A 576,716-nucleotide genomic window follows, 5' to 3' on the forward strand; every position below is an offset into this window, starting at 1 on the left:
TTCTAACAAAAAAAAAATTGTTCACTTTATTTTTTATGTGAATGTAGCTGTAATTAGGAATTATCTGCTGTTTAAATTAATTAATAAATAATATATATATTCGAGGTAAGGAGATAAATTTTTCGTGAATGAATCGAGTTCCTAGTATGCTAATGAAACGATTTTTTTGAAAGAGAAACTTCAGCTGCAGTTTTAACATTAATGATAGTTGAAATAGAGAAATTGTAGTTGTTATGTTGGTTGCACTGCTTCCCACTGAAAAAGCTGTCAGTCGCTTTCTTTGTGTTTTCGAGCTTGTTGAGTGTTAGTGTGTGAGTTATTTAAAATTTTGCATTTAAATAAACGTTTGTGGATTATGAGTTGTGTATAAAGTTGTTTATTACAGTCGAAATTAAATAATTTTAGTTCTAAACAATAAATCTGAAAGCGGATGGCTAAGAAACTTGGTAATCCGCTGGACAATTCCTTGGGAGTAGGCCTGGTGGTTTAGTGTTTGCGATTACATACAGCCTATGTTGTGACAGGAATTAGCCAATATGGGCAGCTGTTTCAGTAGGCAGAGGAACTCTCCAAAAAAAGACGTTAGTTTACCCACTCCTGGTTTAAGTAACAAAGAACCAGTAACTCCGAGTAATTCTAATCCTCCTTTACAAATAACCCATGAGACTGTTAGAGAAGCTAGAAATGGCCCGATGCCTCCCATACCAGAGACTGATAACGCTACGGGAACGAGTTCGAACGCTAAAATTTTCGTAGCCCTTTACGATTATGATGCTAGAACTGATGAGGACTTGAGCTTTAGAAAAGGTGAACATTTAGAAATTTTAAATGACACTCAAGGTGATTGGTGGTTAGCAAGAAGTAAAGCGACGAAGCAGGAAGGTTATATCCCTTCAAACTATGTTGCGAAGCTGAAATCAATTGAAGCTGAACCGTAAGCATAATTTTTGTGTTTATTAATACTATTTAATTGTAATCAAGGTTAGAAGATATTACTTTTTTTTACATATTACAGTTTTTTTAAGTACATTAAAAGTTTAAGACTTAAAAATGTTTACTGTTTACATAGCCATCATCTCATGATTTTGTAACTGAACTTTAAAGCAATATCCCCTCATCAGCTTTCATTTCTGATTATTTTTTTTGTATATTGTATTTGTAGTTATTGTATGATTCAATCTGGTATGTAAATGAAAGTTAGATCTTAAGTATAAAATGCTACTTTGACATCTTAATGTAGTTGAGTATTTGTAAAGTAATATTTTTAAAGTAAATATTTATGTAACGTATAGCAGAGCCGTTCTAGCAAGGCGCTTTTTCCTCTACTTACAGCCATTCATCTACTTCCCTCCAAGCACCCTACTATAACTGCTTGGCTATATAATTATATATATTGTAATAAAAACTGCTGGTTTTTGTTACAAACATTCTACGCTAATGCATTTAACTTAGTACTTAAGTATGGACATGCAATTTTAAGTACAGGTTAGTTGGTTTGAGATATTTTATATATTTTCTTCTGAAACAACAGACTTACCCAGGTACAGTTTTTTAATAGATGAATTATGTAACATTTGAAAAATACAAAGCTTAATGCTCAAAATGACTTAATGATTAGTTATTCCAAATAATATGTTTAAACAATTTTGAGATTTTTTTCTTCCTGATTTTGCTAGCTAGTACAGACTTTTAGTCTATTTTTTAAGATTGAGAATTCTTGTATAAATAACTTATTCATGTATAGCTCAATAATAAGCTCAAATAAAATGTTATAAATATGACTGTAAGCTCAATTTTTGTGAAGTACATTTCTGGACTATGTGTTATGTTTTGTATTATTTTTATCTTATTGATAGTAATGAAGAGTAAAATCAGTATACATTGTAAATAGTATCTAATCTATAATTGCATCAAACTGAGATGTTCATATAATAGTTTGGTGGTGAAAATTAAGTAAATTAGCCATGAAGATAGATGTATATAAACTAATAAATTTCACTAACTACACAAACATGTACACTAGATGAACAGGATTCACTGATGCGCATTGAATTCATAAAAAAACACTCCTCACTAATGCTGATTCAACATTCTCCATTCACCTGATTGTAGCAGATTATTAATGCAATCAATAACAATTCAAATAAAGCAGAACCATATCTAAACTTACAGGAATAGTGTATTTGTTTTCAAGGGCATGGAAATACTCATGATTTGATGTACACTAAACAGATAAGAAATACATCATGTTAATTTGAAAAACCTGTTAAATGAAAGCTGGACCCAGCATTATTCAACTAAAAACATTCTACACCTGTTACGAAATTCTGTTGATTGTTTATCCCACTTCCTTGTATTTCTCAGAGTTTAGTTTCAGGATGTAAGGGAACATAGTTTGCCATGGTTCTGTCGCTTATCAGTGTTTAATGAAAGGGCCATGTGTAGCTATAAATGATTTGACATGTATCATATCCAAAATTAACCACTGAAGCTTTAAAGATTGTTTTACAGTTTAATACTGTAGACTATAGCAAAGTTAAAGTAAAATAACAGCCAGTAATGTAATGATTGAGATAATTACAATCATTATATGATTTATTACAATCCCCATATGATAACTAGTTAGACTTAAGAAAGATCATTAAAAACAGAACATAACCTAAAAGATGGGATAAGGTTTTAAAATTTTCATGGGAAAATAAGAAGTTAAAAAGGATGATAGAGATGTTGGGAAAAGAAAAAGGATGGAATGATTTTTCTATGTAATAGTTTCATTATCAATAACCAATCATTATTTACTGTTAAATATATTTTTTAGGTGGTCAGATTAATTACTAATATGTATCCAGACATTAATCAATAAAAATTGTTATAGACGGTTAATGATAAACAGTTTTTAAATTACATGGATATTATTCTTAAAAAGCACTTAAAAGAGCTTATTAATACTGTAAAAGTATTAATAAGTATTCAAAGTATCACCAGAAACTCTACACAGCTTCTCTGTTGTGGAGTTTCTGGTGATACTTTTGCTAGTGGCACCCATTTTAAAAACAGGAAATCTCTTTATTATATATTGTAATAATGTAGTCTATTTTATCTGAACTATGTTTGTTTGCTGTTTCTGTCAAATGTAGTGTTTAAATTTCATAATTTGTATAGTGGCAATAACAAATAAAATAAACTAGATGGAGCATATTGTTGTAAGACTTACTAAAGGGGTTTCTTAACCCTTTTAAGATGTATACCAGTAACTTCATTAAAGATAGTTGCATAATTAATCAGGTGAAAAGTCCCCTGGAAGAATAATTTCAGTATATTTTGAAAGTACATCAGTGATCATTTTTAATGATCTTGAAGTTTTAATGCATTTCATCTGCTGTTTAATGAATGCTTTAATAGCTTATATTACAGCACTGTAAAAGTTGTAAGGGTTTAGAAAGGTAATTCTTTATCAAACTTATTTATGTATTATTTTTATATGTGATTAGTTTGATTATGTCAAACTAAGACTTTAATAGTGTAATTCACCTTGATTATTGTTAATCAATTTTTAATTAATTGATTTTCCATGTCAGTTTTAGTTTTATGTGTAAGTAGATGAAAGTTTTCATCAAATAAATTTATTGGAGCATTTGTTTATTCTGAATTTTTATGTTATTTTAAAATTTTTGTGATCTTCAGAAAGGTTATTTGACCTCTTTGTGAATTTATTTTAATATTGCTTTGAACATTGTGTTCATGTATGTAGACTTTTATTATAAGAATTCAGGATAATTTAACACGTACTTTTCCATCTTTGGGGCATACTAATTCGACTGTGTAATAGTTTATATTGATGTTTTTTGTATTAAATAATTGGCAATGTTTATTTACATTAATGCTTTATTTACAGCAGTCAGAAGATTTTAATTGTGTGTAGAATCTCACTGAATATGTTGCATGTCATATTCTAATTACACTGGAATTACAGAGGTACAACTAAGTTCTGTCTTAGTGTACCTCAATGCTTTTTATTTCATAATTTTGAACTTCCTGACAACAGTAGTTTGCATTTGTACAGCACTGTCTGGTTTCATAAAGCTATATTTGAGTTTAACATTGAAGTATTGGAAACCAGCAGCTTGTAGAGGCACTGTTCAATATGAATGCCATGAGTAAATGATAAATCTTCCTCGAGTTATTTTTAGTAACATTCTTCATTGTAGCAAGGGACTTATTGGGCAATAAAAGAAGAAATGACTGTTTTGTTTCATGGCCTAGCTATGAATATCCATTGTCGGAAAAGCATGTATCCTGTTATTTTTGTATCTAATAAACATGCTTTTGTTTACTTCTTCGATCATCCCTTCCACATCAATTTTAACTAATGGCATTTAGTTAGCATTTCAACCCATACCTCTCTCTCTGATAGCTGTTCCAGCCTACTATTGTTCCGTGGGATATATGTATGCATGGAGTCATTTTTATACTCCATCCGTAAATGAATCTTTAACAGCTGTAAGGAAAGGTATGCATGAATTTTCAAACCAATTTTCTTGTTCATCTTAGCCTATGATCTACAGTTGCAACTCCTTTGAATTTTGTCTCTGTAATGCAGCATTATTTAGTGCCTGGTTTAGCATATCCAGGTGTTAGGGAGAACTTCACATTCTTGTCAATATGCAGTGGAACTTTCTTCTGTGGTGGGTAAATCCTACTTTCATGGCTGAAATCAGGAGAACTTAAGAAGTTAAATTCACACTTGCATTGTTAAGTAACAGATGTGTAGTAATATTCTGTGTTACAAGAATTGTTTATTTTGAATTTGATTTTTCATATTTAGTTCTACATAATTTTTTTCTTTTTACTCTAAAATGCTTAAGTTATTTTAGTATTTTATTTATATTTGTTTTGTTAGTGCTTTTGAATGTAATTTATTTTTCATTTCACCATTATACTTGAAGTATTTATTATTGTAATTTTCATCAGCTTTTTACCTTTTTAATTTGTGTGTAATAAATCCAATTCTTTTCTATTTATACAGTACTGCTGAATTTTAGAGTAAAACAGTCATGCTTCATATCAAGTTTTATATAACAGAATATTTTGAATGTTGATGAAAATCAGTAGTTAATTGGTGATTTCAGTTTATATCAGATACAAATGAAAATATTATTGTCATTTAGATGTTTTTTTTTTTATCCTAGTGAACAATTTTTAGATTTTTTGTGTTCATGATACAGTGGAATATAGTAAATATCCCATTCTTCAATTCTTAAAAAAGTCTGTTTCTTGGATTTTGTAATTTCATGTAGTCTTTATTCAAACATAGTTTGAAATTAAAACATTTATTTTATGTTTATTTGAGGTTATACCGGATGTCTGATTAAAGGGGGCAACCTGACGAAAGTATATTTATATATATATATATTCATATTCACTCCTAAGATATGATGCGAAAAGAAAAAACCAGTGAAGATCTTCAATCTTCTGTAAGGCTTCAAATACTGATTTGGTTTTATCTATTATAATAAATAAAAATTGAATTTAGCATATTAGATAAAACATTTTCATTGGTGATAATTACTTGTACAGTTCCCTGCTATGTTATTCTGTCGTAACGTTTCATTACTTTTGTTGTTTTTTAGTGAAAGAATGTCATCATTTATTTTTCAAACTGTATATTGATTAATTTAATGTTTCAGCTTATGTACTGCTATATTAAATTTACATTAATTTTTTTAACACTATAAACGAAAAGTTCAGTAATTCATTCATTGTGTTGTCTAATTATCAGAAAAATGTTTGAATGTATCAGTTAATTGTTCGACTTCAGTATTTATCTTTATTGAAGGACACAATACATATTTTTCAAGTTGCAAATACCTTTTTTAATTCATTTACTTGACTTAAAAATAGTTGCTTTTGTTTTTTTGTTTAAATTGACTGTAGTTTGTAGATTTAGAAAACTTTCATGTAGAATAAGATTGTTAAACTGAATGTATGGTTTTTTCTTTGTTAGATGTAGCATTTCTGTAATCACAGTTTTATATTTTCATTTAATGCGTCATTATTTACCTTTTTTTAACAAAAAAATTAAGTTAGTATTCTAAATTTGAATATATTTTTCCTGTGTAGAGGTTATCTTTATGTCATGAAATTAAATTGCGAGTATAAATTTTGAGAATGCTTTTAAACATTTTTTTTTCCAAATGAAGTTTAGTCTTATACAGACTCAGGCCGATCATTTCTGAGATGTGTGGTTAATTGAACCCCAGCCACCAATATAGACCAGTAACCAACCACCTTCTAGTATTAATATCCGTATAAAACCAACTAACTTTTACTAGGATTTGAACTTCAGAACCTTCAATTTAAAAAACAGCTGTTAAACAACTGATTTATGACAATGAGTATATTCATTTATATGTAATAAATAAATCTTCAAAAATATTTGATAAGATAACCATAAGTATATTAGACCATGTTTTAAAAACATTTGGAAATTGTTTTTTTTTCCATAGTGTAAAGTTATTTAAAGATTGTTCATTCGTATATGTTAACTCACTCTACTCCTTATGATGGATTGTAGTCTCTCATTGTATTTATGTTTTGAATCTCTGCCTGTCTGTTTTATATTTGTTATACGTTTACCTGTAGAAATATCTTCTAACCTCACCTATATGATTTGTACTTTGTTTTTAAAAAGTATGTTAGCTGTTTTGAGAGTTTCATCATCTTGTTTTACTGATCAAACTTTAATCTACTGATTTTTTTCTCCTTTATGGCATTACAGTCGCATATTACGGTTAGGTTTTTCATTGACGATCGTGTTTTAAATCGTTCCTTCATCTACTGAAGAGGTAAAAAAAAATCCTGCTGTTATATAGTATTTTTTTAAGTATAGATTTATCTTGACTAGAATAATTCTTTTACTATATTTACAGTTTCACTCTTTCCAGTTTACCTTGTAAATATTACACTGCAAAGCAATGAATGGCTATATATTTTAAAAATGAATAGCATCTGTAATATTTTATAGTGTATTTTTATTTTCAAATGATTATTTATTAAAAACTAAAACTGACTAAAAAAAGGAACTATTGCATTTTTAACATTTGAGTTTTATAAAAACTCAAGACGGATAAAAAAGTAATAAATAGGAGATAATAATAATCAATAAAGTTGTATAAAAGAGACAATAATTAGAGATAAAATTTAATTATAATCAATAAAATTCCAATGAACAACCATCTGTTTGCAGATATGTATGTAATTTGATCTGATTACATTATAAAGTTTTTCTTCATTTGTTATATTTAACTACATCTATTTTTACTGAGTTATTTTTTTTCTGAGTTATGGTGATGTATGAAATTTTTTACTTTGATTTTTGTAGTGTTAATATTTAATCAACCATATAAATTGTTATCACAGTGTTGCAGTAATTTTTCCCAGAAATAATATATATAATTTAGAATTTTCAATGACATTGAAGCATTTGTATGCTGTAAACAAGCTCCTTGAGCTAATTTTATTATTAATATTATTGATTTAAATTTTGTGCTTAAAAAAGACTGATTTGAGTAATTGTCTATGTTTTTAAAAAAATTGATGTTATATATCTAATTTGATTGTAGAGTAATGGTATGTCTATTATAGTATTCTTAATTAATTGTTTTTGGCGAATTTTATGTGATTTAATACATTTAGAAAGGTGTTGGGTGTGGTTGTATGTTCATGTATTCTTAGGTGGCTACAGAGTTAATTTCAATAATCCTGAGAAAGCATTGTTAGTTATTCTTGTATTAAATATAATCACTTACAGGTTTAAAACTAATTTCCCTTTAATTTGATGGTGGGAATGGGATTGTATGTGTGTGAGTGTGTATATATATATATATATATATATATCTCTATATATATAGAGATTGTATATATATATATATATATATATATATATATATATACAATCTCTTCTTTTTTTTAAAGTTAAATTGCCTTTACAATTTGTTGCGCATTTCTTGGATAAATATTAGTATAAATTTGTATTCAGTAAAAGATGCTGTAGAAAGCATAAAGAGAACAAAATATCAACATTCAAAAATAATTTGTCTGAAGTGCGTATTTTAGCAATTTTAGTTTTCCATGGCTTTTTAGTATGATAAAATATATTTACGCATGTATTACCTATTTTATCATCCCGCTTTCATGACAGAAGTAGGGGGGGGGGATGCTTGATAATAAGTCCTTCCAAAAATAAAGAAAAAACAATTTTTATTTTTATTTTTCAATATAATCTCTTAAGTCTATACATTTAGTCCAACGAAGATCAAGCTTTTTGTTCTCATCCTTAAAATATGGTTTATCCAAGTTTTCAAAACAGGTTGATGTTTAGCCAATAATTTCATCATCTCATGTAAATATCTTTCTCCCGTAAGCACTTATTTAAATTTGAAAATAGACATGCAAGTCTGACAAGTAGGAGATATAAAACAATCTCAGGACAATTTGCATTATCCTAGTGAAAAAACCTCCTTTTTAACAAATGTGAATATTTTTTCCCGAATATATTTCTTCAGTTAGATCATCCTGCAAGGATGCATCATATTAACCTAGTTATTTTACTCTTCTCCAGAGAGTCAATGAAGATTATGTCACAAACATCTCCAAAGACAGAGCCCATCATCTTCCCTGCTGATAGAACGGGTTTTGGCTTTGGAGCAAGTTTCCTGACAGCAACCCACTGTTTTAACTAGTCCTTGGTTTTAGGTTAGTAATAAAATATTAAAGTTTCATCATCTGTTGTGAAACGGGGCAAAATTTTCCTTGGTTACATTGGATCAGCCCCAAACCATGCTTAAGAATTATTTACTCTTCACCTTTTTGATAGATTGTAAGGAATCATGATATCCATCTTTTAGACAGATTTTGCATTTATTAATATTCATATAAAGTATGATGCATGCATTTATTTGAGATATCTTCTTTTTATCTTATGTCCATATCATGAATTTTTTTAGAATTCTCTACAGTTGTAACCTCATCAGGGCATCAAGAACATTTAGCATCATTTGTGCCCATATAAAAAAAACACTTGTAAACTCTTCCAATTGATGGAGGTGAAGCACAGTAATATTTATACAGTTTTACTTTAGTTTCCTGTGCAGTTTGCCTTTTCAAAAAGTCATATATGAAACGTACTACAAGCACCCTCTCTTGGGTTTGCACAGACCTGTAAATGTGGAAAAAATATAATCCATTCATTAATTGTTATTTTAAGCTAGTAAGTTCAAATAATAGAATTTATCTATTAATGAAAAAAAAAATCCATTAAATGTAATAGCACTATTATATTTATCAGATAATATTCAGTATTTTAATTAATGGTTACAGTAAAAATAAATTACATATTTTTTTTTGTTGTAAAACGGAAAGAAATGTCACGTAAATTACATAGATCAGTTGAAGTTTATGTGGATACTATTTATAAAAAAAACTGTGTACACCATCTTTAAACAGTTCTTATACTTGAATATTACTCTGCTAAAACACCAAATCTGTTTTTTTTTTTTTTAGTGTGGATTTATTGGTGGAAAAAGCATCTGATTTTTTTGTTTTCTTTCTGCAAAGTTCTTTAGTCCATAAAATATAAAAGTTTAAATTTACGATTGATTATTTTATTTCTTTTGTTGGCTCAATAACTAATTTCGTATTGAAATAAAAAAAAAACATTCTAGAGAGTCAGATCACACAGTCATGAGGAACCCCATTTACGGACGCTGAAGCAGTGTTGGACTCGCTAACAGGTTCCGCAAGCTGTTACAGAAAATGCGTGTGTATTCCTGCGCACTACCGACTAAACCTCCACCCCTGGCGACCCCACCTCCTGGGAAACCGCTAATAAAGCATTACTTCAGGAGGGCATTAAGCGCCCACACACACACACATTTGGTCTCCACAAGCAAACATCATCCATACCAGACCACTACACGCACACACTGCACACCACAAATACCTAAAGAGAAAAAACATTCAGAAAAAATAGAACACCTAACAGGTACTAAGATGTACCACACACATTTATACATTCATGCAATCAAGCCAATGCAAGTGGTCCGATTGAAAAAACTCTTTCTATTTTATTTTTATGTAATGTAATATACTGATAATAACAATGTTTTATTCTTAACCTCATATGAGTGTACTGTTTCATTAACGTAACATTTTATTTATAATTTTTATCCATTTTAATTTATTTACATAATCTGTTCATATTTGTCCAGGTTAATATAGTAAACTAATCTATTTGCTTACAACTTCAATGTATTTTCATAACATATGTTTTTACAATAGATAGTAACAGGGTGCGACAGGAAAGTACCCTGTTATGTGACTAGTAAGATTCTAAGTGAATACTAACTCCTTGGTTAACACCACTAATGGTTTTAATTCTCTTAGATAATGTGTTTTGTTGCTGCAGGTTGCTCTTAGGGTTTTGTTTCCTTAAATATAAAATAAATTAATTTTATATAAAAATAAAAACTTATAAAAAACATTAGCTTTTAATTACATGTATTAATATGTATGACTCATTTCCTCACTCTTGTACAGATCAGTTACGTTTTCTGCTGATTCAAAATCCAAAGTTCTACCAGGTTTAGGATCAGGACATGACATGACACCTTTTTCTTTAACCAGGATTTTAGCTTTCCTTTCAGGATAATCTGATACTCCAAATTCATCTTGAGTGCCCTTTAAAGTCCAGCTTTTAGGGAGCTTTGTCAATATTTGCATCCTGATGCTCTTATCGTCTGTAGTATTAAATTTTTCCTTCAGTTGGTTGATAATTTCACGGTAAGAGTAGAGAGAAATAGCATCTGCTCAGAATCTGAATCCACGTTCAATATTTTGCTTTTGAACACTACAGCTGTTTTTTTTAAGCTTTTCCTTTGGGTATTTTATCTCGCAGTAATTTTTTCTGAATAGGTGATTCATTTAAAACAATCAAACTTTTGTTTAGAGTATTTAAAGGATATAATTGTTGAAATGCTTCATCAGAAGTAGATTCTTCAGCATTATTTCCAGCAGATGCTTCTAACTGTTTGAGTCAAGTATCACAAATTTTGTAACGTTGTTTAAGAAAAGTAAATTTTTCCACCAAGTTCTTACAGTTCTCAGGTTTTCTTACAGGACTTGACTTTTCAAATGGATTGCATCAATACATTTTACTTGAAGCTGTAGAAGTTGATGGTTCCATGTTGGTCACCGTACTCTGGTCCAAGGCTGTGATGAATTAGTCATAAAACTCCAAGCGTGTAGAAAAAGGCAATCTCAGTTAACAAAGAGCGATTGTAAAATCTGAAAAAAATATTTTTTGCATCACTTTTTAGATATGATATATCCTTTGAAAGTACACCACTGAACCTTCTGTTCCAAGAGATGATCCAGACTGAATATTACTTTACTTGTCTCAGCAGGATGAAACATGTACATTCTTTTGCTGGTACTAGGAGTGCATGTCATGACATGCTGCTACTCTTCTGCTTCATCAAATGACCCAGTCTGAAGACTGGTAGGGGAGGGTTTTCATCGATTGAATCTCAATTGGCAAATCCCGCATAGGGGGAACAATTGTAATATCCGCTGTACCTAATTATTACAGAATTTTTTTTTAACATGATCCCATTGCAATCCCATTATGAAATGTTTACCACATATACAACACATTAGGAAACAAACAAATTTTTTTTTTCAAAATTTTAAAAAATACACTTTTGGTGACCTTGAACTATTAAGATCACAAAACCTTGCCGACTGACAGACCATTCAAAGAGCTTTAAAATTACACCAAAGTGAGTTCTCTAGCTTTTATGATTCTTTGGAAAAGAAATACATTTAATTCCCGTTCTAAAAAAATTTCCACTTAAATAATGTTGAAGAATTTAAAAGGAAATTTTTAAAACTACATGTTTTAATATATTTTCTATACCTCCAATCAACAGTTATTGTTCATTCACCCTACATTTTGTCAGTTAATGAATAAAATTGTACACTTTAAATTTATAAAGAAATTAATATTCTTAGATATTTCATTTTATTTTATGTGTAGGGTTGTTCATTATTTAAAGCAAACCTACTTTCAGTTTTAATTATTATTGTGTGCCTTAACAACAATTAAATCTATTCTATTCGTGTTAACAAAGTAATTAATCTGATCTAATTAATACTTTCACTCTAAAACAATGAAAATAATGTACTAATAAGCGTATATTAGCCAACACACCGTTCAAAATCTTTTATTTAATAATTTAAGAATGTTCGTTTAGTAATATTAAATAAAATAGTACTAGATATTATTACTAAAAAAAAGAGAAAAGGTTTTCTACTTTTAACTGTAAATAACGATGCAATTTAAAAAAACTGAAGAATATTTTAAAGAGATTTCTAAAATCTGTCAATAATAATAATGCGAAAGAAAATTTAAAAATATAAATAAAATAAAAGAAAATTAAACTACAAAAATAAAATACAGCAGATCTATGAGCGCTTACTGTGTGTCAGAGTAACGATATGGGTTAGCGGTAGCCTTCTTGTGCCGAAAATTAATAGTTTAGTCCAGGCTAAACCAAATACGTTAACATTGAATGGTGTCCCGTACTGTTCCATCTACCATTTTGTTGTTGGGTTCTAATTAACAAGATCTATTAAAACCACGGAATTTAGTATGCTACATGATTAGCAAACTCAGCTATCCATACGTCCTCTCGTTTTCAGTTTAGCTTCCGTAACAACGATAAGGTGGTTACTACCTTAAGCTTTACTGTGGCTTCAGAGTATAAATGAAAATGATATGTATGAATGTAAATGAAGTGTAGTCTTTTACAATCTCAGGTCGACCGTTCCTAGCCCACCGGCCTGGTCTAGTGGTTAACTCTTCAAGCAAATCAGCTTATTTCGAAATCAGGAGTTCTAAGGTTCAAATCCTAGTAAAGGCAGTTAATTCTATACGGATTTGAATATTAGATCGTGGATACGGTGTTCTTTGGTCGTTGGATTTCAATTAAACACACATCTCAGGAACGGTCGACCTGAGACTGTACAAGACTACACTTAATTTACATTCACACATAACATCCTCTGAGTTGATACCTTACGGTGCTTCCGAAGGCTAAACTAAAAAAGGGACAGGTCGACCGTTCCTGAGATGTGGTTAATTGAAATTCAATCACCAAAGAAAATCGGTATCCACGATTTAGTATTCAAATCCGTATAAAAGTAACTGCGTTTATCAGGATTTGAACCTTAGAACTCTCGACTTCGAAATCAGCTGATTTGCGATGACGAATTAACCACTACACCAACATGGTGGGTTAGGTATGCCAATAGTAATTGCAGAAATAATAATACTTACAGGTGTTGTCTTTAGACGACTATAACTTTGTTCCTAAGAAAGTTATGTGCTAGTTTATTTGTCAATTTTTATGAACCTGCTAAAATAATATGAGTAACTATGGTTTTTAAAAAATAGTGAACCAGTTATTACACCGAACATATTATTGTAATGAAACAAATAATTGATTCAAATAACTACTGGCTTTCTTCTTAAGAGGTGGAGGAACCCCATTTACGGGCGCCTAGGCAGTGCAGGGTTCCCTAACAGGTTCCAAAAGGTGTTATTAGGTGCGTATGAATACTTGCGCACTACCGACTAAACCTCCACCCCTGGCTACCCCCTCCTGGTATTACTAATGAAGCATTTCATCACAAGCGATCACACATATCTTATTACATACAACACCACCCAACGATCGTATTAGATCGAACGTCACAAACACATCAAGCACACATGTCATTCCCATTACTTACCGGAGGTCGCCATCTAGTACACGGGCGAAGTGCCCCCAGCCTCGTCGCACCCAGGTGATCATCACAAGCACGGAGAACCCTGCGCTCAAACGAGGGCCTGTCCGCCAGTTACTTTCCGTTTCCAGAAGTACTACCTGGACCTCTTCAGACGTAAACATGATCTCTGTGTTGATGTTACTCAGCAGTTCCCCTTTCGCATCTTCAAATCTGGGGCAGGAGAAAAACGCATGCAAAGGAGTCTTCTCCGCATCACAAACTGACTGGACAAGATTCAGAGTTATTCAACCCAAATATAAATAGGTAGAACCTGAATCCCCCAAGGCCCGCCAGGAACTAAGTCAAACAGTAATCAAGCGAGCCACGGCATCGATCGCACCAACTTCTGAGTCCCCTGCCAAACGGTGGGTCCACCGTCTCTTATCATCACCATCCCATCGCCGCTGCCACTATCCATTAATTTGTCCATTAGCATCTAGGATTGCCTCTTCCTTTAATTATTTGATAGTGGCCGTAATTCCCGCAACTTCCTCCGGCGTTCTATAGCAAGATCTATTGGAGGAGCCCCCCAGCACCTCCGCAGCCAACTTGGAGACCGTTCGGTACGCAGACACCACTCGGAGGCAACACCTTCTATGCAGCGCCTCAAGTGCACCCCTGTATCTAGCGTATCTAATAACTCCACCCCACACCTCTGCTCCATATAAGAGCGTGGAATGGGCCACACCTACTATGACTCTCCTCCTCTGCAATATGGGGCCGTTCCGATTAGGTAGCAATCCAGCCACCGGCCTCAGTACCCCGTCCGTCTGTTCAGACGCCCAGAACTTGATTGCAGGTCGAGAAGCAATTCTTTGATCCTCCAAGTTTACTGTCAGAGTGGGTCTCTTTTTTGCTGCCGAAATTACAACTGCCTCAGTTTTATCTGGAGCCATCCGCAATCCTACACCACGCACCCGATCGTTTATAGTACAATAGGCATTGCGGATGCTATCCGCAGCCTGTCTCTTGGAGCCCGCCTCCACAACCAAAGCAAGATCATCAGCATAGCCGTCGAGACTGACTTCTGGGGGAAACAGGTAAACAAAAAACCCCGTTCATAGGTCGTGTTCCAAAGGGTTGATCCAAGGACCGACCCCTGTGGGACTCCCTTATCGACAGCACGCACTATTTCGCCATCCTCAACTTGAAGAAACAGGCGACGTCCCGTAAGGTAGGACGATACAATTCTTACGAGATAGCCAGGAAGCCCTAAAGTCATCAATGATTGCTTAATTGCCGAGTGGGTGATGCAATTAAAGGCGTTTTTCTCATCAAATGCGACTAGCACACACATCTTACCAGACGTTCTATTCGGGCCACCTCGTATAATTCGTTCGGCCGTCGCACAGGCAGCGGATACTGCGTCAAGGGCGGACCTGCCCCCACGAAACCCATATTGTTTCGCAGAGAGTCCGCCCTTCTCCATAGCTCTGACCCGTTCAAAAAGCTTTACCAAGACGTCTATCATGGCCAGCGGTCTGAAAGATGAGGGAAGGTTCAGGTTCTTTCCCCGGCTTTTGCCTTCTCCACTGCTCCGGGAAAATACCCTCCTTAAGACAGGCGTTATAAACCTCTAACAGTGCCTCCGGCTCAGCCCGGGCCGCCTGTCTAACCATCAGGTCCGGAAGGAGATCAAGACCAGGGGCCTTATCAGCGGGCATGCGCTTCGCAGCGATAGCAATCTCGTCTCTAGTGAACAGTGGAGGGGTCTCCATATCGTTCCAGTTAAGAACTACTTGCTTGACCAAAGGCTTTTTAACAAAACAGTCGAGGCTTTCATAATAATAATGGGCTGATTTCACATGCATTGTTTTATGAATGTAATAAGTAAAACCAAACCAATATTTTGTAAATAAACTAGCCGGTCGGTGCTACTTCGGTTGTCATTCCCATCTACACGTCAATGCAGTAATAAGAATGTATTCTTATTAAAGCACATTTATAAATTAATGAAATTTTTTAAGGTTGTAAGATTTTCTTTTTTTACTCGTATAGATCAGAAAATCATTTTCTGTGTGTTATTAGTTGAATAAATATCTGATTAAAAATATTTCAGTGAAGTAATGGAACTGAAAAGCAGAAATTGGCATTTCAGCATATGTATATGTTAGGTTGTAAAGGAAATTATCTGTATTTTTTAACGTTTTTTAATCGTCTTTTTTCCTTGATATCTTATCTCTAGATAACACAATATAGACAAGCTAGGTAAAGTAGATTTAATCAGCCAATAACCTTTTATGAACTTGAAAGAGAAAAATAAATAAAGTATGCTGAGAATGTAAGGCTTCGTGAATTTTTTAAAATGCCTTAAATTAATTCACAATATTCTACTCAATTTTATGTTAAGTTTGTTCGTACACTGTATAATGATAGTGTTCACATCAATAAATGTTACGCAATGGTCATTAGCTAGTACTTGTTATATGTGTGTTTTTATTAATTTAATTTATATTACGCAGTAGCTTGCAAATTAATCCGAACAAATATTTTTTATTTATTTATATGTTGTGGCTATACTGCTGGACCGCACCTATTCTTTAAATTGTCTTGTTCTTTAGCAATTTTCATATTATAAATTCCGTTTTATGAAAGTTTATTTACTTTTTTATTATAAAATTATATTTTCGTATTTTTTGTTCTGCGCGTCTTGAATATAATGGACATAATATGTATTAATAATACGCAATAAAATGGAATTACATATATAATGGACATAATAAATGCATATATAATAATGGACATAATTCCTAGAAAACGTTCGAAAATTGATGAGCATACCAGTATGACAAAACGAGAATAGCTTCTGAGTGTGGTGTTGGACTAGGGATAGTGAATGCTACTGTAAAACAATTAAAAGAAACTTGTTCGTTTTCACCTCAAACGAAAGGCAAATGTGACCGAAAAAGAAAAACTATTCAAACATGATAGGTTATTAGTGAGAAAATGTAATCTTGATCAAAAATTATCTGCTATGGACTTAAATCGAGAATTAGCCTTCAGCTGGACAGATTTAAACATGAGGTAATTAATTCACATACATTTGGTAATTAAAATAAATTTGCTACTTTTGGGCTGATGCATATTTTTAACGATTTCTAGGCAGTATATTACAATTGATAACACCGTTAATCATGTTCAAAACATTATTTGGATGGGTGACTAAATGCTGATTCTTAACATCTTAATTTTTGCCCTTTAGTTAGTTTACCATAAATTTTTATCTTTCGTTTACAGATTTTGGGTAATTATGTACATTATATATACAGAATGTATCACGAAGTTCTCCTGGGACTTTTATAACCTATTCTACTCGTGAAAATAATGGAAAAAAATTCTTATGTTCTAAAAGAACATATGTTCTAAAATGCTTCGTTTGCGATTTACGGCTAGTGGAAGATATCGCTCGGTTTCCACCAGCAGAACTCCAAGCGAAGCAGACCATCTCCTGGATGTTGATGTTAAACTGGCTGTTTTTGTTAAGGATTAAACTTGTTTTGTTTAAGAGTTCTCCAAACCATCGAATGCGAAACTCCGATCCGCATAGAAAAATGTCGTGTACTGATATTTAGACTGCGCTAAACTGCATCGATAATAATTTCATCGATAACAGCGTCTTGATGGACAGATCGTTCATATAGTTGGTACGAATACTAGCTAAACGTGTTTCCCGAAGATTGCGAAAAGTCGCGGTAATTGTTTTCGGTTCTGGAATCGTGCGATTCTGTAAACATATTTCATATTCTACTGCAGCAGCTGTAGCATTACCATTACACACACACAAAATGAATACCATATCATCAGCGTATTCCTCTGTTGTAAACGCATTGGCATTACTTCAATGGCAAACCGATCACGTTCAAACTAAAATTCATAGAAAACCTTCGCTAACTACAGCACAGTTCAGAGTACAGAATGATTTAAACACGAATACAGTATTGCGCATTGTTGATCAGCTGTTTTTATGTTATTGCCAACTTTGAAATAATAATTTTTCAAATAATTGATGGTAATTCTGTCATTAATAAAAAAAAATTATTATCTTAGTAATTTTTATTTTACATCTGTATAATTTCTAGTATTTTTTTGTAAATTTTTTACTGTAAATTTTGTTTTTACAAATATTTCACGTTACCAAAAAATAATTTTCTATTTGTCTACATTAAATAAGTAATTTACTTTCTGACAAACGTAATTTACTGTTTTTAAATAAAATTCAGATTTTTCTAACCGTTCTTTGTTTTATTCAACTTATATTACACCATTTTGTTAAGAATTAAGTTCTCTACAAGTATTGGTTAAAGGTTTTACGTGTTTATTACCCATTTAACAAAATTATTGTACGTCAAACATAAAAAACTGGGTGTTTACCCAATTTATTGGTTTTCACCCAAGATTTCTCAAAAATTACTGCTGATACGGTTGTGGGACCTATTTCATTCGCTTTCTCAGGTCAAAAACCATAGGAAATCACTAATTCTGCCCCGTAATGTCTTTAAAAATTAGACACTAGCCGTAACTCGCAAACGAAGCATTTACGACATATGTTTATATGAACTTTTTACATTATTTTCACGAGTAGAATAGGTTATAAAAGTCCCAGGAGAACTTTGTGATACACAAGTATTGGGTATTTTTTATTTTTTTTTTACTTCTAAGTTAAACCTGAAAATGTATGTAATAAAGGTGGTGTAGTCTTCTCAAGATTACTTCTTTCTGCTTTCCAACAAATTAATCATGCTTGAAATCAATCCTGGCATGGAAGTCAAATTCAGTACCTAAAATTAAAGAAATTTGTGAGAAACTTTCGGTATGTATTTTGTATTATACAGTAGTATGAAAATTAATCCGAACACAGAATGTTTTGTTTATTTATATCTTGTGGCTACACTAAGTTGTGTTTGTAATGTGAGGTTATTTAGCAATTTTCATCTTATAAATGGGGTGTTGTGAAAGTTTATTACATTTTTTGTTAAAAAATCATATTTTCATATTTTTTGTTGAATGTATAATAATGGACATAATTCCAAGAAAGCGTTCGTCATTTTTTTCTTTCTAGAGCATACCAGTATGATACAACGACAAATAGCTTCTTAGTGTGGTGTTGGACTAGGGACAGTGAATGTTATTGTAAAACAGTTCAAAGAAACTGGTTCCTTTTGTCCTCAAACGAAAGGAAAATGTGTCGTAAAAGAACAATTTCTCCAACACAGTTTCGGTTGTTAGTGAGAAAAAGTAAATTTGATCTAAAATTATCTGTTGTGGACTTAAATCGAGGATTATTAGTCAGTGAAACAGATTTTCACGTGACGACTGTTAGAAACCAACTTGCAGCTGGACGGAAAGCGTGTCGGGCCAGCTAAAAAGCAGCTTTTAACACCCGCAATGTGCAAAAAACATGTGGGTCAAAGCACATGGTAACTGAACCAAAGAAGACTGGAAAAATGTTGTGTTTTCCAAAGTCACATTTTTATGTTCAGGGGCAAAAAATTCCATACGTTAGAGTAGTATCAAATGAAAATACATCACCAGTTCATATCCAGCAATCGTCAGTTAATCCCCAGAAAAACATTTTTTTGGGTTGTTTATCATTCGAAGGTTCTTCTTATTCATTACTTCCAGTAGATAGTATGTTGAAAAGTGATTGATATATCAAGATTCTGAAGGAAAGGGTTGTGATAGCTTCAAAACAAATTTCCACAAGGCAACGCAATGTCGAACAAGATTTGGCTTCATGTCTTATTGGCAAAGAACGTGGAAAAAATTTTTCGAAGAACAAAAAATTAAACTGGTTCCGTGACTAGGCAACTCCTCAAACCTAAGCCCAATTGATAATATTTGGGCGATCAAAAAACAACTCAAAAATGAACTGTACAACAGAAATTTACCTCATTAAAGCAATAATATTTTTACGGTTTCACGATGAAGAAATCAAAACGTTTAGTAGTACACTTGTTGAATCGTGTACGTGAATTGATTAAGAGTAAAAGAGGTTATAATAACTAGATATTCAAAAAATGTACAGGTACGATTTTTTTTCTGAATAAAGTTACTTTTTTAAATAAATAACATCTGTGTTCGGATTAATTTGCCTGATGCATTAATGTAAATTGTAGGGTACTAGTACAAATCTAAGAAATATGAATATTTTTGTTATAATTAAGAAAAGATTTGTTGCATAATTTACTTGATACCAGTAGATCAGCGTTCCTCAACCTGAGGGTCGCGAGATTAGCCTACCTTACTCGTAAACAGTAATGAAATCATTTTATGAAAAAAATATATATATTCCCATTTCACTTACATTCATAAGTACACATGTAAAGAAAATAAATTAATGAGAGGTTGCGTTAGTTTTTCATTTAAAAGTTTCTCCATACGTAGATGGAAGCAAACTGTTTTCAAGTGTTAAAACACTATTACTATATTTAGATTTTAGCGTAACCTTAGACGATAAACCCTTTTCACAGAGATAAGACCTGGCGAAAGGGATAGATATTTTCAACGCTTCTGTAACTAAATCTCCATATTCACTTTGGCCAGCGTGCCAAAACATATATAATTCTTCAGATGTGAATTATATTTGTAACGTTTTATCAGCAGACATTTCGATGAGCCGGTCTTGAATCTCAACCGGTGTCTTAACAACTGCAAAAACGTTTTCACTAAATGGATTCAGTATCCATCTCTTCGAGAAATCATCTCCGGGAAATACTCCGCCAACAGAATTTTTAACTCAGGCAGATGCATTCATGCTATCCAAACCGGTTTGGATAGCATAAACCACCACACTAAATGAGAAAATTTGGATTTTTCATCCTGATGTTTCTCATTATAATCGGAAGTGAGTGGAAACATATTAAAATTTTTGCTTCGATGGCGTATAATCCAGATATCAATTTTCTTAATGAAAGCATGAACTTTATCTTTCATTAATAAAATGTTTATATAGTGTTCTTGTAAATTCGTTTAAATGCGAAAATACATCAACTAAATAAGCCAGCTGCAATATATACTCATTATTCTGTAAAAACATTGGGATTGGCGTATGTTCATCCTGGAGAAATATTATAAACGTGTTATATAACACTTCACTTTTCCTCGCAATAACCATCTGATTTATGTATGGAAAAGAAGAGATTTTTCTTTTTGCCCATTTCATCATATAGTTCAGCAACAGCCTATTCTGAGATGGTCGACTTTTAATAAAATTAACCATTTTTATAGCTTTTTAAAGAATTTGTTGAAGATTTTCTGATATATTTTTTGTAGCAATAGCATGTCTGTGAAGGAAGCAGTGCGCCCATTCCGCCCTTAGTATAAGAGTATCTTTTAATATATTTAGATATCCACTGTTCTTTCTTGTTATCGCTTTAGCACTACGTACTTCAATACATTTTGTGCAATCTGTGTTAAAGTTTTTAGTAGCTTCATAAAAAACATCAAAAAGACATTACCCTGTTGCATGACCAGGTATTAATTTGCAAAACAACTTATTTTATTTGATTGATCTGCCCCTATCGCATTCATAACTCATAAAACATAAGAACTGAGAAATGTTTGCTACATTGTTCATTCATCAAATAGTAAAAGAATAGAATGAATAGTAAAAGATTTCCTTGAACTTATTTGCTGGATTATCTGGTGGCGAACATCGGCAGCCATGTCATCGAGTCGTCTTGATACTGTATCGTTAGAAAGCGAGATTTTTTCAATTTTTTTTACTTCCACTCTTACTAAAACCATATCAATTGCAGTTGGCAGTATGAGGTTTTCTGCGTAAAGCTACTTATTCTTAATGCTATGAGAGATAAGATGCTTCAAGTGTACTTTTACCAGTATGATAAACAAACTTGATTTACAAAAATAAGCTTATTGCTTTCTCAAAGTACGTAATTTTCCTTCGAAAAATTGCAAGGGTTTGCTTTTATGATACGGATGTTTAGTTCAAAGTTCGAATTAATTTTGATGGCATCATGCTTTTAACGGAGAGAACTTGAAAGCAAACAACGCCCTTCCATCCAATGTGGTAGAATCATAATTTAAATAACTTTCATTGTAAAATTTTGTGTTTTTACCAGTCGATTTATTGAATGTAGACGGCTCACTTCCTTTTTCCAAAATTTATCCATTTTGAATAAGAATCTAATTGAAAAGAAAAAAACCCAGTTACACTGTTTGACCGTACACTAAAACACTGAAACCTAAATTATTATTTTCAGTGAAACTACGTTTTTAAAAACTTAAATAAACGCACCAGACGCACGCTTCGCATTCGGAACTAAACTGACGTTCTGCAATCCGTTACGCCTCTTTTATATTGCCGAGAGCACGACGTGTTCAAAGGTATCATATGCATATTCGAACATGACGCTCTCACAGCGAATGTTACGCAAGCAGACCAAATTATAAGGAGAACGTTTATATAAAGTTGGAACCTGTAAAATGCTCACGTTTTTACACTTCATACATGCATGTTCATACCCGTCGCAATCAACGCAGCTAAATAGTTTTAACTAGCTTTTTCGGTGGTCGCGATATGTTAATTATATATATATTTTTTTACTTTTTGGGGGTCTCGGGAACTAAAACCGTTGACACTCATTGCAGTAGATTATACAATTTATAGTTAAATCGTAATTTTTCTTAATATAAAAATTAGTACATGTTGTCTGAAAAGGAAGCTTTCTTCGGGTAACAGTTTAGTAGGATTACCAGCAAGAAATGAAAGATAACATCGTTACCTATAAAATCTATAAGTAAAGAAGAATAAAATGATTTTTCAGAAACTGATTGTTACAAAAAGGTGAACTCAACGCTTTGCTCCTGCATGTGCATGATCTTTTCATGCTCATTTGACAAGTTGTTCGCCGCTAGATGACCCGTTTGTGTGATTTGACAGATGTGATTTGCAATTTGATGTGATGATGGAATTGACGAAAAGCTGCAGTTATGCAATCATGTTTTGTTTATATTGGTTATTTCCAGCCGGAGAAGATTCCAAAGATTCAGCAGACTTTGCTACTAATAGTTCTATAAATCGGTTTAAATATGAGTTAATTTTTTTAATGTTTATTGTTATTGATGAGTTTTAGGTTATTATAAAGATGAAATTCAGAATTCATTGAGATAGTGTGCTATATTTTATCCAAGTCCATCCGGAAATTCCTAGTAATAAAATTTGTAATTTTTCTTTACATACTGTTTTAATTGTTACATTTTTATTGCTTATAAGTCATGAAATCATAGAGCTCTTTTTTGATATTGCGCTGAACATGGTGGAGTTAACAAACTGTGATCATGATTTCCTCCTAATCACTGTTGATAAATGTAGGGCGTTCAAGAACAAACTAGAAACTTAGAGATGAATCCTCGTAATAAGTTTTTTGCATCGCTTGAGGTGAAAAATTTGGCAAGTAATGTGATCGCATCGATGCAGGCTGCCTGGCAACAATCGACTCCCTAAGGAAGCTAGAAAAGAAATCACGTATTTACTGTAGCATTATTACACAGTGCTGCTTCTTGTTATGTTAACTTTCCCGTCTAGATAGCGCTATAGCAGAGCTACAGTTCTAGAAGAAAGTATTGTAATCTGTCCAGTTTGGGCATATGCGGTTTTCACCGCATATGCGTGAGGCTGTAGAGTATGGTCACCCTCAATATCTTGAGATTTCGCCTAATTAATATCATATTTTCTTAAGCAAATTTGTTAACGATTAAAAAATAACAATATTTGCGAAAAAGCTTTTTGCTAAATCGTACCCCACCCCAAAAAGGAGTGTTGTAGTTATCTGCTTTGTTGTGAAGTCAAGGTGAGCGGTGGAATTAAATAAATTAATATTTAAAACGTAAACAAGTAACTCGGTCTGGCTGGATCTCGAACTCGATCGCCCGGTCGACTAGGAGGTACCTGGTGCGTTAAGCCTTGCGGTTCACTAGTCTGCCGACCGTACAAGCAAAACTTTTTCTATGTAAGTTGTGAAATTGCATTAGTTTAGTTACTGCCGACCGTCGCTGCTAGTACCGCTACATCCGCGCGAATTAAATGCGATATGCGTGCGCGCTTTAGTTGGATCGTTGAATTAAATAAACGAAAAAATATTTTAAATAACATTATAAATATTTCTAATTAAGTTGTGTGTGTAAGCCGTGCATCAGAAACAACCCACAGTTGTAGGACTTTCCAGGAACGCGGCTTTAGCCGCGTGACGGTCAGCTTTTTTTTTCATTCTTGTGTATTTTATCTTAGAAAAAAAATGTTTAATACTTTTGAACATTTGTTTGCGTTTATAAAGTTTTTTGTTTGTTTGATTTTACATCAGCATATAATGTGTTAATATTTTTCTCTTTGTATTCGTTTCTAATTGTAATTATTAGCGCTTCTAGCTAGTTAGGTTTGGAGGTTATACATACACAAATGTATGTAATGTAGTACTTGACGATTGACGTCCTATTTACACATTTACATGTTTAGAATTTGTAATATAAATAAAGACGTTTACAGTTATACACATCGTTTATAAATCTGTCTAGCTAAAAAATATGACTATTAAACATATATAGGCTCTGCTGTGCGCAATAAACATTTTATTTTTATTTTTACAAAGTTCTACGCTGATTTATTTAATACGATTGATGTTCGGTCGAGAGTTAAGTCGAAAATGCTAAGAGAATACAGAATGACTATTTCTTCATAGTTTCCTTTGCGGTTGTTTCACGTGTTCTTTGCAGACATATAATCTATATATTTTGCAACGTGTAGTTCTTTATTCTACAATAATTGTAATATTTTTTATTTGTATTAATTATTATGCAACGCAATCTAGAAGGTAATCCGGTTATGTATCGGTAAAAACCGGTCCTTATTGTGTGGACATTTATATTATATCTTATTATTTAAATGCCACTTATTAATGTGTCTAACAAATACGATACAGTTTTATTAGAATTAGAATAAAGGTAAATATAGTTTACCGTTGTTCGTAAGCTTTCAGACTCAAGGACTTAAATACAGATTCCAAACTATTTCCAGCGGTTAGATATTTTCAAGGTCTTTTCTGCTGCGTTCAGTGTAAGAAAGTTTTTTGTATTACATTATTAAAGTTGTTTGTTGAAAAATGTGTTTTTACATTAATATAATTTTAAAAAGCGTTCGAAAACAGTGTGCAGATTTAATCATCAACCTGTTAATCTGCAAGCATTGCTGTGTATTTAATTTCTGTTTCGTGTATATATATATATATATATATATATTAATCAGATATAACCGCTGCATTTTTGTAAAATGTTTTTGGGAACCCGCAACATCTTATCCCGCCAATGTTAATTTTACAAATCCACTGTACCTTTCTATAAGACCTACAATACATAGGATGGTGGTTTTTATTGTCTATTGTAGAGCGATTCTTTATTAACATTTTAACGTGTTAGTTTTTTTATAAATTACTTTTAAACGTTTTTACAAATTGTTTAGTAGAAGCTGAATTTTTTTTCCAATGTTTTCACTAATTTCTTGTAGTCACTTTTTTACAGCGCAGATATGATATTATAGCCGCCGTGTTACATTACCAATAAATAATCCTGAGAGAAGGTACATTATATTAAAAAAAATAATTTTTCAGAAAACGAGATTAAAGGTTTTTTTATTTTACTTACTTATATATAAGGTGTTTTCTTAATCTAAAACATTCCAGGCCCATATACCACTTCTGCTCAATCACTTAGTGCATCTTGTAGTTTTCCTTTCGCTTGACTTTTGTTTTTTCGGGCTTTCTTTGCAAACTCATTCACCACTCGTTCAGAATTCCCAATATGTTCTTTGTCAACTTTCATCATTACTGCTGTCTTATTAAAGCTTTACACCTAATTATATTACCTTCATTGAAACACCCGACGACATATACAGCAAGTTTAAAACTTTCCATCCCAACGAATGTGATCTTTGGCAGCCTTATCGCACAACACTATTCACACTATCAATACCATTCTGTGTGCGGCCGTGCAGACTTTTTTAAAGGTTCTTTCTGTGATAGATCCCCCAATTATTTGCATTATTTCTGGCATAATTGCTGCAGGAGCACTATGTTCATGATTGTACGTATCTCCAGTAATTTCAGCTTTGTTGTACGTGCACCGGTTGTCAATACCAGACGGACGTAGACAGTGTGCCGGTCGATCATTTGTTGTCATAAGATGAAAATACATAGCCCAAATGGATCGTTGCGTTTTCTCTAAATTACTAATATCTCTGATTAGTATGTTTGAATTTTGTCTATGACTGCATCTGTGAGTCTACTCTACCCTGATAACAGTTTACCATCGGAAATCTTTTTACCTTTCGTAGATTCTTTTAGTCGACGAAGACATGCACCTACTCTCTTCTGCACGTGTCCGACACGTGCAGAATCGCCAACCCCCAAGTAATCCGTATAGTGTACATTATAATGTAGTAAAGAACGTTTTAAGACTGCCAGTGCTCCTGTTATTTCTATACCCGCACTGACTCCTTTGTAGTTAGATGTAAAGTCTCTGTCGTGCTTTTCCTTATTCACACACCGATAATATTTTGACATAATTTCTATTCTAAAATTTTTCCTGACTCAACACTTGTCGCACTGAAAATTCCGTTGTGAGATTAGTGGCCGCGTTTTTTGGCATGACCCATCAAAAGCCGTTTTTAAATCACGTGACGCATTATTCAATTCTACACCACCTTCTGCTGCGTCTGACATGCTAATTTTTGCTACTTTTTCCTCAGCTGTACCAGCAAATTTAATATATTTCTTCAATTTAGTGTGAGGAGGTGGCAAATTCAATAAACCAGTCAGAGTATTAGATGCGGCTTGTCCTCTTCTGATACTCCCGTTAAAGCCCATCAGGGCTACGAACGGGGAGGGGGGGCGGCAACCGGAACGTCATTAGGTGGGTGTCTTCTCCTACGGGGTTGGGATGTCCTCTACTGATAGCTCTCATCCCGTACAGTAGTCTAATGTTCGTCTCAAAATGTGAACTGTTTCGTTCATTTATAACATTTGAAGTGTAAAATGTAAAATTATATGGACAAAAATCACACGAAACTTTTATTTCTGTCGCTAGTCCTCTTCTTTTACGTGCGGTTAAGGTGTACCTAACTTGACTACGTTTTTTACATGCCAGGAAATTTGTAAAAACTTCACATAAAATATTTAAATCTACTATTTCATTTCCAAATTGTTCTTTACAACTAAATTATCATAAATTAGATCTACGTCATGTAGTTTTTTTTGGAAGAACTATACCTGCAAACGGTGAAGAATTAGCTTGATTAGGTCCCGCCTTTAAGTTTTCTTGATTAATTTTCTTAGATTTATTTTGATTAGTTTTTAAGTTTTCATGATTAATTTTTTTTGTATACTCTTGGGAGTCTAAAACGAGACATTCTAACTGTTTATAGAACAAAAGAAAACATTAGAACATTATCAACTTGTGCAATCAGGAAACTAACCTCAGTTAAGATGAAAAATAAACAATACTGCAACAGACCGAATAACAAAGACATGTTGATCGCGTTCCTAAATTACTAAATATAAAAATATACTAAAAAAATGAGGGAAATTTAATAAACAAATATAGTACCATTCAATAACTACACACGTTCCATTTAAAATTACAATTTTGGGTGACCTGAAAAAAAAACAGCTGTGCATTGTTTACAAAAAGTGATTTATCAACGGTAATAATCATCAGATTGTAATGGTTTATAACCTTTTTAATGAGAAAAGTTGGAATAAATAAATAAGTAAAAAATTTGTCAATTTGTTCATATAATTTGCCTTCCGGGTCCCCTTAAGACATTAAAAAGAGCTGATTTTTTTGGTTTCCAGACAATAAATGGTTGTCGGTCCTTCTCTTTTCATGTTGACTGGGATTAAAATTACAATTGGCCTTATTATAACAGTAATAATTTAGTTAGCTTTTTGATTCTTGTAAAAATTAAATATTTATTATTTGGCTTAATCTTCTGTAAAACGTTTTCCCTTCCGGATTATTTAATATCTTAAAAACATTTTGGAATAAAGATTTGTTTAGAGTTGAGAATATGCTAATTTATTTTTCTTTCATATTCTAGTACGTTTTTATTTACGGGCCGTATAAATAATCTTGCTAAATATTGCTTCAATTGTGGCTGTTAGTCAACGGTACATTTATTTTTGTATTTTATTATCTTTCATAATAACCACTTTTTAAGGCTAGTTTTTGTTCTGGCCGTTCAAGTATTCTTGTTGATAAATGGATACCCTTTTGAAATAATGTCTGTACAAACTGGCTCTTCTGGTGTGGTTTATTCAAATTTAGCCGTTTTCAAGCCCACAAAGAGTCATTTTTATTATAATAAGAATTACATTTTCAGAGGAATTAATAGAAAGTATCAATTTTACGTTATTACACTTGATTATGGCGAGTGGTAAAAATTTGATACTTTTTTTTTTTTCTCTCAGCTCCCCTGGGCCGGACCGACTTGTTGGTATTACGCCGCCCAGGGGAGTGTCTTTAAACTCAAATAGGCCTCCCCACCGGCAAGGCAGGTCGGCCTACCGGTTAGCTTTTTTTGAGAGTTCTTTATCAATATTGGCCCCTTGGGGACCCAAAAGGGCAATACTAATACACCACGCCAGACCCAGTTCGCCGCGACGCGGTACCGGGTCCCTTCAGTATTCAGTGTGCTCTTGCCTGACTGTTACCTGTGGAGTCCTTGGTGGCTCATCAGTGCCAACACACCGCAGCATGCTGGACCTCACCAGCAAGGCTGTCCACCCAGTCCTATTCTAGCCAACACCTTGTCTTCTCTCATCGGAGTATTTCTGTAGAACAACTTGTCTAACAAAACTAGCAAAATTATTCCAGTTTGACTCGCTTCTTAGCATGTAGTCTATTGTTGTCTCTGGAGTTATACCTGTGAGTGCCTTACTATGTCTAAGTGTGTCCCACCTATTGCACTCAAAAAAGGTGTGCTCAGCATCATCTATCTCGTTGCAGTAGTTGCAAATTGGCTCTTCTCTCTTGCCTATTTTGTGCAGGTAGTTATTGAAGGAACCATTCCTGTAAAAAACTGCGATAGGTGATGATCAACCTCACCAAATCTTCTCGACAACCATGGCTTGATGTTGGGGATGAGGGTTCTCGTCCATCGACCCACAGCTTCCTGCGACCATCTTTCCTGCCAGATATTATAAACGGCATCCCTGACCTCTTGTTCTGGCTTGCCTTGTGCCCTCTCCACCCTCTTTTTTGCTATTAGGTCAATAGGAGGTGTACCCGATAACACGCACAGGGCGGCATAGGACACTGTCCTGTATGCGGACACAACACCTAGGAGCACACACCTGTGCGTCCTCGCCAGTCTCTCTTTGTTGCGCCTGATGGCGATAGAGCGCCACCAGGCCGGAACGGCATACATAAGCGAAGACACGACGGTGGTCGCCAGTAAACGGCGCTTTGAGGCCCGAGGGGCATTCTGCGATGACATAATGATGTTTAGACTTTTTATCATCCTTTCTGCCTTGTTGCATACATTGACTATGTGCTCGGTGTATCTACCGTTTTTCTGGAGGATAACTCCTAAGTACTTGATGTACAAAAATTTGATACTAAATCGTCTTAAGATAACTCCGGTCTCGCTGTATATACAAAGGAACTTAGAATCAGTTACATATACGTTTACACGAGACAAAACATTTTCAATTATCGTTTAAATGTAAAGAATCCAGTACATCTCGCTTACATGTAAAATAACAAATCTTATGTTGAGTTAGAGGTTAAACAGTAAGTTCATTATTTAAGCCGGTTTATGGTTATGGTGATAAGTTATTTTTGTTTATAAGTGATAAGTTATTTTTGTTCCGTTAAGACTTCATCGTATTTTTTTAAATTTTATGTTGTTCTTGTACTTTGACTCCTCAAAATGTTCTTTATTACTTTTCATTAAACACAGATTGATAATATATTCCATAGATCTCCAGCTATTATGTGCAGCTTTCTTGATTCAGAACCTGTGGAGACCCATCGGGTCGGTCTAGTGGTGAACTTGTCATCGCAAATCAGTCTATCTATAAGTCCGAGAATTCTAAGGTTCAAATCTTAGTAAAGGCAGAGTTACTTTTATACGGGTTTGAATACTAGATCGTGGATACCGGTGTTCCTTGGTTGTTGGGTTTCAGTTAACCACACATGTCAAGAACGGTCGGCTTGAGACTGTGCAAGACTACACTTCATTAACATTAATATATATGATCTGAAGTAATACCGTATGGTGGTTCCTGAGGCTAAACTGAAAAAGACAGGAGGACCTGTGGATAGCTGAGTTTGCTATTCGTGTAGCATACTAAATCCGTGGATCGCATAGATCGTTGTTAATTAGAACCCAACAATAAAAATCTAAATGAAATAGTACGGGACACCGTTTAGTGTTAATGTATTTGGTTTAGCCTGGAATAGAACTGTTAATTTCTAGCCCAGATAGGAAGGCTATCGCTAACCTATTTAGTTACTCTGACACACAGTAGGCGCTCATAAATTGGCTGTATATATATATATATATATATATATTTCTTTCCCTCGCTTTATTATTGACAACTCTTAAGAAATTTCTTTAAAATATTCTTCATTTTTTTTTTAAATTGCATCACCTGTACAAAAAAGGCTTAAAAAGTTTAAAGTATCGCTGAAAATTGTATTTTTAAAATCAGAACAGGTCATTGTCCTGTTATATGCAGTGAAAATATGGGGTAAACTTGTTTGTTTTTATTTAGTTGCAGCTGTTTTATGATTATAAAACCGCAGTAAAATTGTGTCATATCTGTTCTGTGAACAAAATAAAAAGTAAAAAAAGAAAAAACCATCATAGCCAAGTATAATTTGTATGCATTTTGAAGCCGTTTCTTTAACATCTATTTGGCATACATAACAAAATTTGCTGGACATAGTTTATCGTTACAGAGATGTAGTTTGAATAATAATGTCCGTGTAAAAATCACATGTGAATAAATTTACATTTTATCTACTAGGAAAAAGATGACAAGTTTTTAATACTTTGTTGCAATGTTATGTGGGAATGTATTATTTTAATAGTTTTATTATAAGTTGGGATACAGTTTAATTATCATATTTAGATAGACATCTTTTTTGATTTTCTGTTCATCATCTCAGAACAACTGATGCGTACTACATAGAGAATAGTTGTACCGATTGATGTATGCCGTGTTCTCGCCATATTTCTATTGCTGCTTGATTATGACATATCAGATCATATCTATTGATCGGTTAAAAAACAGTTGAGAAATTTTAATTTGTTGTACAGATGTAATATAGAAGGTTTTTTTAGGAACATAAGGTCAGACTATAAGTATACCACATTATAATACTACAAATACTATTCATTAAAGCTTATTTGTGTTTGAATACGTGTATATATATATATACACGAGGTGCTACCCAAAAGTTCGGGGAATTTTACCATAAAATAAAATAGCTTACCATAACTTATAATTTCCACTGTCTCCTTCATAGTAATGCTCTTGGCCATTGATAGAGTAATCCCAGCGTCTTTCCCATGATTCCATGCATCCCTGGAAGTCTTCATGTGTAAGTGTTTGAAGCACGTTCTGCGTTTCTTTCTGAATCTCCTCAAATGTGTTAAAACGACGGCCTTTCAATTGAAATTTTATTTTCGGAAAGAGAAAAAAGTCGCGCGGAGCAAGGTCAGGCGAATAGGGTGGGTGGGGAATCACTACCGCCTTTTTGAAAGCCAAGAAATTCCGAACGGCTAGCGATGTGTGCGCGGTGGCGTTTTCACGGTGCAGAACCCAGCTGTTGTTACCCCACAGATCTGAACGTTTGCGCCTAATGCTTTCACATAACCGCTTCAAAATTTCACAATAAAACATCCCATTGACAGTTTGACCAAGAGGAACAAATTCCTTATGGATAATGCCTTTGATGTCGAAAAAACAATCATCATGGACTTCACGTTGCTGCGAACTTGGCGTGCCTTTTTTTGGCCGCGGTGAACTTGGCGACTTCCACTGCGACGACTGCTGCTTAGTTTCAGGGTCATACCCGTACACCCATGTCTCATCACCGGTTATGATGTTGGTTGGAGATGAAGTTAGGGTCATCTCTTGCTGAATTTTTCTATTCAGTACAGACAGCTACGCGATTTTGTTTCTGGTTGCTGTTCAACAGTCTCGGTACGAATTTTGCAGCAACGCGTTTCATATTCAAATTGTCCGACAAGATGCGTTGCACGGACCGATATGACATTTGTACGATTGTTTGTCTTAGATTGTTTGTTTGATTTGGATTGTTTGTCTACGATCTGCAACAATAGCCTCTCGCACTTTCGCGATGTTTTCCGGTGTTGCGCTTGTTGATGGTCTTCCTGAACGCTCATCGTCATGGACTGTCGTTCGTCCATCTTTGAATCGTTTGTACTTCAAAAAAGTTTTACTTTTACTCATAGCATTGTCACCAAATGCTTCCACAAGCATGCGATGGGTTTCTGCACCAGTTTTTTTTTAAGCATGAAGCAAAATTTGATGCAGGTTCTTTGCTTTTTAAAATCTGCCATTAGAACTTCGCCGAAGCAGTAAAACAGCGTTACGCAACCGTACGAAAGTCAACAATGCAGCCTCTCACAGTCACGGCTGTTGGAACACTTATTCACAAAGAGTACTGTTAGCCACATCTGACGGCCGAAGGTCGTACCAGCAATGGTTCGCGCGTGAAATTCAAATTCCCCGAACGTTTGGTTAGCTTATAAGGTATAAAGTTTTTTTTTTTTTTTTTAAGAAATTAATGAATGGGTGGGAAAGTGAATTTTGAATTTAGCAAAAGATTTCCAAAATTTTATCTTTCTGTACTAATCTGAAAAATAGGAATTGTTTTAGAGGTAAAGACTGGAAGCCTTACACTCCAATTCTATATGTAAGTGAAGTAAAATCTTATAAATGAGAACCGGACCAAAATAGACCCAGAACAATTTGTTTAGAAAAATTGACAAAAAGCAGAGTATTATGAAAGAAATTAAAAAAAAAATAAAGAAATAGAATCGGCTATATTTTTAGCATAAAGCTGATTTAAACTGCGTTATATCTTATTGAGTTAGCTTATAGAGTTGAAGTAAACAGACTGCGCGTACGAGTGTTCAGGTGGCCGGTTCACAAGCATCTCCTGTAAATCCTGATGCTAAAAGAAACTACGCGACGTTAATATTCAGTTACCATACGCTATTACATTTTACAAAAATTATATATATATATATATATATATATATATATATATATATATATATATATATATGTGTGTGTGTTTTAAATTTAAAAATATTAAAACGTTTTATTTTGAGTTTTTTATGAGTTTTAAAATTAACAATTGTCCACAAACAGTAACAGTTCACTAATTAATATCTTATATTAAATTTCTATGATAGTAAACGAATAATAAATTCAATCAGTTTTCATCATCTGATTGGAGAAATCCGTAGTGCTGTCAGTATTAAGAGATACAACGGGAGGTTCAATAGTATCCATAACACGTTTTATACAGTTTTTCCATTCCTGCTGGCCTGCTTTATCGATGGCTTTTAAGCATAAATTTTTAACATCAGATATTTTAAAAGCAGAATTTTTTGACGCTACGTAACTTTTGATTTGTTCTCAAATTAATTATTCAATCGAGTTGAGTTCGCAACGATAGGGAGCTAATCGTAGCACGGTTTTGCCATTGCATTTTGCTAACTCAATTTTATACGCAATAAAATTACCTTTAATACGCGAAACCCTTTTTAATAATTGGACCTTAAGTTCAAAAATTGAACAAGAGAACAAAAGAGTGATCATATGAAAAGGTAAAGGGTTTTAATGTAACTGAGAACGTATAACGTTATATAAATCTTTGATTACAACGACTACTATATGGCAGATTAATTGTACGGTGCCTAATGTATGGGTAGATATAGTGTTGTGTGTAGATATGGCCGCTTTGTGAATCGGCACTGATACACGGGACGTGACTCACCAACACAAACGCAAGTTTGTTTACTTTCCACTCTACAAACTGACTGAATATAGTATAAGTTCAGTAGTAAAAATGTTTGTTGAGAGTAAAAAGTAGAAAGGTCTTGGAACAGAGGAGACTGTGGAACTAGATGATAGGTAACGTGATGTACAGTATGAATGGATGAAGAGGAAATTATAAAATAGAGACTGTTGGAGATCACGACCCCGTAGCATCGAGTTAGTTTTTTTTTATAAATGCAGAAACTAATGAGGTGACAGGAAGTTAATTCGTAAAAATTTCTTCTTTTTTTTGTGTAGCTGAAAACTATATCATCGGTTTACATTTTTATGTTTTTTTTTTTCATCTATCAAGTACAGTTGCGGACTGTAAATTCCTTAAATTATTTTATTACATTCACTGTTATAAATCATTCATCAGTTTGTTTGTAAAACGGGAGTTAATGATGAATTAATATTTGATTTATTATATTATTAAATTAAAATCATTATCGGTGCATTTCAGTAATTAAAATATTTTTATCGTTTTACTAATTCAATTCCTTAATTATAATTGTCAATAAAGAAAATATAATTATTTATGATGTTTAATTATAATAAATTAATTATTATAATTATTTGTAATAATTTAATTGTTGATCTTAGCCGTGAAAAAATAATAATTTCAACGCACAGATGTTACAAATAATATAAACATTTATTTTACATTCATTAAGCATATTATCATTTATTAGCTGATAAATTAATGTCAGTGACTTTTTCAATTTATTCTCTTAGATTTTTATTCACTTTCGATATTTCTTTTTTTTAATTTTATGTTCTATAAAATTATAGAACAGCGGTCTAAAAAAAAGATTTATTTTATTGACCCGAAAATAAATAGAAGTTGATTCGTTACATATTAATTAACTAATATTTATAGACACTACGAATCGTTATTTCATATAAGATTTTTAACTTAGTTTTTTAATAAACTTGTGTAACTAATTTTACATTTTTTGTTGAATTTTTTTGGGCATAGTAACATACGAATTATAAAAAAGCTAAAGCTGAGCAGAGTATATATATATGTAAAACGGTGATAGTAAAGTCGCGCAACCCAAATGACAACAAATTATTCTTTAGAAAGCCTGTTTTTACAAAATAACATTAACATTTATTAAAGTATTACTTACAAGTTTATAATAAGAGCTGAAGATGTCCACCATGATTTTCAATGCTTGCTTGCATCAGCGCGTTTTGTTACATTTTCTGCGACCTTTTTCAGTGTAGAAATACTGATATTTGATATACAGTCCTCGGTATTTTGTTTAAGTTCATCAAGTGTATGCGGGCTGTTTGAGTATACATTCTTTCAAAAAGCCCCACAAATAAAAATCGGGAGGATTCAGGTCCGGTGAACGAGGAGACCATAGACCACGAGAAATTATCCGGTCATCGAAGAAATTGCATACTACTGTTTGCCGTGTCTGCAGACTATCGTCAGTTAAAACACTTGGACGGCCGGTACGCTTACGGTCATGCACTCTTCCTGTATCCTAAAAACGATTAAATAAACGACATGTAGTGGATTTGTTTGGCTCATTAGCATATGGAAAAGCATTTAAATCTTCTTGACTCTTCGAGTACTATTTCGATTCGTAATAACTCAACAATGAAGACGCGTTGTTCTTGCGTAAAAGACATTGTTGGTCGGACTAAACAAACTGCTTGGTGCCACACCTGCTGTTGCCGTGGAGGCGTGATCTAGCAGTACTACCATACACTATTCTGTCACACAAAAAATTACCCTAATTAAAATATCTTTTACAAATTTAACTGTAATTTTTAGAAATCAAAAAAAAAATTGGTTTCGCGACTTTACGATCACTCTGTACATATAATATAGCCAAATTTCAACTTTTTTGGTCAACATGTTTACGAGATACTAAGGAAAGAAATAATATTCAGTAATACCAACTCTAAATCCAATTTACCAAAAACTTTGGAATTTTAAATATTTTGATAAGTTCTTTCATCTTATCTAAGCTCAGTTTCTACCATCACTGCGCAAAAAATATCAAATTTAAATAATGGGTAACTTACCCTTTTTTAATTTTATTCAAAATTGAGTTTCCTCAATGTCCCGTATATAAAATGTTTTGAGGATTTTTGCAGAATTTACGTTGAGCCAGTCCGAATGTATTGATCAAAATACGGGCTACATATGTATGCTACATAACTTTATCTTTTTTAATTTTTATTACTAATTTTATAGATTATTTGGTCCTTGTCCCTTTCAAAGTACTCCCCTCCTGTATTCACATACTTCTCCCAGCGGTGTTTCCATTTCGCGAAGCAGTCCTGGATAGCGTCATTTGAAATGACCGTGACAAACTTGCTTTAATATCATCAGTCGTTTCAAAACGGCGTCCTTTTTCCACCTATTTTAATTTCGAAAATAAGAAAAATTGTAAGTAGCCAGGTCTGGCGTGTAGGGAGGCTGAGGGAAGACAGTCGTCTAATTTTTGGCACAAAACTGACGAATTGATAAAGCCGAGTGTGCGGGCGCATCGTCGTCGTTAGGTTATGGAGTTGTCTCGCCACAACTCGGTCTCTTTTTGCTGATTTTTTCACGTAACCGTTGTAAAGCGCCTTGACAGTGCGCACCGTTCTCTGTTTCACCTTGAGGCGGGGATTCAAAATTCATAATTCTATTAAAATCGAAAAGAAAATGATAGAGCGTCACTTTGACATCGGATTAAAGACTGACATACTTTCTTGGGGCTTGGAGATCCTTTGCCGATCGATTGTGGTGATTGAACTTTTGTCTCGATCGCGTAGTAAATTCAGCTTTCGTCTCTTGTTGTAACCTTCGCATGACTGTTTCATCTTCATCGGCTTGTTCAAGAAGTTGCCGACAAACGTCCACTCGATGTTCTTTCTTCTGTCCGGTCATCAAACGAGGAACAAACTTTGCTGGAACTCGATGCACGTTCAATTTTTGAGTCAAAATGTCACGGCATGATCCAATCAAGGTCCTAATTTTTTCTGCAAGTTCTCTGACAGTCTATCGACGATTTGCTTGCACCAGATAGTTGAATATCTGAACGCTGGTGTCATCAGTTGAAGTCGAAGACCTTCCTGGTCAAGAGTCATCTTAAATTGAATAACGATCACTTTTAAATCGTGAAAACCATTCGGAACATTGCGTACGACCCAGAGTATCATCTCCGTAAGTTTGTTTCGAAAATTGAAAAGTTTTTGTGAAAGTTTTCCCCAGTTTCACGCAAAATTTTACTTGAGTCATTGTTCCCAAAAATCGCTACTGACATACACGTTGCACTCAAATAACAATAACACGGAAACAAAACGAGGTATAAAAAATCCAAGAACTGTGGTTAGAGAGGAGATTATGCGGAACACAAAGTTGCCATCCGCAAGTCACTATCTCCGTTGGCGCGTTATTAAAAATATTCGGTTATTTTCTGAACAGATCATGTATAGCGAAAATCTAATATAAATTATAATTTCAGTACAGTAAGGTTAAGTGTTAAAAAGTTAATATAATCAAAGTTAGATTTTTTCTTAAGAAATTAATATGGTCCCCTACCTTACTGTGTAAACTTGCGTTATCATTGATCAACTGTTATTAAAAATGTTATTGACGCTACAGAAACCGAGTTTTTTACTCGAATGCTCTTTTTGCCGATTAATTAATTATTTTCATCGAGATGTAACATTGCTTTTTCAGGAATGGTTTAAGAGAGATTGGACCGGATCTGTTGGTATATTGTAATGGAGCTTGCTCGGCGGCCTACTGTCAGAATATACAATCTGAAATTTAAAAAAAATATGTTTATTTTTTAAATTAGAACGTGATGATATTTCTTTTTCATGAAATAATTTCAAATCCGATATCTAGCCAATAGTTAGATCAATGTTTTCTCAACAGTTAAACTGTTTAATGACAAAACTTTATTGCATGTTTTGTGAAAATTAATTTTCTGTCCTTTTTTTTAAAAAAAAAAGCCTAAATTTTAGATTTATCATTTCAAGGAAAATTTTAAATCAGTATGTTCAAGTATAATGTTTTTATTGAGTTAAAAGTAACTGCTATTAGATTTCTATTATATCAGTAGCTATTATTGCCAACTTCTATAAATTCTGTAGTTATAGGTACTTTATACGGGAACTGAATCCTCGCTCTCTGCAGTTTTTATCGACGGTATCTAAAAAAAAAGCCAAAACTGTCTACAGCAGCCGATTTACAGAAACAGTAATACTCTGCTGTCCATTCTGATTGCCGAGATAATTTCGTTGATCCAGGGTTATAACTGATTCTTATCGAGTTCTAATAGATGCGATCGATCGCTCATGACTCATTAAGATTATTCTAATTACCTAAAACTCCTGTAGACATTATGTAACCTTTATAAGTTTGACGTCATTATTAATCCTATTACGCATAGATTAAGTCTGATCCCGCATTTTAAGGAAGTTAGTTTAAAAACCGTGTGGTTTTACCGACGTCCCCTTTCGTCCGTCCGATCGTTTGTACTGTGTAAAATAATTATAAGTGAAGTTTAAAAGCGGTTCAGAATTTTAAAAAATTCTGATACAATCGTTAAACTGTACTTAAAAGAGTTTACAGTATCTAATTCTTCCTTCGGCTGTTTCACAAACGCCGAGTAGAACGTCGAAGAGATGAGTGGTGCCATTGTTTACAGTATAATGAGTTCTCTTTGCATTAAGAAGTACAGGTAACTGAAAAAGTTTTATATTTTATTGTCCGGTTATAAGATTTAAAAAAAAATTGAGGTTAGAGATAAACGGAAGTAGTTTTATTAAACTGCTGATCTGTCTGTTAGCGGTTGGCATAGCGCCCGTTAAGCTGTTGTATGATGCTCAACTTTATCTCAAATCAAATTTAGGTTATACACGTTTAATTGTTTCATTGGACACGTTATCAGTTCATTCGGGACGATGAGTATATTTAATTTTGCTATTTCGTATCCAGTTTTTTTAACGAGTTTTTATAAGGTAGTATACCTTCTAATTGTACAAATGTTTATAACAAAGTCATCTTTGGTGTCCAAAAATTAGAACCGTTCAAAATAGTACTGTTATTACACTTTAATATTTTCTTTACTCTTCTGCGTTACGGATTCGGAAGTTGAATTCTTTGATCGACCTCTTAGTAGGCCGAAATACCTTCTTTTTTTAATAAATTGTGAATTATTATGGTAATATTTAATGTAATGACATTAAATAAATTACACAGTTTCTTATATATTATTATGATTTCTTTGACCTTTCGTTTTAAAAATAGCTTGTCGGAAGTACGGAAGGAATAAAGGAAACAAAAGGAACAATAATATTTATGTTGCCATTAATTTGTTGCCTACTTGCGTAACACCTACGTAGTTAAATAATACAATAATTTATTATAATTACAACGTTATAAGATTAAAGTAATTTACATTGTTTAAACACCAATTACATAAAACATTTTCGTTTTAATTAAGGAAAAGTTTTTGTTTTTCATTTTAGGGATTTATTACTTACCGCTGTGAAAGTATATATTAAATTATATTCATACGAGCATACGTATTAGAACGCCCGGGTAACAGAGGAATGTGTAAAAAAAGATAACTGTAATACAAAACAAAGATTTGAATATATATTATATGTTGGTAGCTGAGGATATAGGATGTGATATGTTAAGAGTTGAACGAACAGAAAAAAAAGAAGTTAATTGATTTGTTCAACCGAGATAACGGGTATAATACTTATTTAATGTTGTAGTGATAAAAGATTATTGAAGTGCGTAAGTTAACACTGCGGGATCGATGTTAGATAGAAAGTAAGATTATATTATTTTTCAATTAGAAAATAAGTCATTTTAGGATTGTTACAGATTTTTCAACTTATGTGAGCTTACATTAATAATGATATGTAGAGTCACTATTTGTAGTTATTTAAATATGAAGATTAACAGGAATAATAAAAAAAAATTGCTGAAGTTACAACTATATGTTTTTATTACGTTTAAATCCAGACTGTACTGAAAACCATATATACATTCGTAAGCAAAAAATGTATTAATCTGGTTGTTTTCTCTACCCTTTGCGGTCGATGTCAATAACATTTTAAGAATCGCCCTTCTCTTACCACCAATCGTACTTTTTATCTCGCCTCTCCAAATATGTGGCTCTTAAATTAACATCTGTGCTATTGCTGTTAAGTTCCTTTTTTTGCCACTAAGGTTTAATGAGTTATAGAGGGATTACGAACCCACCGGGTCGGTCTAGTGGTGAACTCGTCATCGCAAATCAGCTGAATTTGAAGTCGAGTTCTAAGGTTCAAATTCTAGTAAAGGCAGTTACTTTTATACGGTTTTGAATACTAGATCGTGTATACCGGTGTTGCTTGGTGGTTTTTTTGTCTATCTTTTTTATACCCCCTCCCCCGAACCGGATCCACAGTTAAGTATAACCCAGTCCAAGGGAGTGTCCTTTAACTCTAACGGGCCTTTCCGCCCTAAGGGCACTAAGGGTAGAAGCCTTGAGTACCAGACGAAGATTTCAACGATCGTCGACTGAACGCTGAAGACCCGCCTGGCAAGGTAGTTGCTTGACGCCAAGAGAGCCCTCCAAGCGGAGATAAAGAAAGGGCCTTCCCGCCCACCAGCTGAACATCCATCAAAACAGGTTGGCTCTTTAACTTTACGCCTGCCTCTAACCCCCAGCGAGGAGACTCCAGATCCAGCGATGCCGTAACCTTCATCCCCACTCCAGGGACCGGGTCTTTGTCTTTTGAGTGTCGTATGCCTCAAATTGGGCGTTCCCAAGGGGATCTCCCACCGGAACTTTGGTCTTTACTTCCCGTAAAAGACGTCAGGTGTAGGTGATCATCGTCACAGCAGAAAGCGTCACATTTCACACATGGAGTCCCCTGCTCACCAGTGCATACTGGCCATCATCTGCAGCTGTCCAACACCTCCCGTTAGAAACTCCTCTGTTCCTCATCATCTTCGGCTCGAAGAACCGTCCGAGAAAAGAACTTATCCCAGCAAGCTGCAGAACCGATGATACAAGGTAGCAGGGACGCAGGTGAGAAGCCAGTAATCTCTGCACGAACCCTTTGTTCCTCCTATTTAGGGCACTGAAACAGGGTGTGTTCGACGGTGTCACATTCCGTGCAGTACATACAATTGGGAGTATCACGCCTCCCAATACGATGAAGACAACTGCCAAAATTGCCCTGGTCTGTGAACATTTGGTGGTTTGGTTTCAATTAACCACACGTCTCAGGAATTGTCGACCTGAGACTGTACAAGACTACAATTCGTACATATCATCCTCTAAAGTAATACCTTACGGTGGTTCCGGAGGCTAAAACAGAAAAAGAAAGAAAATAGGGATTACATGTCCATTTAGTAATTTTTTGAACCGATTTAGAAGCGTTACAAAAAAAAATTACTTCGTTTTACGTAGTAGAATATTTTATTTCATATCTAAAATTTGATTTCTTTTTTTATTATTTAAAATTTAAATCGTAGTCGTTTTATATTCAATTTTCAAATAGCTTTTACGTAAATTTGTCGGTGACCTTTCTTATTACTGTTCTTAATTTTTCTTAACTCTGTATGAAATTTCTTTACAAAAAAAAACCGTGAATGTTAGTGTATTCTTATGCAGTTAACTTATATATTTTTTATTTTAGAATAAACTCATTACACAGGTTTAATTTACATTATAAAATCGAATAAGTTTGATTTAATATTATTAGCATATAAATTAATTGCAAAATTTTTATTTATTTTCTTTCAGTAAATGTTTTTACGATCCTCTTTCATTTAAATCGTTGAAATAAGTCGACCGTTGCATACGTCTTATCCGATTCGTTCACGAAACAATTAATGGAGGTTTCTTTTTAAAATACTTGTGAAATCTGTAAATAAATCACGCTTTTTACAGTTTTATTTCTTAACAGCCTTTAACATTTCGTTCAGTGTTAGAATTTTAGTGTTAATAATGCTTATAAATGTTCCTTTTATCGTAAATTTAGCTCATTTTAATATGGTCGATTGAATTTTCTGTTTTAATCTATTATTAAAATCAGTACCGTAAAAATTTCAATTAAACTTTCTTAACGGTTAATATTTTTATTGTTAATTAAAAATAAAAACACGACATTGTTGTAAAAGAATAAATAATCTTAGAAAGAGGTTTTTTTATGACTCGTGGTACGTTATTTCTTAAAGAAAGATTTTATTTAGGTTAGAAACAGATGGACGTTATTAACGGGTTAAAAAAAAAATCTGCGCATGGCTGTAAGAGAACACAAAATCACATTGGGTTGCTGAAATTTTAAATTACGCATGCTCGTTGGGCTGTAGATAGTAATTAAATTATTATAATCATAAAGAGTGATGATTAGAGTGGTCCAAATAAGGCAAAATTTTTGTCGAAAAACGTTCACCCCCTGATTTAAAAGTACTCTCAAAAACAAAATTTTTGACGCGTTGATGAAGCCTTTTCGTTCGAAAAAGTCATCCCCTACTCCACTTGAATTTTAAAGGGGATTTAACATGGGTTTTAGGTTATTTTCAAGTCGTTACGATATAGCGCTTGCATGTTTCATCACAAAACTTCAAAAATAACGTATATAAGGGTTTTTGGGGTCGGAGAACACGAATTTGAAGTCAGAAACTTATTTTGACACATCACAACTGTCAAAATTGCTGTCAATTAATTGACAACTAGCGTTTTTATGAAAAAAATCAATGCTCAACATTACAAAAATTGTCAATAAGGGTTTTTGGGGTCGGCGAACACGAATATGAAGTAAAAAAACTCATTTTGGCACATTGTAACTGTCAAAATCGCTGTCAATCAATTAACAACTAGCTTTTTTATGTAGAAAAATCAATGTTAGACATTACAAACAACGTTAATTAGGGTTTTTGGGGTCGGAGAACACGAATTTGAAGTGAAAAAATTGTTTTGACACATTAAAACTGTTGAAGTCGTTGTCAATTAAAAAAAATCTGAAGGATAGATTCAAAAAGATCAACTCTCATTTTATTTTATATTCATGTATATAATTATTCAAATAATGTTGTTAAAATTTTATGATTTCTATTTCTATTATTATATTACCTTACATATGTAATGTAATTATATACATTTGGATGTATTTTGCGATGATCATTTACAATTTGTAGTATATATTGCAATTGACTTTCATCTCTAGTGAATTTACATCTAAATTCTTTCACCAACTTAACCATTCGATTTTTAACACAATTCAAAGCAGCCAAATAATCATCGTTTTCGCTCCACTTACATGGATCAATTTCTAGAAAACTAGTCGCAAGTTCGAATCGTTTAAAAAAATTCAAGGACTCCGTGTTGACAAAAAAGTCGATTTCTTTCTTTAACAATTCGTTAACATTTTTAGTTTCGTAGCGTTTCGTGTGAGCAGGTTCGTTATCATAATCACAATCATCATCTGTCGCAGATAATAAATTTTTGTAAGTTTCACCCAAAATTGCTAGTTTTTCAACCATTTTCAGTTTTAATTCGGTTGAGATGTCTTCATCAAAAAGAGCTAGCGTAGCTAGCCAAAATGAGTTTTTTTACTTCAAATTCGTGTTCTCCGACCCCAAAAACCCTAATTAACGTTGTTTGTAATGTCTAACATTGATTTTCCTTCATAAGAACGCTAGTTGTCAATTGATTGCCAGCGATTTTGACAGTTACAATGTGTCAAAATAAGTTTTTGACTTCAAATTCGTGTTCTCCGACCCCAAAAACCCTTATATACGTTATTTTTGAAGTTTTGTGATGAAACATGCAAGCGCTATATCGTCACAACTTGAAAATAACCTAAAACCCATGTTAAATCCACTTTAAAATTCAAGTGGAGTGGGGGATGACTTTTTTCGAATGGAAAGGGTTCATCAACGCGTCAAAAATTTTGTTTTTGAGAGTACTTTTAAATCAGGGGGTGAACGTTTTTCGACATAAATTTTGCCCTATTTGGACCACTGTAGTGATGATTTACATCCGATTTGGATTAATCGTGTTTTTTTCCTGTTATTCTAGTTGCAAAAAAGCTAGGGAGAGAGCTAGAATGAAAAAGGGTATTGTCACAAATACATAGTATTTTGCAGACTGTGAAAAGGTTTGAGTTTAGGTTTTGGGCTTTGTTGACTAATTCACTTGTTCGTATAGATTTTTTTTTTGTTGAGTTTCATCTATTAGATATCGATTAATTAAAAATGTAATGCAATTAATTTAATTCAAAATTACTCGCTTCTCACCTCTATCTCAAATATTGTTAGGATTCTTAAAAAATGTTTTTGTTAAACTGGGCTGAAGTTGATGCTCTGTCATAATGTTTCAGTTGGTATAGTCATTGCAGAATGGAATAGCAGATTTGAATTGTTTCACGGTTAGAAAGTAACAATTGACGTCAGTCTCTTTCGTAAAAACATTTTAAGCGGGTAAATGCTTATCTAAAAATTATGATTCTGAACGAGCAAACTTTATTTCTTTTATTTAATACACTTATAGTTGACTTGGAAACTGCATTCGTCTACCAAATTCGTACTAAACTTCGATGTAATTGTTTTTATAATTTATATTATTATTATTTTATAATTATACAATTTATGCGTGTAAAAAATGATAGTAACTGCTGCTAGCCTTGAATACAAAAAAAAATTCACATCGTAATTACAATAAATTTAATAAGGGGGAATATTTTATTTGAATGTAATCTCTAAGCTTAATGCTGAATCAATTGGTCCAATAGATTCTAGATTTTGAAACATCCTTTCCCAATTTTGTGACTTAGAGGGTTTGATGGGTTCGAAATGTTGGAATTACAGTTTATTTTGATTAATACGTATACAGAAAATTAGGTCAATCGGTTCAGCAGTTTTCTAGTTTTGAATTTCCTAACCTTTTTGTGCCCCTGGATACATTTTCTAAATCTCGAATGACCTAAAATCCAACTGCCGTCAAGGTAGAACCTTCTTGTAAGTTTCATCAAATTTGGTCTGGCGGATCAGACACGATGATTTAACAGACAGAATTTCATCCTATTGGTATAAATGAGCGTATATGTAATTATCAAGTTCCTTAATAACAACGTAGAAATTCAAAGAAAGTAAAGGAAACACTCAACTGACCCCTTTGCGCTGTTATCTTACTTAGCGATGCATTTACATTATTTCTGTTAGTTTTCTTCTTTTTTTTTTTTAAAGTACGAAATAAAAATAAAGTAAGAATCTTATTCTATTGCTGTTAAATGTGATGTTTCAAATACCGATTTACATGAGCTGTTATGAAAAATTTGCTTATAAAAAAATTAATTTATCAAAAAACCTGTTGTGGACACCACATGACTTTCTTGTACGCCTATTAAATTACATATACACATTTATTTACAATCAGAGGTTAATAATTATTAACAAATCAATATATTTAAAAAAAAAAGATTAGTTAAAATATGTTTACAGTCAGAGGTGAATAATATTAATAAATCAGTATATTTATACTAAAAAAAAGTTAAAAAAAAAGGAAATGAAGTCGAATTTGAACTGATATTGTGCCTTACCCTTGTACAACCAAATATTCCATTAATTAAAATTTTATTTGGCTATAACTCTGGAACCAACGAAAATAAGTACCCCTTATGATATATCGTTGAAAAGCTGTCAATGAGGGCTTATTACTGCAGTTAAGAAAAATTACAAAATTCAAATGTTTTTGGATTTTGGGCTTTTTTGTACACATTTGGTCCAGTCAATTGCTATCAAAGTGGGAGGTATACAACTAGATGTTACAACAGTCCTAAATCTAAAATGTCAACATTCTACGGCTAATCGTTTTTGAGTTATTCGAAATACAAATGTTCGTACAGACGTCAAAATGGATTCAGGGATGATCAAAATTGATATTTAAGTTGAAATCTGAAAACCGAAATTTTTCGAGTTCATAATACTTCGTTTACTTCGTACAAGGAAGTAAAAATTGTAATATACGTGTATTTTTGACTTATCTTATTTTAAGCATCCCTCGTTATATCGTTTCCACCGGTTTTCCTACTATCGAAACGTTTCTTGAATTTTTTTTATAGAATATTGCTTTGTTTTTGTAGCAAGTCTTTTACGATCTTCAAAACGACAATTTTTCTTAGTCAATTATAATTTTTTAGGAAAGAAAAATTCCTTTGAAATGGTAAGGAAGTTTTTCTTACCATCTTAGAAATGGAATCATAATATGTGAAGAGTAAGGTGTTTGAAAATCAGGAATCTAAACATATGTAATCAAACGCTCGTCGATAAGGAACGAAGCGTTGCTAGTGTGGTTGTTGTAGTTTTGCAACATCTATAAAATTGCGGCTGTCGTATGAGACCTGCAGTCTCTTTCAAATGCGGAATTTTGATCAAACTAAAATTATTTGATCCCCGGGACGAACTCGTGAACAACAATTATAATTAGAAAAGAAGAAAAAGAACTTATATTGGAGTGATTTTTTGGTAATGATTTTCATTTTTTTAAAGACAACACTCGTAGTTTCTGTGACATATACGTATATTTCGCGTATTTCATCGCGTATTTTGGCATTTAAATAAATGTTGATTATTGTTTGACCGATCGATTACAACGTTTTTTTTTTTTCAAGGTAAATACAATTACTAAGTTAAATTACGCAGGTTAACATTATTCACTGCAACTAATTTAGCGTAACAGCCGCTTTTCCGTTAACGTCATATAGTAGTAATATTAATAAACTAAAACAAAATAAGCGTCAGAAGAAAACACTAAGCAAATCAAATAATTTGTTCCAAACTCTATCTTAGAATCATCCTCAATGACGACGTCTACAGCCATCCAGATTTCACACGTTTATTTCTTATTCCGCTTAGTATGAAACATTTAAATCATCATAACAATGTACGACTTGTAATCACGGAGTTCGTCAGAACGACGTCGGTATGAGGCAACAAAGTCAACGAACTACGTTTACAGTGTCTAAACATGACCTAACCTAACAGTGGAATGAAAATGGGGGAAAAAATTTAGTGTGAAAACATATTTCAGTTCAGTTAGATTATTACTAAAGAATACTTTCAAAAAATACCTCGAATTTTGTTAGGCAACGTTTTTTTTTTTCATTTGATGAACCGCACGACTCGGATGTGATTTTATTCATTTTTTAATGTACCTTTACGAATCTCGCCGCAAGATAGCAGTACTTCATAATACTAGGTAGCATACAAAAACTTGATAATGTACTTGAAATAATAAAATTTAAAAGAAAATATACTATAGCTTGTTTTAATAGCAAGTAAATGCTGTTATGTAAATGAAAGTACTGGAAATGATAAATTTGTTTAAATTCCCATCACTTCTTTAAAAAAAAATAAATAAAAGAATTAGTTTTATTAAAAAAATGAATAAATAAATTCGATTGGTAAAATCGAATTTAACGATAAAAATCGAGGGTTACACTTATAAAGTAATAAGTGCAATATTACATCACGGATTTCCGATTCGTAAAGGTCATTATACTAGTTTTATTAAAAAAAAGAAAAAATATAGTATGAAAAATATGACTATCGACAAAAAAAATTTGCCGTGAAATTCAATTTGTTTGTTCTAAGGCAATAAATTTTAATAATAAATCCATAAGATAACAAGCAGTAATTCATAAAAAAAAAAAAATAAATAAATAAATAAAAGAATAATCTAACAAAACGCAGTGATATCCAAAAAAAATTACAATGAAATTGTAAACGGTACGGTAAGAGTCTCGCAGATATCATTTCTTCCGCTCAAAAAAAAAAACTGTTTTTAACAAAATGTGTTATTAATTTTGAATTTTTTAATATAAAAAATACATGTTAAATATATATAATAGACAATAGATAATAAACAATGTTTAAGTGTTCTATATAAGAAGAAAAGAAACGTTTGATACAAAACTCTTACCGGCCCAATTTCATTTATATGTAATACATATCACATTTACAGAAATAATACAATTCTTATGATTATTCGTTGTTTAATAAATGAAATCGGACCGGTAAGAGTTTTGTAAATTTTTTTTCTATTTTTTGTATTGAACGCTTAAACATTTTTTGTCTATTGTCTATTACATATTTTTAACATGTTTTATTTTTTAAATAAAATTCAAGATTCAGTATTTTGATAATCTTATCTTTATTACCTTATCTTTTTTGTATCAGTACCTTTTTTTGGTGGAGTATCTTAGCTTTTTTGGTATCAATACCGTTTTGTTAAAAACAGTTTTATTAGATTACATAAATTTTTGTTTTTTGAGCGGAAGAAATGAAATCTACGAGACTGTTACCGTATTGTGGTTTACAGTTTCATTGTAATTTTTTTGGATATTAATATAGTGTTCCATATCACCTTTTGCTAACATTTAAAAAGTATCCGTGGGATTTTTCTACGATTTAAAGTAAAATTTATCAGTAATTTTTTTCGTTAATTTGTTCCGTACGAACTCCTAATATAACCTCGCTCAAGCTACCACAAAACGTAAACTAATAACAGTAGAATTAGACGAACGATGTGAAGAATACTGTAAAACGGTGAAACAAAGCATATAATGGCCTCACTACCGCAGTCGGACGCCTTCTTCAATATTGGGTTGTTTCTGAATACGTTGCGTAAGTATTTAAATAATTTCGGAAACTATTTACAAATCTTTCTTAACGTGCATGTGTATTTGATTTTAGCGCGTAATTTTGTTATTTTGACAAAAATATGAATATAATTCAGATCATATATATACATAACCATTATAAAGTTTGAATACAATTTTAAAATAAATTCATTAATTCATAGAAAAAACGTAGATACCAAAATTAATTAGGAAAAAGTGGGGAGAATAACTTATTTCCAATTAATATTGTTTTTCCCCATTTAATTCAAAGAGAAAGTTTTGTTTCGGCCAGATTACTTATCTTATCTGTAAGTAATTAACAAATAAAAATTTATTTCGGTAATTACTTATGACTTAATCATAGTGTGGCGATGAAAAATATTTTTGTTTAGTATACTGTAAAGTTGTAAAGATTGCACTATGTACAGTATTAAACTTCAAATAGCAGCGTGCACGGAGTTCATTCAGTATGTGTGACAATGAAATAAAAATGGTCTATGGCATATTATTTCTGTTTTTAGGTTTAGTCCTGCAAGAGAATCCTGTGCTACAATTTGTTGGATTATTTAAATATTAACGTATGCAAATGATTGTCTTGAAATTTTACGGATAAATTAATAACTTTCTCATAACATTTAGAACGTATTATTTGATTTCTGTATTTTTTAATTGTGTCGCTTGTTTAGTTTTATTACTATTATTAAATGACGTTTAAGGAAAAGCGGCTATGTTACATTATAAGATGTTAAATGCGTAATTTAACTTCGAATACGTAAAACAAAGTTATTGTGGTTGTAAAAGTAGTTCAGTTAATTGTAAATTGAGAGCTTCATTGTTTTATTAATTTTTGCCGGTTGAAAAATCGTAGGCCTTCCTTAGATTATTGTTAGTTATTTATTTAGTTATATGGTAATCGACGTCTAAGATCATTAGCCTTCGTTACATTCTTTAAAAAGAGAATAAAAATGACCAGTAGGATCGTCAAATGTAAAGGTGTATAGGGGGTCCTTACGTTTTAATAAAAACACAAGAAAATATATTTACTATTGAGATATTTAAAGAAGATAGACACGTAGCACATATAAAGGATATAAAGAGCACTGTTATTTTTATAAAAAACAAAAATAAGACCAAAACATTTAACATACAAAAAAGTACACGCAAAAAAGATTTTCGACAATACGTGTAATTTTGAGAATTTTATGTTAGGGTGTAAAATCCTTCACGTAGAGGATTCTCAGTCAAACAACACTCACAGATTTCGCCGTAGGCTTGTATAAACGCCAGTAATCCCTGACATGGATAAGCAATTATTTTTTCTTGTTTGTCATTTTCTAAATCTTCAACAATATTATTTCTTAGTCCGTAACTCTTTCTGAGATTTTCATATATTTCATACTCTGTCAAATGTGAATATCTCTGTATCATAGTCCTTAGTGGATTTATACTGTATAGTATCATGATGTGCACGATAAAATTATCGCATTGTATAAACGCAGAAATATCTTTTACTGAGCCCTAATCTACGTTTGAGAAATCCTGTATGCGTAGTTTGTCCTCAAGTAGGGGATTTATCTAATAATAGACTTAAAAGTGTACATTTTCTTTTCTACGGAATAGGATAGCTATCGATGGTCAAAACAGGACTGCTATGAGCCATTCTCTTCCTACAGAAGTGAACACAGCAGGTGTTCTCCGGTGAAAATTTTAATCTGTTATTCTTTACGACTTCGTCGAGGGCGTTTATCGCTCGTTGCAATTTGTACTTCATCATAACTGTGTTGTTATTGACGTACGATCGTCAGATCAATCGCGTAGACGCTTTTGCTGATTTCTCCTGGGACGGCTAATATCAGTTTATTGCGAACAAGGTACCACTCAGCAGCGAGTCTTGTGGTATGTCGTTTTCCAGTTTTTTCTGACTAGTACAAATTCTAAACTCGTACTTGAAAAGTAAGGTCGTTCGTGTAGTCGTCAAGTGTTACCACCAGGCTGGTCTAGTAGTTAACTCGTCATCTCAAATCAGCCGATTTCAACTTCGAGAGTTCGAAGGTTAAATTTCTAGTAAAGGCAGTCACTTTTATACGGTTACTGGTGTTCTTTGGTGGTTAGGTTTCAATTAACAACACATCTTTAAAACGGTTGACCTGAGACTGTACAAGATTACATTTCATTTACATTCATACATATCATTCTCTGAAGTAATACCTTACGGTGGTTCCGGAGGCTAAACAGAAAAAAAAACAAGTTGTCAAGTGTTACCGGTAAATTGCTACGAATGTCCCATTCATGTAGTCGAAGCTTTATTCCTTTACGCCAAGTCATATTGGCGTCTTTGATCTGCAGATCAAAGAAGACTCCGACACAGTATTTCCTAGAAATGAAACTGTTATATACAGTATTTTCTCCTATTTGTATTTATTATTCTGTTATTTTTCCCCCGTAAGGATGCTCTAAATTTTTATAGTCGAGTTAAGGGAAAAAAATATTGGTACAAATGTAGGAGCACATTAAGTTATTGTTCTAAGTAATATTATACTGTACAATGCATTGCTAAGATGACATATGCAGACCTATTATTTATACTTTAATTATTCTGAATTGAACGTTATTGTTTTATTAAAATTGCTGAATTATATGTTTTTTTTTATACTTCAGTCTTGTCGGATGGTTTTCTTCTTTTTTTTTTTACCTTAAAGTAGTTCGAAGTACCTTCATGCTTTTACTAGTAAAGCCATCTAAGGGCTATTACATTATTCTGTGACATAGGAAGACTTATACATCGAAGAATGTCATGTCGTGAGATATTTAATTACGAAGCCGCTTTTACCAGTATGTTGTCGATATATATATATATATATATGTTATTACTTGAAGTCACAATTATATATATGTGTATATATATATATATATATATATATATATAATTGTGACTTCAAGTAATAACAACGTATTTGTTGTAAAAATTTATATTTTTCTTTGTGCGAGGTAAATTTTTCTGTTAATAAAATTAAAGAATTATTTGATTACGAGGTTTAAAATAAATAATAGTAACTTGAAGCAACCAAAAATTTTAACTCTGATTTGATTACTTTTATACTCTACACCCTTCAAAGTATAAAAAAAAAACAATTGAGTTGAACGTTGACTACTCTTGTTTGTACATCAGTTTTTTTTAATGCAGGTACTGAAGAAATGTTTCATATGTGTAAATGACATTTTTCTATATTTTATTCGGTTATTTGAGAATTAGAAAGATGTTATTTTAGATATTTTTGGGATAACAGATCATGATTTATATGAACTACCATTTCGTCACCTAAAAGTTCACAAGTACTTGATTGTACGAGTATATCATATCCATATGAACTTTTATAATATTTCTGGTTATAAAAAATGATGGGATTTTATGTTACGGAACGTATTATTTTCAGCCAAATTGATAATAGTAGTATGGAACTATAAAAATCCCTTATCTTTGCTTTTTTGTGAAAGTTCTTAAAAGTTGTGGTAACGATGTGATTACAGACATAAGTACGTACCCCAAATTTGTGTAATAAATAATAAACTGTAATACGCATTTAAAATTACATTATACTCGTAACTTTACTCTGAATATAATAGAAATATTTTGTTTGGATTATATTTTTATGTTCTATTAGACTAGTTCTACATTGATCGTTCAAATGACCGAATCCATTGTGTATTTTCGTGTCAGAACGAAAGAAAGTGAATGAGTTCGGATTAAGGCAAATATGCTACGTTGTCATTTTCGTCGTCGGTAAATCGTAATAATAATATTATTAGCAATTTTTATTTAAAATTATATATAGATTTTACTTCGCAAATTAATTTTTTTTTGTATTATTTTCATTATAAAATTTTGTTGAACGTAAGGGATTTTTATCTGTTGTTTTCATTACGTAGTTAATTGATTTTTATACTATTAATCCACATACCTCGAATTCATTTTAATAATTAAATTTATTTTCACGGGAAAATATGTAAAGAAATTAGTCGGAAACTTAATTAGTTTAAGGTTAAAAAAAAAACAAATAACTAATATTCCCGCATTCCAGCGGTAATAGGCCACGCTTGATAGTTATTTAGCATAACTTTCCATGTATTCATTTATTTATTTTTTTATTAAGACTCTTATTTCCAGTTTTTAATTTCTTGGAAAGTTTATTTTTTCACGTGAATTTTAATATAAACTTTATTTATTTTTTCCTTATCTTTAATTAAATTATAACCGACTTCATAAAGCTCTGAAATATCTTTTAAAAAAAAAAGGTGAGGTATACCGATATTCGAATCCCCTCACCTAGACAAGCATCTCCTAAAATTTATTATTTGTTTTATTGCTGTACCATATTTTTGAATTAATATTATTATCCCAGAAAATGGAAACGAAGAAAAAATTGTATAATCGATCTTTACGAAAGATGTTTGTTTTAAAAATGGTTCTACTGCGATCGGCGAGGAGTAAATGTTTACGTAAATGCTTAAAATTGAAATAAATCATTGGAATTGAATAAATAAAGGCAAATTGTGCTATCAAAATCTGATCGATGAAGAAATTAACAGAGTATAAGATCAGAATAACGATGGACGGCAACAGCGATGTAACTCGTGTGGAAAACGTGCCAAATTTTTTGTCGCAAAGTTTTACGTAAGAGTATTTAAACAAGCTTTTGTCATTTGAAGATCGAAATGATTTTCGGCTGAACAGTATTTTGTTACCTCAAAAAAAAATCGCCAAAAAAAATAAGAATTCTGTTTTAAGGTATGATTAATGAGAATAAATATTGGTATATACGAGTAAGCCGTTGATTTTTCGTTATGAGTACTTAATTGTCATATTTTATACGCAAAATTCTTATAATTTGATAATTCGAGGAAACTGATAATCGTCTCTTGATATGTTACGTTTTTTTGATTATCTCGACCGTACTATTCGATTCTATAAATATCGATTTTTTTATTTTTTGGACGATATTTGAAAATAAACTCCTCAAAACTGCTAACAAATAATAATTTGGCACGGTCTTCAATAGTTGAAATATAAGGAATAATTAATATACAGACTATCCCGGAGCTGTTGGCTAAACCTAAGGATTGTAACTCAACACATCAAAATAAATAAAAAGAATAAAGTGGAAGAATTTTTTCCTCGCTTCATTTTCTCTCTGCTCTCTTCTCTTTGTGTTTTTTCTCATTAAAAAATTGTATTTAAGATCAGTTTGAGATGTTTTAATGAAATTACCAACAATTCCCAACAATATTTAAAAAAAAAATAATAGTTTTTAATTCCAAAAAGGGCAGACATGTAAATTTTTTTATCATTAATGACTTCGTAAATAGTATTTTTTCATTTTTTGTTTTTTATGAAATGTTAAGCCTCTTTTATTGTGAACAAAATATCAAATTTATTCAGATCGATAGATGAACAGCTGAAATATGATTGAAATTGTTAAAAGTGGATCGCAAAATTATGTAGCATATGACAATTTTCGGCTTGTTTTTACTTAGTAATCCTACCCTACTAAAGGGCATTTGTATGTCTGTGCGTTCCCCTTAGCTGAGATATGCTTACGTATCGAACTTACTGCCCGCCAAAAAATAATATGATTTTTTTTCTTAAATGTTTATAAACAATAAATAAGAAGAAGCAACACCAATAAATAAGAGCAAAAAGAAAGAACATGCTTACATGATTGAACATACTGCCCGTCAAAAAATCTTAAGATTTTTTCTTAAATGCTTATATTCAGTAAATAACAGCAGTAATAATAATTATAAAATAAATTAGACTACCGTAATCATTCAATCATTAAATATCGCAGCCGATCTTAAAATATAACTTTTTTCGATACAAATAAATCGAAACTGAAAATGCTCTCTATCCATTTATATTAACTTATTACGTATGTTATATAGATTAACTTATTTCCTAATAAGGAAGGATGCTTAACTGAACGATGACGAACCCTATTTTCGCTTTTCCTTGATCAATTTTCATCATTCGAAAAAAAACCATTTTTACACAAGAGGTAATCAATTTTGGACATCTAAGCATTCTGAGACGTCGCCTACCAGGACGTGCCTATGGCACGTCTGCGCAGCTAGTACAGAAATAATTATTAATAAATTTCATAATAGAATAAATCACTTGTACACATGAAGTTTTTTTGGTTATTTCGATGTCCCGAATCAGTTCCTTAAGTTTGGTCAACATCTTCTGGGACACCCGTTTATATTTAGTACTACTCTTCTTTTTTTTTTTTTTTGAAGGAATTTTTATTTTTTATTGTTAATGTAAATGGTTATTTTCTTTTAATTTAATATAAATAGAATCCGTTAGCCAGAAAACGTTTAATCCAGTATTTGTCTTATCGGATTTAACGGTAGAATCTTCCATCGGGATATTTTTTACCATAAGGTAATGTATTAAAAATGACAGCGTAAAAGTATAATGTTCTTCCCGTAGGCCGAATTATTATGCTGTGTAGCCCAAAAGTAGTTGTTTAAGTGATAAAGGTAAGATACGTTAATAAAAATATATCGAACTTTTATTGCCACGAAAGAAGATGAATTTTGAATCCACTCGTTTTGAATTTTTGGTAGTGTTCCTAGTATTATATTTTATAATATAAAAAGATAACGCATCGATTAATGATCGATTAAACGTTCAAAAACATTGAATAAAGTTTTGTTTTTACCATTTATATTATTATTTATACATTTTTAAATCGTTCTTACAAGTCTTTAAATATTGTTTTAGAAATGAACGTGTAGTATAGTGTTTTTAATTAAAATATTGCATTTGTTTTTTCTTCCTTTTGTTTTGCGTCACATGAATAAATAGAGCGTCATTATTGCATAGATCTCTCTAATACGTAATAGATTTAAGATAGATTTTTTTTCTTTAATTAACTTATTCAGTAATTAAAATTATTTAGAAATTATATTAATTATTTATTTATTAATTTTTCCCCTCATTATTTTAAGTTTTCGTACTTGTAACTTTTTATTCTTTAATTTTCTTTTTAATGAATGCTTAAATAACATCATTCATTAGTTATTGTAATCCTGTTTTTAGCGATTTATTATCAAAATATATAGTTTTTTTTTTTTATTGGTTATATCAGCAGCATAGCTATTAAGTAATATTATAGAGATCGGACAAAATTTTGGGTAACGGGGTTTTTCCAAATGTTTGCATTTTAAGATCCAATTAGCCAAAAAAAAGAAAGTAGAAGGTTTCAGATGACAGCGTAAATGTTGGCCTATATTTTGATTAATATCGTTGGGCTGACTGAACGTAAATTCTTCGAAAACGGCTCTGAACATTTCTATATATACGGAGCATTAATGGCATTTTGAACAAATTTAAAACAGAAGGAAGAGTAGTTACGTTCATTTTTAATTTTTGCCTTTTTTAATAGCGATCGTAGAAGATTGAACTTCAGTATGAAAATTTTAGGATGAAAGTATTTATAGAGTTATTTAAAATTACAAAGCTTTAAGTCGATCGGTTTTAGGGATGGAAAGATATTCAACATAGTTCTAAGCAGTTTTTGCTTCATATCTGAAATATCCGTTAACCCAGAAAAGTTGAAATTTGAACCACTAATATTTAATATATACTGCAGCGTTGGCTGAATTTTCGGCACCATCCCACAAGGGGGCATCACGTATCCGATGTTTTTTTTTTAGTAATTACATTTTTTTTTTGTATTGTTGAATAACATTGTACCAAATCTGATGGTTTATTGAACTGAATAATTACCCTAATAAATAAAGTGGCTGAAAAAAACAAGGGGGCTGATTTATACTTAAAATATTTTTTTTTTGTGTAACATTCTTTTTAAGATTTAAAATTCAACTACGTCTATTATTAATGTGGATAACAAACGACCGTTTTTAAAAAAAAATTTAAACAGTTTTCACCATTCCGCGGCTAAAGCCGGAACAACCGTGGGTTGTTTCTGATGCACGGGTTACACACACAATTCAAATTATTTATCGTTTTATTTAAGTATAATATTTTTTAGTATATTTAATTTAACGATTCTAACTAACGCGCGCGTGCAATCGTATTTAATTCATTTAGTTTAGAATTTATAAAGGATTGTGATACCACAATCCTTTATAAATTCTTCCACCGAAAAAAATCTGGTAGCATCTCCATAGTAGAATGAGCCGTACGGCAAGTGGCGCTGTCCTGATGTAATCGACAGTCGCGCTCATCCTCTTGCAGTAAGCTATGAACTGTTGCATAATTTCTTGCTGGACGGCAGCTTACACAGTTTTTTTTTAAAAACAAGGGCCCTGTTATTCGTCGCCTTGAAAACGTACACCGTACGTCTGTTTTTTGTGGGTTTAAAGGAAATTCAACGAAAACGTGCGGATTTCAGTACCCCCACGTTCAGTAGTTCTTATTATTAACGTGAAATCAACATTATCAACAAAATTAACAATCAACAAATTAACAAAAGTGAAATCACGCTTCATCTGTAAAAAACACTTGATCTAAAATGCCTATGTTATCTCTAGTGAAGATGTTGAACCGCTGATAGTACTGAATCCTTTTAGCGTAATCGGTATTAGTTACGCCATGGAAAACCTACGTTCGATACGGATTACATTTCAGCATTCTCCTTGCGCATTGTGGGCTGAACTTATTGAAATGTTCTTTTTCCGGCTTGGTCTCCGCAAAGATTTACGAGGAGATCTTGTAACTTCCGGTTTAATGTCCTGTACGACCTGTGTCGAGCACGTTCCCGGTCTATCGTTGAACCTGTTTCACGAAATTGTTTAACAGATTTCTGAATAAAACTTAACGCTGATTACAAGTTTCTTTCTTTTAAAATTTTCGCTGAACTTTTGCCGACACACTAACATGAAATTTAATCTAAATAAGTTATCACGAATACATGTTCTTGAACAATTAACCGCATTTTAACAAACGGCAGCTTACGATTACACGACCTTGCTCGAAAACCGATGCTCGACAAAGACTGGCATTACTCAAATGTGCAGGCAATAAATAATTCTCCCCGGTTTCAGTTTCAGTCATATCACATCTTCCATATTATTTTACCCGTCTTGCAACAATATATGATTTTAACAAAAATATGCATTTAGCGTAAGCTACTGAGTGAAGGGAGCTCTTTTATATTGAACAGTGTATTTTTTAAATAAATAAATTCAATATTATTTCGATGAAATTATAGTAACAACTGGGAAATTTTATTCTAAGTTAACTATTGTTAATTAAAACGTACTGAATCTTTGTTGATAACTTCCGGTTAAATTATGTCATAGGAAATTAACGCAGAAAAAATTTATATTTACAAATTGTTTTGAAATAACAAAAAACGAAAAGAATAAAATCTTTTAATCTTTTTTCTCTTAGTTGCGTAAAGATTATTATTAAATTAGATATAATGATGTATTATTTCTTTTAATTAAGAATTATTAATTATAATTAACAGGAGCATCCTTCTATCCGTTCTGCCGTAATTAATTAAACCTTGAACAGTTTCGTGTAAAAGAATGTTGGTGTTAATTAATAAACTTTTTTTTCTAATATGAAATTCTGAAATAAATAACGCATCGTGTTAGTGCAGTATAATCAAAATTGCAAAAGCTTTTGGAATAATTTAAACATAATCGCATTATTTTAGAACGTGAACAATATTACAGATTATATTTTAAATTATGGGTTTACAAAATTGTTAGGTTTTTAGACGTTTTTCAATAATATAAATCTGGTAACGATATTATAATAGTTATATATTATAATTGGAGGATAGACTTCTGAATGAAGTTCCATTCTAGAAGGTTATTTTAAAATCACGTACGGTAAAGTAGATTTGAAAGGAGAATTGTGTAACGTATGTCGTCAAGAAAGATACCGTAAAAAGGTGAGATAAACATACTGCTATTTACCGTAAAACAATTTAATATATCTGTAGGTTACGTTTTCCGAAGATGGAAAGAAAGGTAGACAGTTAAGTCTAAGTGATGATAGGCATCTTGGAGTATTGCGATGGACGAATTATATAATAATTTGACACGTAATATTTTTCACTATTTCTGAAAAGGTGAATGGTGAACCGGTATGATTAAATTATTTGCTTTTACGGTAATCACGTTAGCTTGATAAAATTTATACATTTTCGAACAGATCAGCAAGTTTAATTATTTGGGATGTAATGCATCCTTTCAGGATGTTTTTGATGTTAAAAATAAATTGACTAAATCTAATATGTAGGACGATACATTCCGGAACAAAACGAGATTAAAATTGTTCAGCAGAATTGAAGTTTCTTCGGTGAGTAGAAGGGTTAGCTCGTTTAGAGAAATTGAAAATTAAGATTATTCGGGTAGAATTTCAGATTCTCATTATTATAACAGAAATAGGTCTCTTAGATCAAAGCGGATTCAACATCTAAGAATACCAAAAAATCGATGTCATTTTTATTAGGGGATATAAACTAACCGGACAAAAAGATATCGGAAGATAAAAGTATCTGATCAGGTAGAAATTCTAAATTCTTAAGATGATGATAGGATAATTTAAAAATTATTTAATTTGATGACAAGCTATCGTAATTAATAACTTGTTACGGCACAATCATGAGAAACTTCGACTGACGCCCAAGAGTATAAAAACAAAGACAGTGTTCTTTGACGAAGTATAACCTTCGTTTTATTTTTATTTAAATTAGGGTTACCCATAAAATCTATGTTGTGTCCATGTCATTTTTCGTTTAAAAATTTTCTTTGATTTTAAATGAGAAACCAGAAATAATTTCTGAAAACAAGTCTTCGAAATCGGTTCGTTAAATATGTACAGACTTTTCTTTTTCTGTCTAGCCTTCGAACCATCGTTAGGTATTACTTCAGAGAACGAATGATGATGATATTATGAATGTAAATAAAGTGTAGTCTTGAACAGTCTCAGGTCGATCATTCCTGAGATGAGATGTGTGATTAAATGAAACCCAACCACCAAAAAACACCGGTATTCGCGATCCAGTATTCAAATCCGTATAAAAGTAACTGCCTCTGCTCGGATTAGAACCTTATAACTCTCGACTTCGAAATCAGAAATACATGCAGACTTATATAATAAACGTATTGTTGAGAACACCTCCTCCTTTTTTCTGAAGATTTTAATAATTTTGTTTACACTTATCAAAATTTTTCTAATTTTTATTAATTTTTTCTCTAACATAAATAATTTATTAGTTGTTTATTTAACAACTAATTTCAGGTAATTCGTATTATTTCATCAGGTTTCGATTATTTCAGGTAATCGTATGATAAAGTTTTGGAGCATACCGACTAGAAATTGCCAAACCCAACCGACTTAAATGCTCTTCTGGTTTTTCCCACCTTCTGTTGCCTTTAATTTTGGTTTCTGACTGTTCGATAGTACCATCTTTCATTCTTAACCGCTTGCGGACAAAAGTAATGAAATTAAATTTTTTTTTTCAACCGTCTTACGAATTGTATTTTATTAGGAATGATTAGAATGCCCAACCTTATCCGAACATCGAAGCTGTAAGTGGGATTTTTGTATATTAAACGGGTTGAAAAAAACAAAAAACACTGGCGAAACTATCCTTGTGGGTGCATTGTGGTAAAAGAAACGATCTAACCGAAGAGAGACCTGAAGCCTGGCAAGCAAGCTCACCCGAATTATTATCTGTAGCTCTCTTTCAGACAGCTGGGACTTTCTTTGCTGTTATGGAAGTAAGGAAATATTGTTCAAGGTTTTACAGTAGACAAAGAAAGGTATGCTGCTATAGTTTCTTTTCAGTCGGTTACTAAAATGCCTGACGAATATCAGGTTTCCTCGAAAAGAAAACACTTTTTCGGACCCAGAATTCTGTGACGTCATTATTGTCGATGATTTTAACGAAACTATCGATAAATTTCTTCAGGTAATATCTAAAATAACAATATTTTTCCATTGCAATGAATGATTTTAAAATATATATATATATAGAAGCACTCACGAAATGGAAAGGAAAGTGCTCGAGGATGGGATACCACTGGAAAACACAACCGTTTAAGTTTAAAATTCGCGGATGATCAGGCAGTTCTTGTAGAAGCTAGAAAAGATTTTGAATATATAACTATTCAAAATCAATCTTGAAGTTGAAAAAAACCTAGGAGGGATGGGATCTTTCAGCGAACATCCAAAAAATTAAAAACAAATTTGGATTTGAAATATAAAATTACAATTAGATAATTCAGACGATATGGAAGCCTGTGAATATTTAGGAATAACATTTAAAAAGTCTGGGACAGACGAAAATGTGATAAGCGCAAAAATAATACAGGCAGATCGGGCGACAGGATGCCTGAATGGGATTTTTTTGAGTAAACATATAACCAAAAGCCGTAAATACAACTTATAATATATTTACAGGGTCTGTCCTGAAAGTAAGGAGACTGAGTATAGAAAAAACACTTTATTTAACAATATATTTCTATACACCTAGTATTCTACAAAATAAGAACATTGGGCATTGACACAGCCAGCCGATCGTGATGAGGAATACGAATGATGGCTTCATTCCATGATTACATACATGAAATTTGTAATTTTTTTATTATTGTTTGTAACTGGTGTGTTAGCTTCCCTCCGACGCTAACACTCCACTTATAAAATAATTAAGGGTTCTTCAGAGACATTAAGATTATCCTCAAGAGAGGGAATTTCAAAAAACGTAATTTACAAGAATTATAAAAGTATTCTGCCTTTCCTGCGTATTGACGTTAATTATTGTATCACTCTCTATAAAAGTGATGGTGCGTGGGTTGGTTTGTTTGTCGTACGCGCTTACATTTTTATTTTAGCTGCTATTGGCGCAGTGCGGACCAATAGTGGTGGGCCTGGCGGCAGCACACGGCTCCCTCCACGAGTCTCTCCCGCTAGAAGCGGTCCGTTGTCAATTAATTTACAGATTGTTTAATTTTATTTCTAAATGTAGGTTATTTTTATTTGTATTACCGCTTAATTATTGTAATTATTATTTACTAATTTCATTAGTAAAAGAAGAAATTTTGTTATTATTTATGAGTAAAAAAAGTATTTTTTTTATTTTTTTAACGGCAGAGTCATTTGCACGTAGCCACCTGGGGCATCACGCGAGCCGCTCTGCACTAATCAAGTGGTCCGTTCTGCGCCAATAGCAGTAGCTGGACTGGCAACTAATTCATCCTCACACGAACACAGATAAAAATAAACGAACAAGATGGCGTCCCTAAGTCCCTGTTATCGGTATTGCTAGTGTTACAACATTATATTTCTATTAAACTTACAATGCATATCTACACTTACTCCTTAAGCCTATTTTAAATATAAACGCACCAAAATGTTTAGAAAAATATTCTTTGCACACTGTTATTTCTTCCCTTTAATGAATATCTGCAAAATACTTAATGCTTTCTCAAGCATGAGGATACCAACGCGTCGAGGGTCCAGGGGAGCAGAGCTCCATTGTTAGGCAGTCCAACGAGCGAAGCGAGCCTTTGTCTAGTTTAGTAATCAATCAAATCAAATGTGTAGTTCCAAGCTAAATAATCAAAATATACTTCCTGTTAATCACTGGCGTAGCTGTTGCTCGTCTGTTTCATTTTTGAATTGATACAGTTTGCTCCACGCCTCATTCCATTGTATTGCGGTAAGTAGTGTGTGTGTGTGTGTGTGTGTGTGTGTGTGTGTGTGTGTGTGTGTGTGTGTGTGTGTGTGTGTGTGTGTGTGTGTGTGTGTGTGTGTGTGTGTGTGTGTGTGTGTGTGTGTGTGTGTGTGTGTGTGTGTGTGTGTGTGTGTGTGTGTGTGTGTGTGTGTGTGTGTGTGTGTGTGTGTGTGTGTGTGTGTGTGTGTGTGTGTGTGTGTGTGTGTGTGTGTGTGTGTGTGTGTGTGTGTGTGTGATTCATGGTCATTTTAAAAATCACAGTTTAGCTGTTAACGCCTCCTTCGTAGGTTTGATTGATCTTCGTTGCATTAATAATAACTTGAATTTACCACTGATAGATTAGAAATTTTGTTTCGATTTTGAGTTTTATTTCAAAAGGTTTAGTTTCATATTAATTATAAAATATTTAAAAAGTTACTTATAAACAATAAGTGCTTAAATTTAAATCGCTTGCAGTAATTAAAATCTGATGGTTGAGTTCATTAATTACCTTCTGATTAGTATTTATATTTTTAATAATTTCGTATAATTTTTGTCTGCACTTTTTATTGACCTGTTTTTTGCTTTTGTAGCGTACTTTAATTTTCCTTTCTTTTCATTTTAATTAAAATCAGAAAAATACAAATTTCTATTCTTTTTCCCTTTTCTTAAGTTGTTCATAGAAATATGAATTTCACAACTTTTATAAGATAACTTTTGTTCGATTAAAATAAGTTTTAGAATTAAATCGGTCGATGATTTTTAAAAAAAATATAGATTTTAATATAATTTTTTATTTATTTATTTATTTACTTACCAGCCTCTTCAAATTAATAAACTACTTTAGCGGTTCAGAAGTAAATATTAAAGGAAACCGGCAGAAAGAATTAAAATATTCAGAAGTTAAAAAAATGTTTCCTGAAAAAACTTTGTCAAATATTATGGGTTTTAAATTTCTTCCCTCCAGTTTTTTGTTTACTTAAATTTTTTTGAGGATAATTCTTTTAAAAAAAATAAATAAAATCGAGAAGTTTTTTTAAAAAATAGTTAGTAATCGTATATCGTGTCAATTTCCAATTCCGCCCAGCGTAATTGTATATCGGTACTAGCGGATGGACGTTCCTGTGAATACTTATCAATTTTTTAAATTCTACTTGTAGAGTTTTTTTTTTGTAAATCGCTTATATTAACATAATATTATTATTATTTAAGGTTACACCTTATTGTACGTATTTTCATAGAGCAAGGTCAAACCTGTTATAGCTGTGTATGCATAAATGTGTGTAATCTGTTGCAACTGTCACATAATAATCGTAACGCTATTTCGCATGAAAAATCGTTACGATATTTTCCCGTAGTTTATTATATAATCCATTGTGGGTATATAGAGAAACATACATACGAATGATTGTCATATATATATATATATATGCGTTTTATTTTAATTTTGAGAATTTTAAAGAAAATTTGAAATAAATACACTGTTGATAAGGTATCATAAAATTATTATTTATAAAAAAAATTTGCTACTAGATATATTACCAGAAATAAAATATTTTATTTGTTTGATCTCATGCTCATCACTAATAAATATTTGAATTTTATGTCTGTAACTTGACGAATTTCCTATAAATAATTCATGTCATATTGTTTTACGGAAATGTGTTGTTACAGGATCGCGTTGAAATACTAAAATGAATTTTTTATACGTGTGAAATATTACTATTATTTTTATTTTTAACCGGGTAACCTTTAGTATTATAAATTGTGAATTTTTTTGTGTATGGCGTGATATTTGATAATGTAGAAATCATTTGATTCGGACGTAAATTGTTAATTTCATATGTAGTATTACAGTTAATAAAACAATGTAAAATACACAATTTTGTATCCAAACTTACGTATTTTGATTATTTTAATCGATCGATTTAATAGAATATGTTCGAGATAAATAAAAACAATCCGATTAATGTGGTAAACTTATACGTTTAATTTTTTATATTAGATTATTTAGGATATCATTATAATGTAATTTAAAAGTTTTGATTTATTTATTTATTACTCGACCTAGTTTAGAAAACGTAAACTCATAGATGCGCAGTAGTTCTTTTTGGGACGTCTGCTGTATGTTGGCACTGTTATTAAATTGTACAGTAGAAGAGAGATATTGTACCACGTAAGCAGATCTTTCTTTCTTTTTTTTGTTTAGCCTTCCGTAATTACCTTTCAGATAATACTTAGAGGATTAATGTGGATGATATGTATGAGTGTAAATGAAGTGTAGTCTTGTACAGTCTCAGTTAGATCATTCCTGATATGTGTGATTAATTGAAACCCAAGGCCACCAAAGAACACCCCGGTATCCACGATGTAGTATTCAAATCCGTGTAAAAATAGCTGACTTTACTAGGACTTGAACGCTGGAACACTCGACTTCCAAATCAGGTGATTTGGGAAGACGCGTTCACCACTAGACCAACTGGTTACGTAAACACGTCTTAGGTAGAGATAAGCATACACGGATTTGAATACTAGATCGTGGATACCGGTGTTCTTTGGTGGTTGAGTTTCAATTAACCACACGTCTCAGGAATGGTCGAACTGAGACTGTACAAGACTACACTTCATTTACACTCATACATATCATCTTCATTCATCCTTATTTTTTATTTTTATTTTTTTCTCTCAGCTCCCCTGGGCCGGACCGACTTGTTGGTATTACGCCGCCCAGGGGAGTGTCTTTAAACTCAAATAGGCCTCCCCACCTACCGGCTATATACCGGCAAGGCAGGTCGGCCTACCGGTTAGCTCTTTTTGAGAGTTCTTTATCAATATTGCCCCCTTGGGGACCCAAAAGGGCAATACTAATACACCACGCCAGACCCAGTTCGCCGCGACGCGGTACCGGGTCCCTTCAGTATTCAGTGTGCTATTGCCTGACTGTTACCCGTGGAGTCCTTGGTGGCTCATCAGTGCCAACACACCGCAGCATGCTGGACTTCACCAGCAAGGCTGTCCACCCAGTCCTATTCTAGCCAACACCTTGTCTTCTCTCATCGGAGTATTTCTGTAGAACAACTTGTCTAACAAAACTAGCAAAATTATTCCAGTTTGACTCGCTTCTTAGCATGTAGTCTATTGTTGTCTCTGGAGTTATACCTGTGAGTGCCTTACTATGTCTAAGTGTGTCCCACCTATTGCACTCAAAAAAGGTGTGCTCAGCATCATCTATCTCGTTGCAGTAGTTGCAAATTGGCTCTTCTCTCTTGCCTATTTTGTGCAGGTAGTTATTGAAGGAACCATGTCCTGTAAAAAAACTGCGATAGGTGATGATCAACCTCACCAAATCTTCTCGACAACTATGGCTTGATGTTGGGGATGAGGGTTCTCGTCCATCGACCCACAGCTTCCTGCGACCATCTTTCCTGCCAGATCCTCATTTATCTTGTGAAGTATTATCTTAACGGTAGGGTACCGGAGGCTAAACAGGAAAAATAAACAAAGGTAGAGATAATACGTTTAATAATAATACGTTTTATAATATAATACGTTTTATAGTATGTGTTTGTATCTATATTCCTCGAGCCTTCTGACCGGTCCAAGAATCCATCTTCATTCTGCACGACAACTAAGCTTTCTAAACTTGAGTGATACGTACTCAATATCTAAATACACAAACAGAAGTGTGCTCCGTTCTACAATATTATTCAAATACGTTCAGCATGACGTTTGAAGGAAAACTGGTAAGTTTTAAGATTCTAGAAGCTGTGTATCCTTGATAAGAATGAATTACATAGAAAATTGGAACTAGTGCACGCTACGGACTTGATTTGGAATTTATACAACTTACAGTCTCGTAAACATTAAAGGAATACAAACTGAAAATTATTTGTTCGAAAACATATACGATTCAAAGTATCAATTTATTTTTCTACGAACAGATAATAAATATATTAACTTGTGAACAATGAATAAATAAATAAGTAAAATTATCTTACAAAAACAATAACACTTCGAGTGATATGTAAAATCCAAAATCCTATCTAAAGTAAAACAATTTTTTTAAAAGAAGGGTTACCGTTGACCTTATTTACTTATTATTATTATTAATTTTTGTTGTATTTTAACATTAACTGTTTTGTAATTTAGTAGTTAATTTAATTATTATTGAGGAATTCATTTAATATATATGTTTTGATTATGTAAATAAAATCATCCATTAAATTGTAATGATTGCATAATAATTACCGATATAAATTTAACGGACAAATCAATTAATATAAATAGTAAGTACTGTAGTTTCTTATTTAGCTGTACGAAGTAATCTAGTTGTTAAATGTAACGTCATTACATCTTTTAATGAAAGAAAATTACTCAAAAAAAAATTACTTTTTTCTCTCTTATTACTGCCTAAAATACAAAATGACACACTTTAATATTAATTAAACAATTTTAGAGTTTTAAGATTTTTCTACTATATTGCGAGGAGATCAATTTGTACTTATATGTTTGTACTTTAATTTATTTCTTATTTTATTATGTTTTTTATCATATGTGGTATAAGAATTGAAATACTGCGTTGGATTGTAAGAGTACCATTATCGGACCAAGTTTCTCCTTCATACAGGAAAAAATTTCTTCATAAAAAAAAAGACTACCTTTGGAGGAACACTTAGAACATTGGGTACATATTTTAGTGTTAGTAATAGAGTTATTCCTTCTGCAGCAACACAGCTAAGGGAATGTATAGCTAACGATTGGTTAAAAATTTGGATATTTGGGCCGTAAACATTTTGATGTCTCAAGACCCCCTTCATCAAGTCAGAAATTTCCGTACGTACCGGTGTTCGTCTGCATTTTGATTAATATCTCCGGATTGGCTCAACATAAATTCATTTTGAATCCATTTTGTCTAGTTCGGCGTGACATCTGTATATACATATCTCGCATAACTCAAAAACGATTAGCCGTAGAATGTTGAAATTTTGGATTTAGTACTCTTGTTTCATCTGGGTGCACCTCCCCTTTTGATTGCAATCGACTGGACCAAAAAAGTTTGGATTTTGGACTGCAGTAAGCCCGTATTAAAAGCTTTTCAACGATATATCATAAGTGGTACTTATTTTCATTGGTTCCACAGTTATAGCCAAATAAAATTTTAATTAATGAAATATTTGGATCTTACAAGGGGAAGGCACATCGGTTCGAATCTGATTTCATTTCCTTTTTTTTAAATTTAAATATAATGATTATTAACCTCTGATTGTAAGAAAAGAAATTACAATAAATAAATTCAATAATAACAATAAAAAAAAATATATATGAAAAAATATCAGAAGTTTTTAATGAAATGAAATTTTATGTACTTTTCATTAAAAAAAAATGTGTATATGTAATTTAATAGGCGTAAAAGGAAGTCATGTGGTGTCCACATGAGAATTTTTTTTTAAATAAAAAAACGTTAACATATTTCTTAATTGGTAACACTTTTTATGAGAAAATAGTATAATACCGGATGAAACGTACCACTTCAGTGGGAACAAATTTTTAGTTAGGAGAACAAAAACTTCACAGAAAATATAAAAAAATTAAATCTGTGTATAATAAATTACTATAATACTTTTTATGTTTTACAAATGTTTGGTGATATATAAAATTCGGAATGATAGCAGTACACACCGGATTCTAAAACGTTTTTAGCTTTGTGTATTCATCTTTTTCCGTATAATAAAAACATCATATGAGCGAGTTTTTTTAAAATTAAACATAGTCTACTTATTGTTATGAAGTAAACACATAACGATAAGATATAAATTTCGAATTTTTTTTTGTGACTGCCCATGCTGTACCTCAGTTTTAAGTTAAAAATTATGATTTTGTAACGTTCTGTATTGGATTTTGTACTTTATTTGAGATTAGATCATTGGAACTCTCGAAGGGTCACGACTTTCTCTTGATTAATTTCTCATTCTCTCCCTCTTATTGGTTGGAATTTTGTGCCTGATAATGATAAGAATTACTCTCACCTTATGATTGGTTAAAAAAAAGAGAATTCGATTGGTTGGAATTTCGACCACAGAATCGATCTGCAGACCAGCGTAGATACATGGCTGAAAACAGAGGCGGCTCCGTTCTATGATAAGGGTATTGGAAAGTTGGTACCACGCTACAACAAATGTCTAAATCGGAGTGGCGACTACGTAGAGAAATAGCGTAACTATGTAAGTACTTGCTACAAAAAAAAAAATTATTTTCACTGTTGTTTTAATTTCGTGACCGATAGGACCTTGAAAAAAAATAACCCTCGTATGTTATTTAAAAATTACTTAAAACTCTAGAAATGAATGAGGCACCCGTAAACAAATACAGGGTTCCTTAGCACTTCTACGAATATTTGGTTATGAATTCCCACGTTATCCTTTTGCATCCTTTTTATTATAATTTTTTTACGTAGTAAAATAAATCAACTCTGAACGTATAAAAGAGACGTAATGAATTGTTCTCCGTAAAAAGGAAGGAGGAAATGGAGCTGATATACTATCAGTCCATTTTTTCTTACGGTTCTGATGTGTGTAAAGCGTCTGACTTACACGAAAAACCAAATTTTTTTTAGAGTAGCTATTCCTTTTCTGAAAAGAATCATAGTGATATTTGTAGGACTTTTTATCATCTGTATTTTGGTGGGTTTAGCGTGCCGATACGCCACAATTTATGGAAAAGACAATGGAAAACTATTTTATCCCTCGCTTTCTATAATAATCTGGTATTCTAAGTTATTTATGGGAACGGCTGTAATTTTCGTATGCGGCTGATTTTTAGAGTCAGCTCGCTTACATACAAATAATAAATAATGGATAAATAAATAAAATTAAAAAAAAGTTAAATGAAATCGGGTTAACACAAATTTATGTTATATTAAACTCTGTTTCATTTGTTCAGCGTGATTCGGGAACAACAAAGCTGTAAATCTATATAATCGGTATTTTGCAGAATTAATATAAAAATATATGTCACGACAAAAGATTGTTCCCGACCGTGCAGATATTCGACGTCTAACATCATTTTTTATGTATGATGTATTTTTTTTTGTCCACGATGACCGGATAGTAAAATGTAATAAAATAACATGTTTGTTCATAACTCTAGATCAGACGAGTCCTACAGCGAAGGTTAAATCTGCATATATTGAGGAAGTCGCGGTGGCCAGAATGTGTCTACTGTCTAGGAGTCAAAAAACGTTATTTATTAAACATTATTTTCGGGATTATATTTAGTAGATATTTATGAACAGCCGTTTAACGGTTAATGTATTAAATATGATGTAAAATTATTGATGTAGTACGATAAAAATTAATTATACTTTTATTTTTATTTTTTAAATACGATATCCGTTTTGCTACCATCTTTATTACATAATGGACAACATGTAATTTATTTTCGAATAATGTTCTCGGTTTAATCTGCGTGTTTAATTTTAATGTAATAAGATGTTGGAAGTTCCGCTTCCTGAACTAATTGATTATCTATGAATTTTAACAAAAAAAGCGTGTTAAAAAACTATCTAATGAATAAAAACGTGTGCTCTCTCTTTTCTTTTACGATTACACGCGCGCGCGCTTGTGAGAGCAATCAGTTATATATACAGACATGTTCTGTTTTATTTTGTTGCTGCATTTGACAGAAAGTCGTAAGTATTCTATTTTATTGCATAATAAACATTGTTATTTTGTAGGTATACAAATATATGGCAGCGTTGTAACTCGCATCAAAAACATGTAAATAAATTCTGCAATTGATTCACGTATTTTAGGCCAGAATTGTTGTGGTAAATATAAATAAAAAAGCTAGCAAGTATATTGCTTAACTCAAAAAGACATTCTGATTTTATTTGATTATACAGTAAAAAGCTATAACGATAACTAGATTAATGAATTCTGTATCTCAAATGTATATCATATTTACGGACACAGCGGAAAAACTATCGGGTGATTTCAAAAGGACTTCACAAATTTAAAAGCGTATAAAAATTTATAGATTCGGTTGAGGTTTCATTTCATAGAAATCAAGGTTTTCACCGAATCAACATTCACTTTGGTTCTACATGGCATCCCATTAGTAATGCGACATACATCCCACCTGAAGTAGATTTCATTTCAGACTGTAGTCAGCAAGTCGGATGTTACCTCTGCAGCTTAACAAGATCAGCAGGCAAAGGCCATACATAAACCCGCTTATTAATGAAACCCCACAAGAGAAAATCTAGCGGGGTCAAATCTGAGGAGGGTGGTGACCACGCAGTTAGATTTTCACGACCGATCTACCGACCTGGGAATCGAGTATCAAGAAACTTTCGGACTTCTAGGCGGTAATAAGGTAGTGCCCCGTCTTGTTGATAGTAGTGGTGTCCATCTTGGTCGTCATCATCATCGTCTGACTAAAGAATCAGAACATTTTGAAGCATGTTCAGATTGCCTCCTAGAAAAGAACGGACCTATCTGTCTGGAAAAACGACCTGTCTCGAAGGTTTCATGCCAGAGTGTATGGCTACTACGACGCTCCTTACTGTACTGTACGAATTACGTTGAATTGCAGTTGCTGACTGCAAATCATGAAACCAAAACGCACAGTGAGCACGTTCCGCACCAAGAAACGTATCCATTTTTAACAACACCGGTGGCCAAATTCGGTACTAATGAACTACGCGAGTCAAAACTTGATGTTTTGCTATGAGATGAGATCTCAACCGAATCTAAGTTATCTAAATAAATTTTTATATGCGTTTAAAGTTGTAAAATCCTTTTTGAATTACCTGGTATTTAATAAACTGAAACTGTATGATATAATAGATGACACCATTGACGTAGAATATCAGCTGTTCGAAAAGAATTTCTATTATTGTAACCTATTTTGTTTATTCCAAATGTCGGCCTCGCTTGAAAACTACCGTGGAAAAATAGCTTGCTATAATAACATTTTTATTTTCTGAATGTGTAAAACCATCTGAAATTCACTCACGTTTTTTAAAATAATATAGTAAAAATGTATTAGCCGTGCAGATTTTAATAAGCGGATCGGGCAGTTTAAATCGGACAGAACAAGTGTCACCAATTTTCATCGTAGCTGGTGGTAGTTTCGACTGACGCTTTAAAGAATCGCATTAATGATTCTATTCGAAAGAACAGACGCACAACAATTTCAGAATCGCTGAAATTTTACGTCCCTGTACCGACACTGTCCAGACCATTATCCACGATAAGCTGAGTTACCCCGAGACATGTTCAAGATGTGTTCGGAGACTGTCAACACAAAATCACAAAGATACCAGACAGAAGATTGGCACGTATTTTTATATAAGCAGTTTTCAGCGGAAGGTAAAAATTCTTTTTAGATGCATATCTTTTTCGCTTTTTTAGATCCCGTATATACCTCGTAATCAAACTTTGATCGATCATCTTGAGCCGGACTCCAAACCAGATTATGGTATGGAAATTCCGATTTTGCCCGTCTGGAAAAAATTCAAAACCAACGCTTCAGCTGGTAAAGCTATGCTAACGGTGGTTTAGAGTTCTAAAGACCCATTTTATTGGGATTATTTGGAAGAACAACGTACGATTAACAGCGAAGTGCTGTAAAATAAAGTGAAACTCTCAACAAGGAGGAAACATCACGGTTCTCCCTCAAAAGGTGTAAAGTTCTTCTGCACGGTAGCCCCGTTCCCGTACGGCTCAAAGACACGGGATGCTGTTCAAAGTTGTGTCGGGAGGATTTGTTATATCCACCTTACATTTCCTATCACCCACCATCGAATCTTTTTTGTTGGATACTCGCAAAAGGTTTTTACTTGCATGGAGTTCGGCAACAGTTAACAGATCAAGTACGCGATATAAGATCGGCTCAAAGACAGAGGTAAAAAATTCTAACTACTGGATTAAAAAAGATGGTAGAAATTCCTAAATGTAGTTTATGGAATTACGTTCAAAAGTAAAGAAATAAGAATTTTTTTACATCATTTCTTTCTTTACAAACCTTGCACATATAGCGTAGCTAACACGTAGGTCAACCCCTCATTTAACTTGTTATTAAAAAATTGTCTGTTGTTATTAAAAAAAATATATATTTACGTTTATCTTTTTGTAAAATGTCTGAAAATTTTCAATTTTTTATAATTCTACGAGTAATAATTTTTTTAATTCAATTTTCATAAATTTGGTTAAATTAAAATTTTTATCTTATTAAACGTCAGGTGTCTTGTATTAAAAAATTTCTTTACAGTTTCAAATAAAAAAATTTTACGAAATTATATTTTTACTTCCTTGTACGCAGTAAAGAAAGTATTGTAATCGCGAAAAATTTCAGATTTCATCAGAAATATCCATTTTGACTAATTCCGGCGTGACGTCTGTACATACGTATGTACGTATCTCGCATAACTCAAAAACGATTAGCTGTAGGATGTTGAAATTTTGGATTTAGTACTCTTGTTTCATCTGGTTCTGCACCTCCTCTTTTGATTGCAATCGACTGGACCAAAAAAGTTTGGATTTTGGATTGCAGTAAGCCCTTATTAAAAGCTTTTCAACGATATATCATAAGTGGTACTTATTTTCATTGGTTCCACAGTTATAGCCAAATAAAACTTTAATTAATCAGATATTTGGATCTTACAAGGGAAACTTCATTGGTGTGAATCAGACTTCATCTCCCTTTCTTTTAATTTAAATATATTGATTTATTAATAATTATAAACCTCTGATTGTAAAAAAACAATTACTAGAAATAATAATTCGATAGTAATAATAATAAAAAAAAGTATATGAAAAAATGTCAGAAGTTATTAATGAAATAAAATGTTATGTACGTTTATTAAAAAAAAAAAAGTGAATATGTAATTTAATAGGCGTACAAGGAAGTCATGTGGTGTCCACATCAGATGTTTCCCCTGAAATTTACAGCCGCTGCCGGAATATTTCTTAATTTATTTTATTTTCAATAGTAATCAAAATTTTCATAGTTTATTTCATTATTCGTTGTTTATGCGTCAGATACCGAATATTGAAAAAAATGTTAAAGTAAAATAAAAAAATGAGTTTTTTAGCAGACGCTAAGGGTGAGCCAGAAATAAATTATAATAAAATGAAAATAAGCGCGATAAAAGAAACTATGCAATATAAATATTTTTAATGGTTACATTTAGTTAAACAAAATAATTTTCGAAGCGTTTGTTGTCGAGGCATGCACTAATATCTATATGGTAGTGTAGTACGGGCAACATAGAACATTTCATCTACTGAGTGGTGACTGTGTGTGCAGTGGACAGTGCATAAAATTGTTTACATTAAGTGGCTCGGTTTATGCATAAGTGATACAACATAATACATATAAATGACCCAGACGGTGCATAACGAATTTTTTCCCACAAAGAAGTGCTTCGAGTTGTTTCTTTACCTTTAAGTGACCCAGTTTTTCTTATGACTATTAAACGTACGGATTACCTCAGATATAAGTCAGAGTAGTTTTTCTTTGTTGAGTATAATGATTCGTTATACAGCCGTTGGAGTTGTTTGTATGGGAAAATATCAGCTACATTTGAAGGGACTGACGTGCCGATAGACTATAGTGCATTCGATTCGGAGACGAAATCGTTGATGGAAAACGATTTCACCCTTCGCTTTTGCTAGAAGCCTGCTAGTATGGCGTGCTTTTTTATGAAAGAAAGTTTATCATTTTCATTAGCGACTGATTATTTCAAGTTAAGTCGCCTACAACGGTGTTATGGTGATGTCACAAAAAGAAAAGATAACATATTTTATTAGAATGTAAATGTAGATTACACGCGCGCGTGCGCATTCTCTCTCACTCTCACTCTCTCTCTTTCTCTTTCTCTCTCTGATAAATGCTGAAAAGTATTTCCACAGTAGAGTTATATTAATAATTTTGAAGTCTGAAGTTTATAACAGAAATCTTTATAAAACTCCCCTTTTTTGGTGCTAAAGTTAATTTAGCCCCAATAACTTCATCACATCCATCTTTTACTATTATATAACCGTAGAAAATTGTTATCGGTCAAAATATGTGCCCCCGCTGGATTTTTGTCTACCTCAAAGTATTTTGCTACCCTGATTTCATAAATATTAGAAACTTAAACTATATTAAAATTTAAGGAAGTGTAAAACAAAATAGTAAAATTTAGGGTGATAGCTTGTTATCTGTAAGGAGATTGATTATATTAAATTTTAGAAAAAGTCGGATGAGAGGATGGGACGTTGTTAAATTGTTTATCTTAAAGGGGATGATATTCAAAGAAATTTTATTAGCGTAGGTATTTTTCAATTATAAATAAATATATAAATTATATATTAATAATAGTAGTAAGGTATAATACGATTCTAATTAAGGATTACTTTTTAATTTTATGTTCTATATAAACACAAAGAAAGTTCAATAACATCGTTGATTGCTAGTTTTTAGTACGCTAGAAATATAAAAAAGCCCAAAAAGAAATATAAACTGAACACATAATAAAAATACCTATAAAATTCACTTTATAGGTTTTATTTTGTATAAATTTGCACAGTCAGATGTACTTTTATAACGAAATGATCACTTATCGTGCTTTAATGATAAACTGTTAAATGTTAAAAAAATGGTTACCTTTGAATTTTTTTTTTACGGTTACCAGAACAGAAATTTGTAGCGTAACGAAAAGGTCTATATCGTCCTGCCTTAATAACTTCCTAACTATTACTCTCAGAGACGTAAATGCGGTGTCATTTTATTACATACATCAGTTCACCGATACGACTTTGAGTTTGCGCCTCTGGCGAGCGGGTTGGCGGGGAGGGAACACAGCGCAGATCGGCCAAAACTGGCGCTTTAGGTCATTTCCATTCGGTGTAACTCACGACTTAGACGTTATAGCGCGGTGATTCGTGTGTTTGTATTTAGGGTTTGTCGAGATAGATCGATTTAAGTAATAATAAGTCTATTTTGGAGAATATTTATGTGTAAAAAATTAAAGTAAACATATAAAGAAGTATAAAAATTGAATATGTCAGCCTCAGCCCGCGCAAAAGTCACCCGGAAATATAAATTTATTTCGCATATCTTTGGTTGGAAAGGGAAGGTTACGGGGCACGCTCAAGGTATCCCGATGTCTGGGCCGAGGGAGCGAGACTGTTAAGGGAGCGTCGCAAAGCTGGTGGCACGGCGCGCTCAGTGAACGACGCCGACGGCGCAAGCACCTCTATCGTTGCTTATTACGCCTCATGTCTCTTACTTCTCATTTCACAGACCGACGTTGAACAAAATTATCGTCGAATATTAGTCGAAATAAATATCATGTACCATTTGTCTATGTTATGTTAAAATTAAATTCAGTACGCAGTCAATGTCTCGTTTTTATTTAGATGCAATACGCTAAAAGTGACTCGCTGACGTTCAGAACAGCCAATTTATGTGTATAGTTGGCCAAATGAAGAACCTAAAATTTTCCATTGCAGACTTTCAGTTTTGTTTAAAAAAATACTACGATGGTGGTTCTCTCATTTAACTCTACAGATAAGTTGGTTGCTCTGTAGCTCGGAGGAACTTCTTCGAAAGTCCGTAACATTTCACGTTAAACCAACGGCCGTGCGCCCTGACACAGGGCCATCTGCTTTTTTTTTTGTCTTCTGTCATTTGACTGGTTGTGCAGCTCTCCAAGATTCCCTATCTATAGTGCCAGACGTTGCCTGCCTGCAAAATTTTTCCCATCTGTCTGGTCCTCTCCAATATCAAAGCGACTATTCCAGGATGCCTTAATATGTGGCCTACAAGTCTTCTTTTAACTATATTTTTCCAAATGCTTCTTTCTTCATTTATTTGCCGTAACACCTCTTCATTTGTCAGTTTATCCAGCCATCTGATCTTTAACGGTCTCCTATAGCACCGCATTTCAAAAGCTTGTAATCTTTTCTTTTCAGGTACTCCGATCGTCCAAATTTCACTTCCATTTAAAGCTACGCTCCAAACGTATACTTCCAAAAATGTTTTTCTGCTATTTAAATTAATTTTTGATGTAGGCAAATTATATTTCTGACTGAAAGCTCGTTTCGCTTTTGCTATTCGGCATTTTATATCGTTTCTCCTTGTTTATATTAAAATTTGTTAAATGAATTTTAATCTAAAATTTACCGGATTTTTTGTTTTATACAAATCTCGACGATTCATACGTTGAATCCATTAAAAAAAAACAAATATTTTTTCTGAATGTATGTCTGCTTTTTCTTAAACAAAGCGGATAATGCGATTTTGTTCAAATTTGTTAAATAAATATATAAGTACCGGAAATTTATCTTGTAAATATTTTGTGAAAATGGTCTTAGGGGATGGGGAAAATTTTCGAATTTTTCATTTTTGAATTATTACTTTGGCGGTTTAGAAAAAAAACTTTCTTATAAAAAAAATGTAGCACAAAATTTAATCTTTTTTTAAAAATAATAGTTTAAATGAAAACCCTTTTTAAAGGAAAATCTTTAAATCGTGTGAGAAACTTGATTTCGAAACAGAGCTTCAGTTTCTCAATTAAACATAAACCCCACTTTATTCTCTACTTAAAAACAAAAAAAAATTTTTTTTTAAATTTACGACAAAAAAATTATTCCTGAAATAAAAGAAAACTTTTTTTTTAAAAAGATATAACTTTCTTTCATATTTTCCCCATAACTAGGTCAGTTTTGAAAATACAATTAAGAAATAAAATATAAATTTTAGGAAAGTAATTTTGTTAAATTCTTTTTCATGTTACGTTTTTCGTAGATCCTTGTTAATCTCAAAATATTAACATTAGAAAACTCTCATTCATGGTGGTGTGACTAAAAAATGCGTGGCATTTGTATTTATTTACTTGGGTATTTTATAAAGTAAAGTAAACAAAAAAACAAATAGTAGAAATTTTATAACCTGTAAATAATGTCGGGTAATATTTTTTGGTTAAATATTTTTTTTTTCGTAAACGATACATATATATATATATTTTTTTACTACTTCCCATTGTGCAAATTTATTCACTACAATTATCAAAAATCTTAATGAATGAGTAAATTACACGTATCAAACAAAAGTCTACAGTCCCTTTTTATTTCCATATTCTTTGTCAGTTTAAAGTATTTTTAATTTTATTGAATTATAATTTTCAAAGCAGTTCAATGAAGATTTTGTTATTTATTACAATCCATTGTATTCGTCTTTAATTGCAGCCTACTCGTATTGTTTGATTAAACTAGTTCAGTTTTTGTCGGCCTTTTTTTATATTAACTATTTCGTTATATTTTTATCCTTTAAAAAATTGAGAATGTCACGAATGCGTGCATTCGATTGGCCTTAATTGATCGTGCAGATGTAATTTATACCAAGATACTTATGTCACTCATAGTTCATTTGCGTTTGGTTGATGTTAAAAGTTCTTGTGTTTAATTACGCAGATTTTATAACCCTTTATTAGGAAATTATATTTATTTTTCTTCCGTGTGTGTGTATGTATATATATATATATATATATATATATATATATATATATATATATATATAGCCGAAAGTTTCTCTGTTTGTTTTCGCATCATGACAGATCGCTTTCAAATTTGCAGGATACATTTATGTTAACCCAGGGAAGGGTTTAAGCCATAGGCAGAGGTCCTTGACCCCCCCTTTGGGGATGAAGTTGCGAATTGAAGATATCGATTAAAAAAGGAATAATCCTTTTACTTCATTATTTATTCTATTTCTGTCACCATGGCAGCATAAATAAATTATGAATATTTCGTCGTCAAAGGTTTGTGTACTTTTGTTACCATAATTACTACTATTGTGTTCGGTAATTTAGTTTCTTTTTCAGGTTTCTATGAAGCCTGAATACTTTAATTGATATTTATTACTATAGTTCTCACAGCCATGAGGGTAACGAACATTGCGGAGGTCCAGGGTGCAGAGCCCTCTGGCTAGACGGTCGGGAAAAACCAGTCCGACCATCATATATATATCGCGTAAGTTTGTGACGGGTTCTGTCTATTCATTTGCATCAGCATCACGCGAGAATCATCCGACCGATTGCTTTCAAATTTTCAGGACACATCCGTGTTATCCCAAGGAAGGTTTTAAGATCAAGGCCCTAGCCCCTTTGGGGATGAGTGAATTTTTCCCGTCAAAAGTCTGTATTAAAGTCTGTATATTTTAGTTACTATTGCTGTTCTGTGGTTTGTAATTTAGTTTCTTTTCCAGGTATTTATAAAGTCTGTATGTTTTAATTGTTAATTATCAGATTATCAGTATTATTCTCAAAACGATGAGGATAACCAACACACCGGGGTTCCAGACTAGGCTAGACGGGAAGGCGATCAATGTGAACCCTAACCAGTTAATGTGTGTGTGTGTGTGTGTGTGTATATATATATATATATATATATATATATATATATATATATATATTTAATGAATTTAAAAATGGATTATTTATTTTAGAGCATTTCATACTTCAACAGTTATCTTAATTACTAGCTATCAGTTTTGTTGTTCAAATATCGATAAACTAATTATCTCTATTAAAATAATTTATGTGTTTACGTAAGCCAGACAGGCAGATAGTTAAGAAATTAATTAATAAATTTATAATTAAACTTTCTTGAATATTAAGAAGAAACTGCACCCACATAAAGATAAACCATAATTTGAAGTAAATTTTCTCTATCCCTTAAAAATAAATGAATTTATTCGTGAACTATAATATATGTATATTAGACCACACACTGGATGAGCAACTTCTGCGAATGAATTCTTATAAGAATAAAAAGAAAACACCTAAATGTATGTTTTTAATGCGCAGTTATACTTTTAAAAAGAATTTAAAAAAAGAGGCGGTGAGTTTCATTACCATTTCGAAATCATAGTAGAATTATTGAAATCTAATTTTCTTTTTTTATCGCGTATATTTGAAATCTTCAGGTAGGTGTGGATTTTTATTTTAAAAATTTTTTCCGTCAATATTCCGTGTATTGAAAATCAATAAATAGTTGAGGAAAAGAGAAAAAACTATTTGCTTTTTTCAGTTGTTCAAACATTAATAATTCCTTAAATATTAATTTTATTGAATTATATTTTATTAGATAAAATACCAAGAAACGTTAAAGAATTTGGTTGCGATTGACCGAGTAGATTTTTGTTTATCCCGAACAAACAAAAACCCTCTTCATCTTTGTATATATAAAACACACACACACACACACATATATAAATATATTGTCCTCAATCAGGATATTGAGAGATTGACAATTGAAAATGTTTAAGTAATTACAATTTATTAGTTAAGAACATAAGTAAAATAAGACAAATCAATAATAATAGTAAACGACAATGATTAATAAATGTCGATAATAAACAAATAATAACCATAGTAATCACAATCAACAGTAATAATAACAGACAGTGATTACATACAAAACAGAATCTAAAGTAATCTGGATTTATTTACAGGTAGTTAAATACTGAAAATCGGAATTCAGTTCCATTGACAAAAGACATTAGCATGACCGCTAATCTTAATAATACTTTTAACAACTATTTATGTATTAACAACAATATTACAATAGATAAGACAAGCATAAAGTTTTTTCACTGCAAATACCTCTTATGTTCACACAAAACTACCCCAACAATTTACGAATGAAATTTATTTACCTATCTCTTTCACTTGTAGTCTAACAGTTACACCCAACCATTTCTTGTTTTCGTGTTCTGAAATTACTCGTAACGTCATCCAAATTGGTTCGAACCTGCACTAGAAATTCGCTCTTTCACTGACCTCATCGCAGAATACTCTCGTTTCAAACTCGCATAAAAACTCCTCGCTTGAACTCTATCGTAGCCTTCTCTCGCAGACTCTCATCTCGCATAACTGATTTCAACTCGTCTTCACTGGAGTATTTACACTTCTATCCTCTTTACCTGCAGGACCTGACCCCAGTTGAGCGTGAGAACGATCGACCGAACCCTTTCATCCCCATGCATTCCTAACCTGGATCCGATAACTCTTTTCACGGAACAACATCTGTTTAGGTGTGTCAGCGGGCAGTATTACAAAAAATGATTGTAAACGGACCTGTTACCTTTACTAAAAGGGTTTCCTTTAGCCCGTTTCTGGATTTCTCCCATTATATTTTCTACTACTTTTCTCTTAATTGGCAGGAACTCGTTACTGAGGTTCGTTATACCGGTCTTCTTATACTATATATATAACTTAATGGTTAATTTTTTGATACTTAGCAGTATTTTCCTTTTATTTTGCTCTATAATAACGGGAAATTAAAATGGAAACGAATGGAGGTTTCTACACTGGTTGAAGCATTCACCATTCAGTATTACCATCGATTTTTTTTTTTCTAAACCAAAACTTTTTTTATAATTTCTGTTCAGAATTACATATGTTGAAAAATAAATTAAAAACTCCTTTTGTCTTGTGGTACGACAAGTATTGGTAAATGGAAGAGTAATCGTTAATATTTTAACAGTTTAAAAATGTTTTAATAATTTATTAAAAATATATTGTGATTGATGTTAAATTCTGTGTTCATGTGACTGTTTAAATACAAAAAAAAGAAAAAGAAAGTGACTGTTAAGTTTGAAATTCTGTAAATTCTATAATACTACATTTATAATTCAGTGTAACATAAAGTGGTGGTGTGATTTTTTTTTTTGTTATTTACAACACCGAGTTACGTACTTCCGCACACTGATATGATAATCTACGTAAGGGTGTTATCATTGCTATGATAAGTTGTTTGGTGGAAATATAATTTTTGTAACTTTTCCTTATGCGATCTAGATAGGATATCGTTGTATAAATATTGAGCCTCTGGTTATCCTGTATGACGTAGTAATAAATGTTTGAATCGGTAGAGTATATTTAATCTCTCCCTCTCTGTGTAGTTATTATTAAGTAAGTATGCCCTACTAACCTTTTTGCAAAATTAAATGACAGGCTGTTGATTATTTCAGAGGATTAGTAAAACTGTTTCATGTACTTTTACTTTCTCGGTAAATATAGCTTGAATAGCTATATTAAAGGGGAAAGTATGGCGATCATGTCAGAAATACGGTATAATTTATTTTTTGCAAATCTTTACGGTTTTTGGTCCAACTCGTTCATCTAGATCATTCCTTTTCGAAGTGGGCGATAACGCTCTCTTGTGGATGCTGGTGACCTTTGGGGGGGGGGGGGGAGTGGTACAAGGCTCACAGAAAATTGGGGACGTTCAGGCGGTCTTGGAAGGCGATGGCTTATTAAAAAAAAGGCAAAAATTATGTTTTGCTGATATTTCAAACTAAAATTAAATACCTACTACACTAGTACAAAAAATTAAAGGGACACTTGTATTTTTTGACAAAATATTATTGTATTCAAACTACTTTAACTTTGTAACCAAGAGGCTTAGAGAGACGAATAAAAAAAGTATTAAAGCTGAAATACTATACATTTTATTTAAATACTTCAGATATCAAAAATCATCAAATTTTAAAAAAAATCTGTGAAAAGAAATAAAAAAATTCAGTTATAGCATATATTGAATATGCTATCACTATTGTTGTTACATAAAGCAATTTTAATAAAAATACTTCCAAATATGATTAAATATGCGTTTTAATTGCTCTCATTTAAAATGTAAGTTTCAACTCAGAAATAGGGTATGCCACGTTTAAAAACAATAATTGCAAAATTGCTGCTTTTAAGAGCGCATCTTAAAAACAGCAATTGCAGTTATTATTTTTAACAGGTGGTAAATTTAAAAATGTTGGGGCGCTATCAAAGTTTTGATTCTCAATGTCGGCAGTGGGCGAAAAAGTTTGAGAATCAATGTTCTAGACAAAAAACATATTTATGTGCTTACGTATGTGTCGCACTGCTTTTGGCCTTATATTTATGGATTTAAACAACTAATCTTCAGATTTTGCTTGCATATTCCTATATATGATGCATTGGTCATTTTTTTTTCTTCTGAAATTGGAAAACCAATTTCGAGAGGCATTTTAGAGAAAATATTATTAAAGCAAATCTTATATAAATAAAATAAATATTATCTACAATTCTTATATAAATAATCAAAATAATGTTTTTCAAAAATTTAACTTCATCTTCTTGAGATTGAATTATCTTTTTGTTCTTTTGCTCTATGTCCCTACGGTTTAAATATTTTGAAAGTTTGTAATCCATATGTAGAGCTATCAAGTAGTGTACAACTTTTTTAAATTATAGTCCCCAGACTAAAATACTGAAAACGTTTGTGAAAACTTTATTTTTCTTATTTTAGCCTCTATTGAAGAGGTTATTAGATTTTGAGAAAATTTTACTTAAGAAATTTGCTTATTTAAACCTACATATGAATATTTTTACGAAAGGTAATTAAGTGCGATAGGAGGATAATGAAGAATTAATATTAAAACAGAAGAACAAAAATACCGGAACTATTTTGTCACACAAAACAGGGACAAAGTAATGCAGTATTAAAAAGAGATCGGTACGAGCAAGTAGAAATTATTAATAAATTATTATTAAATTAATTGGGTAAATCAAATTCGAAAGGGAAGAGATCTTAAACGAATAAAAGAGGAGAGAAATTAAGACAATTAAATTTAATTAGTTTCACGATAAAGAGACATATAGAAGGTAAAAACTATAGATTAGCACTAAAAAATGTAATTTGAGAATAGCATCACACCAATGAACCCAATGAACGGATTGTTATTAAAAAGAGCGAATGGTAGAAATATTTAAATATAATTAATAACTGACGTACATTTTTTTTTATATTTACGCATCTCTACATTTTACTGAAGATAGATTTGAAGTGTAAATAACCAGGCATACACGTGCGGGAACACACGTTCACAGTTGCGTGAAGGCTAGTAATAAATTAAAATTTAATGTACGTGGCGTGTTTTTAAAGTAAGGTCCGTTTTGAAATAAAAACAACTGACAAACTAAGAACAAACTTCATTAAGGCATAAAAATTACACGTATTGATCCTTTTCTTTAGAAAAGTAGTAAATAACCCTTAACTTTAACACATTTTCATATCGTTATTACTAGCTTCTTCATTCCCTGTACAAAAAATGCCATCGGCAGTGAATTAAACCACGCAGTAACGCCACTTTTCAATTCATCGTTTTCCTCAAACCTTTGTGACGTAAACTACTGTTCAAGATGAAGGAAAAGAAATTAATCGCTGGGATCTAAGTCACGGAAGGCTATCGGGTGGGCGATTAAAGGTTTTCCAATTAAATTTTCCCAAACGCCTCAGAATCTAATTTACCGTCTGCGGTTGGACATCGTCATCCAAAAAAACAAAAGATTGCATCCCATTTCGATTGTTTCTTAAAACCCTTCTTAAATTTTTTAATGTTTCACAACACGTATCGGTATTCACAGTAGTTCCAGGATCACTAATTTTGACAAGCAAGACGCACTTTTTGTCCCTTAAATAGGTAAGCTTGAACGTTTTTGTTTGAACTTCTTTGAACTAGGAGATGATAAGTGCCGCCATCAAATAGACTACTGTGTTGTCTCGTCTTTCGAATAATAAATTCACATTTCATCTCCGGAAACGGTGCGATCATTCAAATTCATCATCTTCGTTTGCTTAACCCCTCATGCGCCGCAAAATTCATGCCGATTATCCATGTCTTCGTCGGTTAACTTCTTCGGTACTAACCCGCCATGCAAGTTTTTACAGCCCAATTTCCATTAAAACTTCATAAATTAAAGATCGTAAAACATTAAAGACAATTGTAACATATGAAACGCCGGTTTTCTCGAATGTTTAAATCAATTTTTTCAATCAAATCATCCGTTATCACCGACAGCCGGCCGCCACGTACTTCATCATGAACGTACGTTCCCTCTTCTCGAAATCATCAACGCCACCGTCTTTCTTTAACGTTTTCTCATAATATTGGGTCCATAAAGGTCACAAATTTCCCTGTGAATTTTAGCCGCAGAATTGTTTTTTACCGTCAAATATCTGATTACTTCTTGTACTTCATAACCGACCGCGTCACGAATCGTAGCACGCATTATAAATGGGTGAATGTAAGCGAGTAAACGATTGTTGTTAATTGCTGACTATTGATTGAAGTAACTAAACGTCATCGCGTTTATAGAAGGAAAATTCAAAACGCAGTTTACTTTAAAAACATACCTCGTAAATTATCACTGTTGATGTTATACTAGAGTGTTGTTCATTACTTTTCCATTTTGATCGTTATAATAGAAAGTATTAATTTGTTTTGAATTGCAGTATTCGTTCCAAGTTTTTTTTTCCATCGGTTTTAAATAATCGTTGATTATTCATTTTAACTTCCTTCTATCTTTTATTAATAAATGAAATTTCTATATTCAGGCTCTTTACCGTAAAATTAATAAGTTATACTGTTAATATATAGAGTGTAATCGTAATTTTATTTTGTAGCAGTTTGTATTTCATAATTTTATTTATTTTTTCTCTAACATGCACGCACGAACACCTTTTTTATTATTACGTACGCAGACATATAATTATAAACATGTTTAGTAACTGTGTTAATGTTATTATATATATTTTCACAATCTTACAAAACTTTCAAATAAATCTAAGGGCTAAACTTTCTTACAAGGTCGTTCCACTCCTTTGTATTGTTCGTATTTAATGTGGGGTTTAATTCCTATAGTTCGGCCCACATTTAAAAATATCAACAATAAGGAAGCTATTTAAAACTAGTAGGCAAAGTGGGTAGTACTAAAAATAAAGAAGAATGAAAAATTCCACGTATTTTCATATATTTTCATTCGCAGAATTTTTATCTATATAATAGTTGTTAATTTATGCTATCTGTCGAGTCGGTAATCGTGTCCCACTTATTTACTAAAGTTATCTTAATAATACTGATTATTGACATGTTTGCTATTAGAATTACAGTTACCACTATTGATTTTTATTATGTTCGTAGTACTGCATGAAAACATTTATAGTGGCGTCCTTGAAATTCCTTTTAACTATTCAGCTGTGTAAACACACAGCTGAATTTTGGTGGATTATAATGGTTTACTGTGAATAGGAAGGAGGTGATTCTTTATCATCATTCGTTTGGTTTTAGTTATTTTTAAAATACCGTAGTAATAAATCAAGTTTTTTTCTTCTGCTTAATGATACTCGGAATAAATTACAATTTAGTGCCGACTAAAAAATCGACCGATGCTTTTTAAAAAAATAATTTAATTTTTCTTTAAACTTTTTGATTGCAAACAGAAACAGTTTTAAATTGAATTCATTAAACTCGATTGTATCGATAATTTATTATTAGTTTAAGAATATTTTTAATCGGTTAAAAAATAGTAAGAAGAGAATGTTGAGGTTTAAAAAATTGAGAATATTGAAGAACGTAGAATTTCTTGATTTACAAAATTATACACTTTAATAGGACTCTATAAGAACTCCCAAATTAATCTACTAAATTGTATAATCTTTTTAATTCTATGAATCACCGTATTTACTGAAATAATCCTCGTACGGTTTTTCTCTTAACGGACTTACTATTCAAAAACGTCGTCTAGCAGCCCAGTACACTTCAACTTCACTCTTTGGTGTGGTTATGTCGTCCCGTACTTCAGGACGGTCGATAGATGCAGGGCTGTCATAGACAGCCCTGCATCTATCGACACAGTGGGCATGTTGCTGATTCGGCGACTCCTATGCGGTGGAGGTAGTCGTGCCCCGTTTTCATTCGAAACTGTGCAACGGCCTCATTCCTTTCTTTTTCCCGTTTAGCCTCCGGTATAACAATAATATGTATGAGTGTAATCTTGTACTCAGTTCGACCATTCCTGAGATGTGTGGTTAACTGAAACCCAACCGCCAAAGTACACCGGTATACACGATCTAGTATTCAAATCCGTATAAAAGTAACTGACTTTACTAGGACTTGAACGCTGGAACTCTTGACTTCCAAATCGGCTGATTTGGGAAGACGCGTTTACCACTAGACCAACCCGGTGGGTAAACGGCCTCATACCTAGGAAGATCTACTGGCACTCGTCCCTTTTCGTCAAGCAATGATGCCCTTTAACTCTAGCCGCCATTTCTGATCCAATTCTCTCGTGATTGATGACTTGATTAATTTCTTTGCCGTTACAAAAGGTATTGGCTTATCGGGCTGTTCCTCTCTGGCACCTTCTTTAGCTAATCGATCGGCATTCTCATTTTCCGATAACCCACAGCGTACCGGTATCCATTGTAAAACGACTTGTAGGCCTTCTAAAATCAACTCCTTAATCGATTCCTGACACATATTAACTTGTTTTGTGGAAGAGCTGGAAACATCAAAAACGGCAATTGTGGCAGCTTGGGAATCAATCAGGATAACGACTTCCTGCGGTTTTATCTTTTTTATGGATTCCAAGATGAGAAAAACTGTTTTGATCTCGCCGTTAAAATTACTGCCTAGCTTCACCATAGGCTCTGATAACTGGAAAGCTTCTACGTAAACTCCTCTGAGTCTTTCCTGCACTATTTGCAGAACCGTCTGTGAACACGTGTAATCATAGGGGTGTGGGTTACCGTTCTTTTATAGTTTCGAGGGCAAAATTCTGTTGCTCTGTCCTTGAGCAGCTTTGTTTGTTTATCGGCTGCAGGAGCTGTAAGTTGGCTTCTGCTGATTTTGTAGGGATCATTGGTGGAATCATAACGAAATTTTCTCTAGTACCGATGACAAGTCCTTTATCTTCTCTAATTGAGTCTATTTTATTAATCGGCACATATGAAGATACTAGATAAAAATATGTCAATCAATAAAACGAAAAAAGATTTCTCTGATTAAAATTAAATTGAATCTTAATATTTCATTTTTAATTATACGTTGATGACAAAAAAAAACGTTAATATTGAATTATAATAAAAACCTATGATTTGTCACACCGATTAAATTTTATGTTCCTGATAACGTTTCATTTTTTTCTTTTTTTTAACGAACAAAAAAATAATTGACGACAAAATTGACATTTAGCGTGTTTTATTTGATGTTTCTACTTGTGGAATGATAATTAATAAAACTAATTTTTCACTATAAAACAATACAGTACGGTGTTGAATAGTTTAGGTTGAGAAATCATTTCCATCTTACCGTCCATGACTATGATGTATTCATAATTATTTAAGTTATTTTCTGCTTTTTTATTATTATTATTTGTAAAATGCTTTTTAATATATTTGCTTAAAATTTAATTAAACTATTACTGTGAACTTTTATTCGCGATATTTATTAGATATCTAAATACGATGTAAATAAAATATTTGTGATTATTATTGAATAATCTTATTTAGCTATATCAGACTATTTTTCTCTCAATTTTTCAATCTTATACGTCACTACCCGTTCCAGAACGAGGAGGATATTCTAGTTAAGAATAATTATATTTTCGTAGTTCTCATGGAAGTTATGTATTGCGTTAAAAAAAAGAAGAAACCAGATGATATTTTATTGTCGGATGTAGCCTACAATTATTTGAATTAATACTGTTAAAATTGTCGTGTCGATGTTACGTAGTAAGACGAAGAATAATTTCTTTTGCTTTCATTTTCTTTCTGGTACGTTTAAGAAAGGAAAGCTTCTTCGGTTCATTGTTCACGGTGCATTAACCGAACCGTCGCTGTAGTCGCTCGGGTTGCGACTACGCCTTCGTGTTTTAGATACTTGAAAAAATGCCGAATCATCATCATTATGAAGTTTCCATGGAAACGGTCCGTTTGTTATTCTGCAGGCGTAAAATTTGTCAATAGAATTTGAAGTAGCAAAAACAAACGTTCGTATTGTTTATCGTTATTATATGTTGTACAGCTCGCGTTTTGCCATTGAAACTTTCATGCACGGGAGACGTGTACGTGCGGAACGATTTTGTGTCGAAGAAAATGTATATTTATAAATTTTTCATTGCTCCTTACGTTTATATTCGGTCGAGCTCCTGTCATCGATAGTAATTTTTTTCTCTCTGGCGATTTGCATCCTGTTTTTACCATTTTTTATTTACAAGTGGTGTATATAATTTAATTAAATTACCGACATTATATTTTACAATTTTTTCTTAGATTCCTAAGTAAATTTAACACGATTTAATATATTTATTACGTATCAATAAAATGTAAACGATTGAATTGTAGGACAAACAATATTTTTTTAAACTGCTGATGATACAGAAGTGGAAATGGGATTCGGTCTTGCGTCAATTCTTTTCTTATGCAGAAGTATAAAGGTTTTTAAATGAGCACTTCCTTAAACTTTTAACTTCTTTAGTTCGTTTTTGGAAATAGTCTAGGATAAATCTCTATCTTGTAAAATGTTGATTTTGGGGTACCGATGTTATCTCGTACTCATTCTTAAAATCGTTAGAGTATTATAGGCGACTTCAGTTAACACTTACCGTAAACGAATACGCATACGATCTTAGTTTCCTGTTTTAGCGAATCAACGGTGCATCACAAATACGCTATTATGCTTATGTTTAGTTCTATCTGTTTAAGATATTGTTGTAGATCGGGAATTCGGTTAAGTACAAGAAATATGAAACCGGGCGAAATTCATCGCGAAAAATATGTTTTACATTCAAATACCATGAGCGATAGATTTAAAGACATTGCATAGTCTAATTCAAAATGAAATAATCGACAGCTATGACCGATGTAAATACATTATTCCATTACTGTTTGGGTTTATCAACAGACGATTAATTTTATATCTCAAGAGTTTCCTTTCCGATCGGTGTTTTGACTATTATGAATTAAGCGATACAGAATTGGCTTACACGGACGGTTTCGTTTTCTGATAAGGGATTACCCCGTTTTCTGATAAATTTGTACCCCGTTTGAAAAAAAAATTCATTGTAATTTGTTTTGTACCGGTTAAACGGTTTAAGAATGTTTGAGGAATGAGAATTCAGGGCAACCCAACCTTACAAGATACTCCAGCTGTGGAGTTTTGCAACATCAGATGGTGTTTAGCCAAGAGAAAACAACGATAAATTTTGCTCAAGGGTAGACTAGCTGTTACACGATGACCTCGTGTATCAATGGCAGGTTATCGAATTAGGTGTCTCTTTGCAGACGTTTCTAAGTGTTATCCTTGATGAGAATCTTCGATAGGAACAGTTTAAATATGCTGCCAAAAAGACTCGTTCTGCTTTCTTCGGAGAGCGGTTCATTCTGATTGGAGGCTTTATTTCAGAATCTGCATGTTTTTTGTAAGGGTGTATCCGAAGCTATAATGCTGTGTGCTACACCTCTCTGAGCTTATCGAATGGTGCAAATGTTATAGAAATATTTTGTTGAGAGTCCAGCGTCTCTTAGGTGATCGATGCCTACAGGACTGTATTTCGACAGCCGGTCCTTATTATTTCTGGTACTAAACCTGTTGAGATCTTTGCGACTGAGCGCCAATCACGCGATGCGAAGAATGTAGGCCAACTTACCTCTGGGCAGATAAAAAAAATAGACAACCAGAGTTTCCATTTACCGTAGGTCAGGTGGACCGAATTTACCGATGCCCGTTACACGTATTGAATTTTTCCTGATGTGAAAAGAATGCAGGTAATTAGCTGGATTTCCCCCGATCGGCATGTTACACGGTTTCTTTCTGGACATGGTGCTTTTCGAGATAGGTTGGCCAGTTTTGGTTTGATTAATTCAGGCTTGTGTCCGGGTTGTAGCGCCATTGATGATGTACGCCTTGTCTTATGTGTCTCCCGCAGGTACGTAGATGAACGTACGAAATTAGCAGAGAGGTTGCGAGGATCAATTCTGGTTTTTATCTACTAGTTAATTGGAAAACCGAAAGGGAGTGGAACATAGTTGCTTGCTGCTTTAGATTCTTGGCTCTGAGCAGGATGGCAGAGGGGGTTTGATGCTGTTATAGATGTATAGATTGAATAGCTACCCGAGTGGCTAAGGACCCGACCCGTCTGGGTACTTACTCGCCAAGGTAGGTTGTTTAATTATGACCGTCCAAAATCAATTTTTTTTTAAATTAATACATTATTCTTTAATTACTAATTATATTTAAATCTAATAATAAAATTAATTATATATTTAACTACGTGAATTAAATTTCAGAATTTATAATAAACACGACATAAGTTAGTTAAAATACTTAATATATTAACTGAATCGTTAGAGAATATAATTAATTTTTTTAACATTTTTAAAATTTAAATATTTTCATTAATCATTCCAATATTTTTAATTTCTGTACCTGACCCCTGATACAGAACCTGGGTTACAGTAATATTAAACCTATTTAAATTGGCGTAAAAAATAAATAAATCAATATCCAACAAATTAGCTTTAATTTGAATTTTAGTATTCCTGTACTTTTTTGCATAGTAAGGAACAAAGAAGATTTAGGTTTATCACCTTAGTATTGGTGGAGGTTGCATAGGGAAATATTTACAGTTTTTAGGTTCCTAATTTTTTGTTTTAAAACAAATTTTTAGGGAATTATGCTTCACTCTTTTGTATGTGAAGTACATAATCATTCTATTTTAACTGGTTTCGTGTAAAAATTGGATATTAAAAAAAAAGAAGATTTTTTTTCTAAAGTTATTTTAATTTTTTTCACATAAAACTGCTTTAAGTTTTGTTTTGAACGTCTTCAACGTCTATAATACTGTCAAATCATGAATTATGATTGGGTAATACTTGGGATTGGATATGTTATAATGTATTTCTATTTATAATCTGCGTCGTCTGGGTTGTCCCAACTACAACATAGTTGCATTATATCGTATGAAAATATTTATCTACGTACATAAATCATATTTATTGTATGCATTTAAAATATATTTATTTATTTGAAAGTACGATTTATGAAAAATAAATAATTAAAAACTTATTTAAACGAAGGATTTATTTTTATATGTTCATAAATGTGCGTGAACAATAATATTAATACTTAAGGAATGAAATAGCTTGTAGCTTGCTGGACACCATAAACAGTAGTACCGTATTTTTACCCTTGGTAAGTGAAAGATATTTAAACGATTTCACTACGTAATATTTCTTCGGGCTGATAGTAAATCGTGCTTATTTTATATTACGGTAAAAGTTGAAGTTGTAAATTCGACCGTTTAAAGTTTTAGTATATAAGTATTTAGAGAAAGGGCAGACTGACTTTTAATAATTAAAAACTCGGACTTATGGTAGCGCCAAACGAGATGATCTTATTTTATAGAATTTTCTAGTAAAAAAAAAAGAAAAAAAAGTGTAAAATATTGTGTATGCGCGTATTCATTCAATAACGTTGAATAAGTATTGTCCATCATGGTAATCGGTAATATTTATTTATTCTAATACAGTGAAATCAACTTATTCGCGGTACAGTATTTTGCGATGGCTTTTCTATATTCGCGGATGGATAAAATTTTCCGTATTCGCGTACATTGCATTATGTAGTGAAATTAAAATATAAAAATATTGAAGGATTTAATGGCACAGATAGAGAGAGTATGAACGTGAAGAGGTAGAATATACGATCCCTGGAGAAGAGTGAAATATCAAAACGCTTACCAAAGGCATTCCACGGTCTTACCCAGTTTTTTATAGATTCTGATCAATCTTTGAATAGAAGCGCAAAATTGAAGATGCCATGAAAGAATACACAGAATTTCACCCGGATATAAAACTAGTGCGAGACAAGGAATAATTACAGATTTTTGTAAATGCAATCGAAAATACTGTAGACTAGTCTTGTAAGTTTCCGTTACAGTAATTTTAGTTTTAGTTTTAAGTAGTACTGTAGTGCTGTTTTCATGACTTTTTAAGGCGATTGCCGAGTACAATTTGAACATGTAATGCCGTTTTCTAATACAGTACGTGCTGTAGGAAGTTTTTAAATCAAATAGTTCGGTAAGTGCTTACGAGTAATGGAAATAGGAAATGTATTTTTTTTTGTTAAATATTTTTTTTGTAGTAAACCTGTGTACTGTACTAAATCAGTGCTTATATTTAATGTTGCCGTCTGTATTTTTTATCAATAACATCCCCCTAATTAAGTACGCATTTTTTTTTTTCATTTTACATAGAACCAAACCATTCTTCCTTAAATGAGATTAGTTTCGTTCTATATTCGCGGCATTTTTGCGGTCTCTGACCCCCCCACGAATAAGCAAATTAATACTGTATTTGTATTCGGTCAAATTTGGGCATATGCGGTCTTCACCGGCCTTTGAGTTTTGACACCTAAGGAACCAAAAAGAAACCCGAATGGAAATTTTCTGGATGTTAATGTTCGTATAGTACACGTGTGTGTGTGTGTGTGTGTGTGTGTGTGTGTGTGTGTGTGTGTGTGTGTGTGTGTGTGTGTGTGTGTGTGTGTGTGTGTGTGTGTGTGTGTGTGTGTGTGTGTGTGTGTGTGTGTTGGCCCCTAAATCATCTTATATCTCAAAAATTACTTGACCGATTTTGACCAAATTTTCTCAGATTACTTCTATATATGGGGCATTGATGCCATTAAATTTTCAACGTAAAACGTGAAGGGGTGAAGCTGTAGAGCAAGGTCACCCTCGGTATCTCGCGATTTCTCCTAATTAAGGTCATATTTTTCTTAGCGCATTTTTTAACGATTAAAAAATAACAATATTTACAAACAAAATTTTTTTGCAAAATCGCACCACCATCCCAAAAAATGCTGTTGTAGTCGTCAGCTAAGTTGTCACAGGTGATAAATAAATGAATAACATTAAAGTGTAAAAAATGTTTCTCCGTCTGGCTGGGTCTTGGAACTCGATCGCCCGGTGGACTCTGTATTTGGTGCGTTAAGCCTCGCTGCTACACCAGTCCGCAGACCGTATAGGCAAAATTTGTTGTATGTAAGTTGTAAAATTACGTTTGTTTAGTTAGTGCCGACCATCGCCGTAGTACCGCCACATCCACGCGAATTAAATACGGTATGCGTGCGCGGTTTATTTTGAATCATTGAATTAAATAAACGAAAAATGTTTTATTTAAATAAAATGATAACTATTTTAAATTAAGTTGTGTGTGTAAGCCGTGCATCAGAAACAACGGTTGTCAATTTATTTTTTATCTAATTAGAATGATGTTATCGAATCGAATGCCGGGAACCTTACAATGTTGTCTCCACTCTTAATGAAGCGCCTGACGTCAGTAATTATGTTTAAATATCGGTTTGCCATTTTGTGAAGTAGTTTTCAGGAAGTCAGTATATAAACGTAAGACTGATTGTTATTTTGTAGCCAAACGTAAATCTATGATTTTCGTGCCGTGTCGGACCAAGATTACGTCTATACGGGTTATTTAATTAATGGACCGTGGAAAAGAATTTTCTGTTATTACTATTGTTATCTTATATTTGTTGGTTCAGTGATTGATCGCCGGGTATTAATTAGCTTAGCAGGATTCGTAATTTTTTTTAGAGAAATAATGTTCTTGTAAAATAAAACTGTTCAAAACTTTTTATGGTAACGTAATGAAAAGAAATAAAAAAATATTTTTTTAAAAAAAGCTTTTAATTAACTAATATTATATTAATATTAATTAAAAAAGGAAACTAATTAGAAAAACCCTCTAAAAAGTAAAAAATAAGAATTAAAGCAAATTAATATTAATATTAGTTAAATAAACGATTTTTTAAAAAATATTTTTTATATGTAATCAAATATATTTTTGTATTTTTTTTTTTTGTTTTTTGGTATTTTTTTTTATTTTTTACTTTTTTAGTCTTAATGAACAATAAACTTTTTACATCTAAAAAAAATATTCTTAATAATATTTATATCTGAATATTATTGTTTGTTCAAGTTTGTTTGTTTATTAAGACTAAAAAGTAAAAATATTTATTTTTACGCGTCGAAGTTATATACGTGTACCAAATTTCATTGATTTTCATACGATACGATAGATCAAAATATAAAAAAAACTAATCACCCTGTTTTACCGATTTATTTATTGTTCTGTAATTAAAAATATTCTTAGTGGTTACTTCGTATATACACCCTATAGTAAATCTGAGTTCCAGTATATCTGTTGCACTTTTATCACCTCATCACCGTTTGCAGTATTCCATCTGCGGTGGTAGTATTGCTCCAGCTAAAATTTTGCTTATTCAAATCGAATCTAAGTTGATATTTCAATTCATTTTTTTGGCAATATTAATTTTAAAATTAAAAGACGTAAGAACAGGCAAAACTACTTTCTCACTACCTAAGCAAAAGGATGCTTAATTGTAGTGTGCATCGCTGCAGAAAGCTTTGTAAATTTATTTTTGGTTTTATTTTCTTAGCTTAGTCGTTTCTATTGTATTACACGCATTACATATAGCGAGAGATTTCCAAATTTTTCATTTCCCTTACATTCCGCCACCCAATTTCTCTGTCGATTTTCTTACACCATCTTGCATGCGGCTTTCCTCTTTTTCTTGTTCTATTTATCTTGGGAAGTCTTCTCGAATAGCTCCCTTCACGGATTCGTATCATTTTTATTTCCACAGTCTGTTTTACATACTCTCTCCCAGAAATACCCCTTTCACATTCCAAAAATCGTATAATTTAACCTTTCCAGTTTTTATTCCAGCAGTTACAGTTACATATCCCTCTATCTTTTCTGTTATTTCAGTCTCTTTGAGTTTTATCCCGAGGAACCACAACCTAGGTGATCGGGCTGAGCACGCAAACAACTAATTTTTTTAGTAATCGTTCATCGATCCTATTTCAGGCCGAGAAATCTTTTTTACCCGATCCTCTACTTGGTCGCTCGGTTTAGTAGAGAGCTCTTGCAGTTTTCCTACTGTCTGGAGTCTGTACGGAAAAAACTAAAAGAACTTTCTTGGAAAAATTCGTATTTTGTTGCGCGATTGTGATATAAGTTTCTCATCATTACTCTTCATCAGATGCGCATTACACGTTAGACCTTCCTGTACCCGTAACAGAGGGTTACGGGAAAAAGATGAACGACATTAATAAAAGGAATACTTAAAGGATCCGTACCGTCACTGTCCCGGTCATCACATCCATGATCCGTGGGGGAGGTCTATTATCAAAACCAGGATGAGGGAAGCACCTGAACGAGTACAGGTGTATTTGACAAATAGGTCAAATACGTGTTTTAACAAATTTTTCCCCTTGAAAAAAAAACTCATGTCGTATTTTGTTGTCGCTATATTCTACGTTAAAAAAAATAATTTTACTGAAAAGACCGGAATTGTTCCTTTGAGGAGTTAAGCGATTTTAAGAGATTAAAAAGATGCTGTCGGTTTAAAACGTTCCTTAAAAGTTTTGTGAATCTATTATTATTTACAAGAGGAAAGCTAAAAAGAAATTAATCGCTAAGAATGATTTTAATTGAATGTATATCATTAGGTGTTTCTTCAGGTTTAAAACGGAAAAATTATATTATTTCTATGAACATTACGTGTTATATTTTTGTCGTAATTTGTTTGTATTGTACGTATAGTTTTTTTTTTACATTCTAAGCGTTTAAAATTAATTTTACGGTTAAATATTTATGTATTTACAAGTTCTTGTTAAATGAATTGTTTTATGTCTTTAATTGTAATAACAGTGTTGTGTAATGTAGTCTATTTTATAAGAAAATTATGTTTTTAAATAGCGGTATTTATTACTAAATAGGTTGATTTTTCCTACGATTTTTATTACCTTTCATGTAAACTGAATTATTTACTTTTTATTGAATTCACAATATGTACGGTCATTTTATTTCTTTTTTACCGTTAGTTCAATTTTATACCTTTCCTAACTACTACGTATTTTATCGTTCTCACACTAACGATGTGCTAAAATTAGAAAATAAAACAGTTTTAAAATAATACTACTATTATTTATTAATGTTTAAAATTTTCAGCGATTTAATATTATTCTGTTAATAGATCTTGGATATCCTAACACTATTCTAATCAGTATTATCTGAGTATTTGTTTTTTTGTAAATTGAATTCTGCGGTTTATTCTGTTATTATTGTATTCACTAGTATCTCATTAAAATCCATTCAACGCTTCATTAATATTAATTTATATGTAGGATAAGATGTTTTTTCCCGTAAAATCAAGTGCGGTTTTTTTATTTTTACTACAGAGGCAACAACAGTTTATTAATCTGTATTCTTCTTCAGTTACTAACGTAGGAGCTTACACAATAAATATTTTTAATTACCATTTTTATTCATTTGTATTTTATTATAATTTTAAACAGTTTTTTATAAATCAGTTTTTTTCTGTTACCTTTTTGCTGGGTAGCCTAAGAGTTTAATCCGTGATTTTTTTTCTAGAAATGTTTAATTATGTATTAGTACAGTAAAAATGAACCTTCAACAAGAAACTAATTAGGGTCACATTGAAAAATTAGAAAAATTATTCTTTTTGGCATGTAATTTAAGAAAGTAAATGGCACCAGATAGGGGGTTTTTTTAAATTAAATTTTATAAAATAAAATTGTTTTTTTCGTGTATAACTCAAAAACTGTAATCCCCGTATTTTTATCTGAAAATTAGATCAAATCACCAATAAAGACCCTTTTTTTTTAATAATTTTCTGTAACGAAAATTAATTTATAGCCTTTTGGAATATTTCCCTCTTTTAACCGTTAAAAAAAGGTTAAAATTCAGAAAATTTTCGACCTACCCCCGCACTGGGCTGGTCTAGTGTTTAACTCGATGCAAATCAGTTGTTTAACAGCTGATTTTCGAAATCGAAGGTTCTGAGATTCAAATCCTTGTAAAAAATAGATGCTTTTAGACGGATCTGATTATTAGACAGTGGATAACGGTGTATATTTAAATTTATTGCGTTGATTATGATTCATTGTCAAAAAAATATTGATTTTATTACTTTAGTTTACGGTTTTCAGGTCGGATTGATAAATAACAAATAAATTTAAATAAATGCCAAAATGTCTTCTAATTAGTCACGACTTTCAGTACGAAAATCACAATTACATCAATTTTATTAAAGATTTATTCTAAATTTATACCTGTTTATAAATAAGGAAGATATATAAATGCGGTGCCCAAATTGATGTCTGTTATAAATAACAATAATAATACAGAAAGCCAGGTTGACGTTTATACCTAGGTGTTATACATTATGTGCTTTCTTACTGCTAACTATTAAACTTCATACTGTAAAATTCAAACAATAGTAAATTGAAATGAAATTGACAAGTGGATGGTCGATGGAATAACTAACAATTCAGACGTTCGTATTTTGTATCTCTCTCACACCTTCTCCCTCTCTCACTTACCTCTCTCTTTCTCAAGTTGTGTGAATCGACAGAATTCAAGCCTCTTTACAAACATATATGGGTATGTACTATTCATATACGTATTTTCGGCGTAAAATATGCCATATTTAAACTTCGATTCCCTCGGAGAGTCCCTCGATGTATCAATCGAAATTTCCCCGAAGACGTCCCCCTAATTTTTTTTATGGATAACCCTAATCTCAAAACCCGGAGAGCGAGTAGTCTGGATTTCCCCGAACTGAATCGGTAGATTACTCGGCATTAGCTGTCCGTCGAATTTAGGATGTGCTTCTAAAACTTTCCGCATAACTTAACCGTTGTAAAATGCGGTGTGCTTATGTATTTATTTAATTTTAATATTCAGTCATCTCAAATAAGTAAAATCTGATGATTATGATAATGACGAAGCGCAAATTCTGAAACGCGTAAAGTTCAACAAAGCCACCTCTATACTGTATTCAGTTAGCTTATGGAGTGAAAACTAAACAAACGTTGAGTTTGTGTTAATGAGTTCGTGATGATTTACTGAGTCGCGTTCCACGCATCACAGTTGATTCACAACACGGCCATATCTATATACAACACTCTAATCATTTCTCGTATATTAGTCACAGTCATAGTCTTGTAATCAAACGTTTATATAATGTTATGTCTTCTCAGTTCTACTTAAACCCTTGATCTTTTCATTTGATCATTCTTTTGTTCCCGTGTTCAATTTTTGTGTTTCTGTTACTTATTTATTTACTTTAATGTTATTTAAAGTTAATAAAATGTAATTTTTTTAAGTTTACTGGAATTTGAGTGTAGTGTTATTCCTAGATTTTTGTCTGTGAGACTTGAGTTATACCATTTTTTTGACACCATGTCTGATACCGATTCAGCTGATAATAATAGCGCACGATTATTGATATCCCCCTCCGAATAAAAGGTCGCAAAATAAGCCCTAAGTCAAACATCTTTTAAGCATCCCGTAAGCATATAACACATAATTTTATATGCTTACAAAAGCGAATTACAGAGTAATCCAATGGCATTAATTAAACTGCTAACATAAGTGGAATTTGTGCTGCTTCAGTGTACACTGTGATTCGAGAGTATGAGTCTATTAATAGATTAAGGTCTCCTAAGAAAACAACCCCGTCAATCGAAAAACAGTTGAAGATTTCGATACAAACGCGATTCGTAAACAAGAACGTGAATTTTATTTATTGAGTAATGGTTTAGCGATGTGTTACATCCTCCTGAAATGTTTACAAGATCAGGCAGCAAAAAAACTATGAAGGATTTTTTTAAAAGTAAATAAACGTTGGTGTAGCCGTAAGTTTGAATTTATATTTCAATTACTATAAAAGTTATTTGTTAATATTTATTAAGTTGATTTTAAGTTTAAAAATTTTAATTAATACTGTAGCGATTATAAATTTCCGGATTATCTGGACTTTCGTTCATCCGGACAATGTCCGGTCCCATTTAGTCCGGTTAAACGGGGTTGTACTGTGCATACAGGGCGCTTCATAATGTTCGTATCCCCAGAGAAAGAAATGACATGGCGAGAGGTCTGGTGATTTTGGCGGCCACAGCATAATGTGTTGGTCTTCTTCAGACGCACGTCCTATTCAGCGCCGAGGTAATGTTGTTAAGGTACTGTCGAACCTCTTTATGAAAATGGGCGGGACAACCATCTTGCTGGAAAATGAAGTTGAGTAGCTGAGGCATAAGCCATAATTGTAACATATCCAAGTATATCGTTCCGGTTACTGTCGTTTCCATAAAAAAGAACGGCCCATACACTGTCTCACGAGAGATCGCACAAAAAACGTTTACTTTCGGAGAATTCCGAATGTGTTCGACATAAGCGTGTGGGTTTTCAGTTCCCCAAACTCGCACGTTATGACTGTTTACTTTGCCGCTAATATGGAAAGTAGCTTCATCACTGAAAATTATCTTGTGTAGAAAACCTTCATCTAACAACATCTTTTCCTGTAACTGTAAACAAAAATCGAGCCTAGGTGTTTTATCTCCATCAGAAAGACGCTGGATTAATTGAAGACTGTGCGGTTTGCATAATAAACGTTTACGGAGAACTCTCCACACTGTTGTTTTCGGAATTCCTAATTCTCTGCCTGCAGCCGCAGTCGATTTTGACGGGTTGCGAATGAAACAGAAATTACTGACTTTGACAAGTAAAATTCTAACACACAAAACGACTTCTCGCTTCCCGTGGCAGCCATTTTCTCTACTGTCGACGCCTAGCGAGCAGATAGTTTACTAACTGCCTAGTATATATGGAAGAAAAGTAATTGAAGTACTCTTTCGTACATTACTTGTTTTATTCTTTTGAATGAAATAGTTTTTTTGTTAATGAATTTTCGAAACTCCGAAGAACATTATGAAAAAACGCCGTGCATATATATATATGTGTGTGTGTGTGTGTGTGTGTGTATAATTTTTGTAAATATGATAGCTCGTGATTACTGAATATCAACGTCGCGTAGTTTCTTTATATGAACCTGGATTTACAGGAGATGCTTGTGAATCGGCCGCGTGAGCACTTGTACGCGCACTCTGTTTACTTGAACTTTAAGCTAAGTGAATAAGTTATAATTCATTAAAAAGTAAGAATAATAAATTTATCATTTTAATTGTTATTATATTTAATAATAAGACGTGACTCGGTTACAATTACACAATTTAATTATTTGTTTTATTTTGTATATTTTTTTTCTACTACTCGTAGACGAGTTATCGATACATTTTGATATCACGGCGCATATTACTGAAATGTATTGTGTAATAAAAGAAAATTAGAATAAGTAAACTAATGAAATTATAACGATTAGATTTTTAAAATGCGCTTGTAGACCTAACTTGTGTAATAAATAGTTGTTTTTATTTTTTTTAAATTATCTGTTTGTTCACAAGTGCGTTTGTCCTTGATAATAGGCCTCATTGTCAGTATTATTGCATGTCTTTTATTTAATTATGTTTGTTGACTATTAAATTTACTTCTAATGTATGTCAATGTCGGTGTTACATGTTTTCCTACCATCTCTCGGTTGTAGTTAACAATAAAATGTACCACCTATGTCAAGTGTGTTTACCGTAAATAACTTGATTTGTTTTTCATTAACACATAAAACTGTTAGATTGTACTAAACGTAATTTGTGAATGATGAAATATGTTTTATCTTGACTAAATATATTTATTTTTAAATTTGTTATATTTCTATAGGAATTATATTTTTTGTTTTAGACTAGATCGTTGATTCTCAAACTTTTTCGCCCGCCGTCCACATAGAGAATTAAACATTTTTTTCTAGCGCTCCCCAAAATTTTTAAACTTACCATCTGTTAAAAATAATAATTAAATTTGCTGATTTTTAAGATGCGCTCTTAAAAAAAATAAAGCAATTGCAATTATTGTTTTTAAACGTGGCATATTGTATTTCTGAGTTGAAACTTGCATTTCAAGTGAGAGCAATTAAAACGCATATTTAATCATATCTGGAAGTATTTTGATTAAAATTGCTTTCAAAAAAATTACAACTGTATCTATATAGTTATTTAACAACAATATTGATAGCATATTCAATGGATCTTGGGTTAAGCTGAGAGCGGGTTATACATGTTGCAATCTTAATCTTTAAAGATATCAATACCTCGGCACAAAATGAACGAATGCCAGAAACTGCAACATTACTATAAAGACCTCACAATTTATCATTAAAGCATGATCAAAACCCATTAATTTCCATATTTATTTGTATCAATACGTTGCTTAGATCGGGAGATATGCAGCATTAAAGACAAAAGTGACTCTTCTCTTTAAAGTGGAATATTTCGGTTCAGAAAAATCGTTATCATAACAAAAAAAAGGAAGGAATTAAAACTAAAGCCTTTAAACGGGTTTAAAGCAGTTTACTGAACAAATTTCGTTTCCCCCATGCGCTCGATCAAACAGGAAGAAAAACTTTCAAATTTTTAAAACTTTTCTTCTCTGATTTTTTTTTAATTTGATGATTTTTGAAATCTGAAGTATACTGTCAAAAAGTAGGGTATTCAAGGATTATTTTTTTTTATTCTTCTCTGTAAGCCTGTTGGTTGCGAAGTTAAAGTAGTTTGAATAGAATCATTTTTTGTCAAAAAATATAGGTGTCCCTTTAATCTTTTGTACTAGTGTAGTAGGCATTTAATTTTAGTTTGAAATATTAGAAAAACGTCATTTTTGCCTTTTTTTATCAGCTATCGTCTTCTTAAATCGCCTGAACGCCCCCCCCCCCCCTATATTTTTGTGGGCCTTCTGCTGCCCCCCTGAAGGCTCCAGCGCCCACAAGGGGGCGTTATCGCCCTCTTTGAGAACGAATGGAGTAGGTGAAGATTGGTAACTCTAAAGGACGAAGGAGAAATCTTTGTACAGAAATAGACAGGCGGTGGCGTAAAGTGTCACCAGACAGAAGAGCAGATGATGGTGATATAATTTTCTCCGATCTCTTATTTTACCTTTCAGCAGTTATAATTATTCTTTCACACTCATAGTATGTGCCAACCAGTTAGTTTTCCTTATCTGAATTGTTTTAAGCTTCTGTTGCCGTTAACTCTTCTCATTTATTTCTTAATTTTTCACTTTATCTGTACATTGGATCTTGCATGATCTCCTCCGCTTGCAAATTTCGAATGCATCATTACCGTTTCGTTTATCTTTTTCTTGGTGTCAATTTTTTATGTTCGCACAGGAATTGCATACCATATTGTATCTTTATAATGCCATCTAGGCTTTGTATAATAACAACAGAGATATAATTGGTTTCCGTTAAACTAGCTTTGTCGTTTATTTGTACATAATTATAACTGCTTTGTCTTACCACTTTCATCGCAATCGGTGCTAGACGTTTGCACGTTTTTTTAGACTTTACAAAGCTATTTATAATATGACAGTTCATGGACTTCTAAATTGAATTATAAATACGTAATTTCATTAAAAAATAAAATCAAGGAAATTATGTCAGTTATTATCTTTTTATATTCCTTGTTGCTGGCCAATCAGCTATTGTAATAGTTTTAATCGTACTTTTACTCCTGATTACAGTTTATTATTTTATATCTTCCAAAGTTTACGTATTAGCATATAATTCTCTTTTTCATGTGACATTTTATTACAGCATAGTGTTTCCTCTCCTCAAGGCTTTGGTTTAGCAATCATCCTGACCCCCATAGGGGAAGACCTAGTGACTTTCCCGATCGCGACACCACCCCCTTCGTTCCTAGCCCTGATGGGCTTTATCGGAGGTTGTTTGTTAGATTCTCTTAGCCTGGTAACACATCAGTTTTGTATCTGTCAGGATGCCACCTATGCAAACGCCTAGGCAGACATTTACATCAGTAGTTCTGTTCATTTATTTTATATTTTTGATAATACCAGTAAAAGCAACGTTTAATAATTTTATGAGACCAATTTAAAAAAAAGGTGAAGTAAGTACAGGAACTCTAAATTTTGTAAGTGCAGATTGGAAGGGGACATCCCAACCCGTACGGGAAGACACCCGCCTTGTGACTCTTCCGGTCGCTACACCCCCCCCCCCCGCTCCCAGCCATGATGGGCTTTAACGGGAATTGGAAGGGGACATTTCAACCCCGTAGGGGAAGACACCCGCCTAGTGATGTTCCGGTCCTCACACCACCCCTTCCCGTTCCTAGCCCTGTTGGGCTTTAACGGGAGACGTCTATCGCCCTCTGACGTTTTACATCTCATAGTAATATGCCTGGCCTCGTTGGGATGCCACCGATGTAAATGCCTCTGTAGTCATTTGCATCGGTGATTTAATAACTCAGATTATTGCCTTCGCTGCAGGCCTCGTCCGGACAAGATTGGAAGGGGACAGTTGGATCCGGGTGAGGGAACTAGACCAGGCGTGATTAACAGTGTTTGCCTCCTGGCCGAATTGGGAAGAAAACTTTTTTCCACGGGCCGAACGAAATATTAAAATTAAAAAATGTTTCGATTCATTTAAGTAAACAACATTTTATTATGGAATTTTTGTACTTTTATTTAGATACAGTAGATACGTTATTTAGATACGTTTGTTCACAAATTAAGTTGAGCTGAAGATTACAAAATATTTCTTGGCAAGTTTTTTTTAAATTTCCGTATTTTCCATTATTCAATTGCTTATAAAAAATTGCTAAAATTGACAAATTTTCGCATAAATTTGTTACGCGGGCCGTATGTTGGCCATGCCTGAACTAGATTGTTGCAGCGTTACAGTACAGCGAAACGCACACTTGCGTTCGTCTAAGTGTGCGCGTGCATAAGATTCTCTACAGGCAATAGAAGACACGCAACCACCAAAAGTCAATTTATAGAGGAAATAATTGGGAAAAATTATTACATTTTTATAAAAAAACATTTTCGATTAACTTTAATTTCCTGGACTCCATAAGGGAATAATTTTGTTTTTCATTGATTTATTGAAGATATTTTTATCTGTTCCGCTAAAAGTAGATATAAAGGCAAGTGCTCACAGTTCGCTTAGCAGAGTGAAGTTTTTCCGAAAATTTATATGATTTTAAGATGAAAACCGTAATCTTGAAATGTTTACGTAATGTTTTTCACCTTGCAGTTCCTGTGGGAATTATTACTTAAACTACGATAATATTAGTTATTTAGGTATTATTATTATTATTTTATTATGGTATTGTTACATTATTTTACTTCCATTTTTTAATTCCTTCTCGTATTTTATTACAATTCATGGTTTATATTACCCCCCATAATTTGTTCATATGACGTTTAAGGTTTCTCCTTTTCCAGGTAGTTTTTGAAAATGAAAAAAAAATGGGTTGAAAAACCTTGAATTTTTAATTACAGTACAAAAACATTTTTGAAATGAAAAAACTCTACTTCATAAATATAATAGAATGAAAAAACATTTATAGGTGGATCCATAGTTTAATCTATAAAAAGTTTTTCTTATCTTCTTTTTAGTTTTTTTTTTTTTTTTCAGGAGTAAAGGTACCGACTTACTTATTACGCTTCTTTTCCAGATATCACTCAACCTTATGATTTCTAACGAAATTCAAATTGTTGAGTAAATAAATATTTTTTAATGTCTCTATCGTAAAATATTGCCGTGTGGGAACTTATAAGTTTACATTTGAAGCAAATAAATAATAAAAATAGTTAAGGAGAAACTGAATTTCTGAAATTTTAGAACCTTCATATAGATTTGTTGGTCGTTCATCTTTACGTATTGGTAATTTAGTTTCCTTTGCAGGTTTCTATAAAGCGCGAATACTAAAACAAGCTCTGCGGATGTCTAGGGCGCCGGTCCCCCTGAAAAATTGGGAATGGCGAGCTTTGCGGCTATTGGGGAGGTCCCGAGGAACCACTTAATTAGCTCCGGGATTCCCCTGGGTATGACCTGAGCTCTGAGGGTGTAGGTTCCGGGCTAGACGTGTCGGCTAGTAATATTATTTGTAATAATAAATTGCTATTTATATGTTCCGTATTGTTTTCGATTTTTCTGTACGTTAAACGCTTTACAGAGATCTGCTTCGTTCAAAACGTATCGGCGTGGAAATTTCGGATTGAAATATAGTTAAAAGATTTTAAATATAAAAGAGATACGTTTATCATCTTTAATAGTTCAATAGTTAAAATTTTTAATTGGAACTTTCCTCTTTCTTAGGTTTGGTTAAAGCAGATATCTCTGCGAAAGCGCTCTAGGTATAGGATAGGGAAAAATCAAAACGAACAAGAAGTAAATGAAAATTTATTTTTTTAAATATTATTTATATGCATACACACATTTTTATGTTATCTATCAACTTCAGTATATACCTATGTATTTTAAAAATATATAACGCTGTACTTTCATTTTAAAATTTTCGTGTTTTGTTGTCAGCACGGTATTTTCGCGACATAATTTATTAAGCGTTTTTACAATTTCTGTTTTTAATTGCACGATCGCGTGCAATACGCTATCATTTACGTAGCGCCTGTCAGAGAGAGCGCGCGCGCACAAGTATAATTAAAATATAAAAAAGGAAGGGATAAATAGGTGTATCTAGTTAATTAACGGTGTATACGCACTGTGTAATAAGAATTTAATTGGTTACAATACATGGGATTATATATATATGCGTATAATTATTATAGTGTAACCTGTGTAAAACTTTCTATTTTTAACTACTGATGATTTTAAAAGAAATTATTGAAGGTATTATTTTTGTAAATATTATATTGCTAATAATAGTAACAGGATGTGTAATAACATAGTTTATTTGGCCGGTGTGTTACATGCTGAACCGATTTATTTCTATTCTGGTTTATGAAAAAAAAGTAAATAAATTTCTTGGAATTTATGTTTGTTTGTACTCAGATATGTATGTTTGCATTTATTTTATCCTTGTTTAATTTCTTTTTCGTGTCGTTAAACTTTCAATTTGTAATAATAATATTGGGGGGGGGGGGAATATGCTGAAATAATCTTCGCTATATTTAAATTAATGATAGTGGAAGTATAATATTTAATATAAGTAAATAATTGTAATTACTCTTATCAACTTAAAAGTGTTTCTTTTATGACGTCAAATACGGTTAGGGAATTTTTTCTACGGTTCTTTGTAACGAAATTGAATTATTTTTGTACTTCCTGAAATTCAGCTTTTCTCCATGTTCATATTTATATAACATTAATAGAAATGTTGTTGATTATATATGTTTGTGTGTTATTATCGTATTTAGTTTTTAACTGCGGTTATTTTATTTATTTTTAACTTTTATTACGTTACTTGAATATATTAAAGTTGTTTTATAAAATTTAATTGCGGTTCAAAATAATCAAATTAATAACGTACGTTACAAAAATTATTTTCTCTATTTTATTATTCATCCAGGTCAAAGATAAAACGTACTTATTAAATTTGTCGGATAGCCTTGCGTAATTTTATAATTATTATTTTGAGTACGCGGTTTCAAATTATTACTTTAATTATATTTATACTTTTCAGTAATTTCTCTTGAGCCTAAGGTAATATTTAGCGTTAAATTGATTGAAAGTATGCCATTTTATTTATGGAATTTTATTTTTTTTTCCGTCGGTTAGGTGATTAAGAATTATTAAATGGAAATTCATTAGTATTTTGTCTAGATGTCGTAGGCGAATTGAAAAATCAGGCCTATTGTAAAGAGCGCTGTCATTTGCAATGCGCCCGACAAATTTGGAAATTATCTAACAATTTCTAATTAGCCTGATTGATATTTTTCAGGCTTATAGTAATGAGTCCATATTACTTGAGGCTAATTAGAAAATTTGCAATTGTTTGTAAATTTTTTTCCAATCAGTGGCTATTTGGAGGTACTTGCAGAAAAATTGTAAATCTAACAAAACTTAACCGAGCGTAGGTTAAGTTTGGTTAGATTATATTTATAATTATAAGCAATATTTATACTGGACCTCTATTTACCTCTTTTTCTCTTTAGTGAGCGAACAGTTGCACATTTTCTAATTAGCCTAAAGTTGTATGGGCTCATTACAGTAAGCTTGAAAAATATCAGGCTGATTAGGAATTGCTAGATAATTTTCCAATTTGACGGCCGCATTGCAAAATCACGGTATTCTTTCCAATAAGCCTGATTTTTCACTTCGTATATGAATTATTGATTTACTACTTGATTATTAGTACGCTGCTCTGCTGATAAATGCTGCACGTATATGCGTAGCATAGGAATGAAATTCAATATAATCCCCGTTCACACCGATAGACTTCTCCCAGTGTGTGACAAGTTTTTGCATTCCGTCACTGAAAAATTCTGGCGGTCTTTCTCGGATCCAAGTGGCCACAACTTCCTTCACCTCATCGTCGGTGGTGTAATGATTAGCTTTGAGATTCCTCTTGCGGTAAGGGAAGAAGTGGAAGTCGCACGGAGCCAAATCCGGCGAATATGGCTGATGCGGAATAGACTAAAACTTCAGCTTGCGGAGAGCAATCAGAGAGTTTGCGCTGTACTCATCGTACATAGATTTTAAGGTAACCTAATTGTTCGATAATATGACCTACTGGTTCTTTAAATATGCTTAACGGAATAGCGATGCGTTGCTGGGTGATTCGCCGGTCACTTTTAAGCAAATCGTCCACCTACTTTCGATGTTTCTCGTCAGTCACAGAAACTGGTCGTTCGCTGCGAGGTGCTTTGTCAATTATCGCTTTACCAGCTTCACATTTGCGAAATTTCAACGCCCACCTATTCACAGTACTCTTTTCAACAGTTTCACTATCGTAAACCGTTTTTAAACGATGAAAAATATTCGTAAGATTCACATCTTTTGTCGTTAAAAATTTGGTTACTGCGCGTTGTTTTAACCGTGTTGACATGTTGGCCGTACTCGACTTCATTTTGGCTGTTACAGAAAACATACCGGTAAACGGATTTCAGCGCATTATCGCAGGTTTGTAGAGGGGGAGCTATCATGTGCTGCCACGCCCAACTCGATAGTACCTTTTGTCTCCGTGCAGAATGCTAGTGTGCAAAATTTATCAGTCGAGCCTCGTTTCGTATTCAATAAACTGATTAAATTACCTTATTAAATCAGTTAGTACCGATCATCCCAAAGTTAACTGTTCATCTAAACAAAGCACCTCGACCTCAATCAATAAAATATGATTTAACTTGTTCTTTGATATTGTCAGCAGTAAAATTAACAACTGACTTAATTCGTAGCTGATTTTCATGTTTCACTTTTGACAATACCTTTTCTTTCCATAGCCATTTTTTCCTTTTTTGTATCCGGTGTGTGATAATGATTTTAACCCTTAAAACTCGCAGTTTTTTTTTTTTTTTAAATGAATCACTGTGTTGCTGAGTACAGAAAATATGTGTAGACATCGCAATGCAATGCGAAACTTGATCGATATGTTCCAAGAAATTGAATTTGTCAGAGTTTTCGAAAGATCATCTATCGTGATTTAGGAAAAGTTGAATGATATTTTTAATCGTTCAGCTAAAATATGTTCCAGAAAAATCTGTCGGAAAAAATGGCACAATAAGCAGAAATTTCAAGGAGTAGTACGCACAGAGGTATGATTACTGCATAACCAATATGTCGGTTACACGATACTAATTTTTGGATTTTAAATGAAAAAGGAGATGACATTCTCGAGGTAACATTATTTATTTTTTTAGATAACACGGTTTAATGTATCGGGTCGTGTACGTCATCAATCAGAACCGTTGGATATGATTTGTGAATACTCTTCGTGAAATTTTTGAACGACTGTTACGCGATGAAAAAGTTTGAGTTTGTTATGTTGTATCGCGTAAGCAGATAATAATCCGGGTTTTCCAGAACACGTTAAGCTCAACAGGTTACGGAAATGAAATCGTTTATCCCTTCTTCGGTCGATGAAATAAAGAAGAAGTCACTGAAGGTACTTTGATCAAGATGGATCAACGGTTCACACCACCGTTATTTTGCTAAATTTACTTGGTAAAGTTTTGGAGGTAGGCTGATAATAAAACATATCGGCCACCGAGATCGCCAGATATTACACCTGTAGATTTTTGTTTACGGGAGTAATGAGAAAGGAACTTTGTACACTCATATCCTGAATAAACTGAAAAAAATATATAAATAATTGAAAATGAAATCGCTCCTTTGGTGCTTCAGCGTTTATTTTAAAACATGTTGAAATGTATTTAGTTGTGTCTGGAGGTAAATGAATGTTAGCCAAATTGAACTTCTATAAATAAAAATTCATTGTAGGCAATATTATTCTTGTTTTTATCATTGTTTTTCGACTATAATAAATTAGATGTTTATTAACATTAATGCACAGTTTCTTTTGGGACCCCGGCATTTTCGTCCATTTACCAGATAGTTCTTAATAGGATCATTGTGAAAAAAGGTTATACGGCGTAATTGGGTCGAGTTATATAGACTGAATTCGCCTATAAGTTGTGGGATTACGCGAAAAAAAATCCTGGTATTAATAATACGATTCTGTACAGATATTGATTTATTAGGATTTTCGTTAAATAAATACTTTCATATGGCGCACAATTTTAAAGCTATCCGTGTATTTTCTTTATAATGATTCTCATCTTCGATGGCTCGAATGTGATCGGAGGAAATGCAGGTAGTCTCACATAAATTTTAACAGACGGTACACAGAATCGTACATCAGTAATATGCTGCACTTATCCTGGATAAAGATATCTTAAGAGGGGATAAAACAGGGATGAATGCTCACCGCCTGGAGGGAATCGTCTCGTTTCGCAGTATTTCTTTTCACTATCTCCAACATTTTCCCTTACTCTTTCTGGTAATTTTCCTTGGGTCGTTTGCCATCAGTTTAGTTAATGTTATGGAAGGTCTCATCGACTTCCTCTGTTGTTTGATCTGATGATTGAGGCGCTCTGCTTATGTAACGTGCCCTGGGAGGTTTGGAAGATTTAAAGGGTTGTTTAGGACACCAACATAAACAAAACCGTTCATTTGGACAATTCCCTTTTCGCGTCATTTCCCTCTATCCTTCATATTTTGGTTTTTGCAATAAAAATTGGTACCTTTTAAGAACGAATTGAAGTATTTTTAAGAAATTTGGTTTACTTAACATCTCCTACAAAACAAGTTAAAAAATTTTACCTTATAAAATTCCAAAGTGGAGGCTTAGGAAATTTTAGTCGTTAATAGCTACGGAAATATTATTTTTATCTAATTAAGTTTTATTAAATAAAATGTTAAATTTTTTATTATGAAAAAAAAAATGGCAACTTATATGTTCACTCAGATTGATAAAATCCTGAAATTGTTATGTTGGATCGCAAAAATTATTCAATCCGTCAATGTTGTTTTTTTTTTCTATTACTTATTCGGTTTGTGAAAGAAGTGAAAAACTGTTAACTGTTGAAAAATTTAAATAGTCGCCTATTTGGAATTTTTCAAAGTAAAACTTTTAAACGTATTTATTTTAATGTTAATTGGGTATTTGGGCACGCCAAATTTCATTAAAATGTTTAAGTCCGTTAATAAGAGAAATTTTTATTGAAATTTATACGAATTTAATTGAAATTTATTTGATGTCCTGATTCAGTTCCTTAAGTTGCCAACATCTCCTAGGACACGTGTATACCCTTTCGGTGATCCTCAACTTGGATCGGCGATATTTATCGGTAAGGTAAGAAGTTAAATCGGAACCTTCTAATATTTCCTAGTACAGTATATTAAACGTCCTTCATTTTAAGTCCAATTTAACAGAATAATTTCATGAAATTTCAAAAGAAGATAGATTGTAGGGCGGTAGATTTGTTGCGTGCTGAACGTTTTTTGCGTACCTCAATTTTGATGAACATTGAAAGTTATTAAAGAAAAATATATTTATTATCCAGCGTAAATACATTAACTTCTTGGTTATTTGTTTCACTTTATCTATAATTTGAATATTCATCTTTTGCTTCGATTTAAAAACAAGAAATTATATGTCCGTAAAATGTGGATTAAGTAAAGGTTTACGCATTTTTCTACGAAATGTTCTGACGTAAATCGTCTTGTTTGTGCACGTGTAAAAAAATAAATTATGGAACATTTAAAAAGAAAAAGAAATGTAAGTGGGGATTTTCCTTTATTTAGGTAGTAGTGAACAATTAGTTCACGAATGGTTGTTTATTTGAAGGCTCTTTCTATCGGCTGTTTCTAGTTATTTCCTATAACTAGGAAAACTAACTATTCTAGTTATAAGAGTTTGGTTTGTAAAATTTATCCATTCCTCTTAGGTTTTTTTGTTATCTTGTTCCAAATTAATTTACGCACCGCATTTTTACAATTATCAGATACTTTAAAGTACACTTTATTTCTGTTTAAATGTAATTAAAACTAATAGAATTATGACTGTCGGACCGGCTTGCTATATATAAGTTCACAAGTTGTTTCTGGCATTAACTAGATTCGAACTTGAAGTCCTTGAATTAAAAAAGAAAAAAGAAACTAGAGTACTAAGTTGTCTTGACCCCTTTATAAATCAAGAAATTTATAAGTTTATGTATTTATTACTTATATATAAGTTTTATAAGTATCTGGTCAGCTTTGAAAATTTATTGTATTTTTCGTGTAAAGATAATTGTAATTATTTTTCGTTTACATATAATTGTAAACCTTTATCTTGATAGTATAATTAATTGTATTAATTATCGGCTGTTAATTGCAAATTAAGAAACCCACAAAATAAAAGTCCAGTGGGTTTTTAAAAACGTGTTGAAGCGCATGAAAATTGTTTGAAACCTGTTATTTTTTAAAGTGCTACTTTGTTATATTTTTATTGATTATTATTATTAAAAAGTATTAATAAAGCCGTGCAAAGCTTAATAATAAATTGGAACAAAAAAAATGTTCTGTTAGGTTGAGAGACGATTTTTTTAATATTGTTTTTCTACAATTCAACGGTGGTTACATGGCAAGAAGTACCATGTAACCATAGTAGAATGTAACCATGGTAATAAATAGAATGTGTACAATTCTATTTATTTATTACATGTTCAAATTTAATACCACTTGAGAGATTATTTAGCTTTAATTGAGATTTATAATACTTCATTCCCAAAAAAAATCTGATGCGGACACCACATCACTTCCTTGCACGCCTCTTAAATTACATTTACACATTTTTAACAAATGAAAAGTACGTAAAATTTTATTCCGTTAATAACTTCTGATATTTTTTCATTTTTTTAATTTTTATTGTTATTATTGAATTATTATTTATCGTAAAATTTTTTTATAATCTGGTGTTAAATTAATAAATCAGTAAAGAAAGAGATAAGCCTGATTCGAACCGTTGTTTCTTCCCCTTGTAACATCCAAATATTTCATTAATTAAAATTTTATTTGGATATAACGCTGGAACCAATGAAAATAAGTACCACTTATGATATATCGTTGACAAACTCTCAATGAGGGCTTATTACTGCAGTTAAAAAAAAGTAAAAAATACAAATTGTTTGGATTTTGGGCTCTTTTTTGGACACTTTTGATCCAGTCGATTGCAATCAAAAGGGGAGGTGCACAACTAGATGTTACAACAGTCCTAAATCTAAAATTTCAACATCCTGCGGCGAATCATTTTTGAGTTACGCGAGATACGTATGTACAGACGTCACGCCAAAAATAGTCAAAATTGATTTAGGGATGGTCATAATGGATATTTCTTTTGTAATCTGAAAACCGAAATCTTTCGCGATCACAATAGTTCCTTTACAAGCATTATTTCTCTTAAAAAGGGAAAAATTAATCTGTTGCTTTACACTAGTTATTGTAGTTTTTCTTATGACCATGTAAAGCATATGAAATGTAAATGACTCTAATTAAAGTCTTTCTCTGATTTATATTCATTGTATACTTACTGTAGTTGTATGTTCTCTGTGGTGATTATAATGAAGGAATCACTTTTAGTGTCGAAAATTAATTGAATTTAAAAGGGCTCGGCGTCCCGATTTGCAATAGTATATTCGGATCGGACAGGAAGACGACGGAGAAATCCTTTTCCCGGTAATAAATCTGGCATGGAAATGCTTGTTATACTTGGAACGGCTTTACCATTTTCGGGAGTAAATTTTTGCGTCAGTTCGTCGGCACCCATTATGGTGGATCATTAAATTAACACCACGATGGATAAGTAGTACGCACATTATACAACATTAAAAAAAAATTCTTATTTTCATTGAAAACGTGATTATTAATACTAAATTTAAGTCAGTTAACACAAATATTAACTAGTTAAATGTTATAAATGAGAATAATAAGAAACGAACGAAATTACCAAAACAATGATGACAGTTCGTTTTAAATTGTTACTCTAACGTTCATTATTATTATTGTTCATTAGCGTTCATTTCGAAGAATAATGTAGTATTTACCGCTGAATTAATATATATATATTATTCTATTACAATTAATAAATAAGGTCTTTCATTTTCAGCGCAAAAAGTAAAACCGTAATAAAAGAAAAATATAATCAACCAATTTTTTGCTTGTTTTATTTTGAAGCATATTTTACATTATGTTCGAAAAACAGTATCATTCGTATGTCCTCCACGCCTTTGCTTGACATAGCAAAGTTTATCAACAAAATTAAGCATGTTTCTTTCGCACAAATCAGCTTGAATTCCAATAGTAACGCGTCGAATATTTTCTTTCAAGTTATCAATAGTTCGTCATTTGTTACTATAGACTTGCGACTTAACATAACCCCAGAGAAAAAAGTGTAAGGGAGTCAAATTATACGATCTTGATGGCCAATTGACATTACAATTTCGTGAAATTATCGAATCGCCAAGTTTTTGACTCTGTAATTTCATTGTTTTAGCATACGTGTGGCATGTAGACTATCCTCTTAAAACCGCATCTTATTCAAATGTAGAGTTTCTAAATTTACAAACAAAAGATCACACAACTCGATAGCGTTCACCATCTATTGTAACAGCATCTCTTTGCTCATTTTCGGAAAAAAAATGGCTCAATGATGCCATCAGCTAGTAATCCACACCAATCAGTGATTTCTTTGGATGCAATGGTCGCTGTTGAATCTGTTTTTGGGTTTGATTATTCCACAAACGGCAATTTTGCTTGTTTACTAAGTCATCTAGCTGAAAAATGAGCCTCATCTGAAAATGTGTATCCACTTAGAGCTGCTCTCTAGAGTCGAATCAGCAAATGGTGATAGCAAAAAATGGTCCCGTGGCTTTAATTCATGAGTTAGTTGAATCTTATATTGATGTGAAAAAAAACATCTTTACGCAAAATTCGCCACCTTGTTAAAGTAAGGCTGAATTCTTGTTAACTATATGAAATCGATAAGTTTTGATTTTTACGAACATTTGCACTTACAGTAGCAATATTCGTTTGACTCTTTCCATTTCTTTTGTGATTTGGTGTTTCAAGATTAAGTAGAGAAAAAAGTTATCGAATTTTTTTACCAAACGTTGAATTTTCCTTTTTTTTATGGTTTATGTACAGCATAAATATCGCGAAGCGCACGATACTTAGCGTTAACCGATTCCATATTTCGATACTAAATATGTATGATTTATAATCATTGTTGAGACTTGTAACGTACCGTGATGATTTGTCATAAATTACTGAAATAAATAGGCTAAAATGTATTTTTTTTTTTAAATCAACGTCGCTACACAATCTGTCAACTTTTTGCGCTTAGTTTAAAAGACCGTGTAACATTAATTAAAATGGATATGATAACCTATTATCTTTTTTTTCTTCTTCTTGAGCATAAGAGCATTTTCCATAAATTCGATTTTCTACCTCTGAATGTTTGAGTTAAAAATGAAAACCAATTGCCTAATAGTCGTTAAATTTTTATGCAGATATTGCGGAAATACTTACGTATTTGTTTTTTTCTTGTAGAGATTACTGTAAATGATTTTTTATGCTTAATTTTATCATTTTAGTTATGACGGTGGAACTGTTTTTATGAAACTTTAATTGCTGTTTTGTTCTGTTATCTTTTTCTTCGTGAACAATTTTTTTAACCGCTGTAGTACGTGTTTAGTATTGCTAAGCTTTTTTTCATGATTTATATCTGTTTTCCTTGTAGAGTTTGCTCTATTATATCTGCTCTTTATTAAAATTCAGGATTAAAAATATTAAATCAGCATTCATTTATTAATCCCACACTCTTAAGGAATTTTAATACATTTTAAAAGTAGACTGTATGAATAAATTACAAAAATATAAAAGTAAGTTCGCTACAGAAATTAATTATACATATTAAAGATAATCCTAAAAAAAATTTTCTGTATTGAAAGTGTGCTCTGTATAAATTATAATAAACAGTATAATAATATAAATATACCGGAAAGTTTTATTAAAATAAAACGAAAATTTAAGAACATCTATAAACTCCGTTGTAAAATTTCAGATTGAGGTTATGATACGTACCAACAGTGTAATGAGTTTTATGGCTTGGCCTTACACTGCCTTTTTCACTTAAGTTGACATTAAGTGCTGAAGTTCTTAATATTAAAATGGTAATATATGAAATAATATCTGTTAATGAAGTACGTTATGTATATAATAAACGGAGTGTATTTTAATTATATGAATAAAAAAATTAATAAAAGGTATTATTGTAGTAGGCGATCTACTTCTGTTGTTAGTTCTTAGATGGCGCCACTAAAACGCTATTCTGAAATAAGAAAATAAATACAAAAATTCTGATGTGGACTTCCTAGTAACCTATTAAATTACATATATTTTTTACTACATTCAAATTTTTTTTGTTATTGAATTATTAATAAATATTTTTTATTAAAAAAAAAAGTTAAAACAAAGGAAATGAAGTCGGATTCGAACCGATGTGCCTTCCCCTTTTAAGATCGAAATGCTTAATTAATTAAAATTTTATTGGGCTATAACTCTGGAACCAAGAAAATAAGTACCACTTATGATATATCGTTCAAAAGGTTTTAGTAAGGGCTTATTACTGCAGTTAAGAAAAATTCCAATCAAAAATAAATTGGATTTTGGGTTTTTTTTTGGACAGTTTTGGTTCAGTCGATTGAAATCAAAAGGGGAGGTGCACAACTAGATGTTACAACAGTCCTAAATTCCGGCTAATCGGTTTTGAGGTATGCGAGATACATACGTACAGGCGTCATGCCGAAAGTAGTCAAAACGGATTGAGGGATAGTCAAAATGGAAATTCCGTTGAAATATAAAAACCGAAATTTTTCGCGACTTTACTTACTTGTATGTAAAAAGAATTAATAAATGAACTAATGTAAGAATAAATGGAATTATTCTTATTTAATTAATGCCGAAATTATAAATATAATCTAACTAAACTTAACGTACGCTCGCTAGGCGAGTGTAGGTTAAGTTTGGGTAGATTATATTTGGAACTGATGATTTCCTAATTTGTTACAGATTTAAGTCAGTTGAAATTTAATAAAGAATACTAAGTTTTTTTATATTTTAAGCTCTTAGAGAGGTTTAAAGTCGGTTGTAATTTTTTTTATGAGTTTAATTTGCTGACTATATATTGGTTGCTAATGAGTTGCGTTACTATGAAAGTAAAGTATAATGATCGGCCAAAATTTCGAGTATCGTCATGGTTTTTGCAAATGTTGACGTTTATCCTCTAAATCCAAAAAAAAAAGGTACAGAAATTTCCGAAAAATGTATGTAATCTACGTTTGTTAACCTCTCTCTCTTTTTCCTGTTTAGCATCCGGTAACTACCGTTTAGATAATACTTCAGAGGATGAATGAGGATGATATGTATGAGTGTAAATGAAATGTAGTCTTGTACATTCTCAGTTCGACTATTCCTGAGATGTGTGGTTAATTGAAACCCAACCACCAAAGAACACCGGTTATATAATTAATGAAAAGGTTAATCAAAATACAGGTTTGTTAACCTGTAGTTTGATTAATGTCTCCAGACGGGCTTATAGTAAATTCTTCGAAAATTGCCCACAGTGTTTTATATTTTAGTCGTTGTGAGAGTAAAATTTTGACAAAATTAAATTTAAAAAAAAAACGGGAAGGGCTAGTTTTTGCCATTAACTTTTTTACAGCGGTGTTAGAAAATTGAACGTTAATGCGATGAAATTATATATAAAGTTACTTAACATTTCAAAATTTTAAGTCGGTCGGATTTAGGGGTGGAAAAATAGTTCATTAGTTACTATCTCTGAACAGTTTTTGCGCCATATTTGGAATATCCACTGGCAACGATTAGAAATTTATCTAAACGCACGCTCAAATATATACAAGGATTTAAATAAATTTCTTGATATTTATGTTAATAAATAAAGATAAAATTACATATAAATTACCTTATTTTTCTACGTAGTTTCCTTCAACAGAAATACATTTTCTCTATCGGATAGATAGCTTCCTGATCTCTCAAAAACAAATGGCTGCCCCAACAACTAATTGCGCACTAAATGCTCGACTACAGCATTTTCTTTGAATCTTTCCCCTCCTAAAGCTTCTTTCAGCAAACCAAGCGAGTGGAAATCACACAGTGACAAGTCTGACTAGAAGTGGTTCCAATGAAATTTACCGAGTCTCAGCTGGTGTAAGCGGCCGTGCGTTGTGGAGAAAGACGACGTTGCGAATGGGTTGCTAGGGTCGTTTATTGCGATAAGCAGTCATGACGTTATCCAACAACTGGCAATAGTATGCCGCTTTTACCGTCCTCCGTTAGTGTAGGAAATCAATCTTAGCAACACTCCTTTTGAATCCCGAATTGTCCAGAACTTTTCCAGCTGCCAAGCGTTTCTTGGCTTTGATCGGTGCTCCCTTCACAACCTTCACTCCATACTTGTTTTCTTGCTTTTCGGGATGTTGTGGTGGATTCACATTTCGTTGCAGGTCACAATAGGTCCAAAAATATCTCTCATTCCTCAAAGCAATTCAGGAGCCGCTGACAAATGTCTTTCCGGACGTTTTTCTGTCCTCGGTGAGAAGACGCGGAACTCACTTCACCGTCACTTTGCTGCATCCAAAAGTGTCTGACAACATTGTATGCACACTCCCAAACGTACGCCCATCTCTGATGCAATTTCAGCGGCGCTCACCTTCTACAAGGTCACGAACGGCCTGAATGTTGTCATCATTGATGCTGATCCGAGGTCTACGTTTGTTCTCTTCTTCATCACGGCCACTTCGAAATCTTTTGGCCCAATTTAACACTTGACTGACAGGGTAGAAACTCCGAACTTTGCCTTGAGTCGAGTCAAACTTTCAGAGGGTTTATCATCTTCGTTGGCGAGAAATCAGATTATAATTCGTTGCGTAACGGACGGTGGTACCTCCTGCACAGACATTATGCTACTGACGTGGGAACGTGGCTGGCAGGGTTGCCAATGATGAACCTCGAAAATCCCCAAATTTATCCCGCTCAGTTTTTTTATTCCTTATTGAAATTAAATTACATTAATGAATTAGTTTAAATATTTTTCCTCAAGTGATTCGTTGATTAATAACAGAACAATAAAATAATTAAAAATAGAATACTGAATCGAGTGTATCAATCGTACTAACAAAATATAAATTAATAATTTCAGTTCATCTCAAAAATCAAATTACAAAGGTTAAAATTATTTTGTACGTAATGACGTAAATTTTTTCAACAAACAAGAGGATATCAATCACACGAACAAACTTTTATCTCAACAAGGATACGTAATATGATTACTCGGGTGAAATAGTGGAATGCAACGTTATCGGTTGAACGATGGGGAGAAATGGTGATATTCACTTCACCCCTATCCGACTTCAGACTTTGTAACTAGAAAAGTGCGTACGTTCTTGTCGCCACCAAACATAAACCTATTAACCTACTGCAGTCACTACTCGACGCTGCCATTATGAAAAAATCAAGAACGCCTTATGTCAATGCAATTTTGAAGTAAATAATATTTAGATAAATAATTTAATTTTTGAAGTGCAAAAATGCCGAAAATCCCGACAAAAATTTGAATTCCCAAACCAATCCCGCAACCACTAAAAAATCTCGCACATTGACAACCGTGGTGACTTCCCTCCACATATATCCATCCAGCTAACTACCCGTAATGCCCCGTCACATTCACTGCTCTTTTTCAGTCCGCGCGGCAAAATTCCAGGTTATATTTGAGTGATCCTCGTATATATATCTCAGCTTCGGTCTAATTTTATACCCATCGGAGAAGTGAGCATCTGATAAGTTATTTATTTTATTGGTAAAAGACAGTTTTATAGGTACGTGAATAACGTCCCATTAAATTGATCTGACTTATTGAAATAAATAATTAATCCGATAATTAAACTTTTAACAGCCCAAAAACAATGTGAGAAAATGGGACTTTAAAATATTTAATTTTTCAAGATTAAAGATCCAACTGTATATTTTATTAATGCTGATGTCTTGGAACTTTTTTAAAAAAGGTCCTGTGGGACCACGCTAGAGAAATTTAAAAAAATTTCGAAAACTATACCTATTTCTCAAGTTATAGTTTTTATTAAAAATGTTACATGAGTTACCTGTCGAGCAACGGGATCGAACGGGAACCAAATTTCGTTTGTAAAAAAGTATAATCTTTTACCAATACTAATACTCTAAATTGAGTATAATTTTGATAAAACGGTCATTTGGTCAAAAGGAGCAGCTGGAACCCAAAGGTTTTTACTAAAAATTTTATATTTTTTTCTCAGTTATATTTTAATATTGCAAAATTTTTACGGTAAAGTGTCATTTCATTAAGGGGTCAAATTGTGCCCAAATTTTTTTACTGAAGATTTTTTTATCGTTTTGTGCAATTATACGCTAATTTGCATAATTAAATCATTAATATATAACATCGTGTCGTTTATTTCAAATAAAAATCATTAAAGGGCAAAGACGAGAAAGTTGTGCAACCATTTACCGTATTTTATAGTTTTATTTTTCCTTGAAGTATGCACGTATATTTTTCCTTAAAGCATTTTTCCTTAAACTAATACTACCCGTATGAAGAAAGACCGTTCGCAGGAAATAGAAAAGCTAGAATTTTGCGTCATGATAAAAATATTATTGTATGTAATGAAACAATGTAAAAAGAGATAAATATTACAAATTAAAAAACACTACTGCCAAAAAAAAGACATAATAAAATATTGCTGCCAATCATCGTGCCGGTGACAATTTTGTATATATTATTTAAAAAAAAAAAAAAAAAAAATTAAAGAATATGCTATTGTGGTACAAACTCATACATACACTTAAAATACATTACATTCCTTTTTGGGTAGTCGTGTAAAAATATGGAACCAAGCGTGAAATAATGTTCTATAATTTAAATTTTTATTTCACATTTTCTGTTCGATTCACTTGTACAAATTTGCACGGTAATACGCTTCCTACCGTACCCGTTTTAACAATCGCGAGTGAATTTCATCCGGTTTTATACCTTCGCCCCTTCCCAAAATAAAAAATTGTATAACAGCACACTGTTCTACAAAGGTACACGTTTCAATCGACATTTTGAATTAAACAAAAGAGGTTATTATAGTGGAAATTATTTTCGAACAGCTGATGTTGTCAGCCCGTGACAGCTTTAACTTCAGTTCAATTTATTCTAATTAAAAGTTTTTCCGCTGTTGTCATTTGTCTCTTTAATTATTGAGGTATTCTTGTAATACGATTAAATATGTATGAATATTTGATATATATATTTTTTTAAATCTTATTTTTAAATATATTATAATAAACATAAATCGAATTATGTAATCGCATTAAATATACATGTATAAAATACGTTTAATTAAAAAAAAAATAAATGAAAATATAATTAACGATCAAGTAAAATTTAATCCAGATTAGGGGAAGAATCATCATTCCTCATTATTCAAGGAATTCGGAGTAACAGTACAAGGTGAAAAGATAAAGATGCTACGATTTGCTGATGATATAGTAATTTTAGCCGAGAGTAAAACGGATTTAGAAGAAACAATGAACGGCATAGATGAAGTCCTACGCAAGAACTATCGCATGAAAAAAGATTTTTGAAAGTGTATGTTTGGAGTGTCGCTTTATATGGAAGTGAAACTTGGACGATCGGAGTATCTGAGAAGAAAAGATTAGAAGCTTTTGAAATGCGGTGCTATAGGAGAATGTTAAAAATCAGATAGGTGGATAAAGTGACAAATGAAGAGGTATTGCGGCAAATAGAAGAAGAAAGAAGCATTTGGAAAAATATAGTTAAAAGCAGAGACAGACTTATAGGCCACATGCTAAGGCATCCTGGAATAGTCGCTTTAATATTGGAAGGACAAGTAGAAGGGAAAAATTGTGTAGACAGGCCACGTTTGGAATATGTAAAACAGATTGTTAGGGATGTAGGATGTAGAGGATATACTGAAATGAAACGACTAGCACTAGGTAGGGAATCTTGGAGAGCTGCATCAAACCAGTCAAATGACTGAAGACAAAAAAAAAATTCAAGGAATATTTAAAAAATATTTTCAAATTATGGTACCGATAAATAATAGTTAATTTTATATCGGCGATTAAGATGGTAAATATTTTAATTTTTCAAATACGTTTGTAATCCAGTATGTGTGTTCTAGTACGCTCTGAGGAAGCAGATATCTCTGCGAAAGCGCTTAACGTGAAGAGAAAAAAATTATATTAAGCGATAAGTAAACGAGGATTTATTTTTATAAATAGGACTCACCGCTGTATTAAGCGGTTATGAATTTATACCGTACAAGTTCATTCGGTTTTTTCCTTTCAAGTTTCCTTTTTGTGTTATTGAGAAAGTCTTATTCTTTTGTCGTCTTAAACGGATAGACTTACATAGATAATAATGTAAAGTGAAAATAACACGGATCTTTTTTTTATAATGTTTATTACTAGAAATTATTATTTTTTAATATTTCACCGCATTAACGTACAGATTTTCATTATCGATTAGAAGAGTTTTCTTTTCCTTTATATATAAAATACTTACTTTCTGTGTAACTAATGCAATCGAAGGCCGTAAAAATCATTTTTACTCGTTACGTTCGTCATGAGATGGTATTCATTTTATAATCCATCATATTTATAAAATAGAAATTGCAATGAAACTTCAACGAACAATTATATTATGTTTTTGGAAATAATTTTTTTTTCATTTTAGTCGGTATTATATTATTAAATAAATAAAAAGACTATCGTTCAGAAATTGTTGGCCTTCATATTTGGACGAATTAAGTAAAATAATTTGATAGGTGTAATTCACTTTATTGTTTCGGTCTAGTTGTTTTCTCTCTTAATCGTGAAAACATAAAATCACATTCTTAGTTTGCAAACAGATTAGTTTTTACCGCTCTTATACTGAATCGCTCTTGGACTATGTATGAATGGTACGGAACCCTTCAGTCGAATTTTGAAGCGCTTCCACTTATCCGTTCGGTCTGAAGTTTTGCATACAGCTTTTCTCCCGATGACAGCACATTTTAGCAACATTTTGAAGTCGCTAAGATGTCCCAAGTTGCTAAGTGAAAAAAATTCCCCTTGAATTTATGCATCCTCGTTTATATGCTTATTTTCTCAGTGAAAGATAACAGTAAGTTTAGATCTAAAATTCGCACACTTTTGAAATACATAATTTTACCCAAAACGTAGGGCTGTACGTAATATAACAACCGACTGGAGCTAAATGATAACAGATTTATTTGGTTTTTTTTATAAATAAGTGAGATATATATTAGGGTATACAGTTGCTACTAGAAATTCTATACAGTAGCGACTGAAGTTTTGGAAAAATTAAGTACTTTTTAACCGGATCCGAATTTTCGGGTGAAAATCGCAAATATGTCGAAAACAGTCGGTCCTAGTGTTCTGAAATTTTTTTTCGACACCCCATCGGCTTCCAGTGGTACCGTCGGATGGTAATTTTCAAGTTCCCCGGGGCGCCGTTCTGAAAACGGGGAGGGGATGCGATGGAGTGAACTGTAATATCTCGGCAGTCGCTCGTCCGATTTTGACGATTCAAACGGCGAATGTAACAGCAGGTCGAGCGCTAATAATTTAACGTATCTGATATACTCTTGATCGACCGGATCTTGGTTATCCGGAAATTAAATCGTTTATCCCTATGTTTTCATTGCACTCGTCCACCTTAAAACGTACCGATCCGATCTTTCGCTAAATACGCTCAAACCTGTGCGCCAGCGCAGATGTAAAGTATAAACTTATGAAGACTAAAAAGTAAAAAAATTATTAAAAAGAAACTTTAAAAACCACCGTTGTAATATTAAATACACTAAAAAGTAGGGAAAAAAAATGTAAAAAAAAAGCTTTGAAACACTACTCTTAAGTAAACGCACCAATAGGTAAAAAATAGTTTTATGACTGTATCTTAGAATGGAACTGATGACAGGCTTTGGTGTTGATATGTAAGATTATGTGAAAGTCATAGCTTTAAATTAAAAATTTGATGTTTCTGCCAATTTTTTCATATGCGTGATGAATGGTCCAAAGGATGGGGTGCTCATTGGGCACCCCATTATATTTTTGGGTAGGTAATACTGTTTATATTTTTGATATCCCTATCGAATTAAGGTAAATGACTTTGTGAAGTTTGTTTTTAAATACCCAAATTATTTTTGTTTTGAATTAAGGAAGGAAAGGAAAAACTGAATCTATTTAATTCCTTCTAATCTATTGAATTTTTTTAATCTTTGGAAGGTTCAACACATTTTCACTATTAATGGTCCCAGTATTGTAATATTTTATATTTTTAAACTGAGGCTAGAGGCAAGCAGCGCTCTTTTGGGGGAAAGGGAGCAAGAAAGCGTGAGTATCTTTTTTCTGTGAAATTAGTTCGGAGTTTAAAAAATAAATTTAATAACACTATAAGCCTACCTTCAATTGTTGAGCCAGAACCTTTCCTTCTACTATGTAGTTTTTTTAATTTTTTTATAAACATAGAAAGCATTTTTAAGAAAAAAAAATTTTATATCGTAATATCTAAATTTGTTTTACAGTAGTAAATAGAAGCAGGGCATAAGTTAGGTAAATTAAAACATTTTCAGCCCTAATACCTAATAACGGTACATTTCTGGTCCCTTAAAATCAGAGGTCGAAGTCTGTAGATATGTATCTAACGGTTTTGTCAAAATGAGATTTTATATTTTATTTACATAATTATTTATATTACCGGTGAAGGGAAATCCGAAGAAGCTGATGGAGGTCTCGCGAGTTCATTATTACAAATATAGCTGGATTTGAATACTAGATCGTGGATACCGGTGTTCTTTGGTGGTTGGGTTTCAATTAACCACACATCTCAGGAATGGTCGAACTGAGAATGTACAAGACTAACACTTCATTTACACTCATACATATCATCCTCATTCATCCTCTGAAGAATTATCTAAACGGTAGTTACCGGAGGCTAAACAGGAAAAAGAAAGAAAAGCTTATATTACACGTGAAACAATGTAGGAAATTTTCATACTTGTTCAGCGGTTGTTGATATTAATATGTACAAATAAACTATTTATATATCTTAATGATTTTTGTTTTGTTTCGTTTTCGTACGGATTATGTCCGATATCGTCTACCATCCTTATATCTTAACTTATTTTTTTATCAAATAATTTATTATAAAGCCGTTTATAAAGTTAACATTTCTAGAGCTGGATGTAAAACAGTGGCTGTAAAACACAGAATATATGTTTCGGTTAAAACACGGAACATTAAACGATTGGTGAAGAGTAGCATCAAACCAGTGAGTCGGTTGATTGTGACCAACAAATAAACGTTAAGCTGAAGGCCAGTACGCTGCGACATCAGCAGTTATCTTCTTACAGATATCCATGGTGTGAAATGAATTTGAACAGTCTTTTGCTAGTCTTGTAGTACTTGTGACGTTGTTTCGCGTACCCTTGGTACATTCGATACCTTGTGTAACGATTCTTTGGTCTGTTGATCTGCAAAAATTATAGAAATAATTCTTGGTTTCTTTTTTAGAGATTCTGAATTAAATAAATTTTTGAACGGAGAAATGCAATTTTTGGATTATTACAAAGCAATCGTTCTATTTTCAACTTATTGTTTCACAATAATATCTGCCAACTACACATTGAATTGACTAAACATGACACATATTTTCTTCGTGAAAAGAAGCTTTTCATCGATTTTAATAGTTAAATTTAGCCCGTTGATTTTTTTAATCGGGTTTGTAATAAACTATTTACACACACTTCACGTATTTTACTCTTATTATTTAAAAATATTAATTAAAATGTTGCCTCACAACAGGATTGTATGAGATCAGTTAAAACTTGAATAAAATAAATTTTGGTCTATTTACTCGTAGCTGAACATTATTGCATTTAACCCAGTTTAAAGAAATTAGACATCTGTCTTTCGGCAATACATGTCTATTACACACAAATCTGGGAATGCATGAGCGTTTCCTTAAAGAAATTGAGCTTTTTACATTGTTTTTTTGTAAACAGAAAGAAAGATGTTTTGTAGTAGTACAGAGTGATTTTTTAGTCCTGTTACCCAATTGTTAATGTCTGGTAATTTTTTTCTAAGAAAGGGAAATTTTGTTTTGTGACACGAAGTTGGTAGCGCTATTCAACCGGTATAGATACGGCAGTGTGAGTTGATTCTCCTTGAGCTGTGTAAACTTTTGTGCCGTTTCCGGTCGTGTTACGAACAGAATTTCTTTTACCGTAGAACAACGAGTTTTCATTCTTGAACAGTATTTTGCTACGAAATCGTACGCGAGTGTAAAAGAATCATTTCAAATTAAATTTGTTGGTGTTACTCCCCCAGAAAAAATGTCAATTTCTAGGCTAGTAAACCGATTTCGAGTGACAGGTAGTGTTTGCGACAGAAAACGTAGCGGTCGACCGACTCGCTTGACAGATGACGTTTTAGAGATAGTGAAAACAAGATTGCTCAATTCTTCACGGAAAAGTTTACGAAAACTTTCCACGCAAGTCGGTTTGTCATATTCGAGTGTTCAGAAACCCGCTAAAAAATTGAAATTGTTTCCGTATCGCGTACGATTAGTCCAAGAGCTTCAGCCTCCAGATTTAATCAAGCGATTGCAATATTGCCGTTGGTTTAGGTCTCTCGTAAACGATAACGGAATCGAATTTTTAAACACTGTTCTTTAGTGATGAAGCTTGGATCCATCTCGATGGTTATGTGAACAGTCAAAACTGTCGAATTTGGGCGGTTGAAAATCCTAACGCTTTACAAGACAAATCTTTGCATCTGAAAAAATTGGTGTGTGGTGTGCGATATCTCGTGATGGTATAGTCAGACCCATATTCTTCGAACAGACAGTAAATGGTGAAGTATACAGGAATATTGTGCGCCAATTTGTGTCCCTCTTGGAACCTCAAGAACGGTTTTGCTGGTTTCTGCAAGACGGCGCGTATAGCATGGGCTTGCTTAAGCAAGGGCTTATAGCCTCCAAGATTTCCGGACCTCACATCTCCTGACTACTTTTTGTGGGGCTATATCCGAGGCCTTCAAAAACAATCCTCACACTATTGATGAACTAATGATGAAGTCAATATTACAGACTTGTTCACAAATATTTCTAATGCAACTCTTAAAAAGGTTTCTGCTAATATGCTGAAAAGAGTCCGTGCGTGTATAACCGCAAGGGGTGGGCATTTTGAGCATATTCTTTAACAATTATGTAAGTAATAGCTTTTTAGTAAATCTTTTTCGTAAGTAACAAATACATTTTTTTATTCCATCTCAATTTTCCTTTTTTAAATTACATTTAAAATTGGGTAACAGGACTAAAAAATCACTCCGTATAAGTTAATCATTGATCAGTAACTTTCCAGTCTCTTTCTCGTTAAAGGTATTCCGATCTCCCATTGTTTGTGGACGGTATAGGTCACTACTATCAGTTGGATGGCTTAAAGCAATCTTTCGGGTGCCTGGTTCCCTTTTGTTACGGGGTTGATTTAACAAATCCTTTTCTTACATTATATCTTTTTTCTAACCATATTCCACGGGTTTTAGTAGACCTTCTCTTATTGGAATATCTGTGGTTTTCCGTTTAGTGTACTAGGGAGTATTTATTTTTGGATCTAACCAGTTCTGTTTTCTATTTGATAGCAATAAAAAATCTTACACTAGGGGTTTTTGAGGAGTTATTCAGATAAAAGCGAGGATCGTAATTCGTATATACATACCGTTTATGATAATCTATTTTGGAGAAATTGCCGTGTCGTAGATTTCTCTAGTAATAATGTAAAATAATTATGCAGTAATATTAATTAAAGGTTTGTAAGTTCATTTTAAATAATAATCTGTTTGTTCCTAAGTCTGTTTTTTTGACGTTATCTGTTGTAATTATTTCGTAATTTTATTTAGTATTATATAATTAACTTTTTGATAACATTTTTTATCGTGTAGTGTATATGTATTTTTTTATTTTTTCTAAAAAATACATAGAACTTTAATTATCGACTTTCCATATATTTGTCATAGGAATTTCCATGACAAATTTTCCTATGACAAATGACGATTTTCCTATGGTAAGACGATAATTAAAATTATATTGTGTTTTTAGTAAAAAATATATAACTGTATAAAATGTGAAGTAAAAATATTTTATGCGGTTTAAAAACCTTGTTTAGGATTTTTTAACGTAAATAATTAAGTCGTTAAAAAAAATCATCGAATTTGTTTATAACATCTTTTCACTACATGAAGAAGCAAGTTTTATCTATTTTTGGTGGCTATCCAGTTCGGTTAGGTTTTTAAATAATATTTTATTGTGACACGGAATGTGTCCAACGGTTAGTACCAACCTATTACATTAGCTTTGACGACGTTGACCGACCCTCCTTTCACTAGTTGGCACTGTTAATTCAGTGAAAGTCGAGTCCAGGCAACAGTGTATTGATGTCGCTCGCTTGCATGTTGTCGGTTGTTACCGACAACATAACTCTGGTATATTGCTTTCTATTATTTTGTATGTAATCTTGCCGAACCGTGTCTTCAGGTTAATTTGACCTGACCCGTCCTCTCCTCGATTTTACTTCTTTTCTGTTTGTTTTAATTCTATTTATATACTTTGTAGTGTTACTAGAAGCTTCTGAATCGATGGAGTGTGGTGTCTAGAAGACTCATTTCTCAATTTTTTTTTTTTTACAAATGCTTCCTGTCTTTCAACGTATTAGCATGACCGGATATTTTTAAATTTATGTTTATTATTAGTAATAGTAATTGCCGTGTGTCATGATAAGGATAATGAGTGTGCCTTTATATTAGCACCAAGTAATTTCGTTCGTGCCTTATCTTCCTTGTAAAAATCTCATTCTTTTCACCGTATTCTTTATTTGTTCGTATGTTTCTATGTTATTTATTCGTACTGTTTTTCCTAACAATTTAATATTTTTATTGATAATTTCGGTTACCAGGTTACGTTTTAATATAGAAAGATATTAATTCGATTTCTATGAAGATTTTTAACTTTGTTTAGTTTATCTTCTGAAATTTGTGGCTACTTGTCTTTCAAAATCCATTTCTGTAGACTTCAATTCAATGTACACAGTATGTCTGAAAAGTTCCCGAACTAAATTAAATAAAAATACAGATTTAAAGATCTACCCGCATCAGCCTTCTACATAGAACACTTCTCTAGTTATACATTCGTTGGAGCGCTGATAGAGCCCGTCAAACGCTCTGAAAAATCACTTTATGGGATCGCCTTCAACTGCTCGATGCAACACTTTGGATTGCTGGAATGTCGTCGAAAAAACGGCCTTTCCATCTTCAACTTCAGTTTTCGGAACAGAAAATAGTCTGCTGGAGTCAAGTCGAGTTAATAGGGCGGGTGGGTTAAGATGGTGATTTGATTTGCGGCGTAATAACGTGTTGCCAGAGCATTGTCGTGCAAGAGAGTCCAACTGCCTGGATCCCGGTACTCGGGCCGGATTCGACGAATGCGACGCATCAAGCGTTTCATTACTTCCAAATAGAATTTAGAATTCACGGTTTGACCAGTCGGGACAAATTCATGATGAATCAGGCCCTTTGAGTCGGAAGAATGCAATCAAATCTTGATTTTTGCTGCCTGACTTTCCCCGGTCTTTGTGCTCTAGGACCCAACCAAGCAGTGGATTGACGCTTCATTTTTGGATCATACATGAAGCACTAGCTTTCATCCCCAGTTGCAATTGTTTGCAAAAAATTCGAGTCGCTATCGGCAGTTTCAACAGTCTTGAGCGCAAGAAAGACGCACTTGTTTTTGTTCTTCGGTCAGGAAGTGTGGAACGAAACGAGAGCACACCTTTCGGTGGTTCATTTTTCTGTTAAAATTGTACCCATGTTTAGCTCTTCTGCTACGGCCCGAAGGATACTATGAGGTTGTTCGAGCAGGAGCGCGCGCAGTTTCGCAAAGTTTTCGTCGTGAACAGCTGTTGATGTCCTCCCGCTTCGTTCGTCGTCATCCCACGACTCTCTACCGTCTTTAAACCGCTTCTACCACGCGTGTGTTGTAGTATGAGATGCGGCTTCATCACCGAATGCTTGCTGTATCATTGAATAAGTTTCAACGAAAGATTTTTGAAGTCGAACAGAAAATCTTATCCCGCTTCTCTGTTCCATATCGCGAGTTCGCACAAGGTCACATAACACAACGTACGTGGCCGAATATAACTCGAGACTGGAGTGACGAACGTGATGAAATTTTGTACACATACTCGTCAGACATCGTACTACATAGTTCCTTGGATGTCCGAGAGACCGCTACTTGTATCGACTACATTAATATAGTTCGGGAACTTTTCATACCTATTTTGTATGTTCGATAATATATAAAGCAAACGTTAGGTGTGTTTATAGGATTACTAGTGCAAGACTGATAAAACAAATTAAACTTGGTATTAGCAAAATCAGAAACGGATGCAGTCATTAATAGATTCAATTCGGTGGTTTGTGCCTGGTGTAAGCTATTATGTAATATCTGTATTTCGTATAAAATTTTATAATGGGGTTGTTAGATTTGAATAGTTCATTAGAAATTGTTTTTTATTAAAATTAATGAACCGTGCTTAATCGGTCATTTTATTAAGGTTAAAAATTTTCTTTAATATTTAAAATTTCTCTTAAATGTATATTTTAATCATTTATGTAATGTTAAATTAAGTTTAAGAAGAATTCTTTCTTAATAAATTGAAATACTGTAATTGTAAAGACAGAGTGAATTATTAAATTATGTTATGTCGTTTATTAAAATATTTATCGACGATTGTCAAATGATGTTTAAAAATGTCTATTTATTAGTTTAAAAAATTAATAAATTTTCCATTATATAACGTATAGATGTAATATAAATACTCCATTTTGTTAGAAATAGATAAAAAAAGATGTTAGACATTACAGCAGTTCTTGGGTGTTGATTTAATGTTTTGTATTCAAATCCAAAAAAATTTGTGTGTGATATCATTTTTTGTATTCGTAATCCTTACTTAATTGGATGAAATCAGTTTCTTTAAGCACACTTACACATACATATATAGATTCATAAATTTATATCTAATTTAAATAAGACGGTTAAATAAATAACTCATGATGATTAAAGTTTTTTAGTGAGAGCTTATACGATTATAATATAGGCTTTTTGATTACCACGAAAAGATTACCAAATTATTAAAAACAAAATTTAACAGATTAAAATACGCTTAGACTGAAAAAATAAGTTATAAGTTATGATATCTCCTTCGGATGTTCAAACTATTTATTCCTTATGTATTTTGTTTTTCAGAACTTTTTTTATTTCATTTTACCGATACTTAAAACATAAATGTGTGAATAAAAAAGCAACGATGTGGTTTTTGGAAGAAAATAGCCCGTAATATCTAAAATTAAATTATATAGAAACATTTAGAGAACTGGTATAGATTTTCAATATTTTAGCTGTCTGTATCTTCAGAATTGGTGATGTGACGAATAAACGTAATTATGTTTAGATATAAAACAATTCATAGAACTTTAAATAATAAAACTAGGAAAGAAATGAGATTTAAACTTTATAAAACGATGGCGACGTCTAGCTGACATATGGCAGTAAGGTTTAAGTAAAGTTTACTAAATGCGATTTTTAACAGTTATAAATATTTGCACGTTACAGATAGAAAACAGATTAAAGACTATGGAATTAAAATAAATATAGCAAAAACTAAAGTAATGGAAGTAAGCAGCTAGGTAAGGACAAGTGAAAGTTTTATTAAAAATTTAAGTACAAGTTAAAAAAAAAGTTACAAATATCTGGATACTATGGTGATCGAGGTCTGGAAGAGGGTAATGGAAATAAAAAAAAGAATAGTGATGGCAAAGGAAGCCTTCATAAAGAAGAGGAAATCATTGTAATGTAATAAACGTTCAAAGGAAGGGATTAGCCAAGTGTATGTATGGAGCGACTTGTTATGTGGAAATGAAGCATGGACTTTGAAGAAGAGGGATTGGATTTAGGTTTTGGAGATGTGCATATGGTAAAGGATAAAGTAAGACGAACGGTTAAAGTGAGGAATATAGAAGTAATGAACAGGATCGAAGAAGAAAGAGCACTCTTCCCGGAAATACATTTAAGGAAAGGAAGCCGGTTTAGTACATGAAATCTTGAGAACTATATCGGAAGGGTAAGGAGAAGGGAAACATGGAAGAAGAAGAAGGACGAAAGATGAAGTGAAGACTGGAAATTACAAGGAGCCGAAGGGGAAAACTTGGTAACATATGGATGGAGAGAGAGGTAGCATAAGGGATCTGCCTACAGGCAGAACATCAGATGATGATCCATAAAGATTTTAAAAATATTCAGAGAGGATGTAAAATTAAAAGTTATTGTGCAAACATTTGGAAGTATGATTACCAGTAGATTAGCTCGGAATTCCGAGAAATAAATAAATATATATATATATATAGGTTACCGAGATGTTGGTAGACCTTAAAGAAGTTTGTTACCAGAGCAGTCTTTCCTAGAATCTGAAGCGAAGGAGAAAATAATAAAATATTCTACCCAAACGTTCTCGTGATCGAACCGACTTTTGTTTTATTGTTCATATCATTTTTTTAACCTTGTGCGGGGAATTTTTTTATCAATCTTCAATGTTAAACCGTCCATCATCAGTAGACGCCAAGGAAAAAGAATGTTTAACAAATTTTCAAAAGTAAAAAAAAAACTTTTTTTTTATAATAAACAATGTTTATTGAGAAACAACTCTACTTACAAAACACTTTAAAAACAAGTATTTTAACCGGGATTTAACAGTAAGATTAAAAAAAAAAAAACGTGCCTACTAGGAAATCCGAATATATAGCGTAAATTTCAGTTTAAAATTATTTAAACGATTTAATACTCTTCTCTTCTATAGGTTGGGTAGATAAAACTAATCTCAAGAAAGATAGGCAGCATGAACTTTGAACTACTCAGAGCTATTCCCGGCCACGAACGAACGTTTTAGTGGGGATTGTCCCCACATAAGAATATAATAAATTAGATTATAATTTAAAAATATTTTTAACGGTTAACTTTGCTATAATTCGAAATAATTACAAAACTCAGCGGGGCAAGATTATAATGATTCATGATCCCGATAGATGTATCTCTGGTAATAAAGGTTTTTCTTTACGCGTGGATGCTTGTTTATGGATTTATGCCTGGGCGTAACAGTTAAAATTTTACGTTCTCAATTCTCGATTGTCTTCTGATCATTATTTTCTTGTTGCAGTTCTAATTATCAATCAACATCCTGATCTGGTTAATGTGTAGGATTTAATATAATTTAATTATATGTAACTTTTATGTCCTGCAGTACTTAAAAAAAAAGAGAAGAAAAGCCTACAACACAGTTGTTTCTAATGCACGGCTTACACACACAACTTAATTAAAATATTTATCATTTTATTTAAATATTGTATTTTTACAAACAAGCGCAGGTATGGTGGTACTAGCGGCATCGGTTAACACTAACTAATGTAATTTTACAACTTTCATAGAACAAATTTCGCTTGTATGGTCGGCAGCTTGGTGTAACCGTGAGGCTTAACGCACCAGGTACTACCTAGTCGACCGGGCGATACAGTTCGTGACCCAGCCAGACCGAATTACTTCTTTACATTTTAAATATTATTCACATATTATTTAATTCTACCGTTCACCTGTGACGTCATAACATAACACTAGTTTAGAGCATTTTTTAGGTTGGGGGTGCGATTTTGAAAACAATTTTTTGCAAATATTGTTGTTTTCTGATTGTTAAAAAATGCGCCTAAGAATATGGCCTTAATTAGGCGAAATGTGAGGGGAGATACTAGATTGACCTTGCTCTATTGCCGCATTCCTTGACGTTTTGAGTTGGAAATTTAATGACATCAGTGCTCCATTTATAGAAGTAATCTGACCGAGTTTGGTCAAAATTGGTCTACTAGTTCTGAAGATATAGAGTGATTTAGAAACCTACCCCGAACACTCACACGTACATACGAACATTAATATCCGGAAAATTTCCATCCGGTTTTTTTTGGTTTCCTTAGGTATCAAAACGTCGAAATCCGGTATAAACCGCATATGCCCAAATTGGACCGATTACAATACTTTCCCTTCTAGAATATAGCGCTGTCTAGACGGGAAAGTAAAGTATATATATCTGTATGTATCTTAAAAATCCCGACTAAGGTAGATGTTTTAGATGTCCAAAAGAATTTGGGACTGCAAATAACCGATACGTAATTTTAACTAATTTTTTGGGGGTAAACTAGGTACCTTTAATTCTATGATTATATATTTATTTATTTATCGAAATGTATATGAAATTACGTTGTTGGTTTCGAAGTGGTTAATGAGTTTACTTAAATTACAGTTTTAATTTCAGTTATAAAGTCTTAAATAAACTTTTTTTGGGTTACTTGATTAAATTTTTTTTTTCTCCTAAACTATACTTCGTAGAACTAAGCCGATGACATATTGGTATTTGATGTTACCCGCATTTGGTTTATCAGTTCTAAATAAGTGATGTTTATCATTTAATTTATAATAAGCAAAGTATACTGATAAATACATCATTCTAATATTTTATTGCAGCGGTTCCCAAACTTATCCGAGTCGCGGTGCCCTTTTTCAATTAAAATTTTCCCTACCCCTAAGTAAAAGTTCCGACTACTCGTAAGAGATAAAAATAAATAAAACTGGTGTATCTTCGTTATTTTTTTTATTTTACTATATTAACATTAAATTAATAATTATAAATGTCTTGTTTCAATTAATTATGAAGCATTTATAATATTTCGCGGCGCCCTTGTGAAGAGACCGCGGCGCACAGTTTGGGAATCACTGTTGTTTTATTGGATTAATATCGGAGAATTATAATATCGCTGAAGAGATATTTAATACTAGTTGATCAACGTCGAATTAAACTCGCCAAACAGTAGTTTTTCCCTTATTTGGTAAATATATGAGTATATAATATTCCCGTTGTAAAAAGTTTTGATAAAATTAATTTTATAAAATGTTTGAAAAATTTCAATTACACAAAGGAATAATTTATAATTTTTTTGGAATTTGAATCGCTTTAAGTATATTTTTCACTCGGTTTTGAATATTACATTATATTTTTCGTGTTATTTAGGTTTTATTAATTATCTATAAAATTTCAGCTATTGTCAGCGACCTATATTTGATTTAATATTTCGTATATGTTCGTTGAATTGTGTGATCTTAACAGGTTATCGACTTCTTATTCGATCGACAGACGAGCTGATCGAGCGATCACTACTATTTTAATCGACTCGCCTTCATTGTAACCGCATACGTTCGTCTACCTGTACCTGTACGTCTAGGACTGGAATACAGTGGTGTAGGCCGGTCGCATATAACATTCACTTCATTGTGTTCGGATGAACGATAGAATGCCGTCTTGATTTGTAGGTGTGGTGGTAGATCGTTCCATCGAGGTAGACGGACGGTATTGTTACACATTCCTGCAACGACTGTTAACAATAACAGTGTTATATACAATCGACATCGAGATTCAAGTTACTCCGATATTATGCTATCTACATAATTCGTCACGGTATTTCTGCCGACTACGCAAATATGTTATACAATTTATTTCCTCATCCGACAGCGTTAAATTGTAATAATAGTTTTATTACTTATATAATTAAAAAATACATTCAATTTAATATCTCTGCCTTACGTCTGTTAATCGTTAATAGTATTTGTTCGTTTTATTTATTGATTTTTGGTCATGATTTTTTTTTTGACAGTGTCGTTTAGAGGAACCTAAAATGCGGTAGGTCAGTCTTTATCCATTTGTATAACATAAACTATTCTTACTTTGACCGATTCCTATTTAAAGTAATGATTCCCAGTGATGTATTTTTTCTGGAAGACTGTATGACAAGAGTTAGTTTTATTTGCAGTACAATATATTATAAATGTGTGATAAATTTAATAAGATAGATTAAAACACCTGTGCATTATAATTTGCTTTTCAAACAAAAAATGTTTTTATATTTTAAGAAAAAGAAAGTTAACGTTTGTTAGTGTTTATAGATTTATTCCACTTAATTATAGAAAGTATTGATGATTTTAGATAATTGCATATTTGTGTAAAAGTTAATTGTTTTAATTTTTTATTTCCCAGAGAATGTAGCTAGAGTAGCTATATAAAAAGGGTGATCATGTCAAAATTGGGCTATTGGGTTTTTTTTCAAATCTTTACGTTTTAGCGCCCAACTAGTTCATCTAGACCGAAAAACATATGCATGTGTGTCGCACCGCTTTCTGATTTTCAGGATTAATCAAACAGATTTTCTTAAAATTTTTCTATATGGGGCATTGTTGATCATGTTAATTTTAATTTTTTTTTTTAATTCGTTTAGAGGGTGGAAGATACCGCGAAAAAACTAATTCCTCAGAGGCATTTTAAATAAAATCTTGTTAAAGCAAATTTGTTATATATTAATGCATATATAAATAATAATAAAAAAGATTTTAAAAAATCAACTTTTAGCTCTTAAAATTGAAATATATGTTGTTTTTTTGTTCTTTTGCTCTCTCATTTTAAATATTTTTCAAAAATATTTTGAAAGTTTATACAAATATAGAGCTGTAAAAAAAAGTCTACATTTTTCTTTTTAATTACAGACCCCGGATCTAAAATATAAAAAAATATTTTGCAATTTAATGAAAATGTTGTACAAGGTTTTGTTTGACTTGACCGGCGTAGTTTGGAAAGTTATGCCATACTTTGTCAGGTATTTTGCCTTTTTTTTTTTTGTTTACTATCACGTCTGCTGATGGAATTTTTACTGAAAATGTTGGGGGATCTCCCGTTAAAGCCCAACACGGCTAAGAACGAGGGGGGATTGTGGCGACCGGATCGTCACTAGGCGGGTGTCTCCCCTACAGGGTTGGGATGTAAATGTAGGGGGGTTACTCCCGTTAAAGCCCATCAGGGCTAAGAACGGGGGGAGGGACACCGGGTTGGTATAGTGGTGAACGCGTTTTCCTAAATCAGGTGATTTGGAAGTCGAGAGTTCCAACGTTCAAGTCCTAGCAAAGTCAGTTATTTTTACACGGATTTGAATACTAGATCGTGTATACCGATGTACTTCGGCGGATGGGTTTCAATTAACCACACATATCAGGAATGGTCGAACTGAGACTGTACAAGATTACACTTCATTTACACTCATACATATCATCCTCTGAAGTATTATCTGAAAGGTAATTACCGGAGGCTAAACAGGAAAAAGTAAGGAACGGGGGGAGGTGTGGCGACCGGAAGCCTCATAAGGCGGTTGTCTTCCTCTGCAGGGTTGGGATGTAAATGTTGGAGAGGGGTGTAATTTGTATTGAGGGAATAATAAACCACGTACATTACGGGTTTTCATAAAGGAATGGTGGGGTTTTGAACATGGATTAAATGAAAATAAAAATACTTACAGTTAATGTTTATTTGTCATCTCAAACATTTTTTTACATAACTAATAGATTTTAATATGTGCGCCATAAGCCGATCGATACTCAGTTTCTGCCCATACCCGTATTAACATATCTTGTTATGGTTACAACTGTTTCATTAATCCTTTCCTTTAAGTGACGTAATAACAACAATTACAATTATACTAAACATAAAATTATTCTTCATAACAAACATTAAAAAAAAAAAACAAGAAAAATAAATAAATATTAACTGAAAATGATAACTAGACTTTTCTCAACTTTTGATTCAACAACTAAACTATTACCCGTATTTTCCAGTCTTTTTAGTAAAAGTTTGTGAATTGTTGTTTTCGGATTATCTATTTCGAAGCTTCGACGACAGACGGATTTTTAAGGAATTTTGATGTCAGATTTTACAGTTCGTTCAACAGTTTTGTGTGATGCGGTCTGCCGGTTGATTTTTCCTTGAGAACAGATGCGCTTTCTTCGAACTGTTTAATCCGACGTCGTATATTATTTTCATGCGGTAACTTTTTTCCATGTTCATGTCGAATTTCACGTTGAACTAAAATTACAGACTTAAATTCAGCCTGCCGCGAAACACATTTTGCTTATTTTTGAACAGTGAACATTGAACATTGAACAGTGAACTAAACACATCTCAGCAGCAATATGAAAACTGGTATTGTGGTATGAACCGCTGTTACACAAACTTTTGGGTTGGAGGCTATCAGGGCTGCCAACATTACTTCTTAAAGTTTCCTTATTGCCTTATCTGAATTTTACAGAAATCCACCGTTTAAAAAGTTTTTTTTTTTTTTGGTTTGCCGAGCGATTAATGGTGCACATATTAAAATTTATTAGTTATGTAAAAAAAAGAAAAATCAGTTGAGATGACAAATTCGATAAATAAACAACGTCAACTGTATTTTTGTTTTCATTTAATCCATGTTCAAAACCACACAATTCTTTTATAAAGTCTCTGTATTTACTATCAAATTTTACCTTGAGGCATTTGGAGGAAGACATTTTTTAAAACCCATTACGATTAAATATATAACTATTAAAAGTTAGTTATTTAAAACTTTACTCTAGTTATAAACTAATTAAAATAAATGAAATAATTATGTTAGGGTAATATTAGGATAATCAGTATGTTAGTATTTCTTACTCTGTTGAATTTCATTATTAATTTTTGTTTCTTTTTTTTTCAGGTAAGTTTTATCACCTAATTGGGAATTTAGCTGTACATACAGTAAGTTGATTTTGATCGGAAACGATTAGTTAATTTGAGATTATTCGTATAACCGTACAGTTTTTCTCTTTTCATATTTTTTAGTACCTTATCTTCTGTAATTTACCTTATTTTTATTAGTATAATACAATTATTTTTTAGTCTTACTCTTCTTATCTATCTTTTATCGTAAAATAATTCAAGAACTTATTATTTTACAAGTGGTACTTTAATAATAATTAACTTTAAAAACAGCTGAATTTTTACGGGGAAAACCCGCTTATATAGCAATAATTTAAAAATACCATCTGTAAATAATTGCACGATGAAGTAAAAGCCGAAATCTCGATCGTGAGGTAACAAAGAAAACCCTTTTATTTCGATCTTATCACCTTTTTCGTCAAGAGTATTCCGTTTTGCACGCTAATTAGGTTTTTTAATAATCGTGAGACGAGCATTCACGATCGATCCTATTATAATTTCGCAAAATTTTACGATCCAGTCACAGCGTGGAAGTATAATAATTTTTTAATTATATATTTATTGAATCGCACATTGTTATTGTTTGCGTCAATTTGTTTTTTTTACCCGTGTTCCTGATCGGGCTTTATTTATTAATTTTTTTTGGACCGACGATTTAATTCACCGTATTACCTACAAAGAAGCTTGTGTGTGGAAATATGAACATGGAAATTTATACCCGGTGAAAAATACCATGCCTGATTGGGATTCGAACCCGGGAACTCTAAATGTAAGGCCGAGACGCTACCACTTTGCCACGGAGAAGGGAATATTTATTTATTTATATTTTATATAGTATATTTAAGTATTTTTATGGTTTTATGGCATTTTATTTGAAAAATGTGTTCATAATTAAAAATGAAATAAATAAACGGTCGTTTATTTTAATTTTAAAAAATTCGCACCATTAGTTTGTACTGTAAGATATAAAAAGCTGGCAGTTGGTTACTTGACTTTATCGGCTTTCCGCTCGGCAGATTTTTATTTCAGTTACCTCATACTGGTTTTAAGTATTGATCTAATTATATAATATTTAGAGTACAATTGCGAAAAAGATAAAAATGTTCAATAAAAATCTTTGGGTCGATTTAATAATAATGGTTTGATAAATTCCATTTTAAACTTTAAAAATAATAATACAAATATAACTTAATAAAAAAAATGTTGGGTCCCGGTTGACTGCCTTGACTAAAGTTTTATTGTATTTAAAACATTATTGCTAAATAAATCAAAATTTTAAACCACCGGGTCGGTCTAGTGGTAAAACTCATCGCCGTAAATCAGCTGATTTCGAAGTCGAGAGTTCTCTAAGATCCAATAACTAATAAAGGTTCGTTCAATAACTATTCGGTTCGTGGATACCGGTGTTATTTGGTGGTCGGATTTCAATTAACCACACGTCGCAGGAATGATCGGCCAATTTCTATTCAAGATTACACGTTTACTGATACATTCAAGCAGATATTGATGAGTCGCTAATGAATTTAATTGTTGATATGACTATAAATGATAACATTAGAAAAAAAATTAAATTTTTACTTAAAGAATTTGGTCCGATTTATTACCCCCTTTCTTGAATATTAACCTTCTTTAAGGTTAACAACTGCCAGTAAAGTATAAATAAATAATTGAGTTTTTTTAGCCTATTCAGAAAACGTACACATTTTCTCTTATTTAAAGGTAAAAAAAAAATATTAACGAAAATTTAACTTGATGTATGGATTTTTCTTAGCCAAGTTAAATTTTCGTTAATTTTTTTTAATCTTTAAATAAGAGAAAATGTGTACGTTTTCTGAATATGTTAAAAAACCCTTATTATTTATTGTTAACCTATTTATTTATATTTTCTCGGCAGTTAATAAAAATATTAAACGAGGTTGTTCGAAAATAATGACAGTGTACAATCAGTTTTTGTGGTTTATTTTCGGTGCTGATCTTTTAAATTTATCTATTTACTGCACATCCTACATCCTCAGTCTATTATTAGCGACATTAGCTGATCGATTTTTTTTGAGCTCGTTGATAGAAGTGGATAGAAGTGAAGAGGTGAAGAAGGAAAAAGATAATATTACAAGCTTAACCATATAATATTTATATACTCGTAGTAGTTGAATCCTAATTAGATGAAGTCGAATAATTTCAATTAGTTAAAATTAACGAATGTTTGCCTATAGTTATTTGTATTAATCGATATCATTTGTTCTCCAAGTGGGAGATAACGCCCCCTTGTGAGGGCTGGAGGCCTTCAGGGTTGGCGTTCAAACGTTCTAGGAAGGCGATTGCTGATTAAAAAAAGGCAAAAATTATGTTTTCCTGATATTTAAAATTAAAATTAATAAATACCTACTACACTAGTGAAAAAAATTTAAAAAGGGACACCTATATTTTATGATAAAAAATGATTGTATTCAAACTTTACAACCAACAGACTTAGAGAGGAATAAAAAAAAATTTTAAAATACTCTACTTTTTGACAGAATATACCTCAGATTTCAAAAATCACCAAATTAAGAGAAAAAAATCAGCGAGAAGAAAAGTTTTAAAAATTTGAAAGTTTTTCGTCTTTGATCGAGTGCCTGGGGAAAACTAAATTTTTTCAGTAAATTGCTTAAGACTTTAGCTTTAATTTACTTTTTTTGTGTCTACGATTTTTTTTGAACCGAAATATTCCACTTCAAAAAGAAAAGCCCACTTCTGTGTTTAATGCTGCATATCTCCCGATCTAAGCAATATATTGATACAAATAAATATGGAAATTAAAGAGTTTGACTTTCATATTAATGTAAGTGTAATTTTTCAATTGAAAGCTTTGTTTTAATTAATGTATTGTTATATTGAATATGCTATCATTATTAATGCCTCCAAATATGATTAAATATGCGTTTTAATTGCTCTCATTTAAAATGTAAGTTTCAACTCTGAACAGGATATGCTACGTTTAAAAACAATATTGCAATTACTTCTTTTTAAGAGCGCATCTTAAAAACAGCAATTGGAGTTATTATTTTTATCAGATTAACAGTAAGTTTAAAAATTTTAGGAGCGCTAAAAAAAACTTTTGATTCTCAAATTGGTTGGGGGGCGAACAAACCTTAGAATCGATGATCTATACATTTGAAACATGTTATGAGTGATTCATAATTAACACCCAGCAAAAGTTACTGAAGGTAAATTGATGAAAATTTGTTTTCAAATTTTCATCAATTTGAAAATTTGAAAACCGGTTCTTACGGTGTTAGTTAGCGCGCGCGCGCACGCACACACTAAGAAAGGAATTTTTTTAAATTCTGAATTTAAATGGTTAAAATGGAGTAACAATGAGATGTACTAATTTCTTAAAAAAAACAGTAGCAAATGAAGATATAAGCTTGATTTTTGGTGCGTGTAATGTTCATATAAATATCTAAAATACCAATTTATAGATATTTTGGAATTCTAGGTTTAAAAGGTTAAAATGGATTTTTGAATTTTTTTGACCCGGCTATTTTTTGAATTTCTCGGTAACAAAGAACTCGGCGAAGTTATGAACTTGATTTTTGTTGTGCGTAAGCTTCATTTGAATATATAAAAATCAGTTTTCTTTATTTTTCGAAGTTCGACCTTACAAAGGGTGAAGAAAGGTAAAAAACTGTGATCAACGATTGTAAAACTTTCCCCTTTCCGATTATACTATAAGGGATTTTCCAGTATGTTGGGGCTTTGCAAATACTCTTCAAATAAATTATATCTAAAAGCCATTTTCGGTTTTCTTCAATTTCGATTTTTAGTGCGACGCTGTACGGGGCGTCGGCTCAACTAACACAGCCACTACCACTGTTTCCGTATGTGTAACGCAACTGGCTGCACCTGCCTCCAGTTACTTGACTAATAAACATAAAATAAAACAAACGAGAAACGAAGTACGGTCACCTCCTAGTGATGATTGTCGGCTATAGGTAATTACCGATCAAAACACATTTTTACCCTTACGAAGGTACGGATAACCGGTTAGCCATCTTCTGATCACTCAAAGTTTCGGATCCTATATTGACCAAACTGCTGTTGAGAAGAAATTACAATACTTTGATATTTTTGTATAAATTGAACAGACTTAAATTATTATTATTCTCACAGGCATGAGTTTAATGAACACAGGAGGTTCCAGAGGACAGAGCTCCTTGGTCAGACGAGAAGGGCAGGCTAAGCGAGCCTTGACCGGCTTAACTTCTACCGACCGCTGCGGGAAACGCAAATAACCGTATAGTGCGGGCGAAGCCGCTTCAGGGATGCTATAATAGCAGTTTCTCGAAATAAATCTGATTAAACTAAAGCAAAACAAAACCGTGGAAGTAGGAACTCGCTCGGGAATTAAATTATTTCATGTTTAGTGTAACTCGTTAAAAATCGGTGAAAATTTAATTTAAAGATATCTTTCCATTCAAATATGTCCAGCGACATCTGTTTAAAATTGTTAAAACTACATCCTCAGTGCCGATCAAATAGGTGCGTCGTACGCTTGTTGACGGTTAGTGTAAGATCCACGTCTTTTCAATAGTTAGAAAGTAATATTCTTTAGTTTTAATTTTTTCAATAAAGGAAAAAATTGTACTTTATTGTTTCTTTAAACGAGCATCTAATGTAACATTGACCGATAACGTAATCGATTCCAAGTTTGGTAGTTAGATGTTTGTTTGTTTCGTAATATCAGTTAAATCTGAGATGTTACAGAACATCAGATGTTAGACACACAGATGTTAGACCAGGAACATCGATATTAATTAATGAATGAACGATTTACAGACTTAATCGGTTTATTTTTCTTAAAATTGAGCGGGTATTAAGATTATCACAGAGACAAATTAATATTGTTACTGTACTCGTGTTATAAATTTCCACATAGCTTCTTTTTTTTCTTTTCCTTTATATTAAACAGAATTCGCTTACGTAGATATGATTTCAGACGAAATTTATCATATTCATACTCTATTCGTATTAAAGTTTAGTCTCGTATTATATTATAAGTAAAGTATTGCCTACCTTCGTGACAGAATGGTAACATGGTTATTTTTCCGGAAGGTTCTGTGTTCGACGTTCCGATAAGATTTGGTATACATCATACGCTGCTATTATAAATTACGATCAGTATTATATCCTTACGAAAACCTTACGTTGTTAAGAATTAATCATCCAACCTGTCCTTCAAAAGATAAGAAAATAAATCCTGTTATTATTATAATTCTTGAATAATGTGCGATTTAAGTTACTAATGATCGACCAATTTTAGTTTTTTTTTAGATAATTTGGAAACCCGGTTGATTTTTTTTTAAGAGCAAATTACATTTGAAGAATTGCAGTGGTAAACGGATAGAGTAGAGATCGGTTTAAATGGATCGAAGAGTTATTTTTTATTTTTATGTCGGTGATTAATTCATAGCATAATTCATAAGCTTTTGCGTGGGAATATTAAATGGAAATTTTGTAGCGCATAAAAATGCCGGCACGGTCCATACGTTTAAGTTAAGACGCCCAAAATTTAAATAATAATAATAAATTTAACAATTGTATGTCTCATGTTTTTGTATTACGACAAATAAAATAATTCTATTTTGTCTTGTAATGAAGAGACGTAATTTGAATTTTGTGTTTAGCGTTTCGAGAGAGGGCAAAAATATGATAAGTATTTACACTTTGCTGCGTGTAATGGTGATATATCGTTTATCTAACGTGAATACACATTTAGCAAAAAAATTAACGGTAAATTATTACGTTTTTTTCACAACATAGATGCTTATCTAATCGCCTAAATCGGCGCAAGGGTGAACGACCGATAGCTAAATAGTGTATTCCTAGAGGTTTGCCTAGTCTTTATGTATTGTACCGTGTAATTGAATACAATTGTAATATATTGTATCGTACGCTACCGTAATCAGCTGTACGTGGCTCTAGATGGATTCACTCGGCTAAACTATAAATATTCGTGGTCGGTTCCTTTCTTTATTAAGTTACGACTAATGACTAAGTGTATTACCAGAATACATATGTACGCTTTAGAACAGGTAAATATATACAAATACCTTTTGATTGATTAACAACTATTAAAACAAGGAGGCATGGCTGTTGAAAATATCTGTGAATGTATAATAAACACATCGTTTTTATTAAATTATTTAAAAGTTTTTGTAATTAATAGTTGGGAAAAAATGCGGAAAATTAATGCGCTTGTTTTCCAGCGGTGTTCCTTCGCCGTTTATTGCTAAGGGATTGTTTTACTGCGGTCAAAAAATGAAAAAATTGATTATGCGATTGATTATTAAACGAAATGGATTATCTCTTAACCTATTTTTGTTTTGAAAATTTATAATTTCCTAAAGCTATTTTATTTTAGACAGGGGATGATCACTGTAAACAAATTTTTAGGCTGACTTATGAAGTAGTTCAATTTTATTATTAATAATTGAATTTTTATTATTTTTTTAACCTCTATATTGTAATAATCAATGAATTAACATTTGATTTGAAAAATATATATATAATATGTATATGTAATGTGTACTTTTATTTAAAATTAACTCTGAAACAAGTTTTGTTGTTAAATGGAAATTACTGTTTCATAATTTATTTCCAGATAAGTAAAAAATTATTTCATTTAAGCTTCACTTAAAAAAAAAAAAAAATGGTAGGATTAGCATTAAAATTTCGGATAATTGTTTTCATGTATCGTATTACAGTATTTGCAAACGATGTATTATTTTAACTCGTTTATTATTTAAACGTTTTGCGTATATTTTTTAATATCGAACGGTAAATTATACGTCTTTATTCCGATTTATCGATGTAATTCGTTTATATAAAGTTAAGGAAGACGTAGGGGAACGTACACGTTCGTTTGTATTAATGTAATTCAACGAGATGTCATTGTAATCCCCGAAGCGGTCTAGCTCTGAAGTCGTCCAGATGATGGCCGCGGCCATCGTCCTTTTGCGCGCCGTTCGGAATTTAAATGATCTAGAAGATTTACTGTGCGAGCGAGACCGACGATAAAAAGTATACGAGCGAGAGGTATAGAGAACCGGAAGTCTTGATGCTTGACATTAATGTAGATTACAGCTGTTGCCGTATCGCAGCATAAGAGCTATCCGTCGGTGTTAATGCAATTTTAACTACTCTATTCGTTTGATGCTTTAATAATTTTCTACTCTATCGTAATATCAGATCTGTATATTAAAAATAAAAATCGAACAGGTCCGGTTCACATCAACTATTTTGCTACCCTTTTTTTGTGTGCGTTAAACTAGAGCATAGTCTTTTATAAAGCTTACTATTCTAAAAACGCTGTAGTATGTGTTATTATTTTAGATGTAATATAAAATACTGTAATATTATCAAAGTTCACCTGGTACTTTCCGTACATACTCATCTGTAATGTTAAATGTAGACTTTTTAAATTGTAATTATTTTACTTTTTGGTTCAACTTAATGTTCCGATATGTCGATGTAGGATCGTCGAAAAATCTAAGTACTGGGAATTCCGAACTATTTTGCTTTTCGTATACGATTCACCGTCATGTAGATTATTCAACCGCTTCTGCGGGCCGGTCACTTATCGACAAGGTTTTAACAATCAAATTTTAATTTCTCTCGATTTACAAATTTTCTTCTTGAAGGATCGTGAATCTGTCCTCGATTGTTGTTTAAATTTAGAAAGAAAAGAAAATTATTCCGATATATAATTAAAACCCCAATTGAGTTATTTGCAGATCTTTCGTTCGTACGTGTTATTCATAATGCTTTTAAACTGCTGTCAGAGTAGTTTCCAAAAAAAAAAAGAAGAAAAGAATCAGTAGCATTCTACAGTTTCTGAAAGAAGTGAGGAATGAATCCGTTTTTCGTTAACTTCTTTAAGAGCATCCGGTACCCTATTATTTTTTTTTTAATTAGATTTTTTGTAGAATTTCGGTTATTTAAAATGTTATGTATGCGTATAAAACAATAGAATGAGCAAAAAAAACTTTTTAGTGGCAAAATTGATTTTTTTTTTGTTAAGCACTACGCATTGAAAAATCTAAAATTTTAGGTTTTTCTAAGTATTTGTTTTTTTTGTAGGTACTGTCTAGTTATTATGAAAGGGAAATTTAGCGTTTATATAGGGAAATTTGGTAATCTATCACTGCATTGTACATGAAATGTTTTAGTTATTGAAATTCGAGGTTGAAGAATGAAAATTTCAGTTCGACCTAAAGATTGTTGTTTTAGAATATTGTAAAAAGATTTCAGGGAAGGGTCGACCGACAAACTTATCAGTGAAGTTCAGGGTTACTGTGGTGTTGCTATAAGATAAAATACACATAGTCTAGACCTGAATCGTGCAATATGGGCTATTTATTTTCATAAAATCTCGACAGATGAAAATCCTTCGCATGGGCTTTGTCCGCGTAATGAAAATACGTGGTGTAAACATAACCTGAATAAAATAAATAAAAAAGAATATTTATATAAATTACCTACATCTAAACTATTTCCACAGTAATAAAACCAATTTTTCAAACTCATGCTGATATTGCTCTTCTAAGAAAATGTTTGCATAGTCTCACGCAGAAGCCCAATGAATCTTATAACAATGTTTTTTGGTCCAGAGTATCAAAACGTGTGTTTGTGGGGGGTTTAAAGCTTTATGTTGTGGAAATTATGATGCTGCCTTAACATACAATGATGGGAATGCAAGACGTGTTAAAGTTATTGAAAAGTTTTGAATGAAACCTGGTGAAAACATATTTTTCTCGTTAAAAACAGTGAATTATTATCATCGAATGAAACGTGCTGATAATGAAGGAAAAAAAAAGTTGATTTATTTGGAATGAAGAAGAACCGAAAAAGTACTCGACTAGAATATAAGGATTTTTAAAATGCTGGGATGCATTGACCTGTGGTAGTTGATGTTTTTAATTTTTTTTTCGAAAATTGCATGTTTTTTAACTACGATTCATTATCTCATAAACCGCTTAAAGTAGGAAAATTAAATTTTTACAGTGTGTTTGTGTATCTAAGACATAGCTACTGAGTTTTTTCAGACCTAATAATCTGTATTTTCTAAGATACGTAAGTTTTATGCAAAATATCAGCTTCAAAAATAGGAAAAGGAATAAAAATTTTAAGTGAAAACATTTTTGTCGTAAAAGTATGAAAAAACACAGTAGCAAAATTTCCCAAAAATAAAACAGAATTTCCCAGCTGAATTCCTAACCTGTAATAGATAATTGTTTTTTTCTTTTCTCCCCTGTTTTAGCCTCCGGGAATTACCGTTCAGGTATTACTTCAGAGGATGATGTGTATGAATGTAAATGAAGTGTAGTCTTGTACAGTCTCAGTTCGTTCATTCCTTAGATATGTGGTTAATTGAAACCCAACCACCAAAGAACACCGGTATCCACGATCTAGTATTCAAATCCGTATAAAAGTAACTCCCTTTACTAGGACTTGAATACTGGAACTCTCGACTTCCAAATCAGCTGATTTGGAAGTCACCAAAGACCACTAGACCAACCCGGTGGGTTGAGATAATTGGTCTTAAAGTTAGGAAAAATAACATTACTGAGATACAGGATATCGGGTACCCTTAATGAGCCGAATATACTTTTACAAATCCGCATCCTACTGCCATCAAAGTGTGGTCGATAATCGGCCCTAAAAATGCCCTTTCACTTTTTTGCATTACATGGCTGGTTTGTATACTAGTGAATATCGGGCGGATTACATCCGTCGCAGCTGTAAGAAATGGTGGGATAGATGATTTAAAGAAATAAGTTGACATAGTACACCTTTATTTTGTGAAATATTGCATTATTTGCACGTTTTCAACACCCTTTTTAACCCGAAGGATTGCGGTCGGTACAAGCACGCCGCTTGAAGGGAAGTGCCTTGAACTTTCCTTTAGAGAGGAGATCGTTTGTCTCTTATTGTTATTCTTAGACGGGTGAACGTCCTTCCCCGCCACCCACCTGTTTCCTTAGTGTCGTTTCCTTCTTCCCGTGTTTTCGGTTCTGAGGGTGTATTTAGCCGGGCACACATCGAGGATGCCAGTGGGTGAGGGCTGCCTGTGTTTTAATTTCCTTGTCGGCGTGTAGGTAATGAATTTTAACAAACAAATTTTCTTTTCGTATAAAGTCGGTCGTGTAATCCGTTGTAAAATTTGGATATCAAATAAGATAATATTATATAAATAAATGAATTTTTCTGTGGTGAGCGATACATGTTTATTCAGCATGTGTATGATCTGTTGACATAACATTATAAATTCATAATAAAATTAAATCGATCTTATAATTATAGTTTAAAAGAGTCGCTTTTATGAAATCGAAGTCGTTACTCGCGTATTTAAATTTACATTGAACTAATTACATCTGCAGTGCTTTTCTTAGAATTTGTTTCTTAACTGTTTACTCTGAAATTCGCTATATAATTTATTATTCTTTGAAAACTTCTTTATTATAATAATTAACTTTAATTATTAGCTGTAATAAGAACCGAGAACATATTAATCACCGTCGGATATTATTGCCCTCATAATAAGTTACATTAATATGTGCGCACGCATATGTGTGGTTTATTCGATGAAAAGTTGTATTGAACTGCTGCTATTTATTATCGGTCGTTCAAAGTCTGTTACCTCGAATAGAGTTATCGATGCGTATTGCTACTCGAACGTACATCGTCACTCTCGATTAAAATTTATTTTTTAGAACCTTTTATTTTATTGAATATAACTTTAAATATTTATCACCGTCAGTCTATGGAATTCTACAAAGTTAATCATTAAATGTACATTGTAGCAGGATAATATGAGGTGTTAGATTAAAGCCGTAAAAAATTAGTTACAACTCTTATGCCACGTGTAATGCAAAATGATAAAACATCCGAACGGCCTGTAGGCTTAGATCTCATTCGTTCGTATTTAGTCGATGGTTTTTTCCAGATGATTTGATTTTTATTTCCCTTTGGAAAAGTCTTTTAAAACTGTTGAGTTTTATTGGTAATATATCCTTGCTTAAGTCATACATCTACCGACTTAAATTATTCTTACATCTTACCGAGACATTGCAGAAGCACAGCCTTCTCTGCTCCTTTTATACAAAGAATAAACGATCGTATACAGTTCATTTCTTTTAAAATGTAAAACTTTAATATATTTTTCCAGATTATAATTACAAATTAACAGAAAATTCTTGTTCGTGAAATAAGTACTTGTAACGATGAAATTTTACTATTCTTTCGTACGTGCGATTTTTATGTTTTTACGTCTTACATCGCATTACAAGAAGGGGACAAGAAATTATTTCCGTTAGTATTCTAAGAGTATCGTGTAGTCTGTCAATAAATGGGAAGACAGAACTAGAACTGGTCAAGTCGTATTACACGCACGGCTAAAAAGATCGAATTTGTTTGAATCTCTATCGATAATACGTAATAGAATATTATTGAGGAATCGCTTCACATGCCACTTTTATTACTATTTCTATTTAATGTCAAAAAATAAATAAATAAATTTTAGCGTACTACATAGAAGCCTTGCAACGACAATAAATTGAACATAATAAATAATAGCGTAGAGTCTGTGTATATTTTACGTACTTCCATTCTGTATCGTCTAGCGGAAAAGAGCTTGCGACGGATTAATATTATCAACCCGTGGTTTTGCGTACCCTGTGTATTTTTTTTGCCTTATTTCCGCCTAATTCGAAAGTTTTATAATCGAAGCTGCGATATCGACATGCGATTGGAGGTGAAGATAGACGTTCTTACCCGGTGAGACTGCTTTGTTATATCCTTTGTGTTGGCATTATTTTTATATCTTTTGTTATAAGTTGTAGAGACGCGTGAAGGGAAAGGTGCGATATCGATATGTGTACTCGTATATTATATAATAATTAATTAATTGTTAAGTATTGTAATTCGGTAATGAAATGGTGGTGACTCTTCAATTTTCTTTTTCTTATGAATTGACATTGTTGTAATCTATTCGTATAATTTTACTGTAGATTCATTTAGGTTAGATAATAGCAGTATAATAAAACCTAGTACAATCATCTGTTGTATATCCGATAGGTTTATGTTGATTATCTAAGTTATGCGTAGCAGAAACTTAACAGCGAAGTATAACAGCGTACGTGTGCGATTCTTTAAGTATATTTTTCTTGTATATCAGAAATAATATAAAGAAATCGCTCTTATCCTTTAAAAACTATCTTAAATCTCCCTTCACATCTAAAGTATACTAATTGAAATGAAGTAATGTAATGTTTCACTTAGACGTTCGGTAAATGTTAGTTATTTATTTTATTCTTCCTTTCAGTTTTTAATTTACACCGCTGTAAAAAAGTAAAATTCTTCCAAAAGTATACAGTTTAACCCACCACCGGGTTGGTCTAGTGGTGAATGCGTCTTCCCAAATCAGCGGATTTTGAAGTCGAGAGTTCCAGCGTTCAAATCCTAGTAAAGTCAGTTATTTTTACACGGATTTGAAAACTAGATCGTGGATACCGGTGTTCTTTGGCGGTTGGGTTTCAATTAACCACACATCTCAGGAATGGTCGAACTGAGACTGTACAAGACTACATTTCATTTACACTCATAAATATCATCCTCTGCTAAACAAGAAAAAAAAAGAAAAAAGCTTAATTTTCGTGTGTTGGATCATCACCGGCCGACGTGATTTTATTCCTACTGCAACAGGATTTTGAAAAGAGGTGGTGCCGCTAGTCAAACTGTTTCACATCTTAACTGATTAAAAATTTGTATGTACCAGTATTTACCCGTTTATAAAAAGGAAATAAAATTTTAAGGATTCTTGAAAATGAACATTATTTTTCCTGATGTAAAATTTTTTGTTTTTATTATTATTGTGTTGCAGTTTAGTTGAAAGTGTCGCTATCGAAAAAGTTATAAAAAAGGCACGTGTTTTTTTCGTGATAAAACGTTATCGGATTTACCATCAGGGCATATAAGATATTGCTAGTTTAATTACCGTTTAGCTTGTACGAGGGGTGGCTGAAATGAAACCAATAATTTCTACATGGAAAATTATCTGTTGTTTACAAAAACGAACATACCGACATTTAAATCGATTATTAAGCACTGAATTAGAGTAAAATTTACGGGTAAAAATAAAATTTTTAATAATGAATTATTTTTTAATTTTAAAAATATACGGTAAAGTTTTACCTTTAATTTTTTTAATCTATATATATATATATATATAAATGAATGTTAGTTTGTTTGTCCCGTATGCGTTCCTATACCATTTATCCGATTGCGATGAAACTTTGGTGAGTTGTGCGCACGTCCGCGAAGGTTTCTGAATTAGTTTGGACCCCCTAGATGGCGTTCGGGTTGAGATATTTGGAAAAGTTGTATTTATGGTCCGATTTGGCTCATATTCAGAATGTATATTAGTTGTATGAAAAGAATTTTTTTTTTAAAAACTATACCCGCTAGGTGGCGCCGATATCGAAATATTTACGAAACAAATATAAAAACAGAGTATATATATATATATATATATAGAAGATTACCCGAGCGGACAAGATGCATATTACAAAATTTTTACATTTTTTTAAATTCGTCCTGGAAATCTCGCAGGCAAAAGTATATAAGCTTTGACACTTTTTCTAAAATGGTCTGAAAAAGGACTGTGAAGAAGTGCATTAATGAATAAAGTATAAAAAATAAAAGTAAATAAAAAAAAGTATTTAACAAACGTGCATACGGTTGCATAATTAATATAATAAGATCTTATTAAAAGTTTGGGAGTTAATGTACGCCCGCCCGCAAAGGTTTCAGAATTAGTTCAGACCCGCTAGCTGGCGCTGTGGTCGAGATATTTTGAGAAATTGTATTTATGGTTCGATTTTGGCCGATATTTGTCCAAAACAACAAAATTTTGGTCGACACACAATCATATGTAACCATATAGCGCGGGCGAAGCCGTGACGGTGATGCTAGTTTCTTGATAAAGATTCACGAAGATTGCTGCAAGTACCCGATAGTTTTGTTGTAGTATTTATTCTTTAATTTCGCTTAAATCAGAAGTCGCACCCGTAACGTCAATACTTTACTACGCCACGAAACTATTTTATCAGACAGCTATTTTCAAACGGTTGATCTCATTAACTTCTTAAAAGTCTTCTGTTTGTCAAATAATCATTACCGTTTGGTCTTTTAAGTCGATTAGGTGCGGGGTATTCAATTAATTATTTATCCAAAACGTGCGTGTAATCTCGCTATAAATAATAATTGCGGTTTATGATTTATCAAGCGCGTGTAGAACGACATATAAAGGTAATTTAGAATTATAAAAGAAATCTGTAATTATTGCGATTCAAATAAACATAATAACTACAATAAAATCGCACAAAAATAAGTGTGATGTCATTTGTTTGTTTGTATAAATTTAACTTCCATTATTATATTAATGGAATTTTAATAATTGTATTTATTTTTTTTAATTTGTAAATAAATTACTTTGATGATGTATTATTAAAAAGGGGAAAAGTTAACCGATTTGATTACCGATATTACATCACTTTTATAATTGTATAAGTATAAGTAATCTCACTTCTATTTCTAAGGCGTTCAATTTTAACATCCAAAATTCATACAAGAGCCTCTTACCTTAATTTTTTTTAGATTTTTTGATACGAAGCACCTACGTGTATTAAATTAAGTGCGTAAACGGATGTAAATTAAAATTTTATTTATTACGGAAAGTGCAGATTATGAGGTCGTTAAATGTTCGCTATTAAATTTTTGTTTAATAATGAATGTGATTAAAAAAAAGATTAACGTGTAATAAATATCACAGAGTAATATTTATTACTCTGTAATTGACTGGTTTTTTGTAGTTTGGAATTATCATATCAATTCTGTTTAAAATGTAGCTTCTAATAAAATGGAATTTTAGCGTAGTCAGTCGAACACCTTTGCATGGATATTAATATATATATATATATATAAATCATTATTTTTGTATTTAAAATATAATAAATTTATATTTAATAATTATGTTATATTTAATTACACGTAATTCATGTATAGAAAAAAACAATAAAATAAGTAAAAAAAAAAATTGTAGATGGAGTAACAATTCTAGAATGACAATATAAAATTATCAAGATTCGCTGCTTGTTTGAAAATGTGAATAAGTTTTAGGTGAAGTCGTGATTGGTAAGTGTTGATTGTTGGAAAAGAAAATTATTTACTGGAAGTCTAAAAATTTGGTTATTTAGAGAGTAAAATTATTACGGATTAAGTTCAAACAATTTTTAAAAATCTGGTTACACAAGAAAGGAGAATTCTAATGCGGAAAAGAAATCTGATGTATCAGATCGATTAGGAATTATGAGGAATTTTTTTTTAAATATTTGAGTGAACGAATGTAAAAAATATATTTGAATGTAGCGCTTAGAAGTTCTTATGTTATGATTACAGGAAAATGTTGAAATTTAGCCATCGATACGAGAATTTTACGCCATAAGTTTTTAGAAAAACAACGAAATAAAAAGAATTTTAAGTACAAATCGTTTTACTGTTTTTCAGAATATTCGTCTTTAAGGTTTATTATACACTTTGCTTGATTTCGAACCAATTCTCGAAAACTCTGAAGTTGGTAGGTACCTCAGTAACATGGTTTTGGAAGGATTCAACAGCTTGAGGCGATGAAGATCGCTGTCCATGCATTTTTTGTTTGACATTCGTGAACAAAAATAAGTCGTTTGGCTATAAATCAGGTGAATACGGGCAATGAGAGATTAATTCAATGTTTTTCTCCGTCAAATAATAATCTATTGTTTAATATTATATTTCTATGTGAGGGCTGGTATTGTCATGATGAAGAATGATGCCACGACGTTGTCGGTTGTTTTCCTGATTTCATTGATGACTTCTAGCAAAGAAATTGTATACCATTTAACATTAATTGTTCTTCGATCCTCTAAAGCGATGGTAAAAATGCTACATGTCTATTATAACCGATGAAACAAGCAAACGTTTTCTTGGTACGAACCACTTTTTTTGGATTCGGTTCATCTTTGAACACTCGAACAGTTGATTGTTGCTCAGTTTCCGGGTCGTACAAATATATCCGAGTTTCGTCTCCTGTTACGATGTCGTATACGGATTTTGTATTTCCTCGGTCGAATTTTTTTATCATTTCCTTACACCGATTGACACGAGACTGTTTTTAGCTTCGGTCAAATTATACGGAGAAAACATTGGAAACAGATCTTTTTTACCGCTAAATGTTAATGCAAAATTGAATGTTCTCTAATCTTTGATACGCATAAGGATGCATCTATCTCACGGTATGTCGCATGCTGATCCTCTTCGATCATGTTGCGCGCAGTATCGATGTTTTTTTTAACAACCAATTTTGGTCGACCTTCACCAAATTTATCGCCGACGGAACCACGACCCTGACGAAATTCCGCAAATCGATTGTAAATAGTCTTTTCTGATGGTGATTCATTACCAAAAGTTGAACGAAGCTATTTGAGGCATTGTTATTGAGTTAGGCCCTTGGTAAAATCGTAAAAAAATCATCCAACGAAAACCTTCACGTGAAATTACGATTTTTTCATAAAACTGTTTTTTTTTTTTTTTTTAAACGTTCTATGTAAATAAACTGCTCGGCCGATTTCTGAACAGCCACTGTTGTAACAGTAAAAAAAATCAAATTTTACAATTTAGTAATGTCACATCTCAATAGCGCCATCTAGCTATTGTTTGTAAAAACTTAAAAGGCGACCTTCGTACTGTGTAATTTTAGTTAATTCGCTTATTTTTTTTTATCTTCTACACTTCTTTTAGAACATCGAATTGTTTAACCCCTTTCTTTTTTCTGTTTAACCTCCGGTAACTACCGTTTAGATAATTCTTCAGCGGATGAATGAGGATGATATGTATGAGTGTAAATGAAATGTAGTTTTGTACATTCTCAGTTCTACCGTTCCTGAGATGTGTGGTTAATTGAAACCCAACCACCAAATAACACCGGTATCTACGATCTAGTATTCAAATCCGTGTAAAAATAACCGGCTTTACTAGGGCTTGAACGCTGGAACTCTCGAAATCCAAATCAGCTGATTTAGGAAGACGCGTTCACCACTAGGCCAACCCGGTGGGTTTGTTTAACCCCTGGATATCATAACACGACGTCCATTATTCTACGTCTATTTGTTAGATTTAGTCACAACTTCTTATTTATTCAACGATTCGACTTAAAATATCTTAAAATCCAGTTTTATTATGTAGTAGTCAATATTCTTCTTATAAAAAAATGCTCGTATCTAGGAGGAAAATATGAAAATGAAAAATGTTGATTCGCTGTAATGTTGTTAAATTTTCTTATTCATGGAAAAGGTTCGAAAACGTTAACTGCATTTTACGAAATTATACAAAACTTTTAAGAATTACGGATTGTTTCTATATTTTTTCATATCTGTGGTCAAATGCCAGGATTTTTTCTTGTGTTCTAAATTGTTAGATTAAAATTTCATCAAGCCGACCGGTTTACGATCCGTTTGTCATGTGATATTCTTTTATGTAAAAAGATAGAGATTCATGTACTGGTCAAATCGGTTTTTTCGTTGAAACAATTATTTGCTGTAGTTGAATTTCAACTGTTTGATAATTTTGTATATTGTTTATATATAATTATTTTTTTCTTTTTTTTTTTGTACAGCAGTAAGAATAAATAATATTTTCGAACTGTCGATTTATTGTATCTGTTGTTGCAATTAGATTAGTATGGATTATTTTTTGCTGAAGTTGGTGGTGTATTATTTATGATCGACCTTGAAACTGGAGCGATGTAGGTTGGATGCGATCAAATTAAGGGCGAACCTGTGCTCCGGTCGGTGGTGGGAGCTGCATCAGCCCAGGAACTGGGCCAGATCAATAACGCGGTGTGTCCCGTTTAAATCTCATTTTATCCACTTCACAAATATCAAACTTTAACGAGTTTCTTTGATTTATTACACAATTTAAGCGTTATGGTTAATTTATTTTTTATCTTGCATCAGTGTAATTGAACGTACTTCGTGATAGAAATTATAGATTTAATGAATGGAAAAAAACATTGCAATTTTTTAAAATAATTGTCTGGCTATTTCTCATTCGGCAATGATTTTTTAATCGTATATCACGATACTTAATTCAAAGTGATTTCGTTGTAAGTTAATTTGTAGTTAGTACGTAACAACAGTAGAGGAATCTTTTGTCTACACTTCAAGGTCGGGTTTGTGTCTGTGCAGTATTGCCGAGTCTCGACGGTGATATAAAAGAAGATATATAGCCGAAAAAACTTCTTTCACCGAAAGAAATGACTGCCTTATTCTCTCCCCTTTATGCGCGGTTGATGTTCCAAATCCTACCTCGGACAGTCGCGTATCCTATATAGCTTGAATTCGTTTTTTATTCGCATATTTACTTAAGATATTGTTTAATTGATTAATTTCTTACGTTAAAACCTCGATAATTATGAAGTATCGATAATATTTTTTGTCTTGAAAATTAATATATTATTGTATCATACGAAATTTCCTTTTGTCTTAACGGTGTAGAGTTAAAACGTTTTTACTAAAAATTAAAATTCATAAGAAAATAATACACAAATGAGTAGTATTTGTTTTTTTTACAATATCATCACATAAATTTGTGAAAGCTTGTGCTTGGGATATGTAACCGGAATTTGGTAGCACATGAAATATGCCATGCCTGACCGAGATTAGAACCCGGGACCTTCGGATGAAAGGGACGAGACGCTTCTATTTCGGCACGGAGATCGGCAATTAAATTAAATCTGTTGTTTTATGTGTGAAAATGTTGTGATTCCGATAATCAAGCAGGACATTTATCCGTATGTAAAACAAAAAAAATTCTTTATACTATGTTTTTTAATTAACAATTTATTTTTAATAACAATTAAATCTTTCATCCGTGTAGATATTGAGAAGTTTTACTCCCTCAACCGACCTCGATCCGAGTATTAATTCTTTTAGACAGATTAAAGAAAACCGATTTTATACAGTGTAGAAATGAGTCGATTTTCGATAATTTTTGCTTTAATTTTGTGAATTATAATAAAACTTTATTGAAATTAATTTAAAATACCGAAGGTATATTTGTGAAAAATACATATTACTTGTCAAAAATTGTTTTGGCTCTACCTGCAAGTCATTCGTGAAAATGGCATAGCCTAATATTTTAAAATTTGGTTCCAGGCTTAATAAATAAATGAGGAGTGAAGTGGTTTATCATTTGCTTTCTTCAGTGAATAAATTTATTCGTTACGCTAAAGTCTCCGACATACAAGTCCTAATGATAATTTCACTCTGTTCAAGACAGCGACTGGCTGTTTATTGAACATTGTTACTCTCAGAAAAAGTAATTCTGATCGGTGCTTCCTGTACTTTACCTACTGTACCTACGTTACGGACATAACAGGAACATGTAAATAGGAAAAGCAAGAACCTTGTATATGTTTTTCTCGTTGTGAAACAATTTATTAATAATTGTACTCTACAAAAAAAAACAAGTTAAAAACCTACATGTTTGGCCTCCTCAGCATCGCCAGTATTTTCAACGCTGAGCTCTTTGCTATTAATAAGGCCTTAAATATAATTACCCCAACATTTCGACATGTACTTCTTTGATCTGATTCCATGATTGCCTTAGAGGCAATTAGTGGCGTGTACTGCAGGCACCCTGTTGTCTGTGAGATTCAGCGTGTTATTTCGCAAATGAGCCACCGTAATACAACTGTGAGTTTCTGCTGGATTCCCAGCCGTATTGAGATTTCAGGCAATAAATGTTCTGATAGTGCGGTAAAGGAGGCTTGTTTCCAGCTTCCTTTCACCAATCGCGTCGCTTCGAACGATGTTGGCCGTTTCCTGAAGAGGGCGGTTCATGATGAGCGGCAGAGTGAATAAAATACTACAACGAACAATAAACTTCAACCGATTAAGAAAACTGTTCTTAAATTTAACCGTGGAGTTCCTAATGCAGAAATAACCGTCGAGAGGAGGTTATTATCTGCCGTTTGCGAATATGGCACACTAGGCTTACTCATGGATATTTGATGACTCAGAACAGATGCACCAGTTTGTGCTCGCTGCGACTGCCAACTAACAGTGCATCACATCCTTGTTGATTATATCTGTTATGCGGTATTGCGTCGCAAATTTAAACTAGGGGTTAACATGCAAACTTTTCTAGAGGATAATGAAATGTTGTTATCTTACGTTTTACGATTTCTTAGGGCCATCCGTTTATATACAAATATATAAATTACTGTAGTGTGTTACAGGTGTTCATACCAATTGCCTAAAGCAGATTGTAATTTTATTATTTTAATTGAGATATATAACGTGTTTTATTCCGCTTTCAGCATGCGTTATAGGCGTTTTACTTTTGAAGACTTATTTTTGCGTTTCTAGGTTTTTAGTTTTTAATTTTTAATCATTCATTTTTTAACAATTTTTTTCCAGGAAATGTATCGTGTCCGGGCGATGGTAACACGAGAACGTTTTCCGCCAAGAAAACAAAAAAAATTATATTTAAAAGATTTAATATATGTATAAAATATATGTTTGACGAAGTAAAATTATTTTTTCTTGAAATTTTTAAAAAATATAATTCAAAAATAAATTTTCTGTAGACGAAAATTCGAAATGAGTTTTCGGCGAAAGACAGAATTTACGCTGATTTTAACCCGGTTGTTCGTAATATCGATTGCATCGACCTTGTTCTTATCTCGCTCAATAGCACTAAAGCGTGGTGCGTCACGAAAGAAAAAGATTCTTTAATGTTATATCTTACAAACCACTTAATTATGAAAAATCTGATGTGGACACTATATGACTTCCTTGTACGCCTGTTAAATTACATACATACGTTTTTTTATTATGAAAATTACATAAAATTTTATTTCATTAATAACTTTTGATATTTTTTTCATAATTTTCTTTTTATTGTTATTATTTACCGTAAAATCTTTTTTAGTCAGAGGTTAATAATTATTAATAAATCAATGTATTTAAATTTAAATAAGAAGTTATAAAAAAAGGAGATGAAGTCTGATTCGAACCGATGTGTTTTCCTCTTCTAAAATCCAAATATTTCATTAAGATTTCATTTGGTTATAACTCTAGTTACAACTCTTAAAGATATTATAAAAGTTGCTTTGAAATAACACTTAAAAGCATAGTTTTTATGTATAATATAAGTGTTTTTATAGAAATTTTTAGTAGTGTTTAACTTTAATATGGCGGCCAGTGTTTAAGAACACTACCGACAATTTGGCCCTCATTAACTGTTGGAAGGTTTTTTTTTGTATAGAACCATGTGTTTCGAAAACACTTATGGTACACAATTTATGTAGCTACGAGTTGAAAAAAAGGACTGAGAGGGCGAAGAATTCCAACTAAAATTGCTAGAAATCTCGTGCATCTTTTAGTAAAGCATTTAGTTGTTTTACTGTTCATCATGAACGGTCGTGGGGTAATAAAGGTTTTTAACATATTTGTCTTAAATGCACTTAAATTTTTTTTCTGTATGGATTTTCTTAGAGGTCGTATTCAAATGATTGCCACTCGTTACAGTTAATACGGCTTAAAAATCAGGCCCCATCAATTGATTCTTTGTGAGATGTAAAGAAATTGTTTTTCTTCCTGACGCCTGCTGTAGTCGGCAAATCTATCTATACTTATTTTTTATTAAAATATCTTTATTGTTATAACCTAGGTTTTCTTTACGCTTATTTTTAATTATTAAGAAGGTAAAACGGGTGATTTGAAGAGCAGAGAAAGTTGCAGACATTTGCTAGGAATCTAACCCTAATCCAGATGATATACGAGCGAGCATACTAACATTAACCGTGATTTTTTGCTCCACCCGTCTCTAAATTAAGGATTGTACAGGGGGTGTATCTAAAAGAGCTATCCTATTTGAAAAGGCTTTAATCCCGTAATCGGACACCGCTAACGAACGAACCAAATAGCATATAAGAGAGGAGATTTTAGAATTTCACTTGGTTGCCGGTAGGTCCCTTGTGATGTGCTCCTTTCAGTTTGCATAAAGATGGCGATCTCGCACCGGATGCCAGTCTGCGTTCTCCGCTTGAACAGTCGTGAGTCCTGGAACACTGTGCATCGTGATTTTCGTCGATAATATTCCGGCATTGCTCCTGCTACTACTCAGACCGTTCGATTTTGCACCGTAGTTTCAAAAAATAGAACGTTTCTGTAAAGGGGAATCCGCAGGTCGCCCCGTGTTCGGACGAAGACGTTGTGGGTATCCGACGGAATTTTGTACGTAGCTCAGGAAATTCCATTTGTCGGGCCGGTTGAGAGCTAGCCGTTCATTATATGACTATCTGGCGTACTTTGCAGTGACGTTTGTTATTCAAATCGTACAAGATAAAAACATTACAAGCCCTCCACAGAGATGATAAAAAACGACGTGTGAAGTTTTATGAATTCATCCTGCATAAGAAGATGACGTTTTCGTTTCACACTTAGTGTTCAGTGACGAGGCCACGTTTCATGTAAGCGAAAAGGATGAACCGCCACAACGTAAGGATATAGGGATCAGATCCGTTACGTGCAAGAGACGAGCGCGAGAGATTCAAGTCATACTTTCTTCGCCGTTTTCGGAGAAAATATATTCGGTCGGTACCTTTTTTTGTGGAAAACAGTGTTACGTGACTTTCGTATCTGGAAATGTTGCATAATCGGCTTTTTCCTGCAGATTCTGATAAATTCATTTTCCAGCTGGGCGGAGCACCACCACACCGGCATCTGCAAGTTCGATCATTTCTTAACAGTGAGCTTCCATAATAATGGATCGTTCGTAAGGTTCCTGCAGATTTGGTATTTCACCTCTGTCCACTGAAGCCGCCCGTCTCATTGTCTTATGTTGTTTTTTTTGTTGGACTTAGTAAAATTCTTTGTTTATGCGCCCGCCCCCTCTTCCAGCAATTGTGAACGTACTGCGAAACCGCGTAACAGAAGTGGCTGCAATAATACCAGACGTGATCGTTCGAGTATGGGAGCGAGTTTATATATCTATCGTGTAGATGAATGCGTCCGTCCGGAGGAGGCCACATTGAGAATTTGTGAAAATTATTATTAAAATTTCATATTCAAATATGAATTTTTCATTATAATTCATTAAAAGATTATATATGTTCATTTGTTTAAAAGATAAAGCATTTTGATATCAGATGAATCTTTTTGATATACGCTGTATAATTGTATACTACGAAATTAAAAATACCTTCAAACCGAAACACACAGTTTAATGTATTCGTGAATTCGATTTTTCTTCGCTTTTAAAATATAATTTAAAAATTCCCTGAATTAGCCGATCAGAGTTGTCGTCATGGATTATTAGGAATTGATGCAATATTATTCGGTCCGCATTAAATCAAGGATCGAGAGCCTTACTGTTTTGTAACTCCGCGAAAGATATGAGCAGAAAAAAGAAAACAATCAAGTGTATTTATTATTCCCCTACACGAAATTGTGGATGGTTTTCCCCCTTCAGACTATACTTGGTTAATTTATTTAGATACATTTCTCACGATAGCTGTTGTTCAACAAAATCTATTTTATTTAAACTGTTCATTTTTTAATTTCTTTACTTAAATTCTAAACATTGAATGCTTTCGTGAAATAATAAATGGAGTTATCTTATTTATATATAATATATATGGAGTTTATATATATATATATATAAGTAGTGAATTGATTTTGCTTTTACGCTATTCATTATGTCATATTTGATTTTAAAGAGTGTTTGATTTACTGGAAAATCCCATTTTCAACTTCGTTCCCACATGACGTATTTCGCGGGTATTTGATTACTTAGAAAATATAAGGTATGATTTGCTCTTCTCAAGAAATTGTTAAGTTTATTCATATATCGTATTTAATCTTATACCTTTTTTCAATTCTTATTTCGTTTGTATATAACACTTAATTGTACAGATTAGGCTGTAGGCTATTTTTGTGCTCAGATCTCGGAACGTTTTACCTTGTGTTTGAATTTAATATCAAAAAACGTGAATGTCAGCAAATTTATATCACCGGTTATTCTTGAACGGAATGACACAAGCTATAGTTACGAAATTAAATACTTATCGCTTTCTTTTTAAATAAAAAAATGCTATAATTAGATTTTTTCGTTATTTAACGGGGCCTACTATTAATATATTTCCTTGGGTTTTTAAGTTGTTATTCAAATAAAGTTTTATATGCCGGAAATTGATTTTCATTTTGCATGAAAATAGTACTTTACAGATGGTTTAATATCGTGCTTTAAAAATTAGGTTTTGTTGTTTTTAAGTAAAATAACATTTTAATTATAATAGTACTACTGTTTGTGAACTTGGAATTGTATATGATTTTTTTTCTATTACATCTTTGTAAAGGATATAAAAAGCTTTTCATAAGATCTTTTATATTTTTCTGTCAGAAATGTTTTTAAGAACTATTTATTGTTTCCTTGCGAACAATTTTTAGACGGTTTTGTGTGTATGTGAAGTAAAATAATACATTTTACTTAATAAGAAAATCTGTGAAAATATGAGGATCGTATTTTTTAAGTAAAAGTTTCCCGGCGATTATAGCTGGAATAGCTATTTTAAAGGAAAAATATGGTGAAATGTCAAAAATTGGTTATCGGTTGTTTTTTTCTTCCTGTTTAGCTTTTGCGAATTACCGTTCAGGTATTACTTCAGAGGATGATATGTATGAGTGTAAATGAAGTGTAGTCTATTGTACAGTCTCAGTTCGACCATTCCTGAGATGTGTGGTTAATTGAAACCCAACCACCAAAGTACACCGGTATCCACGATCTAGTATTCAAATCCGTATAAAAATAACTGCCTTTACTAGGAATTGAACGCTGAAACTCTCAACTTCCAAATCAGCTGGAAGTCGAGTTATTTAGGAAGACGCGTTCACCACTAGACCAACCCGGTGAGTTTATCGGTTGTTATAATGGGGTATCTTAACGCTTTAAGGATCCAACTTGTTCATTAGACCGAAAAACTATATCCTTATATCTCAGGATAACCGAACCGCTTTTCTTAAAAAATTTGGCTCAAATATTTTTGATATTATGTATATCAAATTAATATTTGATATTATATATGTTTATTTGTTTTTTCTATCTCGCCTCCGTTTAAATATTTTTCAAAAAAATTTTGAACATTACGATTTTTATGTAGAGTCACCAAGAAAGTCTACATTTAAAAAAATTATTCACCCTGGAAGTAAACTGCAGAAAAATATTTTGCATTGAAAAATAGTGCACCATATTGTATGACTTGACCGGCGTACCCGGGAAAGTCATTCAAATACTTTGCCGGCTTATTTTTTTCATAAACAGATAAAAAAAAGTTTAAAGCATTTTTGAAAATCGGGAGACGAACTTGACGATCCCTCTTGGAAGAATTCTATCGCCTATTCCGTGAATCGGTGTGAGGCAATTTTGTAGACATCGGCCTGCATGCGTTTTGTGTTCAAAAATTCTTTTCAGTTCAGGAATTGATGAAATACAAGTTCTGTCAGATTCTGTCTATTCAGAGGACGGTCCAGTAACTCTCATTGATACTTTTTAGACTGTTCTGTTATGCTTTGAGCAATGCGAGGACGCTTGTTACCGCCAAATGAACACGCCGTCGACGGTTTTATGTAGTATATAATGATGCTTCGTAATTTTTTTTTTTGTTGGTTTTCCAGTACTTTTCTGCAACTGTAATATTTCCTCGCGGTAGGGCAATCGATCAAAAAGATGCTTTCCCGATCCAAAAAAAAGTCAGTGATGTATGTGAGATCTTGCTTCATTAGGTTTTTTCTTTTCATTGTTGAATAATTGAAACCGTTTCCACATATTTGCCGTCAAAGCTTCATACTCTTCTATTAGCTGTCGATGAATTTCAACTTCGTGTATGTTTATTGTGTTTAAAAAGCATTGGCTATCGCAGATCGCAATCCAGATCGGCGGGTTTATGAAATATTACTAAAAAATGTCTGATGCAATCAAGCGCTTCGATCTGATCGATAGCATCACAAAAAGTTAAGACAACTTCCCAGTCAGATTTCATTCCTAAGCGTCAGTTCTTGTTAATATATACAAACGAAAATGAGCCTCCTACTTATGTTTTAGTATGAATTAAATTCTGGTTTTAAACCGTTTATATACGACTTAACTAAAAATTATGTAATTTTTATCAACTACGTATTCCTGTTTTTGTAGGTATTTATTATATTTAATTCTTCTGTATATTTTATACTAATATTTTTTTTAAGAATAATATTTTATGTATTACAAAATAATATATAAATTATCTTTTAAATAATTTGCATTTTATGCTAGTTGGTATTTGATTTCTATTTTGTATCGCGTGTATTGCGAATTTGAGTTTTATTTGACCTAGGTGATGAAATGCGATAATTTGCTTGTTTTTAATGTAAAACTACTCGCTTTCAAAATATGTTGAATCGTCCTTCAAAAAGGTAATTATATGGCTTCTTTGTCAGCGAAATTGCCGATGATTTATTTTAATGGACCCTCTCCGCTATTGCTATTAGATAGGATAAAAGTGGAAACCCACTTTTTTGAAGGGGTTAAATAAACTAATCAATTATAGTTTTCTCCCGACTTTTAATACGGTTGTAAGTTTCGTGTTATTTAAATTTGTTTTAGATCATTGTACAAAGTGTAAAGTTTCTTGTTGTAATTAATCTCTCTCTCTCTCTCTCTCTCTCTCTCTCTCTCTCTCTCTCTCTCTCTCTCCCTCCCTCTCCCTCTCCCTCTCCCTCTCTCTCGCCTTTCCCTCTCTCTCTCTCTCTCCATCTCCCTCTCCCTCCCTCTCTCTCTCTCTCTCCCTCTCTCTCTCTCTCCCTCCCTCCCTCTCTCCCTCTCTCTCTCTCTCTCTCTCTCTCTCTCTCTCTCTCTCTCTCTCTGTGTGTGTGTGTGTGTGTGTGTGTGTGTGTGTGTGTGTGTGTGTGTAATTCTATTCTATTCCTAGGGGGTTCTTCACATCTTTGAGCGATTGTGCGTTCATTACGCCTGGTGTAATATTTGATTTGTAAGTAGATATCACACCTTAAACAAACTATAAAGTTTAATTAACTTTACTTTAAATAGATTTTATTGGATTGTAACATGTAACTATTATTAGTATAAGTAACCATTTTTTTTACCTTATTCATTCAGGTGGATTTAAATTACGGGGTACGTTCTTGGTTTAAAAACATTATCGATAAGTGTGTTAATTTTCCGGCTGGCATATCAAGTTTTTGCGGCTTTGTTGTCGCTTTTCTTTGTGATAAGTACGACCACATGTCTGCATTTACGCAAAATTTCGCCTTTCTTTTATTTATTTCCAATAAAAAATGTATAACACTTATATCCGTTTTTTTTTTTTTTTAATACGCGTATCAGTTCATTTTATTTACTTATTTCCTCGATCTACCGACTTCCATGGCAGAATGATAGCTCAATGTCTTTCATCCGGAATGTTGTAGGTTCGAATCTCGGTTGGCCTCAACTTTCATTTTGTTCGCTTACTCCAAATAAATTCGTTTCTCACAAAAAAAATTGTATCTTTTTTTTTTACGAGTAGTAATGAGAAATCCAACCTGCAATATTGACAACAGCGGATAATTTGATTATACAGGTGATTCAATGAAACGGGAAATTAAATAACGTTAATGAAAATTTCTTTTTGAAAAATTAATTTTATTTCATGTAATTGTACAAATGTTGCCATTTTAGGATACATACATTTTAGTTTATTTTTTAAAGATGACATCTTGCAGGTGACCTCCTCTCCCACGTAGTTTCTTCGTTAAATTGTTCATGATTTGACGTAACATCTCATCTGGAATTTCCGCAATTGCTTCTCGGATCTTTGCCTTCAGTTCTTCCGTTGTAGCAGGTCTACTGTGGAACACTTTGCTTTTAAGGTGACCCCACAAAAAGGAATCGCAAGCTGAGAGATCAGGCGATCTGGGAGACCATCTAATGTCACCATTTCGTGAAATGACACGTTGTCCAAACAGTCGGCGTACAGCTGCCATCGATATTCGTGCAGTATGTGACGTTGCTCCGTCTTGTTGAAACCAGGCTGTGTTAAGAATCGGTGGAAATCTCTTTTGTTGTTACACAACAAAGGTTTCAAGCACGGCTACGTAACGAGGCGACGTTACTGTAATCGCAAAACCGTTGTCATCCTCAAAAAAATAAGGGCCTATAACACCGTAAGATGACATAGCACACCACACGGTCACTTTCTGGCTGTGCAACGGACACTGGTGTAGCTAGTAGGATTTTCTTGTGCCCAGTATCTGAAATTCTGTTTGTTAACAAATCCACTGAAGTGGAAATGCGCTTCGTCCGACATCCACAGTTCGTGAACAAACTCTTCGTCATCATTTATCTTCTGAAGCATTACATTACAGAATTGTGCTCGCACAACTGCATCGTTCGGTTTCAGTTCCTGGACGATCTGCAACTAGTATGGATGGAATTGCAAGTCCTTCACTAACATTCTTCGAACACTTGAACTATGCAATTGTAAAGATGCTGAGAGACGACGGATTGACCGATGTGGACTTCGTGTGACAGCATCTTGTAAAGCTTGAACATTCTGTGGTGTACGGCCGGTTCGCTCACGGTTTCTTTTTCATTGCCGAACCAGTTTCCTCAAAATAAGATATCCATGTTTTAATTGCATGTGCTGATGGAACACGGTCGTGCCGTCCCAGATTAAAATGACGGCGAAATTCTCTACGCGCTCCCTCCACACTGTCATTGTTTTTGTAAAACGCTTTGATAGCAAATGCACGTTGCGCATCACTCCAAGGATCCATGACAACTAAATAGCAGGTTAGGTTAGAGAGGCTGGCGCCACTTATCAAGTGGTACCAATCGCCCACGGCTACCAACACAACTTTCAAAATTTCCCGTTTCTTTGAATCATTCTGTATAAAGTACGTTTCAAAATAAATATCGGGGTTTTAAAGTTATGCAACATTTATTAAGTTTTACTTACATTGATAAATTATACGTGAAATGAAAGGGCAACACAAACAGTTTTTCCTATTAGTGTTCAATATGAACACCATTCGTCACACGGCGCACATCCAGCCGATAGAAGAGTTCATCCTATACTTTAATCACCAAGTCTGGAGTAATTGATGCGACACCTGATTCAATCCTGTGTCTCAAGTCTGGTAGGTCATCCGTTAACGGTGGCGCATTCACTTGATCGTTTATAAATCCCCAAAGAAAAAATCGCACAGGTTCAGAACGGGCGAACGTGGAGACTGAAAAACCTTCTCATCCGGTCCCCGGCGACCGATCCAGCGGTCGGGGCGAATTTCATTCAACCGATCACGTACAGCGTTATACGAGCGAGGAGGCCCACCATCTTGTTGCCAAATAAAGTTTTGTGGTTCGTACTGCAATTGAGGAAAATTCGCGGCTAGCCTTCCTATCAGATTTCCTAGGACTACGCATAAAAGCTCTCTTACACGTTCAACATAAGGACACAGTCGGTCGTCGTGTACTCTTCCTTTACAAATACAGACAGTGGTTTTAAATTATCTACGGTTGTTATTGTCACTCGGGGATCACAATGGAACGCACGTTGAACGGTAGTTACAGATTCACAGTTTGCAAATTGCAAAACACAGAACGCTTTCTGTTGAGGGTCGCTATCTTTGCTACTAACGCTTTCAAGCGGAACGTACTGGAAACAACTTTTGACCTTCCGCAGAATTAAAATTCGAATTGCTCTTTCGTTTGATGTATTAATACATCAAATATATTTTATTTTATGTATTTTTCTCAAATGTACGTGAACTTGAGAAACATTACAACATAGCGTTAAAACCCCTATAATTCATTTTGAAACACTCCGTATTATGTGGACTGTAGCAGCTATTAATTTTTTTTTTTGAGATTGCAGTTCTACGCTACAGTTTCTTTATAACTGAATTAAACAAGCCGTACTTATCCCGATACGATTTATAGTAAGTTTTAAATTAATATTTATTTATTTATTAGTAACGTTTTTACAATATACATTCGTTATTTATTTTTTTGAAGAAATGTGTAGTTATTACCAGTTAGTAAACTCATACTTAAGAGACAAAGTATTATTCATATCTGTAGACAAGGTACTTGCTGAACACCTTTTTAGAATAGTACAAGCGACAGAGAATGTACTCCAGTAAACACGCAAAGAGGTCGTAATAGTATATTAATTTATTTCATCGTGTATAAAGAAAGAGTAATAAACGGATCCGTGGCAGGGTAGGTTAACGGTTTCGTTCGTTCTACCGTCTCTGTTATATTGGTGAAAATAAAATTCGACGCCAACCGTTAAAACGAGAGAAAAATTACCGTATGATCGTACCAGTGCAGTCATTTTAATGGATGTGAATTAATATTTAAATATCCAGTGCAATTTTCTCCGTTTCATTCTTTCTTTTCTCTCTCTCTGAGCTTTTAAGATGTCTAAAATTGAAGGAGTGGTTGTTCTCGTATTTAATGGCTCTGTTTATAAACTAGTCGATTTGTAAGGGCCACGGATAAAATTTTGTATTACCTGCTACTAAATTTTGTGTTATGTCATTTATTCATCGCAGAGGTATCAGTACCATATGTCAAGGTTGCTGCACGCAGAACTTTACTGTGTAGTTTTTATTTCTTAGTTTCAGCTACACGCTTTTGGATTTAGCTACTTACTGAACGCGTTATATAATCGTTACCAATTGATGTTTTCTTAAGAGCATCGCTTGATTAAGTTTTGACGCATCAAAGATCAAATTTTTTTCTCTCGACTTTTTTAACATATTTGGTTTCGCTATCTGATTTTTCTTTATGTATTTTTGGTTGTAATTATATGTTTATTATAATGTAATTATTATTGTTATTTTGTTGTGTTGTATGTCTTAGGATTTAGCATAAAATTAAAAAAAAATCAATCGATCTGCTAAATTCTAAATTCAGTTTCAGCTGCACAATTTCTGAACGCATAATATTCCCGCTTAAATGAATTTATTGTTTTAATTTTATTTTCTGCTGACACTTATAACACCTCTAGTATTATTATTCTTTACCTTTTGTAATTCTAACTTTTTTTTTTTTTATTATGCATTTAAAAGCAAATTGTATGTTGTCATATATATCTCAAGACCTGTTTTACTTGCAGTAATGAATAAAAATATGTTTATCTCTGTACACGCGCGCTAAGTAATATTGCATTACACTATTTCATTATTTATGAGATATTTTGTAAACGAGTTTACACCTGACAACGTTATACATACTATATAAATTAGTCGATAACTCGTCTTATTTTGCGCAGTAATAAATGTTCCTCGTCGAAGTAAGTATCAATCAGTACAATTCTGAAAAATTTGATTGAAATCTATTCGATCAACATGAAAAGGCGCGCTCACGGATTTAAATTAGAATATCTCCTGTGTTTTTCCTTCTTACATTCCTTAAAAGAGTCATTTTAAATATTGTCAATGATAGGTTAACTTTGTCTTTTACTAGTGCGGTTAATATTTTTAATTATGAGTACTTGATAAACTCAAACTTTTTTTCATATATAAGTATAACAACCGAACAACGTATATGTACATAACCGAAGTCATTTTTATATAAACGTTTTTGGTTTAGTTGCTTTGTTAATTTTTTTTGACTAGTTTCTAAATATTTTGGAATTGCAGTGTACTGACCGATTTAACGATTTAACCGCCAAAATATTTTGTATTCTGCCGGCTTTCACATACTGTTTTCTTATTTTAGATATGCAAACATGTATCTTAAACAATCCATAAAAGAACGATATGTATATATAATAAAACCATCGTAATTATGATGTTTAAATGATATTGTTATAGTAAGATATATATATATATATATATATATATATATATAAAACACCATAAAGTTAAAGATAATTTTTCGTTTTTTTTTGTCATTACATATATCGTTGGTTGAATATCTTGTTTATTAATTTATTTAACTTTTGTTTTTTACCTTATTGTCAATGGATCATTTTATTAGTTGCAAAAAAAAAATTACCTCAGTTACTTCTTGTATTATAAATATTTTCGTTTTCCTGTTGATTATTTATTTTTCACCTTTATATTTTTAAATTGGTCCGTAGGTTAATATTTATTAAACATATCAACCCACCGAGTCGGTCTAATGGTGAACGCGTCTTCGCAAATCAGCTGATTTCGAAGTCAAGAGTTCAAACTTCAAATTTTAGTAAAGGCAGTTGTTACTTTTTATTCGGATTTCAATACTAGATCGTGGATACCGGTGTTTTTTGGTGGTTGGGTTTCCATTAACCACACATCTCAGGAACGGTCAACTTGAGACTTCAAAACTGCACTTCATTTACAGTCATACATAACATCCTCTGGGAGGCTAAACAGGAAAAAAAAGAGTAAACCTGTCGCGTTGATTTATTACAGATTAGTAATAAATTTTAAAATTGTATAAATAAAGAAAGAAAATCATTCTTTTTCTGTGAAATATGACGTAATTTTTGTAAGTTCTTTTTTCCTTGTGATCGCTCAGATTGTGTCTGATGAGAAGGTTGAGGAGGAAAATAAGTTACTGATAATGTATTTTTTAAAAATGTTCACGACATGAACTAGCGTTTGTTTAAATACATTTTACTTATGTACTTTTATGCGTGACTAAATATATATATATATATTTCATTAGAAGGTAACTTGTTGAATAGTTGTTTTTTTTTTTTTTTAAAGAAGTCTGTCAAGTACAGAAGTTTTACCGGTTCCACATTCTATAGCGTCTATTGGCCCTTCCTCTACGCTGCGCATCGGTCGTAGGATTAGAGATCCCTTCACCCCGCACTCACCAGTTGTATACAATATCTGATAATTTAATCCTGTCCAATTTATGTATTTGTAATTTAATTTACACCTATTTTTATTTGATCGTTATTCATAATTATTATTATTTACTGCGACGTATCGTAAATTCGAATAGTTTATTAAATCAAGTAGAAATCCGATGGCTCGGCAGAGGTGACACCGAATTCGTGACGGTTATTATGAGTATGGATGATGAATAAATCTTTTTTGTAATTTTGATAATCAGTTACACAGTTTTGAACGATCGGAGTTTGTAGATTGTTTTAATAAAATATAAGGTTTTAGGAAAAATTGGGTAATTTCATAATCTGGTAGATAGTCTTGTTTTTCATTATTTTTTTATTTTTTGAGATAGTGTTTGAAATATTTTGTAAAAGGTATGTAACACTTCACTTCTTCTTGAACTTCACTTCTTAGTGCTCATATGTTCCTTAATTTCACTTGTATTCTATATATATATATATATAAAATTCTTTTTTTTAAATTTAATGTATCAACCTTATTGATCATTAGAGAACGTAGTGGATCATGATATTATTATTGTTCACCTATTGGATCATAATTTTTATTTTCGTTTTTACATGACTGCCTAAAAAGAAGTGTAATGTATTTAGGGTGTATGTATATATGTATGTTTGTTCCTTGTAGCAGGTCAACGGCTGAACCGATTTAGATGTATGACTCCGCGTTGGAATCCTTATGCTACCGGGAGTGCCATAGGCTATATAAATATTCAAATAAACTTTAAAAAATTACGTTATATACAAAATTGTCACCCGCACGCTCTTTAATTATCTTATACTAAAGAGCAATGTTTTTTTTTTGGCAGTCGTGTCTTTTAATTTTTAGTACTTATCCCTTGTTTAGTTGATATTTTCTTTTTCATTCTCATTTTTAAAAACATCCAATCATGTTAAATCTCAAAAAGTGTATAATCTATAAAAGTTTCGCTATTGATATATTTTGTGAGCGAAGGAGTGTGTGTGTGTGTGTGTCACTGGATTAACATGTTTTCATAATTAGGAAAATGTGTTTTTACGAATTTACAATTGATTTCAGTATTTTACTGGGTGAGTAGCTTAAATCCAATCCGCTACAGACTAAACACAATTCTACGTGTAACATTTTATGATTAAAATTAAAAAAGGAAAACGTAAATTAAATTAAATTCTGCATTTACATTTACATATTACACATATTTCTAAAGAAGATGTTCAAAGTGATGGCTCTGCGAAAGCGGATGCAGTTTTTTGTTTGAGTAATCATATTGAGAGTCTTCTGACGCAAAACACTTACGTAATAACGATAATTGAAGAACTATAGTGTAGGGGTTTAATTAAATTCTATCCTTCTTGTAGCAAAAATGGCAGCTAGACAAATTGAAGATTTCGGAGCCATCGCCTTCTACACTTTTTCTGTAAAAGCCGCTTGAACGCGTACTAGTAAGTCGTTTGATTTGAGACTTATTGCTCCGTCTTGTCGGAAGAAGCCGTACTCATTTTAACTAAGCGAAGAATTCTTCAAAAATTGTACGGCACACTTCTGCATTGACAGCCCGTTCAAAAACTTATGGGCGCTATACAATTACCAGAAACACTACGCAATACACCGATTTTTCTCATCGTGAAGTAACGCTCAAACAACCGGTGAGGACATTCAGTAATTTGTTACTTAGTATCGTGTGAATAAAACCGTGTCCTGTCTGATTTGAATACAGCATCGGGTCTATTTGTCCATAGACACTGTTTTTGATAATCCTGTTTGCAATAATTAAGATTTTTCGGTTTGTTTGTTCTTTTTAAGTTGGTGTACACTTGTTACACTATACCGTTTCAAATTTAAATCGTGAAGAATCTTACGACAAAACGTGTATTTTACACACTTTGTTATGGTTTATTTGCATTACTCCCGCCACCACCCCCCATTCGGTTGCTCTAAAGCATAAAACCGAATGTCTGTGCCACGAAAGGCTATTGTGCCTCGAAACGTTTATGCGACCAGTCTCCTAACTAGTTACTAGCTAACCTAATAGCGTAAACGGTATAAGCATGGTACATACAATACACCACTCGCTTTTGTGATAAATTAAATATTTTGTCATAAATAAAAATATTTACTTCGTCAAAGACAGCAGTTCGCTGCCACGCCTAGGTCGCTAAATGCCAGCAAGTACCTTTCCACCGTTTACAGCGCTTGGAGCTATTGGCTGATGGCCAGCCATTTCTCTTTCCCCCTTAACAAACTACTGATGCCGGTTGAACAACGCAACTGCATCAGCAAACTCCCACACGTCCGACAATACTGCTCACACCACATTGACTCGCCGTTTGTGAGCGGCCAATTTTCCCCTTGACCTCTAAGTTCCAGGGTGGTCCGAGTTCTGCCCCCCCGCCCCCACAAAAGCGGGGCTGTCGAACATCTTATGCTCGTTCGACTGGACCTCCTTGCAGACTCGCAACTCGTCAGTTGCCAGGCGGAATCTGTGCAGATATTGTTTTAAATTCACACGGTTGGTGAGCACCTGGTCTCCCGTTGCCCTTAAGCCCGTCCACCCAAGTCCTGTATAAATTTATACAGCGACATTCGCTTAGTCGTGGCGTGCCATTCTTGCTGCCGTGCTTCCATCGCGATGCTCTGTAATCTTTTCCGCAGGCGGGAGATGGAAACTGCACGAAATTTAGCTCCGGTGCATGGTGATCACCGTTCTGCTTCGGTACAGGCGCGGCTCGAAACCGCATCCCAAATACCTCGGCCTCCCTGCCTCTACGGAATTTCCACATGGCCGCCCGAACTTTCACCGCTAAACTGATTGGGAGAGCTTTCCCCAATATAGTGGTAGCCTCATAGGAGGTTGTTTAAAAACACCAGTGCACACTATTAAGGCTCTGCGCTGGGCACTCCTAAATTTAGAATAAGTGCTCTGTTCCTATCCAACCTATACACTTTGTTGTGATAACTTACATATAGATTTTTTCAGACCGGCAGAAAGTTTTTTAATATCGACTGTGACCTTTGGAGTCCTAAAGGAAGGTCGCATATTTCGTTTTGCGTTTGAATAGCCGAACTTGTTGTACACCATTTTTAACCAAATCGTGTAAACTACTCGATGCTGGGATATTCGAATTCCCAGCAGAAATATTGACGATTTTCTTGAAAAATCAGAACGCACATAAGCTTCCATTACAGCATCCCATTTCTCGATAGAATTAGATAGTTTAGAATAACACAACTGCAATGAACGAAATTATACTGCTCTGAAGCATAAACAGTTTACAACGTACAAGAAGAGCGGTATACACAACCAGCAGTGATGATAGTACTCTCCTTTTTCAGTTTAGCCTGCGGAACTACCGTAAGGTATTTCACAGGATGATATGTATGAATATAAATGAAGCGTAGACTTGTACGCAATCTCTGGTTGACCATTCCTAAGATATGTGGTTAATTGAAACCCAACCACCAAAGAACACCGGTATCCACTCTCAAGTATTCAAAGTGATGCTAGTACTTGAAAGTTGACCTCAAATTATTGCAGTTTGAGCAAACTGTTATGTTATAGCTTCCTCAAGCGATATAATTCCACATTGTTCTGTTCTAAGTTACTTTTAATGTTTAAATTTTTAAACGATTTCCGAATTCGGATTGCTTTTTTATTTCATGATAAAAGTTTTTAAAAAATCGTTTTTTATTAGTAGTTCCTTCAATAATAGATTTCGACCGTATAATTTTCTGCTCGTTTTGTTAAAATGTGAAAGTGAAATCGATAAATTACTTCAATCGTTGTAGTGGTTTTACAGCATAATATAACTGTAAATCAGGTGACTAATAATCGAAGTTCTGCTACTAGGGAGTATTATTATTGTTATACATGATGATATACTTAATTGTACCGTGATATTTTTTTTATACTAACTGATAAGTATTTTTTTAATGAAACCGTAAAACAACTTCTGAGTTTTTAAGAAAATAATGGACATGCTCTAGATAACACCGGACGTTAATAAAAAACAATTGTTCGTTTAGAGATACATGTTTAAAATTTTATTACTTGTGTATTAAAAAAAAAAAAATGTAGAAATTATTAATAAGAAATAGAATCGGTGAGAGGAGGAAAAATAATGTTCCGTTAAATTAATTAAATGTTTTTTAAAATGTTTAACTCTTTTATGTAAAACTACACTAAAAACATAGATGTGGATATTTAATTTAAGAAACTTGTTTTACTTGGATATGTTAAAAACTGTTACATATATACTTATCGTTCGTTTTTTATTCATTTTCTTTTACTTCCCTTTTTTTTAATTCCAGTTTTTTTATTTTATTTTCACGTATGTATAAATATTAGCAGTGAAAATACATTGTTTTTTTTTTCTTTTAAATTCAGGTTTAACTTTTTTACTGAAGGACAACCGGTGTTATTTGTCGCAGATATATGTTGTAATATGAATTCTTTGAAAAATTTAATTTTTAAGTAAAAAAAATATATATATATAAAAATCTAAAAACCTGTTCGAAAACTAATCTCTCTTTTTTTATCGTGACATATCGTTTACCATTCTATTGTTTATTTATTCTACGTGAATAAATTTATAAAAAAATTTATCATATTGAACTTTTGATTGTTATCGAGCGGTAGGTTTTACGAATTAACGTTTGAATTTTTCCAGAATAGCAGACAACGTACTTTAAATGTACCGTCAACAATCATTTAATATTTTATGCGCAACGTACAGCTTCATGTCGTATGGTCTTGGTTAATAGAATATGAATAAACTAACTTATGTTGGGCTTTTAAAAAATGTGAATTTACATCTTATGTGCCTTACAGTAAATAACGTATTACCGGTTAATAATATATTAACCGGCTGAACTTCTCGTGTGACGAAAAGTAAATGTTCGTTTATCGTTATTGCTATTATTATCGAATCTCAAAAAAATAAATTACCTAATGGTAAAGTTATGATTTATTAACATTTATAGAAAAAAATTATAATTTTTTCTCCAGTCTTTAGATATATATATATATATATGTAATATGTGTTTATATTTTGGAAGAGATTTGGAGGTTGCCCGATCAGGACATCAGGATTTACTTTATAGCCACCAAACAGGAATATTACTCCTCGGGCACCTCCCCAGGCAAGAACCGATCGGGTATACAGAACCCGTAATCCTTAGGGAACAAACCCCCTACATAGGACCTAACGAACAACCACAGAATCCAACACGGCTTAGAAGGATTAAAAGGATAAGGAATAGGTAACAAAAAATTATCCACCAGGTGAGGAACCGCATGCTTATGTGGATAGTAACCTCGACCAGAGGAAAGTTTAGGCCCTCATCTAGCCTAAATCATCTGAGCGTTTTTATCCAAACGGGATGAGACACATTATCGATGAAGGAATTTTTGCTTAGCTTAACAAATACATTCCGTATCAAACATTGTTTTTTTCCTCTAGAACTTCAAGAGCCACCTAAGATCACTTATAGAATTGCTATTGCTAAAGAAATGGCCTCGCATACTGGGTTTGTGTTATATGGGAAATATCCATCCGAACCTTAAAACGCTCAGTCTGCCCCCACCCATCGATTTTCCAAGAATTTTATTATAAAACGTTAGCGTACAATTACGTATCAATGAGTAGAATTTGTTATAAAAATTTTACCGTCGTCGTTATTATTTCTGTTAAAAAAATTATTATATTTAAAAATGAAAAGATAAACGTAGAATTAAAAACAAAATTATTTAAATAGTTGGATTTATTTGGAATTATATTTCATAAGTTAAAGAAAAAAAAAGTATTGAGCCTTTTGGGCACGAAATAGCGTTAGGGTATTCTGGAAAAAATGGACGAAGACCGACATGTAAGCGATCATGATATCGCCAGTGACAAACATCCATCACCAAACGGCGTCAAACCGTTTTGAGAAAGTTGGATATAGAAAGAAGCTCTCCACGTTTGGGTGCCGCATGATCTGACTCAGAAAAATTTATTGTATCGAATTTCTTTCTGCGAATATTTACTGAAACGTAACGAAATCGAGCCGTTCCTGAAACGGTTGCCTACCAGTGATGAAAAGTGGATAACCTACGGCAATAGTGTGCGAAAAAGATCGTGGTTGAAACGAGGAGAAGCTCCACGATCCGCGGGAAAGCCCACGCTGACGCCCAGGAAGGTTTTTGCTGTGCGTTTGGCGAAATCAGAAGGGCATCGTGCATCTCGAGCTGCTGACCCCAGTCAAAGCGATAAGCTCAGACCTATACTGTCGACGATTACCGCGATCGCATCTAGCAATTTAAAAGAACCGCCTGAACCGGTCAACAGAAAGGATGTCGTTCACCGCACTGACTACGCCAAACCGCATACATTTTTAACGACCCGTCAGATATTGAGAGAACTTGACCGGAAGGTTTTAATGCATCCACCGTATAGCCCGGACCTGGCACCGTGTGACTGTCGTTTGTTTCGGTCTCTGCAGAACTTCCGGAAAGGTGTTTAGTTTCAAAACAGGCCTGTGTACACCAAGTGTCACAATTTTTTGACCGGAAACCACAGTAGTTTTACAGCGACGGGATTATGGTGTTGCCAGAAAAATGGCAGAGAGTCATCGAAAAAAATTGGTGCATATGTGGTTTCTATCCAACAACATTCAATGTGTTCTCAATTTAACCTCCATAGGCTCAATACTTTTTAGACAACCTAAAAATAATTTAATGTAATAATGAGAAACGTGATGTAGTTAAGAGAGATTATGATGCTTCGTTTTGTTTTGTTTTTTACTGTTTATTCATCGAAATCTTTCGTTAAGTTCGGCTGTCGGATAATTCAGCGTAAATTAATATTTTCTCTTATTCACGATTCTTACAGACGCCAGTAGCATCGGTCTCTTTCTGTTTTTACATGTTTTTTGAGATTTGAATCGTTTCATGTAAAATCTCTGTATCGTTTTCACATCCGGTTATAATTTTTTATGCGTTCGTCGTTAACGGAGCGTTAATTTTTAGTCGGGTGCTACCGTTTGTAGCTTAAATATTTGTAGAATTCGATAATTATGTTATTAGCTCTACATTCTTCACTTTCCTGTTGTTTTATTTTTGTCGTAAATCTGACGTTGTACGATTATATAACACCTATACTACTAATACTTGTCTTGATCCAAAGTACATATATATTTTTACATTTCAACTTTTTGGTCATAAAACGAAAAAAAAATATCAAAGTGGTAAAAATAGATATAAATACTTAATAAGTGTAGTTGAAGTCATATGGATCGGCGGTTGTAACGGTTCAGAATTATTATCAGAACGAATCTAGTATTAATTTCAACCGTACTTCCTTATACCAAAGATTTCCAAGTATAACAAAGTGTTGTTAAACTTATAACAAATTCGCAACTATTTTCAAAAGCGAAATAAGAATACTACCAAAATTTTTATTTCGCTTGTATTTACAAACGAATAATTTTTCTATTTGTTATACAAACGATACTTGTCTAACAAAACGATGAACATTATACCGAGCGAAATAATTTTCTGTTATATTTCAGTTATTCGTTTTTCATTATCGTTAGACGGCTAATTTTTCAGCATGAAATTTACACCGCTTTGTAAAAGTAAATAAGAGCAATTTTACTTAAATAATAATAATAGTTACTTTAATAATAATAAATATTATTATTATTAAATACGGGTTCGGTTCAAATTCTACGGTGAAGAAAGTAAGTAGGGTGACAGGGATTGTTATCAAACATTTGACGAAAGAAAGTAAGAAATATTTATTAAGTAAATTTTAACGATTTAAATGCTTTCTCCCCGAGTTAGTTTTCATTCGTCCAACTAATATGTTATTCAGGTAAACGGATTTTAATTAAATTCCACTTAAGTAGAGAAGGGAAAACATATCGAGGCTATTAATAGACTCTATTCTATCGACTTAGTACGCTGCGGTCGTTTACTTATTTTTGAAGCAGCAACAATCTCCAAGGGGAAAAACTATTTCATTACAATTACAGATTTTCATTTACATCCGTATTTTATGAACGGAAATAAAATGAGAGGAACATCGTATAGTTTTTCAAGATTTATAAGCTGAACTTATTTAGCAAACATTTCTTGAGATAACTGTGTAACTAGAGGCTGCGGCTATTTTGTAATGAATTGAAAGAAAATTTTTATCTTCACTAGTGGTACGTCGATAAAAGAGAAATCTCGTAAAACCTATTCTGTCGTCCTTGTTATAATTCTTACGAAGGCCCCCACGAGAGATATTTTATTTTTATGAATTTAAGAAAAGTGAGGAGTTTTTCTTAAAAAGTGTTTATTACAAAACCGAAATCAAAAATATTGGTCAACTTAACGAATCTGTTAAGTTTTGTAAGAACAAGTCACCGAGTATTGTATTTGAACTAATAGATCTGCATTAATTCGGATTTTCAGTTTTACTTACCCGTCTAGATAGCTCTATAGCAGAGCTCTAGCTCTAGAAGGGATAGTTTTGTATACGGGCATATGGGGTTTTCACCGGTTCTTGACGTTTCGACACCTAAGGAACTCAAAAAAAACCGAATAGAAATTTTCCTGATGTCAATGTTCGATATGTACGTTTGTTCGGTATTGGCCTGTAAATCACCTTGTATCTCCAGAACTACCGGATTGATTTTGATTAAACTCGGTCAGATTACTTCTATATATGGGCCATTGATGAAATTAAATTTTCAGCTTAAAAGGTCAAGGGGGTGAGGCTATAGAGCAAGATCGACCTCAGTATCTTAATTTCGCCTGATTAAGATTATAGTTATCTTAGGCACATTTGTTAACGATTAAAATATAATAATTATTTGCAAAAAAAAAACCGTTTTTTACAAATTCGTACCCCCGCTCTAATAAATGCTGTTTTAGTCGTCACTTCTGTTGTGACGTCACAGATGAGAAGTAGAATTAAATAAATGAATAATATTTATAGTGAAAAAACTAAGTCGGTCGGGCCGGGTCGAACGATCGCCCGGTCGACTTGGTACCTGGTGCGTTAAGCCTCGTGGTTACACTAGTCTGTCAACCGTACAAGCGAAATTTGTTCTATGTAAGTTGTGAAATTATATTAGTTTAGTTAGTCGCTAGAATTAAATACGGTATGCGCGCGCGCTTTATTTAGAATCATATTTAGAATCAACAGAAAATATTATATTTATATAAAATGATAATTATTTTAAATTAGGTTGTTTGTATATTTGTGTGTAAGCCGTTCATCATAAACAACCCACAGTTGTAGGCCTTTCTCGTCACGCGGTTTTATTTATTTACGAATCCTTTTAATTTACCAGAAATTTGTTTCTGGTGGGTAAAAACGATAGTCTGATCCTGATTATGCTGAAAAAATTTGTCTTTTTTTAATCCTTTTCCTGTAACAATAACGGTGCTTTTGCGTACATAACAATTTTACAATTATATTTGCACTTACACAATTCAATTAATTAATTAATGATAATAAAACTTCAATTAATTGCAGAAAAAGCAGACAGTAATTTTGTTCATATAAGGGAATCCTTCTTTTGTCACATTATCCTGCGTTTGTTTAGCTTAAGTAGGTAATTTTTTAATCTCCATTGTACTTCTTTAATACGGTTTCTTTTTTCACTGGTTTCCTAAAAGAGATAAAATAATTCTTTTGTACTGACTAATGCATTATAACACATTAAACAGATCATGTCATTATAAAATGAATCGATTAAAAATATAAAAAGGTAAATTATACGATAAAAAATGTGTCATTAAAGTTAATATAATTATTTAAATATATTGTTAAATAAATACATTAAATACATGAAGATGTTAAATATAAAAATAACACAAAAAAATTAACAATTTAGAATGTGTTAATTAAAATTATTTAAATGCTTAGTTAAACGTTAACTGTTTGCCGAAAATACGGATTTTTTTGAAGTTTTTAATTTGTATTTTTTGTTTTTTCTTCGGCAGAGTAAAATCATTTATGTATTTAATTTATTTTAAACGGCATCGGAAGCATAAGCCTTATTGTATAAGCCTCTCGTAAGCCTTATTGTATACAGTTGTTCGATAACAATTCTGCCGTTTGGTTTGGTAAGAACCATTATTATTTATCAGTAAGCGTTATTATTTTTAATTTTCTAAACGCCGGTATATACGTTTCATACTGATGAATGCCACCTTATATCGTATTTTCCTACATTTTCTAAACTAGTTCTGATTTTGTGAAGGATCCTCAAGACACGGCATTACACGTTAGAAGGGAATATACGTAAACGTAATAAATATTTAAAAATATTTGTTTATTTGTTCATTTTCTTTTATATACGGTTTCTTTCATTTTACTCTCTATTTAAATTATTTAAAATTCGATTTCCTTTTATACGGTTTATTGTTTCACATTGATTTCCATAATAAACCTATGTGGAGTGTTTGTTTCTCTTGGGAGTGACTATCGTTTTAGGGCGCCGTGAGTCAGATATCCTGCAAGTGTTCACGATAAATAAATAATTGTATATTTTTAGCTTTTTTTATCCTACCGTCGGTTGCTAAAATAATTGTTCTGTTGAAAGCGATAATTTTATCAATCCATATCATTCCTGTTTATTTTACTTCGAATAATAACAAGACGTATTATCTCCAATTCGTGTATCATAAAGGTAATATAGGTATTATTGGAGTAGATTTAAGAGTGTGAACGCAAGATAGTATTTAATTGACGATAAATTTTACGTTTAAGTAGCAAGTATTATGTTGAAAACATAATTTTTTTCTGCAAAATTGTGGTGTAAAATTATATTCAACAAAGTTTTTAACAAAAACATTAATATATTGATGAATACAATTATTGTAAGATTTTTTGAATATCATCCAGTAGTTAAATAAATATTATCTTGTTCAAAATTTTGTATTTCTTTAAACGGCAGCGTATTGTGAATTATATTACTTAAAATTAAAATTATAAAAATATTTTTTAGGGAAAGAAAACGCTTTGGCCGCGTTTTTTAAAAATCTTTATTTTTGTATTTTATAAGTTTCTCGCGGCAACCTCATTCCCCCCGTTTCTGATATGTAATTTAATAGGTAGACCGATTTATATTCTGGGTTATAAGACCTAGATCTAATCCATTATTATATAGGAGAACCGATTTCGATTCCTAGTATCGGTTCATTAAATATTATTATTGCTATTTTTAAAAAGAATGTAGGCCTAGTTATTCGCTATTTTGTACAGACTACATTTAATATTCTAAGAATGTCGTCGTCTGTGTAGTGGCGTTTATCTCGATGCGGAATGCTACGGGAAAGAAGAGAAATCTTTCTACTGCCCGAAAGAAAGAAAACTAGCGAAAGAAACTAGTTTTAATAATAATAATAATAATAATAATGCGGTCCGGACGAGGCGGTTAAAATTGATGATGTGTTGATGGAAGGCGCCGGTCGATCGGGCGATTCGATCGCGCGTTACGATTACGAAGAGAATTACTGACGGGTCGTTATGCAAATATCGAACCGTCGATCCGATTCGACGGAAGCCGTCCGTCCGCGCTCCGGTAGGAAGAAATGTGGTCGGTCGTCTTAAGAAAGGAAGGAAGAGGAGGATTTCCCGGCCGCCCGCGTTCGTTATTGAGGCGAGGAAAGTGGGGTATCGGGGTCACCCCCTCCTCCTCACCGTATCGCGGGGCTAGGGCGTCGTCATCGGCAGGACGGCGGCAGCGGCCGCCGGGCGGTCAGTCTCTTCACGGACCGGGATGCGATGGGATTGGTCGTGTGGTGTGTCGGTGACGAGGGCCGTTGCGTCCCGCTCCAGCTGGATGCCATCCGGCTGTCGGGCGCCCTTACCAGGCCTCATCTCGAGGCCGTCTCAGAGTTCATACGACTCGCTGTAACTCACCGGCTGGTGTTATCCACGTCGCAGCAACACGTTTTTCATCCCCCTAGGGAACCGTGTGCCGATAACGATACGGAAAATTTAGCAACAAATTCGACTGTAACCGATAACGATACTAGTACTAATAATGACAATCATGTTAGCGATAGCGGTAGTAATAATAGTTGTATAAATAAAGACGATATTAATAATAACGACATCGACAACGATTCTAATCGCAATAACGATGCCGTTAACAAAAGTAACGATAAAGCCGAAAGTTCAACTCAAAGACATTGGTGTTCAAAGAGTCAAGAAAAGCGATTACAGAGGTTACGGGAAGTTTGGGCTAGAAATACTAGAAAACTTAGTACGGGTTCTTCATCTTATTGTGTTTTCGAAGATCAGAGGTTAGTAAATATTTATTTATTCATTTGTAAATATAAATTCCTGAAAAGATATTAGATTAGGTTTTTTTTAAATATATTTATTCTCTTGTAATTATTACATCTATTTTAATGTCTGTAAATTTTACAAATTACTTTTGTTTGAAACAAATTTATTATTATTGATAATTTCTTCTTTTGGTTACGATTTTATTGATAGGTTTTTTAAAATGTTATTTAGGATGGAATATAAATATTTTGTTATAAAATATTGACTTAATTTAATTTAATACATATTGTTATTTCAGTTTTTGAAATATATAAAGAAATAATAAAATCGTGTTTTTAATTCCGATAATTATTATTTTATATTTATTTTTTTAATGTCACTGTGTATATATCCATTATTCTTTTATTTTAATTGTGTATATTTATTCTTGCAATAATATAAATTAATGTAACTGAATTTATACAGTTTGAGTTCTGAGTTTAAGCAACTCTGTCATTTTAAACGGAAGGACAGTTTTTATTTCCTTATACGAAAAAAAAAGAAATTATTGTGATTGCGAAAAAATCGGTTGTCAGATTTCAACGGAAATATCCATTTTGACCATTCCTGAATCCATTTTGACTACTTTCGGCGTGACGACTGTACGTACGTATCTCGAATACGTTCTAATATCTCGTACGGTTCAACGATTAGCCATAGAATGTTGAGATTTTGGATTTAGGACTGTTGTAACAACTAGTTGTGCACCTCCCCTTTTGATTGCAATCTACTGGACCAAAACTGTCCAAAAAATCCTAAATTCCAAAATATTTGAATTTTGATTTTTACTTAACTGCAGTAATAAGCCCCCATTGAGACATTTTCAACGGTATAAGTGATAAGTGGTACTTATTTTCATTGGTTCCAGAGTTATAGCTACATAAAATTTTAATTAATGTAATATTTGGATCTTACAAGGGGAAGGCATATCAGTTTGAATTCGACTTCATCTCCTTTTTTTAAATTAAATATATTGATTTATTAATAATTATTAACCTCTGTAAAAAAAAATTACAGTACATAATAATTCAATAATAACAAAAAAATGTCAGAAGTTATTAATGAAATAAAATTTTATGTACTTTTAAAAATGTGAGAGTAAATTTAATAGGCGTCATAGAGTGTACAAGGAAGTCATGTGGTGTCCACGTCAGATTTTTTCCCGTACTTTATATTTTTTTTTTTATTTTGGGTGCGCACGCGCCTGCCTGTTTTACTACCTTTTCATGACTTATAATCATAATCAGATGACTTATATTTATTCTTCTCCCTACGATAATGATGAACAAATAAAAGTTAATTTTTACGAAACTACTTGCTTTTAAATGGTTACTGGAATATTTTTAATTGTGCATTGTTTTTAAAATATGTATCCAAATTAATGTTTCGTATTTTACCGGATGTATTTTATTAATATTTATAGTTAGTTTTTTTCTTTTTCGTTTCTTTTACTTTTATACATACACACACACTCACATATATATATAAAATTTATTTTTATAAGTCCTTCAAATAAAATAACATAAATTACTGAATGAAATTTTTTGTAATATATGTATATGAAAATTACAACTTTTCTTTTGTAATATAAATCACTGATATAAAATTTTATATAGGAAAATTTTACCAATATGAATCTTATTTATCTCTATTTTTTAGGGTTAGGCTGAATAACAGTGTAACGGTTGGGCAACTGTAAATGCTAACTCAAAGTTTATTATAGATGAATTATATATAAATATAAAATTATTTTTATGTACGAATGTGTATATATATGTCATAAAAAAAGTTTATTGAAAAAAGATTATAGCGATGTAATTATCATTTAATTTTGATTTATTTTCTTGCTTATTAGTTTTCTTCTTTGTAAATTTTATGTAACTTTGAACCCGTAAAAAATAATAAAAACAAATTAACTGTTGTTATTGTTAATTATAATCTTCAGTTTAGTTTCTGAAGGGAGCCTGTGAGATATTATGTTCTCCTTGGTTCCAAGAAAGAAATGCATTAAGAAAGTTATCGCAAAATCATGTATGTGTAGGCTGCATGCAGCTAATAAAATTGATCGTGTCCTCGAAACTCGATTTAGAGCTAGATCGTATAACCTTTGTTTTGGCCTATGGTATACGTAAACTGCATCGCTTGTAATCTGGATCGGCTGAAATTAAATATTTCCACCTTATTTAACTTTTAGTATACTTGTGAAAAAAAACCTATGTATATTGTTAAGCTTATATATATACGCGTGTGAAAAATGAGTAGTTACAATTCTTAAAATATCAAGGGTGAAAAACAAAAAACCGTTTTTTAAGGCATTGTTTATTAAACATTTTACCCAGACATGGTATATACGTTCCATAATAAAGTTAAATGTGTGTGTGTGTGTGTCTCTCTGTGTGTAGATTTTTGCTTGTAAAAACAATTAATTTTTTCGGTACAATTCAACAGTCGCTAGTTAAACGAAAGCTTACACCGACGATAAAAATAATCTTTCATTTGATCTTTCTATAAAAATTACAGAATTATTACGAATTTTTTTTTGTCATTTCATTATTGAATGACAACAGTAATTCCTTTTTTCATTCTTACTGGTCAGTATAAAAATGTTTTTTTTTTATCCGTTTAAATCAGTGGGGTACGTAAAGTGATAATTGGGGGGTACGCCAGAAAAGTAGTATAGATAATTTGATTTTTGACCACTCACACGTATATTATATTATATGGGGTACAACTTGTGATTATTTTCATCTTAGGGATACGCGATCACAAAAGTTTGGAGATAGCTGATTTAAATAATGCTAGAAATAACATCCGCGGAAATGCACGCACGTATTATATACAAGTACAGAATAATTCTAATCAAAGGTCCCGTTGCGGAACAGTAAACAAAAACCAGGTTTATCGTTTATTAAAGGTTTTTTTTTATACGGATTTGAATACTAGATCGTGGATACCGATGTTCCTTGGTGGTTGGGTTTGATTAACCACACATAAACATCTCAGAAACGGTCGACCTGACACTGTACAAGATTACACTTCACTTAAACTCATACATATCATCCTCATTCATCCTCTGAAATAATACCTGACCGGAGGCTAAACAGGAAAAAAAGGAAGGGTTTATCGTACAAAATCATCCTCTTAGTCGGTCTAGCGGTAAAATCGTCGTCGTAAATCGGCCGTTTAACAGCTTTTCTGAGGTTCAATTTTTTGTAACCGAAAGTTACTTTTATACTAGATTTACGAATTTTTTTACTAGACAGCGAATGCCGGTTTACTTAGGTGGTTCAGGTTCAATTAATAACCACACGACACAGGAATAGTCAAATTGAGTCAATCCAAGCGTATACCTCGTTTACCGTCATATATATCATCCTACTTGGGCCAAAGGGTCGCTTATTGTTCACAAGTTAACTGATTGCAACGTACACATTAAGGAATAGAAAGTAATATAAATTAAAAAGGAATCGTATAAAAACAAAACTGTGCGTGCGCAGAAGTCCTTTTGACGTAATTATCTGAAGCCAAACCATAATATGGATGTTTGATAAATATTATTAAACGTCAACCGGGTTTAAAAAAAATTACATAAAACAGCTCCTGCTTAGCTGTAGTTTTATAACCGTAGAAGTGCGTATTATGTATGTAGGACTTCTTAATTACCCGATTCGTTTTTAAACAGTATAGTAGTTAAGTGTACGTAAGGTAAGATGATTTATGTAATTACTTATTTATGTTTTTGCGTTATGAAATAACGTTACATATTGTGCTAAACCTCTACTGCAACACGCGCATAAAGTTTTAATGTGTACTTCCGTTTTCGGTTCTCACGCTTGTGTCTACGTACGTGCACGCGTATATAAGCGGAATTTTCACTCCTCTGTCGTCGTAAACGTATAGAAAAACAAACGAATATATCAGTCGATATCCTTGTCCTCTGGATATCAGTTTAATGTACGCTTTGGCTCTTAACACCGCTTCGACCCTCAACGTTTTACGACCGATGTTTAATTTGTACTATTAGGGTTTTACAACACGTTGTCCCTGTTATTTATCTATTAGTATGGTTTGTGTTAATTTTTTTTTTTTAATTGATGGTTCTTCCGTATTTTTATGTAAATTTTCGTACGTGTATTATTTTATTTGATGGATATAAAAAAAGTTAATGCTGCTATACACGACAGGAATTTACTGTTTCCTGTCGTTGTAATAAAACTGTCCGTTTTGTATAATATATTTTGCTTCCTATTATTTTATGCGATTAATTTTATTTAATTTTAATTTCATTAACGGTAAATATATTTTAAATTGTTTTTTTATCGTCCTAACAGGGCGAAATGTGCTAGAGCCCAGTTAAATTAAAAATAAATATAAATAAGGAAGGTTACTATAATCGGTTATCATGAAATTAGAGAAGTCTTTATGATTATGTTGCACCTACCCGACCGAAAAATTTAACAATTTCTAAAATTATTTTTTTTTTTATTTATTTTTTTTTAAGTAACGTACATTTTATAATTTGTTATTGTTTTTATCAATATATTTTAATTTAATTTTATAAATAAATCTTTATTATTGTACAGTTAGTAATTGAATTATAGGTTATTGAAACGATATAACCGATAAGCCGTGTTCCCAGAGTAATATGTTATGTTGATTGTTTGTTGTTATTCGCTTTCAGTTTAACTGCGCCGGAAAAAAACAATCGTTAATGGCTTTTTATTTTTTAAACATTAAAAACTTAATTATCGCTTTCCATGATCATTAAGCAATTATAAAAATAATAGATAGATTGGTCGTACACTAACAAACGGCTTTTATAAACTATTTATTTTATTTGGAAAACGATTTTCGTATGATATTTTAACATCGTTTTTCACTGAATACATCTGAAAAATAATTTGATAACCGTTAAAAATATATTGTTAGTGAAACTTCTTTTATATGAAGTCGTTCAAAGATTAAATTTTTGTTTTTCTGTGGGTTTATACGGTTCACGGTTGTAGCAAGTTTGTCTATTATAGATTTATGTTTGTTTACAGCTTACTATTGTAAATTATGGAAGAGAAAGAAATAAATTATTTATTTATTTAAATCTTAATAGCTCTTTTCTTTTTTATTTTAGAAAAATTAGCAAATTTTTTATTTCAATATTGGTGACATATTTTTCTTTTCTAAATAAACTACATAGTTATATGTTTTTATATTTGTGTAATGCTGATTTATTTTGATAATCCACTAAATAATTTATATTTAATTTATAAATAATTTATTTCTTTAAATCTCAATCGCTCTTTTCCTTTTTTATTTTAGAAAAATTAGCAAATTTTTTATTTCAATATTGGTGACATATTTTTCTTTTCTATATAAACTACAAAGTTATGTTTTTATATTTGTGTAATGTTGATTTATTTTGATAATCCACTAATAATTCAAGTAACGCGAATTACTTAACTGAATTTGGTTATTTTGTTAACTTCCTGATCGATAATATTGTGTAATTTCGTAGTTATATTAATTTTTTCCCGTTTAAATTTAATTGTGATTTAGGGTTATCTGTTTTACCTAATGAAACGAAGTTATCTTATGTTTTACGATTCCTTAGAGCAATCCGTTAATATTCAAGTATTTGAATTAGTGTGTTTCAGCTATTTATGCCATTTACCGTAAAGCAGGTGGTAATTTTATTATCTTAAGCGGATACACAGCGTGATATATCTTTGTTTTTATTTTAATCTTAGCGTACGCTAAAGAGATTTTCATCTTAGGACGCATTTTAATTGTGAATTTTTAACATTTACTTTTTTAAAACACCGTGTTGGAGTGATGATAACACCGAAGCGTTTTTTCGCTCAGAAAAAACCAAACAAACAAAATACTTTCTATAATAATTAATGGAAAAATCTTGCATTATCTACGAGTAGAGAGATCCTTTTAAGATTTTGTGAATTTTGATCTATTTGATTTTTTCTCTTCATATTTTTCTAATTTTTATTTTTACCTTTTTTTGTAATTCTAGAGCTAATTTAAGAGTTCTTCGGAATTTTTTTCGTGAAATCTGATATTGCATAACCTTCTACCGTCATCATTTATCGGTGGATTGTTTTTAGGTTATACGATCCATGTCCTGAGGTCGGTTTTTTTATAAGTTAATTCGTATTTTTATTATTTATTACTAATTTAAACTTTGAATAATTTAATTTTAGTTTGGAGGAAATTTTCAGATGTTCGATATCGCTAATTAAATGCTATATTTTAATACATATATAACGGGCCGTACATTTTTTCTTGATTGTAATTGGTTAATAGTTCATTAGTTGTATAAAAGAAATCAACATTTATACAGAAAACTATTTTTTCTTAAAGACGTTCATAAAAAAAAAAATTAATATACTAATATGTTTTTGTTTGTTCTCATGATTTCCTTTACTTGTTTAGACGTAACTGAAGATTCCAGTAGTATTTTCCTTGAAAAGTTGTGAAATAATTTAGTTACTATTCACTTCTTTAGAAAATTAAATTAAATTATTCTTAAGAAAATTATTGCATTTATTCATTTATGTCGCTGCATTTTTTCCCTTTTGTATTAGTTACTTAACATATTTTATTTCCTTCGTCTTGGTGTCGCATTTATCTATTTCAAATAAACATATAAATGTTTGAATTAGTATTAGTTAGTTAACATTTTTATTTCCTTCGTCTTGGTGTCACATTTATCTGTTTCAATAATCATTTAAATATTTGAAATCATTTTCAATTAATGGTTATCCTTGAAGTATCTATATCGTTAAAATGAAGCGCATTTGTATTGCGTGATGTAAGTTGTTCGGTTACTAAGGGCGATCGATATGGACCTGGAACCGTATTACCCGGTTAAATAGTTATTTATTGAAGAGCGGTATGACATCGTGTTGTTTATAATCATCCAGTAATTCAGAATTGTCATTAGGATTTTGTTTTAATAAACTAAATTGCGAATTGTAATCTTGACGTTAATATTGGTGATAATTAATAAAGATGTCGCTACGGATGCGGTTTGTTTTGCCGTTTATCTCACTCGCGTAAGCTGGGAAATTTATTTTCTGCAAGTCTTTTTTTTTTTAAGTTTTGATTTAGCGTTTTCTGTCAGTAGGGACTTTTGAGGGTGTAGATTCCTCCTGCGGTTTGTGAGTGAAGCAAGAAAGGTCGAAGCCCTTGGTTAAGTAAGCATAAATACTCGTGAATGTTGTTATCTGACGGGATGTTGCAAACTTAAGTTAAAACATGAAAGTAGATGTGCATTCCAGATGCAGGTATCATTGTTTTTAATATACGAACGCGCGCACACGTGTGTGTGTGTGTGTGTGTATAGCCGTTGGTAGAAGAGAATTTATACGCATCTTTATGTTTGAATGTAGTTTTGAGAATTTTAAGTATTTCTGATGTAATAGTACACGCTGAGATAATCGGAATGTAAAATACATTGAACATATTCTAGATTTCTAATAAAATCGTTTGTATCTCTTCTTAGAACTGTTAATTACTCGTTAGTTTGTCGTTTTACATTCTGTAAATATATTAACTATTTTATATTTATTATTTTACAATTTTCCGTGTATCATTTTCCATTTTTCACCAGATTCTTTACTCTGTTTGAAAATGTGTATTCTGTGATAAATATTAGCTTGTAATTATCTAAATATTGTATAATTAGTTTTTGAATTATTCAAAATGATAAAATAAATCGGGTAATGTAACTTTTAACTCGTTATAATGCGATGCGGTATTTCAATTAAGAAAGATATTCTACATATTATAAAACTAGCAGCCCGTCTAGCCAGAACCTGGACCCTCGCCGCTCAGGTCAGTCCAGGCGAATCCCGGAGCCAACTCAGGGCTTCTCGGGGCCTACCTCTTCGCTCGCCATTCCCAATATGCCAGGGGGGCAGGCGCCCTGGACATCCGCAGAGCTTGCTTCGGTCGCCATTCGCATCTACCCAGACGGCTCCACCTCCGGACCCCCGCACTGTGTTATCCTCGTGGTTGTTAGAATAATACTGATAAATAACAATTAAAATATTCAGCCTTTATAGAAACTTGAAAAAGAAAATAAATTACAAAAGACAGAATAATATTAGCTACGGTAACTAAAAAACACCCACCTTTGACGACGATAAATTTATAACTTATTTCTTTGCTATGGAGGCAGAAATATAAAATGAAGTAAAAGGAGTAATCTTGTTTTTCCTTAATGAATACCTTTAATTCACAGTTTCACCCTCCTTGGCGGCGAAGAAATAATGAATATTTTTAATATTTTAACCTTCAACAGAGCTTGTTCTCGGTCAGTAATTTAAAACATTCCATGGTATAATACGAATCTGCCCAGAAAATATGAAAGCAATCGATCGGTTGGTTCTTCGAGATGAAATATATATAAAAATCTTCTCAGTTATGCCAAGAAACATAAGTAAAAATTTGGTTGCGACTGATCTAGTACTTTTTTGGTTTATCCCAAACAAACAATAACCCTCTTCCTGTTTATGTAATAGTAGAGAAATGTACAGTTGACCGACCAAACACTGTAAAAAATTATTCCTTCCCTATAGTTGTATGCTTTTCAGTTATTGGAACTGATACTATTCTTTTCCTCTTATTGTTCAGTTGTTAGTTATCTAAGGTATATATATATATATATATTATATAAAATTTGTGTTTAATTTTAGACTTCATTATTGTGTTTTATTAACTTTTTGAGTTATTGATTTTGTTTAAAATTTTTGTGTAGTTCTTTCAATGATTGTTGATTGTTCGATTTATTACAGATTTTTCGTAGGTGAAATAAAAATTAAATAAAACAATAGATCTAGTTATATAACATCTCTCCTTATTTTTTTTATTTTATAATATCCAGCCGGATAAGTTTAAAAAATTATATACAGATTAAATTAATCGTAAACAATAGAATTAACCTATTTTCTCTTAATTGAGTCATTTTTTTAAAAACGCAGCTTTTATTTCGTTTTTTAATAATAACATATTTTTGTTTTTACAGAAAGAAATAGGAATTACTTATGTTTAAACTTTTTAGTTTCTCTTTTTCATAGTTTTATTCTTAGGGATGAAATCATTGAATAAAAATTAAAATATTGAGTAAGAGAATTTTTTTCACACGGAAATTTATGTACGCGTTCGGATATGCATTGTTTCGGGCGTTCTTTTTTATTATGGTATGTCAGTAGACTATACTTGTTAATGAACTCGTGAGAAATAATCTTAGATTTTTATTAATACGTGTGATGAATTGCTGCGATCAGTACCACTGCACTCTAATTGTCATTCTGTGAACATTAAAAAATATTGGCTTTCTGCCAAACTTACATATCACTGTTTATTAACGCTTGTCTGCTTACATATAAGCGCGCATGTGTGATCTAATAGTCTCTGATTTGATGTCCAAATTCGTTTTCTTTCCTAAATGAACTTTGCGTTAGTGTTTATTATGTATTAATGATTGATAATTTCTAGTCTTTTTTTTATGGTGTTATTTTATTTCATCGGTTTTTAATTACGCTTTAAAAAGAAATAATAATAAAATTTTGGTATCTAGTGTCTATCGAAATATAATTTGACAGCGCAATAAGTAACGGCGTAGAAAATACATTCTGAAAACTTTAAATTTTTGGAAAATATTTTATAGAAGTAGGTTAATCTTTACTTAAATCATCACCTGATTGTTTTTCACTTATTTATAGGGATTTTTTGGGCGAATTTCAGGAGTAAAAATTAAGCGTTTTGTTACGTACTTACGAATATCAACTGACATATTCCTGTAAATATAAGCCAGGATGATACTTTTTTTAAAATAAATAAGCATTATTATATCGATGTCGTAGAAAAATATTTTTAAATACCTTATAAATAGTATAGATTTTTAAAACAAAAATCTTCGTTTGTTAACCAATTCGTATTGAATTTTCTTCTTTTTTTTATTCGCGCGAAAAAACTCTTGAATTATTACATATCCGATCAAAAATTTGATAAAAAACAAATGTTTTTGCCATTATTCACTTTTTAAAAAAAAATTATAATTTCTTTTTGATGAAGCGGAGTGTAGAGTTTTAAAAAATGTCAGGGTCATATTGCTTCTCGGGTCTTCGATCTGGCTGGCTTCGGTAATAGTACTTAATAATGTTAGACTCGTTCAATTTTCTCTCAAGGTCAACATAACCAAAACTATGAACGTGTTATTGGTTTTTTCGTTTTATAAACTTGTCTTCTTAAATCATATAAAGAATAAAGTATAAGTTTTTTTATTAATGCAAATTTTAGGTAACAGCTTTAACTAAATGTAGATCTGCATTTCATCAGGGAAAAAATCAGAATTTAAAAAAAAAATCAAGGTTTTATGTAAAGTTTTAAGATTCTATTGCAAATATCTTCATATAAATTACGGCCGGAAAGAATAAAAGAAAGCCGTAATTTTGTTCTTTTAACATTTTTTGAATTTTTTTATTGAGGAAAAACTTGAGAACATTTTAATATTTCCCTATTAAATTTATTTTTATGATGCCGCATTCTTATGAAATAGTGGAAATATTTTATATTTTATTATATAAAAAAATTTTAATTAAATTACCCGTAATTACACTAAAAAAAAAAAAAAAATTATGTATATTTTACGTCTTAAAATAACAGAAAAATATTTATAAATAAAAAGTATATTTTTTTAAATGTCTTCCAATTAATCTTTCTGTGCGTTAGTAAATTAATAAATATTTTGTCTACCAGTTACACCGTGTAATTTTATGAGAATTATTTCACGTTACCGTAAATAAAGACGTACACTTACAAGTTTTTAGTTAGAAATCCGGTTGGTCTATTGGTGAAATCGTCATCGCAAATCAGCTGATTTCGAAGTTGAGTATTCTTAATCCTAGTAAAAGAAGTTGCTTTTTTATGCGGATTTGAATACTAGATCGTGGATACCGTTGTTCTTTGGTGGTTGGGTTTCAATTAACCACACTTCTCAGGAGTGGTCGACCTGAGACTGTACAAGATTACACTTCATTTACATTCATACATATCATCCTCATTCAACCTCTGAAGTAATACCTTGCGATGGTTCCGGTGGCTAAACAAAAAAAGAAAGAAAACGTCATAAATCTCTGCATATTGTCCCTAAATAAAGCTTAGTATTAAAAAAAAAATCTGACGTGGACACCAAATGACTTCTTTGTACGCCTATTAAATTGCATATACACATTTTTTTTTTTTTAATGAATATTATTATTTATCGTAAAACTTTTTTTACAATCTGAAGTTTATTAATTATTAATAAATCAATATATTTAAGTTAAAAAATAAAGGAGATGAAGTCTGATTCCAACCGATATGCTTTAGCCCTTGTAAGATCCAAATATTTCATTAATTAACATTTTATTTGGCTATAACTGTGGAATCAATGAGAATAAATACTACTGATGATAAATCGTTGAAAAGCTCTCAATAAGGGTTTATTACTGCAGTTAAGAAAAAGTCCAAAATCCAAATTTGTTTGGATTTTGAGCAGTCATATGTGTCATTTTGTCATATTTGTTTGGATATGTTTTGGTTCAATCAATTGCATTCAAAAGGGGAGGTACACAACTAGATGTTACAATAGTTCTAAATTCAAAATTTCAACGTGCTACGGCTAATCGTTTTTGAGTTATGCATGCGTCACGCCAAAACTAATCAAATGGATTCAGGGATGGTTAAAATGGATATTTCCGTTGAATTCTGAAAACCGATTTTTTTCGCCATCAGAATACTTCCTTTACTTCGAACAAGGAAGTAAAAACTGATCTACATCATGTATTTAAAAAAGGTTTTCGATAATCGAAGTCGCTGAAAGTGTACTTGCTGCCAGATTAGTGTTGCTTTTTACACGACTGCGTTGATTCACTTTTTACGGATTTTCCTCAAAACTTGAAATATATTTTTTCCATATATTTTGAAGTAATTAACGAATTGCAGCGCAAACATTTGTTTTGTTGGCCTTCGGAACAAAATTTGTTCAGAAGGTATAAAGCACCAAGCGACCCGCGTATATGTTGTAGGATATATTACTTAGATTTAACGGTATCATGAGTTTCAGAACTACTTCAAGCGAAAGATAAACGACGTAACTTTCTTGTGTTCGTAAGTTGAAAATATTTTGTCGCGGTAAACGCAAAATTTTTTGGGAGCGAAACATCTTTCAGATCGATAATTGTTCCGTCGCTAAACGAAATATAAATCGTTCTAGAGATGTTAAAAAGATTTACTTTTCAGTTTTAGAACGATTTGAACAGTTCATCCGTGAACGATGTATTATTTCCATTACGTTTGAAAGATTTATTTGAATTTGAATCTTGAACTTTATCAGATTCATTCTCACTAACCGCATTCATCGGTTTTAAAATGAAGAAGATCGAATTAACAAATTAGGTATATATACAAACATCGTCGGTTCGTTTTTGACTTCTCTACGTTTTTTTAGTTCTTTTCGAAACGTTGATTTCAAGTTTTGAATTTTTGCCGGACAAAGAATTTATCCGTATTTTTTTAAATCTATGAATTTTTATAGCTTTCATTTTTTTTTTAGTTTTTAATTTAACTTATCCCGACACTTTGTTTTCCATAAATAAGGTTTACTACAGTACAGCACAATGAGACCGATAAGTTTTGTTGTAATCGGTAACCTATTAAATTAGTATTAAGATAAATTAATTCCAATTAAAGCAACTGATTAAGAAAAATTGGGAGAGGGAATATAAAATTTTGCGGATTCAAAAGATGGACGTATCAAACGATTAATCTTAGAATTTATGTAATTATCAGATGTATATCTCCCCATGTATGGCATCTGACCGATTAATTATAAAGCTTTACACGGCTCTTCTCTGCAATCGCACGACGAGCACCATAAAAAAGATATATCTTATCTTTATATAATTCGTCATTTCTTTTTCAATAAATTTTTTGATGTTTTATTTTTTTCTAAACCGTGGCTACTGCGAATACGGTATAATGAAATAATTTCTTACTGGCGCCAGGCTTATGAATCACAGCTATTTCCTATATATCATTAAAAGAATATTGTTTTTAATGAAAACCAACGAAAGCGGATTTATTTTAATACATGAAACATAGAAATTGCTTTTTTATATGTGGTTTGTTCTAATGAGTTGTGGTTTCATTTATTTTTAACGTTCTCTAACGATATCTTCTCGGAAACCAACCATTATTTTTATTTTTTTATTTTTTAACTGCTCACAATACTTAGAAAAAGAATTTCTGTGTAACATATTTATTTATTTATTTATGGGAATAACCGGTTATTGAAAATTATGTAATTATTTATTTTAAATCTGTTGATTCTCATATATGGTTTATAATTACGCAGAACGTGTAAATCTATAAATTTATTTCCTCGTTACCTTCAGCTAATTTATTTTAACCTTATATACAATATTGTATAACATCGGTATCTAAGGGGGAGAGAACTATTCTGTTGAATAATTCGTCATTGAGAAACCTTCGTAATGCAATAAGAGTTTTGCCTTACACGTTTGGCGGTCGGAGATGCATTTATGTTTCTGATGCAATATTTTAATTTTTTTTAGATGTGTGGGTAACATATATATATATATATATATATATATATATATATATATATATATATATATTTATTTATATTTAGAAGTAATAAGATGTTGCATTAAAAAAAAAAAATCAAGCATAACTATATTCATAAGCAGCTTCTTTATTTAAACAATCTTTTTTCTGTAAATGTTGATTGTAACGAGTATTCCATATGAAACTGTGCACGTAATTAAAGCACCTGAATCTAAATCAATAAAATACGATGTAAGTTGTTTTTTTGTGAGCTGTGAAAATAACAGCTGACTTTGTTCACATTTATCCTTTTAGCGGCCAACTAAATTGAGGAAGAAATTCCTGGAAAGGTGCTTCCAATATGATGGAATAACGGCGCACACCGCTGATTTTTCGCTAAGTTTGCTGGGTAAAGTTTTCGGGGACACCGACTTAAGAATTATTTTTCCTTCGTTTTGTCTTTGCTTTTGGGTTTTTTTTAAGTTATGAATTATAAGGAGATGATTTTATTTTATTGAGTTTTAATAAAAAGTATAATTCTCTTCCTGTTCACTAGTGTTGTTGAATATGTAATATCAATGATTTTTATTGTAAAGTGATTTAAATATAACATTAAATTATTATTAACGGGGAAAAAATTAATTTTTAATTTAACAAATTACTACGCGTGATTTCCTAAAAAAAAAACTTGTCTTTTAATTGAGGTTAAGTTAGAACATAATGTTATCAAACTACAGCAACCTACACCATGTTACATCCGCATCCGTGCTTAACTCTTCAGCTTTATGACAAAAACGGACAAATACGGGTTTTTGTTTATCTGTATGTGTATGCGCGCGCAAGTGTGCAAAGTAAAATAAACATATTATTCGTTTTAACAGATGTACTTCCATGTACCAAGAAATCTAGTTTAAATCTGTTAAAAATTTCGAATTTTAATATTAAAATTATTTCAATTTAAAATATAGAAGAACCTCTCCTCGTTATCGTTCCAACTTTTTCAGCTTTTGTAGATCTTACTTATGAAGATATTAAAAAGTTTTAGTTTTCACACATCGAGGAGTTGAAGGAAGTATTTTCTATAGTCGGGGAAAAAAGATAACTAAATAGAAGTTTTCGCCTTTTACTATCCCGTCTAGATAGCTCTGTAGCTCTAGAAGGGAAAGTACTGTAATCTGTCCAATTTGGTTATAGGCGGTTTTCACCGGATATCACACCACTCCTTTCCGTTTATTCCAACATAAAAACGAGGCGCATCGGAGCATATGATTTCATCTTAGGAAGATCTTACTGCATTATGTTCCTGAGCTGCAGCCTCCTCTTCGTCATCCTCGTAGTCCCAGTTGAATCTTCATTTTCTAATTCGGACAGAGGAGATGAATAATTTGGATCTTCCTCGCTGTTATCAGAAGTTATAGTTGATCAGGAATAGGTGTTTCTGGTTGATTCTCAGCCAACTAAAATAAAAAAAGAAAACAATAAATGTTTTAGTTATTTTTTTGCAAGAAAAAGTGGGGGAAAATAAAAAATGCTATTCAAAAATAAGAGTAACTAGATAAAAATCAAACTAGCACTATCATCAACTTCAGTCTCATACACTCTTCATCTTCTGCATCTGTCACTAAAAGCTTTCTCACTGTCTCTGCAAATTCGGGATCATCCGTACGATAAATATTCTTCCTTACATCTCTAGAAGAACTAGATCGATCCATCTAATGTTAGAAAAGAAAAGAGAAAAGACTTAAAGAAACGACTAATACGTATGTTAATAATGAAGTGATAAGCATATAAACGAACTCTCGATATAAATATTGCAACGGAGCCAGCAAAGAAGGCTAAGTCAAACGATGGTAAAAACTACCCACCACTTGTAGGTAAAAATTACCTTCCATCTCCTGGGCTCTGTGTCACGTGGGTAATTTTACCAGGTGTGTTTACAAAGATGGCTTAACTCGCTTTAAAAGAAACTTGACAGGAAGTAAACACCTCAGCACTTGGACCAGGAATAACTGGCACGAATTTACATGAGACCATTTTGCCCGCCCGGCCATCAGGTTCGTGAACACAAAAAACACTAATATCCCAGTGGTTAATTTTTATCTTTCTCTGATAATACAGGTTAAATTAAAATATTAAAAATATTAAAAACAGTTTGCATTCTGTTTCAGTTAACTGCAATTCTTAATATTTTAATTAGCAATTTACACAGTAACCATATTATAATAACCAGCCTATCAAAATGACGTGTTTTGTAGTGGGAAAATCTCATTCGATTAAAGTTGTTTCTGATAACGTACGTGTTGGTGCTCGAATGAGAAAACTTATTCTTTATACGTTTGGAAAAACGAGAAATCTCTCTCTCCCCCCCCTCTCCTCTCTCTCTCTCTCTCTCTCTCTCTCTCTCTCTCTCTCTCTCTCTCTCTCTCTCTCTCTCTCTCTCTCTCTCTCTCTCTCTCTCTCTCTCTCTCTCTCTCTCTCTCTCTCTCTCTCTGTGTGTGTGTGTGTGTGTGTGTGTGTGTGTGTGTGTGTGTGTGTGTGTGTGTGTGCGTGTGTGTGTGTGTGAAATATTTCAACAGTTAGTGACTACAAATTTAAATCGATATTGTTATAGGAAATTAGATATTATTTTTTTCCAAACATGTTTAAATGATGGTTTTAACGACTTATAAATACTTATACCTATTGTAAAAGTTGATTTATTTGTGATGAAGCCGGATATTGTTAAGAGGTTACTTAGTTGTTATCATTGTTTTTAATTTTTAATAAAATGGTTTTTTTTATCGGCTAATAATATTAATTTGGGTGGCTTTATCAGCCAGTGTCTGATGTGACGGTGACGGTTCGCTTACTGGTTGAAGGTTGTATTATATTCAAGTCTGCTGATAAAAAATATGTGTTTGGAAATCATTTTATTATTTGTTAGATATATTTTTGGAAAATAATAAATATTAATGTAAATAAAATGCAAATAAATTATTGCTTCCTTGTAGGAAGTAAATAAAGTATTGTAATCGCGAAAATTATGGTTTTCAAATTTCAACGGAAATATCCATTTTGACTAGTTTCGGCGTACGTATGTTTAATGTACGTATGTACGTACGTACGTATGTATCTCGCGTAACTTAAAAACGATTAGCCGTAGGTTGTTGAAATTTTGGATTTAGGATTGTCGTAACATCTAGTTGTGTACCTCCCCTTACGATTGTAATCGACTGAACCAAAAGTGTCAAAAACCCAAAATTCAAAAAATTGGATTTTGGCCTTTTTTTAGCTGCAGTAATAAGCCTTCATTGAGAGGTTTCCAACGATATATGTATCTATCATAAGTGGTACGTATTTTCATTGGTTCTAGAGTTAAAGCCAAATAAAATTTCAATTAATGAAATATTTGAATCTTAGAAGGGGGAAGGCATATCGGTTCGAATCGGACTTCACCTTTTTTTTAACTTTTTTTTCATTTAAATATATTGATTTATTAATAATTATTAACTTCTGATCGTAAAAAAAAAATAACGATAAATAATAATTCAATAATAATAAAATATAATAAAAAGGAAATCTGAAAAAACATCAAAGTTATTAATGAAATAAAATTTTATGTACGAGGGCGGTCCAGAAAGTAACTTACGTTTGTGCCTATCGTGGAGATGGGTGGGGATAGAGCCGCCATCTTGGCGTCAAAATTTTTCTACACTCGATACGCATCAAGCTGTCGTAGCGTGTGACCGATTTTTCTACTTTGTTCGTTGTGAGTTATTGAAATGTGCGCTTCAGTAGAAAATCCCGTGAGTTGTGAGGTGGTTCAGTAATTGGGTTTTTACTGGCAAAAATCCTCAAACTAATTGAAATTCATCGGCAACTTTGTGAGGTGTACGGGGATGGAATAATGAGTGGAGCGATAATGAGGCAGTGGTGCATTCAGTTTAAAAATGGCCTCACCAATGTTCATGATAAGGACCGCAGTGGTCGGTCTAGCCTTGTTACTGAAGAATTGACGATGAAAGTCAACGATAAAATTCGTGAAAATCGCCGCATTACGGTTACGGAACTCTAGCTTCATTTCCTTCAAATTTCACGAAGTTTATTCCATGAAATTGTATCGGGGAAGTTTGGTTATCACAAGTTTTGTGCAAGATGGTTGCCAAAAATTTAAGGCGGCAGATTTCTGCAGAGAAGGAATTGAAAATCTTGTGCATCGTTATGATAAGTGCCTCAATTTAAATGGTGGCTATATAGAAAAATAGTTTAACATTGTCCCTTCCAAATGTATATAATAAAATTTCTTTTTTTTTATTTCAAAACGTAAGTTTCTTTATGGACAACCCTCGTACTTTGCATTTAAAGTAAATGTGTATATGTAATTTAATAGGCGAACAAGGTAGTCATGTAGTGCCCACATCAGATTTATTTTAGTTTTGTTTTGGTATTCTACTACATTGTGTATGATCTAAAAAAATTTTTTTTTACATGTGGCCTTCTTCGGTTAAACTGATACCTCTCTTTTTCTGTTTAGACCCCGGAACCACCGTAAGGTATTACTTCAGAGGATGATACGTATGAATGTAAATGAAGTTGTCTTGTACAGTCTCAGGTCGACCGTTCCTGAGATGTGTAGTTAATTGAAACCCGAAACCCCCAAAGAACATCAGTATTTACGATCTAGTGTTCAAATGGTATTAAGTACTAAAGTACTTTTATAGGGATTTGAATACTAGATCGTAGATCCATATAAAAGTAGTTTAGTACTTAATACGATTTGAACCTTAGAACTCATGACTTCGAAATCACCTGATTGCGATGACGAGTTCAACACTAAACCAACCCGGTGGGTGGGTTGATCTAGTGAGTAACAATGTTAGTATTAGACTGGAATATTGTTTTTTGATCGGCTGTTAAGTCCTATACAATAGTGAGCTCTTTTGTAATATTGTTCTCTAATTGACTGGAAAATTTAGTGACAACTTTACTCCCAAAAGATGTTGTTTAATTACAATGCCTAAGGGATTTTTACAAATCATTCATCTCATCCTCTAAAGAATGCCTAACAGTGGATCCGGAGATTAAATTAAAAAAATTACTCCGCTGTTTCCATTTGTCTGTTGATATACTTATTGTTTGTGTGTGAGTGTTAATCGGAATAAACTATAAATTTTGGTTAATTTATCTCTGTTATTTGTCGGGAAGTGAGAAGTTTATCCTTCCAACGTAGGTAGGTTACCCCAACGTGACGGCTTAGAGGTATATTTGCTCTCATCAGGAAGGTGGCGCGCCAGGAATTAAGTATTCTTATAATTTATGCTAATTTAATTGTTCCGTTTTAGTTCCTGTAATTTTGTATAAAAAAATTGTAATTATATTAATTGTTATAAAAAATGATAAATATATTTTTCAAAAACTACATATTAGTAAAATTAATTTTATTTTACCATAAATGAATATATATATATATTAGTTGACCTCAATTTAATATATTTATAATAATAATAATTATTATTATTGTGTTTATTATCTTTAGATGGCTATTTATATCTTATCGTTAATTATACTGCTGTTAAATGTTCTATATATAAATACTTGTTTAATTAAATTTAGTGTACGTGTTTTATATGTAATATTGCTTTTTAACCCGCATTACCTTTTTTTCTTTTTATATTGGCCGTTAACAAAAAATAAATATTTTTTTTTGATCGTCTAATTTGTTATTTTGCAAGGTGATGTTGTAGTTTGAAAGAAAAATACACCAACTATTCCGCATAAATTAAAATTGAGGAAGAGGAACGTTAAGTCTGTTTAAAGAGGTAGTATCGATAAAGTTGTTAATTACTTCCATATTGTAGTTATTGTTTTTCAACTGATATGAATAATAATTATTATTTCTCAGCCGATGTGAATGTTAAAATCAAGAAACCTCGGATTTTTATCCTAGAGATTTTTTTTTAAATCGAAAATTGATATAAATTTTGAACGAAGTCGAGTATTAAAAATCAATGTTAAAATAATTATTATTTAATAAAAATAATAATTTGTATGTTTTATGAAAAATAAGGATATTAAACTTTTAAATTATCTTAGGCGGTTTCGAACTATGTACAGGACATAAATTACAATACCTTTTCCGACTATCGAAATTTAGGCCAAGGAAAATAAAAATACTCTCCCTTTGACCGCAAACAGTGAAATATTTAATACGCCTGATTTATTAAAGGAGTAAATGTTGGAATAATTTCACTTATCTTTTAACTCTAGCAAATTAATTCTGTACAGGAAATATGAAAAAATTACATAAAATTTTCAGGAAGTCTTATCAACCGAGACGCAATCCATTTCTACTCTAGGTATTCACTTTTTGAATAAACTTAATCAAAATTTAGAATCAAATTAAAAAAAAAAAAAAATAGATAAATTGTTAATCTGATTGTTTATTGCATTTTATGAAATTAAAGGGGGTTTTAGTGGCTTTAAAAACCATACCTATTTTATTTTTATGTTCTAGGGTAAGTTCTGGTGGCTTGCAATAAGGTTCTTTAAAAATATATAATAAAAAATTAACAACTCTCGTCTTTCAGCAAACATTTTACCATCTATCCGAAACAAACCCAGACGCAGCAGTATACGCAGATGGATCGAAGCAGAATGATATCGTCTGATGCGCTTTTGTTGACAGAACTAAAACGATAGAACATATCTGTTTGGTCTACCTGGTATTTCAAATGTCCACAATGCTTAACTGTTCGTCATCAATATGGCTATGAATATCAGTAAATGAAAATATCGTCACATTCTTATCTGTAGCGATTCGTTTAACGCTAAGCTTTAGAAGATTTGTATTTGAGATAACCTATCACGGAAATTTTTAACAGTCGCTTAATTGAATCGTCACAATACAAAAAATTCTGCTGGATCCCTAGCCGTGTAGGAATCTTGGGCAACGAAGATGCGGATTCCGCTGCTAAATATGCATGTAGCAAACCGTCTTTTACTACTCGAGTTACGACTACCGATTTGATTAATTCTATTGAACATATACTTCGAAGAAGCTGGCAAGGTCACTGGACCGCTGCAACGGATAATAAACTCCTAAACATCAAAGATACTGTGTTACCATGGGACTCTTCATGCAGAAAATTTCGCCGAGAGGAAGTGTCCTGTGCCGATTGCGATTAGGATATACAGAGAGCTATTCACGAATACCTATGGCGGCAGAAAACGCACCACTATGCGTATGATGCGACTGTCGCTTGACTGTGCGTCACATCTTCTGGATTAATATGTTATACGGTTTTACGTCTTAGATTTAAATTTATGTGGAACATTTGTTGCATCCTAGGAAATGATAATGTACTAGATCGGGTATTGTTACTTCTTTCTTTCTTTTTCCTTTTTAGCCTCCGGTAATTACCGTTCAGATAATACTTCAGAGGATGAATGAGAATGATATGTATGAGTGTAAATGAAGTGTAGTCTTGTACAGTCTCGGTTCGACCGTTCCTAAGATGTGTGGTTAATTGAAACCCAACCACCAAAGAACACCGGTCTTCACGAGCTAGTATTCAAATCCGTGTAAAAATAATTGACTTTACTAGGACTTGAACGATGGAACTCGCAACTTCTAAATCAGCAGATTTAGGAAGACACGTTCACCGCTAGACTAACCCGGTGGGTTAAGGGTATTGTTACTTCTAAAAATTTGGATTTCGGCCTTTATCTTAACTGCAGTAATAAGCCCTCATTGAGAGCTTTTCAATATATCATAAGTGGTACTTATTTTCACTGGTTCCAGAGTTGTAGCCAAATAAACTGTAATTTAATAAAATATTTGGATCTTACAAGGGGCTCATCGGTTCGAATCCGACTTCATCTCCTTTTTTTAACTTTTTTTTAATTTATGTATACTGATTTATTAATAATTATTAACTTCCGATTGTAAAAAATAAATAAATAAATAAAAAATAACAATAAAAAAAATATTAGAAGTTATTAATGAAATAAAATTTTATGTACTTTTCATTTAAAAAAAAAAAAAAATGTGTATGGGTAAGAGGCTTACAAGGAAGTTTGGTGTCCACATCAGATTATTTGATCAACGTTGTTTTCGAGGTACGAGGTAAAAACTGTTTAGAAATAACGTTAAATATTTCCCACTCCTACATACGATCGACTTAAAACTTTAAATTTTAAAATAACTTTTAAAACTACATAACTTTAAATAACTTTTAAAATAACTAACAAATTTTAAATAACTTAATAATTAATTACTTTCATCGTATCGTTATAAAAGTTAATTTTGTACGACCACTATGCAAAAATTCACAAAAAGCTACCTCTCCCTCATTTAAATTTTATCCAAAATGTAATACCATCAATACTCATTCCATGTGTAGAGAATTTACTTTGAGCCAGTCCGGAGATATGAATCAAAATACAAGCATCATACTTACAAAATCCGAAAATTTCGATTCATTTTTTGTTTTTCGGTGTAAGGGGTGGTCTTTAAAGTTGACATTTGAAAACAACCTGATAATCAAAATTTTGGCCGTTCGGTTTATTTTCCCTTTACAGCTATGCTGCCGTAGCAGTAATATAATAGAAATGTAGCCGGGGAACTATAAAATTGACAACTATTCTGCGTAATTTTTAAATTTCGACTTTTGCTCATCCGTGTGAAATTAAACGATTTTTTTTTATATCGATCTAAAATTGTTTCTATTTTTATAAAAATTAGATTCCAGTATTTTATTCTAAGTTTTTTTTTTTAAGTCCTTATTGATTAATTTTTTTAAAGTATTTTTCTATTACTTTTTATTTTTTTGAAAATTAAGTAATTAAGTACTTTTTGAAATTAAAGAGATTTAATTTAAATTAAATTTAAAGGGAGTTTTAATAATAAATGGACTGAAATAATGGATATTCGGTTTATCGGTGGGTAATATCTCAAGAATGTCGGTTTGTGGCCGGAAATGATCAAACGCTTAACTATATTAGAATTACCGCCTGATATATGACCGTTATATCGTAAAATAAATTATATTTTTATTAATAAGTTATCAACAAAACTTTTCATTTATCATTTTTATTGACCTAGTCCCATTTATGACCCAAGATAAAGAAGTATTTATATTTACAATCGACAGAATTTTAATAATTAAATTGTAGTTGAAATTTAATTTTCGATTTTTTAACCGTTAATATGTCATTCGGTTTTAATCATTTGATGGTTACATTATGTTGTAATAATAGCTTTTATGTTGTTTAATTTAAGAAAATTTATTCTGAGTTTTTAATAAACAAGAAATAAAGAATTAGAAGGACGGAATGGAATGAAATGGATAAAATGGTTCCGTGTAGAATGAAAATAACTTCAGGTTGTCTCGGTCGTGACTAACTCCGCCTCGACACAAACCTCTTCCCCTTTATCCTAATCATCATACCTTTTCTTATTCTCTCGTTTTTCTCTTCATATATATATATATATATATATATATATATATGTATACAAACGCTAAAAAACCAGATTCTTCTTATTTGTGGTGGTAGAAAAAAAATAATGTCCTTGAAAAGAGGGAGATTAACCTTGGTTGGGGCACTGACCTCTCTTCTGATTGGTTCCATCGTGTTAGGAGTGGCCTCATCAAATTATATCTCAGATATATATGTGTGTGTGTGTGTGTGTGTGTGTGTGTTTATTGTTATTAATGTTTTTTACAAATTGTAAATCGTTCTGTTAAACATTTTGTAGAGTTGGAATTGTTTTTTTTTCTAATATATTTAGTTTTTTATCCAAATGTTTGGTCTTTACATTTTAATATTTCTATTTATTTATAAACAAACCATACGTCTTGTATTATTTTTTCCATTAACACGTACACACATATAAATATTTCAAATAATTGTTTTGTTTTTGTTTTTTAAATCGATTAACGATATCTGTGAATGTTTCTAGGTTTTCAGGTCAAAAAGTGTAAAATCTTTATTGCAAAGTAGTCTGTGTTTGAATGTACAGTATGTGCTGTACATATAAAATATGAGGAAAGTATCTATTCTTCTGGTTAAAATTTATAATTCAAGGTCAAACCTATAATGTTAGAAACAAATTTATGTGTAGAAGATATTAAGGGATATATATACAAAACGAAGTTGGAAACGGTTACTTTTTACTCAGGCGTATGTTGTACCGTACAAAAAAGTAATTTTGAAAATATTTTTTTATTAAAAAATAAATACTTAATACATTTATTTATTTAGGTAAATAAAAAAATTAACACTTCAGTTTAGGAATATCGGTAGCAATGCAATTTATAAATTTTAAAAACTTCATAAAAGTAGCGTTCCATAAAGATTGATGGTTTTTTTTTACTTTTTTGAACTGAGAAACTATTAGGATGAAAATACATTCACCGTTGTCATAAATATTGTTTTATTATATTGTACATTGCGTAGTGTGTAGAAGTTAATAATACCCGATTCAGCCAATAGACATTTAAGTTCCAGCTACCGGAAACAGAATCCCGAACACGTCCAATCAGCTGCCTCTTTCACGTTAAATAATTTACTCTCTCCTTTGCTATTGCTAGATTTCAGTATATATATATAGATATATATATATGAACACAATAGAACGTCTGATAAAACATTAACAATTGTACATTACGGAACTTCACAAAATTTAACTTTTACCGTTTTCCTTTTCCCATACCCCCTTTTCCTTTCCCTCATTTCCCCGTTACCATTCCCCATTCTCCCTTTTCATCCCCTCTCCTTTTCCTTTCCCCATTTTTCTTTCCTTTATTTTCTTTTTCTCTTCCTGTTTCCTTTTTTCTCCTTTCCCAACGATATAATCATCATAAGAAATACTTATTTTCATTACTTCCAGAGTTGTAACCAAATGAAATTTTAATTTAATGAAATATTTGAATCTTACAAGGGGTAGGCACATCGGTTCGAATCCTTTTCATTTCACGGTTCACATCGATTTCATTTCCTTTTTTTTAACTTTTATTTTTTTAAATTTAAATATATTGATTTATTAATAATTATTAACCTTTGATTGTAAAAAAAAGTTTACGATAAATAATAATTCAGTAATAATAAAAAGATATGAATAAATATCAGAAGTTATTAATGAAATAATATTTTATGTACTTTTCATTTTAAAAAATATGTGTATGTGTAAAATTTAATAGGCATACAAAGAAGTCACGTGGTACCCACATCAGAATATTTAATAAAAATTTATATTTCGGAAATTGATAGAGATATTTTAATGAAATTTGTTCTGCACCCAACAACAACAACTTGTATAAAATGAATGGATTTGAAAATTCCAAAATTACGGCCACTAATTTTTTTTAATAATTAAATAGCTTCGCAAATATTTGTTGATCGAATTGTTTTTTTATTGGATAAAATGGTAATCCGTTTATCATGAACAGAATCATTTCTCATTTGTTCAATTCGGTTTATAGCAACTTAGATATGGCTGACAATTTTAAAGTACATCGCAAAATTGGTGTAAGCAGTCTGATAATTTTTGCCTGTTTTCAATTTCCCTCGCTAATTGAATTAAAAATGATTAATAATAATTTTTATTTGTAATAATGTGAAGGCTAGAAGTTGGAAAAAATGAAAATCTCGCGGAGGTTTGTGTGAGAGTTGAAAATTTCAACTTTTTAACACAAAAGAAATTATTCCATCTCGCGAAGAAAGAAATGAGGGTGTGTGTGTGTGTGTGTGATTGAATGAGTAGTTACTACATATGCAGTAATAATATTCTATGGCAAGTTTATCTCTATTTACGCTTGACCCCATTGTACTTTGTATTTTTTTCAGTGCAGTATATTCTCTTTATAAAAGCAGAAAAAAATGTTTATAAAGGTTATAAAATTACTGTTTTACCTCGATAAAAATACGTACGTTGTATGGGCTTGTAAATATAAAATTACCTTTAGTAAAGGGAGAATATAACCTCCCTTCCGGCAATCCCTCTTCAAATTATTTTGAAAACAAGATAACTATTATTGAAAAACTAATACTTTTTTTAATTAGAGTTTTTTTTAATCATTATACCCTTGTCATTGAGTTAATATGGTAGAAAATTATACATAAAATAAGTAAAACAGGTTGCATAAAACTGTTAGATAAGTCTTAATATTAGGTTACTATTAGCGAACATTACTATAAATTGTTTTATATACTACATTTATTTGTCGATTTTTATGTAATATTGTAATTAATTTTAATATATATGTAATAAGATTTATTTATAATATATATATATATACTGAACCTTAAATTTAATTTAATGTAATTATCGAACGGTTACCTAATTATTAAGGTTGCGTGAACTGCTTTTTAAAATTAGTACATATTATTACTTAAATGAAAAAGGCTACTGCTTTAATTTTCTGTGTGAATAGATTTAAAATTATTTCTCCAGGTTATTCCTAAATAATAGATTGAACGAGGTTAACTGAAATTTTGAATAATTCAGAATAACTCTTAATACATATAATTTCGATACAAAATTTATAAAATGGTCGATTTACATAATAAAAATTAATATATTGTAAACAGATATAAGATGCAGTTGAAAAAACAAAATATATTAGAAATAATTCAGATGTACGCCCGTTAAAAAGTAAACTCTGTATTTTACACGGCTTTTATTTTCACTTATTGGGGTAAATTTCGTTGTGAAAACATCGGCTAGCGAATGGTACAAAAACATGTCGATTCGACGAGTGATATACGTAACATTATGGCATTACTGCTGTAAGTAATTTATTGTAATTTTTAAAATTTACTTTTAACGCTTACTTTGCGAGTTTTATTTTATTACTAGCTAGCTGTATTTGCGACTTCGTATGCGTGTAACCTTATGGAGTAGATTTTTTATGTTAAAAATAGTTTTCTGTCTTCTACAAAGACGATAAATATGTTATCTGCGATAGCAAACAAGGCTGGAGATTCCTTTTGTAACAAACAAATTTTTTAAATATTTGCTTTCGTATTGTTTTATTCCTATGAAGTTCTCGATCATGTTTTGGTGCAAAATTAGCGAGAAAGGAAGAGGTAACACAAAAATAATATTTCTTGGACAAACGTAGATGAAAACTGTATGGGCTTTCATTTTTTTCTCTTGTAAAATTTGTTATAAAATGTAAAATAAAAATATACATATATCAGAAACTATTTTTAACCGGAAGATAGGTGGAGAGTTGATCCAACATTTTAGGCAGAACGTTTTGCTAATCCCGTGAGTTTTGACTACCTTAGATTTTCCGACCTTCTTCTTCTTTTTCCTGTTTAGCCTCCGGTAACTACCGTTTAGATAATACTTCAGAGGATGAATGAGGATGAAATGTATGAGTGTAAATGAAGTGTAGTCTTGTACATTCTCAGTTCGACCAATCCTGAGATGTGTGGTTAATTGAAACCCAACCGCCAAAGAACACCGGTATCCACGATCTAGCATTCAAATCCATGTAAAAATAACTGGCTTTACTAGGACTTGAACGCTGGAACTCTCGGCTTCCAAATCAGCTGATTTGGGAAGACGCGTTCACCACTAGACCAACCCTGTGGGTTTAGATTTTCCGACCTGAGACTGTACAAGATTACACTTCACTTACACTCATACATATCATCCTCTGAAATAATGCCTGACTGTGATTCCCGCAGGCTAAACAGGAAAGAAAGAGAAACTATAATAATAGTATTACAATTTTATTTTCCCAAGAGTAAAAAGCTGGTATGCTTTTATTGTATTTATTATTACTCTTAATTAATTGCCATTTTCATATAATTATCGCATTTTATTTTCTGCTGTATGTTTTTTATGAAAGGTTTCTTTATCGTTCTTTCTTTCTCTTATGTAATTGTGTTACGTATAATGATGAGTTAATTTAATGTTTGTAATGAATGAATGACATGACATTCATTTCAACCGTCATCCTTATATTTTACACGACTGCCGAAAAGTAGTGTAATGTTTTTATGGTGTGTGTATGTTTGTTCCATCGTAGTAGCTCAATGGCTGAACCGATTTAGATATGTTATCCCGCGTTGGAATCCTTTCGTTACCGGGAGTGTCATAGGCTATATATATATATATATATATATATATATATATATATATATGATAAATGTTTAAATAAATTAAAAAAAAAACAAAAAAGTTATACTATATACAAAATTGTCATCCAAACGCTCGTTAATTAAATTATATTAAAGAGCAGTGTTTTTTTTTTTTTTTTTTTGGTATTTTTTTTGACAGTTGTGTGCTTTTTTAGTTAACCTTTTGTTTGTTATTATCGATAACAGCTTGTTTTGTACTTTTTGCTTTATTGAGTGTCGTTCATTTGTTATTTTTATAGCATAATAACTGGTATTAGTTTTTTTAATATACCATCGATTTAAAAAAAAAGAAATATTTTTCTACAATTATTACTTTTCATGATATTTTATTTTACATAAATTAGTCATTTTTTTTGGAAAAAAAATTTTATTTCCTCTTAATTGAGTAAAAATGTTGTACACTTTTTTTACTATGCTTTAATGGCAACTTTTTACTTTTTTGTACGAAGTAAAGGAAGTATTGTGATCGGTTTTCAGATTTCAACGGAAGCATCCATTTTGACCATCCCTGAATCCATTTTGACTAGTTTCGGCGGACATATGTATCTCGCATAACTCAAAAAGATTAGCCGTAGGATGTTGAAATTTTGGATTTAGGACTGTTGTAACACCTAGTTGTGCTCTTCCCCTTTTGATTGCAATAGGCGTGGCCAAAAATTTCCAAATAGCCCAAAATCAAAATGTTTTGGTTTTTGGACGTTTTCTTAACTGCAGTAATAAGCTCTCACTGACAGCTTTTCAACGATATAAGTGGTATTTATTTTCATTGGTTCCAGAGTTATAGCCAAATAAAAGTTATTAAATTAATGAAATATTTTATCTTATAAGGGAAGGGCACATCGGTACGAATTCGGCCATTTCATTTTTTTTTTAACTTTTTTTTTAGTTTAAATATATTGGTTCATCAGCAATAATTAACCTGTGATTGTAAAAAAAATTTACAATAAATAATAATTCAATAACAAAAAAAAAAATGTGAAAAAATCGTTAGTTATTAGTGAAATAAAATTTTATGTACTTTTAAAATTGTGTATGTATTATTTGGTAGGCGTAGAAGAAAATCATGTGGTGTCCACATCAGATTTTGTTTTTGTATACGGCGGATTGTTGGCTTGTTCGTAAATGAATATTTTTCTAGAGGCGAGTGTTCGTATCAAAGAATACGAATGCGCTTATATTTCACCGTAAAGTTTATAATACTGGTTTCTTGATTCGTATTGTTTTAATACAAGAATTCAACTTTTTTGCTTAATAATAGTTTTTCGGGGCCGTTTCTGATCTTTAGCGGAGCACTCTGTCAGTCATGGTTCCTGGAAGATATTTTGAAGAAAACATATGAAAAAAGTAAATAATAAAATTAGCCACCAACCAACCGTTGGATTTTACGCCTTTTCAGAATTATGGTTATAAGTAGTTACGAGCTAATATCTCTTTTTATTTTATAAGTTGAAGATTACTGCTGTACTGTTGGTATTTCTTGGTTGGTCCTCTACTTAAAAAATGCCTCTTTATTTTACGGAAGAAATAATCGTATTTATTTGTAGAGGTACAAAAATTGAGGTCGATAAATAAATATCAAGTAATTATCATTAAAAATATAAAATACTTTGACGTTTTGCATACAGTGAATTTTATATTTATCGTCATTGGATTTTTTTTAAACCTCCCCTTCATCACTTCCGTCGCAAATTTGTACATATTTTTACCTGCGTATAATAAATATGTTGCTATTTATTTGTTATATTCGTTTGATAGCCTATAAAGTTGTTAGTTTTAATTAACGTTTGTTAATAATAATAATAAATGCAGGAACTAAGTGTTTATATCACTTTAAAAACTTGCAGTCCGTCAACAACGAAATCCTACCCTGAGATACGTAGAACATCTGAACAAGAGAAAGAGAGAGATAAATGTTCAGAAAGTGGTTGTTCAGACGCGTGGTTTACGTGCTACCCGAATTATTAGTTGGTTGTTGCCATATGTAAGGCGACAGACTAGGTATTGAAATACTACTATTCATTTTACAAAAATTATACTACTTTTGATCGGCGCCATACTATACCGTAGTGCATCTCAGTCGATTAATCTAGTTAGTAGCTACGATTACAAAGACTGCTGTACAAAGGGACTTTCTCGTTACCGCATGAACACCTGCATTCCTTTCGAATATTGTAGTTAGAACTTGGAATTCGTTGTTACTGTTATTTTATTTTAAGAGGAGCTCCATTACCTCCGCTACGTTTTTTCCTATTAGGCAGATCTAGTATCGACAGTTAAGTGGTACCTCGTTGTATCTGGATTATAACGTCTAATTTTGTTTATAAGAAAAATTGGAATAATTTTTTTTGGTTTTTAGGAAAGGAAGTATTTTGCTTTTAATCTATGTTAATTATACTATATAAGTACTGATATATAAGGACCTCCTTCACACTCTTGAGTAAGATTGTAAGCTTTTATAATTCTGTCTTATACTATATTAAAATGGGTGTTTAATATTTTAAAATATAAACCTGTTTTGACTTATTGTTAATATATATATAAGTTGATAAGTAATTATTACTCGGCTTAACTCGAGATTTATAAAAGCCGTTAAATGAATGACTACGAAAAAGGTTTCATCTAATGCAATTGGAAATTTAAAATTATTTCTATTGTTAATTTCATTGATTACTTGAATATGTTCTGAAAATCTGATCGTTAGATGCTTCGGTTCACTGCTAACCTCATAAATTTTATGGAATAATATTTTTATTTTTTACTAGCAGACCCGGCAGTGTTTCGCTATTGCTAGATTTGAGTATATATTTAGATTAAATAAACACAATTTAAAACATTAAAAAACCGGACATTACGGAACGTCATAAAATTTAACCTTTCCCTATTTTTTTTATTTCCCTTTTCTAACTTTTCAGTTTTCCCCTTTTCCCCGCGCGTAAATCGGTCCAGTAGGTTTTCAGTCTACAGCGGACACACACACGAACATTGCCTTTATATATAAAAGGCAATGTTCGTATTATATATATATATATATAGTAGAAGAAATTCTGTATATTTGTTTGTTTCGTATCTCGACACCGGAGCCATCTAATATGTAGTTTTTGCAAAAACCTTTCTTTTCACGTAACTAATATATTTGAGCCAAATCGGTCTATAAATACGATTTTTCTAAATATCTCAACCCAGCGGGTCTATTTTTCGCAAAAATATTTATTTTCACGTAACTAATATATATTCCGAATATGAAACAAATCGGATAAAATATACAAATATGGGCGAAATCGGGCGATAAATACAATTTTTCTAAATATCTCGACCTCCAGTGCCACCTAACGGGTCCAAACTAATTCAGAAACCTTCGCGGGCGTACACACAATTCACCAAAGTTTCATCGCTATCAGATGAATGGTATAGGAACGCATACGGGACAAACAAACACAAACATTCATTTATATATATACACACCCACACACACAATATTAATATATAATATTATGTAATACACAGTTAATTTTTATCGGTAACTGTTATTAGTAGGCTGTTTAATATAATAATTAAATGTAATTGCGTAATAATTTTTTTTTTGACGAATCGAATTGAATTAATTTTCGTGTTTTGTTTCTGCTTAGTCGTTTATTCATTAATAGCATTAAATTGAGATACTTACTTAATAAATTTCATATTATCTATATGTAAATACAATTAAGTTTTGTCTACATAGCGCTTACTGTGCACTTTTTTCTCATGTCTTAGCCTTTCGTATGAAATTATAATTAATGTATTATGTGTTTATTACGGCTAAGTAACCGTAATTTACATCATCTGATTTTGTGCTTGACTCGGTTTTAAAAAAAGTTTAATCATACAAAATTGAATATAAAATGGTCTAATATTTTTTATAAATATTAATTTCTAAATTCTGACAGGGGTACGTTAGGAACTAACAGCTAATATATATATATATATATATGGTTCAGGATTCTAAAATAAACCAAAATTCATGTTAAAAAATCCCTTATCTCGCTTCGTTTTTCCTCTGACCGCCATCTTGTTTTTTTTAAATAAAAATTAATATGAACAATTAAAAAAAAAATTGAAATACTTTTATTAAATCTCGTGTCAATATACCCGACAACATCTACAAAATAATAAATTTTAAGTATATATATCGTATATACCCAGTGTCATTAAACTGACATTAATGACAGTGTCATTAAACAACTGAGGTCAGTTGGAATCTGTTCAACTAGTGAACAATAAGCAAACTCCCCCCCCCCCCCACCAAACGGCCGCCCAATGATCTGAGGATGATATATGACATGTAAATAAGGTGTTGTCTTGTACAGACCCAGGCTGACATGTCTAACTAGTGTGGTCTTAACCACAAATGTACACCAGTATTATCCACATTGTCTAGTATTCAAATCCGTATAAAAAGCAACTAATTTTTACTAGCGTTTGAACCTCAGAACTTTCGACTTTCGAAATCAGCTGTTAAACATCTGATTTGCCACAAGTTAACCATTAGACCAGCACGGTGGGCAATCCGTTCTTAAAATATAATTTTTTTTGAAACAACAAAATAGGGGACAGAGAGAAAATGATTATTTTTTTCATTTTAAAGAATTTTAAATAAATATTTCCAACAAGAAGATTTGGTAAATAAAAATTGAAAAAGTCTATTAAAAACATTTTTCAAATGTGTTGCTGGATTCCCTGTGCTGTGATGATCGTTGATGGAAGAGGTTTGACTTAGTAGGTATTACTTTTTTTTTAATTAAGGAAAAAATAGGTATTAGGTATTACCCACCGGGTTGGTCTAGTGGTGAACGCGTCTTCCCAAATCAGCTGATTTGGAAGTCGAGAGTTCCAGCTTTCAAGTCCTAGTAAAGCCAGCTATTTTTACACGGACTTGAATACTAGATCGTGGATACCGGTGTTCTTTGGTAGTTGGGTTTCAATTAACCACACATCTCAGGATTGGTCGAACTGAGAATGTACAAGACTACACTTCATTCACACTCATACATATCATCCTCATTCATCCTCTGAAGTATTATCTAAACGGTAGTTGCCGGAGGCTGAGCGGAAAAAAAAGAAGGTATTTGGTATTAGTACACCAGAGCGTGGTAAATAAATGATGTCATACATATCTTTAAACTATTAGCATTTTCCTATTGCATCTTATACCTGGTACATGATGACCTCTGCGCAAGTGCAACTTCGCATTAATGAAGCGCATCTTAATGTACATTTTTACATTAAGATGCGGTTTTCTGCTTAACGGCGTTGAGTTTTTATTTCATTGTACGAAGTAAAGGAAGTATTGCGATCGCGAAAAATTTTAGTTTTCAGATTTCAACGGAAATATCCATTTAGACCATCCCTGAATCCATTTTGACTAGTTTCGGCGTAACGTCTGTACGTACGTATGTGTCTCTCCATAACTATAAGGCGATTAGCCGTAGGATGTTGAAATTTTGGATTTAGGACTGTTGTTACATCTAGTTATGCACCTCCTTTTGATAGCAATCGACTGGACCAAAAGTGTCCAAAAAAGCCCAAAATCCAGAAAAAAATTGATTTTGGAAGTTTTCTTAACTGCAGTAATAAACCCTTGTTGAGAGCTTTTCAACGATATAAAATAAGTAGTACGTAGTTTCATTGGTTCCACAGTTATAGCCAAAAAAGTAAGTAATTAAATATTTGGATTTTACAAGGGGAAAGCACATCGGTTCGAATCCGACTTCATCTAGCTTTTATTATTATTTTTCTTTTATTTAAATATATTGATTTATTAATAATTATTAACCTCTGATTGTTAAAAGTTTTTACAATAAATAATTCAATAATAATAATAAAACAAATATGAAAAAAGAAGTTTTTAATAAAATAAAATTTTATGTACTTTTAAAAATGCGTATTGTAATTTAATAGACGTACAAGGAAGTTATGTGGTGTCCACATCAGAAATTTTAAATTCAACTCGTCTACACTCGTAAACGTTTCTTTTGTTTCACATTATTGTCGATTACAACCAATATTCTTTCTATTGCAATGTATTGCTTATAGATCTTAAGTTGAGATTATTTTACGATAAAATGTTTAATCCGGTTAAAACTACATAGAAAAGGTTTTACGTGTTACATTCAAACGTTAGTTAAGTTCGAACCGAAATCTAACAAACCAAGAGATCAATAAAATTTATGCAAAGCTGATAACGTATGAAAATTAATAATAATAAATGATCCAAGATATTAGATGTATGTAATTGACAAATATTTTTTTCCTTTCCGATACGCGTCCGTTTTTTGTTTATATATATATATTTTTTGTTTTTGTTTTGAGAAGTGAATAAATTTAGGTGAACCATTGTGCTCTGTGTAGTCGTTTTTTATTCTTTTAACAGTTATTTAATAAAAATAATAATAACTATTTGACTGTATAATTATTTTATATATCTTTCATTATAGTTTGTTGTTATTAATGTTTATTTAGGTAGTAGAGTTTAAAAGTAATTTATTAAATTTCTTTTAATTTCCTTTCTTGTCTCAGGTTTTAATTGTTTTAAGCTTATTAAAAATAATCTAGATTAAAGATGTACGGCATGTTTTTTTTTTTTCTACTTAGTATTAATAATTTTTGTGCCGTCCCAGACTAGCCGCTAGACTTGACACCGCGATTTATCGATGGATGCGAATCATGTCGTTCGCCGTATCGGACTTTTGCTGCCGGTTGGTCTGTCGGACATCCTGGTCGGTCCATATCATATCGCCTGCAGTTGACCCTGGACCTGAAGTCGGTAGTCTCGGAGTCTTGAGGCTACTGCACCGGCGAGTATAACGGTACTGTTGTTCGCAAGCCTGCACGAACTGTGTCATCGGCTATATACAGTTTACACGGAACTTAAGGAACAGCGGCAGACGCTGTAGCGGCCGATGTTAAAAATAAACTGCCGTTTTCATCATTTTTTAAAATTCAATTCGGTACGAATAACCGGCTTTAGTCGCTAATGTTAAAAAAATCTATTTTTAGATGTTATTCTTATGAATCGTCTATTGTATCATCGTCTAATGTAACTTGACATAGATACCTTATTTTTGTTCTCCTAGCGCACTATCTCTTGTCTTTTCATTGTATTTTATCGCTTTCTCGTTTCATCCCATTACATGAACTTCATTGGAACGGAAAAAATATCGACGTAATAGATCATTGTTTAATACAGTAATAAAATAAAAAATGCGTTCAAAAAGAAATACGTTATAACTCTTTCAAATTGGTTCATCTTACATTATTTACTGATAAACGACGGTCGGAGGTTTTTTCTTTGTTTAGAATTGCTATTCGCTAACATTCATTGATAACTAATTAATGTGGAGGGGTTGTTAAATAACTTCGCCTGAAGCGAAGTAATTTATTAACGCCGCTGACGTTGTCAGTTAACCTTGACTTTGTAGTGTTTTAATAGAGTTATAAGTGGATAATCCAATTAATAGATTGATTACTTCGTACATCATCAAATATACACAAACTTTTACGTTATATTTTAAACAGTTTAATGATTCGGATAATTTTTTTTTTATTTATGATTGATAAGTTATAATAATTGCGATCAATCAAATGTGTTTTAAGTATTAAGTTTTATTCTGTTTTATTGTAATTGATCTGAAGATTGTTACATAATTCAAACAATTTACTGTCTACACACTCACACTCTGCCTTCAATCTTTCTCTTTGTGTGCGTGTGGACACAGGTACAGTCGCACGTGATCGCCTGCATAATCTGACCATCCGCCTAATATACATTTATCTTGTTTTGAACCGAGCCGAAAATATACGGAATTTCATGTTTATATTTTTAGCAACTAATAAAGTTGTTTTTTTTTTTTTCATTATGTTGAATAACTTTGTATTAATAAAGTATAATTCGAAGTAAGAATCATTAAAGAAAATACTACAAGTAATTATGGAAATAAACCATCTGTGTTTAATTGTACGAGTATATATATATTTTACCTATAATGCGGATCATTTTTCATTATTCCTGATGACAGCCAATAAGATTATTTTATGTATGCATCTAGCTATAAAATTAAAACGTTTTGTCTTATTTATTCAGGATGTTTTCTTTCTTTATATATTCGTATATTTATACAAAACTAAAAACAAAGTATTATTATTGTTATCTTCATTTGTGTCTGTTTCGAAATTATGTAAGAACGGCTTAAATACTTAAATTAAGAAACTGTCCTAATTAAAATATTAGTCGTGGCTTAATATAATGTCCGATGAAGCTACCTTGATTTAACTGGAGCAACTATCAAATTTTGTTGCAACTTCCAAAAAAAAAAAATGTCTGAGGTTAACTATAAAACATTTATGCGTACAAACACGACATAATATAAAGACTGCTTCAAAAATGCATACGTCGACAGAATTTAAAAAAAATAATTAAATTAATTGATTTACAAAAAATTAAAAACTTGTAAAATTTTTATAACTAGTAATCAATAAAGTTAAAAACCTATTCACCTTAATATAACATTGTTAATAAATAATAAAGAATTAATATGAACTGTATTTATAATGTAGCTCATATGATTATTAATTAAAGTAAAAATTATGTACTTAGAATGGTAGTCGAGATTACTATGGGATTCGAGTATAAAGGGCAGTATGCAAAAAACAGACAAAAATTCAGACGTTACGGCCTTACAAAATCTCTTTCACAGAATTTCTTTTTACGTTTACTTCCTTAGAATGCTCTTCATTAAAAAAAAATTGGTAGGAAAAAATTAAAAGATTATCAGATTTTTTAGGAATATTTTTTAAAGGCTAAATGGAAAAATGGAATCACTTAATTTTTTTGAAGCGGAAACTTATATTTAAATTTTAGTCGCCGAGAGTTAATTCTAAAAAAGGTTGCAAGGGACAAAAATTAAAGATAGGGGAATTAATTAATCCGAGTTTAACAATTGATTTTGTAAAGATTTTTCAAATTGTAATTTTTTTTTGGAGCTCCTTTCCGCGATGGAAAACCTTTGGAATTTTCCATTTATGAAATTGTTTTGAAAGGGGGATTTTGAAGGAGGATTCCAGCCTTTCAGATAGTTTCTTCCAATTAAACCGTAAATTTTGACACCCTTTAATAGTTTTTTATGCATTTCTCATTGGGAGATTACTTTTTTTTAATTTCAGAAAATATAACCAATAAAAGTTGAAATTATTTTCATTAGAAAGATTTTTACGGGGTTTTTAGAGCGTTTTTTTTTTTAATAATCTACAGTGATTCTTACCTGAAAAATCTCCGGGTAATTTAGATAATTTTGTTAATAAAAATAGTTTGATTCAGTTATATTTTCAACTTTCGTGTTTCCTACAACAATTACCAAAATAAGTTATGGTTTAAAATGAAAGAAAATCATACATTTATACAATGTAGTCATATCACAAAAAAATAATATCTATATAAATTTAATAATTCTCCGACGGTAAAAATATGGGTGATGCGGGTTAGTTTACGCGCATGCGCAAAAATGCTTATCGGCTACTGGTGTTCCTCGGTGTTTTTACGGAGGGGCTCAATTCAGTCTTGTAAAAAGTCAATCTACCAAATAGCAAACACCATTGAAATCAGTCAATTCCTTCAGAACTTTAGAAAATCGAATATTTATTTAGAATTAATTTCAGATTCTGTGAAAATCGGAGGCATCGATTGTATCTGAGTAAAGTTTAGTTTACAGTTTGATGTTTTAAAATATTTAATTTTGAAGGTTTATATTTTTCTAGCACGTTATATAAAAAATTATTTTTTAGAAATTAATAATCGAATCGATTGTAATCTTTAAGAATAATAATTAATCTATAATTAAAATTATCTATTCGGTGGTTTAACTGGTTGAAATGAAAATTACCGCAATAAATATTTTTTAATTTATTTGTTTGGAATATTTTCTCTAAATTTATTCGTTGAATATTTTAAGTAGTGAATGTTTTTAAATTAACATAATATTACTGGTGGATGGAGAGAAAAAATGTTTATTAAGCAGAATGTATTAATTTGCATAAATATATACATAAATTCTGATCCAAAATAATTGCACGTTTCACTAATAACCCCCTTTATTTATATATATATATATATATATATATTTGTTCCAAATGTATGGGTAAATATTATGCTACTGGAGTTTTATTTATTTGTTTTTTTTGCGATTAGCATCGCCGTTTAACAAGCACTGTATTATTTAATGTTAGATTGTAATGTTAACTTATGCTTGTTGTTAGCTGATGATTTTCTTATTTTGTGAACACTGACTGATACAGTTTAATATTTTTTACATTTTTTAAAATATAAAATCTTTTCTTTTATTTTTTTTCGAGTAAATAGTAATATAGTAGTTTATCCTTTAATATACTCGCATTACAGAATCGATTTATTATTAATTATGTCTGAACGAATTAGAGTGTATTTTCTCTGCTAAAAACTTAATTTCCATTTTAGGTTAAAGAAATTATCCCTGCCAAATATCATTTAAAGTATGTGTGTGCCGGGTTTCTTTGGCAAGTTTCATTCTTATTTTTGTTAGAATTAGAATAAGTTATTGGTAATATCGGAGCATTTTTGCTAACATTTTCTCTTACGTGAACTTTCTATAATTCCAATTTTTCTTTAGCTGTGAACTGTTGCAACAAAAATATCTTCATGTATGTTAGGTGTGAGCTTTTGACCAAAAATAACCGTAAAAGTTGTATGCGAACCGACATGAGTCACAAATCACATCCGAAAATAAAATACCTGTTTTGTAGAATAAAATGATCCAATCGCAGGCTTTTAAAAAAAACACAAGTTAGGAGTAAAGTAGCTGCCCCTTGTTTACCTTAATGAACCGAATGTGATGTTGCATATAAAAGCATCCCGAGTATACCGCAATTTAGGATTATATTACTGACACCACGAAGGATTTTTATGGTATTTTAAGAGAAAGCAACCCCTGTCTTCTTTTCTTTGAGGCATTCTAAATGCATCTTAACCATAACAAAAGCAGGGAAAAGGTGTAGAGTAAATTAACAAAATAATAATAATATACTTTTCTATTATGAAACAAACAACGAAAAATAACAGGCTTCCATGTTTACTTTCCCGATTATGGCTATAGTACTGTTGCTGCTGCTGTAACATCATAGCTATAAACGTAAAGGATCGGCCTGAATTTTGGGTACCTATATTACCTATATTTTAGCTATATTTAGTACCTATATTTTGGGTGTCGTTCTTAGCCCAAAAAACACAAAAAAGTTTGACCAAAAAAGATGAAATTTGGCACAAAAATTTAGTGTGTGTGTACACACAGAGAGAGAAATATGATCCAACATATACATAGTTTTGACATTCGATCCCATCGGGCAATAGAGCCGTATTTTTATTTTTATTTTTTTTAAGTTTTTTACTATGTTGAGTATAAGTAGCTTTGCTCCAAATCGGATCGTGTTTTTGAAGTAAATAATTATTACAATAAATAAAATTTTAAGCACCAAAAAAGAAAGCAGCCTAAGTGCTTGCATTTAAAATATCAATTTCCATAAATTTTAATTTTTAAGACTGAAAATTAAATAACTTTTGGACCCATGGGAACGTTTTCTTAATAAAGGAAAACCCGGCTGAAGAATTAAAACAATTTCTTTATTTTTTTTTATAATGTACGATTATTATAGTTGCTCTCGAGCAAGAGGGTCGAATGGGCTTAAAGTTTTTACTTTTTTTATTTAGCTAGTGCAATTTAAATACGTTATAATTTTGATGATTTAAACATTATTTGGTCACCGAGGTCAACTGGGATCCAAAATATTTAACTAAGAATTCAGATTTTTTTTTCCCGATTATATTTGTAATACTCGATGATTTTCTTATGTTAAATCGGACCCAATTTTTTTTTGTAATGAACATTTTGATATTTTTCGCAATTGTACTCCTGACCCCATAGAGGAAGACACCCTCCACGTAACGGTTTCGGTCGCCACGCCTTATGAGCTTTACTGGAGGTCGTTTCAGTACCTCTGCAATGACTTCTTTCAGTCTTGCCTCAGCCAGGATGCCACCGATGCGAATGCCATAAGCTGCATTCCCATCTGTATACTACTAACATAAACTCCAAACAAAACACATCTAGCCAAGTCTCAAAGAGGACTGAATGACTCTAAGAACGAAAAAAATGAACCCTACCTACCCGAAAGATAAAAATGAGTCATACCTAGAACATTTATATGTCACATGATAAGTATCGTCCAACAGTGCGCATTGGGGACACATATTAGAGTCCGCCAGGACGAATTTCTGAAGTTTGTTACAAAAAGCGACATGCCCTGAAAGAAATTGCGTCACATACTTGTTCGGGTGTACCCAAGAGGCGTCCCACAAATCAGCAACGTTAGGGAAACAAAAAGATCATGCGTTTAACGCCCGCACTCTGTCTTATCCCATCTGGCCTGTCACAGGGCAACACCATGCTGTTCTACCTTTTCTATTTTCTTCTTCGAAGTCAATTCCCCTGACTTTTTAGCAACATAACCTTGTTGCCTCTCAGACGCAATCAAGTCTATCGGTTTCACGTCTGCGATCACTAAGATCGTCTCCCGCGAAATTGTACGGTAACCACCTGTTAACCGTTAGCAATATAAGGCGTTGAGCCCGTAACAAAATACCCCGATAGCTTTTACATTTTTTCCTATCCGCCCAAATAGGCGCCGCATATAGCGTAATTGCCTCGCAGACGCCCTTATATAAGATACTCATAGTCTTAAAAAATTAAGACCCCGATCAGGATTGCCCGTACGTCGAATTCCGAAGAAGGCATTAGAGTCCTTCTCCGCAACGTATTGAAGGTGCTTCTTAAACTGCAATTTCTCATCAAGAAACACCCGAGGTACTTTTGAACCTGAATATCTAATACGTTGGCCTGACATCGATACGCGGACTCTTTCTTTTTCCTGTTTAGCCTCCGGTAATTACCGTTCAGATAATACTTCAGAGGATGATATGTATGAGTGTAGTCTTGGTACAGTCTCATTTCGACCGTTCCTGAGATGTGTGGTTAATTGAAACCCAATCCCAAAATGAAGACACCGTTATCCACGATCTAGTATTCAAATCCGTGTAAAAATAAGTGACTTTTACTAGGACTTGAACACTGGAACTCTCGACTTCCAAATCGGCTGATTTGGGTAGACGCGTTCACCACTAGACCAACCCGGTGCGATACGCGGATTCGCCGCTTCACAGCCAAACGGCCTTTGAGGAGTTTTTATCAGTTGTACTGTTTAAATATTGCAAAAACAAATTACGTCATTATTTTAAAACTCTGTTGCGTATTTGAATTAAATATCTGTAAGGCGAAAGCCAGAAAAATTAAGCAACATTTTGCTTCTTTCTTTTGTACGAAGTGTTTATCTTGATAGAAGTTGAAATGATTTGATCGCTTTTGTAATGTGGCACCCACCGTTTCCCGTATAGTTTTAATTTTTGATATTGAAACGAACTATTATAATTATTTCTTCATCAATAAAGGTGTTAAACTAATAATCTACTAAATTTGAATTTTTATTGAGAAAAGGGTTTTTGTGTATAAAACTAACAGTCGTATACTCTTTGCAGCGTGTAATTTTTATATATTTTGTTATTAATATTTTTAATGAGCAGAGATAGTGATGTTTATTTTGTTAATTGAAATTCTATAAAGTTTATTTTTACTAGAAACATAGAATATAATTTGTGTTATTTTACATCTCTTTTTGATAGGTTTATTGAATTTAATACGCACGTCTAAAATTAATATTATACACCAAGTTGTATGTCGTAAATATATATATGTATATGTATGTGTCGCTTGAAGATTTACAAGTTGTTGAATGTTGCCTTCACTACCATAAATTGAATATAAATAAACTCAAGTTTTATTTGTCGATCGTAAAAAAAGGAATTGAAAGTATCGAATTGCTTTCTGGTCGCACTACGTCTTATTACTACTGTTATTATTACTGTTATTACTACTATTATTATCATCATCAAAGGCAGGTCTTGTCTTCAAAAAAGGTGTATGATCCAACTACCAGCGATTGACATCGACAAGTATGAAGTTTATTGACCCATAGTTATGAAGTTTCCAAGAATAACTCTTTTTTTTTTTTAAACGACCTATCGGTGAAATGCTACACCGAATACGGTTGATGGTTAATTTAATCCGGACCTGCTCATAATCCAAGTTACCTTTTTCTCTTATTTATTTATTTTACCTTCTGTGTTGTTTTTATTTAGTTAATACCGGCTACGGTTCGATTTATTTTTGTAGTTGAGATAATGCTCGGCCTAGTTTTTAAATATATATTTCTTATCTTTTACTTAACAACTAATAACTGTAATATAATGTTTTATTTATTATTTTTATTCTATCATCTCCGTTTAATATTATTTCCTTGCTCACATTTTGTGCCTTTTAACGAGTATAAGATTACGGTTAGTTTTTGTATTTGTGTCTTTTTCTGTTCAGTCAGCACGATTTTTTTATTGATCTGCGACCGGTTTCTTTTATTACAATAGTTCGCAGTTAGTATCGTTAAATTTCTGATAATAATTTTCATAATAGTTTTTTATTTTTATTATATACTATCTTTGTTAGCAAATATTCCATTTACCCGAAAATATTAGAGTATCGATCTTTTTTTTATTTATTATATATATCTTTTCTATATTCAGCGGCTTAGTAAATGATGTGTATCTGTTTGGGGGAGGGGGGTTGATAGGAGGTTCAGATCAGCTTTTAAAAGTTAAGGCAATCCTCACGAGACCTCATAAATAGTAGGGTAATTCTAAAGGTCCTGATGACCACATCCATTACGGTTTTAGATAAAACCCACTGAAGTCATTTAGAGGAAAAAGGGTTAATGTTAAGAGAAATAGTGATGTTTAGAAAGGTTAAGATCTACCTATAATAGCGGAACGAGAGATAGTAACCCCCGAAGAAGTTATTTTAAGTAGTGGACGTTCACTCCATCACAGATCCCCGGTAGATCGAGCACCTTTATCCGTGTCGGAATAAGAAGATAACACTGATTTTTCGTTGAAAAATTAAAATATATCCAGGAAAAAATGGTTTCCCTATATACTCAAGCGGTACCCCGAGAAAGATTTCTTAGGATCTATGACTTAGCGTCAGACATAAGGCTTTTATTGTCACATCGTAGCAAATTCGAACTGGTTCTTGGGCTGACATATACGGTTCACAGACCAGATTATCTAGCCGTATAACCTACACCGGTAAAGATGGAAAATAGGATCGAGGATAATGATAACGGATGGTTACCCGAGAAATAATGCGGGTACAGATGACGAACGTTCAACATGTCCACATCACCTTAAGAAAAAGGTCGAGCCATTTTTATTTTACGATAAGAAAAGCAAATTCGAATGCTCAGATTATGCTTTTCCTTTAAATATAAAAGAATCTTCCTAAAATGATCTCAGGATTCGTAAGTGAACATGTTCATGTTCTATCACCGGATAAATCATGTAGCATTATAAGTATTAGTGCTGTAAACCTTCATTCAGAACTCGACCGGATGGATTTTATATATGATGAACAGAAAGTGATACATTAATCTGTTTCTTTGCATTACCTGTTCCCAGTGTTTTTTGTATTTATGACCCTTTTTTGTATTTATTTAAGTTATGAGAGGCATTCGGATTGTTTTCTTTAGACCAATTAAATTAACTGTGTTGCTTGTGACGATCAGTGTGAAGTTGTCGCTTATTTTTGTTTGTATGCTAATGATAATATTACATATATATATTACTTCTTCGGTCGCCTTTTCTAGTTGATATGCGACCGTATGCATTCACGAGGGTCAGTCTAAAATTACACATATCGCTCAGGAGCTAAAAAGGTTTATTTAATCAATATGAAATTATTTTCACTTTTTAACATAATCTCTAGCAATATTAAAAAACTTCTCCCATCTCTGAATCAACTTATTTATGCCTGCTGTAAAGAAATCTTTGTCGTGATGTCGAATCCAATGGAATAAATTTTCTTTGACGTCAGTACTCTTAAACCTCTTACCGCGTACCGTCTTGGACCGAACAAGTGGAAATCCGATAGGACCTAGTCAGGACTGTATGGAGGTGAGGTAGTATTTCCCGATGCAATTCGTCGATGATTTCTCGAGTTACCTGAAACGAGCGAGACCAGGCGTTACCGTGAAGCAGAATGAGATCTTTGCGATGAGATCCAGGGTGTTTTTTCACAAGTGTCTGCTTCACTTTGTTGATAAATATGTCACAGTAGTATGCACTGTTTATTGTTCGTCGATTTTTTGGATACTCGACAAAAACCGGACCTTTTGCATCAAGATTTTCATTAAGATTTTTCCTGCTGATGGTTGAGCTCGGAATTTTTTCTTGACCGTTGAACTCCTCTTGTGCTTCCATGCTCTGATTCCGGTTCATAATGGTGAATCAATGACTCATGAACGGTTAGAATACTGTGTTAAATAGGATCACCTTCCTGCTGATACATTGTTTCAGGTCTGGGGATGTGGAAAGTCTTAACTCGTTACGGTCATCTGTCAATTTTCTTTCAATTTTTTTGGGAACCCATTTTGCTCTTGTTTTCGAGCTTGGTGATAATGTTATTAGTTCTGCCGACACATATTTATAATTTTTCAGCTATAACCCCAACTGTAATTCATCGGTCTTCTTGGATAGAGAGTCTATGCTAGTTTCAAACGCCGAAGTGAATTTTCAATGGGACGTCCAGAAGGTTGCTTGTTACTCACTGAAGTTCGACCGTCTTTTAATCTTTCTATCCGCTTGTACACATTACTGCGGTTCATACAATTTAGTTCGTATTGTTTATAGTCGTACGAGAGTAAATGTTAAACGGTTTTGCACCTTTGGAAAGGAAAAAACGGATCGTTGCCCGCTGTTCAATTAATTCCCCAACTTCAAGGGGACTCGCCATCGTAAAATGAGATTTTGAGGTTATAAACAAAACAATTTTACTCAAAACAAAGCTCAGAGGTCGATGAAAAGTCATCAGATGGTTACCATCTTATTATTTTGAAAGTATCTTAACCCTCAAACAAACTGTTGCGCTCTCCACACCTGTTTGTATCTTTAATTACCGAATGACCCCCGTATTTGGCTCGTGGAAGAAGGCAAAGGGAAACATCTTTCTCTTATAAGTCATGGTATGTTAGTTATTTTTGAGTACGGCTGTATCATTTTTGAAAATAATTTATGATTCTGTGTCAGGTTACCTACAATCATTACGATTATGCCATTTAAACATTTAAACATATCTTCTGATAAAAAATGTAAAAAACAACAGACGTTTTGGGTCATTAAACTTAATATTCGATTTTGGTTTAGTTAATCATGTACCGTACTCTATAATGCTTTTTTCGATTTAGTAATTTCATTCAAACATATTTGTGATGTATTTGCATAACGAAAAACGTTTGAATCCTTTCAGTGAATATTAAAAAGATACGATTTTTTAATATAAGAAAAAAAATAGTAATAAGTGGAAAGGAATTTTATAAAGAAAGTACTAATATATATATGTATGTATGTAGGTCGTCCAAATGAGTTTTTGTATGCTGTTGAAAATCATGATAATGGGTCGGCGGAGTGACATCATTAAAATAACCATGTGTTGTTAGCTATATACCAGTGTAAAGAGAGCCAAGCCAAAAGTATTTCCACAATAGATTGTTAAACCAACATACTTAAGTGCTTCTCTTTTATAATGTCAATTTTTTTCCATTTATCTTTATAAAAATATGCAGAAGCTGTAAAAAAAACCTCTACTGTAAAGAGTTTTTTTTTTATTTCTATAATTTTAATTGACAAATTTAATAACATTGGATATCGTATTTTCAATAAAATAATACGATAATTATTCGATTTGTTGTAATATTTATATCCATTTATCATATTTTTCTAAGTGCGCCGCCTTTTAATGAAAATAATTTAGAGAAAACAAAGAAATTTCTGTATATAAATTTGGTTTTTCAGTATAGTTTGTTAGTTTTAACAAATGGTATTTTTATTTCTTTTTTTATTTATTTATTGAATTTATTCTCAGTAGATGTCAGAGCTGTTATTTTGACATAATTATTGTATTTTGCCTTCAGATAGAAAGTGATGGTACTTAACTATCGTATTTTGAAAATGTTAATGAATTAAATTATTGTAATATTACTATTCCATTAATAATAACCTTTTTAAAGTTTTATGGGGTGTTATTCAAATCAGTGTTAATTCTGTACGTCTTGATTTTTATTAAAAAAAAACCGGCAAAGGATTAAATAACTTTACCGCTTCGCCGTTGACAGACATTTACCTCTTTGATGATCAAATAAATGGTGGAAATGAACCACCCCTTCAGGGAAGGGAAGAATGAATAACTAACTTCCCTTCTTCAGGGAAGAATGAATAACTAATTCTCTAAAACCGATTAAGAATTTATGTTAAAAACACAAAAATAAAAGTTTTTCATCTTCAAAACATCGGTTAAAAGAACATCACAAAAACATGGTGCACAAGTGAACTATCTTCCACAGTATAAGGTTAAGCTAAATTTCACAGCTGTTAGTGAAGACAGAGCTTCAGGTGGTATGTTTAGAAACTAAAAAGAGGGTTGCAGAATGTAACCGTTGCCCAGGTTATGAAAGCACCGGTCTCCGTGGTGCGAGTGGTAGCGTTTCGGCCTTTCATCCTGAGGTCCCAGGTTCGGATACCGGTCAGGCTCGGCATTTTCACACGCGCTACTAATCACTCATCTCATCCTTTGAAGCAATACCTAACCGGTGTTCTGGGAGGTTAAAAAAAAACTATTATGAAAGAAACGTGATAAAATAATAGTTACACTGCGTAACCGCTGCCCCTCAGAGTCAAAATTTGAAGTGATTACAAGTGTGGCCGCTGATCTTCAAAGAAACACACCGTTGATATTTTTTTAATATTAATGACTTTATAGTGTTAATTTAAAATCGAGCAGATAGATTATGAAATACAAATAGAAAACCATTTTAGAAATAGATTTCTGTAGCTCGTTCATAAGGTTCTGGCGATATTTCACTAGCCGGCATCGAATATTGCAATGTTACCTCATGTAAAAGTTAGAACCCCTTGCGTATTTCCCTTATAAAGAAATGTTTTAATTAAATCTCGCGCATTAATATAAAATATTTTTAATGTTATTAGAATAAAACTATTAATATGAAACCGTGTATTAGTTTACTCGCTTGTCTGTAGCGATGTAGATTAGTAATTTTGGAGTCTTGACAATTATATGTCTATTTTTACGTTCCGCTTGAACAATTTCAATCGCATGCTGTTTTTTATCAATCGATTTGAATAAATGAGTTGTCATTTTGTTCACAATGAAAGACTCGACATTTTATTTAGTAAAACATTATTCGATAAAACTAATATTTACGGGGCTATTAATGATTAAAAAATGTTTTAATTTTCAAAAGTGGATTTTTTAAACTAATTTATTTTGTAGATGTTATTGAGTACTTGCATATCAAGATTTAATTAAAATATCTGTATTTGTCTTTTAAGGTATACATTTTTTATCGAAAAAACATAAGGGAGAATAAATGTATTAAAATTATTTTATCTTCATGAAATTTTTTGCTTATTTTGGTGTCCTCAATCAGTCCCTTAGGTCTGTCCGACACCTCCCAGAATATCCTGTTTAGTTATTTCCGGAGAACGAAAAGTGGCGGACAGAGAGAAAATGAAGCAAGATAAGGGATTTTTTAACATTGATTTTTTTTATTTCCTTTATGTCCTGAATTAGTACTCCAAGTTTGGCCAACAATCCCCGGGACGTCTTGTCGGGGAAAATATAAGATAAAAAAGTTAAAAACTTTGGGGCGACCCCTTGCCCGATCGGGTCGACAGTTAGGCTAACGCTAAGGTGTTGTATATATTTCAACTTTTTTGGTATGAGGTAAAAAGTGTTTAAAAATAATGTAGATTATTCCCGACGTATAAATATGATCGATTGACTATCTGATTTGTGAGGAATAGTTTACTTGCAGCAATCCTCTTTAGTAATATTTCCTCCAATTATCGAAATTTCCCTTAAAAATAACCTCTAACAGGAAAAATCTCGTAACCGAGTTCTTAATCTGTAATATCCATATATCTTCAAAAGTTGTGATAAAAGATTTTACGACGATTACTTCAATATGCTGTAAAGAATTTCAGGTTTCCCCTTTTAACCATCCCTAAAGAATAATTAAGGGTGGATTTTCCTTATATTTTGCTATACAAATTTTATAGAAGATAGAAGAAATCAATTTAGAAAATTACTCACGACAGTATATGGATATAGTTGGCTTCCATTTTTACTTCCTTGTACGAAGTAAAGGAAGTATTGTGATCGAGAAAAATTTCGGTTTTCAGATTTCAACGGAAATATCCATTTTGACCAGTTTCAGTGTGACGTCGATACATACATATTTATGTATGTGAATATGTATCTCGCATAACTCGTAAACGATTAGCTGTAGGATGTTGAAATTTTGGATTTAGGACTGTTGTAACATCTAGTTTTGCATCACCCTTTTTGATTGCAATTTGATTAAACCAAAAGTGTCCAAAAGAGCCCAAAATCAAAAGAATTTGAATTTTGGACTTTTTCTTAACTGCAGTAATAAGCCCTCATTGAGAGCTTTTCAACAATATATCATATGCGGTACTTAATTTCATTGGTTCCACAGTTATAGCCAAATAAAATTTTAATTAATGAAGTATTTGGATCTTAGAAGGAAAAGGCACTTCGGTACGAATCAGATTTCATCTCGTTTTTTTTAATTTAAATATATTGATTTATTAATAATAATTATTATCCTCCGATTGTAAAAAAAAAATAACTATAAATAATAATTTAAAAAAGGTGTGAAAAAATATGTTATTACTGAAATAAAATTATATGTACTTATCATTTTTTTTAAATGTGTATATGTAATTTAATAGGCGTACAAGGAAGTCATGTGGTTCCCACATCAGATTTTTTTTTTACAAAGGTAAATCAAAATTCCCCAATATTCTTGGGTATTTTTAACATGTTGAATAAAAATTCAAAATTCGGTACGGACACTAATTATGAAATTCTGTGTAAACATACTTACGGAATTATCTTTTAATAATCTTGAAGAGTATAAATCTATTTTAAAGAGGTTTCGTATATCCAGGTTATACTACTTGTTTATTTAGTTTTATTTATTTTTTGTTAGACGAGGTAATCTATGATAAGTTTTTTACATTCGAATAGTAAAAACGGTTGAACGAGTTAAGCCCGGTTTAATAACGAATACTGATTGTTTTCTTTCACCGGTGAGTAATATTTTATATATACTCTATTAATAGTTATTATTTAATGGAATATTATTTTTACCCATCTGTACTTGTTTTCCATAATTAGATCACTTAACGGTATTTACTTGTTTTCTCTTCCCTATCCCTTCACCGAGGGTCGTTCTCTGCTCGCTACGTCGCTGGATTAATATACTGATAAATAAATGATTAAACTACAACTAAACTGAATTAATTTTAATTTTAAAGTTTTGGTCGGTCGTAAAATAGGCGTCAGAATGGAATAGGAATCTGAAATATTCTACGACAAAAGAAAGCGGTTAAAAATTAATATCAAGTTTTTACGTATTTTTGAAAAGTCGAGTTAAATTTTTTTAACACTTCTCTTTCGTGTAAATTGAAGAAAATTTTGAATATATTTTAAATTTTGATAACTAATATAAATATTTTTGAGGTGTGAAAAATTATAGTATTTTACAAATGGAATCTACTTGCTTTACTTTTATAAAGTAATTTAATTTTGTTATATAACATTAGAGTTAATTTTGGTTTGTACGTAATCCGGAATAGACTTTACGTTTCTTTGTGTTGTTAGATTCAAAGTAAAGCAAATTAATCGTCCAATTATTTTAATTTTTTTTTCTGTTTATGAATCTCATAACAAACCGCTGAAGTTACGTTAAGAAAACTTGGTCAGGTTGAATTTATCTTAACGTCCGTTGTAGTTTGCAATTTATATAGGAATGTTTCATAAATAATATTCATATGAAGTCGTTTTTTTCAAATACAAATGGTTGTATTCTAATTTACGTGATTAGAATGTATTTTTGTAAAAAAAAATTGAAAAAATCTTGATCTCCAGCAATTTTAAACGCTCTCGGCCGAACTTTTTATTTATGTACTTTTTCATTTAAAAGAAATTAATTAATAAAATTTTGAAGAATCAGATTGGAAAGTAAAGAAAATCTTTTAAAAGAATTTTCTTAACAAAGTTTCTGCGGTATTTTTTGATTTCTTCGTTATCTTCCGAGCAAATAAATCATCGAAAATCATTAATAGCTTTGTTTTAGTCTCTTAAGATCTTAACGACAGTTATTTTCAATGGAATATAAATAAACAGGTAAATCGTACATCAAACTCATTAGGTATCACTAATTGTTATTAAATCGCAAATCTATTAATCGTATTAAATATGTATTTTTTAAAGGCGGTTAGGCACGAAGTGATAAACTAAACAAAGTCGATTAGGCATTTGTTTTATAGTTTACATAGTTCATTAAAATTTAAAAAAAATACGTCGTGAAATTAAAAGGATTAAAAAGATATATTCAATAATTATTCAAGAGTCATATATATCATTAATTGCAATTGTTGTAATATAGAGATTAATATAAGGCTAATCATAATCTTTGATCGCTTATTTGTCCTAAAAGGGATGGGGAATAATGAAAAAGACCTGTGTTTTTACTATTTGTTCGCGTCCTGATATTTATTTAACTAAGGATATCTTAACTATAAGAATATTTATTTAACTAGGATGTCCTTGTTTGTTAACGCACATGATAATTAATTATAGTTTATATATATATTTTTTTGTTTATAACATGCTAAACAGCTTTGAAGCTCTGAAATTATGTTAACCAGCAGGAAGCTAGATATTTACGTTAACACATCTGCGCGCCTTTCAGTGATTCGATGTATGTGTGTTTATATATATATATATATATATATATATATATATATATATATAGATGCAACATACGGAAGAAACAAAGAGGTAAAACTAGTATGTATAAGGGGTAGAGAGGAATTTTTGTTTGGCGGCGATGTAATAAATAATAAAAGAACATTTCACTGTTAATTAAAGTAGTTACAGGATACTAATAATATTCTATAAATAGATACAATATCTAGTAATAAAGATTAAATATAAACTGAAACCTAATGTGACCGCTGTTAAAAAATAAATTGCTTCGTATTTATTGAGGTAGTTCGTAAGGTAACCTCATTACCTAGAGTAAATATGAGGTTAAAATATGATTAGTTCAACAACATTATAAATAGAAATTTTTAAATACTTTTATGTTTTCTTTTATATTTATTTTTTAATAAAAATAACGTTCCTCGTTTCTCTTTAGTTTTATTAACGTTCGTTTATTTTAATGATTTTCTATTTTTAATATTTTAAACAAAATTATATTCAATTAATACAGAATTATTTTTTTTTTTTTACGACAAGATTTGTAAAAAATAATGAGAAACTCAACATCTGCATTAATTTTTATGAATGTTTATTTCATATATAACTTATTTATCTATTAAATTATGTAAAAAAATCTTTTTTTATGAAAGATAAGTTGTAGCTATAATTCTTGTAATAGTTGAGAAATTAAAATTTGATTATGTTGAACATAACTTGCAGTTTTTTTTTTATATTCTATCCCGTGGATTAAAGATCATTTCCTCAAATACTAATATATTTTCCTTATGACTAATAAGTTTTTCCTTTTAACCGCTAATAAAAAAGTTAAAAAGTTTTTTTAGCATTATTACTTGTTTCATATACATTAGACGAAGTGTTCAAAGTATTGTCCTTTTGCACTCATTTATTTTGGGTTATTTAATAAATGAATTAAGAGATTTTTCCAATAAAGATTTACGTAGATTTTTAAAATAGACTGAGATCACGATCGACAACTTGAGGTGGCTCTAGTCTTTTAGGTTTGAAGAATATACTACTTCGTAATTCTTCCAGTAATTTCAAATTTTATACAAATTTTGACGGGTCGGTTATGAAAAATTAGTCAATTCACGTGGAATTCTTTGTAGATGGCGGCAGTATTTCTGTTATTTTTCACACCGAGCGTAAAAACTCGTTCTTGTTTTCTGCTTTTTAACGCCATTATTTTCAATACGGATAAAAAATGAACCGAACAACAGTAATATACTAATTAATAATTACAGCGACTGATTTCTACCCTCTGAAAAACCAGAATTTTCCACCTGTTAGAAAATGTTATAGAATTTAAATAAAAATGCAGATGAAATTGACACGTAGTTAGATGCATATATGACTGTAACCAGATATATAAATTATTTACCATAAGATAGAAAGACGTCAATAGAGTTTCCGATTGGACCAACAATAGAAATAAAAACAATAAATCCATTACTTCCCTGCTATTTCTTTACGCCCTATACTTCTTTCTAATTAGATATTTCGTCTAAATATTGACTGATTTTACATCAGACATCAGTTCCAACTGACACATAACTGATACACATACAAGACCTGCCGCTTCAACACTTACTGTTTGAAATTGCACCAAATTTTGAACATTTTACTACGATTAAACACTGCATTTGTTCATCTTTTTGCAAAACCCTCACTTGCTGACAAATAAAAAAAAAATATATATCATTATTACTCTCACGATCCCCGCATGAAAAATTGCTAATAAATCTCACCTTCCTAAATAATAATTGAATTTCTTATACCCTGCCGAAAACTGGTTCGTGGCAATGTTTCGTCTTTTGTGTCGAGTTACCAATATAACGAATCGCCAAATACGATACTATATATACTACAAATCAAAGTTATCCTGTTATGTAAAAAATATGTTTTTAATAATTAGCTATATTTAATTGTCTTTTAAGTAAAGTAATGAAATGTAGTAGAAATAACAAAGATGGACCACTGAATGTGAAAATAGGAGGAGAAAAGATTATGGAGGTAGAAGAATTTTGTTATTTGGGAAGTAGAATTACTAAAGATGGACGAAGCAGGAGCGATATAAAATGCCGAATAGCACAAGCGAAACGAGCCTTCAGTAAGAAATATAATTTGTTTACATCAAAAATTAATTTAAATGTCAGGAAAAGATTTTTGAAAGTGTATGTTTGGAGTGTCGCTTTATATGGAAGTGAAACTTGGACGATCGGAGTATCTGAGAAGAAAAGATTAGAAGGTTTTGAAATGTGGTGCGGTAGGAGAATGTTAAAAATCAGATGGGTGGATAAAGTGACAAATGAAGAGGTATTGCGGCAAATAGATGAAGAAAGAAGCATTTGAAAAATAAAGTTAAAAGAAGAGACAGACTTATAGGCCGCATACTAAGGCATCCTGGAATAGTCGCTTTAATATTGGAAGGACAAGTAGAAGGAAAAAATTGTGTAGGCAGGCCACGTTTGGAATATGTAAAACAAATTGTTAGGGATGTAGGATGTAGAGGGTATACTGAAATGAAATGACTAGCGCTAGATAGGGAACCTTGCAGAGCTCCATCAAACCAGTCAAATGACTGAAGACAAAAAAAAAAATTGTGTTTTAACCCAAATCAGTCAACATTACAACCGATTCAAATCACAAGACGGTTAATTTATCGAAGAATTCTTGTTCGGAATCCGCCTTACCTATCAAAAGATTTTATCCAAAACAAAAGTAATTTTACCGAAAAACTTATATGTGATAGTAGCGCTAGATGCTTCAACATAATCTTGACCGGTCGTAGAAGAGCGGTGTTTAATAAAATTTCCTACAAAATGAAATAAAAATTACATTAATTATGTATTTTTATGTGTTTGTGTGTGTGTGTTTCATTCTTGAGTTATTTCTACACAGAGATTTACGATTCTCAAAAGAACGTAAGTTATGGATTTTCAACTTTTGGTGTTCACGAATTCCCCCTTAAAATGTGTTAATTACAAATTTAACGGGTTAAACATAAAAACTGGGGTTTTTACCCCGATTTATTTTTTACCCCAGATGTCTAAAAAAAGTACTGCAGATCGGTTCTGGGATCTATTTTATTCGATTTTTAAAGTAAAAAACTTTAAGAAATCACTAATTCTGCTCCTTAATTAACGTCGTAAAAATTTCAGTACGATCTCATTTCACCGGGATAGCTGAAATCCGAGCGAAATTTTTCAGTAACCGTAACTAACAAACGAATCATCTTAGGACACTTGTTTATATGAATCTTTTCCGTTATTTTCACGTGTAGAATGGGTTGTGAAAATCCTCGGAGAATTCGTGATACATCTCGATACTTTTGAAGAAGTCACGACATTGTTATTCTCATTATGTAATTATTCTTTTTTAATGTACCTATTAGGAAGAAATTGGATCACGAATAAGGTAATGTATGTATTTAATCCTTATATCTAGATATTTCCATAACGTGTGGACTTTAGGATGTAGAATCTGTGAAAACAAAGGTGTTAAGTAACGGTAAAATATACTTTGTCTAAACCAAATTTACTGTGAACTGACTACGGTCGATTACTGAAGTTATAAGGAGTACTGGATGCAGTTTTATTGCTTGTTGGTTGGAACTTATTAATTAATGACCTATAGTAGTCGATGATTTTTTATAATTTATTATTAAAAGTAAATAAATAACCCTTCTCGTCCCAAGTTATTGTTTTTGAAGAAAAAATAGTAAAAAAAGATTTATTTTTATTTCAAGAAGAATTGAAATAAATTATTTCAACGGGATGCGATTATTTAGATCTTAAATATCTGTATTTATTACGAGTATGTAAGATTATTTAATAAAGTAATGTGAATTTCTGTTCTGCCTATTATGAAATAGGCATTTAGAATTTTATAATTAAATAAATGCTTTAATAGATTATATTTTTATTATTTTTTACTGTTTTTACTTCCTTGTACGAAGTAAAGGAAGTATTGTGATCGCGAAAAATTTCGGTTTTCAGATTTCAACGGAAATATCCGTTTTTACCATTTCTGAATCCATTTTGACTAGTTTCAGCGTGACATATGTACGTATTTCCCATAACTAGTAGAGTAGTATGTTTGAAATTTTGGATTTAGGACTGTTACAACAGTCCTAATTTAATAGGCGTACAAGGAAGTCGTGTGGTGTCCACATTAGATATTTTATTTTAATTATTAAGAAAATACTCGCTTGACGGCTGGAATAGTCAGAATTCTTCAGTATTAATTGTAATATCTAGTTTTGCATCTCTTCTTTTGATTGCAATCGACTGAACTAAAAGTGTCCAAGAAGCCCAAAATCCAAATAAATTTGAAATTTGGACTTTTTCTTAACTGCACAGCTTTTCAACGATATATGATAAGTGGTACTTATTTTCGTTGGTCCCAGAGTTATAGCCGAATGAAGTTTTAATTAATGATATATTTGGATCTTACAAGGGCACTTCGATTCGAATCAGACTTCATCTTCATTTTTTTAATTTAAATATGTTGATTTATTAACAATTATTAACCTCCGATTGTAAAAATAAATTACGATAAATAAAAATTCCATAATAAAAATAAAAAAACATAAAATATGAAAAAATATCAGACGTTATTAATGAATAAAATTTTATGTACTTTTCATTTAAAAAAAATGTGTATATGTAATTTAATAGGCGTACAAGGAAGTCGTGTGGTATCCACATTAGATATTTTATTTTAATTATTAAGAAAATACTCGCTTGACGGCTGGAATAGTCAGAATTCTTCACGTCACAGCTCTTATTGAATCATATTGAAGAAAATTTTAATTAAATTCCGGAATAAAATTACGGTACAAAGTAATGTATGTTTCTTTTTCTTATTGAAATCTGTTATATTTATACTTAATCGTTGTTTATTTCTTTAGTGTTTCCACTAGCTTGTCGGATATTATTTTTTCCTGATATTTACTTGGCGACTCGAGTCAGCGATGTCAATGACCGCGTGCGTCATTCCAGTCCACTTTTTTCTTCGATTAACTTAGCGACTTATAGCTTTAATAATTTTTCTATCTTTGTAATTTAAGTGCGTGTGTGATTATTTTTCTTTTATTTTAATTTTTTTATCGCGTTATTTCATCTTTCACGTCCAGCTGTCGGTATGTATAAGATCAAAAAACGTTTTTTTACCAGCAACGTTCAGTAACCTGACTGTAATCAGATTACTGAACTTCGCTGCTTAATACTTACTTGATTATGTCGCCGCATAAGCTTGAAGTTTGTAGGTGGGATATGGAAATGGAATTTCGTAGCGTACGGAAATGTGCCTGAACGGGATTCGAACCCGGGATCTGCGGATTAAAGGGCGAGACGCCGCTACTCCGCCACATAGATCGGTGGAGTGGCGGAACAGGAAAGATTTTGGGTCAGTTACTCTTATCTTTTAGCGGTAATAAAGAGATTTTTCCCCTTCTGGAAGAGTTTGAGTTTACAGATGTAAGCGAAAATTAATCATCGGTGTATTAAAACTCGTTTGATAGAAAATGAAAATAAAGTCGAAATAAAATTATTAATTTAAAAAATAAAATAGTGATCAACATAATTTTCATAACGTCGTTTATTAGATAACATATCAGCTTATTTTTATTAGTAAATTTGAAAAATAACTTTAACAGTTAATTTTACTGTCGATCATAATTAAAGAAAAACAACGTATCCTTGCATCATGTAATTCCAAATGAATGATAAAATTTAATTTGAATTTGTATCCGCCATTTTGGATTAAAATATCGTAGACGATTATTCTGTAAACCATTTTTCTCTTCTTAATAAGATGTTTAAAATGAGGTGCCTTGGTAACAGGTGTTGCTATTTAAATATTCTGTATCCTGCATTCCTTCTCTAAAAAGGGGTAACTTTTCAAATCTATGACTTAAAAACAGCCTCAAAATTAGAAAGGTGTTGCAAAACTTCTGACACACACACTCGCGCGCGCGCGTATGCGGGATAAAAAGTTCGGAATATATATTTTATCATTGCTCTTAGTTGATGTAGAAAGATATTTGATACGGCATGGAAAGCTCGTCATTAAAGTTATACTCAGGTTGTGCTGAAAATTAATTAAAATACAGAGCATACCAAAAATTATTTTTTTTTTATCCACATGAGTTTTGTAATTTAAAAAATAATGGGTGAGTTTCTATGTCTCTCTCTGATGACTAAATCCTATACAATTAAAAGTTAGAAAATCAGACATTCTATTAATTAAAAAAAAAAAAATGTGAACACCACATCACTTACTTGCACGCCTATTAAAATACATATACACATTTTTTTAAATGAAAAGTACATAAAATTTTATTTCATTAATAACTTCTGAAATTTTTAGTTATTGTTATTATTGCATTATTATTTATTGTAATTTTTTTTTACAATCAAGAGGTTAATAATTTATTAATAAATCAATATATTTTCAAAGTTAAAAAAAATGAGATTAAGTTAGATTCGAACCGATGTGCCTTCCCCTTGTAAGATCCAAATATTTCATTAATTAACATTTTATTTGGCTATAACTCTGGAACCGATGAAAATAAGTACCACTTATAATTATCGTTGAAAAGCTCTCAATGAGGGGCTTATTACTGCAGTTAAGTAAAAATAAAAAATCCAGATATTTTGGATTCTGGGCTTTTTTGAACACTTTTGGCCCATTCGATTGCAATCAAAAGGGGAGGTGCACAACTAGATGATACAACAGTAAAAAAATCCAATCTTTCAACATCCTACGGCTAATCGTTTTTGAGCTATGCGAGATACACACGTACGTACAGACGTCACGCCGAAACTAGTCAGAATATATTCAGGTATGGTCAAAATGGATATTTCCGTTGCAATCTGAAAACCGATCGCAATACTTCTTTTATAATTGGTACGAGGAAGTAAAAAATTATTTTTAACACAAAAAGGAAATAATTTTTACGGTTGAACACCACTGTACATGGACAGAAAGTTTTATTGAATTCTTTTGATTAGGTAAATAAATGTTTAAATTTTAAATATCGGTCAAGCGAATTACTGTGATGTTCCACGAATGTTGATTTCTAAGATGAAACAAAACGACGGAATAATACTTTGAATTTAAAAGATTCAATCCCTCTTAACTCGGTTTGTAATGAAGATTTTTAAAAAATATTATTGTAATTAAAGAGAACAGAGTAGATAAAAAATTTGTTAATTTTCAGAACATTGTATTTTTAGTTCTGAGTACAGTCGATGACGAGCTTTTCAATGTCCAAACACTTTCCTATATCAACTAGATAAAACATATATTCCAAAGTTTTGTTTAACTCTGTACTATTTTATAACTGGTTTAAATATTATAAAAGCGCTATTTCAAGTAGACGAGTTAAGCCGTCCTCCAAATTAGGGAAATTTTATTTCTTGAAAAATTTAAAGATGATTATAATAGGTTAATAATAAACAAAAAGTTTTTGTAGTCATGTTGTTCAAATATTTTGATGAACTGTTTAATATCGAAAAAATTTGTACGCTTCGTAATATTTGGATTGTTTCCGATAACAGTCGGTTGAATAGGACGAAAAGTAATACAACTTTAATAACATTGATGTATGAATTCAAAGTAAGTGACTCATAACTCGTAGTTATTGTTTAATTTATCAATAAATTATTTGCGTCATACAGTATCATCAGTCTCAAAAATCTTTCTATATACATGTATATAAACGTACTTAAAATATTATTAATAATGGAGTAATATATTCAGAGTGTATGAATGCGTGTTATACACAAAGTCAACCCATATCCTGCTCTGAATAATTTAATTTGTTAACGATGTGGTCGGTATGTACGGTTTAAGAAACATTCATAGATCAACGTTCTAAATGTTTTTTCGTGAAATGTATTCCTTTAAGTTAATCAGTTACGTTACGGTACCGATTATTTAATATAAAGCACGTGCTGGAGAATATCGACATATCGTGCACACGTTTTAAGTTTGTTGTAGGTGGGGCGATTACATTCACTGTTTCACACAGTATGACGTTGCTTATGAATGAATAGACGTTGCTATCGTTCTGTCGTTCGTTGCCTTGACGGCCGCAGCTGTTATATTACGTCATTAGCTGTGTATTGCAAGCTGTGCAATGGGGCTCCATTGTAAATATATACGTCTGTGCCTTGTGACGTATACCAACGACAGTTTTTTTTTTCTTATAGTGTTCTGTTCCGGATGCGTTAACAATATCGGAAGTACTTTCTTAAATGGGTGCTTTGATGATAATGCAGCTTCTCGCCTACGGTGTACAGGCGAGATGATTTTTAATTGAAAATCTTTTGTTGTCTACAATGTGCGTCCATTGCTTGTTGTATTGTAAAGCGTAAGCGGTGTAGGTTAGATTCTACACCGCATTGATGTTATAAAAATATAATGGCAGTTATAATTAACTCGTTAACAATTTTGTGAAAGAATTTATTTTAATTTTATATACTTATATTACAGACTGAAATAGTCAGGATTTCTTCTGAAGCTTTTTATTTTATAGAAATTTAAAAAATATTAAGTTAAGAAAAAAAATTAAAAGTACAAAAAAAAAGTTGCGTGGAACAAATGAATTATTTTATTCGCAATAATAGGCTTAATATTAAAAATATAATTCTGTGAAATAAATATTTACGGAGCTGTTAATGATTTTAAAATTTTAACGGTCACCGTTTTGGAATTTTGGAATTTTTTATTTCGTAGATGATGTTGGATATGTACACCAAATTTAATTAAAATATCTCGATCGGTTCTGATCATACAACTTTTTATTGAAAAACACAAAATTGCGGACACAGGAAAATGAACCGCGATAGATAGGGTATTGTTCACACGAACGTGTTTTTGTTTATTTTGATGTTCTGAATCAAGTCTTTTAAATTTGGCCCAATACTTCCCGGGGTCACTCTGCATATCACTTTGTTTAAGTGGTTTCTGTGTACTTATTAGTATTTTATTAAAATACAGCAACCCGTCTTTCTGTTTTCTTCGAATTGCTTTTTTTAAATAAATTAATTGAACGACTTAAAAACCCATCCAAAAAACGTAAAGAAAGAATACTTTTTATGTTCTTGAAATTTTAACTGTTTGAAATCGGCTCCAAATTATGGGAGAGTAAATAATTCCTTTTAATCGATCGCTGATTTCAGTAAATTGTAATTGAAAGAGTTAAAAAAATAAATAACGTTTTTGTACGGTTGTTTTTTTTTATTCACGTCGTAAATATTCTGTTTAGTATTTTTCTTATTTATATACTTCAAATATAAAATTTAAATAAATTATGGCTAGAGATGAATAAAATTTGTGTAAATTTACAGTATTCAGTTTTTTTACTTGCTTTTATCTTGATGGCTCTTAATTTTTGTAATAAGTTAACGTATTTTTATAACTCGGTTTTTTAGGTGGATTTCATAAGAAAGCTACCTCTTGTAATGGGTATCGTGATTTGACATCCGGAAAATTCCGACATATCTTCGCGTTGACATCCCCCAGACCCCGAAACCACCGTCAGCTCAAAAGTTTATATGTACACAAGAAAGTGAAATGTATATATATATTTCAATTTCTTGCGGACAGGATAACTGCCGTCATTTTGCGCCACTCACTTTCAAATTGATATATAAAATATAACGACCCAAAATCTCGGTCGTTAATAGGCAAAATAGGACCATTGGAGTGGAAATGTGGGGATTTTTCGAAAAAACAAAATATCGCTGTAACTTTCTTCTTAAGTAAAATATTGAATTTGTTTAAAGTTCCTACTATTCTTTGGATAAGTGCGTAAAACTTATCTAAGTAATTTTTTTATATCACCAACCATTGGCCCAGGAGGTTGAAAAAATGTGGTTTCAAAGACAAAAAAGAATCATACCTCCCTTAATAGGCACAGTATAGAATAGGTTTAAAGTGGTCGTTAGTCCTTTAAACATTGCCTAAAACCTTTGTCTGAAGCAATTTTTGATATGACCAAAATATTGCTGGAATGGTAAGAAGATGGTGGGGCTTGCATGCTAAACATGTGAAACTTTTTTCTCATGCAACCATTGTATTGAGTAAATTTGAAGTTTTTCTTAACTTTAAGGTGGAAATCTTTTTTTATTTCATGAAAAAAAACATACGTAATCTTAAAATTAATTTTATTTGACAGATACATTTGTGTATAACAAAAATAATAATATGAGTGCATGTTTGATAATAAATAATATGTATTTAACAAAGAATGACAAATTCAATCCTTTTGTAATGAACAAAAACACATTAAAAATCTGATGTGGACACCACATGACTTCCTTGAACGCCTATTAAATTACATATACACATTTTTTGCTGCACTTCATTTAAACTTATTTCATTTAAAGTGAGATATGATCCTCCAGTTCTTTAATAAAGTACAGCTACACAATTGCAATGTGGTGCCCACCACATTGTCACATTTTTATTGTGGTGTCCATATCATTATCTTATATTAGTTTATATATTAATTTTGTTTCACATCACCCAAGTAGTTATGTGGTGAAAGTGAGAACGTGTCAAGTCTGTAAGAATGCACACATCGGTTCACATCAGACTTCATTTTCTTTTCTTTTTTTTTAAACATTTTTTTAAAAATTGAAATATATTAATTTATTAATAATTTTTAACATCTGTAAAAAAAATTTTAATTAAAATGAAAAGTACATAAAATTTTATTTCACTAATAACTAAAGATTTTTTCACATTTTTTTTTTTCAATGAGAGGTTAATAATTATTAATAACTAAATATATATTTGAATTTGAAAAAAAGGAAGTGAAATTGGATTTGAACCGATGTGCCTTCCCCCTTGTAAGATTCAAATTCTTCATTAATTAAAATTTTATTTGACTATAACTCTGGAACCAATGAAAATAAGTACCACTTATGATATATCGTTGAAAATTTCTCAATGAGGACTTATTACTGCAGTTAATGAAAAATCTAAAATTAAGTTTTTTTTGGATTTTGGGCTTTTTTGGACACTTTTGGTCCAGTTTATTGCAATCAAAGCGGAGGTACACAACTAGATGTTATAACAGTCCTAAATCCAAAATTCCAACATTTTACGGTTAATTGTTTTTGAGTTATGCGAGATACATGCTTATGTACAGACGTCATGCTGAAACTAGTCAAAATGGATTCATGGATGGTCAAAATGGATATTTTCATTGAAATCTGAAAACCAAATTTTTTCGCAATTACAATTTTTTCTTTACTTCGTACAAGGAAGTAAAAGTTGGAGACAATTCATTATTATCTGAAAAATATTCAAGTGCAGCATATTTATTTAAAGTTCTGGTGGAACTAGCCTTTTTTTATCTTCTTTAGATTTTACTTATTTTGAGATTTTTAAGCCAGTTTGCATTTTGATAGTCTGGTTCATTTTTGTATTGACCATTTCAGTTGAACATTATGACTAAATTATGCCATTCAGAAGAGTGATTTTAATCCTGCAAATCTTTTACCGAACTTAAAAATTGAGATCCTATAACATCACAGAAAAACTGGATCGGAGGTAGATGTTTATAACCACTTGACTTTTTTTTTCTGCATCTTTATTGTATTACTTTCAGTTAATTATAACAGTTCAATGATTTTATAATGCAACAAATGAACTATAATAAAAGCATTAGTACGTGTTTATTATGTTTTATTTTTATATATGTGGCATTGAAACTAATAATAATGTCCCAAATTACACGTTAAACTGTAGTGTTGCAAGGTATCTTTTATTATTAAGTGAAATGAAGCGTAAAGAATGTCTTTCACGTCGATTTATCTTTCCTTAGTTTTTACACCCTGGCTTTCACACCTTATTATCCTGTATTTATGACCCTGTGAAGGAGAAAACAATACAGTTCTATAAAACGAAATAAAATTTTGTAAAAGGATTTGTAATTTTAATTTCATTATTTATTTGTTATCTCTCCTGCATATGCCCAATTACAATCACACTAATCCTGTTGTTTTTTCTTTAAATGATAGCAAATGAATTTTATAGTATCTGAAAAACATAATTCCAAGTTTAACCAAGATTCAAATGTAGAGTCTTCCAGATGAAAAGTAGAAAGTTAACATTCTGTTGCAGAAATGTAGTACAGTAATTGTTGTAATGTTATTGATTATTCTAAGTAAGAACTCTGTAATCATTTAATTATTTATGTAAGCGTTTTGTTTTTTCGGTTTGTTTTTTTTTAAAGATACATTAAGGTTATGAGTTTAAAAATTTTGGTAATAATGTTCAATCTAAATTTTAAGATAAACAGTGAATAGCTGTCTTATTAGTGAGACTTGATTAGTGAGCTTTGAAAATCTCTATGAGGTTATTATGAACATCTATGAGGTTTATTTAACCACATAGTTGTTGTACCCTTAGTGAACCGTGTAGTAAAATCTTTGCAATAGTTTTATATCATTAAATTTTTTCTTTAATAATTTTTCATTCTTGTGTGTTATTTTCTTTATCGCTTGTTTGTATAATAATTAAAAAAAGATTTAGAACTCAAATCATTTCCATTATCCTCTCGAGATTCTATTTTGTAATTACTGCTGGCCAGATGGTGTAATGTTCACTCGTTTTATTGCATTTAATGTACATTAAACATTTGTACGCTAGCATTTGTATCATTAAATACTGGAATTTTATTTTTATTGCTTTATAGTAGTAATAAAAATAATACTTATACAGAGTATCTCCTTTAGTAATCGAGCTAATAAATAAAAGAATCTGTTATATAAAATACTGTATTAGTTTTGTATTTAATAATTTTTTTTATCGGTTTCTAAGTGAAAGTAAATATTTTCTTTTTATTTAAGTCTTTATAAGGATTAATGTAATAGAGTGACACGGATGCATACATTTTATTATTTTTAGGCTGCTAGTTTTTACATGGTGATATAAGAAATATTTGTGGTTATCACTTATTAAATTCTGTGGTTATTTTCTTTTACAACTCTTTAATCTTTTCATTTCTTTTTTTTTTTATTTGTTCTTTAATACTTGCCTGAATAGATGTCAACAAAATTCTTGGAAGGTTGTTCTGTTAACTATTATAGAAAGTTAAATGTTCATTTGTCAGGATGTAATTCGGTTTGGGTTCATTCAGATTTTGATATTAGAGAACTGTTTTCTGAATTTAATCACACTTTTTGACTTTTTAAATTACTATATAACAACAAAGAATATTAAAATAATGACATGAGAAGTTGTAATAATAACGATGAGGAACCATGTATGTACTGTCATTATAGAAATATCTATTTTAGAAAGTATACAGATTTCACAGAATTAGATTGTTTAAGTTGTTATTATTATTAATTAAATTTGTTATTAATTGACTGATACAAATAGGTTCTCACAAAAATCTTTGTTAACTTACAATTATATATCCTTATTATTTTACATGTACTTAACATCCTTCCCTCCCAATACATGTAATTATTAGTCAAAAATCCAAACTTGATCTGAAGACCAATTTTCTTTTTAATATTTATAAGTTTGCATTATTTAGTACTTTTTAACTCTTGCTTTTTGAAAGTGATATTTTGTGGTTTGTTACCTTATCTATGTATTTGTTTTAATATATGAACCCGTGTGTGTGTGTATTGTATTATGTTCTCATTATTGTACTGTAATTATGGACACACATTGTCCTCACCTGTTCATTTGACAAGTACTTTATTTCTAATTATTCATATAAACTACAATTTGTGGAGAATATATTAAAATAAATGAGAGAGAAGTGTATTCATGTATTTATTGAGTTTGATGTATGTTATGAAATTTTCACAACTTTTATATTTGCAATTGTCAGTGAAGCATTGTTTGTATTATTGTTATATAATATAATAAATTAACCCATTTTTTTTAATAGTTATTTAATTTTATTATTTGCTATCAAAATAAATTTACCACATTTCTTGATTTTTATTTTACTGTATGGTTACTTAGTTGGATGCGTTTCATTTATTTTGTGTGTTTTTTATAAACTTTTCAATATATGGTTTGAATTATGACATAAAATAGTTTGGCAGTTTTAATTCTAAAGTTCTGATATTTTTACCAAGCTGTTTGTAAAAAATGAAATATTACCAAAAATGATTACTATTATTTATTATTACCGCAGTACAACCCATCGGGTTTGTCTGGTGGTGAACTTGTCATTGCAAATCAGCTGATTTCAAATTGGAGAGTTCTAAGGTTCGAATCATAGTAAAAGCAGTTACTTTTATACAGATTTGAATACTAGATCGTTGATACCAGTGATCTTTGGTGGTTGAGTTTCAATTAACCACACATCTCAGGAACGATTGACCTGAGACTGTACAAGACTATACTTCATTTACATTCATACATATCCTCATTCTTCCTCTGAAGTAATACCTTACGGTGATTAGGGCGGCTAAACAGAAAAAAAGAGTACCAAAGTACTCACATTTCAGCAATTTTTGTTTTTTCAAGCTAGTAGGACTTTGAATATAAAAATATCTTGTTTCTATTCTACTAAAATATTCTTTTACTAATTGCATATTATGTAATAATATGCTGTTGTGTTAGAGTACTTGTTTTCTACACCTAGCACATAATTGTTTTTCAGCATGTTTCCATAGTTAATAATATAAATAGGTAATTATAATACAAAATCAGAATACATTAGAGTAATATATTTATAAAATATAACAATAAATGTAAATTTACTAACATTTACGGTTAATTAATTTTATTTACTGGAATCAAATAATTAGTACACCTTATATGATTCAAGAACTGCATTCTTGAATCAGACAATCCATTCATTGTTGACACAACTAGGAAATACAATAATAAAATGACTAATAATATACCGCAAACTTCAATATTAACCACAGTAAATTGAAGGTTGTATTAATTTCTTACAGTAGTAAAATTTACAAACATTTTATAAAAGAACTTATTATATTTTTATTGAAAAATGATATGAGGCCCTGTTTTAATTTGACTGTTCAGCGTTTTTGCGTGTTTATGATATAGTTACAGCTGAATGCATTTCCAATTTTTATGAAGTTTATAGTAAAGTTCCTTTTTATTAGGTGAAATGACGTATCTGTAAGAATTTTTCACAAAATTTTCCAATCGAAATGGCTACCAGTAAGTGTGTTGGGAAAAGCACCAACTGTTAGTCCTCACACACCGAGTCATTACCTGACAAGTGCTTTTTGCAGTTTCGTACTTTGTTGTATTTTTTTTTTAAATTGTACTTCTGTATCTTAAAACATTAATAATTTAGGAAACTGAATTAAATTTGAGGATTTTAATGGACAAATCAATTTCCTAGGTGAGCATCAGTTTCTAATGACCATGGAAAGAGTACTTATGATATTGCTAAGACACTGAGATCATTTTTGGGTACCGGTTAAACTTTCCAGAATCATTGAAAATGACTTTCCAGAAGCAATTGAAAATTCTGTTTTTTACTGTATTTTCATTTTCATTTAACTAATTCTATCTCACTAAGTTGAGTGAATGTGGTATTGTATCATATCAGTATCGTATTTGTTTTGAAATAAGTCAAGTGTGCTGTTAACAGAATTACTGCTCTTTATTAATAATAATAATTGAGAATACTTACATTGTGTTAGTTAGTGAACTTCTCTTATCAGCCTTTTCTTTGCTTACAATGAAATGAAAATTGTTTTCTTTAAAATAATACAAGACCTTCCTTTTTCGTTTTTTATTGTACTTATAATAAATATTTTGTATATTTATATATAATAAATATCTGAAAGCAAAGTACATGTTGAGATATGAACCTCAAAAGATACCAATTGACTCTGAAAACTACATATAACAATTGCACTGGCCGGCTAGCTTGCTCACTATTCTTTTAGTAGAGAAGTTATGTTAGAAATATTGTTAATAGAAAGTAATGTGAATAACTGAAGTGAAATTTATATAAAAGGAACAAAATAATTGTACATGTACATACATAAACAAGTGTTGTCCATAATAAACCTGTCATTTAAATGTACAACATTTATTTTTATTAGCGTAAGATAATTTTAATTTTTTTTAATTTATATGAAACCTGTAATTAATTATAATTGCTAATAAAACTTGTTCATCTGTTCATTATATTCATAAAGAAACGATTTAGAGAAGAATAATTTGTGCATAAATAAAGATTATGTAGCTATATTTTTAATTTATTTATAGCTGTGATTGCTCATGTAAACAACTAATAGGAATTACTTGTGTGATGTAAAAGAAAAGATTTTTGTTATTAGAAACATAAATGCGATTAACATAATTATTATTTGCTAATATTTATGCAAATCATTTTTTTTATAAAAAGATGAAAGCAGATGTGAGCAAGGTTGAGATTTTTTTTTCAAGACAGTGTTTATGAATTGTTATTATATTTTTTCTTCATGGATAACTAAAAAATTATAATGCATTGTTATTGTTAGTTTTACATTATTAAGAGTTTTATTCAAATTCTCTATAAAGTATAATGAAGTTCATATATTTAACAGTTTGTCATAATATATTCATTATGCATGACAAATTTGTAATAATTAGATATTGTTCAACATTTGAGTAATGTATTTCAAAACTATATCACATTTTTTAACTGATTTTTTTTTTTATATGTAAATTTGTATTGTAGTAAGGTCTAGTAGAAATAGGTATATTGTATCAGGTGGTAGTAACAGGTATATAATAGTAATCATCTAGAGTGTCGCTTATGAAATTTGAATCGCATAATGATTTCATTAGTCCTGATGCTCCGGGATAAAAAATCTTATTCTGTCCTCTTCAATTGGGCTATTTAAAACTTTAACTCTCTCTAGGAAGATAATAATATTCTTCTGTATTTGTAGGGAGGATACATGTGTACAACCATTACAAATATTTTTCATTTTTCGTTCAATTTTTGTCAATAAATATGTCTACATGTCATATCAAAAGTCATAAAAATTAAGAAATAAGAATAAAATAAGTTTTATCAAATCAATCTCAAATTAAATGAATGAGGTTTCGCTTTCTCTTGAAAATAAAATTACTCTGTTTTAAAAATTTTATGACAAAATCCATGATTTTTTCAGTTTTATCTGATATTTTAACGTAACTCTCTCATGTTTCTTGTATTCCTATATTAATACATAAAATGAGAAGTTGTCCATCCACTTAGGTATCATATATGATTGGCCAATTAAATTTATTAGTTGATTTGATCTTGACCTTGTTTCGGTCAGAAGTCATATAACAAAATAATCATTTGATTGGTTGTTTGCATACCTGAGAACAATCAGTTGCTTGATTATTTGTTTCTTGTCCCAAAACACCCCTCTCTTGTCAGTCAGAAACAGTTTTCTTCTATTTCTTCCTCGATTGAATTCAGTCTTTTAGAGAAATAAAAAAAAACCTGTGCCAGTGAGTTTAGGAGATGGTCTGTGAGAAATGCTGAAATGTTCTTGAGGACTAGATGTTCATTCTGTTTCAGCTGTATGACAATCTTAAAAGTAAGTAAAAATAATGTCATAGTAAATGGAAGTATAAAAAATGATACTTTTAAATATATACATGTATGCCAGAAAGGGTAAGCCAGACAGGTCCACAGGTGTAACCAATTGGTTTGGTCTAGTGGTTAAACTCGTCATCACAAATCAGCTGATTTCAAAGTCGAGATTTCTAAGGTTCAAATCCTAGGAAAAACAGTTACTTTTATATGAATTTGAATACTAGATCATGGTTACCAGTGTTCTTTGGTGGTTGGGTTCAATTAACCACAAATTTCAGGAACGGTCAACCCGAAACAGTACAAGACTTCAATTAATTTACATTTATACATATCCTCATTCATCCTCTGAAGTAATACTTTTACCATGGTTCCAGAGGCTAAATAGAAAAGAAAGAAGCTCCACAGGTGTACTCCCTGACCAGCATTTATACACACACATAAGAATGAATGTGAATACGTTAATATAAGAAATAAACAGCTAATTTTCATTAATCTGGGATTTAACTTAAGGTAAATTTCAAGAGAGAGATTTGATGAGAGTATATTTTTTCTTTGGGGATAAGACATGATCTGAGTGAAGCTAAATATATTTCAGGTTGCCTCTGAAACCCTTAGTAGACAAGAAAATTATAAAATTGTTTAGTGAAGACTTGTAAAATTACTTTTACTTCATAATTACGTTTTGAGAGATTTTTGTTCATATCTTTGTTTATTTTCTCTTGGCTATTTACTTTTTTTATTCTTTTGTTGTACAGACACTTGAACTGGAAACATATATCAGGAAAATGTTTATTAAAAATAGAGTAAGTTTAAGGTTTTACTACAGAAACCATTAAATGAGTTGACAAAAAAAAGTAATAAAAACATTAACAACCTAATTTCAAAATAACAGACTAGAAGGATTGAATAAAACTTGACTAAAATTTCAAATTACCCGTATAGCAGTAAGATATTTTAAAAATTCATAACTTTAATGATGCTGTGGCTACATCTAAGAAATGGTTATTCTTGTAAACACTAAAAATAAAATTCTGTAAATTGATTTGTTTGAACAATAATTGTAATTTAGGATACTGAAGGGAAAACTAATAGTAACATTAAAATTAGAATAAAGGAGCATGAAGTATTTTAATAAAGATTACTAGAGAAATCTTCTGTGACTGAATATTGTTTGAGAACTGGTTGTAAAATATTGTTTATTAGAAATCAAGTTTTAAAATATCCTTTTTAAAAAAGGATTAGATAGTTAGGAAACTTACTTTATTGATAATCTTGAGAAAAAGTTATTGTTGGATAACTATATACGACTTAGAATTTTAAATTTATTAATAATTTGTGAAAGTTTTCCTGTTATAATATTAATAATGATGCTGTATAAATTCTGTTTAGAAGATATTTATATAATTTGTTAAAGGTTCATTCTCTCTCTTTCTTTCCTGAAATAAATTTGTATATTATCAGAGGGGAAGAAGGTACCTTACCCTGTGATGTACTGATGTACAAGCATAGTTATTAAGCGGTGTGGGCTATTTTCTCCTCTTAACTTCAGGCTGCTTTACTAGATCCTAATATTTTAGTCAATAAAATATTTTTATTGACATGTTTGTCAATAAACATATTTATTTTTATTTTACAAACATAAGTAGAAATAGTAGTATTTTGTAGTATTTAATAAATACTGGGTTTTTTATGTTAGATTTCTTTTATATCTACTTTTTTTAATAACAAAGCTACTGGTGACATATCAGTAGTGTATCTCCTGATAATGACATTTTTAATTGAAATGTTCATTTAGTTTATTTGTAAAAGGTTTTTGTGCATTTTCTATTAACAATATTTATTTATTTTAATATAATCTAATGTAAATCATTACATTTTCTGATATAATAATCAATTATTCTTCAAATGCATTGCTAATTGATGCCTACTAATTTTTCTTCTCCTTTTCAGTTGCAAATGTTTTTACACACTCATACACACACACATCAACTTACATCAACTTTAAGTGAATTTTCATTTAATACTATTGTGTTCTTTAATATTAGAATACAACACATATAGTTATGTGGTGTAATTTTTTATATATTAAAAAGAAATTAATGAATTAAATATTAAGTTTTCATTGAGTTGAATTATAGTGATGGGTCTAGTTTGGTAGTCTCCACTCCACCAGTGGGTTGTTGTACTACATTCTGTGCTATTTTTAAAATACTAAATTAATTTTGTATGTTTCAGCTACTATCCTTCTATAAAGTTTAAGAATGTTTATTAAGAAATTTGTACATTTTAACTACATGCTGTTTGTGTTTTTTTAACTTACATTTATAACTCAACAGTTTTCTGTGATTTATTAATTGTTTTAATTATACAACTGGGTTTTTGTTTTTATTATTGATAAAGAGTAATTTTTCTTCCTTATTTTTTATAATTTAAGTTTTTCGATTAAAATTTCCCTCAAATGGCAGCCCTGCGCTTAACTAGCTGGTTTTGTAATAAACAGCGTGTGTCACTGCTGCTGCTGCTACTCAAGGTAAACCGGTTGGTAGTCGCTCTCTATAGCAGTGTAACTCAATAGAGTGTTACACTGTTGCCGGTTCACTTTCTCTAATTTCACTGTCTGAAGCCCACCTAGACCCAATGACCTGCACAAAAAAACTTGCATTTCCTATTTAGAGGTTGCATTAATTTACTAAATAATGGACAGAATATGTGTATCAACAGATTTTCCCATTGCTCTTTCTCACATTTTTATTTTTTTATTGTTCTTTGTTATGTATATGAAAGTTATATAATACTGAAATAGTTTTATTATCTCATATAGTTTATTGTTTGTGTAATTTAATTTTATCATTTTCAGTCAAATGTTTTTCTTGGGTGATCATCAGTCATTTAAATATACTTATCAATTTTTGATGAAATTTATACAGTTTTTTTCAGGTGATTAATAATATTGATTAATCACAAATTAAGTATAACAATAAATTTAAATATACCTATAGAGTGAGTAGTATAAAAAAAAATAATTAATTTCTTTTTCAGATTATAAATGCACAAGTTTTCAGCAAAATTCTTTCTGGCTAGATGTTTTATTAAATTTGTACATTATACAGTTGTCTGTTTAGGATACTTTGATATAGTAAGTTGTGTTAATTTCTGTAACTTTTCTCCAAAAAAGCAAAAATATTTTTAAGTTTTGCTTTCCTCATACATTCAATAAATCAGTTCAGAAAACTGTTCTAAACTATTATGTTATTGACATCTAATAGACTAGAGAATGTTAAAAATGTTTACATATCTTAGATCTTATTTTAATATTACTTACCTTATTTGAATTTTTGATACTTTGTTGTTTAAAGATTTATGTCTCACAATTTTCTACAATGTACAAATATTGCATATAAAGATATTGTTTCTAGGCAGAGCTTTTATCCTGATGATAAAACCACCTTTAGAATATGATGATGCTTTAGTCCTTTTTTACGTGTTAATCTGATTTTTTTAAACCGTTGGGCTGGTCTACTGGTAAAGTCGTCATTGCAAATCACTTATTTAACAGCTGATTTGTGAAATTGAAAGTTCCGAGGTTCAAATCCTAGTAAATGTTGGTTACTTTTATACAAATTTGAATACTAGACAATGGATGGATACTGTGTACTTTGGTGGTTGGGATTCAATTAACCACACATCTCAGAAATGGTTAGCCTGAGTTTGTACAAGACTACATCTCATTTACATATCATACATATCATCCTCATCTCATTGGGCTATAGAGGGGAGGGTTGCTTATTGTTCATAAGTTGAATAGGTTGCAATGTACACACTAGGAAAAATAAAAATTTTGTATTTTATTTAAAAGTTATAACAAAGTTGTAACCAAGCAGAAGTTAAATTAGACAGTTTAAAACCTTAAACTTCAATTTAGATTGTTCATTATGACGTAATGCAAACCTTTTTTTATGGAGTTGGACTTTTATATTAGATCTTGTTGGTGAATCTGAGTTGGGATTTAAATGATTTAGATTCATTTTAAAACTAGAAATTTTAAAAACAAATTGCCTTAAATAAAACAGGATTTTACAGGATTTTTTTTCCGGCAGTTGTATTATTTTATCAACACTGTTAAAAATATACTTTTTTGTTATGTTTGATTATTTAGGTGTGATTTTATATAATAGAAAGACAGTTTGTTTAACCCTTTACTTTTTAACACACTCATCTGTTACTATAAAAAAATGAACTTTGCATGTTGTATGTGCTTGATAATTAGTGTGTATACTACTTTAGTTATTACGAAGATCTCTGAAATGTTTTTAGTTTTATTGTAGTAAAGAAGAGAAGGTAGTTGAAATTGTAGTGAAAAATACCAGATCCTTGCTAAGAATTGAACATAGTATCATTTTCTAATTCAGTTCTTAGTGTATAGGTGTTAAAATACTGAAAAGAAGTAACATTTTTTAACAGATAGTATCTATGCATTTGGCTAAAACTCCGATTTACATGTGCTACTCTATTCAGATTTAAACGTTTATAATAAAAATCCTTAAACTGTTCATTAAACATGCAAGTCACCATAACTAGGTAGTTTTGTTTCTTTTATCCATTGACATTCAGTGAATTACCACATTGTAGTTTTCAATCGGTTGATTATTAACATGGTTGAAAATATAATATTTTATTGTAATTATAAATAAAGAATGCAAACAAGTTTTTTTTTATACTTAATTACATCCATAATATTTTTTTTGTGACACTTTAATGTTAATATATATTTATTTTCAGATGGTACTTTGGAAAAATCAAGAGAATCGAAGCAGAGAAGAAACTTTTACTTCCAGAAAATGACCATGGTGCTTTCTTGATACGAGATTCTGAGAGCAGACGAAATGACTATTCATTGTCAGGTATGTAATGAATTTGTTCGGTAAAAAAAAATTTTGAATGATTTTTTATGAAATAATAGTGTTTTATTATTTAAACGTAATTCAAAGCATGTATAACTTTATAATTTTACACTGGAATCGATGTTTCTCAAATTTTGTATTTAAGATTTAGGAATTTGGTCTTTTATGGACCTCATCTTGCCTTTTTTCTCTAGCTTATATTAAAATAATGACAAGTCACAGAATAGAATATAATGATGACTTTAATATTATGGTAGCGGAACATAATAAACCAAAATTTATAGAATGGTATTAGGTATTAAAATTTAAAAAAAGTGGATGAAGTGAGGAATACAGTCAAAAGCAGGTTTCATTTAGAAGGAAAATTTCTTATAGAATGAAAAAAAGAATACAGGAAAAGATTTAAAAGTATTTTTATAGGGTTGCGCTATACACTGTCAAAACATTATTTTCATTTTTTCTGATCCTTTCAATTAAACATAATTCTGGTCTATGTACTATAAAGATAGTATTTACAAGGTTATATATAAATAAATTGCAGCTGTTATCAGGCTTATAAATGTAAAGCAGGAGATATTTAATTATTAAAAGTAAAATATTTGTAAATGTATTAATTATTAATAAATTATTTGAGTTCATACAGTATATTAAAGACAAAAATTAATATTAATGAAATAAGAAATACAAATGAAAAAGTTTAAAAAGGAGTAAATTTAAATAATTTTTAAATTATAATGTTGTGTATAAGAAGTGAAAGATGTTAAAAAAAAGGACTATTCTTTGAGATCCAAAAAATAAAATATGTATAATATTAATATATAAGTACATTAATTATTATATTATTGAAGGTTTACCTCTGCAGAATTCTTAAAACTCCAATGATTTAGTGTAAAAATAAATCAGAAAATAGAATTATACAATCTCGCTGTACAAATATAAGAGAATAATTACCTCTACATGTTTTGTTGTAAAATAAATGACATGATTCCTGGAGTTAAGTTCTTAATTCATACTGTATTAAATTAAATATTTGTTAAAATATATATATATCATCCAGCTTTTCATTAGTCTACTGTAAATTAGAGTAAGGCAGTTTCTCTCAAATCTTAATTCAAGTGAGTGAGTAGTTTGCATTAAATAAATTTAATAAATTTGCATGAAAAATTTAAATGTGTAAGTATAACATAACACTAATAATGGAGAAATCTTTTCTTTTTTCCTCTATATAATTTATGTAAAATGATTGTAATAAATTGATGTATACTGCAATTTGAATTAGCTAAGAAGTAATATTTGTTAGCAGGTATATAAGTATTTTTGAAATTTCTACAATTTTTAATGATATATGAAGAGTACATGCAATCTAAAGTATTTTTTTTAAAATGGGATTGAATGATAATCCACTGTAAATTAAATAAAACCTCCAATTTTATTATAGATAATATAAAGCTGAAGAAAGATGTAGGCTTCTCATATATGTGTTACAGAAATTAAAAATTAGGTGCTTTGATAAAATTTATATCTATTTGAGTTATAAAACAGAAATAGCTTTTGAAAGATTGTTTTTAGAAAATGATCTGGAATAATTGCTATTTTCATCAAAGCATTTCCAGTTAATTTTAATCGGTAATGATTCAAATAAAGATGATAAATAATGTAACAGAACCTGAAGATTAGCATAGTTTTATAGTAAATATTCTATTAGGAAAATTTTGAATGTAGCAAAAGTGTAGGTTTTAATAAATTATTGCAGAATAGAGAGAAATGAAGCAATGAAACAAAAGATACTGAAAATTGATGATTAAAAAATGTTTTGGTATATTTTGACTTAAAAATAATTTTAAGTGAATTACAGTTTGTTTTTTCAGTTTGCATCTAGTTCAATAAGTTTTTTATAATGATTAGTCTACTTGTAATTAATGAAACACCTCCTTCCCCAGGCAGAATCTTTAATTAATTTCTAAAAACATGATAGCATCGTAGAACATAAGGGTGATAAACTGTAAGTGTAAAGGACTGGGATAAAAAAAAATGCAATAAGCATAAATTATTAATGATCAGAGTCATTTGTAAAATGATTCCTGTATAAGACAGTTTTTCATTAAACAGATGCACAATGTTAGACGGTTGGCATTTAATGGTGACTAATGGGTAAAATATATATATATATATATCACTTAAAATTACAAAATAAATTTAATGAGAAGTGAATTGCTTTCAAATGAAGTAAAATTTTTCATAAAATTTGATGAGAATAATTATGCTACTTTAGCAGTATCTTTAAAAAGTTCCATAGACAAATTACTTTGCAGCATGTTATTTGTAATGTATTTACACTTTGTTAAAACTTAGAGTAATATAACTAGCAGTTTGTACTTCAATTTTTTTTTACTGATGAAACCAAAAGCAAAAATCTCGTTCTGTGTGTAGTTTATTTTTATTGACTATGTTTCTGTAAAACCTAGTTCTCAGACGTAATTTATAATAAAGATAAAAAGTCAAAAGTTTCAATAGTGTTTAGTCAAATACAATTCAATTCTATATGTAAATATTTCTTTATACGTTTCGTAACATAATATATTAATGTTTTATACGTTTATGTATTAATATTTCTTTATAGGTTTCTTAATAAAAGTTTTCTGGAAGTTCATTTAAAAAATTTTATTACCTATATCTTTGCTGTCTTTTTTATATTAGTTGCTAGGCTGCTTTTATAATTAGAAAATTAATCAAAGTAATGAATTTTTTTTATTTCATTATAAATATATTAGGTATAAAATTAAGAAGGATTTTCATTATTATTGTAGCAAAATTCTATTTGTTATGGAATTCAATTTTTTGTTGTTATAAGCTCAGTAACTGGTGATCGATTTTGTTCATTGTCAGGCTGATCAGTACTTAAACAGTGCTGTTAGTTTAACCCCAACAGCTGAAGTATAGTGTTAAGAAATGTATTCATTTTATTCCATTAAAATCAGCCATACATTTAATTGAATTATTTGGTTACAAACTTCTGGTAAGTAATAATGGTAACTGCATAATCAGGCAGCAGTTTTGTTGATTTGTAGAAGAATGTAAATTAATAAAATATTGTACTCCAAATAATGTGGTATAACATAGTAATTACAAAAAAAAAACATTGATAGATATAAAATTTTTGTAATAACTCATTCAATGTTTAGATTAATATAACTCAAAGATTCACCTGTGTGAAAAGTATTAAAAAATTAGGTGTTTTTAATCGTACTGATGCACCCGTTAATGTTTGCAGCACTGCCAACTAATGATACACCACATCCTTGTAGACTATGTGTGTTTTGTGGCATTGGATCATACATTTAAATTAGGAGCTAACATCCAAGATATTCTAGGCAACAATATGATGTTATCAAATATCTTCTTTCTTAAGGTCGTGTATTAGTATTCGACTATTTAATAATTATTGTAATATGTTTTTTTTTTTTTGTAATATTGTATTATATTTGTTCTGAATGATGATAATGCGAAAACATTTTTTACCCTCCCAAAAAAAAATCAAAATATACTTACACAGAAGGGACAATTATTTTGGATCTATTATTCTGTTCTTGAACGGGTGACTTTTTAATAAATTTTAGTAAATCAATTTAGCAGACCTTGATTTACAGATTCTGATATAATTAAATTATTAGTATGCCACATCCTCAGGCAGCATACTGTTGACTGATCAATCATTATTAGGATGTATGAATCAGTATAATTTTGTTCCATGTACTTTTGGCTGAATACTTTCACCCGCCTACCCTGTAATTAAGTACAGGATGTACAAAAAAAAAAATTACTGCAGTTTCAAAGCTGTTTGATATCACTTTGATCTAACTTTGACTTATTGTAACGAGCCACAAATAAAATGAGAGTCACTCTTACAGTTTTTTCCAACTGTTCAAAGCTTACACCTTTGATCACATGGCACACACCCAAAATTTGACCTTTATTTTAACTGACATGTCTGCAGTAATGGAAGCCACAGCTCCTTCAATCCTATACCTCAAATAAGGTAGGTACATAGCAGGGTATCTCATACAGAGGTATGTCTGTGAGAAAGCATACCATCTTGTTGCCAAATAAAATTCTCTGATCCATCTTGCAGTCAAAGAAAGACACATGTATGCAGCATTTCTAAATAAGAAATTCCTAATATGATTGCTTCAGTAAAAAAAAAAAAGGCCTGTAAACTTGCCATAGGGATGTTGCACAGAAAATATTTAATTTAAGGAAGTCCTTTTCACACTGTAAGGGTTCATGGGAATTTTCTGATCTCATATGGATATTATGTGTGTTAACTTTTTCAGGAAGATGAAATATTGACTCATCACTAAACACAATACGATCAAGAAAGTTGTAATTTTCATATTGCAATATTCTAATCGCAAATTCAGTCGACACTGCGTAGATGGTAGGTTGTGAATACCAGAGATCTTTGTTGGTTGGGTTTCAATTAACCACACATCTCAGGAATGTTCGACCTGACAGTGTACAAGACTACATGTCATTTACATTCATAAATTTCGTTCTCAATTAACCACACATCTCAGGAATGTTCGACCTGACAGTGTACAAGACTACATGTCATTTACATTCATAAATTTCGTTCTCTGAAGTAATACCTTACGGTGGTTCCAGAGGCTAAACAGAAAAAAGAGAAATTGTAGGGCTCAAAGCTTGTAACAGCTGTAAATGATACAAACACAAATGTAAGCTTCCTTAAAACATTCTACACTCTCTTCACTGGCATTGCTAGTTCACAGCTGGCCTTTCTAACAGATTTTTTTAGAACTGTGCAGAAAAGACTCCCTGATACATACGTTCAACATTTTCTTCAGACACCCTTGGTTGTCCCATACTTTTCCCTTTATATAAACATCTGGTTGTATCAAACCAATCATGCCATCAGCAAATGTTATTGTCACTTGGAGGATTACGGTTATACTTTGTATGAAAAGCATATGTTGAACTGTAATTACAGGTTCACATTTAGGAAACTACAAAATACAAAAGGTTCAGGTGGAAAGTAGGAATCTGTCACCATGCATGTAACTAAAAACTTCTGTTTTTGCTTTTATATTCTAACCTTTAATCAATTTGTACACCTAATTCGAGAGCTATTACAACAATTTAAAATCCTGGTATTCTTTTTTGTACACCTGGTATATTACAATTTGTCAGAACCGTCTAGGGATTGCATAACAACAGCTGATTGATGAGATTTAAATCAGGCGTGGTTAGACTGTTAACTTGTATTGTATGTTTACATTTAAAAAATCCAAATCTTTTATTGAATTAAAATTAAACCGTAGAATTTGTTTATTAATGTGAGGAATATATAGTTGCAGGTGTTCTAACATTCATTTTGCTGTTAGAATATTTTCTTAGTAGCTGTCTTTGCTTATTGTTAGTGATTAAATGAGATAATTTTAGTTATTATTTTCAGTATACAGTCTTAATTATCATAATATAAATAAAAAATACTTCTTTGAGAAGAGGTTGTGAGCAATATCATTGAAAGTTTTTATACATTTATAAATTCCACTTGTATTTTATGTTGTATCAATTTTTATTGACAAATTTTCATTCCTTCTTGTTATATAGTTAATTGAATGAATAATCATACAACTGCAACATTTAACTAAAATTAGGAAAAGTTTACAAATATTCCTTTTAAATTGTACACTACTATATTGTATTAACCACTTTCAATGTTACTTGTATTAAATGTAAAAAATTTGAGATCTTTGCTCTACTTCAGATATTTGTAGTAACATTATTACCTGTTTTAATCATTTTTTAAGTCAAAAAGGAAAAAAGATGTCTACAAGATGAACCATAGAAGTATTTTTGTTTATTATTTTAAAGCATGCTTGTTGAAAACCAAACGTTTACTGTGAATAAGACCTAATGTATTCATTTAAAATTATAGTTTTATAAATAATTTGAGTTCAATTATTATTTTGTTTGCTTTACACTAATTGCCCTAATCTTTCTTTTGGCTGCGATAAAGAAGTTGGCTTCTCAAAAAGTAATCATGTTCATTGTATAGCCAAAGTCTTTGGTATTAAGAGTGAGCTGTTGTGTAAGGCAGAACATTATATCTGCATTTCTTTGGGATCAGCATGTCAGTATGTAAGATTATATTCAGCTCACTGAAGAAATCACTTCAATCCTATTTAATAAGGCTGTCGATGGATGATTGTTATTCATAAAAATAGCTATATCTTTGGGTGTGATTTATAATTCATTTCAAACATTGTCAACCTTTATGATTGTAGCACTTTATATATACAACCGAGTTTATGCTGACATTTTTTTATTTCATATCAATTATGTAATTACATTTTCCTATAATATTTATCAGTAATTGTATGTTGGATTTATTAATTACAGTAAGAGATGGTGATACCGTGAAACATTATAGAATTAGACAGTTAGATGAAGGTGGATTTTTTATTGCTCGTAGAACTACATTCCGAACATTACAAGAACTTGTCGAACATTACAGCAGCGATGCTGATGGCCTCTGCGTTAATCTACGTAAACCATGCGTACAGGTTAGCTCTATTACTTTAATTTTCTTAATGTATTATCATTATTATTATTATTTATTATTTTACCTTTTCTTTACTATAAATTAAATCACATTTACATTTATTATTTTATATTCTTTTCACAGTTTTTCATTATTTTTTCTTCTTAAATTTTTACATTTAATTAACTTGTTTTTAATTAATATTATTTGCTAGATTTTTTTTCGCTGTAGATGTTTTGAAATCACTTACAACTTACTTTAATCATCGCTTTATATGTTTATCTGGTAAAACTTATGAAATTTTTTTAGGCAGGCAAAATTATAAAAAATTAATGTTTTTCAAAACATTAATTTTACTCTCCATTGATCAGTATTAGGTAAGCATATGTACACAGAAACAGTAAATATTATTTTACAGAGTTGTTTTAGAGAAACTTGCTGAAGTAGGATTTCCTTTTATTTTAATTTTTGGAAAGACCATCTATATACGTGTGGTTTATTTTTTAATGTTTGTACCTCTCTCTAGAGAGGACATTTTTTTGTAAAAATGAATTTATAATCACAGCCATAATGCAGAATTGCTATCAAATTGTAATGTAACTTGTAAGTCCTTCTACTTGGGCAAGTATTTCTACAGCAATATTGACAAAATATAATGAAAGCAGTCGTAGAATTTTATCAAAAACTTACTAGAGATTTTATTAAATGTTGTATAATATGATTATTAATAGTCAGTTCTCCTATAATACATGTTTTATAATGTGTAATCAACTTAATTTGGGTAATGAAATAGGGATTGCATTTCCTACAACAGATAGTTAGGTCACTGATATAATAATAGTATGTCATTATATTATAACAGTACAAAACTGTGCACCTACTAGTTTTATTTTATTAGAAACATACATTGCAATCATTTCATAGCGCACTATGTGCATTACTTTGGATAGACTCCAAGGAAAAGTATGTGTAAATTATCTTCATTGACAGCAATATCATATGAAAAAAATTGCAAATGCAAAAAAAGGCCACAAAGAAATAGGTCTACATGCATATCAAATACATTGTGTACAGGAACTAAAACCTCCAGACACTGTTAAAAGAATAAGGAAGTACTGCCAGTGGTTTATCAACCAGGTGGAAAGTAATGAAATGGGCATACTGGGTAATGTGTTTTTTAGGGATGAGACATATTTTTTTCTTTAGTGGTTACATCAGTAGTCAGAACAAAGATATTGGTGGACACAAAATCCACAAATCTTACATAAATTGCTGCTGCACTCCCAGAAGGTACGGATTTGGTGTGCAATTTCTCAACGACGAATAATGAGCCCGAATATTTTTATGAAACTCTTTACTGTCTGGCATACCAGGATATAATTATGCAATCTGTAGCTCTTATCTAGCCTGATGAATGCTATTGTTACCTGTAACAAGACAGGGAAATGTCATATAAAGTTATGTCATAAAGACAGGGAAATACATCCAAAAATACCGTGGAATTTTTGGAAGAAATATTTGGTGATCGCATTATTTTAGAAAGTCTGTAACCCCCTCATTCCCCTGACTCATCACTAGACTTCTAACATCATCTATGTTTATTCTGTTTCATTCTTTTTAAAAACACCATGTCATCAGTTTAATTTATACAGTTTACATTATTTCTAGTACTTATATTTCTATCCTACAATGATGCTGGTATGTTAATCTTCTAGAGTATGTTTGATCTTATCTTCGACATACTTATTAAACAAAATCATTGGTAGGCAGCACCCTTGAGTTATTTCTGTTCTTTGATAAAAAAATTTGACTTTCATGTTCTTTACAAAAATGCTGAAAAATCAGCTTTGTGTAATGATTTTCTTATTTAAATTAATTGCTCTTCCTTCAAAATTATTTTTAATAGGAAGTTTTGTAGATTGATGCAGAATCGTTTTTAAAGTGTTTATTTTTTCTATTATTTTATCATTAGAAATAATAGGTAGTTAAAAAGAAACAAAGGTTACTTTTATTTTGAAAATTGTTTCAATTACTCCTTATTTTGGAAATTATGTAATTATTTGTTCCTGTAAAGATAACAACTTGAGATTTTTACCCTTTTTTTTTATGTTTATTGTAGCATCATCGGCAAGTAACGTATTTTAAAAGAAGAAAATATATAATAATAAAAAGAAGCATACTGTGGAAGTATGAACACTACTAAACTCTACTATGAAGTATAACTTTGTTATACCCTAATTTAAAATTGGTCTTGTATTTTAAAAATGTGCACAGTATGTACGTGTACATTAATAATTTTCAGTTTGAACATAGTATGTTCCTCTGCCTCCTTGACAGGTGTACATATTAAGAAATATATATATATATATATATTCACTAGTATATATATCGATATCCATTCGTGTCTCAGCAATGCTCTTTATCTTTTTACTTTTCTAGGTAATTAATTTCACTGTATCATTAAAAAAAATAATATCAGTGATAAATGCAATGTCATTTAGTGATTAATATACATGTTTACTTGCTGTTCTCAAAGTTCACTTTATTTCCTCATTTAATTAGTCTGTTCCACGTTTTATAATTAAGTTTTCCCAGCGAAATGACTACTGTATTATATGAGAACTGACTATTTTGATAAATTGTTAGTAACAAATATGTTTGACCTTATTATTATTTCATAGAGAAAATGTTGATAAGATGAAGATGAAGAAAATGTGAAACAATTGATTAATATTATATTAAATTTTAACTTGTTTTACTCTGTACTTAATTACTTTTTTAATCGTATATTAATTTTTAACCTCTTATCTTTTAGTTCTTGTAATACTGTGCTTATTTACATTATAAAAATTTTTAATAAATTTATTTTTTTAGATATTTACATGCATCTAACACAATAGAAAGTCTATGTCTGTAATTTTTATCTTTATTATAAAAAAAGAGTATTTATTTAGTTCTATGTTAAAAAAAAAAAGATACAATTCCTGAGTTGTGATTTACTGCAGAAACCACACACGTAATGTATTTTCAGATAAATTTTCTTTTAAGTACTTTGCTTATATAAACATGTGCAGTATAGTCAGCTGTATAATAATATGTTTATCTTACGTTATGTAAAGCATTTACTTGACAAATAAAAATCCTTCTTAATAGTTTTATTATTTAACTGTTTTGATACAGGGTTTATCTTACGTTATGGAAAGCATTTACTTGACAAATAAAAATCCTTCTTAATAGTTTTATTATTTAACTGTTTTGATAAAATATTAAATGTTTTTATAAAATATTCTCTAATATTTATCTTTTTTTAAATAAGTTAATATTTATTTTTTTAAAGTTCTTTTGGTTAATTATATCATAAAGAACAAAAATAAAAAACTTGTGAAAAGATGATTCACAAGTATTTTATCAAGTTGTCACATATGAATCATATAAATAAGATCATGGAGTATACTGCGTAATTTAGTTAGATATTTATCTGTGTAATTGTAGTAGATATGACCCTGTACAAAATTTATTTTTCATGGGTACATGATTTTAACATAGAAAAATGTTTTGAAAGTTACTAAATCATAAATATGATCAGAACATTTCAAACAGTTGATATGGCATATGAGGCAAGTGATAAATCGAGTTTTGAAAAAAAAAGTCATATTATCTAAATAAGAAACGATATTCGTTTCTTATTTAACTGAAGCTAGTTTTATTATTTAGCAATTAATTATTGCTTAATTTCATGATTTAATTAAATTTATATTTCTTTTAAACCTACAATGTAATAATATATTTAATTAAACGCCCTGCCCTTTATTATTTTGAAGAAATGTAAGTAAAGTTTATATAGAATCTATTTTACCTGATTAAGTCTAATTTATATTGATATAACAATGGAATGCTTTAATAATGATATGATTAGATATTTATTATTAATATTAATTTATAATTACTATTATATTTTATATATTGTGCATAATGCTGTGATGGTGCTGTGGTCGCTGATATGCATCATTTTGTTGTTTTTTCTTTTGCTGCTTTACCCTGTGGTGGACATTTCCGGTAAATGTCCTGTTGTAATGATATAGTGTAGTCCGCCCCTTGTCTGTAGCACATTTTTCTAAAACCTTGCACAGACACTAAATCTTATCATCATTTTCATTTTTATCAGTCTTTTCATCAAATTGCATCACCAATATCCATATTGCACTATTCTGTTTTTGTTTTATTCAGTTTACTATTTATTTTATTTTTTTAAGATATGTAAATATATTTTATATTATTATTGTTAATGTTATTAAATATTTTTTATAAAATTTAGTTAATAAATTATTATTTTTTAAAAAAATATTATGAGAACGTTTAGATTTATTTTAATATACTCAGCCCTACTTGAACCTTGTCTTTACTTCATTCTGAATATAAAAGTCAGGTGAAAGAATCTTCGTTGATGAAGGATTATTATTTTTTTTAATTTTATTAAAAGTAAGGTAAGGTTAGGTAAGGCCTTGATATGTGATAAGAGCATGTTAGGTATTAAAATATTGTAAAAGAAAATAAAGTAGAGATCAGTAAGTCTTTTTTAAGCCGAAATAATCTTTTATATTGCAACCTAAGTGCGCTTTGAAGTAGAATACGTTAATTTTAGTTCATATGTAGTTATTTTATTTTAACAAATGAATTTTTAACCGTCAGACATAATTATAACCTATAGTTGTTATTTTCTTTTATTATCAGAATCATAATTCTCTACCTGGGATGACATATGTGCTGGAGTGCATTTAGAAATTTAAAACAGTAATGACTTATAGTCATTAATGAGTTAACCATTTAAAGTTACGAGACAAATGAAAAAATGTGATATAAATTAAACTTTGTGATAAAAGACAAAATAAGTTTGCTTTTATCTGTTATTTTTATATAATATTAAATATTTACTTTATTCAAATATATTAGAAAACTAACAGAAGACAACCTAAACTATCAGTGTAGAGTTATTAATGATTAGTATCTACAAAAAAAATTGAAGAAATTTACTCTGTGTTGAGTATTTAGTTAATCTACAGCTTTAACAGGCGCTATATTTTTTAATAAAGACATTTTACTAATGTAGAGAGTCCAGTTTATGGGAAAGTACTGCAAAATATATTGGCACAAAATTGGTACAACTTGAAAAAGTTTAGTTACCGGTGATCTAAATAAATTTAGGTATATGAAAGTAGCCAAATAGTATATTTAAAAAACAATCTTTGATTATTTTTTTGCTATTATGCTTTTGGAATAATATAAATTTTATAAGTGCTATTATTTTAGGGAAAAAACATTCTGGCATTTGATTCTCCGGAACTTTAAAATTGTTCTCTTTTCTGTTAATTATCATTTCTACGTTTAAGTTTTTGAGAGGGGATTTCACAATTTCACAGTAAATCCAATACTGTTTTTTACAAAAAGTTGATAATTTTTTTATTTATTACTTCCTTTTAAATTTTAATGAACCATTGAAATTTAATCACATAATTACCGAAATTCAGTAAGCAATTAAATCATAACATTTCTCGACAATAGGCTTAATTTTTAGGTAAATAAACAGCAATATACAACTTTAAAAAAAATTTAATTTCTTTTCATAATTATGAAAAAATTGAAACTGTAGTTATAGAATAATTTGACAGCTTTGATTACAAGAATTCATTATTTGTAGTAGGAAATGTACCATTAAAATACTATTCATTTTTTTGTGCTAAAAGGGATTAGAATAGCCATCAGTATCAATCATGAAGATATTAATTACAGAGCTGGAACAACAGTTATTTTTAGTTGAGAATCACATTAATTGCATGATATCTTGAGTTTTATCAATTTATTGAATGATTTTTACTGAGTTTTGATGGGTTTTTTAAACTTTTGAAAATAAGCTGATAATCAAATTATCAATCTAGAAAATTACTAATTGCCACAGTAATTCTTTTTTCATTATTTTTACCTGTTGCTATTTTATTTCTGTTAGAATTATATAGGAAAATTGTATTGGAAGAAATATGTTTATCTATTAAAAGTACTATATTAGAACTGTCGTGCAATAGTATTTAATGTTAAATGTAGAGATAACAAGATAACATTATTATTCAATCTTTAATGCATAACAGTTTTTTTTTTTTTTTTTTTTTTTTTTAGTTGCTTCACAGTATCTTCTCATTTAAAGGATTTTAACAAATTTTTTCTCTAAAATGTTTTGGGGCATATAATGTAAAAATAATGAAATAATGATCATTTCTTCTATTATCTTGATGGACTAAAATAAGTCATGATTCTAACAAAATTGAATTGAAAATTAAACAAAATTGTTGGTATTAAGTTAAAACAAAGGTATTGTTTAAAGAATATAAAGGTGTAACAATTGCTTATGATTTATCATGAGAAAATTTCTTTTGTTAGAAAATTTAATACTTATTAAAGATTATTTTTAGTATTTTAACTGATTGATTTAAGATTTACAACAAAAAAAATCTTTGAATAAATCAAATTTATGATTAACATTCATATTAAATTAGGTACACGTATTATTTTGAAGCGTTAATGTTTACACAACTAGTGCTATTATAAATAGTAATGCGTTGTTCATTATATTTTTGTATTTAATATATAACAAAAAACCACCGACAGATGCATTTCTTAAATTAAATTTAATTGGATTATTACATAGAAAATCTGATGATGCTTTTTCTGTCGGTATATTTTGTATTATTTAAAATGTTATTTTGGGAGTTATGAAAAACTCATGTTCAATTTGTAGTTTATGTAAAAAATATTGTTTAAATTAATTGAATTTATTTATAATTAAAGAATTTGATCAGTATTTATCTGTCATTATTAAGTTTCAGTATTCTTTACAGAATGAATGAAGAGTTTGGAAGTTGTTATTAACAATCCACTCTCTCATTCATGGTGTAGGATTCAATAATATCAACATTTTTCCTATAGGATTATCATTTGTTATAATGTAAAATGAAATCTTTATTTTGTAAAATAAACTTATCTTTTCACTGATAAGTGGATAGAGTTGCTGATCCAAGATATACGAGTAGAAAATAATGTAATTGACAAAATTTTTTAGAAATAATTTTGTCCCTAATATTTTTAAAATGCAAAATGAACAAGAAAAAGTTACATTTTCCACCAAGAGAGGGCCAAAGCCCTAGATAAAGATTTGAAAAAAAATTGTTAGACAATATTGTTAACAATTTTATGAATGGAATATAAGCAAAAAAAAATATATTCCTAGGCATATAAATTAAAAATTATACATAGCCCGTTATTTCTTCTGTTAATAAAAATTTCATTAGAATTGGATTTTTGCTTCCTTTAATGAAATGTAATAAATGGATAAATTGTAACGGGCAAAAATTTTAAAAATTGATTTACTATATGGCAGTATAAAAACAGAAAAGAAAATTATTAAACTGTCAAAATTTTAAGACGTGATCATTAATCTTTATAGTTTTACAATAAATGGATGTGCTATTTCATTTACAAAGTGTGTACAAGAGGAGATAGAGATACATTGATTATTATTACTATTCTTGTGAAAACATTCATTTTTATAGATTTCTTTAAGATTAAGTCTTTAACTTACAACAGCAGTAATCTGATAAGACAGTTACCATATAATAATATGATTTTTCATTTATTTTCCTTAGTAAATTAATATTTTATAATGTATATAGTATTTGTATTAGCAAATATATATATATATATATATATATATATATATATATATGAGATGTCTATTCATGAATCATGAAGTATGTATTCACTAATGATTAGAATTTTGTGGCAGGATTTTTATAATTTATTAGTTATACTTATAGTATTATTTTTTTTTATTCAAATAAAAAAGGCTTTCATAAATTGTAATTATTGTTATCATTAAACTATATAATGAGGTTACGTGAAACTATCATAATATATATATGAGGTTACGGTTCAAAAGTAAGAGCAGATGAGTTATAAATGGCGTTTGGCAACACTGATTGGTTTGAGCACGTGCAATAGCTTTTAAGTGGTCTGTTGGGCATCTAACCACCACATTGCAATCAGTTCATTGCTGTTTGCCTTTGCAAGACAGTGTGTTAAAATAAGTGCAGTAATAACAAATCCTGCGAGATGTGAAGTTTGATCAGTGATTAGATTTCCAAACAGAAGAGGACAGTGCTGCTGAAATTCACAGTCGGTTGGGTGGGCCTACCGCAGTGAGTGAAAGAAAAGTGTGGTAATGTTGTCAATAGTTTAAAGAAGGCCGTTCAAATATTCATGACAAAGAAGTGGCAGGCCTAGTGTCCAGACTGGTGAATGCAAAAAACCAAGAGAAATTTGTCGCTTTACGTTTAGCAATCTTTCTCTAGAATTTCCAGAACTTTCAAACACAGTATTGTTGACAATCATGAAGTCTATTGTGAAACACTTTCTAAACTACATCGTGCCATTCAAAACTGATGATGGGAATCTTGAGTTCAGGAATCGTTCTTCATGATAATGCACATCCACACACATAGCTGCATGCACAACAGAAACAATTCAAAAATTTTGGATGTTAGGTTTTTGATCATCCCCTTACAGTCCTGATCTTGCGCCCAATGACTTCCATCCTTTTTTACACATCAAAAACTGGCTTGTGTCTAACAATTCAAGGAAAGCGAAGAGTTGAAAATCTCAATACAAAAGTGGCTACAATCCCAAGCAGCAGAATTTTAATACAGTGAATCTTTTTCACGATATCAAAAGTGTTTGGAATGAAATAGTGATTATGTAAAAAATTAAAACTAAATATGTAAGTATTTGAAACCATTAATAAATTTTTCATTTTTTAACTGTTCTCATTTTGTTGTCGATCAGCCCTTACTTTTGAACCACATCTTAAATATATGTGTCAGTTCTGATATTACCTAAGTGTGGTCAGATTTTAATGTCAGAAACAAGTTATAGATTTTTTTTAAAGTTTTTTTTCTTTAATTATGATGTACACAGCCTAAATAAGACAGAATGTGTGATAATCAATAAAGTGGTAATCAAAATTACATTTTCATACCCTACTCATTTCTATAGAAATTAAGTGATTTTAAATGTTTAAGTCTGTTTTATTTACTGAGTGACACGAATAGATTTTTTTTTCATGTTTAGTTGAGCTTAAAGTTGATTAATTTATAAAATTGTATTTAATAGTTTTCCTAATTTTAAATGTTATTCTTTTTTTTTTCTTTTTAAACGCAGATATTAATTTAATGAATTTTTTTTTTTAATAATGATTCCTTGCTTTTTGTACAGTTTTTATTTATTCATATATTTTTTTATGAAGTTTTTCTATAAAAAAATAATGCAGGAAAAATGCTGTTCCAGGGTACCTGATTTTAGATGGATTTAATATTACAATTGTGAATTTAAAGTACAACATTCATCACAGTTATAATGTAAACATTAAATACATGTGGTTGTTTATGAAATTTTATGTAGTAAAATAATTTGTCGTTAATAAATTAGGCATGTTAAAATTTTTTGTCTATTTCTGTTTGATATTAAAGATTTTTTGTGTTCACTTTTGTATGTTCAACTGGTTGTATCGCATTACTTTCTTAAAGTTATTTTTTACAGTTCTTTAAAGTTTTAACTTATTAATCTTTTTTAATCATTACAAACCTCAGCAGCAGAATGATTACCAACACTATTTTGATTCAGAAGGCTTTTGATTTGAGTCCCAGGCAGATTTGACATTTTTTATTGACTGTATAATTAATTCATCTCTTGTTATTATTAACTTGTAACTGTAATTGGACGAAAGCATGTGCATGAAAGCATTTTACTACTTCATTTATGCGGAACAGTAAATAAATTTTGAATTTTTTTCACCCAGTTTCATTACAGTTTAATTCTAAAATGATGGCTTGAAAGTTAGCTCTTTTTTTATATTTAAGCACTACTCATAAAATAATATTTTAATGAAAACATCTTAAGAACTTCAAAATTGATGAATTCTTGTCAGATTTAAAAAGAAAAATGTTTACCAATAAATCTCATTAGGCTCATTGAATGTTAAAATAATAATTCAGTAGTCAATGGAATTAGATAGGTAGGACATGATGAGTTTTTTAATTTGTTAAATTGATTTTGGTTTTTGTTTTTGGTTTTATAAAAACTACATTTCATATTTTTATTTATTTAATTTTTTTTTTTGTAAACTAGTCTAAATCTTGTTACAGCCACTTGGAAAATATGCGGCGGTAAGTGAGCGCATTACACAAAACACAATCAGCCATTAACTTATTTTTGCACTAGATAATTTTTTGCAATAATTATAGTAATAACAAAAATAATAACATGAAATATTATATAATTATTATTATTATTATTCTAACAAATTAATCGTACTGTAATTAAAACCAGTATTGTATCATAATTATCACATAAATAATAATTAATAAGAATTTTTTAAAGTAAAATAAAAATGTAATAATAACTTAATCGGATTAATGTAAAATTATTTTGTAAACAAAATTTAGAATTTTTTTGCGTAATTTAATATTAAATTGCATGATGCTTTTGAATTGTACAGTTATTTTTTCTTTAACTAAAAGTATGTCATCTTTTTATTAGTTTTCATTTTATTATTTGGCATTTCCATTTAAATAGTTTTTAATAATTAATTCATGAAGTGTAAATAAATAATAATGAATAAATTAATCATTTTTAATTAAACATATAAAATTGTTAATTTTGTCTTCTCTTAAAGAATTAATTTTTTTTTTATATAATTATTGAGAAAAAAATTATATAGTATTGTGGAAAGTTTGTTTTTATTTGTAATTAGTATTATTTTTCTTTATAGAATTTTTTATTTTATTTCTTTAACTCTGTTGTATCTTTAAGCTCAACTAAGTATATTTTGCATATATAGAGTTTTAAACAAAATTTTTTTATACTGTGTACATTGTTTATATGAGTATATTTTATGATTTAATAATAATTTTTATTATTTATCCGATAAAATATTTAGTCCTTGAAAAACTGTTATGCGACGTATACATTAATTAAATTAATATTACTTTTATTTTAATTAACAAAACCGTAAAATAAAAAAACTTTTTTTCTTCCTTTTTATGATGTATTTATTAGATAAAGTACAAAATTTGATGTTTATTTAAATACGGAATATAGGTTTTTATGGTAGATTCTCATGAAAAAAGGTTTTTATACTAGGTGGTTATTAAATTTTTCATTTTATTCTTAACATAAAAATCTGTACTAATTTGTGTAATATATTTTATTGTGATACGATATTTATTTATTTTTATTTGTATTCATCACTTAGGTTCAGTTTATTAATACCTGTGTCGTATACTGTACTGTCTGTATTTTTTATGTAAACAGGTAAATAACATAAGATTCATTTATAAAATCATTTTAGTATTATCCACCTTATTACACCATTCGTTTTTATCTTAATTCTGTTTTCTTTTTCTTTTTTTACAAAAAGAACTTCATCAAACATTTATATATTCACTCATAAAAACTTTTTTCCTACTTAAATATGTCATTTTTTCTTATTTGTTATGTAATATCTTTTTATATGTCATTATATTGTTAGTGTTTTTTTATGTTGTGGAACGTGTTTGTTTATATATATTTTATATGTGTTAGTTTTTGTAGTTTGTAAATTGTGAATATAGATTAATAATTCAATTTTTTTGTATAGTGTCTAACTTTAGATCCAAATATTAATAGCTGAAAATAATTTTTTTTATATAAGGATATGTCTTATATACTATATCACAAATATTTTAAATAAAAAAATTAATAATCTGTTTGAAATGTTAGTTGAAATTGTACCATCTTCGAATTTCTATGTAATGTTCTGTATTTTAATACCTGTCTGGCTTAGTGTTTTATTCCACATACTATAAAATTGGTCTAAAAAATGAAAGTGAATTGACATCATATTTTGTAATTACTATATGAATTAAATAAACGAGTAACCCCATTTTCTTTTTAGAAGTAAACATAAATTTGTTGCTGGCTTAGATGTTATATGATTGTTACATTTGATTTCATACAGCTGAGATTTTTTTAAAGAAAATTAGTCATCGGGTCAGGCTCAGTTAATAGGGTTATACAATCGTAATCAAATAGTTGACTTTCATTTGTAGTTTATTACTATTACAAGTCATTCAGTTTTTTCTTTATGAAGATGAAAAAGTTTAATAAATATTACATACGTGTTTCTTTTATTAAAAATGTATATACATCAGACCTGCTGACATTCAGTTCTTTTAGTGATGAGATCTCATAAATTTACTTACAGGTCCAAGTACAACTTGGACTTGTAGCATCAATAATTATGTCGCACTTAGGTGTATAATATGATTTTACTAGAGTATAATGATGTTGAATGTTTCTGTTATGACATAACAGACGTTTTGCAAAAACGTTTTTTTGCAAAATTGTACTCCCGTCCCAAAAAATGCTCTAAACTATTGACTAAATGGGTATACTGTGTCAGTAGTATTCCCCTGTTTACCACAAAGAGCATTTGTCTAGCTTTGACATGCTAAATTAAGTTGTGTTTGTATGCATGTGTAAGCCGCGTGACAGGAAAGTCCTACAACTGTGTTGTCAGATTTTTATTTATTGACATGAGTCTATTGATATGAACTCTTTTTTTTAATAATAATAAATTAAAAAATATAAGTATATTTTTTGAATAAAAATTATAGTTTTTATTATTTACATGATGGGTAAGTACACATTAAGTGAATTAATAAGCAATATATGTTGAGTATATAGATTTATTTTATATACTTGTACATTTGGATTCTTCAGTTTATCATAATTTCTTTTAATCCAAATGACTTGTAAACAGTGTTAATTTTACTAAAATTATAATTGTTTTTTTTTTGTGATTTAATTTAACATTTTATTAAATGTTGCTTTTAAAAAATAACAAGTATTATTTTTTATATTGCTATTGCCAGTAGTGAATCTCTTATGCCACAACTGGGGCATATGATTAGCTTAAGATAATGTGATACATAACAAAGGTAATTTTTTATTTAAAAAATGCATAAAGTTTATTTTTTATTTGTAGAGTGTGCTTATAACAGAAGTCGCCTGAAGTGCCGCTTAAGTTTGCGTTTCAGTGGTTGATAGCAATATTTGAATTATAGTTTATCAAAAATTTTATCTAAACAGCTACAATAACCTACACTAAAAATATATGCTGTCCTTTTATTAGGATATACTTGTAGGTACTATTTGGTTTTCTTATGATCTATTTTAAAAGGAACAGGTAATTTATTTTGAAAATCAATATACTATGTCCATGCCAGTTTGAATTCTTTATTTTTTTAAATTATTTTTTAAGTCTACACTTTGATTTTAAAAGTAATCTGTTTAAATGTATTAATAAAATTTAAAAAATAAATATTTACTTTAATAAAAAATAGACGTGTTTAATGTACGCTTAGTTATTCATTTAATAATTATACTGAAGCGATATACACATAAATAGGTTTTCCATTTTAAATAAACCCTTTCAGTCCATTTAAAAAAAGTGGTATAGGACAACATTTTTTGCAGAAATTTTCAATCCATATTTATTTACTTCCACGATAGATTAATAATATTTATTAATTGAAAATTATTACGCATGTGCATTATGTAACTCATATTTATATATTTATTTTATTGAATTACACATGACTTGATAGTTATTTTTATGCATGTTGCATTTTGTGAAGAGGATAAAAAATTTTTTGCTTGAAAAAATTAAGTTACTTTTTAAAAAAAAATCTTTTTGTTTAGTCATAGTGCATGTCGAAGTTGTATAAACACAATTTCTTGAATGATACTAAAAAAATGGTACCAACACTCCTTTTTTTCAGTCATGCAATATTGTGGAATGCTAGAAATAATGTACATAGTTCTTTATTTATTGTTTCTGGTTATGGGTTTAATAATTTTTGTTATAAAATATGTTACATTTAAAATAATTCAGTTTTTTTATTTTATTTATAAAAATCATACAATGAACAGTTAAATTTTTTTTTTGCATTTATTAAAACATGAATTTATTTGATAATGTAAACAAAATTATACTGTTATCGATTATTTTAAATTAAGTTAGACAATACGTAAATTATCTTATTATTTTAAGAAAAATTTTCGATTGACATAATTAATTGAAAGTTTCATAAAACAGATTCTATTCATTTTTTTTAATGGGGGAATTACATTTGGTAGTCAATAAGATATAAAGTTTCATTTTTACTTTTCTGGATAGGTTTGAGGAAGATAACATAAATGCAATATGTAAGGAAAAATGCATGTTTTCTATATTTTTTATTCCAATATGGTAAGTTTTTTTACTTATCCAGTTTAAAATCATCTTGTTCTCACATATTCGCATATATAATTAGGAAAAATAAAATTTGTTTGTGTATTTATTTTCAAAATGTGTTTACTAAAAGAACATAATATTATACTTACAATAGTTCCAAATTTCTTTTATGGTTCATATTTTTTTATCATGAGAAAACAATTTGAAAAGTTATTATTTATACTGGACTCAAATGAAGATTGAGAGAATATTCCACTGTAAAGTTTAAAAATGAATCTAATTTTCTCTTTGGGTCTCTTATTTATGGGTTTATTGTGTAATGATTAATAGAAAATATATTTCTAATTTTTACCTAAAAGTTTATTATTTGCTGATAAAATTTTAGTGTTTTTGAGTACTTTTTGAGATGTTCTTGTGTTATACGCTGAATATAATTAATATTGATAAAAGTTAATATTTTTATATAACTGAAATCTTTCTATAAATTATTACGCTATCATTTTACACAGATTTGTAAGATTGCACAATAAATTTTTGGACTAATTATTATTTATAGGTCTATTTGATAAATTACCTGTGAATTTTGAAGTATTTTAAGTGCAGAATATGTGTAAAGGTCATTTTTCATTCTTTTTGTGATAAACTTAACATTTAATTTTTTGAACATTTTTTTGTTATTCTTTTGTGTTATTTCATAGGATTATTTCAGTGGTATTCTTCATTTTGACACACACACAAACACACACACACAATATATTTTTGTTTTTGTTTATTATTATTATTTATTTCTTCATTTTGTTGCTTATATGAAATTTAAATATTTTTGTGACTGTCAATTTTATTGGTTATATCATACAGGTTGTTTCAGTCATAGCAAGTCTAATTTTTCAGTATGTTGTGGTGTGTGTTTTTTAAATGCTCTATGACTATGTTTGTTACACATTGAAAAAGTGTTTTTGAATGTTTTTATCAGTTGTTTATTAGTTCAATTATTTATAATATTTGGAATATATATTTTTTTTTATTTTGATTAATTTTTTTATAATTGAATTATTTCTTATGTTTTTTCGGTTTTAGATTGAAAAGCCTGTTACGGGTGGACTTTCTCACAGTACAAGAGATCAATGGGAAATTGATAGGTCATCGCTCAAGTTTGTACGCAAACTGGGACACGGACAGTTTGGAGAGGTATGGGAAGGTCTTTGGAATAATACAACACCTGTTGCGATTAAAACACTTAAACCTGGTAAGTTTATTTTGTGTTTATTTATTTGCGCCTTAATTATTATCTATAAGGTAACTGCAGGAAATATTAATTTTACAGGTTGCTGTATTTTTCATTTATTTGTGTAACTCCAATATTTAAACATATATTATTATGGGTAAAATTTTGTTTAATGAAATTTTATTAGTTCATGAAATTCATTTTTTTTGTTTACAAATTACAATAAAAGTATATGATTTTGAACAGTACGGCATGTGGCCTGTTTCGATTTCATCAACCTCACACCATCTTGTTTTTAAGCATTTATTTTTTACCTTAAATATTGTGCCATTTGATCATTATCTATTAATTCAGTTTGATGCTTCTTCTATTAAAAATAGTTAACATCTTTGTATCAGTAGTGTATTTTCTTTCTTGTAATATGTTGTTTTATATGCTTAAAATCTTAATGATTGCAGCGCTTATTTAGCTTACGTGAAACATCAAAAGCAAATAAAGAATTAAATCCTACTCAAAGAAATGCAACTTGGTTGTAAATTATGATACATTTTACATGGATTATTTCAAAATTAATAAATTCAAGAACTAGTTATTGAAGTTAGGAGACTATTTGAAAATGTCTGAGTAAATTAGTCATACAGAAATCATAAGATACACATCATCTGTAGATATCTTGAGTAGTTATGTACAATATATGCATAGAAAATGCTAGTGCTAATTTTGATGATTTTTACAGAAACCCATTTATTAAATGTAAATGTTTATCCTAAGCTTCATACTCTGCAATTTTCAGGATGCCAGTTATTAGCTGATTCAATATGGCATATCAGGTTATAAGGAGGTGTAGACCCAAGATCCTTCCTTCCCTATTAATTGTCATGTTTAAGAGTTTTGTTAGTTTTTGAATTTATTCTGCAATTAAGCATATGGATTGAGATTAGATCTAAGTAAAACCATGACTGTAATTATTATTGATTTACATATCTACATCAGAGGATCATAAATTTGGATTTTTCAGTTACATCCACCTACAATCTTTTATAATTTATATTTCATATTTAATTATAGCCTATATGTTTTATATTAAATGTATTCATTGCAAGCAAAAGTATAATTTTTTTTTCTTTGCTAATATTATAATTGTCATTGTATAAAATCACTAAACCTTTCTCACCTTATAGAATATTTTGAATATAAATAAAAAGGAATAAATAGTGTAAATAGATCTTTTCTTCTAATCAGTAGATAATATATTAAGTAGATCATGTCAGGAATGGGTAGATATTAGTAGTAACATATACGAGATATTTTCAGAAAGTAACGGAACTTTATTTTTTTAATCTTTATTATTAATTTTATAGATTATTGGTTCTTGTCCACTTCAAAGTACTCCCCTCCCTTATTCACACACTTTTCCCAGCAGTGTTTCTACTTTGTGAAACAGTCCTGGATAACTTCATTTGAAATGGCCTTTAAGGTCAGTGACAAAATTGCTTTAATGTTACTAATAACCTCAAAATGGTGTCCTTTCATCACTGATTTTAATATCCAAAATAATAAAAAATTGTGAGAAGCCAGGCCTGGAAAGTAGGAAGGCTGAGGGAGGACAATCATCTGATTTTTGGCACAAAACTGACAAGTTGACAAAGCTGAGTGTGCAAACACATGAACCATGAGTTGTTTCGCCACAACTTTGATCTCTTTTTGCAGTTTTTTCACATAACTTGTGAAACGCCTTGATAGTACACATGGTTCACTGTTTCACCTTGAGGCAAGAATTCAAAATGCACAATTCCATTAAAATAAAAAAAAACAGAACATCATGACATTTGATCAAGATTGACATGCTTTCTTGGGGCCTGGAGATCCTTTGCCGATCCATTGTGATAATTGAACTTTTGTCTCAATGTCGTAGCCGTAATCCCAGCTTTCATCTCCTGTTGTGATCCTTTGCATGAATGTTTCATCATCATCGGTTTGTTCAAGATGTTGCCAACAAAAGTCCACTCAATGTTCTTTCTGCTGTTTGGTCATCAACTGAGGAACAAACTTTGCTGCAACTTGATGCATGTTCAATTTTTCAGTCAAAATGTCATGGCATGATCCAATTGAGATGTTAACCTCTTCTGCAAGTTCTCTGATAGTCGATCGGCAATTTGCATGCACCAGATCATTGACTTTCTGAGCGTGGATGTCACCAGTTGAAGTCGAAGGCCTTCCTGGTCAAGAGTGATCTTCAATTAACTGACGACCAAGTGGTCGATTTAAAAGTTTAAATTGTGAAAACCATTCGTAATATTGGGTGTGACCCTGAGCACCATCTCCATAAGCTTATTTCAAAAGTTGAATCATTTCTATAAAGTTTTCCTCAGTTTCACATAAAATTTTATGTTGTATCATTGCTCCTGACAATCACACATTACAAAAATCACTAATAACACTTAAACACGTTGCACTCAAATAACATAACTCGAAAACTAAACAAGATATCAACAGTCCAATAGTATGTGGTTACAGAGGAGGTTATTATGTAGAACACAACGCTGCCAACCAAACATCACTAAATATTTAAAAACTTTTTTACAGAAAAAAAAATTTGATACATAATTAAAAATGTTCAGTTATTTTCTGAACAGACCTTGTATGTCATAGTATATGAGTATGTATCATAACATGTATCATTTATTCTTTTTGAAGCTCAGTTTTTCATTATTGGTTCTAGTATGTTAATATGTTTCACTGTTGAATATTTATCATTCACTTATTTCACTGGAATTGCTTATTTAAAAGTTATTCCTTATTTAAAACTTCTTTTTTCTGTGTTGTTATCTATACTTATTATGTTTCATAATACTTATCAGTAAATTTGCTCTGAATTTCTTTCATGATCAAATGAACTACTTTCCAAATTCAGGTGGCATTTATTGAATAACAAATCATTCATCAGCTTTTTGATACCACTGTTAGAATATTTTCTGACAATTAGGAGTACTGTATGTTGTGATTAATGTACTTTAAAAAAAATCTGCAAGTACCGTATGTTGTAATTGATATACTTTAAAAAAATATATACAGTCACCCTACTCCTGTATCTATGAATGGTATTTTCTAAATCCTGCCTGAAACCACTGTTAACTTAAGTTCTGTAAAAAAGGTTAATGAAAGTACGCTTAAAAAAATTAACAACTTTAAATAAAATAATCTTTTGTCGTAAGGTTTTACAAAAGAAAAAGTCAGTTAAGTTCCACAAGATATCAACCTTTTTTTTATTTTAATGATGAAAATATTTAAAAAATATATTCTTCACAACTTTTACTGTATAAAATTTTTATAGAGATGTTCACTTGGCTGTTTGTAACATTAATGTATTATTGGATTTAAATATCAGTGTTACCAGTAGCACCAGACAGATGAACTACCGCATAAAATAATCTTAAAAAAGGATTCAAATTATCTTTTGGCTGATTATTAGTAATTTGCTGAACAATGAAAATTATACAATTTGAATCCAATTAATTCTGGAATATTTATTTTATATTTTCAAACCAAAATAAACTAACTATAAATAATAAAAATGCAGCTACCAAATCTGAGAATATAGTGTTCTGGTCCACTTAGTGAGAAAGTTCTAGATATTTGAAAAAATAATCATAATATTACTTTTGGTAGTAGTAACTGCTTACAGAGTTGGCTTTGGAATAGAATCATATTTTTTTGAGTGTTGGAAAATTTTAAGTTTCATTTATAATATTGTTTTCTACTATAGTTATTTTTTGGAAAGTCCATCCAACAATAACCTTATGAAAACTGTAGAGATGTAGTACAAATCAATTTTATGTATATGTATAAAATAATTTTAATTATTCTATATATTTCAAAAATGTTGTATTGAAGTAGAAATGTTTTCACCATTCTATGGGCTGTTTGCCTTAAATTATTTTTATTTTTATGGGATATTTATTGTTTAGTTATTTAATTATTGGTATTAATTCTTTCATTAAAAACATTTAAATGGTTTTATTTACAAGTATTTTCTTTTCAGGCACTATGGATCCAAAGGATTTCTTGGCTGAAGCGCAGATAATGAAGAAGTTAAGACATACAAAATTGATTCAACTGTATGCTGTCTGTACTATGGAAGAACCAATTTATATTATTACAGAGCTAATGAAGAATGGAAGTTTGCTCGATTACCTTCAAGGTAATGAACTTTTTATTTCTTTATTATTGAATTAATTTTTGTGAAAAGTAATTTAAATTTCCTACTCAGTTGCAAAAGTGTGATAAAAAAAAACAAGATAATTTTTATTAAAAAGAATTTATTCTTCTTTATTTACATTGTCCCCTTCAAAGTAGTTACATCCATATTGTCCCCTTCAAAGTAGTTATATCCAGAGATGCAGTTTATGTCAGCATTTCTTTCAATCATTAAAACATTTGTTGAAACCATTTTTTTCTATAGTCTATTCACTTAGTGATGTTTTCTTTATTTTGTAATAATTATCATAATTGCAAACTGTTTTCCTTTTAATCTTCTCTTAATCAGTGGGAACAAGAAAAAGTCAGTGTGACATGTCTGGAGAATACAGAAATTGAGGCATCAGAATGGTATTGTTTTTGGCAAAATAATCACAAATTAATAGTGAAGTTTGACCAGGGAGTGTTATCGTGGTACAAAACCCAAGAATTCTTTGCACACATTTGTGGTAGTTTTCTTTAGGTTGTCTGAAATGAATGATGTAAAACTGCTAATTTAATGGCCATAGAACCGTATGGTAAGAATTCGTAATAGACAACCCCAATCTAATCGAAAAAAGTAAAGAGAATATTAACATTCGATTTTTGATTTTCAAGAAGCTTCAGTCAGGATGAAGGGACTTATGTTTCAGTATCATAACCATATATCTATATTTCATCACCTGTTGTAACATGTTTGAGTAATTCTGAGTCATCAGCAGTGTTAGTTAACAATTGTTCAATGTTTTTATAATGTTGCTTTTGTTAAAAATTCAACAGTTTTGGAAAAAAATTTGATTGCATCTACTTTTAAGTTAAACTGGCAATACATTTTAAAGGATTATTACAATTTTAATTAGTTTTGTTTACCACTGCTTGATGTTTAATAAAAGATATTATATTGCTGTTATAATTATATTGATATAATGAAATGTAAATTGAGATACTGACTAAACCCCTTAAATGTTAAAATTAATTTCTCAGTAATTTTAATACATTAAATAATTTTCACGCTAAATGCTATTTTTATAAGATGTTTAGTTTAATATTTTGTTATTAATTTTAATTTAATTTTTTACATTAAGTAATTTCATATTGGAAAGATAGTTTTTATTGTTTTAATAGGTAATTTTCAATGCATTTTTTAGATATATACATCTTTATGGATAAAGTTTTTCAGAAAAAAAACTAAAACTACAACATATGAACTTGCACCTCTCAGTCTGTGTTCTCTTTCAACATTTCTAAAGCTTTGTTTATTTATTTATACGTTTGACTTTTAAATATTTCTTTAAAAAAAAAAACTGTCCTCAAAATGTGGAAATTATGGAGGCCATATCTTGTTATAGACAACTGAAACGTATTTCCCCAAAATGTACACGAAATACTACACAATATTGCTTATTCCAATATCTTGCTGGAACCAAAAGGTCTTATCTCTCATTTCTAGAAGTTCAGTTCATCTGGGAAAAAATTCTACCACATTTCTACATAACACTGAGATGTGATAGTAATTGTATGGACATCTTATATAGTAAAGGCTTAGGATGCTAAACAGTGAATCAGAATATTAAATCTCATCATAATGTTAATTTTTCACTGCAGTGAGGGATTTTTGATTCTCTTGCAGTTGATAAACACAAAAAAAATAATAATTTTTGCTTGTTGATGCAGCCAAACAAATGAAAATGGGTTTATATAACATAAATTATTGAACATTTGCGGATTTTCATCCAAATCTGTTTGAATCTATTGTTATGTTGTAATCATATTGGTAAATATTATCCAATGATTTACCATTACCGAGCAAATTTTTACAGAAGTTGTATCCTGGATGGGTAAAAACCAAGTTATTTATGCAAAATGTTAAGCACTATATGGTCAGACAAATTTAACATTTTCATGTCGTTTTATTGAATCACATGAACTTTCTGATGCAGCTTGTCTCTGTTCATGTCATTGACATAAGCAATCATCATTCATGACAACAGTCAAACATGAGCAATTTTTCTCAACCATTGTTGAGTATTGTTCATTATACCTGGTTTTTTTTTTAACTGTTGTACCATCCTAGAATTATGTTACAGCAAGAAATTTCAGCACTTGGCTTGATGTAAAACTGATAGTGAAACTTATACTGACTGTTAACAGTAGACTGGCAACCAGTGTAAACCATGACTGCCTAAACAAGATTGTGCTGGTAAATCATGATGGTGACTAAAATTACATGAATTTTTCTTCTCAGAAGAATTCATGTAGCTCCATCTGATAAGATAGGGTGAGGGTGGGAAGAACAAATATAACTTATTCCAACGCCCCACTCTGTGTATCTTCAAGGTATGATTGAAAAGTTTTAAGACCGGTGCTGCCGCTTCTCAATAGAAGAGGGTAGGTTTAACCGTGAATGTGAAAAGGGAGGTTTGTTTTGTTTTTGAGATGATCACCATGATAATATCTTGGTTCAGTAGAGAATGGCATCCTGGTGAGTGAAGATGTGTTTTTGGTTCTCAGCGGATTATTGATTTTGCAAAATGGATGAAAAAACATAACAAGTTTGTGTTAAATTTTCTTTGAAAGGAAAATCAGTTTTGGAGACTTGTGAATTCATCAAATTATTTTTTTGGATTAAATATTTGAGATATTTAAATGTTACTGTTTTACAGATTCAAAGATGACTGAAAATCAGTTGAAGAGGACCCTCAGTCCCACTAACCTTCCATTTCAAAAACCAATAAAAACATTTTGAAAGTTCACTATTTAGTGCACTCTGACTTTATACTCAATTAGGAAGATGTCTGATGAACTGAATTTAAGTTTCTATGCGGTTCAGTCAATTTTAACTGAAGATTTGAAAATGCATCGAATGACTGCAAAGTTCATTTCAAAATTATTGTTAGACCAGCAGAAATAACACTGACTTGAAGTGTTCCAAGAACTAATTAATTGGGCTGAAACTTATCTAGATTTGTTTAATAGCTTAATTACAGGTGATTAATCATAGGTTTATTGGTTTTACCCAGAAACAAAGGCACAATCATCGCAGCGGTGGGATCTATGTTCACCATGATTGAAAAAGTGCAACAAAGTCAGTCAAATGTGAAGGCAATGTCGGTGGTTTTCTTTGATTTTACTGGTATTGTGCATTACAAATTTCTCCCTATGGGGTAAGACAGTCGACCAAGGATATTATAAAAGGATGTCATTCCATACATCCTCAAAAATGTGTAGAAGAAGAGGCCTGCACCAGCTCATTCATTGTGCATTCTCAATCAAGAAATTTTTGGCCAAATTCTTGTTCTGCACCCCTATTCTCCTGATTTAGCTCTTACCTGTTTCCTAATTTGAAATTTTCCCTGAAAAGAAACAGATTTGATTCAGTTGAAAACATCCAGGCAAATACGGAGAGGGTTCTTAACAACCTTGTGTTAAGAACCCTATATTCTGTGTCTATGTGTGATTTATTTGTCAATTTAATTTTTACTGTAAATCAGCGTATAAGTAATTTTTCATGTATTCTATTGTTGTTTGTGTTGATCTCTAATATGTCTGATCTGTGTTATTAATTTATACATCTTAAATACGTATATTTTTCAAATAACAATACTAATAAATAATTTTGTTTTGCTAACTTATTTTAGGTAAAGGACGTGGATTAAAACTACCACAACTTATAGATATGGCTGCTCAGATTGCCGCAGGAATGGCATATCTTGAATCACAGAATTATATACATCGTGATTTAGCAGCTCGTAATGTTTTAGTTGGTGATGGTAACATTGTGAAAATTGCTGACTTTGGTCTTGCTAGATTAATTAAGGTAAATTATGACAATAAATACTTATTCTTTGATATTAGTATATATACAAAATATTAGGATATTTTATAGATTATTTATGGAATAAAATAATTTGATCATTAAATGAATTTATACCACCCATAATGACAGGAAGGTTTTAATCATGAGTAAGACATTTTATTTTTATTTATTTTAACAGTGACTATTCCTTGTCTCACAAAACCATGTAGCTAGCCAAAACATAAAATGATGATTCAATTTAATTTAACACAATCCATCCAACAGAAAACACTTTTCTTTATTTGTAATACAAAAATTAGAAAATTAGGATAAAATTATATATTTACCTTAAAAATAAAAATTTTAAGCTATCGCTATATTAAAATTCCATCTATTAAAGTAGAAAAAAATATTTGTTACCTCAGTGTATTTCTTCAGTCGTGATAAGCTGCTATTGTTGATGAACTGTTCTCATTATTTCCCAAATTTATGACAATATCTTCAATATTATTTTCCGTTAAACTCAGTCCGCTTCCCATTGCCTTCAACAACAATTTTTTAAACCACTGCATTAAATTGTCACCATTCATTTCATTGTGATACTGTTGGAAAGATCTAATTTAAAATGCTTACAAACCACCATTCAAAACCCATTTCACTTCCTGTGTGCGTTAACTATTAATTGTTTACCTTTTCAGCTGGAGGTTTTACCCCAGTTGGCTAACCTTCATAAAAGTGTCTTTTGCACTTTTTATTTCTTTATTCACATACTTTTTCCTGTACATGTCCTGCATTAACCCGTTTCATGTAGATAATTTATTGTCGTACACTTCACAGAATCACTTAATTTCTCTTTAATATTCTCTGTGCCATGAAATAATATCTTCGTGTTCAATCAAAGAATTATTTTTCTGGACATGTAATGAAAATTCATTGCTTTTAAATTAAAATAAGATGTAAAATGCAGTTCTAGAAAATTATGACATTTCAGAACAGTATTCGTTACATTTAATATTTTGTTCAAGTTAGGAATCTCATTACTAAACTAAAACAGATGATCTTTTTTCTGATAGCGTGGTTTTAGTAAAATCATCCAACTTTTCAAATGTATTTATGTGCTTTCAAGTCTTATAGAGGTAACATATTTACCATCAATTTTTTGTGTTTATTTTATTAAAAATTATTCTTTTGCTAATGCCTATTGCACTAGCTTGCTTTCCGAGCAATATCTCTGACTGCAGTTTCAGTGTTATCTTTTTATTAAATTAAGGTTTTAGATTGAAATTTTTTTTCTGTAGCTATTCAAGGGTTTTCTGGTTTATGTTTCACAACAGCAACACCCATTTTTAAAACCTGATTCCTCTTCTGTTCATCAGTCCATTTCTGGCTGTCCTTTGTTTGTGATTTTTGTCTTTGAAGTTCTTAAATCTGATGATTATTTTCCTGAATTTATCTGTATTTTGTTTGATGTTTTCATTTCCTCCAGGTCCTTTTGCGTTTCTTTAATCCTTTTGGTCAGGTTGTCATCGTCCATTCCTTTGTGGTGTGCGTAGAATATTATTGCATGTTTCTTCTGCATAGTGCCTGTGAAGGCTTCTGTGTGTTTGTAGAGGCTGGCTCATCCATATTTTCCAGGTTCCATCTTCTGTTTTCCTTAGTTTTGTTTCCACCGAAACTCAGTAAATAGATAAGTTAACCTTACCATATTAATTCCATGAATTAATATGACCAGCCTTTGAAAGTGATTCACTTTCAAAGATTATGATTTAATTTAAAAAAAAGCATAATAAAAATAAAATTAATGTTGGCAGTAATGACAGTAGAACAAAAGAAATACGATGTTTTAAATATTACATTATCTCAGTACTGAACAGCAGAATCTCTGCGTTATTCGTTCATAATAAATTTCAACATTTTTAAAAAACAAAAGAATTTCAACAAATTTGACAAATTAAAAAATAAATGTATTTTAATGTAATTATAGAATTTAATAACAATTGAAGATGCAGGATCCCACGAAAATCAATTCTTGGAATTAATGTGTTAAGTTTAACTTGTCTATTTACTGTGTTCTGATAGTTTATATTTAATTTTTTTTTTGGGCTTGGTATCACCACATAAGCTTAAACCTTGTGCGTGGAATATGAAAATGGAATTTTGTAGTGTATGAAAAATATTTAATATAATTAATTATTAATATATATATATATTATAAATTATTATTATATCATATTATATATATGTAAAAATAATGTCTGTGCCAGATGTTTAAAATCAATTATTACATTAATTTTGACATAAAATGATTACAATTTGCCATTTTTTTTTTTATTAATAATTTGTAGTTGATGGCCCATATTTTATTTTTAATTTCTTTTTACAGGAAGATGAATATGAAGCAAGAGTAGGTGCAAGATTTCCGATAAAATGGACTGCTCCTGAAGCTGCTAATTACAGTAAATTTTCCATTAAGTCTGATGTCTGGTCATTTGGTATTCTACTAACAGAACTTGTTACATATGGTCGTATTCCATATCCAGGTAATAATATTTTTTACTATTTACTTCTTTATTTAAATGTACTTCTCTTATTGTGTAACTATTATGTTTGTAATTTTTAAAACAGAAAGTAATTAACTAAAATGTAACAAATTGAAGTTTAATAAATACTTTTCAATGATAATTACAGTTTTTCTCCTTGGGAAGATTGTTTATCACCGTGTATGAGTTTAAATTGGAGGCTGTTAGTGCTAATAGTGCATCCATGGTGTGATCTAGTAAGGGTACAACCACCTCACTACGAAAAACATCCCCGCAGTACACATATATATTTACAATTTCAGTTTTCGCTTTACATAGTTTTTTCAGTTATTGTTCCAGTTAGCATTGCAGTCTTTTGTCAGTATATTTTAACAACTTTCAATTTTCATGAATAAATGATATGAAATACTGAAGGCCATCATCTAGATCAGGGGTCAGCAACTCGGCACCCTTGATGAGATTTTTATATGCCCTTACTACATTACACACCTACTAAGCCCAATAAATGTATCGGCATCACACATATGTAAGACAATATAATTGCGCAAGCTCAGTGTCAGCAAATAGCAATCAAGGTCATACACTGACACACTTGCTACTTAGCACGTAGAAATATTCTCACTTCTGAAAAATTTGGTAGTCTGTTACCATATTCTGAGTGCTACATATTTTCACTATATTTTGTTATTTACGTAGTATTAGTAAACATATCATGCAAGAGAGTCGCACTTTTCACTATCAAATGTGTATCATACTGGTTAAACAGATTTTATAAATAACTCATCTTGAATAATTGTAAATGAAAAGGAATTTATTGTTGCAATGTTGACTGGGAAGAACAATTTTGTTTTATTGACTATAAAGGCAAATGTATCTGCTTATTGTATAATAATAGTGTGGTGCCCCCAATTACTTTTGAATTTATTTTACGCCCTTACTGACAAAAAGATTGCTGACCTCTAATCTACATGAATATTAATATTGTTTTACTTGCATTTAGTACGCAGATTGTTACATTTAGATTTCCTTTTTATCTTATTATGGTGTGATTACAAATCTTTCCGATGATGAAGAAAAATTACAACAAATAATAAATTTAATTTTGATAAAATGGACAGTTAGTGTATAAAACTAAAATTTGTGACTATAAACATTAATGGTATTGAAGTTAAGAAACCAATTTTTATTAAAATTATCAAATGCTTTCCACTTGATCCTGTAAAATTTTAAGTAATAAATTCAATAAATTTTGCTATGTAAAAACCTCATCACAGCAAGGAACACTTAATATTTTAAAACTCATTGGTCAAAGAGAAAACAGGTTATAGTTATTTATTTTGAATCACTTGATATAATAGTATAATTTATAAAATGTATGTATTTCCATTTAGGCTCTTCTTTGAAAAACTTAATTTGGATCTAGGGAGTGAGCAAAAGAAGATTCAATATAATTAGAATGATTAAAATCTAGGAGTATAAATAAACATTGAGCAGGCTGATTAATGAAGTCCTGATTTTTAATTTATTTTTATTTTTAAGAAGTTTACTTGATAATGATGATTTTATGTGAATAAGAAAGATGTCATCGTCAATTGGGAGGTTCTAAAGATAATGTAAACATGTTAATATGTTGGTTGAGTGCTTGGATATTAGAAGACAATTAGGCCTGTTCAGAATATAACCAAACATTTTTAATTGCATACCAATGGAGATTGGATTGTTCATATCTTGTTCAGTTTGCATGTTATTGTTATTTGAGTGCAATGTGTTTAAACGTTAGTAAAAATTTCTGTAATGTGCAATTTTCAGAACAATGATCAACATAAAATTTTACGTGAAACTGGGGAAAACTTTCATAGAAACGTTTCTACGTTTGAAACCAGCCAACAGAGATGATGCTCTGGGTCGTACACAATGTTACGAGGTTTTTCATGATTTAAAAGTGGTCGTCAGTCTTCTTTTTTTTTCAATTTTAATGGAATTGTGCATTTTGAATTCTTGCCTCAAGGTTAAACAGTGAATTATGCATACTGTCTAGGCATTTTACAACAGTTACATGAAAAATCCATAAAAAGAGAAGAGTGTGGCGAGACAACTCGTTCTTTCACCATGACGATGCACATGCACACTCAGCTTTGTCAGTTTGTCACTTTTGTGCCAAAGAGCAGATGACTGTTCTCCCTCAGCCCCCCTACTCACCAGACCTGGCTCCTTATGTTTTTTCTCATTTTTGAAATTAAAATCAGTGATTTTAATTAAGGATGTCAATTTGAGACTAATGATGACATCAAAGCAAATTCATCACTGACCTAAGTCCATTTCAAATGAAGTCCTATCCGGGACTGCTTCACAAATTGGAAACACCACTGAGAAGTGTGTGAATAGGGGAGGGTACTACTTAGAAGGGGACAAGGACCAATAATCTGTAAAATTAATAATAAGATTAAAAAAATAAAGTTAGGTTATTTTCTGAACAGACCTCATACGTATCAGATGTTTGAACATTAAATAATTTACACACTCTGTTAAGCTAGAAAGTTAGTAAACAACAACTTCAAATTGTTATCACGGCACATCATAATATATTACTGTTTGGTTCTTTTCTTTTTCAGGAATGACAAATGCAGAAGTGTTACATCAAGTTGAACACGGATACCGAATGCCATGTCCACCTGGTTGCCCTAATGCTCTTTATGACATTATGCTCGAGTGTTGGCACAAGGATCCTATGAAACGACCAACTTTCGAAACTTTACAATGGAAACTTGAAGACTTCTTTACTCTTGAGGGGTCTGAATATAAGGAGGCTTCGGCTTACTGAGAACACGCCCACCTCCCGAACTGGAATCGTCTCCGAATGCCCCTGCCTTCTCCACATTAAATTTTATTCTTTTTTAAACATCACGCAAAACTTTTTTTTTAATGGGAAAATTGAAAACAAAAAATATAACAGCTAGTTAATAAACTTTTATATTTTAAAAATATTTTAAATAAAAATGGTTTTTCTTCATATCTTAATTTTTATGTAAATCTTTTTTCAAAAATGTATGCATAATTTAAATAATAATATTGGTATGCGCTATATTTTAATTTTGATAAGTTTTTTTTTCTTCAGTAAATATTATTTGATAGTTTTCAGATTTTCCTATAGCTTATTTTGTTTTTCTTTCTTATTTTTGTTAAAGACTTAAAAAATGATACTATTTGTTTTGCATTGAAAAATGATTTAATGATTTGTCTTCTCTATAATTAATTTATTTTTTTTTTTTTTATTACTATTATTCTAGGCCTTAATATATTTTATATTTAACTTTTTGTTTATTTTAAAAGAAACATATCCTTCCATTTTTATGTAATTTATTATTATTTTAGCTATTTCATTATGAAATGTTAATTTTAGAATAATAATTATTTTGTTTAATTGCATTTATGTTGCTCATTAGTTTTTTCATATTCAATTCATTTATTATTATCATCATTTTCATTACCAATCATCTTACTTTTTATAATTGCTTATTTTTTTCCCCAAAAAATAAGGAAGTGGCACATTAATTGGATACGATCGTTTCGGGTCCGGTGGGATAGTTAATTGACATGATGTATTAGATACATAAAATGACATTGTGGTCCAAACTATTAATCATTGTATGAAATATAACTTTTACTCATTACTTATATTTTTGAAGTATATGTTTGCAAGTGTGTGTGTGTGTATGTATATGTATGTATGTATATGTGTGTGTAGTTCATTGACATATGTTATAACATATTTGTGTATAAAGGAACATTGTATTATATAAAAAGAAAGATTGATTTTATAGAGTTGTTTTACAAAAATAGTTATTTGTTAATGGTGTTGTAGATCAAATTTGTTTTGTATAAATATATAATACACATGTTCATTTTCACTTAAAAAGTGTTGAGTATTATTTTAAAGAAATATGCTGATTATATTTTACACATTTATGTAGAATTTCCTGTATTATTAATATTATATTTGTAAATATAATATTATATCAATTTTTTGTGATAAAAAAAATATTAATGTTTTAACAATTAGTTTTTGTATTTGATAAATTTTTTAAATTGATCTTAACTGTTGTGTTTAATAATTATATAGTATTATTTGTTCAAAACATACATAAATATATATTTTAGTGCACTCTTTGTTTCTTGGTATTTATTTGTTATACTCTTAATTTTTTAATATGAAATACATGTTTAATTTATTACTGGAATAGCTTTATTGAAATTTAAATTTTTATTTAAAAAATGTATTAATTAAAAATTTTATATTTTTTCCTATACTATATGTGTGAGCATTTTTTCCTAATTACACTATTCTATTCTAAATATATACTTTTCTATATGTATATATGTGACTGTGACTTGAGATAAGTCAATTGAATGGACGCACTTTTTAGGCTTCATATGCTCTACTACTTCATAATATACTCTAACCATACCGTTATACTATATAGTTTTGTAATATACTGTTATAGTTTTATTAGATCCATTTTACTGTATTGCCGATTAGATCCAGTTTTTTATTCCTTTTTTTTTTTAAGTGACTGTTTTAAGAGTTTTCTTTTCACTTCATCTCCTGATAAAATCTGTTCTTGTTTGTTTACCTAAAAAGCATGTAAAATTCTATTATATAAGGACTGATTCTAAAAATGGTTACAGAAGAAGTTTATTTTTTACCGATTAGTAAATATTACTCTGTGTTTAAATAAACTTTTTAATGTAGATATTTTTAATTGAATTTGTAAAATCACTTCTGTTACTATGAAATTATAACCTCAAAACTTTGTCATTACATGCATTTATGTAGGAAGTTTTTCTGAGTGAGGTTTTCTGTGCGTTTGATATGTGTAATTTTAATGAAATTCTATGACAAAATACAATAATTTTAATAGAATTGTCATTTGTAAGAAAGCTGACAATGGACATGCATGACAAAGTGAAATAATTGTTTTCAAACAACTTTTTTTAACCCTTTAACGGTTGTTTTTTTATTTTAGCAGAAAATCATATTATTGTATCTTTTTTTTTCACCAAACAGTTTTCAGAAAAAAAAGTGGATGAGTTATTTCATCAAGGGAAATTTTTACCAGTTATTTTTTTTTACATATTTTTGGTGTATGCAATGAAATATGATAAAAACACTAATCTAAGGACCTATTTATATACTTTTCTTATCATGCAAGGTAAAAAACAATATTTAATAGTTCAATAATATCAATATCATTTACACGTGATGTACAAGCCATTTTGTATTAATAAATATCACTTATAATACCAAATTGTCATCAATAATACTGTAAAACTAGTAAGAAATTCAAATAACACAAAGTTTGTTTACTCAAAAAAAATTACTATAGTTGGAATATAGTAATCAACTCTGTTATTTCTTATTTATGTACAGACACAAACAGTTGGAAATAAAATATGACTGAACATTACATGAAAATAATAATAAAATTATAAAAACTATAAAAGAAAACAATAAATAACATGAAGGAATAATAAAACCAACACATATGCAACTTGTGGAACGATCAAAACAATAAAAACAAATGCGTAACAGCTAGAAGGATACGAAACAAGACTTATAGAATAGAGGACCGATTTGCTACTAGCACTTAACCGTTATTATTTTGTTTTTGATGAGTTACTGCAATGTGTATGAAGCTAGTTACATTTTTACTCTAATTTAGCAGTTACAGTAAAAATGGAACTAGACTCACACAGATTGTAGTAACTCATCAAAAAACAGAATAAAACAGGTCAATTCATAATGACAAATTATTTTGTCAGAGGCAGTTTTCAGGAAAAAAGTGGATGAGTTATTTCATCAAGGGAAATTTTTATCAAGTTAGCTAATGACAAGTTATCTTGTCAAAAACCAGTAAGGGGTTAATGATTGTCTTCATACAACTATTTCCCAAATTTGTTGTTTTATCCCATCTGCATAATTTTCATTTAAAAAAAAAAAGTGTCATATAGGTGCAGAACATTCAGTGGCAGTCAGTTTTATTTGTTATGTTTAAAGAATTACTGCGAAACTTTCAACATCCTTAACTTCAATATTTTATTCACTATAATTTAAACAGTTTATGTGAACATGATAAAATAATGAAATTGTATTTATCAAAGTTTCAAACAAATCTTCCTACTTTTTTCCTTCCAGTTGTTAAATCAAACTTTATTTACATTTCATAAACATTCTTTTTACATATTAGTATTTATGTATTTCCTCAATAGATTTACAGGTATTCATTTTTATATCTTGATAAATAAGTATATATCTTTGCTAACCAGTAACCTCCTCTCATTTTATGAATATCTTAATGCTTTTTTTCTTGTAAGTTTATTTATTTTAATACAAAGAAATCATTTGGATTTTGTTGTAGAAAGCAATCCAGTCAATACAAGTTCCTGTGAGCATAATTATTTATATCTTCCATCATTCATTTGATTGATTCGCACTCGTTCAAATTGATTTCATATTTTTTTTTTTTTTTTTTTTTTTTTTTTTAGGTTTAATGTAAAGTGAAGTTTTTATTATTTGTGTATCTGTTTATAATTAGACTGGTACTATCATCCAGGTGACCTTGATCACTCATTGACAGGATCAAGGAGTACCACTGTAGTTTTTCACCAAACAAGAAATCTTTTATGTTAATACCGGTTTATAGCTAACTCTTACCTTTTAGAATACTGTATTTTAATTGAACTTTATAATCTAAATTTTCAGATATATCAGTGATTTTTAAGTATCAGTTATGTTTATAAGGATTTATAAAAATGATCAAATGCCAAGTATTAATTTGTTTATTTGTTATTTATAAGAGTGCACTTAATATTTCATTTTACATGAAATAGTTTTTTATAACTTTTATGTTACAAATTAAATTTTTATTGTAAAGAATAATTATTGTATTAAGTGTTGTTTTTTTTTTTTTATATGTATATAGCCTAAATATATCAATGAGTGTTATATAATAAAATTTTTAAAGGAAAAAGAATATGTATATATTAAATATAAGAAATATTACAAACAAGTGAATGAATTCCTTAAATTCATTTTTGTATGTGAATGTTTATATATAATATATTGTGTTATTGTGCAGCATGGTTTGTGCAGTGTTTTCTATTTTCATTAATAAGGTAGAAAACATTTTTTTTTATTATTAAAGTATTGTAAGTAAAACAGCATAGTAGAACATATTTTGTTTTTCACATCTGTTTGAAAATGTTTTGTATTATAAAATATATTTGTGGCTTCAGCATGAAAATTTGATGTTCTGTATTAACAGAAAACAGTTTTATATAATAGTAATAATAAATAAATTATTGCTGTAAAAATTTATAATAATTATTAAACATTTATGTATGAATTGGAATGTTTATAAAATCCTGTCTTATAATTCTTCCTTATCCATTGTCCCTTGTCATTGTCATTACTGTATTTATTTATATTAGCTATTTGTGTGTTTGGACTTAAGTTAACCTATATGGAATAGGATAAAATTATAATATCATTATTTATTTTATCATTGTCTGATAAGTGAATTTTATATATTTTAAGCCAATGTTTACTTACTGAATAAAATCGGTTCATAATAATTTACCATGATTAGTTGCTTGAATATCAGCTAAATATATTTCAAAAAACTGTTTTCCAATTAATAGGCTTCTGTTGTTTAGTTTATAGAATTATTGGCCAGAAGCAACAGACATTTAAAATTCATTTCTCACACCAGGCCCATTTTGTGCATTCATCAATTAAAAAATCAATTTACAAAACCTACTCAGAAAATAAAGTTTGTAACATGGTTATCAATCAAATTTGAGTTTTAGTTTTAAGTGATAATTAAATTTATATTTAAATGGTATTGACTTGAATTATATTTAAATTCTATTAAAATAAACCACCTGGTACAGGATATTGAGATAAGATATATATTACCTAAAGTTTACTATGAAAATACTGCCACTCCTTAGTTCTAATCCTCAATTATCATCAATCATGACTGAGGATGCAGGATCCTACAAAAGTACTTTCATAGTAAAATTTAGGTAAAATATGTCTTATTCTATACTAGATTGTTTATTTTAATATAATTTAATAGTGTAGAAGAATAATATAAATCTTAAAAAGAGTAATAATTATTGACTTCAAATATATGCAGTCCTAAGTACAATTCTCTTTAGTTGGTTCTATGTTCAACTGCTTTGTAGTTATGTTTTCAGGTATTTCATTCTGAAGTTAAACTTATGAGAAGTGAAACTCCAAGTAGGGAATAAATAATATTAAATCTGTTGCCTATATTTTATGTCAGTTATCAATATTACTTCTTTTTTTTTAATATTTCCCTATATATATATATATATTTTGGATTAAATGACTAAAGTTTGAAAATTTCATGAGAAATATTTTAAAATGTCCTAAAAATGGCTGTTTTTTAAAAGAAGATTTTAAGTTAATTCATCATCATCACCTGACAATATCCTTATCGTGATAGATCCAGTTGGTGACCCGGGTTCACATGTTAGATACGAAAAGTTAATTAACCATCCATGGAATCGTAGTATGTTTTTGTTGTACCATTTTGATTCTTGTGAATCATTTTAGAAAATCCTTTTTGTACATTCTAAATTAATCTTCTTTATTTGAAAGAATATTTTTAAACCTAAATTTAAATAATATGTTATTATTTTTATTAAAGTTAATTTAGTTTTAATTGAAATTAATGAATTCTGAATAAATTGATTTATAAGGTATTATTGACATATTGTTTAAGGAAGAATAGACTTTGAAATTTACGTACTTGTTATACTTATTATTCTACTTCAATTAATTTGTTACACATTATTAGTTCAGAGTTTGGATGGGATAATTCTGTTGAAAAACATTAATAGAAGAGTTTTTATATTTAGACATCAAATTTACACTATTTCATCACATTTTATTAGATAGATACTTTATATATTTTAAGAGAGAATAGCCTAAAAAAAGCGAATTATCTTTTACATTTGTAATTTTTATAAAAAAAAAAAAAAAAAACATTTTGTAAAATTATATATTTCATATTGCTAGTTAGATTTTTTCAAAACTACCAGCATTTATTAATAATTATAAATAAATAATTTTTATATATTTTCAGTTAACAATTTTCAAATACATTGATTAGAAGTAATGCATGAATATTCTGTATGTATTTTTTTTATTTGTTCCTTATCTGTCACGGCTATATAAATGGTTTTTGATATGCTTATCAAAAGGGCTTTTTTCAGGAGAAAAAAGATGGTATAACTATTGTAATTATAGTGTCTGTTAAATATATTATAAAATGTGACCTAGTAATATAATAATCAAATTTTCTGTGGTATGTGAAAATTATGATATGATAAAGATGTTTTTTTTTTTTAAAAAAAACCTGTTTCTTAGCCCCAAGGAAAAGAAGACTCTGAATTAAGACACTTTGTATTAGAGAAAAGAACTATGGAAGATGGATTTCTCCGTATTCACCTGTGATATTCACTGGTAATTTTTTTTTCACTAAACAGTATCTGAAAACCAACTTTTCTTGTTCTGTTATCTAATATTTTATGTACTAGTTGTACCAAACATTCAGTGCTATTTTGATGTCTAATAGTAACATTCTTTTTTTTTCTTAAAAAAAAAATAGAATATTGTAGGAGCATTATGGCGGAAAAAAGCCCTTTTTATTAACAATAATAAAACAGTTTATATATTTTTATGTAGCTAATTGAATTGTTAATAGTTTAATTATATGTATAGTGTAACTAAGTCAAGTTAAGTAATGAAATTAGACAGATTGGCTGGCCTACATATCACATGTGATACACTAAAGCATAATTTTTTTTTTAATTTATATTATTCATAAGTGCATTATTTTTTAGGCATAAAAAATTATTTTATCCATTTGTGTTAGTTCTCATTTTCCCTTCTGCTGCTTTTTTATTTGAGCTGATTTTTTTTTTTTAATGCTTGAAATGTAATGCTTTTCTTAAAAAACAGATCATTCTTCATCATATTTTACAAGGTTTTTTTCTTGTAAATTTACCATAATTTTTTTCTAATTTTTTAACTAGAATAATTTTATACAATTTTTATCATTACTGTTGTAACAATAACTACAGTGTATGTAATATCTGAAGGCGGATCAGTAATGCGCTGCGGCATCCCCTGTACTGCTCTTAACTCTGTGACTTCTCCTCACACCAGCAGCCAAAGTAGTGTACTCCAAAAATCACATCCATTAATTTGTAATGACTTGCACCATTCTAATTTTGACGTCATTATTATAGTAACAAAATATCTTCTGGTAATTAGTTATTACCAGATATTTGTTATTACAAATAAAACTACTTATGCCTAATATTTGGTTCTAGATTTATATGAAATTATTTATTTATTCCTTGAATGTATGTTTTTTTTTTTTCAAGTATTTTAAACCAAGGTTTTGCTATAAATAAATAGAAACAATGACACAATACGGAAGTGTATGAAATGAATTGTTTATTTATTATAGGCTATAATGTTATGGTTTTCTTTGATGTGGCGTAGTTATTTATGAAAATTATTTCTAAATAGCACTTGCGTAGCAGTAACTAATATTCTTTTGAGCTTTGTAGGCCTACAAAATTACAAAATAAAAATATTATTGTAAAAAAAAAAAATACATAAAAAAGTGTTAAAGAAATATGAATAAAAGTAATATAATTACAATCATTATTAAATTTATTATAAAAAACATTATGAATACTAACGAGATATTAAGTTCGTACTATAATAAATTAAAATTAATTAAAACTTTAATAGTGATGAATGTAATAAACGTAAAACATAAAATGATTTCATACAAAACAATTTATTTAGTAACTCAAATAAATAAATTAATACAATAGAATAAATTAATAATTAATGACAAATTTAAATAAATAGTAGCAAAAATATATGAATATGGTGGAATAAACAATAATAAATACAAGCAATATTATTTGGAGGTCTTACTTTTGTAGCAACCAGTAGCAAGTGTTCTGTATACTGGAGTAGTGGCAGCTTGTAGAGAGTACCCACCTTTAGATTTTACATACACCATAAGAAAAATTTTATTCAAGGAGGTTTATTTAGAGAATTATTTTTAAAAAATAATTTTGAAGTATAAAGAGCACTTAACAAACCCCAAAACAGAAACAACTTAATGAAATATCTATAACTTAAACAACCAGCAAGAAACTTTCAGAATATTTGTTTCCAAATCATTTATTATTATAAAATAGTTAATATGTGAATTACTTTTATAACATTGCTCTTAGTCAAGATCATTTTATTACAAATAATGACCACAGATCACAGTATGAACCCATTCCAAAACACATAGTGAGTAAAATAAAATGCAGCGAGTTGTAGTTCCTGTGTGTGTATATATAGTAGAGGAAATCATATTGCTGAGTAAATGGTCTTCATATAAATAATTTTCCTGTAAAATAAATTCTCTCACACAATATACGAACAGATAATTTTAAAATGTACAGAAATAATAATAAATAAAGATAAGATCTTAGATGTTACTGTAGTATAGAGAATACCAGAATTATACTTCCAAAATTGCTCATTTGAATCAATTGATGGAGATGGATATTTATAAAAATATTAGAAAATTACTGAAGTAAGCCATATTGCAATAAAAAACTGGAAATTAGTGATTAAAATCTGTATTTTGGTTATAAGTAATGTACAGTCCCAGCATAATTAAATAATAAAGAAAAAAATTATAAACGATTATAATTTTCTGTATAAAATGTTTTTTGCCTTCTCAACTTTACCCATATAATGTTTTAAAAGGTTTTCTAAATTTAAGACGCAGTTGGTTGACACATGAAAAAAGAATGTTATCAAATAATGCAGCAGAAGAGTTAAGTATAATATATAGTTTTCATTAATAATTACATTAGAATTAAATTTTTCATATATATAATTTTAAGCATGATTTTTTTTTTCATTTAACATGTAACCAAATAATGGAAATATATATATATATATATATATATATATATGTGTGTGTGTGTATATATATATATATATATAAATTTTATACAGAAAAATGTGTTCATGCAACTTTCTACATATTAATTAAAGTTCACTTTTTATTGTAAATTTATTACGACCTAATATTTATCAGAACAGTGTATTTATAATTAAATTTATATATTTGATTCTATGTTTATGATCTTGTGTATATTCTTTTTTATGTAATTATTATTGTAAATCTGTAAATATTAAATATTAAAAATTATTTAAAGAATAATACAATAATTACTAATCGTTTGATTATTTAAATATCTAGATAAATATTGTCAAGATATGTGATTTATAAATAAAAATACATTCACTGTATACATTTCATATGGTATCTTATCACTTAGAATTTTTTTATTCTATTATTAAAGAGTATTTATATAAAAATAACGCACATTTGTATTATATAATGGTGTTATACTTATATAATTATTACAAATATTTGCATTAATTATGTATGATTGTATTGTTGGATAATATTTTTTTAAACGATTTGTATACATTTTTTTTTATAGACTGTTGTAAATTAATCACTTGAATATTATGTATTATTCAGTTTTTATTTTCTTTAGTAAATATTTGTAATATATTGATTTTCTTAAACTATTTTTATCAACTGCAATAATTAAGATCGATCAAAATAACTGGTTTATTTGTTTCTATGTTCAGTGAATAAGCTTAGAATTATCTGGCTTACGCAGGCCTAGCCCAAAAATCAAGATAACACAAAAAGAAAATAATTATACTTTTTAATATAAAGGTTAATTTTTATGTTAAAACCTTACAGTTTTTAATTTCTTTTATTTTTATTTTCGGCAATCTTCTTTATAATAGTTGATTAATAAATTTTTTGAAGATAATAAAAATGTATGTTATGAATTTTCATTATTATTTAAATAGCATTAATCACTTAGGAAAAATGAAAACTTCTAATTTTTTTTTGCTTTATTAAAATGTTTTAAAGAATTAAATATAGGTTTTTTTTCATATTTGCTCCATTTCATCTGATTTTAATCTTTTTTATAATTTTAATCATGAGATTGCAGACTGCATTTAGGAGGTTAATTCAGTTTATTCAACTGTTTCTGTTTGCTTGCATCTTAGATTATTTATTTATATTAAACGTTATTCTTAATATTGCTTTGTTTTCTTAATTTTTTTTAAAATTAATTTGCACATTACACTCTGTTGTAAAAAATAAAAAATAATTCAGTCTTATTATAAATGAAATTTTTAGTCTGTTTTAATCTCTAATTTTATCTGTTTCATCTTAGTGTTATTTACTGTTTCATTAAATAAAATATATATTTAAGTTTGTAATAAATATTTTGTTAAGTATATATATTAATTATATCTTGTCACAAAACAATTTTCTTTTATTCTAAAAATGTATTGTTTTTTGTAACAATATTTATAAAATTATAAATAAATATTTATGTATAAAGCATCATTCTTTTTTATCTCTTCCTACCAAACTAATCTGTCATGATATTTCTTTGACTTAGCTAAAATGTTACACATTTTTTAGTTTTTTGTAATATAAATAAAATGGATTATTTTTTTTAAATTACTTTTATTAAAAAAAAAATCAGAAGAAAAAATAACTCTTCTAAAGTATAACAATAAGTTAAGATTTAATACCTTTTATAAAGTAGTTACAATAAAGTGTGGGATGCCCCTCATTATATGAGGGATGTTCAGTAATTAACAAAATAAATTGATGTAAAGAAAAAAACAATTTATTCTACAGTGACAATGAAACTTTTTGAGGGTCAAGTTGGCAACCTAGGGAACATATTTAATAAGCTGTTTGATCATAATTAATCTAAACATAAACTCTTTTGTTGATTTCAGAATGTCAGCTCCACTTTAAATCTGTGCACCAGAAAAGCAACATTCAGTGATAAGATATTTACTATCAGAAGGTGTGAAACCAGCGGAAATTTACTTAAGAATGTTGAAACAGTATGGTGAGAACAGTTTAATTTGGGGAACAAGTGTGACTGTTCATCATTGCTTTAAAAGACCGATTGAAGTTTTGACTATCGCTCTGCAAAATCACATAAATGATCTTATTCGTGAAGATAAGAGAGTCTAAATTTCCCAACTTGACTAGTTTTTGTAATATTAAGGTTGGAACCACACAATCAATCATTTCACGACGTGCTGAATTATCATAAAACTTGTTCAAGATGGATTCATAGACAATTGATTCAAGCCCATAAAGACACCTGGATTTGTATTTGTTCTAAGCTTAAAGAACAGTTTGAAGTGGAAGGTAAATTACTTTCTAGATCGTATAATAACCTGTGATGAAACATGGATACAAAATTTTTTGCGATAAGGTGATGTCAGGGTGCTCTCTCAAAAGGTGAGATTCTCTTGAATGACAATGAGCATCACACATTGCTCAGAGAAGAGGAGAAACACTCTACAAGTTAGGTTGGCAGATGTTGCCACATTCTCCTTATAGCTCAGACCTTGCCCCATCCCATTTTCATTTATTCGGCCTACTCAATGATTTTTTACACAGTAAGAAGATTGACGACAAAAAAGCAGTACATGAATGGTTCAAGCAGTAAGATAAAGAGTTCTATGGTGTGGGAATCAGAAAGCTCACAGAACGATAGGACAGGTGTTTAAATATTGTTAGAGACTTAGTTGAAAAGTAAAGTTAAGTTTCTTTGTCATTGAATAAATCGTTTTTTCTCTCTATCAGTTTGTCTAATTAATTATTGAACATCCCTTGTAACTGAAGTGAGCTTCTTAATAACATAATTATGGCAGTTAGAAACTGTCATTGGACATCATCAGGCTGAAGTGCACAACATATTTTTCATTATTAAGTGTTTAAAACACTTACAATCCAGTTGATTATTATTTAACAGTTTGGTGATGCTATGCTAAAATTTAATAAGACAAATATTAATGATAATACTATTGATGGAAATTATATAGTTTCAACTGCAGTTAAAAAAGCCAGCAATATATTACAATTCATTTCTAGAAAAACTTTCAAAGAATATGGCTTCAAAATGAAATTGACAATAAATTTATATCCACTTTGATTTTATTAAAATCTTTTAATTTTCGAAGCCAAGATGCTCAACACAATAAAACAATTAAAAAAATGTTTAATATTAGTACATTAATTAGCATCACAATTTCATATTATTGCTACAGCTGGAAAAGTAGAAGAAACTGATAATTTCAAAGGAGATGAGCTATCATCTGAATTCGACAGAAAAAGATTTAAACAAAAATAATGCAGTAGGAATTGATGACAGTTTTTTGAATTATTTTTCTTTGCGAGAGAATGCAGATTTTATGTTACAGCAAAGAACCCTCAACTTAATGCATTATTTTGTATTAAAAAAAAAACAGAGCAGACAAATGTGAGAATTACTACACTATAAAGTTAACACTACATATTCTTCCATATTACTAACTAGAATGATTTTGAAAAGTAAATGTGAGGTAGAAGATCTACTAGATGAAAACAACTTTCATCTTTGGAAAAGTATAAGAACATGAAAATCAACGTTAGCCCTTAGGTTATTTTATTTGTAATCTTGAAAAACGACAGCTATTAAATTTGTATGCCTTGAAAAATTGCTTGATAATATGCAATTCATTATAATGTTAAACAAAGCTGACAACACAATTTTTCTGATGCATGGCTTATGCAAACAACTTAATTTAAAATATTTATCATTTTATTTAGATATAATATTTTTTCGTCTATTACTCAATGATTCGAACAAAAGCACAGATGTGTTAGAACTAGTGGTGATAGTTGGCACTAACGTAGTTTCACAACTTAACATAGAACAAATTTTCTTTGTGTGGTTGGCATTAGGTATAAAGTTAACCGGGCGATCAAGTTCGAGACCCAGACCTAGTTTACTTTTTTACACTTTAAATTTTATTCATTTATTTAATTCTACCACTCACCTGTGACATCACAACATAGCAGATGACTGCAACAGCAATTTTTGGGGAGTAATTTTGAAAAAGTATTTTTTGGGAATATTGTTATTTTTTAACTGTGTAACAAATGTGCCTAAGAAAAATATCTTAATGGTGAAATCTTGAAATATTGAGGTGACCTTGCTCTACAGCCTCACCCCCTTCATCTTTTAAGTTGAAAATATAATGCCATCAATGCCCCAAATATAGAAGTGATCTGACCAAGGTTGGTTGAAATCGGTCCAGTAGTTTTGGAGATATAAGGTGATTTAGAGGCCAACACTGAACACACACATACATACAAACATTAACATTTGGAAAATTACCATTCAGTTTTTGGATTCCTTAGGTGCCAAAACAACAAGATCTGATGAAAACTGCATATGCCCAAATTGGACTGATTACAATACTCTCCCTTCTAGAGCTATCTAGATGGGAAAGTGAAAACCTATTTTTTAGGAGACTATGAGGAATTTAATGTTAAGATGGACAACACAATATACTAAAATCTGGGATTTTATTATATTTTTTTTTTTTGTCTTCAGTCATTTGACTGGTTTGATGCAGCTCTCCAAGATTCCCTATCTAGTGCTAGTCTTTTCATTTCATTATACCCTCTACATCCTACATCCCTAACAATTTGTTTTACATATTCCAAACGTGGCCTGCCTACACAATTTTTCCCTTCTACCTGTCCTTCCAAAATTAAAGCGACTATTCCAGGATGCCTTAGTATGTGGCCTATAAGTCTGTCTCTTCTTTTAACTATATTTTTCCAAATGCTTCTTTCTTCATCTATTTGCCGCAATACCTCCTCATTTGTCACTTTATCCACCCATCTGATTTTTAACATTCTCCTATAGCACCGCATTTCAAAAGCTTCTAACCTTTTCTTCTCAGATACTCCGATTGTCCAAGTTTCACTTCCATATAAAGCGACACTCCAAACATATACATTCAAAAATCTTTTCCTGACGTTTAAATTAATTTTTGATGTAAACAACTTATATTTCTTACTGAAGGCTCGTTTAGCTTGTGCTATTCGGCATTTTATATCGCTCCTGCTTCGTCCATCTTTAGTAATTCTACTTCCCAAATAACAAAATTCTTCTACCTCCATGATCTTTTCTCCTCCTATTTTCACATTCAGTGGTCCATCTTTGTTATTTCTACTACATTTCATTACTTTTGTTTTGTTCTTGTTTATTTTCATGCGATAGTTCTTGCGTAGGTCTTCATCTATGCCGTTCATTGTTTCTTCTAAATCCTTTTTATTCTCGGCTAGAATTACTATATCATCAGCAAATCGTAGCATCTTTATCTTTTCACCTTGTACTATTACTCCGAATCTAAATTGTTCTTTAACATCATTAACTGCTAGTTCCATGTAAAGATTAAAAAGTAACGGAGATAGAGAACATCCTTGTCGGACTCCCTTTCTTATTATGGCTTCTTTCTTATGTTCTTCAATTGCTACTGTTGCTGTTTGGTTCCTGTACATGTTAGCAATTGTTCTTCTATCTCTGTATTTGAACCCTAATTTTTTTAAAATGCTGAACATTTTATTCCAGTCTACGTTATCGAATGCCTTTTCTAGGTCTATAAACGCCAAGTATGTTGGTTTGTTTTTCTTTAATCTTTCTTCTACTATTAATCTGAGGCCTAAAATTGCTTCCCTTGTCCCTATACTTTTCCTGAAACCAAATTGGTCTTCTCCTAACACTTCTTCCACTCTCCTCTCAATTCTTCTGTATAGAATTCTAGTTAAGATTTTTGATGCATGACTAGTTAAACTAATTGTTCTGTATTCTTCACACTTATCTGCCCCTGATTTCTTTGGTATCATTACTATAACACTTTTTTTGAAGTCTGACGGAAATTCCCCTTTTTCATAAATATTACACACCAGTTTGTATAATCTATCAATCGCCTTTATTATATATGAAATGAAATTATAAAGAAGTTATTAAAAACAGATTTAATAAACTAGAAGTTTTATGTAAGCAAAGAATCTGCTGGTATCAGGTGTAGGTTTTGAAATTAGAAGGAGATTTATGAAATGACAACAAAGTGATGAAAAGAGTAGAAAGAAGTTTGTAAAAAGGAAAGGTTGGTGGGTCAATTCATTAAGTTATCCAGGGTTAGTAAACTTGGTTTGGGTGATCATTAAAAATGGTACAGAATTAAACAAAGATTAAAATATAAATAACAGACTATTTATGATGCACATTATAAAAGTATTATGGTTGAACAGTTTTTGAATTTGTTGAGACTGAGATTGGCGTTTAAATGTATTGAACCAATCACATGACTGATGGCAAAAAAGTTGAGCTTTTTCCATGAATGCTGGAAAGTGGTTTTTGATTATTTATTTGCTTTTTAGAGTATCAAACAGTGGCCATGAAAATTAAATAAAAAATTTGAAGAACTATGCATTTTTTTAACCAAAACTAATTATCAAATTCATTCACTGAAGAAATGCAGGTTGTGTTGTGTGCAAGATATTATAAAAAATGGAATATAAAAACAACTGATAATTTTGGTAAGTTATAGGTACTTTTCAAGAAGATGCCCGCAGCTGATCTGAAGTTAATCGGTTGTCGTAGTTGTTAGATGGCGCCACTGAAAGGAGAAAATAAATAAATAGTACATATTTTTTTCTTTTTAAGTACATATATTGTAATGGTTTCAGGAAAAGTATAGGGACAGGGAAGCAATTTTAGGCCTCAGATTAATAGTAGAAGGAAGATTAAAGAAAAACAAACCAACATATTTGGCATTTATAGTTATAGACCTCTTTTTACTGTTTAGCCTCCGGTAACTATCGTTTAGATAATTCTTCAGAGGATGATATGTATGAGTGTAAATGAAGTGTAGTCTTGTACATTCTCAGTTTGACCATTGCTGAGATGTGTGGTTAATTGAAACCCAACCAGCATTTATAGACCTAGAAAAGGCATTCGATAACGTAGAGTGGAATAAAATGTTCAGCATTTTTAAAAAAATTAGGGTTCAAATACAGAGATAGAAGAAAAATAGCTAACATGTACAGGAACCAAACAGCAACAGTAATAATTGAAGAACATAAGAAAGAAGCCGTAATAAGAAAGGGAGTCCGACAAGGATGTTCCCTATCTCCGTTACTTTTTAATCTTTACATGGAACTAGCAGTTAATGATGTTAAAGAACAATTTAGATTCGGAGTAACAGTACAAGGTGAAAAGATAAAGATGATACGATTTGCTGATGATATACTAATTCCAGCTGAGAGTAAAAAGGGATTTAGAAGAAACAATGAATGGCATAGATGAAGTCCTACGCAAGAACTATCGCATGAAAACAAACAAGAACAAAAAAAAGTAATGAAATGCAGTAGAAATAACAAAGATGGACCACTGAATGTGAAAATAGGAGGAGAAAAGATTATGGAGGTAAAAGAATTTTGTTATTTGGGAAGTAGAATTACTAAAGATGGACGAAGCAGGAGCGATATAAAATGCCGAATAGCACAAGCTAAATGAGCCTTGAGTAAGAAATATAATTTGTTTACATCAAAAATTAATTTAAATGTCAGGAAAAGATTTTTGAAAGTATATGTTTGGAGTGTTGCTTTATATCGAAGTGAAACTTGGACAATCGCAGTATCTGAGAAGAAAAGATTAGAAGCTTTTGAAATGTGGTGCTATAGGAGAATGTTAAAAATCAGATGGGTGGATAAAGTGACAAACGAAGAGGTATTGCGGCAAATAGATGAAAAAAGAAGCATTTGGAAAAATATAGTTAAAAGAAGAGACAGACTTATAGGCTACATACTAAGGCATCCTGGAATAGTCGCTTTAATATTGGAAGGACAGGTAGAAGGAAAAAATTGTGTAGGCAGGCCACGTTTGGAATATGTAAAACAAATTGTTAGGGATGTAGGATGTAGAGGGTATACTGAAATGAAACGACTAGCACTAGATAGGGAATCTTGGAGAGCTGCATCAAATAACTGAAGACAAAAAAAAAATATTGTAATGCAATAATCATTAAAATAATACGATGATACTGTAATAGTAAAATAAAGAACAGTAATTTACATATACCATTTACTGTATACCTTAAGTAGAACCTAACCTGTATTTCTGCGTTAAATGTGAGTCTCAGCTTACTGCAATTTCAAAACACCTGCGTAAATTGAAGGTGCAATGTATAATAAATTTCTATAAATAACTAAAAATATATATATATAATAAATAAATCTAAAAGTATAAATATAATCAAACCAAACGTAACCTATGCTTAAGGTTAGCAAGCGTAGGTTAAGTTTGGTTAGATAATTATATGAAGTTAGATTATAATTTTAATTTACTTATTTTCTCCTTTCAGTGGCTCAACCTAACAACGTCAACCGACTGCAGATCAGCTGTGGGTATCTTCTTGAAAAGTACGAAGTTATAGATTAATTCTCTAAATTTAATTTTCCAGTTTTGATCATTCTTTTTACTTTCCTGGCTAAAGCAATGTATGCAGCTATAGTTACAATCAGAAAGTATAGATTGGATAAAAGTTTGGTATTTTTTTAAGTTTTGTACCTTAAGAAGAAATTAAAAAATAAAATAAAAAACAGATTTAAATAAATTGTAAATAATCTGTGAAAAAAATTTGTTACTCCAGTGATCCCAAGTCCAAAAAATCTATTTTTGTCACTTTGTCCATATGTATGTGTATTTTGTCTTATAACTTTGGATTCTATTTACCAGTTCCAATTTTCTTCAAACTTTTTAAACTATTACATTTGCGGAGAAAGAGTTTATTAAATATTTTGGAAGAAAAAGGCAAGGGTGTTTTGAGTGAAATAAAATTTCAAATCTTTGAAATGGGCACTTTAGCCAAAATATTTTTACAAAAATTGACGTTTTTTTATCAAGATCACAAACTACCAAAAGTTTTTTTTAATGTTCATCCTTTCCCAAAAAATTACTTTATGTATTTTTCTTTTTTTAGCTATATTTTGCTTCAGCAAAGAAGTTAATGGGAGTTTTGGCATCTATATTTTCTACATTGATAGACCTTTAAACCATTATAAAACGCTTTTTGCCCATTCCACTCCAGTTGTTTGTGTTAAAAATTATTTAATTTTTAAAATTTAAATCCATCTTACAAGTTACTCATTGCATTTAAAATGTAAATATCTTAATTTTTTGATGACAAATACTCTAGTATTTCTTGAAAAAAAAATATTAGCCAAAGTTTTACTTCTTCCTAGAAAATTAAAACTTTGTTCATTTAAAGTGTTATGGCTATATCTTTGTATTTTTTAAAAGTTCCTTTTTAAATTTATTATCATCACTTAGAAATTATTTTCTTAAGAATTAATTTTACCTCAACACTTCACTTGGGAATCCCAAAAATTAATTTTTTTTTACAATTTCAAATTTTTAACGCTCAAAACATATTTTGTTAAACAATAAAGTTACTAAAATAACTTAATATCTCTCCCCTGATGCGTGAGCCCCAAAACCATATTTTTAAAAATTGTGATGCTAATATACTGATGTTAAACATTTCAGTTATTGCTTTATTTTGTTGGACATCTTGGCTTCAAAAAATTAAAATAAAATAATTATTAAAAAACAATATCCTGAGTACTAATTGTACACGTCTACCTAGACTGTGTACCCAATACAAATACAGTACTCTTTTAAGCATAGCTCTCTAGCAGTTTATTGGCAAGTCTTTTTAGACGATGAGAGTTCTAAGGTTCAAATCATAGTAAAGGCAGTTACTTTTACACAGATTTGAAAACTAGATCATGGATGCCAGTGTTCTTTCGTGTTTGGGTTTCAATTAACTCACATCTCAGGAATGGCCAACCTCTCTCTTTTTTTCTGTTTGGCCTTTGAAACCATCCACCATAAGGTATTACTTCAGAGGATGATATGTATGAATCTAAATGAACTGTAGTCTTGTACAGTCCCAGGTTGACCAATACTGTAAAAGTGTTTAAGACTTCTACATACAAGTGTTCAAGACACTTCATTTACATTCATACATATTGGTTCCCGTTGAAACACGTGGACACGTTACTTTATTGTCTATCATACAAAAGTATATTCTTCTCGGTACAATAATTGTTAGCGATTGCTGGAAGACATATAATTGTTTGCAACACGAGGGCTACCAACAGCGGTGAACCACAAATATAATTTGATACACCCGACACGGGAGCTCATACACAGACAATCGAGCGTAGGTGGCAAGAAGTGCGTTCAAACGTTCCTCTGTACGGAAATTGTAAGCACCAATTGCAAGGGCATCTCGCAGAGTTCTTTATCAAAAGAAAATACAGGGACTACAAGACCCAAGTTTATCATTTATGGTCCAGTCTTGCTTCATTGTATCATGACTATATGATGAAGTTGCCCAAAACAGCTGATAACAACACTACTGCCATTACAGATTCTGAGGAAGAATACTAAGGTTATTTCAGTCTTCCGACTTTGGAAACTTGTATTTTTATTAATTATATAACATATTTTTCAACATACTTCAATTTGAAAAGGATTAAGGTTGAGGACGTTCAGGCTCACAATTACCAAACCTTTTTTCTGCGAAATCATATGTCCACACATTTTGACGTGTAGAAATAAGTACGATCGTAATTTGAGTTTTCTAACACTAAAACCGGCTAATTCTAAATTTCAAGCTGTTTAGTTGTTTTGCAATACAACGCGTGAACGAATATTGCCTATACGGTACTAATAAAATATTTCGTTCAATGAAGTTGTTACTCGATTTCTAGAACAACTTTATTCAGTTTAAACTGCTTTTACAAACATCTATACAAATTACTATAACATATTTTTATAAGCGATTCTTATTATTAGATTATCTTTTCTCATGTTGGTATTACGACGTGCAGGTAGACGTTTTGCTTATGGCTGCTGTGTGTTTTCTTTAGTTTGCCGTTTGATTTTTAGTATTGTACTGTCTTGTTTAGTAAATAGACATTTGATTGCATTCATTGTGCAGTAATATGGGTGGTGATGCTTTGCAAGTTAAAGTAGAGCATCGGGCTAAGAAAAGAGTTAGAGAAGTCAAGAAAAAAGCTAGACCCGGTGAGTTATTCTAACCTAAAAATATGAGCGTCAAGATGCTTTATGACAATTATTTCGATCTGAAAATTATTGTACAGTTCTTTTATTTTTATGTTGAAATCTTCTGTTTCATGTTTTTATTTGTGCAACTAATTAATTTTTAAAAAACCTTTGCCAATATAAATCGAGGATTCACGTAATGAAAATTGCAATAGAGTAACATTTCTTGAATAAAAAGGGCGATAAAGTTAATTTCAATTTAAAGTGTGAAGAATTTTTATTTATGTCATTGATTAGTATATATATCATTTTGTGTTGATTATAGTTAAATTGAGTCCTGAATTTATTTGTGTAACTAACATATTGAAAAACGTTTATTTTGAGAAATCTCGCTCTATTAGGTTCTTGGACTTTATTATTTATTCAAGAAAAAAATGTTAATAATGAGACATATTGTTTTAAAGGTATTACTAAGTATTTCTGCCCAAAATGTACTGCATAATTTTATGTTATGCAGGTGCAATAAAACAGAAAATGATTGATTATTTAATGGAACCTTTAATATTTTTAAAGATTCTACTATTGATTACCGTTTACCTTTACCTCCTGAAATTAAAACTTTTTATGGAATTTATGTTTGTGATAAATCTGTGCATTTCAGAGAACGAATGGTAATTTGTTCTTTTATCCACTATGTACAGGTATGTTGCTGACTACTCCACTATATGTAGGAATCTTACTCAAAGATAATGTGAAAATAAAAACATTCTTAGCAACTCAGATAAGATTTCAGGTATATACCCAACATATAGATAGTACTAGTTGCAGAAATCTACATTACGTGCTTCTGTCTGTAAAATAAAGGAAGAGCAAATAAATTTTTTATTAAATTGCTGATAATGAACACAATTTATAAAATTTTGTTATATGAAACAATTAAAATCCTGGTCATTTTCTTTTCAAATTCTGGGAAATTTCTTTGCTAAACTTGCATATTTCTTTTGGAAAAAGATAAAAGTATTATTACAGAAAAAGTCACGTTGTTAAACATGATATTCCTTCAGTTTAAGCCATACTTATCATTTAATAATAAATTTAGTTAAGTTTATATACAAAATCCAGCCAGTTTCTTTAAATTTTCCATTATTTCTGATTACTATAATTTTTAGATTCTTTTTTCAATTGTAGATCATGTTTTTACATTCTATTATTATTTTTTCATGGACTGAAGAAAAATGATATATTATGGAACTAGTAGAATGCTTGAATGTACGCCTCCACAGGCCTTCTCTAAATCTCTACTTGTTGAGAGTATTTTCTATTTTAAAAGACAATAACAACATCAGACAGCAGGTACTAAATTTTGGTAATATTGTGATAATTTGAACAATTAATTAAGTGCAATGCAATAATTTAGATGAACTCATTTATCTCTTAACAGAAAAAAAGAAAATAAACTGTTCAAACTAAAGTACCATTTTAAAATTACTCATTTAAACTTATAAAATCATATAATACATTTTAGAGTTAGTATGATGCAAGAAAAAAAAATCATGTTAAATGCCTGGCAAACTTTACAAAAAATAGACATGTAAATTAAACTTTTACAGCATAATTTTACTTATAGTCATGTATCTATTTATATTTTCTTAAAATTGCAAATAAAATTTGAATAAGGGTTTTATTTTCCAAATGGAGTAACTTATTTTAAAAATAATAAATATATGCAATGGATGTAATGAAATAATATATCAGTATAGAAATGCACAGAATTAACCTCAAATATAAATATCAAACAACACTTGAAGTTTAGAAAGTTATAATTTCAGGAGATTAAAAAGGTAATCAACAAGTGGAATCTTTAAACATATCTTTAAGTACCAAACATGCACTGTAGCATTGTAGTAATATTAGAACATGCTAATACGTTCTAGAGTATAAATTAGCAGGAATGTTGTAATGCCCTTTACTCAGAAAATATGCCTCTATATAAAGATTGAAATTTATGGCTGCTTCATAAAAAGCCACCTACTTTAATTATTTACTAACAGTAGTTGCGTTTCTTGATGAAAAATAAATTTTTGACTTTTATTCATTCAAGATGTACATGGTGAGCAACATAAAACCGAAAGACTCTCACACAACTAGTGCGACTAGTGGCTGTATATGTTATTATTGATTATTGCTGCTGTTTGTCAGTGCAGTATACGTTTTGTTGCAGTGCAGTTGAGTTTGTGTAAAATGCCTTATTCAATCCAGAGAGGACAGCTATAATTGAGGCCTACATTCATTTTGGATCGTTTGAAGAATCACGTCAAATAATTATAGAAAGATTTCCTAATGCCTGTGTCCCACTGAAGAGTAGCATAATGATTTAGTTAAAAAAAAATGGCGTACGACAGGTTTGGTTTCAAATGCAAAACAAAATAATTAATTATAAACAATAACAGAAGGCAACCTTCCGTTAGGGCTCCACAGGCCATTGCTGATATTGGAAGGATAGTTACTGCCAGTCCAAAAAAACACTACGCAAGTTATCCCAACAGTCTGTTGTTAAATACACCTTGTCGTAAAATTCTTCATGAATTAAAGATGAAACCATACCATGTTACAACTGTGCAACAACTGATGAAGAGGCAGACAAACTGAAATGACTTGATTATTGAAACTGGCTTCTCAAAAACATTGTTGGTAGACAGATAGAGTTGTCTAATTGTGATTTTTTTCCTTTGGAGTAACTTAAAGGAGAGTTTATGCATCTAATCCTCACAATATGGCTGAGCTGAAGTTGAACATTTCTTGTTGAACATTCAATGAGAAATCAACGCAATCGACAACAGTATTTTGCGTCAAGACGACTCAGTATGGTCAATTGAGCCCAAAAGTGCATCGGTGCCCAGGGAGGTCATTTTGAACATCTTTTGTAACGACGAATAAATTCAACATTTAAGTTACGTTTTATGTTTTTCTTATTTAATTTATCTGTATCGTTCATAAAATTTCATTCCAACATAACCTACTGATTCTGCAGCGATTAGGTTTTGGGTTTGGTTTTATGTTGCTCACACTGTACTTTATAAAAAGAAAAAAAAGTAGGTTTAGAACTTAAATTTAAGGGTACTTTTCAAGAAGATGCACACAGCCGATCTGTAGTTAGTCAGTTGTTAGATAGCACCACTGAAAGGAGAAAATAAATAAATTAAAATTATAATGTAACTTTATATAATAAATAAATGTAATTATAAAATTTAACCAAACAACCTACGCTTCCTTCTCTCTCTCTCACCTTGACTAGTGAGTGAAGGTTAGTGAACAAAACAAGCATAGATTAAGTTTGGTTAGATTATATTTATACTTTTAGATTTAAATATTATATTATATATATTTATATAAATTTATTATACAGTGCACCTTCAATTTACGCAGATGTTATGTTGCAGAAAATTTCCGCGTATAATAAAACGGCATAAATTACGGGCGTAAATTTCTGTACTTTATTTTACTATTTTATTATTACAGTATCATTGTATTATTTTAATGATATACAATGTATGTATTTAAAAAAAAAATATGTACTATTAATTTATTTTCTCCTTTCAGTGGCATCATCTAACAACTAACTGACTAACTGACTAACTATAGATCGGCTGTGGGCATCTTCTTGATAAGTATCAACTAGAGTCTGTGTTCTGGTGAAAAGTTTTTTTTTAATTATGCATTCAAGATACAACTTACCTTTGAAGTTTTCTTTTCCTTTTTAACCGGAAGTAGGGCATGTTGTTGATAATAGAAAATTCCTAAAATAAAGTATTCTAAGAATTCTGACCAAAATATTAGAAAGTGCAAATTAAAAAAATTTGTCGATTGATTTTTACAAAAGAAAGTGGGTTAAAAAAATTAAAATGCATCGCACATTGACAAACTTTAGACCAAGAACCAAAAAGAAAATCGTGTCTGTCAGCTGTGTTTCATCAGGCAGATAAAGAAACATTTTGAACAAGTATTATTACTGGTAATAAGGCTTAATGTTCAGTTATGATATGTGTAATCATACCCATAATAGAGACCATCTTAGTTCCTCCATCTACATAAAATGTATACAGTAAACTCTGCTTAATATGAGTTTGATGTAAATTAGCATCTTAGGTGGAAAATCAGCTTAGCTGAGAGGCAGTTAAGAGAACTTTAAGATAAATCTTTTTTGAAAAACCATCATTGAGCATTAGGGTGCTAATGTTTTAACATGCAGTGTTATATGATAAAATATTAATGACAGTAATTATAAATAGATGTAATAAGTAAGTATGTATACATACATACTTTTCTTTCTGAACAGCACTTATTTAATTAAAAAAAAAAAAAAAAAAAAAAAAAAACATGAACCATTGAATATAAAATACAATAAAGATCAGAATATTCCATTACTTATTTTTAAAATAGTCTTCAGTTTTTCTTTGCCTCACCATTTTAAAACATGAATTCAAAATTAAACTTTATATAAAAATGTATTTTGTATACAGTATTGTCCAACAAGTCTCACACAGACTTAATACATAATGCCTAACCTCATTAAGAACTTCTAGCATGGCAGCTGTTGTAGGTGACGGTACAGGTTCATCTTCATCGTCATCACTTTCCTCATTTCTCGCCTCTTGTATCATTTCTTGTACTGTTTTCTCCTTGGATGTTCCATACTCTGTAACTGTCTGCAGCTGTTGCATACTCTGTAAGCTGTCTTATATCAGCATCTTCTTTGACTTTGTTTTTGATGTCAGCACTGACAGTTGCCAGTTCTTTTTTTGGCCACTTTATCGCAGTTTAATAAATCAGTTTTCTATAACTTTAGAGGTGACTGCATCCCACGCCACAGTGACAAAATGCATTGCATCTAAAAAAGTTGTTTAGTCCACAAAGCAAAACGATCACAAGTCATCAAGCTCAACATTGGTTAGCGTAACCGGATGAGAATATTCAAACAGTTTTAAAACTCGTGATTTTGCCTTTCCTATGACTAGAAGCTTAATTTTCTTGGTACTGTTTTTTAGTACAAACTAAAACTAAGACTTATTACTTTTTTGCCACCGCGACATTTATCTTTTTTGTAAACCAAGGACTTATTTAGCATCACTTTAAAAAATCAGACAGAATTCATCTGTATTAAAAACATCTTGCAGGCCGTTAGGTTTTAAGGAGAATAGGCAGAGTATTATTTTTCCACGATGCAGCATCTTCGTTCACTGACTCAGATTCACCACAGATCTGACTATACACAATTTGTTGTGATTTAAATTTGTCAATTCAACAATGCATAATTTTGATTATACATTTTCAAAATTTTTAGTTTATCATTGACTGATAACACTTTTCTTTTAATGTCACTCATGTTGCTCTACACCAGTTTTACGACTGATGCTAAAAAAATACATTTACAAAAGAAAAACAAATGATTCAAACAGTCCTTAACTCAGCAAAACAACAAGATGATAACATCACGTGATCCTGTTGTTGTATCGACTTAAATTTAATTACAGCACTGAACTGAATTCTCTGATTCATATCCACTGTTATGATGATATGTTTGTTTAGGGAAAAATTTATAGCAAACTTCTGGTGTGTCACGGTTAATCTTATTTTTATGAATAAATTGCTAAACTGGCTTACGTTATTGTTAGATTTCAATTCATCAGATATAAAACAGAGCGTATGAGGTCGAAAATTAAGCGGAAATATATATATGCGTTTTGTTTTAATGATGTAGGGACTTTGTAAAAATCATGTTTTAAGCAGAAAATCATTTTATCAGTGATTATTAAACGAAGTGCTGTATATAGTTATTAGATGCTTATGTGAGAGGAAAGATGAAGAAAAACAATTTCTGAATTAATAGAAAATCCAGAAATTTTTTTCAGCTTTTATGTAGAATATTCTGAGCAAAATTTATGAGATTTTATAATTTCAATTTCCCTTCATTATATTCCTTTTACATTTATAATTATTTAAATTATATTCAGTTGAGCACTCCAGAAGTTAACACTCCAGTTGTCTTTAACATTTGTTTTGTATTTTTATATTCTGGCATGATTTGTGTGATAAGCAACATATAATACCTAAGTTATAAGATGTATTCTTTTCAATTTATCTTGGTTATTATCAGGCAAGGAATTCTTTAGACCAAGAAGAGTATAAATAATATAACTAATAATACTTTTATAAAAATTAAAACTAATTTTATTTCATGGTTCTCTTTTTTTTTGTTTTAGAACTTAGTGATAAAGGTGCATGGACACAATTAGGGTATGCTAATAAGTTTGAAAGTTTTAAAACTGTGAATGATAATGTCGAAAGAATACATGTAAATAATGTTACGGCAGAAGAGTTCATTGAAAAATATGAACAGCCTTATAAACCAGTAGTAATTTTAGGATGCCAAGATAATTGGAAAGCAACATACAAATGGACTCTAGATGTAAGCTAAGTTTTTTATTCTTTTGATATAAATATATACATTTAAAAATTTGTTTTCATGTAAGTAGCCTTTAGACATTCCAATTTATTATTTATAATGCTAAATTGCATTTCAGAGTCCTTGTTATAATGTTATCTGTTAATTGTCAACTTGCATTTAAATCTTTGTTCATTAAAAGAATCAAAGAAAAAGAGTAAAAAATATTTTTAATTAAGTGACCGCCAGTATTTGGTCAGGTAAGTTAGGCAAGTATAAACCAGATTGCTTTTTAAGTTTTATTAGTTCAAAATAAAAATATAAAACAAATCTATACCTTTTCTGCATAGTCTTCCTCAAGTTCTAAACATTTTTCCCAATGTGTGGAGAGCTTGTAGGTCCCTTCTTTATAAAAGGGCGTTAGAGACATAAGCCAATTGCATGTGAAGTCTTCTACTTTGTTATCACTCTGGACTCTGTATCGTACTAGTGCCTCCTTTTATAGTCCAAAAAAAAAGATATAAAGGGATAAATCCGGACTGAATGGGTATATTCTAAGATTTCCCAGTAAATTTCATCCAGTTTATAGCAAATGCTAACAACTTTGTGAGACCTGGCATTGTCATGAAAGAAAATCACATCTCTGATTGGCTGATGACATCTTTTGTTCCTATAGATGGCTTTCTGTTTCAACCGAAGAGCTGGGGCAGTGGTATTCAGTATTCACAATGCAACATTTGTAGAAAAAATCTATGAGCAATATGCTTTTAAGTCCAAAAAGATAGTTGAGAACTTTTCCAGCTGTCAAATGGTTTTATTAGGGCAAGGCCTCTCCATTCCTAAACCACTCCAAACTTGCCAATATCAACTCGAGTGTAGTGAAGGAAATCATCACATATTATTTTTCAATGCAAAAAATTATTTTCCTCTTACCAAAATTGATTCAAGTGCCTTGGGTAAATTTTATGATTTTGGGTGAAAAGTCTTCGAATACCCTAGAGCAAACTTTACAAACTAAACTGTGGAACAGGCACTTCAGTGACTGATACAAACTTCCGAAACAATTTTATTAACCATAGGGTGCCAGTCACCTTCAGTGAGGTCATGGATTGATAAAATATTATAACAAATCTCTATATCTTTAGAATTTATAACCATGTATTTCTTATATATTTTTTGGGTTTCCTAACCTTCATAATTTTTTATTCAAAAAATAAAATTTTTTTCTAGTTTGTAATACATAATTTTCATCAATTTTCAGGCTGTAATTATACTTTATTGCCTAAAATATATGTCAACCGGTTTAATAATAAGAAGCAGTTTTTATTCAAGTAATTTAAATTACAAATTATGTTATATTTATTTTTTCTTGTGTACAGTTCTTAAAAAAAATTTAGGATGGATGCAATATACACACTGTAATAAACATTATATTGTATTTGTAATGTATAATACTTGTTCATATTTTGCAAATGTGTAAATTATTCCTCTGCTGAAGAGAGACAGTTTAATAATAATTCTGTTTCACATCAGAAAGAAGAAATTTAGCTCACATCATGCTCCTTGGTGTTTTATAATAGCTTTAATCCATGTTAGGCGCATAATAAAATTACAAGAAGCCCCAGTCAGAGTTACCACCTTAGATTAATGTTTTCACCGCAAAGCCCCAGTTCCTTTGGTGAATGTAGTGAAAAAGGTTTTCAGTTTTGGTGGTTTAGCATTCCATATAATAGGTACAGCATTAAATTTTTGAGGTAATTGTAATGGGAGTAATTGAATCAGAGATAAGTGTGAGAGCACTTTGCTTTCTACACCATATATAGTATATTTATAAATAACGAGGGAGGTACTGATTGATGAAACATTGCATTTTGCACCAGCACATGTAGCATTCAATGAATTGGTCATAGATGTTAAAAAGTTTCATAAAAATTTTGTATGCTGTAATCTAGATAAAACTTTGACAGAGTAAATAAGATGTGATATAAAAAAATGTTAAAACATTTATTTAATTTTAAGACTAGATAAAAGGACAGTGCAGAAAGTAACCTTCATTGTTGCATAGCAGCTAGTAGTAGTGTCAGTGTTGCTGCCATTGACCCATCAACATACTCTTGAATCAGTGCGCTTCCAGCTGTGTCAGTTTGAGCTGTATACTTTGGCCCATTCACTTGTTATAACTTAAAAACATGAGCGCTGCAATAAAAAATCCTGCAAAATGCAAGGTGGGTGCTGTCATAAGATTCCTTTGGGCACAAAATGTTTCGGCAGCAGACATCCATCGTCAGTTGTGTACTGTATATGGCCGAAATGAGTGATGGTGTCTGACGATGGGCGGATTTTTTAAAAATAGGATAAGCATTTATGAAGTAAAGGAGATTGGTAGGCCTTCTGTTGTTTGTGATGTTCTGTCAGTGAAATTAATGAAAAAGTGTAGGAAAATCAAAGATTCACCATCTGAACTTTCTGAACAATTCCTGAAAATTTCTCATAGAGTTTTGTTGGAGATTGTCACTGAAAAATTAGGCTACTGGAAGTTCTCTGCTTGGTGGGTTCCAAATATGCTCAAAGAACCAAATTGAACCAAATGAATGGGCTCTCCTTTAGACTTCCTTTCACGCTATGATGTGGAAGGAGAACGTTTTTTGAAAAGAATTGTGAAAACAACAGTTGGCAGTTAACTATTAACATTGCTGAGAAAATGTTAGATATACACACAAATAAAGCCTTTTTTTACTTCTCTCTAATTTCATAAAATGTAAATAAATAGTCTGCATTTGCTTACATGTATATATTTTATAATTATTTACATAATTTGCCCAGAATTTTTATTTGCATCGCATAATGTTTACCTTTTTCTAAATTATGAGATGTGTTTAAGTAAGTTCCATTTTGAAATAAAAACAAAACTGAAAAATACGAACAAACTTTATTACTTATGCATAAAAATTATATTCATTTACTGCTTTTCTACATGTGCCATCAAGTTTAATACATTTTTCATAGCATTTCAGTAGTTTTTTCATTCCCTCTTCAAGAAATTTCACCAACTGTGGCTTAAACTACTCAGTAACATAATTTTTCAAATTGTCTCTATTGTCAAACCTTTGTGATGCAGCTTTTAAGGTAAAGAAAAGAAAATAATCGCTGGGAGCTAAGTCAGGGCTAAAGGGTGGATGATTGAAGATGTCCCAACAAAATTTTTACTATTGCTTTACTGTCATGTGTGGCTGGGCATTGTCATGCAAAAAAAAAAAAAAATGCTGCATGATAGCATCCTACATCATTTATGTTTTTTTTTTTATAGTCCTATAATTTTTTAACTTTTCACAGCATGTGTCAGCATTACTAAATCCAACAAGCAAGACACTTTTTTTGTTAAAAAAAAAGTAACCATAAGTTTCTTTATTGAACTTTCTTGTTGGAACTTTTTCAGTCTAGGAGATGAGATGAATGCCCCTATTGCATTAACTGCTGTTATGTCTATGTTTGAATAAGAAATCTGCTTTCATCTCCAGTAACAATGTCGTGTATAATTTATCACCGTCATTTTCATTACGCCACAAAAATTCATGCGAGACATTTTTCCTTGTGTGGTGTTGATTAACATCTTCAGCATTCACCTGGTACACAATTTTTATAGCCAGATTTTTCAGATAAAACTTTATGAATCAAAGATCATGAAACATCAAAGACAATTGTGGTTTCCTTGAATTTTTTCAATCAAATTATTTGTTATCACTGGGACCGGCCATTACATTCTTCATCATGAATGTTTGTTCGCCCTTCTCAGAATGAATGATCACTGCCATACTGTAGCATCAGTCATAGTAATTGGCCCATAAACATAACAAATTTTCCTGAGAATTTCAGCCACCGAATTGTTTTTTTACTATCAAAAATTGGCCTACTCTTCATACTTCACATTTGATAGAATCATGAATTGTAGCACTCATTATAAATGTTGAATATAAACAATTGTAGAAAAAACTCAAAACGAATTTCAAGAAATTCTAAATTTTGTTTAAAGCGTTTAAACTCTCTGTAAATGCTGACAAGACAGTACACATACTATTTGAATATTAGGAGGATGGTGTATACCTTCATCATAGAAGTTAAAATAAACATCAATAACTCATTGAGTTAACTGAAAAAAGGACATGCACAAAATATTTAGGTATTGTTGACAGCCTTTTGAATTACATTCATCATAAAAAATTATATCTGGCATTTATATTAAAAAAAATTAGAAATATCCTCAACAAGAAAATAGAGCTATCGGTATATTACAGGGTAGTTTATTCTATTTGTCAATATGGCGTTGTTGCCTGGGGAGGTGCAAGGAATAACATACTCTCAACTCTGAATGTGATTCATTAAAAGAGTATATAAAAAAGACTGCCCAACAAGGCAATTATATGACACAAGGGGTGATCAGCATAAGAATTACATACTGTCTAGTGGCAGTAAAGCACATTGCCTGTAATAATATGCTTGGGAACATTACAACCAGTACATTAGAAATACAAAAGACGAGATTCCAAGGTACAGATTCCAGAAGATTTTCAGAAGTAGTACAGATTGCAAGGTGCAATAAGGAAATTTTCGCAACGAAGCTGTTTATTTATCAGACAAAAATGTTGAATATTCTGAACTCTATCATTGTGTGTATCTAGTATAGGCATTGTAAACCCACCAGGTTGGTCTAGTGGTTAACGCGTCTTCCCAAATCGGCTGATTTGGAAGTCGAGAGTTACAGCGTTCAAGTCCTAGTAAAGCCAGTTATTTTTACACGGATTTGAATACTTGATCATGGATACCGGTGTTCTGTGGTGGTTGGGTTTCAATTAACCACACTTCTCAGGAATGGTCGAACTGAGAATGTACAAGACTACACTTCATTTACACTCATACATATCATCCTCTGAAGAATTATCTAAACGGTAGTTACCGGAGGCTAAACAGGAAAAAGAAAGAAAGTATAGGCATTGTAAATTATTTTATTATCATTTAAATATTAAAATTTTAGTCAACGGTTCTGCAGAAATGTACTAAGGGTACTTATGCAAGACGTATGTTGTGAATTTTGTAATTGTACAATCATCATAATGCATAAGTTTTTTCTCAATAAATTCAATTCAGCTAACAACAAAATTACTAAATTATTGTTGCTAACAACTAATTATTGACTGAAATAACTGAGCTACACAAGCTCCATCTCTTTATATCGCCACAGAGTTGTTTTTTCCATCAAAAATCAGATTATTCATATTTCACATTTGACAGGATCACGAAATGTTGCACTTTATATAAATGGATGATTATAAACAACTAATAAAAAGTGACTAAACTATTGGTGCTGCTAACAGCTGACGTTCATTGAAATAACTGAGCTAGCAACCATCATCAATTTACAAACACATATGTAGGTGGCAAATTTCAAGAGCGGAAAAACACAACTCATATGGTACCATCTTTTTCTTTTTAATAAATATAAATGTGCTGTACAGTAATATCTACGTACTCTCTTCATTTCTTAGAGTTAATCTTTTTATCTGGAATACCAATTTTGTTGAATTTCAGAAATTCATCTCCCACTATGTTAAAGAGATCTTGGGCCTTCCTTAATTTCATTTGGTTATGTGTAATGGATATTTTAATCTTAACATTAGCATAAAAAAAAGGTTTGAGTTAAAAAAAAATTTTATGAGAGGAAACTAGACCAATAATCCTTTGTTATTTACTGCTTAACCATAGAATTTAACTTGATATTACATTTTATGCTGTTATCAGAAAAATTATATTTATTTTGTGATATACATAGCCACTGTTTGCTATTTAAGAATTAATGGTCGTAAAAATTTGCTTATCTATATTGATTTTAGTATTCATTATTAATTTATGTTTAATAACTATTTGTAAAAGTGTATTTGAAATGAAAGGCGTACATATTATCTCATCTGTTGAAATAACGGAAATAAATTTTAATTATTGCTCATGCTGTCTTTGTATTTTAATTGCTCTGTTTTGTTGAATATTAACTCACAGAGTTAAATTATGTGATTATAAATTATATGATTACCAATTATATTGCTTTCTCTCCTAACAAATGATTTAAATGCTAGTATGAATTTAATTAATTGTTGATTATTATTCTATAACATAAATTAGTTACAGCTTACATTAATAATACATTATTATATTTTATTTCATATTATTTTATCAAGCTATATAATTTTTCAGTTAACCAGTTATATTGTAGTTTGTGGTATGAAAATTCTCTTTCCAAGCCTGGTTGGAATCTGAACATAGAAACTTCCATTTATGAAATATGTACTTTTTGTCGTTATATAAAAAATATTTTGAAATAATGTTAGTAAAGCTTAATTCTGTTCTTTTTTTTTCAGAGACTTGGAAAAAAGTACCGTAACCAAAAATTTAAATGTGGTGAAGACAATCAAGGATATAGTGTAAAAATGAAAATGAAGTATTTTATTGATTATATGCAACACACACAGGATGATAGTCCTTTGTATATATTTGATAGTAGTTTTGGAGAGGTAATCAATGAAAAATAATTAATTTTGGTCTGCTGTGATCGTTTGATTTTGTGGTAATAATTGTATGTAAAATGTTTCAATAGATTTTGAATAATGCTGTGTTAAGAGATTTCTTCTTTACATTTCTCTGATCTGTTGCTTATCGTTTGTGTGTCCTTACATTTTCAAGAACATGTGAATCAGATCGAACAGGTACTTGTTCCATGTTTACTACTGAAGGACTTCTTGTTTTTCCAGCAAAGTTTCAACTACTGGGACCAGTTTCTTTTACAGGTGCTACTGAATAAATCTTAGTTATTTTCACCATTTGCAATCCAAAAATGTTATTCTACAACAATCTTTGATTGTATTCCACAAGATAACCTTTTTGTAAAAAAGTTAATTTTTTTGTATGTAGTCAGCCAGTATACATATGAGGCAATTCTAATATGGTTGTTTAATGTTAAAAATATGGAAGTTATCCCATATTTTCTTGTAATTAGACAAAAAAGATAAGAAAATTATTTCAAAATTTTTGGTAGGACATGTCATACTTAGAAATAATCTTCAGTAAAGGGTCATAAGAAGAAAGGAATGGGGATTCTTGCATATATTGAGCAAATTAAATATTAGATTAATTCATAATTTTTAGTGGTTTAAGTTTTTGTTTATAACCAAGTAATTTTTTTACTTTCCTGGCTACATCTCTATTGCTGCTACAGCATAGCTATAAAATAAAAATATAGCGATCAACCACAATTTTGGGTATCAGGGTTTTTGCAAATGTCAACATTCCAAAATTCTCTTAATCCAAACGCAAAAAGTATAGAAATTTTTAGTTATGTGTGTTTGTATATGTGTTGGCCTGTATTTTTTGAAATTTAATTTTAAAATCTCTAGACGGGCTCAATATAAATTTTTCAAAAATTACTCAACAAATTTCTACATTTGGAACATTGATGGCATTAAATTTTGGGTAAAAAAGGGATGGTTAGTTTTCACCTTTTTGAACTTTTGTATAGTTTTTGTAGAAGATTGAACTTCAGCATGATGAAATTAAGTTATTTAAAATTCAAAGTTTTAAGTCACTCTGATTTAGGAGTGAGGAATAGTCAATATTATTTCTGCATAATCTTGTCTCGTATCTTGAAAAAGTGGTTATAAAAAAAAGGGATTCCTCAACAATATCAGAGCTATTCAATCAGCTGGAAAGACATCCAAATCTTTTTAAATTGAGGATTGACCGAGTGGAAAAGGTTTTTCCCATTTTCAGAGTGTTACTATTGATGGAACTTCCTTACAAAAACACTGAACTAATCTGTCTTATGTTTTCATTTGCATTTGTACACTCATGCATGCAAACATTGGCAACAAGTCTTTCTTCAATTGAATATTCACTTGTCTCCAATTTTAACTGAACACAATCAAAATTGTGTCTCAACATGTGAAAATAAAATGAACTTTTAACAAACCTCGTGCTTTGTTAAGTAAATGAAAATAGCTGATTAACCTTTACATTAACTTGTGATATACAGTGTATGTTATATCGTGGAAAGGGACTTCATAGCCCCACTGGTGAATATATTGTACACCCTTTATGATATATATTTAATAAACATATCCTATGACGAAAGCGTTGATGATTTAAAAAAAAATTGTTTACACAAACCCTATTTTATTGTCATAAATCACTTTCAACAGATAAAATCTTAACTGTAGAAGCTAGTTTGAAATTATTCTATAGGAAGAATACCTGTTTTAATAAAAGAATAATTTGTGGATAAAATCCTAGTAATCAGTTTTACACTCTGTAGTTATAGACAATTAAAAAATTATCTACTTAAAAAATTAATAAACTGAAAATGTGAGAAAAATAGAATTATCAAAATTAAATAGTTTGTATAAATGATACCGCATCATTTTGATATGCGTTGGTTTTTATTTTAAGTGAATATTAATAAAATTTTAAATGAATTTGAAATTCATTTTGCTTTTGACCAACATGAAAGTAGTTGCATTTTACTTATAAATTGGTAATGTTCTATTTGTTTTTCTTCTATATTTTAGTAATATTGTGAAATTTGATGATCTTGTAAAATGCCAGCTCGAAAATTATTCAAAAGTAATTATTTTTTTTTACATAAAATTAATGAAATTTCAAAATGCAGTGAAACCTCATTTATGGAACTTTCAAAGGATTGGTGGGAAAAATATATGTGAGTGGTCTTTAACTAAGATATTTTATTTATAAAATGTTTAGAAATGAACTCATATTGTTTTTTTTAAATGCCATTAAAATTATCACTGTATATATATCTGTATATGTATATATATATATATATATATATATACATCTTTGTATGTGGCCATAAAGAATTCTGTTAATAAATTATAACTATTTTCTTAATACAGCTGAATTTTAACCCAGACTTTTTGTAATCTGACATGCTTGATCTGGGATATTAGTAACTGTGTGAAAACGAGTTAGAGGCAGATGATCAAGTTATATAAGTAGAGACTAGTTGTGATAGCAGTTTAGAAGTTCAGTGCATGCATAGTTAACAACAGTCTTTTATACATCTTTACTGTGGTCTAGTGTGTTGTTATATTTTGTTATCAAATTTTGTGTTCACCTTACAGTATTTTTTTTTTTTTATTGATTGTTTTGTAGAATGTATATAAGTTTTTTTAAAATGATGTCATCATTAACAGGAAAACAGAAATAAAACATTAACCCTGAATGACAAGTAGCAAATCATTTGAAGATTGGTTTGTGTTAAGTAGGTATCATTCATTATCAAGGAATTCAGCATAGGTTATTCATCCATTTTATGGCCTCATAAAAGTAGAAAAGAAATTGAGCATTTTATGAAATTTGACACAAATGAAACTGGAGATACAAAAGCATTGTAAAAAAGGTTTTCTTTAAGTAAAAGATGACACATTTCTGCTTATCTAGGAAAAGTAAAAGGACATTCTTGTTTCAGGTTATATTAAAAAAAAAAATAAAGGTTATTTATCAGGAAATAATGAAAAAGGATGATTTTGTAAATAATAATAGTTGGCTTGTTAAAAGTAATGTTGGTATTCTTTTTTGACAATGGCAGGAGGGAAATTATCAGCAGGCATGTCCAGCATTCCTGAGTTCAATAATTTGTGAATGCTGTTTCTGAGTGATGCCTTGTGACAGATCAGATCTACAGTGCTGGCAAGAATGCTTTCGGTTTTAGTAGGCTTCTAAACAAAACATTTATTTTTTGTGATGAGGCTAAATGCTGCAGTGTTAGATACTAAAACAAAATGTAAAAGTAAGCTAAACGATTCTGCCTTCACCTTTTCTGGATTTTTTGATAACCTAACAATCTTCTAATCCTGACCAAGTTGGATTAGTAAGATTTGATTGTATAACTTTTACACTAATCTTTACACTATTTTCTAGAACATTTAGGCTTTTGGTTTCTTTTTTTAAATTAACCAATAAATAATATTAGCATCAAAATTTAGTACCTACAAACAGAAAATTTGATGTGGACACCACATGACTTCCTTGTACATCTATTAAATTACATATACACATCTTTGCTGCACTTCATTTAAACTTATTTCATTTGAAAGTGAGATACAATCCTAAAATTCTTTGGACAGTTACACAATTGCTAAAATATTAGTTTTTATTAACATCAAATATTTATATAATTATTAATTCAACAATCTTACCTGAACTATTAGGTTGGAATAAAATTTTGTTGATTATTCTTTAAATAAATTGTTTACCAAATAATCCAATAATAAAAACTGATTATTCTACATTGTAAGGTCAAAATCAATATTTGTAACCAGTATACAGGAGTTCACTGAACAGAATAGTTTAATTATTATTAACTTTTATTTATATGACACATCAGAAATCTTGTGCATATTATGCACAAGTGAAAAAAAAATTTCAACAATCACTTTAAATTGAATACAATTCAAAAATGTATTTTATTTTTCTGTCAATAATTAAAATGATTCTTTTAAAAATAAATTACAGTTTTTATAAAAATTTGCTAAGAAAATTCAAAAATAATGAGATTCTTAATTATAATTTTCAGTTAATATTAAATGATTAGATGTTTCACAAACTCTACTACATATACATTTTTGTAATAATGCCAATTAAATTACATATAGGCATTTTTAAAAGTATATAAAATTTTATTTCACTAATAACTTATGATTTTTTTCATTTTTTTTTTTTATTGAATAATTATTTATTGTAAAAGTTTTTTTTACAATTATGGGTTAATAATAATTAATAAATCAATATATTTAATTTAAAAAAATGTTAAAAAAGTAAAAACAGAAATGAGGCCTGATTTGAACTTATGTGCCTTCCCTGTTAGAGATCCTAAAATTTCATTTGGCTATAACTCTGGAACCAATGAAAATAAGTACTATGATACATCGTTGAAAAGCTCTCAATGAGGACTTATTACTAAGAAAAAGTCCAAAATCCATATTTTTGGGGGGATTTTAGGCTTAGTTGGACACTTTTGGTTCAGTCGATTGTAATCAAAAGTGGGAGGTGGTCAACTAGATGTTACAAAAGTCTTAAATCCAAAATTACAACATCCTATGGCTAATTGTTTTTGAGTTATGCGAGATACGTACGTACAGACATCATGCCGAAACTAGTCAAAATGTATATTTCTGTTGAAATCTGAAAACAGAAATTTTTTATGATCACAATACTTTATTTCGTTCAATGAAGTAAAAATTACACACAACTAAAATAAGAGTATCAAATAATTTTCTTATTTAATCTGTGTGTTTGCATGTTTGTACTGATGTTTGCTTAAATCTCACAACTGCTGAACTGATCTGAATGAATATTTCATTATCATATTTATTTTGTGGATAATTTTATCTTTCAGTGAATACTAAAGCTTAAACAAGAGAAGATAGTTAATTAGTTCTAAAACAAACAGATGAAAAATATTTTTAATGTTGTAGTTTTATTTGAAAAAGTTAAATTCATTGCATAGTCGGTATCATAATAATATTTGTTATGTCATTGGCTTCTAAAATATTTTATTGTTAAGAAAACGTTTATTAGGTCTTTTAAAATATCCATTAGGTTAACCAATCAGTCTTACTTATTTAAGTAGTAAGAACAGACTGATGCTGAATACCACTTACCAATTGGATGATAATAAATTCTTTTTGAGTGTAAAATGCCATTCCTGACTGGGGCTTGAACCTAGAATCTTCCAATGAAAAGCAGATATACTACATTCTTGGCATAGATATAAGTTTATTGAAGTTTTATATATTAACAGAAGTCATTGATGAAGATTATCACTCATAATTTAAAAAACAAATTTAAATAAGTTTATAATTTGAATTGTATTTTAAATTTATGTAATAAGTGCCTTTAAAAGTACAGAGAATCTAATAAATGCCAATTAGGTCATAGATTTCGTGAAGAAAAATCTTGAAATTCACCTTCCTGTGGTAGAGAGGAGGCAACAATTGTATGTATTAAAGTTGGTTGGTATATGCAAGTGGCTAACGACTAAAGAAACCAAACAGCTCATGTGTTAGGAAGCACCGCTCCTGCAAGTGTCAAAGGCAGATGAGCAGTAGGGATTTGGGGCACGCTGTTGCCCCAAGGGTGAGAAATCATCCCCAAAGACGGAAGAAACTTCTGTAGGAAGTCAATGGTATTAGGTTATAGAAGACAACGGAATACCAGTGGATTTTTTCCCTAGTGAGACACCACGGTTATATCTTCTTTTGTTAAATATTCTGGAGTTAAAATGACTTTCTGTTCAGATTTCTGGGGGAAGCATCAGAAGGAGTGTCATAGAAAAGACAAAGTAATGAGAATAGGTTCATAGATTGTGAAAACTTTATTGCCAGCAGGTAAGTTGAAAGAGAGAGAGAGATAAAAATGGATATAGTAGGGTTAAGTGTGCTTAGATGGGAGGAAAGTGGAGAGTTGAGCGTTGAGAGTTGTGCTTGAGTTGATAGTTGGCGTTATGTTTTACTTTATATTAGTCAGGAATTGAAAAAGGAAAAATGGAGTAGTAATAGCTGTAGAAAACAGTATAGCAAGAAGAGTACAAAAAGCAATTTAGGGGATACAGTAATGGTTTTAAGGATTGGAGTGCTGCCAAAAGACATAGTATTGTTCAGGTATGTATGACAATGTTGGAGTATAAAATGAAGATATTAAAAAGATGTACAATAACAGGGTTTTGTTATGAACAAGAAGATAGGGAAGAGAGTAGAGTATTTCAAAATGCATAGTGATAGAATCATTGTACTAAGGATAAAATCGAAACCTAAACCAACAACGATTGTTAATGTCTATATGCCTACAAGCACCCATGATGACGATGAGGTAGAGTGTGTATACGAAGAAATTGATGAAGTAATTAAACTCATAAAAGGAGATGAAAATTTAATAATAGTTGGAGATTGGAATGTAAGCATTGGAAAAGGCAAAGAAGGAAATATAGTGGGTGAATACAGGCTGAGCAAAAGGAATGAAAGAGGGGGCCGACTTATAGCGTTTTGGATAAAGTACAATTTAGTAATTGCTGACATCCAGTTTAAGAATCATAGTAGAAGAATATGCACATGGAAAAAGGCAGGCGATACTGTAAGGTCTCAGATACATTATATCATGATTAAGCAAAGATTTAGAAATCAACTCGTCGATTGCAAAACTTACCCTGGAGCAGATATTGATAGTAACCATAATTTAGTGATAATGAAATGTAGATTGGGGTTTAAAAACTTGAAGAAAAGGTGTCAGATAAATCGGTGGAATATAGAGAAGCTTGGTAAAGAAGATTTGTGAGGAGAACATCGCAAGAGATCTGAATAAAAAAGATAAAGTAGAAAATGTAAAAGAAGAATCGGAGAATGTTAAAAAGGAAATTCTTAAATCAGTAGAAGTGAACTTAGGTGGAACAAAGAGAACTGGTAGAAAACCTTGAATTTCAGATGATATATTGCAGATGTTGGATGAACATAGAAAGTATAAGAATGCTAGTGATGAAGAAAGTAAAAGGAACTATAGACAATTAAGAAATACTATAAACAAGAAGTGCAAACTAGCAAACGAAAAGTGTTCAAAAGTGGAAAGAGAAATGAATGTTGGTAAAATAGATGGAGCATATAGGAAAGTTAAGAAAAATTTTGGGGTACATAAATTAAAATCTAATAATGTGTTAAACAAAGATGGTACACCGATTTATAATATGAAAGGCAAGGTGAGAGGTGGGTGGAATATATTGAAGAGTTATACGGAGGAAATCAATTAGAAAATGCTGTTATAGAGGATGAAAGGGGAGAACAATACTTAAATGTGAATTTAAGAGACCGTTACAAGATTTGAATGGCAGGAAGGCTCCTGGAATAGACGGAATACCTGTCGAATTATTGCACAGTGCAGGTGAGGAAGCAATTTATAGATTATACAAACTGGTGTGTAATATTTATGAAAAAGGGGAAGTTCCGTCAGACTTCAAAAAGAGTGTTATAGTCATGATACCAAAGAAAGCAGGATCAGATAAATGTGAGGAATACAGAACAATTAGCTTAACTATCCATGCATAAAAAAAACTAGAGTTCTGTACAGAAGAATTGAGAGTAGAGTGGAAACTTCTTCCACTCTACTCTCAATTCTTGTTCTCAAACTCTACTCTCAAACCAAATTGTTCTTCTAACACTTCATTAGAAGAACAATTTGGTTTCAGGAAAAGTATAGTGACAAGGGGAGCAATTTTAGGGCTCAGATTAATAGTAAAAGGAAGATTAAAGAAAAACAAACCAATATACTTTGCATTTACAGACCTCTAAAAGGCATTTGATAACGTGGACTGGAAGAAAAATGTTTGGCATTATAAAAAAATTAGGGTTCAAATACAGAGATAGAAGAATGATTTTTAACATTTACAGGAACCAAACAGCAATAGTAATAATTGAAGAGTATAAGAAAGAAACCGTAATAAGAAGGGAGTGTGACAAGGATGTTCCTATTCTGGTTACTTTTTAATCTTTACATAGAACTAGCAGTTAATGATGTTTAAGAACAAATTAGATCCGCAGGAACAGTACAAGATGAAAAGATAAAGATGCTATGATATAGTAATTCTAGCCGAGAGTAAAAAAGATTTAGAAGGAACAATTAACGGCATGGATGAAGTCCTACACAAGAACTACCGCATGAAAATAAACAAGAACAAAACGAAAATAATGAAATGTAGTAGAAATAACGAAGATGGACCACTGCATGTAAAAATAGGAAGAGAAAATATTATGGAGGTAGAAGAATTTTGTTATTTGGGAAGTAGAATTAACTAAAGATGAATGAAGCAGGAGTGATATAAAATGCAGAATAGCACAGGTGAAACGCGGCTTCAGTCAGAAATATAATTTGTTTACATCAAAAATTAATTTAAACATCAGGAAAAGATTTTTGAAAGTATATGTTTGGAGCGTAGCTTTATGTGGAAGTGAAACTTGTACGATCAAAGTACCTGAGAAAAAAAGATTAGAAGCTTTTGAATGTGGTGCTATAGGAGAATGTTAAAAATCAGATGGGTAGATAAAGTGACAATTGAAGAGGTGTTGCAGCAAATCATTGAAGAAAGAAACATTTGGAAAAATATGGTTAAAAGAAGAGACAGACATATAGGCCACATATTAAAGCATCCTGGAATAATATTGGTGGGACAGGTAGAAGGAAAAACTTGTGCAGGCAGGCAACATTTGGAATATGTAAAACAAATTGTTAGGGATGTAGGATGTACGAAGTATACTGAAATGAAACGACTAGCACTAGATAGGGAATCTTGGAGAGCTGCATCAAACCAGTCAAATGACTGAAGACAAAAAAAGTACAATAACATTGAGGAGTTATCAGAAAATGAACAGGAGTCCTGTAAAGTATCATTTTGGGATACTTGAACCCAGTGGTGAAAGAAGGCACAAAGATGCAAAGACAGTGGGCAGGTTCGGATTGGGAACATGGAATGAAAGAGGAGACAGGTTGGTTGAATTTTACCAAGAGAAGGATTTGTTCATTATGAATACATTTTTTAAGAATTAGAAATGAAGAAGATCTACTTGGACAAGTCCAACAGATTGATCTCGCTTTCAGATAGATAATTTTTTTATTTAAAATAGATATGGGAATGCTGTTAAGAAGGCAAGTGGGCTTCCAGGAGCTGACATAGGAAGTGATCAAAGTCTCTTAATGATGAATATGAAAATATTACAAATTCAAACTACTATGAAGGTTAAGAAATGGAATATAGAGGGCATATGGAGAGTAAAAGTGAGTGAAATGATGACAATTATTCAAGATAAAAGGGAAAATGAACCAGCAGAGGAAAAGTGTCGAGGATAAAATCATCTATGAGGGAAGCTGCTGAGGAAGGAATTGGCTTGTATGAAGGCACCCGGGCAAAGACCTTGGGTAGCACAAGAAAAGTTATTTATAGCATCATAAGTATTTTATAATTTAAAGTGATAAAAAAATTTATGTGACATGACCAACAGTTCATTGACAGTATCTGTAGGTAATCAGTGCGCCATCAACATAATTTGTTAGGAAACATTATCATGAATAAAAATGGCCAAACCCTGTTTATAGTTTTGTAATGAATTTTAAAACCTTTTAGCTTATCTCTCTTAAATTGTGGTTGATTAAACATGTTGCTATCAATGTGACATTTGAAATGTAACATAAAAATGATAGCTAAACCATTCTTTTCTTTCTGACATTAACCCTTGTGCCTGCATTTTAAAGTCATAAACTTGAACATGATTGTTTAGGTATTCATGAAATATTTTTTTAAAATTAATTACAAGAAATGAAAATATATGTAAGAAAGTGTTTTCATTAAAAAGGTGGTCAATTAATGCAGAGACATTTTTTACTAGATTTGTATTTTGTATAACTATCAGTTTTTTATACTTGTTGAAAATGTATTTGATGTTATTCATTTTCAGCATCCTAGAAGAAAGAAATTGCTTGAAGATTATACTATACCTATTTACTTTAGGGATGATTTATTTCAATATGCCGGTGAAGAACGTCGACCGCCATATCGTTGGTTTGTTATGGGTCCAGCTCGATCTGGTACCGGAATACATATTGATCCATTAGGAACCAGTGCTTGGAATGCACTTATATCTGGTCATAAACGGTGAGTAAGTTTGTTATAGTTTATTTATCACTTTTCTGCTTGAATGCTTTATAATACTCTTTGTTTCTGTTAATGATCTTGTCATTATTTTTATCCAGTGCATTGCTGTTATAGTCTGTACTGTTTTAATAAAAGATAAAATCATTACATTCATTCATTCATTGCTATATAAGGAATGGTCATTCAATAATTAAACAGACAAATAGCTGTACAATAAAAATGGTTTATTAAATAAATACAACTTTTTTGTCTACTTTTCCACCCCTAATCATCACCAATTTCTCTGCACTTGTCCCATCTTTTTACGAATCTTCTTATCCCCTCAGCAAATAATTCTTTTACCTCTTCGTTGTCGTTGAACTAGATGCCATGCAAAGCTGCTTTCATCAGACCAAACAGATAAAAATCTGAAAGGGTCAAAGTCAGGGCTAATAAACACCCTGGAGAATGATGTAGTAGCTCCGAACCCACTTTGACTAAAGTTTCTAGGGTTAGTTGTGCCATATGAGGTCGAGCGTTGTCTTAAAGAAGAAGCACGTCTTTCTTCTGCCATCCTGGACATCTTTTCCTCTTCATTGCAGGCTTGACTTTGTTCTCAATCATGGTTGAGTAGTATAGCTGTTGATAGTGCGTTGCTTCTCCAAATAATCACAGAAAATCAGACCATGGGCACTCGAAAAGATAGGTAACATAACCTTACCAGCCAGTGGTTGCATTTTGAATTTCTTATGAACAGTTGATTCAAGATGTTTACACTGCATGGTTTGACACTGGGACTCCGACTCAAAATGATGTATCCAAGTTTAATCATGAGTTAAAATCCTGTCCAAAAATACATCACCTTCATTATTGAAACGATTTTTGAGTTCAGTGTAAATGAAAAATCTCTTGGCTGCTATGAATGGGTAAGCTCTCTGGGAACCCACCTTGCACAAGTCTTACATTAGTTCTGTTAGTTTTGAATGATGGAATGAGTTGTGCCAACACATATTCAACATTTTTCAACAACTTGTTCAACTGTTAAGTTGTCTGTCTTTTTGGATAAGTGAATTAATTCCAGAAACTAATGCCAGGTTGACACCATTGCTGGACTCCAGAGTAATGCTCATTGGTCATGTTTTTGCAGCCACCTTTAAACTTTTCCACCCATGTGTAAAAACTCACACGGTTCATGCAACTACTGCTGTATTGTTTATTCATCTGACAGTTGTACACTTTTTGAAAGTAAAAATCAGATCACAGTATGCTGTTCTTCAAAAGTACTTTCTTCAAGTGGATACGCCATCGTAACTAAGACTTTAGAGGTTTTGTTTACGTAAATATTAATCGAACAGTTGACTAACACTCTTCACAAGCTTACCAACTAACAAGTACAAAAGTTTCAATTGCCTGCATTAAGCATTTCCTTCACTAAAAATATTTGTCCGTTTAATTATTGAATGACCCTCGTAGTTCTGTTTACACTGGTAATCATTTCTTTAACTATCAATATATCATTTCTTGTTATAGTGTTATTTTAGATAATAAAAATAAAAAGTATATGTAAAAATTAATGTTTTTAAGTGTAAATAGACATTATAAAATTTACATCTAGTGAAATTTTTATATTTAAATAAATAAACACTGAATTATTTATAAAAATATATTATTGATTATATTATGTCATAATATATAAAAAATTTTTGGATTTTTACATCTGTTTTCTAAGTTGTGTATACTTAATTTATATCAAGTCTGTCCAAGAGTTGGCAGTAGTGTGCAGCATTCACAATGTGATGTTTGAGGAGAACATTGACAAAATATATGCTTTCTAGTTCCAAAGAACTGTTGTGAGGACTTTTTCAACTGACTGTGATAATGGAATAGGTACTTTTTCATCACTTTCATGGCCTATACCTACTCTGAAGCAATTTAATTTACAGTAAGGTGCTAATTGTCTTTAATTGGCTCATGGACTGATCAGATGTTGTCCATGACACTTGTCCTTGTACACATATGTTTTTTAATTCTCATTTTTTACAGCTTCACGCCCTCCTTTAAGTTTGTCGGCCCAGTCGTAGACTTGGGTCAAAATTCTGAAGGGTTTGAGGGCATCAAAAAAACCCTAAATAAAATTTTCTGAAATTTCATTACCTGTTTACATTACTCACCAGAGAGATGTGAATGTCGAGGCGGCTGGAATATTCATCCCTTTCCACATCTTCACCGTCAATATTCCTTTGCATCAGTCCAGTCACGTTCATACACGAGTATGGACCTTGAGTACGAGCCTTGAAAACAAAGAGTCTAGTTTGTATTTGGTTGACCCTTTTACATCCTAAAGCAGTGTGTGCTAATATTGCTTTATTATATAATATTTGATATTCTAAATAGCATTAAAAAGAACAGCCTTAAAGTTACTTTGTTCATGTTAACTCATTTAAAACAGCTTTCTAAACTGATGCTGCTGTATAATTTTATTTCTTTTGTATCTTGTTTAGTTTTTATATTTATGTATCTATCTCTTTAATGATAATATTATAAAATATGATTCAACAAAATAAAGAATCATTTATCTGGGTGAAGACCAAAATAATTCTTTTTGCGTGTAGTAGTGAGAGTGTATTATAGAGTAGTGAAATCACTTTTACTTCATGTATGGATTAGGTTGATACTTTAATCTTTATTGTGCACTAACATCACTATTAAGTGATGTATAGTGCACAATAAATTTTTTTAGTTGAAATGATGATTAATTAACTGTAACTTGCTTATCTCGTAATAATAAAATTACGTCCAGTGTTAAAACAGTTTAAAAAGTGTATGATAATAAAGTTTCTATGTATGAAAATGGAATAAATCAAATTATATATAATAGAATTAATTTACGTAACATGTTTGAAAATAACAGATATTTTATAATATATAGATTAATGATAGAATAGTATCTTATTGAAAGATATTTTTAGTGATGTGCTTCTCATGAAATGATATTGTTGAACTAGTATTGTCAAATTCATATGAGTATTTATTTAATTTGCCGCATCGTTGGTTTACTACTTGGATTTACCAACTGATAAGAGCAGCAGAGTTTGCAGAAATACAGACAAAAGAATTTAAGCAAAATCTAATTATTGTATTACTAGAAAACATTTTCACAATTGACAAATTTTAGACATTACTCAATAAATTTCTCATTTGTAATGTTGTGAATCTGGTAGATTTTGTATCTGAAATTTATCAAATAGCAAAACATTGAATAAATTATCTATTAGTAAGAAAGTAGTACTGATAATTATTATTTTTTTTATATAATACTTACTAGTTATTGTTAAATAGTATTCATACTATTTTACTTGACTTTTTATAAAATATGTATTTATTATTATTGTTATTTGTATGATCTGTCATTAATTCTAATTTATAGTTAGAGAGTATGAAGAAAAGTAAATTTAAAGACATTATGTTGTTATATTTTTATATTAGCCTCCTCCTCCTCCTCTTCTTGTTCTTTTTTTTGTTTAACCTCTGGGACCACTATTAGGTATTGCTTCAGAGGATGAATGAATGATTTGTAGTGTATGTGAAAATACCATCTGACTGGGATTTGAACCTGGGACCTCCAGATAAAAGGCCAAGACACTACCATTTGTGCCACGGAGGCCAACAAATATTACCCTCTGGGATTACTCTCTGTTAACCTTGGAGATAATATTTATTTTTGTTGTAGGTGGTGCTTGTTTCCTACTCATACTCCAAAGGAACTTATTAAAGTTAGCTCAACTGATGGTGGAAAACAACGAGATGAAGCAATAACATGGTTTAGCATAATTTATCCTCGTACCCAACTTCCCACATGGCCTCAAGACTGCAAGCCTGTAAGTAATTTATGTTGGTTTTATATACTTTTGTTAAATATATTATACTTTCAATTTTCTTAGATTTTAATTTAAGTTTCTGTACCTGTGACTACAGTTACCATCTGGTACTGCAATGTCATACACCGTCATGTATGATCAAATAAAAGTAACAGATTTATTTCACTTTTTTTTAGGTGAAGTTGTTAGTAATCATTTTTTAAGTTAGTGTCTGTATTAGATCTTATCAAAAAGTAATGAGAATTTTTTAATTGCACACTTTGTGTCAGTTCAGTTGATCTTTTTCTATATATTGGTAGTACTGTCAGTGATGTACATGTTAATTTTCAGCCAGCTGCAACACTTAGTTTGTGTTTGGCAATTTTTTGTGTAGCAAAATATCAGTGAAGCGGTCTGAAATTTTCTATTAAAGACAAATAAGTGCAGTGAAGCATTTAAAATGTTATAGATGGCCTTTGGTGACAATACTCTGCCACAGCTATGAGTTTATAAGTGGTACAATGCTTTTGGAAGGCTGAAAAGACATCAAAAATGAACTAAAGAAGAAACAGGAGTAGGAGCTGCTACAGCAGCAGATAGTCAAAAATAAATGGGAAACTGGGCTCTTTTAGTAAACAAAGCCAAAAAAGAAACCAATAAAATATAACTATCGTCAAAAATATCAGAGTATAAAAAACATAATGAAAAGAAATAGAATTAAAAAAATACCAATACTCAAAATCAAAAATACATCACCAAGCGAGGTTGGGCGTCCTAGCACATCAGTCACTGATGAAAATTATAAAAAAATTAAAAGAGATTGTGCTTGCTATTCGCATAATCACCATTGGAGAGGTTGCCAAATAAATCAGAGTTCATATGGCTCATGCAAAGCAATTTTTACTAATATTTTGAACATGAAACAGGCCACAGCCAAATTTATTCTGAAATTGCTAAATTTTCAACAAAAACAGCATCGTGTAACCATAGCTGAACAAGTGCTTACTGGTGTCACTGACAACCCAGACTTACTCAAATGCGTCATAACTGATAACAAAACATAGGTGAATGGCTACGATGTAGAGTCAAAGGCTCAATGGAAGTTTTCTGAGAAGTCAATACTAAAAAAAAAAGGAAAGTCCCGGTCAAATGTGAAAGTCCTTCTTATCGTTCTCTTCAACTACAATTAAATTGTTCATTAAGAACTCTTACCACAAATTGTACAGTCAACAAGGACTACTACTTAGAAGTTTTATTAAATTTGTGTGAGGAAATTTGAAGAAAATGACCCAAACTTTGTAGAGACAACACAACAATGCATCGGTGGACACCACTTTACTTATCCAAGAGTTCTTGGTGAAACGTAACATCGTTGTGATGCCGGAACTACTCTAATCTCTGGTCATGACTCCCTGTGACTTTTTCTTATTTCCCAAATTTAAAAGGACACTAGAGACAAATGTTTTTGAACAAAATGAAATAAAGGCAATACCCAAAGAGATGTTTTGCCAGTATTTTTCAAACTGAAAGCTGTTGGCGTAAGTGTATAATATCACAGGGGGCTATTTTGAAGGAGATCTCAAGAACATTAAAATTGGAGAAAATTAAAAATTTTCGTTACTTTTTGATTAAATCTTTTATATAAGCAATCCTGCTATCTTCATGTTCTTGGATTATTACTTCCAAAAATTCCCATGGGTTTTGTTTTGCTATGAATAGAATCATTGATGAAGCGCTAGACTAACTTTATTAATAATGTATTTAGAAATAAATTGCTAGTTATCTTCTTTTTTTTTTTAAATATATCAATATAGTGAAACTTTAAGATACTTTATGATTGTTTCAAAATACAGTGGTTGTAATAATGTGAAGACTGAGACATGCATAATAAAAAAACAAAAAAAAACAAAATAAAACAGACTGCAAAGAAGTAGGTGTAATGGTATTGTAACATACCCTTGTAGAACAGTTTGATAAACAGCATTTTGTGTTGTATTTCTTGTTTAAAAGTGTCTTCCCTTTTCTGGAATAGAATTTTTTCCACCATGAAAACGTTTCTGTTAATAAGCCATTAAAGCAATGCTAGAAGGGGCAAAGCAAAAGAAATTTGAGGATTCACTTTGTTCTGTTAATATTCTTCATCTAAATAGTTAATAAATAGGAGAAGCAAAAAACTGAAATTTTTATTTTCAACTTTTACACACTTTCAGAGGTTAACGGGTGAACTTCTAAACCACTACTTGTTAGAGAATATTTTACACAATCGTTTCTTATGCTTTCAGATTGCATGCTTGGATTGCCTGTCCCATTAGGACTTGACTTTGCTTTTTTCACTTCAATACATAGATAATGTAAAAATTATCTTGTCTTTTCTTCTTGTCTTGTCTTAATGGACAATTAACTTAAATATGTTAAATGTGAATAAGTACATGGGAAGGTGCAAGCTGATATTCAGACCAGATTAGATTTTTCATAAGATTTTATCGGCTGAAGTAATACTTTGATTTTATATTAAATGTAGTATGATAATAAAACATTAATATTTATAATTGTATTAAAATATTTAAGTTTATTTTAATTAAATTTTACTCCCATATTCGCAGAATTTGTATTCAAAATAAATTTTAAAACAAAAAAGAGATTATTAATATTGTGATATCATTTTGTTTTTTAATCTAGGTTGAAATTCTACAAAAACCTGGAGAGACTGTATTTGTACCTGGTGGATGGTGGCATGTTGTTCTTAACTTAGATGTGACAATAGCAGTAACACAGAATTTCTGCAGCCGCACAAACTTTCCTGTTGTATGGCATAAAACTGTTAGAGGCCGACCAAAACTTTCACACAAATGGCACCGTAGGCTTAAAGTAATTTTCTTTATTATGTTTATGTTTCTGTTACTTTATACTTCAGTTCGTTTGTATTGAAAATTATAATGAGTTAGTTAGATCAGACATAGCTGTAAATCATTATTTAACACTTATAAATAAATAAAACTAATAATTATATTTTGTGTATAGAATGATGAAATATTGAATACAGGTGTAGTTTATGAATAGGTAGGTTCTATCTGACACTGACACTGTCTAATCTGTTATTGTATAAAGGCTTATTTCCAATTTATATTCGTGTAGCAAACTGTAATAAGTGAAGGTAACTTGAGTTTTATTGCAGGGTAGTTCTGCCATATTTGTACTATTTCTTTTTGTAGTTCCAGGATCCTGGGCAATTACCCTAATGATAGGTAATTTATTATCCCCTCTCTCTTCTCTTCCATTTCCTTATCTCCATTCATTCCTTGGACGAGTGTCATCGGTTAGCTGCTGCCCTGCTTTCTTCTGTGCCATCATGCTTGTATCTTCTAGTAACCGCCTTACTGAGCTCGAATTCAAGAGATTTTTTTCATTTGGGCTCTCTTTTTTTGTATCTGTAGAATTCTCTAGATCTCTACTTCCTGATCATATGGAGCACAGATTGGAGCATGTGCTACCATTTCGCTGTTATTTTGACTTAAAGTCAAACAGAAGTCAATACAAAAAGTCTCAATGAGGCCTACAACTCCTCATAAAATCTGCTTTAGTCCCAAAATTTTATTTGCAAGAGTATGATAAATTGGATAAGGTTTTTTTTTTGGAGTGGGATTAAATGAATTTTTTTTAAACATGAAAAGTTGACCTGAACAAGATTGTAAACTATCCATATCTTCTGAGATAGACTGTTCAGAGTGATTATCCTTTACCTCTACCTGTGATTGCAACTACTTATATATTGTCCATTATCCAAATGATACCAGGTTTCATTGACAAAGCAAAATTAATTTAATTCCATGTTGACCCTAGTATTTCTTCATTTTCTGTAAAATTATGTTGAAATAGAGCTGTGACCTATTGATTAGGTTATTTAAATTTTTTTTTCTTACTAAAAAAGTAAAGAAAATTCCATTATTTGTTCTGGGCTGTGTACCATTTTGTCATGCAGTTTATAAATATTAAAATTTAATTTGTAAAATGTTTATTAGTTCTTTCTAGCTGCCTATGAACCTGACTTTAAAATTAAACTAAAACTACTTTTTACAAATAATGTGCATAGTATGAAAACTATATGCAAACTGATCGATATTAAGTTCCCAAGCAGTTCACAGATTTAAATTAATAATTATAAGAATTTAGTTCATCCGTTTTGTACAGCATCTGCTTCTTGACCTGCAGTCAGCTCTTATGATAAAGGATATTGACTGTATTTTGTATAATTTTTAATTGTTAAATTCTATTTCACTAATACCACTTATTTAAATACTACAGGGTACATCAATGTAGCGGGAAAATATTTACAATTCCTGTATTTAAGTAACTTTTTATTTTAAGATTAATGTTTCTATAGTTTTCTGTTAAATAAGACATCCCATTTTATTTTTTTAAAAATAATGCTGCGAATGGGGAAATTACGATCTATACACTCTCGTAGTCTTTATTGAAAATCTTCCATACTTGCCTTAGAATAGCCACTGTAATGCTTATAACGTCTTCAATTTTTTTATTTTAGTTCTGCTAATGTTTACGGTTGCTTGACATACACGGCATACACCTTGCTCTTTAGCAAACCCCAAAGAAAAAATTTATGTGCAAAGAAAAAAAAATCAGGAGATTTAGCTGGCCAAATAATTTTACCCGTTTTTGGATGTGATGTGGTTCAGAAAGAGATCCCTTAAAGCAGTAATAGATACATAAGCAGTATGACTTGTCTTGCTTTGGAATCATTTAATTTATGGAAATCTAACTAATTATTGCCTCAAAAATGTTGTAACCATGCTGCAGTAACATTTATAGCATTTCCTCAATAGTCTTGAAAAAAGAATAGACCAAAAATGCCAGATGATGAAAGTGCACACCTTACTGTGACCTTCGGATTATGCAACTGTCTCTCATGTAATTAAATTAGGTTTTCAGCACTACAATATCGACTACTTTGCTTATTTATGTAGCTGTTCAGGTGAAAATGAGCTTCATTTGACAAACATGATGGATTAAATTTTCATTACTAAGTGTTGTAACATTTCTTGACAAAAATTCATGAGAGAAATCAAATCAACATCTTTTAATTCCTGAACAATTTGAATTGAATAGGGGTTGAAAAAGTCCTTGTATAAGATTCTATGGATCAGTGGTTCACTGATATTCAGTGCTAATGGATGCTTATTTCAGAATGTGTTGGACTTTGTGTTGTGGGAGTTCAAATTCTATCAATGCTTTCTGGTGTTCTAACAGTTTTTGCTCTTTTTTATGTTTTAAATTTAATGTGGATCCGTTTTTCTCAACCTTTAAACTTATAAATTAATCGCGTGAAAGACTGTATCTATTCAAGAAACAGAATGTTGAACTGATTGGGGAATAACCTTTCTACAGTTGTTGCAGAGTCATCATTTTAACACAGAAAGAATGAGATACACCAGACCATTGTTCCATGTTGCTAAATGACATTAAATCACCAAAAATAAATCAAGTTTAGCATCCTCACCTAAAACGTCAAAAAAATAATCGAGATTTTAAACTTTCCTGCTTTACTGACGTACCCTATATTTAACATGTTCAGCGCCTCTTAAGGTGGCTGACTGGCTACCATTTTGCTGCTTGGTAGCACCGTAGAGTTACTCTGTGCAAAGCTATGTTTACAGCAGTTGTAGTCATTTGGTTATACAGTTAAGCTTTGTTTCTTTTCATGGCGTGTTACTTGGGTTTATACAGAACGTGAATTTGTACTTGGTCCAAATTTTTTTCTTATTCTGTGAGTATGGCTGATGTTCAAACTGCGATTCCTTCACAACTGAAGAGAACACATTTATCAGCACAAAAATTTATGACAGATGATGAACTAAGAGCGACTGTAGAGTGTGGTAGTAGTGACAGTGATTTTGATGGGGATGATTCTGATTATTGTTGTGGGGTTAGCGATGATGAAATGAAAGATATGACTGTTGATAATATTATCAGTATTATTAATGATGTTGAACATACAAATCCTGAAGAACTTACTAGTGATAATAATAATAATAATAATAATAATAATGATGCTGTTCATCCTGAAGTAAATAAAAATAAAAAGCAGTCAAAAGAAAAACCAAAAATTACGTGGACTAACAAATCACCTGCCTTAAAAAAAATCGACTTTAATGGAAATTCTGGTATACCTCAGAACATATTGAATGAAGGCAGGTCTATAGATTCTTTTAGTCTAATTGCAGATGATCATTTTTTTGATCTTATTTTAAAGGAGATAAACTTATATACTAATAATTTAAAAAAATGAAATTTCAAAGTCCAACAAATCAAAATTTCCAAATTCATCTATATTATCTTGGAAAGAACTAAAGAGGGAAGAGTAGCAAATATTTCTTAGTCTTTTACTTTATATGGAGAATAGATACATGACAATTTTTGATACCTTCATTTCAGTCAGAATCCTAAAATAAGATAAGTTTTAACTGACTTTGTATAAAATAAAAAATCTATATGCCAGTATTCAGAAGGGGTAGGAATTGGTAAGTGGCGAGACAAAAGAGATGTCAAGTTCTTATCCGCTGAATTCAGAAACGAACTTATAGAGACCGAAAATAAAAGAGGTAAAAAGAAAATGACACTGAAGTCTATAGCAATGTATAATAAATATATGTCGGGCATAGATCATCAAGATCAGGTGTTATTGTATTATCCCAGTGCTTGAAAAACAATATGCTGGTATAAAAAAACTAGGCTTTCTTATTATTGTGATGATGTTAATAAATTCTTTCAAACTTTACTGCAAGTACAAAAATACAAAAATTCCTTTTCATGATCTTCGATTGGCTGTAACAGAGGAATTGTTACCTGAAAGTTCATCTAGGGCGGAAATAGTGCCTGTTCCAATTGTTCAAGGAAATCATTTCATTAGAAAATGTGAAGGTAGTGAAAAACAAGGTCGCACACTTTGGAAAAAATCCCGTCAATGTGCTAAAAATAGCAAGCAGAAAGATACAATATACTATTGTAAGATATTTTCTGTTCTTCCTGGTTTGTGTTTTGAATGTTATGAACCATATCACATAATAGTGTTAGGCTTAAACTTTATTTTTAATATTTTTAGATATGAAAATTAAAAAAAAAAGTTTCTACATTATGTGCATCAGATTTTAAGCATAAAGTACTAAGTAAGCCTATTTCATTCATGACATTTTAATTTTTTTAAATATGTTTTGTTTGTGTAATCTCTTGTTTTTGTTTTAGTTTGAATTTTTGGATATATGTATAATTAGTTTACACTAACTAAATTTTTTCAATGTTATTGCTGATAATTCAGTTATATTACTGTTAATATTTATTACTAATTTTCATGCTGTTGTATCTGCTTACATAATCATTAGTAGAGACTGGATTATATGCATTTGTATGCAATTGCATATTAAGCCCATTCTCACCAGTTATTGCATATTTTCCTTAAAATCCAGTGATGATTATTTTTGCTATATTTACAATATTTTTTGATAGGATACCTAGTTAAATTAAATGAAATCTTAAGTTGTAGCCAGCCAAACCTATTAGCCACACGGTTCTTAAAGCGCACTTAAAATTATAATTATTAAGCATAGGATAAAATTATTCTGAGGCCAAGTAAAACACAGACTCAATGCAACACAAGGACAGACGATACCATTCTGCATCGTGCATGCCTATTGCAGCACTCCTCCCACTAGGCAATTAAATTATGCATTTTATTGTTGATGCGGTTTAATTTTTATTTTTATTTCGGTTTAATTTTTTATTTGTTTTTGTGAAGTTTAATGTGTACCATGCTTCCTGAAAAAAAAGTGTCTTCGTGGATAGCTGACTGTCCTGAAACATTTACATACAACAAATGTCGACTTTGCGAGAAAAATATTTTGTGCACAAAAAGTTTCAAATAGACCTGCATGTCAAGACAAGTCTTCATATCGCAGGATTGCAAAAGAAAGGCCCATGACAACAAGTTGTAACAGCGGCAAGTAGCAGCAATTTCACTTCCAAAGGTAAACAAAAAACCCACTTTAGCATGGATTTATGTGAAGCATTGCTTACAAGTAATATTCCTTTTCACAAACTTACAAATCCTACCTTCAAAGATTTTCTGCGAAAATATTGCTTGAATATACCAGATGAATCAACATTGCATAAAAATTATATACCGACAATTTACCTGCGTGTACTGGAGAAAATACACAATGAACTCAAGGATAGCATTATTTGGATTTCAGCTGACGAAACTTGTGGCCATTATATTGCGAATTTAATTGTCGGTGCATTAAAACTAGAGCCCTCTCCTCCTGTTTGGTGGCCTGCAAACACCTTGAAAAGACAAATCATTCTACGATTGCCAGATTTATGAATGAGAGTATTAAAAAAAATTTCTTTATATTTCTCTCAAATGCTGCTTCCTATATGATCAAGACAACCAGAGCTCTCCAAGTATTTTATCTGAATCTGATTCATATGACGTGCTTTGCTCACAGAGTACATCGACTCGCTGAAGAAGTACGATCCACGTTTGGGAATGTAAATAAACTGGTTTCATCAACAAAGAAAGTGTTTTGTAAGGCTTGCAATAAGGCCTATAAAGAAAAACTGCCAAATGTTCCTTTACATCCCGAACCAGTGGTAACTCGATGGGGAATGTGGATTGAAGCTGTGCTGTTTTACAATGAACATTTCGTAAAGGTGTAGTAAATGAGTTTGATAGTGCAGAGAATGTAGCAGTTTGTCAGTTCAAGGAAGCGTTTAACGATTTTAGTTTAAAAATGTGATTAGCAAGTATTCTTCCCACATACTTGCGACTTGAAACTCAGACTTTGGCGTTGACTGAATCTACTCAGTTAATGAATAAAATCTGCCAAATGAACTTCACATTGTCAAAGGTATTCCTGTGTAAGATTAAAAAAAAATTTGAAAACATTTTGAACAATAACCCAGGCTTTGAACCTTTGTATCAAATTGATAGTTTTATTAATGGGGTGAGTGAACATTAGCCGATAACAATAAGTGCTAACATAGCATCCAAATTCAAATACTGTCCAGTTACTTCAGTGGATGTGGAGCGATCCTTTCCACTTATAAAAATATTTTGAGTGATCGAAGATACAATCTTACTACCAAACATTTGGAAGAGTACCCGATTGGTTACGTTTACAAAAGTAACAAAATTTTAAATAATTGTTAATTATTGAATTTATCGATATTTTATTCAACTAATTACTAATTGTATGCTGATTTTAAAATAATAAACTAAAAATTACTATTTTTTTATTATTTAAAGTTGCATATTTTGTCACTTTTCATGCATATCAGCATGCATATTTCAAACTTTTTATGTTGCATGTAATCTGGTCTCTAATCATTAGATTTATCTGTAATAAACAAAACTGAAAAACATTTGTTTTTGATGTCTTAATTTTAGGCCTATTTCCCTTGTAAAATAATTTGTTAAAAAATCAACAAAATAAATACAAAATTTGATCAATATAGACAAACCAACACCAAAAAACCAATTCATGTAAGTATTTTTTATTATCTCAACAAGGCCAGCGCCACAGAGGTGTCCACTTGTCCTATAACTAATGTTGTCATTCAAAGAACTAAAGAGGTGTTTTTGAAAAATTATTACTAAAAATGTAAAATATGTTATCCTTCATTTGTAAATGTAGGTTATTTCATAATTAAATCAAAATAATAAAAATGCACAAGTTGGGTTTTTGAAGAGTATGATAATTTCCCCATGGCACCGACCATATTAATAAAATTGTTATTACTCAGTACGCTATTGTATGCTCAGATTTCTAAATTTTTAAAAAGGGAGTGTGTATAAATTGCATTATTTTTCATCAGAGTGTGATATTAATTTGTTGCTTTACAGTACTTATTCCTGTCTTTCTTCTTATTAATGTGACACATATGAACACCAATGGTAGAAGAGGTATAATTAGAATTGCTTTCTCTGGGAATGATGTTTGCTTCACAACCAGCCCTATGGTGAACACTGAGGGTATTACTTATAGGACTGAATTGCTTATACTTGGGTGACTTTGGATCACAAACTTAAACTAATATATTTTGCTCTGTGAAGGATGTGGGAAGCTACCTCAGTTCTCAGTTTTCATAATGTGTATAGAACCTGTTATTGATAGTTATTATAAATATTTTCAGGAATAGTTTATACCTTAGTTATGAATGTCTATTTCATCTGTTTATGGAATCTAACAAAACATTGTATTCTTAATTAAATTTTATGTCTTTGTTTTCAGTTAAAAGTTCCAGAAATAGCCAGTCTTGCCGATCAAGTAGATATTAATCAATCGACTGGGATTGCTAGTGACAGTTCTACTTGTTCTAGTTCCAGTTCTAGTGAATCGAGTGATTCTGATAGCAACTCTGACAGTGATTCTGATAGTGGTCAGGAATCACTTTCTGCACGTAAGAAAAGGTAAGGAAAAAATTAATTATTTTTTCTACCAAGTTAATTTTTTCAGTTCTAAACGATGAACTTATGCTTAAAAACTGAGCAGAGTGATATTATTAACATTCTTTGCTTTATGACTGCTGTGACAGCTCAGATGATGTGGATGAAGTACTGCTTCATCTAAAATTATTAAGTTAAAGATTTTATTTTCCTTTAAATTATATGAAGTTTTATAAATATATGTTGGTATTTTTCAGAATGCTTTTTTTGATCATTATATATTTATAAACATTGTTAAAGTAACAGTTATTACAAAGTTTTCTTGATTAAGTACTGAAAAGTTATATGCCGCTGTGTTAAAATTAAATGCAAGTATAAAAATGATAAAAAATGTTTCAGTTGAACTGGAATTGTAAAAAATTTAGTACTGGAACAAAGTGGCAATAGCAAGTGTTAATTCTGTACTTGTAAATGGCATATCTTCATGCTGTTTACTGTTCCCTTTCTATGTTAACTTAATAATTTTGCCGTACTTTATAATTAGTTGATTAATGTTAATAAATTTTTTTGGTCTTTATTTTTTTTTCAGGAAGAAGATGTCTTCATCCCCAAAATATAATAATGAATGTGCTTGATAATAATAAACAAAGTAAAACTGCCTTCATATATGTTTTTGGATTCTGAGGTATTCTTAAAATAGTTATTTTGTTACCTGTACTGTATAAATAATGTAATTATTTGGATGTGCTTATTTAAATATTTCTAACCTGGTTAACCCATTTCTGAAGGGTTTAATTATTTTTAGACATTGTATTTTGCTTGGAAAGGTTTGGAAATTTTCTTAATATGCTCTATATCTGGATGAAAACAATTTTTTGATATTTTCTTATTCTTGTTGAATTTTTTTTTAAATTGTGCTGTGAATAGTAAATGCCTAAAAAATTTTCCAGTGTCTATTGTTAGCTTTTTGTAAAGTAAGACTGACTGCTTTAGCTGAATTTTTTAATATTTTAAAAATGGGATGACCATGTTTTTCCTTAGGGGATATGTATATATTTTTAATATATACTTTTATAATTGTAGACTGTTGTTATACATAGCATGAGTTTTTACAAATTAAATTTAGAATTCTTTTCTCCGTATAAGATTTGTACAGTAAGAGCGGTAAGGGTGACTTGAGGATTGCTTAGACTGAATCCCATCATTGTTTCTGGTTCTTCTTTGCAAAAATAAGTTGGGTAAACAATCATATTTACCTATTACTTTCACAAAGGAGATATGAAAATTCAGAAACCTCTTGAATTCCCCATAAAAAAAATTATATGTGAAAATTAATTATATGTAATTATACATGAATTTCCCCTTAAAAAAATTATATGTAATCTAAAAAGAGCCCTTGTATCAAAGGGTTGATTAGACTGAAAAATGCTAAAGGCCTTGGCAGATAATGCTCTCACCACCTTCACCCATTTCTCTGACCTTCTGAGTTAGAAAAAGGTTATTCACCAATTGCAATTTTTATGTGGGGAGATTTGGGTAGGCCCATCTGGTTGTTTAACCTTAAAAAAAAGAATGGAAAGATTGTGTTAGTTGAAAGATTAATATTAGTTTACCGATTTTTTGTGAAATTGAGTCAAAAATTAATTTAATTTATTGATTAATTTATTAGATTAATTGTAACCAAAATTCAAAAAAATATTGATTAATAAAGTTAAAAAATTGAAATTTTATGACAGATTGTTGTTGAAACAGATATTTGTAAGATTAAGAAATTAACATTTTTTAATTTTTCTATCAGAGTTTTCAAGAAATTCATACCGTTTGTGAATCTTATTTTGTATTTTTTAAAAACAAATTAAGAAAGACCATATTTCCAAAAAAAAAAAATATAAACATCAGAAGAATCAGTATTTGAATTATTTTCAAAAATTATACAAAGGACACTAGGAAAGTTTTGCAATACGACAGAATGGATCATCATAGGTACAGGTGGTGTGTAGGTAGCAAGTTTTAGGCAGGTCCCTCAACCTGCACAATAGCCGCTCTAGTCAGTTTCTCAGTGTCATTATATTTTTAGTTGTGTTAGTGAAAATAGGTAGTGATATGATGGAAAACTGAATATTGGGCACTTTTGCATGTCAGTTAAGTGTTGATCTGATTAAAATTAATGACTCCTTTGCTTGGAGAAGATTGTCCTCATCATACAACAATGTTTTGGTGGTACAGAGAGTTTGAAAGAAAAGGTTTTGGCCTTGAGGATGCTCTCCAAGGCCATCTTCGTCTTTGATTGAGGGAAACGCTGCAGAAGAAAAAATGCTCGAGACAGACAGGCCAAAAAGAGATGTCTTTAGGAATTAATGCACCAGCAGTTCATGCTATTCAATGAGATCACCTTTAAGTTAGAAAGCTTTTGTACCCTTCAGGTTCCAAATAACTTTACCGACGATGAAGTGGTATGTTATGTTTTATGGTTCTGTGAAATGCTGAAAAAGTTTGAAAGTGGGAAGTCCCCCTAAGTGAACAGTATTACGACAGGTGACATCCTGATCAAGGCTCAGAACAAACTGTGGGTATTCAAAGATGGAAACCCAAGGCTGTTCAAAAATCCAGATCAGCGAAGAAGAGAATGGTGGCCGTATTTTTTATATAAGAGTAGAACAAGTTGTATTAGAAACCAAGAAGGCTAATTATAGGGTAGTGGTATAATGATGAATGCCTGCCTGAAGTTGTTGAAGCTCTCAAGAAGATGTGCTCAAACTCAAAGACAGCTACATGGTTTCTTCACCATGATTATACTCCAGCACAACTCTCCAAAGCTCTGAATATTTTGCCAGCGCTGGAATAAACTGTTAGACCATCCTTCCTCCATGTGACTTCTGTTCTCCCAGATGAAGAAAGATTGAAAGAGAGAAGGCATGTTACGAGCAATGATGATCTACTTATTGTGGGGTGGGGGGGCTAGGTATGATACGTGTGCCCAGATCTCCGATGAAATGTGGTAGGGTGTCTTTGAAGGATAGAGAAATGTATGATGTAAACTGAAAATTAATTTGAAAAATCATAAGTCATATTGCAAAACCTTTTCCTAGTAAGTACCCTTTCTATTTTATTGACTAATTTTTATTAGTGATGTAGTTGTTTATCTGAAAGTAATGCTGCTATTCTTTACATATATATAGTTGTGGTCTTTTTTTTAATTCTGTTTATCTCTCCAGAAGAGTCACTCCATCCCTATTTTCTTGAGATTGAATCTTATGAATTGCACAAAATATTTTACATACGTTTTATTTATTCTAAACTTTTGGTAAGCTTTGCCCGTTTCATTTGAGGGTATAAAGGATTTTTTTTTTATAGTCAGTTTTTGCAGCAAAAAACACCAAAATATTAAAAATAAAGTAGTAGTAGTAGTTGTTTACGCCGTTTGCGTAAAGTTGTTTTATTCCAATGAATTCAAGGTTATGGTCGAGTCTTGTAGTTTACAGGCTTGGTAATTTATTTCGCATTTTTTGTAAGGCTTATCATACATGTATTTTAAAATAGGTTGTTTGGGTTTGTTTTTGATATCAATTTCTCTCAGTCTCCAGTTTGTCTTGCTGATTGCATCATCATATTGGTGTCAACGTATTTCATATCTCGCATTATTTACTGCTGTTTGGTCTTAATGTATATATTAGTCTTAAGTGTTTTTTATTCTCAACCAATTTCAATATTGACAATATTGAAATTGGTTGAAATTGGAAATAGACTTCTAGTTCCTAGAAGTCTATTTCTCTTTGTCTGCCCTGATGTCATTTCTTCATCTTGCGTATTCAGAATTTATTTTATCAGCCTTACGTAATTCTTTAGTGGTCTGCTTGCTTGTAAATTATTTTTGTTATGTCTTCGTTCTCGAATTCCACATGTTTTCTCTAATCGTTCTCATACTAACACTAAGACACTACTCTTGTTGCCAACACACACTCTCTTAGGTCTGCCTAGGTGTGGTTTCCCCTTCCTTCACTCACGCCATTTTTTCGGCAGAGTAGATCCAATATTTATCCTGTACAGTCGCCTATGGCCATTCTCTCTCAAACTTTGTGATAATATTTTCATCGCATTCATACCCGCATAAACGTTGCGGTATTTCTCTGTCGAAATATTCTCTAGCTCTACTCGGCAGTGTCTCATAATTTCACCGATCTCCATGTTTTGTTTTGCCTCGTTTCTTCGTTAAGTTATTCTTCAAATTCTATATTACGTCTCTGTGGAAAGTGTTTCAATCACTACAAACTGCCAATTCTATCAACACCGAATCTTCTCGAGCTGCTGATTACATTTTCATCGATGCAGAATCTCTCCAAACTCGTTGCTACATTTTTGAGACGCCACGTCCTGCTCAACCTCTAAACCACGTCTCACCCCTGCATTCCTGATACACCACTGCAGGCTACGCCCAGGATTACTGTATGTATTCATTTACCTTCATTCACGAGTTCGTCTCTTGCTAATATTTGTGTGCTACAGGCAAGTTCAATTTTCATTATTTATTACGTTAAACAGTTATTTTATCATTAAAATTTGTGGAACATTCAGTTCATCATACCTTATGCCTTTCAAGTTTCAATTTCAAGTTTAGTTTAAAAAACCATTTACTCACTTAAGTACAGTCATAACAGGTGACTTATATAAGGTTGTGTCATTGTTCAGCTGCAACCAATTTTACGTGCTTTATTATTGCAATTTGTTGTCATGATAATTAACTCTATAATTTAATCTTGTAACTTGTTAATCGCCGAGATTAATCCTTTTCTACTCATGAACTGTATTCATAATACTTCTCGTAAATTAACCTAAAGCAAGTTACTCCGGATGTGCAGTTATGTTTTAGGACTTTGTAATTTTATATTTTCAAGAATGCTTATTTACCAAAATGAACTCTATTTATATTATTACTTACTTTAATGTGATTATATTGTAATTAACTCTTTTTTATACTGAAATTATTGTAATTTATTTTTCTAAGTTAATGACATCTGTTCATTGCTAATTTTTTAATATTACAGCATATGTCAGTAATGTAATAGTTTTCCAGTCAGACTATGTTTACTGATGTTTTGTTTTTCTAAGTATATAGTTGAAAATAAGGTGTTTTATGTTCTCTTGTTTTCAGGCTTTGTTACATTGTGTATTTAAAAAATGTATATTCATGTATTTTTTCATTTAACATCATTGTTCATATGTTGATTCAGTTGATATTTTAAGTATCATTAAGTCATGTTAATTTCATAATTTCTTTTTATGTTTTAAGGTTATGATTTTAACATAAGTTCATTTGTTTTATTTCCAATTAAAGTCCAATTTCTTTTGGCAAATACGAGCTGTGTGTTTTTTGTTAACTTTACCCAACAGTAGAAACATTGTAAAAACGTTTTAAAAACAATATTTTTTATTAATTTTAATATCCTGTATTTTCATCTGAAAATGTTGATGAGAAAGTTATTGTTTTCCTGTAGTTTAATATTTTGATTAATAAAAATTTGAAACAAAGCAAACACAATTACAGTCAGAAATGTATTTTGGGCTCAAGAATATTTTGCAGAAAGCATATAAATTGATTTGAGTTATAAGTTTGTTTCTTTTCTTATTTTTAAGTTCTTAATAAACTTAAATTGGAATTTATTTCACCCTGTTTGATAGATATTCAGCAAAGTGGCTGAGTATTTTGCATGCAGTATGAAAAATGCTTGAAGTGCATTTACTCCTGAAGTTTTCTGTCTGATTTTCTAAAAATTTAGTTGGAAAATTGAATATCTTCTGAAAATGATCTTTCTATTATTTTTTGAAGTGGTGCCTTGTATGATTTTTTTTAAATATATGTAAACAACATTCCTATTTTGAATTTTATTTTGTAAAAATTGCATTATAATTCTAAACGTACAAACCATTTACTTTTATCAAATTCAATTTCATATAGCTATAGTCATGCCAAATTCACAGAAATGTTTGCTTTATTAGGCAAGTACATATATAATTTATGTAACCTACGATAAATTCATTCTGATAATGTGGTTTGTTTGAAGAATCAACTACTCGTTTCAAATTTTTACTACACTATTGTCTGTAACTTGTAAATTTGTATTTTTTTTAATACTTTTATTTCAAGTGTTTTGGATGAAAATTACTGGAGACACATGATTAATCAAATTCCTTTCATATTTATTCAATTTCTTCCAATAACATTTTGTATGCAATGATTGCAATGAAACTCATTGTTACACAAGCCAGTGTGAAAGGATTAATACAATGCACAATTTTGATTATAAATCTCTAATTTTATTGGTATTGTATAGATAATGTAAAGTATAATTAATTATTTATCTGTTTCAGCCTTCCAAATATGACGTAGTTTGCCTTGTATGTACCAAAGTGTCAACAAGTTACCAGACAAATAATGAGGCTGATCCTGTCAGTAATAAACAATCAATAATTTAAAAATAGATCCACCAGTTATTATTTTTATTACTTTTTTTTCTTATATTGTTTTTCTTTCTTGTTTCGTGCTATTGTAACCAATGGTTGTAATTATCTTATCTATATAATATTATGGTAATTAACCTTCAATTTTTTTTTTTTTTGTATGTTTGTCAGTTTCTTTGTCAATTAAATAAAACATTTAAAAAAAAAAATTGGAAGTCAGATAGTTGAGCTGTGATTTTAAATTTAGTCAATAATTCTTGTAATCAGTGTGATTGACTTGAATGATGTGAACTTTAGTTTATACCTACAATGAATGTATTTTTGGTTTTGATGTATTTATATATTCGTTGATTTCTTTTTGAATCATTTGTGGACATATATTTAAAGATAATTATTATGTTTTTTTTCTTAAATAAAAAGAAAATGATTTTTTATGAAAAGTTTATAGTGCAGACATTTAAATTTTGATATTTTTTTTGAAATTTAACTAATGTTTTCAACTTTATAATTTTTTATTATTATTTTGTAAACACTTTAGCCATTTAAAAGTGATAGTAGTTATGATTTTAAATAAATTGTTTGATATTACTATTGGTCTTGTAAGATTATAAAATCTTCTATTTAATGTTTTTTTTTTTTACGTAACTTTGCCACATTTGTTATATTGTAGTAATTTTTTTAATTGGTGTTGGCAGGACCAATTTTGATCATTAGTCAACAAGCCAAAAAATTATACAAAGAATGAAAGTTATTAATATCAGGCAATTTATAATACAATGTATTTAATAGCTATTTGTATTAAATACTTATTAAGTTTATCTAATTTTGTATTTTTTATTGATTGTGGGATTACATTTCATCAACTTTCTTATGATAATTTTACGCTTGTTTATAGTCATCTATTTTTAAATTGCACTCGATGTACTGTACTGTTTATGTAGTAGTGCATAAATGGCAAATAGTCAAATGATTACAATAAAAAACACTAAAATAATTTTATTTTTATATAAGCATATATATTTTTCCTGTATTTTTTAGAATAATTTACAGTATTATTTAAAACACCACATCAAAGTAAATCAGTGAATGTTTTTATTGTTACTGATGTAACTGGTGCTTGATACTAACAGTATTCTTTTTATTATTATGATAAATAGTTAATTTTTAATTATTCTTTGTATTATTACAGTGGAATGCCAATTATTCGGATTGACTTTTGCAAGGCCGACTCCAGATTACTGGAAAATTAAAAAAGGTTTCGTACTGGACATACCATTACAATATTCTGAAATATAGAAAAATAAATTATTTCATTAAAATAAAAAACGGATTTAGTAATACGTCAATAAAAAAATCCAACTTGTAGAATTTACCCTAATGTTTTATTAAACGTCGTTAAGAAATTATTAAGAAAAAACATATTATAGAGAAAGTGAGTTAAGTTACAGTTTGTTATTAAAAATATCATTTCTTAAAAATAACAAAAAAATGTTAAAAATTACTGTACATTTTAATACAATAAAACTTAATGACAGTCAATAATCAAAACAAACTTTTTTCTTAACAAAAAAAAAAAAAAAGAAGAGTAATCTGCAACTGCTTTTAATGATCATCTTCATTAATGGGTAGCAAGATCATATCATTTAAATCTTTTTGTCACTCCAACCAATCCATATTGATAGACAAACATTCATGAGCTTTTTTGTGACAGCCCTGGATGCAAGTCATTTCATTGTTACATTATAGTTCATCCTCGACCGATTAATGTGTTGTGTTTTGATTAATGTTTTGTCCTATACGAATTGCAAAAAAGTCAATTAAAAATTAATTGCCTATTGCAGATGTAGCAGTCAAAATAGTTGAATTTCTGGAAAATTGGTGCTCCACTGTACATTAAAATTTTCCCTTGGGTACAGTTAATAAACTTGTCAACTAAATAAGAGGGAGAATTTACTGTAATAAAAAATAATTATTTATAACAATTGTTGCAATTTGCATGATATGAATTTCAAGCATTTTCTTGAAAACTGATTAAATGTATGAAGTTTTAGTTTTTATAGCCGCTTTTATTTATCCTTAATCAACCAGGATTTCTTTTCTTATTGAATGTTTATACTCAGTAAAGTAATGTCATTGACATTACTACTTACATGCATCCTAATATGAGTTAAAAATAAAAATTGTCAGAAAGATATATATTACACCTTTACATATAATTTGATGTATTTACTGCTGATTCTGTTGTCTATTTTACAGTATTTTTAATATTATCATTGCTAAAAATTTGTATTTAGTTTAATTTCTGAAACTGAGGTAACCTGATTCTAATAATCATAATTAATTTTTTTTATGTGCGTAGCAAATGTTTAGTATATTTTACTTTAATTATAATTTGAAATCTGTTATATTTCTGTATAATATTTGTACTATTAATTACGACTAGACTTCGGTCTTCTTTATTACAATTTTTATAAAAATCATATACCATTATAAAGATGATATGCTTGAATGTAAATAGTAAGATTTTCTACTGTTGCTGTTTAGTTTAATCACCATCACACTAGATAAATTACCGACTAAAAACTGATGAGAACCGATGAAAAAGTATTTAAATGAGAGTTTTCTCATCTTTATCATTCAGAATATTCAGACTTATCTTCTAGCTTTTGTAAAACTAAATTTTCATGTAATAAATTATTAATCTAACTTCTGTTACGTAAAAGAAAAGAGAATAATTTAATGCAGCCCCCCATCTAAGCAAGAAGTATGGAACATAGTTACTAATGCTTGGCAAAGTTGCTAAGACTGGCAGAATAATTTTCTTAGTGTAAATGTAACTCATTTCAAAAAGAACATTTGCAATGTTCTTTCAAATCTGCCAATGCTGATACTTAATTAAAATTGACACAGTTACTTCAGCAACAATCTCAGGACTTATTAGAGAAATATCTATACCTGAAAAAATATTTAAGTTAAAATAACTTTAAAAATCTAGCAATTTGAGATTTTTAAAACATTTCATTGTTTATCAAATTAATATCCTTCTTTTATTAAAATTAATTAATATCATATTTAATTAAAAATTAAAATTTTCTTACCCTTTTTTCAAACCGAACATACTACTCTAGTATTGTTGTTGTAATCAACTTCAGGTCAATCCATTTGAAGTGTCCCAAAAAAAAGCTGGTTGCTTGACCAATTAAAAAAAATTGAAACTTACCCACTTATTCCTACATGTCTCAAAACCTTAAAACTGTTTTTTTAAGTATTTTATTTAAGCAGTTTTACCTGTGGCAGCCATTTTTATTACAGTGTGCACATCTATTTTTATGATTGTAAGAGTTTATGGAAGAAATCATAACTAAAAAATTGTTGGTTCTGGAAGGATGAAATAAAAAGCAATTTAGTCATATTTTCTCAAAGTAAAAGATTTGTATAGGGGTTTATTTACCTATCTCTCTTCTTTCTATGAGAAGATTACCAATAAAGTTGAACGTGTAAAACTGTGAAATTTCACTTATGGTAATTTTTTTCCAGAGGCAGGGATGGCATACACAGTTTAATTTTTTTTTAGAAAAATATGAAATTATTCATAAAAATTTCAAGTTTTTTTTTTCATAAAAATGTTGAAAAACTTGAAATTTTTATGAATTTTTGAAAACTAATTTTTTTTTTTTTTTAAATTAAAATTTTGGCTTCAAATAACTCTGAAAATGCACTGAAATTTGCACAACCTACAGTGTTTTTGTAGATGTTTATGGCAAATAAAAAGGTTTCAATCTCTCAAAAATCATGAAAAAGCTTTTAAGTGATACCATTTTGACTCGCTAAATAACCGCACTGAGAGAGTTTCTTGTCTTCTTTGAACTTTACAATTATTATATTTAGCCCCTATGTTGAAGTTGATGTTTTCAATATTTTTAAAATATTTATTTTTTAAATTAATAATGATAATGATAATGTAGCACTAATAATATCAATCATAATTATTATATCAATACCATTCTCAATAAAAATAAAATTTCAAACAAGATCATTCTACCCAATAAATAAAATAATATTCACATTTTTTTATTCACAGTTCACATTTTTTTTTTTTAATGTGCCAAAATTTTTTTTTTATAAATATGTGTTCTTTAGGCCTCAATATAGGCACATGTACTGTTTTTTGCTTATATCAATTTTCCCCTATTTTTTTATGTCTGTTTCCAATATTTTGGACAGTGGGCCCCGGTAGTTAACAGAGATCATCTGTTAACTACTGGAGCCCAATGTTCATTTATTATCTAGCTACTGAAATCACATCTAAGTCACAAAAGTTGTGGACTGTAAAAAAGAAACACATTTTAATAAGTATGTACATCTTTATTATTATAAATACTTTAAAAAAAAAAATTAATGCAACAAAATTAACAAAAATCAGTTTGATAGCAAAAAAATTGTAATTTCAAAAAGTCTTTAATAACAAAATTAAAATTAGGATTTACAAAGAATGTTCTGTTTCAAAAAAACTTATTCAAAAGAGTTATATTATTAAAAATTAAATTATACAAAAATGTGAACCTGTATTTTGAGTAATTATAATATATAAAACAAATTTTTTTTAAAATTACAACTAATGATTTACATGAGAAAAATAATTAGTGTTTTCTGTGAAAAAATACAAAGTAGTTTCTATCCTTATTTAGACACAAATGAATATTGCATTTAAAGTAAATATTGCATTTTTGATTTTCCTTTACAACCAGTTACTTTGTACTGTCCACCATCTTTCTGTAGATCAACAATTGGTAAATGATCAAGTCCATTGTACTGCAATTCCTTAATCGGTCTCATTTCTGCTGATGGGTGTTTTCCAGTGTTCATGCTAATATTTTCTTCTTGTGAACTGGGCCTCCTTCTTTTCGTTTGCTTGGAGTTAAACATTACAAGATTTACTGCAACCCTCCTTCAAGATTCAAGATCTGTCATCTTATTAGCCGGAACTCTTGCAGATAGGCAGTCAATCCTATATTCATTCCACCTGTTAACCAGAGCCATATCAACTGCATATGTGATAAATCACAATGTCCATTTTTTAGACTTAATGAATATTTTGTATTGGCAAATTAATTGATCTAAAAGATCCACACCACCCATTGCTCGGTTGTAACATTTAACGACTTCTGGATGTAATACTTTCTTACAGGAATAAGATTGCTTGTCCCACCTTTGAACTTCATGTAGCTGCCCAAGCCGTACAAAGTTTGAAGCAAGGGCTACTATGTGATTATCAAGCCATTTTGTCAAAACAAGGTCCCCATCTCTGCTTACTAGTTCTCAGAATAACCCCTCTCTTTCTGATTTCAGAATCAGAAATAAAGGACGGTGAGGAAAATCTGTTGACTCGTATAGTGCCAGCAGACATTTTTACATTTAAGTACATGAAGGAGATGGTAAGATGAAAAAAAGTTATAATAAAACAGTGTGCAGCTACAGTTAGGAATTCTATTTGAATGATGTAGTAGAACACTTGCTCCTAATCCAAACTGTTTTATTGCTTCCGAATCAAGTTCTGTGGATTTTCCTTGATATATTAAAAAGTCTTAAAATAAACCACTTTTGCCTGCCATTACAAATATTTTTATTCACCATGGAGATAGGGCTTCCCTTTTGTGTATTGTTTTATGGACAACTTGCCTTTAAATGGAAAGATTTCTTCAAACGTAGTTGCTCTTCCAAATCCAGATTTACGACACAATTATGAATTGCATCATAAAGTGGTCGTACGTCATTAGAACATCTTTGCATCCTTCCAGGCATTCATGATCATTTACTGTATACAAATGAGGCCTTAGTTGGAAAAATCTGTTTTAGACATACTGTCTAGAAATGGTTTCAGACTGATATTGGAATCCCAGACATTTTAACTCTAGGAAATTTTAAATAACTAATTTCAATGTGTAAACCTATTAGAGTTTTTATTTTAGAAGGATCATTCTAAAATTTATTGTTCCATTCTGCAAAGCATGCATGTTCATAAATTTGGCCATTTTCTCAAATTATTCTTCTTTTATGTATCTCATAAAGTAATCTATTGGGTACCTATCATTTAAAAATACCTCATGATTTCAGAATGTTGAAAGGATGCAATTTCAATATTTTGCGCATTTTAATCTGGTATACTGTATAGTGCATATCAGATTTTTTTTGTAAGATAATCATAATCTTGCTCACATATCTCATTGGACACATCTTTCTATGCTTCATGATTTTCTTGTATACCTACCTCATCAAGTTCCACATTTTGCAAATCAGCATTCTCCAGAAATCCTTCTGCTTCTATGCTGCCCTCTTGGGCATGTGATATCTGCTTGACTCCTACTCTTATTCCGTCATTTGTAGCTGATGGCACATCTTCTAAACTATCTTGATCGAACAAGATATCAAAATCGGAAAGGTTCCCATCTTCCAGCTAAGTCAATCAACTCCTGAGTTTCCAGTTCATCCGTGAATCGGTACTTTTAACACAAATGAAAAATGTTATATTTTTTATGTTCATTAAAAATTATAAGTAAAACAAATATAAATTTATGTAACAAATAGAAATATCATATTTGAAGGCCCTAGTTTTCATTACAAATATATAAACTATCTGTAAAATGTCAAACAATTAAACTTTATATTAATTTGTATTATAAATATTACATACAAAATGTTTTAGATTTGGAGTCTTGCAAGTCTTATAATGATGAAATTGAACAAATGATATGATAAAATCAGCTGTTCACATAGCCAGTCATTTATTAGTTTTATTAGATACCTCAACATTTGAATGTGAATAGGTTGTAACAAATTAAATGCAATTATCACAATTATTCTTATTTTTTTACAGACATGAACTAAACAAGTTGGTCTATAGCAATCACGTAAGTTAATGTTCACCACTGAGAACTAACATCCAATAACTCTGGTCATGAATTATTAACTTTGTTAGATAACTATTGGCTATTAAGAACTGATGTCCAATATCCAGAGTTATTTGCATACTGTAAAGATACAAATGGGTTTACATAATTTTTAATACCTAAAAATCCTAACTAAATCAAAAGTAAATTTTATTTTATCAAATTTGGTTAATTCTAATAGAAAACAATAAAGTAAAAGAGCTTACCTGATTGTACTGGAGCAAAGTCAGCCATGTTGATTATTTGATGTTTAGTTTGAGTTTTAGTAGGCAGAGAACAGCAATAGCTCTATGATTCGATAGTAAATATGTGCAAGTTTTTGGTCATCAGTTCTATAAACAGCTGTAATATGTGAAATTAATAACTTATAAACAAAAAAGTTTGTCCAATATTTCAGACACTGGAACTGAAAGGGTTAATGATAACTTAACCAATACCAGTAACCTAATACAATTTTGATTCAAAAATGTTTTTAAAACTTACCCAAACTGAGATTTCAATGAGTATCCTACATCTTTTTTAAAAAATTCATTTTTATTTTTATACTGGTTTATTTTTGTAAACACTATCGAAGAAAAAATAAATTGTAGCAAAATTTTAATTACTCTTCAATGAAATAGCTTGTTTTTATAGCAGTGAAAGTTTATTATTTAATGTGGTTAACCAACAGCTGTGATTTCTCTTCTTATAATTCTCTTGAAATTGTGTGAGAACACAATTGAACTGTAGTTAGTTCAAGTTGTGTTATCTTTCTCAGGACTTTGCAGATGGGTACCCACACTTTGTCTTGTTGAGACTTTTGAAATGATGTGTGTGGTCCAGCTGGATGGAAAAAATGAACTTGCACATCATCATTTTCGAGGCTGTACTATCTATCACTATTGAAATTTTTATATTTTTGAAAACATATTGAAACAGTTAATACAAAGAACAAAGAGACTTTGCAAGAATTAAATTTAAATTTGGAAAAATGTGTTCTTTAAGAGCTTGCTCTAATGTTATTTATCTTTATCTTAACTGTTTTTTTTGTCACCTGTATGGACAGTTCTCAACAGAACTGTCCATACAGGTGATTGAGTTTTGACAAAAACATTTTTTCATGATATTTACAAACACTAATGACATCTGAATTAACATGTAAAAATATAAGTTGTTGTTTTACATCACTAAACTCAGAAATTTTAATGACTTCTTTTTGTAATGTACCATACACTGTTTTATGTGAAATTACTTGAAAATAATTTAATCAATTTTAAAATTTGCAGATATAATATTATCAAGTAAAACTTATTTATTTAATAAATACTTTTCAAACACTGACCAGTCTGTAACTGCAAAGCTAAATGATGCAACAAGCATAAATGAGCGTGTTGCAGCATGAATTTTCCTGACGACTGGATATGACTTCAAGCACCTGTTACAACATGAACACTGCAGTTGAATGGTTCAAACAAGTCTATTTCAACTATAGTAATAAGTATAAAAATATTCAAGTGCCAAGAAGTCAAGAAACCCCTTTGGAGTACTTACTTAGCGAGTCAAAATGGTATCGCTTTTAACAGGTTTTTCATGATTTTTGAGAGGTTATAACTTTTTTATTAGTACAGTACACAAGAAACTATTTTATTTGTCGTAAACATCTACAAAAATACTGTAAGTTGTGCAGATTTGAGATTTTTTTCACCAGCCCTATCACTTATTTGAAGCCAAAATTTGAATTTAAAAAAAAATTAGTTTTCAAAAATTCATAAAACTTTAAAAGAGGTAAGTATATCACCATTATTATTATTTATGGTAAAACTACTCACATACACCTACATATAAAAAATAATTCAAACTGTGCATGCCACAGTTCCCTGCCTCCCTGCCTCTTGAAAAAAATTACCAAAAGTGAAATTTCACAGTTTTTTATGTTGAACTTTATTGGTAATTTTCTCATAGAAAGAAGAGAAATAGGTAAATAAACTATTGGACAAATCTTTTACCTTGAAAAATATGATTAGATTGCTTTTTATTTTATCTTTCCAGGACCAATAGTTTTTTAGTTACGATTTTTTCCATAAACTCTTACAATCACAAAAATAGGTATGTGCACCATAACAAAAATGGCCGCCACAGGTAAACTGCTTAAATAAAAAATCTAAAAAAAAATAGTTTTAAGGCCCTGAGACATGTAGGAAAGAAGTGGATAAATTTCAATTTTTTTTTGAATTGGTCAACCAACCAACCTTGGGTCACTTCAAATGGATTGACCCCTTCTCTTATCATTGGAATTCCTGCTTTGTTTTTGTTAATGATGAACCTTTTGGCTGGGTTGAATTGAAAATGCCACACTCCTGGTTTGGACACTGTTTTTTCAGAAAATTGTTTCCAGTCATAAACAAAACCAAACATTGAAATGACAGTCCCTGTAATGAAAATATATTTTTTTCATGAGAGGGGTTTACTATTCTGTCTCTACTTTTAACATCTATTTCGATCCTTGCAAAAACACGACCACAAGGGAGATAAAAATATTCAACCATAGGAAAAATGAACTGTATCACTTCAGTCTATTTTGGAGCTTATCAGTAAACAACTTGAAAAGTCATAAGAATTGAATTATTATTTTGTTTGTCACAACCATCTTGACATTAATCGAACTGTTGCAGCTGTAACAAGAAAATTATACAAACTTAAAGAGTTATAAAAAACGAAGCAACCTCATTCAAACTTTATGCATAATTTGCTTTATTCTATTCATAAATTAATGTGTTTTGTTTTTTTTTTGTGTAACAACTTATAAAATTATTTAGACTGTTGCACATAAATCTTTGTAGCAGTTTTGAGCTCATTCCTTTTATCCTCATCATATGTTGAAAACTTTTCTAAAATAGCATTCTTTTACACTTAAATTTTCATCAGTAACCTGCTGCTGATACATCGCCACTTATTTTTAATGTTCAACTCAGAACTGAAATAAAATCTTCCTAGAGTTTTATTTTTACAGTATTAAGTTTCAACTGCTTGCGAAAGATTTGATTGCTTCTAATTCAGATTTGTAAACCTCAGACATAGTATTACCTCCATGGTTTTCGACAGGCATACAGCCAGTCTGAATATGCCCTGTACTGTGTTTGGTAATTTAGAAGCATTATAAGAAAGTTTAACGGCATACATATATAAGACCTTTAGAATTATACTGTTAAATAAAATATTTCACTTACATTGTTTTCTCTACTATCATCAAACCATCTCACTCGGTTTGTGACACTATATATTTTATGATATAAGAATCCTGCTTCAATTTATCTCTTGACTGATAGGAATTAAAATTAATTGAATCAATGTCAGCTTTGATCAATGAACTAAATTTGAATGCTTTCATATTATATTCACAGTTAGACGGCTTTGTAGGCCCTGCAGCAGAATATTGCTGCAATTTGGAAATATTTTTTTCCCAGTTCTTTGTATTCCTAACTTTTTTCTAGCTTTATCGCTACTAACAGGAATTGTATAAAGATCAGTTTTATAGAACAGTTTCACATGATTTCACAGTTAAAACACAATAAAATTAACCCAAGTAAACTAATTTTTAGAAGTTAACTTTTAAAAATCTGAACTTACTGAACACTATTAACTATTAAATACTACTTCAAAGCATTAACTTAAATGCAAACAATCACTAAATAACATGTGTACAAAATACATACAACCATGGTGGGATCGACACAAGACAGCTAGTATAGGTTATAAACGTTTAGGTGAATAAAGCTATTGTATCACTACCAGTGGTGAAAAAGTTCAAACTAATTGAGATGGCTGGTTCTGGGATGTACCATATTACATGTTTATAAATGCAATAACTAGTTTATTAAGGCTGGTATTGGAGCAATTCTTGTTTGTGGTAGATGCGTATTTGACTTCTGAGGAATACATAAAAAAACATGTTTCTCAAATTTTTTGAGATTGCCAGGTTTGGAATTAAACTACTCAAAGTAAAACATTGTTCTAAAAATCTATTTTGGCATAATATAATTTTACATTTAAAAATAATGAGTCCTTTTGAATACATTTAATTGAGTTTACATATTAACCCTGAAGGTACACCTATTTTTTACACACAACTGGTACACTGGGGTGTTTGAGCACTCAAAGATTATATTCTTCTAGGAAATAAAATAAATACTTTTTTTCAAAAAAAGTAAACTTAATTATATTCTTACACGTCTTGCTTACAATTTAAAATACATGTAAAAATTTTTTTGCTGTTTTTGATTAAAAAAAAAAAATTCCTATGACCTAAAATGTTTTATTAAAAAAAAATATGTCTTCTTCATTTAGTCTTTTAGACGCGTTTTTTTCATCAATTGTCTATTTACTTTTAAAACTGTAGAATAAGAAAGCAAGAAAAAATGCATTTCCTTTTCATCAAACAAAAAAAATCCCCTCTTGTATTTTGGCTAATAAAAAACTATGATATTATCACAGAGAAAAATAATTAACTCAAACAATATAAAACAATCAATTCTCCTATGAAAAATGTTCAAAATAATTGAACTAAACAGTATTTTTACAGAAAAAATAAAAATATCAACTTAAAAACTCTTTATAAAAAATATTTATGTACAAAACTTTAAGTCGCTAAATGAAGGTTTTCATTGAGCTTCAACCGTCTTCTTCACATTTCTTGCACTTAATTTCTACAACAGAATGCTCCTTGCACATTACTTGCTTGCATGCACAACATTCAGTCTTTATTTTTCTGTCTAGCTCTTGGACAGAGATGACAGTGCCTTTGCTTCGTGTGTCTCGCTCTTTCAGCCTGGCATCTTCTCTCAGTTGGATGTTTACTTATGATATCTTTACCAAACACTTTGCTCGTCGTCAGTCTTAACTCTTTTCGCAATATTTGGGATTGAGATATTATTTTTATATGATCTTCAAGCAAAGTTCTGTCAAACATATAGCAAATGTTCTATGTGTAAATTCTATTTGAGGATTTGTAGCTTTCAAAAAACAAAACTATTAACCCTTGAAATCTCCAACATAGCAAAAAACAAAGCTTGTGGCCATCTACTGGTTCTTTTTTGACTTGAGTAAACAATGCATTTTTGATGTAAGGAGTCAACGTCACTTTTGGTCATGTTATAAAATTGTATTATTTCAGGCAGTTTTGATTCATCATCGATTGTGGGTTGATGGTGCATCGATAACACGAAAATTACAGATGTATTTTTCTTTCGGACATATGATACTAATGTATTGTTACCTGTAAATCCAAATATTGATGACTGTGCTGGTCAGTGTCTATTTGTTAAAAATGGTGTAGGTATTTCTGATTTATTTTTACATAGAATACCAACATATGTTTGTTTGTTCTGATGTAGCTCTTGCATTAATTCTAACTAGGAAAACCAATTATCACCTGTGATGTTGCTATTTTTTCCCTTTAATGAATCACATAGATTTAGTACAGTTAAAGATTTGACTCTAATGTTGATCTACCTACATATATAGAAGCGTCTTAAGAGGTTCTCGTGTCACATAAGCAGAGAACTTTCAACCCATACTTGCAAGGTTTTGATTTGATGTATTGACAAAAGCTGTAGCATCCTCTAAATCCTACAGGCATTTTGTCTACAGTTGCATATTCACTACAACTGTAGTTAGTTGTCTTTGCAGATTTTAACAAATAAATTTAATATTTCTGATGCGGGAGTCAGTTTGTCTCCATTGTCCTTTCATTCTTCTTGTGTATATTGGTCGTCAAATGTGAAAGCTACCAAAAAAAAAGAAATCTCTTCAATGACATGGTGGCACGGAAGATTTCTCTCCCTTTCCATCAGTTGAAAAAAGAGAAGCGGCATCTTCATGACCAAATTTCAAGATACCAGATAAGATCAATAATCCAATAAAAGCTTTCATTTCTTCTAGGCTAACATGATAAGCAAATGCTGGTATAGCAAGTGGTGTATTGCTGTGCACATAGGCTGATGGATGGCTGTTAACTATCCTGAAAATATTGTATAGTAACTCAATTGCTGTATTTTAAATAACATTTGTTGTTGTTTTTTTAATTTAAAAAACAATACAACTGCTGTTTTTGCAATTAATGTAATTATTATTATTACTAATTATAATTACTAACATGAATAGCGTATTACCATTACCTTAATCTAATTACTTTGCATGTATGAAACATCTATCAGGTTTCTTCAAAACCACTTAATTATTCATCACTGCTAGATGTATAAATGTCACTTATATTATCTCTAATTATAAAGGATTCTAAAGCCTTATCTATTATAAGCTGTCACGATCGATATTTATTTTTTATGTCTATCATGTGATCATATTTCAGTATCCAGTTTTCTGGTCCCATTAAAGTGGTTTGTTCCTCAAACAGATTTTTCACTCTTTCAATATTAAATTCCGTATTTTGATTGCGAATGTATTGCTCTACTTCTGCCCATATCTTTTCTATTGGGTTTAAATCTGGATGATATGGAGGCAAACATAATACATTCTTCTTACATACCTGCTTTTTCTAACTTGTCATCCAAAAGGTAGAAAGTGATTCTCTATTTGTTTGACTTTATTATTTCATATAATTGCGGTTCAAGGAAGCTCTCACAAATCCTATTCCTTTTTGTTTAAGCCAAAATATAATTTCATTTTTCGTGGTGTTAGATGGTGGTGCCTTTTCAGTTAAAATGTTGTGGTAAGAGGCATTATCAATTACAAGAACACTTTTTGGTTCTTTAGGAAGGTTAGGTAATAATTTTTCACCAATCCATTTCATATAATTACTCATGTTTATGTGGTTGTACAATCTTCTGAACTGTGAATAGCCTACAGTTACATAGTGCAGACATTAGTAACAAATCCTCTTTCACCTTCAGCATGGATAGCAATCAAATGCTCTCCTTAAGACATCGGTTGTGAAAGGACTTTTCCTGAGCAGTCTCCCCAGGACCTGCCAGAAACATCATTACTAAAAATGTAAGTTTCATCTATGTAAACAATGTTACGACCGGATTCTCTGATATTTTATATCCTGCAAATACTTTATCCTTTTATCCCACATATCACTTCTTTCCACCAATACAGAACGATAATCTTGGGTCTTTCGCCACTTAAAACCAAGATCTTTAATGTAATTCGAATACTCTTTTCACTACTGTTAAAGTCAGTTCTGTCTTTTAGTGCTGTGTGCAATAACTTGGCTGTCAGAAAACGATTTTCTGTTATGTGAAAATCTTCGAACAATACATTTATCAAAATCATCTAGTCCAGAAAAGTAATATGAAACACTTGAATGTACGAACTCGTAGAAGCAGAATTGGAAACAGTTGTAATTTCAAATTCATCTTTAATTTTCATAATCAGTCTGGTTGAAATGCCAGTGGCTTCAACAACCCAATCTCAAGCTTTTGTTAGAGGGATCTTTGGGGCATTTGACACCTCATTTTTCATAACATTATATACTTTCCAAACAATTTTCGTACTCTGACTATGAAGCTTTTTACCTCCATGTTATGATAAAAAATGAACATCCTCTATGATTATTGGATGATAATAAATACTGTAATTTAATTTTAAAGAATATACAGGTTTAAACTAAAGACAACAGATACCAAATTTAACACATTCACTATATGGTTTAAATAAAACAGGAACATGAAATTATTGCTCAAGTGTGCTGAATACTCTCAAGACTGAACTGTATAAAGTGTAATGCTATAACACTTCAAATTCATGACATCATCATGCCATGATTATTCAGCATTTCACATATAAAATTTATCATGACTAACAGCCCTATAAATAAAATTAATAACTGATTCATACTGTTATCAAATAATACGTAAAATATGTCATGTGTAAGATGATCTCATTTTATTGTTTTGAAATTTATAAAGTGATTAGGATATTTAGACTACGTAAAGCAGTCATTCATAAAAATGAAGTATTTATAATTAGTATTTTTAAATAAATAAAAGATGTAAGTTGTACCAACTCTGACAATGTACTGCATGCTATGTAAGTTTATGAAGCTATACAAGATTTTTCGTAAAGGAATAACTAACTGTTCCACCTATCCTATCAGTCTATCTCTCTTGCATGCAATATGCACAGTATACGTCACCTGCTATAGCTGATTCAATTTTCCTGTTATTTCTGTAATTTTTTTATTTGTGCTCTCCAAAATTATATATAGAATATTTTCAGTAAAGTGGTATATATTCCCATGCTTCACATGGGTTTTGAGGCTTCCCTCTTTTATTGGCCCTTTTATTCTAGAACCTGTGTTATTATGTTTTCGTATCTTGTTCATGAAGTAGCAGATTGTTAATTGGCCCGTTTATAGAGATCTTTCCCTCAACCATAGAAATAATTTACATTATCTAAACTAGATTGAATAACTGGAAATACTCTGTGATTGCACTCTTCTATAAAGTGCACGACTCTAGCACCCCACGGGTTGGTCACTGACACTGTTCCATCTGGATTTGGTTGATATGTCACATTATCATCTTCATCACACTCAGAATTACTGCTGATTTCACTTGGTTCAAATTCTGATGCTGTTTCATGATTACTAAACTCAGTTTCTGCATCTGACAAATGACTTTCTTGTTCAGGTACTTCATGCCTCCTTTCTGGACACACTCCCGGAGTCCCGACTCATCCAGATCACTTTCATAAAAAGTCTGTCCCCCTCACTGCTTAAAACATCTGTCTCTAACAGATTGGTAATGTCTTCATCACTCAGATGAGCAGCCATCGTTAAAAGTCCTCAAAAAGTTTTGGCTACACAACTGGTACATGAAGTGTCCAAACACCCCAAGTGTTTTTTTTCTGATAAACTATAATTTCTTTGAAAAATATTATTACACTTTTGTAGTCTTCTTATATTCATAGAAGAATACCTAAAACAAAAAAAAAACAAATTTATAACATTTACCACAAGAAAAATACAGATAAGCATGATTGGGGTGCCAAAACACCCCAGTGTACTTGGTCAGGATTAAGTGGTATTTTTATGCATGAAATTTTCTTTTATAAACTGATTTGTTGATTGAACATTTCATAGTATTATTGTTTTACCAAATTTTGTGTATTGTTTTGTATAAAATTGTTCTAAAATGCTCTTCATGAAATGATCAGAAAATTTAAAATAAAAGATACTATATATTGTTAATCACAAAAATGTCATTCTTTTAATGTTGATAATATGGATGCTTGCTTCTGGTTGAAAATTGATTTTATCCTTGTAAGAATTATGTTATAGAATATCTCTCAATAAAGTATTCGTAATTTTTTTATATAGAAATGTATTGCAAATTCATAATTGAAAAAGAAAATCAGAAATAATGAAAAAGCTACCTTTTTCAAATTGTAATAATGTTTTTTTTTTATTTAAGTGCCTTATTTTATTTGTATTATAAAAGTAAATAAAATCTTATGGTTTATTAATAATAATAAACATGTACAAAATCATGTGAATTATATAAAATTAAAGTTTTATAGATTAAAAAAATTATTTTTCAAAAATTTGTTTTTAAAGTTCAATTCAATAATAAACTTGAAATATAACTGAAAATAATGTTAATGTTCATTAAGTAGTTTCTTTTTAACCCTTTCGCTACTATCAGGATCTACATATTCCTCTTTAAATGCGTTTTTTTGTCTCAAAAGAAAAAAAATACTTTTTTAAGTTATCAGAATAGTAAATGTTTCAAAGTATAATATAGACCTAAATTTTTGTTAATAATTTATAAGGGGGTATTTTGGGGTGGATGGGATATATATGTCCCACTGGTATTAAATGAACTAAGAAAATACACAAATATCTTTTTGAAAACATATTATTTATTATCAAATTTTATTCTGAACATAGGTGAACATTTTAGTTGCTAAAAAAATTATAAAGAATGAAACAAAATTAGTAAAATTATTTATTAATTTCGTTTGATATGGTGTAAAACATTTTTGCACAGTGATAATGTATACATAGTACACTAGTTTTTGTGCAAGTCTCCATTCCTGTGTTTTAGCATCTGGCACATCACCAACATTAGTCATTATTCTTTATAGTTTTGAAGGACGTCCAGTTCCAAAACTTACATCTTATTTTACAATTGTTTTTTCCAATCTGAAGCCATAATCTGTTCAGCTAAAGGAACAAGAAACTTCAGTAAAGTCTAGTAAAGAAACTTTATTTCTTATGGCCTCAAGTAATTGAATAAAATCCATCCATTTACCCCACTGTATTACTAAGTTGTAGAAAACTTTCTTCCACCACTTATTTGACTTTCTGTTGAAAGCATACACAGAAACGTTTTGGTTGGCGAGATCTACTCCACCCAGTTTTTTTATAAAATGCAGTTGCAGTAGGGCAGTCTACATAAATTTTGCTTCCATCTTTTTTTTTGTGACTAATTTTATTAATGTCACAATGTCGCAATTACTAAGAGTAACAACATCTTTGCTGTCATACCATTTTGCACCAGAGTCAGTTAGAAATTCATGTTCATGTTTTTTCATTTTATTAGGAAATTTTGGCATATTTTTCCTGTTTTAAAATACAAGTACCAAGAGAAGGGATACTGGTTTGTGTATCATCTGAACACTTCTAAAATATCTGTCAAGTACTATGGGTTACTTCAGGATCACAGATACTGTGGGATAGTTTCTTTACTACTCTTTCCCCAAGAGTAGTCATCATCTCATATATTACATTCTTTTCCTGAGTATACGTTCAGGTCATAAGCATATCTAGTTCACATCATTCCCATATTTTTATTCCTCTACTAGTTTGAAAGACATGTGCTGCTTCAGTGCAGATCTGCCGTTGAATTTTGACATTGATTCATCAATGCTGTGAAGTGGACTGTCACTCCTTGCCTTTGGAAAAGTGTTTCAAGCATGAAAAAATGTCTTCAAACAACCATTTAATTTTTAAGGATTACTGAAATATAATTTTGAAGCAATAACTGACACCTGAATCTGGTTTTTGCCCATTTTACTGCTTCATTTCCTAATGAAATAGGATGACCAATAATCAGAAAAAATTGAAACATGGTTATATGACATGACCAACATCATTCCAATAACCATCAAGATTTAATAATTTGTATCTGGCATGATAGTTTTTTTCACTTCTCTCAGTATATCTAACTTTTTATTTGTACTGTTTGTATGTTTGTGATCTATACTGTAAACAGTATGTTTGTTTGCAATGAACATGAATAGGCTTTTTGGAAACACTGGTAAAAAGCATTCATATTCATTAGAAGTCTTTGTAAGTTTATTACTCAATATTATTGTAGGTCTATCATCTGTTATTGTCAACCTTGGTGTGAACTATGGTAACCTCTTTCCTTACAATATTTTCACCTCCACCATTTACACTGTTATTATTATTATTACATTCAGTTAGACCATTATTCACATCATCATCTTCAATTGTCTCACTATTATCATTACTATCTTCTCCATAATCTTGTTCTCCAAGAAAGTCTGAATATTTCTCAGACTCTGAAAAATCCTGTGAATCATCACACTCCAGCAGTTTATGTATATCAGCGATGCAGACCCATGGTACTCATGTACTCATGGTACACCTGAAAACATAAAAAATAAATACAGATTTATTTTTCATAATATAAGTACAGTACATGTAAAAGAAGTAATAGTAAAATAAAAATTACATACTCAAATGCCTTAGACTAATACAGGCTTCATCGAAAAAATATTTGAATTTCAACTGAAATCATACAAATGATATAACCATAATAAGGGAGACTGTTTATAAAATGACAAGAAATAATGGATCTGTATTTTCATTTACCAGTTCTTTTTGCTTGCAAGTACTCACTATATTTTCAATATTATACAGTTTGTGATAGCAAGTTCACAGTATGTTTGTGATCTAAACATCACTGAGAACATGAAAGAAGTGTGTCTGGTATTACCAACCTACAGATTTTAGCACCATTGGGACATTATAATCCCACTAAAAAGTTTCTTTGAAGCAATATAGTCCCAAACGTAAAAAAAATAAAACATAAAATCCAGTTTTACTCACCAGATAATGCAGTTAGCAGTATTTTACCTCAAAAGTGCTTTATTTAAACAAGACAACCTAAACACATATAACCTGCAGCAGTTCAATTATGCAGAGAGAAATCACAGCAGTAAAAGTTGCTACAAAGAGTTATATGAATGTGCTGCCATTTAGTGGCCAGTTTTGGAATTAACATTTACAGTAAACATAGAAAAGTATATTTAATAACAATGAGACGTAATAATAGGCGAACGTATGTTCTTATGGTCCACCAGTATTGTTTAAAATTGCTCTGGGACAAATAAAACCCACTGGTCTTTTTTGAAAACTATATTATTGGTAGCGAAAGGATTAATTTTCATTAATCATTGCGGTTGATTTTATTCTTACAGAGTGATAATTTTTTCTAGTTTTATCATATATTTGGGTAAAAAAAATCTACATGAGGGGAAAAAAAGGTTTATGCCTTTTTTTATTTACATTATGGGTGAAATATCTGCAAGTATAATAAATACTATACTATGTTTTTTCCCAATATTACCTACGTATTAGTTTTACTCCTAAAACCAGGTTCCTTTTGATAAACTGATATTCACTCCCAATGTATTTTTATATCTGAATTTTGTATAACAACTTGTCATGGAACTAGTTAGCCCAAAACTACAAAATTGATAGTTCCTGTCATTGTGCAATACCGTAGAACAGTAAGATTTATAAATGAAGGCAATTTATTATCAACTTAATTTATCTACTAGAAAGAGGAAGTTGTTTTAAGCATTCATTTGTAGTGTCTTTCCTCTGTTCCCATGAAATATAATGAATGGTTTCTAATTTCATTTTAAAAGATAGTTCAGTTGATAAGAAAATTCAGAATTATTGATGATAATAATAAAATGCATATATTCATTTACTGCTTGTTTTTATAATATTTAACATTAGTGCTTTGCAAGAGAAATATGTTCGCAGTCAAAAGATATTATATTATATTCAAGAGAAGACATTGTGTTTAAGAGATTGTGTTTTTAATCTATTTTTATTTACTTCTAATACTTAAATGTTTCATAAATTTGAAAAGTATTTTTGTTGCATATTATTTGATCTGCATAGTTTGATTTTTGTTTGTTATGTTTAAATGCTGGTAAGTGTTTCTTAAATCGTTTTTTTGTTCTATTTGACATGCCTACTCAAATTTACAAAACATTGAAGTATTAGAAAAAAATATCAATAAATTAAACACAATATCTTGAAGAAAAAAAATACTTATAATAAAAAAAAAAAAAAAAAAAACAGTAATATTTATATTATAAATGAACAAATAAAATATGAATATGTTGAATGAATTCAGAAAGTAGTCTAATTCTTATTGTTTAAAATTCAGTAGGTAGCTGTATAATAATAGTAATAATAATAATCTTTATTCCACAAAATGTAAACAGATTACAAGTGAAAATAAAGTTATTTAGTTGTAAAATCTTAAAACATAAGCTTAATAGACATAACCAAAAAAATATAAAATAGAAGTAAAATAACAAAAGTAAACATTTATAATATAATCTTGTAAAACTAGGTACCCCCTATAGTAATAACTGTGTTGAATGTTATCATTCACTATTTTTCAGTGAGTAAAAAATTAACTAATCATTTATTGAAAAATGGTCAAGTGTGGATTTCCAAGTGGATTAAAAAATTAATTACATGATACAAGTATTGCAGTATTAAAAATTCAAACTAGTGACAAGTTTTTATATATGTACACAGATTAAATAACTCAGAACCATAAATATAGCACAAGAATATAGTGATAAAATTGAAAATTAAATTAATCTTGGATAAAATTGAAAGAAAAATAATGATAATAAAAATAAAGAAAAATATGAAACTCGGTCACAGATTCCACCCAGAATCGCAGGCCAATCAATTAAAAACTCTACTTCTTCAATTGACAACAACCAATCAAATTAATAGTGAAAACCTTTTAGAGTCCTCTATGGATTTAAATTCCTTGGCAAGCGATTAAATGTTTTTGGACCTTAGTATGAATAAAAATGTTTAACTAACTCAGTTCTTGGCCTAGGAGTAACTTCTATCCGCTTGCCACAAAGGCCTAACCAAAATACCAAGGATCCTATCCTGTTTACAGCCTTTATAATACATTAATAGTATTGTATAGAAATACATAACGCAGTGGGAAGATCTTAAGACCTCTGAAGGATTCCTGGGACTTGGGGTGGATTCATGTCATCTACTTTACCCAATATTATACGTACTACATGCTTCTGAGCAATATAAACAGATCTAAAATACATTCCAGTAGGTTCCACCCATACTTTAGCCTTGACTACAAAAGCATAATGTAACGATTTCAGAACTCTGACCGGGCAATATTTTTTTAAATGATATAATTTATTTATACAATCACCTAATTGCTTTTTAAGATTAGTAATATGGAAATCCAGGATAATCTACTGTCCAAAGTAATGCCCAAGTATTTCACAAATGTAACATGTGTAATGTACTCGCATGACAAACAGTATTCACATTATTACATCTCAACAAGTGTTATTTATACTTCCAACATTTTCTGTCTTACTTTGCAAACTGATGTTTATATAATTTGTCTTATTTACACTTAATGAAATTCCATTCATCACAAACCACCATCGTATGACCCTTAGGTCAGTCTCCACGTCATTTTTAATTCCAGACTGAGAGGATGACACATAATGTGCTGTATCATCTGCAAAGGTGGTCATTTGCCCTTGAAAGAAGCCTTGACATAAATCATTAATATATACCCCGTCAATTACCTCGCCCGCCTCACTAAGTTCATTATTGACTCTAACTTGTTGGTATCTAACATTAAAATAAAACTTAAACCAGTTATTGTACACGCCTCTAATTCCAGCCGCCCATAGGTGTTTCAATAATTTCTCGCATTCGCTTATATCAAATGCCTTTTTAAAATCCAGGAATAAACATGTTGTCCCGTTAACATAGTTTTTATTATGAATCAGTTTAGATCTAAAGATCAATAAAGCATTTTTAGTACTTTTCTCCTTTCTAAACCCAAACTGATTCCCACTATAAAAATTTATATTTTCTAAACAATTTACTGCCATTTTTTAACAAATTATAGTTTTTTTTCAAAACCAATAATTTTGAAAGGACTGGCAACAACGCAATAGGTCTCTATAGTCTAAAATTTTCCTATCTTTACTTTTAAGGCTATGGCTTTCTTCATTTGAGAAGGGAATACTCTTAATTCCATACTCAGATTAAATACAAAAGCCCAAAGGATGACATATTATAACCGCCATATTTTTTATTGTATTCACTACCAACCCATCTACTCCAGCCGATTTCTTATTTTTCATAGATCTTGTATCAAGTAATTCATTAGCATTAGTCTGATAAAAAACATAGAATTCTTAGGAGACTCCTCCCTAAAAAATTTACTGCAGTCACTTCTACCAACATGATTCATGTTGTCTAACTCTGTGTTAAGTTTGTGTGGTATTTCTAGTAAATACATTAAAATACTGGGCTTTTAAAAAATTATTACTTACAATATTCCCTTCCTCAGACATTATAACCTTACAATTATCTGTATTATTATTATTATTATTAATAAGCTCACCAACTACAATCCACTAGGACTCAAATTTGTTTAGCCTTTTTTAACTGGTCACCTAAAAATTTAGTGTATTTAATATAATACTGGAGCAATCTATTATTCCCAGGTTCACTCCTTATTTTCCTGTAAAGAATATTCTATTTTTCTAACTAAATTAACATTTATCCAAGGTTTCAAAATTTTATATTAGAACTGTGATAAAAAGTAGTCACCTTAGAAACACAATCAGGAAGATTATGTGTAAAAAAATCATATGCAGCAACATTTGTATACTTATATAAAATAATTCCAGTCTATATTCTATAAAGCTAATCTAAGTTTAGTAAAATCTATTTTTGATTTAATTACATTTTTATCAGTTACTTTCTTAACATTTATGCTTTTATCAATGTATAAAATAATCATAGAGTGATTGGTTATTCCATGTCTGCTATATCAACAACGAAGTAATCATTATAGATAGGCTTAGCTATAATTATTAATGCTAAATGATCAATACAAGTTCCACTAGTTGTACAAGTAATAACATCAGTCAGCAAATGCAGATCATGACTGTCTATCATAAATTTATATTTATCAGTTGTTAAATTAACAGTCAAAATATAAAACTTAATATCTCCAGCAAAAAACAGATTATTACCTGCGAAATAAAATTTAATAATATCTGAATAAAATTAGATTTTATCTAGATAAAAATTAAAACTATAGAAACAAACAATAGTATCATGTAAATTGAATGCTTGCATTCTCAGTGCTGCTGCCCTTATCAAGGAAAGTGAAGATATTATTAGATTGGTGACAGAAAATGTAAGCAAACGAGTTGAAGAGTGCATCACAATGTCAATGGAGAAATCTTCAAACATTTATTGTAAATTAATACAGTATAAACCACAGTTGAATATTTTTTTTATAAGTAATTAAAAGTGTTTTAATTTTTAAATGTCTAACATATTGTAACCACTGTGTTGACACGACTGCCAACTAAATATTAAGAAGAAGTTTAGTGCTTAATAATAGAAATGTGATTTTTTTAAATTTATTTTGTTAAATAATGTATAATGTATTAAAAAATGAACTCCAAGTGCTAGGCATCCAACATCAATATTTTCGTCTTGACACCAGAAACTGCCATTGGAGTATGATGGGAAAGCAGGAGGAGTAACTACACCAGTATAATCTGAATTGTATCGTTTATTAATATGAAAAGAAATGTACCGATCTCTGTGGTGGAATGGTAGTGTCAAGAAAGGCCAAGGCCTTTCTTCTGGAGGTCCTGGGTTTGAATCATGGTCAGGCTTGGCATTTTTTATATGCTGCAAAATTCCATTTCCATATCTCACACACATGCTTTAAACTTATATGGTGATATCATCAAGTCCCCCAAAAATGAAAATAAATAAATTACACAATTTTTTTTTTTTTTTAATTTCAATGTTTAATTACAGTAGGCCTATATTTTACATTATTTACATTTTATGATAATCCTAAAAACAGTTTTAAAAAATCCAGGATTTGTTGGACACATTTTGCATTCATACACAGTTTGTTTCCTTATTTTCTTGAAACCCTTTTCGATTCTTTCATTCATGTCTTCTCTGATGTCATTTTTTTTTCAATTTTGCTGATGTAGTGGATGTTACGATTTTCTGAGGTTTTGGTAACTAGATGGATATTTATGCAAGGATAACCAGCTTCTTATTATTTCTAATAGAAAATCATAAAAATGGCCATGCTTAACGCACTTAGAATATAAAAAGTATGCATTTAACAAACATAGTTGCAAAATTTGAATAAAAAGTTTTTTGTACATCGAATGGTTTTCTACTACAGGGGTAGTTGCCAACATTTGATCTTGTCAGTCTATTCCAGAATAAATTTATTATAATTTAATATAGCTACTGGCTTCTCTGTCACAGTGCCTCGTTTGTTTGTGAAAAGGCCCATTTCATTCCTAAATTCAGTGGTATAATTCACAGAATGCTTGTCATGCCATTTGCCAGTGGGAACTTCATTACAGAACATAGATTTGTGTTCTTTTTTTTAATTTTTCAGACATTAAATCTTGTGGATTATTTTTCCTATCAACTCTAAGAGTACTGGTACAGTATATGTCTTGGTCAAGTAATTTGGTAGCTAGGCCCATGCTATTGTAAAAATTATCAAAGTATACTGCATGGACATTACCAAACTTTTCTTGCAATAAATGCATCACTACCTTTTCTGTATGACCAGTACTGTCTAAAATGTCCATGGCCCCTTCATATGCATGAATTTTAAGCATCAAACCATTTGGTTCAGTTACTATTTACATGCCAGATTTATGACACTTGTCTTTTATGTATTGGTGGAATACTTAACAATCATACTAGAGAACCGTGGACTCATTTAGAAATAATTCTTTATCTGGGTAATAAGTCTCAAACATTTTATTGTTAAAAAAGTCTATTACTAGCGTTATCTTTTGTAGATAATCAGTAGTATTATTGCTGACAGATGAGAAATATAAACATCTTAAAGTTAAAAGAAATCTGTTTTGGTATTTTCAAAATACCGGTGTACCAAAAAGAGTATCATTCTTCCAATAGTCGCTAAGATGAGACAATGTAATGGTGGTAATGTGAAGCAGTAAGGCTAAAAATATTTTTAACTCTTTAAATGTAACATCCTTCTTCCAATCCATAATATGGAATTTCACTTTTGTTTGTGGACAACACAAAAGTCTGCGGCATATTCATTAGTAAACTGGACAATAGTTTGCAAAAAATTATCATCAACAAACAATTGAAAAAGGCTTGGCATCAATTGGAATAAGCATTCCTTATAATTTTGTAAATGTAAATTGCTTTATCATGTCAGTATCTTTCCACTGATTTCTAACCTCTGCGTTTTCATTATTCACTATTTCAGCTTCATTATTAATAACCTCAGCTTCATCCTCAAAGTTTCCGAACCTGGAACATACTCATCACTACTGTCTTCTCCTAAACTGTTCTCACTAACTTCCAAATATCACAGTAATTCTTCCTTACTTAGCATTTTATTTCTTTCAGAAGCAGATTTTTGTTCACACTTGAGTCCAAAAGGACCTGGTTTGTCATCCATTTTAAATTAAGACTGCACAGTGTTGAAGAAAAAATACATAACTGACTATAATACATACTAAACCATTACTTTTTAGTGATGCCTCAACAGCAAAACAGTCCTTTCAGCTACTCCATACTCACAGTACAGTAATAGAAATGATTAGCCACCACTACTCCAATCAGAGTGGGTGTTACTCCCAAATGCAGCCAAATCACTCCAATCAGAGTAGTTGGCAGTCAAAGTGTTAATAAAATTTAATATTTGTGAAATATATTACATATAATTTTTTGATTATTCAAATAATTCATTAAAATTTTCTCCACTGTGTTAAAATTTATTATTATGTGAAATATAAATCACCAAAATACAGTATTGTATCAGATGTCAAAGTTGTTTAACATACAGTGAATCATGACTGGAGCAACATCTTTTGCTATTCTTTTATATAAAATTTAAATCTTCATGCAACTTTCACTGAAAAATAATGTTCTTTATATTGTTCCAGGAAAAAATTCAATGAGAGATTTTTGTTAGAAAAAAGTTCTCTCCTTCACATATTTGAAGGAAATAAATTTTTCAAGAAAATAATCAGTTAAGTTTAAAAATAGCCTTATTTCATTTTTGTAACAGAGTTGCCTCTAAACTTGTACTTTCAAGAATTATGGAGAAATTCAACTCGCTCTGTTGCTCAGACTCTGATATTCTGCATTTGTGATGATTCATGCTACCATTCTCAAAACATTTCATCTGTGAAAATAACACAGTATTGAAATTTTCATCATTTTGAAAACTCTTGACATGTTTGAGATTATCATCCTCTTTGATTTGGTATAATAGGTTTTGTCATAAGTTTATTTACATACATTCATAGTCTTATTTGTGTAAAATCATACAATGAATTTATGATACTGAGTTTCCAATTGTAGTGGGTGACTGATGTCTGAGTTAATGCAACTGTCATGTACACTGCTGTTTATCCTTCCAGGAGATGCATCTTTTTTTCTAAATTGATGGTCTTTTCAACATTTAATACCTTGCAGTAATTAAAAGGACTACTATAGAGTAGTCATTTAATTTAAATATTTTGTAAATTTAGACAAAAAGACTATAGTCTTTTTGTCTAAATTTACAGTAACAGAATTAATTCAGTTAACTATCAGATACCACACTAAACTTTCTCATACATTAATGCTATGATGCTATCAAACTTGCAAAATGGTATGCAGATGATATTAGTAAAGTCAGTATAAACTAATTTCCCTAAACCAAAAAAAAAAAAATTACCTCTGTAGGTCCATAAAGTACTACTAAGTTATTGACTATTGAATATTGTGTTTTTATTTTTCAGATGTTCTGTTTGCTTTATCACTATTAGAACATAATTGCTATTTGTCATTTAAGACTATATGCACACATGGTAATGTAAATATCCTTTTCTTATATTAAAATACCTAGTCCCCCATTTAAATTGTTGTTTAAGACATCTTAGGAGAAACATTATATGAATTAACAGTATTACTATAAAGTTGGGCACTTTCTGATATTTATAACATTTTCAGAAGTCTTCTGTAAATTTACTTTCTGTATATTTATTTTCTGTAGAAAATATAAACTGTCGCGATATTTAATTCCAGACTTCTTTTTTACCTAAAAATATTAATTTATGTACCTAAATTTATACTAAATGTATTTCAATTGTAATAATTTCCTTTAATCCACTTGGATAAAATTTTTTCCAGAATATGATGGGGCCTTGTAACGCTATTTTTTGCAAGTCATATGTTCATGAATAAGTTTATGACGTTAAAATATTCCATGCAGTAAACTTTGTTATTAGAAATAGTTTTTTTATTTTAAAATATATTTTTTGTATTGGTATAGACAATCGTTAAAAGTAAATTACTTTCAAGTAGGAAAATTACATAAAATAAACAAGTTTTTTATTAATCCAGTTACACAGTAAAAACAAATATTAAAACACGTAAATATTACACACATAACCTTGATCTCAGTTGTTAAGTCATAGATGTAGATTGTTACCAGAGAATAGCAGTACTTAAAAATAAAGCATTCACACAGTTTGAATCATCACAGTAGATTGAAGAATTACCAATGATATATTTTATTAATAAATAAAAATAATGTAAATAAAAAATTAATAATATTTTTTTTATTTCTTGATATATTTTAACATAACCAGCAGAAATTTTAAATAACATACATTTTCTAACCTTTTAAGGATGAAGGTATATATTTATGTTTCTCATTTAGAATTTCAGAACAGCTCCACTGACAAAAGGATAAAATATATTTAAACAATCATTCTTAAAAGTGAAAGATAATTAAGTATATAAAACAAGTTCAGGTGGCATTATAATTATTTGCAAAATTTATAAAAGAGCATTGGTAATTTACTTTTTTAAATCGATATTGGTTGTCTCTTGTATCGGTATAACATTGATGTTTTTGTGTTGTAAGATAGAATAAGATTTTGTTTATTGTAATAGGTTAGTAGTATTGACTTCTAACTTTGTATTTAAGGCAAAATACTGCAATTTAAGTTAACTCCCTGAGCTACATACACAAATATCAAATCCTTTCTTATTCTGTTGTAATTTCTAAAGATTTTTAATTCTTATGGTATTGTGTCAATCAGGCTAAAATCCTTCTTATAATCAGTAAAAAATGGGCAAATTGGACTAATTCAGAGTCCTTTAACATAAGATGGAACTGAAAATGTTTATATATTGAAATAAGCACAGTAATCACTTTTTAAACATGCAGAGCTAAGGAAGTAAATAATAATATTAAAAAAAAAACTTGTTGGTAATAGAAAGCACAGTGTATAATATTAAAGCAGTATATTAAAAGGTGTTATTATTTAGGCCACATTGTAAACAAAAGTGTATTATACCTTTGATAAGAGCACTATCTTTCAATTTCTGTACCCAAAATAATATTAAAAATAAAATATTTTTAATAATAAAAGTTCTTTTCTTGCTTTTCTTATGTTTAAAAGATTAATATTTACAGAAGAATAGCAGTAATCATCTGAATTTAAGAATATGATGAAGGGTTCAATTAGGTAAAAGAAGTCATTTAAATTATTATAGTTACCAACTTTGCATTTTTTTCTTGTTTGAAGTTTGTCAAATTTTGTCTTTTTTAATGATTGCTTAAAGCGATTGAATTTTAGTGCTTCTTATCCATAGCGTTATTATAGTACAGTAAATGTATATTTGCAGTTTTACATAACTATAATGCTGTCGTGATACTACTGTTTTAAAGTATGAGAATTGAATATCCTTTCTGGTGGGTGATTCAAAGAAAATGTAATTCATTAAACTATTCCTAATTTTTATTAATATTGTGTTTAATAGAATTTATTTTTTAGCAATTAATATTACGTTACAGTATTACTTAAATTATTTAATAATAATTTTGTTTTAAATAGATTATTTTAGGTTTGTTTATCTGCTTTTTTAATATTTTTTTTTCTCTAAGGAAAAATAGATATTTTAGCAATTTATATTTTTTGTAGCAAATTACTTATTTTTAGGATGCTCTATAAAAACATTTTCTTTGAATTTTGTTGTTAAATTATCAGTATTAATGTGAACAAACCTCATTAGTAATGCTGATCTTAATTTAGAAATATATTACATTAGAAATATATTGATTATTCCAAGACTGCAAATGACAAAAAATTTACTATTTTTCAATTACAAATTATATTTTAAATCAAAGAACAAAAATTGCTAAATTAAGAAAATAAAATTAATGGATAAAGTAAAACACGTTTGATAAATAACAGATGTAAGGAATGTTAGAGTTTATTTATTTGTTTACTCTGAAGTAAAATAATAAGAAGTATTATTTGGTTAATATTACTTTAAATGATTTAATTATTTTATTTTCAAAAATTAAAATTTACAATTCACATTAAAACATAGGAAAAAACTGTGCTGTATGTAAAATGAGTAAATTAAATATTCAAAATCGGTTCAGAAAATTTATTAATATAATTTTTGACTACTTTTAATACTCAGATCAATAATATTAGTACTAAATTTATATTACCAACAACAGAGAAGATGTTTGTTATAATTATGTTAGGAAAATAAAAGGCTACAAATACAAGGTGTGATAAAAAAATAAGGGAAATGTTTATTTTTTATCGATAAGTGTATTCTTCTATACTGATATTGTCCCCTCCAAAGTAGTCCCCTTAGAGATGGTACTTGCTTATGCCAGTGTTTCTTCCAGTCCTCAAAACATTTGTAGAAAATATTTTTGGTGTAGCCTTAACTTCACTTAATGATTTTGTGCTTTATTTCAACTATAATCTCAAATCGTTGAATGTTCCCTTAATTAGTGAGAACAAGAAAAAAGTTGCATGCTGCCGTGTCTGAAAAATACTGAGCCTGCAGCATCAGTATAATGTTATTTTTGGATAAATAATCACAAATTAATAATGAAAGCGAGTTGGGGTTTTATCATGGTGCAAAATCAAAGAAATGTTTGCTTGTATTAGTAGTAGTTTTCATCAGATGGCCTTTTATAAGAATTCATAATGGACAACACTATTACAATAAAAAAGAACAGCAAGAACCTTAATAATCAAACTTTGCATGTTTTTCCATTTGTATTCTTCAGGAAGCTGCGATTGGAATGATTGAACCTTTGTTTCATAACAGTACACCCACATTCATCACCTGCTATTACATATTTTATTAAATCTGAGTAATCAAAAACGTTAACCAATAATTGTTTTTGTTGAAAATTCAACACTTTTGGAACAGATTTTGCTGCTACTTATTTCTTATCTAATATGTCAAAATATTTTTACAAGACTTGCACCTCTACAGCAATTTCTCTTGTAAATATTCCAACTTCAGTAATTATTGATCAGTGTCCTTTATTTTGTTGATGTGTTTGATTTCTAACTCTTTGTAATCTTCATTGTCTTTTCTACTTTCTTGAAACTTTATATACTACTCATAAACACTTGGGTCAGTGTAAAATCCCAAAAAAACCCTTCTCTAATTCTTCACCCACTTCCAATACATTTTATTCCCTTTTTTAATATAAAATTTAATGCAAATCTTTTGTTCTCTCATTTTCAAACAAAATAAATTGCACTAGCAATAAAATACTTCCTAATTCCTCACCTGCCAATTTAAATGATGCATCTTAATATGGTTAAAAATATTGGTATACATTACAGACTGCCATCATGTGAGAAAAAGACAAACTCTGTCAAAAAACATATCATGCACAATTAAAAAATTGTATTATTCTTTTATCACAGCCTTATACAGTATTTGTTCTAGGTAGCTAGCTGTACTGCAGGCTAGTCTGGTTCATAGGTGATCTTTTTTTTTACATGTTATGATGTAGTATATTGGACATGGTAGGTCCATGTTATTATAATCTGCTGATATTTTTACTAAAGTATAACAGAAAATTTTGACCAAAATAATAATTTTTTATGAAATTATTTCGGCTTAGGCAATGCAGTGTAGAGTAGCATGTGGCCATAGCTTTATTTTTGTCATTCAGTATGTACTTACAACTTTAAAGAAATAATATATATGATCTATATTTCTTAATTTAACTAATTCGCAGGATTACACATTTATTTACTATTAAAAAAAAAATTGATATTTTAAAGTAAAACTGTTAATAAAAAAAAATAGAGTTAATCATTAATATAGCTGAATTTAAAAACAATATATATTTTATATATATATATATATATATATATATATATATATATATGTAGAACAGAGTGGGGTTAATATGTCCATAAAGTATTTTAATTTTCAAAAAAAAAAAATATATATATACAAAGTGTGTGAGAAAAGTAATGAGACAGAGTTTTTACTTACCAAAGTTTTTATTTTTTTCAAACAACAATATTATCCCCTTCAAAGTAGTTCCCTTGGGCAGCTATACACCGGTGGAGTCGTTCCCACTCCTGGTAGCAGCACTTCAACTGGTAGGGCTTTTAACTGGTCGGTCACAGCTTTTGAATGTTCTCCAGAGTTCCAAAATCACATCCGTTTAAGACAAGTTTCAATTTCGGGAAAAGGAAAAAGTCATAAGGACTCAAATCAGGTGAAAAGGGGGGGGGTTGAGGAACTGTAGGAATACGTTTTGAGGTCAGAAATTCCATGACGGAAATGGCCGTGTGATACAGGGCATTGTCATGATGAAGCATCCACTTGTCTGCAATGTCTGATCTCACACGAATCACTCTTTTCCTGAGCCTTTCAAGAACACCTTTGTAAATCACTTGGTTGACAGTTTGCCCTTGAGGAACAAGTTCTTTATGCACGGTACCCTTACTGTCAAAAAAGCAAATCAGCACGGTTTTTATCTTTGATTTGCTCATTCGACATTTTTTTCAGTCAAGGAGATGACGGAGTGTGCCACTCTTCGCTTTGCTGCTTTGTTTCAGGATCGTACGCAAATATCCAGGATTCATCACCTGTGATCACACGATTGAAGAATTCTTGGTCATTGTCAATCCTCTGAAGAAGATCAACATACACATTTCTTTGATTGCCCTTCTGTTCCGTTTTGAGGTTTTTCATCATCAATTTCACACAAACCTTTCGCTTGTCCAAATCGTCTGTCAAAATTTGATGTACGGTGAAAGTGTTTAAATTTAACTGTTCACTCTCATCCTTATTGTTAAACGACGGTCTGATCTCACAAGAACCCTCACATGCTCAACATTTTCATCAGATTTTGAAGTTGAAGGTCTCCCTGAGCAAGGTTGATCTTCAACGTGTTCTCGACCTTCCAAAAATGATTTGTGCCAGCGGAAAACCTGTGCTCTTGATAAGCAATGTTCCCCATAGGCCTGTTTCAGCTTTTCAAAGGTCACACTTGCAGATTCCCCAAGTTTAACACAAAACTTTGTTGCACAACGTTGCTCTAAATTCTGATGCTCCATTTTCATAACACAAATGGAGTTGATACTCGTACTGACCAGTTGGAAGAAATGAACAAACTGGTCTGGCACAGACCGGTAGACACAGCGTTGCCAGATTGCTCGCAGTGTTACCAATCTCATTACGTTTCTCACACAGCTCGTATATATACACACACGAGTATTTAATAATTTATGCAGAATAACAAATACATGGCAGATTCCATAAAATGTAAAAATATGTATTTTTAACTATACTTATAACTGCAAGACAATAAATATGTTTTAATAACCTTACTGATCTTCATTATAAAAAATGGAAAAGTATGCTTACATTTTTTATTGAAATTATTTGTAATTAGAATTTATTATTACAATTTTAAAATAATTTAATAATTTTTATTTTATTATAATTTCTCTAAGAAATTTTTGATTATTTGTAATACTTCTTTATTGCTCAGAAACTTTGTAAATATAGTGTAAAAAGCAAAATTACCTGTGCAGACAAAATATTGTGTTGTAATTTTTTGAATTATCATGCATATTTTCTTCATCTATTAACCTAATTACATCACATTATATGTTTTAAAACCTGTATATAAGTAATATATATGTGTGTGTATGGGTGAATATACACAGTTGTATATAATAAAAAAGTCTTCCTTAGTTAATGAAACCTTTTATCGTATATGAATATTCCTTAGGAAAAAAGTGTCAGATGCATTTTTAATGATTCAGAAAAAGATATAATTTGGTTTTTTGTCATAGTAGAATTTGATTATTTGTAAGTGTGTGTGATTTCTTAATATTATACAATGGTATTATGTTCACTTAAAAGTTTAGTTATATGAAATGTAATTAATAAATTGACATAAAAGGTTAGATAAGGACATTGAATTTGAAAATTTTTTTTATTTGATATTTTTGGTTTGGTTTTTTAATGTTGTTAACTGAATTATGTTTTTGAATTACAGAAAATTTTTCTTTTTTTTGGAGGGGGGTTTAGAATTAAAATGCCAAAAAATCCTTATAATGTGATTAATTTTTAAAATAATGTAACTATGTTTTAGATACATGGAAATAATCTTTCTTGAAATATTTTTGTTGAATTTCAGTTCCCTTATAATTTTGGGCAATACTATTGAAAATTGGACTGTTATATGAAATACCCACCCATTCACTTAAAATTTCTCATTATATACAAAGAAAGGGCTAAGCTAAATTATTTTTGAATAAAGTGGAAAACAAATAAAAAATATTCAGAAACTGGTTACCAAAAGTTTTTACTACAACTAGAAGTAAGTGATGGTTTTTGATTGCTCAACAGTCATTATCGATAGATACTAAAGAAAACATATGTAAAAAAAAATTAGATAAAAGCATATATATATAGAAACATTATAGAATAAACATAAAAACATTTTTTTCTTAATAAATAAAAAAAAAAAATTATTTTATAGAATTTTTTTAAAAGTATTATTCATGTGTTTTTCTTTTCATTTATGTACTTTATTGTACCTTTCCTTTAATATCTATTTACATTAATGTTGATCATTTAACAGTCAAAATGATCAAGTAGTTTTTTATATTGAATGTAAAATATTTGAAAATTTTGTTTTATCATTTTTATGTTTTACAATTCTTTATATTTTGATAATTAACACTTTTGAAACTAGTTTGTTTTATTTTTGCAATGCAGTATTAAATTATGGAAAAAAATGTTGAAAATATTCCGACTTTTAAAAAAAAAATCTATTTTCATTGAGCAATGTGATAGGTGGTATAATAATTAACATTCAAAAATTGTAAAAACTATTTTCAAGCCTATTGTTTTGTTAGGCTTTGTAATGTTTATTTAGTCAAATTTCTGTACTTTAACCACCTTACATATGTACAGAATTTATTTAAACGAAAAAGAAAGTTTGTCTAGAGTATTTATTATATTACCTTTAATTTTTTAAACAATTCTCAATTACATTATTCATATATATTTATCATTATTGTGTATGATTATAAACAGGATGAATGTGTATTTTAAGCTGCGACTGATAATTTACGTTAAAAGAAATAAATGTGATGTATTTTTATTGTTATTCAATAATATTTAGTTATAACTTTAATTGTAAAACTGATAATAATTTACCTAAAAATTAAATTACCTTTAAAGGTTTTAATTTACTGTATTTAAACTAAAATAATTTTTAAAGAAATATCAGTTAATTTAATAATAATATTAGTTTTACTGAAGATTAACTAATTATGAAAACTTGAATTTCTTTAGTTGTTTTCTTTTATATACATGTGTTCTTTTATGAAGACGAATCATTAGACTGAATTAGAATTAGCATCACTGATTGTACCTCTACTTGAAAATATAGAAAACCATGTGTGTTCATAATTAGTTAATTCTGGAACTTTGTCACATGTAACAGACATGCTACTTTTCATAAAAGATTATTACGGTTTTATGGAATACCCTCAGTTAATTGAGAACTCTGTTTTAAACTGTTATAACTCATCAGTAAACTCTTTTGTTAAATATAATTTTAACTAATTTCTAGCAGATTTTACAATGCAGTGTAAATATTAATTGATAATAAATTTATTAAAATATATTGAGCTCATAGTATTATTAATAATGGTATTAACAATTTATTTTTTTAATATTAATATGTATAAAAATGTTTACTCAAAGAAAGTCTTTCATGTTTTTCTCTAATAAGACAATTTACTGCAACATCATTTTATATCAGCCGTATAGAAAGCTAATTCAGCTCAGTTAGGAAGGTATCGATCAGTGGTGATCATTTCACTCCTTACTTTCTGTAGTACGTCTGCTGTACTATGTACAACTATGACTCATATAAATGGCGGTTTTCAATTAATCAGCCTGTTGTACTTTACCAAATTGTTGAATATTCAGGATATTGAATCCAGCGTAATTTATTAATACCTTTTTTAGCAGAATATCTAACCATAGGGTACTTACTTTTATTGAAAATATGTTTGATAAAACTTTTTAATTTTATTGAAGAACGAATATGCAAAGATTTTTATTGTAATTTGTTGTGCTACTTGAAAGCATTTTTAAGAGAGACAAACTACAGAAAGCAAATAGTAAAATACCCAAATTTCTGTAGATTTTCAGATATCTGCAACAGTTATTTCATCAAAATGTATTAATGTAACAGAAAATCCATACATTTATTCTGCTCTTTTCAAATAAACCATAAATTACAGAAATCAAAGTTGAATTCCAAATAAATGTTTTGATATCTTACCACTTTATTTTGGTTTTATTCATTGTCATATCTCATAATTTGATTTTCACTGATGTATTTAAAATGAAACAAAGCTAAGTTGGCTTAAAACCAAACTTAGGCTATAAATTTTTGTGTTGACCTTTTTTTTGTAATTTTATTGATTTTTGTTTGTTTAGTGTTACAAAATTAGAGTTGAAGGAAAACTTATGAAGTAATTAAAATACATAAACTACCCTATAATAAACAAGGATAAAGAATCTGGGAAAGAATTCATTTTATGTATATATATATATTTATATAAACTAAGAACATGTCATGTGTGTGTATGTGTGTTTTACCATGAAAAATTGATATCTGGCAAATTATATTCTCCGATGAATGTCAACACATACCAAATATATTGGTGAAAGACTGAATTATCTGCTTATTCAGAACTTCACTGGAATATGTCGACAAACACAGATAAGTTCTGGGGGCCGAAATAATAACTAGAAATTAAAAACAAAATCACCTTACACCAATCTCTAAGGTAAATAGATTATGAAAAACCCTCTAAAAAAAGGAAGTTTAAATTTAAGCCAAACAATCTATACATGCTTCGCTTACTAACCTCATCTAATTAACTTTAAATGCACAAATTATATATGTTATACTCTAACATTGGAGGCAGTTAATCAAATTCACTGTATTTATACAAAAATTTAATCAAATTTTCAGCATTTTATAATTTGAAAGGGCCAACCAATCAGGATATACAGAGTATGTTAACTGCATGGATGAATGAAAACGATACTAATAAATAAATGGTCAGATGATTTGATCTTTGTTCAGTTTTTTTATAAAAATATTTTTATTCAACTTTCATCACCAATACATGCTGAATGCGGTGAATTTGATTAAATTGTATATGCGGTGAATTGTGTATGCGGTGAATTTGATTTAATATAATTTGTATATTTAATGCTAATTAGATGATGTTAACTAGCAAAGTGAGCATAAGTTATGTTTGGCTTAAATTTAAACTTTCCTTTTTTTTATTTATATAATTATAATTTCCACTTACAAACATTGAATAATAGTAACTATGTTTGAGCACTTTTGGAGATTATTACTCCATCCTCAGGAACAATGATGTAATATATATTATAAATATTTACTTCACATATCAATAATTGTAATAAAATAAATTTTTAAATAAATATAACAATTGATCGTTAAAGAGGTAAAATAAAGTCAATATTATTATCCTTCATATCAGTAAAAAGTTAACAATTATTATGTTTCATTTTATATTGTTTCCTTTTTTTTATGAGGGTTTCGCATAAATCTATTTACCTCAAGATTGGTATTGGGTGATCTTTTTTTTTAATTTCTAGTTATTATTTCGACCCCTATCAGAGTTTATGTATGTTTGTCAACATATACCGACAAAAGTCCAAATGTATATAAGCAAATATTTCGGTATTTTACTGATGTATTTGATATGTATCAACATTCAGCAGAGAATATAGACATTCTCTAATTTCAGTCTTTCATGGTAACATATACACAGAAAAACACTGTAAATTGTAACATACACAGTTTGAAAATGACATTTTCTACAGTTTCGTGTGGTTTTGGATTATAAACATGACTCCCTATCAAAAGAATTCATCAGATTTTAAAAGGTTTTATCTTTAAATAAGTGAACATATAACCTTGCAGTGGATTTTAAAATATATGTTTGAATATTAATTTTACTTAAAATTTTCAAAATGCTCAATTTGCCCCCCTCCAGATGCATGGCATATCTACATGTTAGTTCTTGTTCCATACATGACAATCATGTCTGGCATTATTGCAACCAGACATGATTGTCACATATTTGCTATTGATATGCAGTTTTAAAGTACATTCACTGTTGCTGAACAGTGGTTAAACAGTCTTTCACAAACACCCACAAAAAAAGAAAACTGAAACGTTGGAACTTTCTCATCATTGAGTTCTTCAAACACAAGACCTACAATCATCTTGAAAAGGGCATATCCCCTCCTATCGCACAGGGGATCTGCTGGCTGAAGATTTTCACACAAAGTTTTACAATTGATCAAATCTTTCTCATTTAATTTTTGTTCCATCACCATTTTATAGGGATGCATTTGAAGGTCTCTATGGAGAATTCTTTTTACGCTCCAAGCAGAAATCCCAAATGCAGTTGCATGTTTACACATGGAATGCATTGGAGTTCACTTGATGGATACTTTTGCTGCCACCAGGTAGTTATATCAATGTCAGTCCAGTTGCATGAAGACTAGCAATCCATCCCAAAATTGTTTTTATATCTGGAATGGAGGTATATAAACTGAAGCATACGTAGAAGGCTCTTTGTGTCATGATTTAACAGATTCATTGTTTCTAAAAAATGGTTTGACTACTAAGCCACAATGTTCACATACCTAACTCATTCTGGTGACTAAAACTGCCAGGGTTGCTGCGATCTAAAGATAACATGTTTGTCTCAGGATCCTTATCACAGACTACACACAATTTTTTTCACATAAGGGAGTTATTTCAGCCCCTCTTTATTGTTCTCTTATGAGAATACTCTTACTCTTTATTATTCTTATGAGAATGTTATCTATTGCTTGCTGTTCCTTAAATTTATAAAATCAAACTGACTGGTAATGAATACAGTAAAAATTGGTATTAGTAACTTTATATTTTTATTTATTGTACAGCCCTGAAAGAAAGTTTATTAAATGATTTAAGGAAAGTTCAAATATAGGCCTTTGAAGTATTATAAAAAAAGATAAATTTAAGTAAAAGGTAAAAGATACAAAAAAAGGTAATTTTATGCAGTCATACTTTACTGTGTTTTAAGTAAAGTAAACACTGAATAATACATTTTAAAAACATGTCTAAAATGACAAAATATGAATTAAAAAATTTCATTTTTTTTTAAGGTGCTGTAATTTTGTCGTATTAATATTAGATGAACTGTAATTTAAGTTCCTCATTTTTAGTTATTATATTACGTATATTTATTATATATTGTTCATAAATATTGAGAACAGTACTTTACTTTTGATAAATACTTTTGTACTTTCAATAAACTATATCAATAAGCTTTTTTCCCCATAAATTGAAAGTTTAACAAAGATAGAGTAATATTTATAACCATTGATCACTATATGAATCACTGACAAAATGTAGGTTTATGTAATTAATTCACTCTTTTTTAGGAAAATAAATATTTTATTTATTTATTTTTAATTTATATTGCTAACTTAACTTATATGAAAGTAATTTGTTTTTCAATCAAAAATTTATGGAAATCTAAAGTTTAATTTTTTAAAAGTGTTTTTTTTTTATATTTACTTAATTAAAATTTTGCTATACCAGCCTGGTGGATCTAGATAGACCTGCTGTGTGTGTTTTACTGAACTATAATGAATATTTAGATACTTAGTCTTTGTATTTCTTCTTTATTGTCAATAAAAATAATTTTTTTAAATCCTTACATTAATATGATTTTTACTAAACTGGATATTGAAGAGTGCTACTAATGGGAGGTAGTTGTACATTTTTGTTTAAATAAAAAAAACAACAAAAAACCAGTTAGCATTAATTATAAGCATGCTCGTGCTCAGTTGCTGTAATGTTTTCATGAAGATTTAACTGGCATAACCTGTTAGTTTGTAATAAACAATATAAAATTTTTTGTTTCTAAACCGCCATTAACATTTTACAGACTTTTAATATTATCATACAAATAATTACAAGCAAATACTAGTCCTATAATTATATAAAAATTTAAATAAAATTATAAGAAAAATGTTTGCATTTATGAGGCACAGATGAAAAACATGAACAGAGAATATCTGGATAAAATTTATACTTACTAATAAATAAAATGTTTATATTTATTTATACAGACTGCTATATAATAATTATTTAAATATAACTCCATTATATTTTTTCAAAATGTATCAAAGAATTATCCTTTTATCCGTTAAAAATAATTAAAAAGTTCAAAACAATGTAATCTAGATGTCAGTTTTAAAAAAAAAATAATCGTCTGCCTTTGATTACTTTTTGTTCGAAGAAATCATATTATTATCTCCACTATTATTGAAATATGTTAATTATATTGAATAAACCTGAATCGATGAATGAAATTTTTCAAGGCATAAAAAATTTTTGTTTACTGGATAAAATTGATGTTTTCTATAACAGGAGGTTATATAAAACATTATCATATAAGTGTTTGATGTTGTATTGCAATGTATTCTTATATGTTCACATATATATATTTTTTTTTTTTTTTAATAAATTGATGTTAATTTTTAGCATAACAGTAAAACTCATTGTTTTATGTATATGTGAAAATCACTATGATTAATTATTGTAGCGATTATTTAATTATAATGTAAAAGAAAAACTAGTAGCTTAGTGTTTGTTGTGGTAATATGTAACTTATAACATAAATCAGTCTTTATATCCAGGTGCTGTATTTATCTTGTATATTGTATGTCATGGTCATAATTGATTATGTTGCTTATAATTAGTAATACTATTATGAGTGTCTTTTGTAACTTTTTTTTTCAAAAGTGCCTTAAACTGTATTACAGGAATTAAAAAATTTTGATTATTGTATTTCTGTGTTGTTTATTTCTCATTCAGTACCCAGATCAGCTGTCTATTACATTTCTAAGTACCTTATTAACTTTTTAAACATTGAGAATCTGTTCTATGCCTCTGCAAACAACTTGTCCAAACGCTATTTACCTGTTTCAACATCGCTTTATTCTCACTACTTGTATTTGGTTGTCATCCATTTGAAAATTAAAATGTTAAAAAAAAATCAATTAAATTCAAAATGTTTTTTTTTTAGTTTTTATAAAGTTTGCAAAGTTTTAAAATATGTATTTTTTTAATTTTTGTAATATTCAGTTTAATAAGATATTTATACGAGAGACATTCAATAATTAGAGACAAACTGATGTAGAAAAAACTGTATTTTTACAAAATGAGAATTTTAATACTTCTCAACATAATCCCCACCAATATTAATACACTTGACCCAAGGATGAACTAATTTTTTTATACCTGATTCAAAGAAGTCTTTGTCTTGTTTGAGCCACTTTCTCACAAATTCTTTGACTTCTTCATTGTTGCTGAACATTTTTCCTTCCACTCAAGGAGGCATTACATGCCTCCTTGAGTGAAAGGAAAAATCCTTGGAAAACTCCTTGAGTGGACCAAACAAATGAAAATCCGAGGGAGCCAAATGTGGATGTGGACTGTAAGGAGAATGTAGTAGTATCTCCCAACCCATTTTTCTGGTGGTTTCTTGGGTCAGCTGGGTGGTGTGAGGCGAACATTGTCGTGTAGCAATATTCACACCTTTTCTTTGAGATCCGAAATGTTTTTCTCTCTCTAAAAAGTAAAGCTGGCTTTACTTTTTTCATCATCATATCTGAGTAGTAGACACTATCTATATATTGTATGCTGATTTTGCAAATAATCACAAAAGATGACACCTTGGGCATTCCAAAAGACAGTGAACATGACTTTTCCGCTGATGCTTGCGTTCTGATTTTCTTTCGGACAGGTGAGCTGGTGTGCTTCCATTCCATGCTTTGACTTTTGAACTCTGGTTCAAAAAATGGTGAACCCAAGTTTCATCACGTATGAGTCACCTTCCCTTTCGTAGCATTCTTCCAAGTCTGTACACACTTTGAGTCTTGTTTCCTTGTGTTGATGCGTTATCTCTTTCGGGACCCACCTTGCACTTGTTTTGCTGTATTTGAGCTTGTTACTGATAATATTATGAACTGTGCCAACACTTACTGCAACCGTTTTTGCTATATGTTCAAATGTAATACATCAGTCTTACGAATAATGTGGGTTTCAAACGAAGGAGTTGACACTTCAACTGGCCGGCCAGGACATTGCTCATCAGTCACTAAGGTTCAACTGTTTTTGAACTGTTCTACCCACTAAAAACTTTTCACAGTTCATACAACTTTCACCATACTGAAAAATCATTCGAGGAAAGATTTAAGCCGGTTTTTCACATTCAGAAAGAAAAAAGCGGATCCCTGAATGTTGTTCAACTCATGTGGAAACTTCAAGTGAACACGCTATAATTAAATGCAATATTGAGGTTATAAACAAAACAATTTTTTTCCATCAGCTGTTCTCAGCTCATCCCAGTAATGGTAACCTAAAGTCATGAAAGTACATTCCTGCAAACTGTTTCATTTCTACATCAATTTGTTCCTTTAATTATTGAATGTCCCTTGTACAATATCATAAGATTGATTCAATATTATTTTACTAAGAAGGAAAAAGATAGTTGTTTAAATATAAATTCAGAAAAGTTTGATTTCACTTGTATATTTCATACATCATACTATATAAAACATCAGACATATTACATTTTTTTAATATTTCAAATAACAAAATATTGTTTCAAAATTATATTTGTTTATTTTAATTAATTACTTCAGAATTTATTAAGACATTTAAATTATTGTTTACTTTCAGTAGAAATCAGAGTGCTCAAGGATGTATTTAGAGCCTGTATTAAATATAAACCACTTTTTCAAGTAATGGAAAAAATAATAAATACAATATTAAGATGAAACAACAAAAATAAAGAAAATTAAACTTAATTATACATGATTTACTACTTATATTTTATGAGTATTTTGAAAGAATTTCAGTTAATCTTTCAACTTACTCTTCTAAGTAATCATTATTATTTCAAAATAAAAAAGTTCTTTTATAAAAACCAGATTATCACAAACTAAGAGAAATTAAAGCATTTATTTTGCTACTTGTGTTTTTATATTTAGCCATTATGAAATAGTAGTTTATAAATGATTTTTCCATTTTTTTTTTTTTTTTTAATGATTACAAGAATACAATTATTGCTGAGAAAAATTATTTATCCATCTTAAAAATTCAACAACAAAAAAGGTCTTAAATTATTTTCATTTACCACAATGAAATCTACATTTGTTTTTTGTATTAACTAAAACATTGAACTGAATGAACTACTTTTACATACTACAGTGAGTTAAAAAATAGTTTTTTCTTCATCAATATTTGAAAAGATTGTAATTTTTATACATGCATTACTCATGATATTCATGATTTTGAGAGGAGAAATGCAGGAAGTTGAAGGAATTTACAGACAAGTCGCTTTTGCCCTCAACTAGAGGTTTTTTCCATATTCTCCATGATTTGACTTTTTGATTTCTAATTGTTGATCTACTTATTTTTTTTATTTTGTGTTATTGTTCACTTTTCTCTCATAGTATAGCATACGCTCCATCAGGTTTTGAAGATGGTAAAAAGTTATTTTTGAATAGACTTCTCATATGTGGTTGCATAGACAAGTTTTTTATTTTCTTTGTTAATATATTTTATTGTTTATAATGCCAGTTTAAAATCCAGTACTCCTTTTTATTAGAAGTAACTTAAAATTTCTAGTGAGTCCATTCAAAAATTCTTAGTTACATTAATTTTTTTGGGATATGTAATAATAGTCAATTATTTACTTTTAATGAGACAAAAGAGGAAGCTATCAGACAAAAGTAGTAGTGAAAGTGATAATGGCGAAGAGAAATCAAACCAGAATGTTGGTGAAAAAGATCAAGTGGATCTTCGCTATCATCTGGTTCTGGTGTATGGGATGAAACGTATTTTGATAATGATGTGGGTCACTGGCTTGGACGTTCATTTAGTATGACCTCATCTCAAAAAATGGAAATAGTCACCAACTTCAAGTTATCACTTTGCTAAGGATGCTGTGCAATAAAAAAAGATTCAAATACAGCTGGTTGGCAGATTATGCTCCTTGGCTGGCATATTCCAAGAAATTAAAGTGTGTGTTGTGCATTTACTGTGTGCTGTTTCCACCAACTAACGTGCTTGGTGTTTTGGGTTCTTTTATAATGAGGCCCTTTACTCACTATAAAGACATATACAATTCACGAAATTATCACACATCAACTCAGTGGTACAAATTGGCGGCCTTGAAGGTTTTGTTGTACAGCTGATTTCTGTCCACCAACCAGAAATAGAAGCCAATAAGAAAATTATTGCATCAATAATTTTGACTGCAATGTTTTGTGGTACATATGACCTACCTTTGACAAGCAAAGAAAATCATTAAGGTGTTTTGGAGACGTAATCAAACTCAAAATCGACACTGGTGACCACATTTTAAAAGAGCATATAGAAAAGAGTGCAAAAAAATGCTAATTACTTGTCACCATGAATTCAAAAATGAAATAATCGGCCTATGTGGCGATGACATCACTACTTATGTAAAGAAAGTATCCTGGCAGATAATAACAGTGACATATCAGGGAAAGAGCAATTTTCCATTCAGGTCAGAATTTTTGCCAAAGAAAAGATGATGGTTTGTGAAGAATTTATAGGTTTTGTAGAATTGACAGACATAGATGCAAAATTTGTAGTATCTGCAATTAACAACTTTGTAGAAAAGGTAGGCCTTGATCCAGAAAAGTGCGTAAGGAAGGAAAGGATGGTGGTATCCAGCAGAGTACACAAGAAAATTATACTTTCACTGTGCTATTCACAAACTGAACTTAGCTGTAAATGACTTAAACAAAATAGCACCGATACAAAATACAGTCTCCACAGTAGAAGAAATAATAAGATTCTTCGGAGAATCGATCCTTCATCGAAAATGCATATCAAATATACCAACACTCTAAGAAATCTGTTGATCTCAAAAATATAAAAGTATCGCCACATTCAAGAAATATTGTGTGTAAATAGTTGTGACACTTGAAAAACTATCAACAGAAAGTAACAATGCAATGAAAAAAGCTGCTTTTCAAATGCATTGCAGTGCTACAAAATCAGAATTCGTTGTTAGTGTTTCTCTCATAGCAAAATATTTGGCATTCCTGCAACTGGTGGTAAATGTTCTTCAGTCAAGTGTGGACTTACTTTAGTGTGCAAATCACATTAAAAAAAAGTCAGACATTAAAAACACTGGAAATGCAGTTGTTGAAAGTGAAAATGTTATAACAGAGGCTGAAACAATCACAGAGCAATCTTGGAACTGATTTCAATATAACAAGAGTAAAAAATCAGCAGAAACATTGTACGAATCCACCAGCATAGACTTATAGCGAGTTTTAAAGAAGATCACTAATTATTCTGTATATAGATTCATTAATAATGTCTCTGGAACAGCGTTTTTCTGAGGACAACTTACCCACATTCTCATTGCTTACGTTGCATCTTCACGTAATACTGGATATGAAGTATGAGGATTTTTTAAAAACTATACGTTTTTGTAGTTACAAAAATTTTAATGATTTTCTTGGTGAAGCTAAACTTTGGTACAATCAATGGAAAGGAAAAAATGTGCCAAATGCCAGACTGAAGGCGATAGAACTAGGTGTACTAGTTAAAGAAATCCAATTGTTCTACCCATCCATAAAATGGATGATACTTATCTCACTGCACAACATGTACACAAGGATCGAAAATCCTTCAGCACCTTACATAAGGTAAAGACTTTGTTACGGTCAACAATGACAGGAAATCAGCTTGTCGGCTCTTGTATGATGATCTCATTCATCCTCTGAAGTATTATCTAAACAGTAGTTACCGGAGGCTAAACAGGAAAAAGAAAAGATTCGAATAGCAGTGCAGGAAAACTTTTCAACATTTGAAAACTTTTACCTTTCAAATGTTCAAATAAAACCATATTTTAACAAAAAAAAACATCTTATTTTTGCCACCCTCCTGGAGAAAATCTTGGCTACGCCTATACAATCTAAGAGAAATTAAAGCATTTATTTCTTCACTTATATTTTTATATTTAGCCATTATAGAATAGTAGTTTGTAAATGATTTTACCATTGTTTTTGTAATTATTACAAGAATACTATTTATTAAGAAAAATTAATTATCCATCTTAAAAATTCAACAACAAAAAAGTCTTAAATTATTTTCTTTTAAGTAGTGCTAAAAAACCGCTGTCACGCCACTAGCCAATCAGATTGCAGCATTTGGTCACGTGACCCCCCCAGCCACCACCACACCACTTCTAGACTTCGACCCTTTCCCAACACTCTCTTAACCCCACCAATCTTATTTTTTTTTCAATGTGGGAAATTCCCTTTTCCCTCATCCTGTTGGACCGGGAGATTTGAAATTCCACAGTAGCCAACGTAATTATTTTTTTCGTTGTAAATATTAATTATTTATTTCAAAGGTTGGTAGCACATCAGCTGTTGTTGTCACTGCTATGATGTGTGACGTCACAGGTGAGCGGTAGAATTAGAAAAAAAACATCATTACACTTTTTTTTTTGTAATATTCAAAGCGAAAAAAGTAACTGTTTAGGTTTCGAACCGGTTGAATACGGGACGGGATGAGGTTTTATTTAAATATTTTTAAATAAATAATTTTTTTTTAAAGTAATAACACTTGTACTAACATTTTATAATCTATCCATCTTCTTATATTCCTGTCCACATCAAATACAGTTAATATGACAATGAATGTAAAAGCGTCAATAGCGAAAGAGCTCCATCGACAGGCTCGGCGAAACTTCCCAACTAGGAGGGTTGCGCTAACAAATGTAAATGATATATACCAGGCTAACCTGGACGAGATGATTCCATGCGATATATCGAACAAAGGTTATCGGAACATATTGATGATAATAAATTGTTTTTCTAAACTGGCTTTCAGTGTAGCAGTAAAAAACAAAACCGGCACGGAAATTGCCAAAGCACTCAAACCTATATTGGATAAACATCCGATGCGTTTTTTCAAACCCATTCGGGTAAAGAGTTTTACAATCCGATAAAAATGTTTTACACATTCGGATAAAAATGCTTCAATTGTTGAACGTTTTAACCAAACTCTGAAGACAATGCTGTGGCAAAATTTTACCGAGCAGGGTACTTACAAGTGATTAGATTTACTACCGAAATTGATCGTTAAATACAGAACCCGTCACCACACTATCGGAATGAAACCGAAAGAAGTAAATAAGAAAAACGAAGCTAATTTCTTGAGACGATTGAATAGGGTACTTTATCGAAAGCCTACAATTTTTTTAAAAATTACGGAGTATTTTAATAAAATGTGTGAAAGAAAAACTTTATAATCACCGTATGATATGTTACTGTCGGACATAGCCTACTGGCTATCACTTATTATCAAAACAATTTAATTAGGTAATATTTAAGGTTTATTTGTAGAGAGAAAGGAAATGTCTAGTAAATCATAGTCCTTTATATATTTTGTGAGTTTTGTCAAGATTTTATATAACTCCCAATAACTTTTATTAAGATTCTAAACTGATTACAGGCAAAAGAGGAGGTTATGTGCTTGATTGTCTCTCTATAACTAATTTTTATAAAATAGGTGACGTGATTGATGTGATAAAACAGAAAAAATGAAACTGCAGCTTATAGATTCCTGTAGATTTACTGTAGAACACAACAATTGTTTGAATTGAAATATTAAATAGATTCAAAAAATGTAGATTGATAATATAACGTAGAATGTAAATGTATATTGTAGATTCTACAATCTGTTATGCAAAACAAAAGGTTTTAAAATATATATTATATCTTAGAAAATCATAAAAATATAGACAGAAATTATTTTTTATCATATGTTTTAGACCATTCAGGTAATTAAAATTGAAACTGAAAATTGCCTGTAACAGCTGCAATTATGTTTAGATATCTTGAAAAAATATCATGTACTGTACTATAAATTAAATTTAAATATTAATTTTACAGTATTAAAAATAATTAAATTCTTGATTCCACTTATCTTGTGTGGCAAATAGCTAATGTCTGTCTGCCTTTCATTTGAAAAGTTCAGAGTTTAAATCCTGTTCAGGCTTAGTACTTTTCTCAAGCTACAAAAAATTATTTTTCTCTTAAAAAAAGGAATGATTTTTATGTACAACAAGAACAAGTTTTTTTTAATTTAAGCCGTTAGGTTGTATCATCATACTGAATTAAAGTCCCATTTCTTTTCACTGTTAAAAGATTTGTTTAAAAAAATGAAAAATTCAATCTAGAAAAATAGATCACTTTAAATTATTAGATTATTCACCAACTTTAAAAGTCTGTGAATAATCATTGCGAATTCAGATGTACATGTTATTGTTTACGTCTTCGTATTGCATTGTGTTTTGATACAATATTGTAACAAGACTGGTATAATGGGTCTGAAGATTCCTGCAATTATTATGGAAGTAGTATAAAGTATAATAATTGCAGAATCTAGAAAGGGACGAAAAGGAGAACCATTTTTGTAAAGTATAGCTCTGTTTAACAATCGTCCTTTGTTATACTGTACTCTAACACAAATGAACACCTGTTGTACGGTGAGAAGAGACCAGGTTTGGAATTCATGAGAACAAAAACCTCGGTCAACTGTTCGCACGTTTCGACTTCGGTCCGGTCCGGTAGGTAAAGAGACTAGAAGTATAAATAATCAGGGTAAGACCAGTTAGAAAATAGTTCTATTAGAATCAGTCTGCGAGATGTGGTCGCCTCCCACACGGGCAGTTCTGCAAGGAGAGGCGACAAGTTGTGGGGGTTCGATGGAGTTCTGTGAACCAGTCCAGTGACACTTTATGACAATGATCCAGTGAAGAGAGTCACAGGTCTGAGTCTGCGAAACAAGATTGCAAGACGTCAGTCCAACAAGGAGAGTCCTGAATCCAGTTCGATACGAGTAAGGTGATGTCACAAGTTATTCCAAGTATACAAGAGATACTATGAGTGAGTTACAATAAAACTATTAGTGTATAAGTGAAAGAAATAATGCAATAGACTTCATTTGTAAAATGTTCATTCCTAAAGTAGATAGCAAAGGTATTTGCAAGTGAACACTATACGATTGTTTGTTAATACAAGATTAGTGGTTAAAAAGGGTTAAAACTAGCTTTTTTTTTTTTTTGTTAAAGGGTCTGGCTTTCTTTTTCTACCTGGAATAAATTTCAAACGATTATTTATTTTGAACTCTGAATTGTGTGTAATCTGTATTTATTATTTACTAATGACATTTATCACTATTTGATGTATGATATCTTGATTGTTATTCTTTGTTGATTACACTCTGTTTTTATGTCATACTCACTGTTCTGATTTTGTATTATATCATGTACATTATTATATATGTTTATGTTTGATGTGTTGTTATTGAAATCTAATATTAATATAGTTTACTGTTATTATTTCTATTATCCTGATCATTATTGTGGTTGTAGTTACTATATTAATATTTGTGTTCATTAATATTTTATTATAGACACTTTATTATTGTTATCATTATTGTATTTATCATCATTATTATTAAAACTGATTTGTCTGTTTGTAATTTTGAAGATTTTAAACGAATAAACTGTAATTATATAAACATTCTAAATTATCAGTCTCTCAATATCCTGATCAAGCCGCAAAACACGAGGCAATAGTTTCATAGTTTTAGACAAGTCATGAATATTCTAATTTGAATCTATAGTCTTGCAAATAATATTTACTTCATAACAATAAAAATTATAATTGTTTAATCCCAGACTAAATATTAGGTTTCTGTTGCACTTTATTAGATATCAGCTTCTTTTGTATATTCACATTTCTTCAACCAATAACATAGATTCTTTTAATTATGTTTTTCAATCTCTTCCTATGTCTACCTTTTAGTATCTTTAACTTAATTTTTTAAGTTAAAAATATCCTAAGCTATTCTTCTTTCTTCCATTCTATTTAAATGAACAACAAACCACCTTAATCTCTTTTATTCTGTTTTATTCTTTTATGAAGTCTTTCAACCCTAAGCATTTCTCTAATATCATTATTTCATATTTTGTCTTTGTTTTTCTCAAAACTATACTTTTTAGGAATTTAATTTTGCAAGCCTCTACCTTATTCTCTTTAGCCTGGTTTGTAACCCATGTCTCTGACCCATAGAAAACAATAAAATAAATATAGTAGCTTATATACATGATTTCTTATTTATTTTTCCATCTCAGGGTATTCCTGTTAACCACAGCAGTCTTCTCACACTCTGATAAACTATATTCTCGTGTAACTATATTCTCTTAGTTATCTTCCTTTTTTCCTTCTCGGTTACTTCACTACCTAAATATCTAAAAGATTCTCCTACTTCTATTTCTGCACCATTAACTTTATGTGGCCCCCACTGACTCTTTCTTTCCTGGCAACGAATCCATTTTTTTATGACAAAGGAGATACATAAATTAATTAATTGTTTTACACTATTTATCCCACTCTTTGTTATGGCTAAATATCATCTGAGGTAGATGAAATACTGGTCAGAGTTACTTCCCCTGAAATTATTGGTATTAACATATAAAAATAAGTGATGAACAGTGTGAGGTTCACCTGCATTTCTATGAGCTTGGCAAATTGATATATGTAACTGTATGTTTATGTCTGCACAAAAGACATCAGGAAACCATTCCACTCCTTGCTTTCTGTTGTAAGCACGGCTTACAACTGCCATTTTCCACAAGTCGTTTATATCTTTGATTAAAATAATTTTATCCTACAGTTCGACAGACATTTAAAAAGTTTAAGAAGTCAATTGATTTCTTGTAGTTTAACTTTTGTAGGCAAAATTATCAATAGTTGTTTTTTATTTTAAAAAAATGAATGAAACGTTTTCTTAAAAAATTCTAAAATTATTAACTTATAAACAGCTTATTAAATGAAAAAGTAAAACTTTTATTACATTTGTAGAGGTTTCCTGACTAATTCAAAATGTATTGCTGCACCACCAGTGAAGGGTCTTAATGAATACTTTAAAAGATCATCTAGAAACATTTTTCCACATATATAGAAAATAAATTAATTTGTATTTTGTTTCATATAATTATTTTAAAAGTTAAAATTTTTTTTCTTTTTTTTTTAATTGGATAATTTGGGAAGGTTCTAGAAAACTAGGCTTCAAGAGGTGAACAAGTTATTCTTGAATAAAATTTCTCACATCTGAGTTGTGTTTTACTTAAATTAATTGCTATGGATATGAATGATTTTCTTATTCATTAGTTTAATAAACTTTCTTGATTTTAGAATGAATTTGTGGTTATATTATAATGTAGTTGAAAGTCTTGTTTGTACTTTCCAAGTGGCTATTTCTCCAGAGGGAATCCTCAGTTATAGTTTCAGAAAATATTTAATACAAATTCTTTTAAAAAATTTTTTTTGTTTTTATTTTTTCCCCTAGGAGTCTTCTGAAAAAGTCCACCTTCATTAGGTAAATTCCCAAAAAATTAGGAGGTAGTAAAGTTTGAAATTTTAAAACAAAATTCTAACAAAATTTGTTTGTTTTTATTTTCATAATGTGATTATTTTTCATTAAAACCAAAACTCTGCATTTTAAAGTGAGCCTCAACAAAAATTTACTTCAAACATAATTGTTGAAATATTTGCTAGAACTGGGTTGTGCTTGTTAAAAGAAATATTCCACCAAAAGGCATGCAAGTTTAATTATTATGTAATACCTTAACACTAATAATTCTGAAATGCCAAAAATAATTATTTTTATAGAGAAGGCAGTCTATTTAAAAAATATTTCAAGTGAAAACAGCATATTTCAGTTGTCCAAATTGGGTAATTATCAGCTGAAGTTTAACCGCTGGTTAAAATAAGCTCATTATACAAATTTTCGTTATAGCAGGTGCTATTCATAAAAGCATAATCAAGTTAATTGAGTTGTGGGCAGAATTTAAAATGAGCTTTTGCTTCAGGCTTGTATTGAATAGAAACTGAACCGTGTAGAAGCGCCACTACGACAAATTACGTCACTAGCCTACCTACATAAAGGTAACACTTATATTAAATATCTGATATCTACAGATGGTCATGTTGAACGAGTGATTTATAAAAAAGTGATCCTTTTTTAATTTCTGTTCGCGGGAACCAAGCAACTATTAACATGATATATAATAATCTTCAAGTAACATAATACTCATTGAAAAGTTAATAAACAATTTAATTTTATACTTATAAAAAAGTTCGTTAAGAAAAATTTTATCGTCGCCAATCCACGAAAATTGTGAATCAATAAAATCTTCAATTAATCTCTGATGTTCGTGAACATTTTCCCGAATTTGATAAATGAAACACCAAAATAAAATTCCGTCAATTTTATTTATTTATTTGGAATTATGTAGCTCCAACATAAAGTAATTTAGTAAACTGCTCAAAATATTTCTACATAAAAAATTACCTGTAAAACACGTAATGCTGTCTGATTAAGCCTTATTGACCGCCCTGAAGTTATCAGAATTAATTGTGAGCTTTCACAATGTTTAAAATTAAATTCATAAGGGTATAGGATCATTCGGATCGGCTCGGTGGGGGTCCCGAATTTAAACGAGTGTTGGTAAACACAGACATTCTAGCTTATTTACAAATGAAAATCATCATGGGTTATCTACTTATGACCGATACGCCATCTTTCCTTACGCCGTAGCAGTCTGTAATTCCAACCAATATTTTTTAAATTCTGATAAACTACATTTCCTTTTAGATCGTCAAAAATTTTTTACTTTTTTCGGATTTGGTTTTTTTTATACCTTTTTAAATGATCCTTCTAAATTATTATTTTTTATTATAGTGATCCTCCAATTATTTTAAAAGTTTTTTTTTTTATTATAATATCAAGGCAAAACATGTTTGCCTTGTTTTACTAGTCTTGTTTTTATATTAATGTTTACAAACTCTGTAAAGGAGACTATCAGTTTATCTTGTGGTCGATTTGATGACATTTTTACACTAAACTCGTTGCCCTCGTAAGATACGTGTAAAAGCGTGTCCGAGTTGGAAGGAATATAATAATAATAATAATAATAATAATAATAAAAACAACGATAATAATTATAAACGTTTAATTTTATTTTTGCTTAAACAAGATGTTAAATTATTTACCATTTTTCGTTTTTGATTTATATGTATGTATTCAATTTTAATGTCGATTTGGTCGTAAATTTCCGTAAGGAGAAATCATTGAAAATATAACAGATACAGATATGAATGTTTATATATATATATATACATACACACACACACTGCGTACAAGAAGTTTTAAGATCTGGAATTAGATTTTAGTTTGATAAGTGAAAACTGAATCGGCAAATAAATGTTACTGAAATGTTCGGAATTTAACTTGAGTACAGTCAACGCATTTGCTGGCGTTAATATTTGAATATTTGTTTACGATTTTATTCTAAGCGAAACTTCTCTATTACTACCACTATTGTATTAGTAATTCTTCGGTTGTGTTCGGGAGAATTCGTATCGTAGTGATATTCGTTAATGGTATAGCAGGTAATATTTGTATAGCAGGTTCGAGGTGCAGTGTTACCGTTTAGTATTAGTGAACTGTGTAAATACTTTATTGTGTAACCGTGTAGTTTTAGTGTTTTTATAATGTGATAGAAACTTAGTGACTTATAGGATTACAGGATTGTTTTGTATACAGTTTGTGTGGGAAAAATTGGTTCCGTGTGAACTTGAAAGGTAAGCTGCTTTTAAGAAAATTCAATAAATCGTTATGTTTAATTTATATTATGCTGTGCAAGTTTGTGATTAATAATTTGCAATAGTTAACGTTATTTTTTGTATTTATTCATTTATTGATTCTTGTTTTTTGTTATTTATATTTTCACTGATTATTGTTATCATTCGAACAAGTATACCTTCCTAACCTGTACGTCCGTTGACGGTTACATTAATGCTGTGGAGTGGTAAACATTATTTGAACCTCTAAACAGTAAGAAGTACGGTTTGTTTTTTAGTTTTGTTTTTAATTTACAATGCAACATAAACGAATTGGTTGGAAAGGCAATTCATATTTTTTAGATAGCAAGTAATATTTATTTCTTTTGACTTTTATTTACAAAAGCAGGCTGTAAATTATTCTACTCGTGATTAGTTTCGTTACCGCTTGTAATCGTATAAATAGTATTATTATGTTGCATTGCTAAATTTCTGTTTTAATCTGTTATTAGGATTATTGGTTGGGTTAAATTAACCTGTTTGAAATTATTTACAATATACAAAATCTTTGCCCTTTTTATGGCATGTACATTAACTTATTTTCTAAATTATAAAAAAACTGTTAATTGATTTGACATTGAAAATCATTGTTAGAACTTAATCCCTACATACTTTCTTTATATTATTTACATCACTATTTTCTAATAACTTATTTAAAGTATAACTTATTATTGTATAAGTATCATTATACAGCTTTCAGAAATGAAGCGAACCGGATAGTTATTTCTGAAAATATTTGGAAGAACAATTTTTATGTAGTTTAAATGAATTGTTATTCATTTTTACGTCTTGTTGTCAAGCTGATCAATAAATTATAATTTTATAAAAAAAATATATCTTCTTAACATTAAGTTGTTAAGATCAAGTGCTCTTCTTTATTTAATTTTTTCCAACTTATTGTTGTTACATATCAGTTTCAAATTTATTTTTAATATTATTTATGTTAATAATATTTATATTTCTCTCATGGGTTCACCATTTCAATTAAAATGTATGTAATTGGTTCTTGGTTCTGTGTGCTGGCTATCATTTATTGCTTGGTTCTAATTACTAACAAACCCAGGTCTGGAAAATCTACTATTTAATATTACTATTTGTATGGACTTGCTTTATGAACAAGGTATGCTTGGATAATCAGCTTACAAAGTTAAACTGGTTAACCCAGATATTTCTAGATTATCGTTTAGTAACTGAATATTTTCTTAAAAATCATTTTTGATTTTGCAGATTGTACTTATTGCTTGCATGATCCATTTTAAAATTTAGTTTACGAAAACTGAGTATAGTTAATCCTAAGAATGTTAATCCTAAGATGATAAAGGTCTTCATTGTGAACCAATCATTATTATTATTAATTTTAACTGGAAATATAAATTTTAACTAGAACAACTGGAAATATGTTTATTACAATTCCATACTGTAAATATCAGTGAAAAAGAAAATAATTTATGGTATGGCAAGCTTATATTAGCTTAGTAATTATTTTGAAATTTTTTTTATAAAAATGCAAATTTTTTATAAAAATGCTATTTTCATATTAATCTATGTATTAATTTTACTTGTGTTAGATCATGGTGTATATTCAAGCTAGTTTAAGTTTTTGGATTATTAGACATTTCTAATTTGCCGTGTACAAATTTTGAATAACATTTTTTTATTGTATACAACTCTACTGTAAAATATCTGTTCTAGTAACTTATAACTAGTTACAACATTTTTATTAAAATGCTTACTCATTCAATTCTTTAAAAATATTATGTTTCATATAAAAACAAATTTATTGATTGATAAATGTTTGTGTAAATATTATTCAATTTTGATGATAACATGTGTAACTTTGTAAGTAAGTTATTAATTAATTCAGTCATCAGTGTTATGAGAATGGTCTAGTTTGGTTACATTTGAAAGCAGCTCCACTAGCTTGGTTATGGAAGCAGCTTCACTCTTATTTGTGTATAGTGGGGTAAAAGTCATTTTCTACTTTCATGAAGATTTAAATTCAGAAACAGGTGGGAAATTTTGGTTTTGCAGTTGCTAGTAACATGATGTAGCACCAGTCAGATATTCAGTTAATGTTTTGTAACTGTATTGATAATAAAACTGGAAACAAACATTTTAGTTTTCTTGAAAAGTAATGATCTAACATAATAATGGATAGCAATAGCTATCCATTAATAAGTTTGTGTAAAATTTTCTACTATGAACCTATCAACATTTGCATAATCTAAACATAAATTTTGAAAAGAGAATTTCCATAATCAAGTATCCCTAGAATTAGTTTCACTTGAGGAAACACACAACTTTTCGAGATATTAGAGAACCCTCAAACATCAACTATAAAGGGGTTTTTAAGCAACAAAATATCCAAACAATTTTATAAAGGATTCTGAAGAGGTTTAAGTTTGTTTTATTAAGATTATTTTGATAGATGGGTAAAAGAAAACCTTTATAAGAAAATTATTTGTTGTGAAGCATTTTCTTATTTCTTTACCTTGGTGACATGTTTTAAAAAAAGCATTTCCCAAATTGAGTGGCTTAATAAACTGTCATAATTGTGTTTATTGGTATGATGAAATTCATTGTGAAATTATGGAGCAGGAACTTAAATGTGAGTTCATGTTTTTTTGTCAATTACAAAAAAAAAAGGACTGTCTGGAATTTATTTTTTTTTGGAATGTGAGAGATGATTTATACCTTGAGATATTATTTCCACGATATTAAACAATCCTTCGTTTTACATAATCTCCCCAATATTTAGCAGCCATGTGGGATAGCTCTTTACTGTCCTTTTTAAGTTTATTACCTCAATAAATATTTTCCCGAGTGCTACTGAGGAACATGTTCATGTGTTTTGATGCCTGGTGATTTTGTTCTAAAAGATCATCTAAGATGTGGTATTTTCTTGACATCCAATGGTCTAAGCTGTCGATTGAAAATTCATTTAATTTCATAAATCAGGATGGATAATATTGGAAAAAATGTGTAATTCAGTGGTTAATGTTAATAAATTTGTAAGAGTAGAAGGAGAGCACTTCAAAATCTTTTTCTGATTTGTATTAAATATTTAATAAATTTTTTTATTAACTTTTTTTTATTTATAATTTGAGAAACTTGATTTACTCCCAGTATATTTAACAATTCTTTTTTCATATTTATGTATACTCGGTATCTTTGTATATTAAATCTGTTCATTTGGTTATTTGAATGAAGCACAATTATTTGAGTAATTATGAAACAATTTTATCTGGAATTTGGAGTAAGTTTTAAATAGAATTTTTTTCATATCTCAATAGACTTTATTGTTTATATGAATGTTTGTTTTCACTTGCATGTAGAAAGAACATGTACAACCATTATAAACACAAATATAACAGAATTAAAAATTGGCGATCATTTAACTGAAAACACATTCAAATATATTAATTTGAGAATTTTACTCAAGTCAGAAATTCTGTAATCAATTGAAAACTTACTAAATTTGATGAAAATAACATACTGATCAAACACTACATAAATAAAATAATTTGACGTTATGCATACCAAACAGTACGTTAACCTAACCATATTAACTGCTTCACTATATGATTACACTATTGTGGAAGGAATTGTCTGTAATTAAAAAAATATTTAATAGAAGGATATTTTAATAAATCTGAAAAATATAGTTTAAATTTGCAATTAAAGCAATCAGCCGCATCATCTGTTAAATAAGTAAAATAAAAATGTTGTGAATTTAATGTTAAAGTTGCATATTTTTATTTTTATTACTATTATTTGATCATATCTAAACAATTTTGATAAATTATAATCAGAGCCTATTATTAAAAAATTAATTTTTTTAATGAATTTATAAATCTAGAATTTCTCCATTATTTCTTTTACATCATTATTAATTTTTAATATTTTTAAGTTATCTCTTTCTGTTAATTTATATATATATTTATTTATTTATATTTCTGTTATGTTATATATATATATATATATATATATATATATATATATATATATATATATATATAACATAACAGAAATATTATATATATATAAAACATTCATGTGTTAATAATTTTATTTTATTTTTAAAAAAAAATTATTTATGCATGATAAAAATTTTGAATGTTTATCTTATAGTTACATAAAATATAGTCTTATTGATGTAGAAAATTAAAATTTAATGGATTTTTTAATAATATTTTCTCCGTAGTTGTAATGTTGTGATTTTCACTAGTAATCAGTTAAGATATTATTTAGGATGTAGTCAAAATGTGAATTATCATTTCAAATGTAACTGTTCATTTAATGATATAGTAAAATTAACATTTGATAATATTTTGATATAACTAAAAAAAAAATTATTAAGTATGATTTTCTATAAATGCTTGGAAGATATCACAGAACTGAACAGTTGCAACAAAAAAGATCTTTTAGAAATTTGTTTCACCATACTTAGAAAATATGTTGTATCTTAAATTAGTTTTTTTAATGTTAAAATAAAATTATTATTCACTTTTGTAATCTTCACTCTCAACCGTTATGGCTAAAAACATGATGTTTATATCATTTGCCACTGCAGTTATATATTGTTTAGGAAAATTCCAAATTTTTAATCTGCGTCTTTTGTACTTCTATTCTTTTGAGCCAAAAAACACTTTTATATTTCTAAAAAAAATAAGCTAATTAAATTAATTTGTGAATTGGCATATATGAACGACTATATGATAAAGTCCTTCATGTGATGCTTTTGTTAAACATTTTCATTTCATTTGAAATGTTAACAGGAAATCCAAAACACTTACGTAGATTTACAATCTTAGAAATAATTTTAAAGAAATTCCAGGTATATATTATTAAAGAATTTATTCATTATAATCTTTATTGAATTTTTAGTTACTACATGTAATCCTGCTCACCAATTTTCAAGATTTGGGGAAATACCAACTTATTTTCCAGATTATGTAACTTTTAAAACCAAATTTCAACTTATAATTGGATTGAAAATAAAAAGTATCTATTAAATACAACTTCATTCTCTTAGTTAAACCCTTAAAAGATCTTTTGAAAGACATTAAATGTGTTTTGATGTTGAAGACTTCATGAATGTTGAATCACAAGCATCCTTATTTCAGGAGATGTTATTGGTGATTAGGAGGTGTACCTTTAATCCCATTTAACCTTTTAATAGCAATTTTAAGAGAAATTTGTAAACTTTGAGTATAAATTTCTGTGAATATTAATAGATTAAATATTCATAAAAATAACTAGTCGCATCTCAACTAGTTTGATTGAGAAACAGTGTTGGAAAAATTAGTTTCATTAGGAATAGGTAAGGAAAATCCCTTCTTTAAATTAGTACTGAAGAGAAACATCCTACAGGTTTCAGATAATTTTTGCTGATATTTTCTGAAGCCCTTTAGGAATAAATTATAAACTTTCACTTTACTAGCTATTGAGAGAATTGGGAAAAATGATGAGCATGTCAATTAGGGGTTTTCATTTATTTTCTTTTATTCCATATAATAAAGTTTTTGTTCTTGAAATAATAAATTCTCTTTAGTAATGGAATTATATCCTTTAATAGTCCATAGTAGGTAAGGTATACAAATCTGATATAGGATATATATATATATATATATATATATATATATTGAATCCACCAAGTCCAGAATTAAAGAAACATTATTATCTACGTGTACACTAGCTTCTGATCAAAACTTTTCTGGTAGTGAGCTAGAAGTGACACAGTACTTAATGAGTGATATAGTATGATTTCATTTATCTGGTTGGTTTTATGGATTATTCAAAGACTTCATACTGGTCCATGAGAAATCCATTTTGGGCAACATGATATTCCATGCAAAAAGGTTCAGTTATGTTTTATTTGTTCCTATGTATCCCCTACATTTTACTCTCCCAGCTAATATAGTTAGTGTAGCTATACTAAAACGAAAGTATAGTAATCGATTTCAAAAAATAATGAAAAAATCACTCTTATTTTTATTTCTTAAATTGTGCTTCATGGGGCTTTTTAGAAAAAACTTTTTCACCAAAATAATGATCCTAACGTTTATACTAGAATTAAAAAAAAAAATTCTTTAACATTATCCTTAAGCCCATAATAACAGTTTTAGTATGTGTGTTTGTTGGCCTATTTGAAGCTTAATTATTCCAGACTGTGTAAACCAGTTTTCTTCAAACTTTGTAGGAAGAGGCCATCCTCATCGGGATTTATTATATTAAATTTTTGAAAAAATTGGAAAAGGGGTGGGGGATATTTTGGCCAAAATGAAACTAAAAAATTTTACTGGAGCATTTCATCAAAAAAAATTCTTACAAAAGTTAAAGCCCTGTTTACCATGATAACAAACTGCCCAAATTTTTTTTAATATTCACCCCAACCCCAAAAAATGACGACTTTTATTTTCTTGTTTCAGAAAAGGAGTTAATGGACAATTTTTACGTGAATATTTTCTACACAAATGGGACTTGAAATGACTAAAACGTTTTCCCCAGCCCATTCCTATAGTCGACGACAACAAAAAATCTTTTTTTGAATTTTTAAAATATTTTAAAGTTCAATCTATAAAATACCCATTGCATTTAAAATGTGTAAGGATTGATATTTCATTATCCCCAGATGTTTAGTGTATTTACAAAAAAAATGGCAAAAGATTGTCACCACCTTCCTAAAATATCAATTTGAATTTATTTAAAATTGTGGCTGTCTTTTTATTTTTTAAATATTTTTGAATTCAATATTGCCATTTTGGGACTATTTTTTTTAATATTAGTTTTATCCAATTACTCCCACTGGAGTAAGAAAGCCCCCAAAATCAAAAATTAATTTGCAAATCTGAATTATCAATGCATAAAACTTAATTTTGTAAGCATAAAAGTAAAAAAAAAACCCTCTAATTTGTAGGCCCCCAATTTTAATTGTGGGATTTTAATTTTAATTAATTTATTATTAATTTTAAAGCATATATTACAGCTATTAAAATAGTCTCCTTTATTCAGGGTCCCCAATTTAAAAAAAAAAAATTATTTCCGTCTTTAATATTAATTTACTTTACTAATTTTAAAGAATATTAGTCACATTATGCACCCAATTAAAAAAAAAATCAAAAAAACTTTTTTTTTGAGTAATTAAAACTAATTTTGGAGCATATTGTAGACAATAAATATTTTTCCTTGATTTGGAGCTTCACAATAATTATTTTCTATTTTTTATTCAATTTTATAAGATTATGTATGATGAGTAATTCAGAAAATTAAAAAATTTCTGTAGATCAAAAGTTTGTTTGTCAAATTAGTTATCTAATTGTGTTGGAAGTTGTTTCATATTTTTTTATAAATTAAAAACTTATCAGAAAGAATGATTCAGAATTGTTTTATTTTCCATATTTAAAAAAAAAATTAAAATATTGAAGGTTAAATATTTTGCATACATCAAAATCTAAGGTGTGTGTAATCCTAGTGGAAATTAGATGTTTGTGAATCGGATCAAAATTAATCATTCTATAAAATATCTCATTGATAATAAATTGCTTATAATTCTTAAGGAGTGTATGGTTATTATAAATGTTTTAATAATGAGGTGGAATTAAGAGTACATTATGTGTGCGTATTTCATGCATTACTGAGTCGTTAAGTATTCCTTTCTCCTTAGGTTTTGATTAAATATAGATTTTGTATGTTAACGCAATTAAATTACTTCCATATGCAGAAAGTAGGAATGTAGAATGTACTCTGTAAAACTTTATATTATCAACCTACTCAATTAACAGTTAATTTTAACCGGTTAAGCTACATTAAAAAGAATCTTTTGAGCTTATAAAATTGTTTTTACATGCATAAAAAAACCATTTATTAGTCAGATTTGAATATTTACATTTATGGATTTTTGGTTTTAATGAGTGCTTCTATAGCATTGTGTTTTTTATTGTTCTTGGTTGATAACGAGCTATTGGGTAGTTAATAAAAAAATAAATAGACAATGAGTGTATGTTGTTCATGGAAATCCCATTTATGAAATAAAAGATGCATTTTGAACACTTATGCTACTACAAGTGCGTATTCAAAATGTGGTTTCATAATGTCCACAGTTATAATGTTATTCTGTGTCAGCACATGAAAATAAACTGAACCCCTGCTTTGTTCTTTATAAATCATTTTTTTCTAAGAGTGGTATTAACAGTACATATGTTTTGAAATACCGTGTGTGAATTTAACATGATTATTATCTAAAATTTTTAACCTTACCACAAAAGTTCCAAATATTTGCAAAATTTATGATGCGTGTTTTTTTTTTAATTTGGCCTAAATCATTTGATTGAAAGCATAAAACAGCTTTAATTTCATGTTTAGATTGCATCCTGTAAAATATTTTAACTTGTGTTAATTTATCTAAATTTACTTACAATTTTCTTTTCAGTTACACAGTTCATTAACTGCTATTATGAGTATGCCCTGTAGCTCAAAAGTCTGCATATTTTACAATTAAAAAAATTATCTGTGTGTATATATATATATATATATATATATATATATATATATATAATGAAGTGTGGAGATTTGATCTGTATACACACCACACACACACACCACACACATATATGTATATGTACATATGAAGTGGTGGAGATTTGTTTTATTTTTTTTTATAAACCTTAAACACAGTTTTTTTAATATCCTAAAAACGGTTTTAGTTATTGATTGATCTTTTAGTAAAATTTATAATTAACAATTGATCCTACCTCTTAGTACACATTTACTAGATGTTAAATTATGAATTTATAAAATAAAACGTTAAAAAAAAAATTATTGACAGTTTATTTAAAAAAAAGTATTTTTTATTTTTATTTAACTATTAAACAGATAAAAACACATCACCTATATACAAAATAAAGAATACAGAAAAAAGTAAACTACCTGCTTATAATGAAGATATTCCTTCTTGGAATACAATATAATACTCTAATAAATATGAAAAGAATATATTGGCAATAATTGGTACTATGTATGAGGTAAGGCTTTCTGGAATATATATATTTTTAACCCAAAGTTTTCAATCTAGTTTAAATTTTCTATTACAGTATATTGAATATTAGAATGACATCATGGACTATTGTCGAATATATATATATATATATATGTGTATAATATAATGATATATATATATCATTATTCGACAATAGTCCAACACTAAGCATTAATGACCACAAAAAATGTACACAAATATATTTATGTGGATAAATTGATAATGTTGAAAAGCAAAATGTGTAGGTCTAATTTAAAATGTTTTCTTTTTATTGAAGTCTATTGAAAGCGACCTTACTTCAAATAAAAGTATTAGGTAGTATTATCAGACTGTTTTTTTAAAAGTAAAATTAAAAATTCTGATATTTTTTTTTAATGCACTTTTATTTAGTTTTTATTAAGAAAAACAAGATGGATGAAATGATGCTGAAAAAAGTTTGAGATTCTTGCCAGGAATTGAACCTAAGGGTGGGTGACTTGATAATGGTATACTAATCATTTTACTGACTAGCTGGCAATGATATATTTTTAATGGATTTCAAAAAAGGAGAAGGTTCTTAGTTCGATCCGTATCTATCTTTATATATATATTTATAATATATTTATTTATTTATTGGCGATGCTCAAATATAATTTCGTAACGGGATAACATATTTGAATCCTTCTTATTTGTTTGAAAGGGAATTTTTTCCTCCTGGTCCCATGTAAATTTCATTAAAATCGGTTCAGAACATTTTTTTAGAAAATCTGCAAAAACAAAAAAAAAGGTTTATTGTTAAGTTCTGATCTTTAGAGCCCTTCCGAGTGTTTAGGATATGCTTGTGTGATAGCGGGTGGTTTGATATCCATATAAACAAAAAGAATATGTTGCTTTAATAAAAATTAGGCAATACCTCGTAATGTTTGCATCTCTGCCAGCGATTTATCTTCTTGTGTTTTATTTAGTACTTTGTTAGGCTCCAAATCGCACAAAGCTAATACTTCTAAGCTGTTCACTCGACATAGAGCAACACATGTTTCGTCTTCCGTAAAAATGTTTTTGCCAAGATCGATTACAGCTTTAGTGAATGTAGTGCCTTGTTATTTATGTACTATCACGACCTCGTTTACAATTAATGAACCATTTAATATTTGACATTCCTATATGCTTTAGAGCAGTGGTTCTGAAACTTTTTCGCCCACCACCTACATCGAGAATCAAAGATTTTCTAGCGCCCCCAAAATTTTTATATTTACCATCTGTTAAAAATAGTAATTACAATTATATTTAAACGTGGCACATCTTATTTCTAGAGTTGAAACTTACATTTTAAATGAGAGCAATTAAAACGCATATTTAATCATATTTGGAGGTATTTTTATTAAAACTGCTTTCAAAGAATTTACAATTGTATCTGCATAGTTACGAGGGTAAATTAAATGTAAACGGATTTTTGTTTCTGAGCGTCTACGGTTGGTAGGATTGAGAGCCCGCACTTCTAGTTTGCTTGGGTGGGGTCATTAGGAGTGGGGAGAGCCGGCCATTCCACACTCCCAACCAATTCGTCTGTAACGCTCACGATGTCGTAGTAATAGGTGCATTCCTCCGGTGAGCAACGCATAATTATAAAATTTCTTGCTCGTGAAGGAGTTCAAGCGACGGAAATTTTCCAGAGATTGACTGCACAGTTTGGGAACCAAACACTGTCAAGGACTTGGGTGTTTTCCTGGCGTAAAGAGTTCAAGTAAGGACGGAAACGAGTGGGAAATCGGGAATATGATCGCCGGACCAGCATTGTAGACGAAAACAATCGCGCAGTTGGGGACATTCTTGAAGACGATCGACGGGTTAGAGTATAGCGACCATCAGAAACAACTTACAGTTTCATAAAGTGTGTGCCAGATAGGTCTCTCGCCTTTTCACCGCAGATCAGAAGTTGAGATGTCAGAGGCATACAGTAAGGTTTGCGAAAGATGGTGATGCATTTTTGAGTCGAATCGTCACCTGCGACGAAACGTGGGTCTACCACTACATTCCCCAATCGAAACAAGCCAGTATGGAGTGGCGGAGGAAAGGGAAAGCAGCCCCAGTGAAAGCCAAGACTCGACTGTCAGCTGGCAAGTTCTTTCAACCGTTTTGTTTTTGTTGATTGGCCAGGCATTTGCTCATCGAATTTTTGCATGAGCGAAGAACAATCAATGCTGCTTATACTGAGAGCTGCTGAACGAGGTGAGGGCTGCATATCGCCGCAAAAGACGAGACCAACCGATTCGAGAGGCCATCCTTCTCCACGACTACGCCAGATCCCGTACTGCAGCTCTAATGGTCTCAAAAATAGAAGAAATGCACCGGACTGAATTTGATCATCCTCCCAACAGATCGTACCTATCGCCCAGCGATTTTCATTCGTTTGGGCCGCTTGAAGAAGCTCTAGGAGGGCAACGATTTGAAGATGACGAGGGCGTGGAGGGATTCGTGTGCAATTGGCTCCTGACGCAACCAGCTTCATTCTACGATGCCGCGATAAAAAAACCTTCCTTTTCTCTGGGAAAAATGTATTTCTAAAGCAGGAAACTATGTACAAAAATAAATTATATTTGCCTTTTATATTTCAATAAATAAATCCCGTTTCAATAAAGTAATAAAATCCCGTTTATATTTGATTTACCTTCATATATAACAGCAATAGTGGTAGCATCTTCAGTATAACAATACAGTAATTAAAACAAAGCACTCAATTGAAAAATTACACTTGCATTAATGTGAAGGATTTATCAGATGTGCTTTAACGAGTTTGATAATATCAGGCTTGAATTTACTTAAAAACACCCGCAAGTCGCCACGTTCGGTAACGTGTAGCCGATTTCTCTTTTTGCTTAGGAACGTCGCTATATGTAAATCGACGTTCAGACAAATAAATACGACGATGGGAATGCTATCAGAATTGTTGAACAATCGACCATAATCAAAGGTACAGTTATGGGATTGGGTTTTGCAGCCAATATTCTTCGTAGCCATTTTCTAATTTTATTTTTATTTCTTCGTTTGTTGTCAGTTTTAAGTTGTTCTTTTAAGTGGGATGATCCTGTTGCGTTGACATTTGAAAAAGGATTCAACACCCGGTCTGGTATGTCCATATTTAAAATGTCCTGGAATCTTTCTTTTCACCTTGGAGGTTCTCCAAGTGTTGGCAGAAAACAAGCAAATCGTCGTTGTTGAAGGATACTGCTGATAAATTAGGGAAGTTATTAAATTCACGTCTGCCAATATTTCTCTTGTGTAATAGCAGTTTGCCTACTAAAGTAGCAACGTCATTTTTTGTTTTAATCAAGTTCAAGTCGTCGCCTTGAAGTGAAGATTAACATCGTCAAACATGATGGATTTTCGACAAATTCGTATTTAATATCTTCCTCACTGTACTGCCGTTTCTTCTTTTTTGCTTCCGATGTGGTTGTAACTTCAAAAATACGCGAGTAAAAAATTGACTTTAAAAAACCTGCTACCGATTGCACGGGAAAATGCTAATGAAAATAAAATAAATAATTACCGCCTTCGTATAGGTCTGAAATGCAACACGCACCGACAGGAATTAACATACAGTTTCTCGTTTACCGGATGTGACAGAATTCGTACTGAGCAAGTTAGAACAAACACCGATAATCCTTTCAATTCATGCAGGATTGGACAAATCGCGTATACTCATACAGACCCTTTCTTTCTTTTTTCCTGTTTAGCCTCCGGTAATTACCTTTCAGATAATACTTCAGAGGATGAATGAGGTATAAATACAGTCTCACTCAGTTCGACCATTCCTGAGATGTATGGTTAATTGAAACCCAACAACCAAAGAACACCGGTATCCACGATCTAATATTCAAATCCGTGTATAAAAATGACTGCCTTTACTAGGACTTGAACGCTGGAACTCTCGACTCCGAATCAGCTGATTAGGGAAGACGCGTTCACCACTAGACCAAGCCGGTGGGTTTACTCATAAAGACCTTCGTATAAAAATTTTTTTAAGCATTGATGACTTAATCATTTTAATACATTTTTGCGAAATGTTACACGATTCATAAACTAAACGGCATTTTAAACAGGTTGACGTAAGCTATAATTTGGTGTAAAACCTTATAATATATGATAATTAGTTTGTTTATAATTCGTGTTCAAAAATTAACCATTTTTTTCACTTAATTTATTTTGTGTCGTATATGTATTTCTTGTTTAATTTCTTCGTTGATGATTGAATAACATTGCTTTGTATACAATAAATACTCGTTTGTTTTGACATATTTATTATAAGTAGTCTCGTCAAAACGATACACATTCCTTGACTGCTACACAGAACAAAGAAAGGTTCGAATTTGCGTTAGTAATGTCGCTGTATAACAATGAATATAAATCGGTATTATTTTTTTATATCGTACTTTACACTGGTACAAAAAATTATAATATACACATGTATATTATGATAAAAAATGATTTTATTCAAACTGTTTTAACTTTGCAACCAAAGAGGCTTAGAAGAAAACCAACGTAGAAAAAATAAATTATAACTTGAATACTTTACTTTTTGACAGTGCCCTTCAGATCACAAAAATCATAAAATTAAAAATAAATAGGTGAAAAGAAAGTTTTAAATTTCGCAAGTTTTTCTTTGTGTTTGATCGAATGCTTGGGAGAGCTTTTTCAGTAAACTGCATTTAAATCGTTTGAAAGCGATTTTTCTGAACCGAAATATTCCACTTTAAAGAGAAAAATCGTAGAGAGACATACAAAAAAAGAAATTACAGCTAAAGTCGTACGCTTTCAAACGATTTTAAAGGTTTATTGAAAAAAATTTCGTTTCCACCATGCGCTCAATTAAAAACGAAGAAAAATTTTTAAAACTGCTTCCCACTGATTTTTTTTTTAAATTTGATTTTTTAAATTGAAGTATATTGTCAAAAATTAGGGTATTTAAGCTTTAATATTTTTTATTCGTCTCTAAGCCTCTTGGTTGCAAAGTGAAAGTAATTTGAATACAATAATTTTTTATCATAAAATATAGGTGTCCCTTTAAATTTTTGTACTAGTGTAATAGAATTTAATTTTAGTTTGAAATAACAGGAAAAGAAAATTTTTGCTTTTTTTTTAAAGCCATCGTCTTTCTAGACCGCCTGAACGCCCCCCCACAATTTTCTGTCCAGCCTTCTACCGCCCTTCCTGAAGGCCTGGAGCGCCCACCAGGGGGCGTTATCGCCCACTTTGAGAACGAATGCTTTAGTCTTGAAATGTTGCACTGAAAGATGCAGTTGAAATATAGCCATCTGTAATTTTTCTCATGATTACCATTGGTGTCATCATCAAATTGAATTAAAGGTTGCTCATCATCTTCTAATTGGCCTTTTCAAGGGCTAGCAATTTGAATTTCTTGAGTATACCCTTGCCCCTATTAATGAGACCTCTCTCTATCTTTTTCTGTTTAGCCTCCGGAACCATCGCAAGGTATTACTTGAGAGGATGATGTGTATGAATGCAATGGAAGTGTAATCTTGTACAGTCTCAGGTAGACCATTCCTGATATGTTTGGTTAATTTAAACCCGACCACCAAAGAACACCAGTATCCACGATGTAGTATTCAAATTCGTATAAAAGTAACTGCTTTTACTAGAATTTTAACGTTGAATTCTCGACTTCCAAATCAGCGATCTGCGAAGACGCGTTCACCACCAGACCAACTCGGGGTCTGTTAATGAGATCTTTTCTTTCTTTTCCTGTTTAGCCTCCGGTAACTACCGTTCAGATAATACTTCAGAGGATGATATGTATGAGTGTAAATGAAGTGTAGTCTTGTACGTTCTCAGTTCGACCATTCCTGAGATGTGTGGTTAATTGAAACCCAACCACCAAAGAACACCGGTATCCACGATCTAGTATTCAAATCCGAGTAAAAATAATTGACTTTACTAGGACTTGAACGCTGGAATTCTCGACTTCCAAATCAGCTGATTTGGGAAGACGCATTCACCACTAGACCAACCCGGTGGGTTCTGTTAATGAGACCTGTCCACTAATGTTACGGCGCAACATTACTCGTGTCAGCTAATTTCATTGCGTGTAAAAAAACCACCAGACATTGTTAACATCAGTTGAAATTACATCATATGGTGATTTTTTTTGTTTGTGGTGATGCAGCGGTATTATATACTGTATATGATAGCAGCAGTATGAAAGATTTCCGTCATTTTTAACAGGAGGTAATCAATTTGACCTGTGCACACACACACACAGAGAGAGTGAGAGAGAGTGTGTGATTGGTTGAGAGGGGGGTTCATATATATATATGTTTGTCTTAAATTAAAATTTTAGCAGAAACTATAATAGATTCTTTTTATTATAAGCTTTTATTTACTTGCTTTAGTTATAATCAAATCCTGCAACTGCTATATTTTTTGGTCTCTGTAGATCAAAATACACATATGTTACACATATGTAACTTCAATGACAATACAATACTACGGTGTTAGAATTTGGATATGCGCGATACCCCTTCGTTAAATTCATGCATGTTGCTGAAAATGTTTATTTCTCATGAACTATAGTATGAAAATCAATGAAATTTGATTCACTTATGTAACTTCGTTGACAATACAATGCTACAGTGTCAGCATTTTGATATGACCCACCGCTACCTCCCCTTTCTATACCCCTACGCTAAATTCATGCATATTGCTTAAAATTTTTTTCTAATAATCTATCGTATGAAAATCAATGAAATTTGATACACGTATGTAACTTGAAATCTATGATACACGTATGAAATCTCGCACAAAGTTATTACATTTTGACGATAATCTGAAAAATTATTAATTATTATCATTATTATAATTGTAATCGTAATTATGAATTCGTTAAATAAAAATTCATAATTAATTAAAATGAAACTTTTAGCGGAAAGAATGCGTTCAATTTGGTTTAGATTACAAGTAGAATACGAAGATGAACTTCAACTATGTGAGCACATACAAAGAAAGCGAGTGGGTGTATTTTCCCTGATTGTTACTTGCAGCTAGTCTGTGTCAACTGGAAAAGTTCCAGCAGCCCTTTCCGCCTTTTCGCGTCGTTATTGAAAATGAAAATTAATTCGTTGTAAAAATAAATGTTGTGTTGTTTTAAATAATTTATAAAAATTGCGCCACGCTTTTATTTAACTAAATATTTTCATTACTTTAAATTTTAAAATTTAATAATTATTACATTTATTTATTTTTTATTTATTAGATATTTATATAATTTATTTTTTACTTTTCAGTGCATTTTTATATTTGTTAATATATTATATTTTTTTATTTATAATTCTCAATTTGATTTAATTCTTATTTTTTAATTTTTAGAGGGTTATTCTAATTTGTTTCCTTTTTTTATTAATGTTAATATTAATATTAGTTAAATAAAAGCTTTTTTAAAAAATAGTTTTTTATATGTAATCAAATATATTTTTGTAATTTGTTTTGTTTTTCTTTTGTTTTGTATTTTTTTATTTTTATTTGAGCTATAGGTTAGTGCTAGCAGCAGTCTCGTTCCATCGTTAATTGTTTGACCAACGGAAAAAAAATAACGGGTAGAAAAACGATCTTGTTTTGTTTCAAGAGTTATTTTCCCTTACTTACGAGCAGTATGTTTTATAAACCTGCTAATATTTCACCTTCGACAAAGTTACAAAACTAAAAAGTGTTAATAAAATAAGAATTGCATATTATTCTACGTACGTACTGAAAAACCCACCTCTATCTTTCTTTACTAAAAAATAATTATTTTTTAAATTTCTTTCATTTCGTATTATAGGTTACCAAAGAAAAAAAAATTTAATGTTTCAGAAAAACATACCTAAAAGTACCAGTACTATATTGTATTTGAATAAACATACTTCAGTATTTGAAATATATTAATACAAACTTTAGTACTTTTTTTTTGAATATGTTATATTTTATGACTAGATAAAATAAACTGCAATAAATTTTAAAAAAGTTTTAACAACGGGAAACAAAATATCTGAAAATGAACAAAAAACATCAACCAAATAGTGTTTTTTAGTAGTTAATGAGTATTGGAAGTTCAAAAAGTGGCTTTTATGATAATATTTGTTTTTATTTATTTTTCTAAATAATGAAAAAAAAATCCATTTTGTACGGAGAATAATGTACTTAAATAGCTTAAAAAAATTGTATTTAATTATTGTATTGATTCTAACCTTAATTAGTATTAACATGTTTGTTTGTTTATACTAGTGTGATGTTATGGTTACACAACTATTAAAGTGAAAGAAAAATAGTATGTTGTTATGGATTATCCAAGGTAATCTTTTAGCATTCTTGTAAATGATACTGTACTTGTACCTAATTTAGTAAAACAGATTAGATACATTTGATAAAATTTACGAATAAATACTTTTTATCTGACTTAATCTAAACGGATTTTATATTTCATTATTATTGTTGATTTAGGTTATTTTGAACAGATTATGAATTGCGTTAGCAGTTTTTTTTTCCATTTTCTTTCGTTCATATATAAAAACTAATGACATCTGGGTCCTTTTGTTAGAGTAGCGAGTGAACTGACTACACTGCTGTTACCGGTAGGGTGGTAATCGATCACAAGCTCATCCCCCTTTTTCACTCGCTTCTAACATCGCCAACCCCTAGTCAATCCATCCCCTTTCTACATGCTCTCGTTGGTGTCTGAGTGTAGTGCTCTTCAAAGTTTCATTCCCTGTGCTCCTCCGGCTAGCCTCTCTACACCCATAAGAGCACTCACTGTTAAAGCAGCTACATATATTGTGTGTATAAGTAATAAAGTACATGCTTTTTTTATGATAATATAATTTCTGAATCAGAATATTTAAAGTATTAGTAAAACATTTGTCTTTCTGTTAAGAATGTGTAATAATTGCGTAGAAGAAATTTCAACCGGCAGTTAATTTTGATAAAAATAAGAAATTTTTGTAGTAACTGAATATGAAAATAAAGAAAATTCTTTAATAAGTAGACAGTTACACAATTGCATTGGTTTTTTTTGTGGGGCGGGGGTTTGTGGAACGCTTTGGTGTTATCATCGTCCGGAATAAAATTTTATAAAGGAAAAGAAATACTTAAAAAAGACTAGAACTACCTTAAAAACTAAAAAAAGATAAACAAAAACGGACAACTAATATCACAGCAAAATTTCTTCTTTGTTTTAAAAAAAAAAGACTTAAAACTAATATTACCCAGCCATAAAACTAAAATTTAAAATAAGCGTAACACTAAAAAAGTAAAATTTAACAAAAATAAAAAGAATTTAATAAGTCTAGGAGGGGTGTAAAGGACCCCAACTCGGATAATGTGAAAACTAAGAAATTAACATAAACGAAACGTAGGTTAAAAACTGAAAGATTAAATAGCTAAAACTTACTACTATTAACACAAATAAAATATCACTAAAAAAAAACTTAAAACTAATATTACTAAAGAAATTAAATATATCTACTATCACAGATAAAAAAATTATAAATAAATAAAAACAACAATTTTATATATATGTATATATATAAAATAAATTTAACAGGAGTGTAAAGACCTCCTTGGATAACAGAAGAAAATACAAATTTAAAATTAAACACATAACAGTAAAAAAAAATAATCCCTTTCGGCACGCCGGAAGGCGGAGGTAGATTTCACCGGTGCTAAGTAGGTATAAATAACATTTCTACCTTCCAAATTTACTAATACGACAGTAGTTATATGTGCAAAAAGTTTCACATGTTTAGCATATGACAAGCCCCATCTTACAATACCAGCAACATTTTGGTCATCCTTTGCCGTAAGGGTTGGTCGAATCAAAAATTATTACAGACAAAAGTTTTAGGTAATGTTTAGAGAATTAATGACCACTTTAAACCGATTAGATATTGTGCCTATTACGGAGGTATGATTTTTTTTGTCCTCAAAACCCCATTTCCACCCCCATGGTCCGATTTTGGTCGTTAACGAACTCAACCGAGATTTTGGGACGAGTTATTTTTAAGGAACAACTTGAGAGTGATTGGCGCAAAATTACGGCAGGTATCGTGTACACAAGAAAGTGAAATATATATATATATATAAACTTTTGAGCTGACAGTGGTTTTGGATTCTGAGGGATGTAAAACTTGAAGATACGTCGTAAGTTTCCGAAAGTCGAATCATGGTACCTATTACAATAGGTCTTTTGAAATCTATCTAATAACACATAACGTATCACTATTAAAACGCGTGTAAAATACTAATGGTTCTAAGAAATAAAAACACCGAGTCCAAAATTTCTTTATAATTGTACAGGATTTGACGAATGTTCCTGGGCAATTTAAATTTACGACGCAAGGCTACATAACAAGTGCAATCCACAACGATGTGGTGCATAGTCAAACGGCAATTGCATCTTACGCATATTGGTGCACTTACTTTTGGCATTAGATATCCGTGTGTGACTCTGGTACGGCCTAACCGCAATCGACAAAGGACTATTTTCTGTCGACGAAGTTTTCTGAGAGACGACTCCTATCGCAACACAGTGTTTTTAATGTATCGGAGTTTATTATTCGCTGTGGCAGTCCAGTCACTTTGCCACTTTGCTCGAAGAGCGTGTTTTACACAATTGATAAATCGCATGCAGTAACACGATTTCTCACTGATTTTCCTTTTTTTAATGATGATACTTGAAATATGAAGTATACTGTCAAAAAGTAGAGTATTCAAGCTTTAATAATTTTTTTATTCATCTCTCAGCCTCTTGGTTGCAAAGTTAAAGTGGTTTGAATACAATCACTTTTTATCATAAAATGTAGGTATCCGTTAAATATTTTGTACTAGTGTAGTAGGTGTTTGATTTTAATTTGAAATATGAGGAAAACAAAATTTTTGCCTCTTTTTTTTAATCAGCCATCGCCTTCATAGACCGCCTGAACGCCCCCAATTTTTTGTGGGTTTTCTACCGCTCCCCTTGAAGGCCTCCAGCGCCCACAAGGGGGCGTTATCGTTCACTTTGAGAACGAGGTCTACTACAGAATCAAATACACCAGTACGTAGAAAAATTAATCAAGTATCAGTAAATATTTTAATCAAAGGTTATTAAAATGTTAGAAAGATTCATTCTTAATTTTTTACTGAAACAAAAAAAAAATATACCTAACCCTTGGAATAATGATGTTCCAATAAAATAAAATAGTAATCGAATAATAATGATGAGGTAGTATATTTTAAAAACATGAAACATTCGAGTCGTAGTTTAAGAGTGAACTAACTCTATTGCAAGTTCTATAAAATACAAGTGGGAAGTTCTGGAGTAATGGCTTATTGCAGTATATTGTTTTGTATTAACAAGGTCTGGCTTTATCTGATAACACCTCAGTCCTAAGTTAAATTATACACCCACCTCAAAGTAAACGGTCTTCAAGTTTGCCTCAAGGTAGTCTGCCTTCATCAAACCGCACAATTACCGAGGGTACAGTAACTCTAAGAGGTTCTCACATCCTTAATATAGATCTAATGAGCATCTAATAGTCCAGAAACTGTTGGGGAAAAATTTTTTTTCAGTACAAAAACACTTTCATGTTATCATCGCCCGGAAACGATGTTTTTTTGTAAGCGTCTTTTCTTGCAATAAGGTTATTAATGCGATTTTTCAAAGCGTCCATCTAAACTACCAGCACATCTTCCGCTACAATGAAAAACAGTGTTCTTATTGATTAAATTTATCGTTTTGTATGTTTTTGAGAAGCAGATAAGAAAACTTTGGGGAAATGAAAGCAAAATGTATTACCATATATATTGGACATCAGAAATGTTCACATTGATAGTAAAAAGACATATTCTGGATTAGAATACACTTCCTACGACGTATAGTGTGTAGAAAGATATAGTTAAGTTGATTAGCCGAAGGTCAGTTTGATTTGATAAAATAGAACTAGAGTAAAAGGGAGACTAGACATCTCAGAGACCAGATTGGTCTCTGAGATGTACAGTACCTACATGGCATTTGGAGAAAGTATGTGATAATAATATTCAAAATTTTAAGAAAATTCATACTTAAATATACGGAAAGAAGAGTTATTTACAAGCATTGTGGAAGAATCAAGAAACAGTTACAGCAGCAGAAAATGAAGAAAACGATCGAGACGAGGAATGTTTGTTACTTTCCAGCATTTTCAAACAAAAATATTTGTGGATGGAGTAAACTATCTCAGGAGAAAAAATTAAGTAGTTACGATTAGCCGATGACGTTGTTCTTTTATCGGAAACAAAAAGCAAGTCTAAAAAAAGTTCTGAATGGCACGAAACCATTTAAAATGACATAAGCCTGAAACAATGATAATGGAAGCTGACAAAGGAGGATGATGAGGGAACACAGTATAAGAGAAACGGGGAATTTTGTTATTTAGGCAGTAAAATTACAAAGAATAGGCAAAATAATGCAGCCGTCAAAAGCAAATTTGCTAAAGCAAGGAGAGCTTTCTTAGAAAAAAGAAGTCTGCTAGTATTAAATATAGATTTATAATCAGAAACTTTTGAAAATGTTTCTTTTAAGTAAACCTCTTAATAGTGAAACATTGACAACAGGAAAAACAGAAAACAAATAGTTCTTTAAAATGTTGTGCTATAGAAGGATGTAGAAAATTATGCGGGTCAATAAAATTTGATATAGATAGTAGAGATTGATCCTCTGTATGTATAAAGAATAAAGATTTAGCTGTTTTGATAAATAGAGAGACGACCAGGAGATAAAAACTAAAGAGGAAGAAACATTTTGGAATGCGTAAAGCAGATAATTAAAGGACCTAGAGGCAAAGTAAATATGTTGAGGGTAAGGATTAGATGAAAAGTTAAAGATTAATAGACCTAATCGAATAACTAAAAAAAAAGAAAAAAAAAGACTCATCAGCCGTTCTGATGATGAGCGGGGAAAAGTTATGTAAAATATTGTCATACTAGGTATTAGGGTGATGATATCGATTGTGTTTGTTAACAGAAGAATAAAATGGTTATAAAAGCGACAGTAGAAAGATTTTTAGTAAGTTAGTAAGTATAAGGTCTACATCAAGTACGTGTTAATAGGCCGACTAAGATGGTTGTCCAGAAATTTTAGGTATATACAACTTAACATGTTTATAAATTATAGTGTAATGTTTTGTCAATAGTCATTGAACTTTAAATTTTATACATGTATTTTTTTTATAGAAATATTAACTTTTTTTATGGAAACAGAATATGGTTGTAATTATTATGAAATCTACATTTTTATAAATAGGAAACCGGTTAGGAGGTATGGTTCGAAGAAAAGGAATGTTGACAGTTCCATTGGAAGCGTTAGTAGAAGTAAAAAGAAAGCGTAGGATGAAGTAAATTTGAAACTCCAAAAGGAGAAGGCTTAGGACAGAAATGGATGGAGGGAGCGATGCGTAAGGAACCTGCTACCAGGCAGAACACCAGATGATGATGACTCATTATCTTAGGAAAATAAATTGTGTTGAGAATTTATTGAAAAACTAATTTATTGGTTAAGTATTTATTGTTCTTGTCCTCGTTTCGGTTTCTTAACGAATAAAAAATAAAAAATTGAAATACACCTCAAGAAGACTGTAGTGAATTGTTAACCTTGAACTCCTTTTAAACAACAATTTTTTTTGTCTGGTGGTGGTCAGCAGTGACATTAATCTAAAAATCTACAAACATTTGCAACATCAAACGAAACCAGATATTCTAAATATTTAATGAAGATATTTTCAGTGATCTGTTGCTATTGTTTTCACGCTGGTATGGACCGATGCTGATGTTAATGCTAGTGATGTTTTAATTAGGTAGGCGCTATTTAAAATATGAATATTTCGCAACCAAATTTTAAATACGTGTTTGCTTAATTAAGAAAAAATAAATAAAAAAATACCTGATAGCAGAACATCAGTTGATGTGAATGTGAGAACTGCAGCACTAGTTACTAAATGTGATCCGTTAAGACATCTTAATATTTAAAAACTCTATAGCGTACAGGGTGCAAACCCTCATTTAATCATTGTACATTATTAATTTGTAATACAACATCGAATTAAGTCTGGTTAGTTATGATCTCATAATGTATTAAATCGATTTGTATCACTTTCCCGTTTTATCACTATTTTTTAGATTAATAAAAGCTTAAAAATCAAACCGTTTATTTATAACACGTATGTAATTTATTCAAAAGCGAAAAAGAGTATGAGAACAATAAATATTTAATAAATTTTTATATAGTATCTGAAAACGTTTTGAGATAAATTTAACAGGGGAAAAAGTCTGATAAGAATTTTGTTTGATTTGTCCTTGCAAATGTTAGTATTTTAAAAGTACCGATTATATTTTTCATTTCACAAAATGCAATATTTGAGTAGATTTTCCTGGAATTTCGATTAATGGCAAAATTAAATTATTACGTTCCCCTATTCTTCATTTTAGAATTGTTATGAATAATAATTTCTTGATTTCTTGCTTGAGCTTGGTCGCTGTTAAATAAATTACTTTTATGTTATAAAGAAATTATTTGATTTGTAAGCTTTTTATACTTCCTTGTACAAAGAAAAAGGAAGTATTGTAGTGATTCGCGAAGTATTGTAGGAAGACTACAATACTTCCTTTGAGAACGGACATATTGTTGTTCGCGAAAAATTTCGGTTTTCAGATTTCAAGGAAATATCCATTTTGACTAATTTCGGCGTGATGTCTGTACGCACGTATATATCTCGCATAACTAAAAAACGAGTAGCCGTAGGTTGTTGAAATTTTGGGTTTAGGACCTTAGGATCTAGTTGTGCACTATCCTTTTTCATTGCAATCGATTGAACCAAAAGTGTCCAAAAAAGCCCAAAATCCAAAACATTTGGATTTTGGACTTTTCTTAACTGCAGTAGTAAACCTTTCGTTGAGAGCTTTTCAACGATATATTGTGCTTATTTTCATTGGTTCCAGAGTTATAGCCAAATAAAATTTTAATTAATGACATATTTGGACCTTACATGGGAAGGCTCATCGGTTCGAATCAGACTTCATCTCCTTTTTTTTTTTAATTTAAATATATTGATTTATTAATTATTATTATCCTCTGATATTAAAAAAAAAATTTATGATGAATAATTTTTCAATAATAACAAATATATATATATATATGAAAAAAAATCAGAAGTTATTTGCGAAAAAAAATTTTATGTACTTTTAAAAATGCGTATGTGTAAATTAATAGACATTATTGCATATGTGTATATGTAATGAATTTGGTGAAACGTCTGATTATTTAATATTAATTGAAAATTATAATTTAGAATCGTATTGTTTTTTTAATTTTCTAGTTTAATTTTGTTTAATTATTCTGGGATTTCTATTTAATTTTATATTATTAAAGTTAACTACAGAGTGACTGAAAAATAGACCCCCACAAGAACAACATATACACTGAGGCGTACTAGCCCGATCTTTAAATTCTTATCTTTTAGGTTCATTATTCCTCTGATATTTTCGGATGTTCTCCCTAAGTCGGAGTTGATCATCATTTCGTTTACTTGTTTTTTGTTGCCAATCATTTAATCGCTCTTTGGTTTGATATAATTCTTCTGATCGTAATTTGTGTACACGTTCTCTAGTTTTCAAATTTTTTCTTTCTTTATATTCATCATCCTCTCTTAATCTTTTTATTCTTTCTTTGGTTTTAACATTTTCTTCCTGTTTGTATTTACCTTCTTCTCTTAATGTTTCATTCTTTCTTTGTTTGCAACATTTTTTTTCTGTTTATCTTTTTTTGGTTTGCAACATTTTCTTCCTCTTTATTCTTTCTTTGGTTTTAACATTTTCGTTCAATTTATATTTATCATCTTCTCTTAATTGTTTTATTCTTCCCTTGTTCTTAACATTTTCTTCTTCATAATTATCTTGTCGTTTTTTGAGATATATTTCTTCTTGTTATCTTATTTTTTCATATATGATTGTTTTTTTTTCTTTTTTGATTATTCAGCAAATAATCCGATAATAAAAACCGAATATTTTACACCGTAAGGTCGAAATTAACATTTGTAACCGGTATACAGGGGTGGGGTTCGGTAAATAGTTTTATTTATTATTAACTTTTATTTTTATACGACACACCAGAAATCTGACACCTTTGTCAATCAGCAACTCACGAAGATACGAACAATACTGATCTAGTAGTACGAGTATTAAAGGGACTTTTACTCTATCCTAATATTTCATGTAAAATTGTTGAATTAAAATCGTATAAATATTTGATGTTAATAAAAACTAATATTTCAGAAATTGTGTACTGTCCATTTTATTAAAGAATTGGAGGATCGCATCTCACTTTCAAATGAAATAAGTTTAGATGAATTGCAGCCAAAACGTGTATATGTAATTTAACAGGTGTACAAGGAAGTCATGCGGTGTCCACAACAGATTTTTTATCTAAGGAATAGAGATAAAGAGGGAAAGTGATACAAACCGATATAATAGTTAGTATTATGAGATCATAATGTACCATACTTAATCCGATATCGCATTACAAATTAATAATGTACATAGATTAAATGAGGTTTGCACCTTGTACGTTATAGAGGTAATTGTTAGGCTGTCTCGGAGACAAAGTTTGCTTGTTTGTCAATCCATGAATGTTAACCGAGTATTTTCCATATAATTTTACAGCAGATTTTTAAATCACAGAAAGAATTTTTTTTTTCATATAGCGATGTTTCACCCATCAGAAAAACATTTATCCTTAAAAATAAAATAAAAAATATAAAAAACATTTATCTCCTATTAACCTACATTTACAAGAAGAATGTTATCTACTTAATTATTTACACTAAAAATGTTAACTTTGTATGAAAAATGTTATTTGAAAAAAAAAGCTTATTATATATAACAACAAGTAATATAACAACTGTTAAATACGCTTAAAATGATATCATTAATATTGACTGAAAGAGAAGATATTGTGTGTTTGGCGTAATGTTGTGTAAAATGTCGAAAAATCTTACCTGGCGTAAAAATGTACATGGAGTGTTTGAAATATTAGTAGTAAATGATGTGTCTGCTTCCTGCTCTAGTTTTTATTTTGGCTTAAAACAATGCCTTTGAAGTTCTCTTTGAGCGTATAAATATGATGAACATTATCTGTGACTAACATGTCTCATTTGTTTACAGAAATAACAACGCACGCTACATTTATCTGCTGCGTGATTTTCTTTCTCTCTTTTAACTTTCTTATAATTTTCTTTCTCTATATTACGTATTCGCATTCATTTGCGATCAGAACCGTTACAAACACATTTTTTTTGTTTTAAAACTACTGCGCCACCCATCAGTCGGTGGTGAGTGGTTATCACCAATCGTTGTGTAGACTGCTATTTTGTGATGCTGCAGACCCTGATTTGTGTTGTAGGAGCCAAACGTACAATTTTTATTTGTTATGAACGCTCCAGTTACAGTTATACAGTTATAAGAGTTCAATTAAACCGCTTACGAGTGGCAGTCTAAATGTTAAAGTTTAATTTGGGTAATAACCTACCTTAAATTAGTATAATAAAAGATATGAACATTTGATGAATTATTATAAAGAAGGATAGTGGCATACCCATAGTAATAGTGGTATCATCTGGCAGGTACCATGCTCGAATCCTACACAGGATTGGCGCCTTTTTTCATATAGTACTAAAAGGAGGAGAGCTGTAATTGTCAATTCGATGTGAATGATTAAATATATAATTATGAAGAATAGAAATCTCCTTTGCGTTCTAATAAAAAGAAATTAAAAAAAATAACTAATTTTAATAAATGATTATGTTGATTTTTGTCCATTATGATTTTTCGTACAGTGAGAAAACTATGTACTAAATTAAAAATATTATAAAATCGTTTAATTTGTTTAAAAGAAATAATAAATTTTGATAATTTATAAATAAACCTAAAATAAAAATGATTTATAAAACAAAAAAAAATTGATGTGGATCCGCATGACATACTTGTACGCCTATTAAGTTTTACGTATACGCATTTTTTTAAAATGAAAGTACATAAAATTTTATTTCATTAATAACTTCTGATACTTTTTTTATTGTTATTATTAAATTATTATTTATCATAAAAAGCTTTTTACAATCACAGATGAATAATTATTAATAAATCAATATATTTAAATTTAAAAAAAAAAGGAAATGAAAAAGTCTTGATTCGAACCGATGTGCCTTACCCTGGTAAGATCCAAATATTTCATTCTTCTTCTTTTTCCTGTTTAGCCTCCGGTAATTACCGTTCAGATATTACTTCAGAGGATGATATGTATTATGTAAACGAAATGTAGTCTTGTATAATCTCAGTTCGACCATTCCTGAGATGTGTGGTTACAATCACCAAAAGAGCACCGGTATCCACGATCTATAATTAAAAATCCGTATAAAAACCAAATATTTCAGTAATTAACATTTTATTTCTGTATAAATCTGGAACCAATGAAAATAAGTATTACTTATGATATATCGTTGAACAACTTTCAATGAAGGCTTATTACTGCAGTTAAGAAAAAGACGAAAATCCACATTTTTTTGGATATTGGGCATTTTTTTTTGACACTTTCGATTCAGTCGATTGTAAACAAAGAGGGCAGGTGCACAACTAGATGTTACAACAGTCCTAAATCCAAAATTTCAACTCCTACGCTAAACGTTTTTGAGTTATACGAGATACATACGTACGTACAGACGTCACGCCGAAACTTTCAAAATGGATATTTCCCTTGAAATCTGAAAACCGAAATTTTTCGTTAATTTAATTTGGTTTTAATATTCTTTTAATTTGGTTTAATATTGCTAAGAATAAATACCGCTCATAAAATAACGTCAATTTCCAACTTGTATCATAACGAACCAAACTTTTAACTTGCCCCGCTGAAATCTTTTCGCCCTTAAATTGAGCGTAACTAAAGAACGACTCGAACAATCTTCATCGAAATATCAAATTCATAACATCAGACACCCTACTAGAGCACATCTAAATTTCAATGAACTTGATCTTATAGTTTTGGAGATTTTCGAACCATAAAATTTTACCCGATTTAAGCGAATGGTACGAATGGAATCATACCCTTCATACCTCAAAATGTAAAGGAAATTCTTTTTAATTCCCAACTCTCACATGGGACCGAAAATAATACCGTCCTTTCCTTCGAAAAAAAAGGTAAAAAAGATACAATTTTGTACAAATTTTAATTTGAATAAAATAAATATACATAACCGATCTGTGCGTGGATCTTATCCTTTTAAAATTATATATATATATATATATATATATATATATATATATATATATATATAAATGTGATACTACATAAGTATATGGTGCTACACGAGATGTTTTCGTTAACGAATCTAACTATTCCACCCGTCCTATATGTCTATCTCTCTCGCACGCAATATAATTAGACATAAAGGAGAGATTTTAGAGACGTATGGATTTGAATGATGAAATATGCCAACGGTAGATCAAAATTAAGTGAAATAATAATAATAAAGAGTAAAATTTAACACTTATCGATGATTCAAAAATTCGGATTATAGGAACTTAACGGCTATCGTCTGTGGTAATGACGTAAACGTTGATATGAAAATATAAATATACATTAATTATATTTTTATCTTATTAAAGCAATTCTCTTTATCATATCATAAGCTTTGAAACGGTTAAAAATTAACTAATCTACAAACAATTCTAAATACTATAAAAGTTGAATGTTGAAAAATCGGTTCAATATTTATTTCGATGTTTGGATTTGAAAATCAATAAAAATTAAATTGAATGGCAATTGTATATAATTAATTGCTTTTTGAAGAGATAAGTTATAAAATCATATATAGCAATCAATTCATTAAATTAAATCATTTCTTTCATTATCCCTGTACACATGAGCACTTGATCGCATGGTCAGGCCAAATGGCAGCGAACACATGCAATTGCACGATTCTGCTCAACGCGCTTCTGGTGTTTCCCCGTGGAAGGCGTGACTGCAGGAGGCCTCGAGTTACTAGTTTTTGAATTGAACCGGACACATGTCCCGCCGATCCATCTGCGGGCACTGGAACTGACCAGGAAAAGTGAAGGGGTCCCGAAATCTGAGGCTCGGCGACTGCTAATGGAAGAATGGCAAAGAGAGTGGGTCACGTCGGATAAGGGAGCCTGGACGAGGCGGTTAATACCGAACATCGACCCGTAGTTCCGGAGGGGTTTCGGAGAAGTTAATTACTATCTAACGCAGCTTCTCTCCGGACACGGGGAGTTTGGAGTGTACCTCGCCAGGTTCCGGAGATGGGAAGATCCGACGTGTCTTTACTGCTCGGAAGAGGACACCCCGGAGCACGTCTTCTTCCGCTGCCGAAGGTGGGTGGCCTTGAAGAGGCTATCTGGACTAGAGTGGCTGACTCCGGAGAACATCATCGGGTACATGCTCCGGGGCAGGAGACAATGGGACCAGGTTTCGGGACTGGTGACGAAGATCCTTCAGATAAAAAAAAGAGAGGCCGAGGATTGGGGCGAATAGGTGGACACCGTGAGCGGAGTTGACTAGAACTTAGATTTAGAGTAGAATTTTTATAATTGTGAAGAGGAAGGCGTGTGTATTAATCATCTGTATATCTTGTAATAGTGTATTTAAATTGTGTAACCGGCAAGGGGATGGGATCATGCAACGTGCGGGTCAAGCCTGTCGACCAGTAAGAGGAACTGGGGCAGACTGACGGACCCTAGAGGAAGGCATGATCCACAACCCTTCTCCGTAATCTATGTAATCTATGAAATGTGTCTTAGGCTAAGGTTTTCTTTAATTGTTATTATAAGCTGATCGCGTCATTCGAGTCTACTCTCGGACAGCTGAGGAGGCATCGAAAGCGTGCGCTGTATATGCTTCACCTGGTTTCAGGAAAATTATATGATTCGGCAATGAGCGATTCAAATATTTTAGTTAAAATGTTAGAATTAAAGTGTTGTGTTCTTTTATGTATCTTAATTAATTGTGGATCTATAATATTTAATTTGTGTAATTTATGTTATATGCTGTGTAACTGTTATGTCCTCACGCTAATAGGGGATGTGCGATAATTAAATATGGCGTATCAATATCGTGCAGGTGGCGGAATAGGTATGTCAAGTGGTAATTCTTTGTAAAGACGCTGTGTTTATCATCATTGGGGAAAAAAAAACAAAAGGCGGAGGCCAACGAATCGTGGTGACGATTAGGGCCAGGCAGGCAGCCATCTTGCCTAGGACAGTCTGGCTTGCCAGCACGCAAGAGCTGGCGGGTCGGGCTGCTTCTAATGATGGCAAGGTGGACCCTGAAGGTGTGAGAGGGCGCGAAAAAAGGAGAAGGGCACGCGAAACGCGTGCCTGGATCCTGGTAGGTCAGGGACGGGGTGGGTAGCCTCCCTGCGGAGAGCCATCGGGACCATCCACAAGGGGAAGGTTTGGATGACTCGAGGATGCACGGAGGACCCCGATGGGGGCCTGAATAGGCCAAGCTAGGGGTGGAATCTGCTTCCACGTCACTACGGGTGTAACGTGAGGTAATGCCGCAAGGTGATGCCAGTTATCCCCGGGGTGGTTATGAATGATAAAAAAAAAAAAACCGGACACATAGTTCAGTCGAGTGCGTTTTGTCAGCGAGTACGGTCTTGGAGTGTAACAATTTTAACAGGGAATGTTTATTGAAGAAGTAGAAAAGCGACGAGATATATCACCGTTCCGATTACAAGAACAGAGTTATAAAAAGGAACGTAAAATTTGATGCACTCAGTGTTGTTTTTGTCCGGCCTTTCATGTTTTGAAACGACAGTATAAAATAGCTATACTAGAGCATACAACGCGGCGTATATATGAGCACAGGGCTGTACGTGTACGCTTTTCTTTCACTGACGTGTTTAAACGCACGATCAAGCGCTCTCATGCGTACATGCCGCTATCATTGAAGGTTAAAATTATTAAAATAAAATCATAATAGAGTATTAAAAGAAAATTAAGGAAGGACAGTCAATATGAAACACCGCAGGAGCGTCTTATTTGACTCTACAGTGTCAACTTTTCACACTTTTTTCTTTCCCGACACTATAGTTATGCTGTATAGCTGTACAGTGTATTATAAATGGAAAGTATGGCAATCAGATTAAATTTTGCGTGAAGGAGATTTTGCAGATGTCGACCTTTCATAGCCCACTTTAAACAAAAAAATACAATTTTTCGACCGTTGAAAAATTCTAGAAGGATGTTTGAGTATGTATGTTAGTCAATTTGTTGCTTGATATCTCCATACTTATTTACCAGTTTTGATGAAATTCCCAAAATGATTTGTATGTATAAGTTATTGATCGTATATCTAAATATTTTACTCAAAGGAAGGTAAATTTTTTCATATAATGTCGTTTTATTAGCCGAGATAACTTTATAATGGTTTTTTTTTAAAATAATTCTTATTCATATCCCTATAAAGTGATAGGAGTAAAAATAACTTTTTCTTTTTTTTACGTTTCTGGATTCAGTCATATTATTCTTGTCATAATTAGATGATTCCATTAAATTAGTGTGTCAGTTTGGTTCTGCAATTGGAAAATTTCATTCAAGGGAGGAGGTAATAAACCTAGTTTGTTTGATTTTTTCAGTTATCGTTTTGCATGTTATCTTCAGACTGGATTGAGGTTTATAAAATTTTGTATGATGATATTGGTAGCTGTACATTTCTTACTCAGAATTTTATTAAAAGAACAGAAAATATTTTTTACATATATATTTGAAGGCTTGTAATATTTTATTCATTTTACATGATTGAACCAACAGATTTTGTTTTCTATCGGTCCTTAAATTAAAAGGTTTAAGGCCACAAAGCTTTTTTCTTGTATCATAAAAGTTTTCTTATTTATTATTGCCCAAAACAGGTCAACATATTTAAAAATATGTGACCTGTTTTGTATATTTATATATACATTGTTTTTTTTTGAAGTTAAGCTTAATATCAGTAGCCATTCCCATTTTATGAAAAAGATTCAGAAATCTTTGTGTATGGAACTGTGCGCTTCACAGTTCCAGCGGCGTGGTGTTTGGCTGTTGTGCGCATGCGCACATAGGAAGCTGCACGCGAGACTGCGATGGAGAGAAAACGCCGTCGCTATCTCAGCGCCGACCCTGTCGTGCTGGTGGAAGATAATTTTTTTTACTCCGCGTGTGTATGGAACGTTCCTTGTTCGTTCCCTTTTCTAGTTTAGTCGGTGGAAGGAATATGAAAGCGGTTTAGTTGTTTTTTCAGTAGTGATCAGAAGATACTGGGAAAGCAAGGGCCCTTTGATTGACAAATCTGTATTGACAGTTTATTATTTATTCGGTTAACCGAATACAGTTTTTAAACATATGTTATGCTTAATATGTTTAACATATTCTTGAATATGATAAAGTGTAGAATCAGATTATTATGCTGCTTTCAGCTATTCTATTTGATAGTGTTCGACCAATAACTGAAGTTCGACCGTCTTTAAATTTTTCTATCTGCAGGTAAACTTTTTTGTGGTTCATTTAATTTTTTTCCGTATTGTTTGTTCATATGATAGTAAATGTTAACCGGTTTTTCACTTTCGGAAGGCAAAAAATGGATCACAACACGTTGTTTTCACAAACTTTAAGAGGACTCGCCATCGTAAAATGATATTTTGAGGATGATATTTTAAAACAATTTTACTCAAACATCTGATCAAAAGTCAGCACAAGGTTATCGATTTACTGTTTTGAAGGAACCGTAATTTTCTTAGCAAAGTTGCCTCTATAGCCTACGAGTCTAATTATTAAATGTCCCTCATTCAAAAAAAAATTTATCTTACTTTGTTGTTTTCATCCACAATACAATAGAAATTTATTTGATTTTGACTAGGTATCACATATTACTCAACAGTAAATTCATTCATTCAATCATATTAAGTTTACTCAGGTGCATATTAAGTAAACTACAATCACACAAACTAAGATTACAGAACTGGCAATATTTTAAGTAACTTTGTACAATATGTATTCATACACAATAAGTATATTTACTGCTTCATCAGAATATTCCTTTTCTAATAAAACTTTTATTACAAACTTTCTCCTAGTATGAGAAGAAATTATAATTCACAGTTATGCAGCACTGACTACTGAAATCTACTACTGCATCAGAGGAAAATTAAGTTTTTAGCTTTAAGAAAACTAATACGTAAATCATATAATTAGTTCAAAGTATATATCATCCTAACCGACTGACTTCAAAATAAAGCGATGATATTTTTAAATTTCCAAAACAGGTCATGGACGGTTGTTGAATTTTATTCGATGAAGATTATAAACGCGGAGAGTTATTCAAAATGTTGTTTTGAGCATTCTGTATTGTTACTCGTATATTGAAGATAAATGTAGGGTGTGTTGTACTATTTTTTATATTTCTCCTACAGAATGCTAATTAAATGAGCAGAACGACATGTAAATAATTACTTTACGTAGCCGCTGAGTGAATAGCTATGTTACAAATTACCTTGTAATATTTGACTAAAACAAATATTTTACGTATCTCTTCACCGACCCTCATTCCAAACATTCAGATTATCTTTTTTCTTAGTTTATAGTTAATTATATTCGAGTGCTAAAGACATTTAACAGGAACATGCGGTATGTAAAATAATTTGTTATGATGCTGTTATATAACTTTGTAACCGTTTAATAATTAATATTCAACATTTAAACGTTTTTAAATAATATATATCCTTATAATTTTAAATTAGAGTTGTAATTTTCGTAACCTTTAAGCGCAGATGATTACAAATTTCACCAAGTAATGTGCTAAAAGTATTAGTAATATTTCCTTTAAAAAAAAAATTGGTTTCCAGTTATTATTTATAATATTTTTCAAGTTAATTCCAAATATTATTGTTTAAATTCTGTACACTTATTATGCAACGCATCTGTGTTTTCTAATTTTTATAAAAAAATAAATGTTCTTAGATTAATTGTTTTTATTAGTTTCTTAAATTGTTTGTGCCGCAAAAATATGTAAATATCTTTCTTGTTCTCATTTTAATTTTATTTTTCGATAACTGGAAATCTAATTTACATTGAGTGTGGTCCAAAATATGCGTTCATAAATTTCTTGAGAAAGACTGAGAACATTTTAAACTTTTTATAACAATAACTGAGATAAAATAAGATCATTCTAGTTGGGGCCCTATCGTTGTTCGAGTTTTGAAATAATAGTAATAATAATAATAATAATAGTAATAATAATAATAGTATTATTATTATTATTAAGTTAGTTTAAACTGTTAAGGATATTCGTGCTAAGGTTTCTGGATAACGATACCCTGTTGAGTAATTAAATATTTCCCTAGATACTCATAATTTTACATTTTTATGCCTTATTGCGGAATTATTTACACAACTTTTGATCCTACCTTTCTGGGATTGTTTTCACGCTTGACATCGCTAGGATTCTTGACGCGTCTCTTTAATTTAGCTTTGGATTATCGGGTAGTCTCCTTATTAAGAATATTCCTTATTACGGTTTTTGTTTTCAATCAGTGCCCTCTGCCGGGTAATTCATTACGATTCCAAAAACTGTAAGATAAGTAATCTTCTGCTTTGAATCTAAAATAGAGACATTTCCTCATATTCGGACCGTACCTTTCCTAGTGGGGATCATAATTTTTTATCTCACCAGGTTCTGGCGCTAGACATAAAAGTATACAGTATTACCTTTTGATGTGGTTAGTAAGAATGCTTGGAGGATTTCTCCATAACAATAATAAAAATTAATTTTGAAATTTTCTAAAGGAAATTAAATAATTTTTCATAATTTATTATTTATAAAATTAAATTTTAAAACATTCAATATTACGTTTTGTATTATTGAAATAATTGTTAATATTTTTTGTGAAAGTGTGATTTAGAGTTTTTCGCTCCATTTTCGTAGACATCAGTGAATTTCTAATTCTTTCAAAAAATTATTTCAATATCAGTTTAGAAATATTGTGTAACAGTAAAAAGAAAATTGATTATCAATTTATCAATGAATTGCTTGGTTTCAACAGTTTTAACTATAGGATTGTATAATTTTAATAATATTTTTATTCTTTATTTGCTACTAATTTATTTATTCTATTTACATTGGTCTATTTACTTCGAAACGTTCTCTGCCTAACAAAGAAAACAGCTGAGGTTTTCAGAATTTTTTTGTTTTTATTTTTCAAAGTAGTACCTTGCAATTCAATACATTTAGATCAACAACATTTAAATGCAGTCATTACAATGCGATTTATCCAACTCTGCAAAATAAGAAGTTGTCTCAGCTTTGACCTCATCATTTGAAATGAATCTTCATCCATCGAGCCATTTATCCAGGTTTGGGAAGAGAAAGCAATCGTTGGGAGCAAAATACGGTGGAAACGACGCATGCGGAAACAGTTCGAAGCGTAGGTTATGGAGGGTTTTTTTTTGGCAATAACCGAACGTGTCTGTAGATGCATTGTTGTAGTAAAAGAACACTTTCTTTTTGGCTAGATGCGATTGTTTACTTACCGGGTTGGTCTACTAGTAAACTCGTCATCACTAATCAGCTGATTACGAATTTGAGAGTTCTAAGATTCAAATTCTAGTAAAGGCAATTACTTTTATACGGATTTGAATACTAGATCGTGGATACCGGTGTTCTTTGATGTTTGAGTCTCAATTAATCGTATATCTTAAGAATGCCCTACCTTTGTTTTTCCTGTTTAGCCTTCGGTAAATACCGTTTAGATAATACTTGAATCAGGATGATATGTATGAGTGTGAATGAAGTGTAGTCTTAGGTCGACCGTTCCTGAAATGAGTGGTTAATTGAAACTCGACCACCAAAGAACACCGGTATCCACAATCTAGTATTCAAATGGATATAAAAGTAATTGCCTTTACTAGGCTGTTTTTATTTATTCAGCGATTCCATTATTAACGGTTTTAAGAATATACGGCGAAGAATATATCGGCGCCCTGCGGGGCCGCGATTTCCTCATAAGGTCGCGACACAATATTATACGATTTTCTTATTCTTATTTCCATTTTCAATTCAGTGCCGTAGAATTTGTTCAGTTGCAAATTTTTTGCGATTAAAATGTAACTAACCCTTACAAAAATATTATTGGCTATTCCGCGAAGTAAACTTGTTAAAATTTGACATTTTAGGGCGCCTTGGGAAAATCTGAATTCAGCAAGGATGCCGGGAATCAAAAACGTTTGGGAACCGCTGCGAATACACCAGTGTAACAGACGCGCATTACGTACGTAGAGATTTATATGTTTAAATGAAAAAAAGAAGCGTAAAAAAAATTTATTGATAGAATTTTCTACGGAAATTTTATTGACTAAAATATGTTATAGCGGAATAAAAATAATAAAAATGAGTTTTTTTTTTTAATTTGGTATGTTTAATTTATATCACTTTTTACGTTTTCATCCAATTATTTTCATTTGTGTATTAAAAACAGGTACGACAGAGCCTGAAATACACATAACCAGTCAGTCACCCACCATCGAAACAACATAGAACGTATCGAGCGATTGCTTTCAGATTTAATTTCCGTGTATGGCGTAGCAGTTATTAAGTTAATTTAAACGTTAGCATTGGTATCGCTGTAGAAGTAATTACCTTTATAAATAAAATAAATGACATTAATAAAGAAAAATTATTATTAAGATTTATTATTACGTAATAAGAGTACCAAATAACGAAACGATCCGATCAATTTGGTTAAATACCAAACCAAAAACTAGCTGGCGAGCTACGTAAGAGCTCCTCAAGTTCGCTTCTGTAAAGGCAGAATATAAAAGTAAAGGCAGTTATTTTTTTACAGATTTGAATATTATATTGACCGTGGATACCGGTGTTCTCTGCTGGTTGGGGGGGTTCAATTACCACACATCTCAGGAACGGTCGACCTGAGACTGTAAAGATATGACATAATTTACATTCATACGCATCATCCTCTGAAGCAACACCTTACGGTGCTTCCGGAGGCTGAACAGGAAAAGAAAAAGGATCACTTCTGTACGTACACTGGGACGATAATTTAATGTTTGTCGTCGTCACAACTGTTACAGCTGATCTTTCGTAACTTCATATTGAAATTTTTAATTGATTATTTTATTTTATTTTATGAATTATTTATAAAATTTTTCGTTTTTTTTTATTTATTTATTTTTTTTTTAATATGTATGTATTTTTTGTAATTGAAAAGTATTTATTTGTATGATATTTTTCAATAATTTGTTAATTTTATTATAATAATTAATTTAAATTCTGTTAAAAATACGTACATCGCTTTGGTTATGTAAGTTGAGCAACAAAACGTTTGTTACTACATGTGTTTAATAACGGGTATCCGACAATGATGATAAAAATATTTTAAATACATGTTAATTGTGCTCTACCTAGACAAAATAATGCTATTACCGTAGCGTAGAAACAGTTTTTGTTAACAACGGAATATTTATTACTACAATTCCGACTGAAAAAGTAATTTTTCCCGATTTTCCTATACGCTACGACCTACCATTTACCTATTCACCTACCATTTAGAGATTTTACCAACCGATACGGTGAAATCTCTAATTGGTTTTAAAACAAAGATTTTAACAACTGGTATTGGATTGTAACAACCGTTTTAAAACGTAATTCGTTATAACTCGACCGTTAGATAATCGTTTATTTTACCTAATCATTTTTTCGTGTTGCTTGTACGCAAAAATGACGTTTTGTACCATATTCAAATTTTCAACACGATTTGAATTTTAAATCATACGGCAGCTTATATTTTTCTGGGATAAAATTTTGGGCCTACTGCTTGTAGTGTAGTCAGTGAAATTTACAGAGATGTTTAAATATTACAGTCTAGTGAACAAATTAATCCGAACAAAAGGAATTTCTTTTCTGTTGTTTGGGATTTTCATTCTGCGGCAGATGGCTTGCTCTTTGGCGATACAAGTTATGTTAGTTCATATACAAACAGAAATAATGATTTTTGTGCTTTTATAATTCTTTATCAATTAGTATTTGTTGACCTTGTGATTTTCTCTTGTAAGTTTGTTATTCGTTTCTAGTTAATGCAATGGTTATAACCCCATGAAATCGATCGAAATTTGTTCTGTCCCGACACGCACAAATGTTTCGACAGATTGCCAGTGAGTGTAGTGTGGGGGTTAGATATTGTAAATGAAATCGTGAGGTTTAAGGAAAAGGTTTCATCTCTAAAGAGAAAAGGGAAATCCGGCCCAAAAAAGAAAACCACGCCTACAAAGGATCGATTACTAATAAGATAAAGCAAAATTAATCCACGATTATCAGCTGTTGATCTTAGTAGAGACTTAAGAGTCGGTGGGATTAATATTTCTGATACGACAGTTTGTAGAAGATTGTCGGCAAAGGAAGGAATGCTCGGAAACCTAAAAAGAAGCAGTTGCTGGTACAGGTTATGAAGACAAAAAGATTTGAACGGGCAAAGGAGATAAAGAATGGACTATTGAGCGGTGGAAAAAAGTTATTTTTTCAGACGAGACTTGTTTCTTTGCCCAAAGGGAGAGAGTAGCCTACATTCGTAAGTCAGCAGATAAGATTAACTACGCAAGAACATCTGCAACAAGCTTCCAAACACCCAGCCAAAAAGATGTTTCGGGCTGTTTTACACATGAAGAGCTAGGAGCACTTATGCCCGTGCATGGGATGAAATCGAACCGATACATTTACATATGCCAAAAAAAAAAAAATAGTCCCACTTGTGCAGAAGAACCCAAAACTCATTTTCCTATAGGAGCTTGTACCATGTTACACGTCAAAGAAAGCAAAAAACTTCTTCAAAAATCAAAAAATTCGAGTGGTCTCGTGACCAGTGAATTTTCCCGACCTGAATCCCATTGAAAATGTATGGGCCATACCAAAAAGAAGGCTTGGGAAAATGAATTATAGCACAAAAACTGACCTTATTAGTTCAGCAGTACAGGTTTGGTTTCGAGATGAAGAAATCAAAAATCATTGTTCTACCGTAGTGGATTCAATGCCAAAGAGGATTAATGAGATAATCAGAAACAAAGGAGAACACATAAACTATTAAATTTGAGTAACTTTGATTATTAATCGATTTTTCTTTAAAAATAAATTATGTTCGCCACTGTACCTTGATTTTTGTTTTTCATCGCAGTTGGACGATTGAATTATGAGATGTTGTGGATCGATACTCCTCTCTTGTGTGCAGATCTTTTTGAACCTTCCCGATCGGGCCTGCCTTGGGAATTTTAGAAATTTTCAATGTTTAGGTATCTTGAAAGTATCTTGCTAGTGTGGTATTAAGTTTTTAATGCTTAAAGATGCTTAATTTTTTCACCGCATTTGATCGAATTTAAAAAGGAATTGATTTAATTTTAGTTAAAATTTAATTTGAATGAATTAAAAAAAACCCGGATGAAGGGTTTGATTGATTTTACATTAATCCTTCATGAGGGTTATATTTTATTTGTCGTCACGCTTTTTTCTATCTTTTTTGACGTACAAGAGCAATTTTATATCTAAAATAAGAAAAAACCATTCGTAATTAATTTTGAATCACGGTATTTGACGGATAAGACTGTTCGACATAAAAAAGAATAATGTTGCACCTTTTGAACCTTCCGTTCAAAATTAGTAATTCTTATATCTTCCGATTTGAAGTACTGTGTTTTGTAGTCTTCGGACTAGATTATTTTTATTTTTTATTTATCGTGTAATTATATCAATTTGTATTTTTTTTGTACACGTTTTTGTATTATCTCATGTAACTCGGGGAAATGAAATCCGGACGAAATATATCGGTAGGCGTAACTCGATAACAGAGCGTTCGGATATATCTTTGTATGAACTGTTTTTATTATTTCAAGCTCTATAATCGGTTTCCAAATTATTTTCCTCATGAATCGCTCCGTATCTTTTTAGAACCTAACTTACAAGTGAAATTATTCATCGGATACGCCTTTCGCCCAAGTTACGTTCCTCTTAATTTGCACAGTACCTGCATCCATAATTTCATTATTTTGCTCTGTATACATTTAATATATTGTATATTATTTGCCGACTAAATATTTGTTTTAACCACAACTAAATTAAGAATAAGGCTAGATTTGCTGCAGGTATGAGTTTGGTAAATGGCTTGTATGGATATCCACTAAATAAATTGAAGTTCAGATAAGTTATGATGAAGATTAGGTTAGTTAATAAATAAATTGTAGATAGATATAAAGTTTAAAAAGATTTATCCGGTCACTTAAATTTAATGAAGAATCAAAAACACAATCGGCGACTTCATCTCTGTTTTTCTGTTTAGCTTCCGAGATCACATTAAGGTATTACTTAAGAAGATGATATGTATGAGTGTAAATGAAGTGTAGTCTTAGGTCGACCGTTCCTGAAATGAGTGCTTAATTGCAACTCGACCACCAAAGAACACCGGTATCCACAATCTAGTATTCAAATGGATATAAAAGTAATTGCGTTTACTAGGCTGTTTTTATTTATTCAGCGATTCCATTATTAACGGTTTTAAGAATATACGGCGAAGAATATATCGGCGCCCTGCGGAGCCGCGATTTCCTCATAAGGTCGCGACACAATATTATACGATTTTCTTATTCTTATTTCCATTTTCAATTCAGTGCCGTAGAATTTGTTCAGTTGCAAATTTTTTGCGATTAAAATGTAACTAACCCTTGCAAAAATATTATTGGCTATTCCGCGAAGTAAACTTGTTAAAATTTGACATAGGGCGCCTTGGGAAAATCTGAATTCAGCAAGGGCGCCGGGAATCAAAAACGTTTGGGAACCGCTGCGAATACACCAGTGTAACAGACGCGCATTACGTACGTAGAGATTTATATGTTTAAATGAAAAAAAGAAGCGTAAAAAAAATTTATTGATAGAATTTTCTACGGAAATTTTATTGACTAAAATATGTTATAGCGGAATAAAAATAATAAAAATGAGTTTTTTTTTTTTAATTTGGTATGTTTAATTTATATCACTTTTTACGTTTTCATCCAATTATTTTCATTTGTTGTATTAAAAACAGGTACGACAGTGCCTGAAATACACATAACCAGTCAGTCACCCACCATCGAAACAACATAGAACGTATCGAGCGATTGCTTTCAGATTTAATTTCCGTGTATGGCGTAGCAGTTATTAAGTTAATTTAAACGTTAGCATTGGTATCGCTGTAGAAGTAATTACCTTTATAAATAAAATAAATGACATTAATAAAGAAAAATTATTATTAAGATTTATTATTACGTAATAAGAGTACCAAATAACGAAACGATCCGATCAATTTGGTTAAATACCAAACCAAAAACTAGCTGGCGAGCTACGTAAGAGCTCCTCAAGTTCGCTTCTGTTTTTTTTTTTTTTTTTTTTTTTTTGTCTTCAGTCATTTGACTGGTTTGATGCAGCTCTCCAAGATTCCCTATCTAGTGCTAGTCGTTTCATTTCAGTATACCCTCTACATCCTACATCCCTAACAATTTGTTTTACATATTCCAAACGTGGCCTGCCTACACAATTTTTCCCTTCTACCTATCCTTCCAAAATTAAAGCGACTATTCCAGGATGCCTTAGTATGTGGTCTATAAGTCTGTCTCTTCTTTTAACTATATTTTTCCAAATGCTTCTTTCTTCATCTATTTGCCGCAATACCTCCTCATTTGTCACTTTATCCACCCATCTGATTTTTAACATTCTCCTATAGCACCACATTTCAAAAGCTTCTAACCTTTTCTTCTCAGATACTCCGATTGTCCAAGTTTCACTTCCATATAAAGCGACACTCCAAACATACACTTTCAAAAATCTTTTCCTGACATTTAAATTAATTTTTGATGTAAACAACTTATATTTCTTACTGAAGGCTCGTTTAGCTTGAGCTATTCGGCATTTTATATCGCTCCTGCTTCGTCCATCTTTAGTAATTCTACTTCCCAAATAACAAAATTCTTCTACCTCCATAATCTTTTCTCCTCCTATTTTCACATTCAGTGGTCCATCTTTGTTATTTCTACTACATTTCATTACTTTTGTTTTGTTCTTGTTTATTTTCATGCGATAGTTCTTGCGTAGGACTTCATCTATGCCGTTCATTGTTTCTTCTAAATCCTTTTTATTCTCGGCTAGAATTACTATATCATCAGCAAATCGTAGCATCTTTATCTTTTCACCTTGTACTGTTACTCCGAATCTAAATTGTTCTTTAACATCATTAACTGCTAGTTCCATGTAAAGATTAAAAAGTAACGGAGATAGAGAACATCCTTGTCGGACTCCCTTTCTTATTATAGCTTCTTTCTTATGTTCTTCAATTGCTACTGTTGCTGTTTGGTTCCTGTACATGTTAGCAATTGTTCTTCTATCTCTGTATTTGAACCCTAATTTTTTTAAAATGCTGAACATTTTATTCCAGTCTACGTTATCGAATGCCTTTTCTAGGTCTATAAACGCCACGTATGTTGGTTTGTTTTTCTTTAATCTTCCTTCTACTATTAATCTGAGGCCTAAAATTGCTTCCCTTGTCCCTATACTTTTCCTGAAACCAAATTGGTCTTCTCCTAACACTTCCTCCACTCTCCTCTCAATTCTTCTGTATAGAATTCTAGTTAAGATTTTTGATGCATGACTAGTTAAACTAATTGTTCTGTATTCTTCACATTTATCTGCCCCTGATTTCTTTGGTATCATTACTATAACACTTTTTTTGAAGTCTGACGGAAATTCCCCTTTTTCATAAATATTACACACCAGTTTGTATAATCTATCAATTGCCTCCTCCCCTGCACTGCGCAGTAATTCTACAGGTATTCCGTCTATTCCAGGAGCCTTTCTGCCATTTAAATCTTTTAATGCTCTCTTAAATTCAGATCTCAGTATTGTTTCTCCCATTTCATCCTCCTCAACTTCCTCTTCTTCCTCTATAAAACCATTTTCTAATTCATTTCCTCCGTATAACTCTTCAATATATTCCACCCATCTATCGACTTTACCTTTCGTATTATATATAGGTGTACCATCTTTGTTTAACACATTATTAGATTTTAATTTATGTTCCCCAAAATTTTCCTTAACTTTCCTGTATGCTCCATCTATTTTACCAATGTTCATTTCTCTTTCCACTTCTGAACACTTTTCTTTAATCCACTCTTCTTTCGCCAGTTTGCACTTCCTGTTTATAGCATTTCTTAATTGCCGATAGTTCCTTTTACTTTCTTCATCACTAGCATTCTTATATTTTCTACGTTCATCCATCAGCTGCAATATATCGTCTGAAACCCAAGGTTTTCTACCAGTTCTCTTTATTTCGCCTAAGTTTGCTTCTGCTGATTTAAGAATGTCCTTTTTAACATTCTCCCATTCTTCTTCTACATTTTCTATCTTATCTTTTTTACTCAGACCTCTTGCGATGTCCTCCTCAAAAATCTTCTTTACCTCCTCTTCCTCAAGCTTCTCTAAATTCCACCGATTCATATGACACCTTTTCTTCAGGTTTTTAAACCCCAATCTACATTTCATTATCACCAAATTATGGTCGCTATCAATGTCTGCTCCAGGGTAAGTTTTGCAGTCCACGAGTTGATTTCTAAATCTTTGCTTAACCATGATATAATCTATCTGATACCTTGCAGTATCGCCTGGCTTTTTCCAAGTGTATATTCTTCTATTATGATTTTTAAATTGGGTGTTGGCAATTACTAAATTATACTTCGTGCAAAACTCAATAAGTCGGTCCCCTCTTTCATTCCTTTTGCCCAGCCCGTATTCACCCACTATATTTCCTTCCTTGCCTTTTCCAATGCTTGCATTCCAATCTCCAACTATTATTAAATTTTCATCTCCTTTTACGTGTTTAATTGCTTCATCAATCTCTTCGTATACATATTCTACCTCATCATCATCATGGGCGCTTGTAGGCATATAGACGTTAACAATCGTTGTCGGTTTAGGTTTTGAATTTATCCTTATTACAATGACTCTATCGCTATGCGTCTTGAAATACTCCACTCTCCTCCCTGTTTTCTTGTTCATCACGAAACCTACTCCTGCCTGCCCATTATTTGACGCTGAGTTAATTACTCTAAAGTCACCCGACCAAAAGTCGCCTTCCTCTTCCCACCGAACCTCACTAATTCCTACTATATCCACGTTTACCCTATCCATTTCCCTTTTTAAATTCTCTAGCCTACCAACCTTTTTTAAGCTTCTAACATTCCACGCTCCGACTCGTAGAATGTTATTTTTTACTTTTCTGGTGACCCCTTCCTTAGTAGTCCCCACCCGGAGATCCGAACGGGGGACTATTTTACCTCCGGAATATTTTACCAAGGAAGGCGCCTCCATTATTGCTTTTGAAAATGCAGAGCCACATTTTCTTGGAAAAAAAACAGCTGTAGTTTTCCATTGCTTTCAGCTGCGCAGTACTCAGAGGACTGAGTGATGTTGATATGGCCGTTTAAGTCATTGTGACTTACGCCCCTAACAACTACTGAAAGAGCTGCTGCCCTCTTTCAGGAATCATTCCTTAGTCTGGCTCTCAACAGATACCTCTCCGATATGGTTGCACCTTCGGTCCAGCTACTCTGTATCCCTGAGCACTCAAGCCCCCTCACCAACGGCAAGGTCTCATGATTCATAGAGGAGGTTCGCTTCTGTAAAGGCAGAATATTAAAGTAAAGGCAGTTATTTTTTTACAGATTTGAATATTGTATTGACCGTGGATACCGGTGTTCTCTGCTGGTTGAGGGGGTTCAATTACCACACATCTCAGGAACGGTCGACCTGAGACTGTAAAGATATGACTTAATTTACATTCATACGCATCATCCTCTGAAGCAACACCTTACGGTGCTTCCGGAGGCTGAACAGGAAAAGAAAAAGGATCACTTCTGTACGTACACTGGGACGATAATTTAATGTTTGTCGTCGTCACAACTGTTACAGCTGATCTTTCGTAACTTCATATTGAAATTTTTAATTGATTATTTTATTTTATTTTATGAATTATTTATAAAATTTTTCGTTTTTTTTTATTTATTTATTTTTTTATTTAATATGTATGTATTTTTTGTAATTGAAAAGTATTTATTTGTATGATATTTTTCAATCATTTGTTAATTTTATTATAATAATTAATTTAAATTCTGTTAAAAATACGTACATCGCTTTGGTTATGTAAGTTGAGCAACAAAACGTTTGTTACTACATGTGTTTAATAACGGGAATCCGACAATGATGATAAAAATATTTTAAATACATGTTAATTGGGCTCTACCTAGACAAAATAATGCTATTACCGTAGCGTAGAAACAGTTTTTGTTAACAACGGAATATTTATTACTACAATTCCGACTGAAAAAGTAATTTTTCCCGATTTTCCTATACGCTACGACCTACCATTTACCTATTCACCTACCATTTAGAGATTTAACCACCCGATCCGGTGAAATCTCTAATTGGTTTTAAAACAAAGATTTTAACAACTGGTATTGGATTGTAACAACCGTTTTAAAACGTAATTCGTTATAACTCGACCGTTAGATAATCATTTATTTTACCTAATCATTTTTTCGTATTGCTTGTACGCAAAAATGACGTTTTGTACCATATTCAAATTTTCAACTCGATTTGAATTTTAAATCATACGGCAGCTTATATTTTTCTGGGATAAAATTTTGGACCTACTGCTTGTAGTGTAGTCAGTGAAATTTACAGAGATGTTTAAATATTACAGTCTAGTGAACAAATTAATCCGAACAAAAGGAATTTCTTTTCTGTTGTATGGGATTTTCATTCTGCGGCAGATGGCTTGCTTTTTGGCGATACAAGTTACGTTAGTTCATATACAAACAGAAATAATGATTTTTGTGCTTTTATAATTCTTTATCAATTAGTATTTGTTGACCTTGTGAGTTTCTCTTGTAAGTTTGTTATTCGTTTCTAGTTAATGCAATGGTTATAACCCATGAAATCGATCGAAATTTGTTCTGTCCTGACACGCACAAATGTTTCGACAGATTGCCAGTGAGTGTAGTGTGGGGGTTAGATATTGTAAATGAAATCGTGAGGTTTAAGGAAAAGGTTTCATCTCTAAAGAGAAAAGGGAGATCCGGCCCAAAAAAGAAAACCACGCCTACAAAGGATCGATTACTAATAAGATAAAGCAAAATTAATCCACGATTATCAGCTGTTGATCTTAGTAGAGACTTAAGAGTCGGTGGGATTAATATTTCTGATACGACAGTTTGTAGAAGATTGTCGGCAGAGGAAGGAATGCTCGGAAACCTAAAAAGAAGCAGTTGCTGGTACAGGTTATGAAGACAAAAAGATTTGAACGGGCAAAGGAGATAAAGAATGGACTATTGAGCGGAGGAAAAAAGTTATTTTTTCAGACGAGACTTGTTTCTTTGCCCAAAGGGAGAGAGTAGCCTACATTCGTAAGTCAGCAGATAAGATTAACTACGCAAGAACATCTGCAACAAGCTTCCAAACACCCAGCCAAAAAGATGTTTCGGGCTGTTTTACACATGAAGAGCTAGGAGCACTTATGCCCGTGCATGGGATGAAATCGAACAGATACATTTACATATGCCAAAAAAAAAAAATAGTCCCACTTGTGCAGAAGAACCCAAAACTCATTTTCCTATAGGAGCTTGTACCATGTTACACGTCAAAGAAAGCAAAAAACTTCTTCAAAAATCAAAAAATTCGAGTGGTCTCGTGACCAGTGAATTTTCCCGACCTGAATCCCATTGAAAATGTATGGGCCATACCAAAAAGAAGGCTTGGGAAAATGAATTATAGCACAAAAACTGACCTTATTAGTTCAGCAGTACAGGTTTGGTTTCGAGATGAAGAAATCAAAAATCATTGTTCTACCGTAGTGGATTCAATGCCAAAGAGGATTAATGAGATAATCAGAAACAAAGGAGAACACATAAACTATTAAATTTGAGTAACTTTGATTATTAATCGATTTTTCTTTAAAAATAAATTATGTTCGCCACTGTACCTTGATTTTTGTTTTTCATCGCAGTTGGACGATTGAATTATGAGATGTTGTGGATCGATACTCCTCTCTTGTGTGCAGATCTTTTTGAACCTTCCCGATCGGGCCTGCCTTGGGAATTTTAGAAATTTTCAATGTTTAGGTATCTTGAAAGTATCTTGCTAGTGTGGTATTAAGTTTTTAATGCTTAAAGATGCTTAATTTTTTCACCGCATTTGATCGAATTTAAAAAGGAATTGATTTAATTTTAGTTAAAATTTAATTTGAATGAATTAAAAAAAACCCGGATGAAGGGTTTGATTGATTTTACATTAATCCTTCATGAGGGTTATATTTTATTTGTCGTCACGCTTTTTTCTATCTTTTTTGACGTACAAGAGCAATTTTATATCTAAAATAAGAAAAAACCATTCGTAATTAATTTTGAATCACGGTATTTGACGGATAAGACTGTTCGACATAAAAAAGAATAATGTTGCACCTTTTGAACCTTCCGTTCAAAATTAGTAATTCTTATATCTTCCGATTTGAAGTACTGTGTTTTGTAGTCTTCGGACTAGATTATTTTTATTTTTTATTTATCGTGTAATTATATCAATTTGTATTTTTTTTGTACACGTTTTTGTATTATCTCATGTAACTCGGGGAAATGAAATCCGGACGAAATATATCGGTAGGCGTAACTCGATAACAGAGCGTTCGGATATATCTTTGTATGAACTGTTTTTATTATTTCAAGCTCTATAATCGGTTTCCAAATTATTTTCCTCATGAATCGCTCCGTATCTTTTTAGAACCTAACTTACAAGTGAAATTATTCATCGGATACGCCTTTCGCCCAAGTTACGTTCCTCTTAATTTGCACAGTACCTGCATCCATAATTTCATTATTTTGCTCTGTATACATTTAATATATTGTATATTATTTGCCGACTAAATATTTGTTTTAACCACAACTAAATTAAGAATAAGGCTAGATTTGCTGCAGGTATGAGTTTGGTAAATGGCTTGTATGGATATCCACTAAATAAATTGAAGTTCAGATAAGTTATGATGAAGATTAGGTTAGTTAATAAATAAATTGTAGATAGATATAAAGTTTAAAAAGATTTATCCGGTCACTTAAATTTAATGAAGAATCAAAAACACAATCGGCGACTTCATCTCTGTTTTTCTGTTTAGCTTCCGAGATCACATTAAGGTATTACTTAAGAAGATGATATGTATGAGTGTAAATGAAGTGTAGTCTTAGGTCGACCGTTCCTGAAATGAGTGCTTAATTGCAACTCGACCACCAAAGAACACCGGTATCCACAATCTAGTATTCAAATGGATATAAAAGTAATTGCGTTTACTAGGCTGTTTTTATTTATTCAGCGATTCCATTATTAACGGTTTTAAGAATATACGGCGAAGAATATATCGGCGCCCTGCGGAGCCGCGATTTCCTCATAAGGTCGCGACACAATATTATACGATTTTCTTATTCTTATTTCCATTTTCAATTCAGTGCCGTAGAATTTGTTCAGTTGCAAATTTTTTGCGATTAAAATGTAACTAACCCTTGCAAAAATATTATTGGCTATTCCGCGAAGTAAACTTGTTAAAATTTGACATAGGGCGCCTTGGGAAAATCTGAATTCAGCAAGGGCGCCGGGAATCAAAAACGTTTGGGAACCGCTGCGAATACACCAGTGTAACAGACGCGCATTACGTACGTAGAGATTTATATGTTTAAATGAAAAAAAGAAGCGTAAAAAAAATTTATTGATAGAATTTTCTACGGAAATTTTATTGACTAAAATATGTTATAGCGGAATAAAAATAATAAAAATGAGTTTTTTTTTTTTAATTTGGTATGTTTAATTTATATCACTTTTTACGTTTTCATCCAATTATTTTCATTTGTTGTATTAAAAACAGGTACGACAGTGCCTGAAATACACATAACCAGTCAGTCACCCACCATCGAAACAACATAGAACGTATCGAGCGATTGCTTTCAGATTTAATTTCCGTGTATGGCGTAGCAGTTATTAAGTTAATTTAAACGTTAGCATTGGTATCGCTGTAGAAGTAATTACCTTTATAAATAAAATAAATGACATTAATAAAGAAAAATTATTATTAAGATTTATTATTACGTAATAAGAGTACCAAATAACGAAACGATCCGATCAATTTGGTTAAATACCAAACCAAAAACTAGCTGGCGAGCTACGTAAGAGCTCCTCAAGTTCGCTTCTGTTTTTTTTTTTTTTTTTTTTTTTTGTCTTCAGTCATTTGACTGGTTTGATGCAGCTCTCCAAGATTCCCTATCTAGTGCTAGTCGTTTCATTTCAGTATACCCTCTACATCCTACATCCCTAACAATTTGTTTTACATATTCCAAACGTGGCCTGCCTACACAATTTTTCCCTTCTACCTATCCTTCCAAAATTAAAGCGACTATTCCAGGATGCCTTAGTATGTGGTCTATAAGTCTGTCTCTTCTTTTAACTATATTTTTCCAAATGCTTCTTTCTTCATCTATTTGCCGCAATACCTCCTCATTTGTCACTTTATCCACCCATCTGATTTTTAACATTCTCCTATAGCACCACATTTCAAAAGCTTCTAACCTTTTCTTCTCAGATACTCCGATTGTCCAAGTTTCACTTCCATATAAAGCGACACTCCAAACATACACTTTCAAAAATCTTTTCCTGACATTTAAATTAATTTTTGATGTAAACAACTTATATTTCTTACTGAAGGCTCGTTTAGCTTGAGCTATTCGGCATTTTATATCGCTCCTGCTTCGTCCATCTTTAGTAATTCTACTTCCCAAATAACAAAATTCTTCTACCTCCATAATCTTTTCTCCTCCTATTTTCACATTCAGTGGTCCATCTTTGTTATTTCTACTACATTTCATTACTTTTGTTTTGTTCTTGTTTATTTTCATGCGATAGTTCTTGCGTAGGACTTCATCTATGCCGTTCATTGTTTCTTCTAAATCCTTTTTATTCTCGGCTAGAATTACTATATCATCAGCAAATCGTAGCATCTTTATCTTTTCACCTTGTACTGTTACTCCGAATCTAAATTGTTCTTTAACATCATTAACTGCTAGTTCCATGTAAAGATTAAAAAGTAACGGAGATAGAGAACATCCTTGTCGGACTCCCTTTCTTATTATAGCTTCTTTCTTATGTTCTTCAATTGCTACTGTTGCTGTTTGGTTCCTGTACATGTTAGCAATTGTTCTTCTATCTCTGTATTTGAACCCTAATTTTTTTAAAATGCTGAACATTTTATTCCAGTCTACGTTATCGAATGCCTTTTCTAGGTCTATAAACGCCACGTATGTTGGTTTGTTTTTCTTTAATCTTCCTTCTACTATTAATCTGAGGCCTAAAATTGCTTCCCTTGTCCCTATACTTTTCCTGAAACCAAATTGGTCTTCTCCTAACACTTCCTCCACTCTCCTCTCAATTCTTCTGTATAGAATTCTAGTTAAGATTTTTGATGCATGACTAGTTAAACTAATTGTTCTGTATTCTTCACATTTATCTGCCCCTGATTTCTTTGGTATCATTACTATAACACTTTTTTTGAAGTCTGACGGAAATTCCCCTTTTTCATAAATATTACACACCAGTTTGTATAATCTATCAATTGCCTCCTCCCCTGCACTGCGCAGTAATTCTACAGGTATTCCGTCTATTCCAGGAGCCTTTCTGCCATTTAAATCTTTTAATGCTCTCTTAAATTCAGATCTCAGTATTGTTTCTCCCATTTCATCCTCCTCAACTTCCTCTTCTTCCTCTATAAAACCATTTTCTAATTCATTTCCTCCGTATAACTCTTCAATATATTCCACCCATCTATCGACTTTACCTTTCGTATTATATATAGGTGTACCATCTTTGTTTAACACATTATTAGATTTTAATTTATGTTCCCCAAAATTTTCCTTAACTTTCCTGTATGCTCCATCTATTTTACCAATGTTCATTTCTCTTTCCACTTCTGAACACTTTTCTTTAATCCACTCTTCTTTCGCCAGTTTGCACTTCCTGTTTATAGCATTTCTTAATTGCCGATAGTTCCTTTTACTTTCTTCATCACTAGCATTCTTATATTTTCTACGTTCATCCATCAGCTGCAATATATCGTCTGAAACCCAAGGTTTTCTACCAGTTCTCTTTATTTCGCCTAAGTTTGCTTCTGCTGATTTAAGAATGTCCTTTTTAACATTCTCCCATTCTTCTTCTACATTTTCTATCTTATCTTTTTTACTCAGACCTCTTGCGATGTCCTCCTCAAAAATCTTCTTTACCTCCTCTTCCTCAAGCTTCTCTAAATTCCACCGATTCATATGACACCTTTTCTTCAGGTTTTTAAACCCCAATCTACATTTCATTATCACCAAATTATGGTCGCTATCAATGTCTGCTCCAGGGTAAGTTTTGCAGTCCACGAGTTGATTTCTAAATCTTTGCTTAACCATGATATAATCTATCTGATACCTTGCAGTATCGCCTGGCTTTTTCCAAGTGTATATTCTTCTATTATGATTTTTAAATTGGGTGTTGGCAATTACTAAATTATACTTCGTGCAAAACTCAATAAGTCGGTCCCCTCTTTCATTCCTTTTGCCCAGCCCGTATTCACCCACTATATTTCCTTCCTTGCCTTTTCCAATGCTTGCATTCCAATCTCCAACTATTATTAAATTTTCATCTCCTTTTACGTGTTTAATTGCTTCATCAATCTCTTCGTATACATATTCTACCTCATCATCATCATGGGCGCTTGTAGGCATATAGACGTTAACAATCGTTGTCGGTTTAGGTTTTGAATTTATCCTTATTACAATGACTCTATCGCTATGCGTCTTGAAATACTCCACTCTCCTCCCTATTTTCTTGTTCATCACGAAACCTACTCCTGCCTGCCCATTATTTGACGCTGAGTTAATTACTCTAAAGTCACCCGACCAAAAGTCGCCTTCCTCTTCCCACCGAACCTCACTAATTCCTACTATATCCACGTTTACCCTATCCATTTCCCTTTTTAAATTCTCTAGCCTACCAACCTTTTTTAAGCTTCTAACATTCCACGCTCCGACTCGTAGAATGTTATTTTTTACTTTTCTGGTGACCCCTTCCTTAGTAGTCCCCACCCGGAGATCCGAACGGGGGACTATTTTACCTCCGGAATATTTTACCAAGGAAGGCGCCTCCATTATTGCTTTTGAAAATGCAGAGCCACATTTTCTTGGAAAAAAAACAGCTGTAGTTTTCCATTGCTTTCAGCTGCGCAGTACTCAGAGGACTGAGTGATGTTGATATGGCCGTTTAAGTCATTGTGACTTACGCCCCTAACAACTACTGAAAGAGCTGCTGCCCTCTTTCAGGAATCATTCCTTAGTCTGGCTCTCAACAGATACCTCTCCGATATGGTTGCACCTTCGGTCCAGCTACTCTGTATCCCTGAGCACTCAAGCCCCCTCACCAACGGCAAGGTCTCATGATTCATAGAGGAGGTTCGCTTCTGTAAAGGCAGAATATTAAAGTAAAGGCAGTTATTTTTTTACAGATTTGAATATTGTATTGACCGTGGATACCGGTGTTCTCTGCTGGTTGGGGGGGGTTCAATTACCACACATCTCAGGAACGGTCGACCTGAGACTGTAAAGATATGACTTAATTTACATTCATACGCATCATCCTCTGAAGCAACACCTTACGGTGCTTCCGGAGGCTGAACAGGAAAAGAAAAAGGATCACTTCTGTACGTACACTGGGACGATAATTTAATGTTTGTCGTCGTCACAACTGTTACAGCTGATCTTTCGTAACTTCATATTGAAATTTTTAATTGATTATTTTATTTTATTTTATGAATTATTTATAAAATTTTTCGTTTTTTTTTATTTATTTATTTTTTTATTTAATATGTATGTATTTTTTGTAATTGAAAAGTATTTATTTGTATGATATTTTTCAATCATTTGTTAATTTTATTATAATAATTAATTTAAATTCTGTTAAAAATACGTACATCGCTTTGGTTATGTAAGTTGAGCAACAAAACGTTTGTTACTACATGTGTTTAATAACGGGAATCCGACAATGATGATAAAAATATTTTAAATACATGTTAATTGGGCTCTACCTAGACAAAATAATGCTATTACCGTAGCGTAGAAACAGTTTTTGTTAACAACGGAATATTTATTACTACAATTCCGACTGAAAAAGTAATTTTTCCCGATTTTCCTATACGCTACGACCTACCATTTACCTATTCACCTACCATTTAGAGATTTAACCACCCGATCCGGTGAAATCTCTAATTGGTTTTAAAACAAAGATTTTAACAACTGGTATTGGATTGTAACAACCGTTTTAAAACGTAATTCGTTATAACTCGACCGTTAGATAATCATTTATTTTACCTAATCATTTTTTCGTATTGCTTGTACGCAAAAATGACGTTTTGTACCATATTCAAATTTTCAACTCGATTTGAATTTTAAATCATACGGCAGCTTATATTTTTCTGGGATAAAATTTTGGACCTACTGCTTGTAGTGTAGTCAGTGAAATTTACAGAGATGTTTAAATATTACAGTCTAGTGAACAAATTAATCCGAACAAAAGGAATTTCTTTTCTGTTGTATGGGATTTTCATTCTGCGGCAGATGGCTTGCTTTTTGGGGATACAAGTTACGTTAGTTCATATACAAACAGAAATAATGATTTTTGTGCTTTTATAATTCTTTATCAATTAGTATTTGTTGACCTTGTGAGTTTCTCTTGTAAGTTTGTTATTCGTTTCTAGTTAATGCAATGGTTATAACCCATGAAATCGATCGAAATTTGTTCTGTCCTGACACGCACAAATGTTTCGACAGATTGCCAGTGAGTGTAGTGTGGGGGTTAGATATTGTAAATGAAATCGTGAGGTTTAAGGAAAAGGTTTCATCTCTAAAGAGAAAAGGGAGATCCGGCCCAAAAAAGAAAACCACGCCTACAAAGGATCGATTACTAATAAGATAAAGCAAAATTAATCCACGATTATCAGCTGTTGATCTTAGTAGAGACTTAAGAGTCGGTGGGATTAATATTTCTGATACGACAGTTTGTAGAAGATTGTCGGCAGAGGAAGGAATGCTCGGAAACCTAAAAAGAAGCAGTTGCTGGTACAGGTTATGAAGACAAAAAGATTTGAACGGGCAAAGGAGATAAAGAATGGACTATTGAGCGGAGGAAAAAAGTTATTTTTTCAGACGAGACTTGTTTCTTTGCCCAAAGGGAGAGAGTAGCCTACATTCGTAAGTCAGCAGATAAGATTAACTACGCAAGAACATCTGCAACAAGCTTCCAAACACCCAGCCAAAAAGATGTTTCGGGCTGTTTTACACATGAAGAGCTAGGAGCACTTATGCCCGTGCATGGGATGAAATCGAACAGATACATTTACATATGCCAAAAAAAAAAAATAGTCCCACTTGTGCAGAAGAACCCAAAACTCATTTTCCTATAGGAGCTTGTACCATGTTACACGTCAAAGAAAGCAAAAAACTTCTTCAAAAATCAAAAAATTCGAGTGGTCTCGTGACCAGTGGATTTTCCCGACCTGAATCCCATTGAAAATGTATGGGCCATACCAAAAAGAAGGCTTGGGAAAATGAATTATAGCACAAAAACTGACCTTATTAGTTCAGCAGTACAGGTTTGGTTTCGAGATGAAGAAATCAAAAATCATTGTTCTACCGTAGTGGATTCAATGCCAAAGAGGATTAATGAGATAATCAGAAACAAAGGAGAACACATAAACTATTAAATTTGAGTAACTTTGATTATTAATCGATTTTTCTTTAAAAATAAATTATGTTCGCCACTGTACCTTGATTTTTGTTTTTCATCGCAGTTGGACGATTGAATTATGAGATGTTGTGGATCGATACTCCTCTCTTGTGTGCAGATCTTTTTGAACCTTCCCGATCGGGCCTGCCTTGGGAATTTTAGAAATTTTCAATGTTTAGGTATCTTGAAAGTATCTTGCTAGTGTGGTATTAAGTTTTTAATGCTTAAAGATGCTTAATTTTTTCACCGCATTTGATCGAATTTAAAAAGGAATTGATTTAATTTTAGTTAAAATTTAATTTGAATGAATTAAAAAAAACCCGGATGAAGGGTTTGATTGATTTTACATTAATCCTTCATGAGGGTTATATTTTATTTGTCGTCACGCTTTTTTCTATCTTTTTTGACGTACAAGAGCAATTTTATATCTAAAATAAGAAAAAACCATTCGTAATTAATTTTGAATCACGGTATTTGACGGATAAGACTGTTCGACATAAAAAAGAATAATGTTGCACCTTTTGAACCTTCCGTTCAAAATTAGTAATTCTTATATCTTCCGATTTGAAGTACTGTGTTTTGTAGTCTTCGGACTAGATTATTTTTATTTTTTATTTATCGTGTAATTATATCAATTTGTATTTTTTTTGTACACGTTTTTGTATTATCTCATGTAACTCGGGGAAATGAAATCCGGACGAAATATATCGGTAGGCGTAACTCGATAACAGAGCGTTCGGATATATCTTTGTATGAACTGTTTTTATTATTTCAAGCTCTATAATCGGTTTCCAAATTATTTTCCTCATGAATCGCTCCGTATCTTTTTAGAACCTAACTTACAAGTGAAATTATTCATCGGATACGCCTTTCGCCCAAGTTACGTTCCTCTTAATTTGCACAGTACCTGCATCCATAATTTCATTATTTTGCTCTGTATACATTTAATATATTGTATATTATTTGCCGACTAAATATTTGTTTTAACCACAACTAAATTAAGAATAAGGCTAGATTTGCTGCAGGTATGAGTTTGGTAAATGGCTTGTATGGATATCCACTAAATAAATTGAAGTTCAGATAAGTTATGATGAAGATTAGGTTAGTTAATAAATAAATTGTAGATAGATATAAAGTTTAAAAAGATTTATCCGGTCACTTAAATTTAATGAAGAATCAAAAACACAATCGGCGACTTCATCTCTGTTTTTCTGTTTAGCTTCCGAGATCACATTAAGGTATTACTTAAGAAGATGATATGTATGAGTGTAAATGAAGTGTAGTCTTAGGTCGACCGTTCCTGAAATGAGTGCTTAATTGCAACTCGACCACCAAAGAACACCGGTATCCACAATCTAGTATTCAAATGGATATAAAAGTAATTGCGTTTACTAGGCTGTTTTTATTTATTCAGCGATTCCATTATTAACGGTTTTAAGAATATACGGCGAAGAATATATCGGCGCCCTGCGGAGCCGCGATTTCCTCATAAGGTCGCGACACAATATTATACGATTTTCTTATTCTTATTTCCATTTTCAATTCAGTGCCGTAGAATTTGTTCAGTTGCAAATTTTTTGCGATTAAAATGTAACTAACCCTTGCAAAAATATTATTGGCTATTCCGCGAAGTAAACTTGTTAAAATTTGACATAGGGCGCCTTGGGAAAATCTGAATTCAGCAAGGGCGCCGGGAATCAAAAACGTTTGGGAACCGCTGCGAATACACCAGTGTAACAGACGCGCATTACGTACGTAGAGATTTATATGTTTAAATGAAAAAAAGAAGCGTAAAAAAAATTTATTGATAGAATTTTCTACGGAAATTTTATTGACTAAAATATGTTATAGCGGAATAAAAATAATAAAAATGAGTTTTTTTTTTTTAATTTGGTATGTTTAATTTATATCACTTTTTACGTTTTCATCCAATTATTTTCATTTGTTGTATTAAAAACAGGTACGACAGTGCCTGAAATACACATAACCAGTCAGTCACCCACCATCGAAACAACATAGAACGTATCGAGCGATTGCTTTCAGATTTAATTTCCGTGTATGGCGTAGCAGTTATTAAGTTAATTTAAACGTTAGCATTGGTATCGCTGTAGAAGTAATTACCTTTATAAATAAAATAAATGACATTAATAAAGAAAAATTATTATTAAGATTTATTATTACGTAATAAGAGTACCAAATAACGAAACGATCCGATCAATTTGGTTAAATACCAAACCAAAAACTAGCTGGCGAGCTACGTAAGAGCTCCTCAAGTTCGCTTCTGTTTTTTTTTTTTTTTTTTTTTTTTTGTCTTCAGTCATTTGACTGGTTTGATGCAGCTCTCCAAGATTCCCTATCTAGTGCTAGTCGTTTCATTTCAGTATACCCTCTACATCCTACATCCCTAACAATTTGTTTTACATATTCCAAACGTGGCCTGCCTACACAATTTTTCCCTTCTACCTATCCTTCCAAAATTAAAGCGACTATTCCAGGATGCCTTAGTATGTGGTCTATAAGTCTGTCTCTTCTTTTAACTATATTTTTCCAAATGCTTCTTTCTTCATCTATTTGCCGCAATACCTCCTCATTTGTCACTTTATCCACCCATCTGATTTTTAACATTCTCCTATAGCACCACATTTCAAAAGCTTCTAACCTTTTCTTCTCAGATACTCCGATTGTCCAAGTTTCACTTCCATATAAAGCGACACTCCAAACATACACTTTCAAAAATCTTTTCCTGACATTTAAATTAATTTTTGATGTAAACAACTTATATTTCTTACTGAAGGCTCGTTTAGCTTGAGCTATTCGGCATTTTATATCGCTCCTGCTTCGTCCATCTTTAGTAATTCTACTTCCCAAATAACAAAATTCTTCTACCTCCATAATCTTTTCTCCTCCTATTTTCACATTCAGTGGTCCATCTTTGTTATTTCTACTACATTTCATTACTTTTGTTTTGTTCTTGTTTATTTTCATGCGATAGTTCTTGCGTAGGACTTCATCTATGCCGTTCATTGTTTCTTCTAAATCCTTTTTATTCTCGGCTAGAATTACTATATCATCAGCAAATCGTAGCATCTTTATCTTTTCACCTTGTACTGTTACTCCGAATCTAAATTGTTCTTTAACATCATTAACTGCTAGTTCCATGTAAAGATTAAAAAGTAACGGAGATAGAGAACATCCTTGTCGGACTCCCTTTCTTATTATAGCTTCTTTCTTATGTTCTTCAATTGCTACTGTTGCTGTTTGGTTCCTGTACATGTTAGCAATTGTTCTTCTATCTCTGTATTTGAACCCTAATTTTTTTAAAATGCTGAACATTTTATTCCAGTCTACGTTATCGAATGCCTTTTCTAGGTCTATAAACGCCACGTATGTTGGTTTGTTTTTCTTTAATCTTCCTTCTACTATTAATCTGAGGCCTAAAATTGCTTCCCTTGTCCCTATACTTTTCCTGAAACCAAATTGGTCTTCTCCTAACACTTCCTCCACTCTCCTCTCAATTCTTCTGTATAGAATTCTAGTTAAGATTTTTGATGCATGACTAGTTAAACTAATTGTTCTGTATTCTTCACATTTATCTGCCCCTGATTTCTTTGGTATCATTACTATAACACTTTTTTTGAAGTCTGACGGAAATTCCCCTTTTTCATAAATATTACACACCAGTTTGTATAATCTATCAATTGCCTCCTCCCCTGCACTGCGCAGTAATTCTACAGGTATTCCGTCTATTCCAGGAGCCTTTCTGCCATTTAAATCTTTTAATGCTCTCTTAAATTCAGATCTCAGTATTGTTTCTCCCATTTCATCCTCCTCAACTTCCTCTTCTTCCTCTATAAAACCATTTTCTAATTCATTTCCTCCGTATAACTCTTCAATATATTCCACCCATCTATCGACTTTACCTTTCGTATTATATATAGGTGTACCATCTTTGTTTAACACATTATTAGATTTTAATTTATGTTCCCCAAAATTTTCCTTAACTTTCCTGTATGCTCCATCTATTTTACCAATGTTCATTTCTCTTTCCACTTCTGAACACTTTTCTTTAATCCACTCTTCTTTCGCCAGTTTGCACTTCCTGTTTATAGCATTTCTTAATTGCCGATAGTTCCTTTTACTTTCTTCATCACTAGCATTCTTATATTTTCTACGTTCATCCATCAGCTGCAATATATCGTCTGAAACCCAAGGTTTTCTACCAGTTCTCTTTATTTCGCCTAAGTTTGCTTCTGCTGATTTAAGAATTTCCTTTTTAACATTCTCCCATTCTTCTTCTACATTTTCTATCTTATCTTTTTTACTCAGACCTCTTGCGATGTCCTCCTCAAAAATCTTCTTTACCTCCTCTTCCTCAAGCTTCTCTAAATTCCACCGATTCATATGACACCTTTTCTTCAGGTTTTTAAACCCCAATCTACATTTCATTATCACCAAATTATGGTCGCTATCAATGTCTGCTCCAGGGTAAGTTTTGCAGTCCACGAGTTGATTTCTAAATCTTTGCTTAACCATGATATAATCTATCTGATACCTTGCAGTATCGCCTGGCTTTTTCCAAGTGTATATTCTTCTATTATGATTTTTAAATTGGGTGTTGGCAATTACTAAATTATACTTCGTGCAAAACTCAATAAGTCGGTCCCCTCTTTCATTCCTTTTGCCCAGCCCGTATTCACCCACTATATTTCCTTCCTTGCCTTTTCCAATGCTTGCATTCCAATCTCCAACTATTATTAAATTTTCATCTCCTTTTACGTGTTTAATTGCTTCATCAATCTCTTCGTATACATATTCTACCTCATCATCATCATGGGCGCTTGTAGGCATATAGACGTTAACAATCGTTGTCGGTTTAGGTTTTGAATTTATCCTTATTACAATGACTCTATCGCTATGCGTCTTGAAATACTCCACTCTCCTCCCTATTTTCTTGTTCATCACGAAACCTACTCCTGCCTGCCCATTATTTGACGCTGAGTTAATTACTCTAAAGTCACCCGACCAAAAGTCGCCTTCCTCTTCCCACCGAACCTCACTAATTCCTACTATATCCACGTTTACCCTATCCATTTCCCTTTTTAAATTCTCTAGCCTACCAACCTTTTTTAAGCTTCTAACATTCCACGCTCCGACTCGTAGAATGTTATTTTTTACTTTTCTGGTGACCCCTTCCTTAGTAGTCCCCACCCGGAGATCCGAACGGGGGACTATTTTACCTCCGGAATATTTTACCAAGGAAGGCGCCTCCATTATTGCTTTTGAAAATGCAGAGCCACATTTTCTTGGAAAAAAAACAGCTGTAGTTTTCCATTGCTTTCAGCTGCGCAGTACTCAGAGGACTGAGTGATGTTGATATGGCCGTTTAAGTCATTGTGACTTACGCCCCTAACAACTACTGAAAGAGCTGCTGCCCTCTTTCAGGAATCATTCCTTAGTCTGGCTCTCAACAGATACCTCTCCGATATGGTTGCACCTTCGGTCCAGCTACTCTGTATCCCTGAGCACTCAAGCCCCCTCACCAACGGCAAGGTCTCATGATTCATAGAGGAGGTTCGCTTCTGTAAAGGCAGAATATTAAAGTAAAGGCAGTTATTTTTTTACAGATTTGAATATTGTATTGACCGTGGATACCGGTGTTCTCTGCTGGTTGGGGGGGTTCAATTACCACACATCTCAGGAACGGTCGACCTGAGACTGTAAAGATATGACTTAATTTACATTCATACGCATCATCCTCTGAAGCAACACCTTACGGTGCTTCCGGAGGCTGAACAGGAAAAGAAAAAGGATCACTTCTGTACGTACACTGGGACGATAATTTAATGTTTGTCGTCGTCACAACTGTTACAGCTGATCTTTCGTAACTTCATATTGAAATTTTTAATTGATTATTTTATTTTATTTTATGAATTATTTATAAAATTTTTCGTTTTTTTTTATTTATTTATTTTTTTATTTAATATGTATGTATTTTTTGTAATTGAAAAGTATTTATTTGTATGATATTTTTCAATCATTTGTTAATTTTATTATAATAATTAATTTAAATTCTGTTAAAAATACGTACATCGCTTTGGTTATGTAAGTTGAGCAACAAAACGTTTGTTACTACATGTGTTTAATAACGGGAATCCGACAATGATGATAAAAATATTTTAAATACATGTTAATTGGGCTCTACCTAGACAAAATAATGCTATTACCGTAGCGTAGAAACAGTTTTTGTTAACAACGGAATATTTATTACTACAATTCCGACTGAAAAAGTAATTTTTCCCGATTTTCCTATACGCTACGACCTACCATTTACCTATTCACCTACCATTTAGAGATTTAACCACCCGATCCGGTGAAATCTCTAATTGGTTTTAAAACAAAGATTTTAACAACTGGTATTGGATTGTAACAACCGTTTTAAAACGTAATTCGTTATAACTCGACCGTTAGATAATCATTTATTTTACCTAATCATTTTTTCGTATTGCTTGTACGCAAAAATGACGTTTTGTACCATATTCAAATTTTCAACTCGATTTGAATTTTAAATCATACGGCAGCTTATATTTTTCTGGGATAAAATTTTGGACCTACTGCTTGTAGTGTAGTCAGTGAAATTTACAGAGATGTTTAAATATTACAGTCTAGTGAACAAATTAATCCGAACAAAAGGAATTTCTTTTCTGTTGTATGGGATTTTCATTCTGCGGCAGATGGCTTGCTTTTTGGCGATACAAGTTACGTTAGTTCATATACAAACAGAAATAATGATTTTTGTGCTTTTATAATTCTTTATCAATTAGTATTTGTTGACCTTGTGAGTTTCTCTTGTAAGTTTGTTATTCGTTTCTAGTTAATGCAATGGTTATAACCCCATGAAATCGATCGAAAATTGTTAAGTCCCGACACGCACAAATGTTTCGACAGATTGCCAGTGATTGTAGTGTGGGGGTTAGATATTGTAAATGAAATCGTGAGGTTTAAGGAAAAGGTTTCATCTCTAAAGAGAAAAGGGAAATCCGGCCCAAAAAAGAAAACCACGCCTACAAAGGATCGATTACTAATTAGATAAAGCAAAATTAATCCACGATTATCAGCTGTTGATCTTAGTAGAGACTTAAGAGTCGGTGGGAGCTCTCAATGAGGGCTTAAAACAGTAGTTAAGAAAAAATCCAAAATCCAGATTTTTTTTGATTTTGGGCTTTGTTGGACACTTTTGGTTCAGTCAATTTACAATCGAAAAGGGAGATGCACAACCAGATGTTACAACAGTCTTAAGTCCAAAATTTCAAAATCCTGCGGCTATTCGTTTATTGAGTTATGCGAGATACATACGTACGTACAGACGTCACGCCGAAACTAGTCAAAATGGATTCAGGGATGGTCAAAATGGATACTTTGTTGAAATCTGGAAACCAAACATTTTCGCCATCACAATACTTAATTTACTTTGTACAAGGAAGTTAAAATGCCTTGAACATTTTGTAAAACAATATATAACTCCTCTGCTGAGGAACAATTCATATATATATATATATATATATATATATATACGAGGGTAAGTCAGTTATTAATCGTAATGTAGTTATAAATTTTATTGCAATACAAATAGGAAACTTAGATGTACTTCATTTTTCTACATAGTCCCCTTGCATTTCAACGCAGTTGATCCATCGTTGCACAAGCTTCCTGATGCCCTCATAAAAGAAGGTTTTCGGTTGAGCTGCGAGGCAGGAATGCACCGCTTCTTTCACCGTTTCGTCGGAGGTAAATCGACGGCCCCCTAATGCCTCTTTGAGCGGACCAAACGAGTGGTAGTCAGAAGGGGCAAAATCAGGACTATACGAAGGATGAGCCGTTACTTTAAAGTTGAGTTTTTGAAGCGTTTCAGCAGTATGTGGACGGGATTGTCGTGAAACAACACAACTTTCGACAGCAGCCCTCGGCGTTCGCTTCGAATTGCAGGTCAGATTGGCAGTAAGCATCTCACTGTAACGCGCACTGTTTATTGTCGTGCCCCTTTCCTCATAATGTTCCAGTACTGGGCCTTGGGAGTCCCAAAAAACCGCAAGCATCAGTTTTCCTGCGGACGGTTGGGTCTTGAACTTTTTTTTTGCAGGGCGAATTTGGATGTTTCCATTCCATATTCTGCCTTTACACTCTGGCTCGTAATTATGGATCCGTGTTTCGTCACCGGTGATGATTCTGTCTAAGAAGATGTCCCGTTCGTTACCATAGCGATCCAAATGTTTTTGTCAGATGTCCAAGTGCGTTTGTTTATGCGACTGTGTGAGTTGTTTTGGGACCCATCTTGGACAAAATTTATGAAACCCAAGTCTGTTGTGGATGATTTCGTAGGCAGAACCGTAACTAATTTGCAGACGATGTGCCACTTCATCGATAGTTATTTTTTTGTCTAAGAAAACCATGTCACGTACACGCTCAATGTTTTTATCATTTGTGGCGGAAACAGTCGTCCGGCTCCTTCGTCGTGCGTAACATTTGTGCGACCATCTTTGAATTATTAAATCCATTCGTAGACACTCCGTTGCGGCAACACACTGTTCCTGTACTGTACCGAAAGTCTTCGATGAATTTCGGCCCCTTATACGCCTTCCGACCACAAAAACGGCACTGAAAGTTGCTCTTCTTTGGTGCAAACAGAAAGCGGAGCAATTATGGTTGTCATAGCCGTTTTGTCATACTTGTACCATCTCTGTGTTAGGCTAAGAACTTAACGATAACTTATATTTTACGTTGTAGATTACATTATTTTTCTCTAAGTTCGTTAAGATAATTCAAGGGTAGGAATACGGTGATTTTTTTTTTTGAAATGGGTACTACGGTTTTGAAAACTGTATTAATTTTTTTAAATGTATAAAAAGTCAATATTACATTTCTATTATAGGATATAACGTAGGGTTAATATTGCTGTTAGTAAAACAAAACTCCCCGTGGATTTTTTAATTTCTCATTGTTTTGATGTCGTTTTATTCTTTAATCTTTGTTAGAAAATTTTGTACCTATGCATACGTGGTGTATATTGCCAGATATTTCGGTCCTATCTCAAAAAGGGTTCAACTTGTAGATGAGATTTGGTTTTGTATTAGGGAGATGATTTTTTTTAATCATTTTGGAAAATTTTATTGTTATTGGCTGTTTTTTGGTTTATTAAAAAATAGTCATCGGAAATTCCATTAGAAAAAACTGTACAACAGATTTTTTGAAAGAGACCTTTCCAATCACCGTCGCATTCAAAAATTCAGTTTTTATGAATTTTTCAGTTATTTAAAACTTAAGGAAACTGTTAATTATTTTTCTATAAGTCATTATTTAGGTGAAAACAAATTTAAATGATTACAAGTTAGTAAATACTAACTGTAAAAATAAGTTCTGCACCTTTATACTATTTCAACCGTTCTATACTGAGTGGAGGAGACACTGATACAAAGAAAATAGAGATCTATTTTTACTTACTTGTACGAAGTAAAGAAAGTATTGTAATTGCGAAAAATTTTGGTTTTCGTATTTCAACGAAAATATCCATTTTGACTAGTTTCGGCTTGACGTCTGTATGTATCTCGCATAATTCAAAAACGATTAGCCGTTTCAAATGTTGAAAATGTTTGAATGTTGAAATTTTGGATGTAGGACTGTTGTTCACCTCCCCTTTTGATTGCAATCGACTGAACAAAAAGTATCCAAAATCCAAATTTTTTTGGGTTTTGATTTTTTTTAACTGCAGTAATTGAGAGCTTTTCAACTATATATCATAAGTGGTACTTACTGTCATTGGTTTCAGAGTTATAGCCAAATAAAATTTTAATTAATGAATTATTTGGATCTTAGGGCAAAGCACATCAGTTTGAATCTACTACATCTTTATTTTTGTTTAACTTTTTTTTTTAAATTTAAATGTATTGATCTATTAATAATTATTAACCACTGATTGTAAAACACTTTTACGAGAAATAATAATTCAGTAATAATAAAAATAAAAAAAAGTATGAAAAAAACCACATGTTATTAATGAAATAAGTTTTTTTGTATTTTTCATTTAAAAAAATGTGTGTATGATGTAATTTAATAGGCGTGCAAGGAAGTCATGTGGTGTACACATCAGATTTTTTCTTTTAATAGCTGTTTACATATAAATCACCTTAAATAAGTCATTGTTGCTTTCCATGATAATAGTGATGTACTTTATATAACCGTCCCTGATGTAACTTTTAATGCTGAATATTACTTGTACTTTGTTTTGGGATGAAAATATATTTGTGTTGGTGGAGAAGTCGTCAGAAAACCACTTCACTCCTCACTTATTTTAGAAAGGCTGGCATTTCGTAAATTTATTCTTGGTAATTATAGGTGTATTATTCGTAACATTCAGATAGCGTCAACCCTTATGATTGTAGATTTTTAACTGATTTTAGCCTTAAAATAATTTAATTTACTTATTCTTTGTAATACATTTTTTTAAATTAATTATTTAAATCGCTCAAAATATTGTCATTTGAGATCTTTTAACGACGTTTTATTATTTTTTTTTCAAGAGATATTAGCTTAAGATTTAATTTGATTTTTCTTTCTTATCAGATCATTTCAAAACTGTATCAGTTTTATTTTGATAAGAAAATACAGAAGGTCATAAAGAAGATAATTCATTTTAATTTTTTGATATGAAAAGGGTTAAATTTTTTGCTCTAAACAATTGATAATAAAGTTTAGAAAATCATTGTCAGCGTTTTAAAATTATCATAGATTTTCTTTTCGTTTTTTTCAAATGAACATCCATTTAACAAAAAAAAAAAAAAATATTGTCTTTCAATAAGGTTCAATTCCTTATCTCTTTTACATGTTGAACAAAAGACATTACGAAACTTTTATAAAAGGTTACCACATATATATATATAATTTTTTTTTTAAAGTTATTTTGTTGCAAGCTTTTTATTTTTCTTTTCGATAGGTCTGACTATTATAATGATGGATTATATGAGTTAATAAATTGTTAGAGGAAGTTGTAAGCTATTGTTGTAAATTCAGTACGGTAGCCTCTATTTTCAACGACTAATATCTCTCTCTCCCTCTGTGTGAGTGAGTGAGTGTATATCTCTGCTGTTGTTAAAGGGATGTGGTGAAGAGTATGAGGGCTGTTTGGTGAGAGAGTGAATGGAAGAGAGAGATAGTGTGTGTGTGTGTGAGAGAGAGACACCGATAAGCTACTTCTACAGTTTCTCTCTTGCTACTCTCGCCGCTTTACTTCGCTTTAGATGAGTCGTACTAGGTAGGCGGGATGAAGAAAGGTGGTTGTCGACCGAGATCGATATTTTTTCAATTTACAAGCGAATCCTTCCCTCAAATTGCCGGGTTCAGGTTTCCCTTTCTAAAAAGATGAGAGCAACGGAACGAACGAAGCATCATTCACCCAGTAACTACAGCAACGATGCTTAATGTAAGATCGCCTCGTTCCACAACCGTTACTTTTAAATATTACAACTAATTCCACTCTTCCCGTCGACCCTCATCTTACGCCTCTTTATTTTTTTCCATTTTCTTTAAAACGCTCTTACACGTTACAAAACCTTTCTAACAACCGAAGCTATTATAAAGGAATTTCTTGTACATCGTTTCATTTACGTTTAGTATATTTAATTAGGTTGATTTATAATAATGTTTTTCAGTTAATATGTTATATTATAAAGTAATTAATGAATAAAACATTTAATCTTTATAAATTAGAAAGTTTAAAGTCATTCGTTTATTAAATAAAATAAAATATATGTATATTTTATTTTAATCGGTACATAAAAAAAACAATATAATTGCGTCAGGAATGGACAGATGTGCAATCCAGGGATGATAAAAAAAGGAATCACTTTTGCTCGGACAAATCAAGGAAGACTGTGGTCTGAGCAGTATCACAATATTAATTGTACGTAATTAAATACAAGTTCACAATTGATGACACATAAGAAAATCAGAAGTGTTTTAAATTAATATTAGTTATTAAAAATATTAAATTATAAATTAGTTATTAAATTAAGAAAGTTGTTCTAATATTCGCCGTCTTACTCGCGTCGAACACACTTCGCGGCACTACGCCTATTCTCGCTTCTTACTACTTTTAATTCAGCAGGCCTCGACTATTTATACTCGTATCCTCTTGACCTGCAGAACCAGACCCAAATTCCTTAACTGTTGAAGCGTGAAAATTATTGTCCGCTCCCTTACATTTTCCCTTAAATTCCTATTTTGGTCCGGTAATCCGTTGAACAACATCTGTTGGAGTTGTACCGCGAGCAGAATTACAAAGAACGATTGTTAAACGGACCTGTTAGCCTTCGAAAAATGATCTCTTTTGAATTACTTCCATCATTATTTTCTACTACTTTCTTCTTAACTAGAAGGGATCCGTTACACAAGCCCGTTATACTGGTCTATGTTACCGTGAAAGACCTTTATCTGGCAAGTTTAGATTTTCACTGTTGAATGTTGACACACCAAATACTTCGGTGAACCCACCGGGTTGGTCAAGTGGTTATTCGTCATCGCAAATCAGCTTATTTCGAAGTCGAAAGTTCTAAGGTTCAAATCCTAGAAAAGGCAATTAATTACTTTTATACGGATTTGAATATTAGATCGTGAATACCGGTGTTCTTTGGTGATAGGGTTTCAATTAACCACACATCTTAGGAACGGTAGACCTGCGACGGTACAAGACTACACTTCATTTAAATTCATACTATCATCCTCGCTGATACTCTGAAGTAATACCTTACGGTGGTTCTGGAGGCTAAAGATAAGAAATACGTCGGTGAAAGACCGAAATATTTGCTTATTCGGATCTTCACCGGTATACGTCGACAAACACAGATAAGCTCTGGCGGGGGTCGAAACGATAACTAGAAATTAAAAAAAAAATCACCCAATATCAATTTATACACGGAGGATTTGGTGTATACTTACACAAGTTTAAAAGAATGGAGCTCCCAAATTGAGCGTACTAGGGTCAAGAGGGCACTCCCTGCCACACCTTTTTTGAATGTGCACATTGGAAGGATCTAAAAACCAGATATAACGTAAAAGAGATTACCCCGGAAACTACAGCAAAGTATATGTTGAGAGGTAAAGAGGAACGGTGACTGAGGTTATACGATCAAAGTAGATTACAAGAAGTGGGAGGAGTTACTTAGGGAAAAAAAATTAATTTTTAAAAACACCGAGACCCGGCTTCTGGGGAACTGCATAGCTGGGCCCGGTGTCTCTGGCCTTAGCGGTTACAGGCAGAGGCAAGATGAAAATAAGGAAAAGATCCGGAACCGGTAAGCCGACCTGCCATGCCGGAGGTATTGCCGGTAAGTGGGGAGGCTCATTAGAGTCGCAAGGACACTCCCCTGGGCTGAGTAATACTTGATTGTTGAGCCGGTCCAAGGGAACAAAAAAACCCTCGTAAAAAGAAGGAAGTTTAAATTTAAGTCAAACGTAACCTACGCTCGCTAACCTCGTCTAATTAATGTTAAATATACGAATTATATATGTTATTCTCCACCATTGGAGGCGATTAATTAAATTCTCCGCATTTATAAAACATTTAATCAAATTTTCAACATTCCATAAATTGAAAGAGCCAGTTAGGATTTAGAGAATATGTTTGTCAACTGTATGGATAAACGATAATGATACAAATAAATGGTGTGATGGTTTGCCCTTTGTTAAATTTTTTTTATACAAATATCTTTATTCAATATCTTTCAATAGTGCATGCTGAATGCGGTGAATTTGATTAATCGCTTCCAATTTTGCAGAATTTGTATGTTTATAATTTGTTTATTTACCGTTAATTAGACGAGGTCAGCGAGCGTGGGTTATTTTTGGGTTAAATTTAAACCTTTTTACCAGGGTTTCTCGTAATCTATTTACCTTAGAGATTGGTATCGAGTGAATGGTTTTAAATTTTTAATTATCCCCATCAGAGGTTATCCAGGGGTTACCAGGGGTTTCGACCCCCACCACAGGTTATCTGTGTTTCTCGACATATACCGGCGAAGGTCCGATTGTATAATAATATAAACGAATATTTCGGTCTTCCACTGACGTATTTGGTATGTGTCGACGTTCTCTAATTTCGGTCTTTCACGGTAACACATACATATGCGCGCGCGCGTGTTTGTCTAGAAACCTAAGAGTAAAATGGAGGATAGGAGATCTAAGTCACAAAAAATAAAGGATGCTGGAAACTATATTTCAGGTATAATAAATAGTATGTATTTTCAAGAAATGATAAAAATAGTCTATTTTTATCATATATATATATATATATATATATACACAGTCGACTCTCGATAACTCGAATCCCAAGGGAACAAGTAATTACTTATAAGTAATAGAGTTATAGAGGTTAATTTTCAGACTTCCGACTTGACAAAGGTTATAAATTATTTCGAGCTATATAGATGTAAATGAGCAAACTTCGAGAGACAGAGGTAAAATTACGTTGTCAATAGAAATAACAACAAAAAATGGAACTTCATTATTTTTTTTTTCTAAGAAAATTCTATAAGTGTTTTTTAGCATCGTTAACCACCATATTTATATTTTTTTTCCAAAACCTCTCCATCATCTGAAGCGTCATTTCCGTCATTATATAATGATGCTACAGTGTCGCTATCGTGTCTTCCACATGATGGTACTACCTTTTCCATTCGGCATTCATCTCGGGAATTGTTGATCTCAACTCATCTTTTTCGCTTACCTTCTTCGATTCATTTCAGAATTTCTGCCTCATCCTTCAGAATTGTAGATATAGTGCTAGATGGAATTTTAAATTCGGCAGCAGTGTCCCTTTCTCCTTTCCCTTGCGTTCACTGCTCGGTTAATTTTAAATGTATCTCCGATAGTTAAACCGATCCGCCTTTCTTTTAGCACTCATTGCCCTGTATTTAAAATTAAATAAGCTGTTCACTATACACACACTATACCACAGCTGGTGTAAATAAAGTTAACTAGCCGAATACGAGAAAGATGATGGATGACGCGGGAGTGAGCACGCGCTACACTGACAGTTGTCGGTAGAAATCGATAAGCTGCAATATGCCTGTTTATCAGAATAGGGATTCAAGTTAGCCGGTTTCCACGGTAAGAACTTCAGATATAGAGGTGATTTGATCTCTTCGGCTTAGAAAACGGTTTTTTTTTCGAGTAAGGCAGGTTTTCTCAAGGGAAACGAAAAAAATTCGCGTTATTAAGGATTTCGAGTTATCAAGGTTCGTGAGTCAAAGTTGTGAGTCACGGATCGAGAGTACATTGTATTAGGAAAAAATAAAGGTAAAGAGGATGTGAAACAATAAGTCAGTGAATGCCTGCTCCCCCTCCAAAAAAAAAAAATTGTTGTTTAACTAATAAAATAGTCAGTTAGCTGTTATATGACAGAAAATTACTAATCTGAAAACGAAAAAAAACAATAATGTGACAAGACATTTAACTGAAAGAAACGTTTATTACGTAGTAAGTCTGAATTAAGTCTTGTTACGTTTGAAGTATATTTCTGTATGGATTTGAAATATAAACGCTAAGAAAAAGTGGAAAAGAAAGTACGAGATACGTGAAATTTAGGTATTGAGGAGTTTAAATGGAAAAATAAAGTAGTTAGGAGAATAACGAGATTAGAATTTAATCACAATTCGGAATAGCTAATAGTTAACCGGTCGGATAATTTGATAGAGAATGAAAGGACTGATTGAAACATTTGTAGAGAGTATTTAAAGAAAAGCTGCAAAAGAGTAAAGACTGTAGATGATATAAATGGAGATGGAAGCTATTAAGTTTAGCTTGTATAGAAGACAACGGACCTGCTTAAGGACAGATAATAATTTATTAGGAGATGCTGTTAAGACATTCTTAAACGCGTTATCTGATTCTTTTGTGATTTAAAACTTGGATAGGTCTCAAATTCCTAATTAAATTTTTAACACATGATAAAGAAATTTGTACATGACACCGATTTTTCGTTATTTAGGAAGTTTATTTATTAAATTTTGTTATTTAATTTTTAGGCACGATTTGATGTCAGTTGTAAAATTTTAATATAATTTATAACAGCCTGATTCGATATAATATAAAATCTCAACAATTAAAGTTAATTGAAATTGTTTGTATGTTGACACTTTCGCGTTATATTTTGTATTATCTAATAGAATTGTAAAAATTGAAATTATAAAATTATTTTGAATAATTGTGTGTGTCAACGTGCGGGTGCGCGTTCATTTTTCTCCCTATATTTTTCTACACCGTAGAATAACTTGGTGTTCAGTAGTTGGCCTTATATAGTTTCAGGACAAAACCATTTAAAAGACAGTGTTATCGATTGAACCCGGATAAAAATTACTATAGTTCTACAGACAATCAAATATATTTAAAAATACAGATTTATATCTAAATATTTTATGTTAAAATTAAATTCGTGCGTTGTATATTTTGTGCTACGAGTAAAGGATCTTTAAACTTTTCCCAATTTTTTTAACAAGAAGTAACTCTTCTTCAAGCCAGTATTTGTAACTTGTACTAACTACGGGACCGCAGTTTAGTACAAACAGTATTTTACTCGAATATACAAATATTTATTTTGCTTTTATACATCTATTATACCACAAAAGGCCGTATCTCTATATACACTACTTTTCATTTTACACGCGATTTTTTTGTGATCATGTTTTAATCCTTTATTTAAACTATACTTTATAAACTCGACAAATAATAAATGGAATTAATTAAACGAAAAATTAAAATCCAGTATTTTATATTTTCATCATTTCGAAGTTATATTATTAAAATTCACAAGTATTTCATTTAATAATAAGGTAAATTTTTATAACTTTTTTTTTTAATTCGCTTGATTACAAAAATTTTTTCAGACGGGCTGCGGGTTAAAGACCCATGTTTTAATAAATTGGCATCAGGAAAGGTAATTGACCGTAAAACATAAAGCTGTAAACCTATAAAAAATTTTGAAATATTCGTGTGAAAAAAATATTAGTATTTATTTTATTTATAAATTTATAACAAATTATGTACTTTCGTAAAACGTGAATTTTTTTTTGCGATAAAATAATTGGCGTTTTAAAAATAAATTGTTTATAATGCTTAGTTTTACTTCCTCTTTCAACAAGATTGTATTTTATTTATTACATTTTAATTGCTGAAGGCGATAATTTTATGTATTAGTTTAAATTACGTATACTTTCTCTATATCGTTACGTTTTTTTTCTTTTGCGGAACATTTTTTTATAATTTAATATTAAAGATAATAATTGTTTTTTAACAGTAAAAAAATAATAACGCTGATAAATAAATATATCTTGTAATTTATTAAAATTAAATTAGACCATTATTTATCTATTAATTTTTTTTTTTATAATAAATAACAATTATTAAGTTACTGCTGTTAGGTAGTTTTATGTAGTAGTTAAAGAACTGTACAATAGATGTCGTCACTGTGTGTTAGTGTTGATTATAGAGTTTTATTTATTACTGATAGGTTTAAACAGGCTGTGTTTTAACGTGCGGATAAATTTATTGTTGTTTTTTTAATATTATTTTTATCGTGGTTTATTCGAGGAATATTATAAAAATTAATCTATAGTTGGCAAATTTGTCGGAAATTGAAACAGAGACAAGCAGATTTAAAAGCTAACTTGCCAATCGCTAAATTAACGTATGTTAATTACCTCTTATTTAAATTTATATCGTTTGATATTGCCGCATTAGTTTCTATAAACGGAAATAGTATAGTTTTATATTTACTCTATTTTCCACTTAAAAGAATTGTTTTTGTAGAGAGTATTATTACAAGTTTTTACTTTAATATTTCCGTCTATTGTTCTTTAGTTTTATTTCTATTTCTATTTTTATTTTTTTAATTGTACAATAACTTTATTTCCCAGTTGATGTATTATGTATATAGATTGTTTGTGTGCAATCATATAAATTATTTTATGAGAGGATTATACTTTTATATGTAAATTGTGTAATTTTCCGTTTATTATTTTGTTAATAACAACAAAGCAAATTTCGTTTACACTTCGTATTAAGTAAGAACATTGAACAGAATAAATTAGAAATCATGTTGTAAAATTTATTTTCATATGCATTCTTTTGTTAAATATAAATAATTAAGAGAAATTATTTATAAATGTTTTTGATTCTGATTTAAGGTGTATTACAGAAAAAAATAGGAAGTAGAGAATTAAAATCGTTATGTTATGATGTTATACATTATTCAACACGCATGGTACTTACTTTCTAGGTAATTTTTCTTTCGAAGAATTTATTTCTGTTTTGAGATTCTATGTACAGTCCGTGTAAAATTTCATTGAAATCCGTAAATAGATCAGAACATTTTGCCGAATTAACACACAAATGTGTTCGATAAAAACATATCATAATTGTTGTCAAATATTTTTTTTAAAATTATAAATTGTTTGCTCTACATTTTTACTTTTCCCGTTTAGAGCTATACGTATAGAAGGGAAAGTACTGTAATCGGTCCAATTTCGGAATATACGGTTTTCACTGGATCTTTTTGTTTTGACAACAAAGGAACCCAAAAAAAACGGAATGGAAATTTTCCGGATGTACGTGTGTGTGTGTGTGTGTGTGTTCGGTGTCGCACTCTAAATCACGTTATATCTCCAGTCCTGGACCGATTTTGACGAAACTCGGTCAAATTGCTTCTATATATGGGGCATTGATGCCATTAAATTTTCAACTTAAACAGGTCAAGGGGTGAGGCTGTAGAGCAAGGTCACCCTCAGCGTCTCGATATTTCGCCCAGTTATTTTTCTTAGGCACATTTGTTAACGATTTAAAAGTAATAAAGCAAAGAAACTTTTATCAAATATCACCTCCATCCCAAAAAATGCTCTATAGTGGCGAAGTAGGTATACTGCGTCTATAGTACCCCCTCTCACCACCAGCAGCGCTAGTGTAGCACTGACGTGCTAAATTAAGTTGTGCATGTGTGAGTAAGCCGCGTAACGGGAAAATCCTACAACTGTGTTGTCAGGGTTTTTTTAAAATTATGTTGTATGTAACTCATATATATTTTTATAATTGAAAATGAAAAAAATTTCAGCAATCCGTAAAATGTGTTATCATAGATTGATGAGGAAATAATTCTTGGTCTTATTAATTTGATACTTTGTTCCTTGAAAGTTGGGGAGAATATCACGTTTTAGTTGTAAAACATTATGCAAGGTCAGCAATTTTTTTTCTTCTAGTCTTAGGATTGTAGGTTTCCATTTTTTTTTTCTCTCAATGAGCCGATTATATTGCAGTGCTCCGAGTACGCCAAGCCTACCGAAATGCGGGTGATGTTCCTGACATCATTACCAAAGTTCCCTTTAATTTTTTTCACAGTTGTGCGTTCAAAGATCAATTGTGGCGAAAAAATTATTCAAAAATCAATTTGTCCAAATTTTTTTATTGTTGTTGTATACATATGTATCAGTTACACAATACGTTCACATATGTATACATTTTTAAACGGAAATAATTTGGTAACTGGTTTTATTTTAGATTAACATTTTTTCAAAAACTTTTTGTCTTCTATCTTATATAAAAGAGAATGTCCTGAATGATTCACTAACTCATAATCAATGTACAACCAAAACTGTTATAGGTAGAGACTTGAAATTTTCAGGGTACCTTCGTAGGCGTGCACTAAGAAAGAATTTGAGGAATTTTGATTTTAAGGGATTCAAATCGATCGATAAAAACTAAATTTCGTGTTAACAGCGCTGTCTGTTGGACGTAAAAGCAACATACGCTATACTAAATATTTTACGATTCCATTGCAATGTTTCCGATATGTGTGTCCGCCATAGACTAAAAAACTACTGGACCGATTTACGCGCGGGGAAGAAGGAAGAAAGGGAAAAATCGGAAAAGGGAAAATAAAGAAAAATCTAAAAAGGTAAAAGGGAGGAGGGGAAAATGGAAAAAAGAAAAAAGGGGAAAACGGGAAAAGGAAATGGAAAGGATAAAGAGAAAAAAGGAAAGAAGAAGGTGGAAAGGGAAGTAAGGGAATGAGAATAGGGGGAAGGAAAGGGAAACATGAGAAAACGGGAAGGAAGTAAATTTCCCTCTGTAATTTATTGCAATACCTCTAAAAATCATTGCGCTTCCACGCACCCGCGTATCTTAGAGGAAACTGTGATCATTACCCTAAGAAAAAGCAACTTCGGCTAGTGCTATTTGTACTTCAAATGTTTTACATACATCATGTCATATAAAGTCTGATTTGGACAACATATGACTTCCTTGTACGCCTATTAAGTTACATTTACACATTTTTTTAAAATGAAAAGTACATAAAATTTTATTTCATTACAAACATCCGATATTTAAATTTTTTTTTTGTTATTGAATTATTATTCATCGTAAATATTTTTTTTTTTTTACAATGAAAGTTAATAATTATTAATAAATCAATATATATATAAATTTAAAAAAAAAGTTAAAAAAAGGAGATGAAGTCTGATTCGAACCGATGTGCTTTCCCCTAAGATCCAAATATTTCATTAATAAAAATTTTATTTGGCTGTAACTCTGGAATCAATGAAAATAAGTACCACTTATGATATATCGCTGAAAAGCTCTCAATGAGGGCTTAATACAGTAGTTAAGAAAAAATCAAAAATCCAGATTTTTTTTGATTTTGGGCTTTTTTGGGCACTTTTGGTTCAGTCAATTGCAATCGATAAGGGAGATGCACAACCAGATGTTACAACAGTTTTAAATCCAAAATTTCAAAATCCTGCGGCTAATCGTTTTTGAGTTATGCGAGATACATACGTACGTACAGACGTCACGCCGAAACTAGTCAAAATGGATTCAGGGATGGTCAAAATGGATACTTTCGTTGAAATCTGGAAACCAAACATTTTCGCCATCACAATACTTAATTTACTTTGTACAAGGAAGTTAAAATGCCTTGAACATTTTGTAAAACAATATATAACTCCTCTGCTGAGGAACAATTCATATATATATATATATATATATATATATATATATATATATATACGAGGGTAAGTCAGTTATTAATCGTAATGTAGTTATAAATTTTATTGCAATACAAATAGGAAACTTAGATGTACTTCATTTTTCTACATAGTCCCCTTGCATTTCAACGCAGTTGATCCATCGTTCCACAAGCTTCCTGATGCCCTCATAAAAGAAGATTTTCGATTGAGCTGCGAGCCAGAAATGCACCGCTTCTTTCACTATTTCGTCCGAGGTAAATCGACGGCCCCATAATGCCTCTTTGAGCGGACCAAACGAGTGGTAGTCAGAAGGAGCAAAATCAAATCTGCACAAATATAACAATTAAACCACGCATGCGTCATCTACGTAACACGACAGTATTACCAACATAAACAAAAATATAACTAAATTGCAGATAATAAATTACTTACCTTCGTACAAACTTTTATTAACGAAATAAATTTCATTAATTTGTTATTAATATTTTTCCTATTAATTTAAATAATTAATAATAGATTTATGTTATTGATTATGTATAATTACAAAAGGTTTTTAGATTAGAGGCTTTTCAAAAGATTATAAAAGGTTACAGTAGCCTTAGAACAAATTTAATTTCAGAAATTATTTCAATTAATTCCTAAAACGTGTCAGCAAAATGTGCAATTATAACGATGTTCTTTAAGCGTTCGGTACCACGTTCTGTAATAATTACATCTCGTCATTTTAACTTCTTTTGTTTGCGCATGTTTTCTGTTCGTTTCAGTTATTAATGTATAATATTATTTATTATTTTTTATTAATGAATTGCAGTTAATTTATATTTCTTTGCAATGATGTTGTTATAATTTAAAAAAATGAAATATTTTTTACTTACGTATTTAATTTCGTTGTAATCTTATTGGAAGTTACATTTTTTTAACAGCTTCTAATAAATAGAATTAGGTTCTTTATTCCACCTGTATGTAAATGATTTAAATTTTATAACTAAAGACCGATAACGTTTTTTTTGTTTTTCTATTTATTATACGTCATTCCTGAGGTGGTCCGTCATGTTTATATTTTTCCCAGATAATTTATGCAGAAGGTTTCTTTTTTTAACTATCTTGAAATTGTTAAAAAGAAACCTGCATAAATTTTTAACTAAAGACTATGTGATCATCTTGACGAATTGAAAGTTTTTAATTTTCATTACGTAGTATCGAGTAGTTGAATTATGATATTATACCCAAAAAGTATTACGTGATTTAAGTATTTTTTCGCGAAATGTATGTAGAAAATTAGCAGAAAAGCTTGAAATAATATAATAATACATATTATCGAATTCCAGAGAGCCTTATCTCTCACTCGGTTGTAGTTGACGTCGTATCTCTGGATTCCTTTTTAATTTGTGTTTAAAAAAGTAGAAACATAATATTATATTTTGTACTCTTTGAAATAAGTGGTAAATTAAGTAATTTGTTGGTATTGTGTTTTTAGTTACAAAACAGTTACGGAAAGTTGAAAATATGAAAGAAAATTAAACCTAAATGAAGCTTTTGCAAAAAGATTTTGCTTTTGAAAAAGCTGAGGGGGGATAAATCAGGAGACCGAGGGGGCACAACTCCTTCGAAGTCATTGTCCATGAAAACAGTGATCCAAGAAAGTGATAGTGTTGTTGGCTATACGTGCTGTAGTATGGTCCTGCTGAAATCACGTATACTCAAGCCGGTCTTCAGGTATAGTGTGTGTAAATTGTCGCACATCCCTGTATGTAGCGCTCACTGTTCACTGTGCCGTGAAAGAATGTCATGAAGATTCGCCTACGTGACATTGCACACCAGAATCCACATTTTGTCCGTGCAGAGAGACTCGTACAGCCTATGTGTATTTTCCGTACTCCAAATGCGTGAATTCTGTGCATTCACGAATCCGTCAAGACGGAACCTTGCCTCGTCAGACCAAAATCGATCATCGAGTTTTCCCCGTGTGGCGTTACAGATGTCACGAATCGCTGACAAAGTTACACGTTTTCCAGCGTCTGCAGGTAACTCGTGAACAACATGAATTCTGTACGGGTGCATCTTTAAACGTTGCGCGAGCCGTACGGGCACTACCAACGGAGAGACCAGACCGGCCAGATAGGTGACGCTCAGACTTCTTGGGACTAACAGAATATCCAAATTGTACGTCGATCAACTTTTCTGGTGTTAGCATTTTTGGTCGACCGCTTTTGGATGGATCTGCCAAATTCCCTGTCTATTGGAACTTGCCGTACAGCCGCTTAATGGAGGACTTGCTTGGTGCAGCCACCGTACTTTCTGTGAAGACATTCTGGGTTGGGGCGTAACTGGCACATCTAATATATTGGGAGACAATGAACAAACATTCTCTGCTGCACTGTCTAACCCGTTTTTCCTTAATTAAACTTACAACAAAAGAAGAAAACATTCTTCTGTAAGATTGCGTAACTTTTTAAAAAATGTGTATTTTTTAATGAAATCATTTTAATGCTTATTTCATTGCAAAAAAAAAACTTATTTATGATAGTTTTTTACGAATTAAATTATGCACTTTTTTCTTAGAGTTATAGATCAATAATTATAAATTATCTTCTTTTTTTATTATCATTCATTTCTTTTACGTTTTAATTTTATTTATTATTAATATATTTACTTTTTTTAATATCATTTTCTTATAGAATGGATTGAAAATTAATCGGTAATTTATATGTTTAAACATGTTTTAACTTATTAGTTTGTGCCATTATTTATGAGATGTATCTGTTATGTAAGCCCTACCACCTGTGTGTGTTCGTGCGAGTACACGATATATATAAATATATATATATATATATATGTATATATGTAAATAAATCTTGATTCTGTTATTTTCAAGTCTTGTTATGAAGTCAACCAGTTTTGCTGTAGTAATGATTCAGAACAGTTCTCGATTAATAAAATGAACCTGTTAAGTTTTTTTCATTTTATTGTCGCTTATCTTATTTCTGATACATTCTATTAATTTGCATAGTACACTGTTCGATTGTCTTTTAATTGTTTGTTTGATTTTTTCCAATTTTTATTTTCAATGTTACATATTATTTTAAATTATAGCAGTAAAATGTGGTGTGTGGATTTCAATTTTCTTTTTTTTAATCGGAATAAATATCTATAATTATGCGCCTTTAAAAAAAAAACAAAAAAAAACGCAAACATATCGCAGAAGCAATATCGATAACGTTTTGTATTTTCGTTAGAAAATATTTATCGGTTGGTATTTCTATGAAATATTTTTAATTGTAACTTGGTAATTAAATTTTAAAATACAAAAACGTATTACTGATAAAAGATAATAAGAGAAGGTTGTACTATTAAATCGGTATCTGTACAGTTAATTTTTACTTGAATCAGATCGTCACAAAATTTTCTGTATAACCAGTATCTAATTATTCGATATATATATATATATATATATATATATGTATGTATATATAAGGGTAAATATATACGCCTTTCAGACTTATTCGATTATATGTTACTAAAATCTACGTTAAATACCGTAACCGTAATGGTTGTAGGAAATCTGTTGTGAATCACGAGTAATTCCTGAAAATAACATAACCTAACACGGGATCTTTTTATTCGTTGGAATAATTTTCTGCTGGAAGAAAAACTAGAGTTGACGTGTTTCTCTTCACGGAACCTAATGTACAGTCGTCTTATCAAACCTATCGAAAATTTGGGTAATATATTCAATCCTATAGTACAGTTTTCGCTCTTTTCTCCACATGGATTGGCTGTAACATCATTATTCTAAGAGAAAGGAACTGACCGGTGGTGCTTTACATACTTTATTGTTAAAAGAAAATTGAGACAGATAATGTCAAAGTAATGAATTAAATACTTCATTCTGTTGTGTAACAATATACATACACTGTTTCAACTCAGCAGGACATGGTAACAAACGCAGGAGTTCTGTTTTTTCTAGTTTATTGTTTTCTGTATTGTAATCCATCAATTTTTTTTTTTTTTTAATAGTCGCTTCAACAATTAGTTATTAGCAACTTATTAGTGTAATGTAACTGTACCGTAACGTAACTGTACTGTGTCGTCTTGAACAAACTCAGGCCGACCATTCCTGAGACGTGTGGTTAATTGAAACCCAACCACCAAAGCACACCGGTATCCACTCTCAAGTATTCAAATCCGTATAAAAATAACTGTCTTTACTTGGGATTTGAACCTTAGAACTCTTGACTTTAAAATCAGCTGGTTTGCGATGACGAGTTAACCGTTAGACCAACCCGGTGGGTTTATTAACGCGACTATACGAATATGTGCAATTTAATTTGATTTTTAATTAAATTAAATTATTAATTAATACTGCCTTAAGCAACGAGAAAGATGCTACAGAGAGTCATAATTGTACACGAAGACACATACATACACAGATAAATGTACAATGTACAAATAACTAATGCAAGTATACAAAGGTACAAATGTTCGATACACATTCTAATAAATACAATTTTAAAAATACAACGTTTGTTATGTTAGAAAAAATCTCCAAATTGTAACAGTAGCTTCATTAAATAATCCGGAATATCAAAGATTGTATTAAGATGAAACATTATTAATTAAAACGTGTAAATATTAGTTGAAACGTTACGGTGCTGCACTTCTCATTCGGGCCGCTAGGTAACGTTAAATTCTCATGCTCCTTTCTTATGGCTAGCCGCTCTGCACCCAATAATTTTTCAATAGATATATATACATATATAAGGTTTGTCTGTTCTCTCATAAGTGTGAACCAACTGACCGATTACTTTTAAATGCGCAGGATACATTTGTGTTAACCCTAGCTCCCTTGAAGGTTAAGATTCGTTATTTCTTCGTCCCCAAGGAGCGTGAAGTTGTGAATTGAAGATATTCATTAAGGAAAAAATGTAATCCTTTTACTTCTTTATTATATTTCTGCCACCATGGCAAAGTAATAAGTTATGAATTAAGTCTTGAATACTTTAATTGTTATTTAACATAATTATTCTCCACGACCATGAGGATAACGAATAGTAAGTTTAATAATATTAAACTTTCTCCGTAAACTTCAATCTGTTAAGACTTGTATTGGCAGTTAATTTTCGTCAGACGTATAGCGTCCCCCAGCTCATTTTTATTTTTTCTTAACGCGGAAGAAATCTTTATAATTGCTGAAGATATCTTATACGTTTGAAATGCGCTCCTAGTTTAGATTATAATTTTTTAGTTCTGATGAGTTTTTATTTCTGTAAATGTTTATCGTAATTTTTCCTTTGTTTAATCGATTATCTATTTTTTTTTCAACTCTGATTTCTTTGAGAGAATGTTTTCCTGATCTGCGTCTGTTACGACGCATTATCAAAATTTATATTTTTACACTTTCCAGACTTATATATTACAAAGTAAGTGTATTACTTTAGGTTAAAAAAATAAAATTAAGATTTTTTTTCCTTTTTGGCTGTTTTTCAGTTCTGTGATTCATTCATATTCGTTTTGGTCTTCTTTGGCCCGCGTAAAGGTCGTTGTTTGATGTTCAGCTTGTTAATCTTTGTTTACCAGACTTTTTTCATTTGTTCACTATGAGATTCCTCTTCTGTTTGTCATTCCGCTTCTTGGCTATTCTTGGTTTGTGAACTTTGTCTTTTGAAGTTCTTCAATCTCTCGATTATTTTTCTGAATACATCTCCGTCTTGTGTATCGTCTTCTTTTATTTTTTCCAGATCCTTTTGCGTATCTTTAACACAGTCGGTCGTTGTTTTCATTTGTGTAAGGTGGTTAAAGATCTTTTTCGTCCGTCTGTCGTCGTCTATTCTTTTGAGGTGTCCGTAGAATTTTGCGCGTCTCTTCCGCATGGTGTCTGTGAAGGTCTCTGTGGGGTTTTAGACGCTTTCGTTCGTCCGTATTTTCCAGGTGCCGTCTTCTGTCTTCCTTGGTGCTAATATTTTCTTGTGTATTCGCCTTTTTATTTTTTCAATTTCTTGTAATTTCACCTTTCTCGTTTAATGTTAGCCATTCCGATATAATAACCCTTCTGGTTTGATGCCGTGTTGTAATGTCTGATTTTGGCCTTGTAGGATAGGCGTCGTTTATTATATGTTTCGCATAATTTCATTTGCTCTTTCCAATGTTTTATCGCGTTCTGTGTTTGCTGTTTTATCCGGTCCGTTGGGAAGTATCCATTCTCATAAGTACTTAAAGTATGCTCTTTTGATGTTGTCGTATTTCTTTCATATATTTTTCCTTTTACTGTTTAGTTTCCACGTATTCCGTTTTTTTAGTAACAGATTTTTAGGCCGGTTTTTCTTGCTATTTATGTAGTTTCTTGATCGTTACTTGCGCTTCCTCCTTGTTCTGTGCTAGTAGGGCAGTATCATCTTTGAACTATTACCACTATTACTATTACCAGATTGTCTTTCCTTTTTCGTAATTGTATTCTTTTGGTGTCCTTTATTTCCAGTTCTTTTTTCCTAGGAACGGGGGGAGGTGTCTGGAAGCGTCACAAGGCAGCTGCTGTCTTCCCCTACAGGGTTGGGAATTCTTGTTTCCATGTTCTTATCATTTTTTTTTTTCAGAATTAGATTGAATAGAATGAGAGTGATAGTCCATCGTCTTGTTTCACTCCTGTTTTTATTTCAAACGATTCCGATATTTCTCCGAGGAATTTTAATTTTGTAGGTATATATATATATATTTTTTTTTTTTGAATGTACGTATTAAGTTAACATTTCGTTGCGTTAGGTAATCGGGAAAGATATGGGATTGCTGATTTTTCCAATTTCTTCCCGTATCCATATTACCCCTCTATAAGTACTTAATAAGCATTAATATAATTTTTTGAATCCATATAAAAACGAAGACTCCGAAATATCGGATTCAAATTTGTTACACAGGATCCGTTTGCGTCCTTTGTCAAAAACTAACATTGTAAAATTATTACCTTTTATGTTAAATTTCTATGGAAATATTTCTTAATATTTTGCCTTAAACAATATTAGGCTGTTATTTTGTAAACTAAAATGATACTTCTCTGGATTAAAAAGGCGGCAGAATGTTGGATAACTTTCCGGGATTTGCTTCTGTCAGATTTTTAATTAAAATAGCCGTTGGGTTTTTAAATATTAATGATACAATATTATAAATGTAATTATACAATATTTAGAATATGTGCACGATTTCGAAAAAGATCAAAATGTCCGTACAAAAAATTTGGATCCGTTTTGATTCCTTCGATCAAATGACGCTTTTATTTTAAAATTTATCCCGTATTAAAAATATAATTGAGAAAAAAATCAATACTCTGAGTAACAAATTTTGGGTCCTAGTTGACACCCCTTGACTGAATGACGTTTTTATAATAAAAATAATACTATATTTAGATTATTATTGCTAAAAAGAAAAATTAAAATTTTTATTAAATAAATTTGAATCTCATTTGATGAGTCCCTTGTTCGACAACTACCTCTTAATAAGATTTTTAATGCTACGTACAACTTGAAAAACGGTTAAAGTATCAAAAATTAAAAAAAAAGTTTTAATTTCTAAAGTCGGATCCCACGGGGCTCCCCGTTGAAAACGTTCTAATAATCTACATTAACTCTAGATAATTTGGATTTTCAATCTTGAAAATTGTAGTTTAAAATAATTGGTATTTAAAGTACGGGTTTCGATTAACGTGATTGTTTTTTGAGGCTTAAAAGTTTATTTATTGGAGCAATTATTTACTTCAATAAATCAACCCGATTTGGTGCAATGTTATTCAACATGGCTAAAAAAATTATAGTTTACTAAAAAAAACAAATACGGGTACTGAGATGCTCTTTGTTCTACGGGGTCGGAGATTAGAGTAAAGCTATAATATAATCAAATTTTGACCTTTTTGATCAACGGGTTTTCGTGATGTTAGATAAAAATTGTTTATAAATATTATTGAATATCCCTCACTCATAAATCGGATTGACTTAAAATTTTGTAATTTTTTCCAATTTTCTACGATTACTACAAAAAAAAATTATAGATGGCCAAAACTTCTTCTTTTTCTCGAAAATTTAATGTCATCAATGATCAATACAAATTTTTTTAGCTATTTTCGAAGAATTTATGTTGTCAGTTTGTTGATATTACCCAAATTAAGGCTAGATGTACTTAACCCACCGGATTGGTCTACTGGTGAACTCGTCTACCCAAATCAGCTGATTTGGAAGTCGAGAGAGTTCCAGCGTTCAAGTCCTAGTAAAGGCAGTTAGTTATTTTTACATGGATTTGGATACTGGTGTTCTTTGGTGGCTGAGTTTCAATTAACCACACATCTCAGGAATGGTCAAACTAAGACTGTGACTCTACACTTCATTTACACTCATACATATTCAAATTCATCCTCTGAAGTAATGCCAGAACGGTAATTCCCACGGTTAAACAGAAAAAGAAAGAAAGGTTAGATGTACTTAAGTTTCATATATGTATGCAGCTTCCGAAAATCTTTATAACTTTTTTGTGTTTTTTGACTAAGGTGATGAACAAACATCGACTTTTGCATAAACCTTGATACCCCTTACTGCTGCAACTACAAAGCTGTAGTTGATAAAGTAAAAAAATGAAACGCAAAACTTTAAATACGTTAATGAAATATTTTTTTAATCGGATATTATTGATGAGTATGGCATATATATATATATATATTTATAAAACCTATGTTTAACAGTTGTATTAATGCTTAAATTCGTTGTGATTAGCATATAAAATAAATATACCTAATATAAATTCGTTAAGTATGGAAAATTACAGAAGTGGAATAATTAATTGATAAAATAAATTTTGAATTACGTGTAACCGATTCACGCTGCTGTTATATCACTTCCAGATTACTTCTTTTATTACTACGTTTAATTATTGTTTTAATTATCATAAAAGCTATAAATAACATAAGGTTTAATTATTATAATAAAAATTTTGTTAGTTACATATATAAATACATATACTGTAGTTTTATCAATTAGATTATATATATATATATATATATATATATATATATATATATATATATATATTTCTTTTTTTATTCCATTGATGTTATACCATTTATTACTTATCATTAATTATTTATAATTTATAACTTTATAGTTAAGAGTTAATACAATTATTTTTAGCTAAACTAATTGTTATATTCGTGTGTGCGTGTGCGCGCACGCTTGGTAATATAAATGTTAAAGTTTTCTAATATAATTAATTCATCAACTGTTCGTTTAGATATATCATCTTTAATATTTGTACATTTATTATTTATACGATTATTTTTATTAGACTTTCTTTAATAATAATTATTATAAATAATGCTTATAAAATTTTGTTTAGGATTTTTATTTATTATTAATGATGGAATTTTATGTTTTAAAATAAAATGTTTATTTTTTATATTAATTTATTTAAATTAAATGAAGGTTGTTTATTTTATGTGATAAATTTTATTTATTAATTAGAATTATTAAATAAAAAAATTAGTAGCAAAATATGATTTATTTGTAAGATAATAAATTAAATGTTTTATTAATTGTAATTATGCTGCGGTTTTTTTCCAAGAATCGTATTAGAAACAATAACAATCAATTTTCTTTATCAGATAAAGAAACGAATTCTATGTTTGTTTATATTTTATCGACTCCAGAACACTTGTATCCATTTTCATGAATTTAAAATATTCATAAATAAAATTTCGCAAATAGCTAAACGATTTAAAGAAAACAAGCTATAGATTTAGTAATAATTTTTACTTCCTTGTACGAAGTAAAGGAAGCATTGTGATGGCGAAAAATTTCGGTTTTCAGATTTCAACGGAAATATCTATTTTGATCATCCCTGAATCCTTTTTGACTAGTTTCGGCGTAATGTCTGTACGTACGTATATACCTCGCATAACTCAAAAACGATTAGCCGTAGGATGTTGAAATTTTCTACGTAGAAATGTTGTAACATCTAGTTGTGCACATCCTCTTTTGATTGCAATCGACTTTACCTAAAGTGTCCAAGAAAGCTCAAAATCCCAAAAATTTGGATTTTGGACTTTTTTTAATTGCAGTAATAAGCCCTCATTGAGAGCTTTTCAACGGTGTATCATAAATTGTACATTTCATTGGTTCCAGAGTTATAGTTAAATGAAATTTTTATTAATGAAATATTTGGATCTTACAACGGGAAGGTATAGCGGTTCTAATCAGACTTAATTTCCTTTTTTTTAAACTTTTTTTTTTAAATTTAAATATATTGATTTATTAATAGTTATTAATCTCTGATTGTAAAGAAATTTTTACATTAAATAGTAATTCAATTACAATAAAAAAAAATGTCCCTTTCGACACGTTGCAAGGCGGAGGTAGATTTCACCGGTACTAAGTAGGGGATAAAATAATTTCCACTTTAAAGTTAAGAAAAATTAAAAATTTACTCAATACGACAAAGGTTCCATGTAAAAAAAAGTTTCATGTGCTAAGCATACTTCTTCTTACAATTCCAGCAACATTTTGGTTATCCCTTGCCGTAATGGTTGGTCATATCAAAAATTGTTTCAGACAAAAGTTTTAGGTAATGTTTAGAGGACTAACGACCACTTTAAACCGATTGAATACTGTGCCTATTAATAGGTATGGTTTTTCTGTCCTCGGAACTCCATTTTTCCACCCCCTGGGCCAGTGGTTGGTTATATCAAAAAACTTTACTTAGATAAGTTTTAGGTCGTTATCCAAAAAAATGGTAGGAACTTTAAACGAATTCAATATTTATACTTAATAAGGAAGTTATTGTGATATTTTGTTTTTTCAAGAAGCCCCTTCATTTCCAACCCCGTGGTCCGATTTTGGCCGTTAACGAACTCGATCGAGATTTTTGGTTCGAGTTATTTTTAAGGAACAATTTGAAAGTGATTAGCGCAAAATTACGGCAGTTATCGTGTCGACAAGAAAGTGAAATGTATATATATAAACTTTTGACCTGACAGTGGTTTTGGGATCTGGGGGATGTGAAACGGAAAGATATGTCGAAATTTTCCGGAAGTCGAATCGTGGTACCCATTACATAGGTAGCTTACTTATGAAATCTACCTAAAATATATATATATGAAAAAATATCAGAAGTTATTAATGAAATAAAATTTTATGTACTTTTCATTTTAAAAGAATGTGTGTATGTAATTTTGTAATTTAATAGGCGTAAAAGCAAGCCATCTGCTATCCACCACATCCGATTTTTTTTTGCTAGCTTTAAATATGCATGCAAAACTATACTTTTTTGTTTTACTGTAATGGTTTTTTTTTTTTTTTAGCTTCGTATACAATTGCTAGGAAATGTGTGAAGGGCAGACGAATAAGTGGTGGGTAGGGATACGATGCAAAATATTAATTCAATTAATCTGGAATGTCATAATATAAATAAGTGTTATTGTATGTATGTTCGTTCCACATCTCTTAAACCACATGACCAGTTTCAATCAAACTTGAGACAATTATTACTTATTAAATGAGCAAAAATAGTGTGTTTTTAGATATTCGTACTGCAACCGTTGTTGTAAGGGTTAGAGATGAGAAACTTAAAACATTATAGAAGATTAAAATTCTGATATATTTGGGAATATTTTAGAATATTTTCGAACACTGCTGCATTTTGGAAATCTCTCGAATTTCCTAAAAACATTTTGGAGCATTCTGGATCAAATAGTTTTGGATATGATTGTATTTTGGAACTAAAGGAAAATACAAAAAAATGTTGTATACAGTCAAGCTTTGGATTAGTCTTTTAAGTCGTTGCAACCTTGAACTCTATTGTGTTGTATTTTTAAAGCTGTGTTTATTTGAATGTATTTCGTACATTTGTACCTTTGTATAGTTGCATTAGTTATTTGTATATTGTACATTTATTTGTGTCTTCGTATACAATTTATGGCTTTCTGTAGCATCTTTCTCGATGCTTACGGCAGGAATAATTAATTAATTAAAATTAAAAAAAATCAAATTAAATTGTACATATTTGTATATTCGCATTAATTAAACCTACCGGGTTAGTCTAGTGGTTAACTCGTCATCGCAAATCGGTTGATTTCGAAGTCGAAAGTTCTAAAGTTCAATTTTTTTAGTAAAAGCAGTTAATTTTTTAGATTTGAATACTAGATCGTGGATACCGGTTTTCTTTGGTGGTTGGGTTTCAATTAACCACACATCTCGGAACGGTCGACCTGAGACTGTACAAAACTACACTTCATTTACATTCATAAATATCATCCTCTGAAGTAATACCTTATGGTGGTTCCGGAGGCTAAACGGGTTAAAAGAGTCGCATTAATTTTTGTATATTGTTTGAATGTTTAAAATACATGTCTTTTCTTGAAACTCCGTGTTTTCATTCAAAGCATACTATTGTAGGTAGGGTAATAAACAGGGTGGATTTGAAAGGTTAAATTTAACGGGCCTGTGAAGAAATAATGACCCCGAACAAAGCCGGGTATATAAGCTAGTCATTTAATAAATCGTTTTAAATATAATAAATTGTAAATAATCACTTTAAAATGTATTTTAATTTAGTAACTGGAAATTCTTAAGTGAAATATTCCAAAAGTAAGTAAGAAAAGAAGAGCGATATAAATTAAATAAATAAAATTATAAAGAAAAAAGAAAAAATTGTATTTCATGGATTATTACTCTTTATCTTTGATAACGGGTTTATACGTTAGTGATAAAGTGTAAATTTAAAGGTTATTCATTATTCATTATTTATGATGCGTGCCCTTTTATGCATTTGTTGGCTGGATAATTCATCAGAAATGATATGTTTTTTGTTTCGTTTTTTTTAATAACAAATTAATATATATATATATATATATATATATATATATATATATATATATATTCACTCTTTCGATTAGTTGTGTGTTGTAATTTTTTTTTGTGATCGTGGATTGTAATGTGGGTTTTTCTCTGTAGTAATCGGTTAGCACTTGTCAGACTGCTTTTAAATAGCTTGTCGTAATTCAAAATGCTTGTTTTTAAGTGCATGATTAGCCTACACTTGTAATTAGTCTTCGTGAATTTTTTTTTAACGTTCTTTTATTTACGTGTATTATTTTTTTACTAGTTTTTTTCTTTTTTTCTCTCGATTAAAGCTCTATTGCTGTTGTTGCAGCATAGATATAAAAGGATTGCATAGCGCGAAGCGATCGGTTAAAATTTTGGGTATCGGGGTTATTGCGAGTGTAAAAATTACTAGACCTCCGTAGTCCCAAAAACACATAAAAATTTTATAGAAATTAACGGATGCACGCATACGGTTGGCCTGTATTTTGATTAATATCTGAGAACTGGGTCAACATAAATTCCTCGAAAGTGGCTGGAAAAAAATTATATTTGTGCATTATTGGCAATAAATACTGGAGTAAATTAAAAATGAGGGAACGGATAGTTTTCGCCAGTTTTAATTATTGATATTTCGAGTAGTGATCGTAGAAAATTGAGTTTAGTACTATGAAAATGATTATCAAGTAATTTAAAATTCGATAATGTTAAGTCGATCGGATTTATTAGCGGGGTATTATGCAACATTACTCCTAAAGAGTTCTTGAATCGTATCTCTAAAACACTTTTACCAAAAAGGTTGATATTTGGCTACATATATTCCAGCTTTGGCCTGTATTGCCATCTCACGAGTCCGTAATTTTGACTACGGAGCATCACGGTACTCGTTTAATTTGTTTTTAGTAAACCGAATTTTTAGCTTTGTTTAAATAATATAAGCCGGTCTCTGTGACGCGAGTGGTAGCGTCTCGGCCTTTCATCCGGAGGTCCCGGGTTCGAATCCCGGTTAGGCATGGCATTTTCACACGCTACAAATCATTCATATCATCCTCTGAAGCAATACCTAATGGTGGTCTTGAAGGTTAAACAAAAACAAAAAAAAACTACGATAAATCGGGCAGATTTATTGAACTAAGTAATTACTCCAATAAATAAAATTTTAAGCCTCAGAAACAGGGGGCTGAATGGGAGTTGGGTTTTAAAAGTAAATATTTTATTAAACTTTAATTTTTCAAGATTGAAAGAGCCCTACTTTATTTAGTATTAATGTAAACGATATGGGGACCTTGTAAAAAAAAGGAAACTCGTTGGTGTCTGACTTCAGAATTAAGAAAGTTTTTTAATTTTCCGATACTTTTATCTGATTTTTCAAGTTTTAATTTTTTTAAAGATGTTATTATGAGGTAAACGGGCACGGGATACAAATCTGATAAAAAATTTCATCGTTTTAGCAGCCATTCCCTAAATATATAAAAGTATTGATAAAAACATCAATTGCTAACGGGGAGCGAAATTCAGCATTTTTTACTAAGAATTTGTTTTTTTCTTCTAACTATTTAATACTCCATAATTTATAAGGCAAAAACAGTAATTTGATGAAGGTGGAGAAATCGGACCAAAATCTTTTTACTGAACATTTTGTTTTTTGCATTTGTACTTTGAATTTTGGATAATTAAATCATAAATATTAAAAAATCCTATAACGTAATCGAAATAAAAATCTGTCAGAGGCAAAACTGGGAAAGTTACACAAAGCTTTTTATGATTTTGTGTCCAAGTGTATGTAATTTCCAGTGATACATATAAATTTTTATGAACTCGCTTACTTGAATTTGAAAATAATTTTTTTTTAATAGTAATTTAGCCCACTCGTCGCATGTCAGTTGTTTAACAGCCGATTCCTTCGAAATCGAAGGTTTTGAGGTTCAAATCCTTTCTCTTCAAAATTCTATTAAAAATTAGTTGCTTTTATACGGATTTGAATACTAGATATACCGATGTACTTTGGCGGTTGGGGTTCAATTAACCACACGTCTCAGGAATGGTAGGCCTTGCTGTACAAGACTACACCTCATTTATTAGTCATATATTGATGACATGTAAATGATGAGGGCCCCACGGCCCTCATCTCATTGGGTCGTGGGGGGATTGCTTTATTGTTCACCAGTTGAATAGATTGCAACGCACATATTGGAAAATAAAAAAATAAATAATAATTTGTTATTATTTATAACCTTTTGTTTGTACCTATTGTTTGAGTACATGATAAACATTATGTATTTAGATTATTTACATATTAACATTTGTCAGCCTCCATGACGCGAGTGGTAGTGTCTCGGCCTTTCATTCGGAGGCCCCGGGTTCGAATCCCGGGCACGGCAAAAAAAAAATGGTATTATTTTTATTATACTAACTTTAAAATTATTTAACTTTTTATTCAAGCGAGTTGCTTAAATTATAAACAAAAAATATATTACTACCATCGAAAATAAAAATGTTGAAAATACACACCTATCGGAAAAAATAAGAATTTTATTCATTCAAACAACGATCACGTTGAAAGTTGATTTTTAATATTTTTTTCTAAATCAATTATTGTCTTGTTTGTTATAATTTTCAATGTTTGTATGTACGTACTAGGAAGTAAATATTTAGATTAGTTAAAAAATTTATTTACTTTTTATAGTCGAAAATATAAAAAGGTTTTGTAATTTATTACAAAGGATTAATTTGTGCGATTTAAATAAATTTTTACATTTCTAATTTAATAAATCGCTTGAATTTTTTTTACTTTCTTGTACGAAATAAAGGAATTATTGTGATCGCAAAAAATTTCGGTTTTAGATTTCAACGGAAATATCCTTTTTGACCATCCATGAATCCATTTTAACTAGTTTCGGCGTGACATATGTACGTATGTATCTCGCATATAAAAAAAACGATTAGCCGTATTATATTTATTTAATAAATAATAATTCAATAATAACAATAAAAAAATCAAAAGTTATTAGTGAAATATAATTTTATGTACTTTTAAAAATGTGTATATGTAATTTAATAGGCGTACAAGGAAGTCATGTGGTATCCACATCAGATCTCATCTAAATAATAAAATATGATGCTTTTTTTGAAAAAAAATACATGAATGAAAAAAACAACATGTTAAAAAGTAAACATTTTTGAATTGTTTTTATTTCAGGTTTTCAAATGCGTGTATATTACATTTAGGTGTCGTAAACGTTTTAGTATTAGGCGAACTGATATAAAATAGTCTTTTTGAAAAACGGCTTATTTATTCCTAAGAATAAATTGAAATAATTACTTAGGCGAATGAGGATTGAAGTGGTCTCCCATGTTCTTCATTGTGCTGAATATACTGTAGCATATCAACATGCCAAGTGCACTATAATATAGCTGATAATTTTAATCTTAAAAGTTTTCTAAGTTAGCGCCCTACTATGCCGTAATTTTGAACGATTGATTTATAAGCAAGGTGATTTTTATATTTCAGATTTTTTACCGTAGTTTTATTTTTTGTATAATATCCCTTATAGAAAGGCTACAATAAAACCGTTCTTAAGTTAGGTATAACCGAGGAACTTTACACGTTAATAAAAATATTAAAAAATAATGAGAAGGAAGGATCTATAAAGACTACTGCTGAGTGTGAGTTATAGTTGACCGGAATAAATACTTCCTCTTCTTTACCCGAAGGTTTCCAATTAATTTTCGTAATTTTTCACATGAAAATACTTTTTTCTAATCGGAATGTCATTAGGCGATATATCATTACGCTATAATAAAAAAAATAATTGCGAACAAGAATTAAAAATATCTGTTAATTGTTTATATGTAATACACAATGTGTATTTAAAGTACACATAAATTATTTAAAGTGCTACAAGTAACCAAAAATAGTTACAACAAAACATCGCTCTCGATTAACTCTAAAATTAGACATTAAAAAACTGTGGTTGAACCGGTAATTACTTATGCGAGCGAGACTTTATTTAGATTAAATCAGAAAAATAGGACTGAACCTTTGCTTAAAGTTGAACGCAGGATTCTTAGAACCTGCATAAACAAAAAATATAAACACGAAAATCAGTACAGATTATCGCCTAATAAATTTCTGTACGAAAACTTGGAATCCTTAATCGATACTATGAAAAAGAAGCGAATTTTTTTCTGTGCACACTTGTTAAGATTACCGCAGGATAGGATTACTAAGAGAATTATCGATCGATTTTCGTCTTTAAAAAATCCGCCATTATGGAACAAATAAATTAAAGAAGACATCCAAGAATTAAATTTGACTTACGAAGATTTACTTAATAAATCCGAAAAATTAAAATTTGTTATTAAAGATCCGAATACCGACTTTAAAGTAAGAACTTTTAATTATACAAAAAGGGTTTATTCAGAAGAGGATCGTAAAGCAAGATCATTAAGAACGACTAAATATTGAGAGAAAGTAAAAGCTAAGAACTTAAACGCCCAAAGATCGGCAAAAAAGACTTGAATTATTCTGACTAAAGTGGTCCTTTGCGGCCTTAAAAGTAAAAAAAAAAAAAAAAAACAATGTAATTTTTTGTTTAAAGTAATTTATATGGAAACATTTGCACTAAAGTGAGTTGAATTTCCTTTAAAAAAATAATCTCCGAAAATGACTTTTTAGTGAAGAATGGGAATTGAAAAGTAGATTTAAAAATTTTTAAATGTTTATTTTTTTCTTATTACGAAGGGTGTCAAATTAAAAAATATGTGTAAATATCGGGAAAGTTCTAAAATATACTGTTGGCTAACTTAGTTTTTTCAATAAATATATATTTTTATAAATCGTATTTTCAGTTTTATTTATGTAGTATATTTAATATTTTAACGTAGTATTGATATTTATTTGTGGATAATATAAAAGACCAAACCATTTTAATTATTAAATGTACTGACTTTTTTTATAATGTTATTATACACGTAGTTATGTTTTCATACTTCAAGCTTCATTTTACATTAAATCGAAAAATATATGTATAAATGGTATTAAAAAAGCAACATATTTTTATTTTCTGAATAAGAGAGAGAGGGAGTAGGGGGGGTTCTACTCACTACTACTAGATGGGTTTAATAAACCATCTGTGGTTGTAAGCATTGAAATTGTTTATTATTATTTTTTAAACGTAATGAGAGTTTTTTTCATTTTCTTTTTTTCTCTTTATTTTTAGTTTTGTATTCGGACAAAAAATGATACAGTTTTTATTATTGTTATTTTTTTGTAGTTTTTTTTTAATTATTGTTTTATTTTTCATTTTGTGTAGTCTATTTATTTTTTTAAATTAATATTGTTATATCTGAATACTGTTATATTTGTTTAATATGTTATTACGATATTGAAGTTTATATTTACAAAAATGTAATTTCTTTTCGATTAGTTTTACATTCCTGTGTCTGTTAGTAGCAATTAATATTTTATTTAGATAAGTATCTTTTATTTATGTCTAGAGTTTGGGTTTTTATATATATGTATATTATATATATCTACTTTGTTTTCATATTACGATTTGTTAGGGATATAAAAACAAAAAAATGAGTACAACACGTAAAATAACCGGTTGTGAAAAGTCTAAACGGTAAAATTCAAATCAGTTTTTTGAAGCTTATTTCTGTTGTACTTTTAAGGATTACTTTTAAATATGTATGCGTTATGTTACGAACGTCGTCGTCGTGTAGTATTTTCGAGAAGTGTTACGTATAAATACACGGGTACTTATTTTATATTTCCACTTTTATATCCTTAATGAAGTCCGATATTTACCGACCGTCCCTTATTATCGGGCATATCATAGCCGTAATTATAACAACGATGCAAGCCGTACTCGGTCCTCTCCGTTGAAGCACGTAACAAGCAGTTTATGTATGTGTAATTCTCTTTAATTAATTAATTTAATCTACCGTGAAGGGGGTTTGTTTTTGCCCGGCAGCAAATTGTACTCGCATCGATTTTAATGGGATATGGATTAAACGATTCGTTTTGCATTTATAGTTTTTCCACGGGTGGGGCCAATATGTTGCGCGCAGGGGTGTCGGTGTCAGCATCTATGTTGTTCTGTCATAATAAGGCTGTGATTATCCCGTCCTGTGATGGAGGGGAGTACGACCGTGCCGTCATTAGTACGCTCGGGCTGGTGATTGCGATGTCGAACAGGTTTGCTCGCGCTGGCGATTGCTATGTCGAGCCGCTTGCACACAGAAGCTAGGAATCCCTCTTTCCCCTGTAAGGCCACCCTTATCCAATCATGTTAGATTGTGGTTTTGATACTTGTATTATCTTTCTACTACTTCTATTATCACTTGTCAATTTTACCGAAGAAAGTTTTGCTTTTTGACATGTTTCCTCAACGTCGTTATGTTTATAATAGCCGTTTTGTTTTTATTATTTTATTTTATATAGTTTGCCCGAAATATGTGTTCAAATCCTACTACAAAGCGTTACGTTGTATTTTACTTGGCTTTTTCGTGACTTTCTTACGAAGAAAATGTAATAAATATGAAATACGCTACTACGATAAAATACTCCAGTAGTTTGTAGATATTATATTTGTAGATTATTATATTTAACGTACAATTTAAGCGAACGATTTTTTATTTATTTCTTATGTACGACGTTAAATATAATTTTTATAAAATCGTATCTAAATTTATTCCTTACATTTTTTTTTTTTTTTTATTAATCATCGTTTTATATTTTGTTATTAGCTGTGCTTTTTTTGTATGTGCATTTATTAACTGTAATGTACACACGTAAATAAAATACTTTCAAATATATTGTTATTTTAATGGATTAAAAAATAATTATGCTTTGGTGTAATCCTTTTAATTTTATGTTAAAATATATTAATAATTTTTATTTCTATTTAACCATTAGGTACCATTTGTAAATTTTGATTTTGGCATTTAAAACAACTGTTTTGTTTTTTTTTTTACAATAAAATTCTAATTTATCTAACAAAGAAAAAGTAACTGGATCGGGTAAATATTATGTACGCCTTGTATTGTAATTTAATTTGATTCTTTTTACTTCATAAACGTGACGAGATCGATGAAGTTCCATTGTGTTTTTTCCTTTTTTTTAATCGTAATAAAGACATATTTTTATTTAAATGTATTCTCTTTGTATATGTGCGCGTGCGTATGTAAACAGCTATCATATTGGGTGTTTAACAGAATTAATTTATCCTACTTTAAATTGTTAGTTTTCGTTTTATTTATCGATTTATTATGTTAATAATTTGTTCATTCTTTATAAAAATTATAATAGGCTTGTAAATATTAATTCTATTCTCTCTCACTCTCTCTCTTTTTATCAATACCTTTTTTTTTCACTTTTTCTTATTCGCGCGCGCTCACCCGTGTAATTCCGTTCTACATATAATAATGTTAGTATTGATAACTATGCTTGTAAAAATTTTTATCCCGTTCATTTTTTAGATAGTACAAATTGCAGCAGCGTACAACTATTGTATAATAGTAAGCTTATTCTCTGTAATTTTGTTATTCTAATGGTTAATTTATATTTTTGGGAGCCATTTATACTTCGTGTCCAGTAATTAAAATCATTGTATTACGGTACTTAATAGACAGTCGTAACAACAGCTGAATCAAAATTACTAATTTTATTTCGAATTACAATTGTAGAAATTAAAAAAAAAAAATTTTGTTGTTGTTATAATACTAATGGTTAGAGACCGGATTATATGCAACATAAAAAGCTTGAAAAATGTAAAAATATTCAACTAATAATAATAAAATATTGTAATTCTTATTTTTTATTTCAAAATCAGCATACAAGTAAGTAGTTGAATAACATATCGATAAATTCGATAATTAACAATTATTTAACATTTTCTTACTTTTGTAAACATAAACGATCCATAGGTACTGTTACGCGGCTGCTAGGTGCGCTTAAGAGCCGTACAGCTAATAGATTTGGCCGGGTACAATATATGATTTCATTTATTAACTACCCTTTTTTTTTTCTTTCTTTTTTTTTCCAACTTCTCTACTCCCCTGGGCCGGACCGACTTGATGGTATTACGCCACTCAGGGGAATGTCCGTTACTCTAATAGGCCCTCCCCACCTACCGGCATGGCAGGTCAGGCCTACCGGTTGGCTCTTTTGAGATTTTTTCCCTTTTTTAACTTAGTTAAGTAAACCTAACAGTCAACCCAAGGAGTCCTCAGCGGCTCATCGAAACCAGCACACCTCAGCATGCTGGCTCTCACCGCTGAGGCTGTCCACCCAAACTACAATCTAAAAACCCGTATTCCTTTCATTTATAATTTTTCGTTTAAGGACTGACCTTATGAACTCTACAACCTTTCTCCAATTCTCTACCCTACTGAGCATTTGATCTATTATCTCTCTCGGAGTCTTTCCGTCAATACCAGCATTGTATCTTAGCATTTGCCATTTTTGGCAATTTAGGAAAGTATGCTCTACATCGTCACGTTCGTTACAATACATATTATTAACATATTATTAAGTACTCTACCGAAAATTATTGTAAATATAGCGAAAATATGCATCATCACTAGATTTTAAGGAAAATATGCAATAATTGGTGAGAATGTTTTTAATATGCAAATGCATATAATCCGGTCTCTATCAATGGTGGACTGGTGTTTCTGTTTGATAAACCTTTCTATTATGATCAGTTCACAACCATTCAAAGGACGCAAAAAATCCGAAGCATCTCCTAATCCTAAACACGAATTCAATAGATATCTTCCAAAAAAAATAAAAAAATATCACCGGGGAAAATGTGATAAGAAAAAGAATGAATGGTGATAAAGGATTCACAAAATAATTCACTTTCCTTCAAGGCAGTGGGTATCCATTTCGCCCATAATCCCTCGGGAAGATCAGGTGTCCTTTAACTAGGATAGAAGTAGTATATTACTGATCATTGAATTGCGAAAAACAGCTTTAATATAAGCTTTAGTATATTGCTTTTCCTGTAGTGTTAAAGTGCCATCTAACGCGTGGCTTAGGCTTCCTTAAAAAAAAAACTTCATCCGTAAAATCATACGGCGTGTGGAAATATCCAACTAGACTATATATAAGCTGTCCTACCGGATTTCAACTAGACTAAATTAGAGTTTTGATTGATTATTATTGATCGGTCTACTTTTATTTAATTTATTTTTTAAAAGTATATACATTTGTCTTATTTCTTATATCGCTGAATTTAATGTGTTTTTTTATTAATTATAAACTATTCTTTTTTTTTAACGTACAAAAAAATTACATTTCAATAACATTTTAAATGCAGAAGTATGCACAGTACATCAAGATATTATGGAACGGCTAAACTTATTAATTTAGTGTTAATTTAAGTGTAAAAATGTTTTGCTGTTGGCAAGTATTCTTGTAACATTAAAATAATAAAGTATTAGAGATTATTCGGATGTTTATACGCTCGTCATAAATTGGCAACAAACTCTTTTAGTATTTAGTATTTTTATTCTTCACATTTTGTAACTTTACATTATTATTCATGTAGTAGTAATTTATCCAGCCACGCTTCTCTTAATTTGTTTTTTAATAATTGCTCGTCGAAAAATTGATTGTTATTTTTAGAAAATCAAGCGGGAAATATTTTGTATTTTGTTTGGAATCCTTTTTTAACTTTATTTTTGTAAACAGATAAATTTATTAAATTACGTTCTTTTCGTATTTATTTTCGTAGCGCAGTTTTTCAAAACGTTTTCTCAATTTTATTTGAATCTTTCTTTTTTCTTTCTTTTTCTGTTAAGCCTCTGGAACCACCGTAAGTTATAACTTCAGAGGATGATATGTATGAATGTAAATGAAGAGTATAGTTTTTGTTCAGTCTCAGGTCGACCGTTCCTGAGACGTGTGGTTAATTGAAATCCAACCGTCAAAGAACACCGGTATTCACGATGTGGTATTCAAATCCGTATAAAAGTACTAGGATTTGAACTATAAAACTCTTGATTTCGAAATCAGCTGGTTTACGATGACGAGTTTACCACTACATCGACCCGGCGGGTTGAATTTTTACTCAGGAATTATTTCTTCCTAAAAATTAAACGCAATTCTTTTTTTGTGTACACATAATTTTTATAAAATTATTTTTTATTAGATTTAAATGTAAAGTAATTTGTAATTTTTGCAAATTAATTTTAACTGTTTAAAAGTATTAGGTGGTCTCAAATTAAAAAAAAACGTTTTCGGCTCATTACAAATATCAGTTACTTTACTTTTTATAATTTTCAGAATGCAATATCAAAAATATTCAAATTTAAAATATGGAAAACTACTTCTACTTTTAATTATGTTCAAAATTTGATTCATTTATACTCCACGTATAGAAATTTTTTTATAAGTTTTCCATTTTATTTCTCCATTATCAGATTTTTTTATTATTATTATTATTATTAAGATAAATATAAAAAATAGGCGAAATATCGGGATACTGTGGGTGGCCTTGCTTACAGCCTCACCCCCTTGACCTTTTAAGTTGAAAATTTAATGGCATCAATGCCCTAATCGACGAAGTTTGATCAAAATCGGTCCAGTAATTCTGGAGATATAAGGTGATTTAGAGGCCAACACCGGATGGAAAATTTCTATCCGGTTTTTTAGGTTCCTTAGGTGTCAAAACGTCAAGATCCGATGAAAACCGCGTATGCCCAAATTGGACTTATTACAATACTTTCCCTTATAGAGCTATAGCTCTGCTATAGCGCTATCTAGACAGGAAACCAATAGGTTTTAAGTTTTATATTGTAATGATTATTTAGTTATCTAAATAAAATTTTTGTTGATTATTAGTATGGTTTCTAATAAACGTCTCAATTTATCTACTAGCCTTCTTTCATTTATAATAATCACAAACCTCCTGAAAATATGTAAATAATCAAATTTATCGAGGCAAGATGGTGAGTTTTTGATAAAAATACCTTCTTTGTATTATCATTCACACTTTAAGAAATTTCATAAGTTCTTAATTCCTTTAAGAATTTTGCTTATTAAATGTTTTACTAAAAAAAATGAAGGAATTTATTCTTTTTTTTTACTTCTGGAATTTTGTAATGTATTTTATCACTGTAATTTATTTACTACGCGAAAAGTTTAAAATTATACTGTATTACTTTAAAAGTTTTGAAATAATAAATTCTATAACAGCAGTATAATAATTGAAAAGTGAATAGAATTTATCAGTCGTAATGAGGATTAATGCCCGAGCCAATTTTATCCAATATTTAAAAAGTAATAAATATTTTTTAAGCCTTCGCGTTTAACGCTGGGAGTTGTTAATCAAAACACAGAGCAGTAACACACGTACGTACATAAATCTTCCGGAAATTTCTAAAATTTATTTTTGTTTTTAGACGATGGGTTCTTTTAATGTCAAAATCCCAAAACTCTTGTCTAACTGCTATACTGTCCTTTATATCTAAGCTGCTCTTGTAACAATACAATGTATTGCTATATAATACATTATAACAATACATTATTATTATACATTATAATAATATTGTTATATGTATATAACGGGAAAGTAAAAAAAAATTCAAATAAATTTATTACCGTTTAAATGACAAAACTGTTGTTTAAGCTTTAAGATTTTGAATTTGCTTTAATATTTTTCACGGTAAAATTATTTACGCTATAATCTATTCTTTGTAAACTTAAAAGAATATATTTTTCCCCGATGAATAAATTATGTAATAGATTATTACTTAAGAATAGTTTTTAAAAATTTTATCGCAAGAAAAATTTAAATCGTTTGATTCCAGGAAATTTTTTAAAGTTAAAATAGTTTTGTATTGTTTATGTCATTCTGTTATAGAATATTAATTTTTTTTTTCAGTTTTATTTTTAATTTATAATTAGTATTGTGTTTTCAAATATTTAATATTTTTAATTTCGTTTATTATGAAATTTTCATTAAATATATCTTCTCACGTAATTCTAAATTAAATTAGATTTTAGTTTTTTCATATTATAAAATGTAAATTCATGGATTTGTTTACTGCTGGTATATTAATCATTCGGGATAAACACACTTGGAATTACCAATAACGGCTTATTGGTCTTAAAATGTCAATTAAAATTTGATTAATATGTAAATTTATAATAATTTAAATATTTATTTATTTATTGGCTTTCAATTTAACCGGTTTTATATTATAGAGATAAATTAATTAATGAATAAATCAATTTTTTTTTTTCATTTTTATTAAATCGATCCATAATTCCTTGTCAAGGTCGTTTTCTTTTGAAAAATGACAAATTTTCCATACATATATCAGCAATCTATCATATTTAACTGTTTAAAATTAATTGCAATTTTTTTTTAAGTGCACTATTATTCTTGTTTGATATATTAACTAATTTAATTATGAATTATTTTACGTAATATCTATTGTATGCTAATTACTCCTTAAAATTAGCATTTTAAGTTGGTTTTTTCTTTATTTTCTTTGCACGTAATTAATCGATCGATGTTTCTTATTAGGAAACAAGAATGAGATAATCCTGAATTTATAGCTGTATAATTTAATGAATATTTTTTTTTGATACAATCGATTTTATTTATTTTGTTTAAAGAAAAAGAAAGTATCGATATTCTTAAAATTTCATTAATGTTTTAACCTTTTGCGACCTTTAGTATCATGTATTTGTAAACGTAATTTTTTTTAACTGGAGAAATCTGTTACCAGTTTGTATCTGGATGAAAGTAAATAAATTTTTAGATATGAATTCAATTTATTAAAAATAAACTTGTATATATATTTAGCTAGCCGGCCCGCCCGTCTAGCCAGAACTTGGACCCTCCCGGCTGAGGTCAGCCCACGCGAATCCCGAGGCCAACTCAGGGGCTCCTCGGGGCCATCGGGCCTACCTCATGGCTGCAGAGCTCGTTTCGCTCTCCATTCCTAATTTATCAGGGGGACCGGCGGCCTGGACATCCGCAGAGCTTGCTTCGGTCGCCATTCCCATCTACCCAGAGTGCTTCACCCCCTGGACCCACGCACTGCACGTTATTCTAATGATTGTGTGAATAATATTGATAAATAATAATTATGATATTCAGGCTTTATAAAAACCTGAAAAAGAAACTAAATTACAGAAGATAGAATAATAGTTACTACGGTACCTAAAGTACACACACCTTTGACGAAGGAAAATTCATAACCTATTTCTTTTCCACGGTGGCAGAAACATAATAATGAAGTAAAAGGATTAATCTATTTTTTTTTTAATGACTATCTTTAATTCACAACTTCACCCTCCTTGGGAGAGAAGAAATATTGAATCTTTTTAATATCTTAAACTTCAAGGGAGCTAGGGCCTCGGTCGATGGCTTAGTCATCCCTGGGATAACACGAATATATTCTGCAAATTTGAAAGTAATCGTTCGGTCGGTTCTCGCGTGATACGATAACAAAAAAACAGACGAAAATATTATGTATATATATATATATATATATATATATATATATACATTTACGAATAACCGTGTTCTGTTAGAGCGAGATTGTACCTGATGCACACAAAAGTTATTCTTCAACCTACTAACTTATATCCCGTTTGAATTGAAAATCGGACGATTGCTTGCAGAGATATTATAGCACTGGATTACACCTCTCAAAATAGCACCCCAGGGGCACCCCGGTTGTTACCAGTTGATGATCAACTAGCCTCCCACGAGGTACTCGCATACCTCGCCAGCTTACCCTCACACGCAATCCCCATAGAAGCCTATTATTGTTAAACAGTTTTTTTTTGTTTTTTTTTACATTTATTTAATATTATTTTATTTAACGTAAATTTAATTCTATTATTTTTGTAATATTATTCAATCTATTGATTCGAATGATTTAGTCCAAACCCAGCTCACACAGTGATGGAGACTTACAGTTCATTAATTCAATTCATTAAAGTTTGTATTTCAACCGGCAAATCTCCACTACTGCATATATATATATATATATATATATATAGCTTATACGTGTACGCTGAAATTGCAAATATGGAAGCGAGACTAGGGTATTTTTTGTACTTTTAGACAGTTTTATGAGATAGATATTCCTGTTTTTTGGGAATGAGAATAATTCACGATTCAAATTATTATTCCGTTTTACTTTTCTGTGTTAGGGTAGAATTCAGCATAGGAAAAATAAAATCTTATATTGTAGTATTGCATAATACTATTATTATTAATTGAGGAATGTACTCTTTTATTTTAGGTATTACAAAGGTGGTATTTGTTTTTTGTTGTAAAAACTATGTAAGTAACATTTACTTACCGGGTTGTGAAATTTTTTTATCACAAATATCTCACTTATGATTACCCAACCCTCATTAACGAGCGCATTCTTAAGTGATTATTTTAAACCCCTTCAATTGTAATATCAATTGACCAAACGTGGTAGATGTGTAGAGTACATGGAGACAAGAAAAAGGCGAAAAAGGAAATTAAAAAAAGGATATTGATTGCAGTGTTCATTTATCCGGGAAAAAATGTAAATGAGATGTGAAATGAACTGACTGCAAAGGGGGAGACACCCTCCCTCTGACGGTTTCGGTCGCCACGCCTTCCCTTCCGTACCTAGTCCTTATGGGGTTTACCGGAGGTCATCTTCAGTACCTCGGCAATGACATCTTTCAGTCTAGCCTCAGCCAGGATGCCGCCGATGCGAATGCCATAAGCTACATTCCCATCGGTGTACTACTAATTAACATAAACTGCAAATAAAACACATCTAGCTAAGTCTCAAACAAGACTGAATGACTTTTTAAGAACGATGGAAATGAACTCTACGTATCCGAAAGGTAAAAAGTTCGATACACAACGATTCGTAAAATGCAGTACAAAAACACTAACAAAACATAACAATAACAATAATAATGTAACATAATAGAAAAAACATAACTAACTAAAAACAAACAAATATGTATCCAAACAGAAACAAAAAAAGCATTAACCTGTTGCTTTTCCATAAAACCATAAAACAAAATATCAATAAAACATAAACGCAAAGAAGGGAAGACCAAGAGGAACATCACACCCCTTCAGTGATCTTTTCTTTCGCCAAATATGTGATAAAACTTTCTACTATCATCATTCGGCCCGGCTTTTCCAATTAACACGGAGATCAAGTGTCGACCCGATAATATCAAGCCGACAAATGGTCCCCGTGCACATTAAGTCGTATCTAGTACATTCATATATCACATGATAATCATCTTCCAACAATCCGCATTACGGACACACACCGGAATTTCTGTAGTCTATCCCGAAAAGCTCCATGCCCTGAATGAAATTGCGTCACATACTTGTTCGGATGTACTTAAGAGGCTTAAATGTTACAAAGAATGTTTGGTGATTTCGTGCGCTTTATCAAAGATAAAAGAATAATTAAGAATCTGTTTTAACAGGTTGACCGCCACGATCTAAAGTTATGTTAGTGCCATTTCTACTACGAGGGGTTATCATACCCTTCATATAAAAATGTCGCTACTGCTATGAGGGGTTATACAACCCCTCAAATCAGCTAATAAAAGAAACAGATGGGGTGCGTTCAGATATCCATATTGCACCAGCACACATATATATATATCAAACTGCGTAAAAAATTCCAAAGAATCTGAAAGTGGCGTTAGCGTTAGGAAAGCACTATTTAATAAAAATTTTTCAAACCACTAAATCGGAGTAATAAAATCTTACTTATTTCCTGTGAACAACTTATTATACAATAATATTTCGTAATATTATTATTTATTTTTTTATTATTGTTATTATTTCATAATATTTTATTTTGTTGGTTAAAGAGGCAACGTAATTTTAGTTAACAAGATTGGTAACAGGTAACAGTGTATCTTTTCTGTTGTGGTTTTTGAGTTGTTTATTTGATACAGTTAAAAAGTAGGGTTGTAACCAAACGTTTATGGTAATTATCAAAACGCATGTTTGCAAAACCTAAATAAGCACAAAAACAATAAATGAGTTATAGTGTATTTTGTTAGTAAACTAGAATATAAGACAATTATTTTCTTCTTTCACATCTCAAAAAAAAGCATGGTGCTTGGGTTTGTTTGTAGTATGCGCTCATATTTTTATTTTAGCTGTTATTGGCGCAGAGCGGACCAATGGTGGTGCGCCAGGCGACTGCGCGGAGCGCACGAACGATTTCTACTTTTTGATACGAAAGTTTTATCTAAATTTGTATTTGTGTTTTGGGGGAAAAAAGAGGGAAAACATTGGGATTAGAGAAACAGCTAAAAATGTTCAGCATTTTCAAGCTTTTCGTTGTAAAAGCTTTTGTTGTTGTTAATACGCTAAATTCATGAACGTTATTTTTGTTACAGTTGGCAAAAACATTTAACAAACTCATGTGTAATGAAACATGAGCCGTGTAACATTTTCGCGGCGGGCTGTTTTACTAGATAATATAATAAAAGTAGATTCAGTTATAGTTTGAGAACTGATCACCAGTAGCAAATTTGTAATGATAATGATGCTTGGTGGAGTAAATATAAAGTATGATGCTCATTAGTTTAAAAATTACGTAGTGAATATTATTTCTTATTATTTGTAAATATCAAGTGTGTTTTGTCAACCACCGTTGTGAGGGGTCTGCTGATCCCTCATATGTTTTTTTAGTCATTGCTCAGTTCGTAATACATTTAATAACAGCAAAAAAAAAAAAAAATTCTAGAAAAATTGGTCTTCCAGCCGATATTTTTCTCAGCAGTTTAAGATAATACTTTGAGGGGTTCAGTAATACTTCATGGCGGTTAATCTGTTAAATCTGAAGTTAAAAGTAGTCTTTTCCGGTTTTTATTTAACAATTTGACTGCCTTGAGATCCTATAGTGAGTTTCATTTAGCGTTACAAGATCGATTTAGTGGTGAAAGTTCGGGCGCCCGTGTGGAATTTGCGAAGAGATCGGGAGGCCGAGGTATCTGGGATACGGTTTCGAGCCGGACCTGTACTGGAACAGAACGGGGATCACAGTGTACCGGATATAAATTTCGAACACTTGTTTATCTCTCGCCTGCGGAAGAAGCTACGGAGCCTCGCGATGGAAACGTGGCAGCAAGAACGGGAGACCACGACTAAGGGACGGTCTTTGTATAAATTTATACAAGACTTGAGGAGAATGGTCCGTCGCAAGTTCATTTTCAATGGCAGTGGGTACCCAAGTTCTCACCGAACACGTTAATTTGCTGCCATATCTGTATAGGTTCCGCCTGGCAACTATGAGCTATGTGTCTCCGGGGGAAGGTCCAGTCGAACAAACGTATGATGTTCGACTGCCCCGCTCTTGGGGGAGGGGGGAAAACTCCCCCACCATGGAACTTAGAGGTCAAGGCAAAAATTGGCCACCCACTAACGGCGAGTCGATGTGACGTGAGCTGCTTTGTCGGTCCGTGTGGGAGTTCCTTGATGCATTTGCGATGTTCAACCGGCATCATTAGTTTGTTAAAGGAAAAGACGACTCTTACTGTGTTGCTGTGGGAAGCTACCGTGGTCGGTTATCGGCAAACATTTCCAAGCGGCTATAAATGGTGGACAAGTACTCGCTGACATTCAGCGACCTAGGCGTGGTTGGGAATTACTGTGTTTTATTATTAAATTGACGAGATAAATTTTATATTATTGACTTATCATATATGGTAGTATAGTGCGCCTACCCAATTTAGTAATAATATGACAAGTGAACGGCTGGACACAAAAGCAAATGGTGCAATGTACCATACTTATACCGTTCACGCTATTAGGTTAGTTCTTGGAGCTATTTAGGGGTCTGGTCGCATAAACTGTTTCGAGACATAGTAGCCGTTCGTGGCACAGACATTCGGTCTTATGTTTTAGGGTTACTTAACGGGGTGGTGGCGGTACAATGCCAGTAAACCTACAAACACCTAGTGACATTAACAGGCTTAATGAAAATTTTAATTTTCTTAACTGGCCACAGTATAGATTTCAGCTTACTCACTACTTTACGTGGTTGATTTTACTATCTTAAGAAAATAATATAATTGGTTTTTATGGCTGTAGGATGTGAGACCCTGAATGGATCTCACGGCCTCCCAGTGGCGCATATTTTTTTCTTACTGTATTAATACCTGATACAATAGGATTATTTCATAAAATAGGATATAAATTGCAGATATTATATTATCTATTTATATTAGTATCTATTAGTTTAATTAAACTTAATCGTACGGTTTCTTACTTAAAATTGGTTACAGTTTATCTGTTTCTAAGAGATTCTTACTATCTATTTTATTGTTAATCGATTTACTACTGTGTAGAATATGGAAGACAAACTCGTGCGGATTAACGTTAGTCACTTTCCATCTTCCCATCCCAATCTCATAACTTTCATTTCATACTCTAACAATTTATTATTACTACACGCTTCATCAGTTAACCATGTTAATTCACATATCGTGAAATTTTATTACGCTTCATAGTATTTAGAGCTTAATCAGCAAGCGGTTGTAAACAATTAGCTTTTACTTTCATTCTGCACAAACATTCATTAACATAGTTGCTACACTGCAATATGACTTTTTACTTTTGCAAACATCCATCATAAAGTGATGCAAACATCACTCCTTTACAATTGACCGCTTGTAAGAATCAGTATTTGGACTAAAGATATTTCCCTGTTTAGCCTCTGGGAATTACCGTTCAGGTATTACTTCAGAGGATGATATGTATGAGTGTAAACGAAGTGTAGTCCTGAACAATCTCAGTTCGACCATTCCTGAGATGGTTAATTGAAACCCAACCACCAAAAAACACCGGTATCCACGATCTAGTATTCAAATCCGTGTAAAAGTAACTGTCCTTACTAGTACTTGAACGCTGGAACTCTCGACTTCCAAATCAGCTGATCTTGGAAGACGTGTTCACAACTAGACCAACCCGGTGGGTTGGATTAATAAGGGTAATCTGTCGATATGTAACTGCTTTAGGTTGCGTACTAATAAGAGAAGCAAAAACTCTATTATTCGTTAAGTTTCTATTAATCGTTGCTGAAATCTGTTTTCCAGACAACACATGTCCGTTTGGTTTATGTAAAACAAAGAATACATAACATCCATCCATCTCAATCGCGTCGCAATTCAATTTCTTTCTACACTCACATTTAAATAAATGAATATGCTTACGTTGATTTTATTGAAGATAGAGTTAAGCATTTCTGAAAGGATAATGCAAATGTTAAATTTACTACGTTTGAAAACAAACCGAAAAATGTATCCTTACAAACTCGCAATAAAACAATTATTTTAACAAATTATATTATATTGAAATTAAATTAATTATTAGATTCATTGCACACAAATAAAGAAATTGATACTCATAAAGAAAAAAAGATATTGTAGCAAGGCCGGTATAACGGACCTGATTCAAGGATTCCTATCAATTAAGAAGAAAATAGTAGAAAATATAATGGGAGGAATCCAGAAAGGGGCTAAAAGAAACCTTTTAATAAAGGTAACAGGCCCGTTTAACAATCGTCCTTTGTAATATTGCCCGCTGACAGACCTAAATAAATGTTCAGTGAGAGTTACCGGACCAGGGTAGAAATTTGATGGGAATATGTGAGGGTGGACGATCATTTTCAGCCGTCGAGTTGGGTCCGGTCCGGCAGGTAAGGAGAATAAGAGTATAAATACTCCGGGGGAGACCAGTTGAAATCAGTTCTGCGAGAGAGTGCTAAGATAGAGTTCTGCGAGGTCAGTTGTGAGAGATGTCAATCTGCGAGAGATTGCTACGATAGAGTTCTAAGCGAGGAGTTATTATGCGAGTTTGAAGCGAGAGTATTCTGCAAGGTCAGTGAAGGAGTGAATTTCTAGTGAATTAAGTTCGATGCGATTAAGGTGACGTCACAAGTAATTCCAGTACATGAAAACAAGAAGTGGTTCGCGGAGTTACTGTTAAGACTATAAGCGAAAGAAATAATGTACTAAATTTAATTCATAAACTGTTAGGGTAGTTTTATGTGTGAACAGCAAAGATATTTGCAGTAAAAGAAGTTTATACTTGTCTTATCTATTGTACTATCGTTATTAATACAAGACTAGTGGTTACGTTTTTTAAGACTAGCGGTCATCCTAATGTCTTTAGTCAGTGGGACTGAATTCTAGTTTTCAATATTTAACTACCTGCGAATAAATCCTGACAATTATTTTAGGTTCTGTTTCCTTTATAATCACGGTTTATTATTATTATTATTATTGCGGTTTTGATTATATGATTATTATTTGTTTATTATTGACATTTATTATTATTTATTTTTCTTATTTTATTTATGTTCTTAAACTAATAAATTAGTTTTAAGAATTAGTTTAGTAATTATACAAACATTTTCTGTTGTCATCTCTCAGTATCCTGGTTGAGCCGCGAACACGAGACAATGTTTTTGAACATATAGCAAAATTACCTTAAACCAAGCAAGCAGTTGGTTTGGCAGACGTTGGCACTGTACACTAATGATGATTATTCAGTTTCAATCTTACAAGCAATTTATAGACATTAGGACAAAGTAAATTACTAAATAACAAAAGTTAATATTAAAGTCGGCATTAATTTTATCAGATCGACAACATATAATCTTTGTTTTAAGTGTGCCATTAACAGCGTCCCCTTGTAATTTCCACTTTATTTGATGTTGATGCTGACCTTGTTGGTGTTGTTATTGATGATGCTGATGGTGTTGTTCAAGTATATAAACTGAAACTAACCAAATTAATCTTTTATTATTAGTATTTTAACAATAAAAAAGTTATTACTTAAACGAATCAATCTTAACTTTAAAACATCCTATTATTACTTTTATTTCTAGATAGGGATACAAAATCATGAACTAGTAGTAATTGATAAAGAATTATAAAAGCACAAAAATCATTATTTCTGTTTGTATATGAACTAACATAACTTGTATCGCCAAAGAGCAAGCCATCTGCCGCAGAATGAAAATCCCAAACAACAGAAAAGAAATTCCTTTTGTTCGGATTAATTTGTTCACTAGACTGTAATATTTAAACATCTCTGTAAATTTCACTGACTACACTACAAGCAGTAGGTCCAAAATTTTATCCCAGAAAAATATAAGCTGCCGTATGATTTAAAATTCAAATCGAGTTGAAAATTTGAATATGGTACAAAACGTCATTTTTGCGTACAAGCAACACGAAAAAATGATTAGGTAAAATAAACGATTATCTAACGGTCGAGTTATAACGAATTACGTTTTAAAACGGTTGTTACAATCCAATACCAGTTGTTAAAATCTTTGTTTTAAAACCAATTAGAGATTTCACCGTATCGGTTGGTAAAATCTCTAAATGGTAGGTGAATAGGTAAATGGTAGGTCGTAGCGTAAAGGAAAATCGGGAAAAATTACTTTTTCAGTCGGAATTGTAGTAATAAATATTCCGTTGTTAACAAAAACTGTTTCTACGCTACGGTAATAGCATTATTTTGTCTAGGTAGAGCACAATTAACATGTATTTAAAATATTTTTATCATCATTGTCGGATTCCCGTTATTAAACACATGTAGTAACAAACGTTTTGTTGCTCAACTTACATAACCAAAGCGATGTACGTATTTTTAACAGAATTTAAATTAATTATTATAATAAAATTAACAAATTATTGAAAAATATCATACAAATAAATACTTTTCAATTACAAAAAATACATACATATTAAAAAAAATAAATAAATAAATAAAAAAAAACGAAAAATTTTATAAATAATTCATAAAATAAAATAAAATAATCAATTAAAAATTTCAATATGAAGTTACGAAAGATCAGCTGTAACAGTTGTGACGACGACAAACATTAAATTATCGTCCCAGTGTACGTACAGAAGTGATCCTTTTTCTTTTCCTGTTCAGCCTCCGGAAGCACCGTAAGGTGTTGCTTCAGAGGATGATGCGTATGAATGTAAATTAAGTCATATCTTTACAGTCTCAGGTCGACCGTTCCTGAGATGTGTGGTAATTGAACCCCCCCAACCAGCAGAGAACACCGGTATCCACGGTCAGTATAATATTCAAATCTGTAAAAAAATAACTGCCTTTACAGAAGCGAACTTGAGGAGCTCTTACGTAGCTCGCCAGCTAGTTTTTGGTTTGGTATTTAACCAAATTGATCGGATCGTTTCGTTATTTGGTACTCTTATTACGTAATAATAAATCTTAATAATAATTTTTCTTTATTAATGTCATTTATTTTATTTATAAAGGTAATTACTTCTACAGCGATACCAATGCTAACGTTTAAATTAACTTAATAACTGCTACGCCATACACGGAAATTAAATCTGAAAGCAATCGCTCGATACGTTCTATGTTGTTTCGATGGTGGGTGACTGACTGGTTATGTGTATTTCAGGCTCTGTCGTACCTGTTTTTAATACAACAAGTGAAAATAATTGGATGAAAACGTAAAAAGTGATGTAAATTAAACATACCAAATTAAAATTTTATAGAAACGAATTTTACAATAGATGGAATAGTTTATAAAAGGTGTTGAAAATCTCCTTCAATATAAGTACAACACTGCACATGTTTCAGTTTGTTTTCAAACACTTAAATTAATGAACTAGAATCTGTATTTGAAAGACGTGGATGCAAACCACTTTATTCGTTTGACCTTCTTATAAACAGTAAAGTGATTTGATTGAATTTCTTCAAATCCCCAGTGATTCCTGGACCGGGACCTTGAAGCACTCCGTGTGGGAGTGAGATTGTCGTGTTTATCCCCTTTTACTATTTTTATTTTTACTTACATAACTTTATACTTTTACTTTATAACTTTATTTATACTTTTACTATTCTTTAATAGTAGCTTATTCTATGGACTGTATCGTCTATAGTTTTATTTGGGATTTCAATTTTTCATCCGGTGATTTTACAAAAAAATTTGTCTAAGCTCAGTTGATCGGTTAAATGTTTTCCTTAAGTATAACCGGCTTTTCAATCCTTTTTAATTTATACTTAATATGCCTGTGTACTAATTATGTCTTTATTATACCAAATCGTCGTTGTTGTTATACGCAAAACGTTGAACTATGAAAACCTGGTAAGAGATGATTTTTAACCGTTGGTAAAAAACTGTGATTTGCGATAGTAGCTGGAAAAATAGTATTTTTGAAAAGAATGGAAAATTTTAATAAGAAAATTGAAAGCTTATTTGTTCCAAATGTATATATATATATATATATATATATATATATATATATATATATATATATATATATATATATATATATTCTTATTTATATTTGTTAATTATATATTGTTTTTACTTCCTTGTACGAAGTTAAGGCAGTTTTGTGATCGCGAAAAATTTCGGTTTTCAGATTTCAACGGAAATATCCATTTTGATTTTTCAATATCCCTGAATCCATTTTGACTAGTTCCAGCGTGATGTCTGTCTGTACGTACGTATGTATATCGCATAACTCAAAAACGATTAGACGTAGGATGTTGAAATTTAAGGATTTAGGACTGTTGTAACATCTAGCTGTGCACCCCTTTTTGATTACAATCCACTGAACCAAAAGTATCCAGAAAAGCCTAAACTCCCCCAAAAAGTGGATTTTGGACTTTTTCTTAACTGCAGTAATAAGCCCTCATTGAGAGATTTTCAACGATGTTTAATAAGTGGTACTTATTTTCATTGGTTCTCGAGTTATAGGCAAATCAAATTTTAATTAATAAAATATTTGGATCTTACAAGGCGAAGACACATCGGTTCAGTCCGACTTCAACTCCGTTTTCTTTTTTTTAACTTTTTTTTATTTTAAATATATTGATTTTTAATAATTATTAACCTTTGATTATAAAAAAAGTTTTACAATAAATAATACTTCATTAATAACAATAAAAAAAAATATCAGAAGTTATTAATGAAATAAAATTTTATGTACTTTTCATTTTAAAAAAATGTTTATATGTAATTGAATAGGTGTACAAGGAAGTCATATGGTGTCCACATCTTTTTGTATTAAATTTAGAAATAATATTATGAGTATCGTAGAAATGAGAATATATAAGGTGGAAGAGTAGAAAATGTAAATTTAAAGTTGAATAAATATCTTCTTTTTTTCAAAATGAATGCTTTTCCCGTTTTTGATTGAAAAATGTTACTTTATAAATATGTTGTTATTTAAATTGATGTGAAGTATTTATTTTAATAAAAGTATCTTTATTTGAAAAGAAAAATGTGAGAAAAACTTTTAAATAAGAGAAAATTTTTTAAAATGTAATTATATTTAAAAATAGAGAACTTACGACAAACTTTATTCATATTTGTGTTCAGAATGAAAATTTGTGTTGTTGATGTATGAATATAAACTATCTTTACTTTATTATTTTTAATTTTGTTCAATTAAAATGCGCTTGAATTTCCTTTGGCTTGCACATGTGATACTTGTTTGTAAGTCTTTAAATGTTCTGTCTTTTTTTGTAACTTGTTCCTCTTTCTGTCTATCACCAACAAACAAACACACACACACACACACACACATATATATACACACACACACACACACACATGTACGCATATTAAAAGCACTTATTTTATTTGTAACAGAGCCAAAGCAAGCTAAATATTAAACAACTCTGAATCCTTCAACGCTAATGTTATAAAACGGCGTATTGCACAGTGCAGCTAAAAATAAATTAGTCTGATGAATGAAATAGACAGGGGGTCGGTTGTTTTTATATGAAAGATATTCTTTGTCTCTTTTATTTTGTTATTCTGCTGGTTTTTTATTATCTATGATAATTAAAAAGTAATAATTTCTGTGTTTGGCATTTAATATAATAAAAATAAAAACGTTATTTAAAATATATGTAAATGTTTTACAATGAGTATTACCATTACAAAGTGAGGCATCAACCCGTGGCGGGGGGTATATATGTTTATTTATTTGACAAATGGATATTAATATTTTGACGAGTAATTTAATTGCAACATGCTCATACGTGTCTATAAAATATGTTTTTCTTTCCTTTGTTTTTGTTTATTTATTTATTCATAAACTTTAGGATCTGTCAACTTCTACCTCTTTTTTTTTTTTAAATTCAAAATGAACTTTTATTATGTGTTATTTATTCCGTTTTTAACGAATTTTCATATAATTTCCATATACATATATCAGTCAGTTTGTTTGCAAAAAAATTAGGTTTTTTTTAATTAGTGATGCACGGAAATATTTCAGTATTTATACGATTTTGTTATAAAAGTCATTTTCAAAATTGTGGGAAACCTTTTCTAATAAAATGAAGCATTGAGACTACGATAACCTTTTTAATTTCAGGTAAAGCTACAGTAAGATATATAAATAAAAGTCATTGTATCTATAGGTACGAGGTCTGTAGGAAATAACCGACTTATTATTAAATTTACAGATTATTGGTTTCTGATCAATTCAAATTACTCCCCATCCCTATTCACACAGTTTTCCCAGCGGTGTTTTCATTTCGCGATCAGTCCTGGATAGCCTCATTTCAAATGGTCTTTAAGGTCCGTGACGAATTTGTTTTAATGTTATCAATAATCTCAAAACGGCGTCCTTTCTTCACTGATTTTAGTTTTAGAAAAAAAATCGCAAGGAGTCAGGTCTTTCGATAGGGAGGCTGAGGGAACAGAGTCATTTGATGTTTGGCACAAAACTGACGGGTCGACAAAGATGAGTGTGCGGGCGCTTGGTGAAGGACAGGAGTTGTCTCGCCACAATTCCGGTCTCTTTTTGTGGATTTTTTCACGTTACTGTTGTAAAACGCCTTAATAGTACGCACGGCTCACTGTTTTACCTTGAGGCAAGAATTCAAAATGCACAATTCCATTAAAATTGAAAAAAAAAAAAAAACAAGAGTGCATCACTTTGACTTCGGATCGGGACTGACATACTTTCTTGGGGTGTGGGGATCCTTTGCCAGTCTAATGTGATGATTGAACTTTTGTCTCGATGTAGTAGTGTAAACCCAGCTTTCGTCTCCTGTTATCACCCTTTGCATGAATATTTCACCGTCATCGGCTTGTTCAAGAAGTTGCCGACAAAGGTCCACTGGATGCTCTTTCTGCTGTTCGGTCATCAAACGAGGAACGAGCATTGCTGCAACTGGATGCGTGTTCAATTTTTCAGTTAAAATGTACAACATGATCCAATCTAGATGCTAAACTCTACTGAAAATGCCCTACCAGTCACTCGGCGATTTGTACGCACCAGATCGTGGATTTTCTGAACATGGGTGTCATCAGTTGAAGTCGAAGCTTTCCTGGTCGAGGGTCATCTTCAATCGATTGACGATCACTTTTTAATCGTTAAAACCATTCGTAAATACGCCTACAACCCAGAGTATCATCTCCGTAAGCTTGTTTCAAAAGTTGAAACGTTTCTGTGAAAGTTTTCCCCAGTTTCACGCAAAGTTTTACGTTGCATCGTTGCTCCCGAAAATCGCACATTACAAACGTCGAACACGTAAACTAAACTAGATATGAACAATCCAATAACATGTGGTTATAGTGGAGGTTATGCGGAACATAATGCTGCCAACCGCACGCCACTAAATACCTCCGTTGGCGCGTAATTAAAAATATTCGGTTATTTTCTGAAAGACCTTGTATGTTTGTTCCACATCTCCTAAATCACAGACAAATTTTAATCAAACTTGGGTCAATATTTATTACTAACTGAGCAAGAATGCTGCGAGTATTAGTAGACATCCCTACCAATCGTTGCGAGTGGGTTGAGAACTCTATTACATTATTAGTATTATTTTCGAACCTATTACATTCTGGAAATTTTTAGATCTTCCTAAAAGTTTTTACAACATTTTGGAACATTCTAGATCATTCTGTAACATTATAGAAAATATTTTAACTGGAACTTCTAGAGCAGCATGGAATTTTCAAAGTATTTGTAGAATTTCCTGCAGCATTCCTGCAATAGAGTAGATCTTGAAAGTTCTTTAACAATAGTCGTAGAAAGAGGTGAAATACGTCATGTTCCGTTGTTTCAGTTTGAAGTTTAAAGTTTCTTAAGTTAAAATCAAAGTTTGAAGTATAAAACTTAGTTTCTTGATAGTGAATGAATTCAAATCGTATCGTTTAGTGAAATTTCGGACAATATTATCGCTGAAAAGTGTACAGACTTTACCGTAATAATTTGACGATTCCTAAAGGGAAACCTAAGTTCATCGGTCAAATTCTACCGAAAGTAAGGTAAACAAACTTTTGCGAGCAGGCGAAACAGCTGCGTGGATACCGGTGTTCTTTGGTGATTGGGTTACAATTAACTACACATCTAGACTACAAGACTACGCTTCATTTAAACTCATACATATCATCCTCATTCATCCTCTGAAGTAATACCTGAACGGTAATTCCCGGAGGCTAAAAGAAGAAAAAAAAGCCGAAACAGCTGATCGATGGCAACAACCGGTTCAAGCTGTGCGGGACCTTGCCAGAACATCGCGGGCGGTTGAATCTGAGGTCCAACGTGAACGTCGTATTGAAGCAAAGCGGATCCAAACTAACACATCGCGAATTAATTAAATTTTAAAAATTAAAATTATATTAAATTGCAAATATTTGTAGAGTTGTATTAGTGATTCTGTCGTTTATTGTTTTAATGTTTAAAATACATGTTCTTTCTTCAAACTTTCGTGTTTTCACCGTGCTATTTGTAACCGTGCTATTGCAAGGTTAAATTCAACAAGAAGGAATGCAAAAGAGATTTACGTTTGTTGTGACAATTATTGTAAACGCAATTTTTTTTTAAATTAATTTAAAGAAAAATCTTTTTTTATTTAAAAACTTTTGTTTTGACAACAATTTTGTAAAAAATAAATGGATGGGTCTATGAAGAAATTAGAACCCCGAAAAACGCCGGGTGTATAAGCTAGTTACAAAATAAAATTTCAAAGTTTAGTATATAAAGATGTCTTTAAATATATTTATTAGCAATAATGTGGCAAGTAGATAGGAAGCGCCTTCCTATAATGCTTGCACTGCAAATAAAGGACGTAGGAGTTGTAAAGGAACATGGATGTGAATAAGATTTTTTAGAAAATTAAATTGTATTAAAAAATAATTTGCGTGTATGATTTTCCGATGTACAAAGAGTAAAAGACTACTGAATGTAAAAAAGCGGATTTTAAGAATTTGTAAGTTTTTGTATTTGGGGTTTATTACCGTCCGAAAGAACGGTTATATTTTAAACGACACAATGCCGCATAACTTACCCAAGGAAGTAGAATGTCACACAAGATTATGCGGCAGTTACCTTAGGGAAATATTGGAGCATCAAAAAATGATGAAATGAGGATACGATGTATTAACCTAGCGGGCTCCCGGATTGTAGAGATAAAGGGCAATTTCGGAGAGAGTACGCCGGATATAATATGATGCAGCTTATCGTGGACTACAGTCGACCACTCGTTCTATTTTTACCTTTAACTGATGTTTGACAAAGCGTGCATATTGGGAATAAATTATTTTTGAAAATTTGTAGCAAGAAAATTGGTAAACGGTCGCACCCCATTGGTTTATTGGCTGTGACGGAAGCACGGTGAATGTCTCAGAGAAGAAAATATATGATGTTTATTAACGAAAACATCACAAATTATTTAATAAAAATTAAATTAGAATAATTGAAACGGTTGGCTAAACTCCAATTTAAGTACTAGTTTTGGGAAAATGTTTAAATAAAAAGAAAAAAAAATGGATGATATATTTCTTGAAAATCTTACAAGGTTGGTTGGTATAATATATTATAAACTTACAAATCGTTTCCGGTATAAATAACGTTCATTAAAAACAAATATAACAGTTCCGTTTTGATCTTAGGTAGAATGAGAGAATTCAGTTTTATGCATAAATCATTTATCAAAAGATGGTACTTTTCGTAAATGAATTATAGCCAAACACAAACTTTTTGATCTATACGATTCACATAAAATAAAATATTAAAAAAAATAATGACTTTTTACCGGGACAAAAAATAAGGTATGTACTGGAATATATTGATTAAAATTCTATCCAAACAATAAGTAATCGTTTTACCAAATTTACATTCTTTACAACGTCATGAAATTTGTTATTTTCCTCTTATTAAGCACTAAACAACGATGGGAATTATGAAACTGTCACGGGGTTACTTATTTGAACGTTTCTTGAAAATGGTGTGTTTAAAAGATGATAACAATAAATAATTCAGTTGATCTTTAACCTTCCTTCGAACGACGAAAGACCTTGTGTATAAGGTTATGTATTCTGTAGCAATAAATCTTTTATCATAATTTTGATAACATTTTGGACTAAAAGGTGATTTTTTTCAGTACTTTTATGAGGATTATTCACTAAGGGTTAAAATATGTCAACATTTTTTTATATTTTAAGGTAGGTATATTTATATATTTTATTTAAAATACATCTTTTATTTTATTTGAAATATTAAAAATAGCCGTAACTGTCATGTAAAACTAATAGCTTTAGCGTTTATCACATGCATAGTTTGCATTTATAATCCAATATTGTGTGTCGAATACATTTGTTTATGCCTCTCGAGATTGTAATTATAAATTAATTAATCATTATGCCGATTGATTGCTAGCTATATATTGGTACGGCAGTGGTTCCCAAAACTTTTCGAGTCGCGGCGCCCTTTTTCAATTAAAAGTTTTTCATGGCGCCCTACCCTAAGTTAAAGTATGATACTCGTAAGTAAGAGTTAAAAATAAATAACTCGTTATCTTCATTATTTTTTTTTACTTTATTAACATTTTATTAATAATTATAATTGTCTTGGTTCAATTAATCATGAAGCTTTTACAATATTTCGCGGCGCTCCTGTGAAGAAGCCGCGGCGCACAGTTTGGGAATCACTGGTGTACGGTGTAGTCTAGGCCTACACAGAAAAATGTTATTACAGTCGACTCTCGATAATCCAACATTCTTTAATCCGATACCTCCAATAATTCGACACTTTTCGTCTAACTGTTGAGGTAATTCGTGTAATTCCACCATTTTTTTTCCTGTTTTTTTTTTTTTTTTTTTTTTTTTTTATTTTTTTTTAGTTTTGAAGATCTCGAAACCACAAAAATGTAAGCGCATCACGATTTATTATTTCAGAAAGCAAAAATTTTAAAAGAATTAGATAGGCGAAAAAAATTGGTTTGTACCTTCGTACGGAATTGGACGTGCAACGATTTATGACGATTTATTTATAGAAATAAAAAAAAATTGTAAAAGAATATCAGTGGTAAAAGTGATCGGAAAACATTAAAAGCTAGCATGTTCCAATTAATGGAAGATGTACTTTATGTTTGGTTATCCAGGAACGTTCCAAACATACTCCTATTTCTGGCGAAATCATCAAAGAAAAGGCTAAGCTTTTCTATAAAGAAAGAAGAATTCCACTGAAGTAACGGGTGGTTCGACAAATTGAAGAAGCGCTATGGAATCCGTTTACTGACCACCACAGGTGCGAAACGTTCTTGTGATTTTACTGTCGTCGAGCCATATAAATAAAAATTTATAAAGACAGTTGGGGTCTTGGTCCTGAGCAAGTTTATAATCTCGATGAGAGTAGGTTATTTTGGAGGCTGCTACCGATAAAAAAATTCCCTCATTGTGCTGAAAATAGCGCTCTAGGTCGCAAAATATCGAAAAGTAGAATTACGTTTATGCTTTGTTCAAACGCGAGTGCACCCATAAACGTGAATTGCTCATTATAGGCAGTCCAAAAATCCTAGGGCTTTTAAAAACGTAAGAATTCTTGTGAAATACCAAAATGAAAGCCGAGTATGGATGTACATATGTTGGCGTGTATTTTGATTAATATCTCCGAACTGGCTCAATATTAATTCTTCAAAAATGATTAATAAAAATTCTATACATAAAAGATTTCTATTATTGATGATTGCATTAATGTTTGGACAACATTAAAAGAAGAAAGTACTTAAGTTATTTAAAACAATCGAATTTAGGGTTAAGAGGATGTTCAACATTGTTTCTACATAGTCTTTGCCTGATATCTCAAAAAACATCCGTTGACTAAAAAAGTTGAAATTTGCCGCAAATATTTCTCTCTCTCTTTATATATATATATATATATATATATATAACAGCTTAGGCCCGATTTTCAACCCAGCGGACAAGGGGAGATCACGGTACCCATTGTTTACTTTTTTTACGACGCGAAAAATTTCGGTTTTCAGATATCGACAGAAATATCTATTTTGACCATCCCTGAATCAACTAGTTTAGACGTCTGCACGTATATCTCGCATAATTCAAAAACGATTATCCGTAGGATGTTGAAATTTTGGATTTAGGACTTTTGTAATATCTAGTTGTGCATCTCCCCTTTTGATTGCAATCAACTGGACCAAAAGTGTCCAAAAAAGCCCAAAATCCAAAACATTTGGATTTTGGACTTTTTAACTGCAGTCATGAGCCGCCGTCATTGAGAGCTTTTCAGCGATGTATCCTAAGTGGTACTAAATTTTATTGGTTCCAGAGTTATAGCCAAATAAAATTTTAATTAATTTGGATCTTACAAGGATCTTACATTTATTTTGGTGTGAAAATTTTATTTGTGCTAATTGTACAGTATTATTACATTTTTTGTTTATGAAAATTTTCAATGCTTCTTGCTTCGATCTTTGTAATTAACAAGTGATTGAAATATTTTAAATTTGATCAAATATTAATTGGTTTGGTTACTTAAATATTTGTTTAAAAGTCTATTTATCGGAGTAATTATTTAATTCAATATGTCGGCCGATTTGGGACATTCAGCAAGTCTAATAAAATTATATATTATTGAGTCCCACTCCTGGTCCGATAGTGTCGTAATCAGGCCTAAGCTGGGATATACAAGTATGTTTATACCGCGCGCGTGGGTATGTGTGTGTTTGTGTATATGTATATGGTTACACATTTGTACCAAATTTAACATTTGTGATCAGTGGGTTTTTGAGATATGAGGCAAAAATTTCTGTAACATGCGATAGTGATTTTTTTTACTAATGCGGTCTTGAAATGCCGAAATTTTGAAAAACCCTGATGCCCAAAATTTTGGCCGATCGCAATACTTTTTTTCTCTTTATAGCTACGTTTCATTAGCAGCAAAATAGTTATTTCCGGGAAATTAAAAATTATTTATTCATAGAATGCACATAATAAAGTTAAATATGATTAGAAAGTTAAATTATGAAAACAGATTTTTTTTTTGTTATTAAAAAGAAGTTTGTGATACATTATCAATGCAAAAGGATTATAGTTCATACATTGAGTCGTATAACAGATCGTTGATTATGTAGGACGTGGCATATAGGATACGTTGGGATTATAGATTATCCTTCAAAAATATAGAAGTGCATCCTTTTATCCTTGGTGCATTAACAATAAAACTTCTAGTATCGATTATTAAATTCTCTGTTAAAAAATAATCGATTTAAATAATATACTTTGTGTCGGTTACTTCACGAAGGAATGATGTTTGAGGTGTATAATTTTAATGTCAATTTCTTCTGTGTATGTGAGGACTTTTTATCCTCACAGAAAATTATTTCGTCTTATTGTTGTTTGTGGTAATAATTATAGAGAAATTATTTGCATTTGGATTGTACTAATAATAGTCCGTATTTATTGTTTCTATTTTCACTTTATATTCAAATCGTAATTATTTTTTTTATTGTTATTTATACGAGAGAAAAAAGTAGTAAACCTTCCTTGTTTTATCTTAAATCGTGGCTAAAATATTTGTTTGAACTTACATCGAGTTCAATTTGGTTTCTTTGTTTTTTCTCAATTAATTTATTTATTCTTAACCATCATTACATATTGAACGATAGGCGTTGGATTAAAATTGTACAATCTTTTTTTATTATATGAAATACAAGTTTATTTCAGAAAACATTCAAACCGTTTATTTACAAATCAGTAATTCGATTACCGGAAATTTACACGGTACTGAACTTGATATAGTAAGAGGTAAAGAAACAAAAGAGATGGGGATTAGAAAATGGGGCTGAGAGAAGATAGTATGACAACTTTTCATCGTATTATGTTACGGAAAATTAACTGAGACGATATTAAAAAATATAATAGTATTTTAATGGGAGGAGAGAAAAAAATCGAGTTTGCAGATGACGAAGAGGTGTTGGCGATATGAAAGAAGGACCTGCAGTTCATTATGGAAGGAAAAGTATTAGAAATGAAGATAAACAAAGAAAAAATCCCTTACGGCACTCCGGAAGGTGGAGGTAGATTTTACCGGTGCTAAGCAAGGGATAAAAACGATTTTCACCTTAAAGTTAATAAAAACAAATTTACTCAATACAACAATGGTTGCATGTTACAAAAATTTTCACATGTTTAGCATACAAGCCCCCACCTTACAGTTCCAGCAAAAGTTTGGTCATCCCTTGACGTAAGGGTTGGTCATATCATACATTTTTTCAGACAAACGTTTTAGGTAATGGTTAGAGGACTAACGACCACTTTAAACCGATTCGATACTGTGCCTGTTAATGGAGGTATGTTTTTTGTCTTCAAAACCCAATTTTTTTCCACTTCCTAGGCCAATGGTTGGTGATACCAAAAATCTTTACTTACATAAGTTTTAGGCCCGTATCCAAAGATTAGTAGGAACTGTAAACGAATTCGATATTTTACGTAATAAGAAAGTTACTGCTATATTTTGTTTTTTCAAGAACCCCCCCCCCCCGATTTTGGCCGTTAACGAACTCGAACCAGATTTTGGGACGAGTTATTTTTAAGGAATAATTTGAAAGTGTTTGGCGCAAAGTTACGGCAGTTATCGTTGTCCACAAGAAAGTGAAATGTGTGTATATGTATATATATATAAAATTTTGAGTTGACGGGTGGTTTTGGGGTCTGAGGGATGTTTAACGCGAACATATGTTGAAATTTTGCGGTAGTCGAATCATGGTATCCATTACAATAAGTAGTTTTCTTATGAAATATATCTAAAAGGCGCTGTTAATATTAACAGAGCCTTTAAGCAATAATACTGCTGTAAGGATAGATTTGATTATAATCAGTTAAATATTCTGGAAGTTTATCGACTTGAAAAAGAAGATGTACGGAGTAATTAAGAAATATCTAAGAGGGTAAGAGCTTTAGAAAATATGAAAGGATTGATTACTAACGGCAAGTAGGAAACCGATTGCGCCGAATAGGAGGTTTGCCATGTATTTTGTTTGTAGTGTATTACCTGGATCTAAATCATGGACGTTCTAAAAGAAAAAAGCGAAGTACTTGGAAAGGTACGAAATACGGTTGTTGAGAAGATCGGAGTTAATTAAGTGGACAAATAGAGTTTGTAACGAGGAAGTAATGACAAGATTAAGAAAGGAACAGAATTTGATGTGCATCTTCAAAAAGAGAAGAATGTCTTGGTTGGATATATTTCACTGAATGATCATAAAAAGAGAAATGAAGGAAAGGGAAAGAAGATGAATGGGGATGTAGAAATGGATGGATTGTGAGAATGGAAACAGATTTATTTGGAAATGAAGGAAAATGATCAGGACTGAGAAATTTGAGTGCATTCAGTTAAAAGGAGTTCAAAAAACAGAACCTGAAGACAGATTCACCAAAAAAGAATAGTTTGATTTCCAGACTTTAATCGATTTTTTTAAAAACTTTTTGAAGATCTCGCTACGTGAATATGGCTGTTAGAAATCAACTTCCTGGTATCCACCGATCTAGTTCTTATTATCTTTCCGCGGGAATTTGACTTTTCTAGAAGAAATTAGTGATTATTCTGCTTTTATGAACGAACGAGGAAGTGTTCTGTTTATTAGTCTAAATTATGTAGTAAGAATAATGAAAACTCGCAAAGGATAAGTGTATATTCTACAGTTACGGAAAAACTATTCGGCTGGTCGAGATAAATTGCTGGAAATTCTAAGAAGTTAGACTAGATTCAAAAGATAGAAGATTAATTAAAGAATTGTACCTAAATCAGAAAACGCCAGAAATAAGAGTAAAACGGGCGCTATCTATCACCGACCTTGTTTAATATTTTTGTTGAGGTTATAAAACATGCTCCAGAGTTGATGAAAGGATCATTATTGAAAAATGCTTTATAAATTGTACAAGATTCACAGATGAACCATGGTTTTTTTAGGAAATGAACTCAGGATATTCAGTAGGTGAGTTGAAAGTAAGAAGGCATTATTACATAGTAAGGAATAAAAATGCATGTAAGGAAAACTACATTGCATTCGAAAAAGTAACTATACATCTATCATGCCTTTCTTTTTCCTGTTTAGCCTCCGGGAATTATTGTCCAGGTATTAATTCAGAGGATGATATGTACGAGTGCAAATGAGGTGTAGTCTTATTCAGTTTCAATTCGACCATTCCTCAGATGTGTGGTTAATTGAAACCCAACCAACAACGAACACCGGTATCCACGATCTAGTATTCGACCATTCCTCAAATGTGTGGTTAATTGAAACACCGGTATCCACGATCTAGTATTCAAATCCGTATAAAAATAACTGCCTTTACTAGGACTTGAACGCTGGAACTTTGACTTCCAGATCAGATGATTTGGGAAGACGCATTCACCACTAGACCAACGCAGTTGGTTACACATCTATCATGCCTAGTACAACAATACGTAACATCGATAGAATTTACAGTATTTATTGTAAATCATTCCCATGAACATTTAGAAATATCTGCACGCGTTTCTTCTTCTCAAACATTCACAATTTGTTTGTATGGAATGTTCTTCGTGAAATCACGAGCAGTTTGAAGTTCTTGGAAGCTGTGTGGTTTCCTTCATAAAAATTACTTTTAGCACAACCCCGCAAGTAAAAAAACGGTTTGCGTAGATACGGAGAAAGAAGTGGCCAAAAGTTTTTAGAAATGATTCAATCTCCGAAAACCTCATGCAGTAACTTCATGGACTTTCTGGCTGTTTTTTTCGGTCGTGCCTTCTACAGCAGCATTAGTAATTTCATCCTCCTCGGTTAGCTCCTCCGTGTACCGGTGAATGATTTTACAATTACGAACTGAATTTATTGTTTCTGTGAAGAACAATGGTCGGTCTCTTCTGCTTTTGGTACTGCAACCTACACCCTGATTTTCTAGTCGTGTAGAAGAATTTATGTACAAATTGCGGGTTGTCGACAGACTATAAATGTGAGTTCTGTGCGTGTTCATATCCTGATAAATAAAATCATGCTTCATCGGTATAGAAAACAGTAAAAAATATAATTGCTAGAAATTGTTGAAACCATTCCATAATCTGTGGCCGATAACTTTTGAACCGCTTTCATTTTATGTAAGGATAGATTCTTCAGAGCTGCCGTGTAAGCAGTTGCGACGCCGATGTTTTCTGTAGGGCCGACTTTACGTTGTGAGCAGCTATTATGTCGAATTTTTTCTTCATGAAGTACTGATAATCTACCGCTTCGCTCGTAGTCCTTTATCGATCCCGTTTCCGTAAATTTCTCGCGATTAGCCCCCTTACTACGTCAATTAGGAACCGGCGTACTTGGAAATCTAACAGAAAACTGGTCTTTTGGTTGTGTGTATTTAAATTGCTTACTCCTGTAAGCAATTTATGTATTCAACGAGATATATTCGCTGTTTTGGGCGCACACGAAAAGCTACGGTCTCGATTCTTCAAGGGCGATGAACACACAATACATAACAAAGAATCACGCCCACCTTCTTCTCTGAATGTCACTGGTCTGATTAGCTCGCGAAGCAAACTGCATACAACTTAGGATTACCAACCTTTACAGAAAAAATTACTCGAAGCTTACGAATAAAATCCCTTATCATGTAATCGTGTTTATATACGCGTAAGTGTATATTATTTCTCGAACGCTCTGTATAATGATGATAGGATATGATATATGCCAATAAAATGTAATAACTGTTATTAGCTAATATTATATATCATATCAAAGTAAGTAACTGTTTACAGTTATTTCCGTATCATGTTGACAGAAATTTGAAACGAAATGAAAACAAGAATAGCAAAGGCCATGGATGTATTTAACAGAAAGAAAGAGTTGTTATAAATTAAAAGTTGAATAACGCCTTATGATTATTTTATGTTTGCAGTGTACTTCTGCGTGAGTATGAAACTTGGACACTAAGAAAAAGGGAGGAAGGAATATTGGAAGCGTTTGACTTTAAGTGTGGGCGTGAAGATGATTAAAATGAACCGAGTGGAAAATGAAGTAAGTGAGGGGAGTTAACGAGAAGAGAAATTGAATGGAACAATTCAGAATAAAAAAGCTAACCGGTTGGCACATACTATAGAGGTGAAGGAATAATTAAAACAGTATAGAGGGTGATGAGTAGAAGTTATAGAAAAAAAGACGCCGGAAAAAAAATATTAACGATCTCAAAGGAAATGGGAGCTATCCAGGATCTTAAAAAATTTAGCTTGAATATAGAATAATGGAGATGATTTGGTGCAAGGGTTCTCAAATCTGAGAGCCCTATGATGATGATGATGATATGATAAATAATAAATGTTGGAATAATATGTACTCCGTACAAAAATAAAGAGACAAAGAAAAATATTTTTTTTTAATAAAAATGAAAAGTTACGAGCAAAAATAAACAGATATTATATTTTTTAGAGGAGGGAAATAAATTTAAAATGAAAACAAAAAAAAAACATTAAAATATTTCTACATAGGTTAAGCTTATACGAGGGTTATTTTTTTCAAGGTCCGATCGGTCACGAAATTAAAACCACAGTGGAAAATAAAAAAAAAATTATTTGTAACAAGTACTTACATAGTCTAGTCGCCACTCCGATTTAGACATTTGTCGTAGCGTGGTACAAACTTTCCAATACCCTCGTCATAGAACGGTGCCGCCTGTATTTTTAGCCATGTTTCTACGCTGGTATGCAGCTCGATGTCTGTGCCAAAATGTTGTTCTCTTAGCCAGCATTTCAAGTGAGTAAAGAGGTGAAAATCGGATGGACCCAATTCCGGGCTGTATGGTGGGTGATCAAACTCTTCCCAACGAAAACGCTGCAGGAGCTTCTTTGTTACAGTTGCAGTGTGCGGCCGAGCATTGTCATGGAGAAAGACAATGCCTGATGACGACATTCCTCTCCGCTTATTCTGAATTGCCCTTCGTAGACGTTGAAGAGTCACGCAGTATGAGGCTGCAGTGATGGTCGTGCCTCGTTCCCTGAATTCCATCAAGAGAACTCCATTCCGGTCCCAGAACACAGTAGCGTACACACTTTCTGTTGGAGAAAGTTCGCTTGAACTTCTTTGGTTTATTGGGAGAATGAGCAAAGGATCATCCGATTTTTTGCGCGGGTTTTTATTTCGCGACCGATCGGACCTTGAAAAAAAACCCTCGTAAATCTGTTTCAGTAAAGTTTTGTCTAAATCTAATACCCCCTTTAATAAAGGCTAAAATAAAAAATAAAAAATTGCATAAAACTTTTTTCTGTTGAAGACTCGGAGTTGACAATTTTGGAAAATTGTAGAAAGTTTAATACATGATGTTTAACATACAATTTTTTTTTAATATTGAAGAGGGGACAAAAAACATACATTTCAATTTTAAAAAACGGGGGTTTCTTTTCCAAAAAAAAAACTGTGTTGGGTTATTGCAATGTGAATAACAAATATGCAAAGTAAAGTTTTTCTAAACTGCCTCTGAAGAAAATTGAAATTCGTTTTTTCGCGATATCATCCCACCCCCAGAACGAATTTTGAAAAAAATTAATATAATCAATGCCCAACGTATAGAAATATTTGAGTTCAAATTTGAAGAAAATAGATTCGGTCCATACTTTCCCCCTTTAATATAGCTGTTTTAGCTACGTTCACTGGCAAAATAAAACTAGAAACGATGTTGATGAATAATTGCACTGGCTGGAATTCTACCTACCCAACAATACATGCAAATTTAAAAAAATGCTTGTACTGTGAGGTAAAATAATTAACTCGTGTAGATTTTCCTTCCTTTATCTTATTGTTGTTTTAATTCAAATATATATGTTTTATATATTTCATATATATATAGTGTATTTTTTTAATTTCTCGGTAAGTAATGTAGATATAACTTGATTTTTGATGGGTGTAATATTTATGTGAAACCAATTTCTAAACTTTTTGAAATATGACTATTTTTTTAATTTTTCGGTAACAAATGAAGAAGATATCAACTTAATTTTTATGAACTTACGATTTTTATGAAATTTGACCTTGAAAGGGGTGAAGAAAGGTAAAAAGATTTTTAACGATGATTGTAAATTCTTTCCATTTTCGATTGTACTAAACAAGACAGTAAATTTGGGTTTGCAAATACTTTTCAGATAGATATTTAAACATAATTTTCGTGTTTTTCTTTTCTTTTTTTTTAATTTCGATTTTTAATGGGTACGATGGTGTACGGCATGGCGGCCAACCAACACTACTACTGCCACTGTTACTGTATGTCCGATGCGACTGGCTGCACCTACCTCCGGTTACTTGACTAAAAAACATAAAATTAAAATAAATTGACCGCGACGGGAAACGCAAGTAACCATATAGAGCGAGTGAAGCCGCGTCGGGGATGTTTGTATGAAGTATTAATGAATGCATTTCTTATTGCACAGTTTGCTCGAAGTTTTTTTTTTTTTAATGTAATCTCATTCTTAATGCAAAAAGATTACTGGTTTTATTGAAACACAGGGTGAGTGTTGTAAAATGTGAACGTTCCTCTCAGGGAATAGAATAACCAGAGATAATTGATTTCTTCTTTATTCCGTGACGTCAACATCGTTGTACCTTAATTCTCTCGTCTACTGTTACAAGATGAGATTGTGATTGCCAATTTCTCGATCGTTCTCGTTCTGCTTTACTTCGCGTTGTTACCGTCACATCTTCTAACAATAACGAGTTATTTAAGAATTTTTTTATTTTTTTAAAACAAGGTTGGATCTTTATTTATGGATTTTTGAATAAGTTTCTTGTACGTTTTATTTTATTTTATATTATTAAAAAAAAAAAAAGATTTAACCTCGATAGGAATTAATCATATTTACGATGAACTTAACTGTAAATATAATAATGTGAATAAACACGTTAATCTTTATCGCCTATTCGTACAAAAAAATTAAAAAAAAAATGTAAACGAGTTACTTACAAATTACAGCTATATGATCCATTGCAACCACAGTGCATTTAATTGAGAAAACTGCCGTTCCATGCGCGCCTCTATCATTCAGAAAATAGTTAATTCAAATGTAGTTACAGTAGTTAATTTATAGTTCATAAATAGATTTGAAATCTACGTCCACAACAGCTTCCATCCTTTTATTTTGATTTCAAATTGTTGTAGTCAAATTTATTTTTTGCACTTATGATACCAAATTTTTAGCAAACCCCCTTCAGATCTCAGATTATGCTTCTTTCGTAAATAAACATCATAATATTCAAAAATTGTTTAATCGAATTGGTATTAGGCAGAATGATAAATAAGGGTTATTAGATTAACATGTCAGAATATCAAATTTTTAATCACTGTCGATTTTTTTTATATTTATCTAAATTTTAATTTCCCAAAATTCTTCTAAAAACTATGGTTCTTTTATACTTTCATACGAATTAAAAAAAACGTTTCGTCAGAAAGATTGATGATTTTCAGGTGTAATTAATGTTTTCACCTTTATTATTATTATTTTTCTTTTTGTTTTGAAAAACACGAAGTCATCCGCAAAGTTATAGTACAGAAAAATCATTTGTTCGCCGGTGGATATACTCGTATGTAAATAAATTATATACGAAGATTTTTAATTTTATGCAGTGATCCACGTTTCTTGTTAAAAATATCAAATTATAAACGATCACCAAACTTATTCCGTTTTTGTTTAATGTTGTTGATATAATAAAGCGATTATTGATTTTTTTTAAGGATTATAAGGGCGACAGACCTTGACTAAACGAATTAGTGAAATATCCTTCGGCCGATGTTTGTTTTAGATTTAATAGTAATTTTTATCTGGCTTGAAGAGCAGTATATCTTTATTCTGTTCTGAATTTCGTGTTGATTTTATAGTACCTGGGTACCCCTTATGAGTTTTAAACCATTTCTGCCGTTTTACATTTTCATTCATTCTGCAGAGTTGAAAGACTGGTGTGCAGTTTACATTTTTTGCTTTGAACAGCTATTATCTGCGGTTTTAAGGGACGATTTTCCTTGTTAAATATTTTACATTGTTATTTATCGTTTGGTGTTAACCCCATTTTAAGTACAAGAATCAAAATATCTACAGCAATGATTATGACAGTAATGAAGCAACAACCGTAATTGTTATTTAAAGTATTTGTATCCAGTGTTAACCAGTGCTTGCGTTCGTTATACTATTCCGATTTGAAAATAAATTATGAATAAATTTTGTTTAATTTGATTTACTCGTAGGTCAGGACAAAGGATTCATGAATATTAAAAGTATTGTTAAATTATTATATATATAAAATTGTGTTATTCCATTTTATTTTCCCGTCTAGACAAGAGCTATAGCTCTAGAAGGGAAAGTATTGTAATCCGTCCAATTTGGGCATATAAAATGACGTTTTTTTTTTGGGCATTTGGGCACTTTTCACCGGATCTTGATGTTTTGACACCCAGGAACCCAAAAAAACACATGGAAATTTTCCGGATGTTAATGTTCGTATGTGCATGTGTGTGTTCGGTGTTGGTCTCTGAAACCTTATACCTCCAGAATTACTGGACCGATTTTGACCGAACATGGTCAGATTACTTCTATTTATTTCTATTTATTGATACCATTAAAGTTTCAACTTAAAATATCAAGGGAGTGAGGCCCCCCTGAGCAAGGATTCCTTCAGTATCTCGAGATTTCGTCTAATTATGGTCATATTTAACTTAGGCACATTTGTTAACAATTATAAATAACAGTGTTTGCCAAAAAGTTTGAAAAATTGCACTTTCACCTTAAAAAATGCTCTAAATTACTGCTATGTTGTGACGTCACAGGTGAGCGGTAGAATTAAATAAATGAATAATATTTAAAGTGTAAAAAGTAACTCGGTCTGGCTGGGTCTTCAACTCGATCGCCGGGATGACTCGGTATCTGTTGCGTTAAGCCTCACGGTTACACCACCCTGCCAGCGTTACAAGCGAAATTTGTTCTATGTAAGTTGTGAAATTACCTTAGTTTAGCTAGTACCGAACGTCGCCGCTAGTAACGCCACATCCGTGCGAATTAAATACGGTATGATGCGCGCGCGCTTTAGTTAGAATCATTGAATTAAATAAACGAAAAAATATTATATTTAAATAAAAATGATAAAAATTTTAAATTAAGCTATGTATGTAAGCCGTGCATCAGACACAACAACGTTACTTTCCCGTTACGCGGCTAAAGCTGCGTTTCGGGAAAGTCCTACAACTATGTCAGCTTTTTTTTTTTAATGTTGGTATATAAGTTTTTTTATATATATTTTTATATATCATTTTGTAAAATTGATTAGTTGTACCAATATCAAATTTCCTTCCTAAAACAGTTACCGAAATACAATTTAAATTTACACAGTTCACAAAAATGAAAATCGGGGTTTCAAAGCTATTTAATATCTCGTAATTTCGTCTTACAGTAATGAATTACAAATAATATGAAAGTGTAACTTACAATTTTTCCCTGCAAGTGTTCATTGTCAGCACATTTGTCACGCGCACACACTCAACCGATGAACGAGTTTGTCCGTTCTTAAGCAGCATGTCTAAAATAATGGAAGCGAGAGCTGCTTCAATCATTTACCTCTAGTCGGGTAGATCAGCAGGTAACAAAAGGCACATGTACAAAATTCTTTATAAAATCCCAAAGGAAAATATCACATAGGGTCAGATCGGGTTACCTTGGGGAGTATCGCAAACAAGCTGTCTCGTGTTACCGATGACGATGAAACCGTCACAAAAATCTACAGACATATTAAATGAACGTCGACTGAAGATTCGCGAGATTTCTGATGTTGAAAACATCTCGATAGACCATCTTCACTACATTTTACACGATGTTTTGAAGAAGGTTTCTGTGCGATTACTGTCGTATTTGTTAACAGCCGAGAAAAACGCATTAGACTGAACTCTTCATAAAGGTGGTTAGATACAGTTAAATGTAACTTTTCTGAGTTTCTTTGACGTTTTATAACCGAAGATGAAACTTGGATTCACCATTATACATCAGAGACCAAACAGTTGGTGGAAGCAGTACGTCAAAGAAAGCGAAAATTTGCCGGATTTGCATCCGCAGGAAGTCGTGGCTACTGCTTATGGAATTCTCCTGATTTGGTGCTCGTAGACTACCTGGAGAAAAGGACGGAATCATCTGCGGGGAGTACCGTTAGTAGACGGATTGAAGGGTTTTTTCATTTAAACGTCCACATTTGGCCAAAAAGAAGGAAGGGCTCTTTCAAAAACGACAATATTTCTGCACACACGTCTCGGGTTGTTGATACAAAAAAAAATCTACGTTTTAAAAACCCAGTTTACCTAGTTACAAAAAAATCAATCAGCGAAACAAAAAAATTAATCAAAATTGCAAAAAATCAATAGATAAAGAAATTGTGTTTTTTCAGGGGAGTTGTATTCGCTGGATTTAGCTTCCAGCAATTACTTCCTCTTCGCAAACCTTAAGAAATGACTCATTGTTATAAAATTCACTTGAGGTGATGAGATTAACGCTGAAACAATCGCTTATTTTGTAGAGTTGGACAAATCGCATTATATTAAGTTATAATAACGATGGCAACATTGGTATATGTCTATTGAATTGCAAGGCTGAAAAGTAAAAAAACTTCTAAAAAATCTCGTGTTATTTTTTTCAGGCCGAAAACTTTCTGAACGAGCGGCGTATATATCTAAGAGTTTTTTATGACTATTTTTCAAATCTTTATTTGTATCATTTGTTATATATTTCTCTTTAATGAATATCAATTTTTGTTTTAGAGTTTTAAAAAATGGCATATATCCTCTGCTGTTTTGTTTTCCTCGATTCATTCTACACCGAATAATCAGTCGCGTGACTGAAAAGAATCGTTTAGATAGCAATTTTAATGAAAATCTTTGTCGCTGTTCAAAACTTCCAGTTGCACAAACATTTCAAAAACATGTAACTCCCTCTTGAACAAAACAGATTTTACTGTTTTTAGTATACTTTTCTTTCCTAGTTTTATTATTTTTTGTAACTTATTAATTAATAGTTGGAGTGTTTGATTTATTGTCTTATGAATGCCCATAATAACTAATATGTTATATTGATGAAAAATAACATTTAAAATGTTCAGATAGTAATTTTACTTTACCCGCCTAGATGATGTTATAGCAGAGCCCTATGGCTGTAGAAGGGAAAATATTGTAATCGATCCAATTTACGCATATGCGGTTGTCACTGGATCTTGATGTTTTAACACTTAAGGAGCCCAAAAAGCCGGATGGAAATTTAACGGGTGTTAATATAATGTTCGTATGTGCGCGCGCGCGTATTAGGTGTTGGCCTCTAATCACCTTATATCTCCAGAACTACTAGATCGATTTTGACCAAACCTGAGTCAGAATATTTCTAAATATGGGGCATTGATGCCATTAAATTTTCTACTTAAAAGGTCAAGGGGGTAAGACTGTAAAGCAAGGTCAGCCTCAGTATCTCGAGATTTCGCCTAATTAAGTTCATACTTTTCTTAGGCACATTTGTTTTAACGATTAAAAAATAATCATATTTGCAAAAAAAAAAGTTTTTGCAATATTGTAACTCCATCCCCAAAAATCCTGTTGTAGTCGGCGTTTGCTATGTTGTGACGTCACAGGTGAGCAGTAGAATTAAATATAAATAAATGAATAATATTTAAAGTGTAAAAAGGTAACTCGGCCTGGCTGGTTCTAGAACTCGATCGCCAGGTTGATTCCGTATCTGTTTGTGTTAAGCCTCGCGGCTACACCGGTATGCCGACTGTACAAGCGAAATATGTTCTTTGTAAGTTGTAAAATTACATTACTTAAGCGCCTACAGTCGCCGCTAGTACCGCCACATTCGCGCGAATTAAATACGGTGAGCGCTCGTACTTTAGTTTGAATTATTGATGTTAGAGTTATTTAGTTTCGAATTAATTTTATTCTTGACGACCGACTATTATAATCATAACAGTTTAATTTTAAAAACGATTATCGATTTGAATTTAAATTAACATCCCGGAAAATCCCTGAAGATGGAGTAACAGCTCCGAAAGTACTAGGATTTACACTTTTAAAATTATTGGTAAGTGGAAATATAATTTATTCAGTTGTCTTAATATCAACGGTGCCAAATGCTTAGTAAGTTAGAATTATTGAATTAAATAAACGAAAAAATGATAACATATGTATATATATATATATAAAAGTATAAATATTTTAAATTAAGTTTTGTGTGTATGAGCCGTGCATCAGAAACAACCCACTGTGTGATCGGCTTTTTTAAAAAGAACATACTGTACTGGATAAAAAACTTTAATTTACGAAATGTAATTTGTAACGTTTCCTTTCCTTGTCTGAATGACATATATTTATCACGTTTAGTTGACGGATCGTTATCGACAATTGATTTGAGAATATCGCCGATGGAAATTTTACCTTGCAAAATAAGTATTAAATCGATGCTTTTTGTTTCTTGTACTGCGTAGAATATCTTAACAGAAAGAGTTATTTTTCTCTACTCCTTTCTGTCCATTAGGGTGTCGGGGGTCGCGTCGATCCATTTCCTCCATCCATTTCGTTCCATAGCCAATTTCCTCACCCCACACGTTTCAAGTCACCCCTCACTCTCTCTGCCACCGTCTTCAATAGTATTATATGTTCCTCCACAATTTCCGCCCAACTTCCCCATGAGAGTCCTTAAATTCCAGTTTCCAATCCTCTTTTTATTTTTGTATTCCATTCTTATTCTTTGTAATTGGTCCTTTCCAAGTCAAACGTAGTTTATTTGAATGATCTGTGTAAGGATTAGTCTTACAACAGTACATTAAAAGGGAGGGACTGGTTCTTGTAAGATTTAAAAAAAAAAATTTAGAATTTCACTATTTCCTAAATTAGGAATCGCAATTTTAAAATCGATATTTCCTGAAACGACGTTCAAGATGGAATAAAATTTTTAAATTGTTGAGGATTTAAATCCTCCGCTTTCCGATAGAAATTTGATCGTTGGTTTAGTCCCGCGGTCGTACTTTAACTTCTACTTTATTTGGTTTAATAGGTATTTGTTTTTGTAGATTAAGTACCGAATCAAGTTTAGAAGGAACAGAACGCTCTTTCTAGACTTTTCTTATATTATTGTTTATCAGATTTCCATATGCTTCCAAGAAAGAGTTATTATTATTGTTGTGCAGTCAAAGGGAAATCTCTTCCTTTCGTAGTGTGTACCTAGTCGTATGAAAGAGGCATTACATAGCCTTTATGTGATTCAGATAAGAATGCAAATCGATTATGTTAAATCATTGATATGTACGGTGTCATTTTATCTCTCTTGCGCATTTGTTTGTTCTTTTTTTTAAGAGTTGAGGTATTTGTAAACATTTAAATAAATTTATGAATCTACATATTATTCTGAAAGCATTTGTTTCAATTGATGTTCTGTATTAAATTATGTTAAACGAATTAAACCGATTTGTGTAAACGCAGTACAAGTTTGTTCTGTGATTTAAAACTTGCCTACATATTTTAAACCCATATACAAGAATACGAATTTTTTCTTAAATCCTTTTGTTGTAAAGCTTTTTTTTTAAATAAAAAAAAAATCTTTTAAGATATAGTGTATTCCTTATACGTATCCTTTTAATTATTCATTCATGATTTTATTGTGTCGAAGTTTTAAACGCTAAATTTAGTTCGAACAGTTTTTTTTTTAACTTTTACTATATTTAGAATAACATTAACATGAATTTAAATAAGGAAACGGCGATAATGTCTAAGTTTATGCTTTTTATTATTCACTCATTCTAAAAATTGTATATTGAATATTGTTTCAGAATAGTTACTGCAACCATTAGTTTTTCTAATAGCTTAAAATAAAAATAATAAAAAGTAGCTTATCCTCACTGAGTTGATATTCGATCCCCTGAGTACAAAAAACCTCAGTAAAACTAAATTAAGTGATTTTATTTATATAAATCAATATTTTATAATAAGTAAACCATAAAAACCATCTAAAATAGACGATTCTGTTTTACTCTTATTATGAACGCCACTGCTAATTTTTTACTTCACCGATTATAGCTCTGTTGCCACTGTAGTAGCATACATAGGTATAAAGTTAAAGAATAACGATCGGACAAAATTTTGGGTGTAGGGGTTTTTAAAAATGTCGATATTTCAAGGACTCGTTAGTCCAAAAATTACAAAGTTATAGAAATTTCTGGAAGATGTATGTATGTACGTACGTGTGTTGGCCTATATTTTGATATCGAGTCCTGAGATATATCAGGATATATAAATCTTCGAAAAATTGCTCGAAAAACTTTTATATATGCCATTGATGGCATTGAAATTTCGAAAAAATTAAAAAAGGTAGACTGGTAGTTTTGTCATTATACATTTTTAGCTTTTGTGTAATAGTTGTAGAAAATTGAGCTTTAGTACGATAAGAATAGTTAATAATTTAATTAAAATTCAAATTCCAAAATTTTAAATCAATCCAATTAAAATTAGGATTGGGGAAAATATTCAATATTATTTCCAGACAGTTTTCACCTCATATCTCGAAAATCCATTGAAATTTGGTACAAACATTTGGCTCTATATACAAAGAGTGTGAGAAAAGTAATGAGACTGACTTTTTAGATACCGAAGTATTTATTTTTTCAAACAACAATATTATTCCCTTCAAAGTAGTTCCCTTGGGCAGCTATACTCCGGCGGAGTCGTTGTTCTTACTCGTGGTAGCAGCGCTGGAAGGCTTCAACTGGTAGGGCTTTTAAGTGGTCGGTCACAGTCTTTTGAATGTTCTCCAGAGTTCCAAAATGACGTCCTTTTAAGACACGTTTCCATTTCGGGAAAAGGAAAAAGTCACAAGGATTCAAATCAGGTGAATAGGAGGGGGGTTGAGGAACCGTAGGAATGCGTTTTTTAGGTCAAAAATTCCCTGATGGAAATGGCCGTGTGATACGGGGCATTATCACGATGAAGCATTCACTTGTCTGCAATGTCTGGTCTCAAACGAATTATTTTTTTTCTGTGCCTTTCAAGGACACCTTTGTAAAACACTTGGTTGACAGTTTCTCCTGGAGGAAGAAATTCTTTATGCACGATACCCCTACTGTCAAAAAAGCAAATGAGCAAGGTTTTGATGTTGGATTTGCTCATTCGACGTTTTTTCGGTCGAGAAGATGACGGAGTGTGCCATTCTTCGCTTTGCCGCTTTGTTTCAGGATCGTACTCAAATATCCAGGATTCATCACCTGTGATCACACAATTGAAGAATTCTTGGTCATCGTCAATCCTCTGAAGATCAATGCACACGTTTCTTCGATTGTCCTTCTGTTCCGTTGTGAAGTTTTTCGGCACCAATTTCGCACAAACCTTTCGCATGTCCAAATCGTTTGTCCGGATTTTATTTACGGTGAAAATGTTTAAATTTAACTGTTCACTCAACATCCTTATTGTTAAACGACGGTCTGATCTCACAAGAACTCTCACAAGCTCAACGTTTTCGTCAGATTTTAAAGTGAAGGTCTCCCTGAGTGAGGTTGATCTTCAACGTGTTCTCTGCCTTCCAAAAATGATTTGTGCCAGCGGAAAACTTGCGCTCTTGATGAGCAATGTTCCCCATAGGGCTGTTTTAACTTTTCAAAGGCCACACTCGCGGATTCCCTAAGTTTAACACAAAACTTGATTGCACAACGTTGCTATAAATTCCTATGCTCCATTTTCGTAACACACAACTTCACTGATGGCGCTGTCAAAAATAATGTGCTGGCTGAATGGAGTTGAAACTCGTACTGAGCATGTGGAAGGGATGAACAAACCGGTCTAGCACAGACCGGAAGACACAGCGTTGCCAGATCGCTCGCAGTGTTACCAATCACATTACTTTCTCACACACCTCGTATGTATATATATACACACACACATTAATATTTTTACTTTTTATTTCGCTTTTTCCCCGACAGCGGTCCTCGGCGATGTTGGGCAAACTTAAGGATTAATTCAGGACATCAAAATTAACAAAAAACCTTCACGTAAATAAATTTATTGTTTTATTCTCCTCCGTTTTCAGTTTTTTGTTTTTTTTCAATAAAAATTTATTTCTTAAGAAATTATTTTTGAGTTTTTTTAATATAAAATTTGGTATATATTTTATGTACCCATCATCAACTTCTACAAAGTAAATAATTTTGAAATTTTACCTTTGAAAATTCCAATATAACGGCTATTTAAATGTTTAATCATTAATAGCACCATAATATTAGTTTTATCGAATTGTAATTTATTAAGTAAAATGTTAGACTTTATGTGTTGGACGAAAGAACGATATATTATTTATTCAAGTCGATTGATAAACAGCTGCGATATGACTGTAATTGACGAAGTTGAACGCAAAAATTATGTGTGAAATTATATGTCAGTCTGCTTGCGAATTATAAAATTGTATTTAATGCTTACTGGTTATATAAAAAATGTTCACAACGATAATTCCGTACTCGTCCGGTTTTAGTAATCAGAAATATTATGCGTAAGAGTACGTTTATTGTCATTCACAAACGTAAGATAAGGTGTTATCTTAAAAGTGTTATATTATTTTAAAACTGTAGAAACTAAACCTTGTAATGATTCTGTAAGCCTGCTAAGCATTGTTGAGTAGATTACTAGATAGATTGTCATAAGTAACGCAGGATTGTCACAATGCACAGTTGTCACGATTCGTATTTAATAACGGATGTACGCGGAGTTCAACGTTCACAGAATTACTACCGTATTACTCCTGTCTTTGCATCACTTTACGTGGTTACGAAAGCATTATTAAATTATTTGAAAAGCTAAGCTTTACAGTTGTTTGGGGAATTTAGATTATTGATGTTAATAAATAAAATTTCCATAGCATGACTATATTTGATTCCTTATTTTATTAGTCTACTTCGTTGCGTGTGTAATAGTGACATCCTACCGCGGTTATTCAAATAGGAATCTTTCTTTAAATGTAATCGAAAGTGAACTCAAGTATAAAATATGCTTCTGTTGTAAAAAAAAATTGTAAGAAAGTTATACGAGAAGGTGTTAAAAATAACCGAACTTTAATATTTTTCCTTAGTGTAAAATATGACAGAAAATTCCTATTCACTATAAGTTTACTGAAACCCAAAATGGAGATTTAAAAAAAAATGTTACATTTCTATGAAGAGTGGGATTTTCTCATTTTGAATTGAATCTAAAAATAAATTGAGTTGTATAGTAAAATTAATTAATAATTTGAAAATTAAGGTAAAAGGAAAAGCTGACAACACAGTAGTAGGACTGTATTTCCCGGAACGCTGCTTTAGCCGCGTGACGGCTACAACTGTGCATTGTTTCTGATGCACGGCTTATACACACAACTTAATTAAAAATATTTATTATTTTATTTAAATATAATATTTTTTCGTTTATTTAATTCAACGATCCTAACTAAAGCGCGTGCGTATAACATATATAATTCTCGCGGGTATGGCGGTACTAGCAGCGAGGGTCAGCACTAATTAAGCTAATGTAATTTCACAATCTTCGCTTTAGATGAACAAATTTCGCTTGTACGGTCGGAAGACTGGTGTAGCCGCGAGGCTTAACGCACCAGATAACAAGTCGACCGAACGTTCGAGTTCTGAGACCCAGCCAGATCGAGTTAACCCACCGGGTTGGTCTAGTGGTTAACGCGTCTTCCCAAATCAGCTGATTTGGAAGTCGAGAGTTACAGCGTTCAAGTCCTAGTAAAGCCAGTTATTTTTACACGGATTTGAATACTAGATCGTGGATACCGGTGTTCTTTGGTGGTTGGGTTTCAATTAACCTTACATCTCAGGAATGGTCGAACTGAGAATGTACAAGACTACACTTCATTTACACTCATACATATCATCCTCACTCATACTCTGAAGAATTATCTAAACGGTAGTTACCGGAGGCTAAACAGGAACAAGAAGGAAGCCAGATAGAGTTACTTTTTTATACTTAGAATATTATTCTTTGAATTAATTCAACTTTTCCTTTATCGTTGAAAAGTTTTACAATCGGAGGTTAATAAATTACTAATAAATCAATAAGTTTAAATTAAAAAAATAGGAGATGAAGTGTGATTCGAACTGATGTGTCTTTCCCTTGTAAGATCCAAATATTTTATTAATTAAAATTTCATTTTGTTATTACTCTGGAACCAATGAAAATAAATATAATTTATGATAAATCGTTGAAAAGCTCTCGATGAGGTTTTCATACTGCAGTTAAGTAAAAGAGAAAAAGTCCAAAATCAATTTTTTTGGATTTTGGGCTTTTTTGGACACTTTTGGTTCAGTCGATTGCAATCAAAAGGAGAGTTGTACAACTAGAACAGTCTTAAATCCAAAATTTCAACATCCTACGGCTAATCGTTTTTGAGTTATGCGAGATACAAACGTACAGACGCCACGCCGAAACTTGTCAAAAAGGATTCAGGAATGGTCAAAATGGATATTTCTGTTGAAATCTGAAAACCGAATTTTTTTGCGATCACACTATTTCCTTCACTTCGTACAAGAAAGTAAAAATAGTAAAAATTTTAAAACTGCGTAGAACGACACAAATTTCATTGTACGAAGACCATCTTCGTACAATTTTTCGCGTCTTGTGATCGCGAAAAATTTCGGTTTTCAGATTTCAATGGAAATATACATTTTTACTACGTTTTGTGTGGTGACATGTAAGATGTAATTTAGTAGGCAAACGTAATTTAATAGGCGTACAAGGAAGTCATATGGTGTCCATATCAGATTTTTTTTTCATCAGATTTAACACGATGACCATAACTACATATGTCAAGATATTGACTTTTGAATGCGGGACATCTTTATACGAGTAAATACAATTTTTTTGTATTTATTTCTCTAATGTCTTCGATAGAATGAAAATATGTAGAAAGTGGCAGGAATCCATTTTTGACCAGAGAGGAATTACCTTGAGTAATATTTTTGAAATAGTATAAAGCTTATCTATCATTCCTTTTCCTTCTGATCTAAAGATTAAATGTGCTTCTTTAGTTTTAGAATTACAGACAATTAAAAATGATACAAAAATTTCTGTATTATCATATCGCAAAAGAGACCTTTTTTAAAATTATAAAAAATTTCAATGTAAGTACAGAGACTTCAGTCTCGTTTACGTAAATCAAATTGAAATGTTAGTTACATATTACTGAACGATTAGGAGGTTCTGCTTTATCCAAATAAGTAAAGCCCTCGTGTTTGGGCAGTTTATAGAACCAGCGTATAGGATAAACGTAGCCCCAAGATAGTTTCAGATCCCGTCAAATCACGTAGAAAATAAGAATAATTAATTGATCCACAACGTTATAGATTTAATGGGCATTTGTCCGCAGATTACTACCATGAAGAAAAAATCAAGGTTAAAAGAAGTTGTGGATAGTGAGAAATAGGTGATCTGCTCAGATAACGAGCAATGAGATTAATAATCCTACTCAATGAGTAATATTTTACGAAATTTCGTTCCGCAGGGCAGAGGGGCAGAAGATATATGTATTCCAACTATATTCTTTTATAGGTCAAAGTATTTTTACCTAGGATGAAAGTAGCGCATTACCTAGGATGAAAGTAGCGATTTTTGTCGGATCACTTTAGGCAATATGGGAACAAGATCAGGCTTTCTGAAGGAAACTTCCCGTTCCCTAAAATCACGTGGGAATGGAAGCATCCCAGGTTTACGGTCTGTAATCTGATTATCTGATTACAGTCGGCTCACGGAAAGGCAGGACAAATAAGACGAAGAATTAGAAGAACGAAGAATCAAAAAGCGACTCACCACCACGGACTGGAGTCCGGCCGATCGAGTCCAGCCGAGATACAACACGAATGACAGCCAGAGTGAAGAAGTCTCCTAACTTCACCTAAAGTTATTAAGTTATGATGCACTGTGCGTGCTTTCTTCGGTGCCCTCGATTGAATCGCGGATTAAAGGACGAAAACTATGGGCGTCCGATGTAGCCAAAGGTGAGGCCAATTCTATAATACGGGAACAATGGAAAGTGGCACGGGTGGGTTCAGCAGTGGCCGCATGGACCAGAAGAATTATCCCGGACCTGGATGCTCGGCTAGATCGCTCTCATGGCGAATTAGATTACCACACAACGCAACTTATGTCGGGACATGGTGCGTGTGAACAATACCTGCATAGGTTTGGCAGGAGAAAGTCACCCATTTGCTGTTATCGCGAAGCGGTTGACGATGCCGAACACACTATTTTCGTGTGCAGACGATGGGAGGGACATCGTATAAATGCAGGACTGATACATACCCGACCGGAACAGCTCTCGGAGTGGCTCTTGGCTATGTTCGGGAACCGGCATAATTTTGCAGTATTTGCAGAAGCAGTCCTTAGAATAAAAGAAGATGATGCAAGACGACTGGAATACTGAGAGTTTTGGTTTATAGCAGGGCTTGGCGGACAGCCCCGTTCCTGGGGGTCACATGCTCTGGTGTGTGAGTTTCCCCGTGATCGAGCGGGGACTCCTGTGGTCCGTTAGGTGTGGATTAATGAAAAGACGTCGGTTTGAGCCTGGAAAAAGGTAAGACCGAGACCCGGGAGGGCTGGGAACGGCATAACCGGGCCTGGTTTCTTCCGTCGGAGATTAGAGGCAGGCAATTAAAAAATCCATAACCTGGGCGGGTGGGCTGACCTGCTGTGCCGGGTTGATAACCGGTGAATGGGGAGACCCTCTTAGAGTCGCAAGGACACGTCCCCGAGCCGAGTATATTTAATTGGATGTCCGGCTCGGGGATGTAGGGGAAAAAACTTCACCTTACAGTTACCTTCCTTCCTTTCCAAACTTACAATTTTACTTCAGTCAGCACATGCGACTCCCCTCGGAGAAGGGAGCGTATTGCTGCCTCCAAACACTAGGGCTCCGGAAGGCGTATTCCTGTTAGGCCGAAAGGCGCTAGGATTGAATGGACTTCAGTGGACGAACTGAAGGAGAATTATGCCGGAAGTTCGAGGCACGTGTGCGCCTTGTCTCCCACGATCAGCCCCGGTTAATTAATTCGCATTGCTCTATAGGACCGGAACGCAAAAACCAACTCCGTCCATAAATAAAGCGTAAAAATCGATAGCCTCCACCAAATAAATAATGATCCGACCTATAAAAGACACAGCAACAAGGCACATTTGCCTAGGTTCTGCGATTAGTAGGGAGATAAACTCCCGCTACCCTTCCGTTCCGTTCCGGAAGTTCAATTTGGAAAAATATTCAGCAGACCAAATACGAAGGATTGATTGGCCGACGGTTCTGTACTTCGCCATAAATATTGTCGCAGAAAATTAGGAAAAAGATTACGGTCTGCTTATAGTAAATAAATAATTAGTAAATCTGTTTACATGTTTATGAGTTTATTTTAATGAATGATATTAATTATGATTGTAATAACAACCGATAACATCTGTGATTTATGCGATACTTGTTAATCGGAGTTAAAATGATTTTAATTTGTCGATTACCAATTGAATTTCTTATCTTTTTTTTTTATATCGCAATAAACAATGCCATTATATTATATAATGGATAGCTATTAAGTTGTTATCTATAATTTATTATTTTACTAAAAATAATTATTGTCATCGTAAATAGCATACTGCATTTTATTTTTACATAACACAGTTTTTAGTTTTATCTTTTATTTTTATCATCTCGTATAATGTAATAATAAATATGAATATAATGTCTGTACATTAAAAATGTATGTTCTGCATGTTGTTCTCTACGGCTATTACTCTACACATATGAATTATTAAGATTAGCTGTATTACTTTCAATTACATTTCATAGGAGATATTTCTTATTTATTATATGAAACGGCCCACCTTACGTAAAATTCGAAAATACGTTTCGACGAACATAGATTTTTAATTTTTTTTTTAAATTCTTTTTCCTAAAATACATTGGTAATATATTTTCAAAATATATTCCTCATAAATAAATCATTAAGTAGTATTTTCACAATGTACGTTGAGTTTCGGTCTAAAATTAATTAAAAAAGTACTTTTAGATGTTACTTATATCAATTTAAACTTCAAATTTTAAATAATATTGTTAAATATATTATGTGCGTAAAGGATATTTCATGATATTTTATTTCTGGTCTGAGCTCCAGATTTAATCTTTATCTAGAAATCCTTACTGCTAAAATTGTATTATATCTGAAGAGATTAGAAAGAAAAATTGTTTTTAGCCGATAAGCATCTCAGCCCCAGATCGGTCTATTCTTACAGCCATTAATACGAAACAAAAGAGGTCCCGGGTAGGTGAATAGACAGAACCGGTCGCAATCAAACTACATAAATACTAAGAATGCTGTATCATAAAGAAATCCTTAAATCCTTTTCGTAATTGCACCGAGAGATTAGCAGAAACCAAGCTAATAAACGATAAATAATAAATGATAGAGAAAACTGGTTAATTATGATAAAGTTACGATCTATCCATCTTAGATAGTTTGCTGAATATTTTTCTCACTGATCATTTGGATGCTTCCACATCCCACGTAATTTTACGAAACGGGAGGTTTCCTTAAGAAACTTTCACAAATGGTTGTTTGAACCGGTCGACACAAATTATTGATCGGTAATGCGATTCTCGTATCCTAGGTTAAGATACCTTGCCGGCCCCCGCCAACGGTTGCGTCTCGGCCTTTCATCCAAAGGTCCCGGGTTCGAATCCCGATCAGGCATGGAATTTTTCACGGTTCAATATAGCCGTTTCATCTCATCCTCCGAAGCAATACCTAATGGAGGAAAAAAGAAGAAAAAAGTTAAGATACATTGACCTATATAATGTAGGTGGAATACGGAATACACAGATAGCCTCTGCTCCTTTGCCCTCTGGGGAGGGGTAAATTCTATAATTTTTTTTTTCTCGTTAGTCGGAGGAACCCGATTTACGCGCAGAGTGTCGGGCTTGCTAGCAAGTTTCGCAAGATGTTGCTAAGAGTGCGTTGTATGCCTGCACCCTACTGACTAAACCCACATTTTCGTTATCTCAGTAAATCACCTATTTCTCACTATCCACAATTTCTCTTAACCTAGATTGCGGTGTTCTATGGACAGATGTCTAACAAATCGATGTTTACGTGTCGGATGAGTTAAGCGTTTTAATGTGAATGTGATTTGATTGGAACAATCTGTAACCATCTTAGGACTATGTTTTTCCTATCAGATAGTCGTATAAAATGCCTAACGTTTTACTCGCAAAGAGCCTTCGAAATGAGATAGATCATTCAATGGACTCAAACAGTTAGACTCCATTTCTTCCATAATCCTTCGGGAGATCGGGATCGTTATTCTGGATATAAACGAGACGTTACTGATCTATGATTTTTTATGAACGTACTTACATCTTTGAAGAAAAGATGGAACAGTTTTCATCCAGTTGTTGTTGAAGATCTAGGGTCAGATTTCCTTTGTTCTTCCCGTGTATTGTATCAGGTGTGACTTGTATCTGACTTAAATGTATAAATCGTTTTGATAAAAATCCTATAAGAGGGTGTTTTTAGCGAGAATACATCCTCTGGTAGAAAATAACCTAAGATATTTTTTTGTTTATAGAGATGGCAGAATACTTGTTGAAATATTCCAAAACTGATTTTTTTTTCGACAAAGAAAGTTTAATTTGGAAGAAAAACTTTTAAAGTTTTTTTTTCTTAAAACTCATTTGCCGAGTTGTTCACCAATTATCTGTAGTTTTGTTTGAAAAGTGACGAATTTAAAAGGAAGTAATTATAATTTAAAAATTTATTTAAAAAATTTTTGTAATAAAAGGGTAGTTTAGAATTTCTACAGCCAGAAAAATCTTATCGTATATTTACTTTTACAAAATTTTATAATCTGTAACATAAAAAGCCTTTAAAGAAAAATACTTAAATTATTTCGCTATCATGAATCTTGTATTTAATTACTAATTTATTTTTTTACTTGCAATAAAATTGAAAGCGGATTTCTTTGCAGTTAGTAATATATTGCTCTGTTTTTTATGTAGATTAATTTTTTATGATTCAGACTTTAAAGAATAATAATTTAATAAAATAAGGGATTGGCGGAAAAATCTAATAAGGAAAGGAAAATGAGGTCTTACTCAAAAGAGAGTTGCTTTATATTAATTCAAATTCGGAAGAAGTTGCGCCAAGCGGGTATGATAATATTTTAGTATCAATAAAAATTGTAATTTATTCTCTTAATTTTTTTCCTGTCGTAGTTTATACGTATTTTCGATCCTCAGATTCTAATTAAATCCAAATTAAAACAAGATTACAAATTTTAATGAAAAAAAGCAATCTTTATATCTTAACAAAACTTAACATTTATGTTATAAGAACAATTCATTGAAGAAATCTAACGATGCTATTAAAATTAAGATAACGTTTTACATGAATATCTAAAAAAATAAACTTAATGTTACTATATGCTAGTAAATTACATCATCTTGCCTTCGCTTTCAAGTGGAAAATTCCTATTTTTTTTATTATTGTTCGTTTAAAAAAACTTTTGTTTATTTTTAAATGTCAATAGGCATTAAATTATTACAGATTATGTAATTGTAGAGTGTATGATTGATTAATAGATGGTATAAATTTATTTTATCAACCGGAAAAGAAAATCGTTAAGTTGTGAAAAAATATGTTTATAAATAAATTAATTTTTGGTTAATAAACATAAATGGAAATTGTTATTTTTAGTACATAAACCGTGGTTAGTTAAAGGAATAGTTGAATCAGATTTAATCTGCGGGATTCAACAAAAAAAAATTATACACAATTCATTGTGTTTTTTCTTAAACTTAATTAATTTAAACTGGTTTAATAACTTAATAAAAATAAGACATACTGAAGCTTCTTCCTTCAAATTTAAAAGTCTTAACCATAAATTCTTTCTTTTTAAAATATTAAATACGAAATTTCGAGGGTGATCTTTGGGATTTGCTCGAGTGTGTTACCTAGGAACGTTGGCGAAAAATTTTTAATTCTAATTTTTTTTTTTATAGTCGCATCAACAATTATAGTTATTAGCGACTGCAGTAACACTATCATGTAGTACTATATAAAACAACAAAAATAAACAAGAACAATAGAGAATAAACATAGGCAAGTGACAATAATAAATACAAAATAAAATAGATAAATCAGAAAAAAATCACTAAATCGTATTCTTTATTCCACTGTAGGAGATGAACCGCAACAGACGTTTTATACCTTCATTCTGGTTTAACAGAAATTTCATATCCGAACCCAGGTCTAAGTTTTGTCGGACGGTTCCGAAGATTGGACAATCAAAGAGCAGGTGGTACACGGACCATTTGACCTTGCAAACTTCACAGATCTTCTGAGGAGAGCCAAGTAAGTGATGTGGGTAAGCCTGGTGTGTCCAATCCTTACCGAGTTAAGATGACTTAGTCTCTTCAGTTGCTCGGGGAAAGAGGTTTTTCGAGGACATTCTCCCGGATGTTATGTAATGCCGTGGGAGGACTCAGCAGCCAGAATCTAATCTACTGATCTCATGAAGTCTCTCTCACATGTCGATTGTACTGGGATGCCATTTATTGCAGCTCTCTTGGCAGCCTCATCGGCCCGTTCGTTCCCAAGGATGCCACAATGGCCAGGGACCCGTACCAGTATTACAGTTTTATTTATCCTTGAAAGGATATCATGGGTAATCTGAACGATGGATTCAGAACGTTTGCAGCTCAAGCTCTCAAGTACACTCCTAGAGTCTGTAATTACTAGGAAGCTGTCTTCGCTACGGGTATCTTTCAAGTCGGAGGAAATTGCGAAGGCCTCGCAAAAGAACACAGAAGAACAGGCATTAATTTTATATAATATCTCGGTGTCAGGAAGGACAGTAGAACAGCCACATCCATCGGCCGAGACAGACCCGTCTGTGTAGATGAGAGTGTACCCATTGTACGTCTTAGTCATATTGTTAAATTGGTCTCCCGTTTACCTGTGTCTCGTATACGACTTCCAGATTGTAAGTATACGATCTCTCGCGTAGCCTAGAGGCGCCGAATCCTATTCCCTTTTCAAGGATCTTCGGGGCAGGCAGATCTATTTCCTGGAGATAGCGAAGCAGCCTTAGCTGAAAGACTGCGGTAAGGACGTCCTTCCTTCAAGTAGCGAAGTGAGAGCGTATCTGGTATTTGCCGTGAGCAGTTGATCGCGTGTTTGATGTTCTTGTATTTCCTCCTGTAACGCAGTGGGAGTTCATCGGATTCCACCAGTAAACTTGGTATAGGGGAAGTGGCGAATGCCCCTATTGACATGCGAATGGAGGTGTTGTGCAAGGGTTTTCTTGAAACACATCTATCTGGGTTAAATATATGTATTTTTTTTATTTCTTCATTTGTTTGGTGGACTAAATTCATCATTGTGTTCATAATCCCTATTTTTAAAATTTTAACACTTGTTTCCAATTTTAAAGACGATGAGTTATTTATTCGATCAAATGTGGCTAAAATATTAACTCTTCTTCGCCTACTGAGATTACATTTATAATTCAAGTAAGTGTGGGTAGGTTGATATAGTCTGATATTTACTTCTGAAGTCTTTAAATACATTGAATGTAAGTAAATTTCCACTATCGCTTAAAAATATTTTCTATAGAAAATTTATTTTAAAAAATGTTTCATTTTTTAAAAATTCGGTTTGAGCTTAAAAATTTTAAATTATAAAATTTTTTTAATCATTTTTGGGGTTTCCATACTCAAGGGAAAGCATTCGGGTAAGATTAATTTTTAAGAAAATAATTTCTAATTGGTAATAATAAATTAAAATTTGTTTTAAATTGTTTAAAAAATAAAAAGATACAGCTATAATTCTAAATGAAGTTGTAATTTTCTACGAAGGGGTGAAAATTTGCCTAATTTATTTTTTACAGAAATACTAAAGAGTAGTAGGGCTATAAAAAAGTAAGATTTTTGCATTTTTAAATGCTATATCAAAAACCTTTTAAAAATTTTATTACCGTAACGGTTGGAGTGGAGTGTAAAAACATCGTTATAATGGAAGAAAGTACGGAATTGATGTAGAAAATATAGATGCAAAAAACTCCCATTAACTCCTTTTCTGAAGCAAGATGTAACCAAAAAAAAATAAATTCGTAAATTTTTTTTTTGGGGAAGAAGGTAAATATTAAATTAAGGTTTTTGGTAATCTTTAATCTTGTTAAAAAAAAATTCAATTTTTGTAAGAAAAATGGGTAGTTACATGTTAGCCCATCGACCATAACAAATTTTACCTATTAAAAATATAAGCATTATAGCTTATAATTACACATATAAATTAATCAAACGTACGCTCGCTTCGCTCGTTAACCTCTACTAATTAACGTAATGTTTTGATTATTTAAATAATAAATAATTGGAATAATTGCTGAATTTATTATTTAAATACTCAAAAACATTACTGTGTTAATTAGTCAACGTTAGCGAGCCTAGGTTAAGTTTGGTTAAATTACATCTGTAAAATAAATAAATATAAATGGTTATAAAAATGGTAATATAATGGTTATATCGGGTGTTATTAATAATAACTCAAAAGTTTGCAATTTATTGGTCGACGGGCTGTACGTAACCGAAAAATCTGTTGTTAAAGTGCCCCATTTCAAATTTGATTTCGGCTAAAACACTCCTACCCTACTTTAAAAAAATTAATACATTTTTTCTTACATTTAAAACGTATTAAAATTTAATACATTTTTTTTTAGGGTCCAGAGTTATAACCCAAAGGGTTGGTCTAGTGGTGAACGCGTCTTCCCAAATCAGCTGATTTGGAAGTCGAGAGTTCCAGCGTTCAAGTCCTAGTAAAGCCAGCTATTTTTACGCGGACTTGAATACTAGATCGTGGATACCGGTATTCTTTGGTGATTGGGTTTCAATTAACCACACATCTCAGGAACGGTCGAACTGAGAATGTACAAGACTACACTTCATTCACACTCATACATATCATCCTCGTTCATCCTCGGAAGTATTATCTAAACGGTAGTTACCGGAGGCTAAACAGGAAAAGAAAAGAAGGTACAAAAGAAAGGGTCCAGAGTTATGCGACCAAATACAGGCTAACATACATACGTAAAAGCACAAACGTCCGTCTGAAAAAAAAAATAGATTTTTTGGACTTCGAGCATTGGAATAAAACTTTTTTATCAGTGTTTACAATTTTATTTAAATTTATTTGTTTGTTAAATTTTTTTAATGTCTCCTTAAGGCACAAAACTTAAAAAAAAAAAGATTTAAAAAAAATTTTTTTTGACCGATCTATATACTTTTTCGTTATATCTATAGCAAACATAAATATATCGCTATAGCCGAGAAAGTAAAACATTGTAATCATCTATTGCATAAAACTTTTTTTAAATGCAGTATTTATTTTGCGAGTACGCTACAATAGTTTTTTTTGCCTTTATTCTGTTAAATGGTCTTACCTCCTTGGAAAATCTGTAGCAAATTGAAATTCATCCTGTATCTCTATAGTGTAATTTATGTTCGTTCTTCTAGAAGCCGCAGTATTGACTGTTTTATTAATCCAACCATTTCTGTACATTTGGTTGTAAATGATACGGGCCGTATCATCAGCAAAATAAAAAATAACGCTGACATTTTTCAAATAAAACTTGTGGATTCATTTGTATAAGGCTATTTATTTGGGATGAGAAGTCATTAATTATTCCCATTATTTATTGTGTATTTTACAGACGCAGAACAGAACCTGTGGTAGATAAGTTTTTTATTTTAACTTATCTATAATTATCTGATTAATCTAATTAACGCCGAGTTCCTTTTTATTGCTTGGGTTGGATGTCTGTGTATGTATGTTGTTGGCAGCTGGTATTTACATCATAAATCTCTATTGCCTCTGTATATAGTTCAGTTCAGCTGGCCTGACACGATACCGCATTCCTGTGGTCGATTCAGCCGCGCTAATCGACTGATCGACCTGTCTTATATGGTGATTGTTGTCTACGGCACCGTAATCTAGCAGTTGTAATATTTATTTACATGTAATATATCTGTTGACATAATAGTAGTTTTTTCTTTTTTGTAGTAACAACCATGTGTAATGTAATTTATTTATTTATAAATTATAACTTTAATGTTATAATAAATTGTTATCTATATATACACATACAAGTTTTTGAATCTATGTATATACACACACGACACTTGAATTGTAAACATTACAGGGTTGTCATGGCATCGTACTCTGGGGGAAGGATGAGAAATAATGCTAGGAGAATAAATTGATTTAAATTGAGTAAAATCAATTTGTTTTGTATTGTTTATATTATGTAAATAATATCATAATAATTAGTAATTAATATAAATGTAATGTTTACAAATGTAAACATATAATTTTTGTAGTTAATGATTTCATATTGATCTAAAACATTCAGAAGAAAACTTCAAGTCCTTGATGGTAGTTGAAGCCAGAATCTTTACCTAAACTACGCCTAAGAAAGGGAATAATTAAATTTTTCATTCGATATCGAAGCAGAATTCCACGTTTGCTAATTTATGGGAAAAAATCTGTTGTAGACACCACATGACTTCCTTGTGCGCCTATTAAATTACATATACACATTTTTTGTTGCGCTTCATTTAAACTTATTTCATTTGAAAGTGACATACGATCCTCCAATTCTTTAATAAAGTGGACAGTTATACAATTGCGTTTTGGTGGACACCACATTGCATCACATTTTTTTTTGTCCGTATAAGCATTTTATATTAATTTTTTTTCACGTCGCTCAAGTAGTTATGTGGTTTAAATGAGAATATGTCGGATCCGTAACCATGCACATATGGTTCGAATCCGACTTCATATACATGTATCTTTTTTTAACTTTTTTATTTTTTAAATTTAAATATATGGATTTATTAATAATTATGTCTGTAAAAATTATTGAATTAAAATGAAAAGTACATAAAATTTTTATTTCACTAATAACTTCTGATTTTTTAAAATATTTGTGTTTTTTTTTTTGTTATTGAATTATTATTTGTTGTAAAACTTTTTTCCAATCAGAGGTTAATAATTATTAATAAATCAATATATTTAAATTCAAAAATTAAAATTAAAAAAAAGGAGATGGAGTCGGATTCGAACCGATGAGCCCTTGTAAGATCCGAATGTTTCATCAATTAAAATTTCATTTGGTTATAACTCTGGAACCAATGAAAATAAGTACCGTTTATGATACATTGTTGTAAAGCTCTCGACGAGGGCTTATTACTACAATTTTAAAAAAAAATAAAAAATCCTGATGTTTTGGATTTTAAGCCTTTTTTTTTTTTGGGGGCACTTTTGGTCCACTCAGTTGCAATCAAAAGGGGAGGTGCACAACTAGATGTTACAACAGACCTAAATCCAAAATTTCACCATTCTACGGCTAACCGTTTTTGAGTTATGCAAGATATATACGTACGTCACGCCGAAACTAGTTAAAATGGATTCAGGGATAGTCAAAATGGATATTCCGTTGAAATCTGAAAACCCAAATTTTTCGCGATCACCATATTTACTTTACTTCGTACAAGGAAGTAAAAATATATTACTTACATCTTTTATAAATTCCAATTCGTAAGTATATTGTTTTTGTTCTGCATATTTTAATAAAAATCTATAAAACAAAAATTTAAATTATTTTTAGAAATATTTATTATCATGGAATCCCTTTTTTTCTTTATTTAAAAATTAAAAAATTTCCGGTTCAAATTAAATTAAGATAAGTTTCTCTCTAATAAGTTGTGGCTGATCCATGTAAACCGGTCGTCTTGCTGTATAGTTTAAATCAGTTAAACGAAACGTAGCGTATACTATTTCTGCTTAGATCGGTATCAGCTGAAAGACTTGTCAAGTCCGATTAAATTATTGTAATAGAACTTACAAACTAAATCAGTGTAACTTGAAAAAATGAATAAGACAATAAAATAAATTTTATAGTTTTAATGAGAGATTATCGATTAATTTAGATTGATCGATCGATTTTATTTGCTTATTACCATATTCTTTAGATGATTATCTTATGTAAACGTAAAAATTATCGTGCTACGTGTTGTATGTTATTATCTTAAACCCAATCCGAAAATTCTAAATTTTTATATAAAAAATAATTGTTTTTACGAATCCGATCTTTTCAGCATGAAAATTTGTTTAACGGAGTACAATAATTATTTTAAATTTTGACTATGTGTTATTACTGCTTATATTTCGGAAATTTCCATAATTTTTGCAGTGACTATTTATTTATTATATAAATATTTTTTTTGGTCTCACTTTTCTTGTAATTATAGAAAATAACTAGCTGAAGTTTTAAACATTAAGAAGTTTAATATAAGGGCTGATAATCGAAATAATTTTTTACGATTGGAAATAATTAAACTAAAATTTCGCTTTCCAGCTCTTTGAGAAATGGGAGAAGTATCCCATTTATTCTTTTCTCAGACATGATTTTTTTTGAAAAATCTTTTCACAGTTGGATCGCAGTCAGAATAGGGAAACTATAAAATCCATTTTTATCCTTTTACCGGTGATTTAAAAAAAAAAAATTACGAGATGTGTTTTCTTAGATTTTTTTAAATTACCAGTTTTGAATATATATATATAAATGTTAAGTTCGTTTGTGTACGTTTCAAAAACTCAAAATGTTCTGCCCCGATTGAGCTCAAATTTTAGCACGATAAATAACCCGCATCAAAGATTGTTTTCGTCTATTTTTAGTAAATCTATCTATCTATTTTTAATTTGTACAGTTTTTTAATAAATAAGAGGCTAATTAATAAGATGGAAATGTAAACAAAGGAAAACCAATCAGATCAATGCAAAATGGCCGCTGTCAAACACAACGATCAATCACAAAGAGCCTGTATGGCCGTAGCCAATGTAAACAAAATCACAACTGATTAAGTAACAAATTTCTTTGAATTATATTTTAACAGCTAAAACATCTGTATTTTATTAAAAAAAAAAACAAAAAAAAACACCAAAACAAAAAGAAAAGCCACCAAGAAGGATGACTTACAGTAAATAAATTAAAACACCCAACTTTCTTATAGCCCAGATAGACTTAAGACTATGCAAACAAAAAAGTCGAAATAACCAAATACACAGAAAATAATATCCCTACATAATGACAAAAAAATCCTTTGTTAGGTTAAATATTCACTTTTGTCTGAATTTACAAAAGGCATTTACAACGAAGCATTGATAAATATTGATGACAAGTGCTTAGCTATTGCAAATAAAGTTCTTAGTCGATTGGGCATGCCAGCACCCACCCGAGCTGCAATTGCTTCATTTGATGTGGATTTACGCCGTGAACAGTTACAACATTGGTGATCTTCAGTCATATGTCCAATCAAACATTCCCAAATTAACGCGTGAACAGAAAGGCATTTATGATCGCATAATGCAAATGATAAATGACGGAGTTGGGGGGACCTTCTTCTTGGATGCGCCAGGAGGAACTGGGAAAACATTCCTCATTTGATTGATTCTAGCAACGGTTCGATCAAAAAATGACATAGCCTTAGCTCTTGCTTCGTCTGGAATAGCTGCGACATTGTTACCAGCTGGAAGGACTGCGCATTCAGCTCTGAAGTTGCCATTAAACATGCAAATCATCGCGACTCCCACATGCAATATTTCCAAAGCATCCTGTTTGGGAAAAGTATTACAAAAATGTAAACTGATTGTTTGGGATGAATGCACGATGGCACATAAAAAATTGCTTAAAGCTCTTGATCGATCGTTACGAGATTTGCGTGGAAACGTTCAACCATTCGGGAATGCTTTGATATTGCTCGCAGGAGATTTTAGGCAAACATTGCCTGTAATTTCTCGATCGACACCAGCAGACGAAATAAATGCTTGCCTGAAATATTCAACACTGTGGCGACACGTACGTACATTGCAGTTGACTACTAATATGCGTGTCCAGTTGCAGAATGATCCGTCAGCTGAGGTATTCTCGCGACAGTTACTGGACATTGGAAACGGACAGCTGCCAGTCGATGAGACGTCTAGACGAATATCATTTCCTGATAATTTTTGTAATTTAGTAACATCGAAAGAAGAACTGATCGAAAAAGTAATTCCTGATATTCAAATTAATCATAGAAATCACGATCGGCTCAGTGAACGAGCTATCCTTGCCGCGAAGAATAAAGATGTCTATCAACTTAATAATGTTATCCAATCCAGCATTCAAACTGAGGAAATTATATATAAATCGATAGACACCGTTGTGGAAACAGATGAAGTAGTTAATTATCCAACGGAATTTTTAAACTCACTTGATCTGCCAGGGATGCCACCACACATATTAAAATTGAAAATAGATGTGCGGAATATTAATCAGCCAAAACTCTGCAACGGCACGCGACTTGCAGTTAAGAAATTGATGAATAACGTAGTGGAAGCAACGATTTTAATGGAGCCTTTCAAAGGTGAAGACGTCCTCATTCCTCGAATACCCATAATCTCGACCGATACACCATTTCAATTTAAAAGATTGCAATTCCCAATTCGATTGGCATTTGCAATCACAATCAATAAAGCTCAAGGGCAATCCATAGAATTGTGTGGTTTAGATTTAGATGGGGATTACTTCTCACATGGACAACTATATGTGCGTGCTCCCGAGTCGGCAAACCAGATAGCCTTTATATCTACGCAGACAGTGGAAAAACAAAAAATATTGTATATCCACAAGTATTGCAAAATTAAACTTCTATGAAACATATGCTTTGTTTTGTTTCTCATTTCTCATCCATGCAACCACAATGTGCCACAGCGAAGCGGGTACAGCTAGTATATATATATAAAAGTTCAAAAATTTAATTGTTGAAGTTGGACGATATGCCTTGTAAATCTTTATTATTTCATTTATACTTTTTTTGTTTATTTAGAAATTTCTTTGTTAATGAATTTTCTTGGAATGCGGCCCCAAACTTTTAATCTTTTATTCTTTATTTACATTTAAATATGTTATTTTGACCTTTTTTTATCATAAGATTAAGATACATTAGAGGTAACAGCGTTATAAATCTCTCTCTTTTTCTGTTTATCCTGCTGAACCACCGTAAGGTATAACTTCAGAGGATGAATGAGATTGATCTGTATGAATGTAAATAACGTGTGTAGACTTTGTACAGTCTCAGATAGGCTATTCCTGATAAGTGTGGTTAATTGAAACCCAACCACCTAAGAACAGCGTTATCCACGGTCTAGTATTCAAATCCGTATACCTTTTACCTTTATACCTTTTATACCTTTATTATAATTTGAACCTTAGAACTCTCGACTTCGAAATCGGTTGATTTGCGATGACGAGTTCACCACTAGATCAACCCGGTGGGTTAGCGTTAAAAATCTGGGGAGTTCTTATTGATAGATTTGTTTGCGACCTCGATGTTGGATTAAAAATTGACCAAAAAAAAACAGTAATGCATCACTAAAAAAATGTTGCATACGAAACTGGAAAATCGGATGCATATGTTTTGATAAATCGGTTTGTTTTTCTTTTAACCCTTTTATGGGTACTTTTATGAGTATCGATGTGTCATCCCATTCTGGCTGGGGCGAATATCTACCAGGATATTCAACTAAGCATTTTTGTCCAATCTTTTCATCTCTATTTAATTTACTCCTTAGGTTTTTAAAAAAATGTCTGATTCCTTGTCAAATTTCTACTCTATTTAAGATGTGAAAGAAATAAAAATAAATGCACAGACTGCTTTCCCATTTGTAATAAATAACATTTATTCAAGACAAATCAAATATAATTTTAAATAAAACAAGAGTTTGCTTATTCATCTCAATACTTTTTCAATCATCTATAGCTAGCTTTCATCATCAGTTACAGAGACTGTTTTTGTTTGTTATGTAGTAATTTTGGATAAAATAATCCAGACCCTTTTTTCCGAAATTTATATCAATTTAGACAATTTAGCCGATATCCGTTCATTGTATGGCTTTAACGTGCACGCGCGTGCATGTTAAGACGTGTTCAAATCGAAAGTTGATCAACGTAATGGAGTGGTAATAATATCTCTTCCTTTGAGTAGAAGATTTTGGATTCGAATCGTGGTCAGGCATGGCAATTTTTTTACACGGTGTAAAATTTTCGAATTGCTTTCTCTCATACAATCTTATATGATAAAGGGTGAATCACTTGCAGCAAAAACCAATTGTAGCGATTACTGATGAAAACAATTTTTCCGTTGATGAAAACTTTTAAAGTAAAATGATAGAATTAATTTTTAAATTTTGTTTCGTTTCATCATATAAGTAGTTAATTTTATTTTAATTATGATTATCGTAGACAACAGAACTTTTATTTATTTTAGTCGCATAGCTATTTATTAATTAAAACATTTATCTTAAAATTGTAATTAAGATTAAATATTTATTTAATCTTAATTACAATTAATTAAGATATTATTTATAAAACTATGAACTGGTAACAGCGAAACCTTTTTAAATACATAAATCTAGATAATTATTAATAATTAACATCTCTATTCTTAGTTTGTTTTCGTTACGGGTAATTTAATAAAAAATCTTCTTTTAATGACTAAATTCGCAAGAAGAAATTATAAAAATATATTCACATTTCTTTGGCATTACATTGTAATTTGTGAATTATAAATCGGTCGGTACTATGTTATATAAAACGTTTGTTCTATTTATTGTTAATGCGCTGCTATAAATTGTAATTTTCTCGTGATGGACAAAATAAAATATAAATTTATTTAATTTTCATACTTTTATTTGTTATCTGTTTTTTTTTAAATAGATTTTTGTCATCTTCCGCTACGGTCATTACCCGCTATAATAAATGTCAACAGCTTATCGTCAAGCAGTAGAGCTGAATTTAAATGAGAAAAACTGCTAGCTGCCTCCCACATCGAGTCAAGTACGCTACTAGTCATTTATATGAAAAACTGTGACTAAGCCACTATTTCTCTACATAGACTGAAAACATTTAATATTTTTTAATCCTAATATTACTTTACTTACAATAAAATTTAAAAACTGCATTTTATTAAAAAAAAAAAAAAAATTAATAGTAATGAAACTTTCCTGTATAAGTTAAATCATAATCGTCAGTTCTATCTTTGATGGTATTTACCATCATGTTTACTTATCTGTATCCAACTTAACTATTAGTTAAATTCTTTTAAATAAACTGTTGTATCAAATACAAACAGCCTCAAAAAAATGCGTCTATTTTATAATTTATTATAATTGTATCAAAACATTTTACGTTAATCGAAATATTCGGTGTACAGTGATAAAACATAAGCGAATAGATTCATGTTATACTTTTATTACCAGACTAGTATTTCCCAATAATACACTAATAAATTCTCGCTGTTTGATGAAAGGGAATATATATTCAACTTAACAGCAGTTTTTTCTTTCTGATGCAGGTGATTAAAAATTGCACGGATATGCATCATTAAAGTAAGTAAAATAGATCATAAATATATTTCTTTAGTTTTTAGTTATAGTTAAGAAATATTTCGTCCTGATTTTTGCTGCAATGGTAATTACACACAGTTTTTCATCTGAAAAATTGAATAAAACGTGCCAGAACTATATCTCTGGCAATAATCGAAAAAATTGTTTGCGAAGCCCAAACAACTGAAATAATATAAAATTTCTATTTTTAAGTTTATCCTAAATTAACTGTTTAATTTTCAATAAAAAATTCTTAGAAAATTTTTAAGACTTTAATTCTGATAAAATTGAGAAATCATTAGAGGTTTTTTCACATAACCATTTTTTCTTATATTTTTGTTTCTAATCAACTTTCGATATTCTGCAATTTTGAATCATATAAAAATGAAAAAGTACATAAAACCCAACGATAATAAATTTATTCAGGATTTCGGAGAACCAATATCACACGTCAGTCAAATAGCTTAATAGTTCCCATTAATTCTAAAACTACCAGTATCTTGTAAATTGATTCTTCCGTAATTTGGAATATCACGTTCCTTTTTTTCCTGTTTAGCCTCCAGGAATCACCGTCAGGTATTACTTAAGAGGATGATATGTATGAGTGTAAGTGAGATGTAGTCTTTTATAATCTCAGGTCAACCATTTCTGCGATGTGTGGTTAATTGAAACCCAACCACCAAAGAACACCGGTATCCACGATCTAGTATTCAAATCCGTATAAAAATAACTGACTTTACTAGGACTTGAACGCTGGAACTCCCGACTTCCAAATCAGCTGATTTGGAAAGACGCGTTCACCACTAGACTAACCAGGTGAGTTTGGATTATCACCTTCCTTTTTCCTGTTTAGCCTCCGGGAATTACCGTTCAGGTATTTACTTCAGAGGATGAATGAGAATGATGGAATATCACCTAAAACTATTAATTCGTACGCTCTATGTCATGCCTGTGTTTTTTTGCTTATTTTTGCTTTCACTGATAATTTAACTGCAGACCGTTTAATACTGTTAACCAGTTTGTCGTTAATTCGTATGTATCAGTCTCTAGAATCCTACTCCTTGAAATTTTACTTCGGTGTAAGATCATCATTTTGTTAGAAGTTCTGTAAAGGGTTGTTCGGAAATTTCTTGGCCAGACAAAGAAAACACAATAATTTTTAAAACATCTTTATTTTCAACGTAGTCACTCTGGAATTTATACATTTAAAGTTTAAATATTTAGAATTTACGTTTAAATTTTAAACCGATGACTTCTAACCTTTTAATACCTTCATAGTAATCCGATTTGCCCAACTCTGCAATCTAAGCAGTTATCTCAGCTTTCAACTCATCATTTGAAGTGAATCTTCCAAGGAGTTATTTTTTCACATTTGGGAGAAGGGAGAAATCTTTGGGAGCCAAATCCGGTGACTACGGCTTATGTGGAAGCACTTTGAAGCGTAGGTCATGGAGATATATAGCAACAACCCGAAACGTGTGTGCACATGCATTATTCTTGTAATGAAAGAGCACATTCTTTTTGGCCAGAAGTGGAACGTTAGCATGAATAACACTCTTCAATCGGTCCAGTAGTAAAGGATAATAATTTCTTTAATAGTATTGCACATTTTCAATTAGTCTATGAGTACCATACAACGAGAATCCTCCAAAAAACGTGGCCATGACTTTTCCTGTAAATATTCGCTTACGTTGGCGCACTTTCAGCTACTCCCATCCACTGTTAGGAATGCTGTTTAGTCTCTGGCATATAATGATGAAAACATGTTTCATCTGTTGTTACGAAACGTTGAAAAACTCATCTGAATCGCGTTTAAATAAATCTAAACATCCTCAAGAATTGTTTAGTCGAATGCGTTTGTAACTGTTATCAAACGCGGTACCCATTCAGCGTAAAGGTTTTTTGTACCCAAACATATTATGTAAAATCTAATGGACAAGATTTATCAAGGTTTTTGGAACGTCAGCAAGCTCGCATACGTTCAGTCGGCGATCATTTAATACAACATCGTGAATTTTTGTGACGATTTCGTCACAAAAATGGTCGTAGGGGTTTTTGGGGCGTCTTGACTGTTCATCATCTGGAATGGATATAACCATTTATAAATTTAGCAAATAGTCTTTTTACCGTAGAATACGAAGAGGAAGAATCTTATAATATTGAATCTAATTCTTTTTGTATGTTCATCGGGGTTAAACCTTTTAAGACAAAGTAGTTTATGCAGCTCGAATTTCAATTTTATGCATTTTACTTTCCCGTCTAGATAGCGCTGTAGCACTAGAAGGAAAAGTATTGTAATCGTCCAATTTGGGCATATGCGGTTTTCACCAGATCTTGTCATTTTGACAACTAAGGAACAGAAAAAACAAAAAAATGGAAATTTTCCGGACGGTAATGTTCGTATGTACGTGTGTGTATTTGGTGCTGGCCTCTAAATCACCTAATATATCCAGAACTACTGGACCGATTTTGACCAAACTTGGTCAGATTACTTCTATATATGTGGCATTGATGCCGTTAAATTTTCTACTTAAAAGGTCAAGGGGGTGAAGCTCTAGAGCAAGGTTACCCTCAGTATCTCGAGATTTCGTCTAATTAATATTTTTGTTAGGCAAATTTCTTAACGATTAAAAAATAACATTATTTACTTTTTTGTCTTCAGTCATTTGACTGGTTTGATGCAGCTCTACAAGATTCCCTATCTAGTGCTAGTCGTTTCATTTCGGTATACCCCGTACATCCTACATCCCTAACAATTTGTTTTACATATTCCAAACGTGGCCTGTCTACACAAGTATTTCCTTCTACCTGCCCTTCCAATATTAAAGTGACTATTCCAGGATACCTTAATATGTGGCCTATAAGTCTGTCTCTTCGTTTAGCTATATTTTTCCAAATGCTTCTTCATCTATTTTCCGCACCACCTCTTCATTTGTCACTTTATCCACCCATATGATTTTTAACATTCTCCTGTAGCACCACATTTCAAAAGCGTCTAATCTTTTCTTCTCAGATACTCCGATCGTCCATGTTTCACTTCCATATAAAGCGACACTCCAAACATATACTTTCAAAAATCTTTTCCTGTCATTTAAATTAATTTTTGATGTAAACAAATTATATTTCTGACTGAAGGCTCGTTTCGCTTGTGCTATTCGGCATTTTATATCGCTCCTGTTTCGTCCATCTTTAGTAATTCTACTACATTATTTACAAAAAAGTTTTTTTTACAAAATCGCATCCCCAGCCCAAATATTGCTGTTGTAGTCGTCTGGTTGGTGTAACGTCACAGGTGAGAGGTACAGTTAAATAAATGAATAGTATTGTAAGTGTAAAAAAGTAAATTGGTCGGACTAGTTCTCGAACTCGATCACCTGGTGATCGAGTTCACCTGGTGAACTCGGTACCTGGTGAGTTAAGCCTCGCGGGTACACCATTCTGCTGACCGTACAAGCAAAATTTTTTCTTTATAAAATGTGAAATTACATTAGTTTAGTTAGTGCCGTCCGTAGCCGCTAGTAGCCGATAAACCCGCACTAATTATATACGGTGTGCAAGTGCGCTTTAGTTAGAATCATTGAATTAAACGAAAAAATATATGTAAATAAAAAGATAAATATTTTAAATTAAGTTGTGTGTGTATGTGTGTGCATCAGAAGCAACCTACAGTTGTAGGATTTCCCAGAACGCGGCTTTTCTGAAAAAATTCAAAATTTGTTAGTTGTACTTGATCGCCACGAACAAGTAACTAAACACATCCGTCTGAATCTACGCACCACGCTATCTAAAGGCTCATACTTGATAAATGTCATTGTCATTTGATCATACTTGTGCCATCTCTTTGTTAGGCCAAGAACTTTCCCGACGTCTCTAATATTTCCTGAATTAAACGTGGAATAACGTAAATTCTTTATGGTAAGTAAAGAAATGAGATTAAATGCTTTTACTTTAGTATAATAAAATATTGGAAATTTTTATATTGTGTGACAAACGGCATTCCCGATTGTAATTCAGATCTTTTGGTTAAGGGGGAAATGATCGTTTCAATCCGTTAACTTTATTATAATTAGTTTTATTTCTGAGTTTGGTTAAATGATAGTTTTTTCTTTTTTAAATATTAGTTATTATTTGTATTTGTTTGCTTTGAATATCATTATATTGTTGAATTTTTCTCCTTTTGTTACAGGTATGAATGAATATTCGTAGTTACATATGGTATGTTATTTAATATTGTGAATTAATATTTTTAACATTAGAGAAGTTGTTAAAATAATGGAGTGTTAATTATGTTTTTGTTTCTTTTCTTTTAATTAATACATATTTATTTAGTGATTCAAGTAATGTTGTCATATACTATTATACAATATATATATATATATATACGTAGAGTGAGAGAGTCCATTCTTCAATAGTTAAAGAGTCTTGAGGGAGTTTTACGTTAAATTTTTCTTTTATTTTTTATTGTTCTGGTTTCAGAAACGTGGAAGATACTATTAAGAGAGTAATTATGGTAAAAGCATGGAAAGGAACAAATTTTCTACTGTTGTGAACTTTGTTAATTACTTTTTAGATGCGTGGCTAATTAACCGTAAAATGTAGTATTGGATTTTTATTTTTTATTTTTTTTTCATTCCCGCGCGTTACATTTAATTTTCCACAAATGTTTAATTATAATTTCTATTCTTAGAACCAGTTATTATTTTTTTTTAATATATTTTACATTATGTTCCGATTATACTGTAAAATTATTACAGAATGTTTTTTTTTTTGCTCTTGTTAAACAAATACAAATTATATTTTTAATTATCTGTAAATAATTATAAATAATTTAAAAAAAAGAAAGGATATTCTCTGTTCAATCTTATGTGAATTTGTTTGTTTATATGTACGTACGCATTTATTTCACGAGCTTCACATTGTGAAACATTTAGTTAACAATTCTTAGAATTTGGAGCTTCTATTGATGTCTCCATAGTTAAATGAAAAAGCTGACAAATAAGTTGTTATACTCTCATTGGTTATTTGTTGTATGGTTTTTTGTTATTGACATTGGTTATTTAAACCAAAAAAGTGTTAAAAAGTTACAAAAATCAATATTTTTAAACTTTGATCGGCTCTTGCCATCGGCAAGCATCCAGTTGTCTTCAATGTCTGGTCTCACGCGAATCACTCTTTTCCTGAGCCTTTCAAGGACAACATTGTAAAACACTTGGTTGACAGTTTATCCTGGAGGAACAAATTCTTTATGCACGATACCCCAGTCAAAAAAGCAAATCAGCATGATTTTGATCTTTGATTTGCTCATTCGATATTTTTTCGGCCGAGGAGATGACGGAGTGTGCCACCTTGGCTTTGCCGCTTTGTTTCAGGATCTTACGCAGATATCCAGGATTCATCACCTGTGATCACACGATTGAAGAATTCTTGGTCATCGTCAATCCTCTCAAGATCAACGCACACGTTTCTTCGATTGTCCTTCTGTTCCGTTGTGAGGTTTTTCGGCACCAATTTCGCACAAACCTTTCGTATGTCCAAATCGTCTGTCAGAATTTGATGTACGGTGAAAATGTTTAAATTTAACTGTTCACTCATCATCCTTATCGTTAAACGACGGTCTGATCTCACAACAACCCTCACACGCTCAACGTTTTCGTCAGATTTTGAAGTCGAAGATCTCCCTGAGCGAGGTTGATCTTCAACGTGTTCTCGGCCTTTCAAAATTTTGCCAGCGGAAAACTTGCGCTTTTGATAAGCAATGTTCCCCATAGGGCTGTTTTAACTTTTCAAAGGTCACACTCGCGGATTCCCCAAGTTTAACACAAAACTTGATTGCACAATGTTGCTATAAATTCCGATGCTCCATTTTCGTAACACAACAAAAACACAACTTCACTGATGGCGCTAATGGTTTGGCTGAATGGAGTTGAAACTCGTACTGAGCTTGTGGAAGGGATGATCAAACCGGTCTAGCACAGACCGGTAGACACAGTCTTACCAGATCGCTCGCAGTGTTACCAGTCGCATTACCCCCCCCCCCCCTATTGAAGAAGCGCTAATTTTACTAAAAAATGGTACAAATTTATTTAATATTTTATTTGCATATTATATATCTATTATTTATACTAGGAGGTACCTTCGGCTTCGCACACGAACTATGATTGTTGTAGCAGTTGTTCAGTTTTTTAAATCGCTAATAGTACGTATAAAATATTTCTTTTGCGTATGAATATCTAAAGAATGAAGTAATAGATTCGTCATTCATGTGTCCTTGACACGTAGAATCAATATTTGATAATTACTGTTGTTTTCTCTTCTCGCTTTAGACCACCGATGTTTCTGGTCTTTCTCTTCTACTGCAGGAACTCATGTGTCATGTACTATTTCTCTAAATTTATCTTTACCGAGGCAGATTTTTTTCTTTGATATGTTATATTACTTCAGTTCTTTTTTCATTTGTTTAATACATCCACCTGAACTTTTGAGATACCAAGTTTTTATCAAAATAGGTTTTTCCTGCCATTCTGGGTCCTTTTGTGCCCAGAATGACTAACAAATCTTTATGAGCCATATTCATAAAGTAAGGGCCGTCGGCTTATATTTAAATATATAAACAGTTTCACGCATGCAGGGCCTTCTATCGGCTCTTTACGAAGCCACTGCAGTTGTTTTCCTGCATTGTGTAGTCGTTTGCCTGCCGATGAATGCAGATCGCAATGTCCGGGTCAATCTTTCTCCCGCCATTTATGAAGTGCACGCTGTGATTCGATTCTTGTGTGCAAAAATATCTTCAGCGGCTGAAATTCATCAGTTGTGCCTAGTGTATGGACCAACATTAATGAGTGAAGGAAAGGTTAGACAATGGTGTTGAGACTTTAAAAATGGCCGCATAAATGTGCTTGACGAAGAGCGGAGTGGCAGACCCACTATTCAGACTGAAGAATCGTTGAACAAGTGAACTGAAAACCGCTATCGACAAGATGGAGATGATTTGTTTTCCCACATTGTTACGGGCAACAAGACGTTGATATCCTACACCAACGCAGAATCGAAACAACGGTCGATGCAGTGATGCCATTCAAGTTTCCCAAAACCGAAAAAGTTGAAGCAATCTTCGTACTCGTGTCGAAAAATGTTGGCTACCGTTTTTTGGGACGAAAAGGGCGTCATTTTGGTTGATTTCATGGAACGTGGATCAACAGTTACAGCTGACATGTACTGCGAAACGTTCACCAAACTGAGTCGTGCGATCTAAAATCGATGACACGGAAAACTGTCGTCCGGCGTAATCCTTCTTCACGACAGCGCGCGTGCTCACACTTAACCAAGAAGAAGATTCAAGATTTTCGTTGGGAACGTTTTGACCACTCTCCATATTGTCCTGACTTTGCACGTAGCGACTAGTTCCTCTTCTTGCATTTGAAAAAGTGGCGTAGCGGACAACGGTTTGCAAACGGCTGTTTGGCCATTCAAGACTGCCGTTGTCAACCGGTTCAGTTTCCAAGCGGCGAGGTGCCGCTATGTAGAGGGATTAAAGAAACTGTTGCCGCGTTACGAAAAGTGCTTAACACTGAATGGCGATTATGTGGAAAAGTGAAGTAGATATGTAGTAAACTAAAAC

The 576,716-nt window shown here is 31.1% G+C and overlaps 2 protein-coding genes across 3 annotated transcripts; both read left to right on the forward strand.

Moving 5' to 3' along the window:
• The first annotated feature begins 302 nt into the window (after positions 1–302).
• Src42A (Tyrosine-protein kinase Src42A) lies at positions 303–303,263 on the forward strand. Of its 2 annotated transcripts, none has more exons than XM_075359534.1 (8): positions 303–934; positions 256,841–256,962; positions 263,383–263,546; positions 278,979–279,147; positions 283,169–283,327; positions 287,001–287,179; positions 289,542–289,698; positions 292,311–303,263. In XM_075359534.1, exons 1-8 carry the CDS (start codon positions 537–539, stop codon positions 292,517–292,519), a joined length of 1,557 nt encoding a protein of 518 aa, XP_075215649.1. In that variant the 5' UTR covers positions 303–536; the 3' UTR covers positions 292,520–303,263. The 2 variants fall into 2 exon arrangements, with proteins under 2 accessions (XP_075215649.1, XP_075215648.1); XM_075359533.1 differs by lacking the exon at positions 303–934 and adding an exon at positions 182,998–183,621.
• Positions 303,264–312,691: 9,428 nt separating this feature from the next.
• On the forward strand, positions 312,692–358,853 carry JMJD6 (Bifunctional arginine demethylase and lysyl-hydroxylase PSR). The gene is made up of 9 exons (XM_075359535.1): positions 312,692–312,882; positions 319,122–319,327; positions 325,711–325,863; positions 335,854–336,050; positions 339,760–339,907; positions 342,566–342,754; positions 350,188–350,366; positions 350,932–351,027; positions 356,709–358,853. The coding sequence occupies exons 1-8, from the start codon at positions 312,801–312,803 to the stop codon at positions 350,975–350,977; spliced, it is 1,200 nt and encodes a 399-aa protein (XP_075215650.1). The 5' UTR covers positions 312,692–312,800; the 3' UTR covers positions 350,978–351,027; positions 356,709–358,853.
• Positions 358,854–576,716: the final 217,863 nt, after the last annotated feature.

Source organism: Lycorma delicatula, chromosome 3, assembly GCF_047948215.1.
Source record: "Lycorma delicatula isolate Av1 chromosome 3, ASM4794821v1, whole genome shotgun sequence".
Classification (NCBI taxonomy): Eukaryota; Metazoa; Arthropoda; class Insecta; order Hemiptera; family Fulgoridae; genus Lycorma; species Lycorma delicatula.

Excerpts from the sequence above, each read along its gene's own strand:
- Src42A (XM_075359533.1), top strand. The coding sequence starts at position 183,098 with ATGGGATTGGTCGTGTGGTGTGTCGGTGACGAGGGCCGTTGCGTCCCG. Across the intron at positions 183,622-256,840 it reads TGTGTTTTCGAAGATCAGAG|ATGGTACTTTGGAAAAATCA; the intron begins GTTAGTAAATAT and ends ATTTATTTTCAG. Across the intron at positions 289,699-292,310 it reads TGGTCGTATTCCATATCCAG|GAATGACAAATGCAGAAGTG; the intron begins GTAATAATATTT and ends TTTCTTTTTCAG.
- JMJD6 (XM_075359535.1), top strand. The coding sequence starts at position 312,801 with ATGGGTGGTGATGCTTTGCAAGTTAAAGTAGAGCATCGGGCTAAGAAA. Across the intron at positions 319,328-325,710 it reads CATACAAATGGACTCTAGAT|AGACTTGGAAAAAAGTACCG; the intron begins GTAAGCTAAGTT and ends TTTTTTTTTCAG. Across the intron at positions 342,755-350,187 it reads AATGGCACCGTAGGCTTAAA|TTAAAAGTTCCAGAAATAGC; the intron begins GTAATTTTCTTT and ends CTTTGTTTTCAG.